Source organism: Anticarsia gemmatalis, chromosome 10, assembly GCF_050436995.1.
Source record: "Anticarsia gemmatalis isolate Benzon Research Colony breed Stoneville strain chromosome 10, ilAntGemm2 primary, whole genome shotgun sequence".
NCBI lineage: Eukaryota > Metazoa > Arthropoda > Insecta > Lepidoptera > Erebidae > Anticarsia > Anticarsia gemmatalis.
In genome coordinates, this window is record NC_134754.1 from 5,703,653 (window position 1) to 6,229,708 (window position 526,056).

Below are 526,056 nucleotides of genomic sequence, written 5' to 3' on the forward strand. Positions count from 1 at the left end.
AAGATAATATCAACTGGTTTTACATACTTTGTAGTAATACTTATTAGAGTTATAACAAGGAAATTAGTGCCAGAAATTTTTGGATTGGAAGGGAAGAAACGCATTTATTTCGTGTTATTCGAACAGTGTACTTTAATACTAATACTGACTATAAGTGTGGCCGTGATTGTAAATATTAGTTTTAAGATATTATGTACCAAAAGGAAAGTGAGTGAGCGGAAATTTGTCTACTGCGTTTTACTTTCAATGGGACTGACTTTTGTATGTGATGTGTCTTTATTAGTTCGTTATTTATGCTTATACTATCTTCGTAGACCAAAAAGACATGGTGTGGTTGGCATTGTTGCGACTATTTTCTTCAACTATAGACTGATTGTACAAACAGCGCTTGTGATGTTTAGGTCTTCTACAAGAACTGTATGGAAAATGTATTTAAATAGCAGAAGGTATCGTGTCAGGAATGATGTTGAACTCACTTGAAGCGCTTATGGAAAAATTTAGGATAAAATGTATTTTTCTTTATTTGGTATTTTATTTTAAACAGTCCTAGTAATCATTGTCATAATGGTTTTGAACAAAAGATGGTATTCATTATTCATACGATTATTTATCCGTAGTTAGTAGATAATATTTTAAGCGCACCCATAATTCTAGTTAAGATTGCATTACAACGATAGGTTTATACAGGGTATTATTTAGAAGAAAAGGTTTATTTTTAAAGTACAGCAACAATTAAAATACTTATTGCTGATAGGATGAAACTATTTCCCAATAATTAACTATTTAAAATCAAGATTTTTTATGAACCGCTAATTGAAAGGAAAGCTTTACTTTCATTACTTTTTAAAAGCTTGGGTTTTTAAACCGCTATAAATACCATCACAAGCTTACACAGAAGTTTACAATTTATATTACAAAACATTGAAAGTAATGTAAAAAAATGTTCAATATAAAAATATTTGGGATGTCCAATACCAATTACAACGGCATACAAAATAATTCTAATATACATAATTAATTTAAAGCCAGCTGTTCTATAAAGGAATGCTTCAATTAAATGGCCGAGTAACTATTGGTCACCACTGGACGCGACACACTGATCATAGTGTTTAATAAATAAAATTACAATATTCTCACCGTTAGGCGTATTTGATTCGACTATTAAAGAATTCGACTAGGTGCAAGTGCTGTGACATAGTATATGGGAAATATACAGAAGCGTTTTTACATTAGCTTTTCTATAAGTACTACGTCACAGTATAGATTTTTCTCTGGATTTGTCAGGTATACTCAATATTTTGTGTTGGTTAAGTTGTCAAATAAAAAGAATTGTAAGCTGTATGTGACCAGAGAATTTTTTTTTGAGGAAATTATTCAAAATTAAGTGGATGAAAAATTATGTTTATGGACTCATTTTATTTTTCTTTAATACGGATGAACCTTTAAATTTATTTTCCGCATAACAGATAACTCTTTAACACGGTGACGGCAATGTTTGAAAATCCAGACTGAATAAAACATATTCGTAAGCATACAATAAAATATCCAAAACTTTTCAATATACTTCAAACATTATCTACACATCGTATGGGACATTGTCAATAATGTTAAATTTTTATTATCTGATTTGGGATTTTTATGGCTCAAATGGACGTTGCTCGCACCGGCGCGGCGGCTCGGTGGGCGTTAGTCCAAACATTTGACGCATGAACCTTGTCAAGTGGACGACGAACAAAAACACCGTATATATACGATTTAGACGTCCAATTAATCAACCTCTTTACTGTTCAAGTTCTATAGGAAACACATGATAGGTTCCCGTCGAAAGTGGATACGTTACTATTGTAGTTATTTGCTTTATATGACAATATTGCGCAAGAGAACTTTCCAAACATTGTTTTACGTTTTATAACCGTTTAGTAACAGTTTTGTGACAAAATTGTACGAAAGTTTCTTGCGTCATTGCCGTATAATATTATAATAGGTGCGTTTAACTATTGTGTAATGTGTCGAAGAGATTCTGATAGTGTTTTTGTTTGTAAATAAAATTGTGCTGCATTGCGCGCATGCAATCGGAAACTTACGGTATTATTTGTTAGTAATGTATTATTAATATACAATTAGCACTATTCCGTGAATCTTTACGCACCATAAAGTTGAAAATTTGAATAAAATCTATAGATCAGGTCAGTGTGTAACTCGTACGTAAATTATAAACGTTACTATTTACAAATCATTCATGAAATTACATTATTTTATTGTTGTTTGAAACATAATTAAACCTCAAAATCATACCCTAAACAGTCAAAAATCCGTAAAAACTTATTTGACATTCTAAATAGCATCTTAAACAAGTAATACATTAGCAGGCATTAGCAAAGTTAAGTTCCATATCAGCATTTGTCGATGTTCCTATTCGTGGGGCGGTTCGGAGATCAAACATCTTAGCTAACCCAGTTTGTTGTGGTAAAACTTCTATTCGCTCGCAACCCCTACCATGGAAACGTGAAGAAAAGTTTATAGGATAGAAATTACTGTCATAGGTAAATAACGCACTTCAATTAGAAAGCTTTATAATTTAACGTGCTTTATACAATTTCAGGTAATTTCTTGATATGAGATGAATTTAATTCTAGGGACAGTCCTTACACATAAGGTCTTCTAGTCAACGCAAAGACTTAATTGAATTGGCCCACTGAGCTGGACACATTTCAGCGACCACGACTACCTACAAGAAAATTAAGTATTGAGATTTTGCAGCTTTAAAAAAACATACTAATATTCATAATTTATTATGATAACGATAACGCGCTTACGGTGAAAAATCGTCGCGACCTAAATAACGTGTAAACTCCCTTACACACGTGGATCTCACATCGTCAAAACCGGTAGTAGGAGCAATGAATGCTAACAGGCCGACCGCAAACGGGTCAATGGAGCCCTTTGATCCAAGCTCTCACCTGTCTTCCTTGAGTGCCCTGGTCTTTCGCAGACTAGACACTTTAGCCTCCACTCGAGCCAGACTATAGGGGCGATGTTTACTTTATCTCTCCATGCACACAATATACACTGGTAGGCTGGTAGCCGTAGATACTATAGAAACGTCTTACGTAAGCCGGGTTAACCCGCCATGGCCTAGATCACAAATCTACCCAATATGTTTATACCCTCGGAAATAAGATTTACGGCGTGCTACATTTTTCTAATAAAGTTAACAACATATTTTTTCCAGTTCATAGCCTATTTAGTACAGACTCGTAATGGATGTAATAAATAAAAGATATTCCGAAATACACGGAGTAAACACATAAAAGTATAAACGCATTTTATTCTCGTCGAAACGTCATCGTATTGAATAATTAAAACAGATGTAACACGATATATTAAAATACTTTAATAGAACGCAGTAAAAATAAAAACGTATTATGAAACTCACTAATCCGGTCTGAAAGGTAAAATCATAACAGTTCGGTTATAATTTATTAATCACAAGTGTTGGGTATAAACGTGACTAAATAAAACACATAAAACGTCGAAAGACGTTATAAAGACTTTTTTTTCATTTTAATCTGAGATATGTTTTGTAAAAATATTTTGTGAATACTTCAATGAGCGCCCGATAAAAAGGGGTGTTTGTATTTTGTGGGTCCGGTCTCGATTTGAATCATAATAGTGTTTGAAATTTATTTGCTCATAAAACGGGAGAGTTACCGGGTTGGCTTGTGACAAAGGCGGTTTTATCGCGGCCGGTGAGCGATCGTAAATTTTACTTCGGCTGTCAAAACATACTGTGCTACGAGCCTTACTCCAATGGAGTGGTTTGATACACATTCACTGACTCATGTTTAGTGCTTAGTATAAAGCCTATAATCCTACTTGACGAGAAAACTTGATACGAATACATTGTGAATCCTGTATCTATTAAAAACACATAATATACTTGTTTAGTGTGACAAATCTCGCTAAGGTGTAATCAAAAAACAATAAAATACAAGTAGTAATATAAATACAAGTTAAAATTAGTAAGGATGACAACTAAAAAATCCCATAAAAAAATAAAATTAACAATCTAAATGTCTAAAATTATGAAATCGATATGAGCGATCCACATCAGTAATCAATATTTTTGCATACATGGATATTTATGGGTACTTAAAAAGCGATAAAATTTGATATTCTAGTTAGTTTCGTATGAACGTTAGCGGTAAATCATAAAATATGACATAACAGGTTCCGTTTCATTTCAAATCATACAAGGTTGTAAGAAGAAAACGGGCACAATAAGCAATTTGAGTCGGCGTAAAAGGGACCGTTGTTGTCCTAATTTAGCACAATCATTATGCATATTGTATGCCTCACTTGCCTTTGTTTCTCGATAAACAGTGGTCGTTTTCCCGGAGTTTTCCCTTTTCCCGCTTTTTTATTATTAAGAGGCCGCATTTACCTGCGGATGTAAGTTGTGCTGTACAGTCGGAACAACAAAAGGTACCTATTCCGCTTTTAGAACCTGTTTTCTTCATGTAATTTTATGCTTAAGTTCAATGCATGAACAAACATAATTATTATTGTTGCCTTTTCCGTTTCGTTTGTTTTATTTCTTCAATTAATTATAAGGTCGGAGTTTATGCCGAACAGAAGTTTATTTCCTTAGAGAATTAAATTGTACTACTCATTACTCAAGAATAAAGTTTGTTATGAAAGGTTTCTTTTTCATTTCTTCTTGTGGTTCACAGTAGCTACATCCAACCACTGTGAACCATTGTTACAACTCGTTTGAATTATCATGAATGTAATATTATATACTGAAAAAAGCAGTCTTGATAGACACTGATTTATTTTAATTTACCTATAACATCGCAGTAGCCCCTGGCTTATGAGGATTATTCCAGATAAGCAATTCGAATGAACAAAAATAAAAATATATTAATGTAACTGGAACAGTCAACATCTTTATTTAGGAGTTTCTCAAATTATTCAAAGCTTAAACCAGGCCTTAAACAAAAAAAGCACAGTAATATTAAGATTCCTTTCACGCGCCAAAAAGAGTACAAGATCTTTTCTTATTCCCCTAGTTAAACAAACAAATTATTCTGCTTTTGATTGTACAAAGATCCTATAGAGCTGGGGCATCGTTCACAATATTGTCTTGGTAATAGGCAAGATGCTTTCCCAGCCATATTCCGTATCCCGCCGAAATAAAATTAGCCTTAGGGTAATAAATTCAAATCACAGCCCACCGTAATTCCAACCGCCTTTTTCACAAGAAGATATTCGTTGTGGAATCCTTAATTTGGTTTCGTTTTGCTATTGTGGTTGCTTCAGTTGTTATTTTTCGGTTTGTGTACTTTTTAACACCTCCGAGGCTGAAAGGAAAATCGACACTGGGAAATAAGTCTGGCATCTAATCTATTGGGTGAGGCTACTTACGTATTTCAATTTCTGAAAACTGCTACGTAATTCGTTACACCCATTTTTGCTTTTTATTTTATCGATATTTAAGTTTGTTAGATGACTGAAAATAAATATGACAACTTAGAAATTAACGGATGATTTTACAATACCTATTTATAAATGGTGTTAAAATACTGTTTTTCTCATAAAACTTCCGTATTCATACACATAATTAGTTATCTAAAGAAATACATTTTCTACGCCATTTCCACGTGACTGTACAACAAACTTTGTCCACCATTTCACTCGTAAGCAAAACAAAAGACAAAGGGTATTAAGCGTTCTACGATACTTTGTTGTTTTATTTTAAAACAATGTGAAAAATATAAGCACTACTTTAATTCTTTTGAAACAGTGGGTATTTAAATTTGTAGTAGCATAAGTTTTAATTACACTAGCATTTGAAATCTTAGTATGTATAAAGACTTTTTAGGGCGAGTTTATAAAGGATTTTTTGCTGAACATCGATTAGGTGTTAATTGCAGGCAGACCTTATTATAACATGTACAACTGCAGATGCATTTTCAAACTATATTTCGCAAAGTTGCATCAATAATCACGACTATACACTGTCCTATTTAGTACGGTGAAGCTTTGTTTTAAAAATCGGCGATTGAGTAAAACAATAATTACTCTGGAACAACGAACAAAAACGTTCAGTCATAATAATTAGTCTCGTACGTCAAGTGTCGCGTCACAAACACAAATATTATTGAAGCTCTCTACTCTGGTAACGAAGGCTTACGTAGTTTAGGCTATAGTTCCCCGATGAACCCCAAAACACTAATTATGCAAGTTCACGCCTCAAGTTATAAATCATAATCTTATACATATTCGTACGACATCTCAAAGTTTGAGCGCTCGCGCAATCGATACATTAATATCAGCGACATCTACTGGGATTCTTGATGCATTAATCATTCGGCTTCTCCATTACCGACAATGTTTGTTTTAACTTGCCAACTACGGAACTCCATATTAGATTGTACCCATCAGCTATTGGTTCCGTGATCTCTGTTTACATTTTGCTGAATAGGCTGTTATTAAGTGAATGCGTGTCTGCATTTGATTTGGGATTGCGATTGAAAGTGTTTGTTTAAAAAAGCCGGATGTTTATTCACTTGTATCGTATTAGTCGTGATGAAAGAATAGGGAGTGGAAACTTTGTGAAGCGTTTCTCTTAAATACAGTCATGTATGTTTTCATCAAAAGGAAAGATCCTATCGGAGAAGTCGGTTTCATTCTTGGAATTTCTTACTGAAATCAAAGCTTATGGACACATCCTAAAATAGACAAAATTTGGCAATACAAAAGCAAAAGGCGTCAAAACATCGAGGTTCAACCGAGATATAGATTTATGTATATACTTATGTACTTATATGGTACAGTATACACGAGGGATGGTCAACACGTGACAAGCATGATAAATGAGGAGTTCGGGATCATGCCTCTGGGGACTCCCTCTGGCTGAGAGGGACGATTCGGGAAGAAACCTAACAACGTCCTAAAAGTTACTATTATAAAATAAACCCTATTGTTCACCACATAAAGTATGATTTCAAATGCCAATAAATTGAGTTAAAACTCCATAAAAATTCTGAAGCTACTCCGAATTAGTGTTGCAAAAAGTAACTAAAGTGGATAACCACAATACAAAAGTAGTTCTTAGGGAGTAAGTGTTAAGATTTGAAATTGTATGCGGGACTTCGCATAAAACGTTGGCTACGGAAGATCAGAAAGCAAAATGTAGAATCCGAGACAGAGTCAAGTCAAAGGCGGGCGTGAGTGTAAGCACAGAATATTTTTAGTAACCCCAAACTAAGTGGACCAGAGGAATAAATCATACGATTTCGTGATATTTCATTCGGCTGCGACATTAGCATATAGCCCAACCACACTACATTTGCCAGTAAATTTTTCGCAATCTAAATAGAGATGTGGCGATTTGGGATAATAGTGCTTTCAAATTTTGCTCTCTAGAGATTTAACAGAGCGCCTATCATGAATTGTATCTTAATAGTAATTGCTTTGATTTGAATTGCCCCGTGAGGGAAAGGCCTTTTGATAAATTGCTTTTGTTACAATTTATAGCTAAGTAAACTGTGCAGAATTATAATGAGAATAAAATGTTTGATGTAGATATTGTTTAATTAATCGTATCTTAGAAAAGGTCTGTTACCGAACACGATCGATATAACTTTTACCGACCTTATAAAAATATATGAGCACATTTCTCCAAGGTACATTTGATGTAAGTAATGAGAATATATCCGTAAACCATTACTTATTTTACGGCATATCCTAAAACCATTTGCTGGGAGAAAAATAAACTAAGCGCAATGTTCTTGTGCAGTTCATTGCACCTACCCGAATGTTTGTTTAGAGTGTAATGTTTGAACACAAGTCCATAAACTGTAGTGGACCTGACAGATACACCTTGTGCACGTTGCAGATATGTAAAGACATAAAATGCTATTATTTGTCGGCCTAAAACATCTTCGCGCGATGTTTGCTTGTCACTGTAGCAGAAATTGCGATTGTACGACAAATTTTGCATGGCAGCTCGATTTGTTGATTGATGTCTTCACAAGTTTCAACATTAAAGTATAATGTAGTACTCTAAAGAAGATTATTTAGTGAAAGCATATTATCATTCGATTGAAAAACTAACTCTTCACCATCCAATCAATTCAAATTTTCCATATTGTATTTTACAATATGCGTTTACACGTAAATGTGAGAATGTAAAGTATTTTATTGTAATAAATTACCTGAACAAATTCACAAAGATATCAATTTAAACCAAAACAAGTTGAGTTGCCAAAAACAATTAGAAGCAAATGGACCGAACGCCGAATTGAAAAGATCCAATATTTTAAGTTCATTTTGTAATTGGCCGAGTAGGAATCATTTAGATTCTAAACGCGTTGCGGTCTGGAGGTTTGAAAATATTGGCTCAGCAAGCAATAAGCGGTACAGAGGCGGAATAGTGGACGATCGTTATGAGAAGTTATGCGACCGTTTCGGATAGGCGCCTTTGTCCATGTGCTCTTTGAAAAACATTATGGGTTTTCGTACTTACCGCCTTTCTATGTTGTTGTGGTGTGTTTTTTACCGTGATTTCACTTGTAATTTAATGTTACTTCTGTTTTGATGGAATTTTAGATGTATGAGGACTTACCTTCGGTTGATTGTTTAAGTTTACACGTTCTTCGTGTAACAAAATAGGTTTTATTGTTTGAAAGAAGAAAAAATATTATAAAATGTATTATTACGGAGAACTATGAAAAGGATTCATGGGAATCGTATACCTCGTAATTGAATCTGTAAATATTGTAATGATTCCAGTAATCTATTAATATTAATGACTTTCTTATTACTTATCTTTTAGTTCTATGAAATAAAAAAATATTTTATTTTTCATCGTGACCACATAAGGCTTTTAATAGCGAGTAACGATCAAATAGTTTTCCACAAAATTGCGAGCCCTTAAATGATGTTCCCAAAAGGTCACAGACACAAAGGGGGCCGTTGTGTATTGAAAAAGAAATAATCTCTCTTAATTGCGGCTCGGTTTTTGATCCATGACTCCGGTAATCGAAAAGGGTCTGTCGATTTTTCCCTCATAAGACGAACCCTTTGAAAATGACCCGCATTTGGCAAAAAATATCTTTGCATTCAGAGGCGTCGCGTCCGGCGTCCTCCTTTTCACCGTCCGTGGTTGATTGCGTTCGACCCGTGAATAATACCCACTTTGTGCCCAATAAAAGTTTTCCTCCCTTCGCCGATATTGGAAACAATGGCTTTGACTCACAATTTTTCTGTCGCAGCCGAGCCAGCGACGGAAACGGTTGGGATTATATCGTTCTTTTGATTTGAGGGTAAACGTGATATCGTTTCAAATGAGCCACCCCCGCTCGAGTGCTTTTGATTATTTATTAACTTTTGTATAAGAAGTTGTTGTGTACCTAAACCGTAAAGAAAATACGATTTTCTCACTATTTTTACATCGACTTTCTTCGTAAAACTTTACTTAAAAAATTTTAAGTTGGCGTTATTTGTATCAAATTAATGCCCTTACCTTGTTTATTTGTTTAGGCGTCAACTTGTTGCAATAAAGACGTGTGTAATATAAATCTTCACGAAGAATATTTCACAATGGAGCATATCGTGTATGTTTACCACATAAGGGCTCGTAAACAGAAAACATTTGACAAAACAGAAACCCAACATGTAGGGATAATGTTGATACCGAAAGGCATAAATTTTTACCGGTCGATTAAACAATAGCCGAGGCGAAGCATCCTCAAATTAGACAAAGGCGGTATTAATACGGAAGCCATTAAATTGAGATAAGCGGCAAGCCAGATTGGGCGGCGCCCTTCGCTTGGTATTAGTCCGTGAGTCCTGATAAGTGAGAGACGGGGGTTTTGCGGAAAATGTCATAGATCAGACGCGGGAAAAGAACCGACACGCTTGTAATTTTATAGCGGGCCCTATTTATAGCGTATCGAACGTGCGAGTAACGGTTTCCCCAAACGTTTAACATCGGAATCGAGTATACGTATTGTTTGTTATTCCTAGCAAGTTTAGTAGAAACACAGACAGCAACATATCAAAAGTTAAGTTTATATTCATGCCTACGAATACACGTGTTGATACACTGTAATATAAAAACAACATCAGCAGTAAAACTGCGTTGTTTTATTATCCAATTTTGAGTCCCAGACGTAGAGCCGTGACAAGCACATAACCTCAAATAATATTCGCATCTGTGATCAATAATTAATTTAATCTATGTATAGGGTATTGCAGCCAGGGTTTCTATGTCGCTAGTAATTGGAACGCCGGCGGGCACCCGGTTTGTCGTTCGACAATCAACACGACGTGATACGAAATCCGATGCGTTCGTTTCAGATTACCGAGCAGTAATCATTGTCTCGGCCAATCATTGGTACGCTTTAACTTGCTGTAAATGTGACTCTACCCTTATTTATTACCCGATAGGAAAACTTTGAATAAACCAAGCGTTATTTTTATGTTGTTTTGCACTTATCTGCTTAGAGTTTTAAGACCAGGGTTGTCAATAAATATATGAAAGCTTCCTTTTGAAATTTTCATGAATAGATGTTAGCGTGGTGGCAGTAAAACAGTTTTACTAACCGAACAGTCTGGAAAAAGGAGCACTTTGTTGGCAGGATTATCCATGGGGTGAGCAACCGGATGCAATATCCACCTGTTTGTGTACATAGCGACCATTCCCTGAGCCTACAGCGATAGTATGATATTGGTACTCTGTTGTTTAATAACTGTACAGAACAGTCCAACCACAATTTTAGTCATAATTCATATCTACAAGCTTTTACTAACATAATTCTTCGATTATTGCCGTTCGCCTGTAAAGCTCCCAATAAATTTGCTTTATCTTATTAATTTGGTAATTAAATAAGGCCTAATTTCCTCATTATAAGTACAAAGTAAATATTTTTGCTTCCTATTACGAGTGTTGACTCTCCGATATTACTGCGCAACAATAAGGAACAATTATACTTTTATTATGTAAGGGGATGGGGAAACATAATGTCGACTTTAAAATTAATGGAATAAATAAGTAGTAATCAAATTATTTATTTTCTCATAACTAACATGAGCTAATTTAAGGGCTCGAATGACTAGAAAATATAGAGGTGGTGGACTTTATCGTAGTTCGGCACAGGTCGAAAATGGGTTGGTTTTTGGGCAGAATAATATTTTTTTGTGTATCCCAAATAAATTAATTTCCTTTAAACTGAAGTCGTGATTTTCATATTAGGTATTATAGTTCACATAAACATAGAAGGTGTCTTAAGCAAATTATTTGCTTACTATTTCGGGTTAATTAGTAAGTTTAGTTAAGTTCAGTCTGCATTCAAGATTATAATCATTATTTGACAAATTGGTATTAATTTCGATTTGAGTGATAAAAACTGTATAAACAATTATAAAGTTAAGTCACGTTTTATTTCACAAAAAACTTCACGTTTTTATAGTTAACAAAATATAACAAAGTTTATGAATTTACATAAGATATTTTAATATGAAACTTGGCAATTCATTCCTTTGTCTTAAACAACTACACTAATTGCAAATGACTTTGGTAAAGTACGCAATCTTACCATTTTGCTTTCAAAGTCGTTTGCAATTAACACTCGGTAAAACAACCTCTTTTGAGATTTGTGTATGTTTTTTTAACTCTAAATTTAAATGAAGATTTAGAATTGCTTTGTAGCCAGTCTTATATGTAAAATTCAACTAAACATTATTTTGTTTTTGTAGTTTTTAGGTAAATAAAACGAAAATTATAATTTGCACAAAATTTTATACTTATTAAGTGCAATGTAAATTTTATAGATAGAGATTTGCAGATTATTATTTCTTAGTTTTAATGCTAGTTGGGTTAAAAGTATGCGTACGTATTTAGCTCAAGAATCCTATAGGTTCTGACAAATAAACGCTACAGTATGACAATTTGACCTGTAAAGCTGGTTTTCGAAATATTGTAAAGTTTTCTATTTCATCACGGTAAAGCAAAATTTAATTTACTCGCGTAATACAATATAGGTCCCAAAACAGTAAGGTTTAAAAATTAATAGCACATTAAAACGTTTGTTAGTATAACATTAATAAAATTTAAAAATACGGCCCTCGTTATTACCCCTGAGTACTGGGGATCATAAAAATTACATTTTTATTAATTAAAAATTACTGTTTCATAATTTTTCCTTATCTTTTTGCAACAGAGCTTTGGATGAATCCTGTACAATATATTATCGTTAGAGAATGTATTAGTATTATTATTTAATGATTTCAAAAGTCAGCCGTTTTGGAAAATTCAAAACGCAGTTTTTTAATTGTATTGTTAAACTACACATAAATTGGTGTACTCACATTGTTTTAACATAAAAGCATGTAGTTAGTCATTTTTAGACTTCCAATTACACATTTCTACTATTCAATCATCAAATTATGTTGGATCAATCACTTAAAAGAAATAAATCCTCATAGCGAAAAAAGATACATATTTTTTTAAGCACATAATCTTGAACTAGATAATTAGATAACGACAGGAAACATCGTGCTAGCAAATAGGATGCTAACTGTAGTTCATTAGTAGTCCGTGTGAAGTGGACTTCAGTGGATAAGCAAAGGTAATTCACTAATGTTCGTCAAACTGAGTCGCTTTGCCGCCAATATTATACTCGTCTGCGACTGGTAATCTCACGTTGATGAGGACCCGCGATGGTCAAATGGACAAATTATTGCAGTTTTGAAGCGTTAAAGTTGATATTGTGTTATTTTGCCTGTTTTGGTTGAATAGCAGGTTTTGGGTAATTCTTTGTCGTGCCATTTCATTAACTTTTTAACCGACTTTTAAGAAGGAGGAGGTTCTCAATTCAACTGTATTTTTTTCTGTTTGTTATTTGTAGTTTGATTACCGTCTATATGTAAGTAAACATAAAATTAATTTTTAAATAGTTGTTCGTACATAGTCGTAAAGTAAGTTTCTCGTGAACAAAGTGTCTAGTTGCAGGACATGGTACATTCTCCGTAAAATAAAGTAAACCGCGTACAATCTAAATCGTACACTTTGCAACTGCAATTTCGGTCTCCACAATAATGCTCTTACCCAAAATCCAACTCAATATTAAGCCAGACTACATGCATCCTAAAAGGGTTTACGCGGCCGACTCGTGCTCTATCTATATGCTATGCATGTAAAAGTATTCCAAAAACGAGAATGTTCCGTGTTTTTCTTTCATTTCTAGATCAAAATGAAAATTCCACCGCACCGTTTGCTTCATTAAAAAATCATTTTTATTTTTTCCGACAACTCCCCTTGTATCGCGAGGTAATTATAATTTTTGAGCAGGACGAGAAAATTAGCAAACATAATAATTTATTAACAATATTATTTCAGACATTTTACCTTGTAAACTTTTTCTTGGGCGGAATATGAGGATAACAAATTCGATTTCGCGAGATTGGGAACACGCGTAAGAGACAAAGTTGGTTATTCTTAGAAAACTCTTAGTGCTCATTCACGTTGACTCGCGGGCGCGGTGGCGGGCGCGGTCGCGAAATATCAAACGTATGGCGATGTACCGAAGTGTTCACGTACAAACCGTTCGCGCGGTCTAAGTCGCGGGCGAGCTAGCGGCGTCGCGCGCGGCCCGCGTGGCGGGCTCGCGCCAATATCAAACAAGTGAAGATGTTCGTGTGTGTTCACGTCGAACTAGCGGTGGCGGGCGCGATTCACTCGCGATGTCAAGTAAGATCAACCAGTTTGAGCCAGTTTGAGCCAAACGCCCGCCTGGCGGCCAACGTGAACACAAATCGCCACGTCCCCGCGCTCGCGACCGCCACCGCGCCCGCGAGTTCCAACGTGAACAAGCACTTACTTATGTTGCTAAGGCGACGGCGACGTCGGCGAGCGGTGATAAAGAGCGAAGCCTTTCATGACCCTAATTATCAATAACTTGTAACGCTTAAAGCCGTCCTTACAAGGGTTAATAATTACATGGATGTCACGAAGCTCGGCACTTTCTAAGGACCGGCGAATAGTGACAGGTTGCTTACTCATCGCCCACGCAACACGACGACCTATTTTGTGCAAAGACCTTATATGACTTGCGTGTTTACGTTATATACAAACTTAGTAACCTGTGGGATAAACTGGATGTGCCATCTGTCATGTTGTTTATGACCTGTCGACGACTGTCGGTGCCATCAATCTATTGATGATTTATTGATATAAACAGTAATTACCATTCTAATGAGATATCGTTTGACCGGTCCAAATAAACAAATTTTAATATTTGTTTTATAAATAAATGTATGTTTGCTTTTCATAGAAATACCGAAATTTCACTTAGTGTACTAAGAAGTAGTTCCATCTTGTTTGCAGAATAAACCTGTTTACGACCTGCCGCAACGCCAGCGATTTTCAATTAGTGCAATATTCTAAGAATCGAGGCAAAGGAAGTGCTTGTTTCTCATGTTTAAAAAAAACAACATCATCTACCGACAGATCTATGTATTTGCTTATTAGCTTGGCACGAACGAAAAAATGGTTGCGTATGTTTGATCAAGGGTCTCTTACTACTTACCTAACTCCATGCGAACCATCATCAAAATCAGCTAAGCAGTTGAAGCGTTAAAGCATAACAGTCAGACAGACTTCCGTATTTAAAATATTAGTATGCATTCGTAATAATCGTACCTTTTTGATTACTCCTTTTCATTATTCGTAATAAAACAAACTCATACTTTATGAGACGGGTCCAATCAATGAATCTAATTTGTATGCAGCACCTACATATATGTCTAAATCTGTAACATACCCAGTTATTAATAGGTATCACCTTCGTTCACCGCGTTTCACATACAAATGAACGTCGGGACAAGGGTGGCGGGCATGTCAACAAATCGCACGCACAATGTTTTGTACCCGACCACCCGTATCTGTTCGTGTGTTTGTTTATTATGCCCCCTTCGAACGATGAACCGGTTTTATAGCCTTTAGAAATAACTGTAGCGGGCGGCAACGAATTTTCTATTTCGCTGATGTTACGACTTCCTTAAATGGTTTTAATTTTAGATTTTAACGTTTACGGCTTTATATTATTGGGAATTACTTGGCTTATTGATGTATAAATCATAATAGGTATTTTTGTACTGACACATGCATACGAAACTTGCCTTTGGTTTGAAATGAAATTGAAATTTATTTTAGTTTCAATATTTCTTACAGTATACTTCCACATAATATGAATACGATAACACAAATAGCGAAATCCGAAAATGAATACACACAAATTCCTGACCCGATTGTTTATCTTCCAATAGCTGACTGTACCAGAAACCCTTGTAAACAGAACATTACCTAATTTAGTACCAACAAAGTTAAACCTATAAACGGTTTAAGCGTCGCTACAGCTTCCACGTGTATCTAACACAGACTAGAACTGTTTATCTACAACTCAGATAGAGTTTCCTAAGTCTACAATTAACAATATACACATATCGCTCCTTCAATACAAAAGGGCCACAAATCGAAATCTATAAATTTTACAGGAGAGCCAAAACAAATTTTTGAAACTGTTTTTTTATAAGATTTCATATATTTATTTATTAAATATAAGATGTTAATATATCATTAGATGCGTATTTTTTAGCTCTATCTATCTACAAAATAAACTTTGTAAAAGCTGTTACCTATTAAGAGAAAAAAGCATATAAATCCCTTTTGCATTCAAAATTTGAACTAAAATTATGAAAAATATGTCAAAATTTAACACAGTTTTACAAATAAAAATGGTTAATTGTACTTTTTTGGTAAAAAAAACCGTATCAAAAGGTTTAATAATAATTAATAAGTAAAACCATAACTGAATGGACCAGGAAAACATTGTATTAAACAATCTAAATTATAAAATCTTAACTTTTTATTAAGTAAGTAAAATTATTGAGATCAACTTTCTGCGTAACTTTCATTATTTAGTAAAATTAAACATCAATCATCATCATCAATTAATGGGTAACGTGACGAGTAGATTGAGTGCAGCAGGAGTATTAAAGAAATAAGATAATAGAAAAGGTTTTTGAGTTTTATAAGCCTTTATATTTAGCATTCGTGGATTATTCCAAAGCTTTTGACAGCATTACTCATTCCGCCATAGAATCATCACTCCATCCAAGTCCTACTTAAAGATACTATGTAGAATCGAACCTTCATACATCAAACTCATCAAAGCAATAGACAACAATATCATTACAAATCCAAAGAAGCGTGAAACAGGGAGACCCGCTATCTCCCAAATAATTTACCAGCACCCTCGGAGAAATTTTCGGGAGCCTGGCGGTGTTATGGCAATCAAAAGCATAGTTGTAAGTGGTAAACAGTTAACAAATCTTTGTTTTGCAGACGACATAGTCCTCTTCTCATTTCGGCATCGGAACTCGAATCAATGCTCAAAGATCTGAGCACGGCAAGCCTTCAGATTGGACTAAGTAAGAACCGTACAAAAACCCAGGTTATGACCAACAACACAAAACGTAGGGTCGAGGTAGACGGGCATGTCATAGACTATGTCGACGAGTACACTTGCTAGGGCCAGATAACCTCTTTTAACAACCGACGGGACAAAGAGTTGGACAAACGTGTCACAAGTGCCTGAAAGAGATCCTGGTCCAGGAAAGAGCTAATGAAGGGTAACCTTCCACTGTCACTGAAGCGAAAGCTCGTCGACATGTTTATACCTACTACCCGTCCTTACCTACGCTGCCTAAACATGGTCTATTACGGAAAACCAGAAAGAGCCAGAGAGCGATTGAGCGTAGTATATTATGCGTCAAAAGAATAGATCACGTCCGAAATTCTATACTGCGCTCCCAAATTCGCATAGCCGATGTAGAGGAGAAGACCGCCTGGCTGAAATGGAACTGAGCCGGCCACATTAACCACATGCATTCGGAAAAGTGGGCCCGCATATCTACCAACTGGATGCCAGAGGATGGTCATAGCAGACGCGGGAGACTTAAATGGAGATGGCGGGATGACCTAGACGCATTCAAATAGGACTGGTCGGATCTTGCCCCTGAAAGAGGAGTTTGAAAGGAAAGGGTGCCTCTTGCCTTTGCCTGGATCAAAATGTATTATTTTGTTTTTAAAATTGTAACGAAAACTAAAATTATTATCATGCCAAACGGTCATATTTCTGGCCTTCCCATTCTAGCACGCTAAAAATGATTATTTATTCCAGAATAATTTAATGCAAAAGGGACGTATTTCAAAATATGCTACCGTTATATTATAAAATATAATTATACTTAACTAATATTGGATTGCAAAAAGGACGTATTTCAAATATGGCAATTTTGTATTAAAAAATAAAAAATAACAAATACTAATGTTTGAATGCAAAAAGGACGTTTTCCAAAATATGGCAGTTTTGTATTGTAAAATATAATCACACTTACCTGATATTTTGCATCCAACACAGACATATTTTGGATTGTGGCACTTTTTGACGCAACCGACGTGCGTTTGCGTAAAATTTTTGGGCGTAACTCATAAAGTGGCTATTTTGCACTGACATTACCTGTCAAAGTGAGCTAATGCAAAAAGGGCAGTAAGTCAGTGCAGCCATAATATAAGCAAAAATGATGGGGGTTTTTTTTTACTATAAAATATAGGCGGTTCAGGTGTCATTTTTGCAATAAAACGGTTTTCATTTTTTTTTGAGTTGTGGCCCTTTTGTATTCAAGGAGCGATATGTACGTATGTTTGTTCCACCCGCATGTAAAACTACAGCCGAATTTTCCGGTCTGCATAGCACTTTGTGATTTTATTTAAACGAAAATCTATTTATAACTAACTGTTGAACAAACACGCTGATTGCCATTTATTTAGAAAATACGCGATTTACGAGGGCAAACGAACTCTCATTGTTCTACATTCAGCGTAATCAATTTAAATTAAACTTGCTACGTAATTGAATTTTTGATGAGGGAAATTTTAAAGGGAAAGTGAACTATACTTTTTGATAATTTTGTACTGGATTTGAACGAACCTAAGTATTGAAACAAATATTTCTGATTTAAATGAAAATGTGTGAAGTTGTGTTGAGTAAGCATACATTTTTAAGATTTTTTGTATTTGTTTAGTTAGAGTATGATTACAAAGCTTTAGCTTAAGCTTACTAACTATGTTTGCATATAATTAAAAAAAGAATAAACCATGAAATGCATAATATATTGCTTAAATTGTAATACAAAAGATCTATTAATCGTACATTTGTATGGTATCATCGTATTCATTTTACCTTTTATCTCTTTTGTTATTCAGTACCAATTTTAATATTGTACAGTAAAATCGATGAAAATTCGAAATTGAATACTAACTAATTATGATTGCTTCATTAGGCGCTTTTGGTAAATGTTTACAAGCGTTTTTGGCGGTAAAATGGACGTCAATTTCCGAGCGGCCCGTCGAAGCGTCGCGCTTATCAATTTCGAATTATTTACGCAGATACTATTAATTTGATTAGAAGATAATTATAAAGATTTGGTTGTACATTATAAAGGTGTTAGGTAATTTGCTTTTTGGGAAAAATAGCTAAAGAAAGATTCGAGAATTTATTCTAAAAATAACGACTTTCTTTATGAATCTTTATCAAGGATTTTTTTCAAGCAGTGGTTCTTCAAAGAGAGCCGAGATTTACTTTTTTATACACAAGTCATTAGAACCAATTTTATAGCAACTTTAAAATCACTTTGTGTATTGAGTTGCAATATATAGGTCCGTTTGTAGGTAAATTGCAATTTTAAATAACACAGTCCTTCACACTTAAAACTAAATCTTTATATAAAAATCTGAACAAATCCCGAGCAATTTTTCTCAGCTTTCACCGTCAGCTCAGCGACGATGATATTAATTGCCAATGTAATAGTCAGCAGGCCTGTCGGAAATTTTATCTGGCACTGTTCCAAAAGCCGACTACAACGGAGACTCTTTAATGGCGTTTATAACTCAATTACTCCTTTTTCCCACCTGGGAATCGGTAGACTGAAAATCGACGATGCCTGAAGCCAAATTCGCTATCTCTTGACCAATAAAGCAACGTAAACAATAATAAAAATATTTTTGACAGTGCGCTACCAATTTTTACCATTTCGCATGGTGTACCTATTAGCGAAAATGGTTGTTACAATTTTCCTTTTCGTTAGGTTTCAAGAGTAATCCACGCTACGAGGAAAATATTATATTTGTAGATATATAATATTTTGGATCTAAGTGTGCAAGTCCGGGAACTAATTTTATTACTTTTACAGGGTTTTTGGTATGTCAACCTACATACTTAGGTAGTTACAGATACACAATTTTATTTGTGAGTGCTCTATATTAAAATCAAGCAGAAATAATGTGTATAGCTCCTAAAGGACCGAGGTTGACTTAACCAGTAACCATACATATTGCGAATACCATTTTTTGTGAAAGTAACAACAAAGAAACAAATCATATGATTTCCTACTTAGTGACCCGGTTTACAAATAATTTCATCGGATATTTTCTCAACGTAGAAGTTGTATTTTGAAATCTTATAAAATCCGCCTAGTTGAGAACTTTGTTATCCAAACGCAACAGCTCTCGAGTCCGTACCTGCGACAAATCTGAGTTACGGACTTTTTAAGTCTTCTTGTTTACTTTCCTTTTCAGTTTGTTAATGTTTTGCCGTGATTAAATTGAAACTCTTAATTTGAATCAACAAGATTCAATGATCATCTTGTAACGAGTTTTATGAACTCTTTTTGCTTTGATTCAGTCACTTTCGTTTCTTCATTTTATTTTGAAGAACATTTTAAGAAACAGATAATAATTTTAAAACGTCAGATGAAGGAAAGTTTTATCTAATCTCATGGATCCATCAGCATTTCTAAGTTTCTTTCTTGTTCTTCAAACAGCTTAGATAAACTAACCCAAATTCCTCAAAATAAATTAAAATGAGACCGAAATTTACACTAAGCTCATTCTATTTGCACTAGACACAAATGAAGTCCGCGTTCGCGTGATGATATTTTTTCTCCTGAAAAACTCGACAGTGTTTAGCCGAGCTTTATTTAAATATTTCATTACAATGACAGCGACGAAAGTCCTTTAAAATTACAGTAACAATGAAAACTCAACACTGCGAAGTAATCTGAAATTAAACTAAGCCTGAATGTCGGTAAGACAAGATTAATTATTAAACGAAGTTTTCCGAGAAGAAGGGCTGAATACTTAATCATTCACTAGTACTAATTTCGCTACTAAGCTACCCTTAATACCACTACTAAGTAAGGTAATATTGACTTAGAATAACTTATCACCAATACGCGGAACTTGTAACAAAATCCTTTATAATTCGACACTGAAATAAGAGCAAATATATTCCAAAATAAATCTTATCTCGGCTTACCTAAATGCAAAATAGTATTAACTTCGTATAATTTGGAATTTCTTATCTTCTGAGACAACGTAGTCAGTGGCGACAATCTCAGCAAATTCAAATGCTTAAGGTATTTCAGACGAGCGCACGTGACCGCAGCGGCAGTTTTTACCTCCACTGTAATGCCATTAAATGAACTGAGCCTCGGCTAAATAACTGGCGGTGATTGGATGGCTAATTAAAATGAGATCGAGAGTTATTTAATTGATGCCGACTAATGGTGAATAATTGTCAATGATGGCCAGATTTAGCTTCATTCATGTTTCGGTTTGTACGTGGGGTCTCAATTACAACGGTTAGTGGTAAGGATTAATGAACATTAATTATTACATTTTCATCATATTTCAAGAGATGAACCTCTCGTTCATGTATTAATTGCTTTAAAAAAATGTCTTTAGTCAATCGCAACAAGCTATGTGAAAATTACAGTGTGTATGTGTAACCTTACAAAAATGTTGTTCGGAACAAAAAACGTGACTTACATACGTATTACCGTATTAAGCATGGGCAAATATTCTAAACAAATAAAAGTCCCTAAAACAACCTGAGCACTAATGAGATTAAAATCAAACAATAATTATAATAGAACCGCAATGTTTTCTGACCGCTTCCCACTCAATCTGTCGGTACTCTTAAGTTCAAACAAACTGGTCGGCTCCATTGTTTGTCCGCGGAACCTTTTTGTGAAGATTTCCCATGGGGCGGGGTCTTGGTGGACGTCCACGTCACTCTTGTCTCCGATGCTGAAAGGAATATGCAAACAGATTTGCGAAAAAGGGAATATATTTTTTGTCATTAATGTTCCACTAGTCTTTGTTAATAAAACTCTAATCCGCTGTGGAATTCGTTTTAGCATGAAAGATTTTCTTGAATATTTTATTCGGGTAGAACTTTTTTACATTATAAAAGCTACGTCATTCTCCTTGATTTTGGTCGGAATTATTGTATGGTTAGATACTCGTAAAACGTTGTAAGATGGAACTTACTGATTTTCTTTTCAATGCTTCAACAATGCACAAAATCGGTTAAGTACCTACCAAATTCTTCATTGACCGTTTTGCTGACTTCGGCACTTTGTATACAATATTAATTATAATGTTAAACAATTTTAACAAAAAGACAGAAGCGAAGATATAAAGACTATTAACATTTGAAATTCCTATCACGTCCTACATTTAAACAATACTCCACTAATTCTACAGAGCAGCTTCAATAAAACAATTATTTGCATAGCACAAACCCTCCACGCGGCCACGTAACAACACAAAAAGATGAGAACTTGCAAGATAAACATTGGATACATAAACAAGGGACAATTACCGAAGCATCTAATGAATAGACATTATAAGACACGTTGAATGAGCGGCGAACACAAAGGCAAGCTTCAAGTTACGAAGATGCCGATACACCTCGCTCGTAATAATCGTACAGTTGGCTGCAACAATTAACGCATTTCCTCTACATTACAGGGAACTAAAGAACCAGACGATCTTATCTGCTCAGGGAAAAAATTCACATATTTCAATGCACATTTTCACACGGGTCAAAAATCCCTAATTTTGAAAAGCACTTTGTTTATCTAATGTCACTTTTAAATAATTTATATAATGTACTCAAAAATTAAAGACACCAAACTTCCAAAATGTCTTAAACGTGCACAATCTGCACATGAAACGCCTTTACATTAAATATCCCTTAATAATATTCATCAATTAGTAACAATTTGTATCCACAAATAAAATACAAAGTGCATCTAGCCAAGTCTATACATCCCACAATACAATCGATGGGCAATTATTCGTCTAGCTCCTTGCGCCGCACACTCAACCATCCAACTAACATTAACGTACTTGGACACTGTTTTTGTCGTCGGCAGACTTTTAAGGATACTTGCCCTTCATTAGGTCAGCCGTGCGACTATTATTGGCCACGATATAAATGTATCGTAATTTGCCTGTCGGTAAAATTAGCAGGTGGAATCGCTATTTATTGTACTGCAAGTTATTTGTAGTTTACGTTTAATTAGTTCCAAGTAAGCCTATCGCAGTTTAGCTCTTGATTGTAAGCTTCTTCGATCGTTCGGAGATGTGATTTGAGGATTATAGAATTGGGAACGCCAATCAGTGTGACCTATTTTCGAGAATCTAGGTTCTGATTACATTGCTAAAATCCGATAGATATTTTTTTACTAATCTTTTAGGTAAATAGTTTGAAAATACGTTTAAATAATTTTAATTGTTTAGATTTTGTTGGCGCTTATCTCACCCAAGTCAAAAAAGTTAGAAATGGGCTGAATAGATAGATAGATTTCAAAACTACAAAAACCTGATAAAAACTAACTTGGTAGAGTTCCAAAGGAAACAAATCACCACATAATAAACACGATACATTTAAAACTAACTCAAAAGACACAATTGTCAACGAAAAACATAAAACTGCGGTAAGAAAACCTAAATGTAAGTTTAGATCGTACAAACGGTACGACTAGTCCATTGAAAACGCATTTCCATCCGGAAGTGGTACCGGCTATATCGTCGCATCGTTCGCGTCTTTGCAAATGATCACTCAAATATCTCTACACTACCTACCACACACGTACCCTGGACTTACTTACAGGACTAAACGTTTTTATATCATTTACAATATCAAACAAAATTGAGACTTATTTACATTGTCGTTAAGTTCAAATTTGTTTACGTTAACCTGGACCTAATGCATTCTATCAGGCTTCAGTGAATAGGATTCTCCAACTAACACAAGCAGAAAGCGGTGGACTATTCCAGGAATTTGTTTGACGTTACCATCGGGCTTCCGGTATTTTTTACGACGTCTTTTTTGCTAGAGATCTCTCGAAGCTCTGACATTGGCTCTTTATTGCGATTTGTTTAAACAGAGGATAATTAAAGCTTGAGAATGAATGACTCGGTACTTTTAATCCGGCAATTCTTCGCTACTTATTGTCCTTTTTTGCGAGAGCTCTTTTTATGAGAAGACAATGGTCTGCGCTTGTTAAATAGTTAAGAGCGACTTATTAATCAACTCTGTCGTTTAATTAGCGTCAGGCGGCGTTCAAAAGTTCTTTTGTCACAGTGTAAGAGACAATAAAATGTACTTGCTTAAAACGTTTTCGAGAAATAAAAAGTAAGTAGTGCTTTAATGATTCAAATACATTTTAGTTAATTTGACTATCAAGCTTTAATTGTTCCTTAATTAAATTAGCTTTATACTGAGAGCAAGTGCGTCTTTTAGTGAGTTTAACACCATTACAAAGTATTCAAAGTGAGAAAATTAAGATTACTGCTGACAATATTAATGGTTTTATAAAATACTTTAGCAGTCACAGCGGAGACTATCTCAGCTCCCCTACACGTTGTAAATCAGGCGTCTACAAACGTGTGCACAAACCTTTAAGACCCACGCGATATCCTCCGTACAATAATTTACTAAGAAAATCAGAGCTACCCTACAAAGACATAAATCTTGTTTTGTTGAAAGTAAACGCTTTAACAACGCAAGTAAGTCAGGTGGGAACATAAAATATTTACTGGTCGAGTAGAACTAAAGTATTTAGCGGGAAAAGGAGTAACATGTTGGATTTCTTACGCTACCTCCGTTTTTCTTTTTCTTCGGTTGTTAGTTCTCAACGCGGTGCTTTGAAATTTTTAAGGGGCAAAGGCAACGAAGGTTGTAAAGAAGAAAATTGTTGCAAAAGGCTCGTAGTAAACCAGAATCATAAGAACTTGGTGCTCAGTACTGAATTGAGTTTCTGACTTAGTAATGTTGCGGTTTCACGTTACAGTTGAAACGTGTTTTATTTCTCTTACGTTTTTATTACACGAGTACTTTTATACTTCACATGTGTACGGATAAAATGTTCCGTGTTGTTTTCGTTTACCAATCATTGGGCTTACAATCCTGTTTACTCTGCTCAGATAAACTTATAAATAAGGTATAATATTGAAAAAAAAATCATACCTCTTAAGTAATAAATTTAATTCTTCACTGTCCCGTTGCCAGGCATACATTTTCTCTCAGAATAAGAGAAGTTCTTCTAACTTAGGCTTTCTTTAAGAACTGTTTTAAGAACGCTCAGGCATACAAGGTTTTATCTTAAAATAGACAGCAAAGTTAAACAAAAATCCTGAACAATTTATATTGGAAAGTAGCCAGCATTCTAACTACATTAAGTCCATCAAAAATAAAAGCATTTTTCAACAAATAGCGGAACATTTTTATCAATATGGAAAAGCTTTGCAGGAAATGGCACGCGTACGAGAGGCGTTTCCCCACAACCTGTTCAATTATGTGTTACCAACTTATAGTATTTTTTAATTTGAAACGCATCGATAAAAAAGCGAGTGCATTTGGTGGGATTTTAAATTCTTTCCGATTTATTTTTGATGGTGTTGCTTTTAAATATAAAGTGGGAATGTTTAATAAATAAATGCTTTCATGTTTAAACCGTAACTGTGATATTTGGCCAGGTTTTTTTTAACTGTTATTAGTACACTTGAGTGTGGTTTGTGTTGATGAAATGAGAGGTTTGAGCTTTGAATTTGATTTCATCTTTACGCAATGTACTTTTCAAGTCAAACTTATAAGCTTTATTCTATAGTAACGGATAGAGTTAGAGTAGTTGTAATAAAGTTATATATCTATAGATACTTGTTGTAGTAAAATCGAGTCCCAAGATATATTATAATATAATGATTGTAGTTAATGACTGTGCAAGTGCAAACTAACAGCGTTAAAAAATATGTAACAATATTTTTTAACGCTGTTAGTTTAACGTTTAAAGATAATTACAGCTGCGGAAAAATAACTTACGTTCGTTTTGGTATAAAAAAAAAATATAAGGACTACTGCTTTTTTCGACTTACTCAGCCAGTGTGTAGAGATTTGAAGGGACACTATAAGAATTTGAAATGTAAGCTATTCTAGGGAATATTCCCGTTATCCTATTACGTTAAAATACTCTCACATCTACTCATAATATTTTAACCGTTTAAATATACCCATTTTTAATACAAATTCATAGCACGCAACCTACAAGTACGTACGTTTTTTTAGTCTACGGGTGGTCACGATATACTGAGAAACAATTTTACAAATCATAGGTTTGTTAAAACAAACTATTTAACAATAGTTAAACACGCCAAGTCAACAATTTACTATGGTCATTGTACCGAAACGGATAAATGGAAATTGGTATTGTTAAAGTTGTATAGTAAGTAAATATAGTTGTACTACGATATTATTGATCGTAAGTTCTTGGTAATACATTGAAATGTACTAATAGCTTTCAAAGTTATTTGCAATTGCGTTTAGTGACTAGAAGCAGCGAATGTTTAATTAAAATAACGATGACTTATAAAATAACTTTGTTCTCTTCGATAGGTTCAGAGGTTCGATAATCGATACATAGCAATCATACGGCTTAAAGATTTTGTTGCTGTGAAATAATTATTCATATCATATTATTTTTAATAAAATGACGATAAATTATAATATGAATAATGGTTATTGGGTACTATTTGATGTCTTTATTACAAAGTTCAGTTGTTTTTGATTAGTTTAAGACTCATCTCACTCTTTCAGTGACGACATTCAAGATTTATTTTTTTCGCGTTACATTGTAATATAAATCAGTGGAACATTAGAACCGGCCAGGGTTTTCAACTGTTACAGACTATTTAACCAACATGCGAACATCTGAATGGACGTTACACCAAAACCTCAACTAACATAAATTTACTTCTACCAAAAATTGTTCACAAGTTTGCTTTTATCCTGTGACTAGCTGACTCGCACAACTTCGCTTGCGTCACATAAGAGAGAATGAGTCATAATTTTCCCCGGTCTTGTAATTTTTTTTTCTGACACTCTGCTCCTATTGGTCGTAGCGTGATGATAATATATGTATAGCCTATAGCCTTCCTCGATAAATGGGCTATTTAACCCTGAAAGAATTTTTCAAATCGGACCTACCAGGAACTACTTCCTGAGATTAGCGCGTTCAAACAAACAAACAAACAAACTGTTCAGCTTTATAATATTAAGTATAGATTTAGCTTTTCAGAATAATTTATTACAATCTAAGCTTTGTTAGATGTCCTAAAATTTACATTCAAGTAGCCAATTTTGTTAGCGATTTGCATTATTAACCTCTGTCGGCATAAAAGAGGGTCGCCGAATTATCGAAAATAGGAAACAGTCGCAAACTACTGCAAAAGACTGTATAATCAAAAAGCTGTTTTCAATTTTCGCACTAGATTGCTGAAATTAATAAGAAGGATTTTCCTACAACTTGTCAAAGAGAGTATAACTCTAAGGATAAGAGCTGGTAAAAAACTGAAAGAAGAAATACGAATACCAACCAAAAGTTTACCTAATTTCTGATTAGAACCATATACAATTGTCAAATAGTTTACAAGAACCTCTATATACTAGAACATTTTTAATATATTTTTTGCATTTACCGAGCTAGGGAAAAAATGTTGAAAATAATTATAAATTAAGTAAAAATACGATTAAGTCGATAGTAGTAATTTACGCCGGTGAATAATCACGCGTAGCGTAGTTTCGCGACTACAAGCAACTACGAGTATAGGCGACGACATCTAGCCCTTGTTCGCTACGCCTTTAATTGTGGCCTCTAGTTTAGAGCAAAGAAGTAAAACAACTAGATAGTGTAATTTTCATTTTATTGAAATTAGTGCGTAATATATTAATACCTATACCTGTCTATTTATTATGATTTCACTACAACATGGGAAACTCGATTTATATCAAACGTAAGCGATAGAATAGTCCACAAAAAAGAAAGCATATACAAACAAAATTTTGGCAATAGATTATGAGAACTAAAAAGATGTACATTGCACAGTAGTGGACATTTTCTCAGAGTGGTCTCTTTAGCATAATTTGTGAAATTTTGTGTGCATGCATATTATTATGCATGCATTTAGAACACAAAATTACGCATAATAATGCTTGGTCATGCGATAATACTTATATTTGTTTAGTAAATAATAACAGCGTATAAGCCTCAAAATATCTGCATATAAGCGCCAAAAGTTCACCAACGACCGTCTTTCGGCCAGCACATACTCTACCTATATTATATTGAATTCAAAGAGGTTGCAATTCTCCTTTCAGCAGTCACCTTTGACTATCTGCCTTTGCCTCTTTAGAACGTTAATATAAGCCAATATACGTATCCATTCAGTATGTAGATAATATATGTATCTCCTTGCAGTATTTGCTTCGACAGTTTCCGTAAACAGAAACGGTTTATCACACCGGACGTTCTGTATGAGATAGCATAGCATAGCGTTCTAGGAATTATATCGCGTATTAGGATATGTGTATTATAATATTCACTTCTATATATTGTAAAGTAGTATGTAGTAGATAGATTCTGTGTGATGAAATTCCTATAATTATTTGATAGTATTCTGTAAAGTATTAATACCATGTTATTTCACATTTATTGTCACACTGCTTGTTCTGCATGTTAAAACCGGATTAAGAATACCAGTTTTGGGTACTATGTCTTAGCGAAATATTACCCAAAACTGGTATTCACGAATAAATTCCAAATCTCAATTTATTTAGATTAATTCGAAAAAATATATACTCGCTCATACTGGCAGACCGATGGTTGTCACTTTGGTTATCGGACGTGTGGCGGAAACGTGCGTCTTAAACTAATTATTTGATTTGAATGAAATTAAAATAGTGTCCTGTACATAATTGATTACGAACCTTCAAGTTAACAGTAAAAGACGTCAAACATAAACAAATAGAATGTCGGTAGCTCTTCCAGTACCGTGCAGTGGAACCTTTAGGGCTTGTTTCTCCCAGCACTCATTTATCGGTGTGCCCCGCGGTAGATTCCAATCAAGCGGAGTTAGTGCACCGACGCCGCGGTCCGCCCGCACTCATATATTTCACGCGCTGTGTACGCTCATACTTACGCACAAATCTTCGAGTGGATCGCAAACATTTTCCCCGAGACTAACTATTTGTTTCCCTGTTTCTATACGGATTGTAATTATCTAAACTGAGGGTGTCTCTTGTTGGTTTGTTTACCGAATTCGGTTTACACGTAATTCGTGTGTTCTATTGTCTACTAAAATAAACTTTTGGATTCTGTTAATCTGGTGGAATTGACTTATTGTCGAGCTTTATACCAGAAAATAAATAGAAACTGTTGTTTCTCTGTTTTCAAAAACTGCCCCTTTGTACGTTTTCCTATCTATTATGGGTTGCAATAATGAAATATTTTATAAAATAGTGAGTGTTGAGTTATCGGCCTATTTTTGCCGGCTTTTTTATTATAAGATTCTTTTGGTAAGAACAAATCAGCTTGCCCAATAATTATTCCTTACACTTTCACTGTAGTACCTTGCACATACTAGTTCATAAATTGCCAGCACATACTCTTATTGTGTAGTCCCATCTTAGAGGCATCTCTATCACATCCCCTGTGAGTCGTGAGAGCCGATTGAGAATATCTCCCTGATCGAAGCGGTCTATGGGGAAGCCCGTTCCCACAAATGTATTTATTTAATACTGTTTGTATGAGAATCTAGTTCAATGTGAGGAAAATAGGACATGGGGTTTGTAAGGCGATATTTTAGGTTTCACTTTAATGTATCGCATGAGAAAATAGGACAAAAATATATGTTTTAAAAAGTAATAGAATTTGGCTCTTTCCAAAACCAAAGTAAAAAATAAGTCAAAGTAAGTAAAGTACTAAAACTTATTCAGAATTAATTTGAATTATTCAGAACAAAAACTTACTTACAATTTTAATATTCTTTTATCGAAACTGGATCGAACAACTTTTAAAAAACGTTAGTGTACTCCTAACTTTAGACTTAATTAAGTTCTGAAGTTCCTTGTAAAATATGATTTCCAATACTTTTAACTAGTGTTGTTCAAGCTGAAGTTAATACTAAATCAAACTTTATAACCACTAGAGTTATAACTGAAACATTAACGTTTTATTGTTTTTCAGTTTTCACGACTTTTTGTAGCTGCTCCTCTCTTATTAGTCAAAGCGTGATGTTTAATTGCTTAAAACCTTATTAGATGAGATAAGAGACAAACCCATTAGATGTAACAAAAAAAGCCCGCCCCTTTTAAAAAATATTAGCATTTTTATTTAACACAAACTTTTAGTAAAATTCATTTAATATTTAACTTCTATATAAAAAATAACAACACCAAACTGTTGTATATCTCTGGAGCCGGGCAACGATGCGCGCCGAACGCAAGTGTGTGACAGTCGATAATTAACTACTTATTATGGTTGTTTAATAATGTCCCGGCAATGTTAACAAAGCAAAATTGTTTGCGCACATAGCTCCCTGCTCGGCTATTTATGAGGACCAGATAAAACCTAACACGGCCATAAGCTTTTACTTTTTATTGCTATTCGGTATTCTGTTACGTTATAACTATACTGATTATATGTATATAACATCGTTTAATGTCCATTCTAGTTGTTTTTCACTCGTAAATATTGGATGTACAAATGTTTTCGCAACGAGATCAAATTTCTTGGGAGTATTTATTGTTATTTTAGATACGGCAGCGTCATTTGCGTTGCTTTTAATAGATTCGTATTTCAGTTGAGACTTGTTCCGGTCGGGATTTAAAATGCTAGTGTGTATAGAATTTCTTTGAATTTAGTTTTGTATCTGTATAGTGCATATTCTGATATATACTTCTTTTGTTTACATACAATAGTAATACTATACGAAAAATATATCTACTTGCATCAAACATAACAGTTTTTAGTAAAACATATTTTTACAGCAAACAAATTACAAGAGTTTCTTGTGAATAGTAAAAACAAATTCTGTTTAACAGAAACTTTAATTAATAGAAACGAAACATTTTTCGAAACGAATTTACGAGTATTTTCTGTCCCTAGACATAAAAAAAAAACAATCTGATTCGTAGTAACGTTTCAAAGGCCTCAAATTAGGCGGTGTTAATTAAAGGAATGTACGAAAATAGGTGTTGTAAAAATAATGTAAACTGGTAAAAGTTTAGTTTAGACTTTAAAATATAGGTACTAAGGTTGATAATCGTTTGTTGCGAAGAGAACAAGAGACAAAATGAGGTACTGTACTGAGAGCGTAAAGCCGCAAAGAAACTTCTTAAGCTTTAATTAAAAGAGCATCGCGATTACTGCTATATTAGTTACAATCAGAGAACAGAGCCGGCTTCAAGTAACTGTTGGTACTAAAAGGATGCTAAGAATTTCCTCTCAAATATTTTTGCCTTTTCTCTCGGCACGAACTTAGAGGATCCACAAATGAATCAAGACATTGCCCTCAATATGAACCGAAGAGAATTTGTTCTTGGGTCTTTCTTTCATTTCCATCCTCAAATTTAACCATTACGTCTCAGTTTGTGAATGAAAATGTTATTTTCTTTTAGTAAAAATGTTTTATTTTTACAAAACTTTTAATTTTGTAGTTTCCAATAGTTTTCTGCTTTTTACTTAATAACAAAATGTAGGATGATAGATTATAAGCGTCTATAGTGGTTGAAAGTAGCAATGCAAGACATGCTTTTGGTCAAAAAGCCAATAGATAGTATTAATTTAATATTTTTTATCAGTCTTCAAAAAGGCATGACCATTAATTTAATGTTTAGTAATTTCACTTTGACAAATCATGCAAAATAACACTTCTCAATTCATTATAGCAAAAATATATCACTGTCAAAAACATTATCAATCAATTATCAAAAAAAACTTATCGTGCGTCGGCTCCATTGCTTCGGAAACCATACAGAACGCAGTATGGGCCAGATATTAATGGGCCTGTCAATAGTATGATGTAATTATTATAAATGTTCGAAGATCCGAGATAAAATGTTATTATTTCAGTACAAACTTATTGCGTACACTAGGAGGATTCGCCCCCTCTTAATTGCAATGTACCTTCGTTGTTTATTTTGATTTATTCGAGGTCGGTTTGCAGGTGATAAAGTGTTCGTGTACTGGTTTGATCTGCCCACTGTAACGGGCAAGTATTAAGTATGGAAGTCCCCTACGGAGCTTAAGTGATGAGCGAATGCTGCTAGCTGAATACCGATAAATTGTGGATTATTACTACCTGTTAGTGTTTTCCCTTGAGATAATTAAGTACCTAGTTTATTTTAATTCGTATTGGATGTGTTGAAAAAAGAGGTGACGATAGAAACTTGGCGTGTTGACGTACAAACTTAATATATTGCATGCAAGGATTCTATTTTCTGTTTTATTATGCTTTTTGCTCCTCAAACATGAGTTTGGCTGTTTTCTGACTGCATAATTTGTAATTCGCAAAGTCCGCCACGACACAAACTAACAATGTTGTAACTTTAAACAAGAGTCACATAAAAGCTACCACCTAACTTCACGTCTAAAATTCTACTCTTACAAAAACGCAGACGCCATAAAACAAGAGAAACAAACTTAAAAACAAACTTACACTTTTTGCTTACATGTTTTAACAGAATTTAACCATTATTAGTACACATCTACCGACAAAGTTGGTTCGTACACCGCAGTATCGCACTCGAGGGACAAAAAATACTGAATAAATGATTTTAATACGTACACATCGAAGTTCCGACGTTATTCGCCGATCCCATACACGACGCGTAAAGGGTTTCATCGTTCCTGAATTATGGATATCAGCGAGCGTATGTAAGTACTTATTGATTTATAATAACTGCAGTTTTATGTCCGAACAGGTAAGCTATAACTCTGCCTTCCCACATATAATTAACAAATTAACATGGAGAATTTTAATACGGGTTGAAAATGATTGCTGCTTTATGTTATTTGCAAAAGGTGATGAATTGAGTAGGTCGGTGTAAAGATTAAGTTTTTAATTCTGAGTTACTGCAATGGAACAAGTTGTATGAAACCGCCAATCTTGAGTTATATGTGTAATTTATTATAGTGTCTGTAAAAGGACATTGTCAACAGCAGCTTGAAGTTCCGAAACACAAGTCTTCTACAAAAATCTCGCGATCTGTTCATTTACTATGACTCTATATTTCTTATAGTCGTTCAAAGAAACCAAAACTGCGTGATCTAACTTACTTAGTTTAGACATATTATGTTTCACAGCGATTTACATAAATATATTTTAAAGGACGCTAAAGTAAATCTAATTCTATTCACAATCAAAACGTGATTCCAACACTGCCCATGCAACATAGATATACAATTACGAAACGAACGTCATTATAATACGTGTCCAAATTACGCAAGAAATGTATCCACATTTTGTATAAATTTCGCATATTTTAAGCATAGTTAAGGGCTAAATGTATGTTACATCGGGTTGAGGGTTTTTGTGCTCGGTATTACGGAGGCTTAACTGTGATAAAGGGAAAACGGGTATGGAGATGACGTAACTGGCAACATCCTGTATAAATGACTTGCACTGTTGTCATAGTGACACATTTAAGCGATACCCTTTATAGGCTACGCGAGGGTATCTTGTGAGAAAAAATACATGGTGTTCCAAAAATTGGGTTAACATATTTTTGATGAAGCAAAGCATTGAAACGGTTTATCGTAACAATGATAATACGGAATCATGATTGTTCCTCTCGTGTATTTGTTTTTTTAATTAAAGATTGAGAACAAAACTTTTAACTTTAATTATCACAATACTTATTTTATGATAAAACCGAACATATCCCATACCGTACTATTGTATTTACAAGACCACTACCTCGCCCGTTGTTTCATTGTAAGTTAATTCATATATATTATTATGTCGAATATAATGGCAATATATTGTCTTAAGAAAGCGTTTCTTCTCAACATTCAGCTTTATCTCCGTAAGGAATTTTCCCCATTATCACCAGTCGGAGTAAATGGATCGGTAAAACAATCACGAAATGTTAAGGAAATACGCAGTTGGCCATCTCATGAATAATTTGTTAGTGATTGATCTTGTACAACATTGTGAGTGTAGTACTACGGGGTAATTAATACAAGGGCACGTGAATGTCAGGAACAGTTGTTGTCGATGAAGATAGGCGTTGTCAGTTGTTGTGCGAAGTCTAGGACCTTCTGTCATGGCTAAAAGAAAATTGATACCAGTTTTACCATTCAACATTCGATATCTTAAATAACTTTGCGGAATGTAGGTGTTTTTAAAATATGAAAACTATGTTGCTTAATTTTCCGTACAAAATGTTACGATCGATAACTGGCCTGATGGTGTATTGAAGTTATTCGTATGAAGGGCAACTTGCTAAAGAAAAGCCTAGTAACGAAATTACCAATTATTTACAAATGGATCCAATGACTTTTCTTTCTGAAACTATAAATTAAGGGAAAGTAGAACTCGATAAGACTTTCAACACGCGTAATGAGTAATGACTCGTCAGAACGTCAGCTTAATCCTCTAAATGGAACGGTAATTAAACTAATTAAAAATTGCCCAAGAATTTAGGTCACAAAGTAAATGTTTGAGTTCGTGACGCGGCGCCGGCAGTGTTAAGGTTTAAGAGGCGTTCGCTTAAAACGCCCGTCGACCGTCGTGACGTCTCGATGACCGATCGTTAGCGACCATTTAATTACTGTTATTTTAAAAGTGCCCCATGTCAATCAATATCACAATATTTAGTAAACACGCTTCACACGAAACACGGGAATACGAACACTTTAATTTTATACCAACAGAGTTGAAAAGAGTACAAATAAAATACGTGAAGTGGTGAATGTTTTCGCCTTACTGCCAGTTGATGTTTAAAGTGGAATTTTTTGAAAGACTTGCCGCTGTTTATTTTTATTAGTTTGTTATGAACTACTGAAATAGTGTTTTTGTTAACAGAAATAGTTTGATGTTATATACTTTTAAAAGGTTTTTTAAACAACAGAAAGACAGTTGTTAGCACTTTATGGTTCTGTACCTCTTTTACTCAAAGATGTAATCTATCGATTTAATTTCTGTGGCGATAAATGGTGTACCTTTATTGTAACCTATTTAAATTTTCACACAATGTTTTAATGGGTTTTAAAATTTATATGTTCTTATTCAAACCTAACAATTTGCCTTCAAAACAACTTTTCCTGTTACAACTACATCAACCGTCTACTAATACGTTTTGAAATATTTGAAGCTATAACCAATAGGAAATTTCAACGCCTGTGGGTATCCCGAATCACTGAGTAGTGAGGCGTTATAACTATGTTATTATGTTGTCGTACACAAATGAGTGGGACAAAAAACCAACCATTAGCAGTTCAATATTCTCCTCGACACGTGATTAGCCGTTTTTATAACGTTAATAGCGATAACCGATGTTCAACCCGTTTTGATAAATATCTCTTGATTTTGAAGAGCAGTTTAAATATTAATAGAAAGGTTTAAGTGGTTTTTTATTGGAAATATTTATTGTATTAAATTGCTATTAACACAATAATGTTGCCAATGAGTTTATAGCTGTGAATCATAATATGTTTTAAATCATAAAAGAGATTTTGGAAGTCATAGTTTTGTGTTATTTCTCGATAGTATATATTTTCACCTATTAATATATATTAATTTATATAATAATAAAAATCAATTAGTTTTAATTAATTAGAAATTTATAAAGATTAATTTTTTTCACAAGATTCAACCCCCGTTTCACTCATTTTAATCTCGTGTAGAAGCAGCAAATCCTTTTGTAATTTATAATTTATTTAGTATTTAAGTATACTAAATATGGACACATATTGTGGAGGCCCTATTATTCTGTATTGGAAAGTAATACTGTTAAACTTATTCGTGATTGACAAAAAAAATATACTTATCCGATTATATTATTATTTAAAGCCAAGACTTTATCATATCAATTTCGGTATAACACATTAACTGTTTATTAACATCGGCTTATAACCATCCAAGATATTGCCTACTATTACTATAATAATCCATTTCCTGAACTAAGCCTCGCAAATTACGATAACACGAGTAATTGATATTATTAAATGTGATTCTCACGTCGACATATTGTAACCTAATGAAATTATGTACAACATAAATCAATAATAAGTAGGTGGTATGATTTTATTAAACAACGACCCACATATAGGTAATAGATATATGAAATTGTCAGTAACGGTACTTATATCCTATGCGCTATGCGATTCGTTTTTGTGAGTTTGGCAACGGGAATCTTCAATTTAATCGATAACTTTTTCTACATCCATCTACTCGATTCCTTTTAAACTATTTTCGATCAAAGTTGCTACAGCCATAATTTTTTTTTTATTTAATTTGAAATTCTCAAATTCAAATTCAAATATCATTTATTTGCTTGAAATATGGTAGATATACAGATGTTATAGTAAAATATGCAAGATCTACTGTTACTGTCATTACTACTAGGGACTACTCACATAAAGAACTTCTAAGTATTTGAATTACTAAACTGGAAAAAAGGGTTGAAAAAATACAGATTTTATAATGATCGTAAACATTTTCTATTTGACGATCGAAATCCCAGAAAATATATGCTCCCGGCAGACAAATTTGGCAATCCTGTAAGGCCAATCACTGGGAAGTTCATTTGTGTGCCAAATAGGGCAATTCGGGGAGCTCAACCGTGCTAGGTAACCGAAACGTGTTGGTCGTACTACGACAAGATTTGGCAACAGAAACCAGGCAGCGAACCAAGATCCAGACGCAGCTGAGAGTGTAAGGTTGAGATAGCTATCGATATTGGGATTAGTTATATTGGAAGAGATGCAAATATCGAAAAGCTTCAATAAATTTTGATAGAAAAAGAGTCTGACGTTGGCAAATATAGCAATTCAATGGTCGAATAAAAAATCTGAGATGAATTGCAGAAAGTGGAAAAGGTAAAATTAAAACAGACTTTACGTCCAGTTGGTATTGAACAATGAAGTTAATTTATATATCTTCTACAAGCAATTTATATTATTCTATGTCCAAACTTGTCGAACATAGACACAAGTATTTTAACATGAATCGCAAAAGAGACCTAAAACTAGATACAGCAAGTTATAATTTGTATCGAACGTCTGGAAAGTTGTGAACTAAGCACGTAACGGTGGCTGGTGATGTCGTGAGCTGATACCTCACTGAACAAGTGTCAGTAAACAGTATGTACTCATACTTCGTTATAACTTTGAGAAGAGGATAACGTAAAGGTAGAATTAACTGTAGCTATAATTAAGAAGCAATATAAGTTCATTTAGCGGCATAAATATGTCATTGTCACACGTTTTCGGAAGCATTTTTAGCAATGATATAAGGGGTATTTCTGCTGTATGTAACCTTCAAAGTAATTTTACAATCACTGCGTAATGTTTGTTGACCGTTAAGGTTCTTATTTTACACACAACAAAAAAGTATAAAAAAATACCAATGAAAATACCACAGTTTATACATATTAATATAATTATTTGTACTGTACTGTATTATTAGACAATATATTGAGTAACGGTGATGGGTTCATCAATTTAAAAATGTATTTAAATAAGTACAAAAAGACGTTTCAAATATTCAAATATGCAAAAAATCTCAGCTATTCAATAAATATGATTGAAAGCTTTTAACTAAAATAACTAAAAAGAGGCAAACAAAATGTATCTCAATAATGCGAAACTATTTATAAAAAGCGAAATCGAAGTAAAATAACAAGTCAATTATTAAGATAAAAAGAAAATATCGAATAAAAGCGATCATTTTGAAATAAAGACTTGAATAACTCGAAGAAAATCAAACATCTATATCTCACTTTTCAACAAAAGATGTCATTTGCAATCTACAAACAATAGTCTGAAACATTGCAAAGTATTTTTCGATAAAAGCGCAATCAGAACTATAAAGATTGACGTCCAGAACTTTCGATTGAACAGCGCGAACATCTGCGATCTGTCAATAGAAGTAAAGAAAAAGCCTTTGTGAAAACGACTTAGAACTTATTATTGTATTTTATTACTGGTAAGACGAATATAAATTAAATTATGTTTAACTTGAATCTGTATCGACTACTGTCTACAGTGCTCAAAACTTTTGTCGTTGATATTCATAACAAATCAAATAGATAAGTACTCCCAGGTAATTTTGTGATCCCCCTCGTGGGTCTGCACCTTGTCGTGGTGAGGGGGCTTAGTAGCGCTGAGCGAAGCTAAGACAGATCCGAAGGGACCTTCCTGTTCGGGGCCGTAAGGCTTAGAACTAGGTCCCTTCGCACCGTGCGGTGGTGCGCGAGCATCACTGTACGAGAGAGGAAGGAAAATCTCTGTAAAAAACCATGGGGGGGCGGATTTTCATGTCCTGCCCGGGGTGGGGGCGTCCGCTGAGTACTGTTCTCGGCGGACCCAAACCGCAAGCCTGGCTCAAATCCTTGGGTCAGGATCGGGGGTCGCTTGTTGGAGGTCGGGGAGACAGCGGTCGCGAGGAAGAAAACCTCTATAAAAAATCACTCTAACCGTAAGGTTGCCCGTGCCGAGACGGTGCGTGGCCGGCAGGTGGTTCGGTCGTTAGCGGGTATTAGGATTAAGTTAGTTTTTAAGTTTCATAGGGACCAACCCTAATTACAAAAAAGGAATAGTTATGGATCACGCACTTTGTAATATTGTGGTACCCCAGGTCGGTACCGGCAGCGCCGCTGCCGGAGAATCCGGCCCCGCCGTTCCGGCGGGCAGAGCCCCCTCGTACTCTGGGGAGGGGCAACAAATGCGTTCCGACGGCCGGCTGAGAAGTGCGGTCGTCGATGGGCCATCCTGCGCCTCGGGAGGTCCTGGGTTGGGAGAGGCAGAAGGAGAGAGGAGAGAGGTTGAGGAAGGAGCAAGAGCGAGAAGTGAGGTCGAGAGAGGGAAAGAGGAGAATAATCCGCCAATTACATCTGGCACTGGTGACGGGGCTGCTATGATAGCCCTTGATACTCATAACACCAGTAATACAAACAGAGATGGACATGGGAGACTCCTTCCATTAAATGAGAGAGACAAGGTCAGGGAGGTAGGAGAGCCAAAGCCGACGAGCAAATACTGGCGCAGTGGGTCGGTTGGGGACCTAAGCATCGACGGATCATGCTCAGACATCGCTGAGGCTACCTCAGGCCACGTGGATGACAACCGACGGAGATCTCTAAGAAAACGTCCTGTAGTTGTTCTGGACGAGTTCTTAGCCCCGACAAGAGAATCGAAGGAACACCCGACTAAGAGTCGCAAAGTGCGGAAGGGTCGCACACCATCAACACGTGTCCCTTCAGCTACTACAGACGATCACAACATGGAGGTAACCTCTATAGGAGAAGTGGAGTCCATAATGAGTGACTCAGCCAGCTCCACTGTTGGGTACACATCGGCGCCAACAGAGGATTTACCGGCAACTGACTTGGCTCAAAAGATATACGAGAGATTAGATGACGTAACTATTATGGCGGACCAGTCTCTTAACGTGAAAGGCACATTGAAAAAACGATTTAAGGAGGCAGTCAATGCCATAAGAATTTCTACCTCAGAGTTGTCTCGGCGATCCTCTAATCACGAAACAATAAAATTAACGGCCGTGAACCATCGCCTCACTGCAGAGATTAGCGTCTTGCGGCAGGAGGTAGCAGCGCTGAGGGAGCTGGTTGAGGCGTTGTCGGAATCACAACAAGTCCAGAGTGCGTCTTCAGAGCAGGCATGCCTACCCTTAACCACCAACTCTGAAGTCAACCGCGCCATCGGCGACCTTAGGCTTATGATTGACGCTAGGTTTGGGGCAATAGAGGCCCGGCTTCCTGCGGAACCCCGGATCCGCCCTCCCCTAGCTACAGATAAAAGGACGGATGCAACGCCAGTATTGGCAACCAAACCAACGGCCCAACAAGACCCACCGTCGGTATCCAAGGATGTAGAGAAAGGGCAGAAGAAGAAGAAAAAGAAAAAGAAAAATAAGAAAGGAAACACCGCAGGCGCATCTGAAAGTAGCTCGTCAAGCCATCCGGTCACTGCTCCTGCTGTACCACCATCGCTACCATCAGTTCCTCCAGCCCTCACAGGTGGGTGGAGCACTGTCGCGAGAAAAAAGAAGGGAGTGGGAAAGACAGGTGCGCCTGCGGCTCATGTCACAAAGCCAACAGCGACGAAGAAGGTCACACTGCGGCCCCCAAATTCCGCAGTGATCATTTTGACGCTGACTCAGGAGGCTGTGGCTCGAGGAACCACATATGCCTCCATTATTGAAAAGGCAAAACAAAACATTGTGTTGGGCATCCCCGGAGGGTGCCAAATTCGCGCGGCGGCTACCGGCGCGCGAAAGTTAGAAGTGGCGGGGGAGAACTGCAATGATAAGGCAGACTCCCTAGCTACAAGCCTCAGGCAAGTCCTTGCAGGGGACGCTATCGTATCCAGGCCCTTTAAAACAGCTGAAATGCGTATCTACGGCCTGGACGACTCAACATCTCCTGGGGAGGTCGCGATAGCGGTAGCGCGCGCCGGTGGCTGCCTCGCGGAAATCGTGAAGGTCAGCGAGATCCGTCGCAACCCTTGGGGTCTCGGCTCGACCTGGGTTACGTGCCCGGTGACGGCAGCTAAAAAGATAGCTGAATCCGGCAAGCTTCTTGTCGGCTGGGTCTCGGCACGTGTCACAATTGCTGAGCCCCGCCCTCTTCGTTGCTTCCGCTGCTTTAGCACCGGCCACGCTCAGGCCATGTGTCAGGCCGACAAGGACCGCAGCAACAGCTGCTACCGCTGCGGGCTCACAGGCCACAAGATAGCGGAATGCACAGCTGATCGTCCTCGCTGTCTGCTATGTGCGGAAGCGAAGAAGCCAGCGGATCACCGACTTGGGGGTCCCGCTTGTAAGGCCCCCAAATCAAAAGGAGGGAATGTTCCGAAAAACACGGCTGGTGTAAGAGCATCCCAATCCACCATCAACCAGAGCGGGACGGCTAATGAGGAAGTAGCGATGATCACCGACCAACAATAATGGCCACCAAACTCTTACAAGCGAACATCAACCACTGCGCTGCAGCCCAGGATCTCCTAATCCAAACTATGGCGCAATGGCTTATAGACATAGCAGTAATTGCAGAGCCATACAACATCCTGCCACGCGATAACTGGGTCGGGGACACTGACAACTTGGTGGCCATAGTGAGGCATACAGCATCCAGTTCCCCCCCTTTCAGCAGAGTGGCCAAAGGCAAGGGCTGCGTGGCGGCGTTTACGGGAACAGTGGTTATAATCGCCTGCTACCACTCACCTAATACAAGTCTAGCCGATTTTCAGGAGTTCCTGGCTGAGGTCGGCAGACTGATTCGTTGGGCTCACCCCGCCGCAGTACTAGTGGCGGGGGACTTCAATGCAAAGTCGGTGATGTGGGGATCTCCGGCTACAAGCGCCCGTGGAAAGGCTTTGGAGGACTGGGCCGTCTCGTCTGGTCTTATTGTCATAAACAGGGGCACTACCCACACGTGCGTGCGGCACAACGGCGGATCAATTGTTGATATCACCTTGGCCGGCGCCGCTCTTGCACGCCGTATTCAGGGTTGGGAAGTGCTGGAGAGGGTCGAGACGTTGTCCGACCACCGGTACATCCGCTACGAAATCCTCCCCTCTCCAGTTACCCCGAACAGTCCGGGTCGTGTCCCGCGAGGCGACGGTCCAAGATGGGTGTTAGGAAGACTTGATTGCGACCTATTGATCGAAGCCGCGTTGGTGGAGTCTTGGTCTCCAGTACCAGAGGGTCAGGCGGACGTGGAACTAGAGGCTGAACAGCTTGGTAGCAGCATATTGCGGATCTGCGACGCGGCAATGCCCCGGGCCCAAAACCGCCTCCCCAAACGTCAGGTGTATTGGTGGTCGCCGGAATTAGCCCAACTACGTACTGCTTGCGAGAGGGCGCGCCACCGATACACCAGGAGTCGACGTCGACGTCCCAACGAGGCCCGCGAGGCAGAACTTCATGCCGCATACAAGGCTGCTCGGAAAGCTCTTTCGGTGGCAATCAGACAGGCGAAGCGTAGAGCATGGGAAGAATTACTAGAGACTCTGGATCGCGATCCCTGGGGGCGGCCGTATAGGCTGGTGCGAGCGAAACTTCGCCCCTGGGCACCCCCAGTGACACAAAGTATGGATCCGGAGCTCCTGCAGCAGGTAGTTGCAACCTTGTTCCCACACCGAGGGGAGTTCTCTCCACCATCAATGATGACGAGTTCGGAGGGCCAGTGTTTTAGCCACGTCATCACAGAAACCGAAGAGGTGGTCATCCCCGAAATAACTCCGGCTGAGCTCAACCGGGCGGTTGCTAGGCTCCGTGGCCGTAACACCGCCCCGGGACCCGATGGAGTACCCGGTCGCGCATGGACGCTCGCCATACCTAACGCGCTCGAGCCGAGAGTGATACGGTTGTTTTCGGCATGCCTTTCAAACGGCATTTTCCCCCGGCGATGGAGAACGGGTAGACTTACTCTCATAAAGAAAGAGGGCCGTCCAATTGAGTCTCCGTCGGCGTACCGCCCTATCGTCCTGCTCGATGAGGTGGGCAAACTCTTTGAGCGTCTGTTGGCAGCCCGCCTCGTCGAACATATGGAGGAGCACGGCCCGGACCTGAGCCCCAACCAGTTTGGTTTTCGCCGAGGGCGATCTAAGATAGATGCAATGTCGCGAGTGAGGGCCCTGACGGAGGATGCTGTCGCAGGGCGGGGAGTGGTCGTTGCGGTGTCTCTCGACATCGCTAACGCATTTAACACCCTCCCCTGGAGCTGCATAACAGCTGCGCTCCAGTTTCACCGTGTGCCGCAGTACCTTAGGCGAGTCATTGCGTCATATCTGTCAGAAAGGTCGGTAATCTACCCCGCGAGGGATGAATGGTGCGAAAGGCCAATGTCGTGCGGTGTTCCACAGGGGTCGGTTCTCGGTCCGACCTTGTGGAACATCGGCTACGACTGGGTTTTGAGGGGCCCCCTAATACCTGGGGTTGACCTCACGTGTTACGCGGACGACACATTAGTAACCGCCCGCGGCAGTACGTACCGTGAGGCAATACATATCGCGACGGCTGGCGTCGCCGACGTGGTCCACCGCATTCGACGTCTAGGATTGGTTGTGGCTCTCGAGAAATGTGAGGCTCTCTTCTTCCACGGGTCTCGGAATGCACCGCCGGCAGAAGCGCACGAAATCGTCGTAGGCGGGGTGGCGATAGGTATCGGCCGAACGATTAAATACTTAGGAATCGTCCTTGACAGTCGTTGGAGCTTTCGGGAGCACTTCCGGCGCCTCGCGCCCCGACTTGTAGGGGCCGCTGGGGCCCTGGGTCGCTTGCTCCCGAACCTGGGAGGTCCGTCAGACGTTTGTCGTCGCCTTTTCACCGGCGTCGTTCGTTCCATGGCGCTCTATGGCGCCCCGATATGGGTGGATGCCCTCAAGCGCGAAAACATCGCAATTCTGCGCAGGCCACAACGCGTTTTAGCCTTAAGAGCGGTAAGAGGGTATTCCACCGTATCCTTCGAGGCGGCGTGTGTGTTGGCAGGGACTCCCCCGTGGGACCTTGAAGCCCGAGTTTTGGCGGATGTATACCGCCAGACTTCAGAGGCTCGGACACGGGGGACCGGTCCAGACCCGGAGGCTATCGCGCAGTGGAGGCGCGAATCACGCCAGAACATCCTTCGGATCTGGTCCGAGCGGCTGAAGCACCCCAGCGCTAGTGCTCTACTCATTAGCGCCATCCAACCGGTCCTCGAGGAGTGGTTGCACAGACGTCATGGAACGGTGACCTACCGACTGACGCAAATCCTGACAGGGCACGGCTGCTTCGGCCGATACCTATTTGTAGTCGCAAGGAGAGAGCCTTCCCCAGCATGCCACCACTGTGGGCATATCGAAGATACGGCCGCCCACACATTGGCCGAGTGCCCGGCTTGGGCGACAGAGCGCGGAGCGCTGATCACCGCAATAGGGCTCGATTTGTCGCTACCGGCCGTAATTCGCTCCATGCTCGGTAGCGACGAGGCCTGGAGCGCGATGCGATACTTCAGCGAAATCGTAATGGCGCAAAAGGAGGATGCGGAGAGGGTCCGGGAACTAGACCCGAATGCACACCCGATGCGTCAACGCCGCGTCGGACGGAGGAGAGCGGCGCATGACCGCCGCCCACCCTAAATTGGGTCTCTGACAGTGGACTGGGCGTCTGCTGTCAACTTGGAGGAGAGACTCCAAAGAAGGTCGATGGCCGTAGTGTCCGGCCATCGAGCCAGTCGGTCTAGAAAGGGCCCCCGTGGAAGGGGCAACCGCGTGGCGTGCGACTTGCGGTTCTAAGCGAAAGCAGTTATCCCGTCGCACGTCACATACGCGGATCAGGCAGGCACTCGTGGGGTTTTAGTGGTGTATGCCCGCCCTTCTGGCGGGAGAGTCCCACATAACCCTGCGCTCCACCCAGGGCGCAGGGTATGCGTAACGCATTTCCCCACGAAAAAAAAAAAAAAAAAAAAAGGTAATTTTGTGATACGAAAAAAAAAGTAGAATTGCAAAGAAATTCGTAGAAAGCCAGCGGGGTATATCTATAGTAAAAACGATAAACATATATAAGAGGCAAGCAAAACCAATAAAATCAAATTAGTTACGAGCCTCAAATGTGCTCAACAACAGGAAAATTCTTTTGAAACACTTTTATATCAACCAGAAAATAATAGGTAATACATATTTATGAAAAAAGGGAACTTAGTTCCGTGTTTACATCGGCCATATTCATTTATCTTTTGTATTTACCCTTATCCGGCCTGACCGTTCTATGCAAAGCTTTTTTAATAATATAATATAACCATTTTATATCGTTCCTACGTCTTGAGGAAAATGTCAGCAATCTGTGGCAAAATCCTACTTTATTGTTATTGTGGCGCATTTATACGAAACTCCGAAATAAATATAAACCTGGGAATCGGTTGAGAGTAAATAAAGTCAGTGGGGCACCGAGCCTTTGTAGACGGGTGGATCGCTGAGATAACAATTATTGGGACTTTATACCACCGTTACAAATCGCCCAATAAATGTGCGGCTACAAATAAAATGTTGCTACTTATTGCCTACCCAATGACAATAAAAGTACAGTCGTATATTTTTATACATATTCAAACCGTTTATGTTTTCTTTCATCAAAAAGCTAATAATGACGTCATTGCGTCATCATACTTCAGCATACAAATAGTGACTTAACAGTCAATATTTGAATATTTTTTGTAAACCAACACCTGTTAAATTGCCTATTATGGAATCAAATTTGCCCGAGGAGGTAAACAGCCAATAAGTTTCCTTTAAACTCATGTAGTGAGAAAAGCAGTAATATGATATGTACTCTAATAGCCAATTAATACCTGCTGTGTCGGACTACAGATTTCTAATGACATCGTTTTTATTGCTAGCAAAAAGTCCAGTAATACGATCATGGTACAGTCTGCCTCATAAACATGAGCGAACAAGGTGGTCCGGCCATTTAATGGAATAAACTTTTATCAAGTGCAGACAATTTTTTTACAATTAAAGCAGTAAAAGCACACAAAATATACAACAAAAACAGTTCATTATCATGATTTCATTTAAGCAGAGAAATATTCGTTAACATTTATGTATTTACTTGTACTCATCTTTTTGATGTCAACTGTACTTAAAAGAATCTCAATATTATAAAAACTAGTTCCGTAATTTCGCGATCACTTGGTGCTATACGATTTTTTACCTACACCAGAAGAAATAACCCAAAATGGAAACATCACGAATGTACGTACAAATGTATTTCACTATAGAAACGGTATAATTCGATTAATGGCTAGTTGACCGGTGACTCTTCAACAAGCCGATTTGATTGATTAAACTGTAGGCATATAGCAATAATACCACGTTTTACGCAGTGCTTGTAATAATTAAATGAAAATTTCGCCACAAAACTAACTGGATGTTTGTCAACGCGGAAAAATATACTGAAATGGTTTGTTCAATAAGGAAGTAAACTTTGTTTGAATAATCTATTTAAGCATATACCCGCTCATATTTAAATCACTTTTCCTCAGAATTCATATTTTATTTAGTTCCAAGAAGCTTTCAAAGGTTCCCAGAAGTTTTGACAAGATGTGAAGAAAATTGGTATAATTGATGTGATCCAATGACCATCAATCTTCGTACACTTTGCGTTGCTAAAAATCACTTCACGTAATTTTCCTCAAGTTTTTAGGTAATTAAATTGGGCTCAAAGTACGCTGTCTGTACGAAGACCTTCGATCTTTCATGTTTAAATCCAATTTTCCTTTTTTCCGCCTTTAATGAAAACATGGACGTTGCGCAAGTCAAGTTGAAAATCGTATAAAGTTAAGGCAAAACATCAAAGGTGCAATATAAACGTAGCTGAGAGCAACGTCTTGAAAGTAAAAAGGGCATAATTGAATTCAACTTAATTTGGTCTGGAAGAGAAACTTTTAATGAAGATACGCCTATCTATATGTACATTTCAATATTTTTGATCCTGTATCACAATTATTCAAACAAACAAAATAGCAAATCAATTTAATTAATCTATAGCTACAAAGGACTATGCAAAAAATCGTCCCATATCATCAACAGATGCCAAACATATCTCATTAAATACATCTCGACATAATGATTATTTTTTACTATGGCGACATCACTGTAGGATATGGGGTTATCGAGCAATAAAAAAAATATGTTATACTTATACAGTTTTATTAAGTATTAAGAACTGAATTAAAAATGTACTATTTAACTAAAAAACACTCGAGAGAGAACAGCCGTAAGACGTACTTTACCATCCTACTGTGCGGAACATATTCGGAATGGAATTTATTATATTGAATTATTTCGAGAAAACCAGCTAACTGATTTGCCAAGGTATAATATTCGAGAAGATAATGTCTGGTTAATTAGAGGACGAATACAATCTCGACACGTTAGATCGCGCGTTTATTATTGAAACTAGCAGACGTGCTATTGAACAGTGGTATTGCCCATGCCTAACAGGGGCGCGTACGGTTGGAAGTTGTGCCCATATAATATCAATTATATGGTATATGGGCAAAGGTCGACATATCGACTTTAATCTACCAGCGGCAATGTTATCGACTATTATAATAGATGAATAATATAACATTATTTTTGTCTGGATAATAGTTCTGTTGTTATTAAGTATCTACTTGCACAATTGTTTTTGTGTTATTAATACTTAAAATGTCTAGTTGAACAATTGCTTTTTGTAATTATCGTCTAAAATGTATTTTTTTATTTTAAAATAAAAATACTTTATTTTTGTCAAAAGTCCTTTTAAAAAAAAACCCCGTCGAATTCCGAACTAAAAATTGGTACTGACTTTTCATGGGACGTAATAATGATAATGAAACTTGTCCCATGTCTGTTGATGGGATGGGACACTGTCCATACATTTTTTTGCATGGTCCTTTACGATTTAAGATTCTTCAATTAAATTTTTCGTTCAAACTGACCATATACTAAAAAATATTTACATCTGATCTCTTTATGAATTATTTTAAAATATAGCCAACCTAAAAAGGATAAGTTTTGCAATATTTCTCGCAGTCGAATCTCTATGATGAATTATAAATTTCTTTTAAAGGCACCTAAAATTTTATTCGACGTTGCTCTGGCTCTCGAGACATGAAGGAGAGCCGATGCTCACTGCAGGTTTTTCTCCAACATAAGAGGTTACGAACATAAATTTCACTGGATATGTTATAAAAATTCTCCGAATTCAAAGCAAAGGTTATACGAAATATGAGAGTTATACATTTCGTTTGTAAGTAGAATTTGCATTGAATTCTATTTTCCATTTTATTAATGAAAGTGAGACTGAATAATTTACTAGAAAAATTGCTCGGAATATGATAGCATCTAAAGATATACTGTATAATGTTAAAAAAGTTTTGTCTAAAAAATTACATCATATTTCAAATTGATCTGTGTATCTTTCAGCAAGGATTATGAAGATTCTGTATGTTATTGAAATTAATAGGAGCAATCGTTTAAAAAAGATGCAGGGATTTTGTTTGTTCACTTATAATATTTCTGTATGTGTGATTAAAAAGTTCTTTATTTAAAAATAGTATAAATAACCACAAAAATATTTCAATTAAATAAAATTCATATAAAGTCAAGTTCTATATCAATGGCAGCGAGCATCCCCTGCACGGCGCTAAAGATTTTCATATTCAATTACAAATAGACAAGTGGCGTCTCGAGTATCGCCTTTGACGTCTTCACGGTTTAAAGGATATTAGGTCCCCTTGTGAGGGACGGCGATGAATTAGCCAGAGAGGCGATAGTAATGAATTTTATATTTGCACGTGCCCTTTTTAAGAGGCCCTCTGATGTTTCGTTAGTCTTTGATTGACGCCGCCCTTGAAATTTTATACCCAGCTAATGCAGATTTACTTGAGTTTGTTGGCTCAACATATTTGCTGGGATGTTTTGCTTTACACAAAATTTTGTAGCGTTCATAATTTGTAAAGCTCCCTAGTTTTGATGTTGTTTGGTTTGCTCGTAATGAACAAATATTTACCGTATTAATTTGTAAATAGATACCCTTACACGTAGTTTGATATATTCCTGAGATTTCCATTGGGAATTTGTTCATAAATGGCCTTGCTTCTAAGAGGGATTGCTTTTGCAGAGAATTCCTAAAGGCAACCAAGGAATTTAACAGGTTTGCATCTCCGCGAGTTAGTGAGTAAAGATTAAAAATCTTAGGACACTGTAAATCTAACGTTTCGTAAGCAAGCATCTTAAACTTTTCTTTAAAAGTTGAGACATCATGATGTTCCCGTTTTACTTATTAATTAATTATTCTGCGTTGACACAGTTAACTCATTCCAAGATTATTCTACGAATACTAATCTAATAAGTGAATAGTAAGTAATATGATAATTTGTGTGTATTCATGGTTACCGTTCAATTTTCTAGTCTAGTGAATGTTAATTAATCTGTACAACTAAAACTACAAAGGTAGAGAGGGATTCAAATGAAAAAAAGAGTACTTGAAACTAGTACTTTGTGAAACAATCAAGTACATGTAAGTGCATGTATTTTATTTTTTGTTTTATTTTCTAAGAGGCTTGTTTGTTTACATTTAATTATATTTTATCTACATAAAACTAGTCCTACAATTGTTTGGTTCATTTCAAAAACTTAGTAGCAACATAATGTTTTGAAAATGTTGTTTTCATTCACAAACACTGATGTTTTGTTAATGCTCTACGACAAGCGTATGTGCAAAAAGATTCAACTTGCTTCTTTGTTGTGTACAATTTGACCAGATTACGCAAACAGTTTCGGTTAAGTTGCACTGGCTGAGGTCACTAACTGACTAACTTGTTGTCTGGCAGTTAACAAATCTAGCATGCACAGCTAGCACACTGAAAAAAACATTATTTCTTGGGTGCTCTTATTAAACCGTCAGTTTTTAATTTGGGAGGGAATAAAATGCTTCAAATTAAATGTCATTTAACTGTGCTTTATGATTCATCCTGTACGTGAAATATTTATTATTCAGAAGAAAACCCACGGCGAAGCGTAGTGGGGGGAGTCAATAAAATAGATTTTACCTTCGTTGCACATCCCAACCTGCCCTTACTACAGCGAAAGATCAAACAAATAGACCATACAGAGGGGAGCAGAATGAGCTCTTATTATGTGCATATAGAAGGGACGTAATAACAGGAATATAAGCTTTGTACCCCCTTCCAATGTTTTATATAATTAGCTTAAGCGGTTTAAGAAGGGGGATAGAATTTTTGTAAAATTTCTTTAATGAATGTTTAGATTGGACACACAATTTTCATCGCGACGTATTTGAATTTAGATTAATGCAAGGGTTGGAAGCTTTGATACTGGTGACATGTGTCCAAATAATGGGACTTTGACTGACTAAATGCTTTACTTAATATTCCTTTGAGAGTTATATTCGAAGTTCTTTGAAGGTTAGCAAACAAACAAATAGTATACCAACTTGTGTATTTAAATGAGATAAATTGAAGGCTTGTAGAGATAATGGAAATTCTATACTAGTTTCAACAATTTGACAATAGTGTTTACGTAACATACTCTAAAACACAAGATGTTTGTACCTACTATTTAGGTACAAGATAATTAATTCTTGGAAAGCCACAACCTCGTTAGTCGTATAGGTATAGTAATCAACAATGCGAATAAAATATGTGTCGGTGATCGCTTTGAGAAGGGTAAACTTGAGAAAAATTATATTAGATATTTTTTTCGAGTATCGTATGGACTTGTATGTATATAATTAGTATTAAGGAACTTCATGTTCTTTATTAATAATGTTATACCTCTTATTCATATACACACTATAAACATATTTTGGTTAAAACACTACTCTAATATGTTCTCTTTTTCATTTCGCTAGGGAGTGAAAGAAACAAAACACTTTATAAGCCTTTCATAACTTCATGTATTTTTATGAATAAGAGGGTATGAGTATTATTACTAATATTTAATTTTATCGGTTTGGCATCTCAAAAATGCGAATAAAAATATTTTGCGACTGTACCAAGTCAACTTCGTTGGTGATCGTTTTTACCTGCATAGTAACCCTTTAATCCATTTTACGCGACTCACTTTCATAGGAACGGATTATACCAACAATAGGACCGACAATAACGTTGTCTGCATCTGTCAACCAAACGTCAAATTAGGACAAAAACCGATTTGCTCAAAAGAAAGCACAGCTGAATATTAAATTAAGAAGTCTCAAAGATATTGCGATAAAGGGTTCCATTTTGCCAGGGTGTTGATTTTTTGACAGCTGTATTGTTACAATATGAAATGTGGATTAAAATTTTAAATATCAGATTTTGTATGTGACAGTTATGTTAAAATGGTGACAATAGCCTGTCAGTTATTGTAACAGTCCGGACACGGAAAGGGTTGGGCTTTTAACGAAGCGCTAAGACCGCAGTTACTATTTTTATACGTTCTCTTGTATTGTCAATACATATAATTCAATTTATTAATTTCAAACAAACATGAGATGTTTCCGTATGATACTTCTTATTGCTATTAATATTATACACTTCAACATTAAGTAACAGACAACAAAACTCCTACGGCAATTTAATGGCGCGTACGCAGTGGCAATGATTGCTATTAAAATTATGCAGGCGCTTTTGTGCTATGCATCTTCGACATATCAATCGAGGACATAGATCCAAGTGAATTAGTGAAAATAATCTTCATTAAGGCATACTTTTATACTGTGGATTATGCATCTTATATTTTAGGAAAATTTCTTCGGTTAAACTGAAAAAATTTATTTTGAATAATGTTTTTTCGGGTATGGCACATAAAGTTAGCGTAAGTTAAATATTCTTTAAAGATAAAAGCTGTGTGAATAATTCCAAATAACAAAAACTAATTCAAGCATTAGAAATCGCATTAGTAAACATTTTAAGAAACGTTAAATTTTCCTCTTATTTCTCTTAAATACCAAAGTGGGTATAACTAAATGGAGAAATGTAATCTAGGCCTTGAAACGTAAGATCGGCATAATTGCCTTTTAACATAAAGCGTTTAGAACACGAAATGTTGGTAAGTACGCTCCTCTAGAAATATACGAACTAAACATTTCTATCTACTAAATGAGATTAAAGTAACAAGATCAAACAAGATTCACGGCTACGTTTCTATTTGACGACCATTTGCTAAGTGATTTCTTTGGTCTTCACTGTGGGTCTTTACGATTACAGTCATTCAGCTTTTCATGCAATTAGTCTGGCGTGTAATGAAGAATCAGAATGGCTAGATTGTCATCACAACACCAGATATCTACTGTAAGTTTACTTAACCAAGAATTCGAAAGGGACATTTTTACGATCGAGTTCTAGGATTAAATATTATATTATGCTGAATAACATTTTTTTTGTCTTCACATAATATATATACATTATGTATATTAAATGTTTAGTCACTTTTTCCTAAAAAAACCGCTGTTGTAAGTACTTATCTTCTTGTAGATTCTAGACGGTACTTTTAGTAAAGAATCAATAGACGAAAATCCAAAATTCTCTAACCCAGCCGTGACCTCGCATTTCTGAATAGTTTATGCAGGATCTAAAATCCGAGCCACAGCGTGATGCATTAACTTACGTCACACAGCTTAGTACCAACATGAATAGGGAAGCCATCGCTTGTAATTCTATTAGGACACAAATACTCGAACCTAAGTTGAATTACGTTGTTTTTCCATATGCAATAAAAGAGAGCGATAATATTTTCACAAAACTAAATGAATACTCAGGCGTTTCGCGATGAATATAACTAGAATTTAGAAACACAAATAGTTCAAACAAGTTTAGTGGAAGATTCATATAACGCATTGTTACCTCGACGTTCTACTGGTTTTTCATATTTATTAGTGCCTTATCATGATAAAAGGGGGGAAAGGCTTTAAAAAATCCGGAAATATGGTCGGATCAAAAACATGCATTGTAAAATTTAACGATTTATCTTCATTTGCACGCGAGCTCAGCAATTTTGTGGTCGGTGAAAAATCGACGGGCCACTCAATCAACGGTTTTACTTCAATTAGTGATGAAAATTATTACAATATTGCTGCAAAAAATAGGTCACAATTTTTAAAAGCCAATTTTTTACGTAAATTAATTGGAAAATATTGTCAACGATGATATGTGGGAGTAGCTTAACGCAACCTGTTACTTAAAAATCACAAGTTTAAAAAAAAAGCGTATAAATTCAAATACAACATTTTATGATTTCCTAAAGAAACAAATGTGATTTATAACGTCGTTTACGTTTATTTCTAAATACTTATATTACTACATTATATTACTACTGTATATTACTACAACTGTATCAAATATGAAAAGCCTCTCAAAGGGTATATTCTCATATACTTATAGAACATTCATAAAACGGGATAACATCACTCACATAGATTTGTTTGGTCACCGTACCGCTCTGCGCTTGTCTGCCATCCGACAGAGGATAATATAGGGATTTTTACTGAAACCCACCTAAGCCAACACTAAAATGCTTAAAATTTAAAATAAATTTGTAAAAAGGGTTAAGTATAAGTTGAGTAAGCTAAATCGTTTTTGTGACGGGTTAGAGTGTAATCCTAATACGTTTGCATGTTAAAAGGTTTGTCTACAACCACATATCATGGTAGTACTTACATCGCTTTTTTCACCTAATAAATGTTCCAATGATATGCTCGTTTTAAAGAGCTATAAAGACAAAGGGTAGATGCAGGAAAGTTTTTGAAAATGAGTGGATGTTTGATACATTTTAACGTCAAAACTTATTAACGGTTTAAAAAACATACTCATAGTTTGGACAAAATTGTGGACTGGTGAATGAATGAATTATCTATTCATTTTCTACAGTCGGAACTATCGAGTATCGAGAGTTTGACATTTGACATGTACTACAAAAATAGTTCCTCAGGCGACCGTTAGAGGCGCTGATTAGATTTTCACACACAATTTCTCGATAGCTAGCCGATTGTCGATAGTGGTAGAGAATACTACAGGCCTCCATTTGACAGTTATACACACACTACTACTACCGATCATTTTTAAACTTTACCTATATTTCTTTATGTTTAATGAGTAAACAACAGCTACTCTAACCATAATGCCCTATAAACACAGCAGCGCCACCACACGAGAGCAATCACCGGACATTCCACCCATTACCGATGTAATGACTATTTAATTACCAATTAAGACAACTCTATAAACACATCCAGGTATCTACTAGTATTTAGAACTAATTGTGCGCCAAGAGAATCCTTGTGTATCTGCAGAATAACTAACGAGAAAATCTTGTGGGAAATGTTAATGGTTTTTTATTAATTAGAACATGCAACGTTTCCCCGAAGGGTTGTTCCGGCGCATTGTTAATTTATATGGAGTGTTATACCCATTGTAGAATAAGGTACTATGGAATAGGGAACATGAATGTGAAATATACATAGTTCACATAGAATCCTAAAAACTAAAGTATCTACTGTAGTAGTCGTAGCTATGTTATAAAAAAAGCTGAAACTTAAAGTTGTGTTTCAGTTTATCATTTGCTACCAGCATCTGATATACTTCATTATCTTACAGGTACTTATCATTTAAAAATGCGTTGTCTTCCTAACATTGTTAGATCTTTAATCACTGACACTACTACTACTAATACTGCAAAAAAAAACATATTTAAAAAGAAAAGAGAGAGATTAAAACCTTAGTCAAGTAGACTTTGCACAAGAATAACGGACCTTTGTTTCTTTTATGTAAACAGCGGTGTTTACATCAATTTTCATTTGTTATGTAAACACTGCACTTCGTTACAGGGTACACAATGTTTCGCATTAATACAAATACCTTGAGACAAACAGGGAGCCATAAATACACAACAGATATGACGGAGGCTCCCTCGACCTCATAATTCACAAGCCAAGCGTAAAGCCTATTGCCTCATGCCCTTGTTTTCTTTTCTCCATATTACACTTTCTTGAATTTCAAACGATGATAAATAGAGTGCAGTTGACCTATATTCTTGAGGAAAGGGAGGTGTAATTCTAGGTCAGAAAAGAACGGTGTAATTTTAGGATTTAATTCAACGAGTTTGCGTACAGTTACGACGACTTAGTAGAGAGCTTCGCTCGCACGGTTGCATTTAAACAATTTTATATCTGTGTATTGCAAAACATTTGACTACGTAGAGGCCATAGTCAGCTCCATAAACCTATGGTTCACTAATGTTGTAAATTGATACTTGCATGCGAAACTTTCTGCTAACTTGCTAGAATACAACAACTGTCAAAAAGCTTGAGTTTGAAAACTATTCATATCTAGTGGATATCTAGAAAAGTTTCAAACATAGCTACAATATTAGCCAGAAATAGAATAAAGAACACTTCTAAAAGTCTGCTCTCGTTTACCACAAGGTACTAAACTAACAGTGATAATTATAGCGTGAAAACGTTTGTAGGCGTAAGCACATACCAAACCAAAACTTAGATAAAACACCAACAAGATAATCTATCTTTGGTGAGATGTGTTCAAACAAAGTTGAGTACTTTGAGTAGCCTGTAAGCGATATCCACTTAAAGTGGTCACATGATACCGTGAGAAACCTACAACAGGTCTGACTGACCTTGTCGTGGAAGCTGCACTACAAACGTTATCCAGTGTCGTCTAGTGACATATTAGTGCTAAAGTGCTTGAGAGTTTTATTTCAAAGAATTTTCTATTGTTTGTGAAAATTGACGAAAGCGTTTCAGATGTGGTTTTGAAATCCGACCGCATGTCTCAGTCACCTTGTGTGATAGGTACCAATCTTTTTTATAACAATACCTCAGTTTTCATCAAATACAGAAAAATATGTCAAGATTCAGATTTATTCATAAATGTCGTTTGCAGATAAAATATCCGAAGTACAGATTGTCGAAGACTGAAAATATCAATGGGCATCTTTATCTTTTACTTGACCCCTTTCACGGCATTCACTACCATTATGACCGCCAACGCGGTTCTCATCGTAGGTCAAATTATAAATATCATAACAAAAGTATAAACACCCCTACTTGACATTTAACATAAAAGCAGTAATATTTTTTGGTATAACTTTATAATTTGGCAGTATACTGAAATAAAGTGGTTGATTTCCTCATTAAGTAACTTCCTACGCAAACCTGACATTTAACGCTGGGTCAAACTTCAATCTCAATTTGTAACATTATAAATTAGTTAGAGAACAAGTAAATGTTAATAGTTTCAGAGCTTATAAACGTCTATTTAGATAAATTGCTTGTAAAAATAAAACCACAGACAGATCTCTTAAAAGCTTTATTGTTATTTAAAATGGGTTCTTAGCAGACGTAAAAGAATATTATTAAATGAGTGAAGAAATATGAAGACCACGTCTAGTATAAAATTAACCGAGAAAATGGTTTTTATTTAACATTGGAATGCTGCATAAAATTCAATTTACTGTGAAATGAATAAACATTTTCTTAGTTGATGACAATTATACTAAAAACCGCATCATTAGAATTGAAATATAAAACGAGAGCAACACAATCCTTTGGCTTGAAGTAAAGACGCTATTAATAAGATAGTTTAATTTTGTGGGGCGACATTGATTGGTGAGACATTGAACCATATTTAATTATGCCAGTTGACTCCTTTGTGCTGTCTATCAAGCGAACCTCGTAACCAAGATCATGACTGTTCCCCGGGTCAGTCATTCTTAAAAAGTATTTCTGTTACCGAAGAAGAAAGCACTTTAAAGTGCCGCATACTAGACAAAGTAGCAACCTCCTACACACAATTTAAAACCAATTTACTTGTTTTAATTCTGTTTTATGACTCGTAAAAAACACTAAATGAAATGGAAATTATGTCGCGCTACATGAACTGCAATTAGGATAAGTGAGTGAAATTGGAGCAAACAAAATAATGAATGTAATTTTTATTCACAAAACAGTTAGTTGATTTACATATTTTCTCATTTGCGTGAGTCCATATTTGATGCTGACCTATGTAAATATTAATATCTTATGAAGTACAAGAATTATAACGATCCTATCTCAAATAATGTAATTGGAACTTACAGTAAAGTAACTATTTAATTATTTATTTTCACTCAGATAGCACTTAGACACAACTCTAGATGTTTGTTAAACTACACACAGTCATAGATTATGTCAATTAAACAAATAATAAATAAATAAGTTACTTACATTCTATAAAGAATAATACCGGTTATAGTTTATCAAAAGATAAATTCAAAAGACACATTGCATCAAAATGAGTGCTGGTCTGGACACAACTAATTAGGATAATACTTTTTGAAATATTTCTTTTTCAAATAATACTTATCTTTATCCTTCACAGTCAGGTTATCCTCAATAGTCTTGGTCCAATCGCGAACAGGTTGCATGGCTCGTGCTTCAGTCACCGGTGTTGGTAATCTAGTTCTACTTAGCAGTCCTTGTAACGCTTGAAGTAAGAACGAAAGGAGAGACATCGACACCACTATGTTAATCGGATCGAAACCAATAGAATGATGATGATACGTCGGTGGACCGTAGTTGTGTGGCGCTCCATAACTATGCGGGGTACTATAGCTTGGGCTACCCGTAGTCCCATATCCCGTCGTACTGAAATGACTGTTGAAATTCCGCCCTTCCGAAATAGCCTCTACCGCCGTATCGACAACTTCATTATTCTTTAATACTGGTGATTCAATTTGATGACCTTCCTTTCCGATGTAGCTTTTTAAATCGAGTTTTCTCTTATTCATTTTGGAGTCCTGTTTAATATTTTCTATTTTCTCCAACACGGATTGTGCGTTCGTCTGAATTTTCTTGAGCAGCGTTTGAATTTTCGAACTTTGTTCCTTTATCATGTTTGTTACGAATTCTTTGAAGTTTTGAACTGAAGACGTGGCTTGTGGTGTTTTGCGTTGCATATCAGCTTTAGCCGTCGTCAACATCAGGAATATCAAAAACAAAGCGATAGAAAGGAGCGACATCGTAACAGTCACTGTTTTTAAACTTATTTTCGAAGACATTAACTTTTCTTCGCTCGCAAAGGTAAAATGAAGGCAAAAAGTAGTGTCATTATTTTATATTGCTATGAATTTCAGCTCTGCTAGGTGAAATAATAAGGTATGACAATACTTGGAGCCAAATAACGATATGTTACCTTGACATAATGTGACCTAGCTGATCACAGGCCATTTCACATTGTTAGAGAAATGTAACAAAGGTTAATTTGTATCATGTCGCGTGGAACGAAGAAAGTTTTCTAGATATCGCTCTACCTATTAGAGTAAAAAGCTAAAAGACGACAGCGCACCCTTTATTTCTTGTCTGAGCGACAGTTAGTGTTCTTTTTCTTCGTTTACTATGCTTCGGTTAAATGTTATTAATTAACTGCATTTTATTTTAGTTATTTTAGTGGTAGTCTTGACTGTACATTGCTAACTTAAGAACTGTCTTGAAAAGCATTAACGCAGAATCATCAAAATAATCGTGACATAAGTAAATATAAAAAGCACTTCATAAAAACAAAATTTATTAAAAAACTACCCAAAATGTTTAAAAAAAGAAAACTTTCTCGGTTTTTTAGTAACGACGCATCAACCCCATACATTGTAAAAAACGGCCCCTATCCAAATTATTATGTACTGCATGACTAAAGCCAAATAAAAATAGAACAGATTTTGAATAACAGAGGGCAGACGTGAGCAGCGTAGACGCAATATTTAAAATTGTTAACAGCGCCCTCTATTTACCAAGCTTTAAACTACTATGTGTAGCACATCATATGAACTACTTAAGTTCTAGCAACCGGTCATAGATGGCGCTGATACATGCGCACACGCTAGTATTTGATCTGTGTACGATTCTGAGTAATGTTATAAAAGTTTAACAGATGTCACTGTGCAATCAAATGATCCTTGATTAAAAAAAAAATGCTGATAGCTACTTTACTTCTTGGTGCAACGTACTATGTTTTGAAGATTTTATAACTTTTCTTACTTTGCTTAGTTACTACGTAAAGTAAGGAAGCAACAGATTCATTTAAACGTATTAAATAATTTAAGTGCTTAAACTTTTCTCCTGCAAATATTAATAAATAACGTTGTTGTAATAGTTTCGAAAAAAAAATCTTACTATAAGATTAATATTTTTAAAATAAGTTTTACTTAACTGTTACATAATATTATTATTATACTTTAACATATTTTAATGAATAATAAAATAAAGTAAACTAGAAATATCAGACAAGACACGTAAGTAAGTATAATATGGAATTTACGAACCCTTTTTTAAATGCCAGTTGTAGAATGTAGAGTAGAGGAATGTTTTTTTTTAAACAAATACATCGATGATGTCCAAAAATGGTGTCCTGTTGTAAAAACATAGCGAAGGATTAATTATCGCAGATATCTTACTAATTAGGAACCTCTGTTGTAAGTCCCAAATCAGCAAAAAAACCATTAAAACAAATTAAAATAACAACATTAAAAGCAACTAGGTAGATACTGACTATTTGAAGATTATTGTAATGATCCTGTGTAATTTAAAAATAATACCTATAGAAACGAAATTATTTTTCACTGAACTAATAGAAAAGACTAAAAAAAGCTACTTATTTTATTACCTAATTATTTTTCCTTACGCAGCTGCACAATCAGTACAAAGATAATCGCATAAGATTTTTACATATTATCTGAAAACAAAACAACTCATACCTGCAACCGCATTACGCCACGTACAAAGTGGGTACTCGTAATAAAACAAACGCGGTAGCCGGCTCAAAGCAAGTAATTATTCATCGGGCGAACAAATCTTAAGCAAACAATACAGTGCTGATGCATAATTACAGTGAGATAAAGGTCCGATGTAAGAACAAAGTGGTAAGTGGGAACTCAAAATAAATGGCTGTAGACTACGATATTAATTCCTCGTTTGTCCGAGTCGCTACGCAGGCTATTTTTTTAAAGGTGGGTAGGGTTAATTGTAACGGAGCGGTGTTTGGACAACGGAATGCTTGGAGCGGCTTTCTGTAGGGAAAATTGTTAAGTAAGTATGTAGAAAGGTGTATGTAACTTTAGGAAAAGCTGGGAAAGTGAGAAGTCTTCCTTCGTGTATTTTAGGCTTAAGTAAATATAATTTGGTACAAATTATATTTTATCTATGTGAAATGATTTCCGTGAATCATACAGATATGTAGGTATCTAGTTTTCAGTAGTTCAGTAATAATATTCTCAAAAGAAAGTTTAGTAATTTGAGAAACGTTAAGTTCTTAAGTTGTTGGACAAAAACTTAAGAAAGATTTAGTATTATGTAGTACGACTTTAATATTCAGAATAAATGATTATTTTTTTATTTAAACCTAAGTTACTGATCAAACAAAATGAAACAATTAACTACTCTACAAAACCCTGTTCCAAAACTCGCTGTCAGCTAACAATGTGAAAAAATGCTAAGTATTAAAATACTTAATTAAACTAACTTTTATCTACCGTGTTAATCAATGGGCGTGGGCTAGTAAAATCTGATAGTGGGATTGAAAAATGGAATATATCGGGTGCACACAGCAGAATAAATAACCCAATTCTTTTACCTATAAAGTCTAAATCAGCTTGAAGATAAGAACAGAATACCTGTTCAAGCACAAGTAAAACAGCAGTCTAAGCAAACTCAAGTTATATAATAACGACTTTAGATTTATTGGAACATCCTAACGCAATTAATTCTGTATTAAGTTGTTAGAACTAGGAGGCTCTCTAATCCTCCTCGAATAGGACATAGCTTCCAAATACCAGGCATGCCGATGGATATTGATACTCAGAATTGCCTATAACTTTGGCATCACTAACCAATTGATCATTATAATGTACGACCAATAAAATTTTGATAGTCTTTTATGAAATATTATTACGAATCTTATTTAGAATCCAGCTGATTTAGAGCCCATTTTAAATCTACTGGACACGCGTTATAACAGACACAAATGAGTAGAAAAGTGACTATAACACCGTAAAAACTATGATAATATTTTTTTATTGTTATTTTATAGATGCTAATCAGTGGCTCAGGTTTGGATACTCCTCGTAACATGATCAACAGATATACCTACATTCATATTCATTCAAGTTAATGTGAGCCTTGAGCCGACCAAGAAAATCGCTAGATCAACGATGCGTAATATTCATATTAATTTTAATAGTGTCATAAATCATGATCATAATATCCGACAAGAGATTCGGGACTTTGTTTCACAGATATATCTAGACATAGGAGATAAGATCGCAACAGTTCGTATTCAATTTGCCGGCGAGCACTTGTTGAAAAATAATTAAAAATGCAATTAAAATTCACCATAAATCCGTCAGCCCCGCCTAGCGTGTAAACAAACTGAAATTAAAACCAAACTATAAATAAATTCGTCGTTATGTTGTTTTAGTGTAATCGTATATGGACGCTCCTGTATTTTATTTTAATGGTTTTGTTACGGTGACATGTAATCACGCAGTATTGAATGTCTAATGGAATCCCACACTCTGTTGCGATAAGAAATCTGTGACTTCTTAACAATGAACACTATTTGTTGTAGTAGGTAAATGAATATCATGTTACCGATATCTTAATTTCCTTCTGCCGTTTATGTTTCTCGTAAATCCAAAAAGCAATATCTTAGCAATACGTGGGCAATCAAATGACTTTACTACCAATAACATTCAATTCGACTAGTAATTAACACATAGTATATTATAAGCCGTTGCGAAGATGTAATAATGTAATGTTTTATAGTCTGTGGTCTCGGCAGCCTCACCTTAGTTAATTAGCACAGAATTAATTGTTTCGCAAAACACGTTCGGTGTAATAGTGCAGTCAGTTTGCGAATGAGATCGTAAAATATTGCCGCACCAATCAAAATTTTCTCTCACGGCTGTACACTATCTCTGTCTAAATCAAAAGTGTGAAAGAGATGCCTATCTGTACTAGGAACAAAGTCAAACAGGTGCGTCGTCGCTTCTTTATTGGGGCAGGTGTATTTGTTTAAAGTATCAAATCGTCCAATTAATACGTTTATAAAAGAGGACCTTTTGTATCGATCGTGATAATTTGGGGGTATATTGTGTAACTTTTTGTTATATAAATTGACCAATCAAAGGGCTATTAAAGTGGAACCGAATAAACAACAAAAACTTTCAAAACCTTTTATTGTTACAAAATTATTCAAACATTATAAAATAAGACACGCGAGACAATTCATGTTCAATAAAAAAGGGTGAAATTTAATTATTCTACGTCATAAATAAAATGCAATGGCTCTTTAAAAATGTGAAACAAAAAATGCTATAAATGGCAATTAAAATAAATGAAATAATCAAATTCCACCCTGTACAATTTGAATTGTAATCCAGCAATTTCATACAGAACAGAAAAGGCTTATAAATACTTCAGGAACACATTTCTTCGTTATTCGTCTTTGTACTTAAATGCATTAAATTCATTCAGGACTTATAATACCAACATTGGATAATTTTATTTTTTCAGTCTCTTGTAATAAGAAACGCAACACACCACTTTACTGTCATTATTCTAATATATTACCTAGTACCAGTAAATTTAGTAATACAATGTTCGCTATTTCAAGCTTTTAGAAGGGGAAGTCTTAATATAAAATAATTGACAACTACATACAGCTATTATTTTACCCTACGGGCTACGATACTAAAAGTAATGATAGCAATTATTCTATCAAATGCACTAACTTAACCAATTAAAAAATTCACTCGCACCTGGAGGAATTTATTCCAATAGTTACTGAATTGGATATTGCTTGATTACCTTATGTTTATTTTATTAATACGTCAACCATTTTTTTTCTTGTGAAAATATTTTGGTGCTTTATCTAATACAACCTCTATCTAAAAACTAAGTACTATTATATTGTCAATCGTGAAACTAGTGAAACGGAACGGAAAAAATACATTGGCAGTTAAACATCAAAATTATTTTTTTTGTTTCTATTTTCAATTTTTTAATTAGTTACCTTAAGTTATAAATTAAGAAAAAAATGAATCTAGGAAGCCTGATTGGCTGCAGCAGTAGCGGCGGCGACACTGGCGTTTGTGATTGGTGGTTGTGGCATAAGAAGATCTGCTAGTCTACCTGCTTCACGAAGACCTGACAGGAACGCACCATGGACTGTTGCTGGGTAGTTACGCATTGTATGTTCACCTGGACAAGAAAATAAACTGCTATACTCTTCATCGCATTTAATAGACCGACCAACGCCCGTCTACGGCATGGCAATGGGATTAAAAATTCGGGACCCGGGTTATACTACTGTCACGATTTTTGACAGACACTTCTCTGAAATCGCTGTCTTACCAAAAATTGGTAGTAAGTACGTGTATTTAACCTTAGAGATATAATAAGAAGCAAAAAATGTAACGATAGTGGTGAGCTATAATATGGTATAGTCATGATCAGATTTTAGAGTTAAACACCACATATTATAATTTTAATTCAATAGTGATATTTAGAATACTCACCAGCAAAGAACAGCCTATTTTCTCCCGGCGATCCTGGTACAGGTGCCGCCAAAAGATCATAGTCAGTGCCGGAGGAGCCCACAGCCACAAAGCTGTAGGAGCCCCGAGCGAAAGGATCGGCACGCCATCTAAGGAAAATTAACCGAGTAAATACTACCAGATTGTAAAACTTTAGATCGATCTAAGAGTTGCATCATAAACAAAGAATATTGATACAGATTTAAATCTAAGGGTGCTTTCAAATAACTACGCGAAGTGACTTCGTGTATCGATATCCACAAATCAATCCATACCTGGTTTCTATAGCGTCATTTTCTATAGTCGATACTATTGAGTAAAGGAAATGTGGCATTCAAAATGTACTGTAAAATTAGTTCCTTCGGCATCCGCGAGAGGCGCTAACTAGATTTTCAGACAAAATTTGTTGATACTAGTAGGATAACGATCTGATGTTCTTTGTGTCTTAAAACGTTTATTGCATAATATATGATAAAAGTTAAAGAAAAGTCACAGCGCAAGAGCTATCATAAAAATGAATACTTTATTCAACCGACCCTGTCTATTCTTATGCTAATAGAATCTTTCATTACCTAGTAACCACGCATTCCTTCGGTTGTGGAACCGCAGCATGTCCAAAGATACTCTTCAGTACAGCGATGCATCTGCCAACGATGACGTCATCGGTGACGTTTTCCATCACGGCCGCAGCTTCCCCAGCAACCAGAGCTAAGAGCACTGGCGCACTGTACAAGTTCCAGAATAGGAACAATTCTCCTAAGATGGAAAAATATTATTAAATAACACTAATAATTTTCATTTATTTTGTCACTAATAATTTTGATAAAGTGCGTAGTACTCGTAACCGACGAACTTGTATGACAATATATTCGGATGTGAACGAAGCAAGAGAGGTTTGTAAGGGTCGTATCAAGTGGCGTTCTCTGATCCCTGCCTACCCCTATGAGAAGAAGGCGTGATTTTGTGTTAAGTATTCACTTTGAAATCGATATACAAATAACTCGATTATTTTTGTACAGACAGTCATAAAATGAAGACTGCTCATAAATGTATGCCATCAGGGTGGTCACCTTAGCAACATTTATGCCAAGGCGACAAATTCCCAGGCGTTATACCACTGCATAAATAATAGCTATGTACAAAATATATTTGTGAGATCAAACATATTGTTTTTGGCTATTGTATCCCAAAAATACAATATCTTAACTAATTCTCAGTATGACAACTCGTTCATTTAAAAGCTAACAAAATGATACCGAAATGTTGATTGCATACTTTAGCCGTATAGGGACATAACGCATTAATAGATAATGCATATTCATTCAAAACAAAACGTTCAATAAGGACAAAATATCTGTTACTAAATGCATGTCTCAGAATGAAAGCCCTAAGGCCAATATGCTTGAACACACCTCCAAGTAAAGTACAGCAAATGCCTTTATTAAAATTCAAATGGTTTATAAACTGTGGGTTGTTAGTACAAATTGGCTAGCTGTGACCATACTGGGCGATGAGTTTGCATATTATTAGTAACTCTCTCCTTTTAAATAGTACAGTAGCTCCGTGCAATATTCCTAAGTAAGTCTACAACGTCTGCTAAGAATACTAAACTAGCTGAAAGTAACATCCGTAATATTATCGCTGTATATTACATCAGGGAGAACGCGACCCACAAGCAAACTGTTCACCACAAACCGTTTGCATAGCATAAATACCGCATAAATTCTCAACAAATCACTAATGAAATACCTCGGACCCTTTATTTTATGTCCAATTCAATATGTACTAATCAAACTTGTTATGGGCTACCTACAATAAACGTTCAAGCCTTTAGTTTTAGCCTTGAGGACAAATTAATACTAACAAGCAGCCGTGGTTCAAAGCTCATTCCTGTACATTTCATAATAATTATGAACATAAAACATTCTTGTGGGTACCAGCTTGGAGCCAACTCTACAATATTAGTATAGGTACAAGCGAGCTGACATTGTTCAAACGTCTAACGTTTAACGAATTCACCCGGCTCGAGTAAATGTTAAACAATTCAATCCTTTATAGTTATACGTTTACATTTGTAGATTGTAATCGTTAGTTAACTATTGGAATGAACTCACAGATCGTCCGATACATAAGGAAAAAACGCGGCGGTGGGCGAGAGTTCTCACATAACTCTTACACGTGTCTCCGAAAGATACATGCAAATCAGATAGCCAAGCTCCTTAAACGCTACACGGGCCGAAAACGTTAAATTGGCCACGATTTAAAAAATCACGAGCCTGTACATTGTTCCGGCATTCCCAGAGCAAATGTGGGGGCCCTTAATGAAGTTAGCTGAACACACAACAAAGCTAAGGAGGTGAAGTAAAGCATAACGTAAAAAAGCTTGTCTCGGCTCGTTGCTGTGATTTATTGCAAGCGGCGCCCCTCAGGGTTCCTCAGTAGCGTTAAATTATTCAGCTTTTAATTCGTTATCGCCGCCACCGACGTTACTGCGTTCTACACTATTTACACCTGAATATAATTCATGATTTCGTTATCCGGTGTAGGGATAACAGATTGTATAACGTATAAAATATTGCTTTACAACAAGTTAGATGTATTCTTTGAAATATAAATCGTATCTTATTATTTAGTCATTAGTTTTAGAGGAGCTTTTGTTTATGAATTTTGTTCTTCATCACACGTAGATAGAGTAAGGTAACTATTTTATAAAAGAGGCCGCTACTAAAATCAAGCAACATCCTATTGATTGGCGTTGATCTAGAGCGGCCGTATATTAATATTGATGGAATAAACTGCAGCATACTCTGAAATATGAGCCGACGCTGGAAATTCATGTACAGTGAACGTATGAGCGCCGGGAGCCTACACACTGTTGATTTTATGTAGATCTTTAATTTATTGGTATAGAAGTTAGGAATATTTTATTTGAACTAAAAAAATGTTGACACACAATATACGCAAATAGAACAATTCTATGCAAACGACTGTACGTCATCACTAACAAGTCGCTTGAAAACGTAGTACTGGAATACAATACAAACAATTCATGGTAGTCAGGCATAGAGAGATAGATACGAATATAAATCGCTGTGGCAATTGAAATCATGCTATTGACAGGACAGAAACTACTATAGTCCGGCAACTTAGTAGATGCCTTGGCACGCACGTCTTATCTAGATTGTAATTAAGAATGCCGTGAATCAAAAAGCTCTTTAACTGAAAAAATCAAAAATACCTTATCCTTTTTTGGAAAAAGCGCTTAATAGTCTCTGTAAAACTAAATCGCTTGCAAACGGAGAAAATCTACTAAAATAGAAAATTAAAAAAAAAATATATCAAATAGGACTTGTTACTACGTAAGATAAAAAAACATATTACGTCCGACAGTTGAATTATATGTAGGGTTTGAGATAGTGAAAAAATTGTACTCACAAATTGTCGTCATGTGTGCAAAAGGCCTTAGGAACCGCTCACCAAGAAATACTCCATAACAACAACAACGTGGTGAAATTGAATTAACTTGTTAATATCAAACCTCTGCTAGCTGTGGTCGTCCCGACGTGGCCGAAGAGATTTGCGCTCGGATCCCAGAAGGTGCGCTCGAAACATAGAACTACTTTGTTTAGATTTCCATAGCCGAGCCGTTTGATCGCTGCCACCTAGAAACAAATACAGGATCTTATTATATTGCTACAATACAGAACAGGAGATAACTTTAAGCTTTATGTAGATGTTTTTGAATTTATCGGTAAAGGTGATGTAAAAAGTATACTGCTTTACGAATGAGTGAATCTGAGCTGGGTGAAAAAGCTTTGAATTTTGATACATGCATATTTTTATTTCAATCTGCATACGTAAGTGAACATAATTCTTTTTCTAGTCTTACTCGAACACACAAATTCGCAATCGTAACTTTCAATCTGAACACATTACAATGTAAGTATCTTGATAAACCTAAAATATATCCTAATAAGAAAATCAAAAATCTCCATACCTTCCAATCGGGTAGCGGCGGGTCAAACTTGACAAAATTATTTTGGTTCTGTCCATTGTTCGCGACGGCTACTTTCAGCACGCCCAAGGGCAGCGTGCATAGCACCACGTCTCCTGCAAAGATGACGATATTACAACCAGAGTTCCAATAGAACAGACTTTTAACCTCTAGGGTAAATAATATGAAGAATAACAATAGTAATAATATTGCTTGTTGTTATCTTATCTTAGGGGTGGGGACGCCAGCTAATAGCGGGCTGATACTTCAACCACTATTGATTGCTACTTTAGGCGTTGGGGGGCAGAGTAAAACTTATCAGTTTTGTTATGCTCCCCATCGGTAGCCTTTAATCTTCTGGTTTGGGATATCCACATTCAAGAAGATCCTTTATTTTTCTTCCTAAAGCGTCCCATTCGACCCATGCTTCATGGTTTCAGCTTCCTTATTGCAGTCCAGTGTCTTCAAGGGAAAAAAGGGTGGCTTTATCCATTTGCTTTCACTTTTAAGAACGACAAAGTTAGCGCTCACAATTGAATATTTTTTTTAATCATAACCAATAATGTATATGTTTATTATCGACTAACGAGTTGAGGGTGTTTTTTTTATCAAATACATCGAACTAATTAAACAATGTGTGGAAAGGGGCAGCTGCACCCACAGTTAAATTTTATGGTTTATGATCTGGCCAATTTATGTTTATACTAGCTGACCCGCGCAACTTCGTTTGCGTGTATCCCGCTACTTCGACAAATACAGTCAACGCACCAACACATATTGGATACTAATTTTCAATTCACAATAACTTATCTTTCCCTTAACCGCGTTTAAAATATTAAAATGTTTTTTGGTTTCTGTGACTCTTCTTTGATCGCCCCCCCTATCAGTTTTTGGAAAAAATATTTAAGTAATGTACAGATTTTTTTTTGTCTTATATGTATAGATCAAAGTCGTAGTACCTACTTTTTAATATTATTTATTTTTTATGTACCGTTTTTTTATATTTTTTGTTTTTATGTACTTACCTACTTTTGTTATATACATCTAACTATTATTTTCTTGTTTACTTTTTAAATTATTTACATTCTACATTTTATTACTTTTACTTATTTTTTATTTACATTTATTTTTAGAAGATTAACTTTGTCTACATTTTTTGAAATATAATATAAGGTATACATACATTTTCATTTTAACGATGAGAAAGATTTCCCATATATTTAAAATTAAAGACTATCTACAATTAAAAACTACCTGTAGGTAGATATACATGTTATTTTTTTTATTTTCCTTTTATTATTTTTTTTTTTTTCTTTACCTTTTTTATGTATTAGATTGTACTTTATTTATGTAGGTACACTATCTGTTTTAATTTTTGATTTAGTACTTTTTGTATCTTTTATATTCCTTATGGACTTTTTTTTACTTTTTATTTACTTAAAACAATTAATTTTTAGAAGATTAACGTTGTGTATACGTATAACGTAAATTTTAAACTTATTTACTTTTTACATTTTTATTTTATCTTTACAACAATTATCATATTACAGAATGTCTTTATATACAACGTTCACAGCTTTTTTGTCATTAGACAATACAAACATGTTTTCTCGAGAGGTTACTCTTGAAAGAGCGACATACAGTTGGCCATGTGAAAAACAGTCAACGCTCAAATCTAAGCCTGCAACGTTGAAGGTTTGACCCTGTGCTTGGTCATTGCAAAAGATGTCTTTACCGGAAACTGTAAACGTTTAAATTGGAAGGGTAAATCCGATGGTATCAGGGGGATTCGGGGAATCAATACATCTTCTCGTGTGATTGCGACTTCTTGCGCGAAGTGCGATTTAATACTAACCTTAGAATACAATACCTACTATTATCATACAATTATTGTTGTCGCGCTGAAAAGCACGTTTTATTTTTCTCAAAGAGCTGCGATAAATAAACGCGTCCGATCGCTTACAATTTCAAAGTGCTAATGGGGAGCCGCTGCCGCCGACGCGCTATTTATAGGGACGCTGCCCCCGCCGCCGCGGCCGGCCCGTACCGTGCCGCAATACTAATATCGTGATATCTCCTAAACTATATGTCTAAATAACACACTGTAAACTGCAAAAATAATCTAAATTAAATGCTCGTGATGATGAACTTACTTATTTTGATAAGGATATATGTATTATTGGTTATACCACCAGTTAAACATCACCCAACGAATTAAATGTTTTTTTAATACAGAAAAGTAGTTTTTGTGACTTAAATAAAAAAGCTGGATATATGTCATCGCGGACTTTTTTGTAGAACTAATAAAGACCAATGTTTTTGCTATACATTGTTCTTACTTGTATCCAACGGTATAAGCGGCGCACGCACAAATGCAATCTTCAATTAGATTTTTTTTCTGACTTCTTGGACATAAATCGCTATAACTCAGCTAATATAGTTTCAATGTATTTCAATTATATATAAAAACCTGTCGGAGAAAATACTCTTTCTATTAGTGAAAACCGCATCAAAATCCGTTGCGTAGTTTTAAAGTTTTATGCATACGAAGGGACTACAGACAAAATGGGCGACTTTGTTTTATACTATGTAGTGATTACGGTAACTCCATAACTGTGTCCATTAGTTTTATTTACATAAATGATTATTATTGCAATAATTGCGATTGTAATTTTATTATAAACAATTAAATATGCCCAATAAAAATGGAGTATGCAAACTTCTAAGAGTATTAATTAAGAATATCTTTTACGAAATTCATCATCAGCCTAACCTTTCTTCATTTTATGTTGGTGTCGGCTTTTAGCTAAATACCAGAATTTTACATGGAGCGAATTCGGAATTCGGATTTCGGATTCGGAATCAGACCTCTACAACCTATATATATGGTCACCCATCCACAGAATAACCTCGGAAAGGATAGCTTAACCACAAATTTCGATTCGATCGCGTGGCTATTGTTACTTAGCCACGAGTTTCTCACTTTACGAACTTCATACGACACAAAATCATGTCAACGCTAATAAAAACTTTCATATTAAGGCGAATCATATTATTATAAAGTTTTGCAAAACTATTTTTAATATTGAATCTCAACACAAAAGCTTTTAACTATGCAACTATTCGCAAGTAATATTGCTTTATTAAATAACATACATACGAGGCTTGGCCCGCAAGAAGACATTTTCTTCTGAACTAATTTTAATCAAACTTTACAGGGTCTTCAACAAATTATACGAAATGACACCATACACGATCTAGAATAAGAAAATTATTTATTTTGTGATATATAAAATAATATATACATATATTTATAAAGGATACACACCATAAAACAGAATTTTCCTTTTAATGTTCTATATTTCTGGTATAGTTGTCATCTAAGTGTGATTAAATTTACTTTTGATTGAATCCGAGACCATTACGTAAATAATATCAACAATTCTCAACGGTATCCGATATTAGATTTCCAGTCAAATGAAAGGGGTCGCAGGGCGGAACCAATCAGGTTGAAAGCTAAGGTCTGACCCAAACAAAGCCTGCAAAATGCTAAATAAAGATTTCTTTACATCGAACACACGTGGTATCTATTTTACCGAGATTTTACCTAACAAGAAAAGGTACAGGTACAGGATTGAATCTTTACGCAGGATAAAAGGATTGTGGTCGAGATTGTGTTCTTTGCGAATCAACGACTTAATACGTATTATAACAATAATATTAACAAAAACGTATTTGCGTATATTTTTCATTTTACTGTTTGTAATTCGGTCACGTCTGAACGAAGTAAATGCCAATAAAACTTTGCGGAATGAGATAACAGTAGGCAATGCCGTTTTCCGCGACATAAACATCGTTTGTACGAACTTTCCGAATATAATACAAGTAATAAACAACGTATAAGAAGACGTATTTGTGATGTTTATGAAGAAACAAAACTTTTGATTGTGGCGATGCAAAAGTGCAATTGAGTATAAGGGTAGTAAATATGTGCTCTACTTATTTGTAGTCCAATGTTTTCTCAACATGTAGGTATATACATGTTCAACGGAAAAGCTTTTAAGAGAAAGTTCTCGAAGGCCTGAGGGACTCACATCGAGCCGGCCACCGTCTCATTCCACAATCACTTCTGTAAACGATACACAAGTTCCGGGAAAACATATCAAAGCCAGTGTTTGATTTCTATGTAATCTGTTTGAACATAACGTACTTCCGTTAGCCTTGACCGTAAACGAAAATAAAATGAAACTCGGTCAAATAATAATGTTTATATTTGTTTGGTGACTTTGAAATCCGCTTAGCTATCGATTTGTTCTCAATCTAACCTTATGTGAACTTCGGTTTCGTACAACGAATTTAGATGAAACATTTTATTAATCCTTGTTACATGTTTTACGAATACTCAACATTGTTAGAGTATAGTTGACACAAATATAGTAGAATGTAAGTATAAGGTAAATGACAAAGTTGCAGATCGACTATCTACTCGCAAGATAGTAAATATGGTATGTAGTCTCTCCTCAGCTGAGTTTACGACTTGTTCAAGACGATAAGCAGCTGATACCTTCTAGGTTTTTCGCGTTTCTCCTACGTTACACAGCGTGAAATAATCTATGTACATTAAAATATTTCTTCCCTTTGTCCGAGACGGTGTAACTGACCTCTAACAATGTAAGATACCAAATAAAGACAACAGTACAATCACAATTATGTGCTAATTTTATCACTTATTGTCGTTATTATACACCGCTAACAAAGCTTTAAGCACTTATCTTAGTCGTGCGAGAATGACATCAGTGCTAATATTCTTTTTTGTATGGTAATTTCATTGTTATTAAAAACAAACAGCGCAGATTTTGGTCGTGTTAACGAGGCAAGAATAGCTAGATACAGAGCCTAGCACCGCCTCTTAAACATCTAACTGCCTCGTCTACGATAGACTCCGCCTGTATGCAAATGTGGCGGAAGAGCCTCCGGCGAGGCAAGTGGGGGTGTCTGCGGCATGAGGGGGGAGGAAGCAGCACAGACCGCCGGGTCAACACGGGCCCGACCGTATTTTTGTGCCTCGTCAAAGTAAAATTAACGCGTTAGAATTGCAAATCATTTCGCGACAAAGAAATGACAAGGAGCCGCGTCGACAGCCTTGTGGATTTTTCTCATAACGCCCATTATCTCGTTTTGTTTTTTCGTACGCAAACGGCATTTCCTTAATATTAAGGCCACATGAATCAGATTTTTCTATTTGAAACGGGAAATGCGAACGCTAACGCAATATGGATATGCGCCGCCGGCTACAATCGATAGCGAATGCTTTTTTCCCATTGTTCCCTCGTTACGGCACTCAATTTTACAATACGTGTGCAATCGAGTAACTTTAAAATATACGTCACTGTAAGATTTTAAACCAGCATGTTTTTTCGTTTTATACTCCATTTTGCTCGAACAAAATCCATTTACACTAAAATAAATCTAAATTTTGTTGTAGAAAAGGTAAAAAATCATAAACCTATGATAAATGTTACAAGCATGTACCTTTGAAAGTTTGCGGCTGATTGGGGTTCCTTGCGCTGACAGCCTTCACAGTGACTCCTGGGCCACCGTACTGTATTTCAGAGACAGCTGTACCGAGCCTTATGTCAAGCCCATCGGCGAGAGCCACTGGCACGCATGAGTATCCGTTGCGAACTGCAAAAAAACATTTATTTTTTTTGAAGTCGTAGGTACCCACTATACATAAAATTCACGTTATAAAATCAAAATGAAAGCTCAGAGCAAATTCACTTGAGCGAAAATCGCAAATAGTGCGAACACGGAAGGTACGCAGTATGACTGTTACATTGTATGTGGAATTGTGGACCAGCTGCGTATACAAACTGAAACTGAATTCCCAATTTTCAATGGAAGGAACGACAATCGAAAAAAGATGTGTGAATAATTTTATATAAAAACTATTGGGTCATAATTTACTTGTTTAGGTGTCAAATAAAAGATTGATAAATTACCTACATACATAAGTAAACACCACACCAAATTAGAAGAATTATTTTAAAGAGTTTACTGCCTTCCCCGCGTCTGAAATGTTGTCGAGCAAACTTCAGAAGTACAATAAAACTAAACAATACAACTAACAACAAAATACCAATTCCCAAACAATGAAGCCGTACTCATTGCAACGCACAAAGCACACAACTTATCTCTTTACTAGTAGAACTACTCAATCTGTACTTCAAAAGATCGTAACATTTGAACAAAAAAAATCTTTGGTTAACTTTCTTCGCTTTGTCTCGAGTGCTTGTTGGTACAGTTGTATCCGAAGGTGGCCGATAAACCGGCACACACGATGTGATCACAATGCACTTTCCAATTAGGCTGATAGCACGCCGCCGGCAAAGCACTATTGTGTTTTAATAACTTTAAGTGGATTTCTTACTCCATTATGTTAGTTCGTGGCGTAGAGTAGCGCTGTGAGTGTACATAGACTGTTGATGTTACTAAAACCATTTTCGTAGCAAGTGGATGCGTTCATAGTAACCTGTAGTGCTTCATAAAACTTGCCGATGCGTTTCGCTTTACACGTAATAGCTACCGTGGATGTTAATACGAATAAAATATACTTCATTAATATTTTATTATTTGTCATTTATTGATGGCATCCTGCCAGCTAATCATTCAGATGAGTCGCCGAGGGCTAATCGGCAAATGACTAGTAGTCGAGCAGTCAGCCTATCAATAACCTCTTAGTAAAGTACACGCCCAGATCAAAAGATTGATTCTGTTTATACCAGGTTAGTCACCGTTCACAGAAGTAATACGAGTTTTTCATACATTGATAGGAAAGAAGCTGACGAGACATTACAGTTAACAGTAAAAGACTATTTCCTTCGAATGTCGTTCGATATCTATCCAAAAATAAAATAGACGGTAGCACGTCCACTAAAACTCGGATAACACAATGTCCAATGTTCGGGTACACTGAGGCTAGTTTCAGTACATCGCAACAGTGTACCATTTAACGATATTAGCCCGGTTCGTTGTCGCTGGCAACATTGAACGAACAAACAGTCCGAAACTAAAGTACCATAAAAGGAGACCGCGAAACGTGTGCAGACAGACAACAATTGTGTCATTGCAACTCCAATAGATGTAAATGTAGTTTAGATTAAACGTCCGTTTGTTAATGCCATTGCTGTCTATACGTAACTATTGCATACTTCACATACCGTAGACTCTAGTTAAGTAACAGGGTGTGTGAAAATCGCGTAACTTGAAGGGTCATGGTCTGGATGAATAAAGGGGTCATTTTTTGACGAGGTTGTCGGGCATTTGGTATATCTATTACAACAAACTATAATATAAATTGGTAAGTATCAGAAAAGAGCTAGTAATAACAACTAACCAACTTAATAAAACGACTCACAATTACCGTAAGTCGGAATAACGTAATTCGAGATATGGTTGCATTTCAGTTTATTGCGATATTTGCCAGAAACAAGTCCTATAAGCGAAATTCATGGATTTATAATTAAACGAATTGAAATTTCAATACCTTTGAGAGATATCTAATTTTATTGCTTCGTGACTCTAACTAGCAATAGGATTTAGAAATACGATGTAATTATTGCTATGTTATTAGCAACCAGATAAATAATTGCAGTGCTACTTCGCATAATTTATATCCAATCACGGTACAAACTAACAAACGGACAAAACAATTTAATCCTTAATGAAACACAAGACTGATTAACAAAATTAACAACATGCTTCAATTGCCGTAACTTAAATTCAATTGGAAAATATATTTTGTTCATTTCCAGTGCCCAGATCACCTGGCCACTAATTTAGCAATTTGAGCGTCGGTAATACGTGTATGGGGTAACAAACAAGCGATATGTTCAAAGAGAAATAATTGTAAGCAGCGTTTTTCCTCCACCGCAAAACACGGACGGACTTGGCAACTTATTACCAATTTTATTATGTGTTAATGTCGGTACAAAAGATCTAAAGCTTTGAAGCCCACAAAAAATATTTCAATAACATTGTTAGCCGCTAACTGGACTAACCGCTACCCATTACTGCGCCAATTTACCCCAGCACACATATTGGTCGAGTTCTCAAAAAAATGGGAAGCCCTCGTTAAAAATGATGTGCGGGTTCCTTTTAAGTTTTAAAGTGTAGAATAAGGGCTGGTTGATTGTAACACTAGTCTCTTTTAATAAACAATTATTATAATCAACATAGTTTAAAAGTAAGACTTCTTTATACGGGCTTTATAATATTATACCTCTACGATATCAACATTTATTTAGTACAAACTTCTATTAGAATACTACACAGCGTACGAGATTTAGGGAAAATTTAAATTTAAAAGTCCTGTGAATGCAGTCACTGAGAGTGAGTGACGTAGTGCAGGTCCCTAATATCGGCGTACGGGCGGAATTAACAAGGAGACCGCACTCGGTTGAGCCAAAAGAGCCCAATTTACCGTCCACCTGAAGTGTATCAGCGACATTGTAGCGTTTAATGTTGTTACTACGGTTTGATGCCCGTGTGCAACATGGCCACGGCTTTTGCTACACATGTTGTATTCATCCGCATTAGAACTGCGTAAAAATGAATAAAAAAACTATTCTGTACATTTTTAAATGCTACGCTAAAAAAGTTGTCGTATCCTAATAGCAGCATTTTTACAACAACAAAACACAAACTTGGCAACCAAGTGAAATATAGCAATGCTGTGTAATCAGCGTAAATATTTCCATTTCGCTCATAAATATCCATTGAGAGTATCTCGACAATGCAATGCTAGTATTTGTCGCATCAAGTTGATCTATGTCAGCGGCGTGAATCTCGATCACGGTACGCTTGCAGTCAACGTGATTTGTTGGCCCAACAGAGAGCCCAACGAGATTCTACCTTCAAACAATGTTACTACGGCTTTTGACCGGCGAGACAATCATAATACAAACTTGCTTTATATTCTGTTCAACTCGTTCTTCCTTCCACAAAAATACACAAAATATTCTCAGGATACCCAATGCTTTATCAAAATAATGAACAGCATAGCGAGTAATGTACTGAGTGAGCGATTAATCAACCATAAGCCGCACCCTTAAGCGAAGAATCTCTTGAAAAATAGATGTCTATATTTCTTACAAGACATTTCACATGAACAAGGAAATTTATGAAACTATCTCGAAGGCGAACAAATCATAAATCTTGTTTGCTCATAATAAAATACAATTGATATTTTAAACCGCCACAAGCAAACTTGTTGAAGAGAGTTTTGCAAATTCGCGTAATAGATCTATTGCAGTACAAAATGTTATTTGTGTTTATCGCAAAACACAATAATGTTTTGTTAGCTGGTATTCTATCTTGAATGTTAACTGTCGATCGTTCGTATTTGGAATGAGGTATTTACATTGGTTACATACAAGTAACGAAGAAGTTACAATTGAAACATTCTAAATACGACCCACACTAGTTCGCGAGTATCGCATTAACGACTGCGCAACTTTGTGAAATATCAAAAGCGTACGGTATCCGACGAATTAAATGGCGAAAGTTCACCGCTGTGCAGCTCATTGCTTGTGTGTAAAACTGTATGGTGGAATCTTGCATGACAGCGCATCGCCGGCCATCAGGGGGGTGGGCGCAGAATTAAAATTGGCGATAGCGACGCAGAGTCACATGGAAAATACTCTGAAAATCGGTGCCCTCGGGCTACCGACCGGCGACCGCTGCGGCTACGTTTTATACGACAACTGGAAGTGATTTGCGCTCACGATATCTATAATTCGATGCAATTTACAATCATAAATTACAAAGATAATGGTCAAACGTATTCGTAAATTAATAAATAAAGGTATAGGTAATATTCATTTACTTTAAAGACAAATTGAATGATTAAATTTTTCCATATTGTTGATTATCATTATAAAAACTGGACAAAATAAATACACTTCTTCTCTGACTTTGTTCAAAATGCGTGCACACTCGGTGAAAAATAGGAACGTATCAAAAAAGCACGAAAGCTCATCTAGCAAGAGGACACACGTGTGTATCTGCGGACGGAACCACGTTATGCATGTTATGTTAGTACGTACATGCACCCCTATGGAACTTCTCATTGTCGACAGTTTTAGAACCGCTTTAGCAATTTGGCTTTGTGGCCTTGGCTGGAATTTTTGCTTTACGGTCTAAGCTTGAAATACTTGCTTTTGAGTTGAGAGCAGTACAGTATTTCAGAAAAAACAGCTTTGTTACAACGAAATATAATCGAGCATTGTTAAACAGAATCGTAAAGATAGGTAAATATTTCGTTTTACGGTCTGAATTTAAACCGGGAGATAAGAAATAAATGTGTGACGTGGTATTTGCGCGAAATGAAATTATAATTCAACGCCGGCCGTAACGACTGAAGATAAGTTTTGTTTATGTAACATTTTGTACTGTTGAATTTACGTTTGTCGATTTTAATTCGGGAATCGGCCCATTAACACGACGCTGGGAAAAAATACGCAGCAATTCATTGCTTAAAGAACATTAAATTAAGCGTAATTTGAATAATTTTACGTGGCGGTGAGCACAAATAGCTGTAATTAAAGGTACACGTATATTTTGCGAATTGTGCCAAATTGAAAACAAAGGACGGCCTGAGCGCTTAGTGAACACGATCAATGTGGACGGCTATAATATTTAAATAGAGAACCATAAGCTATAATTATTTGATATAAATTAAACAGAAATGTCCTCACAATAAAAGCTGCACACAAAACAAATCTGAAATGAATGCGATAGTATGAAACACATGTGTACGTAATTACGAATGTTATCAAAATACTAAAACACAAATTGCTGCTTAATCAAACTAATTAAACCGGTTTGATCACGCTTTTAAGTTTTAAACAGATAAACTGAAAACATTGATGACTTGACATACGAATGACAAATTAACAGTTGAAATGACAAACAAAACAATTGAATTCGGTCGTCCATCCGATTGCTAATTATTCAAACAGTGAGTAATTCATTGCTTAAATATTAAAATTTCAATCATTCGTTTTTCAGCGTCAGTTTGAAATATATTGGTGTAGGTCGTTTATGATTATTGAGATTTCTCAATATTCGTATAATAATATTTTACTTCAAAAAAGAACACAAATTATTTGGTATTTTCGTAAAAAACTAACGAAAATAACATGTTACTATTAAAAGTCACAGCCTGGCTACAAAATCAGGCAATTGTCGTAAAAAGAATTACGAAACGAATAAAACCTAACATTCGGGCCAAATATTGTCCGTTCTGTGTGATAAAAAAACTCACGAATCATACCCGAAAATACTAGAGGCGACAGTTTAAAATATAATGTCGAGTAAACATTTCTTTTCAGTGTATAATTTGTCCATTATTGTGACTTTATGACTGCGACTGCGACAAAATCCAGCGATTTGTCACTTAATAACAGGCGGTCTGTTTTACGGGTCTCCCGTACTCCGGCGGTAATAAATTTTGTTTTCACAAAAACGAATTAGGTCTAAAATTTTATTATTAGACTTTATAGTCAACTTTATCAAACGGGATTACATCGGAATACCAACAGGGCAACATCGTAAACTCTTTACAAGACTCGGATTTTTAATAGCGTCCAGTATTTATGCATTCGACTTTATGAAGCTATGTTTTCTATTGTGGGTTTAATATTATCCTATTAGGGTTAATGTACACTAATGGTCGGGACTATTAGTGTATATGCAGTTCGTTAGTCATCCCATTAGGTAGCAATATTGCACTACATTATTATGTGTTGTGTAATAACTGTAACAGGGAGTTCAATAAAATTGAGATTAATGTTAATCCAAGTCCATTTTGCTGTTCAATGGCTCTGCAGAATGTTGTAAGCACGCAGTTAAGATACGACGTATGAGGTCTATGCTTTAATAAATCGTATATCTCTGGGTTACGTTAAATTTTCCCCCCTCATATTATGTACTTATAACAAATAATGTTTAGAGCTAAGAATTTTGAAGAAAAATGCTTTTGAACAATAAATGACATTTACTTCTGCAGTAAACCTAATAGTTGTCAATAAAAGTGGTTGTTCTCTGGATAGTAGTCGTATTTATATAAGAACTTAATGCTTTCTGTTCGTTGTGTAATGTGGTAAGGGAAGCTGAAATCTTATGACAGCTGGGAGAACTTTAGATTGCAGGCATTTCCACAACACGCAGCGGGTTACATAGGTCATACGGTAGTTGCTCCGTGTTTAACTAAACAGACGATACGTGATTTAGAATTATTACGGACGATAATACTATGTTAAAGAAAGAGTGTTATTTTTTAAGCAGCCAAGTTTAATACAATAAAATGGCAGGTAAAATTGATAAATAAAGCTGTCACTTTTAATTCACTTCATTAATGTTGGGGTACATAATTCAGCAGCGATTCCCGTATCATTCACATCGTAACGTATTAATTAAGCGTTTCATAACACCAAAGGACCCAAATGTCATGTTCCACTGTCATGTCCGGTTTGAGTTAGGCCCGTGCCAAAGATTATATTATCGACAAAGGCCTGAGACGCAATTCCATCGCGACCAGTCGCGACAACGCCCATGTTGATGATGATCATAAAATGTACGACCATCCCTGTTTGATGAGTACAATAAATAAGTTGACACGCAACACACGGAAATTTAATTTCGATGCGGAGTCACGCGTGGGCGAGATGCCAGAGATACGTACGTCGTCGATTGACTCGATCCAAGATTGAGAAACTAATAAATCGTAAAAAAATATAATTAGTGTATATACGTTAGGCTAATCGAGCGTTTGACGAGGGTCGGACGAGGTCGCAGCGTGGCCGGCACTGGCGGCTGCCGGGCGCCGGAACGGCTCTACAACTCCAGTCATTATTCGGACAGACGCGCTCCGACGCCTTTTAGCCCTTTGACGTGGAAGAACCTATTAGCATTGAGCGGCTTGTTGACTTGGCCTGTTAATTACTGACCTCTATTTAAACTTTTAACTAACCTGTCTGCACGGGGCGATTGACAATCTGAGATGTAAAAAACTTGAAAAGGTTTGAAAAAGAATCAATAAGACCATTGAAGTAATATCTCAGACGTGTTGGATTTAATCAGCATCAACAGAGAATCCAAGGCGAAAGATATTCAAATGAAGAACGAGCTCGATCCGCGACAAGGATGGAGCCCGAAATCAAGGCAGCGGAATCGACGAATAAAACTGTTGATTACGTACCGCGCAAAGTTACGCTCCGTCGATCGGAATTTTATTTACTTGCTCGTTCGAAAAACAAATATGATGGCTTTTAATTTATGAGCGCGTCCGACGGGCTCCCGATGTTACAGCCTGCAGTATACCAACCTCCGATCGAATACCGACGTATGTATTTCAAATTCGTTATTTTATTGGAACTTTTTATTTGTGTCGTGACGACGGTGTGCGAGCTAATGGAGATATCGTATCTGTCATATCAAGAATATACCAATTGACAGTTTTATTGCGATCGCATTTGTGATGTTCAGATAAAGACAAGTTATTCGAGGGTAGGCAAGAATATGTCTTCGCTAAGTACGATCGATGAGTCCGAAATCCAAGTGTTTTCTTTTGATAAATCGTTTTATTTCGGCACCCAAATCTTCCACTGATTTAAGTCAATTAAACTGGTGTAGAATCAACTCAATTATAGGTAGTCGCTGGTTCATGTCCACTTACAGACAAGTGTTTAACTTTTTCCTTTTACGTCAAAGGGGCAATTGCAAAGGGTATTTTGAAAAACGCCTTGGCGAGTAAGCGGACGAATGCCAATAAAGCTAGTCGTAACCCAACCCACTTCTAAGGCCAGAATGGCGTGCTGTAATCGCTACCAGGCAAAAACTTGACTGAAGAATTTACATGGATGGCTGTATGCAACATTTAATAATGAGCATAATAATAGTATGTGAAATATTACACCCTGAGTTTACTTTAGTTTAGTAAATTTAATATTTTTATCAAGTTTATTATAATGACAAGTATATTCAACTAGATTTTCTTTAAAAATTTTGTATCTAATTAGCATATCATCACTATTTAATAATTATTTCATCAAAACCGCATATTAATTAATTTTAATTTATATTCATTAATTAGTGTACATAGGTATTCACTTGAAAGATAAGTCAAGTTCATTAATAATTATGCACACAGTCAAAGATATAACATTATACTCACTTGAAAAAAGCAAAAATGATGAAATAAGAGAGGTACCTATTTCTAAGAAAATTTTTCTTATCAAATTAATTATAAAGACTACATAAAATGCGTACATTCGAAAACTGAAAATATTTGGTTGATAAAAACGCGGCCATCTGTGGCAAAAATGCCTGACGTATTTTTCTAGTGAACACTATAAATGCTCTCACTATTCATTCATTTGAAAAAACGAATGAAATCTGTCAAAAACAGCCGAGCGGGTAAAAAGCAGAAAGATTGGAAGCATTGTGCAACATCCTTTAAATGGGCTTTGAACATGGCCCCTAGTTAGTCGGAGGCATCGAGTCGAAGCCACCGCTTGTTCTTTTAGTAATTTGTTTGTGGTCGCCGTAAGTGGCCATTTATAAGTAGATCACTCATCCGCGACCCGCGCGGCGGCTCCACACCAATGATTTTATTCAACGTGACACTACTTAAGAGATATCAGATAATAAACGCACCGCGGACACACATCTCGATGCCATTTAGCGTACAAAGTGACCGCACTCTCGTAACGTTCCTATTTAATTGGTCTGCTTACCGGGTAAAAATGTTGAGACAATATTTTTCTCGCTGACAGTATCATTTAGTTAACCGTAAGCTAACAGAAAAAAGATATGGTCTTTTAAATTAAAGCGTATGGGAATACTTACTACATATTTGTCGAACATCTTTATTAATTTAACTCTTAATGTGTTGGGCTAGTTATCGAGTAAGCGGTCATTAATAAATGCATAACTTCTAAGTTCGATGACCGTACGTTGAAAAAAGAGCTGGCTCTCATTTGGATGTCCGGGGTTGTAGGTTAAGTATAATCAATTGCTATGTAAGCTGTCAGTTTATTTATTGTCGAACATACCTTTAGTGTAATTCTTAGAAAAACTTCGTTGTTTATTATTATTAATGTAATAAATAATTATACGATCAAGGGTAAAGGAAGTGGATTTGATGTAATAGGAATATGCGGAAACAATTTTTCTAATCAGATAAAAATCGTTCTAAATTAAATAACGTATTAAAAGAAAATGAAGCTCAACAGGGAAGCAAGAACAAAACGAAAGAAAAATTAAAGCAGTATCTAATTAAAGGTAACGAATGGACATTCGCGTAGGTAAATGGGTACCAACTAGGCAATTACCATTGTATCTCAATCCGATAATCGAACCCTACACAATTAACACTGCATCGTCGACATTGTTTACTTAATCAGTTCATCCTCCACTTGACTGTAAATTAATTAACCAGTAGTGCAAATTTCAAGAGGTGTTCATAAGAGGAATATTGACTACAGAATAACGGTACATAGGAACACAATTCTAACAATAATGCTTGAGACTTCCTCAGTTTACGCAAAAAAAAAACGATTTAAACGAAATGCACTTCACTGGATGTTCTAGCGATTTAAACAGCCTATTGTTCAATCTGACTTCACTTGAACAATAGTACTAAGTAGATTTGTGAACTTGCAGTAGTTGATTTGTAGTGAAGTTAGACTTCTATTTCAAACAATCAAGGTGAGAAATCGCAGTCGTGACGAACAGATTCCAACTTTATCTTGTTGAGTATTAGGACTACATTAGGACGGAATGGGTTTATGAAAATAGATTCTATTTTCACGTAGCTACCATTCTTATGTCCTGCCGCTTACGTGTGGATTCATGACGTGCGAAAGGACGGACGAAGGGTTTAAAAAGATGCCGAAATCAGATCGTCGCATCTCTTCGGACGTCTCCATCGTGTGACGGATGTCATGAAAGACAAAAAAGGTTTTTTGCCTTGTAAATCAGCGCGTCAGTCGGACGTCAGAGCCGGGCGAGCGGGTTGCGGCTCGCACGCAAATCAAAGATCTGATGCTACCAATGAAGTTGTGCCGATAGAGCCTTCTACAATAGGGGATACTTATTATCGACACAGTTTATTCAATGTTTATAAAACGTGAAAGATGTTTAACAATCGACAATCCAGATTCAATAGATGCATGTACTTTATATTGGTATACTCAACATTTGCTTAAAGCTTGTATGATTTAACAAGACAAATTCGGTGTGTGTTATAGAAAAGCTTGGTACTGTACTGATTAGCGTTATACACACACGAAACGACAGAAACTAAATAAATTAATATGGGGGAAACCGAAAACAAAATTTAGTTCAGTAAGTATTTGTAACTAACATGATTTTCCTCGCTACAGTTCAATCATCTTCTCATAATATAACGTATATTCAACGTAAACAAAATACGCAACGTCCTAGGAGTAGCTACGGCACTAATTACACAATACGGGAGGGCATTAATATGTAAATTAATATGTAGCGTGTTTGATTAAGGAACTCGTACGTTATTAAACGTTAGCAGACAACGCATTTCAATATACAGAATCTTGGCAAATATTTGCAGCTCCAGGGTAAGGGACGACGAACAAAAGCTAACAAGGAACACGCGATTATTACTTACTTTAATACTTTGAGAACAAATATAATATCTTGCATTGAGCACACATTGTTTAACGAAGTAGATAAGAAACACCGCTTGTTAATTTGGTACTCACTTACGAATGTTTGCGAATAAATGTTGTAAGAGTTGTTTAAATAGACGCATATTTTATTATTATAAGCGTTGCAAGAATACACAAAAGATTGTTTGAAAGAAACCTATAACTGTATCTATTTTTTTTTCATTAAAGCAGAAGTAACAAATTTGCCCATTAGGCTTTAGTTAGACACCGTTTCAATGAAAATAAAAGTTATTTGAAGCCAGTATTCTCTTATTCTAAATCTGACAGTAACATCGCCAAACACTAAAAATCCTTACGTTTTGACTGACTATAAGAATAAAAGTTTCACAAAGCCTTCTCCGTAACAAAGAACTAGTCAGTTCCATACTGTATGAGTACGAAAAAAGTTGTTAACTCCTTGTGACAGAATAAAGTTAAAGCGTTTTCCGATAGCTGTAGCTACTGGTTTTTGCGATGAATGAGCGAATCTGTGCGAACTAAATAGCCCTAGTACATTACGCTAAAGATATAATGTAGGCGGCGTCTTTTGAAGTGTTTTCCATTACATTAGGCAACTAGCTAATCTTAGTAAGCAGCTTTTTACCCGCGTCTAAGTCGAGGTCGGCTAATATTTGAAGAACGCGAGAGGCTTTAGAATTGATTAGGCGGTGTTCATCCATCGTGAATTTCATTTTTGAATGAAAATTTTAAGACTTAGTTTAAAGATTAGTCCAGGATTTGATAAGGCGTTAAAGTAGCTTTGCACTTGTTATTGGTTGGATTTTATTTTCCTCTCTACAGACTCTACGTTAACTGTTGATTTCTAGGGACAGTAGTGATTTGTAGTAACTTATAACTTAAAGAATTCGGTCTACCTTTCTGCAAGTTATGACAACACGATTTCTGTTAATTTCGGTCTAGATAATTTGTGCGTGCGTTGGTGACACTTATTTATTTATGTGTAGTAATCTTATTTTAAAATCTTTTAACTAGAACCAAGTAATAAACAATCTATCTTGTAAAGATAATTTACAGATTATTTATGATACAGCTGTTGTGCGATCCGCGAACAGGATTTTATGATTGCAATAATATGTTAACTACCGTAAAAAGACTAACGCTATTTATTATCGTTTGTTAGTCTTTTACCAGCAAACCAATGGTTATGTTTCACATCGATTTATATATGTAGTAATTATAAGAGGTTTAGATCATAAATAAAAAGGTAAATTGTATTTCTGCGAACTCTTGTTAGGAGAGATTTGTGACTGTGTGTGAGATTGTAATTTATCATTCCTTCTGCTATCTTCTCCCGCTAATAAAATGATTACATCTTGTAAAACAACAACATAAACATTTCCAAACTAAATAGTACATTGTAATTTGTAATGAGCGAGCAAATAGACATTTTGGCGCTTGACTCAAAAACGCCAACCTCAGTTCCTATTTCATACAATTTGTAGTATTTCAAAAGCAGTTTTATCTATCAATTACATCGCTCAACTGAAACTGGAGTTTCAAGCACGCACACATTGTCACCAACTATAAGTTTTCGATTTCTTGTGAAAGTTACGAGAATATTTTGTAACATTTTCAATAATATAATATTCTTTTATCTATTCAAGCACTTTATCGGATAGACATTAAGTATGTTTTGAATTGGCGGCTAACCGCCACCCGAACGGAAACACCTAGATTATTTTATAAAGGAAATTTATTGAAACCACTGACTTCATCACCGGTGGTCGGCTTGTCGTTAACAAAATCATCATAAGCCACAATTGTGTTTGTATTCGATTTATCTAATATTCGTTACCTATAGACAAAAAAGGGGTAAATTAAAATTGTACACATAATTTCAATATTTTACGCTTTACAATACTTTATAAATGTTAATGTGTGTAACAAAATACCGTACAATTTTGCAGGATCTTTAGAACGTGAATGCTGCGTTTACTTACTCGTCGTAATTATACATTCAGTCAGTCAGCTCGAAGCCTAGTGTAAGTCTATAGAACATGACACGTGACAAAAAGATTGCCTATTTAAGTACTTTGAAAAAGGCCAGACTCTACGCCCCTGATATGTCCGGTTGCCAACTCATCTAGTTTGCGCCAAACAAGCAAAGGTATAACGTAAAAAACATTAGTTAGTTGTACTTTTATTATTACTCGAGTTCTCAGGTCGAGACTATCGATAGTTCATAATCTGTGCTTTGTACCGTTTCTTAGAACAACAGAATCGCTCGAGCTTTCCTCGGGACAATACGGGTATGGTTATTTCAAAATCTGTTCACAACTTTGTAACGTAATTTCACATTGAAATTACCCGCTTATGTTCGTGTTTGGCGCGATCTTTACGTACTGATAATAGCATAATCCGAGTAAGGAATTCGGGATGCCAACTATCAACATACAACTATATAGTCATATTCATATTCTCATTTCCGGCAATGTCTCCATAAATAGAGATATGAACAACAAAGAAACCAAGTCGGGGACTAGAATTTCTATTATCTTTTATTGACCATAAAATAGTAATATTAGTCTCTTCATTACTTCGATCCGTCGTGGTAGCAGTATTACATTAACGCACCGCAAATAGTGTCTACCTACCTTTGTAATAACTACTGTAGCAAACAACAAAATGATGTTTATCTTATTATTTCGATATTTATACAATCTTACTGTAAATTTATTCAACGAGCTATTTGTTTGTAGATTTATCGTTACGCACGCATAAGTTAATTAAGGACTAAGCAAAGATCCCGACGATGTTTAACATACGTGTTTGCTCTCATTATACTTGTTTTATGTACATTAAGAAGATACAATTACACCAGATCACCTCAACAAATCGTAATAAATAGTAGACTAGTACGAAGCCGGTACACTATTATGTAGGTACAATCACACATAAACATGTCCCAGTGCACGTCTGTATCGGCCACAGATTGCTACTACCGAAGCTGCCTGTCGGGCTTTATGACATTCATAAATAGAATTAAGGAATGAATGAATGGCTTTGCAAAGAATGAACGAAGGAAGAACGTCAGGCCAGCGCGCAGCCTTTTGTAGTACACTGCAGGATAGTGTCGTATTGTTGTGTAAATCTAGCGTACTAAGCCTGCGGAAGTGTTGCGTTTATAAGTCATAAATCACAGAGCTTATCGTTTTACGCGACCGGAGCGTCCCGTTCTACTACAGTGCCGCTGTCCGCGAAATATGCAACGGGCGCTTATTTGTGAAACGTCGATAGACTATCGCGCGCATTCAATTTATTGCTCTTGGAGTCGTATTTTTAATAGCTTCTTGCTGCCTGTGATGTGTATTTATTTTGAAAATACATACATAAAATACATCTTCGCATAAATTGTCAGCAGCATATTGCGCATGGGGTCGTATACATTGTCCAGCACGTATACATAAATATCTGTTTGCCTATTTCAATACGTGACGTAAAGTACTTCTTAACGATTGAATGCAAGTCATAATTTTACAAACGTACATTCATGCACCATTTTAACGGGTTGCAAAATAGCCCCCAGAGAGTTATGTCCCGGTAACGTCAGCACGACAAATTGTCTGACCGTTGTGAATTTGTGGCCCCGGTACAATTTCACATTTGTATTTTAACCAAAGTACGTAACCGACTGTGAATAAAAGCCAAATCCGCGCTGGAAACTGTTTATTTAAATTACAGAACAATAAAGCTTGATCTCAGATAAAAAGGACAAATATAGACTAGATATAGGGTACGATAGATCATCATTGTCAAATCGAATCACACCATCGGGTTCAGAACTTCGATATAGGAAAATGTATCTGAGTTTCGAGTTGTGTCCGGGACACCGAGCGGCGCTTCTCCTCTCGAACATCAACCTGTAGCATTAAGTTTATCATTGAAAATAATTACCATTTGATTCTAGAATCTTAACTTTACAGTAAGAAATTATTACAACTATTTATATAAATACTGTCTCATTAATGCAAAGATTACTTGAGATAACAAGCCGAGGTGGTTTAGACTTCAAATGATGGTAAAAGATTTTTATCAAGTTTAGCTTAACTGGTTCTTTGCAACTTTGCTATTGCATTAATTTGCGGCTGGTGTCACGAAAATCAAATAGTACCTACTTCTATTTGATTTTTGTAACGCAAAATACGCTGTATCCAATTATTTATTTGTAAGAGAACAAGACGAATACATACTATCTGCAGAAGAACCGTTACCGAAATTACAGCTAAACATTAATCTGGATCAAGTGACCAGTGATCCAGAACATGTTACTTTCGAAGGCTTGTCAAGACGCTGATTGACAGCCGTCTGCCGATTAGATATGCCACGCTATCTTTGAACCGGTCAGGGCCACGGTTTTGTATGTAAATGCACACGTCACAAAACAGACATGCGCGGGATTTTTCGCTAGCGCACTGCTCAAAATCATCAGCTCCGAATAAATGTATGGAAAACGTGATCTCTTTTGCAAGTCTTGCTATGTGTTGACTAGTGAATGCATAAAATACTGCCAGATATGTAGCGATATAAAGCGAAGAGAATTCTCTATTTTATGGCACCATTAAAAGATCTCCTCGACACCATCACAGGAAATTCTTTTGATCAAACGAAAGTAATGAAAATCGAATTTATTTTATGAGAACAAAGATTTAAATCGCGTGGTTTTCTATTATTTTTAGCTTAATTTAAACAATAGTCGAATGTTTTACATATTTTTAAGATTTAACTATTTTAATAAACAATAAATAAAAGTTTGTTAAGCATGTTTGCGAATCAAATGCGGATTGTAAAATGCGAATAAAAACGTCCGCGCCGCGTTAAAAAGAAATAAAGCTGTTGATAACATGTTACTCCGATAAAGATATATCGCACGGTCATCACGACGTAAAATTTATAGTTTCGGCATTTGTACTGGTCACTGAAGCTGGCTATTAATTGGCAGACGGACGAAGTTACACGTTCTCAGTATGGGCATTAGGTATGTGTAGCAGTAAAACCAGTCTCACCCTATAGGGCATTGCAATTACACGTAGATAGGTGAAGACCGAAGCCCTAGGCGTCACTACCCGCCGACGATCGCAGATTGATATCGCTTCGGACACAAAAGAAGAAACGTTCAGTGAATAATAAAACTCGGGCCATAAAACTGACGATATTCGAGCCGAATACAGTAGCCTTTGATAAAGTGAAATGCGCTATTATTTTTTCTTTTATTTTAAAACCTTTCTATAGACTTTGGCCAGGAAACCTGAATAAATTATATTTTATCCGGGTGGTTCTCGGTCGATTGCAGTAGATGCCTACTTTATTATTATTAAGCACGCAAAGATAAAGGAAATTGGTTCTTGTATTGTTAAAGTTGAGCCAACGTCATAAGCAAGAAACTAGAGCAATAAATTTTCACAGTCCTTTAAGTTTTTCTAGATCATCGAACTTACAATATCATACAGCTAGTATGCACCTGTACTTCTTGGAACATAACCAGTATGGTCAGTGTATCTCATTCCAATGTATTCTCTGCTGACATTTCCATTTGGCTTCATTCCACATACCTATCTACTACAAATAATTCTACGTACATAGCTGTTAAGTTATTTACAATTCGTAGAAACGCATCGCTTGTGGCGTTCGCTAACTTAAATGCCCTACTTTAGGGTTTCACGAGAAGTGAAATGATCTGCCGTAAATGTATCGTCTAAAGATATTCGCTTTGAAGCTACGATTACAGCTAAGAGCTTCGAATAACTGCATAAAATGAATTCACATTGGCATTTCTCGATTATTTTTCGATAGATTTTATTACTGCGCATCAAAATAGGAAATTCTTTTCTAAGAATTTTTGTTTTAAGTAAGCAAATAGTAGAACGATGTTAAATTTTAGATGAAGCAGAAATGCAGACAATTTCTATCATTTTATAATACAAAAGCAGTTTTCTGATTTCTTGACGTAATACATTTTATGACTGGGGAAGCATTGAATAAGTTTTAAATCCACCAAGTGTATGATAACTCAGAGTAACAGCTCCATAAACCCAGGGTATAAGGTACACACTGAGCGAATTATAATAAGCTTAGAAGCCATTCAGGATCATTTCTCGGTATACGGTAATTTCCCGGCTCAATCCGCGCTGCACATAGTAGTGGCACTGGCAACGAGCTGAGTAAATCAGCCGTTTAATCGTCCATATTTTACAATTTGCGACACAGTTAGTACCTTCTAAGCAATAAAAGTACGTTTAAAAATTGGCGTAACTAATGCTCGTGGACGCTGTAAATGTCGCTCGATGAAAATTTAAGAAACCGCCTCGTAGTATTATCACCAATTACCGTTTATCATTCATTCTTATTATACAGTTATTTTTATTCTTAATATACCTAATCTCACTAACAAGAATAGGATATTTCTCGAACTTCCTTATACGTTTGACAGTTGTAAGACTCAGTCCCTATGTAATTATTGGATATAATACTAGTTCTCAAATCTTGATATAAGATAAATAATATTATGACTTTGACATGCATATAGGAGTTAAAAACATAAAATTCAATCTGTCGTTTCTACTGTTGGAAAAAGTAAGGGAGGCAGTTAGTTTCATTTCACACGTGTGATATATGCTTGCTACAGCTAAGATATGGAGCTTTAGTGTATTGTATCGCACCCGTCTCATTGTCGATATGTAGACGTGGCAACAAGGAGGCGAGAGTGGAAAAATCGAGCAATTTTCCGGATGCCGTTATAGCTAATACGACCTTCTGAGGCGGCGGTCGATTAATCTCTGTCGACCGCGATGGGCTCCGACTGCACGATATAAAGAACCAATGAAACGGGAACTCTAACACTTCAGATACAACCATCATTAGCTTCTTCTTAAATGGCACACTAGAAAGGAGAGGCGGCTCAATCTAAACTGGCTAAAGAACATGATGGATCCTTTGAGCATGGAACGCGGAGATGATCCAACCGTTACACCCTACTTGCAAAAATTATGAGTGCACTCAAACGTGAAAAGATAACACAGCCAGTATATGGAGCAAAAGTCGCTACATTCGATGAACTACAAACATTCGCTTGAACGCCAATTCTACAATCACAATGGCGAGACGGAACCAATAAAAGTAATTACGGAAGCACTAATCATTCGAATGTGAAAAGCCAAGCGTTTGATAGTCTAATTGCCAATTGAGGAGACAAAGGAGCAATTTGGCTTTCGACTAGAATTCGCAACGGACTCTAATCGAGAAGCGAATTGGTCGACGCTGTAGATTGCTTTTTACATATTAAATCAGAGTTCCTTTCCCACTAAAACGTAAGCAATCAACTAGGTAGTAAACTGGCCGCATTCCTAGTCGATGCAATACGGGACGAGGAAAGCAATGCACTAGAACACGTTTCGATGCAAATAAGAGCGTTTATGCTAGGCGCCTACAATGGTCATTACCGCGTTTCAATTCGCAGAGAATTGCCGTTGCTCTAAACAGCTAAATGGCGTAAAACGAAACCCGAGCGTACGAGTATGTTGCACATGAGGAATATTCATGACTCGGCCGGTAAATGGAGTAGCCGAGCCAATTCAATAACGCGCAACTTGAGGCACATTTCAACTAAATGGAAACTTTGCATGTAGCGCACAGAAACATTATGAGCTTTCATTCTATTTTATAATATTTGTACTCTAAATAGCCATTGTTTCACGCTGGGATGTTTACTAAGAAATGTCTATCGAGTAAATACAGACATGATCTTTTATGTTTATGTTTACCGAGTACAGATATTTTACAAATAACGCACCCGAAAGGCAGATGCATGCGTGACGTATAATCACCCGCAGCTACTTATAGTGGTTTTAAGGTATAATAGGGGTAACGTTATCGTTTTTCCGGGAAGCCTTTTTTACCGGTCAACTGTGAACATGCAACTACGAAAATATTGGTATGATTGTGTTAATATAACAACACGACATGTTATCGTATGTTATAAGAAAGACATCACATTAATCACTTAGAACCTATGGAATACTTTAAGTAGTATTAGAATGCTTGTGCAGTTTCGTTTCGAACTTATAAATTTTCATACAACAGTGCAGGTAAGCTCAGTTACAAATCAGCAGTCAACAGGTATCGCTGCAAATGGAATCGGTGCCAACAAACAAAGCTTAAACTATTTAACATGTTTATTCATACCGCTGGTACGTAAGGGACATCACTATATGCATAAACATGTACCAAAATACGTCACGCATAATAGGATAATGTTTTTCGGCGTTCAAAACACAGGTCACATCGCATGACACAGATGGTCACTCCCAGAGGAATTAAGTTATTAGCTAAAACGCTCGGTTCCAATACACGCTCGGCCAGTGTCCAATGCCCGAACATTTTACTCTTCAATTTAAATTCAATGGACGGAATTAGAGAGAGGCCAATGCGTTGTGCGAACTACCACTACGGCACGGACTACGATAAAGTGCTAACATTATGTGACAGAATTTTCTAGATTTCTAGCACTTGGTGACCACTTTTGCTGTCGTATTATTTGTAATCAAATCGTTCGGGTATGTTATGGTTCTGCTAGGTGTGGAATAGTAATGAGAACATAACATCTAAGTGTAGAGTTAAAAGATTTCTAAAAAATCAAAAAAAAATTGTTTCTCGATTGCAATTATTTTAACGGCTACAATGATTACTTTGACATTAATTGCATTTCATATATTTATCATCATTATTTAAAAATAATGATTAAACTTTATTTATGATTATAATAATATTCAAACTGGGCTTTAGAATAAAACTATTGTGACCATATTCTGACTTATTTATCTGATATTAATGTAAATAAAGTAACAGTACTTTTAAATTAGATTTTCGAATATACATACGTATTTCGTACGCACGATCGTCCAATCATTCTACTGATTAACATGTAAGATAACTTCATTCCCTGACATTAGAACATTGGCCTACTAACAGGTGTTTTGTAATTTCGTTAATCCGACTTTGGAGTTCCGCTTAAATTATCACCTATATGTCAGAATAAATAGACACTTATCGCCACACATCAAGTCGTTCGTTAAGGTGCTTTTACATACGTTATTAGAGTCGTTTTACACACGCACACCTTTCCACACCACAACCGGAGATATGGTCACTTGAATACTTGTCACCTACCTGAGTATGTACATTTTTTGTTCAATTTTATGTATACTTTGTGTATAAGTTTAACTAATATAAATATTACTGATAATACACATACAATTTAAAACACAAATGCAGTAGCTACCTTAGCGTAGTTAAGAAGTGATGTAATTATGTTCTATCTCTGTTACTATCTACTACAACTTGATGGTTTTATGTGTGCTCTAAAAACATCAAGTGTATGTTCAGCCTTAAGTGCGGTCACACTTGTCTCAACGTCGGACGTAAATCTGCGAAGAGTTGATTAGCTTAATTGAGGTCATTAATCGGAACGATCGCGACGACGAGCGTATCGTGTTTAATTAACTAACGAATGGACGGACATTCGATTATCTTAATGTGGATGCGTCGGGCGCGCCACAGACGTTCCACCCCACCGGACACCGGACATCGATGCGACACTCACAGTGGCTCTACCTGTCAGGCACAGCTAGCACTGTGTCACAACGCGTTCAATAAACATGAGCAAAACATTGTCACACAACCGTAACTGGAAAACGTATCCATGTTCTTATCGATTGATTACAATTTACGTAAACTTTATCAAACCCATTAATATCCACAGTAGCCGTATTTACCTCTTTACATATTTTAACGAGCCAGACGTGTTTCATGCAAGCACCGTGTATTTAATAGGTATGTCTTGGTTTATAATTATTCGTTGTAAGCGTATTATCAACACGTAGGATCGGTAGAAAACGGAATGCGCTTATTAAAACGCTGTATATACTACACCCTCGAACAAAGTCACAACTAATTAAATTTAAAGGCTGTCCTAATTGTTGTTTAGGTAGAAATCCCCTAGGCTTACGATGTAACTTTCTTCCCTCGTACGCACAAACTGACACAATATTTTAAGCCTTGTCGCGAAACTCTAAAATCCCAAAGTCGGGGGTCGACAACGCGTTATCATGCATGTACAATTAAACAAACAGCAGTTTGCGGTGACACAGCTTTTGTATATCGTTTAACTCGACGCACAGCTGAATCTCTTAATCCTAAACAAATATCGCGGGCTGGTCGTACATTTCCCCCTATAAATTTTCTATCTGCCGTATGGCGAAGGGCCGTGGAAAAGCCGCTACCATTCACTGAGATACAATGAGGAACGGTAAACGAACGATTAAATCGCGCAGTTGCTGGCAATAATATAAACAACTGATTAAACCGGCCCTGCGGTCACAAAAGGAGACATTAGTTAAGGGGCCAGGTTTCGCTCCGCACCGATAATGGTAGAAAATGATAGTGCACAAGGAACGCTAGGGGAGAACTAGTATACTTGGTAGCAGTGTCGATGACTGTCTAACTTCGCAATGTACCGCCGTGCCCTTATCAGTCACGTCTTACCCCTCTTCGCTTTGCAGTTAAAATTCATAACCGCCTCTGACTTATCTAAAATACGAATAATCTATATCTACATTTTGTAGGCAATTTGATGTTGTTACCCTGAATATTAAATGTGCAAAGAAGGGTTGAAAGGGCAATAACAGCTATCCGGGTGGATAATTACTATCAAACATTGCAGCGGGTAGCGCGAATCAGAGCGAAAGAGATAGCTTTGGTGGATTTGTATAGGATGGTCTCGCTCTTTGGTCTTAAGCTGCACGACTAGAGGAGTTGATATTACATCCTCAGGCTTTGTGGGGCGGGTGCTGATAATTAGAACGAAAGATGCGCAGCCACGCGACTCGAACCGTAATCAGTGGTTTAAACTATGAGAAGTTTAATAGAATAATTTTGTGTACAGAAAATATCATTATGCGCCTTCTACAGTGCCGTACATGTACAACATAACTTAGGGTATGATATACATACGCCTGTGTTTGCATACGGAATGAACTGTCTTTTGCGAATCTTCACAATGTATGTAGATTTGCCGCGTACCATGTTTTACAGCGGGGCTCAAGTGCAGAAGCCTGCATTAGTGGTAACTACACGTAAGTGGTATATGTCTGTCTAATGGTACAAAATATACCGAAAGTACATCCTTTTTAACGCCTAATATGCAAATTATAATAATTACTATACGGACCCATTTTTATTTAATTCCAATGCCCTAAATTTAGTATGGGCAAAGAAATAAACAAATTAGTAATGAGAGCTATAGACAATGTAGTCTAAAATTCGTTACTATATGTAGGCAAACTAAAACAATTCAGTTAAATTTAATTCGGAACACAAAGACGCCTGATCAGTTTCACATCACCACACATTTTTTTGTTCGGCGACTTTCAATCTAGCGATATCTCATCTAGTAGCTTATTACGTTATCAGTCGCCGGGGACATTATCAGCTCGTCACTTGGACCAATCCTGTTTATACAAACATCGCTATCGCGGCGCGCACTCGCTAATTTGCGCCAACTCTGCGACGGCCATCCGACAACTTCTGAAGTCTGGACGCGATTACCCAGTCACTGGATGATTTATTTATAGCTCGCCTTACATTACGTTTTCAGTGCACAAACAGTTTGCCACCGAATTTTAATTACAACAGAAAACAGCTTCTAAAGCCATCGTCTGCTACAAAATAGAATGAGGACACAAAATACTCCGTATTACCAAAGTATACTTGCAACAAATAAACGTAATTACGCGCACATGTTAATTCCACTTTCCTTTAAAAACCGCTAATTAGATATTGTATGTGCAGTGCACCAGTTTGCTTTTATTCCGCCACAAACTGTTTGCCTAGTCGGAATGAGCGCATAAGTGTAAGTAGTTCATACGATAGCGAATAATAAACCCTATCGCTTAACTTATCATCCGGTTAATTAAAATTACCAATGTAAATGCCACTTCATCTAGCTCATTGTGAGTGGTTAGTGTCTGTACGCATTTTATCTCACTGCTGCATTCTTAAAGTTTTCTTATTAAGTTTTATAAATGCGTGAGTAATTTATTTCTTTTATAGCTTTGTGAGAAAATACCCTTTGAGTTAATGTTAAAGGTTTCATTCATATGATTGCAGTAAATACTTAGTGCAATAATTTATTTAAATTAATATAATTGTATGAAATGTTATAGTTAATACTAATCACCTGTTCACCTTAGGCTGATGTGACTGTTGCTGAGATTCTAAATCCCTGCAGTGTAGTGGTTCTGTGCCCAAAGTTAATCAAAGATTTGAATCGGGTCTAGTTGTACTTTGTGTAAGTAAAAGTCCTGGGATCCAATATGTTTTAATGCGAAAGTTATCTAAAATACTATTTTATAATTAACTCCTACTTTCATCAAGAATCATAAACCAAACTTTATGGCCAAATAAAAAAAAAGTTAGAATAACATTTTTTCAAACTATATGTAATCGACCCTCAAATGCTAAATGTAAAACAACGACGAACAGAACTATGCTAATAGTTGAATGTAGTCGGTTTCAGGCCGTAAACTGCGCGACCCGGAGTTCTAGAGAATAACATCATGTAGCGATCGGATGTCCCACATAATCGCTCCTTGTAATCTAGGAATCTATGGGAAGGTCGTCCTTGTATATTTACGAGGTGATATTCTACCGCAACAAAGTGGTAGGCACTTGGGTTGTGCTGTTCAACGAAAATTATTTTCTTTAGGCGAGTGCATTAATATTTTTTCTTTTACATTTTAAGTTTGAATATTTTGTATATATTCAACCTACTAGTTATAGTCCTAAATTCGGTACAGTTTTAGATTTTCTGATGCATATATTTATAACACTTCACGTCAAATATGAAAATATGAATAAAGTGTAAGAGGTCCTCAGTCACAAGCCACACACGTAGGTATTTTACAAAGTCAATTAAAAACGAAAGGAAGATTTTCAATTATCTGGATCCTGCAATTTGAAATTAAGTCGTAACGATTCATCTCACAGGGCACTTAGCTGGTACACGTTTAATTCCTATCATCCGGGCATCTGTCCTCATTCCGACTGACGACTGTGTACATTTCACGGTGCGCTACAAAAACAACTGAGCAGCTCTCGAGCGCTCCACTAAGTGACAAAGAGGCCGGCAAAAGCACGTACAAACCGTATCAACGGCCACGGTACTTAGCAGAACAAACAATAGGGATCAGTAGCAATCATACGGAATTCCATCGAGAGGCTTGTTTTTGTTAGCGCGAACCGTGGCCCACAGAGCGGCGGACATGTCAAATCAATTAAGGATAACATTTGGGACAACAGCTGTAGACATATGTACGTTGTTTTAACGTACTTAAGCTCATTATGTGTAAGGGTTTACAGTAGTTCCCATGTACAGCCATTAGAGGTTATGGTTTTACGAGTATTTGGTTCGTGGTAAAGTAAACGAGCCTTTAAATGTCCGTGTCAGGAAGCTTCTTCAATCATGAACCTGTAATAAAGCCGCAATTTTATCCGTGAGGACATAATAACAAGAGGCGCGTCTAGACTGGCCATTATATTGTGCCATAAAATATTACGGCACAAACAATATTATATTGTTAGGTATATACAAATATGTTATTTGCTACATAACAAGTGTACCTGTGTAAGCATTATCCGTTCATAAAATGTGAAAATATGTAAAGAGGTAGAACGAGCAACGTCAAGGTACCGTACGATATTATAGTATAGCATCTTATTAAGAATAACAGCTAATAACGTTGGAAAGGTAAGAAATATTACAGTGCTATAAAATATATTTAAGCGTAGTCTGAACACAACTTAACCGTTTCATAGAAAACATGTAACATGTTTACGAACAATGTTGCGAAGCTTCTCTTAGAATATTAGTGCAACATAAACACTATTTACAGTTTCTTATTTTCTAACCGAGTCTTCATTAAGAACACATGGAGCGGGAACGCAATGTAGCGATTAAACTATAAGGCTGTGTTCAGGTTATTATTAAGTAGAGGAATAACTATTATTCCTGAAACTGATTACGCGTATGTAATAAGTGCTCAAGGAAGGCGGCAAGCTATTACTTCCTGCCTATATCATCCGAGGCCGCCACCTACAAGCCTATATAAAATTACTTCTATCGACTTTAATGAATTGAGTTGAGAGAGAGTTTTAGTATAAGTTAGAGAGTACTTGGAAATTTACGTCAATAAAACGGAATAACCACGGAAGCAAATAAATGAGTTTGAATTTGAAACTTGAAAACTAGAGCTGACGAGTTAGATGGCAACATTAGAGGGTCGATTTGTTCTAACCAGGTCAAATAACAAGCTGTTTCCTATAGTCTAGATTTACCGGACTACGTAATGGTATTGTAGCAAATTAAAGGTAATTAGCTACTAACTTTTACTTCGCAGTTACTTAATATACATGCGACTTTTACTAGTCAAACTATAATCGACGTGCCACTAAGCAGCTCATAGGTAACGAACAAAAGTTTATAAAAAGAAGTCATGACTAAATTGATTGACTTCGTAACGTCAAATCAGCAAGATTACAATAGAAAATCTAACTCTAGTTTCAAGATCTGTACGTGATTCGTTAAAAATTAAATGAACCTGATCCAATTCGGGAGAACGTTTACACGAACCTGAAGCTACGTTCGTTTCAGGCTTTTAGTACTTATTAAGATACGCTATACTGTTCATTGTTCAAAACGAACTAACGAAAGAAAGAGAAAATTCAAGTAAGTACAACCATCGATAAAAAGAGATGTGCACAATATCTTGCAATTATAAGGATTATCCATGTATATAAAGCTTATTTAGAAACATTTATGTAAGGATTCCTCAAAATTCAAGCTGAGTATAGAAACTTAATAAATAAAACTATAATTTATTAGTCAGACGAGAAATTGTTTTTGTAATTGATTCAGCCATATTAAATTTGTTTCTATCGACATTACCGAGAGCGCGTAGCAGTAATACAGCCCTAGCACTAGAATTTAGCAGCCGATATTTTACCATTTTGTGTAAGTGTGAAATAGTCAAGATTTCATAGCCATCGTAAATACAAAATGACTTCTAGTGTTGGAACATAAAACAGAAAACGTTTAAAATCCGAACAAGTGAACGTGTTTGTTACTCGATTTAGTTATGAGAATATCCATAGAATCTATTTGGCGGCAAGCTTATTTGTTAACAGTCTGTACAGTTTTCAAGTAAAAGAATAAAGTACAAAGTAACACTTGTTTGCAGACGCAGCTTAATAAGAAAGAAGGAAAAGCGTGTATAGTGTAACGCTACGTGTTGATAATCCTGGCAGACGTTGCGGGACATCCGGAGGACGACGGCGCGACGGGATCCGATCCGGGACTCCGGGATAAGATCCCGATCCCGGGAAGATTGTCGACGCTGATTTCCTGCGACAATGGACGGTAGAGATCTGTGCGTTTATCCCGCGCAATACACTGACAGCTTTTGTATAAAAGAATTTCATTTTAAAACAACAAGTATACAGTCCGATAAGTCTAAAAGTTCCAAGGGATGTTAGACAAATTAAATTCATAAATGAAGATGTCTTATTGTTAGATTAATTTATAGCTGTAGCGTATATTCATTTAGCAATAATACGAGGCGGCGCGTGTCGCCACAAACGAGCACGTCCCCCGCCGCTAGTCTCCTTCATAGCAAAAACTTCAACATCTCACGCGTTCGCCTCTCGCATACAGCCTCTTTATATTCAGCTGAAGTCCGCTTTTTTCGTCGCCTCAATAAGCGTGGCCCAACAGAAGAAAAAGTGACACCAACACAAGCTTTCGTTTAATTTCAACGTATTATAAAATTTGTCATCTAGCTGTGCGTTACGTACCACAAATAAGGGGTTTTCACGGAGGGACACTTCTTCGCTTTTTCCCACTAACCAGTTTTGGTATTTGCCATCTCTGTCGATGGTAGCCGACGGGATAAGTGCACGTTCGTTGTTGCTATTTGCAAACAATGGCATGTAGCCCGCCATGTCGCTGTCTGCACACATCTAAGGTGCCGAAGATACTGGCGTCAAATTAAACACTGCTGCGCTGGTACTCTGTGCTACGTTCTTTCACGCGTCTTACGTTCACAGACACTGACATTTTTTTTAAATAATTTATCATAAAATATGCTAACATATCTAAAGGAAATACGTTTTTTAAAAAACAATAATATAACGAACATAAAATATCAAATTATATGATCTGTTGAAATTTTTTTTGTACAACAGTTAATTAATTCATGTATGAAAAGTCCACAATAGGAAAACAATACGAAAATACTAGAAACTGCTTACGACCCATACAATTAACGCAAATTATTACTAAAACAGCATTTCCACGAACACCCCACATCAGACACAAAGGCGTCTTAAGGAAAAACTTTCTTCAGCTGGCAAATCGAAATCAAGTGTTCTCTCCTTACGCAATATTAACATGGTCTAAATACCTCCCAGGCTTGTTGATAAGAGCTAAATAATTATGCTTCTAGGTGGTAGTACGTCGCTACATTACACGTGTTCAGCGAATTTGTACGAGCACATTTCATACGCACGAATAACACTCAGACAATAAGCCCTGTATGTTAGGATTTGCATAATCTGCTGTTTTTTAAATTAACACGAACAGGTTTTACATATCGCAACAGCAAAAGAGGATGTATGAAAATAAATTGTGTTTTGACTTAAGCAAATTGTGTTTACAATGTTTTGGGTTGATTCTATTTGAAAAGAAAGGGTTGTGATAGGAAGTTTGCGAAGTGTGTCGACCTTATAATAAAAAAGACTTTGTAACCATCACAAAGTCACTACGTTAGTAAATAACTAAACCCTTGTAGATAAATATATAGAATTTATTATTAGATTTTAATATAAAAGCAAAGAAACAAAAAATATAAACGCACCACACGGAACCCATGCAAATGTTAAACAGATAACAATCCTCACATTCGCAACAAAATATCTTCGTTTGATAGCTAATGTTGCCGCATGCCGATGCTCTTATCGGCTCGCCCATTAATATTGGCACTTCGTCTTTTAAGGCACGGGACCCGAGTACGCATTGTTAGACTCTGTACCACGTCGCCTATTGTGGCGTGAACAATAATTTGCAACTGAACCTCGACTAAGACGCGAAAGGATCAAATAACGGTGGTGTTCGCGGTATACGAAGCATTAGGCTTTTACATGTAATCCTTTCCCCCTAAGCTGGATTACCTGGCCTACCTATTCCCTTGTATTAAGCTCCTTCAGTTCGGCTGACATCGTCTTTGTGTCCCTGATATTCACCGCATGTTAGTTAGATTTATACACCCACCCAGAGCTTAGTTGAGCTGTCGTGGGTGGGATATAGTTCACCTAATATTAATTGGGGATCGAATTGTAACCGCATAGTTAGACTGTCAGTGTATTCAGGTTATAAACATATTTATTGAATGTTGAAGACTTAATCAATATTGAACAACTTATTGAATAAATGTGAATATTCATAAAAGTACATGATACAAACATACATACACAGAGGTAGGCAGAGACCTAAGAAAGGCAGTCGGTTCGATACTTACAAACTTTACAAACTAAAAGTAGATAACTTATCTAATAGGGTACCGGAAGTATATAATATTTGGGTGTACCTAAAGTGAATTTTATTATGTACATTCAAACGCGAAAGAAAAAATCAAATACTTTTCTATGCGGAGCGAAACTGAAAATAAATAAAAAGGAATAATATAAAAATGAATTCAGGTCATTTTTCCAGCAACCACTGCAAAATTAAACAAAATGCAGTTACATTTTCATTATTTCTATTTTTACGAGTGTGCTAATTGAAATATTGCGATTCAATAAAAGCACTACAATTTCACATTAAATCCAACATTTCCCCGTAACGTATGTGCTTGAATGTGAACAGCTGTGCTCGTTATTTAACAAAACGATACATTTTTAACAAACCTAGCCGCGGGCGTGAATTTCGCGGAATAATGGAGTCCAATTCAATTAGACTCACTTTAGGAAGGCATTATCCCGTGCGATTGAGGTTTTAAACAAAACACACGTTTCACTACACCACTATTACGTCAGCCATTAAAGTCGATTCGACAATTTGTCTTTCACTGAGAGTAATTAAATCTGAGTATTTTCGTTAAACAACAAATAGCGATGTTTTTCAAACAGTAGATTTTCCTGAATGGCAGCTAATCTGTTGCATTTTATTGCTCACACAAAACACGATTATAAGCAAGGAGCAAATCTTAGCTTAGCGAACTGTTAATAATAAACAACCCCAAGAGTCGACTAATAGTCTGCCAACGCGGCAAAATACATTAGTGTAGTTGCCTAATTCACTTTTTCCGGAAAACAAGGGGAACACTTCTATTTCCCGCGTGAACTTCGGAAAACAGGAACCACTATCGGCTTAATCCGCGATCTAATCCAGTGTACGATCAGAGTCGCTCATTAACAAGATTTATGAACAGAAAGGAGACGTTCAGACGACGTCGTGCGCCCCGATGCGTTATTTACGACAACCAGATTGGCAAGATACAGTATCCACCGTGCCTTATGGTACTGTGACTTTTATAATTAAAATCTCTCCAGTAAAATAAAGGTCAGAATTGAAAAATCTTTATATGGTGATCTAAAAGACGTGAACATACATGGAGTTGCAACAATATTTTAAATTGGCCGTTAGTTTGTGCAACATCGTATTGTTTTGATGGATTACTTTTGAGTAAAGATAGTTTAACAGTTTAGTGTCTTCAGTCAATGCTTGTTCGTAGTGTTGACGTCACTTTCATGCCGCAACGTACCTACATAAATAACCCATGGTACCGTATTTATTTATAACACATACAAACCACCAAGTTACAAGTATGACTTTTTATCATACCTTCACATTAATTAAGCATGTGTGCTAAAATATTTTAATGAGATAATTATTAAGTACCAAATGTCCATATTCGTTAATGAACAACGATCGTTAAACTGGTTAATGGTCAAACCCCCAATATTACATGCCAAAAGAAGAATTATTTTATTAAACAACTTACATTCCGATAAGCAAAATAAATAATTTTGAGTCATGAGACGTTCTGAATCAGGAAAGATGTTTAGTATACTGAGTGGGTATGTCTTAGAGGATTATCTTGATAGATAGAGGTCGGAGCTGGTCCGAATGGTTTGCTCGCGTATCGGCTGCGAGTTCGTGCACGCCACGACGGCCGAGCGTATCGGTACGCCTGTAATCCGATAATAATGAATAGAAAATAGTACGGGCATCGTGGCCCAGTTGAAAGTTGCCCGTAACTGGAGGCACGAGGGGTTTTATCGCGGGACATAATTCGGCCGCGGCGTCACGCGCTGTCCGACCGACTTTATCGCAAAACCCGATGGTTCCCTAGGGTATCGAAGAGTAACAACTTGACTAAACTACAAACAAATCAAATCCTACGGATACCATACAGGCAAGACATATTTCAATTTAAGAATAATGTTGAACATTTACGTAGGTATAACCCTTTCATATTGGATTTAATTTTAATTGTGTGTCAAACAATTAACTGAGTAATAAGCCAGTGTAATAAAAACATAAATTCAATTAAAATCAATGATAGCATATTATTTTCTTGGAAATTTCACATAACAAACTGGCGAATGAACTACTCTGATCTTTTACGACGCAATTAATAAACAATTCAGTTTAGTGAAGCTGAAATAAAGCTCTTATTATGAAACAATAATCCGCATGCTGTTGAAGTTATAGTCGCTCAACTCGAGGAATATAAATTTTAGAGTTACGACCGGTCTTATGATAGGGTAGAAATAATTACTTTTTCAAATTAATATTTCAGGTCAACAGTTTAGTTCTTATAAGCCATAATGACTTTAATTAAGCCCAACGTAAATGAACACGCTAGACTAAGAGGAGTATCATTAGTGCATTTAAAATCAAATTAGTTTCATAAATTTGTATGTAGAGTTTGTCGGCGAGTTTGAAAAAGTCTTTTCCATGCAATATTTAATATCACATAAAGTGTCCGCATGATACAAATTCTGCATTCGCATCACGTATCTAAGTTTGAAATTCGAAAACGTAAAATCAGCGTCTGAATGTAAAAATTGAAGGGGCACGGTAACAACCACTAGTTTGAGGAGCATCCAGCCGCGCACGTCGCTTCTCCCTGTCACCTATCCAACGATTTACGGAAAATTGACGTCTAACACTGCCGACACAGACCTCGACACTTTATACAGAACTTTTATCTGTGTTCAGGGCTGCATCTCGACGATTCTTAAGGGAGTGAACGTGCAATAACTTTTATATTCCGGGCTACTTTTTGTAACGTGCAGTCTATGCTTTTATATTATATATGGATATGAATAATTACAAAGCGACACAGCCTTAGGCTGCTTTCTTTCATACAGATGACAGCCCTGTATGGATTTATTTTGATAGATCAAAGGGCTGAGCACTAGACTTGTTTGAACTTCCAGCCGAGGATTTTGTGACGAAAATAATTTATCTTGATAAAAAGTTTTCGGCACAGGCTTCTTCTAGCCTATGCTTCGGAATAAACTTCGTAACTTTGATCGATACAGATGCCGCATACAATATCGAGTATGTGTTATTGTGATACGTTCTAACAAATATCTCCTATAAAATATTAGTAGTTGTTGTCGATGTTTTTGTTTTATATCGTACTTAGTGTAATATAATGTTTCTGAGCTAAAAATGTTCAATTTCACTTACTAAAAATCATTCATTACGTTAATGGTGCCAAACTCAAGGCGATTTACCTATAACAAAAATACAAATATTATTCATTTACTTCCTTAACAAATAGTGTAGATAAAAAATGCATTCCGATATAATAATGTCGGAACATCAAGCAATAGCTGAATTATTAGAAAAAAAAAACAATTAAAATTCGTCTTATAGAGATCATCGTATTTTTTTATCGGCTAACGGAAACGACCGTACCCTTGGTTGGTTCTACGACCAATCGATTCCCTATATTAGGCTTCCGTCAGAAAACAAACCGGGCCCGTTCCGGAGCTTCTTTTGTTCCATTGTGGCCCGCCCTTTGTTCTACCGTCGCGGATAAATTATTTTCTACGATCCTTCTTAGCTCCTATCTCGTTCCATTTCTCTCGTATTAGTTCCAGCCGATGCGCAACAATTACGCCCTTTATGTCTGGATGACGCGAAAATCATCCTGTCTTGCCCTACAATTTTACGCCTCAATATTCTATCTTCTTCGGGCTAAATTAGAAATGCCGAAATCAGGGTAAAATGTTTAAGCAGTAAATCGACTGCGATAAGTAGACGTTTAAAACTGAAATTATATTTACAGAAGGTTGGGATCCGAAATGCAATATTTTGAACTGGACACACAAAGCATAACCGTAAACCATGAAATAAAATTAGCGTATAAAATATTCTTCGAATAATAAACTGTGTCTGCCTTTTCGAATACTTTATTACACTTTTAATGCGAGGCACTTCTTTATATCGTTTATGCAGAGGTCAAATAAAAATTTGGGAAGGATGGTTTCATTAAAGTATATCATAAAAAATACATAAATATGAATGATTAAGGTACCTACACATCATATCGAGGATGCTGTGGGCTCATTCTCAAGAAATTACAGTTTACGACATCTTGCAAACAAAGTAACATTACGAACAAACGATTGATGCCGCTTTAACTCGTTTTAATTACATTTTTAACTACATACGGGTTCATTTAAAAAAGCTGTCGTCTGATTAACTTCAAATTTTATTGCGATCTCTCCAAGAACCGTTACTTCGGTCATAATACGAACGCTTTTACATCAAATCAAAACAAAGTAGGTAATTTTCTTATATCGACATAACGACAACGACGGCTTAACGACCCGCAATACACTATTTAGATTGACATTTTTATTATGATTCCCACAAAATAGCTCTCTAATACTCAGTAATTAGTACGATAAGAGGTGCCGGCCGCGACGCAATCAATCGGTGCCACTTTGTAATGATAACTCGCCTTGTCGCCGCACGCCGCAAGCCGTTGATTGATAGAATCAACCTACCTACCACTTAGACAACAACTACGGGGAAATTAAGACATTCCCAGCGCTAATGGAAAATGTGATCCATCAAATGACCCCAAATTAAGGCACGATATCGAATAGCCTACATCTTATCTAAATGACGGCAATGTTTTTTATGGAAACAATTAGGACAGTAACCCTTTATGGTTGACGAGAGGTATAAAATGAACGTTTGTCGACAATGTAGGGGAAAGTGAATGCCTGTAGGGTGAACACGACAGTAAGCGTCAGTCGTTGAGATAATTAAGCGGTGGGAGCCAATGTCGCGCGGGGCTGCACCTCAACGTGACGACAATGATCGTTGAGCTCGAGTGCCCTACTACAAGGCCCACTTCAGAATAAGGAGCTGTTGTGTGGTCTAAACAAAAATAATAATAAACATTTTGTTGATGACTATAAAAGTGTTAGCTAATATCTTAAGTGGCCGGTGAAACTACTTATTTGACAATATTACTCGAGTGTAGCATAAATTAGATAACCAAATTGTTTGAGAATTAGAACTGCCATCAGAACGTTGAATGAAAACAGGAATAGCTTATAACTTTGACCAAACTTCATCTGTTGCGCCAGTCAGGTGAAAACTGGTCCCATTTGTAAGGAAAAACAAATTGCCACTTTCATTACGACATTCGGAAAAGTTCACTGCGATTTCACAGCTCATTCAGTTTTGATGGTGTTATTAGAACTTCATTTGTAAACTTACTGTCAACGTTACTGCGGTCAAATAGAGGTCTAAACCTCTTTATTAGATAAAAACAAACTTAAGTACTTAAGAGGCAGTAAGGATACTATGAATAATAGATAGATAGGTAGGTATATCATAAAAAACTTGATATAGTTGCGACTCTTTAAGGTAGTTAAATATTACTAGTTATAGCTGGAGCCTGGAACATTGTCACATTAACCGTTAAAATCAAAGAAGAAGAGTATTAGATATGTCTGTGTAGAGACAGGAAGTCGGACCGGGGTCATTTCACACTCGGTCGGGTTTCAATTTGCCGCGGACCGTGCTTCTGTTTATCGATGTCCGTCCGACTTTTCAACACAATGTAGGAATCCGGCTGTGAGACGTCGAAAACATATTATGGAGTTTTTATTACGCACTTGGCATACTAAATTCTGCCTTAAATAATACAGCGTTAAAGAAATACAGAAATGACTCGTAATTCGAACAAAATCTATTAAACAAATAACAGAGTTGAGTGTAATTTACAAAATTATTAATTCCGTCCAAAATTGCTTAAATAAGAAATGATTAACAGACGCCCCAACCATCATTATACTATAATTGCTACAACGAGATGGCCATTGGCAAATTGCAGTCGTAAAAATGAGTTTCGACAAGCGGTATGTAAATAAAAATTATAAGTATCACCCGGAGAAGGCGTAACAGGCTGAATAATATTTGACAGGCAGTAAATATTAAATTGGACGAAAGGATCTCTTGCAACAAAAAACCGCCGGTATGCCGACTGACAATCATAACTGAACGGGCCCGTGGATGAAACGGCGACTCATCGTAACTCTGTTAAACTTACAAGGTGAGGACGTGTTATCTCAATGTTTTAACAATAGAATATTTTTCATTGCATTGTATGGGGCACGACAAAAAATAGATAATGCATAGATATCGCGCCTCCAACTACGGGTCGACGTACTGACAGCTTTAATTAAATTCGCCGGCGGCGCACTGTTTTAATTTGTTTTAAAACAAATCTAATCAATAAACATTCAAAACGTCAAGCACGAAAACGCGTCGGCCATTCAAATATTGTTTCTCGAGCGAACGCCGGGGGAATTATCACGATGATAAATAAGATACACGAGCGCTGGGACAAGGGAGCCAATCACCATACATCACCGGGAAACATCCAAATAAAACTCAGTGAAACAAAAAGGTACGTGTTTTTGTGTCATGAACAGAGTGCCAAAGGAAAACAAATTGTAGCAAGGGAGAGATTGTATCATGCTAGGCGCCTTCAAAGACGTGAAAACTAATTAAGATCGGACGCTTTTCTAAGGCGATAACTTGCAACAGACAGACGGCCGGACGTGTTTGTGTATTGGCAATCAAAACAATTAACTTTTTGCCGTGTTCACCACTATCTAAACAAAACGGATGTAACTGAGTTTTTTAACTCGATCGATGGCCTACCTACTCGTAAGATTTGTTGTTGTTATTTCTTTAAATAACGATCATTCATAAACTTAGATAATATGATTACTTACAAAACAAAACTTTTCAAATTAAACAAATAATAGATATAATTCAAAACATACAAAATCTGTGCTAAAACAACGAACGGAAATTACAAAAGTTTCTAACAAAATAAAAATAAAAGCGCTAACTAAACGCCGCGGCGCGATCGAAGCGTGAAATAAATAAAATGGAAGCGCCTCGCAAACGAGAAAAAAGGTATAAAAATTGTGGCGTTAATTTTCCAGCGAGATTTCCCAGCAGTCTCCGGGCACGGGGGAAGGCGGCGCGTGCACTGGACACGTGAATTAAAACCGTTAACAATGGCATCGCGACGCGCTCCTTAATGAACTCGCGCCTCGGGCGCCGCCGCCGCCACCACATCGCTACCGTTCCTTCTATAAAACCCCCCACATGTTACCAAGATAAGTATATGAATCTTAGAATGCAATTATTGATCATATTATAAATTACCGAAACCAAATTTGAAATACGAATATTGCACCCAATATGCCTGGAACAGGTCACAATCGATGCATACTCCGTACATAAAGCGTGAAACAATTCGCCCGTATGTGATAATCGAGCCGTTTGTCAAGTTAAAGGCGCTAATCTTCAGATCGGTGGGAACTGTCACAAAGATTGGCAATTTGTCCCTTGAATATTCAGTATTATAGCCGGATAATTACCTTAGTAAATAACGAGCATAGCCCCCATACCATAAAAGAGCAAAATTTCCGCTGCAAGAGGGAAAAGGCGTTATTGAAAAAGAGGCGAGCTGATATATAAATAAAATACGGGTTCAGCTATCGGCGGCTTGTTATCGCATGCCTCGATCGTGGCTATTACGCCAAAGTATCGGTTATTCGAGCGGCCGTGGGCACAGTTTGCTTTGCACAGCGCCGACGCGCCGCTAGTGCCGCTACCTCGTTATAATAATGTGAACTTCGGGAATTGCGACTTCTTCGGAGTGGAGCCGATAAAATATTTAACATTTTTGGGGAACGCCCTAATAAAATCGAGCTATTAAATAAAATTAACCCAATAAATCTAAATAATTGCACCAGAAATTTTGTATTATCCTGATGAGATATTGTTCATTTCTTAAATGGTCTTTATTACGCCGCAAATCTCTCATTTTTATAGAAAATGCAACATAGCACAAATTCAGTGTTAAAATAAAATATTGTTAAAAACTGAATCTACTGGACAGTATTCTTTGTTCGGCGTCAGAAAGAATTTCTTTTACATACATAATAATTGCGAGTTGTCTCGGGGCGTCACGATCCTGATGCATAATGACAAAGTGCGCAGTGACGTGAAAATTGCTCTTCGTACTTCTCTACATTACGTTTCTTCATACCTCGGTCTTGCTCTTCACACGTACATTTATTTACAAATATGAATGTAATTATTGACCAATGAGAGCCTGCCGCGATAGTTTAAACGGTTTTATAGCGGCGGTCTGCTACAGTTTTATGTTCTTACTACATAGTTGATATTGACCATTAGTTATCGTATAAGAGTGATTATAGGTAGCAATATAGCCTGTTGATGTAAAAATGACTGCAATATGCTAAAACACACCGAGTATAATAACTGTTTGCCATTTTGTGATAGGATGTTTTTTTAAAAAGGAATGCGATAAGAGTAACACAAAAAGTTATAGCAAAATCAAAAAGGTGTGCGCTAACGAAGTTCTAGACCTTAACGACGGGTTGCGAGTGATTGACAAGAACAGAATAAGAACGTTCACGCCTCGTGATGTGAAAAACAAGTCTTTACAAGCCGCCTTATAAAGCGGCTGCACCTAACCGTGTACCAAGTGTGGAAATAATTAATATTTTGCTAAAGATATTTTTTAAACCAACAGACTTCGTAAGAAACTAGCAGTCGCCGACAGCGCTTTATTTTTCTTAGGATTAGATCTATAAGCTAATTTAGGCACTATTCAATTCATATAATTGACTTGTCAAAATATAATTAAACACAATAATAAAAATAACACAGTACTTTTTGAAGTCGCAAAGAAAAGGAATAAAAAGCAAAAGCATAATAAAATACGTCTTTACAAGGAGGTAGAAATCTTGGTAGCGTGAAATATAAACGACGTCATTTGAATTATTCCCTTTACAAAACAATCTTAATATGTAATGGCACATCTACTAGCACTTTATCTCGGCAAGTGGAGCCGGTTCTCGGAGCCAAGTGACGTTGGATCCAGTAATTGTATGCTCGATCCGTTGGCGCATCTCAGATAACATGACTAATTTGCGATGTGCTAATCATGACGCCATTACTTACGTATTAAGTGCTTTTTAATTTTTTTCTTTTTGTCATTTTATTTTTTTGTCAAATTATCACGTTATTTTTTTGTAATAGGAGGCTTTTTCCTGATAGTAAACTATTCGAAATTTGGTGTTACATAAGTATCGCACTTATTATAAACGTGGTCTTGTCCCTTAGTAAGTACTCGGGTCCTTAAATACTGTGTTAAAGATAGATGCAAAAAAATGAAAAGGAAAACAAGACTATTGCTTCATTTTGGAAACTTTCCTGTCGTGCTAGTAATCTAGCCGTATTAATCTTATTAGCATGCGAATTCGAAAGTTAAATGCAAACATTACGAGATAAATGACATAGAAAATTACAAAGAAATTTTAATTTACCAACAACTTTGCTTGACACACATTGAAAAGACTGTCTCCGAACAAAAATCCTTAAAACGCTCAGACGTAATTGGATTTCGCTCACAATAAGCCCCTGCCGACTAATTTCGTGAAAATAAAATTTGCTCACAAAAGCTACAACACAAAAAGGCAAATAAAATTTGTATGTGTCAAGACAGTTAAATCGAGGTAACGAGATGCTTTCCGAAAGCATTCGGGATGAAGGTGCGCTCAAAAGCAATCTGCGGGTTCGTCTCGCCAAACGTACAGAAATATTCCGCCTTGAGTATTTGAAATTGAAACATGCCGACTCTTCACATTATTTTATTATAGGGGTAAAGATATTTTACATAATTATATGCGTTTAAGTTTACGACCGTATTCTTTTATTATCAATTAAAACAAAAATGTACCGCTTAATTTTAATTTGCAGCCCTACCTTGTAAATAATTACCATTCGAAGGGGAAAAAACAATTATTTTTAAATTGTATCAATGTAAATCTCAATTTACTTATATTTAACAAAATGTATTGTTCTTGTGAATAACAAATTCAACTCGTTACACAAATAAAGATAAAGTGAAATCTGTTTCGCAGTCTTTGAATTCACTTGCAAGTTTGTCTTATTCGCTCAAAACACGCCAGTCAAAGTCGGAAATGGAACAACATTTTGGCGTTTAACCAAACGCTTTAGTTGATCCCCGAGTTTGACTAGTAGAAATAGGTTTGACAACTATTCAGCCTTTGACTGTACCATCAACGAGAAATTCAATTTAATTTAATGACACTTAACAATTAATCGGAACACGGATTTATTTTGTTGTCCACATTCAGTTATGAATTTCTGATCTGGCGGGTGCATTTTTATTAAGTTTTGGACTTAAATACTGGAAAAATCCAATGTCATTTAACCAACTAGGGAATAAAACATAATGAGCAAGTATTTATAGCTTAAATAACAGCACGGAAACTAAACGCAAAAGCATATTCATAACTCTACTATTAATATAAATGATGTATAGTAAAAAAAACATTGAATATTTTTATAACGGCCTTGTTTATGGTCTATAATAGATGTGCTATAGTTTCGATCGAACCGCTAGTTAAATAACTAAATTGCTTTTGGTTCAATGATGTGATTATAGATATCTTTATTGGGTGATTCACACATTTCGATAGCAGTATAGAGAATTAATAACTAGAATTATGAACTGTATTTTCCTTATATGGCATCAAGATAAATATTATTATGATACTTGTTGGCAATTGGATCGTGACATTTAAAGCAACATACTAACGCAAATATTTGTGCTTTTGCAATCTGAATTACCAAAGGTCTTGCAAACATCCTTAGGCGATGTGTAAGCCTTAATGCAAATTCTACAAATAAAAGAGACAGTTCGGGCGAAAATATATTGTGTTTCATATCTATGAGGGTTGGGCTTGTATCTGTGGTAGTGGTGCAATTTTACTGTCAGGTGTAAACAAACAGTGTGTTAGCGAGTGAGTGATCCATCCTGCTACAAGTCTGATTGCCCTTATTTTACTTGCCTGATCACTACGCTATATACCCTAAAGCTGTAATTTTTAGATACTTGAAAATAAGTTGCACGTCGTAAATAAATGAAAATTATAGCTTTTGTTATTGACAAAACATACAGTTGACTTTTGCTATCTGTACGACGTTAAAGTGGAATGTTTTTCTGTCTCTATAAGGTGCTATTGAATACCACGTATAATAAAGATAATAACAGGGGAAATAATAATAAAGACGACGTCTATTTATATGTTTATCAGCTTTACAAAATAAATTCGGAATCGAAAGCTGGTCAAATCGTCATCTTATTGTTAATTTTGGTTTATACAACATACAACAGTCATTAAAGAGTTACAGACATAAAAGAGTAACAAAATTTTATTTTCCATAAAATGTTAGAAATATTGTAAATCTTAAAACATCGTGGATCTGCAGACCCGTCGAAATGTTTCGAAATAATTTGGTATTACAATCGTTTCTATTTAAGGGTCTCACGAATTACTGTGAATCAAACAGTTACCACCGACTTGTAATCTGCGGCAATATTTGCCGCCATATATAGCAACATCAAATGTTGGCACAGCAATCGAATTGGAACGAGATACGAAAGCAAAGCGCGAATTGTATCGCCTGCGGCAAAGCTCTCCCGGTACGACTTGAGAATGCGCTCGCGTTGCATCCCCGATCTGCCGCCGATAATTTAATTGGGTACCTGACATTTAATCAATACAGTTGATTAAATTAATTGAACGATACAAACCGATGTACTTTTATGGAGTGCGTAGTTATTCGCTTTGGCGGCTCGGGGTTCTTGCCCTTTTTTGGAGTTCCGCTCATATGTGATAAAGATCGAAGCGCAACTGTCACCGCGATAGTGTACGACTGTACATCTGCAGAAAGGGCGATACGTAATATTATTAATTTCGCTTTTCACACGCAGTCGCGTGAACTGGTTCAAATGTGCCAGTTTAATCATTTACTTACGAAATGCGTGAGCAAAGTGTAAAACAAATGACTTTACTTTCAATTTCATTGTCTGTCATAAATAAAAACGTTGCTAATGTGAAAATAATTGCAGTAACAATTCTACGTTTGAATTTTCATTCATACAGAAGTTCACACATGAGAAAATAATCACGAAGAGGCATTCATAAAATGACAAAAGCGACCAAAATTACAATAACGGCACAGTATGTCGCGGGAACCAAAATACGATGGTCAAATATGTTACGTATTAGAGACGGGTCTATTAGCCTCACAATGGCTCTCTAATAATATTTATACGAACAGTGCATAGCGGTAATTTCATCATATCAGATCAGATACACGTAATGACTCGGTATAATTTTACAAGGTAAGTACTTAAATTAGCTGGCTACAAAAAATAGCCGTGAGAGTTGTCTTAAAGCTTACAGCGTTCACTTTCTAAAACTATTGAGCCGAAAGTGTGATTGTATTCACTTTTTGCTTGTTTGTAGAAAATTTTCGCGGCAACATAAACAATAAACAGAATCATTTCCCGGCGGTGCAATTTAGAAACTTTTCCGTACGAATAGATATTATTTCCTTTTTTCACGTCAAAAAGTCATTTCTCGGATCAATAAACAAGAAAGCACATTCGGTAAATTAAATTACGTGAGTGAAAATGCGGATACGGAAAATGTTTCTTGATTAGAACAGTTAACGTGATGTGTTTTAATAATAACAATATCAGCTCCTTTCTGGATGAATTGTTATCCCCGAAAGAATATTATTACACAATTTTCTAAGTCACACAGACTTATTATATTATTGGTAATCTGAGCCAGTTTTTATTAATTATATTTTTTATCAGAATGATACTCATTTTGTAAAATTATTATAGAATTATAATTCGTACATCATACACTTTTGCCTACTGCTTAAGATTTAACAGACCCTAAATAACTTTTTGTCGATTGCACAAATGTTCGTTCGCTGTAGGAATCGAACCCACGACCTCCCCACGCACTAGCAGTGGCGTGGCGACTATCTTAACCACTGCACCACGGAGGCCGTCCAATTTTATTGTCTGTCTCATAAGACAGTTTCCATAAACTGTTCCTCAGTATGTACTTTCTCTTGTTCTTTCTTTACTTGATAAACGAGCCTCATGAGCCGGACACACAAACACCGGAAGCACAACTGATTTATGCCTTCGCCTCTATTATTTAGAAATCTACGGATCTTAATATGCCAATAAACTGTTCAAGATAAGTTATAGAATATGCAAATTCGGTCAAAATATTGTTCCTATAGCGTTTTAAGACGCCAATAAATTATACTGTGATATAAACGTTTAAGTATCAATTATTTGAACAAAGCTACTGTCTGTACGGAACATGGTGTAAATACGTTGAGAGATTTATTTTATTCAAAGTAAAGTTTTAGTATGAAAGCATTTTTCCTATTCACTTTCTAGAATGAAGTGTTTAGAGATTATTATCAGGTATTCTAACAATAAAGAAGAAAAAGCCAATAAATTCTAACAAAACTGTAACAAACGAACACAGAATTTTGATTTACTCACATTAGTATCGTTTATTTTCAAAGAAGCCTACAGGATCATAAATAATGTCCGAATCTCAACAGAGTACGAGATAGCACAAAAAGTGATACAAAGGCGAAGCATTCGATACCTTTTCGTAGAAGACGAGGAAAGAATTCAAATTTAAAAGTGACTTTGGGACGCTAAAAATTCGCAAAAATAAAATAGCATGAAGACAAAGATCACCGACGGCCTGTTTGAACCGTGTTACGACAAGAAAATTGTGTGATCTACAAATGATATACCTTATATTGTGTTTTCTAAAGGACAAACCAACCTATTGATAGAAACGACCGTTCAAAGCGACCCAGCCAATTACTAGTAATAACCATCGAACAAATACAAAAGCGATGGCGCATAAAGACAAGCGCGAGCCTCATTCAAAATGCAGATAATTGACAAATAAGATTTGATACTCACTAACTGGAGCGTGAAATTTAAATCAACGACAACAAACAATTCCGCGACCATAATAGAAACGAATGCCAAACTTTAGAACTCCATTAAAGCGGTATCCGAACTTCCCATTCGGGGGCGAGCAGGCGAGTTTCACGCAGAAATGTATATTTTATTCATCTACAACATGCCGCGCCTCCACGATTGGTATCCGATAAAACTTCACTAAGCAAAAATAAGCAACACGAATAAGTGTACCTGTCACTCGGCCCTTGTTCTTGTTTCTAAAATTTGTATAAAATATTCTGAAATGGCAGCGTCGCCGACAATGGTTTCTGTGGCGAATAATAAGACTAATACAAAACGAATAACATTAAACAATTCTACCAAAAATGATTTCTGAATTTAAATCCGATTGTGATCTAACAACAAACAATAGTATGGTATTATAGGGTACGAGATGATTAAAATTATATATTTAGTTATTCATTTAGTTACTAGGATGAAATCGTATTAAATAATTCGTTCATAATTATTGCTTGTTCTTTAGTGTCGTTTTATTAATTGGACAATGTGCATTTTTTTATAAGAATAGTAATGTTAAATACAAGCGTGGTAGAATCAAACATTTTCACCGTATCCAAAATTTAAGCAAATTAAAACACTTTTCAAGATGTTCAGTGTACTGTGTTAAACAGAGTTCGAAAATAATAATTCTTTAAGGAAAGCAAAACTTTTTATTTCGGTATCATTGGTTCACAGCTTTAAATACCACCACAGCACATATTTAACTCCTACTGAGAATCCAATTAATCCCTAATTCCTTACATTTTAAGACACACCACGTTTCTTCGAACACCGATCGACAATACGTGTCAGTCATTCCATTAATGTCTTGGTTTCCTAAAACAACGCAACTCTTGCCTTTGAAGAAATATTTGACGCTTCGGTGACAAAGATGTTTTCTCACGTGTTTTTATTTTTTATCTATATCGTGGGAACTTGAAACTGCACAAAAACTATTTCACCTAATTAATGATATCTGTAGTAGTAAACAGGGAGCCGCCACACATGTTCCATATTATGCTGATGGTTACAAACCATTATTGATGTATTAGCGAATCCAGATGTGTGAATTTGATATAAAAAGTGGTTTGTCTAGCGCAGACAGTGTCGGAGCGGGCGGCGGACGGTGTCCGGCGTCACAATAGCACAATTAAAATGCCAACAAGTCCGGTTGCCAGCCCAATCCAATTACAGTGGACACCGATTCCAAAGAGTAATTGGAACTGAGACTATACGGGAGCCGGCGAAATACATGGGAGAGAACGCGGCAGTAAGGACTTCTGTCGGCAATTACTATTTAGCCAACGCAACTTTATATACTTGCTAATACTCTGCTGCTAATATACGATTCGATTTATTGTACACGAAACTGTTTTCAAAACTTCTAAAGCTATTCTCTATTCATGTTAGTAGATCTAAGCTTAGTTAATTTATGAACATTCATACCAATCCACAATTTCTACAGTTGATAGGTTTTACTAAAACTAAACCGATTATGTCTTATGGGTGTTTTCCCACGCGCAAAAATCTGCGAGAAAGGTATAATTTAGAAAAGATGAGGTCTGATTGAATGTTTTTTGTAAAAATAACATGTGCTCTTCGAGTTTCCGCTTTTCTCTTCAGTTTAAACTATCACAAAAGCGAATAACTTGAGCGGCTTGGGAGAGGGCGGCCCAAAGCAGATGTTTGTCTCTACCTGCTGATCGAAAAGGAAACAATGTTAAACTGTAAAACAAACTGCTTGAAGCGCTCTTACTGTATTCTCTTTGGCCTGTACGTGCCACGCTGCACGGTTCTGGACACAAAGGCTCAGCTAAATTGAAATAGACAAGATCGACGACAAAATCAGACATGGAAGTTACTTATAATACAATTTGAAGATTTTCGATAGTACAAACAGGTTTAAAATCTCATGAAGTGCTTTGTGTGTATACTGACGCAAACATATTAAATGACTTTTACAAAAAAAATGCATTATTTTAAGGTTTTTAAGTTCATTCAATGGTTATATAGCAGGACAAGATTTTTAAATTAACGTTACAAATGACTCAAGCGTTCCAAAATACGATTTATTTTATATTATCGTCACGAGATATGCTCCTTATCTACTCAATTACTTTAAATAATTTAAGCATACACCGTAATGCCGCGAGCGGAGAATACAACGACCGGAGGGACATAAAATCCAATCGAATCGTTCGGGTTATCAGCAGTTTCTTTTAAATTAATTTAAATTATAACAGGGCATCATTCTACCGCTGCTTATTAGAGGGGTACTTAACGACAAGTTATGGTCATTTGCGAGGTGACAAATTAAGATATGTTAATGGGTACGAGCGGTCACTGGTCCAAAGGGATGCTGAACCGCATTAACCTCATTCAACTTCCTTTGATATCAATTTTAAATAAACTGACCAGACAGTTCAGAGAGTCCGTAAATGCCAAAAATAAATCTGACACCGTGCGCTGAGAATACAGACTGTCGGATTTAAATGGGACTTTGAAAAAAATACGAGACATCCGCGGTATTGTAGGCGTTACTTTAAATGTATTTTCGCATTGTTGGCAATTCGCGCAGGCATACGGTGCGTAACATAAATATCGGACACAGTGGGCACGCTCCCGAATGCAATCGACGGTAAATAAATCGGTGCGCATCTTTTCAGTCGGACGATGTCGGTTGGCCCCCGGCGGCGCCGCGCAGTAAATTGCACCGAAAAAGAACGAGCCAATATGGCAGCCGTATCGAACGGTGCTAAGTTACGATCGGGCGCGACACGGGGCGCTAAGTGGCCTATCGTGTTTTCAAAAATTCAAAAACCGGGATTGTCGTTTAGGGAAAAACACACCGGGATTCGACGACCGAGGCCTCCCCCATTAATCAGGCTTAAAGGGGTCAGGAGCGTTTCCGTACAATGCCGTGGCGCCGAGACGTTTGGACGCCGAACGGTGGCTTCACCCGGTGTTATCTTTAGCGGCCCAACATTATTGCTCACTATTTACTACGGCAGAATTTGCTTTAGTCAATTGACTCGCAAGTGATAAATAAAAATAAAGAAGCAAAATACTGACTCCTTTTAGAGCCGCTTACATATGTAAGTGTAGGCTTATATTAGACATTGAAACCGGATTCTAAAGTCTTCGTAATGTACGTAGTTACCTAATTAAGATAACAAGCGCAATCTTTACTCTCTACTGCATTTAAATCACTATGTGATTATTTCACTTCGTACGTGGTGGCCGATACGTGAGTGAAAGAAAAAAGACTAAAATGGTTAGAGGAACTTTCTGACTAGATCATTCGTGTAGATATTTTTTGATTAGTTTATAGTTTACTGTAAGTTCTTGTTTTGTTTTATTTGTTAAACCGTTGTTATGTATGTATTTTTAATTTTTTAATTTATTATTTAAAAGTTAATGATCTTGTTAATTCTTCGAAACATTGAGCACTTTTACAAAAAATATTGTTACTTAGTTTTACTTAGTCTGTACAGTATCGCTTGTCCCATATTTGTTATAATTCATTCCCCTCCTGTAGTGATATTTGTTCCTACGCTCTCCCTTCCTGTAGCAATAACTAAATGTAAATATTCATCTCAACATGTATGGCCTCTTCAGTTCAACTGAACCAGAAGTTCGTTAATCCGTCGAGGTTACATACAAAGGAAACTGCGGTGAGCCTGAAAATTAAGTTGGTTCGCTCTATTGCCTTTAAATTAAACCACGACCATACTGAAACTGTACTTATTACGACAGACGCCAGAGGTTACCTTTGAACTTTTTGAGAGATTTATGTTGAATGTGTTTGAACTTTATCGAATGTGAAATGTTTGATTCGTTTTGTATTTGGGCATTCTGAACTATTTTGCTACCGTGTTACAAAGGTTACGCTTTACGCATAGTTTCTCCTACCGTGCATACCTTTTGCGTTTTGTTAAATGTATCAGCTTTAATTATTTATGTAACACAAAATTACAAAATGTTGAAACCTTCGTCACTAAGAATTGCGAACACAAAACATATTTACGTCTTTAACCACAACACTATCAGCACTATTCACCGCCAAGATGGATATAATGATTTAACAGCTATAACCGTCATAAAGATAGTTTATAATTAATTGGATGTGTACAAAAGATGCTATTGCCTTCCGTGCGAAAGGTATCTTAACTCACGACTATCAGTATAGCGGGCGGTCCCGGCGTCGTGTCTTGTAACAGTAATTCAGAGGTGATTTTTCCTCGCCGCTTCCGCACCTCTCAAAGAGCCAACGAGGCCACGAGACGGTGATAATAATATTCAGGACCCTCTCTCAAATTGCTCGGACGTGTGCCTGATTTCGACGAAAATTGCCGCCTTGTAAAATTGGAGCTTTAACCGTTGACCTTTTCTTATAATGATACGGCTGTCGAGGTGTCCGTGTGCAATGTTGACGCAATTTGGGATAATAACTTGTGAAATTATTTAAATAAACAAATCAACACTAATTTCAAATCAGCGTTCGCGTGGTGGGATGGGGCGATACTCGCGGGCCACTCGTAAATTCACCAGTCGCGATGACGGCCCAGGGCCCGAGGCACATCGTGACCCGACTTCGTCTGCCTCACTTGGCATTATTTACGATTTTTATTATGCCGTAAAAATGCGCGAATTCTTACCGCGAGGGCACGCCTCGGTCGCACGTGGATCCACGCGTCGATAGCCAATTCGTGAGCGCCGCGTTACCGCATATAAATCTGAACACTCCAGACGGCACATTTCAAAAAGAATAGCAAGGACCTTTTAAATTTTACTTGCGTTAATTTAAATAAAATTATAACGAACTGGAATAACACCAACTACAAGTAAATAATAACATTTAACAATTTTCTTTAGTACACATCTAGCGCGAACTCTTGGCATCTTATACCATAATGACAATTCGAGTGATGCAATTTCAGCTAGTGTAAAAAGTTGTGCACTGAGTGCCTCGTTCCTTCACGTTACCTGTCTCATTTTTATCACTGAAAAGTGTAACTTCTGTCGGGCACATTCTTATCGCAATATTTCAAAGTAAAAAGTAAACGATGATGCAGTATTTTAGGCAGATGAAATGTACAATAGCTTATAAATTGGATAAATATAGTTTTACAAAGTACCGTCCTTTTAAGCAATTGTAGTGGATTCTGACTTTGCCAGAATTAAATTTTCGCAACAAACAAAGCTTTTACACTGTCACAATTCATTGTGGTAAACATTTACACTCTTAGTTGTTTTGCATTTTCATTGTTTAATTTTAAAGTATCTTTATTCGCATTAGAGATAGAAAAAGAGAATTTTATGTAGTCTGAATTAATTTTGCGTCAGGATGAATTGAAATTGAGAATTGAGTGAAAAAATCGGATGAAGTAATAGAACCTTAACACTTCCGACTCGTTTGAAAATCTGTGCCTATCGATAAAAGTGTTCTTACAGAAAAGCGGGCAAACGGTAAGACCTTTTCCCGGATCGTCAATACGGCACGAAACGGCGAATAGAAGGCGTTACGATAGTTTGAATAGAGAACGCTGCTTGTTTACAATAGCTGCGGGTAGTTCGTGAGCCGCTCTCCATTTAGATGGGAAGCGCGTCGATACCGCGTGCGGCTGCGGCGGTCATGTGAACCACCATCTTTATTTGAACTCCCTATCCTCTACTAGAGTTAACATCAAGTAGGGTATGGAGGAATATGAAAGGGTGTCAAGGGCTCTCGTTGGATTGGTCGCTTCACTGCCAACGCCTCTGTTATGGAACTTTATGGAATGAAGTGCGTTTTATACGGTCTTTGATGTTCGGTTTCGCGCTCTTAGCGTCTAGTGGCTCCCGAGGGGCGAGCAATAACAACATCGAGGAAAGTGCGAGAGGTCGTAACGTATGCTTAACGGCGCACGCATGTAAATGTGTTTTTGGATATACATAGTATCATTCTACTAAATATCTTAATTGCCGATCTGACTGAACATGGATGTAATAATGAAGGGTATTATTACATTATGATATTTCGGTGCGCTAGTTCCTAGGAAAGCTAGATCCTATTGTTTAAGCAATGTGTTTAAGCATAGCAGCTTAGTGTCATGGTAGGTTGCCATGTTCCACGCAACATTGTTGTTCAGGTATATCCAATGAAATTAAAATACCTGGACCCATTAAAGTCGCGCTAAAACATTACGCCTGATAATCTGATATAAATCTCTTCGAATATAAACCGAGCACCATTACTTTTAATGACAGAATTTCTTTTAATCTGCGCAGATGAGAAATGCCTTACAAATCACAGTTAAATAAATCTCGTGAGATGACCTATAAAATGTGCTGAAAGTAATCTCGTTAAAATCCTTTGCGGGTAGTTTCGAAACAAACGAGTACGGGCGTGAGGGAAGCACGCGCAGCGCTTGTGAGGTGAGGGGGGGGGGGCTATATTCGTGACGCAACTGATGGTGTAGCGGTCGTACCTAATTAAATGGGACGTTCTCATTTCACTCGCGACAATTTTATGCGAAGATTTTAAGAGCCCGCATAATAAAACTTAAGAATTTACTGGCGAGACTACCCTCTGTGACGGATAATTATCTCGATGGTACCAATATAATGACAAAAGGAACATGGTCATCGAACCTGTAATGTTGCCTTTATAAAACATTGTCGCGATTATGTATTAGATACCTACATTTCATTTGCTAGTAACGTATTTATCTTTCATATATTTTGTACGTAGAATGTTTCTCAGTACTCGTGAGGTAATTGTTTCGAAACTGAAATATTACTAGCATTTACTTAATTGCCAATAGTCCTTGTCTTTGTCGGGCGAATGTTTTGTTATTAGTACTAACAAGGACTTATTGAGAATTACGAAGGCACTCCCTCCGCGATTGAGTTTAATCTTTGCCAAATCTTTGTGCTAATCAGTTTCAGTTTATAATGTTTAAGAGCAGATCATAGAGCTCATCTTAAAGTATCTAGTGAAGAAGGATAAGACAACGCTATGGAAATTCGATAAAAAAAATCAGAACATTTTCGGGTCCCAAAGATTTTATGTCAACATTCTATAATGTTTAACTAACTTACAAAAGCTATTACGCCAATGGCTGTAATTATCAAATAGGCCGTCAGCTCGACGATATTTATCAACAGATGTGTTCAAACGAGTCCACTATTACCCAATTAACAGCTTTATATCGGCGTCATCTCGCTAAAACGCATAAAATCCGCCGACGGCTGCGAGGTGTAAATGAAACGGACAGACACCTGTTTATTTCAAAATCATTTACCATTTACACTGTTAACGGACACTGGCACTGGCAATATCGACTCGTCACAAATCACATAAGACGGTTTAGTACCACTCATATTCCTAGAGAGAACCACTTGGCGACGAAGGCCGAACTAACGAACGGTAATATGAAAAGCTTTTTAGCTAGTTAGCATTTATAAATCGTACTAGTTATTATAGGGTTTATGAATAAGCCACGTGTAGTAATTACTTTAAATGCGCATAACATTTAAGCGACACCAACTGACACCACCTGCCACGATGGAAATAAAATATCAGTATCACAAGGAAACATCAAGTATTAATAAATCCCTTAGACTCTTGTAACTAACTGACGCCTCGATGTCGATGTCCTTTTACTTACAAAAGATTACAATCATTGCTATTTCTGTAAATGGCACATAATGATTTAGATTCGGACAGCAATGGCATTCACTGGTAGATATAAAATGTACCTACAACATTTAATAGGTTAAATAATTATTGAAATTAAAGTGTTAAGTGTATGAGAACTGTTACCGCGGCTAAACGATCGTGGTTTCAGTAGTACGGATGTAATGAATTATTCATTACCTATTTGTAAAAGAAACGTGTAAGTGGTTAAATACTCGAGAGTTGTATTAATGCGAAACATGTTGGTTACGATGTGTGACGTCACGTAAGGGTCTGCTCGAGCGCAACAGACCAGTCCTGCAAGTTTTTAGACCAAGTCTGCCTCAACACATGTTACACCATGTACATACATATTTATACAAATAAATTAAATTTATATTAGTCAAGAGTCTAACTTGTTTTTACGATGTCAAGTTTCTTCCTCTAGTGATAAACTAACAACTGAAACGACGCAACAAGAATTCTCGTAAGTAATCACAGTCGCTATTCACCCAAGCTAGCGAATCCGAGTACAGCTGTCAGTTGTAAAATAAATTCGGGAGATTATCGCCCCTACTAAATCTGAGTAAAATCTTCCTCTTCTTTTACGATCAGCGGTAAAGTTTATTTTCCTAGCGTGCAGATTCCAGATATACACTTTAAGATTATACAGAAGGCGGGGCCGCGAATGTTGGACAATTTATTACAAACTAAAACAATTAACAGCTATCTTCAAAGGTTTGTACAATTGAAACAGTAAGAGGTCCGGCACTTGCTTCTAGTTCATAACTAACTGAGAGCCGTTACAATGAGTGACCGAGGGAGCCGCATTCTGTGCAGGCGAGGACGGAGGGGGGAGCGCGGTGGATGCACAGGGGAAGGGTGGGGCACAGCACGAGCGCGCCACCTCGTAAATCTGAACAGCCCGAGGCAGGGACCTGCCTCTGAGTACATCGTGGTGCGAAGCTACTTAGCAACTAGAGACAGTGCCCAATAAATTCTCTATAGGTGAAAGTTATTATACCCGCCGTATAACGTGTACCGAACTTGTTGTACACTAATCGCTCGTTTGTGGTTACGAGAGTTTGTTTCTTTAGTAAAAAGTCGACCCGATAAATATCTGAAACCACTTATGGCCCCAGGCTATTTTACAGGTGGATAACATTTCCCGATTTTATTTTAGGCCTCAATCCGTACATTTAATTAGTTACCAAATGTTTATGACATTGTTATATTAGCAGTAAAGTGTTGAAATTGTAAGGGAGAATACAGAAATATGTGCTTCTTCAACAAAAACAAAAATGCAAGTAACAAGCAGTTTAACAGTTGCAATTGCCGCATTCAAGTTCCATTGTACAAAGAGCGGGCGAAAATGCGAAATATCGCACCTTTTCAATTATTGAAATAATAGCGAGTTATTGAAACAGTCGCAGTTCAGATCGAGGGATTGTGCTCCGGCCGTGTTTACGACGTAGGCCGTGCGGCACAGATTTATAGAGCCTCGTGTCACCTGCCAACCACAACACTAGCTGCACAATAAACAATACAACGCGCAGTAATCTAAATACAGACGTATCACAAAAACACTAAGGTTTAAAATCATATCTATTACAATGCCGGTATGAGTGTCTGTCTGTTTTTTTTTTAATTTCCATTGCCTATTATCGATTTGGTTCTTGATAAAGTGATTTTCAATTATTTCAGAATTTAATGGCTCTAGTAATAAACGTGTACTCATAAAAACATATTTACAGCAAACTCTTCCAAAATTGAATTCGTCTTTTATTATTATTACCTCATTTCATTCTTTAGACACAGTTAATTGAAGTTTGATTCAATCATTTTTTTTTATTTTGGAAAAACAGGATAACTAAATACAAATCACTTTTGCTATTGGCAGTAGACGGTCAGGGACAACCGATACGGCGGCCACCGAGACAGCAGTATTGTTCGTAGCGATACAACACCACGGCTAATTTATACCGATAGCGGCATCTTGTCTATAACTAATAAAGGCTAAGCAATAGATCTAGATTCAGTTCAACAAAAATCTACAAAAATTACATTGTAATTAAACTCCCAATTGACAAATGATAAAATTTTCGGTGATATACGGACACTTCCAAAAGTAGCAAAACGAAAAAGAGAACATATAAGACTGCTTATAAAAAAAAATCTACTGAGAAAAGTCGACAAAGCAAATCTTAGTATAGTGAACAACGTTTAGGAAACATAAAAGGCAGTCATGAAAGAACTCGTAGCGATCCCTAACTCCCGGCAGGATAAAGGAAATAGTTCCAGATGTGTTACAAACAAAATGAGACAAAATTGGGTTTGGAATATGGAATCACACCAAAATCAAATATTCCTTTATATGACAAACATGTCTTGCATGTAGTAGGTGACATTTTATTAGCTCAGGACATCAAAAGGAGGTGTCATCGCTATCGCGGCACTGTTTACGTGTGGAGAATATCGTGATACACCACGTCACCTCCGCCGCATGATGTATGTAAACAAATTTGCCAAATTTTGATTAGATCAAGAACGGGCGCACGCGACTCAAATAACAGAGATTGCTTGGTTGATATTCAAATTACTTGTAAGCTTATAAAGCTAAGATTGCTAAGTTTGTAACACGTTCAGTTTAGGCAGTCTTACCATCATAAGACTGTTCAGTATTATAACGTAAAAGCTACAACTGAAACTTAGCATTGATGATCGAGTAGCATGTATAATATAATGAAAACGGCACAAATTGGAATTGTTCCATGATTACATTTCCGAATTAGTTGCCGATCAGGACAACTGACACCGTCAAACACCGGATACCCCGATCAAAGGAGCAACTTTGAGTTAATTCGGACGCTTTCCAGCGCTCTGACTGAGACTCAATCTATTAATATTTATCTGATACCCTAGACAATTCCCTTCAAACTGGACGTTTGTTTGGTGAATTCAGGAGCTGTTCCGTAGATTAACACCGGACTAAGTATGCTCATACATTCGTGATGTGGTTTTGAAAAAAACTCACCTGCTGCAAATACCCAAAAACAAAAGAAAACAGAATACGTTCCCCGTGTGCCTAGTTAAAATGCGAAAATACGGCAACATTTCAGATTGGGTACATTAAACTTTATACGGATGTCGCTAAATTGGACTGTTGGTTAGTTTGTTCTTTGCCAAGTTTTTTCCTGTCCAGTCGTCGAGGGCCGGGGGAAATGGTCGTGGACCGGGTAATTGTGTTAAAACTTTCATCAGGAAGTGTGAAATTTTGTGGAAGCAGCGAGGCCAATGTAACCGCCATCCCACCTACAAGTTTAATTTGTTTCAAAATTGTGGTGAGACACAAAGGCAAAAGTAAAAAGGCAACGTTATCTATTCCATAATGCCATAAGCCGAGCGGGAATGAACATGATATTCTGTTGTTCATGAGAACGAGTAATGAATAAGCAATTGACTAGTGCCATGCACAGTTCTTAACACTCAATTAAAAATAATATAAATAATTCATTGGCTATACATGTTGTATTACTTTTATTCAATGAGTAGGGCACGGGAAGGCACAAAGTCTGAATACAAATGTTTTGACACACGTGACTCGACGTAAAACTGTCGTGGGACAGCGTGGCGCCACCATCCATGTGTATCATAATAATAAATTGACTTCCTATAAAAACGATACAAGTTACACATGACATTGCAATACCACTTTTCTTTACGCATTTCAAAATATCTACTTGCAGAGATTGTCAAATCAAGAAATTATTACAAATAGTCTAGTCATTTTATTAAAATTAGTTAGAAAAGTTTTCCATCAAAATTCATACAATTTTAACTAATAACAACCACGAATGAATTATTATCCAAGTGTTAAAATCGTCGGCTCATTACAACGCATTATGGAAACAAGCAGGCAACATCCCATTATCGCCGAATATTGAAGATGCGCTCAGTACGTGAACCCGGCGACATGCCTCTCCCGAGACAACCTTATTCGAGAGTCGACTCTGCGCGAGGCAGGGGAAAATCATTAAAACCATATGGAAGTGTCAAAGAGCCGGGAGGGATCCAACAAAGCTTGATCGGATACGAGCTACTGTAGTTACATGCTCGAACTCGTGACACGTCCGCCGGCGTATCAAACGGAAGTTGTTATTACGAAAATATATGCAAATTACCAGCTCACTGGAAATATCCCTTTTTCAGTGTAGCGGTTTTTTGTTCTCTGAGCCGCTGGACTCGTCATTTGCATCTTATTATTGGTATGTTTTAGGGGATAACATGTCGAATTTGAATCGCGTTTACCGCCGCCTCGAGGCTTCGCGGGTTGAATAAGAAGTGATTTCACACGACACGAACACGCCGTTGTTCTTCATGGGTGATTGTGTTATTATTCAAAACGCACCCATTACAAAAAATATTCTTTGTGTTAAAATCAGTAAACACCTACAAAAGCAACACACTTAATGTAAACGCTTGAATTGGAAACCTTAGCCAGGATAAAATTGTTAGGCCTATACCGTTTTATCGAAGTTAAGCAATGGGCGCATTAACTTTCCGTTTTTGGTAAAGCGGACACAATCGTTAAGTCGACTAAAATAAATTTCGTGGGAAGCTTCCTAACTCCTACCGATTATACTATTTGTAAATGCAAATGATCTCTGTGCGGTACGTTCAAGGTGTATATTGGTTCGTATGGCATTTGTACCGAACACTCGATAATAAAGTTATTGAAAGTGGTAATAAGATTAACGGCTTGTTCGTTGCGCGTAAATCACGATGCATTACGTCGCCGACGACAGGAGGCTCGTATCGCATTACAGTGGATTAATTGCGGCTGAGCCGGCTGTGGCGACAACTGGGGCGGAGCCTGCGCGAGCGCATGCTACACGATCTTGTAAAGCTTTCGAGCCTAAGAAACATATTCTTAAATGATGTTGGTCGGATTTTCGATTTTAATTTTATGTGAAACGTGACGCTGCGGTGGTTACCGGGAAATATCGATAAGACACTTGAATTACAACCGCCTTTGAGTAAATGGTATGCGTCATTATCGGGAAGTGTAACGAGCGCGGTTGAATCGCAACAAATCATCGCGACGAAGCGGAGGCGCAGCGGTGCGCCCGCCGCGCCCTGTCGCTCACTGCCAAAATTAATTTCCCGTAAAATCGCTTAAGCGATCTATCTTTTTCCGAGAAAAATAATATTCGACGAGGCATACTCAATAATAATTTCTCTCGTAAGTAAGAGACGCTTAATCTGCATTGTACGAGCCCAACCTGTTTATCTCGATATGAATTGAGTCAGCCCACTTGGTCGTACTCTTGAAGGAAATGGCTGGTGCGCAAACAAATTATTAACTTGCCATATACGGCGTGAAGTATGTAGCAAGTAGCTGTCTCCAAGCCTTTGATAGACACGAGAGCTTTTTATGCTAGACGTCTGCTTCATTAATAACCACCGTTAAGATATTCAACTTGCTTAAATGGATTATCTTGTTTTTGTTCATGTTTATTATTGGTTCGATAATGAAGCATTGCTAACAATTATTTTAAAAATACAATCAATCATTAAATATTATCAAAGCCTGTAATATTTTAAGTTAAATTTCGGTAGAGCTAAGGCTTCAAGAATGGTCATCTGGTCAATTCCCATGGCGGTTGGTCGAGGCTAAAGAGCACCACCCACTACCACGAAAAATAAATTTCTTTTCTAAATTCAAATTCATTTAACCCTGAAAAATACTGCAAATTATCGTAAAGCTTTTAAACAAATTATTTCTAAATTGTTGTAACAATGGTCATACCACTGAGCCGAAAGTAGCTAATTTCATTGTGTGGCCGTTGTAGGCAAATATGGCGAAAATTCCACTCAAGTTTACAGCGCAGTGTTCCCGGCTAACGAATGGAATGAGACGACAAAAAGTGTCCGATCGACTATTCTTAGCTCCTCGACACGCTGCCGCTCGCTCGATTAGTCGTTAGCAACCATGGAACTACAAATAACGAGCTCTCTGAGGGTATACTTGCCCTTGCCTCAAGTTAGTTGAAGAAAGGTTGCTAACTAATTTATAAGCTTACTAGCTGATACGCGCAACTTCGCTTGCGTCACGTAAGAGAGAATGCGTCATAATTTTTCCCGTTTTTGTAACATTTTTCGTTACTCCTCCGCTCCTAATGGTCGTAGCGTGATGATATATGGCCTATAACCTTCCTCGATGAATGGGCTATCTAACTGTAAAATAATTTTTCAAATCGGAGCAGTAGTTCCTGAGATTAGCGCGTTCAAACAAACAAACAAACAAACAAACTCTTCAGCTTTATAATATTAGTATAGATAACCCACACAACTGCCAAACTGAAAATGCTTTCTAATGAAATAAAGTTCCTTTTCGTGTGTTAACGACAAAAATTTAACAATATAGATCATAGGGACGATTCACCGTCACTATCGGACAAGAAGTTATTGAGGATTGTGTAGGGGAAATATGAGTTAAGTATAAAAATACACAAATATAATGCGTAATCTAAACTACTTCTATAGCAAAATAAGGGACATGTATTGCTTTGACATTACTGTAAGATACCGACGGATTTCTAGATACTGCACACGTTTACAATCTTATTAAACCGTTAGTCAACAACATTTAGTAACTGGGAATAACCACAAAATCAGTCAAAACTTATCCAAAATAAAAAAATATTCAAATAAATAGGAATACCGCATCTGCCTCAAGCTTGCTCGCGTTTATTGACGCTATTTCCTCCCGCTCGATGTCCAAGTCAACCATTGAGAACCTGAATGCACCAGAGGCCTGTACTTGGAAAAATAATTGCCCGAGTACTTACCGTTCAGTAAATGGTATTCTCACTAAAACTATTCGAAATACCTAAATAAAAAGTTCACATTTAAATAACTCGACTTAAAGAGTCAACTATAATGAGATACGATTATGGACGATAGTTGTAATCGGCGTTGAAGCGTGTGAAATCACTTCAAGAAAAGTTTCTACGATGGGTATATGAATGCAAATCAATGTACGTATGTATTTAAATATGCTAATGCATGCATTTAATATGCTCATATCGAAGTCGGAAGGTTAACTCAGTTGTGTGGGTGTCCAAAGATGAGAAACCGAAATCTAAGCGATCCAGAGAGCAAGCATATAACTTTCCCGAGTGGCGTTTGTGTCATAGGCACTTAGATGCCATTTAGTTATTTTTAAACCGAATATTAATATACACGTAGCACGAAAGCTGTTAATAAAAGTCTCATTGTAAAAAATGAATATAAAACTGCATAATGTAGAGCAGCACATAAAATAACAGAACACATTATGATCGCAGCGCGAACGAACTTTCAAGCTTGAACTCAGGACGTTTTGTTGATGGAAAAATATAATAATGGCACAAAGTAATTTACAGGGTACAATTACTTTGACGTAAAAAATGCGTTTGTATTAAGCTCAGCACTGTCCTAATTATAAGCGAGAGGTTCCCAGAGATAAGTCGGGGCGCATTATCGGGGTATACCAACCCAGGTACCTGTAGATACCGGCGCGGTAGACGAGAGTGATTTATGCGCACCAACGACATTAAATTACATCTAGATCGAACAACGCTATAAATTATCTGTCCGTATTGTAAATCTGGCGGGTATCGATGGTCAAATCACTGGCCAAAGTGTATCGGCACTTGATGAGCTGGACGCGCTCTGGAGATTTTCTTGCTTGTACTTTGTACATCATGACTGTATACCTTTGTTTATGTTCAGATCGACTCATAGTTTATGTATTGTGGCAACTTATACGAATATTAACATATTAATTATGAGTTGTGAAGCAAAATTTTAAATTAATATAGCATTATTCAATTTTTGTTACTAATTGAGGTATTCATAATGAATATATTCAGTGGAGAAAAGCATTCTGGGTAGCCCCCACATTGCATTTTATTAGCCATTTTAGCTAGAAACTTTTAATTATAACATAACAATATACATGAATGTAGGTTAGTTTCATCCAATACTAAAACTCTACATTATAACCCTTAGGTGTTGTAAAGACCTACGCAATTATCCGGTAGATGGATAGCAGCATCGGCTAGTTTACAAACTAATATCTCAATGCATTTTATTACAGCAGGATGAGTGCCCGTGTTGAGCAGGGTAAAATTATGGGCTGCTCTGATTGATTGATTAATAGAAGGGTATAGAGAAAATAATCGAGAAATACTGGAATCCTTGAATTGTATAATAGCAATAAAAAAGTAAAAGAAAAATTACAGAAACTTGTAGAAGCTTGCAGGCAATAGCGTTATTTGTGGACAACAACTGCAACATATACAAATAAAATAGCAGTAATGATAAAAACCGTTAAAACACACGGTAACAACCAGCTCCGTACCTCCAATAGCTTTGAATTGTAGGTTGTAGCCGGTTAATTTACACAATTTTGATCGATAATTAACACGTAACTGCGTACGATATGGTACAATCGAGCCGAGGGGCAACGAATTCCTGTGTATAGTATACATACGGATACAAATCGGTGACCGTTAAAAATAAATTATAAATAACAAGCGGGCAATAAACGAGCTGTTCGCAGGTTGGAGATGCAGGCAGATAAATCACGGAGAGACGCGGTCGAAACGGCCCGTGTGTAGTAGTGTAAGTGTTACGAATGAGAAATGCGATGATGTACGAACCTATCTACATATTAATAGTATTAAAACTACGCTTTGATTTAAATACAGCAAACACGTTCCCAAATTCTTATGTTTGAGTTCTTTATAAAGGCTTTTATTCAAAGCAATTGTTCTGTAATTATAGACCGTTTAGTCGAATGACGTCGCCAAAACAATGTTTGCTTAAACACGCTGAAATCGCTAATGGGTTTTTCATGCACCTGTCTTTAGTTAAATACGTACAACATATAATATTTGCAGATTAACGAAAACGGCGTTATTACAAACATACAAAGTAAATATCGGCGAGCGAGGTGTTAAGTTTGCGATGCGAGTGAATTTCAACACGTACCAATTATCACTCATTCGATATTCACATAAAACACTTAAAAGCATACAAGCGATTACTTCCGAGATCGACTTCGCGTCACTTCGTGATATTAAGAATTAACACCTATGGTTAAGTAAAAAAATATTACCAAAGGTTTTTTTTGTCCCAAAAGCCATTATCGTTAATCGCTTGGTCACGATAAAATTGTTCTAAGAAACCAAGCAAAACTTTATGCGGCTTCAAATATTCAATTATGCGCTTAATCAAATATATACGTGGCAAAATTACTAACAAGTATAACCTAATAACTACTATCAGATAAACAAAAAACAAAACCACACAACCAGTTATGAGCTTTGCCTCTAACTGCACTTCTCGAGATCAAACTTTAATAAAAAAGTATAACATCGGCACTTAAATACAAGGAAGGTTTATATTTAAAATAAAAACAACGGTTGCTCACTATCGCGTCACGATTTAAAACACAAAGTTTTATGAAAATAAAGAATTGGCCCACAGCAGGTGTCGAGTGAGGGTGCTTGAGACTATGACACTCTCAATTATCAAATTATCGCAATCACCAACTTGATACTTGCCTTAATAATGGGTTTCAAGTTTTACGCCCGACTTGAAAATATTCACGCTATTTATATTTAAGCATCGCAAAAGTAGTGTAAATACAAAGTGGCAGAACCGGTATTAAATCATCTAGAGTTCAGTGTAATTTATGTGCGCTCGAGAAAAATATTTGTAGGTGCTATTTTTTATAATACAATAAGGTATGACGCGGTTCATTTACATTTTCCCTCGACACGACTAATTCGAAATATGTTGGTAATCCTTATTGATGACATATTCATGAGGCTTCTAGGTAATTTGTGCATCTTGTAAATGTCAAGAAAGCAATTTTAACCTCGTAATGCCAACTTCGTGCTCGGCCTGAGATTATGTTATGATACAATATAAACAAAGTGTTTGGCGTTTCATAATAGAAACGAAAAGAAATGCCTATTTTGCAATGATTGATTAACATCGTTAAATTAATGACTGCATCATTAATGTTGCTAACGACCCTCAACGCTCGGAGTCTTATCAGTACGAATAAACCTCACCTCATCAAAGATGCACACCAAAACCGAACAAAATGACTTCCGAATGTAAATAATTGGCGCAACAGGTGAGATATAAATCTCCTACAAACGAGGTGGTGATTAAGACGGTCGTATATCAAGTGTTAGCTGCTCACCACACGCGATGCCCGCACCTATTCGAAGACGAAACTACCTAGCCAATATCGATACTGAATGGAAAATATTCAGTCCGTAATCCTATTGAAGCACAAGTATCCTATTCGTTCACAAGGCCTACACGTCGCACAGCAAAGGCGGTAAACTTGTATACTTCTTAAGCCTAATTTATGCTTGTTGACAAAAGATATGAGAGAAGATCATGAAATCTCATAACTAACTGAGTTGATTCAGACTGGTGTAAGTTGCTATCGAGAGTTATCGGGTTGAGCGTGTAATTTTATGTTTAACTCATATGAATATGTATCACCTTGTGAAATATTTAATGTGAATATATTTTATGGAGTAGGTTTTTAGTTACTTATCAAACTTTTATGTTTGAATGTAGTTAAATTTTAGTTAATATTTCATAGTTTTGTTGAAAGTAGAAAATTTAACAGTAAAATTCAACTTACAAAACAGCTATCATAGGACGTCTACATTTTTAATTTCTACCTACTACTACTTTTTTAAAAATAGTACCCGCAACATGGGCTTAGTTATTGAGTGGTTGTTCTAAATCTTAATTTCAGGATTGAGATTGAATAAACAATATGGGCTTTACTATTTAGTATTATTATTTGTTACAAAACTAATATTGAAGATCCTATATTTGATTAGTCTAAATTTTCAGCACATATTGTCGTATAATACCTATAAGCTTTTTACTTTCAAACATTACACGATTTACACGAATGGAGTAAACAAGGCTGGTCATAAAGCCGTTGGCAGGGGGGTTCCACTCCGCAGAGTAGGTATGATCGGCCGCCGCCGGGCCGCATATGCGGCCTATCTCAGTAGGTTGCCACTTGGCGCACTCGCTGACCGCGTCGCGCGATTTAGTGCTAGCTACACTTATCTATTTTCTTAATCTGTTTTCTGTTTAAATAAAAAAAATGTCAACTAAACAACAAAAATCCCGTAAAAAAGCTAAAAGATACTGTAGTGTTTATGTGTGAACAAAGACAATACGGAGTCGAAAATATCATAATAATATAATAAATATATAAATATCATTTTTTAATATCGTCGGCGCAATCCACGGAATACCTACCTATTAAAAAAGTGGCGGCGGCCAATCGTTCGTTCTATTCGCTTCTTTGATTTTACCTATAGTAAAGTTATGTTGCGTGTTAGTAAAGCTACCTATATTTATTTAATGGCCAGACAGCAATACAATTATAATTTTATTTTATAATGGTTAATGGGTTTTTCAGACACTATTAGGAACTGATTAACATGTTTTGAAGTATTGTATTTGCATAGGTACACACTGTTCTCTTTATTGATTTATTTTAATATTTATATCGACTAGTGATAACCCTGTGTTCCGGCGGTGAAACCGGAGACGCGCGGCGATACCCAATGGACTATGAACGCTCGCGCAGCGCGATAAGTTTCAATTTCGTGTGGCAGTCGTTAGTGTAGGTAATTTTTTATGCCTAAACTTCACTTTTGTTCGGAAGTGGACCTTCTGTACGGTGGTACTATTACTTATTCTGTGCCGTTGGTTAACACTAATAAGTTATACAGTCGAGTGCGACACGTCAACAATCTCATAAAATACTCTATAACTACATATTAGATTTATTATAGAGGGCCTAAGTGACGAAACAAATTCAATTTAACGTTTACGTTTCCAACACTCAACACTTACGAGCGAAACAATATGTAAAGCAACGGTACAAAATGATCGACTAGCAGACACGAATCTCGTGGACGACTATTTGTCGAGCGCACAGCGAACTCTACTACTTTTTTCTAACTTGCAAGTGAGCGATTTATCGCCTGCTGCTAGGTTTTTTCTGGAGTATGGATACCATAAATCGTGTACACTGTGCAATCTCAGTGCATGATTTCAGCATATATTTCGTGGATGAACGCGAGATTTCTACTTTTTCAAAGTACATAAAACAATAACACTTTTCCGGTGACACTCCAATTAAATACCATTTGGTCTCCAGTCGTAAATAAATTTATTTCACGCCTTCGCTTTTATCTTGTATCTGTTGAATTGTTCTTTCCGTAACAATCGCGACTCGTTGTGTTTATACTTGACTCACCGGTGAATTATGTGCGAGAAGTTTTGTTGCGTTCGCATTGAGAAAAGCAAATGAATGTTGACAGATAAAATATAGTTTTTTGTTGCCTTTATTTTATTGTGTGTTATTAAGTAGAAAGAAGAAGTCAAATTATTCTGTTAAAATATCAGATATACGTACAACAATACTAACATGAAAGACTGATTGGCGGTCGAAGACAAGTCATCTAATTTTCACCGATGTTAAATACATGAGTGTGCACAGCATAAAATTTATTGACATTCGAGTTGGAAATTGTATTTTGTGGAGAGGATACAATAAATATCCGAAAGGTCGCGTTAACGAGCCGCCCCGACGCGAGACGTACGGAACAATAAAGTACGATTTTACTGAAGACTCGTGAATATAAAACACATGAGGATAAACAACATTCAATTTGGCAAACGTTGAAGAGTTTTCGAAGTGATAAATTGAGACAGGGTAACATTCTAAGAATTTTATAATAAGACAAGTGATTCAATCAAAGTAGTAAAGATTGGATTTCAGAATGCCTGCGCGCACATTGATCCGCTTACAGAACTGTTCGCATATTTAAGCTCACGGATATCTCTCGTAGATCTCGCAAAAAGCCGGTGCGATGTACCGAGAGCGAACCTGGCTCTGGTTAATGATTGGTCCCATATCGAACCGAAGAATCCCTTGTAAAATTACCGCCGCCTCATAATAGGTAGGTACGTATTTTCGGCAAGATTTCTGATTCTCCCCTTATCATCTCATTTCAATCTTTCGCTTGTTATGAGTCGCTCACTTGCGGAGTGATTGAACCGCTTGATGTTTTTCGCTGTCGGAGATTCCATTCTTTTACCTTTTTCCTTGTCTTTCTTATTTATATTTAAATGAAGATACAACTTTGATACAGTTTTGCGATGCCTTAAAATATTGCTTTTACCAATATTATTATTAAAGTCTGCTGCAACAAAGATGAACACAACTTTTGAAGGGAATTAATAAAAAGTTTCAGTTATGGTTATAATAATATGTTAAATATAGTTTTATTCGTAACATAGTCTTTTGTTACCTGTTTCTTTATCTGTTTCTTTAAGCTGGTTTCAGACACTATAATTTAGTTTAGTTTATAAGGCACGTTATTATAAATGCACCAAGGTACCGTTTCATTAAATTCAATTGAATCGCCTCGGCGGAGTGCGTAGTACTGTAATAAAGTGCATTCAACACCTAGATGCCCGGCACAGTTATAACAATAAATGAACTACTCATCACAAAACTATTCGCTACGAGTCCGTTTAATATATTCAGTTTCAATTTAACGTGAGCCACAGATTGTTTAAAACAGTAGATAGAACCGCAGTATTCTACTTAAGATGCAATTTTGATAAACATAGTAAACCAGAAAGCTGAGGAGGCCGTATTACATGTGCGAGTAATAAACACACACATACCTGACATACCTCGTGAAAGTGAAAGGGTTTCTATGCACACATGTAGTTCACGAAGGATTGGCAACTATGCTGTTATATTGGTAACAGTATAAATGAGTTTGAATGTTTTCATAGACCTTGAATACATTCCAAATTTTACGTGTGTCGGTAATAGGTTAAGGTTAAAACTATAATTTATTATGCTATTGCTATAATAAGTAAATCTCCGAGGAAAATAATAAACATAAACCAAGGAGAAGTTATAAATAGTGTTTTGTCTTAAACATATAGGCGTGCGATTAATGTCGTAATATTAATAACCATAATTGCGACTGCGTCAGGCAAATGGTTTCGTCTATTTAAACACTAGTTGCTTTTCTGTGGTTAACACGAAGAACGAGCTTTCTGCGAGCTACTACTGCCTTTTAACATAACGGTCTAAGGCAATCATCGTTGTTGAGATTGAAATGTAATTTTATGTAGAAACCAGCACTCTGACCTACGGCGGTGCTAAACATTTACATCCACTCAACCCTACTTAACTGATAATCTATCGTAATAAATTATGGTCCAGACCGTGAAGTGTTTTACACTTTGAATTAAACACTGATCATTATGAGGATGTACCGCGGCTAATCACGTACATTCATATTTATACGTGGCATTTTATTTACTAGCCAAAGTTCAATAATATCAAAAAGGTAAACGGTTTGTTCAACCCACCTGATGGTAAAACACTATCGTGACCTAAATCTCGAAAAGGCTGGGGCGTAAATAAGAAACTGCCTTTGAAAACATTTCTTGTAATACTTTCTTGATACTGTAGGAGTCGATCATTTAATAATAAGACAAATATTTTAGGTCTGTGAAGGCGTCGTATCGAAAAATCAGGTCGTATCTCAAACCAAAATAGAATTATACACATTCCCCGTATACTTTATCTGGGTATACGGTCCACGTATCCTGGCTCAACAGCACAATAGTCCAACATCCTTAACAATGATATATTGACATTCAAAGACAATAAGTTGACACAAATAGGGTACATTATAATACACAATACAATACAACGCGTGGGTGACCTGGAGAATGTTTGAGCTACCTACTGAGACAGCCAACGACCGCACACTTAACTGAGAATGTAACAAACTCACCAAGGGACAAAGCTTTGTGTAATTTTCTTCGTATAAGATCATTTCCCGCGCGAATACTTGTTATAAACTTGAAAACAAAAATTTTATATACCGAGCGTCCACAAAGGACATTTTGGATATAATATACAAAGCTTTGCAGTAGTAAAAGGACTTGAGTGGCGTGTATAAATTACTAAACCATTTTTCTTTGTAGTAGAGGACGTTCGATAATATAATTAAAGTTAGAAGATCTTTTCTATAAAATAGATTAAAGAGTAACATTTTTCTTAAAAGGCATTTATAGCTATCGAATCAGTGACAATAAATTGCAAGAGCCCTTAGCAAGAGGCAATTATTTAAAAAAGCTGCATAAGCATTCTCGAATAAAAGCTAATCCATTGCTAGTAAATACAGCATGTAACAGTTTTCTCTGAAGTATAAGAATTTACAGAATTAATTTTCACAAACTAACGTCTAGCGCAACTAATTTTGTTAATTACAATAAAGTAAAACTTTACACCTTAAATAGGCACGCTACACGTTAAAGTGTCGTCGTGAGTAATGCTCAAAACTTTATAGTCACTTAATAAAGAACCATCACACAATAAAATTCAAAGCGTACAGCGTACCGGCGCTCATTCTGTTCCGAGTAAAGACGAGTGTCATTAACGTTTAAGATAAACTTTTTGCTTCATAGATGCATTAAACTCTTAATGTTATAGTGTAAATATACTTAAAAGCGTGGTTAGTAATAGCCTGATTCGATCGGGATAAAACTTTGCATACAAATAGTCCAACTCCTTGGATCAACACACAACTGTGAAGTAATAATTGTTGGAGATTAAACGTTTCGATAACAACGTACAAGATTTTTAAAATGGCATTTGATTATAAAAAACATAAACTTGTTTGACTTAAGTTTTTGTGAAGCAATGCAAGAACCAAGGCGTGATAATATAACGAACATATTTTTTTGTTTAATTACACGGTTAAGAGTATTATTTAAATAAAGCTAAGGAAAAACAGCACAGAAAAATATTCTTTGAAAAAAATTAAATTCGTCATTTCGTAACCAATCAAAAGGAAATATGTTAAAAAAAAAAACATTCTAATTTCAAAGTATCTTTGCAAGCACTTAATAAAAAACACTTAATAATTAAGAAAATTAATGAAGGCAAACATTTAAGTAAGTAGTTAATTTAAAAATTATGTTCATCGGAGCGAAAATACGGCAAGTAATTAGAAGTGGTCCAAACATTTTTGCATATTAAACATACTTGAAAAATGTCAGTAAAGTTGTTTGCATAAGTACCTACTACTTTAATTAAGCCAAGTATTTCTCGGTATAAAACTATTAAGGCCAAAATGTAATACCCATTTATTTTTTTAATCTTTCTTAATAATCTACACAGTATTGCTGTTACAGTTAGGCTTGGGATAGTTGTTTTAACAGTAAAGCAGAAAATCTATGGGAATGGAGCCAGTATGAGTATCTGTCGCACTTATCTTGTAAGTAATTAAAACTAAACTTACAAAAAAAAGTAGAAATCGATTATGTAAGATACGAAAAAATGTCTTCTAAATATTAAAAAAAAATATTTAAAATTAGCATAACAAATCAAAGGGAGTAATTATAAATAAAGTTAATCAAGCCAAGTCAAGTTTTTTATATTTCTCGATATTATTCACGAGTAGGTAACTACTACCTACTATATTTTTTCAAAAATAAATAACATTTTATTAGTATACCAATAACTTTTTAGGAGTCGATTTTAATACTACGTTAAAAAGTATTCATTGAAATATTAATGACAATGTTACGAAATAAACCCAACAAACATTTCACAAGGAATCTTCAAATGTTAGTCATACATTTACAAATACTACACATTGCATACTAATGTAAACAATAAAATATATTATAGATTTATTCGTTGACAGCTAATAAGTGGCGTACAGTTACTAGTCAAAATAAATCCAATGATATTAGACGTCACCACGGAGCTTCGAGTGTCTACATATGACTACGAAACGTGGGAAACATTTATAAACGTAGACTGCCCATCCGTTGACCCTTTAACGGTACCGAGCGACCACGTTAACTACTTTTGTACCAGAAACGAAAATTATGAATTTTTTGACGTAAATTACTGAAAAATGTACTAAAAATCGTTAGAAAAATATATAACAACGGTTTAAATGTGATTTTCTGTTACAAAAAGATGCGCCCAACGTGGGGCTCGAACCCACGACCCTGAGATTAAGAGTCTCATGCTCTACCGACTGAGCTAGCCGGGCTTATACTGAGACGACGAAATTGTTATTCCGTCTCTCAGAAGCTATTTTGTAATGACGTCATATTACTATAACACAACAAACAACTATAAACAGAATCCAGTTCGTGCCGTTCTCATTAAAAGATAAAAGAAGATTATTGGTACAGGTTCTTAATAATAGTTTACTAAATCGAATATTAGTTTTTGTAACGTTTTATCTTAGACAAACGACTACGAAAATAGTTTGCCTTGTCTGTTTTCTCAGTGCAGAATTTCAAATCGGGCCAGACGGGGCGATGGGCGGTCCGCAAACACTTCCGAGCCATGTAATTTACTCGTTAGTTCGTATCGGCGTCCTATAGAGGCTGTTATTTTATGTAAGAACTTGGCGACCGCCTGCGGCTCTACTTCAATGGAATTCGGAAAATTGTGATTTTGAAAACTTCAATATATATTTGCAAGAGATAACAATTTATTATGGAGATGGTAAGACCTTAATAGGATTTGGTTGCTGTTATAATTTCAAATAAAATAGGAATTGTACGGATGGTTTTAAATGTGTTATGTAATTTCATTACTTTATATCCTACTTAAAGTATGACAAAGAGCTATCTATATAGTTTATTAGTTACAGATTATAAAGTGATTTAAAAGTCCATTGATTAAGCAGAAGTTTAAGAATCAAATGAATTCAATAAAACAAATATTTTAGTTAGAGATCAATAATGAGTACCAGCAACGTACGGGGAACTACTTCGCGCTCAGTACCAAATGATTAGCATAATTTCAATAATACACTATTCGTGCAAGCAATTGAACTTATCGAATACAATTCTAAGCTGCTAGTACTTCTAAACTAGCAGTAAACTGCGTCAAGTATAAAGCCAGGATTAAGTAGACTTCAAGCTAACAAAAATATAGTTTTAGTTTATCATAACAGGTTCGTCATAACGAAAGGGACGTATCATTACATTGACACAAGATATCGGACGAGTTAAAACGTCCATTGGTAAGTAGGGCTACCAGGGATTAATTTTTAAAACTGCAGATTTAACTATCTTTGTATCAGTAACTTAATTCAACACTAACTATTGAACTATTAATTACGTGTGAGAGCACCTTTATATGAATGCCAATACAGTTTCACTACTATACTGCAATGTGTATTTTATTCGGATAGGTTTTAGGCCGAAAATTGTTAAAGATACTTTTTCAATATTTCGTTCAAACACATAATAATATTTTAAAAATTTTAATACATCCTATGAACTTATTGACAAATCTAACATTTTCAAAGACACACGAAAAGAAAAATGCAATGCACCACATTATTTCATTATAACCTTCCCTAAACGTCGTGTAAAGACCTGGATAATACCTAAGGCAGTCTCGGAGTCTCAGGTAGAAGGCAGCCCTAGACGGACACATGCCACTAAACCCTGGTCCAGGCTATGTTTGTCGGCATCACTACACAGGCTCAGACGTCTCATTTGGCGCTGTCTCCTGCCCGATTTATGAGACCGTAATGCGCGCGCATCTAAGGACAACCGTCCATAGAATAACGCAACATAAAATATGTATACGCTTTCTCTTACCGTAACTGGACGAGCAAATATAAACCGACTAATTTATTTTTCAGTTAATAAAAATGTAGAAATACAAGTTGAAACTAGTAGTTTTTTTATTAGGAACGATTATGGTTAACAAAGTTAAATTGCTTCGTTTCTTAATCGCTAGACAGTAACAGAATTTGCAACTAGATTGTAGATATAATCATGCATTACTGACAAAATGTACTTTAGTTCAAGCAAATTCAAATGAGTTGAACATATTATTACAAACTCAGAAAAGAATCTTAATAGGAACAATTAACTTCTTGTCATTAGTCTTGTTAGAATAAACATCGGTCTTCAGTCTTGTTTTTAATTTGCTAATATTGGAAACAAGCCCGATATTATTGAAATTAAAACAAAGTAAAAAGCATTTATTGAAACTGTATTATAGACCCAGACTATTATAAAACTTGCTCAATTTTACAAGTTTACCCTTGCGGTAAATTCCTTCACACGAAAGCACACAAATCGAGTTGTAAGAACACCATTACGTTGTTCATTGCTGATTCTTACACCGTTAAAAGATACTGTGATGATACATTGTTACAAGCGAACAATCATAACATTGATTTATTATTGAATTACACGGTTAATTGTTTTATTGATAGTAATCATTTTACTAAACAATTAAAACACGGAACTACTAGCGGTGTTCAACATACTTCCATGAAGGTGAATCATGATGATTACCCCGTACATTAAACGCTTGAATTACAAATATAGTTACGTCTTGCTAAGCACTCATAGTTTAGCTTAACTTGCAAGACGCGAAGTGTTATGTTCCTCATGTGGTACTACAAATACAAAACTAAATAGGATCCAGATTATAAAATGTCTCTCACTGTCATTTAAATTAATTCTAGTAGTTTTTACGTAAAAAAGTAGCGAACATGCATCCGTCCTCACAATCTTTTGCTTTCGGGATTGTTAAGAATCTTTTATGGGTTTTTTGTACTAAAATCTAATATACTAGAGAATATCATAGAATTGTTTAACCGACACAGGTTTCATACGATAAAATCATAGTTTTCGCGTTGCTTGATTTCTACAATCATGCAGTCCCTTACCTTAGTTAGCTTGACATTTCGGCCAGTTATCACTTGTTGAGGGTCTTGCTGAGGATTATCATAAGATTTAAGTTACCTACCACGTTTGAATATTATCTACTGTTATCCCAGAACCCCCAAGATGTGGCAAAATGTTCTTGATCAATAGATTATAGAAAGCAGCACCGTTTGATTTGTGGGTGACTATCTTTATACGTGAGTCCGTTACACTACTCTTCACGATGCTTTGTGGGCTCTTTCGTTACGGGAAATTATTATGTAGATATCTTATTTGAATATTATTGTCGACGACAGATAGACCGATCTTATAAGTATCTATCGGGGAATACCGTATAGAAGATTAAACTTGTTTCGTAGCAATTGTGTTCCGCCGTAAACATAATGTTACTACCTATCGTTGTTCTGGATGTTGACTCAAATGTGTTTACCTGAAACAAAAATATGATATTAGACTTACAATACCTCCAATACATGAAGTTAAGTGAATTAATAACAACGCACACTTTTTTGTTGAAATTCAAAGAACTGCAGGAAATCAATCAATCTCACAATAAGTTATCTAAAATTGCAATCTTGGATCAACACTTCACCTCAAATTACTTATCTACTATGAGGTGAAGACAAGCTTTTTTTAGTTATTGGATTTACAAGAGAACAAATTCCAACAAAGTAAGCAGAATAACAACACTATTCGTAAGCGGAATATTTCACTTATCAGAAACTAATCAGAAAGTGATGAAACTGACCCTACTACTAATAATAAACTCGACGTACAACAAAAAGATATCAAATAAGATAACCAGTTGTAAATGACATATCTTATAAGACAGTCCGCAGATAAACATATCCACGGATCGGCGAGCTATTCATCACTTTGTACGTTAAGTTTAACAACAGTTAAATGGCGGGCCGATGACTGTGAACAATGGCTATCGATCGATAGGATCGTTGATATAAACAGCAAACTGCGACTCCGCAGGCACCGTTTTGTGGAAGCTCCCGTGAGCGCAAACAGTCGTGTCATGTAGGTTCCCGGAAAACATTGTGGGGTCATGAGGCTGATGATTCTTGTTGGAAATTATACACCGCATCATGTAAATTAATAAAGATTTGTTGAAGAAATTAATATAGGTATCTTTGAATGGTTAAATATTTTTGTGAAATGAAGTGAAAATGATGTATTTTGTTCATTTTTAGCTTTGTTTGCTTGATGACGCGTCAAAAACTTTTGCAAAGGCTTCTTTCATCTGTTCAAATTAAACAGAAAAATGTATCTGTCAGCATGCTACTACAGAAACATAGAGACAACTTTTATAACTTACTGTCTGCATTTACCCTTAGGCGCCGAGGATTAACATGGACATTTGCATCAATAAATTTAGATAGTTGCATTAGGGGTAGTAGTAAGTTATAATGTAATGTGGGTGCGTGCGTATCTGCTGACAATGGGGCCGTCCCATAACTTCTCACGTGGCGTCGTCGCATACTATAAAGTAAGTTCACAATGCCGACAACTAGTACCCAGTGGCCGAGTACACGCACAGGCCCGATGATGATATCATTCTCGCTCCTCGTATCGCGCGATTGGATCGTCGATACGTTCCACTCGTCCGGACTCGGTGGACACAAGATCTTAATACACAATTCATACAAAAATTTATTCGATATGTCATGCGTCAATATTATTGATAAGATAACGCGTAGATTTTAATTTATGTATCTGATTTAGTTTTTAACAATAAAATCAATTTGATGTTGGTACCTATTCTGATAAATTTTAGCAAACCAAAGTTCGTATTGTATTTTTGTTTTACAGTAACTAACGATGTACCTACCTAGTTTCCAATACTAAGACTAGATTACATTTGTACACAACGAGCATCGTGATAGTTATAACATGATGCTATTTTATTATCATCAATGCAGATGTATGCATTACGCACCCATAAGAATATTCCCATTACCTGATATAGCTACAAGTTTATGGATTAGTTTATCTCATACCTATGGAGAGGGCGGTTAATAATAGTTTCTTTGCACGAATGTTGTGAGCAAAAAAATATGTATTTAAAGGGACACGCGAGATCGGGCGTCGCGCAATAAGTAATGACTCGATACTGGCGCGACCATCGATTGCGAGCGTTATCTCAATAAAGAGCAACAGAGTGCCTTCATTAGCACTCTGACACGGCGCAATCATAAATTGTGGTGCCCCGTCGCGACCCGCACGCCTACCCTTCCCTGCAACCCTGGTACCTGGCCCGCATTTCGACTTTTTGCCATTTCCATTGTTTTTGGTAGGAACCCCATAAACCGTAACGGCCCGATCTCTGATAGCAGACGCAGGTGTTACCCTTCACACATACCAACTTAATTACACACATTTTTAACTATATATTCCAATTCGCGCAAGCGATAAGCCCGCAGCTGCGCCGTATTAGCCAAACTTTGATAACATCATATTTAGGACCACCGTCATTCCTTTTAATGGGAGAATAAATAACTTTAAAGTGGGAACCGTACAACCGGCAATGCTAATAAAATAGGAGCCGCTACAATATCATATGATCGTATAAACATAACTTGTACATTTTGACACGACAAACATTGCAACAGTAAACGTCACTGGATTGAGCCAAATATATAAAATATGAAACAGAAACTAACAGACATGGGAAGTCATTAAAGCAACTGGCGTGGCACTTACAGAACTCCTATAGCCGTCTGGCCAAGCATAAAGATCAATATCAGAGTGGCTCGTTGCCAAAATCTTTTTAATATCGTCCCAGAAGCAACTGAAGAGTGGTTACGGCCGATAACAACAAAACTATTACGTGAGCAGTTCGCTCGCGAATTGGTCAGAACGCTATCTATATAGTTGGCGGACGCTAGTTTAATCTTATTGTAAGGGACAATGGCGAATAATGGCCCGGACAGACTTCCCTTCAAGCACTTTTGAGTTAGCTGATAAATTCCACAGTCCTCCACCGAGTTTCGAGGGTTCTCGCGGTCGCGTATAACTTTTAATGAGTGCTGTTAGTTCGGTTTCAAAGAACGCCCTGTAATAGTTGGTGTAAAATGAGCAGGCGTCGAGTGATACTTGTAAGCGGACGATGGAGCAAACCTTAAACCCGCCACAACACTCCAGTTTCTGAAAGCGAAATATTTGCCACCAACTCCTAGCCTTTAGTCATGTTTATACTACTGACCAATTAGTAAATTTAGTAGCACATACCTACTTGTACTGAAATTTCAAAATAAACTATTATCAACTTAGCTACTGTGGATTCAAAAGAAAATGATCGCGGCTTACAAATTAAAATTCAACGCCCGAAGCCGAAAACATGTTGCACTTATTAACTTAACACCACAGCGAAATTCGAAGCGTACCCAGAATGATGCGGTTGTAAAAGCGAAATTCAACTGAGTCTATTAAAAACGACATTGGCTCGCTAAATCAAGTGCCTCTATAAAAAGGAGCGTGAATGAAGGCGTTAAGTTTCACACCGCATCGCTCCCGCGGTCTGAGCGCGACGAAACGAACACCTATTATCATAAAGCAAACAAAGAGGTAGGAAAAAATCAACAAACACAAGCTTTAATGATTTGGTAGTTCTCGGGATGAATGCCAACGAAGCGAGAGAGGAAACAGCAATAAAATAGGGTTTTATTGTGGGCTCATTCATCGGTATAACTAGAAGGACGGCCGATACACCTAACGCATAGTAATTAGTAACATATTACTTCATTGACTCCCATCGGTCATTATTACAATAGTATGTCGATATTAACATGGCGTTTGAAGGCATTATGATTATCAAGTGGTTTTATATTATTACATCGCAAATTTATTTTGTGTAAGGCCTGTTATAACCACCCCATAAAAGTTGCAAATTGGCTACAGGCGTGAGTAATAAATTTTATATTAAACGCGTAATATTTTTAAATTTATTTTCGGGTTAATGGCAATTTGAGAGCGGCAAGGTAGGCCTATAACCAGTGTCTATTTGCTATAAACAACCCAGATTGCTATGAAATTCACAACTTATCAAACATAATAAAAACAATATTTTGTTGTTCTTTTACATGAGGTTGTTTAAAAGTAGTTACTTAAAGAAAAGCAAACAAACAAAGAATTACCGAACACAAACAAGTATTTACTGTTAAAGATAAAGCTTTAGATAATAAAAATCTGTGTTACATTATGTATTCAAAACAAACGGCCCGATATTCAACTCGAGGTAAATATTTGTGTGGTCCCAACCAAACGCTATGTTTCCGCTAAAATTGCTTGCATTCCCGGAAAAATATCGGCACGTGTGAGCAATACAATTCATAAAACATGTTTCGTTAAAATGTTTATGTACTGCTAAGTAATGTTTCACCAAAAATGCAACGCTAGTGTTGATTTATTTATCAGTTGTTTTTGTCCCTTGTGGTTCACACCAAAAACGAAATTCATTTTCATATGTACTCCAAAAGGGCTTAGCTTTATTCACACCGAAAGTAATTGAATACAAGTAAGATGAATTAAACTCAAATAACATGATTTAACTATGTTCTTATGCAAATATTCCCTAACTTATTCTAATCACAATAACGTCTACAGGGTGGCATAAAAATGACACAATCAAATTTAAAAGTGCTACCGTTCGGCCAGTCGTTTAACAAAACTGTCACGTATGATATTACAAAAAGGCTCTCTCATTTGTTTCTTCACGGCGTTTTAAACGGCCAATTGATAAAACATCATTATTGGACTGTGCTCCTAGATATCCATTTCTTAAATAAAATAAAATGTTGATAAAAATAAAATTTTAATCAAAGCAAAATCCTTCTATTCAGCAGTAGCATCCTAATACTCAAAAATATTATGACAACTTCCATATTTCTCTGAATTCACGTCTTTTTATCTATTATTATGTTTATAAGTCAGAATTTATGGCTGTTTTTTAATAAAAATCTATTAAAAAATAAGGTAAGCAAAGACAGGAAGTTCTCATACAAAAAATACGAATGCATCCGCTTTGGATAGAGACATGACACGACAGAATGTAATGAAGAAAAAAATATTTATTGCTTAATTTAGTTACAAAGCGTCACTGGACAATGGCGACAAATATTTTACCATGAGTTTTGTAAAAGCCGAAATGTTATTAAACAAACAATTCGCCCATTCGGCAACATGTCTCCGAACTAGGGGTTTGTATAATTGATTCTTTCCGGAGGCGGGGCGGCCGGCCGTATCTATTGTGGGCCTTCAGCATACGCCTACGACAAAATATTCTTATTCTGGTACAGAGGTCTCTTTGGGAAATTCCTCCTCATTTCCGTTTCTAAACGAAACTTCACACGCCAACAATGTTCGCGACAACTCGCCAAAGTGAAATGTAATGGGATGTTATGACAATATGTCGTGAACATAATGTGCGACCACGATGACAAATTTTGGTGTGAACATAATATTTTGCTTTTAAAGTTATGTCTGAGTCAAATTATTTAAGGAATCTCAACCTATATTTTTATGCGACAGAAATAACTATTAAATAGTAATATATAAAGGTTGTTTTTTGGGTAACGCCAGGATATGACAACTTGGTAGAAATTAAATGATGATGAATATAGTACCAGCATATCTTGCTTATGATGATAAATCGGGATAAATACAAGTCAGTTAAACCGTTTAAAGTCATAATTCCCGTATTAAGTGTGGGTTACATTTTTTGCAAAGTCTTACAACAACTTATATCATGGAAAATGAGTAATATGAAAGAAATTACAAGTATTACTGGCTGCTAACCTGATAATAACATGTTTGACATATCTCGAACAGGTGAATGACAAAATGTATAAAAGCGATCCTCCCATTTAATACGAAAACATTTAAAACGGTGTCATTATACTCCCTCGATCGTCGTATTCCTTCTGCTCCAGAACCATTGAGTTAAATGCTGCCAGCCCAGCTAATTTCAATCCGTCATTATAAAATATTTAGCGATGTATCTAATTACGTAAATGATATGGGGTTATTTTATTAGAATAGCCGTAATAACTAGGCACCCGGACGCAATACGCCCCCAAGTTTTTGGTAATGACCGGTTCTGGCAGACCCACGCGAGATTAATACATTCGGGGGATACGAATAATAACAAAAGTAACAACAAAAAACTAAAATGGCTGATAAATGTTTGGGTCTACCTGGCTCCGTAAGCCAATATCCCATAGAACGGTCCGATACGCGGGAAATCGAACGATAAAATTCTCTACAAATATAATAAATCTAGGCGATAAAATTCTTTCTTTAACAAAGAGATCCGACTAATTGTTTTTGTAAGCCTATTATTAGAGCAAATATCGCCTAAAGGTTATAAAGCTAAACAACGTTAGAAATACGAATAAGTTTTTTGTTAGAAAATCGCTGCTCTCAAATGATGAGAGTGTTGGGTAAACAATACTGATATGATCGCTTGTTAGATACGCTAGATAATTACTGACCGCATTTGAAACATATCCAGGGTTAACCCTTTTAAACAAAATGAAATATACTTTAGGGGCGTGCGTTAAATCGTATTAGGCGAACGTTATGCAAACTTGGTTGTCGGCAAGGGTCTGCAATAAAGAAACAATAAACGAGGGAACACCCAAAGCGAAAAGGGTTTACGGGTGCTGAAAAAAATATTTTAACGCAACTAGACAATGGACAACAGCATACAGTCATAAAATAAATGAAAAATTCTAAATAACACCCGTCCCAGATTGGTCAGTCGCAACCGCAAAAATAAGCCAACACGGGTTTCACTTTCTTTTTTACTTTTTACATTCTAAACAATATACTTAAATATTTCCTATTGTTTTGTTAAAAAGAACATAAAGAGCAAGTAAAAAAGAACAATTTTTTACAATCCGATTTTACTAAGAAAAATAGAATAAAGATTAAGAAAACTCAGAGATTTAACAGTTAATCTTTAATCTGCATTGAAAGTAAAGGGACAGTAATATTTTACGAACGTGGTATTACGACATGTATAACGAACAAATAACAAATCAAACATTTGATACTAACATAAATTAGAAACAGATGTAGAAATCATATAAAGGCCCTGTTAAACGATTATAATAGGTACTTAGGGTAACATGTTAATGATCATTGTAACTAAAATAGGACAAGTAATTAAAATCATTGATATTTATATTAAGTATTAGTTTGTCGAACGCTAAATACAAGTTGTCCAGTTGTGAGTCATGGCTTAACAAACGGAATGAGACAATGTAGAAATGACAAAGACAATAATGCGCTCCAAATACCAGCCGTCAACTTCTGAACATGATACAAAAGACAAATCGCACGTGCACTCGACTATCCAGAATGCTCCCCTGAACTAACTGTAACACATTTATTACGAACATTGAGCAAAAACGAAAAAGTCAATAAATATCTTTTTCAAACAAAAACTTTTTCGTGTAAACAATAAGCTGTTAAACAATTAAGACAGATGACACACTCGGCCCATTTGGGACAAAAAAGGCCACACGTGACTAAAGGAATATGAGACTAATGTCATAGTTATGTTTTCGGTGGAGACAGGAGACGAAATTGCATTGAAAAAAAGACGTTATCGTTACCAAGATAAATAAATGTACAGATGGTTAGATATAGATATACCTATATTCTGCATTTTTTACTCACAGATTGGTACTAATATGGATTATTTTATATTAAGGTAAATTCTTCATGGGGTGGAAAAAGCTGTCGGTTTCTTTTTTTTAAAGACAACTCCCACACTAAGAATTGCTCTGTGTCTATGTTGCGGGGTCTTTTACAAACATACAAACAACGGACACAAAGTATAAACCTATTATATAAAATATTTTTTCTGTCGAACCCACGACCTCCCGTCGCAATGACAGCGGCGTGGCGACCTAAACCACTGCGCCACAGAGGCAGTTCTTGCAAGTCATAATAATTGTCTTGACAATAATATTATCTCGATTGTTTTCGAAAATGGTAACAAGAAGAAATATTCTAAAAAGCATATTAACAAATATCTATAAAATTTAAGATAAAAAACCAGTACAAACAAAGGCGGCAGAAAGTGAAAGGAAACAAGCTTTTAAGAAGACAATAGAAAAATGATACTTAAAACAAATTCTCAATGCCGCCTCATCCTGGACAAATAACTTTGCCCCAATTCTAATGAAAGATGACGTATCATTGGCCTTTCAGTCGGAATGTTGGTTTAGTCACCTGCTGGTGGAAATTCAACTCCGTGATTCAATAAAAGAGACACTGAGTGATAGAAAATAATGAAACACGATTTCTCAATCCCACGTTCAAAACGGAGCGCGCAATCCTATCAACCACAAGATATTTGTTATCCGAGACAGTAACAGGCGCCAAAATGTTATGACTCGGTCTCAACCGCAAAACTATTTTAATGGCTCCATTAAAAAGTGATAGTAACAAATTGTTTCGTGGGTCAGTGTTAGCTGGTACTTCGTTTAATAGATACTGCATTTGGGCAGGAAATGTCTTCATACCGCAGCTGCTTATCGAAATTTAAATCAATGGAGTAACTAGTCCAGATTTTTATGTCTCTGTCGATACGTGATTACTGAAATTGTTTGTGTGTTTGCTGCGGTTTTCTATTTAACACGTGATGGATGGTTGCGTCTTATTGAGGCTTGTGTATTTCACTCGTGCGACGCGAAGTTATTTTAAGGTGAAAGTTAAAGTCTGATTTTACCCTTTTCTATTTTATTTGATTGCTATAATAATAACACCAACTACTTAATAATTTTTAGGTCATTCTGACCGCAATTAAGGGCTTTACTACCGGGTTTCAATAAAAGTTGATCTGTAAATTATTGATTTGAGTCTATATGTTTTAGTAACATTTTTATTTTTGTAACTGGGTTGCTATTGGCACACCGTCTGACTATAATTAAATATCTAGAACACATTTATTCTCTACACAATAGTTACCATTAGCCGTTGCGTCAATGACGACGTTTATTTATAGTCGTATGTACTTACTTACATTATTTCCTATCACTCAAAATTAAATACGTGGTATATTTGACTGAAGCATAAGCTGCATAAGCAGTATGCTGATGACGTAATTCAGATGACATTCCAAGTGTGAGGTCCCGCTGAGCGATTCATTACAATTTGTTACCAAAACAGTGTGACGTGAAACAACCGCCCACGTCAATCCGTCATTAATTACTGAACGGGGGCCACTTCAGTTCGCCCCCCACGTTACATCAAATAAAAAAACGTTAGGCGCCTTCAATGGTCACATTCGGTGGCGGCGCGGGTTTTGCATCGGCCAACGTTCCGTCCTAACAAAACAATGTCAGAATAGCGCCATTGTCGGCTGCGACTATTAGAACGAATTGCTGTACGTGCCCGGGGATGGTTCTCTCTAGCCTCTCTTTATTACCCTTAGTTTCGCACTACTTTTGTTTGCGTTACACGTCTCTCCCGCGCTCACTACCGCCGGAATGCCAACCTGCCGCCGTATTGATCGTACACGATAAAAACTGTTGATATTTCTCTTATAAACACTTAAACGGCATAATTAAATGGTGGCTAATTATAACCGTATGACTTTAATAGCATTGCAGTAATAAACGCGCAATTATGTTATTAAGTTTCCCATAAAACAAGCTGGATTAAATTATAATATAGAGACTATTTATGTGCTAGTTTATAGGAAGTGTTAACAAAATATTCATATTTCTCGACCCTTACCGATCAGATAACAGAAATGTGCATACACAAATACGTGTAATTCCAAGCAATGTTAATAACATTTACTATCTCTATGTATGAAGGCATTCCGTTTATGAAGTCGTTACATCTGTAATTGAAGCTCTCTAATAGTATAATGGTTATATTACAGCGCACGACAATCAAACAAATATGTTAAATAGCAGCAGCTCACTTCGAGCCCACTGCCCATTTTGTTCTATGGAGCTGCATAAAAAAGACAGAGAAACGCAATGGTTATACATCGTATTGTTTTTGTGGAATTCCGGAATAACAAAAACATTTTAGTTTATCTTTTGGGCACACGATCTGTAATGGTTCATGTTTTTGTGATCTCGTTATCTGTGGGACAAACTCTCCGCTTCAACGGAGAGACGACAGATAAACGCTATCTACATCTCTATTGAGCCCAATAACGGATATTGTGTATTTCAGTGGAATGGCGCCTAGCCGCCACGGTAATTGTTGAGAAATTTACCAAAAGTTGATTAGGATGAATAGTAGGTAATTACAATTGGGCATTTAGAAAACAACCAAATGTCACGACGTTCACTCAAGTCGACATTTGAGATACAATCTTGCAAGAAACAGGGCTTCAGATTGAAACAAATGTCATTAGAACACATCTCAAACCTTTCAAATCTTTTACAGGTTAATAAAGTTTACCGAGAGCAGTAAGCCTTATCACCAAATATTTTCAGCATTTCTTCTGATGGCACGGCTAGAAGATATAAATAAAAGCAACTAATAAGTTCACACATACATTTTTTTTAATACAATTTACAGTAAAATTACGTAATAGATACTCCATAACTTTAAAAATACATAAATCCAAATGATACACATAGATAGACGAAAGCTACAAAAAATATACGACAGCTTAATAGTGTATCGTATTACATACAAAACCACATTCGGCTAATTAAACAGTTAACATCTGCTTAAAATATTCGCTGATAATTCGACTGTTGAACAAAAGCTGAGCCAAAAACACGAAAGCCGACAGCCGGCAACACAAATTAGATTCGCATTAATGAAACGTGGGCGGGCGACCGACTAATCTAACATCCCCGGACAATGGTACAAAAAGGGCCAAACACTGAAAAATAGTTTTCGAGTTTAACGGCAAATTACACAGAATGGCCGCTATCATGCCGAGAATAGCATAAAATAAAACCGGTCACGTAGCATTAGGGTCCCGCGAGCGTGTCGTCCAAACTTCGAAAACGATGCACCTGTGTTATTAACGCATCGCACGCCTTTGTTCCGATACAATAGACGCTAAATTGCAACTCGAATTTCTCATATCGAAGAATAGAAGGCGCGCGCAGGTAAACTTTTTTATGTGACGGAACATTGAGTTGTGATGGATTATTTCTATTGCGTTATTGTTTTTGGGCTTCTTACCGCAATTAAAGCACAAATCGAAGTAAATAATTTATACAATCTTTTATAATAATAAATAGTAACCTGCATATATTTTTTTATAAATTAAAAACAGTATTGCTAGAAATTATACAGATAAATTGGCAACAAAAAATGTGGCTAAATAAGGGGTAATTTTCGAAATAAACTTATACTACATTTATTAAAACCATTAACATAAGCTTCTTATAATGAATTTCCCAAAAACAGAAGTCATCATCCTACACCTACACTATATCGTGAATATTACTAAAGCATCAATGAAAAATATACAAGATTAAAACATTTAAGATCTATAAAACGAATATTTGCATTTGTATCCTGCTGTTTGCAACTTTTTTAAGTGTTTACCGTCCGTATAACAAGTGTTAGATTATTTCATATTAACTACTACGGATATAATTGGTAACAAAATGAGCTGGCTATGTTAATTTTACCCGTTGTAAATCCAGAACTAGGTATATCTAATTTATTAGTGATAAACCTTTCAATTTTACTACCTAGTCGAACAACTACCACAATTAATAGACAGCGGATATAAAAATCGTATTAGATCAGTGTGAATAGTAATGGTCGGTTTATGGTAGCCATAAAATCACAACAAGCAATGTCTCACCGTCACACACGAGATATTCGTCTACGGCTATACTAACAATCAAGATTAACCTTCTCGCCTCCTCCGCTTTATTTACGACCGCCATTAAAAATTAATTACAAAATCCTATTTCAGACATTGGCTGGACGTGAAGTTCACGAAATCCCTAAAATATTAACTACATATAAGGGACTTATTTTATTGTTTCGTAATTGCATCGATCGTTTATATGATAACAGTATATGATATTGTTTTAATTAATAACAATTTATAGCCGGTGCAGCGCTATCATTCGTCATGTTCAAACGACGTTTGTATAGAACAAAAAGTATCGATCGCCCGTTACACTGAATCAGCCTGATTTGATTCCGTAAAAACTGAAATGTAACACGTTACTAAGTCGAACAGAAAAAAAGAAACATGCGTCTTCTGGTTTATACTTCGTTCTGCTTTTATAAATTATACATTTTATGGGGACAACAATCGTCTGATCTGTGATTATAATAAGGCTCGCGACTCACGCTCGATGGACAACGCAACATATGGGGTAAGTATGTGAGTCATGACTTTGTGGATCCCATTTGGTTAGAGGCGTGCCCGGGGTGATAGTTCTGTGAGCTAGTGCATTGTAACGGTTAAGCGAGTATGATTGCGTCAATATTATACAAACACCGTTTCCTCATAACAGGTTAACGCCCCTGGTCTATAAAGCCTATCATAATAATAGTGGCCAGTTCTCGTGCTTGGCTGATAGGATAGCCTGATCACTAACAGCTATAACAATAAACTATAACGCGCATAAATGTAGATATCAAATAAATATTCTTGCTAATAAAAGACACGATTTAGATTCGGAACCGACGCGTTAGTTTATGATTCCATGCTCCCTGGTTTGAAAAAGAATATTATCACTAGATTTGTGTCAAGCGTTATCAGTAACGATGACATAACATAACAGTTGCGTTAGCTGTCTGCCAACATGACCTAACCTAACCCGTGGCGCATCGTCATAATGACGCGGCGTCCGTGCGCCGGAGTACAAAAACCGTATCGAATCGGCCACAATGTAGACTCACGATACCGGCGCCTGAGATGCACATATCGACATACCGTTTCAGCTACAGACACTTTTTATGCATTAAGTACGCAGAAAAAGTGCTAAAAGCGATCAAGGACACTTTTACTAACAGCAGAATAAAAACTGTATATTTGTAGATCGATATTTTCAAACGTCACACGACTTCACTGCCTGTGTTTTTATACTAAATAATTTTATTAATAAAAAATAACTTAACCCTTCCTTCAAATCCCAGTGCCCAGGATTAAAACAACAATGGTTTAAAAAAAGGAGTTACTATATAAATAAAGGAGACTTTTAACTAGAATGCATTTCATATTTTCCCTCACGAGAGAATGAACCAAGAGATATTTGATCGTAAGTGTTGAGAAAAATAAATTGAATTCCTCACCTGCACCTCTCGAGTAGATTGAAAGACTCGTTTGTGTTCATAATCACAATTTCACGCGTACTTATAGACAGTACAAACATGTTAAACTGTTGGTCACGGAGTACTTTTTGTGTACACTGATCGTACAAATGTGTTTTAACGCATAAAAAGCTTCTCACACAAACATGTCTTAAACACTTACCGTTTATTTATTTCTTTCAATTTACCTTAAAGGGTCTTTCCCTGAAACATCATTACACATGACATGGGCCTTCGTTTAATCACATTTTTTTACAAATTCGTTAAAGGTTAATTGATTTATTAAAATTACACGAGATTATTTTTTCGTTCTCGGAATATCGGAAACAAATATGTTTTAACTAAAATGAAACGCATTTTGCGCACTTTCTGGGTAATATTGTCGGTTACATTACAATAATTAGAAAATATGCAATATCAATATAAACGTATTTTTGGCCTCACAAAAATATACTAATAGTTAGAATACCTACATTTTACATACTTAGTGCCAATCAAACTTTGGAACCTGCTGTGATCGCGCTACTGGCTCCATGGAAGTCAACGAGACACAGCCATGATTCATATTACGACTTTTTTACACCTTCGTAACATTTGATCATTAATAGCTTCTACAAGCTAGTAGCTATAAAACAATAAAACGTTTTTAATTTCAGCTCAAATGATATATGATAAACTATAATTATTATATTAGTCGTAAAATTGCCTGCTTGTTATAAGATTGCTATTTGAAATTGGTTACTATAAGAACACCCTCGACTGGAAAACACTGTGACTTCTGAACTTTTGATATCGAGCCAAATAACAATAATTACAAGGCAAATTAGCAAAAATAATGGAATTTACAATATTGGAAGATTTCCAATATTGTAAATTCCATTATTTTTGCTAAATAGAGCATGAGAAACAAACAAGATACGGTGAAATCGCCAGACTTGTAAACGAATCGCGATCATTTGTGACAAGCAATAACATTTGACTGTGATTCGTAAAAGTGTAATGTAGAGCATACATACATAACAAGCAATGCAAAGAAGCAATTGTTTTGTACAATGAGTGCGAGAGCTCGGTATCTGGTATACTTGTGATACGACCACGCAACGCAACGCTGAATAAACGCCCCGTGAAGTCATAAAACCGAGCCACGGTAATTCCAAAGGACGCCTATAAATTCTTTATTTTATGATCGCGAGCATATATTTAATTCTAAGAGCGTCCCCACTGTTTCCTTTTTTGTCACATAAATAAAGAATTTATAGTGAATTTTATACGTCCTGTAATCAGTGTTTAAACGCGTGAACCTCGATTACTTACGAACATTAAAATCTTGATGAACCACAATAACTTGAAAGTTGATGTAAAGTTGTCAAATTTAAAGACTGATCAGAACTATTATCGAACCTCACCAAATAGTTTACTACCTCGTATTCTTGATGATTTCCAGTGATTGAATCATAAGCAGACCGCCTCTTTTGAAAGGCTGTACACAATCATCTCTATCTTATGTTCCGATTGAAAGGCCACACTTCCTATAGATATTAAAACGCATCACAATAGATGGACGACGGCCGACAACACAAAGCATATTTGTACCAAAAATGCATGATTGTATTAGTTGTAGTAGGTACTATATACGCACGTCTCCGCTCCACAGAGAACACCAATTGTTGGTAACGAACAAAAAGAACGATTTCTTACATGTTTACTTTGAACAATATGCGTAGGAGCTACGATTTTATTTGAAACTTGCCCGAATCATCTTGATACTTGCACAAAAATTACTTATTTAGTAACCTATAGCTTTAACTTTTCCAATACTGCCACAACAAACATAAAAATAAACAAATAAATAATGAATTCATCATTATTATAAATATTTTTTTTCATTTATCCTTTTTGTTGTAAAATTACCTAAATAATTTATAGCAACCATATAATAAAATTATAAGCATTTATTATAAATCCAAATAATTATTCATACAAATATAATGCAGTAAATTAATTTTAATTTGTTTTATGTCAACATGTTCGTTGAGACAAATTGAAAAAAAAGCTATTTTGTCATTTAAATATTAAACGAAATGGTGTTTCCATAAAGTATAATAAAATATTTTATACACTAGCTGACCCGCGCAACTTCGCTTGCGTCACATAAGAGATAATGGGTCAAAATTTTCCCCGTTTTTGTAACATTTTTTATTGCTACTCTGCTCCTATTGGTCGTAGCGTGATGGTATATAGCCTATAGCCTTCGTCGATAAATGCACTATCTAACACTGAAAGAATTTTTCAAATCGGTCCAGTAGTTCTTGAGATTAGCGCGTTCAAACAAACAAACAAACAAACAAACAAACAAACAAACAAACTCTTCAGCTTTATAATATTAGTATAGATTATAAAATCAAGACTTAAAGAATACAAACAATGAATAATATTAATATCAGATATTAATAATCAAGAACTTTTTGTGTTACCGGTTATAAAAATTATATGCGAATGCTCTCTTACACATAAAATAGGCGCATACTAAACTAATTTCATATTTTAAAGTATCAAAACTAGGCAACAAGATCAAAGTGCAGATACAAAAGGCACAACGAAGGAGGCATCAGAGCCAACGGGCTTTGCGGGTGAACGGTTTCAGGTACAATAGAACTGGCCCTACACGTCACTGACCGTCACATTGAGCAGAAACATAAACATTTAAAATATCATCAGCTACGATAATGTTCCAGAAAAAAAAAGAAAAAAAACATATGTCCGACTACAATTATCGTCCCCGGGAGCAAAATAGTAAGTCTTACAAAGATAAACAGTGACCACGCATACGAGTTTCAAGAATAAGATGCGATGCGCTATGAAAACACTTTGCTTGTACGATCGAGAATGCCATTCGGCCATGAGTTATTCACTACTTCAAGAACGAATATAATGAAGAATTCTGCGTACGGGATCGAATTCCGTAACATTAAAACAGACGGCGGAGTCTTTTGAAGTTGCAATGGACCACACGTACAGTATTGCAAATTGTTAATGTCTTTAGCATATGAACGAAGCAATTAATACTTTGACACCAACGATCGATATTTCCGGGACAGTTTCATATGACCTGACTACATTATTTTATATGTGTCGCTATACAAGTTCTTGTTTCCTTATTAAAATCAATTTATTATAAACTGAATACTTCCAAGATATTTTAGCAATGATTGTTGGCTCAGGTGTGAGACTCAATGCTATCATCATAAAGTCAATATTTAGAAAAGATGCACGTCACGGATCATATTTCTATGCGAATAGAGTATTATGCAACTTAAAGTTTACTTAGGACTACTTAAAAGCCGGCGAGAATCATTTTGGGTCTTATTATATGACCGACATTCCAGTATATTGATGTGGCTACACAATAACGTGTATCGAACGTCATGTTATTTCTTAATTCCTTTGTTGAAGTTTTGCAAGAATATTATAAAAGATATTTCTGATGCAGCTACCTCTGTGTACTTACACAACATTATATTAGAATGTTTCGCATATTTGCAACTCAATATCGTTGAATTTATTTTACGGCTATAGTTTATTACAACATCCCAGTGCTAAGTTCATCTGTAGTACTAAATATAAGGGCTACAATAAGAAAAACAAATAATGTAATTTTAAATTCACATGGTGGTCAAGGAAAATAAAACTTTAAGAGGATAACACAATACCTCCAAAATGTGGATTGTCAAGATTCGAATTTGTTAACAATAATATGAATCCATATCGGTTCATCCCACGGCATGTAACAGCCGCCCACACCCACGGTGACATCGCACTAATCGTCCAAGTTGAATAGTTTCAATAAACTTTGATTTATTCAAGTCATTTTCATGTTCCCTAAGGACAAGATTCCAAGCGAGACGAAACCAGAATAAGGTTACGGTTTTATCTCAGAAAAATAATATTATTTTCATGATGCGCCATGTTAATTAATCAGAACATCAGATTTAACTCTCGATGGGAAACAAAATGTTATCAAGTTCGCCGCAAAAAAGTTCAGGTAATCGAACATGGAAATTCACTCCGATAATATTAGTACCTACATAAAATTCAGCTTGAAACAGAAGTCAATATATTTTCATTTTTATTCGTATTTCAAACAAAATGTTGACTTTAAACTGATGTGATTTTGAAGCGCACGACTGGCTATTTAAAGTGCAAAGTATTTTTATTCAATACTTCGTGGTGTTAATAGGGCACAACAAATCGTTCGTGCCGTTATTCCATGTTTCCTTGAGCTACAAGTAATTCAGTATGAGCGTCCTCAATAGGCTATAACGAGGCAAATAAGTCGAAGAATGTTTAGAGAAAGGGGTCGAGTATGGCAGTTATTCTTAAGCCACTCGAAAGGTTATCTAAGGCGATTAACCTGACCGATTTTGTCAGTGCTATAAGTGAAAAAGGATGGAAAAAAAGCATTAACACCTACAGAACTACATAGAAACAGAAAGTGAGGTGTTTAAATAAATTGCGACTATCCAAGATATGACCTCGACGCTGGCAAAGGAAAGGATGTTCTACTTATGTATGTGTCGCAAAAGTTGTTAAGTTTCAAACAAAGTTGACTTATAATAACTCCAGAATTGTGGACAAAATAATACAGTTCAATAGAAAGAAAGATATCGAGCGCTTTGGCGATAGGTCCGTTTAGTTGTTGAGGCATGTCGGCACGACCGACCGACGGCAGGTGCCCTCGGTCACGTGCGGTCGCGACTTAATGACACTACATTTTTGGAACAAACCGACCAAACTATTAGCCAGCTAGAAAACCAGCCTAGTTACCGATGGAAATTCTCTTCAAAGTACTTTCATTATTGATGTTTGCAGAATAATTTAGCATCTACTGCGCCGCTTGGCATTTTGACCGCTAAGGCCAGACGCACGGACTACCAAACTTGTGATGTTGAATCTTTTATTACAAAATGGACGGTAATGGAGAGTTTCGTGATTACCTAATAAAGGTACTTGGAGATTTATTTATTGAAAGCATTGGGAATACGAAACAAGAAATCCCTAGCTAATACGATCGCTTAGGATAATGTCTAACAAAGGTTTTAAAAGGAGATAAAAAAGGGCTTCGTTTTTTGAAAACTCTTTAAAATGTTATTGCTATTATGAAGAAATTTAAAAAACATCTTTTAAACGCAGTGACTTTTAATCCTTTTCATTGTGAATAAAGGATTACGCTACCAATAACTTTTGTGAGGTTTCTTACCAACCCTTTTCCGTGGAATGGTTGCGAGATAATAACAAACAAAAGGACAATGAGCAATAATTGTTTTGGTTGTAGGTTTGTGTATTGTTATGGCGTCTTGTAGAACGCTAAGGTACTAATTACAGACGTAAGCGTGTTCACCCGATATTTTTTAAAGGAAACAAAACCAGAATGAGTTAAAAAGCAAAGTTAAAACTTTTGTCGATCTTTTAAATAATTATCTGTAATAATGAATAAGTATAATCTACGTTAATTAACTATAGTCGACGTTAATTTTGCTACTATATTAATAAATATAAGATTGATGTTGTTTAACATTATTTATCACCAAAGTTACAATACAATTAATAAAATTTCAAACTCTTTTAGATTCGACGCACAAGAATTTATTTAAAGATGGATGGATACATAAATAACAATAGTTACAATCCGATCCGAATCCAAGTTTAACGATCATAATATAAGAAACAACATCGAAATTACCGAGATCATGCGCTATAAACGAGCCTTAAAGCGTCTGATATAAGAAACGGCCTACGATTTATAATCTGACATTATTATTTAAATATTAACACTCGGATTGATATACGGTTTATCGGTATACGTAATCGATATAAATAATCGAGACGTGTGAATTTAGCTTTGTTAAAGCAAGGCGTGGAGCACACTTAGTGGGGCGAAAGAAGCGGCTCTTCACGATCCGGTAGTCGCTTGCAATGGCTATATTAATCATAGAGTTGACGCCTACGGGGCGGGGCCTCGCCTTATTAATTCGTGTGGAGTTATTAAATTCGATGCCGAAGGACATCAGCCGTTTGGTGTCGACAATAGATTTATACGAGTATGTCACTGCAATTAAGGAATATGTTTTATTAACCTATAAAATGTATACAACAGATTTATTGGTGTTCGTCTATCTGAATAGTTTAGGTATTATGACGTCCTTGTCTAAATTGTATGATGAATGAGCCTTGGTTATTTAAAACATGGTTATTAATACATACTGTTTACTTACTTAGACTGCCACAATATCCGCAAGGTGAAGATACTTTATTGTAATAAAACAGGCGATGCATTAAGTACCGAGACGCTAGTAAATAGAGAAAATAATATGCGAGAAAACCCGACAGGATTTTATTAAATGGGTTCTACGAGTAAACTAGAAGGCAAAATATAGAATTAAGTAATTTAAAACTTACTTTACTGGTCTACGGACGTAGAATAATAACAACGTGCAATATCATAAGTGCATACCTAGTATCATTTACTTACAACATTAATTGCAAATTAAAAAAAAATAAACGAAAGTTCTGAGTCAATTCAAAAAGTAATTTGCAAACCTCGCAATATTCGTTAACAGTTTTACTTCAACACTTGCACCAATAAAAGGTATATTTACATTTTGCTTGGCCTTATAAGATCATCTCGATAATGATTTATCGGGTGTCGAGCGTACTAAATGGCGTACAGCCTAGACCAGGGGAGGCGAACCTTTTCATGATAAAATAATTTATTCTTATACCAATGTAAGTAATTGCGTACAGTAAATCTTATGGAGGAATACTTACATACTCGTAAATGTGAATGCGACAGTATTCTGTAATAACAGTTTTCGAAACAGTAATAACGTAACAGTAATATCACAAGCCCATCTATTTTATGTGACACCTGCATCAGCACCTTTGGAAAGTAACATGCAAGGAGACTTCTTTTATGACGTTAGGTCAGTTCTCGCCTAAGGTCTAAACCGTTGAAACATACTACTAAACTTGTGTCGTGTAAACATAGCTAACACTTATTGAAAATAGATTCGATTCTCATCTACGTCCTTTTAAGGTCCACAAAATGTTTCTTCTGAGCACCCTAAGTTCACCAGCCCTGTTCTAGATGAAGCACTTGCTACCGTAACGGACCAAGGGCCAGTTAATTATTATCTAGTCGTAAAGCTGTTTAGCGAGAACACTATTTATTGGCCGCTAACGAAGGTTAATTGTTCGTAGCCGATGCTGTTAACGACACCACGGGCAGTTTTCATATTGTATTTTAAAATTACATTAAAGTTATTACTATAATTATAAAAAGAATTCGAGCTGTAATTGGCTGTCTCGTGTAATTTTATTTTATGTCAAGAAATGAGCCGCACCTTAGTGTCACACGGAATTCAATTTTATCTGGTTAACGTCAGTTTTATAACCTATGTATTTAATTAATTTTATTTTTATCTCGTAGGACGACGGTAACAACTTTAATGCGTTTAGTGTATATGTGTGTACTATAGTGTACATTATTGCCATTATATTTTATATTAGTGCCATCACAACAATCGTTTTCTTAGAAAAAAAGATCAGTCTGTGGTGAATTGCATTAATTACTTAATACTTACGCAAGTTTTTGGTACCTAGTTCAAAGTATATAAGTTGTTAGATACATTTTATATCATGGTTCATCACATTTTTATGTACTTATATTTTTTTTATTAAATCCTTGAGTACCGAATGATTGATCTACAACATAAACCATGTGCCGTTATTCGCATCTTCGAAGTCAATATTGAACTGCGAATAAAAAATGACCATGAAAACAACCATCGGACATTACATTCAATAAATTATATAAAACATACTAAAACAGGGGTCATAACGTCGATAATTCATCATAACAACACTTGTAAACCGCGGATACTACATCATCTTCACCTGCGTATTTTTTGACTGGAACGTGGTGTCAGACATCGGTAAAAACTTGCGCTGTCCGAAGAAAGATTCGATCGAATCGATCACAGTCACATGCCTAAAATAATGCTCCGTCAAGCGAGGCACAGTATGGTCCGTCAAGGCAAAGAGCTTCTTATGGAGATGAGAGGACCGCCAGCCAACACCCTCGCGACGTCCCGCGGCGAGCTCACCTAACTGACGATACACAATCAAATATTTAATTCGTTCGCGATTGTAAAATACTCGAGTGCCGCCCAAGAAAAGTAATTTCATTTAGTTCTGCCGTTTTTATATTAACTGGAATAATACATGTTGCAGACATATTTATGGCTGTGAGATATACGTATTTCATTTTATTGTTTTAACTATTTATCATTGTACCAATTATTTTTATAAGAAAAGAAATAAGTAGAGTTTCTTTAGGTATTTTCTTATAATTTAGTCATGTTCAGATATAGTTCAAAGAATACTGATAAGAAACCTTTATATCTCTGACGGCATTCCGTCAAAAGTTATTTGCCGTGTTATCAATACAATATAACTTGTTCATCTTATCAATAAAACAAAGCAAGAACCCGAAGCGCGTATCACAAGATCGGAAGCCGTGCCGTCCTCGCAACAACATTGTGGATTAGAAAGCCACAACCGCGTCCCGTCTCTTGGGTATAAATTATTTATGTAAATTTTTTCGACCGTTCGAAATTATATTTCAGCATCGACGTGATTAATGTTGACGGATTTTTCACTTGGCCTCTCCCTAACGAAACGATCAAACAAATGACGCTGCGATTGGTAAAACTCAGAATACTGTCTTAAGGGAATTCATTAGAAAATCCCTTCGAACGAAAGAGGATAACTTGATTTCCCTTGCAGACGATACACAATGTCATTGTGATAGAATCGTACAGGAATACGGAGTATTATAAAGATTTTTTATGGATAAAAAGCTCAGATTATTTTTTTCCAAAACAATGACAAATCCGACAAAATATGGTTTAGTCACGTAATAAGACGAAATGAATTGCTATTTTTCCAACACAATTGAAATTCCTACGAACAATTGAAAAAATAGCGATCCTTGGAGAAAGATTATTTAAATATGGGGTAACTTAAATATGCAGTCAGCTAATACATCATATTTTTTAGCTAATATTTCTACAGAACCCGGAGACTGTGATCAAAAATGACGTGACCGGTTTTTTTACAAGTTACGTTATAAGATCCGACGAGACTTATTATGAACAACCCGTAGTAGGTTGGAGGCACACACTCGAGTGATATTTCCGACAAGGGCCGAGGGGCGCATGCATTTAATGAAATCAAAAGGATTAAGAGCATCTGCCTACTTGTTATTCAAATCGATTGGGAGCTCGTTTATCATTTTAAATAAGCTACTGCTTAGATAAACGCGGGGTGTGGTTCATGTATAACAAAAGACGCGGCCTTCGGTAGCCCAATTAATAAACCAGTTGATAATGAATGCGAGAATTCAAAACTTACTTAAACAGAAATTCGAGTAAATCAAAGAGTATTGGAAAGCATTGTGTATATACCATTGAATTTAGATTTAATATCGTGTGTACCTATGCTTTACAATTTTAAACAATAGTGTACTCATCAGTGTACGCAACGAGGCAAGTTTGTATAAGGAAATTGGAACAATTATTTTCGTCCTAATGAAACACTCACCATCACAACTTAGGTAAACATTGACAAAATAATGACAACAACGTTTAAATTCCCTCAGCTTATTCAAATTACGAATGATTACAAAGCGTTTGAGCAAATGAATATCGAATGCGAACAGCTTCAAGTACAAAGCAACAACACTGAAGCTACGCGATGATGCTTCGTGTTTTCCCAGAGCAAACAATCAAACAGCCAAGAGGATGGAACAAATTACGACAGCATTGTCGAGGTGTTTAGAAAATTGGGGAACAATCGTCCTGCCGAGTTAAATCTCTGATAATGTCTTTGGAGAAGTCGTATGACGGCGAGAGGGGATGAATAAATCTCTCTTAATTGGAACGCGCCGCGCCGTGCGACAACATAATGTGGACGCTTTGTTGCCGAACGAGCATTCTTCGTCTTGCCGGACTGAATACACGAATCAACGGAGCTAATGACGATGGGAACTTTTGACAGCCCGTCCTCACAAAATCAATGCGTCGCGAGATCACAATGTACTCGTATGAAAGCAATCGAACGAGATCTCGTAAAGGTTACAAGACATTTCTGTTAAGGTAAAGCTGGCTGCTTCCGACGCTCTGTCTCGGAAAATATTCTTTGTGAGATTTTTCACTCATAAAATAAGAATATCGGGCGTATGCTAACCCGCGCATTCGTTCTGGGAGCACTCACTTGTAAAACTGCTTACTTTATTGCTCCAGCGCTCTGGAAATACGAACTTCGCTTTAGTTGGCCGCACAGTGTTGGGTTCAACTTTACTACTACGACTACACACGGCTCGTTACATAGAAATATTCGTTAAACTTGAAACGGTGACGCATACATTAAAGGGTTCAGAAACCGATCGGCCGATAAGGTCCCGACGCTAGTGAAATACAAACTAGTTTAATTTCGAACGCTCAACCCAAAAAGAGGACACCGTTGTAAAACACAGGATGAGGCTATTGTTAAATATTTTATAGTCGGTTGGGAAAGTTAGTATCGTTTGATTAATCTATTTCCCATTTAAATTAGACATGAAATAGGTTAGCACTGTAATTGTTACAAGCTTGTATTAATGTAAACAGTCGAGACTTGTTACTGATCTTATCACAATTAAATACACAACATACAAACGTATGAAAGTGTTGAGAGAGTCTTTAATTTTTAGTGGTAAACCAAACAAGGTTCGTAAAGGGAATAAAATAAATGTAAATAATTAAAAAATAAAAGTCTGCGTTGCGATGGTACAAGTTGAAACCTCTGATAAATATCTAAGTGTTCTCGTGTCGGAATCAATATGTATTTCATGAACAAGTAGCTGCAAGTGCGTAAACCTTGAAGTCAAGCACTTTCTAGGAGGTAAGATAAAATAACGGTAGCGAAGTCGGTAATTCACTCAATAAATAGCAATAAAGATAAGTGATAATAAGTTTGACGAAATAAATACTTTTCTGTTACGGTTATCTTTAGGGTGTCCATTCAAATTTCTACGAAGCATTTCTACTATTTTACGACACGATATGTTCTAATCAATAACATTGAAATAGGACTTACAAAGATAATCTACATCGAAGGGTTAAATATTGAAATCCACTTTCTTGGAACTGAGTCGGAACTTGTTTGTTATAGCGACTACCGTGTTCATACATCAATTCCCCATGCATATTGCGGCGTCCAGATTGGGAACATCTCTCTAACATGCTTGGACGGGCCGTCGGCAGGGAAAAAACGACCGTCCATCGCGATGCCGCCGGCAAATCGCTCGGCAAACATTAGCTAAGCGCGCGTGAAATTGTCTGTGCCAGAACCGGGCGGTGTCCATTCTGCATACATTAGTTTATGGCACCAAGTATCAGCTACTCGTATTATTTAAAACCGACGTAATCGCTACATGCGGTAGTTGGAGATAGCTGTTTATTGAAACGTGAGGCAGAATTATGGTGCTGTAATATAGTATGCTTTTCTGATCTTGCTATGTTAGAAGCTGCTATGCAGCGTGTGGTCTTGGGATAAGAGCAGACCACCCTGCCTGCATCTTTGTGAGTAGCGACAATAGGCTTATAACTGACGAACGATCAGTAGCTCTTTTGTACGATAAGCTGTCCGCAATATCTGGTCAAAAATATTTGTTGTTGCAATTTTACGGTCTGTGCTTCATTATAATATATTTAATCTACCGAACGAAACTAGTACTAGTACTCTGCCGTCATTTTTACCATAACAAAGTACATAGACCAAACTACAAAATTAAAATAAACACAGATCTACAAAAAAGAAAACAAAAGCCTTTTAAGATAAATAGTTAACATTTAATACATTTTTTAAAGAATAAATACACAATGGTAACAGAAGATTAAAGGCACAAGTGAATAAAACACACTCCATTACAGAGCCGTATATTACAGTACTTTAATTTCTATACCTGAATTTCACGCTTCATAAAAAATCTCATAAGAAGCAAGGTTGACCCAATGGTTCCTCTTACATTGTGTTTTATTCAATAAGCGCACCATTTAAATCGAAGTCTCGCGTTACACATGCGTTTGTTATTTTTTCGTAAGTGGCAATAAGTATTATTTCCATGGAAATATAAGTGACGACGACGATATCACCTATTATGACGTTTTATCGTAATATCAAATTCCTGATAACAACAATTATTATATTACAAACTATTATGGTCACGCATCCGCAAGGTCATTACAGCAGACAATTATACAATGAACAATCCAAATAATGATAACACTCTTGATACAGTTGCTACTTTAAAGCCAATCCAGCGTCAATTTGATAACTTCCTCCCGTCATAGCTCTTGCTTTATCACTTGCCAAGAATGCCGCTAGTTCAGCAATTTCGTCACATTGCAATATTCGTTTCAATGGTGTAGAAGCTTTATTATAAAACTCTTCAGTTTCTTCGTCATTCATTCCAGAATTTTGTAGTATATTTGTTTTAACGATACCAGGTAAAATTGAGTTCACTCGGACTCCTTTAGACGACAAATCTAATGCGATACTTGTAGTAAAATGATTCAGGGCTGCTATTGCTGCACTATAAGGAATACTTTGTATAGCACATGGAATAGAAGTAGAGCTTGAGATATTGACGATGCATCCCTTGGTTTCTTCTAATAGAGGAGCTGTTAAATTCGTAAGACAAACGACTGATCTCAAATTTGTTGCCATCACGTGGTCAAATACTTCAATCAAGTCAGAATCCAAAACACTCCCAGGTTTATATATCCCGGCACAGCTAATTACCACGTCAATTCTGCCGAACTCCTTGACCGTATCATCTACTGCTTGTTTAACATCGTTATCTTTGCACAAATCGGCTACCGTTGTTAGAACTTTAACTCGGCTTATCTGTTCACAAACGTCGGCTGTTTTCCTCAAATTTTCTGCGTCGATATCCACGAGAGACAGTCTTGCTGATAGTTTAGCAAAATGTATAGCTATTGCTTCACCGATACCTGAACCAGCACCAGTCACCAAAACCACTTTATTTATAAAACTCATTGTCCCTTGTAACACAAGCGTAGAGCACTGCTTTTGAATGGGGAGTGACGATTCCAACGAGCATTTTAATCAGCGTTATTATCAATTCCAATATAATGATATCTATAGGTATCTAATTATGTATGTATGACAGATATGCAGATTAATATAGGATTGTCATGTCATTACTAGATATAGTAGATATAAAAAAACCGCTTAATTGGACGTCAGCATTCCATCTTAGAATATACATGTGTATATTCTAAGATGGAATGAATGCTGCGTGAAGAGATGTGAGTAAATAAACGTCTGCGATTGTTGTGCCTATAATTAACTATTTAAGGTAATAAAACGATATCATTTTGTTTGGACGGCCCCCGCATTATGTAATCAAAAACAAATTTAAAATTAATCACCAGATGTCATGACCGAAAAACAAACATTTTAAACGTCATAATTTGGCCGAAGGGTGAACAGGAGAAGGACGATTAAAATCAAAGAATACGGAGCAATTACAGACCCTTAAATTCAAGAATTTAATGATAAACGATTTAGTTTAAATTGAATGTCATTATATCGCTATTATTACTACAATAACTGAAACGGTACTTACACTGCCGAGCGATATTCTCAAGAACCAGATCTTAAAAAACGTAACTACATAAACACCTTTAGTTAATTTAAGTTTAAAGCCTACCACACTACATACCTCATAAGAAGTCAAAACAAACATAACTTTTTAACAGTTCGTGGGAACTTTCAAAGCAAAGAGCTCTTGAAGCCAGAGTACGAAAACTTGACAATATTAAAAAAATCCTATTTCACTGCGGCATCGGTAAAAAATGCCGGCAATTCGTAAAAGGAATTTCTCAGCCAATACCGATCGCTTGTACGAAATCGAGGAGCGTTCCTTTCAATCCTTTGTCGCAGCCATTTGATTAAAGTAAAGGGGCCGCAATCACATGCGAAGAGGTTTTGCGACTGAGGAAGTATCGCGTTTACAAACAGCGCACCGACTGCATTGTGAAGAAGAACCAGCCCTCGATTCGGGAGACTCCTAGTCGAAGGCAATTGAAGCCGGATACCGGGACCCCGATGCTCACTTGTTCGCGACACTCGACACCACGCCGACGTAAATTGAAAACGACGACACCGATACGTATAAGTGAATAAAGAAGGCGGCCGCGGAACACAATTCACATAGATAATAGGTGTGCGAACATATCTTGTATCATAAAGAAACTACCCAGCAAATGTGTCAGATGTAAAGGTGCAAAGGTGTGGCAAGAACCGCCCATATGATTAACTGTATGAGAGATTGCAACCACCCATCGCCATCTTTGACCCATAGTGATGTAGCCAGCGATATTTATCTTTTAATTAGTTGCAAATTTGGCAAATTGAGAATGGAAACAAAGCTGGTCATTACATTTATTACAGTTATTACTTTAATGACGACGTCTTATCTTATAAATACGGGCAAGGACTACACGTCAGTATTTTATATGATGCGCATGTTGATAAAGGTGCGATATAAAATACAATCTTGCATACTTATTGAAACATAAATCGTGATGAACTCGAAAAACCACTTAAAAGAGTTACAATCCATTATACGAAACCCACGCTCACTAAAATCGGAAAAAATATTTCGCGCAAAAAGTCAACAAGACTAAGCGGTAATTCATCGCGGAACAACGTTCGGATCATTAACGAACGCAGGATTTACGATCACGTGAGAGGTGCTAGCGGGCGACGGGGGACGTGCGATGAGCTCCCATCAGCGATGCAAGTAATTAAATCCTTAAACGAGTGTATAACAAGAATGTGTTTTTAAGCGTGGACGCAACCAAGCGCTGTTCGAAGCCGACCGCGACACTTATTTACGATGAGTTTTCGCGGCGGGGGATACCGCGCCTAATTTCTCGGCGCGACGCGGTCTCGCGCGATTTATTTAAAATGAAATTCTTTTGTCGTACACCCCGCTGTGCGACAATCGATAATGCGCCAACGGGCCTAGATTGGAACGACCGCTCACCGATTAAGATACAAAACACCTTGCGATTCAGCTTGTTAAGATAATTGTTATAGTTAATGAGCACCAATGAATAAACGATACATGTGCGACGTTCATCGGAATTCAAAAAGAAACTGTTGAACTTTGATTTGTTTCAGAAGATATATCGCAATGCCAGTAATAATCTAAAGGCTTCTTATTACAATGAACGTATAGACATTATACGCCAAGCTTATATCTAACAAAAAATAGCATAAAATCTTAAAATTCATAACATGTGATCTTTTTTCGCAGGTTGTTGTGTAGATGAGTTGACACGTAAATACACTTAAACGGTGCCGCCGTCACCTCATTTGGGTTTTATATTAAGAGTCGTTTCGTTTTAATTCGTTCTCAAATTTCAATCGTCAATAATCTAAATATTTTTTCTCGCCTTTTTATGAGAGTCCAAATTATACCCAAAATGCATTATCTTTGTACCTATATTCAATATACATATTAAGGACTTTTGAAGTAAAATTATACTTTTTTATCGTATTCTGGGTTATAAAATTTTAAAAGTATTATCATACCCAAAATATTAACATGTATTCTTGCCGTGTAAAACTCTAAAATTTCTTGACGGACAGACATTGAGGTTTTGAAACAATATTTTCTTGTTTTGGGATACAAAGATAAAGTATCGTCAGAGAGGGTTATTATAAAAAATCATAAATTATCGAAATCGAAAGCGTCCGTTACACGTTCAGACAGAGGAATCAGCTGTGATAGACAGTCGAGAGTAATTAAAATAACACTAATTCCTCACATGTTTGTGTCGCGTCAACATGGACAGAATTCATTAGCAGTATGTCATGTGAAATCGTTCGCATCGAGTCGGCTGCAGTAATTACCGCCATGAACCTTACGCGCTACAACTGTCAAACTTAATCGATTTGCGCGTCAAGCGCAGCGCCTCGAGGAGTCCGAGTGCGTTTTAGCAGATCCATCATTGTTAACGACCAACTTCCTCATTGTAATACATTTTTATTCATCGTGACAACAATACTATTACGTAATGTGGGTGAAAACCAAACTGACTACGTGTGTGTAGGCTGAAACAATGCACTATCATGAACTCGCGTAACCCGTTCTTAATATATTTCACGCCCGACATCCCATTAAGATTTAATATGAAAAATTAAGGAGCTCTATATTATTTTTAGTCGTGCATGGTCTCATCACGGTGTTTCATTCCTTTATATTTCTTGAGGGCATGTAAAGTCCCCAACCGGCACTTGGCCAGCGTGGTGGACTCAAGACCTAACTCCTTCCACATGCGAGAACAGACCTTTGCCCAGTAACGGGTGGTATCGGGTACAAAAAATATTTTTACAAATCAACGTATTGATTATCAAAAATAAAGATTTTATTGTAAAGTTAAGCAGGTAGAGACGAATGTTAGTGATGTATTGGATTACAATTATCATATCAAGTCTTAGATCGGGTCTGTTTTATAGTAGCGATAAGGCGGCAGCTGACTGGAAAATATAAAGACACCTTTTAATGAGAAGGGCCGGCACCCAATGTGAGAATCCTCCCGTAGGACGAGTTTATATCTGCTATCAAATCAAGGGGTTATTTCGTGTGTCTTTTTATTGTAGCTATTACAATAAAATAAATAGATAAGAAATTCTTGGTTTTTTAAATTTTCAATTCAATATTATAGCTATTTTGTCTGTTTGCTTTCACAGTTTTGATAAAGTAAACGGGTTAAGGTCGGTCTTTACAATCATACGAAATCAAAGACAAAGGTCAAGGGAAGGCGACCAAGAAATTATGTTGACTACTAAGTAAGTATTTATACATAACTGTTATATATACTCGAAACAATGTAAACAGCTGAGTATATTGTGACGGGCGGAACAATGCCGTTCAACTTGAGTGCAATCATAGTGAATGTTGGAGATAGTATTGGACAAATATTGGTGGAGCGCGCAAAACTATCGTTGTTGACCCATGAGAGGTGTCAAAAGTTGGGCCAAGCAATTGACACGCTGCGTCAGCCACGCGTGAGAATATTTGAACAAACATCTCCTCAGTTTATTCTAGTGCTAGTAATGAATCATTTCGTTAACGGTCAACCACAACACTTGGGAAAATCGAATACCGTTGTAGACACAACAGGCTATCGACCTTTCTCAGATCAATTTACATAATTACAATCTTGACATCCGAGATAAATATAACAAAAAAATTATATTCCAAATCAATATAGAATAGCCAGTTTTGTTTAGTAAATGATTTGTGCCGTGTCGATATTTCATACTCTAACATTCAATAAATAACATATTAATAAGATTTAAATGTACCGATGTTCGAATAATTAATAAATTGAAGTTAAGATATGTTACAATGAATGGGCTTACGAGCGAAACTTAAACATTTAATAACTTGATTGGGCTACGCATAATTACTGTGAGAACTTTTTGAGATTTAACCTACATAAATATCAAGAAGTTTTGGAATAAACGAACTTGTTTGTTGCTTTCCTCTATCGATGAAATATAAAGTAATGATATCGACTCATACTTAAAGAAATACTAGGGAGTTATCGAGTTTCTTATTTAAACAGATTTTATAAGCAAATAAAAATCGACTCTTGCCAGCGTTTTAAAGCCAGGGTAGCTGAACACACAAAAACTAACACGCCAAGACTGAATTAAAAAATATGAAGATATACTATTCAATCGAAAATTAGATGTGTTTTATCTTTTGACGCACATATTTATGAAAGCGTGAATAAAATTATGGTTCATATCAAGTGTTAATTGAACACCATAAACGATGCTCTGTCGAATGTCCACAGATATAATGACCTATAAACATTTTATATAGCCAACTGTTCCTGGTAGAGGCCACCCGGCCGTCGGTCGTGCATAAAACTCGTAAATTATCTGTAACTAGGGAAATAAAATCATAACTGAAAAGATTAACAACGCCAGGATATTGGTAATAAAACTTTACCTCATATCAGAAGTATGAAAGAGTAACTGAACATAAAATCGAACCAGGTTTCTCATTTCAGTCTATGTTTTTTGCGAAAAGCCAGTGTTCGTCGCAAAATGCAAGCCAATTAGTGAGCCTGTGGGCCTACAACCCACGGCTTCGGCCGAGCTGCCAGATTTTCTAAGCTGGGCTTTATCAACCGTCAGACGGTTTATTCTCTAAAGCTACTAAAATCTATGACCAGTGTAAACCCAACTTCTCCCCATTAACAATAACTCACATCCGTTAGCAATTGTCGGAATTATAATAATGCACTTTAGTTTTATAAATTTGCAATAAACAGCGATAAACTGATAGATAAATCGGTAATCATAAAGATTATACCAACCACTTCTTACATAATGTATAAAAATTGCTTCTATGAAAATAAAGTAAAAGAGTTTTATTAAAACGATAAGGACATTTTTCCAAATATTTGTTACGGCTCCACGAATGTTACATTTACGTCTAGTTCACAAGTTTAAATATTGAGACACGACGTGGCTGTCGGCGGCCATAAAATAACATGATTATTCATAATTACGGCCGTCCACGACAAACAGTCTCAGATTTATAGCTGCTAATGAACGGTGTTGCTTTGAGAACAAGACGTAGCTTAGTAGCTCACTAAGCAAACAATAACAGCAATTACTCAAGTTTGAGAGAAAAAAATTAAAACATAGTACCTACTGTGGTTTGTTAGGTCAGTCTCAAATGATTTTAAGGTTACTTCTATTAATGTTTAGACCCTAAGTTATGCTTCGTTCAAAAAATTAAGAAACTTGTACTTACCATAAAAAGTAGTCCCAAACTGCAAACAGTTGTCAAGTGTGATGTGGTCGAAGATCCTCGTCATAAATGGTAGACATGTCTGATGAAGCCGGTTTTCAACAACACCGCCTTCGATACTGGTCAGTCGAGTGTAAAATTGCTAATTGGTTTTGGTACAGTTTTAATGATCCCAAGTAAGTATGAGATAAATCTCTACACAAGATTGAAGTCTCATCACTAGTTTGTAAGACACTTCATTATAGGTCTATTCGTTGAGGCTAATTTGTAGACGTTGTTTACATTGTGAGTGCTCTACTTACAAGCAAGTTACGATCCCATTAGTAAAACGTGACGGTCTACGGACGTCTCCGTACGGAAATCTCGTTCGCCAATTACTCGTGACTGACACTAGATAATAAACAAGCTAACTCAATTTGTTGTGAAACACGAAATATTTGAACCCACGACGTAAACAAATGCATCCACATTAATTAACTGAAAGCAAATGTTTAGAAAATCTCAGCAGGAATTCGAATAATCAAATGTAACAGTGAAATTTTATGCAGATTATGTTAAATGATATTTTAGAGTTCCGTTCCGTTCAGATAGAATAAGTAAACCGTATTGACTACCCACATAATGAACATAAGATAATATTATAACTACATTTATGGTAGCTCCGCTCTACTGTAAAATATTTTTACGATACGTCTATAAACTAGAATTAGTTAACAAGTGATATTTTATTATTGCAATAAAGACAAGCCGTTTTTGCACTCACAATTAAAGCTACAAATCCCGTTTCACTAACTAACTCGAATGAAATAAACAAACATTTTACGAAATGATACAAGCTCGAAGAAAATAGCAAACACTTACCAAAAATTATTTGGGGACCACGAGACAGAAAAATAAAAAATAAGCACTCGCAATTGTGTCTGCCAAGTTTAAATCAGCAGCGAAACCCATTACATAGTTTCTCCCCTGAATTTTAATTAGCCCCTTGGTTTCAGAATAGCCCCCATTAACCAGTATAATAGCGTCTAGAGAAAATATATTATATCTACGGATCTTCCCACAAACGCACACTCTTGGCTATTCTCAATGTAATTTATCAACATATTTTTATACGTACTGCCAAATATTTTCATATATTATAGGTGATTTGTTACTTTGGCAATTAAGATGTCATCGACGCGTTTAGATTTATAAGTGGCAATTAGATGAGTATAATCTGAACATGAATATTGATCAGTGTGACGACATTTATAAACAACTTACAATTAGACAACGACTCGTACTAACGGTACTATAAAACATACATGTTCCGTGTCAAACAACTACATTACTTTTCATTAAGGATAGTTATACATAATAAACCTGATTAATATACAAATTTTAATATAAAGTTATTATATTTTTGGGTTAATATGATGAAAGGTACCGCTAAGAATATTAGATGTGACAGATCAAGCAATAAGGAAACAGAAATGGTTATGGAGCTCAAGATAATTCAAAGAATTATATTTCTCGTTCATCATAACATGAAAATATTGGAGTGTAAGAAAAAATGAACTATGCTGTGACAGCCAAAGGTTTTTTACACATAAACAAGAATTTCTTGTTAAAAAAAGCAGATAAATTATAGATACATTAAATAACCATTTGAATACATTATCAATATAATTAGATATCAACGCAATATTGAGATCTAATGAATGATGTTTTATCACGGATAGTCACAGCCAATTATCTGTTATATTAAATAGGACGTTGGTTACAATAATTTCTATGCAATTATCACACTCGTCTTTTTAATGTTAGCAAAACGATAATAACACCACACAGATTATAAATAATCTCCAAATTGATCAGGAATGTTTAAATTCTTAGGCTTCGTATTTGTGCGTGATTAATAACAAGTTCGCAGCCGCGCTATAATAACTGGTTTCCAATAGATTTTTAAAACTTTAAAATATTACCGATGCTCAAAGGTGATGAGCTGTCAATAGGTCAGTAATAATCCACAACACATTTAAATGTTGAAGCCCACCAGCAACATGATGGCGCCGCAACGTTTGTATTGCCCTGGTTGGAGATCAACGAACCAATATCGGACATAGCAACTACAAAATTAAATAACAATATGACTAACAAATATGTATATAATCAGGCAAAATCAAATCAAACGCAAATTATAGCTAGTTATTTTGATGCCTACAAGAAACTAGGTAAAAGTTTTAGTTACCTCTGCTTTACATTTCTTAACACATGGCGAACATTACAATGATATCCCGCTAAGTGCCCTCTTATGCTCTCTGCGCAAATATTTGTACAAAGCGCCGGCCCACAGAGATCTATTTACAAATAATCAGTGGGAACAAACCGGACGACCATGTACTACACACCCACAACTAACGTGACAAAATAATATTCTTATACCATTCAGAAAAATATGTGCGGAAACATAAACCGCAAACATCATAAATACAAAGTCCGTTAGGTACTCATAATGTACGACCGTACTTTGCTTTTACATTTAGTTGCCAAACAACTATTAACAAATACTTGAGAATCACATTTGTCGACAGAGTTTTTGGACAAGTAAGTACCTACATAAAATATGAAATCTGAATATCTACAATGGCAAACAGACATTTCAACATACATAAAGTTAAAGTTACATAAAAGAAAGTTACTTGAATGATCTCAGTTTACATTTGCGAATTTTCCGGTACCAATAAAACTCAGATGCACGACGCGAGCACGCTTCGCGAACCGAGACGCCGAACGCGTCGATACTCCGGGGAAAACGTACGCAATAACGCTCAATTTTCAAGAAAACAACCATAACTTAGAGCTCTGCACTCTGTCGTCTGTGTTCCTTTCTTCCGGGCAATTTCTATTACCATATAGACGCGCTACTTTTCAATTCTTTTCCATTAAACTTGGTGCATCGCCGTGCGTTCCGCGGCCCGACTACCCACGTCTCGCTCGCTATTCTCAAAACACATTTATAAAATGCTCTTTACTCGGCCGCGGCGTCGGTCCCCTGCGACTGACATTCTATTGCGAATTTCAAAGTATATTTTCAAATAAGGAAAAGCGCTTCAAATCAATGAAACTTTCATTGCTTTGTGTACTTACATTTTGAATGACTACGAGTGCGAACACCAATCGTCGTTAATTTATGAACACACACGTCATATAATCGTATTTTCATACGTAACAATACGTAGGTAAACCGGTTTCATTTTATGCCTGTTATTTTAAATTTATATTGCTAACATTGCCAATATCATTCACAATTTAGTTTTTATACGTTATCTTTTTGGTCTGTAAAATATCTAAATGTATACGACTGCTGGTCACGAGGCCACGGGTTCGATTCTCGGTACGGGCAATGTGCAATCGTTTTTTTCTAATATTAAGATAAGAATATTGCTCTGTCTACAAATTTCGGTATAACAGGCGTGATATATAATAACTGAACATACTCAACATACATAATGATGTACTGGAGGTCTAAAATGCCGAGCGGTCTCATTTGTTTCCAAAACATTAATAAGAAGTAGAGAAAAGTAACCAAGTAAGCCGGAATAAACATATTTTAGATTAAAGCAATGTAGCTTCGGCAAATTATATAATATAATAAGATTGAACTTAACAATTGTCTTTAAACTTTTATTTTAATCTACAAAAAACTTATTTTATTTCCATATTATTCAAAGCATGTCTTAAATCAGAAACACGAAATAAAACTAACACCTGCGCCAAGTAACTTCCAGTGAGCAGCAAACTCATCAAATAATTCAACAATTCAAAGAAATATGACGTCGACGATATCTTAAGCCGGGCAGATGGTATACAAACGAAAGGCTTAACTTCGACCTAACAATTTGTCACAATAATAAGTTTCATAACCAAAACATGGACAACAATGAGCTACGATATTTGTGTATTTACAATACCAAACAAGCGTTCCCCCAACAATGACGTCTCTATCGGTAGCCATCCTGAATTATCTGTCATGTTTCACAAATAAATAAGAGCTATTTTATATCACAATGGAAACACACCATCTTCTGTTGGGAGCTTGATTCGAAACCATTGAGAAAAAATCTATTTATCAACAAGAGATGGGCTCCGCGAGATAAATCTGGCCGAGTCTATTATTACCCCTTTTCATTCCGTTCCGGGATTTCTATGTACAGCTAAATCAGAATCAACCCCGAAGTGATCATATTCTATTACTTTGTGTTGTAAGTTTATTTGTAATGTACTTTTAACTTTATGGCTCAACATTAAAATTTGTATTACAATTGTAGTTTTGTTTAGAAATAGTTTTGTTAGAAATATTGTTATGATTTATTACGATTTTATAACATTAAAGATACATGATCCTTTGCACACCGCATGGTAGATAAAATAAATATAAAAATGCCATACATAGCTAGGTATTTGACGGAGATAACGTCACATCAAACAAGTAACTCATGTCCGCGGCCGGCAGGACTTTCGCGGGTCCACTGCGCCTGCGCACGAACTGAGAATCACGATCGAACACCATGATCGAAATACGTGTACAACCAGCCTGTATTACCATAAACGATTTACCGTATGACGACTCTTTTAGTTCGCGTGGAATATGAATTCGTTCTTGTATTACACGAAATTGAATACATTGTCGAAAACAAAAATACAACGCAACATGTGCTCGAAATTATAAAGATGCATTGTTCTTCATTTTAAAATTATTTTTAGTTACATGGACTTTAAATGTCTTCACTCATGTTTAAGCACGGCAAACTGAAAATTAACATAACTTAGTAACTTATTGATCATGCAACAAAAAATTTAAACCATTGTATACTCTTTTACAAAATTAAGTTTTAAAATATGTATTATTATGTATAATCTAACATTTGGCAAATATAAATATCAGAATTAGATATGATACATAGTAACAACTTTCGCATCTACCCAAACTTCAATTTGGTCCACGTACCTTCTAAAACTAATATGTACAATAATAAACCCATGTAGTTGTATAAAGTACATATAAGATTCATCTGATAGAACATGACAGTCCTGACATAATGACCCACATTTGTGTTTATATGATGTATCACATCGATATCATCGTAGATGTAGTACGTTATCAATGGAATTAAACGTGATGTTAAGCGATCCGTCATTGTGTTGGAGGGCGCGATAATCGCGGGCGACATAAGTAGAGTCGCGGTAGAGGCACGCATCATTTGCCGGCCGTCGGGTGCGATTAACTTCCGCGCACTGACACGGGTGTCCGACTCTGTAGGACGGTGTCGGTCGGCCAGCCCGATGGTAATTACAAATTGGGCTTCGGTGAACATCGCCTTAACGACGACTCCCCGCTACTCTGACATTTAAATTCCACCTATTAATTTAACAGGCCTATTTAGCATTCGGTAACAATGAAGAGAAATAAGACCATAAAATAACGATTTATTTTATTCCCAGCTTACTTATACAATTACTTATTCCAGATCTGATCGTTGAGATACGAACGTTCATACTTTTTTAACAATCATAATAACCGACAAATTGGGTTGTGAAAAAAAATAACATAAACCCATTGCAAATGAATTTCCAATCACATATTTCCATAAAGAACAAATCAATCCTTTTCAAACCCAACGAAGAAAGCAAAAAAGAAACCATAAACCAATAAACACTTACTTGCCGTTGCACATAACAAATGTGATGGACTCCTGCTGCGATCAAATAACTTCGAAAGAGGTCGGACATTTAATTTTAGTTTTATAATAAAGGACATATTGTGTTAGATAAAGGATGGGTTGTAATAGTGTCGCGTCATCCACATTAGTAATGCGCCTCCTGGCGGGGCGCCGCGTCACACAACAGCGTCAACCGCGCTCTCCCGTTTATACCAAGTACTATAGAAAAAATACTAAATAAATAAATTTAAACAAGTCTCTGGACTGTGCCGCACTCAAAAATATTTATTCAAATAAGTCGCCATCAACCCGACCGTAAAAGCACGCGGAGGGTTGAGGGGCTAGCAGTTTTATTAATATTAAACGAACGCTTCAGTTGACACAAATTGGCGATAACCAAAGCGAGTATGTCATAAAATTTTTGTTTCCCTTTACGTTTATTATTTGTCTCTCTGGAAATAAGATTGTTATAACGTTAAATGAGAATGTTGTACCGGCTTTATCCTGGGGACATATGGAAATATCTCCGGTACATTGTAATGATAGCTTATAAGTTTGAGAAATAAGCAAAACTTGATCTATAGGTGTGCTAGTAAATCGATCTGTGTGAGAAAACAATCGGACGCGCGCCGTCCTGAGTAGGGCTTTGCCACGCCAATATTATTATCGCGCCATAAAACAATAAAGTTAAGTGCCCTAGCTCGCTGTGGTGCGAGATGCAATTCTTCGCTAAGGTTTAAACGAACTTGCACTCGATCCACACCAACGTTGAATTCTTTAAGAGGACATGAGGTATTCGCTATTACAGAGAGACACGAGGATATAAAACCAGCAGTATTTCTAACAAAGTATTATTACAGTCTAGTCGAATACACTCTATGGAAACACGGCAATATAAATTGAGTAAGAATTTTAGTAAGAGTTCCAAATAAAGGGGATAATATTTTATTGTTAACATCTGACTTTATTCCCTCAAACTGCGTCGTTTCAACGAATTCACGCGCTCGACCAACAACAAAGCAGTTAATTAACCCGTAATTTATATAAATGGGCTCAGTCGCAATTCGGACAACAAATTTATTTGTGATAGGAGATCTTTGAGAAGGATACGAGCAAGTACAAAAAAGCTTGAGTTAAGTAATGAAATGAAATAAAAATAAATTTTGTTGTCAGGTTGACATGAGACGAAATTATTGAACTAATAAAACGGCTGACGATGTCAAGCGGTCGAGACCTCGGCGATGTCCTCACTGCGTGGATGCAGCTCCTAGAAATTTATCGTTGAGATATGCAAAGCGACGCCCAACCGAGCATTTCTCACCCAATTTAGAGAAGTTTGGGAGCAATCGCGGTCACACACTGACTAAGCTACATAAAAACTTTGTCTACATAACGCAGCTCTCTGTCGAATTGTTAAAATGAATCATTTGTTAGACATAGTAGAAAGAAACTTACATTTTTGCAAGTTATTCGTCGTTTTAAAGTAAGGAATGTCAACAAAAATAGCGACAATCACTCGGTTTCTTAAAAGGATAGCTTAGAACAATGAGCGTGGCCAATTAAAGGAGTCGACAGGACACGAAGTTCGTGTCTGCACTTCGGCGATGTTGACAGTTTATTTCATGAGCGCTATAATTTTCAATTATATTTCAAAATATACTGGCAAAGTTCCGGTATTCTCGGTTGTAAGCTGTAATGTCATCATCCCACGCCAGAAAATGCTGGGTGGGTTTGGCCTGATGTAAATATTTTATTGCATTTTTATAACATTATTATATTTTCTGAGTATATTATTCTTGTGTCTTCCTTATAAGCGCTAAGATTTTATGAACCATATTGTATGATGTTGACGACACAACTTGTTATTAGTGACTAAATGTATGTTCACTGACACTGCGCTCATTACCTATGTGTAATATCTAAACAGCTCTATGTAATGTTAGACGTTTCGGTGATTGTATTTAATTTTAATGTACCTATAATAACATACTAGACTCATAAAAATAGGAGTGTTGTAAGAAATGTACACACAAATTGATGACAATCCACCGTTACTCCTAAAAAATGACAAAATCAGTTATAATGTGACACATCTGGGTGGCAGTAAAAACGTGGCATATAACATTGCCCCTCGACATAAAAGTGTGAGCATTATTGTCGAAAATTGTGAGGTTCTTCACCTCAAATTGGCGAATATAAGAATAAGATGCGCGGGCGTCGCGAAGTCCCGCTGTGCGCGACCCAGCCTCGGGACTAACCAATATAATTTATCGCGAACAATCACATTACCATATCACTAATATAATGCGGTCGAATCTGCGTATGGGCCTTAAACGGTTTCTCGTTTCCTTTGTTGCCCAAAATTTATGAATTCTGTAAAAGCCTTCGTATCACGCTTGCAGTCACAGCCCGTACCAGAGATACTTTATAAGCATTGTTTTACAATCGTCTTACAAGGGATTTACAGGAACAGACAACAAAGTGAGATATTGGCACGCGCGAAGTTGTACTCTCCTTTTTTTCCTTGAAAGTTTGTTAAGGTGTTGAATTTAAATATAATGACTACTATTTTACAATAGAACAGCTTTTGTTTCGTAAGACTAAAGTAGTTTATTGCTTTACCCATACTTTTTGTTATCGTATAATCAACTAATTTAAAAAGGTAAAGCTACTTATTTGCACGCAAACACAGCATTATGTATATATTTTACGTAACAAGACAGTGGACGTAATACTAGTATATTATTGTGTAGGTAATACACAGTAAGATAAACAATCGTCTGATAACACATACATACGCGGTAATTACAGCTCTACTCTCGGTTCCAGTAGCTGTTCATTGTGACAGTCTAAGAGGAAGTTAGTTTGTACCAGTTTGAACGCATACGGGCCGATATGAAATTACTGCACAGAGCCGATACATGTGTATGATAGTGTATGTCTATGAGTCTCTATCTATTTACCTATTCTGCTCGCCTGAAAAACAGTAGTCAAATAGTCCTTATTTTAAAAGCCATGGGTGATAAACCATGTAAAATTTGTTTTATAAACATAACTGCTGGTATTTATTTTCTGAATTCTTTCTTTTTCTTTCTTTTCTTTCTTTCTTTTTTAAAAGACAACTCCCGCACTAAGAATTGCTCTTGTGTCGCGGGGACTTTTACAAACATACAAACAACGGACACAAAGCACAACCAGACCCGAAACAATTATTTGTGGATCGCACAAATAATTGCTCCGTGTGGGAATCGAACCCACGACCTCCCGATGCAGTGGTATCGGAGTGGTGACCTAAACCACTGCGCCACGGAGGCAGTCTAACATAACTTACTATATAATTAAAGGTACATTTGATGGTATTGAAAAAACAAACACACAAAACTGTTCAAAGATTATCTCTGATCGAATTAGCGAATAACATTATATTATAGACATATTTATGACAGAGAAAAACACTTGTTCAAGGATTATAATGTAAGAGGTTTAATAACCAGGACAATAATGAATAGTGTTTGTTGCCCACTCGTATAATTATTTTAAACATAGACATGATATTTTTACCAAAGATTCTTTAAAAAAATAAGTACACGACAAACATCACCGTTACTAATAGTGGCATAATAGAACACCTTTGCCTAGAAATTAGAGCCTTGCGACTACAATTACGAACTGGAAAGTTAAACAAAGCATAAATATAATATCCAACCGCTATTGTTTGTTGCTCAAAAAAAGCCCGAACATATCGAATAATATGGGCAATAATGTACTAGGTTATTATTAACAGCGAGAACCCATCATATTAAAGTAATATTCAAATCGAGTCACAACAAAAGAGTCCCATCTCGTAGCTCAGGTTTCAAAGAATGCGTGTTGCATGGTAATACAATATGCGCACCCAACGCGTATGGGTTGGCAGCAAGGGATCCTCTGTATGTAAGTAAATTGATGTAACAATACACTATTTTTTTGCCCTATTCTCTGGTTGCGTCACAAACCCGCTTACCCTTTAAGTCGATATACGGGTTCCACAAAAATGTAGGTATTATTAATTATGGTTTAGGGATGTAGAGTGTTCGTAGAGAACTCACACGATATTTTTTTTATCACATTGACCTTGGTCTTAGTATGGACTACTGAACACTACGACAGCTAAGCAGATTAGCTATAGATAAGATTATTATCTTCTACGTGGTATACCTAAATAAACATATTTTTGATTAAACTTCCATATCAAGCCAGTATGTCGGCACAAATACAACTCATACATTCGCCACTAGTCATTGTATATAAAATGAAACTCTAAAATAATAATTCCAAACTTTTTTTTAATCCAAATAAAATTATTAAAAAATATTTTTTAATCTATGCAAACGACCGTACTTAATAAGCATTTATTATTAGTAGGGATCATGCACAATATGGAGCGCGCTATTGTGAACCGGCCAAAAGTGGGGAGCTGCGATAGGGCCAATGAATAACATAGCGTTTAAATAGAATAACACGATCCATTGCGGCTGTACCGAGCCATGATTGACACGTGAGCCGAGTAACGTGGATGAATGGCTCATTCAATTTTGGTGATTTTTTAGGGTTCCTTCTACCAAAAAACTAGATTTGAACATAATCTGTAAAAACAATACTATAGATAATCCAAATAACTAGAAAATGTTGTGCAGTCGATGTTGCTGACGAAGAAATTGATTGGGTAGTAACTGAAAAATAAACTTCATAGGATATCTAAAATTCTGGGTATCTGTATATGTCCACAGTAGGTGAAGAAAGTTGAAATTTACCAGTTTAAAAAAGAGTCTCATTAATTTTAATCTAGGAGTGCAAAGTACTCCAAAGACTGCATGTTATGAGTTCACCAGCTCTTTAAAAAATATGCAGAACCACTGATCACAAAATAAGCTCGCTTAAATATTTTTTATTCAGGTATTTTTATTACCCTATTGTGGGATAAAGATTAGCCCGCAGCAACGCGGAAAATATTTAATAGAGAGTTAATATCACAATGCTCTTGGTTTAACGTACGAATTGTGCACTTTTTAGAATCCAACTTAATAAAAGTGATTACTCTATTGTTGTTTGTGATCATATTTTTATTGGGCTAAATCCTGACAGTTTATTTATTCAGGTAAGTAAGTATAAAAAATATGTTTTTACAATAACTATGGATACTTCACTATTTAAAGGCGTGTGAACAGTAAAATAAAAACAAAAAATCACATTGCCCTTGCACAGGACATTTTCACTGAATGCCAAAGGTTCGTGATAAATTCAAAGTCGCAATCAAATAATACAACTATTTACTTTAACCGATAAGATATTTTTGTGACGCTTACTAAAGCGCAAATGCGCAAAGATAAGGTTTCGGGGATATGCCGACAAGCCCTACCATTTCACAAGCGAATGGCAAAAATGCGGTAGCCGAGCCTAAAAAAACGTAAAGGGACCACCATGTAAATTATTTCACTGCCTGGCCAACTTGAATTATCGTACTCGAGTCGCAATAAAACTCCGACACCGAAGGTTTTATCAGGAATGAAGGAACATGTTGCCATATTTCATTAGGCCAACGGCAACGGTTCGCTTGTGTACGGGCGCAAAAATATTATATTAATCTCCCAAGTTACGGCGTTTGCATCATTGTGTCCCTTGTACACTTTATATTTATTGTGTTTATGAAAGGAGTAGGCGCGACTGTCCCTTCCCGCCTCATAGCGTTGCAAAATTTGTCACCGTTCTGTTTGGACATCATAAATAACAATATCAAACACCATTACGTCGTTTGAATTAATTTAAATAATAATATCATTTGCGTGTTTTTAGAATAAATTGCACATAAAATTGATAAAGAAATGTGTTTTTTAACAATCAAATTATATTCACTGCTTCCATTTTAATGAATTTTGTATAATTTTATCTTAAATTTTGCTTTAACTATCCGGGCCTCGGAATATTATGCTTTTAATGATTTTTGAAGACTCAAGAATAAGATAAAATAAAGCATACATAATATGCAATCAAGAATATATTAATAATATTTAGCAGATATTTTGTACAGGCCGGACGAATAAGTGGAGTGTGCAAGCAGGCCGCGCGCCATTCATCAGGACGAAGAATTTAATCACATGAGTCAACATAGTGGCCGGTATGCCGATGATATCTAGAGGGACGTTCATTGGCGGCACACAAGCCGAACAAATTGGAAAGGTTGTGTACGAACGTAACAAATGTTACAATTGAAATTTCTAAGATGCCTACTAACATTTTTCTTAGTGGGAGCACGTATTTCTCCGCGGGGGATGTCACGCAGTCTCGGCCCTAATACGAATGGGACGTAAAAACGTTTTTCACACCTTATAATTGTATCACAAATTGTGCCATATCGACGACGTACGTGACTCCCAATGCACAAAATATTGTATTTGTGAGCACAATCATTTACATATGAAACGAGCAAGCATTTCTAAAAGAGACAATCCCTTTTTTGTAATTGTAAGCGCAAGAAGATACTGGCATACATATATTGTTGAAGCTTTTGTCTAAACTTTCTTTTAGACAATAGATAGCGAAGAGCCTATCACATAGCGATAACAATTGTATGTCGCTTTATCAATGAGTCACTCAATCATTCATCAATCATTAGTCAGCGTCTACGGCGAGCTATTCGTAGCAGACAATGGCAAATAATATCGAAAACTTGTTACCATTACAAGTCAGACAGATTGTTTTGTTCTTTTATAAGATAAGACGTTAGACATAATAAATAAAGTGATTTCCGGCTAACTTTTTATAGATTAAGAGATTTTAAGACCATTAGTACTAACCATATACAACAGGTGCATAATGTACTGGTTATATGCACGTAGAGTTTAGTTGCCAATGAAAATCTATTTCCAATGCTAGATTTTTTTAACGAAAAGGAAATATGTTCATACCTATTTCGCATGACGAAAGTAATAGCGATTCAATAGTCAACAAATGAAAGATAAGAGTAATGCTCGAACTTTTTATAAAAGCTGTTCTAAAATATGTAACAATTTGTTTGAAGCCGGTCAAATTGAATGGGTCACAATTAGCAGATGCTGTGGACCGACTATTAGTCAGGCGGTGACGTGTTCTGGAGCACTGTACAGTGTACAGCACAGACGACGAAAAGGGCGCAGATGTCACCGGCGATTGTTTGCAAATAACAAAGTGAGCTCATGGTTCCGCAACAGTTTCTAATTGTGCCACGACAATGCGTAATCTAACCGGTCCTATTCGACGGCACGTCGTACGTCCCTGCAACGGAACAGAAGCTCCGTGGAGTAATTTACTTTATTTTTTCCTAGCGCTAAGGAGTGTTGTTATAAAGACTTATAGCTTAAAATATTTGTATCACAGGAGGTATATACAGATACAAACTTTAAACAGCATAGAAAAGTAAATACTGAAGAATTAATCAGTTAGTGACAAAAAAAACGTTATATACGTTAACGTTTTACATTTTAGCTTAAAATAACACTTTTAATTAAATTACAAAATAAATACATCTTCATCACGGTAGTATCGGGACAACTGAAGAAGTAAGGGCTCTTTCAATTTAGACGTTTCGTGTCGTACGGCTGCCGCACGTTAACCGTGCCGCTGGTTATAGCCCGCTGCCGTACCGCTGCGGTACGTTAGCCGTCCGACACCAAACGCCTAAATTGAAAGCGTATCTGACTGCCGTGCGTTTGTATGTTAGTGTTGTTTTAAATTCATGTGACAGCAGTGTAGCCATGGACTCTGACGAAGAAACTCTCCTGTAAAAAATATCAAACAGAAACAAAAACGCCGCGCCCGTAAAAGAACACTACCGATGTTTTCATTAACATGTAATTTTGGTGATTTCCATATTCTTTATCCTAGGTTAAAACAAGACCCAAGCAAATTTTTTAATTACTTAAGAATGTCAAGAGAATGTTTCTACGAATTACTCAATAATTCAATTTCATTTATAAATTCTTCCACGTCTATATCATCCATTTTAAGCAAATAATAAACATGAAAATTCAATGAAATTAGCTGTCACGTTTAGTCACCGCACTATTCAACAGCGAAATGAACACGTGGAGCTTGCGACGTTACCGTCCTGTCGTCGTGCGTTCTCGGTACCGACACCGCACTGTTGCCGCACCGTGCGATTTGTATGAAAACAAATGACCGTCCGTGCACCGTACGACAAACGCACCGTTTCGGCACTGCTGCGGTCCGACACGATACGGCTAAATTGAAAGAGCCCTAATGCATTGCGCCTATAATTCTGCCGTAGAAAAAATATTAAAAATACTGCTCCATAACACTAATGTTCCACACCCCGTGGGTTCTGGATCGCCAGGTGCCGTAGCGAACAAATAAACCCACGTTGGCTCTCTCGCGCCAAATTGCCCGTGTCTCGATCTGACGCACTACTAAGGGTTCCGTTCACGTGTAAAATCTCTTCAATTTACACGCTACAATTTAACCCGTCAGGGGTTAACACCCGGTAACATAACACTCCTAATGTTTAATGTGGGTATTAAATTTTATTTTCTACTTCATTCGTAAATAGGATTAAGTAGGATCACGAAACATTTTAGCAAAGACCACATTGAAAAACATATTTCGTAGGCACGGTATTACTTTCAGTCTTACTAAATATATATTTGCGGGCGTTTCACAATCTGCACATTACAATTCGTAATTATAGTTTTTGCTGTTTTAGCTCACCTGGTTCTGTAGAATTTGTAATCCCTAATGTTTATTACCTGAAACAAAAACAAATGTCATTAGTCATTAATGTTAATAGGAATACAAACTCCTCAAACTGTTCACAAATAAATTACTTTGATAAATACTGTATGTACTTAACCCTAATTCTACGTCATTTCCGTTTTCGTGTATCCAGAGGCCTGACCGTTCGCCAGACAGGACGTTAATTAGAAAATTATGTGGGAAATTATTAATAGGTCCGCCGTGTACCCGATTAGATAACAAACTAGTCCATTAGTCGACAAGGATAAAGTCTCGACGGACGCGGATCGAATAGTTATAGATGTTGTGCCTGTTGTTTTAAGGTCTACATTGAGTTCGATGTGTCGGATTGAAAAAGTCCTTGGTGCATTGGAGGCGAGATAAAGCGGTAGCGAACAATACGGCGCGCGTCGGTCTGGGGGCGGGTTTGACGCGTGGTTGAGGAATGATCAACCGCGTGGAAATGACGACTTAATGGATTATATGTGTCCGCCGACACCAAGATAAGTGTCGCGTCGGTATCGGACCTGTCGCCGGAGATTAGGTACCGAAATTACAAAAATTAATAACATAATGGAAATCGACTAAGGAATGATTTTACACACCGATGAACTCAGCTGATAAAACGAAATAAAAATCGACGCTGTACATGTTACGTTGGTTGTTCCCCTTTATTCACGGAAGATACATTGTACATATGTACATCTACATATCTCACGCAAAGATAAGGCAGCTTCTACGGTTTTAAGATTTTCTTATTTTTAAAGAGCTCCTACTGAGCCCTTAGTCTTTCACGAGCATTATAATTGTCAAGTATATGGTAACAATAGGGCATACAGTTAAACTTAGAAGCCATTATTTCAGGTGAATCATTGAAGCAAGTGACCCACATCAAAGCATCGCGTGCCCACGCAGACAATCCAACAACCAGGACAGTTGCGCGTCGACATGCGCTATGGTAAATTGAATACCGATATTTTGTTATAACAGCCGATGCAGCCCTCCAAATACACATTAAATAGCGCCACAATACCCAACAATTTACCGCCAATCTATTCTTTTATAAACCTGGCCAAGAAACGCCTCGACACTTATGACAAAAAGTCGAAGGAGAGGACCCCCGCTGGTCTTTTGTTGCAGGACTCTAGGCGCGATCTGGACAAACGGCCGTGGGACCCGGTGTGAAATATCGAGGCGGTGTCATAGTGGGACGGATGCGATTCCTATTACTAAGCCATTTACGCTGTTTACATAAAGGAGGTGAGATACGAATTCTATGGTCTCGACTGCTGCGATTGCAAATTTTCCGCTTCTCGCGTGTCAAAGGAGATAATTTATTGCAATTGAGATATAGCAAGGCGCCTCGGGATCGCGGCCACAACACCTCGCATAAATAGTGCCCCGCGACCGACGTGCTACGTTCTCCTATCATCCCGACACCAAATAAAATTATGATCATGACCATTTATTACACCAGATTAAGAATATTTATCGTCAACTACTATATTTTCATTACTTTAAAGCATTCAGCTAGTAGATTACAGATAGTTAGATACTGAGTACCTAGTAACAAGTTTTTACTTATAAGTAATCATAAAATGAATAATGGTGCTATATTGTTCGTCAAATGATTTACGCGCAAAAGACAGAATTCGTTGGACACGGCAGGCACATTTTTTGCACAATAGCAGGTGTAAAATAAGCCCAACAATTAGCATCTGAATCGAAAGAATAGAAACAGATGCGTCATATCGATTTTACGAGTGTAACATTTAACGTGGCATTCTTACTTAAATGGCAAGAAATATTCGGGATCCGTAACGTTAAAACAGTTCGTAATAACACGTAAGAATAAAACGTTTAAGTTATTAGGACAAATCATAGGATCTAATCTAACATTAGCATCGACACAATTTGTTAAATCAAACGGCTTTGAACAAATTGGTGGCTACACAAAATGCATAATGTGCAGATGTTTAATTTGATGAAAGGTTCGAGGCTGAATAGCGGGAATTATATCAAAATCGTTTAACTGAAATAAAAGGGTGATTAGCCCAAAAATACCTGGAAAGGGCAATTTTGTTCGACAAGTAATATGCAAGGGAATCTGAAATCTTGCGTGCGTAACACAGGAAATATTTTATAAAGAATTAAATTGGTGTTATTTCCTACCGTTTTGTAAATTATATATTTTGCCCAGTTTGTAAATTATACTGTATAATTTACAAACCGGGCAAAATATATAAGATAGCGTAGATATTTATTTATTAGCAATGCAATTTTGTAATTTTGCAAATACGTATTTTGGTTTTAGTTTTAATATACAAAAAAAAAACACATAACTCTTTAAATTTACACTTCGTTAAAAGAATACGCAAATACATAGTTCATTGCAAATTTGGTAAGAAATGTACGATAAATTAAACATTTTTGAACTTGATGTAATTTCAAATTCATTTTACGTACTTCATAAAATTCATTTTAAATTGGCTTTAAGGTAAAAATGTCTCATAATAGGTTGGTTTCTATTATACCAATATAAAATAAGTTAGTCGCAGAATCTGTCAATCAGTCAATTAATTTATGCCGTATGCGTAATAAGCGCGGTAGTTTATTAGAGTAACAATAGAAATCCATTAATTTTATTAACAATAGTGAGTAAACAGAATGTCAACAGTCATCAAATGTCTGCAATACAATTCTATCAACGGGAGTGTTAACAAGCAGCGACTGCGGCAGTGCGCCTGCGCACTACCTGGCCAGCTGCCTCAAGCCCCCACCAAGTTATGCGCGCTTACCCCGCAAACATCCCTCTGTCTTGCTCACACGCACCGCATGAAAGCTTGCTTGAATGCTACAAAAAGCGGTTTCGTTCTATGGTGTTGTGTGCCGCACGCGTCTGTGTGCGTTCAGTATATTTTTCTGACAAGCTCTGCCACAAAACCGATAGAGCTTGTGGCGGAAGAACTTTTAGGGCGCTTGTTACGTTTCAATTCTGCTCGTGAATTTACCTGTTGGAACGCGTGAACCGGCGCGGCCTTGTGCGCGAGCGCACCGCAGGTTCGACTCCGACTCAGTTCCACCCCAGACCTCTGCGTGGTCGCTCGCGTCACGTGCACCACGACTCAATAGGTTGCGGACGCACGATCCCGTCCAATTAGTGCTCTCGCGAGAAACGAGTTAAGTGGCCGGTTCGACTAGTGAAGTACTCGGCTCCGAGGTGATATAGAATGGACTAGTGCACAGATGATACGATGTTTATGTGGGAATTTTGTGCGACATTATGATAATTAAAACTATGTAATACAAAGTGCTATCAGTGAAAACAAAACAATGTACGTTACGTGGTTTACGTGCGCCGTTTTGGTGCTAAGCACCACTTTAACTGTGAGGGGCGCATCCTTATCGGCGGGTACGAGGTACCAGGCTCCCGATGAGTGTGGCTGGATGACGGACTACGATGGCTCAGGAGTAGCACTACAATGTAGACTAAGAACCATCAACAGCGAATTGGAAAATACAAACTTTAGTGCAATTCAACCACATCCAACAGTTAGATTACGTCTCGAATGTAGCGACGCCTTGTTCTTTCAAAGCTCACTTGCTCCGGGCAGTTTCCGACAGTTGGTTGAACTGCGCGAGCTTACCATAGAATATTGTAAAATTGGGAACCTGTCTGATAGCGCATTCACCGGCCTGCGCGAATTAAGAAACTTGACCATTAGAACACACAATACTGATTGGTCAACAATGTCATTGGAAATAACACCTAGTGCGTTTTCCAGAGATGTGCAAAACTTGGAAAGATTGGACCTAAGTGAAAACAATATGCTGGTGTTTCCCGAAGGAGCTTTGTGTACGTTGAGGAATTTGGAATATTTGAATATGACTGGAAATAGAATGAGAGATATTAGTCATTTTCAATTTTCCTCAGCGCATCGTCACCCGTCGGAAAAATGTGGCGATAATCTACTAGTGTTGGATCTATCCAGGAATGTTATTGACACTTTGCCACCAAATCTAATGTCAGGATTACGAAGACTGCAGAAATTATATCTTCAAGGCAATGGACTAAATTCAATTGCAGACCGTGCCCTAGAAGGCCTCATTTCATTGACTACAATACGCTTTTCTGACAACCAATTGACAAGTTTACCACCGGAACTCTTCAGTGATACAAAAGAGCTCAAAGAAATTTATTTAAACAACAACACGATTACAGTTCTCGCTCCAGGATTATTCAGTGATCTAACGCAACTTCTAGTATTAGATTTGTCATTCAACGAACTAACTTCAGACTGGATCAATACTTCTACTTTCTCCGGATTGAAGAGACTTGTTTATCTGGACTTTTCTCACAACCGAGTATCAAAGATGGAAATAGCTCTATTTCGTGACTTGCACAATTTGCAAATACTAAAAATGCAGGATAATTTTATTGAACACATTCCAGAAAATGTATTCAGTTCACTGAGTAATCTACACACATTAACATTATCGAACAATAGACTAACCAATATAGAAAGCTATGCCTTTATGGGTTTGCAAGTGCTATCGGTTTTGTCTATAGACAGTAATCGCATATCCAAAATACACCCACACTCATTGCGCAATTGTTCTTCCTTGCAAGATCTACATATCAACGGAAACAGATTAGATGAAGTTCCTCTTGCTTTAAAGGAAATACCACAATTAAAAACATTAGACTTGGGTGAAAATTTGATAGTCAGTATTGAAAATGCATCATTCATGACTATGGAGCAGATGTACGGACTCCGATTGACGGAGAATAATATTGGCAACATCAGCAAGGGCGTATTTGATAAAATGACATCATTGAAAATTTTGAATTTATCAAGAAATAAAATTCACAAAATCGAAGCTGGTGCATTTGATGCAAACATAAATTTGCAAGCAATAAGATTAGACGGAAATTACTTGACAGATATCGGGGGACTTTTTGCAAAATTGCCAAATCTAGTATGGTTGAACATTTCTGATAACCGATTGGAATGGTTTGACTATGCGATGATCCCAACTGGATTGCAGTGGCTGGATATTCACGCTAACAGGATCGCTGAACTTGGAAATTACTTTGAGATTGAATCGCAACTATCACTCAGTACTTTCGATGCCAGTTCGAATAAGTTAACCGAAATAACTGGAAGTGCAATACCGAACTCTGTGGAGATGTTGTATTTAAATGATAATTTAATCTCTAAAGTGCAATCATACACTTTCTTCAAGAAACCAAATTTAACACGAGTGGATTTATATGGCAATAAAATTACAAGCTTAGACCCGAATTCTTTGAGGATATCTGCTGTGCCACAGGATAAATCAGTGCCAGAGTTTTTCATTGGCGGCAACCCGTTGGAATGTGATTGCACAATGGATTGGTTACAAAAAATAAACACTGGTAACAGAGCTAGAACACAGCCAAAGTTAATGGATCTAGACAGCATCAACTGTAAATTACTTTATAGCCGCGGGAACGCGCATGTGGCTTTAATCGAAGCTGCACCGCATCAGTTTTTGTGCAAATATGAGTCTCATTGCCACGCTTTGTGTCATTGCTGCGATTTTGACGCCTGCGACTGTGAAATGACATGCCCAAACAACTGCACTTGTTATCACGACCCGTCATGGTCGGCCAACGTCGTCGATTGTGCCAATTCTGGATACACGAATATGCTGCCTGAAAAAATACCAATGGAAGCGACGCAACTATACCTCGACGGTAATGAAATCAAAGTATTACCAAGCCATGCTTTTATTGGCCGAAGAAAATTGAAGATATTGTACTTGAATGCGTCAAGTATTGAAACTATCCACAATAGAACATTTAACGGACTAAAGGAGTTGGAAGTGCTTCATTTAGATTACAATAGCCTAACGACCATTGAAGGACAAGAGTTTGATGGCTTGGACAACTTGCGTGAGCTATACATAAACAATAACAAGATAAAAAATATAGGCAAAGAAATGTTCAATCACATGGCAAGGCTAAAAATATTACACCTCCACCATAACAGACTTATTACATTGTCAGTGTGGCAAATCAATCCAGCTATAACAGAAATAACACTTTCGTATAATCCATGGTCTTGCGACTGCGAATACACGGAAATGTTCCGCGAATGGACAAAGAGAGTGAGTTCAATAACGGATCTGTCAGACATCAAATGCATATATTCTAAAGGCAATACGACCGACATGACCGTCTTCAACGATAGTATGTTCGATGATGCAGAATCTGGATTTAAAATTGCAAATGAAAATGGCACTCTTTGCACTGGTGTGCCAAGTATAAACAACAGCATAAATGGTAATTTAACTGCAACGAGAACGATTATAAGTAGCGAAGAAGTACAAGACTACATACCACTGCTTATTGCTACTTTGGGATGTTTTCTAATTGTGTCGCTAGTGAGTGTTATCATATTTGTATTCAGACAAGAAATACGCGTGTGGTTCCATTCAAAATTCGGCGTAAGACTGTTCTACAGAGCGAGTGACAGAGAAGATTCAGAAAAAATGTATGATGCATTTTTATGCTATAGTTCTAAAGATGAAGTATGGGTCACCGAGGAACTAGCGCCCATGTTAGAACGCGGTGACCCTTCCTACAAACTTTGCCTACATTACCGCGACTTAGCCGCCCACGTGCCGGAGAAGATAAGACAGGCTGTTGAATCTTCACGTCGCACAATCATGGTTCTCAGTGAAAACTTTTTAAGATGTGAGTGGGTGCGTTACGAATTAAAATCGGCTCTTCACCAAGTGTTGAGAGACCGGCGGAAAAGACTGATTGTAGTGTTACTAGGTCAAGTGCCTCACAAGGATCTCGATCCTGATATAAGACTGTATTTGAAAACGAATAAGTGCCTTCATGCGGATGATAGATTGTTTTGGGAAAAGCTGAAGTTTGCGTTGCCCGACGTCCGAAACAACCAGAGGTGTCGCGGAGTGCCGAGTCCCGGAGCGGGCGGTGGCTTGCCTATGCACAGACACCACCACGCGAGGAATCACTTGGGTATGCTGCCACAGCCTCCAGTGCATGGAGCGCATCCCGTCCTACCCCCACACCCGTCCCACACGAGTCACCAAGTGCCGCCCCGTGCGTCCCCTCGTACCATGTCCGTCCATGTGTAAAGTGTCAACAAACAATATAAACTCTCTGTGAATTTAGTGGTATAAAACATGAATGAAGTGATCTTAAGACGTTTAAAATGAGTGACCGTAATGTTTAATAATTGTGATGGCTAGTCGGTTAGTGTTTATGAACTGTACATAATTAAAAGTACTTATAGTCATAGTAGTGTAAATAATGTCTTAACTTTGTATATGTTTAATTAACTGTCTTGGCAAAATTAATGTCTTACAATATTAGGTTTTTAAATAACTGTTGTAATGACTTTGTAGTAATTTGTCAATCATCTTATGTGATCTGAGCTTAACTGAATCGATGTATAAACTGTTAGGTAGGTATGTATGAGTTAGGCCTATTTAGGCTGTGTTGTTGGGCAAGACTTGCCGACTACTATTAATTAAAATGGCAATATTGCCGCAATCTGTGATAAAATTAGATATAGTTAGCGTTCATTTTATATCGCATCAATGTATATTTTGTATCGTAGTCTGATCTAAAAGAATATTTATTGTGGAAATACCTAATCCAAAATCATGCAATTGGAAAAATATAAATGAAAAATAAAATACAATTCAAAATATAAATAAAGTTTCTTTTATGAATCCATAAGAAATTCCCCCAGATCATGATCACACTTTGAAATTAGGTACACATGCACACACATAAAACTTTACATGAATTGTTCTTTACAAACATAATAATTTTATAATATAATATTATTTATATACTATTGCATACATGGTCCAGAGATAGAACAAATCCATTTGTACATGTTTATAAGCGATATATTAAAATGCATCCATTCAACCATACGAAATTGGAATAAGGAAAATTTACATATTTACTAAATCTAGTTAGATATCATTGGCAAATCTCGTTATAGATAAAAACATTCCGAGAGTTCTTATTAGATTTTCACTATCAACTAGAATATAACTATCTAGAGTATAACTGAAAATATAATAACAAAGTTGCATTTAAAAAAACATGTAAGGTCTTTTATCGCAGATGACATCTGATAATAATTGTTCCACTTCATTTCGTTTGCACCTTACGCAGCTTCACTCCATGACCGGCAATTTGCATATAAATAGGTATTCCTTTTTGAAATCGGAATTAATTTATTTTAATTAGAATGTCCAATGTGACCATATCGAGAGGCTGGAGTAAATGATTCAATAAAAAAAAGTAAACGTTGAGGTTTTGTGCATATAAGTTGGTACAAATTAAAGATTACCAACTAGGTTTTTTAATACGTCTTAGACAATAAATGAAATCGATTGATAAATAGATGAAGTTGCATATCAAGTATATTCTAATTCACCTATGCAAGGAAAAGAAAAAACAATGAATAACATAATAGGCATATCAATTTATATAAACCGCATATGTATGTATGTAATAATAGACACACAATAGTTATTATAATTCAAAACTTACTAATAAATATTACGAACACATAAATATAATCCCCACAGTTTTCGCGTGTAATGTAACACACGCAAATATATTAATACGAGTCAATATTAACATAGGACAAACATGGCAATTAGCAAGAATGTGCAGTGTTAGGAGAAACCTACGCATAGAAACGTTTACATTATTTAGCGAAATATAATTCTTCAATATTTACACATTCACGTTCTTACTAGAAACTTGTTAATATGTGATAATAAGTTCAACAAATCTTTCAATACATTAATTACAAACAAAAATCAAATAGTAATACATTTTCCTCAAAAGAGCCGCACTTAAAGTTCAAATACACACACTAAATTACTATTAAAATAAATCATAGTACGGCATAATTTTGTTACTAAACCCATGGCATAATTTAATGAATTTATGAACAATAAACATGGCTACACTGTCACAAAACAGGAATGTATGAAGGCGGTTACTATCAATAACAAGTTTAAAAGTGGTGCTTTCATCAGTGGGGAACATTCCAACGGAATGAGAACAAATCTTCATAGGCAGACATAAGTGGAGAGGCGTGGGCATGCGAAGTTTTTGCCACAGGATCTGTGGGGATCCGGCCGACGACCGCGGCCCTTCAATCTGAGGTAACGAGCTCTCACTCCGTACACCTAAGTAGGTGCGAAACAACTGGAGGCGCGAACAAAAGGATAGCGCGTTTACACCTTGTAATCTGATTCGATTTGCAAGCCTTTGTACCGGTGAACATTATTTATGTTAATAATTAATGTCAAGCTATCCAATACACGCTGAGAATAATTTATCAGTGTGATCTCGCAGTTAATGGTTGAAAGAGGTTATTCTACGAATGATTAAATAATAGGGATGTTTTTTTAATTTATAATTACGAAATATGGCGTCGGTTGGCATAAAATAAAATGTTATGTATTTAAATTTAGATTAATTCTCTTGCATTAATATTTCGTGAGGAAACTTGTTTTTCTTAAACATAAACTACAGCTTTGCAGCTAAATGGGGACGATTAAGAATAAGTCTTATAAGGAATTAAAATCCAACTAGTTTTTCTCCGCGTATGATTTTATATCATATTGACGAAATAACAGCTAAAGCGGTCGAGCTGTTTAGTTAAAACGTAACACACAGATTAATTAAATTTTTCGATTGTTTTTCATTCACTTTTCTAACATGAAAAGATTTATCGGGCTAATTTTAATCATTTCTCTAGGCTACCTTTATGCGAAATTCGTTTAAACATGTTCTAATTTAAAATTGGTCGCAGCTAGTAACAGTTTATTCGACTATCAAGATATATCAAAAGGTTTAACAAAAAGGAAAATTTTATTTTTTAAGAAACAGTAATTAGTACTACTAATAGTACTAAATAGGACATCCAATTGGTATTAATATCTCATTTAATATGAATGCAGTTTCATCAGAAACTTAAACAAGAAAATTTAAAAATACATTTTTATAGGACTCAAACAAGATTCCAGAGTATTCTATAAAATTTTACAAAAAATATTTATATCTCGTATAGAACTAGTATTAATTCTATGACGTATTTTATGAAATACATTATTATTACAACATAATGTCTTTTAATTTCTTGAATACGGGCAAAATACACCAAAGCATTCCTTACACGAGTACTGTTTGAAGGCGTAACGCGTTGAATTTATGTTTATTCGAGAGTCACACCGCCGCGCCGCGTAACAATCAGTATAAAATAAATAGTTTTCCTGAATCGATTCTACGCAGTACTTATACATGTATATGAAATTGGTTTTAATATGCATTTTGATTAGAAATTTCATATTGAATATGTTTTATGGAATGCAATTTGTATGGAATTATAGAAGTTTTTTTATTCAAGGAATAATGAAAATAAGCAATATTTCATTATTATATAAAAAAAGATATTATGTAAGTATAGACATAGACAATTGGTAGAGTATAAATGACGGTTAATTCATATATTTCGTAGCTCATTGAGTCCATCCACCTGGGCGCGGGGGTAACGTTCGCCGTCCGGCCGCAGACACCGAGTAAACGCATACTGCGGTCAACGAAGACCAACTGCCTTCAAACCATACTAATAACACCCCATACACATTCACGCCAACACACAAAGTGATGTAAAACATACGCACATCAAAATGTACGACGTCAAATTTAATTTACATGTTAGCGATGCACAACACTATAATTTTGAGAATCTCTGCTTCTTTGTGATTATTTATAATGATATAGTTCGCTACGTGAAATTTTGCTGTTTTGTATAATTGTCAGGGAACAGTTTCTGAAAACTTTGAGTGGCATCAATCAGAAATAGCAGCATCAAGCTTACGTCGCGTTCTCCGACGCCAGCCTCCATAAATTAAGCTAGAGAATAACACACAGGTGAACAAAAAAATAAGAACGCGACGCCGCGTTGTGTACAACATTAATCAGAGCTCTGAGAAGGCGTAGAGAATTTATTTTACGATTGTTACAGCACCGATGAAACGTTAAAAATGCTGTCGGAGCTATATTGAAACATTCGATGCATTGTTCAAGCCCGATTGAGTCGATAACGCACCGCGGTTCCGACTTATGGTCCCACTATAGCACCTTGTTGATTTTCCAACGTAAACTGTCGGATACGACCCGCCCGTAACTAGTTTCTTTTTTATTAGTACTGGTTTAGTGTAGAACGGAACGCGACTCCGTATCGATCGTACGATTAAACCACGAGATATCATAATCACCGGTCTGCGCGTTTATCGAAAGTATAATCGGAGAGCGGCAATAAATTTGTCTCATTTTAATATCCTAGAGCGTGTAATGTTCCGCCATAACCGTTCTCGATGTTTGGACTTAAATCTCATTAGATGCGCGAGGGAAAAAAGCGGGCGTTGAGCCCGCCCGCGCCCGCCATACGAAAGAGTTCAACGAGGTGCCGCCATCGCTCGTATCCATAGTTGTTTGTACAACTTACATTTAGCAAATCTATTGAGGCTGATATTTTAATTTACCAATTAAACGTCGATAATGACTGAATGTGCCATAAATAATTTTAGAATCAATTAATAAATAATTAAATAACATAAATTCTTGCAACTTAATAATCCATCTAATCTAAAATATCCTCCAGGTACCCAAGTAGAAAATTGCATTTTTTCTCATTAGTTGTTAAAAACGTTACTGTTACAAAGTAACGGTGCCACCAAAAGGAGTTCGCGAAATGTGAGTGATCGCGGTCGAGGCGCAGCGTCCGAGCCGAACTATAAATACGAGTGTTAATCTCTCTCGTTAACGTTATGAGACGCAACCTGTTATTTTGTGGTGCTATTACGAAACCAAACAATATCACGTGCTGGGTTAAATATGTTCCGTTGTGACTCACACAACTAACGATCTTCATTGAACGCGAAACAATTTTGACGCAAATTATACGCTGTTATAAGCAACAACGTTAATTAAGTTGCCTGTATGAGATTAATTTGATTATCAAATTCTTATTTCAATTATGTTCACAGGCAGTTATTATTTCAACGAAGCTATTTGTTTTAACTACGTATCTCGAAATTAACGGATAATAATCTTGATCACGTCGTGAGACCAATGTACTTTTACATTAACCTCTTTTCGACATAAATCTAAAAACAAATTATGAAAATTGCTAGGGACCTATCACGTGTAGTGTTGTAACTGGGCCGTTATTCTTCATTTACTAAACAGCTTGTTGCGCAATATACGTGAGTTTGTTAGCGGATAAATAATGTAAAATTGCGAGAGAATCATTATTTCCCCCTTAGCTTTATTGATATCGTTAGATCGGCGATGTCTAGTTCTTAAATTATTATGAAATAAAATAGAGCTAGTTAACAAGGTGACGTTTAATATTATCATGAATCTTGGGTTTATTATAAGTCACTGATGCCATTTTACGCCAAAGTTTGAATTCAAGCTATTACTTAATTACTACGTTAAAAAATCTTACAAGAAAATATTCGCCTGACACCTACACAAAACGAATAACTCCTACTGACAGAACAACTCAAGTGGTGTGAATAAATCGCCTCAATGTCACATTACCACTAACATTTCTATTTATAACGTGTAATAAAAAACACGTTCAATTGAAACATGAACGGTTTGATACATGGATTCGTCACGCCTCGTTATAACAGAAAAATTCTCGCCTAAACAAATGTAGTGGACGTAAGGTAACCGGCCGATAGAATCGTTTTGTTTGCTCGTAAGTGGTCCGAGTGGTTACTTTAATTACTTATTGATACCCACTCGACTCTCTAAGTGTGGTATTAACGGGCTATCAACGGAGAACAGCTTCGTACGCCCGATACTGTTATAGCGTATAATTAAAAAGTGACAAAGAACAACTGTAAAAGAAAATTGCAGAGTATGTTTCTAATCAAATATTTCAGCAAGCCTATAAATGTTTGCGAAATTAAGCAGAAACATGTGCTTACTGAAAACTACACATGAATTGTTCTTTAGTACAATTCATTTTGTTTACTTTTCACTGTGAAAATAGAAAGACGTTGTTGAGCCAAGATAAGTATCTAGCATGCCATAATATGCCATACATTATGTGGCTTTAAGACGCGACACTAAAAATAAAAACAATACTTAATAAAACATTCAAGTAGATAGTCAAACTTCCCAGACTCAACACCTTCCCAAATCACAGTATCCCGAATGGTAACAAGCATAATAATTGGTTGCCGCAGGTTTAAACGAGTCGCTCGATATACTATAATGGTTAGAAGTATTTAACGGTGAGATAAAATCTTAACAAAAGCGATTTGGTTAGCCGTCTTGTTTTGGTACTCACATACCACACATATGCATCTATATACCGATCGAGCATACCAACGTCCAGTCAAGCTTGACCCCTGATTCTCGAATAAATTTCTCTTCAACGTCCGACGGCTGATGAAGTGAGAGAGGAGTGACGTGCCATGATAGAGTGGTGGTTGTGTAAATGTATTGACCCCGGCTGCGTGCCGCGAGTGTCGGTGCCTCGTCTATGATATGTAAATGATAATTGGTTCCCGAATAGAAAACGTTCTGTTTATGTTGCCACGAACGTTCGGGGAGCAAGTGTCGATAATAATTTTAATACGCCCATACCGAACACTCTGACTGTAATTATGTGATAAGATTATGTTAATATTTTTATTTGTTTGTTTATGACGCTATAATGTCAGCACGTTACACGGTTAGAGAGAAATGCGTCATGAATCACACATAATACCCAGCATGTCGCAACTGGGTTACATATAATATTTATCTCCAGTTTTATTAATCTTCAACGTTTCTTAAGTGAGCTTCTTATGCTTTTACTTCAATAAGACACTTTTTTACTGGGATTTGTCAGTTGGAAACACGCTGTAGTATGGAAATTGCAAAAACCATTATTATTTAAAAACATACGCAACGTAAATGTATTGGTACTGCCACTAACTACATATTCAGTTTAAATTTTAGAACTTAATCGCAAATAGATGGTTAAAAAAAGAATATTCGTTTCTTTTGGACATCGAATAGTGATCCACGACGAGACAACAACTAGTGTAGGTATCGTTAAATCAGTAATTATCACTGCAGGTCTGATTAGACAGTAACTCTCTAATAGATAATAATATACGCAGGATCATTTCATTGCGTATGAATGCCATGAAATGATCCTGGCATGAATTTACGCGATGAGCGTTTCACCCGGGGGATGGTGGGACGGGCGCGCGGTGACGACCGGGCGAACCTTTTGTCCTGAATGTCACGCCACTCGAATTATCCGAGACGCTTTTACTCATTAATGGACGGTTTTATTTGCTCTTATTTAATTTAGCATTTATTCAATCTGCCCCCGGCACGATACGTGTTGTGTGCCGTGTTCTTATTTCGTTTGCACCTTTTGTGACAGGGCTCATTGAGGCCGAGGTGTCGGGATGTGTTCCCGCGGCTCGCGGCTCAGTTTACACGTACAACTCCGGCGCCTTTCATCGCGCACAAAGCGTAATTGAATCCCACAGAATCCTACGCAGGCCGTAAGATTTAATAGGGCATTTAAACACTCGCATTGGCCATTGTGAGACGGTTTTGTATGCGATTATTCATCGCAAAACCACAACGCAGCTAGCTTTCCGCGAAAGCGCATTGCATGTGTTAGACTAAGTGCGGCATGAAATGTACCCCCACGTGTGGTTCAACATAAAGCTCTAAATACCGGTTCCACATGCAGTGCGCGACACTAAAACACACACAGTTTATGTGTCGAGACCAACTGCACCAGAATATTATTTTCCTAATGTAATTGTTAATAGTTGCAGTAATTTTGCTAAACGAAAGACAAGAATTAATTTAAAGTGTAAAGTAGTGTGCGTGGCAGTGTTGGCGTAAGAAGAGCCCTAGCCTCGAGGCTTGTTCGTAGTCGTATAAATTTAACTGAACGTCAGAGCAGCTTAGTAGTGGTGTAACAACGAATAGGAACTAAACGTGTGGACTGAATGCCGCCGTTCTAACATGACCTACCGTTTGTGCGCGTAACAACTTTGCTGCTAGACTGTTGCAGCGAGGGATCAGAGTCCTCGTATAAATGGGCGCGTCAGTCAGCTCGTAAAATTGGAAATGGATCCTCGTAAATCGGCGATATTGAGCCGAGTCGCAAATTGCTGCGCGTACGCGGCCGCGCATTCGGGTTCTTGATCAGACTGAGGTTCAGGCGCTTAAATGCACTTTTCTTAAGAAAGCTCGTAAACTTTGATTCATTGAAACAATAAAATTAATATGTTATGTGATTGCAATATTTTCAGAGATCGTAAGTTTATAATTTTTTATTAATTAAATCAAATGAAAAAGTCATAACATTATATTTAAAAAAAGCTGACTATAAATGCATTTCGATTTTAGGTTAGGAAATAAACACTTATACTGTGTTGTAAATTGCTAAATACTGTATCTTCTGCGTTCTTAGAATGAATAAATAACTCAATATTAAATTTTTGACAGTCATGTAACTTTATACACATTGTTTGAAGACGCCTGCATGTGGGTGGTGTATAAATTAGCTTGTCGTAAAAGCTTTAATGTAAAAATACACAACCACGATATCCGTTATTTGTTTCGTCTGAAAATCTATAAAACGTAAGTCCTCGGGTCCTCGCGTCAACTATAAAAACGCAATATCATACATCGATCAGGTGGTACAGAGGGCCAACAATGGGCTGGCCATTGTGGACTGCTATCTAATCGTAATGAATATAAATTTTCAGATGACATTTACGATCGGTGCGCGGCGTGATACTGCATCTATATAAACGTGTTAGATAGAAGTTTTAATACACGCACACATTGGCCAGATCAACAATAAAATACACCGGTGTGCTGCTGGTATCAATTTGTAACATCACCGGCGTAAAATATCCGACTTATCTTTCCATTTATCAACAAATATTGTTAGGAGTCAATGTTTTGAGCGAGTCAATTGCGATTCTCTACTAGTCTAACACAGATTGCCGAATCTAATGCTAACTGTTGGTTACTGGATGATTGCTCGTATGGGTTTAGATATAGAATAAAATCAGTTATGCTGATTTGTAAACAAATCTAACAAGAAAAAAAATTTTAGCTTAGACTCTTACTACAGTAGAGCTTGAAAAGATTTTAAGTAAATGGGATAAACAAATCAAATAAAAATAAAATCCCTAACAAAACAACTTCTTAAACTACAAATCTAATAGCTTCCAGATTTACTACCAGTGCCTCAGAGTCTGTAAAGTCATTTAAACTTTGAACCTGAACAGGGAACGGGAAGCTTGGACACCGGATGCATAAAACCTCGCTGACGTGTTTGAGAGAGACCAATGTCTAGCAAATGTATTGAATAGTCATTAAGACATTCCTAATCGTAGATCAAACACATCAATACGCCGCGCCTGTACTACGGTCACGCATACAGCCGGGGATGCGAGCGGGTGAATTATTTATCACAACGACATACACTGGCGTATAATTTGCCATGCACGCGGCCCACTATTATACTCTTCGCCGATTCATTCGATATAATGAGAGCCGCGGTCGCTACCGGCCATTTTTCCACACAACCGAAAGACCGCGGCAATGCGTGAACGCACTAAAATCGATGCGCGTTTTCATTACACTCGTTACGTAGCCATTTTATAAAATTAATTTATAAATTCATATTTTTTTTAATTAACCTTATATCTGTTCAAGAATATTTTAAATGTGTAAATGGGAAAATATAAGTATTAAAATGAGCTTGGAAAATCAACATTTTGACTAGGCAGCCTACACTTCAGAGAAACAAATGTTCAAAAAGTACGCCTATTACATGTACCTAAACGAATAAATATAATTGCCCACACGCAGTACGCGGCATTAGCACATCTAGATATCTAACAATGCAAATTAGTACAGATATCACAACGGTTGATCGGCGTTCAGTCGCTTTGCTTATTGTGTATTGTATGGAGTTTATCTCGTTACATTAATCACTTAAGTCGCACATATAAATAGATACAAGAATAAAAACTGACGCAAAAACATGTTATAGATTTTATAGCCCGATACTAAATTAATATGATGTTATAACAACATGTTAGCAGTTTGGGTTTTCAGAGCTTTTTTATTAAACCTGTTATGGCATATAGTGCCGATACGTGGACTTTGTCAGTTGCGATTACCAAGATCAAAGCAGCAATTCTTAATCAACATTGTCTATAAAGAGTATTCTCGAGGACAGAACGTATTAAAACTAGGGTAATACAGCATTAAGGTAGACATGATACCAACTGCGAAAGATCTTTATGCAGCCACATAAAGCATCCGCTATGAAGTACATTTCAAAAGCAAAAACTACATTTGAAACAATACCCACACATATAAAATAAAGTTGAACATAAACAAATAATGTTTGAATTTGACTGACACAGTTGAATCCCAAAAACCATAAAATACAAATTTTAAAGCAGACACATATAAAGGCCGGCGCAAACGAGAGTTATGGTATGGTCATAATCGACTCTAGCACGCCATCTCTCATAACGACGGGATCACGTAACAAATACAATGTGATACTAAACATTCTCAAAACCAACCAGTTAAATACGTAGATAAAATTTAATGATACGTATATATTAGAATCGATCTGAAATGAGCGGCGCCGCCCAATCAAGTAATAGGATGAAAATGAGAGACATTTTTTGTTGAGTTTTTAGCATAAATTAACATCGGCTATATGTACATATTAATCACGTAGGAATTGTAGCCGTACACGTTACTTTGATCTCATGGTAAAGTAGTATAAGTGAGGTAATGTCATCAACGGTTGATTAAAGACAGAGCATTGATGTTGATTTGAATGTAGAATAGCCAAGTTTAGTCTTTAAGACTTGTGTATCACAATCGTTTTTAACATTGAAAAGTGACCTTAACTAAATATGTAAGGATTCAGTAGAAATCTTAATTGATTGCATTTAAAATAAAATAAAATAAAGAGTATTAAAAATAGAATAAAGGTAAAATACTAATATTAAATAAAGCTTTAAAATAAAAAAATACATCTTCAACAATCTAAAAACTAACGGCATTTTACAGTAACATAATTTCTTACCAACAAAAAATTAACACGCAGCGTAGAGACGTGATAAATTGTTGTTAAAATAGTGAACTATGACACACGTTAGGATTGTACACTGACAAGTGAGATAGGTAACAGCAGTACGACATGGCGAACCGTGGCTGTCTTGCGCCCGCGCCCGCGCTCTCGACGTGCCAACCAACAAAAAAGTGACGTTTCATTGATGTATTGACTAAAAAGAAGGCATCTAGACCGTTAGCTAAGTAGTTAACAAAACGATATCACTATTAATCACGACACGATGACTATCTCTAACATGCAAGGGAAAGTTTTTTACATCGGTCTACATGCTAAACGCTACTGACGCAGAAGACGCCTACAATTTTATTAATTGCTTAAAGTAAAAACGGTAATCACCGTTCACAGGTTGCTAATTTCATAAATTGGACAACACTTCTTAGCTCGAAATTGATTATAGATTTCAAATTTGAAAATAGTATTTTCAAAGTAGACGCATGGACTTAAACAATACTCAAACGTGTATACTTAATCTGTATGATATCTAGTCGTATCCATACTAAACTTTCTATTATATTCTCAATATATTTGCATGAATCTATAATTAAACATGCAATCTATAGGAAACTATCGGAAAGTGACGAAATTTACTACGTCAGACATTGGCACCATAAAACCAATTCTCTAGCCAATAAGGTGGACACTTGACGTATGCCTTTCCATTAGGTTAGCGCGCAAGAAATACATCACGGCGAGCCTTAATCAAAGACACGAAGAAACCGGCCAAGATTAATACATGGACAGGAGGGAGCTACGCACAGAATTGGGAATTGGATACATACAAGCAGAACGTACAAATGAACACGGCACACAGAAAATATTAATAAACGTCCTAATTTCATACAAATTTATGTAGGTAACTCAGTTCAAGATTTATCGTTAGTTCCTACTTTCCATAAAATAAAAGAGCTCTTAATTTTGGTCATCTAAAGTGGGTGAAAGCAGTGGACGGTTCGCAAGTGCCGCTGTAACTCCAACTCATAATTGATTTATCGCGCGGTCGCGGCAATTTCACAAAAAAAACGTTGAAACTTTTCTAATAGCGAAGCAGATGAGACCCACAGAAGGGTTAATTAAAACGAATGGACGGTCATCCGCGAGCAGAATGTCGAAGTTTAGCGGATCACCAATTTCAATGCTTTAATATTGTTACAAACTCAGCTCCGCGTTTCTTTAATTAAAATTAACGACGCAAAACTTTGACAGTCAAACGAATTATTAGTACAGAAGCAAACTTTTAATTAGTTCGCCTTCTTCCAGCAATACTTTTGTGCATTTACTTGTCTAAAGTAATTTAAATTAATTTGAATTCTTTCTACATTACAAACGGTTTCAGTGAGTACTGCCTTCAACTAGGCGGCGGTATTATCGAAAATTGCCGTCGGAAATCGTTTCACACGTCAAGTGCTTAGCCTCAATACTACAACAAAGAAATCACGAAATATTTAAATCTATAATAGGTAGCTGCTGGAACTTTAATCAAAGTGTAATTCACGGCATAGCAAGAATTAATCTTAAATATAAATTGCTAGTGTACCTTCAAACCGATTCGATAAGTTTAAAATTATAAATTTCACGGCGGAAGCCCGCGTGTACAGATCCATGACAATATTTGACAGCTACTGCTATTGAGCTTTACCGAATCATGCATGTCTAAATACAAAATTATTGACGAGTACAGAAGCTAGAAAAAAACTAATCACGAAGCATATCTAAAACGTCACGGCGACTTACATTTGTGTTATTCGTGCTCATATCACTTATTATACATATTATTTAGTTGAACGTTAGGTAGTATCTATTTACATAACAAGAACGACCAACACCAATTACTAAATCATTCGCTTAAAATTGTCATAGTGCGTGAATCGTTACAAGTGCATTGGTCCGCATATTCACACCTCATGAAGCCCCGGGGAGTAAAACCGGCTGGCCGGCTCGTTGCCTCGACACCGGCCGAGGCCAGCTTAAGATACCTTTTAATTTGACCACTCTCTACCTCGGCGCCTACGCGCACCGACGTAAACAAATCGTGAGACGAGATCAATGAATATTAAGCAACCTCCGAAACAATTTCCAGCTCGAGATAAAATAAATAATTCTCTCCAAATAAACACGGGAAAAGAAACACTGATTGCTTCATAAATTGTCAAAATGTTGCCATGTGCCAATGAGATTCGCTGATCGTTTTCGTTTTCGGTCCGAATAATGAATAACATCAGGCAAATTGGCAAATAAATATAAGTAAGTGTTTTTTATCCATTCATTATCATATATTGTGCAGGCGGATCTAATGGAGATATATTATATGTGGTCGTTAACAAATGCACTTGAGCAATGTATATTGTGTATAGATAGAGTCTAATTAGTGTAGTGGAAACACATTACATTACAAATCAGCATATTTAAGCAATTAAACTATTTTGTTTAGTTACCTAGTTGCAGTGAATGGGTTAATATGAATACTCTAGATTTACAAATAGACTTCTTGAATAAACAGAAAGCTATATTGTAATCTTTCTAAGTAGTAATTCGAATTTTACTTGATAAGGTAATTAATAGAGAGCACTAAGGAAACCAACTTTCAACGTGCGTAAGGTACAGTAAACTCAGCAACTGTCGAACGATAAGATAACATAACTTCACGAACAAATAAAATAAAACTGTACACACAATGTTATGAATAGAAGTGATGAATACATCCGTGTATTTAACAACCTTCTTAATTATCACCTTTGCGAAAACAATAGCTATAAATTATAGTCGTTTGCGTCTATCAAATACATCTCGATGTTTACTTATATTGTAATAAAATACTAACACGGAAAAGTTTAAGTTACAAAGCATGTTAAGACATTTTTATCAGATAGTGTAATAATGATCGCCGCCAGCTATCCCCCGCTTTACAGAAATCGGTGTATTGGATGTGTTTTATAAAATACCGTTAACAAAACGTACATCGAACTTGACAAATTGCTTACGCTCCTAATATCCAGACACCTCTGCCTCTGAGACGATAGGAGTCTTTATCACCTCTTACATCTACACTATGTTTAGATTCCGAGATAACTTGATCGAGTTGATGCAGGGAGCGGCGCGCTCCACACCGCTAGTGTTGTTACCAGCTAGCGGTAAATATACCATTTTATTTGTATTACCCGACATTGACTCACCGTCACTAAACGAATTTCTTTATTAATTTTCGATCACCATAAACGACCATATTACACAGCGCAGTATTTCACGATCAAATAATTTACAATAAAGTCCAGGAACCGAGTATGTTGCCATATACAGGCTGTGTCTAATGGATACGAGCTATCGTAAAGGTGTATTTACGGTGTTGTAACTTATTTTTATTGAGCACATTAAGGTGCAGCACTATTCTGAACAAACTAGTTCACAGTGTCGTACGCGCCAGCTCGTAGAGACCCGTCTGTCGCACATCAATACGGTGAGCACAATCAATATGTTAATATCTTAGATAAGACAGTCAGATTCCTAAACATAAAACATATAGTCACCGACGTGGAACAAGAGTAACCCACATTCTTAAAAGATACGATCATAAATAAGGCAATCATCTCAATGCTGTAAAGACACAATCTGATGAGGTTTTCTTGTTGTTATCTTAATAATATGTAAATAGCCTCATTGAAAACTAATATTATATATTATAATTGCCTAAACAGAAAATATTGGCAATAATCAAATTGTATTTTCAAGAATAAAACTGGTTTATTTTAGAACTATTTTGCATTCATTATCAATAAGCAAGAATTAAGATTATGACCTGAGTTATGACACATTGCTAAATTAAAAGAATAACAGATGACAAAAACGATAAACTTTGAAGATAATTCACACTTTGGCATTGTGATAAAAATATTTAAAATTTTAACGTATAAGAATTTATCAAGATCTCAGACCGCGCACATGTATTGTTTCGGGTAATCAGGCTTCAAATAACAAGACTACATTTTACGCATACGTCCAGGAATCTTTTTTATAATAATTAAATCTCAAAATATGTGCGCCGTAAAATCGTGATTGGCTCCAAGTGAAAACTCGTTAGGTCGATCGTAAAAGTCGACAATAATTAGGCGGGCACAACCGCGAGAACCGATATGAGCTGATTACGAAAGAAATACAGTCTTACCGCGTTGATTTATTGAACACTGCGCTGCGTTTCATCGCCTTACCTCACCATACATCCTACAGCATGTACCTACTTAATGTATAGTTAATGAAAAGAAATTCTTAACATTTGTCTTCTTGACTATGCGAGCACGAAAACATACTTGAATTATTGTCGTTCATAAAAATAACAACGAAATCCAATAGAGATTCAAGTTTTCGAAACTTTTTTTAATATGTATAAAATGCTCAATAACATCGATAAAAGATTTTATACAAGTAACAATTGATTACGTTTTAATCGTTAATTAATAAAAATAATACTTACAAGTATATTTTAGCTACAAATGGTGTAATTATTTAGCGTTTTCAATTAGTGAGAGGATTAAAAAGTTGTTTTACACATAAGCTCAACATATTATATACTCATAGACCTCCCTCGGGAGTATATCTATTGATTAAGGCCGTATTTTAACCCGTTCTGTAGATTTTGAGTATATCACGATCACACAGACAATCAGACGGACGCAGCGAGGGGATTTTAATTGATACCACGTACAGAGTACAGTGTTTACAGTCCGACACATATTTCGCAAAACGCAATAAGTAAAACTAACTTTTACTTATAAAATGTATACTTTTATATTATCACATACGATGAAAAATAAAAGAAACACATAAGCTGCCTACTTTCTATTAGTTAATGCAATCAATACTGGCTTCAAACATAGGTGAAAAGTTTATATTTAAACATATAAATATCTTGATATGTGACCTAACGATTCTTATTACTCGCTATATAAACCAATAAAATACTGATTGGTGCTTCTAATATAGATACTCGCATATCGAGTATTTCAAGATCAGAATTAATAAGTTCTCCAGTGTCTACGTTGACATAATTTATAATCGTAAGTAGGCACAAAATCTGCATAACATATTTATGTAACTAAGCTCAAATTAGAATGCTATAAATTCTTACTCCAGGCAATTTCAATCTACTAATATGATAAACGATTCGTTCAAGAGAGCAATTACGCCAGGCTGTATTAGAAGTAAAGCTACAGCCCCAACCATTACGTGCATGCCGTGAAATCCTTAGACCATTAACACTTCACAATTTGCCACATACACTTATTAGTGGTATTTTAAGTAGTGAATCAAGCCTATTTTTAAATTGTATGTTTGCCGAGTACCGTTTCCAATCACCTGCAAAAACATCTTTATTATTGCGAAACGTACATACCGGTTGTGATTGCGGTAACTCTGTGTTCATCCACAAAACATTTGATATGTAAAAAAGTGAATCGATTTTTTGTTTCGCGTACGGTTCCCCGTAGGCGTTCCAAAGCTTGATCTAGTTCAGATTTGTCACCTACATTTGTAAGTGATGGCGCGAGGCACGCGCTTGATCCCGAGGTCATGCATGCTCTCGTCTCACTCGTTTCTGGCTCGTTAACACGCTCATTCCAATCCACCTTGTAATGTACAGTAAGATACCGCATAATGTCGATGGTAATCGCGCACTCCTTACTATTACTCGAACAGACTATGACAGAGTATGAAATGCGAGACTTTATAAGCTCCTGTACATTAGTACTAAAGGCGGTGCTATACACGTGTAAAATGTAACATGACGTTGACTTATAATATTATTACTTAGAGCAAATGCGCTTCATCTCAGTAAAAGGATATGAGAAACGATATCTGGTATATTATTTACTCTACTCTGTTTTAGACGTTACAAATCCACAACTTAGTCATCATGGGCTCTTTGTGCAAACTTGCAAACTCCTTTGAAAACGTAGCCAAAAATCGATAAGTAATCTCAATTATAATAAGTAAATTATACGGGATTGTAGTCTGTATCAAGTAATAAAATCATGCATAAGATGATGACCGTTGAATGATAAATGAATTACGACAGTATAAAGTTTTTAAATGGCACCAATTGATTTGCAAGAATCGAAGGACTTGCCAGGACTCTCCTTATGATGTTTGAACTAAATGTAGTTTTGACTTTTCGCTATGATAACCATATTAGAAATTAATCATAGCTCGCTTTAATGGCGTGGGAAAACTACGTGGGAACACACACATGAAAATGTCTGCATGACATGCTCGCAAGTGTATGACCTCTATAAAGACTAGAACTTAGGTAGCAAAATTTAAGGACCAAGAAAAGAAATACTTTTCCACGTTATTTGAATATAACACTTATTTTACAAATTGTAAAGATTTAGGTAAATTTAAAGAACCACCATTAATTGGAATTTCCGATGACGTGACATCTATATTGCGTAGAGTAACAGTTTTACACCATCAGATATTTTTATTCGGTCCATATAAAATGCAAATCTTAAAATAAAATACATATAAATAAACCACCGGAGACAGTAAATCTAGTAACTATAAAATAAAAAACATTGAATTATTGTCGGTATAAATGTGTCTTATGCATTTAATAGCCTCTTTTTCTTCATTCGGCTACTGAAGAAGGTATGCACTTATTTTAGTGATAGTTAAACATCAAACAACATACGCGTGACATATACGACGACTTTTTAACGTCTACCCACATGATAAATAGCCTGAGGCTATTGAGTTCACTAATGCTATATTTTTATATGTAAAAATAAATCAGAAACACTATGGTATCTACAGCAGTCAGTAGCTTTCTTTTTGTTTATTTTGTACCGTGGAGCAGAAACTTGCGTAGTAATAAAAGTTATAGCGAGTTTGAATGTTGAGTTCTGTGCGTGCTCGCCACCGCTGTCGCTGTGTGAAGTCACGCGTGCTTATCTGATGAGCTTCTACTTGAAGCTGCCCGCAACTACATCCGACGAGGCTGTGTCCGCGCCGCCCGCGATCATATTAAATGTCCCCATTATATGACTTACATTTATAAAGTTTAGCAAAGAAACTAACTAAAAAATATATCTGCTACAATTAACAACAAAATCGATAAACACGTAAATATAAAATAATAGTTTTCAGAGTTAGAGTTTCAGAGTAAGTATTAGAAAAATGAGAGGATATAAAACAATCAATTGTCAATAACCGAGGAGGGCAGTAAATCGATAAAACATCAGTTGGCCAAGTATCGCTCTCGCAATTTAATAAGGCCCTAGATAGATAGTCTATGACTGAACGGCTCCACGTGAAGATAGGTGTTTAGCGACTAGCAGTAGCGCGGAGTAATAGAGTCAGCGGTAAAAGGATTATGTCATTAAAACTGCATCACACGCTCGTCCGATCGACTAACTGGACTTAGAAAACGACGTGCGCTACCATAGCAGGCAATCTTATAGATTGGTTAGAGGTAATTCGATTTAGTTGATTGTGTAAACAAAAGTCGTCGAACACTTAATCCAGATTATTTTTATGGTAGCGTATTCGAAGACAGCGTGCGACTGCCGCGTGGCATGCCTTCCCATTACCGCTTGCGTTCCGAGCAAACCCCAGAAATTGGGAGACAAATTTGTGAATTAAAATTCCATCGGTGGAATTTACCGAATAGGTTACATTGTGTTAACAACAACAAGGTATGTAGTAAACCAGTTCTCGGATTACTAATCATTATACAAATGTTTGGTTTATTTGGGACATTTATTCAAATGCATTACAATGAACCCTTTTTCTTTTAGCTGAAAAACAATTTATGTACTATATAGGGACGCAAACCCAAAGTTACTCGATGACTAATCACTATAAAAAATCTAATTTTATTCTAACAGGGCAGCTGATTTTGAAAAGTGTAAGAACTATTCAAGAAAAAAGAAACAGCTTGGCAACGGTAACCTTCTACTTAAACCCACTTAAAAAAGGGGAGATGTATTGTTTGCTCACCTAATCACCAAAAATACTATTTTTTTTCATGTTCAGTTATTACCACGTTTCTGTAATGGATGAAATATGTATGACGCACAAATTAGCCGGCTTACATCAAGAGGACAATGTCAAGAATTTTGAACTCGGCTCGTTCACATTAACATCTTAATTATTGATCGCGTGAGCAAATTTATTACTGCTTGCCAGAGAGATAATTTCACAAAGTAAAATAAATACGACAGAACGACCAAGGCCATAATTAAGAATTAAAGCTCTTTCCGAAATTGTCGCGAGAAGCCGGAGCAGACCCCTGATTTATTGCCGCCGAATAATATTTCCAGTTAAATTGAAAATGTAAAGAAGAATTCGCATCAGATTAATCGATAACTTGTGCAAGTGTATAAGTCGTAAATTATAGTGATGTTTTTTACCGTTAGTGCATTTTATTTCAGTATGAATTCATGATCTCGCGCCCCAATCGTTACTCAACAGAATTACTCGATATTATCTTTTTTTTTCTACAAAATTATGCACCATACATACGTCATTTACGTTTATCGTGCCCAGCTAGCAAAAAGGCTATTTATTGAGAGAATGCTGCTATAACCAAATATTTTTAACATAGGACTTGCGACCAATTAACGGCAAAAACCGCTTAAAGGAATCATGCCGTTAGTTAAAATCAAATCACAAATACTTTGGTTTGGTGGTGGATAATATCAACATATGTATGCACCGTGGAGGTCGTGAAAGTCAAAGTGAAGCGCGACAAGTTTGTGGTGCAAAAAGTGCTAGTGTAATGGCGGGAGGCGAAACGGGGCGCAGTTTTTGTGGAGGCCGTCAAAGCTCGGTGTCGCGCGGCACGTCGGCCACTCAAGTGCGGCCCCCTCTAATTGGACGTCTACCTGTTGCTTCGCCTTACTGTTTTTTTCAGTTCCCGAGCGTATACACTCCGCGATGAGCACTCCACGTGAACCGTTTCGTAATACACCACTTGGTAATTTTTCTTGATGTCTTTGCGCTTTTTTGCACAGCTCGTGTATCCCAAGAATGTCTGATAAAGCTATAGAATTTGTTAAAGAATTTTGAAATGTTCTAAGACGGTAAGACCTTTACTATCGGTGATGAAATGTAGTAAAACGTGCAGTGATTATCACTTGATAAAATTAAATTAATATTGCTGGGCAATGTTCAATGTTAATGTTAACTTCAATATCCAGTTTTCAGTTGCGCAGACGGTTCTATCGACTTATTTTTACAAGAGCAACTTGACCTACAATTCAAATTGTCGGCAGGAAAAAGGTTGGAGGCATTTTTTACAAAAAAGTAAGCAGCTATCCTCTTACAAACAACGGCACCGGCACGTTACAGTACGGTCCCATGATGATCGGTTATTTTGGGTTGTTTTTTAATCACTAATATCTGGTGAAGCATGTCCACTGCGTGATAGGTTTAGGGTTGGCATAACCGTTTCGAAATAGAAATCCATAAACTTCACATTGTGAATTATGAAAATGATATAAAATAAATCCTCAAAACGAAAAAAAAATACTCCATGGATGAGTATTCTTCACAAGTATCAGATCCGTATTATATGAAAACGTAACAATTTAAACCAAATCGGTCAAAAAGGGCTACTGGTGGCCCTGGAAACTATCAAGAGTGCGACGGTCCGACGCGTACGGCGATTCTCCACGCGCGCGCGCCGTCGTGCGACCGACCGACCGCCGGAAACGCAGTGACAAGTGAACAAAAACTCACTAACATTCATTCATGGTTTTTTTCCCAGCACACTCTCAGAAGAACAGGTTCACGACAGCTAATACGAACATCACGCCATTAAAACTGAAACTATCCGATGCGCTTTTCGAATAAACTGAAAACACCTCTGCATTTGTCCCAAGGGCCTCAACAACCAGACAATCTTAGTTGCAAACTAGACAAAGATTTATTTGAATTGAGATACCTAAACTTTATTAATAGGATGTCATATTTAATCGTATACAAGGAACCGCAAGCTGTATAAGATGAAATCAAGCAAGCTATTAGTTAAATGATTCTAGCGCTAGTGTATGTAGGTCCCGAGGTATAAATAAGTTGGTTTTGACGATAAGCGGCGGGTGGTTGCACGATCGCCCCCGCAGCCTTAGCCGCCATTGTTTTGACGTGCCGGTTGATTTGTGCGCGAGCGCCGCGATCGATCGCCAACGCCAATTTATTACCTTTCCTAGGCTCTCTCATGCGCGCCGGACGGCATTACCCGCAAATTAGAGAGAACGGTCGCTCCACTTGTTTCTCGTTTGCTCTACAACTCTATTTCATACAATTTATACATACACTAATACTGTTTAAATAAGCAGCAAACGTGCTTATTTACCAAAACTACTCCAATTCATTCAAACTATTTATTTAAATTGAGAGGAAATAGCGCAGTAGTTTAATTGTCTGATAGAAACGTGATACCGATAGAACTGGTTAATTTACACTTTATCAAGATCACAAATACCTTTTTAAACGACATATTTGGACGACATTTGATATCACAGAGATCAAAAACAATTTTCTAAATCCATAAGTAGGCTACATAAAAAGGTAAAGTTATTTAACTACAATAACAACTTTAGCAACTAATAATAATATATTAAAAAATATTCAATAAAAATATATTTATATTACCATTCACACGAAAACCTAAATTCTAGGAAGATTTACACGCGTTACCGATCACGATTATCGTAAACAATGTGAGTATTTCTTTGACAGCACATTATGAAAATATTACTAAATAGTTTAAGTAAAACTTGTTTTTCATTCGATTGAGTCATCGGAAATACAAAAGAAAAACTAATAAGGTTGAACACGTAATCTCACACGGGCCGATAAAGGCGTACGCATAAAACTGGCACTAAAACAGTAATTAATGTAACCAACGTTCATTATACGCAAAGGTTGGTACTTGCGAACCGAACGAATGTAAACAATCATCCGATTAGTTAATCTGGTACCGCGCAAACGTTTTAATAGTAGCACTACACCTAGCTTTGATTAAAAACTTTACGAGAAGGAAGTGAAATGCTGAACGAGCCAAGTGAACAATGGATTTTCCATTATCGTCAAGCGTGAACATTAAACAAACTTATGAAGGCGATCCGTAAACATTTTATTTATTTTACTTTCGGTTTTGTAATTAAAAAGTGACTTTATCGAGTAAACAAATTATAACGCATATTAAAGACAACAGAGAAAACATTATTTATATTCAGTGCGATCTACTTACGCGATGAAGCACCTCCTAATGCGGTAAGGCGTTGATAGGGTGACAGCTGCTTACATTTGAACATTACTAAACAGGTGTTGGACTACATTGTCACTCCATATAGAATCTAGTCGGAATTTAACAATTATATGATTACTACGGGCGACGTTATTAAATTCTAAGCAGGGCAGCTAAAGTTGCAAATTGTTGTTGAGAGTGAACATAAGAGGAACGTTGCAACGATGTTAGGTGTTGTTAAATTGAACCTGTTAAATTAGACACTTATATCTATAATTAATAAAAAGTGCAATTTGGGTAAATGCAAACGATTTCGCCACTTGTTTCAACCACGGTACCCTAAACAATCACATGGTTGTCGCAACAGATGCGATTGAAAATCGTAAATATCGACACGGGCGCGCACGTGACACACTAGCTCGTATATAAACTACGAAGTCAGGATCCAATTTCGGTGAAATTTAATGTAAATGCATGAATTTTCCCCGTGCCCCTCGTACAATCAGTGTCGAGAGCTGACATTTGCATATGCGTTGCTGAAATTTCAGAATAGCTATTCCGCCAAGCTTAACCGAGTTCAAAACTCGGCGGGCACACGATTCGAGGAAATGTTGCTGTAATGTGGCGGGATGTATCCTCGTGTCTGACATAACGGGGCGAGCGTCTCGCTACAATCTAATATTAAAATGCGTACAGCATTCTTCAGATGTTCGTCCGCCACAAAAGTGGCACGTAACTTGGCAGGATAAGAAGCCCTTGCCGAAACTAAATGTAACTTATCTGTCTAGCATCTGTTTTTAAAAGCACCAGATCATGAGGGCTCGCGCCATGTTAAGAGCGCATTTGAAGCAGATTTACCGTAAAAAACGAGCAGGTGTTGCGAACAGTGCTCAGTAGCAAATTGGTTGGAAAATCTTATCGGTATTAACCCGCGCGCTGCGTCGAGCTCGGGTGACATCCCACATGTCAATACCTGCTGATGCGACTCGTACAATGCCATGTTGCTTACACACGGTTTACTGCAGTGTGGTTTCTGTTTTAAATTGGCAACGAAAATAATGATGTTTTCCCAACAAGGCTTTGTGTGCACAATACATAACAATTTATAAAAGGTAATCATATCATCCTGCTATAACAAAACAAAGGAATACCCAATTGCGGTGCATTTGCGCCCTTATTTTGAGGCGCATTTCTGCAACGTAAGATGTTCGTCGCGTCGAATATGAAGTGCGACCCGAATACGGCAGCGGATCTAGTTAACGGTCTTCTACCACTGAGTTCGTCCTCTGAGGCGTTTCGACTGATTGGAATGCCTCTCAGACAACTGGTTTGGAGAAAGCAATCACAAATTATGAGTTTTAGTGCAAGGACGTTGTAATGCTACTAATATTATAAATGCGAATGTTTGTGAGGATGGATGTTAGTACTCTTTCACGTAAAAGCTATGTAACGGATTTTAATAAAATTTGATACACAGTTTCTTTCCACGCGGACGAAGTCCCGGGTGAAACCTAGTAAATGAGAAGCTTCAAAACACAAACCTTACCTCATTTACACATCGAAAAGTCATTCATAATGCGTTATTGCATAGTGAACATTTTTATTTAAGCTAAGTTAAAGTCTGCATCTTTGTACCTGTTAGTCGTAAAATTAAATAAACTAGCACATAGCCTAGGGCCCATAATCTTAACAAGTTTTGCAGTAATAGTCCGGCGTCATGGACCACTTTAAGGTTAACTCTTCCATAAGCACAAATACACGAGTTTTGCACTGATTGGCAGATCGTACATTTCATTACACTTTCAACGCATGTTCCCATTTTAGTTAAACACGAAGATTACAGTGTACTAGTACTTTGCACATATCGTACTAAACAAAATCATAAAAGCTTCACCCTCCTCGGCAATCGGATAAAATGAGACACGTCCCTACAACTCATAAAAAGAGTACAGAACGAGACGGTTCGCTATCCTGACAATACGCAAAGAGTACGCATTATTTAACAGTGGTCCATAAAACGTACAGACGTACAAGTTACCGTCGTAAATGCTCGAGCTTACGTCAAGTTAAATTAAACCTAACAAATAACACTGTCACTAATGCAACGATATTACTAATCCATTCGTTTAGGTTACTTTGTATGTAAATATTATTTACATTACAATCCAATAAAATCATAACCCCTAGTATTCCATGTATTTTTACACTGTACATTATTTGTGTAAACTTAAATATTGTAGTTAAGGCTTTCAGTTTACGAGTAATTAAGTAGGTATACATGGGTAGTGTTCAGTAAAAATGCTTCCATTGTAAAGCCATCAAAGATTGACACGGCACACGGCACGTCCGAGATTAATATTAAACCCACGCCTCTATCTCGCATTACGAGTGCGAGAGTTTCGTGTGAAACCATTCATAGTGGAGTTTATTCCTATTGCTTACTGCGACAGGGACACCGTGTGATGGCTACACAAAGGCTATTTAAACTTTAAACGCGATCACCATAAATGCAATCAAATAAACTATAATGGGTGCATTTATACAACTATTACTGGTTATCAAAGAGCAATTAAAGAGACAGTGCGCGAACCGAGAGCCACCGTGCCCGCACGCTCGATTTACTTTTGACTTCGATTAATCTTTTTTTTGTTTCACTCCAATCTGGCCATTTGCATAAGAATGTCTGTGTCCCTGATGTATTGATGAAGAAGATCAAAAAAAGAGAAAAAAACGTTATAAATTGAAAAACGAAAATGTGTTCCATTCTGTTTGAAGGCCTATCAATAGACAAGAGAAAATAAATAGGTACTCAATCAATGATCGAGGATTTTCATCGAAACCCTCATAGTGATGTGTATAAATAAACAGTGTGAAGAATGCAACGTATTTATATAAACGAGGCATTGACGCGCTGACACTGTTGATGAGTCATGACGCAAGTCATGCGTCTGCGTCGGTGTGGAGGAGAACCGGCACGTTTGCGCAACTTGCACTCGTAGCGTAGCGTCCGCGCGTCCGTGCGAACTTGAACTTGCAATGCGGTCAAGCGCAATGTTACTATTCCTTACTCACATTTCGTAATGATCTTTTATTGAAGATCGGATGGACATTACACATATTTAATTTTATGTCAAATTCAAATAATATACTCATTTTAAAGGAAACCAGAGCAAAATACCTGTTATAATTTGTGACGGACACTATTCAAAGAGGAAATCCTCAATGTCGATCGTCGCAGCTATAAATCCAGAATATTGTTATAACCAGTTATTACTCTTAAGCTTTGGGTGGAGCACTGCTCAGATAAATCAGTGAATACCGGCGGGTCTGTATACCTTTTTCTAATTAATAAATGTAAAACCAAAACCATTTATAAAAGTCAACTAAAAGGTGCTGAGTACACTTAGTTATGTTTCCACTATAAATGGTAACTTTTTTATTATGGCACATTAAGAATCATTTTAATTACGGTTGGTGATAGTAACTGAATTTAGCACATTTTGAATTATATTTTTAATATTACTTTGAGGTAAGTCATAGCCTAGTCTTAATTTTTCTTAGTCTGCACAAGTATAATGTGTAACAATTCATTGCTACACATAGAAATAGAAGCTGCCAAGCAAGCTCTATTCATAAACGTTATCCTCGAAGCTTCTTAATGGTTTAAAACCTTCTAATCGATTAAAAGTCGCTCTGATTTGATACCGTAACAGTTGAGTGGACGGTGCACTTCCCATAAAGTAGTGAATGAAGAGAAAAACATCGTGTTTCAGTGTAGTAGAAGCGGACGGAATGTCAGTCGATTGTGCGAGTTGGACAAGACAAAAAGTTAATTAAAGCCGTTGACGGTGACAGTGCGAAGAGCCGCAGGTGGCTATGGGAAGCGCGGCCGTGCGCGTCGAGCTCGCACCGCGACCAATTGCCGCTAATTGTAGCGATGCCAACGAACGACGACCGACACAGCTTCTATTGACACTGTACACCGAAATTGTTGCCCGACTGCTTATTAAATTTACTATTGCTTCAACAATGTCATTCTTAGTAATATTATAAGAATACAACTAATGATAATATCAAACATTTTCCGGATTTGATTGAGTTCACAACATTGTCTGATGACTCAAATGTAGAATTAACTACTACTTTAATGAACATGCGGATTTAGCACGACTTTAGTTTTTTGATACACATATTCACATCAACTCATATGCGATGGCGAAATTAGAAGAAATTGAGACCATTTTGTTTTACAGCGATACTCAATAAAAATAGAGCTGCAGCAGTACTCTTTCTTACACCGTGACACAAATATTGGGCTTACAACGTTTATCGAGTTCTTTTTACTCTTAATAGTGTAGGGCTATTTGGATCTTTGTCGTACCATTACTATTGTACTACTTAAATTGTACTGACTTATTTCTGCTATCGACGATTGCAATCAAGAAAACTGTGATACTCTTTGTCAATCTTGACATCCGCAGAAAACCCTCCGTCAAAACTATTTATTTGTAGTATCATCTCAATCTCCCTCAAATGCAAATTATTCCCAGCAATTTAATAACCAGATGCATTCAAACATGACACAAGCATTTGTTCGGTTAGGAATAATAAATCTAAATAGAGAACTTGGAAGCAATGACAGGAATCCATGTAAAAAAGGATCAAGACTACTGAATCTCATAGCCGCGGTCATGTACCGTGAAAGATTGATATCAAAATATCACAGTCGAGCTCGAAGTCGGTAGCAACGATAGTGATAAAACAATTACTTGATCTTTAGGCGCGCACCGCTTCATATTGTCGGCCGACATTCTTCGTACAAGGGAAAGCCGTCGTCCAAATTTTTACTATGTAAGTACATCATATATTATTACATAGAGGATGTGTATGACATGAAGTTATTAATGATATTTTACGTCTTGACCGAGGACATAGAATCAAAGATTACAGTTACTTACTGTATAGAAGTAAGAAAAATTGCTCAGTCCCGACAACAATTAGAAACAAGTACGTTAACAGTAGAAAAATATGATTGCTTGTAAAATTAAAATTTAAAGAAAAGTTGTCGCCTCTTCTAAATAGGTACCTACCAAAAATATTCCCATAGCAACTATTCCACTCGCGATCTCGCTAAATGCACCCCGTGAAGGTAAAATTATTCCTCTTAAAATAACATACAAATTCGTTATCAATCGAATCGAAGAGCGAAACGGTAGTATCGCATAACCTGTTCCTGCTTGATCAATGTCTTTATGAACAACATAGGAATGCTCACACAGTGACTTCTTGTAAGCAAAATAAATTTATGAACGTTACCTATATATTCTGACTAATTTACTGTGAGTGAGGTGTCGTTTATCTCATCATAGGATTATAAATTTCAGCGGCAAAGATATTCCCTTGTAACTGAGACCCGCCGAGGCCCTCACTTATGATTATGTTTCATAACAACCCGCGGATGGGTTGTATTATTTTACAACTCGGAGCTTTAGTTCCGTTACAACTGACGCACCGTTGCGGTTATTTTGACAGACTTTGTTGCAGCACAATTTACTAGTTAAACTTCTGAATGGTGTTCACAGTAGTAATTTTCTTTTTGTTCTCTTTCGTGACTTTAGTTAAGAAAGTGGGACAATATATACAATTTTAACTTAAGTAGTTACACAATATACAATGCTCACTTAAAAACGTATACTTCATTTAGATTGTTGTAATGACAAAGGATGCCTTGAAATGCACAAGCACCACATCATCAAGTATTCATCATAAATAACAGTAAGGTATTCTCATCACCAACCGCGTCATAATCACTGCATCAACGATTATCAAATACTGATTACGTGCAGCAATAAAAAATCTATAAATATCCGTATTTAAATGTATAATCGTATAAGGTGGTGACGCTCTCTGGATGTCTGGGTGCGCTTGCACACATCTTTCGACGCGGCCATTAACGCGCCAGAGATCAATTGGCTTTCGAGCCGTGGGCGGACCGTTTCATTAACTATTATAATATAAAAGCAGTCCAAGCTGATTAGTTCCTTGGACGTCTAACGCTTTTTATGCTTTAATCGATATTTATATAAAAATCTTTCAAAGCTTGTTACGAGAGCCGTGCTTTTTTATTATCTGTAGAATAAGAGTAAAATGTAGCATACATAACTAACTCAAAGTTAAGAACACCTACCACGCCCCATAAGTGTACACTTCCGAGAAACATAAAACCGTCGCGATCTATAATATAAAGGCATAAATCCATAAAGTGATATCGTACGACACAAGGTGACTAATGCAAAGGCGATTCACGGAGAGTTGTATAATAGTGGGAGACACACGAATTACCCAGTAGCGGGCGCTTATCTGATAATAAATATTATGGTCCATTCTTTTAGGCGAGACGGTCATTAATCGAGCGGTCGATAGCGCGCGTATCGCCTTACGAGCCGCATTGTTGGCCCAACAGTTGTTCCTATTTATCAAGACGCCAGTAATATTGTTGTGGCGCACACAAAGAGCTAGCTCGCGAGCGACGCCGATACAACGATGACCTCTTTGTTTCATGACAGGCGACATCGGTATTAGTGAAATATTAATTGAAATTGTAAACAAAAATGCGCCTACATAGAACATCTGTCACACAACTATTGTTATTTCTAGATAAGATCGTTAAACAAATGCATGCAGAGTAGAGGAGGGAAAAGACATTAACCACACAAAACATATTAACACAGTTTATATGTTGACAAATAATTAATTCACACCTTTTTATCTAATGAGTACCGTTATAATACAAATCCGGAGGCTTTGTAGCTTTAGTGCTCGTCAGGCGTATTAGAGTCACGAAATCGTCAAGGTTGAAATGATTTGCATATAAATTACTTTCGTCGATGTGTAAATCCACGTGTTGCTGAGCGAGAATAGAGATTAATATGGTAGGTGTCCGTGCCGGCCGGGTGACAGACAACTTAAGCTGACATCCGTCAACGCCGACGGTCGTAATCATTGGATCGAAGATCGATGCTAAGCCCAGCTTATTGAACTCTTCAACGGATTCAGATCAGCCCAACTTCAAGTTCATTGCTCGTCTCGCCTCCAGCCTACACCATCGAACCAGTTATCTTCTCTATACCTGACAGCTTAGGGGTCACTGAACATGGTATGGGGTACGCCAGTGCCGAAATGATAAAAGCACTAAACATAATATCTATTATTACAAAAATATATTCAGAGAGTTTTTGAAGTTATAATTTAATTGCATTCGTTCAACAAACCACACATCAGGACGTTAATTAACCAAAAAGTTTAAAATGTAATCGTAATTCATTTATGTCTAGTCGCAGCCCCTAGAAATCCCTTTTCAGTGTTGTGGTGGTACGAGTCATGGTGAAATTTTACAACAGCTACTGAACACCGTATTACTTGCTTTAGAAGCTGTGTATAATTATAGTTTAGGTTGGTAATTAAACGAATTTAATCGGCACCGCAAGTCAGGAAGGACATTGACACGCTTCTCTGTCTTTTATTTTTAAGGATGCCCGTTTTACTACATATCACCTGAAACTTGTCAAGAAACAAACAAATTACCGCAGATGTACGAAAATGTGACAACATAAACACATGGACAAAATTATAATATTTATTGTAAATACAAAATTTATGTCGATAATTATCAAATCAGCGTTGAAAGATAAATGTAGTTGAAGGTAGAGGTTTTACCGGTTTTGTACACGCGATAATGCGTAAAGTGAAAAGTGAAACAGGTACTAACAGCAGCACGCACATCATTGCGCCCCTACAATTCTCCTGTTTGAGGTAATTGTAAAGGGGCGCTGGCGCTCAGGCAATAGCAGCACATAAATAGGTCCAAATTGTGTTTGTAGTAGGGGCGCGGGGGACGGTCGGAAGGCTGCGAGGAAACGAGGAGCCGCTACGTATTTATTCTATTTGCCGAACGTGCCTCGCCGCCGCGGTCGCTGTTTGACGATGCAAATTTATCGCGACGCTTAATAAAACGCGCACCGACCTCATTGATTCGCAGATGTTGCTCATTAGGAGGCGATGCGGCGGCCCAACACGCTCGTCCCGCCGCTCTGCCACTACCTAAACCTGTTAACTTTGCAAAGTATTATAAATTGACGTCAAAATCGAGTATTTATTGACTCTATTAAATCATACTTTGTAATGGTGCTAACTACCCGTGTTATAATACAATAAGGTAAAGAGCGCGAACAAGCAAGGAAGTGAACATAAGGTGAACATTAGAAGGAGTAGAAATGCCCATTGCGGGTGAACATAAACTGCTAGGAACAGTCGTTCGATCCGATAAAGCCCTACATCGGAGCTTGGTGCAGCTCGCGGTTGCGCCCGATATCGACATATTCGAGCCCTTCCTCTTTCGCGAAACAATGAAGCTCGTTTGAATCGATTACTGAGCGCGGCGCCGCTGCACACATTTTTTACGCCATAAAGAGCTTGTTTGTAAAAATAGCAATTTTCTTGCCACTACGCCCCCTTATTCGAAACTGGCTGGATCGCTTCTCATGCAAAAACACGAGCAACTTGGAAAAAGGAGCCGTGGTGTTGCATTTACCGCCTGCTGAGAGAGTCGCGCCTCAGCGCAATCTTCGCCGCTATACCAACCCAACGCATGCAATTGTATCTGTAACTTACACAATACAATGTCGGGCGTAAAGCAACGATTTAATGGCACAGTTCTTATTCTTAGGAATGTCTTAAGATAATCCGCCTAGTTTCTTGTTTAAATCAAAACGTGAAAGGTCTTTTTGATTCCATTATATGAACAACAATCAAAATGAAATTGTTCTTTCAAAGTCGAGACATTTGTTCTTTAAACCCAACATGAGTTTACATGGCGGCCGGCACCTGCGCCGCAAACTAGCAAGTACTACAAAGTGATGGTGGAGTCTCACAAGTGAGTTCAGTTTCGCCTCTTTAAAGCGAGATCGACGCGTTTACCTCTGGCGCGGCTCGGCGCAAATTGATGGTTTCACCTCGTTCCATGCAAAACGATCATAGCGTCCTGCTCGCACGACGCGCGCTCCAGACAACGCGGTAATCATTGTTTTTGAAACGAGAATAAAACGACACCCATTTCAAAGTATATACGGGACGGGAGAGAAAAACGAACATGCTGCGGTATTCTGATAAGTTAAAGATAAATAGCGCGCTGAGTTTTACTTGGCCTTTACTCGGGCCTGTTCTTTTTTCCGATCCAATTCTGCATCCGTAATCTAAACTGGGGATCGATTTAAAATCATATGTAACGAGCTGCTTTACAATCAAGCATCCGCTGTTTCTTACACAGATAACACTGTACATTTAGTCTGAGATCCATTTATATTTAAGTTTCATAAACTATCCTAGTAAATTCACAAAACATACAATACTTAAGCAAATCGGAAAAAGAACAGGCCGAAATCGACACAAAAGAGCCATCATAATTATCCCCAAAGAGAAATCTTTGACCCGTATCATATCCAGCGCGAGTACAATGTATAATATTGTAAAAGCGCCGGTGATAATAAAGCCTGTGTCAGTAGTTGAGAGGTGAACACAAAGCGCATCTCATTTTCGGCAGCAAAGACAAAAGCGTTAATAATTACAGTTAACCATTATACCTGTGAATGTCAGTTCGGTGGTTCGCGCCGGGATCAACGCAACACTACATTATAAAACAACCGAATTGTTGCACTCCAGTAATAAAACGATAAACTTTTACGTGTATTTTGGATTTTTACTCTATAATTAGGTTCTAGATTATTAATTTGAATAAATAAAGGTGTTAATGCAAACCGAGACGTAACGTTAATTTCGACAAGATAACGTGTAGGAGTTTGAAATACTCGCTTTACGATCCAAACAGAACCTGAAATTTTGTTGCCAAATAGCATGATACCATAAAACTATATGGGTTGCTATGGTTACGCTCGCTCAGGCGCACAATTTGGCAACAGCACGTGTGCTCTGCTTTAGATTCTGAAATAACCAGATTTCAACTACCTATAAGCTTTAATGTAATTGTTATACCCTCACACAGTTTTCAATTGTTGCAGACAACTCCTACAGTACAAACTAGCCCATTTAATGTACACTAAAGACAGGTTCTCGCCTTGTATTGTCAACAGACCGTCGCATATTATGTGCAGTTAGCCAAACTGCCTCTAAACAATCTTCTTGCAAACGACTATTTTATGTTTTGATCATGAACAATAACGGCAACGCATCTTTGCATTTCTTTTAAATTATCATAACTCGTTGAACTCTTTGCTTCTAGCTGACCAGTTTTAAATTAAAACGTCAAACTAATAATCTTGCCTATCACACGAGCGTTACTTTTATTATTACTGATTTGAGACTTATTTATAAAAAATGTACACAAGCCAAATATTTGTAATCGTCGTTATAATTCACCATAACAAGTTAAATAAAAAACCACTCCCTGTCTAATCCCTAGACGTGGAAGCAGCAGCATCAGAATAAACGACGTACCTACACATCAAGGGGCTGCTGTCGAAATTCATTACACCTCACAAAATCACAAGCCTGTCACTAAGGCTCAGAGCCAATAAAACCATCGGTTGGTTAACACGAGTGGCAGTGTGCACTCACCTTTATATCTCACGTTAATCTCTCTCTAGGGTAAAGTTTGCAGAGTATATCCCGCCACTGGAATAGGTTTTAGTTTTAGTGTACACGCGTAAATGTTGTTTTTGAAGCTTCCACTATCTTTTAGACGAAACAAGTAAGCAAATATAGCAGTGACAAAAATAACTACGAATTTATTCCCAGAACGCTATATTTAACCCACATCTGACTTTAGTTAAATTGTTGTTATGACTTTAACACCTTTCTCGATAATTATAAAATAAATTAAAAATATCGACTTAATACAATCATAGGAAGATTGTTTTGAATTTGACGCGATGTGGTAAAGTAGCTTGAAATACGATGCTTTGCAACCGACAGACAATGCAAATAAATAGTTGCACTTGATACTTTCCAAGCAACAAATGAATAACTTCACACCTAGTTTTATTATTATACTTAAGATTAAGAAAATATAGGTATCAAAGACGGAATGAATCTGGAATCTGTTTAAGTCACGATGTTGCTGCGAGACGCACTAAACACAACAAAGGATAGTGTCAGTGTCAGGTGGTTCGCGTGACCACGAGCGAGCGGGATTCCTCCTCACTCATTTACAGGATCGGCTTACCCCAACATTCCACCGAGAGGACGAAGCTTTATTGGACCGTTGAGTCAACGGATCGCATGCCCTCGTCTGTTGCTAGTTACTAAACTCACTCTCACTGCATTTTACGAGTTCGCTAAATAACTTTCAAATGTAGAGATAGGGAATATTAACGAACCAGATACAGAAAAAAAAGCTTAAACCATTTTTTTTTTAAATAACAGCACTAAAAATCGATTTTATTAATAGCATTAGTAGTAGTATAGACCCAGTGCAGTGGCAACTGTAGAAGAGGTACTTTACATATACATTTAAATAAATTCATGTATAAATAACAAACTAATTTCGCACTATAATTATTGTTTATTTAACTAGAAGGTATGAATGTATATGAACTAGGGTGGAAACTTAGGACTTACACCTAAATAATTTCATCACTACAGTCGAGTCGTGTTATGACTTAAGACAACCTTCAGTGAAACTTTAATTAATTCTGTATTTAGTGAGAGCTTATTAAGCGAAAGACCTTTTTGGTAAATTAGTAATTACAGTTACCTAATAAGAATGTGACTCCGCCAAGAAAATTAAATTAAACACGCACGAAGTAGCCCCGACGATAATGAAAGCCGAGGCGGGCGAGCAAATTATCATCCAGTTGGCTTCACCGAGTTACGCAAGACAATAAGCAAACAGCTGGCCCGATGTGCAATAGGTAACCCGCCCCACAATTGTGGCCGTTGATCATAATCCAGATAGTGCACCAACTATGGCAAGCATTTGTGTCCGTAGGCCGAGAGGCGCACGACCACTATCGAAAGTGAATTGTAGAGCCCCTACAAACATGTCGCCCAACATTTGCTTGTACTGCGCCGTGACTAGACTTTCGCGCAATCGGACATTAAGAATACAATCATAAATGACCTTAACGTTGCCGATCGACGGCTTCGACATTAAACGGTGCCATTTCATTCCAACTTCCTTTAATGGATATCGTTATAGATGAAGTTGCGACAGAGTGCCACAAAACTTCAGTTGGCAACATTTAAAGTAAAGGATCTGCCAAATGTAGACCTCAATAACTCCAACGCTGTAATAAATAATAGTCGATATCAACTTCGATCGGTAACTTGAGACCCAAATCTTGTTGAAAAGTGTGTTCGCGGGCACAGGTTAAGCGCAATATTTACATTATCAATTGTATGTCATCGGCGTCTTCGGAACGATGTTTTCACTCGTGCGCTCGCCGTGTTACCTTTCGAAAGCGTTGACTCATAAACAAAGCGACCTCTGAACTTAATAACAATGTGAGGCGGGCGTGCGAAACGGGAGATGCACCCAGCGACTTGCAATAATTCTTTCGGAACCCATCGAGTCGCTAGCTCCATGACGCGCCATAATTTAGACTTGTGTACAAACGGCAAAAACTGTTCACGGTTCGCTATGATCGTTCAACAAGATTACACCCCTGTATAGAAACTTTACTCATCACATTTTTAACCTACATCTTATGCTTTCAAGTATGGAGGAACACTTTCGAGAAACTTTAACTAGCCGTAGGCGTAAAGTTCTATTCCGAAATAGACAATAACTTAATTTTTATAACATTAACATGACAAGGTCACCAAGAATTTTATTGTTAACAGAAAACGTTGTAGCAATTATCTGATATGGTGGAAATCGTGACCAACCGGAGGTCAATATATAATTCGGCATCTTTGACATATTAAAGACCTTGTAACACATTGTTTTGGTGTATTGTATTTGATTTATAGGAACAATAGTATTCCATAGTGCAAGCTGATCAGGCACCATTAATAAATTATAATTATTATCGACACTTACTGTTCCGTGACTAGCCACCGAACTCGTGGACAACAGGAAGGCACAAACGGTTATTTGGGTTACTTGGAAGTATGGTATATGTATGTGCTAAAATAATTTCGTTTATAAATATAAAACTATCTAACGATCGAACGATATAGCGAGGTCGCGGTCGCCGCCTAGCAATTTTGGAACGTTTGGTAGCAATGTGTAAATTCACATGAATGAGCAACATTATCTCGTGATTATGACTAATAATAATATAATCACAGCAAAGTAGATCAGAAATGTTTAGTAATGTCATAAGACGAGGCAAAACATAGACCAACATCGCGTAATCTGCAACCATTGTTGCAAAACCTGTATTCGTTCAAAATGTTGCACGGAACAGACTAGGTACCGAAAGCGCATTTAAGTCGGACATCATGCATACAAACTCGTCTATTTTGTGCGCGAACTCAAGATCGAGTACCGATCCAGTTCACAGCGACACATAATTCGGTATGTAACCGGCAATCTGATGCACTTTGGACTCGGGTACCGGCACGCTACGTGAAGCTATTAAGCAATCCCTCTGAAACGGCACGATCTCCAAAGAGAATACTTGTAAACTCAAACACGATAGCTTTCGACTAACGTTTCTAAAATACCACGTTGAATTAAAAGAAGTGCGATATTCATTGTAATTTGCAAATTAATAATCTTGCGAAACATTACATACATTAACAATCTATTTCAATAAGGAACTCCACGACATGGTAAAAGCATACAAATAAGATAATTACTTAAGCTTCTACAGTTGTTAACACTTTTTTACAATTGTTAATCAAATAAGATAAAATGCAAATTATTTTGTAAATTAATTTTTACGATACACACCACAGATAAAATGTTTGGTAATTGAACATTAACAACTTGACACCTATAAATTAAATTCGTGACCACAAGCGATTTAAAGTGTGGCTGCATATGACTTAACAGTATTATCGTCTGTGTTCCCACACTCTCCTGCTATTCACTAGATGGTATAAAACGCAACGTTAATAGGAACAAAACATTTCCAAAATTAAATAAACACGCACAGGCACGCTCTGGCGGGTTTGGTATAATTCGATAATTTACAACATCGGATCCGGCGCGGGCGCCTTCGGCTAGTAAATAAGATTCTCATGAAATTCGGCAGCCGGCGATCGTATCTTAGGCACGCTATCCTCGTGATGCTAGTCACGCAACAAATAGTCTTCCTAATTATTTCTACCCTTAGTATGTTAACACTCATAAAAAAAAACTATTTATAAATTAAACCTGGAATACTTACCTATATTATTTGAGAGACATTCTTAATCATTACACAATTTGTCATGATAAATTAGTAGCAGGTGCATAATCTCATTAACGGGCAGCTAGTTATTGAAAGTGACAAGTGGTCACAGCAATATTAACCATCACTGCGTTTGAAATGAATAAAATTAAGATAAAAGCAAAGGAACGATCCTCCACTTCAATTACGGCAACCCACACAATGATTAGACGTTTCACTAGATGCGCTGCGCCTCGATCGTGGACCGACCTGAGTTATTAAGTGCTAGCTTTGTTATAAATACATTCAACATGACGTGGATTAATGGAATAAAATGCCCGGCCCTTTTTATATTTGATCGCCTTCATTCCTTGTCAACATTCTAACTCCCGGATTAAGTGCAGTCGTTTATCTAAGCATTTACGTCCTACGTAGTTGCTCTTTTATGGGCTATTTTGTGGCAGCGCGTAACGTTTTATTTGAGCTACTCGGGTCAGTTTATACAACAACAGTGGGAATGGATTTGTAACTCTACAGTGACTTTAGATTGATAGCCGCAGTAGTTAATCACATAAGACAGATCAAACTTTTTAGTGTCTCCGGTATAGAGTAGCAAAACAATAGAAATAGCAGATCTGGAATACAATATCATGAGTCGAGTTGCAGCTGTAAATAAACGAATAAAAGGAACTAGTTGTTCGTTATCTCGAGCAGAAAGGCGACCTTCAACTTAGCTCGACCTGAATACTGAGTAGCGTAATAACAAGAGACACTGGGAGGTAAACGTTGGACGCTTTCGTATGCAAAAAGCGTTAAGTGTTAGCCGACGCGGTTGTACGGGCCGAACATTAAACAAGCGGTTGCGACCTAAAATAGAAATGGGTTGTTTGAGTAGGGTTCTTTCGCGAACGCAATTGTACTCGAACGTGTCTTGTTAGTGAATGCGTTATGCTAATCCTGTGAAACTACTAACGTCATCTACAATTTGGTAGATATTGCTAGTGGAGATTTCATCTTTATGACCGGCGATTTCCTAATTCAACGCAGTGAAAATTAAAGTCTCGTTAGGGGCAGTTAAATGGTGAATGATTAAATAATAAAAAGAAGATTATAAAATTTCGATTAAGTTCCAAACATCACTTAAAATAACATAGTTTAACGAGTCAATAGAGAAACAATTCATATAAACAATTATAATACTACTACCGTTTAAGAGCCATTAATTGCGTCAATTTGAGGGTGATTAAATACGAACGGGTATATTGAACAGGCAATCAGTCAATTCTCGACAACTACTCATGTTAATACGATGATTGCTTTGAGTAGGACTACTGACAGGCTCGATTTTAAACCTAATTGCTTGAAATTCATTATATTATAAACGTTAAAAATATTATATTTATCTGATTTAGCCTAAAATAGTTAAAGGCATAAAACAATTGAACACTGATTTGCCTTGTTTGATAATAATATAATTGCTGCTTGATAAAATTATAATAATATACCATGGCGTGTTTTGCTGGTGATTAAAATATCTCATCAGATAACTATCCATGAGCTTTTGTTAAAATAATTATAAAATTTTTGACAGAAGTCTTGATTTAACACGGCGAAACGTTCTAATCAAATATCATTGAATCGATGAAATCGTTCAGACATTTCATTTGCGGTAGAGTCTGATCTAAAATATGTATGCACAAAATGCACATTGCACAAGTAATGTTAGGCTTTAAAGCAAGGCATTCTAGGGTCAATAAAAACTTGTGCTCATTATGCGACGTTCCGCGACGTATGGATGACCTGCGCGCGGCCCTCGGACACGCCTTGGGCAAACACGCGCGCGACCCTGCCACAATGCTTTTTCTACATAACTCATACTTATGTACATATATAAAAAACATTTCCCTAAACCTAAGGTAACTGTTGCATTTTAGAAACAATACGCGATTCACCCAGACTTTCAAAACAATAAGTCTAATTTATAAACTGTCAACAAGAGAGTCCCTTTTGTAGCGTCGAGGCTTATGTGTTGCAAGTTAATGGCGACAAAAGGCTTAACTTTACAATCTTTAAATAATAATGTATCTTGCGATTATAATTTGATTCCAGTCAGCTTTTATGACCGGATAGGACATTGAAATCGTTCCTGTCTCGCTAAACGGCCCTCGTAAATTGTCGATTAAGACGATACACATTTGAACGACAAAAGCTCTCGTGTCAGAAACGACCGCCGCGGCAGAGGCCGGTGCTATAAATTTCATAATTAATTTTATTATCGAAGCCATTGCTCGCACGTCGACTTAAAGCGAGATTTGCGATCCAAAGCCACCGCCGCCGCCCGTCCGCTTTATCATTAAACGTTCACGATACTTCGCCCGCGCTCCGATTTCATAATGTCCCTTAATGCCCTGTAATTGTTTGTGAATAAAAAGATGCCTGCTGAAAGAGTTCGACGCGGCATACGAAGCGCCCCTGTCAAAAGCCATCATTGTAATAGAGTTTCCTCTCTCGACCGCCACGCGGTTATAAAAGCTAACTTCTTTTTCAAAGAAAAGTAATGAGAATTTAACTCAGCGGAAAACGGTCGGCGGGGCTCGCGTTTCGTAAGCGACGATGGAGAGAGAAAATATTTTTTACATTATTCGCGACGGTGAGCAGGGCGCCGCGATACTGCTCGCACAGAGCACCCTCACAAAGGCTGCAGCGCCGTCTCTCTCATCTCGCTCTCCATTATGAGCTTAACGCAGAATAGCAACGGCTTTAATGCAACTTTATACCCAGCATGGATCGCGAGGTTCAAAGGAAATTATAGTTTACGTCCCTAATTAATATAAAAGCAAAGGGTTAAAAGATTTTAGATAAATATTACTAATGTAATTATAATAAATGGTGTATAACTTAAGTAAGTTCGTCTAATTTACCTTTTATAACTAGACAATAGATGAAATTTGGTAGATAGCGTGCTCGTGTTATCTTAATTTAGACATAATAAGCGGTTCATAGCAGGTCGCGACCATGGAGACCTTTAGCTTCGTTAACGCCATATACGTTGACAGTATTGTAACCGCGAATGGTGCTCAGGAAAAACGTGACTTTCTTTAACCCTGCTTACTGTTTATTGTTACTCACAATACTAAGATAGGGGCAGCAATGGTATGAATGTTAGCATAGTTTCTTCGAATATTAATGTACTACTTTACATATTAGAAAACGCTCATAAAGTGGCGACGACTTAAGGAGATCGATTGCAACAATAGTAGAATGTGTAGCAACTTTGCGGATTTTAAAATGAGAGAAATATGTGCATACATTGAGTGCATCAGCTGCACAAAAAGGCACAATCTCGCCAAGATAGGATAACAAGATAACAAGCGTGGAGCGGCGGACTAAGACGGATAAAAACAAGACATGGAGCCTACTCGCAGACGTGTACCTTGTTTACTTAAACGAGGGCCACATTAAGTGCCTCCGGAGTAGATTCCGCACATCTCCGGTTCGTTGTGGTGCGCTACGATGCATTTGAATTACATATACATACTTAACGTACAGAGACTTACCCCCGGTTTCTGAGCACATTTAACGATAGTTTATCTATTCAATAGCGGTTTTTTTGTATGAGTTTTAACGCTATTGAATAGATAAATTACCGCTAAATGTACCTCAGAAACCGGGGGTTAGTCAATTTACTAAATATTTACACTGATACTTATTTAGTACCTAACTTAATATATCATACACGAAAAGATATACTTTTGTTGATAAGTTTAATATACTTTTGATAATGTTTAACAACCCAAGTGTCCGAGAAGTTTATATTTTACAATAATGTTAAGATGTTTTATCAACATAGACTGTAAGACAAATATTCTATTGTGCATAGTAAACTTTATATTCTTATCGTGTCTTATAAGAGTACTATGCATATGTATCGATTTGCTTTAAAAATCTATGAATAACTGGGAATGAGTTCACACGAAGTGTTTTCTTATTTAAGTCACGTCGCATCGTCTGGGATTTAGAATCTTAAAATATGGTAGTTGCTTGATGAGCAGAATTTAGATCATTATTACATAATAATTTTCCAGTATTGTGACAGTATCTTTAGAGGATTTAAGCAGCTGATGCTACTGTATCAACATATATTAATTTTAAACTTACTTAAATAACTTCTTAGTGATTTTCATACAGGATGTTTGGAATGGTAGAACAGGTTAAAGATAATTCGCGCGTAAAGAACCAATGTTATATTCAAAGCATGAGTTACACGTTTATCTATTGTTATCAACATGAGGCGATCGTGTCATTACACGTAGTCTGCCCACGGGCGTGCGGTAGATGACTGTGATGCTGTACTGTACGGTTTTAAAACTCAAACTTTAGGCGTTTTTACAATAGCATACATTTTTCATCATTTCACAAAAGATACAATGGAACATTTGATGCACTTATGACATAATCTACGAAAGCTTCATTTGGATTTTTATATAAGTCGTAACTTACTACGTTTTTTAGACATGTTACATCTAATAAGCCCAGTCAATGTAATTATAATAACAATACAACATTTAAATGTACTTTGATATTATGTACTTAAATGTACGAAATCAGAATCGTATGGCCACTCATGCACTATCGATTCTTTATATTATAACCTATGAATTAAACAAGAATCAAGCCAGCCTAAACATTGTCGTAATAATGTGTATTCCGCTCGTCTTGTTTTCTCCTACCATCCTACATGTATTTCGTCGTACAATATTGTCGGCCCACTCGCGTGACAATCTGATGCGTGTGTGAGAACTTACGCTCAAACACAAAAATGTGTGTATGAATAACTACGGTGTGAACTTCCTTGTTCTGAACAATATGTTATCTTATTATAACACATCACCAAAATACGTGTCATGCATGCACGTGGCTGAGTTGTTAAACAACACTTTTATCGCCCCGCAACCTGCAGCGTAACATAAAAGTACGACGTCCATTAAGTGTTCGAATAAAACGCACTTTAACAACCGTCTAATTATTCATTCAATTCTGATGATACCCCCTATACACCTGTGAAAGTAAACATGAAATCTCACGAATATTGTTAACACAAGGAAGAAGCCGAACAATCACTCGTCAAACATTAACAACTCAAGACATAATAGAAACAGAAGAGTGCAGTAATCAACTCTAATAAGAAGGTGAGAAGGCGAAGCGTATTTATTACTTTAATGGAATATCAGCAATTAGGGCTACAGATAGAATCAGTAGCGCTGACAAGGTGCAAACGAGAGTGGTTCAACCGGATGCGTAGGGCCGCCACCCGAACTAGCCGCGTTAGACATCAAACAATTATACCTATGTGGGACTATCGACGATGCACCCTTCAAATAAGAACTATATTAGCATATGCTATACAGTCAGAGTCACTTGTATTGGCGATTGTAACAAAATAAAACAATACCACCGATGAATTAACATACAGAATGAGCGGAACGAATGGATTAAGTGAAATACAATCAAACAAGAGGTGTACGTGCCGGGAATCTAAAATAGATAAAGATAGCCTCCCGATCAGACTTAGTCCAAAGGATTTGTTGGAATCCATTTTGTGCACTGCCATTTGCAAATTGTTATTACTAGATAATGTCATTTGGATTTTTTATTTAACCTTAACATTGCAATATAAGGTTGCAATTCAGCCAGTCTTTTGGGCATGTTTACACACTTTTATGTATTTAGGATACAATGGATAATGTTTATTTTAGCTTCTATATAGTCAAGCAATCCGAGGATGGGGTGTGTTGATAATTTTCACGCCAAACTACATTAGACGTGAAGAATGAGGAAGAGTGAGCGGCTACCTGAAGGCGCCAGCACCGTTCAACTGCGCTGACTCAGCAGGGGCGCACTCCCGCGCACTGCCCGCCATTACCGCGCAACTTATCATTACGTCGCGCGCGCACTTCGCACTACCAAAAACACTAGTCATCCGACTTCCAATTCCGACCAATTAACAAGCCGACTGCAATTTGTAATATAAAAACCCGACCGTGACGAGATGTCGATAATACGTGTCCTTGTTAACTACTGTGGGATTTTTATTTTCCTTAAAATTCTGTTCCACCGACTGCAATGTCAACAACCTCGTGCGACCTTTTCAGCTGCCATAAAATTATGTAATGCTCGAATTCGTTGCGTAATAAATCAGCTTAGTACTGAAATTGAATTTCCTTGAAACCTTTTATATCCAACTGAGTTTACCTCTAATACCTTAGTGAGAGCATATTTCGTCTAAAACAATTTATTTGTAAATACTTTGTGTATTAGTATTAAATAGTCAGCAAGTACAATAGTTATTAAAAAAAAAAACATTGAATGCAAGATGGCATGTTCTATAGAAACATAATCATTACAAGATATTTTTGTAACCAAATATAGATACAACTAAGTATATTTTAAATGGATATATAAAAAGTAAGTGATGAATATAAAGGTTACCATCTGTTATTACTAGACGTATCGTAAATCTTTTGACAACAGCTTTCATGCAGAGAGCGGCCTCAGAAGACGTCAGCCGACAACCAACCGAATATTTCTCATTGTGCTGTCATCATATTAACTGACAGTACACAAAATAATCTGCTATTCATTTAATATTCATACATACAATTACTTGCGAAAAGCTGCCGTTACGACAATACCATCATCTCTCACATCCGACGTCGAGCACAATTAATTTAATTCACACTCCCACCGCAACGCTTCTACATTAGATCAGAGTTATAATGGCTATTTCCACTTTATTCAATTGCTTACATTTCACATACCATATTGTATACCGGGGCGCTATGAGAATATTAGTGCCACGAATCTTTGTATGTATAGATCATTGTTATTTCCCTTAAATAAGGTTGCATTCTAATTCATCGCATAACAACAAGGTTTTAAGTTTTAACGTAATGTACATAGTGGATTTAAGTGCCGGTTAATTGATAGGTGCCTTGTCTGTAGACGAATGAGATGTTGGTCGCGGGACGCGAGAGGCTCGAAGCATTCAATTTGCTCTAAATCAGCGCGGCGAACACAAGCCCGAACCGCAATTAAAAACCAGTCGAACACGAGGCTGCAGGATATAATCTGCGTCAACACTCCCAATGACCGTCCAATTTCAAAATATTAATCTACGAGATAACATTAAATTGGTAACAAGCAACCCAAATTATTGGGCTGTTGCTGTGAAACCAGCATTTAACTACTTTATTTGTACAGTTTTACACTAACATATTTCACAAGCTTGTTTTCGGAATCATTATAACCAGTTAACCACACACTTTTGCATATGCAACATTTCCATTTTAAAATGTTAGTTTTTACTGCCAACAAGCCACATTCCTGTAAAGAAATCGAAATGTTGTAAGCGCCAGCCAACCAGGATAATGATTTTTAGTTGATAAAACGCAAGTTCCTACATAAGTATAACTAAGAAGCAAAAATGAATGAATAGTCAAGTGACTAACAGTAAAATATTTCAACACCTCATTAGAATTACAACACAAGACTGAATGAAATAATTGTACACATTGTGTCTCGGAACACAATAAAGTGGGGGAATGAGATCCGTCGGTTCGCATTAATACGTAGAGGTGATAACGCCAGACACAATAGAGCGAGTCGAAGTCTTGAGACAATTGGAAGCGTTGCAGCGTCAAATGAGATGTTCCCTCAAGAGCCAATCTCCCCGTTCAATTTGCTCTAAATCAGAGACACGCGCGCGCCCTGCCTCCTGTAGCGCCCCGACGGTATGCAATTATATTACTTGTAATTTTGCACGCATAATTATAAACGCTATCAGATGACGACGTGAACGATACATAGTATTTATCCTGGGGGTTAATTAATCCAATATCGCGTTGGCTTTGTGATTCAATTTGAGGATTAGACGTGTTTGATGTGCAAGAATAATTGAATGTGTACTTGCTAACGGATTAGGTTGTATGAACATCATGTACGCTATCACCATAATTATAAGCTACGTTACTTTCAATTGAAATGATCTACTGACTGAAGTAAATTAGAAGTAATATCAATATAATGTTATGCAAATATAAATGTTGACAAATAACTATAGAATTAGAACTACAAAATGTTTTTCCACTGATATATTTCGCTGTTTACTAAGAGACTTTACTTTTGCCCTGTGCTAGTTTTCAAGCTTGATTTAAAATCCAAAGTTAAATTGTACCAGCGTATACAAAAAAAACACCGAAATATCAGCTGGAAACCGAAAATGTACGAACTGATGAAAGCACTTTCTCCAGACAATGGAAACGTAAAGCCGTGGTTTAAAAAAAAATTAAATTTCTTTGAAAAATGTTGCGTGCGCGCACTTAACCTCACTGCAAATATAGTGGGTAAACACAATTGGGTAATCAGAAACAAAATAGCTTTCAATTGAATCATTTAATGTAGAAGTAAACAGGGACTTTCAGAAATTACTTGACGAGCATAAACAGTGAACCAATGTGGTTAAAACTGTGCTCTAAATTTTTTATATCGCTTTAATATTTATCGCTATAATTTCATATTACAGGATGAATTTTATTATCGTATCGATAATTTATAATGTAACAATATCGTGTCAGTGTTTATCATAATATTCTATATTAAAACTTCAATAACATTTCCAATAAAATAAATATGCAAGATTTGCACTATCAGATCTCTACAAATAAAGATAAATAAAATCATGTAAAAACTTAGTGCCGTAATAAAGCGACAGACTCGCCCGAATAAACTCTTAACGAATAGAGCTCCTTTTTCACATTACCGTTAGGCATTCTAAAGCAAGAAACAAAGTATTGAGACAAAGTTTCCAGTTACCTAGTAGTGTCTTTTCAACGTTCCCCTCGGAATACGTAATTTGTTCATTCATTTCTTTTGTGATTGAAATAACATACATTGTTTTTTGTAACATATTATTATTTACAAAGGGTAGCGTATCCATGTGTGTGTGGATATAATTGTGCTCGGCCCTAAAATATGTTCAATTGAAAAAACAATATTCACGTTTCTTTTGAAAGATATTGCTTGAATCTCACTACCAAAGAGTCGTGTAAAGAGAATAAAAGAAAAAGGTAAACAGATGTATGGCGAATCACATTTCTTCAGAGGAAGTGTTGTGGTGGGGTAATATTTAATTATCCCGTGGCGGAAACACGAGGCGGGGTCGCGTTGACCCCACCCGCAAACAAAATGGCCGCCGACGTTACAATTACATTCCTTTATCAACCCGCGGAAGTCGCCACTTTAATATTTACAAGTCGGGATCACCGAACGGACCTAGTGGCTTTTCCTTCTTTTGTATTTATTCACAATACTGGAAACTTCTGGACATTTAAATTACATATAAAGTACTATGCTTACACAAACATATCCACATAGAGAATTTATTAATTTAATCACATTTATTACAGCTTTCTTTTCACATTCCTTAAGTCGTATTAGACACACAATTACGACATGCATCAAATAAAAAAGCAAATAAAACAACCGTCACAATTGGATTAATAAGCGCGTCATAAATTTAAAAAGGTTCGTCGCGGACGTGTGACATGCTCTTATTAAAACTTCAAGTCGGCTCTCAAACTAGATTTGACCTGACAAGTTCCATCACAACAATTTAAACTTTATCCATAGCGTATTAAGGCTCTAAATTGATCAGATCAGAACATACTCGTTCGGTTCTCGGTACTTTGTACTGGTAGGACCGATACTCATCCTAAGTTGGCGTGGATAATCTTGCACCGCCGCAAATATGCTACTGACGCTGTCTACCGTTTAACTTAAATAACGTAATACATGCGTTAACTGCATAAAAATGACAGTCATAATTACATTACATAAGCAGTAAACGTTAGTCTATTATACGGAGACAGCTAAAAATACTTTTTACAAAACTTTTGTTCCACAATCGGGTGTAAATTACAGTCCGCTAGTCATGCATGTAAGTTTCATTTTGAAAATAAAAGAAATAAATTTTCTATATTTTTTTTATTCCTACGTAATGTGGACTAATCGAAAATTTTACTTCTTATACAAACCGAAAATAAAGAATAAATCATTTTAGAATATGTAAAAAATAAAATATCATTTCGCAACCGTAAACTGGCGGGCGCGTTGATGTCTTTTGTATAGTCGTCAAATTTAACTGTTGGGAACGAATTATCCGCAGAATTTTTTACAGCACAGGTCGTTCACTCTCGCAAAATGGCAATAATTTATGCATGTAACTAAATAAATAAATCGACATTTAAAGAGCGAACATTTCGTATCAATCTTAATTAATACACGCGCGAAAGACGAAGAGTGAATAAATTGGTGTATTAAAGGGTGCATGAGATATTTAATTATTGTCGATTTCGATCAACGCAGGCCAGCACTTGCGTGACATGGACAAAAGGGACAATCTTAAAAGAAGCTGACTTCTGAATACAGTCACTTGCAGAAGTGTACACCTTGTGAACATTTTAACGTTTATTGGGTCATAAGTGCAGACTATCAGTTCAAACACAACAATTTTGAAAATGCTCTTCTTCAGCTTTTTTACAGTAGATTTTTGATCACCTTAATTTTAAAACACATAAAATACACCCTGAAAGTTCACAATCAAAACGATACTGCAGAGCTGATTAACCACGGAATCATCATAACCACCTAAGGAAGCAATCACAAACAATGCCTATAAACTCAAGTATCATAAAATACAAATATAGAGACAGGACAATTGCAGCATCAATGGTTATGAACACTTTTCAATTGGACAGTACGATCGCGGTGAACACTTATGCGCGGGCGCCTCCCGCGGTCCGATTAAATGCTCGAGCGGTTCGTGTAATGAAGCGAGATAAATCAACGGCGTCACACGCACCCGCTCCCGTGACTCATGACCTCATCGCGCAGTTTGTCATTTTATTTGCACTCGTTATTATTGAATCAAGTTTTCAGCGAGATTGTATCTATTACGAACGCGTAACATAACTCATACGATGCATGTTAAACCGATATGTAAAACACTTATAGTTTTGTTTCTTTTTACTCATTTTAACACTGGTTGAATGCTAACCCTTTATAGTTTCTACATACAATTAAGTACATGATACATATTATGTACAGCCTTGGCCAGAAGTATTAGGCACCCCCAATAAAGTTACTACACACTTGTGCTATTTGAATAATGAATAAATATTCTATTGAAAATTGATCTTGGTGTCTTAAATCACTATTAAAAACAATGAGTGGCAAATTTTAGTGGTCGATTAACAACTGGTGCAACAATGACCAAATATCATAATTTCTTACAACTTTGTTTTTGATGTTTTGTCAGTCTGCATTTGAAAGTCTAAGCTTAAAGCTAGAACATTTGTGGTTTTGTGATTAAAACGAGAAGAAATCTATCTGAAAATGCCAAAAACAAACGAAATTAGTTTTAAAAATCGTGTTAATTTCGAACTTTTCCATGAGCAAGGTAAGAATCAGAAAGATATCGCGCAGTTAGTGAAATGTTCGTGGTGTTCAGTGCAATCAGCTATTAAATGATTCGCTGAGACTAGCATTCACACAAATAAACCAAGAACAGGCAGAAAACGAGTGCCTACTAGCCGTCAGAATAGGAAACTTATCTGTGGGTTTGTAAAACACAGAAAAAAAACTTCTTTGGAGCTCGCTGCCGCTTTAACTGAAGAGATTGGAAACCCGATAAGCACTCGAACTGCAAGACAGAGGCTGGTAGAAGAAGGCTTAAAAGGTTGCAAAGTCAGGAAGCATCCGTGGCTTTCAGGAGGCGACAAAAGAAAACGACTTGAGTGGGCTCTGAGACACCAACATTTCACGAAGGAGGATTGGTCTAATGTGCTGTGGTGTGATGACTTCCAACTTGAGGCTAGTTTTACTAATTCAGTCTATAACACAATAACAACGATCAATGTAATGTTAGTCTGCAATCTTAAATGTTATAAGGTTTTGTAATGTGTGATTTTTTTTCTAATTTACAGGTATTTTAAACACCAGGTGTGGCGTTCGTGAGGCGACGCAGAGGTGAAGATTATCACCTAGATTGCGTAGTCTCACGCATAAAACACGGCGCAGACAATGTAATGATTTGGGGTTGAATGGCTGCTGATGGAGTCGGTCAAATGTTCAATTGCAAAACTCGCATAAAAAGTGAAAAGTACATTAATGTGCTGGAAACTGCTCTCGTACCTTCGTTTTCGTGTTTTTTAAGTGACACTAACCTAAATCGTGAAATTCCATCAAGGCATTGCTTTGTGTCACAAGTCAGCCACCACGTTGCGCTGGTTTACTGATAATTGTATTGATCCGTTGAATTGGCTTGTCCAGTCCCTGGACCTAAGCCCTATTAAGCATTTGTGATGTATTTTAAGAAGAAAAAATAACAGAACACTCGAAAACATCAAAAACTGCTTCAAAAAACGAGTTAGTGCAAAAATGGGATGCATTTTCAACAGAGGATTGTACAAAACTTGTACGTAGTATGACCACAGAGATGCTGCTGTCATAAAATCAAAGGGTGACTTAACAAAGTATTGGTGTTTTTATAATGTTCTAATGGAAATAAAGTACTTTAGTCATTACAATTAGTTTTATTTCTCTGTAATCTTGAAATATGCAGTAATTTATAGGGTGCCTAATACTTTTGGCCAAGGCTGTATATGATTTCATATTAATTGTCAATAGCTTGTAGCCGTGTAATGTTCACAAGGCGTCGAATTTATTGATAACGATATTTGTCAAGAAATCAGACTCGTCATTATTGACGACCACGATGTTAGAAGATCTAAATGTGCTAAAAAATGTAAACTTTGGTACTCATTTCTTTTTACAATATTAATAACAATACGCCTGTTATGTTCAAAGAAGTATTAAAGACCGCCAATTTCGCCTATTACAAAGTTACACGTCAATGCAGTATACCGGGCGCGTTACCTACTCATTAGAATAAAGTAATATAAATTAGCAAAGACAAAGATAACCCGAAACACACTCTACTGCTTAGATCTTAAAGGCAATCAGTAAACGTATAGAAGTATATAATTTAATACAAGATGCAAAGCGCTACACGTATCTAAGAAAGGCCTACATCCGACAATAGGTAACTTCAAGTTATGAGTGATGATAATAACGTTGAATAGTTTTCCGTATACCATGAAATACGCTAAGGTACGTGTGGCCTGACATATTGAACTCCTGCCAGCAATATTGAATATTCATGTGTCATAGAACTTCTCAAGCCTCACGAGGCATTTCACATTCCAATACGAAATAGTCCGTATTTATGATGCAGCTATTTATGGTATTCTAGATCCAATTTACATGAAACTAAATAATTATGTCGGTGACCGTCAAGATTATAAATATGTCATTTGGTTGGTCGGAAAAGAAATAACTTTCAAGACCCAAAATTTGTTGACATTACTAGTAATTAATTAAATTTTAAAATCCACCCGTATATCACCAATTTGATTAATACTTCACTTCAAAATCGTAGTGCCATTATTTTAATCTCGAGAGTAATAAATTGGTATATTAGATAATGGAACTAAAGCTATGTTTAACCGCAAGCTTTACGTCCTTGAGTATTTTTAACTTTGGCAATAATAATAGTTACTCATACCATACATTAACAGAGAGATATTACATTAATTCTTGTGTGACAGAATATATAATTGGCAATTTATCTAAATGTAGAGTTAAATTCGAAAGCAACAAATTTTAAAATGCAATTTAAGATTAAGTACGTAGCCCTCCAACGTTTTAAGTAGAAACAATAAATTCATCGACACTAATTGGTGGTTTTCTCCCATTTATCAGCTCATTACATCACAGTAGCGCGAATAAAATAAAATATGTGTGCGGAGCGGTCCGTGCGCCGTGGGCAGATCATTCGCATGCGATAAGCGTCGGTCAGGCACATCGTAAATTCAAAGAGCAGGCCCTGCCGAACTACAGACCTGATTGTGAGCCTTAATCAGTTGTATGCCTACTCGCTGCCTCGGCCGCCGGTACCGCGCCGCTCCTCTGCGCCTGTGCCCAGTCTTCATACGACGCGGCCATCTCTTAACTGAGCAATGAGCGCGTATATTATCAATTTAAATACATACTATTAAAACTACACTATTTCATACTATAGCAGCAATATCATATTTTTAATTATTGGACATAATAATAAAGCCTGTCAGCATATCGTATTTATCATCCCACTTGATATTCGCTCGTTCTTCGAATAATTCCAATCAAATGCCGTTCACACCTTATTTATTTAAATTAAGCAATCATAAACCGGAAAATCTGCCTACATATATTTAATGATCAGAAATGATATCGGAATAAAACTTTCACAGTATTTCACGCGCGTAATTAATCGGAAATATAATAGTTTGTTTAAAATGTTACATTTTAAGCACATTCCATGCTTTTGTACACCAAATACGAATGTTTGGAAATGGATCCACAGTGCGACTACAAATCCGAATTTATTCGAGCGGCTGCGCTTTGAAGACGGCTACTGCGTTGCATGCATGCAGATGAGCGAACAACGTTTAATCGTTTAATGGAGACTGCATTAATGTATCAGATTGAATGTTTATTTTTTTGTTCAAAATAAAATTACCCTTACCCACTTACACTCGTCTTATTGTTATTGAAATCTTTTGCACATATATGTGTCATGAACTTGTAGTCCTGTAGCCATAATATTAAATTTAACCCATTACTATACTATGAATGAAATTACTATCCGAAGTGAAAGTAGGTTCAGGTTTTGTGTCCAGGACGTTGACCAACTTACGTTGAAGTCTATTGGAACAATATTATCCTACAAATTGTTGATAAATCAATAATAAATACGAATACAATACACAATAATACGTTGTTGAAATTGTAAACACAATAAATGCAATACACAGCTCGTGACTCGAGCACCAGTGAACTTTAAAATCGAAAACATTGTTTCGAAAATTAATCGATATTAAAGCCACGGTATCGATAGCATTTACAAAGCATGCACGCGTGCGGCAGAAGCATTGGCAATACAAACATCGCCCCACAATTCCATTATAACATTCTACCGTACGAGAAAATAAAAGGTCTCAAATTTACATAGCACGAGTGACCCGATCCGCAGCTCTCGGTGGAAAACCACAAAATTCACGACGTCCCTTTTCAACATGCCGCTGCATTTAGCGATATGAGAAGAGAAAGAGCAGAGGAAATAGATGTTGCTGTACTAGTGGCGTGTAGTAAATGTCATGCAGAACAAAATTTCAATTTCATTTTCAAACATTGGTTATGCGCGTGAGTTACAACGTTCGTGCACGTAGCAGCATAACTACTTTTGTATGAACATCTCGCGTCGACTCAAAACTTTTTGACCTATCATAAAAATCATAGGGATCATAAATTGTCTTCTTTCCCTCCACAAGGCCTGCCGATAAATTGTAAATAAATCCTATAAGCCAGATACTGTCGCAACTTTAATAGAATCTGGAGCAAATGTAATGTAAATGTAAATTTTACAGTGGCCCAAGGCTCTGATCAAGCATTGGCACTGACTATAGATCAAACTTCAAGATAATGGAATAACTAGATTACGTACCTAGTTCTATGTAGATCACGTTCAAAGGACAACATTTTAGGGCTGTTAACAACAGAAGACTAGATACGAGTTAACTAAAATTGGACGTAAAAAAGGGTCATCACGACATGAAGTAGTGACACAATATTAGCAATGTAACAAAGCTTAGCACGTAATCTTAGTCTACAAGAATAAATGAAATAATCATCTCATAACGCAACTACTAAAAGGGTAGTAGAACGACAAAGCGGACAATGTTATCTGAACGTCAATCTATCGATCACGCAATTACCTATAGATAAATGTTGCGCAAATGCACGCGATATTTTAGCGGCCATTAACCGGTCCACGTAACACATAACCATGGCAATTAGTACATAGTCCGGTGAGCGACAGCGTGCCTAAACCGATTATATCCAGCTTTATCGCGAGATCGCCGCCGTGCTCCTGCTACAGCAACAATACACGTGAACAGATTCCTACGCCATGACCGACACGCACAACAAACCAGATCAACTTACTGCACGAGCAACAACAATTTTCGCCGATTTCCAACCGGACACTACGACAAATATCTACCAGCTTATCAAAGCGCGCGTTCCTGCAACTGGAATTGCAGTGTTATTCTGAAATCATAATTCTTGTAAAACATGACAGCGACAACGCCAGTATAAACAAAATAGTGACAAAGATTGATAGAGGACTAACAAACAAATAATATTAGAGTAAACAAGGTGCCCTTCGGAACCTGGTAAGCGGAAAGGTTTTACTAACAGCAATATATTTTACCGGCACCCTCGTCGTGCAAGCGAAAATTGCATTAACATTTTTTGACAGTCACTAGTCGAAGCGATGACGAGGACGTTTAGTCTCAGCGCTGACAGTGAAAAATTACGACTCCCAGGTCGGCGTTGGCAGTGCGATCGCTCGATAGTTCCTAATGTATCGCTGTCAATCGCATGTTTTGACGTGCGGAATCACTCCTTACTATCTGAGAGCCGACGCAGCCTCTGGTGGCGCAACGATCGCTTAGTCATCACGAGTAATAGAAGCGTCACCTCCTCTCTTTTGCAATTTAAATGACAGCAATGTGCCTTCTAAAACGTATGCAAGAAATTATCACTTAACAAAGTTCCGTCTGAAGCATTTCATACCACCAGATTAAACAAGTGTTAAAACGTGTGTGAGTATTTCACTAGTTGTCAGCACAAACGCAAGGTTTACGATTGCAGATGTTGCGTAAAATCCATGAATAAGAACATAAAATACTCTTCTGTAAACCTCAGCAAACCGCCCTACATGCAAATCAAGTCACGGTTCGACCTAAATTACTAGTTGACTACATCTAACTGTGACTGACTCAGTGAAGCCGAGTAATGAGCTAAATTATATCCATCAGACAACGACACCACCACAATTATGTCGCAATTGATGCCAAATCTAAATTTTTAAGAAAAACAGCTCTATTATAAAGAGATTTGGCGATGACGGATGCGCATAATATCAACATTATTTGACCAACCATCACACGTAATTACATGAAATCGTCTCCAAGATATTGTCTACGGCTATTCAAATAGCAAATTACGTTTTCTCAGAAATGCTCACTTCCCCACCATTAAAACTGTTTAATAATTGATTTATGTTCCAAGTGATTTCATGATTCACTGATACTTGTCCTATCTGTAAAATCTAACACGTATTTGTCAGACCATTACATAGACTACTACATGACTGTTACCGTAATAATTCAACTACGTATATTAAACTACAATTTCTCACGAATTCCTTAATTCCTATGCAATGGACCAAATCTTTGTCAAGTTACTTAACGAAAGTTATTGCAGCTCATAACTTAGCTTGCATATTTTATACGAAGACATGAAGTAAATTAAGCAACAATATGGATGTAGCTTGGTACAATTATTCGTGTGTTCAACAAGCCCGGAGGCTGTACGACAACGTCGCGACGACTGCGCTCTCACGCAAATGCCAGCGTTATGAAACCGCTGCGAGGTTGAAGCCCTATACCGATAAACCATTACTCATAGACCCGTGCAGTTCCGCTCGTGTTCCTTTTTCGGTCTTTAGCATTAACAGTCAGACGGGATGTGATAGAGATCTTCATAAATTGGTTACGGCGAGAGTATTGTTATATTACTGGCATTACGTTCCCCGAGAGCGTTCTATGTGTCACCGTTTGCTCCAGTTTTACGGACACGCCAACATTGCCGTGGGAAGTGGTTGCGCACTGTAATTGCACTCTATGACATCAAAATATGTTCTGAATTAAGATATCGCCTCAACAATGTGACAAGCTTGATGTAATTTATTATGCGTTCTTCACATTGAGACTAGTCTTATGTATTTGTAGAGAGGCATGTCAGTTTGATTCAATTAATTATTCAAGTTGGTTCAAGCAACTATTTGCAAAATTGTACAAAATAATTGTTTAATACGGGCGATGTATTGCTTTATATGTATACGACGTGATTTATCATTTATTTGCGATTTGTATAATTGAAATAGTTGAGAGGACAGAATAACTCAGTGTTTCAGTGTGCGGTCTGGCCATTCAATCAGAGTCGGCTTTGTCAACCGATACTTGTAGGTGCGCGTGCGCAGATCAATTTGCTCGCGATCTCGATAGCGTGAGATAGTCAATCTCTAACGAGCTACCGACCGGTCTAGTACTTCACCACTTACTTTGCTCTCTATATGTTTCAAGTCAAAAATGTTATTTCTACCTTGATGTCATATAATGCGATTTATAAATAGGCTGTTCATAACTTTCATGAACGTTGTAGTTGTTAAATACTAGTTCAGAATATCTAGTGCCGTGTTTTAAAGCTGTTTCGCTACCGGACATAGACTTGATGAGAAAGCAAAGGGAATATCCCTTGACGCCCACAATTTGTATAAAATCTTTAATTATTCTCAATCTGACTCCCTACACCTTTTTCCGAATTAAAACTAGCTGACCCGCGCAACTTCACTTGCGTCACATGAGAGAGATTGGGTCACAAACGTCCCGGTTTCTGTGAAAAAAAATACTGGAACTCTGCTCCTATTCGTCGTAGCGTGATGTTAAATAGCCTATAGCCTTCCTCAATAAATAGGCTATCCAACACTAACACATTTTTTCAATTCGCACAAGTAGTTCTTGAGATTAGAGCGTTCAACCAAACAAACAAATTCTACAATTTTATAATATAAGTATAAATTACATATTATTATATTTTTATTCCTAAAACCACGCGATTTTCTAGTTTCCACCGACTAATTGGAGCTATGGCACATTTGCATACTTTATTCCGCTATTAGTCCACAGATAAGGGTTACCTTAAGGCATTTATGGCAGGACATAATTTTCGAATTCAATATCTTAAAATGTCATAGATAATAAATTTTCAATAAACAGCAAACGTGGAGGGTTACAGCTGCCAGTCACTTTCATTTCTCGCGTGAATAGAATCAGTTCCGTTGGAGTGGCGCCTTAATCGTATGTCTTACACAATTTTGACTCAAAGCTTTGCCAATAAGGAGAGATTTAAATAATATTCAAATAACTATAACTCATAGAGTTGACGCTGTTTTCGAATGCTTTGAAAGATTAAGTCATACTTGAACACTGAATAAATCATTGGTGTATAAACGTAAACAATCTAATTTGTTCCTTTAAACATGATATATTTCAACCTCCTAAACTAGAGCAAGCATTTATTACAACGAAAGTGTAATCGAGCAAGAAAGTTACGCAGTCACAACCAAGGACAACATTGTAAGAAGGAACTTGAGAAAGTGACGATTCTTTTCACATGTAATCTGTTTACGGCTGAAATACAAAATTATCTCCCAAACATATGAAGTTTGCCAGTGGGCAATCAATCATAGCAACTGAAGGGGCGCGAAAAGCCGCAGACGCGGGAACCGACGGAAGGCACTCTTATGAAAGCAACGAATAATACACCACGAATCAATCATAGATTTTGCGTCGATCCATCAAAAATTTTCATTGAAAAAATAACCATGTTATTATAATTCGATACGTGGCTCTCTGTAAACTTTTTACTTTCATATCTACTATATAAAAATAAGTCGGGTTTTCCTTCCTGACGCTATAACTCCAGAACGCACGAACCGATTTCCACGGTTTTGGATTCGTTGGAAAGGTCTCGAGCTCCGCGAGGTTTATAGCAAAGAAAATTCAGGAAAAAATTCAACAGAAAGGCGAAAAAACAGAGAAAATCATTTTTCTCATACAGCGCCATCTCTGATACATAGCATGTACTACATACCAATATTTGTATCGTATTTCTTTTAATATTTTTATTTGACAGCTACTCATTGTAGATGGTGCCGGTGCGTGATATATTGTTTGACAGAGAATTTCATGTGAAAAAACGGTATTGTGTTCAAAAAAGTAAAAAATATAAGTTATTCGTTTCCTAACATTTTAATTGGAAACCAACAAATCAATTACGTGTATTGTGCAGATTTTTATTCGATTTCAACAGCAGGCATTTTGTCTTTAAGGTGGTAAGTTAAACTGTGTAAATTATGTGGATCGTGCATTTGAGGTTAAATTCACTACTCTGTCCATAGTCCAAAATGCCTAGAGGACGACGTGCGAACATCGGCCGCCGCACAAGACATGCAAGCCAGCAACAAGTGTATTCACAGAACTTAAGCGAAGTAAGACAAAATATAATAAGAGAAAATGCCCGATTAAGACAGCGCGTGAGCACACGAAGATCATTGGCATCATACAATCGCTTGGCATTCCAATATGATCCCACTGCGAACTACAGTAATGATGAAAATTTAGATATTGGACCAATGACGACTGTATGCCGATATTGTAATGCGTTAAAGTTTAAAAGAGAAACGGCTGGATTGTGTTGCGCAAGTGGAAAAGTCAAACTGGATCCATTACTTACACCACCACAGCCACTGAAACAATTGTTCGATGGAAGTGATCACGATTCCTACCATTTTCTTCAACACATCCTTGAATACAATAACTGCTTTCGCATGACTTCCTTTGGAGCTAATATCATTCGAGAAGGCGGCTTTATGCCGACTTGCAAGGTAAAAGATACAACACACAGAACCAATCACTCACACTAACAAAATGAATTGCAACAATAAAAACTACATATACACCAAACACTACACCATCACACGATCAGAAGTTACACCGTATTCTTCAACAAATGATTGTTTGCAATTACAGATACAAGGACAAATATATCATTTGCATGGTTCAATGGTGCCATCACCGGATGAGCCGCATCAATTTCTGCAAATATATTTTATTTCGTCGATGGTGGATCAGCTGAATGTGCGTTGCAATATACAGGGAACACAACAGTTAAAGAGACGAATTATAGAACAGTTGCAAGCATTTTTTCACGCTAATAACGCTGTGGTTAATATGTTCAAAACAGCATTGGAACAAATGCCATCGGATACGCACAAATTTGTCATAAGAGCGGATTGTACCCCAACAGGTGAACACGTGCGAAGATTCAATGCACCCACCGTTAATGATGTTGCTGCAATTATTGTTGGCGATCCAACTAAATCGCGAGACATTGTCGTTCAGCGAAGAAGCAATATCATGCATCGTGTAAACGAGACACATCGTTTGTACGATGCGTTACAATATCCAATCATTTATTGGCAAGGGCAAGACGGATACGACATCACGTTGAAGATGGTCGATCCAATTACAGGTAAAATATTCACACACTAATTATATTGCTATTATTGGTTTCTATTAACAATTCATTTAATTTTGCATTTTCAGGTGTATCAACGAATAAAAATCTAAGCGCAATGAATTACTATGCGTATCGTTTGATGATTCGTACACATGAGGAGAATGTCATTCTGAAGTGCCGTCGGCTATTCCAGCAATTCGCTGTCGACATGTATGTCAAAGTCGAGACCGAACGTTTAGCGTTCATCCGATACAATCAGGCAAAGCTACGATCTGAGGACTATATACACTTGCGTGATGCTATTCATTCAGATGGCGATGTTCAGAATGTTGGACGTCTGACGATTCTTCCATCATCATATATCGGAAGCCCACGCCACATGCACGAATACGCTCAAGACGCTATGACGTACGTGCGAAATTATGGAACTCCGGATTTGTTTATTACGTTCACTTGCAATCCGAAGTGGATGGAAATTGAACGTGAGATGGAACCGGGACAAAAACCGCAAGATCGCCATGACATAATCGCCAGAGTATTTCAGCAAAAACTCAAGGTTATGATGGATGTGCTTACTAAGTATCGAGTTTTTGGTGACACACGTTGTTATATGTACTCGGTGGAATGGCAGAAGCGTGGACTACCGCATGCTCATATCCTAATTTGGTTGCTGAACAAATTACATTCAAATGAAGTGGATGACATCATATCAGCTGAAATTCCTGATCCAGTCACTGATCCCCATCTACACGACATTGTGACGACGCAGATGGTGCATGGACCGTGCGGTGCTTTGAATCCATTATCGCCTTGCATGGCTGATGGAAAGTGCACAAAACGATATCCGCGACCGTTAGTTGCTGAAACAGTCACAGGGCACGATGGATATCCAGTTTATCGTCGGCGTTCAAAAGAAGATAATGGTCGAACTATTAAAGTCAAAGTTCAAAATCAAGAGATTGAGATCGGAAATGAATTCATTGTACCATATTGCCCGCTGCTATCACGAATTTTCGAAACACATGCAAACGTTGAGAGTTGTCATTCGGCCAAATCAATCAAATATTTGTGCAAGTACGTCACAAAAGGCAGCGACATGGCTGTGTTTGGTATTGCGTCGGAAAATGCGAATGACGAAATCAGCAACTTCCAAATGGGCAGATACGTCAGTACTAATGAAGCACTGTGGCGATTATTGTCATTTCAAATTCATGAAAGATATCCCACAGTTGTACATTTAGCAGTGCATTTGGAAAATGGCCAAAGAGTTTACTTCACTGAGGCTAATGCCGCACAACGAGCTGAGAGACCACCATCGACAACATTGACTAGCTTCTTTTCAATGTGTGAAACAGATCCATTCGCAGCGACGCTGATGTACGTTGAAATGCCCAAGTATTACACTTGGAATCAATCAACAAAGAAATTCCAACGTCGCAAACAAGGCACCCCAGTTCCAGATTGGCCACAGGTGTTTTCCTCTGATGCACTAGGTCGTATGTATACTGTTCATCCTAGAAATGATGAATGTTTTTATTTGCGACTGCTGTTGGTAAATGTACGTGGACCAAAATCATTTGCGCATTTGAAAACTGTGAATGGCCACCAATGCCAAACATATCGAGAAGCATGTCAACTATTGGGTTTGCTGGAGAACGATTCTCATTGGGATTTAACACTTGCCGATTCAGTTGTTTCATCAAATGCGTACCAAATACGAACGCTGTTCGCAATTATCATCACCACATGTTTTCCTTCACAACCAATGCAGTTATGGAACAAATACAAAGACGACATATGTGAAGATATCTTGCATCGTTTGCGCATTCAAACGAATAATCCTGACATGCAAATAACCGATGAAATCTACAATGAAGGATTGATTCTGATTGAGGATCAATGCTTGACTATTGCAAACAAGCTACTGATTGAAGTAGGAATGATTGCGCCAAATCGATCGATGCACGATGCATTCAACCAAGAATTAAATCGAGAGCTGCAATACAATGTTGATACATTTCAGGAATTTGTTCAAAATAATGTGCCGTTACTGAATGAACAGCAAAAACAAGTATACGAAACATTAATACAAGCGGTGGACAATAATACTGGTGGTCTATTCTTCCTGGACGCACCTGGAGGGACAGGGAAAACATTTGTCATTTCATTGATTTTGGCCACTATTCGATCAAGATGTGACATAGCTTTGGCGTTAGCATCATCTGGAATTGCGGCGACTCTTCTAGATGGCGGTCGTACTGCACATTCTGCGCTTAAGTTGCCACTCAATTTAAACACAATTGATACTCCAACATGCAATATTTCCCGATCCAGTGCAATGGCAAAATTGTTGATGCAATGCAAGCTCATTGTTTGGGATGAGTGCACAATGGCACATAAGAAATCACTTGAAGCACTTAACTTGACACTGAAGGATCTTCGGCGAAATAACAACATCTTTGGCGGCTTGATGATATTGTTGGCAGGCGATTTCAGGCAGACTTTGCCAGTAATTCCCCGTGGAACGCCTGCAGATGAATTGAATGCTTGCCTGAAGGCATCACCTTTATGGAATAACGTAAAAACATTATCGCTAACCATTAATATGAGAGTTCAACTTCAAAATGATCAAAGTGCTGCACAATTTTCCAAACAATTGTTAGCTGTTGGAAATGGAAAAGTCCCAGTTGATGCGACATCTGGATTAATTACTCTTACCAACGACTTTTGTCGATTTGTAGACTCTCAATTAGCTCTTATTGAAAATGTTTTTCCAAACATTAGTGAGAATTATCAGAATTATGCTTGGTTAAGTGAACGAGCAATTCTTGCCGCAAAGAATAATGATGTACACGCACTGAATTTCACCATTCAATCAAAAATAGCAGGCGATTTGGTGACATACAAATCCGTTGATTCTATAACAAATCTCGATGAAGTAGTAAATTATCCGACGGAGTTTTTGAACTCTCTGGAGTTACCAGGATTTCCACCACATAACTTGCAACTCAAAGTTGGTACAGTTATTATGATATTGCGTAATTTGAATCCACCGCGACTTTGCAACGGTACTCGACTTGCGGTAAAAAGACTTATGTCGAATTTGATTGAGGCAACCATCATTAACGGAAAGTACGCAGGTGAAAATGTATGTATTCCTCGAATACCAATGATTCCGACCGATCTTCCGTTTGACTTCAAACGATTACAATTTCCAGTTCGCCTTGCGTTCGCAATGACAATTAACAAGTCGCAAGGCCAATCGCTTAGTGTTTGCGGGATAAATTTAGAGAATCATTGTTTTTCACATGGACAGTTATACGTTGCGTGTTCACGAGTTGGTAAACCATCCGCTTTGTTTGTGTTAACGTCAGACCAAAAAACAAAAAATGTGGTTTACCAAAGAGCACTTCAATGAATCTTCGAATAATTTGCGGACACGTATAACGCTTCGATTCAGTATTTACTTTGGATTCACTTTCATATACTTAGAGAAGTTCAACTAAATGACACTTCATTTTTGTATTCAAAATGAATTCATTACTGTTGTGAAATGCAATATTTTTTTCCTTTTCAAATATAAAACATAAAAAAATGTTTCTTCATCTCTTAATCACAAAACGAAATGTTACATAAAACGAAGCCATTTGGTGGCGAAACGGAGTTCGCCGGGTTTGCTAGTACCCATATAAAAAAGTACATTAACATTGATCTAGTGTCTATCATTAAGCGAAAAATCCTCTATCTGAAGTCCCGAGTAGCGCTCATTTACTTACTTAGTATTAAATAAAGATAATGACTTTCAAATAATTGTCTGCAGGTGCAGTACAGTGGCAATAAGCGATCTCACATGAGATTGAGCGCTCAGCCAGCATGTCTTCACGAATCAGCCAATTCGATCTCGCTTCCGCGAAGAGCGGCAGCCACTATTCCAAACCAGTCAAACGCACGACAAGTGCACAAAGGGCGTCGGAACGTGGCATTGTAAAGTGGCTTTAAGTAGGCACAACTTCCTCCTCGAGCAGTGTCGATACCTACGGGACGGAGCGGAGGTCGACACTCACAGAATCTACGATTCACTTATGCAGGCAGGAAACTTGGCTGCGAGGAAAACTCGTGAAACGCTCAACACCGGATGGTTTTGTTTTAACATTCACTCAATTCCGTCGTTATCGTGTCGCTTCATCTATTGCTTTGCATACTTAACTCAGCACTCTTGAAGTAACATAAAATTACCATATATTATATACATGTATACAGCTTATTTATTTCTGATATAACGATTATATAGCGTAAAAGCTATTTGAAAATTTAACTTAAAAAATTACGACCCAAATACTTTACTTCATTACAACATTTAGATCTATTTGTAATCTCACCAGTAAGCGATAATTTATTTTGGACATCTAAGTAATAAGGTTTGTGCTGAAGTCTTACTAACTATCAATAATCGCCCATAAAACATTTTCTTTCACAAATCATTACCCAATTTTGTACCAGTTATTTTAAAACTATAACATGCACTAGATGTTGTTGAAAGTTACTTTTTAATGTTTAAATAGGTTCTAATTTTAATAAACTATAATAGTTATAGGAATATAAATTTTAAAGCCAATGAAACTACAAAATTAGCTGATCTCAGTGCAGCTGGCCGGCTTCACTAATTTAACTCGGTTAGCTAATTTATCCGCTATTTAGTCGACGGTAAACGTGAGATCCATATCGCGTATTCTGCAGTTTAAGTTGGCTTTGGAGGCGCGCATCGAATTCGCGGCAGGCGGGCCACTCGGATTACATACACGAACTACAATTTACCTAGTTCAGTTAATTATTTACCTTACAAAGATTATCAATTTTGTTAACACCGACATGATACTAACTTTGAATGAATTTGGGGTACATATTATTTTATGTGTTAAACTACATACAGAAACTATACTAGCACATCTCATGGGAAGCTACGCTGTGTCTAACTACGGTTGCATACGGATTTTTTTATTTCCCCCACGACACTATCAGAAATAGCGATGACCAGAAGAACTAAGACCGATTCTTTAGTCTCTGAACCATGTAATTAAATGACGGATAGTAAAACTACTACAATGCGAATTTTAATATAAATGCAAATAATATAATATATTCTTATTAATCAAGACTGGCCGTGGCCATAACTCTATTCAAAATTCATAGATATGCTGCAACCATAAGAGGAAGTCACGGGTGTAATCGTTGCCATCTCACCAGGCCGTTGTGGTGCTGGTTGCGAGAACATTTAAATTATCGTGAAGTTAGATCCGCGCGCCCATAATCACACCGTTCATTTGTAAACTAGCCAGCTAACAGTACAGTGCGGCCAACGAAAGTATCGCCATCAGATACCGAGGGACGTTCAAGTTCAATATTATTCAGAACTGAGAAAAACAATCGTGGCTCGTTAAATTGCGATAGCGAGTACGCGATTGTCCGCATCGAGTTCCTTACCTTATACTCCTATCTATTGAATTCTCTACACAGTGAAATATACGCGACAGCGAATTCATATAATACAACATTTTAATGTGAACTAACTGCACAACATACACTCGTGTAGACACACGTTGGAAGCACATAATGGAACAATCAAGAGACGTAAAATGCACGCCAGAAAGTACCGACCTAATTTCAATTGGAGTTAAAACAACTACTAAGAAGACCTCTAGCGTCAACGTATCAATCCTAAAGGTTGATAGGCCATGGCGATCAAACCATGCTAATGAGGCCGGCCGGTTAAAAGGGACAATTGCCTGGCAGCAACTGTGAAGCTCTCTATCCTTTAGTCATTTAAAGGCTGTATTTCTTACGCTCCTACGTAGAAGGGAATAAGAATGTTGTTAGACGTTGATTAATCACTTTCTAACTTGGAACACGGTTAAGAAATTGTGCTACTGTGTTCTGAATATAAATTGAAAATGCAAATGCCTAAAGAGCAAAAAAAGTATCATTGCAATATTACATGAAGTGACGCAAACACGAATGAATGAAGATACAGTTCGTATGGCGCTTACGCCAATTTCCTGCTTATAAACTTTAAACAAACGAACGGGTCGGTGTCGTGAATGTCTTGAAGTTACGCAAAGCAATTAGTACGACATTTGGCGCCGACCGACAATGACTGCGATTGAACTGAATGTTAATTCATAGGTAAGCATCGCCTAGATATTCCAATCTATAGCATTTTATTGTAAAAGTTTATAAGTTTAGGTTTATTTTACCAATTATGACGTAGCAGTGAATCACACACTCATCCCGGTCATCATTCAACGTGCCGTGAAAACAATACGACATACATAAGTGTCGCAACAACACTACCTGCAGAAAATGTAAGATAAAATGCAACAAACCATTGAAAGATAATACAAAGTCATCGATCCGATAAATCTATTGCTACCACTATCTAGGCAGAGCATACAAATACGAAATTGATTGCTTCGTGTGGCGAGTGACATTTCAGTATCTGTGAAGAGGCGAATGCGAGGTGTGTGCGGGGAGTGGGGGCGGTCTTCACACTGACATTTGAATAGGTCTGTCTCGGCATGTACCGGCACCCAGCGACGGCCAACGAGAGGCGACAATGTTCAACGAACACAGAACAACATTCCCATTGAAAAAGAAAATTTACTTTTATTTAGCGCTTCACAACAATGGACCTTATTCTTGCGGATTTCGTTGGTTGAAGTTCAATAATTTCTTTATTTTACAGATTTGCACAATTAAAGCTTGCTGTCTATCTGAAACTATGAAGCTGACAGCACGAATTGATTATTTTTTTTACAATGATACAGCGCACTGATCTTTGTTATAAAATAAGTTATAAGCTAGTACCTAAACAGGTAAAATAATAATTCATGTTACAGAGTGTACAGGGTAACTCTCCCAAAACCAATATTTGGCGACGGTGCTAGAGATACCGAACATGAAAGGCGCATTAAAAAAATGGGGAAAAATACATTTTTCAGTTTCTTAAAGCCGTCGGTCCTGCGCCTGACCTCTCACTGGTCGTGTCGGTTATCCGTCCCACCAAACTATGAGAGTGATGGAATAGAGAGTGTACCTGTGTATTGTGCACACACTTGGACACTATAAACAAAGTCCTGCACAGATGGCCAGTTTCAATGAAACTGACCGCCGTAGCCGTATATCGACTAGGAGGACATTATATACGTTTGTCGATGACAATGCCAAGATGGAGTTCAAAATATAGGTAATATCTTTATATATATAATTCTTCTGTAAGTGTGTATGTCACTGAACTTCTCTTAAACGACTGGACCGATTTTGATGAAATTTTTTGTGTGTGTTCAAGGGGATCTGAGAATGGTTTAGATTCACAATTTTGTCCGCTGGACAATGTTTTTTAAATTATGTTTTACAAATTAAAGACGTGTGGACAGGACAACGTCTGTCGGGTCCGCTAGTATAAATATATGATCGGAAACTGCAATGTCCATGATTCATAACATGTACGAGAGTTCACACAGAGAAACATCCCAAACAATAAATGCGTCATAACGCTTCTGCATTAGATTATCTGAACGCGATACGTGTTCTGAAATAATGTTATAGCTGTACGTCTCCGCTTCGGGAAACGTGCTGCTAAAATATACTGAAATAATATTACGTAACGTTCCTCATGAAGTATCGTTTTAAAAGCAAAATAACAAAGTCGTTTAGCACACTCGCTTCCTATTCTTCATATCTATAACTTGTTAAAGGTAAAGATAATGCAAAAGTAATTGAAAAACGTTATCCTCGCATTATATTTGGTACAATGACCTATGTAAATTAAGTAGCAGAACTATCGTCTCTACTCACTCGCAGTTTCAGGAATCCTCGGTGGCTATGTGAGAACTTCGCTAAACAAAGTTTCCTGCGAATTGTTCGTATATATTTGTATAAGAAATGAGGAGCAAAGCAGGAAACGTAAACTTATTTTTTATCTGGATACAGGTGTATATATCTTGGCAGTGAAAAAAAATCTAGCATACTTGGAAAAGACATAAAAACACTGTCTGCATCACTTTTCCAAGTAAATGAGGAGATAAGTTAGTAAAAGGGGGTTATTACCTGACAACTCGAATACAAAGTGGGCGTTCATTAATGCAAACTGCATTTGACGCTTGAAAAATAGTTATGTTGGCACTAGTTTTTCAGGTGATAACAAACAATTTCGTTTAACTGCATTCGTAAACAATACACTGAGCGATTCGAATGCTGTTGTATTCAATGTTGTTTTTCTGTGTTGGGAGATGTAGGTACATTCGTGTTAAACCTAGATGTAGGTTTTATAAAGTATATCTTAACATTTTAAAGACGCATTTGGTATGTCAAACGAGTGTAGGCTCGTGTCAGTAATGACAGGTGTTAAACATGATGGATACGCGTATGTCACGAGATGTTCACCACATGTTAACACCTCGCGTTCGTTGCATAAAAAGCTTATCAAAAGAAATTAATGAAAAACTAATATCGGTATGCACGCGTTCAATATGCCAGTAAGATTATATTGAGTCACGTGTCTCTTAAAAAACGATGCTCAGTACTCAAGTTCCATGTACAAGTGATGCTTGATCTCTACGCTTAATACATGACTATTTCAACTACCTTGCACGAAGTTTATGAACAAAAGATATTTCGAATTTGAATATGAATTTTATTAAGAGTCGGTTAAAAATAAAGAGCAGAGAAAAAATCTCTAGCTGATGATAGTTCAGATCATAATACAATTCTAAATTATCTAACAAGCTGTCAAGGTAACTAACCATAAACAATCTTCCCATCATCAAATCATAAAAAAACGTCAGTTAAATAATTATGGTGACGTTAGATCAGATCCACATTTGTCATAAATGCAAGCGACTAATTCGTCCCAGTTACGGAAGCGTATCGGCAATAAACATGCAAATAGCGATACACAAGTTCCACCCGCGGGGCCGCCAGGGCTGGCGAGCTGGAGAGGCCAGGGGGTCGCATTCACCACCTGCACCGCTAATTGCCGCGCCTCCTAGCTGTAAACAGTTACACCCCGCTCACAATGACCGCGTGCATTCCCTACAATAGTAACACACGCTATTAAACTTGTAGCTTTGTAACTACTCGTACTGTTTTATAGTATTTTTGTTTGTTTTCCTATGTAAAAATACTGCTATTAGTGCTTTAGTTGCTAGTTCATTTTTTTCTGCTGAACAGATTAAAAGGACATTTACACATTTTAAAATATTTACATATATATGTAATCCGCAAGACCGAAAACTCAACAGACGTATTGATAGAGCAATGTCGATTGTCTTACTAAAATATATGTATAAAAACCTGTATATTTACACACTCTTATTTGGCAGATGTATTAAATTTGAGATATAAGACCCGTATGATAGTCAATAGATATAATAGAACCTTTGAGTGCCTTGCAGAGATTCAATGGGCAGGCGTGACCTAACGCCGAAAGGCAAATTGCTATTGTTTATAAACAAGTCGCGAACATATTGCATGAAACAATACTAGGAAGTTAGAACACATTGTATGAATGCAAGTAAATAGATAAGTTATCGATCATTCATCTATTCTATTACGATTTAAATAAGCTTTTAACTAGCTAATCAATAACATTCGAGAAAATATATACAAAGTTGATGCAAAAACAAAAGGTGACGACAAAAGTAACTTTGTGGTTTAAATTATTTTCATAAGGATTCGATTTTATTGGAGGTTATTCACGAAATATCGATAAATGACGTGACCCAATGTTTATTCTAAAAGCGTCACAACATTAACAGCTATTATAAACATGAAAAGTCAATTCTAGGATGTATCAATAGATATAACTTCCGTCACGTCGCGTGAAACGTTTCTTCGTGCGTACCGGTCACGGCGAAGACCTAACATCTTACATTAATATTGTGTTTCCCAAACAATAGATATAAAGACTGGATGTGACATCATAAACTGCTATAACACAAAAGTATTATAGCACACCGGTCGTTCAAATTAAATACCATAACACTTGCTTTTTTGCCTGTATATACGGAAGATACATAATAATATACAAACAAGACTATATTCGACGTTTATATACGATTATACTAAACTTATTCGAACTAAAGTTATGAAAAATAAAATTTATAGTAGTCACATAGGTCACCGTTTTAAAAGCTAACGAGGTAGATATTAGAATGGGAGTCAATCTAAGCAACTGTCAGCATAAACCTCGAGCATACGTGTATTATTATTGAAACACGTCGATTAGAGACTGGCCAATTACCATCCATAAGGTATTGTGGAGAGTTTAGCACAGCGCTGCAACCAACAATTTCTATGTCGACGGTATTGAGTTACGATGCAGCGAGCTGATGCTTTATTATCCGGTCCATCTCTTCCGCCCTTGTTGGTCCGCGATCACTCGTGTCGCCGACATAACGGTCCCGGTCGATACGTCCGCATTATTAATCTTACCATTGTATTAGCCAAGAACATCTCACAACATGTGCGCATTGATAACAGTAATGGTAATCCCGGTTGTTTAATGCAATCAATAACTTCGATTACCGTTACGTGACACCTACCTTGCCTACAGACTGTCGCCTTTTAATTTACAACTTTGTTTATTGGTTTAGTGTAGGTACACGCTGACCTACTTTGGGAGGACATAAAGGCGCGAACAAGTGCAAGTGTGTAGTCGGGAACATTCGTCGCGTGCCCGCCCACCGTCATCATCCAGGCGGCGCGCACTGTTCACCTACCCTCTCTCCAATTATGATAACCATCACTCAAGGCGAGCGGAACGAAAGGGGGCAGGCACCGGTTAAAACGTAAAATTACACTTAAATTTTTACTCGACGGCGGGCACACAATAAAAAACAAATATTCTCATGGCGAGTATCGACGAAACGTGACCGGCCTTCGTCAAAATAGTCGGCCGTTGTCTTATTGGGCGGCGCTTTACATCAGCCCAAGTGCTAAAGTGTAAAACGCTGCAGTGAAATTTATAAGCTTCACGTCACGAATATTGAATAATGACTTTACAAATTATCAGCGTCAACGCGTATTAAATTATTTATTATCGCACAGAACTGTCACGTTTCGAAATAATTATGTTCACTTTTATTTCTTACGCAACGGAGAAACTCGTGCAAGTTAGGTCTTAAGTAACAAATTGAAACTCGCTAACATACCACGTAATAAGTAATTATTTCTGCTCAATATATTCTATCGTTTCCAACGCTAACTAGTGGAGCGCGCGTCAAAATTATAAAATATTAACCTCTCCTTATTTATATGGTGGCTCGTTAACTTAGATCGCCGAGGGGAGTGTCCATTTATATCTTGTTGTCGAACCATGTGTTTTTACACGAGCAGCGAGTGTTACAACAAATTCAACAAACGACCGGCCGTCATCTATCAAAAACGCTAACGAGCTGAGATGCCGCGGCCATTTACAATCACTGCGCACTCCAACTCCAATAATATGCGATGATGCTGATGAAATAACGAAACCAGCCTCTAATTTAAGCGTTAAAACAACGTCAAAACATTGTTGCTTTGTGCTGCATTTTAATGAAAATTATGGGCCAATCAACTGTACTTAAAATATATACTTAGTGTGTATTGAACGTACAAATATGGTTTTGTTTAAAAAAAGTTAAAGTTATCGCAGAGTCTAATAGGAAATTTAAGGTTAAATGCAGCTCCAACAATGACGAACAACACGCAAATCCTGACAAGTAACTACACAAGTAAATAATGAAATGAATACTGCATCATAATGAATAAAATACATTGTATACAGGTATTCTTTCAATGTGCTCCTGCTTTCACAAAAGTACAAAGTTTGACAGTCAATTTAAAAATTATACACATGACGGGCATTCATTTCCACTTCCAAAATAATTATTGATCCGCAAGTCTATTGAAAAACCCCAACATATGCCCGCATCATTATTTCGACATGAATGGAACTTTCGGTTTTGTAAAGGAAATTAAATTATTTTGGCGTCTATAAAAGACTCTCGACTTTTTATCGATTATGAGTTTTTTTTAAAATATTAAGTCCACCCTCTTCAATAGTTAATAGTCTTACATTTTGTGCTTATTTATTTAACGGTGCCATGCACAACCTGACGGTTTTTGGGTGGAGCAATTTTCGATATTCATAAAAAATGACACGGTAACATTTAGTAAGCAAAACCTGCCCCAATTTTAATTTAATGACTTGCATTCATTTGACCCAACGCGGCTCACGGTGAAACAGAATTTTATACATTACCGACATTAACGACGTTTAACAGCATACTGAACTGAATATCTCAACGGTACATAAATTGCTATCCTAAAAACCGATATAATTTCGTTTCTCCTTCAGGCGACTTAAAACTTAAAAAATAAAAGATAAATTCAGACAAAACAAAAATACATATTTTAAACTGGTCATATCGCTTATGATATTTATATTATGATTATTTAGAAACTGGCAATTAAGAAATACGTACCTTACTCTAAGAATTAAGTATCGAATCAACATTGCGAGAAGTATTTAGCGAAATATGTATTACGGGAATTCTATAAATCGAGTGAAGCGACCTGCGGGATAATGTAAAAGCCCACAAGCCCCGAAGTCTATTTAGATAGTAACAGAAACAGACCGGCCAAGGAATCCAGTTAGTTAATTACGCTACGACAAGCGAATAGAGGATATTCTTTCTCATTACCGTAGCGACGGTGGTTTGTTCTCTCATTAAGTGGGGATATGTCAATGGCGGTGTATGTCGCATCGGTGGCCGCTCGTTTGTCCTGTCGCCGTGTGCACACGACATTTTTCACTGACGTAATAAATAAGCACCAACGCACCTGCTTTTTCGCACACAGTGACAAATAGTTGACGCTACCGAGCCTTGATTGCATTTTCTTTCTCCTTTTTAATAGCATAATAGAGCGGTAGTAGAGAGACCGATGACAAAGGAAATTTTGTTAGCAGAAGTAAATTGCATGTGATTTTTGTAGCAAGCTCAATTATACCTACTTTACTTGTTTATACAGGGTGTCCCAGAAATCAAGCTGAAACGGAGTGACGGGATTAATTGTAACCATAATGAGAAAAATCTATCCCATGCAGTTTGAAAATTATGGTAATTTAAGAAAAACCTAGATATTTGGTCCGAATCTAGAAGATACGGCTTCCATATTTTAGAGTAAGAGCGTGATTTTATGTATGTATGAAAGTTAGGTATTTTGAAATTTGTCTTTTAAGCGACTAATTAAGTTCACTTTATTTTTTACAACAAACACTCGCTTAAGTGGTAACAAAGTCGCAAACTCGGAAAGCGTATCAAATTTTAATTTGCATAATAGCGTAAAAGCTCATACGCCGATACAAGCTGAAGCACGCCCCACATTAACGAGATTAAGTCAACATTACGTGACGTATCTACAATGCTATGTTTACATTGTGTGACAGTGCCATAATGTTGCACGAGAGTTGCTAAATAAATCTTTATTTATTAACATGCGGAAAACTAACACTCCGTTTTAAATCAACTCCTATACTTCTCCAGTATTTGTATTGAACAAAACCTGTGTAAATTGGAATTAAGCGTAAAGAAGTTGACAATAGACCAGTGTTTGTAGACAACAAAACCATAGCGGGTGTACAACGGCACCCGCGCTTCCACGTCCGAACAGACGCGGGTGGTCCCAGCGGGGGTCTCACTGCGTTGTGTACAATGTCCATAATTCAATGATTCGCGCGAATACTAACTAGCCTCTCTTATCTGACGCCACATCCCATACACTCGAACAGGAAGCACTAAAATAATCTTTATTTTGCCATTCAACCACTAATTATAATACACATTCGCAAGTATTGATGTAACAGGAAATATTAATTCTTATCGAAATCAAATAATATGACCATTGACTGACTTATGTTTATATAAAAGACAAATAGCGACGTACAGTTTTATAAAATGAGGCAAGTTAAAAGTTTGCGTGTCGATGAATTAAATGACTTTGTGGTTGGTTTCAATTTGCGACCACATTGCTTGTTAGGAAGCTGCCATAAACTTGTTTATGACCGAGCGCTTGTAAAATGACATAAAAATATATTATACACTAACGAACATTCTTAATTGAATTGGCGAAATCAAAGGTTTAAAAATTATGAACGTTAATGCGCCTCAATTAAAAGTTAATTTGTTAAGCTGTAATAGTTAATTTCGTGCAAATACGAAATATTACAACTGTTATCATAATAAATTACACATATTATGTTGTTAGTACCCATCTTAGTATGTCATGCTACTATAGATCAGTTCGAGTGTACCAGTTGAGCAAAGGAACACCACATTTTTGTCGCTATACGCTATATTTATAGTCGTATACATATGATTTATTAAGGGAAGCGGATATTTAAAACTTGTGGTACACCTATATTGTTACGCTCAAATAAAACATAAATTTAGAGGTTTCTTAACTAAAATTCTACAATATATGTAAGCAGGTAGGTCTTAGACAATTTCATCCTATGCTATTACCTATTTAATGATAGATACAAGACAAACTAGCTTCAGAGCAAAACATCAGAGAAGCATCTCCGCAGCGCAAGCCCACTTTAGTGGAAGCACATCGCCTACTTGTTAAGTAGTTCGACTCATTCCAATGTGTAGCGTACGGCAGATAATACACTTAGTAACAGTGTTTGTTTAAAGGCAAATGCAGTTGTTACGGCTTTTAGTGCCGCTGCCTGCAACTATAACGTCGGATTAAGAGGTTTATAAACTTAGATCGTGTAGTGTGCGAGAGAAACTGCGCGCAATAAGAAAGTCAATTTAGTTCGTTAACGAGATTGGATGAAAGGCGGGAGCTTGATTAAGCTCTATTAGGAGTCGAGCTGGTGTTGTGATGACACTCCGCAAACGAACCGCAACATCACGCGGCTACATTATAAAAATTCCTACTTAATCATTTTAGACAACTGATTTCTTACAACTATTTTATAAAAGCTTATGACATGATATACGTTATGGAATTGTTTTATTGTTATTGTGCATGTGAATTTTCCTTTCTATTTTTATCACATTTTTGAGACAGTCAGTAAGATAATCGCATTTGACGAACAATTATCTTATCTGTCGAGCGAAAGTCACGCGATCAACAAGGCAGATGCGCCGACAAGTATACCTGGTAGGAGGCTACGTGTACATATAATTGTTTAATTTGCATTCATAATGGTAGCTAACAAGCGCAGATTGCGATCAGCTAGTTCGCGCCACGACGACAAGTTGATACCAACAGATCGCAAACACCCTTCAATTTTAGTAATGTATTCAGGTAGTATCGATAATATTTTATTTTAAGTTGACTGATTGTGGGACAGTGACACAATCCATCTATTTTAGATTCCATTATTATACGTTTATTTTGTTATTTGGCATCGTAATAAATAAATATTTAAAGAAATAAGCATTGTTCTGCACTTATTTACAGTCGAAGAGGTTATAATAGTACATCGAATACATGAAACGAAATAAAATCTACAGTTACAATACCAATCCAAAGTAATAAAACGGAACGGTAACCATATTGCATGTACAATCGACTCTTTTCTTATTCAACCATATGGTGCGTTTTAAGAAATATTTGTGTTCAATCTTCTCATATTTTATGAAATAAACACCATTGTAAGTATTTGTAACAATAGGACGTTATAAGAAATAAAATAAACTATTTTTATGTTTTATTATTATGTTCACTTAGTCATGGAACGTATTAAATAAAACATTATCAAAACGGAACGGCAATAACAGTTCATAATAGTATTTACAAGTAATGGGTTACGTGGATTACAATTTATAACTCTGTAAGTACATGTAGGCAAATATCGATATCGACATCGACATTTTAACATCCATGTACGTAACTAATCGCAGCGACAAACGGGATGGCTTGTAGTTAATTACAGTTATTAGAGAAGTTGCTAGGCCCGCGGGACCATGGTCACCGATCCGGAGACCACAGACTACAAAACTCATTCCAAGTAGTTATTCATACAACCGCCACAGAAGGAAACGTGTGACTACGCAGGACACCAATTAATCACAATAATATTCGTAACCCTTGCGATTCAATTCTTTTCATATACAAATAACACCAATGCTACGTATTTCACTTAACCAATAGTAGGGGAAATCGAAACGAATTGTTTAGAAACAATTTACAATTGGTGTAGAATGTGTACAATAGCGCGCCTACACGACGACGTTTCCCGAGTGCAAAGGAGCTCGTATTCAAAACGCTCTTCCCTTTACAATGCAATATCCTTGCTGGTATTAAAAGTGGAACGAATAAATTCCAACATTTAGTAAGAGTCAAGTGAGAATACACACAATAGAAATATAACAACAACCGAGTACATACACTGGTCACATAAACCGAAGTACAGTGGGATTTCTTTATGTACTAAAAATGATATGCATTACTGACAGAAAAAATATAGAAATAGCGAAAATAAATACCAGTTCGATTAAACAAGATTACATTAACCACAAACAATTACGAACGAGTCTTGGGAAAATGTTAACTTATTTACATAATCGACACATGTTGGGACAAATACAGTAATATTAAAACAAACTACGAACATAACAAAGTAAAAGGTCTCATAAGTATCACAAAAAACCCTCTGAAATGTTTAACTGAAAATATGAAAACAAGCACAGAAATACAATTGTACGTGTAGCAGATGTGTTTAATTACTGACCCGACAAAATCTCGGAAAGAGTTGAGCTTCATTATGAACACAATGGCCTCGTGCCTCAGCCGACGATAAAGTAAATAAAATATCAACACGCTGCTAACACCCGCACATAAAATGATGGGACACAAACGCTAATATTTGCCTTAATAAAGTTCAGACATTTTGTAAAAAAATATGGGCCCAGTGCACGAATTAACTGCTGGGTTAGGCTTTTTTACGGCGGTCAACATCGCTGCCCCTTTATAACATTAGCTAAGCATAAACCCAAGGCAAAATGATTTAAAATATACCCCGACATATGTCGAGCGTAATTTTAAATTTAAAATATAACTGAATCCCAGATTACATTAATAACCTAAATAATTCAAGCTACAAGCTCTCACCTAGCATAAAATTAAATCTGGAGTTTTAACTCAGTTGTAGGTACGCATAAAACACGAATTCTCGAAACTTAATACGGACGTGTTCAAAAAGATAAGGCGGGTGTAAGGCAAGGATTACATGAAAGGTGGCGAGTGAAAATTTTGAGAAACGTGTGCGCCCTGCGATCGTCCCACGCAGCGGTAACGTGGGCGAGTACGAATATTGATGCACCTCTACGATGCCGCCTCATTATGTCAAATCTTTACGAATTATTTGATTAACATGTAATATGCATTGTTGAAAGTGGTAAGCCTTGTGAAACTTTGTGTTCTACCATGAGATGCTAAGTCATTATACAATTTTTTGACAAAGTTAAGAGATAGTTCATTAACGATCATACTTAGTTATAAAGCTCTCATACAAAAATATAAAAAAAAGATTAATACAAATTCAGAAATTCGACGTTTTAAAGCCGCAGTCATGTCTATAGTGACACCAGTAAAAGGATGTGTGCAGCACTCAGCACTCCTGAAATCGGTCGTCGGTGTTCGCACGCAGAGATTTACGATGCGCGCGCGCATTGAACACGCACTGCGACACAAGAGATGGCTCGCGTGCGTGTCGCGTTATCGCCACGCAGACTCGCCCAAATTAACTCGCCTTATGAATGCAAATTTAGCACTAAACAGTTCGTTGTGCATATAACCGTCTGCATTTAAAATCTACCTTTTAATTTTTAATAACTTAGCGTAATAGCAAAAAATAGTATAAGAAATTTTAATTACATATTATGTATCTGTGTGTCTTAACATATGATCAAGTATTCAGAAATTCAAGAAATAGGTATAAAATATCACGAACATTCATATCCTCTCTTTCCATTACTACATTTTCTTTGCAGAGACATCTCAGCTCAAGAGGTATGATCCTTTTCAACGCACAATGAATACGAAATAAGAAATCAACGCAACCGCACTTTTCGTAAGCAATTTTCTTTCATAGCCAATATTTTTTGGATCTTCACAAAGGAGGCACTCTGTAAAATATGTAGCGGCACGTTGTTGAATTTTTGTTAAATATGCAATTTTGAACCCGACCAGACGTATATCACGGTTTTCGCAACCAAAATGGTGTAATAAATCTGAAAGTCCATTTTCATATAAAAGAAAACCGATTAAGGAGCTTTTCCGATACCGATCGCTCGAATGAAGCTATATATTTTCATGATCGAGCGGATCTAAGATCGTGGACGTCTGACGACCGGTGCGTGAGAAAATTGAAAAGGAAACATTTCTTTAAATGGTATTGTCCTTGAATGAAAGACATATTAATTAATTTGCATTAATATTGATTATTTTTCCTTAAGAAATTGAAGTTTATTCCTAATACTATAAATATATAATTGAAATATTTATATAATGGCATATAGACTGAAAGCCCAAGCTACAATATAAATAGAAACTTCACAAGGCTACATTTACAGTCGATACAAATGGTTATATAACATTCTGTTAATAAAATTAAATTTTGTTGTAATTGACCCGCAAATAATCGTATCGTATGAAAAATACACAACAGGACATGAATGCAGACGAAGGTTATAATCTAACCATATTAAAATGAACGCTTTTGTAAGTGATGCCGTTTCTCAATCTTTATAATTATGGGCGTATAAGTTTTCACAAATACGTCATACGCGCAGATAAATATATTAGTCGTTTTCCAATACAACGTGATTCAAGCGTGATGTCGTACTAACGAGAATGTTGCCAGTAAGTTTACGGAATCGCTTGCTAAGTAAACTGAAGCTCTCTGAGCGTCGTGTGCCGTTGACTGTACCAATCATGAAAGACGGAACTTCAATCAGACGTCATCTCGTTACGCGCTCCCCGCAGCGACGGATAATGAACGATTATATGATGCCCAACACTTTTGTTCAGTTTTCGCATTCATTTGATTATGTTTGAATTTATTTATTATGAAACCTTATCAAAATAATGTACAAAATTGATAAATAATGTAAAATATAAATACATATATCTGTAAAAATGAGCAGAAACAGTCGAGTTGATAAGTATTGCCTACCACAAAAGTAGTTGAGAAATCACAATTTAATCGATTCCAATCTACTTTATTAAGAATACATAAGCAATGCACTAACTCGAATCGTAATGTCATGTTGATTGAAACCAATCATAAAGAAATCATACCACAAAGCTGACAACATTAGCGCCGTTTTGATTACATAGGTAGGTACTATAAATTAAAGAACGATGAAATTGACAAGCGATCGAAGGGGGAGCCAATAAACGAGATTCCCGAAATGTTTTACTTCCATAAATACTCAATAAAGCCCCTTTTCCCACGCCCGTTTCGCAATCGACTTTGGGATCGGCGATCGGCGTTGCGCCACATTAAATTCTTCACGTTTAATCAATTCCGGAGGTTGGTAGTAAAAAATTACAAAGTGAAGTGTTCCTTCCGTATCGACGACGCCAGAAGAGCATAAAGTAAGCAGACAACAAATAATTTGTTGGCGCAGTTTCAAAAACCACCCAAACTGTCGGGGTTGACTTTGCCGCCACGCCTTTTATCTGTTACGTCGATCAGGCTTCTGCGTTTCAGAGTTTAAGGTAAATAATACTATTTAAAAGGCACTGATAGTAATACGACCGAAATTGGAAAAGCAGTAAGGAACGGGTAATAGTGAAGAATTAAAAAAAAGCCTGGAGTGCCGGATGACTTCCGCAGTCAGACCTACCTGCTAGAGAAATCATCATTACGACTAAAGCTTTTTTAATAATTTTATGTGCACAGTTGGTATTCTCTTTACTTTAGCCTATCTAAACTAGGTCAAAAAAGTATGGTAACTTAAGCCAAAATATATTTATATTACACACATATTGAGAATCACGACGATAACTGAAGCCGTCTAAAGTACTAGCATTCGTTATTCTGCTTTATGTTGGGCGGTTGCAAGCAGCTATCGCCTCACAACAATGTGCCGGCGAGCTCATAAATACAAAACAATTAGACGATAAATTCCCACTTGAATTAGTATTTTTATTTGCACGTCACGTGCGCTCGGCGCTCCTTCTAACAATTTATGTAGGGAGGCGTCAAATTTAACAGCTCAAAGAAACTGATGGTGCTCTCCTAGGCTTTGGTGCGCACTCGTGATGCCCTGTAATTATGTTCACAATTTATTTCCTTGCGAACAATAGATGCCTTATTTGTAATGCATACACTAAGCTTATTTGCGCAATATATTGTTGTAACACCAAAGTTTATGCATGTACACATTTAATAAGTCTTTTTATTAAGCTAAGACAAAGTAGAAGAAGTATCGATCTGATTTGCGAACGCGGCCAGCCACTCGAGCTGATCAGCGGTGTGATTAAGTAAAACGAATAAGAGCGAAAGCGTGACACAAAAGCAATGCGATAACAGAGGAAAAACGAGCAGAGAATCGCCTCTGAGCAGACGGTATCTTGGCCCGCCCGGGAGTTATTAAATATTAAAATAAACTCGCATTCCGACACGAGTCCTACGCGATACGCAAGATTATGGCCAACACAATGAGAGCACTGGCTCCGATCGCTCCCTCGCCTTATCATATCAAAGCACGAGCTTACATAATTCAACTAGGGAGGATATTCTCTCGAGTGATCCCTTGTTGCTGATGAAATTTTAGCGCCTGTGTAAACACGCGATTTTGAAAATCTTCGACGGAGCAAACGACCTATAAAAACGTAATTTCATTTCATCGATGCATATTTTAATAACCTTTACAGAGAAGGAGCTCGAGAGGCCAGGTATGCGCATTCCCACGTTAGAGATGCAGACAAGGGAATTGCTTCATGGTGTCTTAAAAGTGTATCAGTCGTCTCATCGCTCGGTTGCTCAAGCAGCTCCGCCCACTTACCTGAAACAATACATCATTACAATATCACTAACTGCGGAGTGAGCCATGAATTTAAAGATGTGACACCTACAGCGCTGCCTCTGTGAAGCGCGATACTTACAACTTCTTAATACCAGCCATAGCAATTACGTTTTAGTTACTGCACTATTTTTATACGATACTTTACCTCGTCATATATGCACAACGTAACCAAAATTTCCGATTCTACTGTTAACATGTTATACAAATTAGCAGGACCTCTCAGTTCTTGTAGGCTGGTTTTGTCTAAACGCTTATAATTTCTGCTCAGGAGATACAAGACACGGCGCACTGATAGCGCGCACGCCACTCCGATAAAATTTTTTTTAGAAAACATTAGCATTCGCGGCTGCTTATCGAATCCTACTCTCGCAAAGGTAGCGTACGCGCACCTGTGAATTTTCCCCCGCAACTTTGTATTAATGCGTATCTCTAGTGAGTCTACATCTACGTACCTTATGTACATTTCGTTTGCTTTATCATTTCATACTATCGGTGAGTTTTATACAAGAAGGTAACTAAGAAAATTACAGTTAAAAAAGAAATATCAGGCATAATAGGTAGGGTTTGTATTATTGCATCACAATGTACGTCACTTTATTTTAAAGATAACAACGCAATGAACAACCATAAAACGTACAAAAAATCCTATTCGATTTCCAAATTGCTGTCTATTCTAACAATAGTATTATTTGGCCAGGACAGTGTATTAACGATAACTCGTCGTGTGGAGGCAACGTTGTTCTAGCTAATGTTGCTTAATTAACTCGTATTCATTATCGGCCAGAACACGGCGATAGGCGCGTGCGCCTGCTCAAACGGCCGCTACTCCGCTACAGGTGCCGCGGCACGCGGAAACTTGAGACCACCAAACAACAGGACTCGGTCTTACAATTCATGTTCGCGTAAAATCAAATTCGAAAGAAAAAAACGCTATTTGTCTAATGCGAATTGTTTTTCAGATTGGCTAAACAGACGTGTGTACAAAACATGTGATGAGCCTACGGCGTTTTTGGTTTAGAATACCTATAAGTTTATTTTTATTAATATGTAATAAAAACTCTAATATCATCAAAAAACTCCGTGTCATAATAGCTAGCATATAACATGTAGCTTTTTAAACATTCATGGAGTTATTAATCCAAACGTCAAAGAAAGTTTCGTGTCGTCGGGTCGGTGCAGTCAGAGAAATATTAGGGTTATTAATAATCGGTGGTTGCACACACGAGATAGCTCGTTCCTACCTGGGGTCAGAAGACCGTAATGCATGGCCTTTATATCTTAATACTGACGTATACAGCCGTTGTAGTTTATACATATTATTATAACGGCCTCAAAGCTTTAGCGAAGAAAGCCTGATTGAAAGTTAGAATATTTTTATCACGTCTTCTTGTCCCATGGATTCATTTGCATTTGCGGTTCCATCATATCGGGTTATGGCACGGGACAGACAGATTTGGAACATTAAGAACCAGTAATAAAAATGGCTTAATTAGATGCGTTAATCTAATCTGACGCGTTTCTGCACAAATAATATTTTCAAGCAGTTTTTCACTTAAATTTCGACAGGGTAATATACACGCGATCAATTCGTCACATTAGGACTTGAATTTCTTTCTAAGTTTATTATTTTACCTTCCACATCCTGTCTGCTACAAAGATAAATATTGTATAGATCGTTCGATAAAAGACTTGAGGTTCAAATTAAAGTTGGAATAAAAGATGCACGATATTTACGACTGGGGGCTATTAATCCACGAACACTAGAAGCGGGTGTACAAGTACCATGTCCGTTGCCATGCCTGCGGCGAATCTTCCACAAATACGTATGCGTGTTCTTCGCCATTATGCAAAACATACACCGGATACGCAGGTAACGTATTAAGTACATAATAAGTCTCTTCTCGTTACGTATCTTATGCAGTTACATTAAAAGTAATTTTCATACTACACAGCGAGTGATCACGGCCAACGTAAATACTTCACAATTACATTTCTCCAACAAGGACACGACAAGCCGAGTAGGCATTAGTATCGAGTTCTCAAGCGTAGCCCAACTTTATGAAAATGGAGAACAAATAAATTCTCGTTATGTTGTAATGGAAATAGAATTTCGCAATGTGGTAATGAGATTACATTTACAGTTATAGCTTCTTTAAGTGGCTTGTGGGTGTTTGCCACAAATAGCAATAATAGAAAAGTCGCTTTTGTACCACGATAGTCATTATATACGGCAAAATATTATGTAAATATTATTCCAAGCTAAAAAAATACCATATATAAAATTGCTATTTTATATCATGGACAGTTTATTGGCTTCGCGAAATTAAACCCAAACCGGATCATTACCAGAAATTCGTTTGGTATTCGAATTTGTCATAACGAGTGATATTAATCTAGCAATCTACAATCTACGATCTTGTTAACTGTCATGTTATTGTAGCGAACGCGAAAACTCGATTAACATTCGATTGATTCAATAAGGTGATCTAATCGAATGGACTAACCTTGTTTTATGCAAACTACTCTCCTAAATCAGTTTCGAATGGCAAATAGGTGATAATAAAATTGAGCGTGGTGACAATAATATGAGCTGACGCGCGCCACTTCGCGCCCGCTCAGGGCCATATCGCTGGCACTCACTCAGATAAGGATCTCAGATGTAGTTTTAAAAGGAAATTTATAAGTTGGTCCACTAATAATCATATACATGCCAACGAGACGTCCACGCGGCGACAACCGCCGGACGACGCTTATGACCCCACTACAGTACCGATTTATGACCGTCCCCTTTAATACAAGCACAGGACAATTTACAACTTAATTTAGAGCAGGTTATTTTTAACATTTTTACTTTTATAGCGAGAACTGTAACCTCACCACCCACATCTAAAAAAAGCTCATCTCATTGTGGCTAACAAAAATATTTTAATAAACATCCCAATTAATTTAACATAACAGTAAGCCATCGTTATGGTCTTATCATAACTTATTATTATAATTCCTAATACTTTATGACACCCAATTGCAACAAACTAATGAAGCTAATTTTGTTTGCTACGGTCAAGTAAGAAGAATATCAATATTTTATGTGGGAATTGTATATTAACTATGCGACCGAATAATAAATTATAACAACTTATTATAGCGATATACAATATACATATTTCATAATTCGGAACTCATCGAATATGATAATGAGTATATTGACTTACGAACGATTATGGAATGTTAAAGATTTACCTTAAATATTGTGCCCATTAAACATATAAAACTTAACATGTTTTTAGGCGCAAATGAGACATTACTTTCATTACAATACAATTTCTATAGTGAATATTTTCAATCACGCATTGTCAAATAAATCATTATGCAGAATTACGTATAGAGTAATTGTAGCGTGTTGTAACGGCTGAATGTGACACAAGCGTCAATCGTGAGGTCTCAATCTGGCGATCTTTTAACAAGGAAAAGCTCTATTGGAGCTTTGAAGCCAATAGGGCAGGGTTGCGCGAGCGCACTACGTGTCAATCACCACTTGCATAACAGAGAAAGCTGCGCGTGCACTCGAAATGTCACGTCCGTGGTACCTGTGTGACAATACGTATATTTATTGTAATCAATCCGGTCCATCTTTATAAGCTCGTAATAAAATTGAATTATACGCAACGTCTCTACATCGTAATGGGTAACAATCAGCGTATAGAGAAAATTTTAATGCGTAAATATGTTTGACTGTTAAAAGTATATTCACTAACCTAGATAGACATTGAGTAAATTTAATTTTTGAAACACAAAATATGTATTGTATCAATTTCTATTATTTCTATTTATATACTAAAAATACATCAATATTGACACAAAGGACAAAGTAATTGTAATATATTCGAACAAAAACTCCCAACATGATATAGTTCGGTGTCGGTAAGCAATAGGCATGATATTAAGTCGCGATGTTAATATTCATTGGCTGAGATTGTCGTAGCTGGTACACTGCGTAGGCAGCCCCATACTCCAGGGCGCGGTCGGGCACGCATTAGAGACAATGACATTTGCATAGTTGGGCGTTCCTAACTGTCAACCAGAACATTCACATTAACTAATCCGAAGAACGATAATGAATGCCAAATAGTTTCATTATACGTTCGTCGTCGTACAATTAAATCGTTGAATAAATGTAACGACACCACAGCTTAACAGTTACAAATATATGCTGATATCATAGCGATGGTTATTACACGTATTTAGCATTTATTTTATACTGATAATGACTAATATTAACATTAATTTCATTTTAAGCTGTTAAATATAGTAGTAAAGCCATGGAACTGATAACATAAATAGTTATAATGCTGTGGGGGAGGTTGCTTATCAATTCTGCAAAATATCTTCCTATACGCTAGTACTACCATAGTCCCTATATTACGCTGAACAAACAGTAAGATACTTAAGTTTTACTGCTTAATACATAAAGAGATTTTACCGACTTTAACAGAGTCAATACGGGTATTAAAGTAATAAAGTAATCTGAAATTTTGTGCACTTGTCCAATGGACACTGGAAATAACTGAAAATATCTAAAGTATATTATTATGCACAATTTAGTGAACAAACGGAAAATACTAAACTGTGGGTGTTAGAAAACATAACCTGGAAGCTTCATAAAGTGCAAGAGATTAAACATAGAAAACTTACATCCTGTAAATACGCTACATACGATGTTCTCTTTATGTTAATTCCACTACAGGAAAACTGTGCTCTTTTTTTCAAATATGGCTCAAAAGCTATGTTCATTTTGACTAGCAAAGCACTTATTCTGTGAATACGTCCACCCGGGAGCTTAGGGCGCATTGTACATTCGAGAAGCATCGCTTCACCGCGAGCCACCCGCCACCACCGCCCAACCAACGCGCTTGGCAATAATGCGCTTACGGCGCTCTATGGTTAGATACCCTCATAATACCATTCTTTGTATACCGCGACTTGTAGCCTAAGTCGAAACCCGTGTTGCCATCAACACACTTTATATAGGTACAATACGTAAGGTAACAATGTTTTCTTGTCCTTTCATAGTAGAATTAGGAAGGTGAGTGAAGATTTAACTACACACGTTTTCTATTGTAGAGTTTCTCTTGAAAAGCTGAGTAAGCCGTGCTTTCTTATTTGAAATTTTTGCGCAGCTAATATAAAAACATAGAAATAACTTGTGGAAATAATTAAATTGTTAGAATTCTGCGTCTGATACACGTAAGCTTATAAAATATACTTATAAACAAACAACAAAAGAGTACAAATTCTAATGATTTAACCAATATTGTATTCTAATTGGTTTGTAAGAGTCCGAGTACCTTAACATTTGTTTTCGACTTACAATAAAAGTTAGTAAATCAGTTCTCAGTACGGATAGTTTAGCAATTAAAGGTGGAATCCGACCGGTCCGCTATCTCTTCTCCGAACTAATGAGTTGAGACGGCCAGCGGACGACGCCGCACACTCCCAGACACTTATCTCCTTGATAAACAAGTACAAATGGGTTACACGTTGCTTCCAACCCCTACGCCTCTATTTCTCCTTTAACGTCTTAAGTGAGACAACACAAGTTTTATCAACTAGACAAAGAGTTAACTCTAAAATCATTAACTTAATGGATATCTAACACACTGAGAAACTGTAAGATAGAAAACCGAAAAATCCGGAATTTTTAGGGTAATAGAAATTTAATTGTAAATATTGAAGGATTTTTTCCTAAACAACTATATTTGAAGACAAACAGCACAACTGTTTCTACTATATAGGCCAGCGCCACAAGTGAGAACAATAAATGCATTCTAACACGTCCGGACATTGTCCAAACCGCTTTTATTGCTACATATTTCAGATAGACGCCGGAAAATGTTGCCAATCTATGGCGACTTTACGATAATACGACTTTATTATACTTTGCAACAACGTAACTTTATTAACGAAAACATTATTAAGTAGTGTAGACATTTGTATATGTCTTTTTTATTTAATGTTATTTATAATTAAGCATTAAATAAAGCTTTTTTCCGTGATGCACTGTATTATTTAAATATTAAGCTGTAAATAATTCGCGATAGATCTAGATTCCCGTAGATATTTACGAAGCGGTTCGCACCGTACGTGCCTCAAGACCTCATTATCCGAGGTGTTAAAATGCAAAAACGGCAGAGCCCTGAGGGTGGCGCAGTCCGCCGCGGAAGTTACCGGCTGCAGCACAATTCAATAGCACAGGAAAACCGCACCGAGCGATGGTGGAGAATGAAAAAGGCTCTTAATGAGTGCTCTCATTAGATTCATGGTTTCATTTATTGCTCACATGGCAAGTTCTGAATAATTTTGAGGTCATATTTTGATGTCCATTGTTTTGTTATCATAATTCGATATTAATAAAATAATTATTCTACAATATAACACAATGAGTCTTGGTTTAAGTATCTATTATTAAGTGAAATTACAGACTTGGTCTCAATACAAAAACTTTGATATTATCGGTCAACCATCTTTAACACCTAACTCGAAAAACAGGTTAATAAGAAAGTCAACTTCAATGAGATGTGAAAATAATGTGTGATATTATAAGATGGTAGCGATAGCGGCACCGCGACGTATAATATTCTAAGTCGCACGAGTTTTATTAACCACCAATCCAGTTAATGAGCGTCGAACTTTTACGCTTAAATAAACATTAAGAAGAGAATGGACGGCGCGCTCGCCGAACCTTTTACCGGAATTACGCTGTGGTTAAGTGCTCGCTTTTAGAAGACCACGCCGGAATGACGCTGCAGACATCGAAAATCTGTGATCTTTTGATAGATCCCTGCTGTATGTATATTATGTTTATACAATACAAAATATTGAATTCAGTTATTTCATTCCACAATAAAATCAACGAATGAGAGTTTCAATTTATCAAATTTACCTGAGTTACTATAAACCTACAAAAGAACAAATCACGTTGAAGAGCGAACAGTATCTCAATGAGAGACACAGAAAGTATAGCCGCAACCCGGCGACTAGATTAAAACTTTTCCACTTGAAAGTGCAGTGGTAGCACAGTTGAAGAGAAATTTACTCGAAGCAAAAGTTAATATAAGCGAAATTTGTCCTGTGGCGGGCGTTTTGTGGGGTACCCACAGCAAGTTAGACCTTCACCTTTAACTAACTCACTCTTCGTTCAAGCTGACACCTGAATGAGTTTTGGTTTTTGCAAACCTTTTGACTCGTCTAAAGCCCAGTAAAGTATAAGGCAGCCCAGAAGAAAGATACTATTTTATTTAAACTACTTCTAATTAGATTTTGAAAAATGTTTACTATTCTTTCGTGGTTTATTTTTGACATTATCAAATGATCACTCGTATATTTAAAAGAAAAAAATCTGTATTTAATTAAAGTAACTTCAAAAGGCGTTTTAGATGTGTTATCAGATGCGCGTTCAGACAACCGTCAGATGTAATTGCATCAGGCAAAGCTTTAAAATTTACCGCCCGATGGTCATTTTTCTTGACCGTCTATCTACAACCAATGATAATGGATTATTTATTAGCAATAAGTAACATTTATAGTTACACTGCTTATAATTTGAGTTTATCAGAACGCTTTTAAATTATTGGGAATTCAGTAAAACCTAGATAATTCATGCATATATTTCTCACAATATGTATATTATTTGACGCTCATTTAAAGTGTGATGGTTTACTTAAAATGCAGAGAACAGCTAACTCTGCGTAGTCCTCGTAAACAGCAACAAAGCCGTGGTTGCAAATGAGGTCGGAGATAGCTACGAGCTCGCAAGTTAGTGTAAGCATAAATTAAAACAAGCGTTTCCATAAAAAGTTGATAAATGGTGTTCGCCAGGCGGCGCGACAAAAAAGGGAACTGACGTCAGCCGAAGCGCTAACGTGTTTCATTTTGCGCTTCCAGTCGACATCTGGGCCGTTTTCAGAACCAACTCACTAGGAACAGCCTGATCCTAACTACATTGGCTGGACGTAATATCTCAACGATAGCAATGTTTTACAATCGCCGCTTTATATTTCTGTTAAAACAATTTTCAGCAGATACATTCATAGCCTGTGAGCTTTAGCTTTAGGTGGTAGGTTTAAACGGATTCAAGTTAAACAAAACGATTTGTTTTTTGTGTTTTCAGTTCCAGCCGGTGCTCGTTGGTGAGACTGGAACGGGCGTCCGCAATTCACGCTGCACTGACTGCCGGAGCACTGGACCGCACGGAGTGACACAACCCTACACAACGCTTCTATGAACACATGCTCGATACACATAAATATTTACGCATTAAAATAATTCAATAGAACTTAAAACGTTCAGTTACTATACAATTAATTAGGTACAAAATATTTGAACACCAAAAGTGCTTTCTAAGGTATTTTTCTTGAAGTTTGTTCGCAAAAATCTTTTCCTTTTTCGAATAGCTTGTGGAAATCTCTAGTAGAAAGTAGAAAACATATTCACGTGCAAGGATAAGACGCTAAGGAATGTAATACTAAACGTAACAACGTTAATAAAACCGCTACACGCCAGCATTAGAGACGACCGAGTCCACGGACGGAATGTTAAGCCTTCCGAAATGCGCAATAAAGCGACATATATGCACCAACATGCAAACTTTCTACAAAAGATACAACCAACAGCAATAAATTTTACTCTTTTAAAGAGTATGGGGGCTGTAAGGAGGCAGAACAGATTCTGATACCAACGTGAAGGAAGAAAAATTGTTTAATTTTTCGTGCATGCAAAACCAACAAACTATTCCTAAACCAAAAGCTGAGTAATCCACAAACGTACCCTTTAATTGGTTTACCACAGACCTCTATTAACGAAATAAGATGGGAAATCAGAGTATTAGCATAACAGTGAATTCAATTAGGGTTCACAAAGAGGATTACAACTTTTACAATGAAAGGAAAGTTATAGCAGAGACCCGATTCAAACTAACGTGAAATAATCAAAATTTGAATGAGTACGTAGTAAGTTAAAATTAATTTAAACCGTTGTCGGTCCTGAAATGTGACACTAGTGAATGTGATCACTGAGTTCACATACAGCTTTGAGATCGTTGTTGAATTGCAAAAGATATTTCAGTCCACAACTTGTTTTTAATTTTACTTTGCTATATCTATTATCTTTTATATCTTTATATCCACATAGTTTAGAGACTTGACAAAATTAAATGTAATCCTAGGTCCTTCGTGAAATCACAGATAAGTACGAAAATTTAGGTAACTAGTAGTAGACACCGATAAACAATATATTAATCCGTTTGACGGCCGGGCGTGCAAATGCGCTCAGATAATAGCCAATTGTTGGCAATAAAACTACTACCGTACACGATGCAAATTATATTACTGCCCAGAGTCGCCCAGAGGGTCTTGCTCTACTGCATTCAACTAGATTAGCACAATTATCAAAAACAAGTTATCTGGCTCTGCACTTACTACGCTTGATACTCGCGCTAGTATTTGAGTCGATTAGGCCTACTTATTTAAAAAAAAATGTTTTGTATATCAAACATCAAAAATTTTATTAGTAAAATGTCAGGTAAAGGAATTTGATAGGTGCAAGGATGAGTAGCTTGTTAGGTCGGACGGTGGTCGAGCGGGTGCAATCAAGTGCACGTTGTGCTCGTTAGACAGGTGTGACGCGTTTGCTTCCGGACACTTGTCAATTAGACGCACAAAGTGCCGACCCGGGTAACATCGCACCACATAAATCCTCAAAGCTGACGTCCACCACAGAAAGTCCACGTCATGCGGAACTATCACGATGGACTACATCTCCAATAATGTTCTACGGCCAGCAACAATTTATTGTTGGCTGTGGCACAACAATGACTCAACTCAGATTTATGTGCAGCAAATAAAAGTCAAAGGGACATCACAACAATCTCAAATGCTTACTAACTAAAAGTTTTCCTTAAACATGAAACAAGTAACATTCAACGGTTCGACTGTGGAACTGCGGTTTAGCACCGTATTGGGTGCATTCCGCGCTATATAAGGCTGGATAAATGGAAATTGCACTACATCTAACACCACAAGCATTTAGGTCGCAAGCGTAGTGACGTCACCAGCTCTTAGTGAAAGCCACGAGTCGCGAACAATACGTGTCGCTTGCGCAACTCGAGCGATCACAAGGCAACAATGGCGAGCTAATAGAGCCATTCGTCGGTTCATTGCTTATTCATCCACGCCCCTGACGCCTCCGCAGGCAACGCCACCATCGCGATTGATATCCTCGTGAAACAGACGCTATCGAGTCTTTGCACCTTATTGATGTGCAGCAATAAGCAATAACTACAATAGCAATTAGCTTTTACTTTTTATTTGACTACATACCCAGTTAGGGAACCACAATGTCACTCGGAGTAACGAATGATCTAAGGTATACTTATTGGTATACATTACTTAGGTATGTCTTGCATAACATGTAGCCCTAAGGGACAGGCTTGTTTTTCCGTCAGTTCGCAGACAGGTATTACGGGCGTGTCACATAGAATTTAAATTGCATGTTAGAATTTATAAAAGACCGGACGCAGTTATACGCGAACTATTATAAAAATTGCTATTTCAAAATAATAAATTATTGAACGTAAAATTCTTGGAACTCATCAAAATAAACCGGGAAATCGCACAACATTGCAACAAGATACATACATACAGCTACAAGTTTCTCCCTAGGTAAAATGTAATTGTAAATACACCATGGTAGATTTTTTTTGGGAGAGATAGGCTTAGGTCAACCAATATGACCTTATTTGGTTTAATTGAACTATTAGCAAACTTTACTTTGCACAAATCAGTTTTTTTTATAAAGTATTTCACTGTACTTATGTTTAAACTGGATTCATTGCAAAAGAAACATAATGAAAAGTTAAGAGAGTTACGCACTCGCGATATTAGAAAATGGATCGCTAAACTAGAGATCCGAACAAAGAATTCCCTAGTGGCAGTTTTGCACCAAACAAGAGACGTAATAAGAACGGACGGTGTGGATTTCTCCAGAGAGCCCAGGACTATTAGGTACTAGGCTGAAGATTGTGATCGCCGCTCGGCTGTGAGCCGTAAGCGTCCCGGCACGACCAGACACTATCCGAAAGGCAACGTCGAGATATTTTATTCATAGAGCGAGTGATAAATGAGGAAGGCTGAGCTTGTATCACATTCATTACAGCCTTGCATCTCGCCACGCACAGTGTTATCAAAACTCGTTGCCGCCGTGAGTTCGTCTATACTCCGATCATTTGGGACCTGACTTGTTCAGCGACTTGTTCCTAATGCCATTTGTCGCTGGCAAACAGCAAAACAGCGTATAATTCATCTTGACTATGGCTTTCTTGTTTTATTTATGGTTTGCAAACAAATAACGATACGAAGTCGGTAACTCATAGTTTGCGTATAATTATTATCATCTGAATGTAGGTACTTGTAGCAATGACTCATACGCGAAGAAAAAATATCATGGTGTGTTTTCTAACGGTGGTGAGTGAAAATAACGTATTAGATACTGCATTGCATGGCAAAGATTATTTTAAAACAACATTTAAAGCACTTAGCCTAGCTTAGACTTAGCATAGTGGACTTAAGGCCCAGCAACTCCATCATTTTGGAAGACCGTCCAGCAGTGAGGCAGTACTGGTTATATTCATTCGTTTAATAACATATGTCTTCGAATACAATCCGATGTTACAAGCTTGAAAAACAACGTAGGTATATGACACGGTACATAATTAGATACAACTCCAAAATTAAATGTGTTTCTTACAACAAGTAGATTAAATTTAGGTATTGAACTTATGAAACGGAAATGTTCTATAATAATTTCAAAGAACTCGTTAGATCCTTACAAAATATGATATCTTGGTAAAAGTAATAATTCCGTGACAAGTCACGATAAGAGGGTTTTCAAGGAACGGTTAACAATCGTTCAATTTGTAGGGCCCGCGGCTGAGAAGCTCTACAATGGCGATGCACGCGACCACTCCGACTCAACATTCTCATGAGTAGAATAACGCACAACAATCAAGATGTCATTTTTCAACTACCCACGCCGCGAACACCGGAGCGAGCGAACAGCGAGAAATATGGCCGACAACACACGCACAGCCAAACGTACAAAAGAGGCGTCTCGGGGATGTCGCGATACATATCTTTTGACTGAACAACAGACGCAACAGTTTCACTCCTTCCCTTTTTATATTTTACGCGTAATCGACGGACATAAATGAAATCTGAACAAATGCTATTTTATTCAGAAACTGACAGCTTACATGACGGTAAAATCATAACAATACATTAAGCTAATCGCAAATACACACAAAATGATATTAATTCTTTTAGTTTGTCAAATATTTTGTAACCGTAGTAACTATTTATTCATCTGTGGTAGAACTCCATATTATTATGAGCGTTGATGATGCGCAGAAATTAAATAGTGCTAATGACACTACTGAGAGATGATATCAACTTAGGTAGGTACGTGGCGAAATTCCGGGAGATATCGGTGGTAAGCGACATTAGTAAGTTGGTAACTGATCGTCTACTCTTATTCAGACCCAAGGTTATTAATTGTCAGGATATTAAGAGTAAAACAAAAAAATGCTACGAAGAAAGCTGCTAAGAATTTTCTAGATATCAATAGGGAGTTTATTGCAAGAGAGTAAAATGTAAATTTTATCTGTTACAAATTGTAGATGTAAACTATACAAAGTAACGTAATTGGTACCCACAGCCACAATTACATAACAAGCTAAACAAGATGCATCTCAGTTATCAGTGGTAGGTACACATGTGTAAAGTAGCTAAATGCAGGCCTTGCGTTTTCTGCAACGCTCATTACGACAATTCACAGAAGTCAGTGGGTAATTTATCGACTGTAGAAGATGGAAACTTGTAGCAAGAAATGATAGTAATTATTGACACGAACTGATGCCCGGGGCAAAAATCCCCCATCCGCTGCTAAAGATCACAACCGGCCACTAACTCGAAAATTCCACATTCATAACGGAGCGAGCCCTTGGGCACGAACGGAGCCACCGAGCAACCACACTCGCGACTCGCGAACAACAATTGCAATCGATGTTCACAGCGAAATTACGACGAACTCAACACGGTCAGCGTTTACGTAAGTATCATTAAACATTGCGGTTTGTCTGTTATTAACTAAAATATGGATAGACGCTTTGTAAACGTCAGTTCGCCAAAGATATCCCTGTATCAAAGTATAGAATGTACACGCCATATAAGTACAGGCTTACCGTTGCTCAGATAGCAAGACTTAAGTGGAAACAAATAACACACCGAGGTAAAACAACCCTTATAGGGACAGCTATTGCTATTCGGTAGCATCTTTTGTGTGTGACACAATGGCGCATCGATCGTGCTGGATTGCACGGAAACGTTCAGGAAAACGCTAACGAGTGCCGCGGCATCGGCTAATTGAACTTATTGCCTTCGTAGGCCCGACGCGCAACGCCCGAAGCTCCGAGTGCTCAGGTGATTAGCGACGGAAACCGATCTAATGGCGCGGTTCGCTACCGAGTATCGACACTGTTTGTCACTTCATCGATCAACTAGTCGTGTCGCTGCGATTGGTTAATGATTGATGAGTTCCAAGCAACTCAAGCCGTTTCAATCGAATTATTCTGCTCAATAAGCAGTTTACCAACAGAAGGAATTTGTTCCAAGTTTCTTTCTACTTGTGCAATAAAACTTGCATAGCTGAAGATTACAGCTCAATTTTTTAGATAGTTATCTTTAAATATTGTTAAAAGGATAGTAGTACTTCCATTTACGTCTGATTCGCAACTATACATTTATCTAATTGATGATTGATTTGTACGCCACACACGATAAGTACGAAAATAATAATAAGTGTGCAATTATAGTAACGAATGTTTTTAAATGCTTACATGGCTAACAATAAAATGATATATTATAGAAACATACCTGTTAAATGGTTCCCCGTGAACTCGAAGTCGTCGTCTTGATCCCAGTGTTTCAGTGACAGGTTGCCCAGCGGCGTTGCGTTCGCGAACTCCAAATTAGCAAAGTGCCAGTCGAGTATTTGTCTGTCTCGTACCGACAAATACACCGAACTAAAATATAAAGTATTATTAATTATTAATATTCCTCATTATAAGATGTACTCATAAAATGTCTTAAATATTTAATTCAAACGCATATTTTAATTTCGCACTGAGGAAGAAGAGACATGATGATTTCATAGTAGTTACAGAAAAGAGCAAGAGGTAATTATACCTCTCTCTATAGAGACTATAGTCAGACACCTCAAGATAAATAATTTAAGACTAAAACTAATACCCATATTCTAGGTTTCCTTGACATTTCCTCGCCTGCACTTCCACTCGACTTGCATAAACACGAGTGTTGCGAAATGTATTGACACACGACAATTAGTATAGGTTCTACCAAACCACTTTAATACAATTTTCTGTAGAAGAACGCAAATAAAACATATATCCAGCCCGCAGGAGACTCGATCGAGTGACCTATCAATCGGGTGATCGAAGCGAAATAACGCTGTGCGTTGCGCCGTGCACTTATTTCATATAGGACCTCAAAATTCTCAAAGTAGCGAAATTGTTCAAATTGTTTGGCGGCACCTATAAAAGAGCATAGTAATAATCTATACCGTACCTGGGTGGATTGGTTTCCAACTGAGTCAATTTATCTTCAATAGAAGTATTATGTGTGACCAGCACCTCATATTCAGTACATAATAATTTCATCTCTCTGTTCAGTCGACGTAAATTGAACTCGTTTAGAATGCCTGCGTCTCCTGTCAAACCTTTAGTTTTCTCTGCCAGCAAAGCATCTTTTTCAGCTTTCATTGAATTCAAGAGCTCTTTGATATCAGACATTCTGCAAAAATACAACAGTATAATATTTTTCTTTTAATAAATGACTACCCTGGCACCAAGATTTGATACTATTCTGTGAATTTAGAAACGCACATAAACTACAAACACATAAGTATAATCAGCTCCGAAAAAAAAATATTCAATATTGTGTTCTTAAATGTGGAAATCGAACCCACATCTCTTGGGCAATAATAATGACTACTGTGCCAGGAGGCCGTCTTTGTCTCTTTTAATTTTGACTTGATTTTATTTTTGCATGTTAAACGGTAAATGAGGTATGATAAATATGACTTGTGATTTAATTAATATCCTAACATGTTTAGTCCATTGAAATGTTACAATTTGAGGGCCGAATATTGCATTTCTTAGAGGACGCAATTTTATTTTTGGAACATGTAGGGGGGGTCAATAGAAGCTTAACTTGAAGTTTGTGGGGTCGCCACCCTTGTCCCCCGGCCGCCATCTTGGAAAAGGGGATGGAAACACTTTTTTCGCTATATCTCGGAAACTATGCGTCTTACGATAAAATTGTAAAAGCATAATTTATTTTGTCTACAAATATGTTAAATAACTTTTGTCCTAAATTAACAATCAAAGAAGTTATAAGCAAAATAGTGTAATTTTTTTTACAAAAAAATTCTTTCCGAATCCAGTCTATTTCGGAGCGCTGTTACTGAGTTTCTAAATAATGAAATAAAAAAATATATATAGGGCTAAATTTTCCTCAAAAAATACTCTACAAGATTGGTCTGAGTTATTTTTTTTTAATATATTCATATCAGCTTAGCCTTTTTTTCAAACTATGTTGGAGTCGGCTTCCAGTCTCACCAGATGCAGCTGAATACCAGTGTTTTACATGGAGCGACTGCCTATCTGACCTCCACAACCCATTTACCTGGGATATAAAACGATACTCCTCGTTAAGACTGGTTGTCAGACTTTCAAGCTTCTGAGTACTGTTAACGACTGTCAAATATCTTCGAAAATAACAGCTGGGACCCACAATTAAACGTGCCTTCCGAAACAGGGAGGAACTCGATATGTTTAAGATGGTCACCCATCCACCAAACAACCTCGGCAAGCGTGGCTTAACCTCAGAGACCAATCCGCGCGGCTGTTGCTAAAAAAAGTTATAGAACAATCAAGAAAATAACTATAAAAAAAAATGCACTTTTTTGCTTATAACTTCTTTAATTGTTAATTTAGGGCAAAAAGTTCTGAAACGTATTTGTAGACAAAATAATTTGCTACAAATTATGGTTTTACAATTTTATTGTAAGACGCATAGTTTCCGAGATATAGCGAAAAAAGTGTTTCCACCCCCTTTTTCAAGATGGCGGCCGGGGGACAAAGGTGGCGACCCCACAAACTTCAAGTTAAGCTTCTACTGACCCCCCCTGCATGTTCCAAAAATAAAATTGCGTCCTCTAAGAAATGTAAATCTCATGTAACATTTCAATGGACTAGTTAGTCTCTGAGAAGAACTAGCTCCATCTGGGCGGAGTGGTGCAGTTAATAGCGGTAGCCAGACTATCTTTAGAGAGTTAAATAATGGTTGCGTGTACTTACTTATTTATGTTAGTTTTTAGACGCTCTTGTAATGTAATAACAGCCTTTAGATGTTGTATCTAAAATCCGATTAAAATTATAAAATACGTATTTATAGATTTTATCATTTAAAAAACATACCGATATTGAAATGAGTGAATGAAATATTACCTGCTTATGTTTTACATTTTTCTGTTGCAGTTTTATGACCCATTCCAATGCTTGTCCGAGAGAAACTGGTGTGTCATTGTAGTAATTAAAATCAACTTGGTGAGACAGATAAGATGTAGCGTCCAAAAGTCTGTTGAATTCACGTTCGACCTGGATCAAATAAATAATAATATACTTTAACATAAACATGTCCTGTAGTCGTTTTTTGTAAAGAAATTTTAGTTTTCTTATGTGTTATGCCTCTAGTTCAGATAACTCATAGAGACAATTATTTTAGCTAGAGTCCTGTTAGGGCATTACCATTTGGTAGGACTATTTGGAATTACTAACAAACTGTTCCCACAATGAATCCACTTATTTATAAAATGGAAATATGATTTATTGTATTATTTTCTACTTGCTCATTTGCCCTGCATCCTGAACCAAGGTTTAGCTTAAACAGCAATTATATTTTACGTACTTAAAACCGCAACTTTCTCCCATGGAGAAAAGCAGGCACCAAAGATCAAATCCCTTCATACTTCAAATAATATTTTATACAATACAAACATGACCCACCATTTCATCCTTATGCTTAGGCACTTGATTGCCAGTGGCTTCATAAAGAGGACATTTTTGTTTTATCTTATGCAGTTCCATATTCATTTGCACTGACAATGTAGTCACTGGATTACCACCTAATCCTGTCACCACCATGGCTCCTGAAACATGAAAAACAAAAAGATGTTACAATAATTATAATATTCTAATTGGATATTAAAGAATTTACATTATCCAATTTTTGTGTTTACAACTAGGTAGTACATCTATTTATAATATGAAATAATTTACTGTTCATCTCTTTTGATGCTGAATAGTTAAAAATTCTAGAAATAACTTAAGTATTAAGAAAGATTATGATAGCAATTATAATGGATTGCTTGTAAATGAACTATTTACATCTCACTTGGTCTATAACAAAATAGTAGTACATTCATTTTGTAATCTTATTATTAGTATGTGAGAGTGTTGTGGACCATGCTTTAATAATAATTTGTATATTTAATGTCGTATTAGTGTTAAACTTACCTAAGTCAGCAACATATGGGCCTTTTCTATATGTAACAATCCTGCCTCCAACTCTGTCTCTGCCCTCTAAGATCACAACTTCACATCCAAATGATTGAAGCTGACGTGCTGCAGCCAAACCTGATACACCTGAAATAGTTGTACAGGACACATTAATATATTTATTAGAAAAATTATATAGGTAGTTAAGGTTTTAAACTGTCAGTCTTATTAGAAATTTCTTTGAGAGCTTTAACTTTCCAAATGTGTTTATCTTCTTTCTTGATATTATAGTTTTACTATTTAATACCTTGGTACCTAGTATAATATGTTTTTTAAGCTCATGACTATCCCACTACTGGGCAAGGGTTTCTTCCCAAATGAGGGAGGGGTTCAGGCCCTGAGACCAATTGTAGTATTAAATATATTTTTAAAAATTGCTGTACTGATTAAAAAACCAACCTGCCCCAATGATGATGACTTTTGGCCTCTGCTTTCCTTTTGGTGGAGTTGGGATAGGAGTAATACGCTCATAGATACCATAATTTATAAAGCCATGCCTCTCCAAGAATGCATGAGTCCTCATAACCAGTGCTGGGTCACCATTGTAGGGTGGCTGGAATATAAAACAGAATTTACTACCTAACTGCATTTATGTATATGGGTGTTTATACTCAGAAATTAAAAATATAAAGGGATCAGTCATTAGCAGCTGTGGTATACAAGTTAATAGATCTCTGTTTAAATGTTTTCTAGTAACAAGTTAGTTTCATTGATGCACAACCACCTGTACATGACAACCACTTGTTTGCTTTATGCTATCAAAACTTTATCAAATATCATACTAACCTCCATTTTCTGAACAGAATATTCTTGAGTAAGCTGTTTCTTTGGATCTTCAAACCACAGCTTCAAAATGCGGTTTCTTATTTGAACAAATGCATGGCTTGATGCACCTTGCAGGTCAGAGAAACATTCTGCTTCTAGTGACGACATTTTATCGAATGGAAGTCGAGATTGAAAAGCTGCCCCCTCGAGGCTGAAATTACAAATTATGTATCCATTAATGAAGTTATTTAATATCAATGACATTATTGGGTAAGATTGGGTAAGGTTTCAAAAAAATAATACTAGAAGTAAAGCATTACGAATGTACCTGTTGAGCATTTCTTTATAGTTTATCTCTTCAATATCATCATTTTTGTTCTCACTTTCAACCTTTTCTTCCTTTTTGCTCTCTTTAGCATCGACGGTGCGACTCGAAGAAGACTCTCGACGGCCACCAACAGATGTAGGACTTGAAGATGTGACCTTACTCCTCTCCGATTGATCAGATTCAGAATCATCTTGTTGTTTCAATTTTTCATCCAATTCCCGGGTCTCAACCTACGATCGATAAACATAACCTAAACATCAAAACAAATAAAATTCTAATATTTCAAACTTAATATGGACTCAACAAGTATAGTATACCCTTGCACGCTTTCGGCGACTCATTTTTAAGAAGATTAGAATTTAATCAATATTTCTTTTTGAAGAATTCCAAGACGAAGACACAGATTAGTACAGAGACAAAACACAAACAAAATAAACTGACATTGACAATTATCTTATCAAGAATGTCAAACTGAAATGACATTTACACGTGCGTTCAAAAATATAAAAGATACCTATAAAATAAAATTTTATATAAATAGATCCCTCGTCATGTTTACTTTTGTACACGGTTATAATTTACAAGATAATTTGTATAATATTCAAACCATTTTTACATTTCTTCAAGAAATTAGGACCGAGTAGGTTTGAGAGAAAAGCTTACAAGGTCTTGTCAGCTTTTCTCCTCACCTTGCAAGGTATAAGGGATTAGCCCACTAACCTTTCGGTCTAGGCTACCTTATAGGTAGGAAAGGTGTTATTTGGGTTGAGTTAGTTAATAAATACATGATTATTGGTCAAAGGTTTTTATTTAATATATCATTTTAAAATTAACAACTTATTATTTAATATTGGCAATTTCTTAAAATATTAAATCACTAACATCTCCGGGGAACACATTAAAATCATTTACAAGGTTTTTCTGAAGTGATTGTATAGAGGTCCTTCTTCAGCATACCCAGCGACTTCTTGAGGTACAATCGCACTTTCTTCGATACTGCCACATGGCCGACACATGCATTCCAGTGGTGCTTTGGTAGTAATCTGAAAATATTGAGTATTACGAATGAATGCTCACGATCGTAATTTTTTACTAGAGAAATTTAAAAAAGACATTAGGTAGTAGTATTTCGATCCCAACGGGAATCACACGGGTTCGTTTTTTAATAATATTTTGCTTACCCTTCTCAATTTCTTATCCTCGCTTTTAGCTTTCGGACAAAGGAGAACCACTGTAGCCTCCCGTTCTCCAGACTCCTGACAGCAATTGCACGTACGTTCCATTTGCCAGATTTTGCTGCCAGATACCTGTAAACATTTTAAGAAATAAATCACCTTTCTTTTTACAGAATCTTACTTAGTACCCAATTTAATAACAAAAAAACTGATGAATACCTGGACATAACTGCTACATTTTCCGATGCATGCAAATGAAGGTATAGCTTTAGGTATGCATCCGGGGTGTTTTAAGACGTGAATAACTGGTGTCATCTGGCATTCTTGACCTAAAGGACAGACAGCGTTACACTTTTTTATAATTTTATGGCCATTTGATTTGTTATAAATTACAAACATTAGAACTTTGGCTCTCCTATCTTGCTGATTGAGAACATATTGTCAAGACTACTTACCTGGGGACATAGGCACTTCCACCGATTGAGCCTTCACTGGTTTCTCTTGTATTTGGCAAGCAGACATAAACACGAAGCTCAAAATAACAACTTCAAAACGAGACATAATGATGAATTTCAATAGACTGATGGTAGTCGTTTGTATGGTTTGACGGATGGAACTGTTCTGTGAAAATGACTGAGCTACTTTGGCTTATATAGGTCCTTTACGTGTGAAAAAAAAACTTATGTGATACATAACATGAAAGTCATTTTAACTCAAGAACAAGAGACCCAGCGGCGTTGACACGTTATAATCGATCAGTAAATGGCTTCGCTGTTGGAGTTGAGTATGCTATGACATAATATATGTAATTAACTATTGTAGAGAAATACTTAGATTGCAAAGCAATTTAAAAAATACATTTGATATTGTACAATTTTGGCATCGGTTATGTGGGTTCCTCATTTGTTTATCCATGTTCTTTAAATATGGATGAATATCGGCAATTTCCCGGTGCGTTACGAAGTCGACGTAGTAGGTGTAAATGCATTAATCCTTCCTGATTCCTTTTCTACTATTAAGCAAGGGTCTCCTCCCGAAATGAGGGGTTAAGCATTGCGCAGGTTCACCATGTCGACAAAGTACCGGTTGGATTCCGAAGTCGCAACCCTTTAAAAACAGTTTTAAGGATCTCTCTAACATGCAGTGCCTATTTACGATGTTAATCGTTATAAAAACTACAAGTTCTTATTTTTCGTAAAACAGACAAACCTAACTTTCATAGTTATAGGTGATCTGCCTTGAGTTCCACCCCTCAAAATCAAGTGTGGAAAATCAACGCATAACAATATACCACCCAGCTATCAAAGCCTACTCCAAACTCATAAAAAAAATCCTCATTTACAACAGTACCTAATGTATCCTATCTTGGCTTACTGGTTGGCTGGTGTAATGACCAGGTGTCGAGTTTGGAGTGGCCAACGTCCAGAATAATGTCCATGACTCTGTCATTTTATGGACAAAACTTTTTAGCAATTTTTCGGAGTTTACAGAAAAATGATCGGTATGTTTTCCCATGATCTAGTTATTAAGCACTTATTTCGTTTTTTTAACATAATATTATTTTTGTACTACATCTTTGCTGCTAGTGATTTATCGATCGATAACTCAGCGATTCTTCTTATACAGCTTACAATTGTTATCTTCGAAAAGGCTATACCTACTTACGTAGGTCCATAATATTTTATTTCTTTATTTAAAGAACCCACTTACATTTTACATTCGTGGTACTGGGTGATCGTAAAATGCGTTTAACGTTTTAGAAATGGTCACAGGTCGTTAAGGATAGTTACGTAGGCCGGGACATCACAGACCAAAAGATCAGCAATAGAAGACTTTTAAGAAATCTCCAGCATGGATATTAAACTGTAAAGCTTTAAGTCAGTCATACTCCTTCAATCATTACATTATTTTTTTAAATTATTATATGCCTAATCTAATAGGTAAGTACCTACGTGTTTCGTTATTTTAAACAATGTTTACTCCAAACCCACAGTTGGCCAGTCCTAGTCCCTCCCCCACTACAAAAGGAAAGATAAACCTTAACCTAACTGGGTTAGTCATTAATCTTCTTCTGCTGAGCTATTATTATTGCTTATCGACCTGAACATTTCTTTCTCCTTAGTAAGAAACGTATTTACTCCGTTAAACGTTGTGAGTTTTTCTATTTAAGTCATCAGTCATGTCAGTCGTCAGTCATATCATAGAGCCCTTCGCTTTTATTTGTCTTGAGGAACCATCATCGTAGCAACAAGACTTTGTGGGCTTACTTACTTTCTTCAAATGAATGAAATAATCATTAGTTCAACTGCTTCAACGTTCTATCGAGAATAAGATAAGTCATAGTAATTGTATATGTCAAAACACTTTCGGCTTCCGATTTTCCGGGGTAAAAAGTATCCTTCGTGTTAATCCAGGTTATAATCTATCAGCGTACCAAAATCAGTAGAGTATTTTTTTCGAGAAAGAGTAACAAACACACATTCATCACAAACTTTCGCATTCACCTACAAAAATGTTCAACTGACTATCATTATGCTGATGCTGTCCAATCCGAACTTTATGATAAGGGGCAGTTTGAAGACTAGTAGGTATTCTAGCACGTATTCTAGTGATAGCAAACGGATAAAAATGCCTATTAGTATTTCACTTGCTACGTTACTATGTATTATGTATACTAACCAACACCCAACTATCTCCTTATTCAGAAATGGTGTGGCCATAATAAATGTTCTAAAATAATAATATGAAACTTGCGTGTGGTAGATAAATATGATTTTTTACTTCTATAGATTATCTTTGATAAATATACCTACCTAAATATTTATCAATATTGATGTTAGACAAAGTTATATTTGCGGTGTGACTATAAATGACAGATTAAATGAGATCGTTGTGGGTTGAAAGAAGAAAGAAGCCTACCCCTATGAGACAAAGGGTGTTATGTTAAATTGTGTATGTATGTATGAATATATGTAGTTATAGGCAGGTTTGCAGGAAATTAATAAAATATTATTTCAACTTTATAAAATTTATATATTTTCAACAACGTTTATATATTCTAATTTATTACAATATTATATGCTCACTACATTTTATAGTAATACTTTATTTAGCTAGTACCGAAACCTTATATTATAAACCCTTGACCAATAAAATTAAACACACAAATAAATTATACAATCAACAAACGTTCTTCATGATGCCATTTTTTTCTTAAACATTTATCACATAAAATGGTAAAAATCTAGCGGCTGAAATCTCCGCACTTATAGCATTTGCAGTCATCGGGTTCACGAAGGCGAACTTCCATGATAGCACCATCTTCGTCTTCAAGCCTCACACCATCAGGATCATAGCAATGGGTCAGCGTAACTAAACGCTCACGCAAAAAATTTTCGCGGCAGCAGAAACATTCCTGGAAAAATATATATCGTAATTTCAGCAAATTAATATTAATATACCTATTTGCTTTTGCTTCTATTCAACAACTGTAGTTATGTAAAGATTTCATAAAAAATATCTCTATTACAAATATGATATAATAATATGTATAATGTTCCTATCTCAAATGCAGAAAGTAGAATTTGGTACCTTTGAAAATCCTGTGGGTGCCGAAATCGATGGTCGCACTTGACTACTGCACATTCCCTCACATTTATTGACACTAACTTCTCCGCTGCAAGATCTTACTAGTCTACCCATGTCGTCATATTCCTCTGCAATAAATAAATTATAATTATATACTTATTGTGGCATGTGTAAGTAAAAGTGCAATTCAAACGTAGTAAACATAACGATAATGAATCTACCACTAAAGATATTCGTTATATGTTACCTTTTGTAACATGTATTTCAGTTGGCACAGTCTCACATGTTTCTTCTGCAGCACAGAAGTAAATACATACTACAAGTAATTCAATAATATAAATAGTAAATATTTTAGAAGTTGAGAATGACATAGTCAGTGATTTTTTTAGTACTGGATTAAATGTTTCGATCACAGCTGAAGCTGTTATGTGTATTTTCCCAGCAAAATCCCCTTTTTATATGTGTCCATTCTCATAATGGTTGGAGGAATGGGTTGTAAGTATTAAATTTGCCGGCAAGTTATCAGCGGGTCGCCGAAAGCTTAATTGAAATAACTTGTAATATACGTCAAATAATAACATCCAACATGCACGAGGCTATTGTTTTATATAAAAAATACAAATATGGCTAAGTCTGAGTCGCTGCAATTTAAAGGGCAGTTGATGGTTAAAAAGAAAGTAGGTACCTACTAACTTGTGTATAAATTTCTAAACGATTATTTTTTATCTGCAGAATCTGTAACAAGTGGACCAATCAGAACACTTGAAAAATTGACAGACCTGTTACAAAATGCACTCAATGTCAAAGTAATGTCATGTCAAATCGAGTGCGGTGTAAATGTCATTGAGTCGGCTTTGTGAATCTGAAAAATTAAATCAAATCCAATATAAGAAGATAATTATTACAGTTTCAAAATGAAGTTCGACGAAGATGTGATCGTGTCCCTGATATTAATATTCTCATGGGTGGAATATTTATGGGAATTATATCTGTCTTTGCGGCAGGTAAAGTATCAATATGATTTTTTCATCTACATCAACTTTCTAGTTGCTTTATCAAGACATTATGGTTCATAGAAGACGACTACATGCTATTTACCTGATTCTTATTCTTGTTCATCAAAGTCTATCTGCCTTTTCGTTGTTCAAAATATGTATTTCAGGTCTGCTGACTATGAAACATTAAGTGTATATTTATCCACTCAGTAGTTAAATCTATTTGTACTGTATTGGAAATGATTGTTACTGAAATAATTTACGCAGTGGCGGTCAGGATTACGCTTACAATAAGAAAATTCAGTGTGCTGAGAGTATAACAAAAAGTTGGGAAACTCCATTTTACAGTGTTCCTAAACACATTTTTGGTACATATGCAGTGACCGTAAATTGTTGTCACTTTTGAAATGTGGTAGAAATAGCAGTACTGCAAAAATCATTATGTTTTGTGTTTATGTGCCTAACTCTATACGTGTGTAAACTATGTATCTGTATTACTTCATTGACTTTGTTTACAGTTAAAAATATACAAAACAAACAACACCATCCCAGATGACTTGAAGGAAATGTTAAATGAAGAATCATTTAAAAAGGCACGGCTCTACGGGATTGATAAAACACAATTTAAAATTGTGAAGGAGTTCTACAATATAGCATTAACTTCTGTCATTTTGTATAATCGTTGGATATATGTGGCCTGGTTCAAATCAGAAAATATAGGAGCAGCATTGAATATCTCACCAGATAGAGAGATTATAATAAGTTGCTTATTCATGACTTTTGTGACATTCTTCAATTTTGTAATTATTATGCCATTTACAATTTACGGTACATTTGTGTTGGAACAGAAACACGGGTTCAACAAACAGACCATTGGATTCTTTATTAAAGATCAGATAAAGTCCTTAGTGCTCAGTCTAGTTATCACTCTTCCTATTATTTCTATAGCTATTTACATTATTATGCTTGGAGGAAATATGTTTGTTGTTTGGTTATGGATGTTCACAACTGTGGCAACACTTATTCTGTTGACACTATACCCGACAGTCATTGCTCCACTATTTGATAAGTTTGTACCACTACCTGATGGCTCTCTAAGGAAAGGAATAGAAAACTTAGCATCGAAGTTACATTTTCCCCTATCTCAGATTTATATTGTAGAGGGTTCTAAAAGGTCTGCCCACAGTAATGCTTACTTTAGTGGCTTATTTGGTGCAAAACGAATTGTCTTGTTTGACACCTTATTAGAAAAGTTTGATGAAGAGAAGAAAGTTACCACTGGATGCACAGAAAGTGAAATATTGGGTGTTCTCGCTCATGAACTTGGACACTGGAAATGTAGCCATATCTACAAATCTATTGCTTTAACTGAAGTGAATTTGCTTCTTCTGTTTACTGCATTTGGATTGCTGTTTAAGTATTCCATGTTGTATACTTCACTTGGATTCCCTGCTGGTCAGGAACCAATAATCATTGGTCTGATTGTTGTACTGCAGATGATACTGGCACCATATAATTCAATTTTATCCTACTTTGCCACAGCACTGTCTAGGAAATTTGAATTTGTAGCTGACAACTTTGCCCTTTCCTTGTCATATCCCAACGAATTAAGATCTGCCCTCATAAAACTAGGAAAAGACAATTTGGACTACCCAATTTATGACAAGTTGTATTCAGCTTGGTACCATTCCCACCCCACTTTATTACATAGAATCGAAAATATCAAAAACCAAATGGCAAGTGAAAAACAAGATTAATTTCCAAATGTATTTTTAATGTACAATTTTGTAATGCATTTTTAACAGTACAAGTAAAATATATTTTATTATAATATTGTTATTTGCAATTAGTGGATATTCTAGTCCATTCTCATGTTTTTGTTGCTGCACATGTGTTAGATCGAGGAACTTAGTTGTTATAATACTTTTTAAATGGACTGAAATCCATTAATCTTATTTTATATACATATTATATATATTTTAGTGAACTTTTGCACCTATATTTCAAGGCCAGTACTAGCAATAGTGGATTATAATGTAAGTTAAAACAAGCTCACATTGTAATCTAATGTTACTAGACAGGTCTATAAAATATTCCAAATGTTAGAAAACTTACCAGGTTAATAAGCATTTATATTATACCTAAATGACATTTGTCATACAGAAATAGCTACTATTATAGTATTGTATGTCTATAAGAATATCTACATAGTAATATAATTAGGTATGTCTGTCGAAAGTAGTTCTTTTATAATAAATATTTTTACATCGTGATTGTATCTTATTTCAGTATGTAAGTGTTGTCTCGATTATATCACATTTACTTTCTTCACCTTTAACCTGAGGTTATCAGTAGAAAGGGAGTAATCATTCTGTATAATGATCACATCAAATTACTCACCTACATAAACGTGATGTTATTAGGTCATCTAATACAAATATGTGAGATGGTAACTATTTAATGTTTAAAGTTAAATGGTACTTGAATCTTATATGTGTTCCGCCTCCTCTAAAGTCTCGGGCAATGGGACGTCTTTGGTTTCAGGTAACGGTAATACTAATAAAATTTGACAAAGGGATATGATAGCCACGATGATCAGGGGCAAATCCACCATTACCGACTCCAAGGTGACGACAGCCGGCGCGATCATGGAAGCGATGCGAGCAAACGTGGTCACACCACTGACGCCAACGTTTCTGCCTAGTGTTGGAAACAGTTCTCCCGTGAATAAGTATAGCGCTGGTATAGTGCCCTGCAACATAACATAAGTAAGTAATTGTAGTAGCAGCTATGAGTTATGGCTCTGAACTTTGTACCTAGGTAATTACAAAAGTGTATCTACATTATCAATGTTATCGATCTTGTCGTGTAACTTCACCTACATTAAACCATACCTGAGTTTGCCGTAGTAGTTGTAGTATTTTAAGACGTCCTAAGACTTAGTCTAAACTTAGGGTCTTTATTAACAATGGCGAATTATTTTTTTAATGCATCATGCATGACGTTCACATTATACCTACATTACACGGCGTGGGAATCGAACCAACGGCAACGACTAGAAGTGTGTGAAGTCGTCGAATGTCGATGTATATCCGAACCATGGTCGTATTGCTATATTTCATTATTATGCTAAGATTAAGTATATTATAATATACATATGTATATTATTCCCCAGACTGTATACAGACATCAATGTGTCTCGTCTGACCTATAACACGCTGCGAACAACATTTTCCTGTTTCTTTGATTTGCGTATGAACACGATTTTGGTTCTTATTTGGACTAAGTACATAAAGACTTGCCAGATTTCTCATACAATATGGCGACTAGTTCTAATAGGAAGGTACCATTTGTGGAATTGCCCTGAATTTGAGGATTTGAAACGTTCTATAAAGCGATAACCAATCTAAAACTCTCTCTCAGACAAATAGAGCTAAGTAAAAAAAGTAAGGGAAAGGTTTTAGGTATCAGGTGTATTATTTTTGTACTCAATAGAGAGTAAATTATTTATCAAGAATCTGCAATTCGATTTCGCGCTTCAGCGACTTACCGCCATTCCTCCAAAACCTATTCCAGCGAACAATAGTCTCAGCCAGTCGCTTTCAGGGTCCCTGGGTATCAATAGTATGAGTATAAAGCAAGAGCTTGTGATCAATTGATATATTCCTACAGCAGTTTTTCTTCCAACTCTAGCAAGAACAAATACACATGTTAAACCACCAAGTGCTGAAATTACTCCAGTCATACCAACAGACACGAAAACATTTCCTCCGATTGAACCCAAATATTGGGCAAACGTGTAGAATGATAGACCCGTGCAGAACCTGTAAAAGAACATTCAGGTATCAAATAACATGTAAGAAGGTAGGGACAGGGCCACAGTAGGCTCTCTACTACGTTGTCAGACTATACTAACGAAATTATAAAAATGGTTACCAGTTAATGGCTAGCAAAATGGTTTTCGTTCTCAAATTTTTGGATTTAATAAATGCTATAAATCCAGGAGGTTTTTTACTATGACCGATTAGGTAATTATTTTTCAGTATTCGTATGTATCTCCGACTAATTGGTCTACCGTTCATTATAGCTGCTTCTTGAAGTATTTCTGTAATTATTGTTATTCGGGTGACTATAACTTTAAAAAAGGCCTTTTAGTTTAATCAAAACATGCCTACGAAGTGACATGATTATAAATGGTAGGTAGATACAGTGGCGTAACTATATCGCTCGAGGCCCGTGGCAAATTCATCGAAATCCGTCGGCCTCCTCCCCCCAATATAAGAAAGTTGAAATGTATGATAATTAAAAAATTGGGAGTTGGGATTCTCCTATGATCGGGGGCCCCTTCCGGCTGGGGGCCCGTGGCATTTTGCCGACTTGCCACCCTGTAGTTACGCCACTGGGTAGATATACATATGTACCTAAGGCTTTCTCAGTCTGCCCAGTTGCAATAAGCCACTTAGGCGACTCTGGTATCCAAAACCAATAAAAGATGTACAAAGAAGAAAGCATAGACAGAGCGATTCCAAGCTTTCTCCAGTCTCTTAGCCAATAGGCAAGTCCAGCCATTATAGCATTGCCAAGACCGAAAGGAAGTTGATATAACACTGGAATTATTGTTCGCCACTTGCCACTCACGACCTAAAACATTAACCAGTGCTTAGTTTAAATATTAAGTGGCGTCTTACAAACAACAACAAAAAACAACTGAGTATTTGTATGTGTGATTTTTTTTCCTAAGACGAAGTCGACCCCGAGCGCATTGGAAGTTCAGTCTATTAACCGCTGCGCCACTGACTTCGACATTTATTAAATAGATTACGTTAAATTAATAACAATTACCTCCATACAGAGCACAAAAGAAACCACACTGATTCCACCATTAGCCAATGCTAGAATAAACCAATCAGTTAAAAACACCCAAAACCACGGTATTACGCTAGCGAGTAAGCTAGTAACACCCTGCATAAATAGCGCACACATTAGCGGTATCCGTCGTCCATATTTATCTGCTAGAACTCCGAAGATTACTCCTCCAACCAGTATGCCCCACATCATTACGCATTGGCAGAGCTAAAATATTTGTAATTGTTTATAAGACATGCTCAACATTTTTTTACAAACAGATTGTGTAAGTATTTATACATACGTGAGTACGCCAGCGCTTGGAGCAAACTAAATCCCATTCCGAAGTTATGGTACGCTTGAACATGCTAGTATCGTAAACAAATTTCGGGCAAGGCACTAAAGGTACCAATGTCTTATCGAATGTTGGATCAAAGAGTATTATATCTGGATCAAATATTAAGCATGGGAATTCTTGCACTCTCTAAAAGTTAAAACATAGGTTCAATCACGTGAGTTCATAATACAATGCAAACTAAGTTAGGTATCAGTTTAAAGGTGAATATCTAACTTTCGACGTCTCTTTGATTGATTACGTGGGGGTAGTAGGTACCTACCAACCTATCAGATTGGCAAAAAACACCCGGATTATAGAGTAAGTACTTAGGTACTACCTATTACAAAGTATGTAACACTGAGATCTTGGACACACATTGCATTCCTCATGTTATATGTAGGTATTTGCCTAATCTAACCTAATGTCTTTGATTGTTATTTTACCCTGAAATCCGATAAGGTACCTAATTGCTTGAAAAAAATTTTTGTTCGTAAGTTTGACTTACAGGTGAACAGATTTTTCTCCATTCTTGATCTGTGAGTTTAGTAAACATTGGCGGTTTTTCACACCAAAAATCTTGAGGTGGAGCCATAAATATTATGTTCAATTGAAACCATGCAATTGGTATTTTCAAAAGACTCATTAGCATGCTGATACGTAGTTGCCATTTGCCAAAATCACCTACTATTTTCGCAGTTAGATCCTTGTAATCACTGCTTTTTACACTACGTAGAGATAGGTTAGACTCTGAAAACATACTTTCATAAGTCGTTATTTTAAGATATATAAGTAAGTAGGTAGGTACGCGCTACGTACGTTAGCCAATTCTATAAGGAAAACTGTTAAAGCATATCAAACAAACAGAGTATGAGCTTTCAGTTTTATATTTAATTTCCAAGACTCAAGAAGTCAAGACGTGCGCCTTGATTATTCGGTGTTTCTGCTTATTTTGTAATCATGTGACCGTTAAGTGACGTCAATTTCAAATCCGAGTTTCTAATTAGATAGGTATAGACTTGAAATGTTCTAGTCTCGAGCCGGTCACTATAACCACTGCGTTATTGATGCTCACAGGTAACTTTTTACTAGGTAGGTAAGTACCTACCTAGCTAAATTACCTTTCAATAATGTGTCTCCCGGATCTGTTGAAGTGAATTTGTCAACTCCGTAGTTCGTCATCAAAGTAGTGGATCGTCCTTAACGTACTTTTTTATCAAACAATGCCGAAAACTGTCCGAGTAGTCATAAATCGGAAATTAGCACGGATACTTGGCACCGTAATACGTGACACGAAGAGACGATGCTGTTACTGACAGAAACCACGGAGTTAGGATAGAAGTAGGTATTAGGTAAATACCTTTTTAGTGAATCAAGATTATAGCCTACTTTAGATTTGGGCACGTAGGCATAGGTATACCTATAGGTAAGTAAGTAAGTAATTAGTTCAAAAAAATTAAATACCTGGGCTATATGTATCTTGTAGCCGGGCGGTGTAGGTACCTATGTACGTACCAACGTAAAATTAAAACATGAATTAATTTTAAAATAAACGCATTGAATCAGCGATTTTTCTGTGCTGAGTGGCTGAGTGATTGTAATAAACATGGATGTTTTATTTCAGTGTGGTGTAGTAATAAATTCATTACCAACCTTTATCTTCACAAAATGTGCCTTATCTACCCCTTGGCAGTAGCATGCTTTAGTTGTCGAAATGTATTGGCAAAATAACCTGGAACGCTGTCAACCAAAAGTTAGAGACCCTCAATAAACTGTGAAAATCTCCTGTTCGACAAATGTTCGCATACAACGACGATGACATGTCATTTAATAATTCGCAAAATAATAATATACTTTCGTAATATTAAAAAACTTAAAAAATATTTTTCATTATTATTATATTATCAAGTTAATTATTATATTTATTCAAGTTTATTTTATTTCGCTATATCAGATTTTTTACAATTACGTATAATAGAGTTTAACGCATCGCAACGCAAATGTCTTTTACTTTACTATTCATTAGGTATATAGGTTCGTTACCATTCAGGGCTACGTTAACAGTTATTTTGTAAACCCTGGTGAGTCATTGTTTTTGGGAAGATTGGCCAGCATAGAACCTGCGTTACCGGTCTATCTGTTTCCAGGGCGCGCCGCGGGGAGGCTCCTTCCATGCACCCATAAACCCTACGACAAATCTTAAAAAAACAGTCAAAAAATCATTCTACGGAACCTTCACGCTGTGATTTTATTCCAGCTTGATCTAAATTCCCTATCATGTCTGCTGAACGCTGTCAGTGACTGTGTTCACGATAATCGTGGCTTATGAATGAGAAATGAAATGTAGAGTGATTTAGTTATTTAGTTTTAATTGGATTCATTTTATTGACAAAGTATTTTACAGTGAATGTTCAAGTGCGCAAAACATAAACGATGCCTTTGGCTAACACATCAGATCCTTGGCGAATGCAGAATGTTGGAGACAACTCGGTATATTTTAAAAAATGTAGTTTACGTAGCTAATTGGGTTTTACGATATTAATTGGCCTGTTTATTTATGTTCTGTTGTGCTTCATGAATCCGCCTATCGACTTTGTTACCAAACACTTTATCTTTTACTGTAAAATAAAACCATAAACGCCCACTTGTTATGTCTATTATTGATGACTAAATTATTTCCCTGATCAACCTTTGGCTTAATTTCATTGACGCGAGTTAATTGTTAAGTTACTACTTTACTACTAACGGATTTAAAATCGAGGAAAATAACACAATCAGTTCCAGCTAAGGAAAATTGCCACAATATTAAATTACAAATTGCTTATTCCTTGAACAGTACAGACTGTCCTCTTCTTTGCTTCAGTTCAATTCTATTATGAGTGTTGATGTGTTCTGATTATTTGCTGAATAATGGTCTGTGAATTTCTCTCTGGAAGCTTTTGCAAGTTTTATTACTTTCTAGTGTTTTGTGGAAATCTAATATTATTATACTTTAATTTATAGTGAACTTGTTTATTATTTGATAAACTAGTTAGCATAGTTAGTAGTTCACTCAGCTGTTTATACATCTTCTAGGATGTAAGAGTGTTGTTAATTCTTGAATTTAACACATAATAAATAAGTTAGATAATTATTTACACTGGACATTAACAATCAATAATAAATAAACATACATTGTATTCAGTCAGGTGGACTTCAAGTGTGAATGTGATGATTAAGTAACAAGTATTTTGTCAATAGGGAACAACTGTCCAATCAGCAAAAAGTCTTCCAATAGTGGTTGAGAACTCAGCAGAGTCTCGCCAAGCATCTACAGCTGAGAGCCTCGACACTGCCAGTGATATCAGCGATGAAAGGGAAGTGGAAATACAAGATGTTGTTAAAGAAGGGCATGACAAAGCAGATCCATCTCAGTTTGAATTGCTCAAAGTACTTGGTGAAGGTTCCTTTGGAAAAGTATTTTTAGTGAGAAAAGTTGTTGGTGCTGATGCTGGCACTCTTTATGCCATGAAGGTAATTATCACTATCCCATCGTTAGCACATGTTATATCATAGTTGAATTTGCTATACTATATTTGCAAAACTGTGTTATATTCTAATTTGTTTGTACTTCTAACCATCTTGTCAATATTCCATGTGTTTTATGTTCCTTTGCCATTCTTTTAGGTACTTAAAAAAGCAACATTAAAAGTAAGAGACAGAGAACGTACAAAAATGGAGAGAAATATTCTAGTTGAAATGGGCCATCCATTTATTGTTAAATTACATTATGCATTTCAAACTGCCGGTAAATTATACTTAATATTGGACTTTCTTCGTGGTGGTGATTTGTTTTCCAGACTTAGTAAAGAGGTAAGATCTAAATAAAAAAATTTAGTTATTTATACATACTATAAAGTCTATATTTCAATGATTTGTATTTGGTTTCCTTCTATTAATTGTTGTTATAGAACAACTACTATAGTAGTAGTACTGTTACTATCAAGAAGCCATAGAAATGTGCATTCTTGATGCAAACTCAGTTCAGAAGGGCAAGAATAATTGAATGACAACAGCTTAGCTAACCAGTATATGCATACTATATGAATATATTTATTGTACCTATAGGATTTTTACTTTGTTGCATCATATTTACTGTATTAATATTATTTATGTGTAAAATTCATGGTTACATTTTATAATTAACTATCTATTGAGTTTACACACATTTTCCAGTAATATTATTATATTATTTATGTCATAAATAATAGGTATGTTATTATGTAAGGTGGTATCTAAAGGTTAAATTATTATTAGCCAAGCTATTAATCATGATATATGACAGTTTGTCCTTTAATTTTCATTGTTTTTGTTTTTGCATCTAACAGAATGCAATGGAAAGTTAGAAAATATTTATTGTATTTGAATTTTGATGATTTATTATTTTAATTTGTCTTATTACTTACATGTTATTCACTTTTAGGTGATGTTTACTGAAGAAGATGTAAAATTTTACCTAGCTGAACTAGCATTAGCATTAGAACATGTACACAAGCTTGGAATAATATACAGGGACCTCAAACCAGAGAATATTTTATTAGATGCCGATGGCCATATTGCATTGACTGATTTTGGTTTGTCTAAGCTACCTCCTAGTAGTGATAAAGCTTACAGTTTCTGTGGTACTGTTGAATATATGGCACCAGAAGTTGTTAACAGGAAAGGACATACATTTGCAGCTGATTGGTGGTCTTTTGGAGTGCTTATGGTATGAGAACATTATGTTTTGTACCATAATCTTGGTAGCCTATTGTGGCTTATTCTGATTGGCTGTGATTTCTTTTCAGTTTGAAATGCTTACTGGAAACCTGCCCTTCCATGGTTCAACAAGACACGAAACCATGACACAAATATTAAAAGCAAAACTTGGTATGCCATCAAATCTTAGTGAAGAGGCTCAGTCATTACTTAGAGCATTATTTAAAAGGAATCCGCAGAATCGGTAAGACATCAAATATACATTTTCAAGAACCTCTTGACATATTGGTTTTGTATAATGTTTTTTTTTATACAATTGTTTTACATCTACTTTTGTGACGTGATCTAAACGACTTAATTATTGGCTATGTTTTGCTTGCCATTTTAATTTCATTGTAACCTTGGCTGGAGATTGCAATGTGCGTCAACTGTTTCATATGATCAATTAATAGACAATTTGTTGTTTGCGCTTATAGATTGGGGGCTGGACCGAACGGCATCGAGGATATAAAGAAACATGAGTTCTTTGCGAGCATAGAATGGGATGCGCTATATAGAAAAGAGGTGAGAAAGAAGTGTAATTTTGTAATTCAGTATTAAATACTACTATATAATAATGCATTAATTGTTCGATATATTATTTTTATTTGACATCCTAAAGCCCAGTTATAATGTGGAATTATTGAAACATTGTGAAATTTTACAGGATATACATAGTTTTTGCCTTGTTTACATGCCGTGAAATTGTCCTATAATTTTATTTATATGTGTAGGTGGTTCCTCCATTCCGGCCGGCTGTTTCGAGAGCTGACGACGCGTTCTACTTCGACTCGGAGTTTACATGTCGCACGCCTCGCGACTCACCGGGGGTGCCTGCTTCAGCTAATGCACATGAGCTGTTTCGGTAAGCTTCTTATTTTATATAGGTCATGAGTATTTTTCGTTTAAAGTTTAACGACATTATGTCAGAAAATTCCAAATAAAATGTTACACTCCGTGGCGCAGTAGTTTAGGTCACCACGCTGCTACCGTTGCGTCGTCCGGAGGTCGTGGGTTCGATTCCCACACGGAACAATTATTTGTGTGATCCCCAAATAGTTGCTTCGGGTCTGGTTGTACTTTGTATCCGTTGTTTGTATGTTTGTAAAAGTCCCCGCGATACAGGAGCAATTCTTAGTGCAGGAGTGGTCTTTAAAACAAATAACGTTCTTACCGCAATGTAACGTTTTGACACCTTGCTATGTACGTACACCCCGTACGTACATAGCAAGTTGTTCTATGCCTGTACATATTAGGTAACGACAAGACATGCGGCTTGCAAAAAATCCGATGCAGTCAAGGCGATTAAGATTAGACGCGACTTAAGGGGTTAAAGCGGCCAGTAAATATTTTCGGCACGTGTTATTCGGCTGGCCATTACTATGTACGGAGACTTAGTCTTTAAAATCCAGATGCTATAACTTTAAAAGTTAATTTGTTGGTTGATTTCGTTGTTAGGTCGTAGGTATATAACTTCTTCAATTATTACATGTAATGCTAGTTAATTTAACTAGTCGTCCAACAGGTTATTGCCAGTTAAATACAGGATATGATGCACGTAATGTGCATATAAACTTATCTCGCTACACACCCAAGTGGTAATCATTGTGACGGCCGCGTAATTACACAAGTGCCACTACTTATAACACGTAAGACCAACAATCTAGATTGCTTGATAAGATAAACATAACGTTGTTATGTATTTAACCTTCACGTAAACAAATAAACTTTTAAACGTAAGGATTAGCTGTGTGGTATGTCGAGGATGTGTGTTTAATAAAAGTGAAATCATGTTATTTTACAATTTAGATGTGCTATGAATAGCAGTTATTCCTCTTCGGATTTTTTAACATCTATACTATACTAATACTAATATACTGATATTATAAAGATGAAGAGTTTGTTTGGTTTTTTGATTGAACGCGTTAATCTCAGGAACTACTGGTCCGATTTGAAAAAATCCTTTAGTGTTAGATAGCCCATTTATCGAGGAAGGCTATATACTGATATTATAAAGATGAAGAGTTTGTTTGTTTGATTGAACGCGCTAATCTCAGGAACTACTGGTCCGATTTGAAAAAATCCTTCAGTGTTAGATAGCCCATTTATCGAGGAAGGCTATAGGCTATATTATATCATCACTAGCTGACCCGCGCAACTTCGCTTGCGTCATATAAGAGAGAATGGGTCAGAATTTTCCACGTTTTTGTAACACTTTTTACTGTTACTCTGCTCCTATTGGTCGTAGCGTGATGATATATTTTCGCGAAAAATATTCTCAAAATTATTTATATCTCTTAATAATATAACGAAGTCGCGCTAAGGCATATCCGCCATTAAAACAGTTGCCATGACAACGGAATTTTGTTAATTTAATGTCATTATAATATTGATATATAGTCGCGAATAGACTTCGTTCGCCACCTGAATTTTCCCGGGAAATGCGTCATTTTCCCGGGGTAAAAAGTAGCCTATGTCCTTTCTCGGGTATCAAAATATCTCCATACCAAATTTCATGCAAATTGGTTCAGTAGTTTAGGCGTGATTGAGTAGCAGACAGACAGACAGACAGACAGACAGAGTTACTTTCGCATTTATAATATTAGTATGGATGCTACGATCAATATGAGTAGAGTACCAGTAAAATATGTTACAAAAACGGGGAAGGTTTTGATCCATTCTCTCTTATGTGACACAAGCGAAGTTGCGCCAGTCAGCTAGTACCTAATAACTATAAGGCAACTCGCAAGAATTTCCTCTATCGATAAGAATCTTTTTTGCTCACGGCTATGCACTCTTGAACTTATTTCCATATATAAAGGCGCTTATATGACTTCAATATAGGAGTTATCGAGAAACTAAAGTGAATATGGACTGACTTTTTGTTTTCGTTTCAGCGGTTTTAGCTTTGTAGCGCCGTGTTTACTCGACGATGACAATAACAAAACGGTTACTAATCAAACTCAAAATCATGTGGTGCAGAACAATAAAACATCGACTGAAGAATTCTGGGCTGGTTTCGTTAATAGAAATAATTTCTTCGATGAATACAGGTAAATAAAAAAATATTTCCTCTTAAGTTTGAGGCTGTCACTTTGGTGTTAGGTAGTCACAAATTATGGTGCTTATTAATCGTGTATTTTCGCAGACTTCGAACTCAGTTTGCTGTGAATTTGTCTGTCGGATAATCTATCCGTAAGTTCTAAAACAGGAAAGTAATCTTTTATAATGTTTTTACAGATTAATGGGTGAACTGGGAACTGGTTCTTTTTCGGTAGTACGCCTCTGTGAACACAAAACCTCAAGAGTGCAGTTTGCTGTTAAAATTATGGACAAATTGCAGTACGATCCTCGTGAAGAAATAGAAATACTACTCAGGTAACTTCTACTATAGATGTTATTTCTTTATGCCAGTGTTTTGTAAATGAGGAAAACCACAAACTAAAATATTTAGGAAATTTTACGTTCCAACCTATAACAATTTTACCTCTTTTCGGTCACATAGGTAGTTCAATTTTATTTCTGTAGCTAAAATATACGGACCATAATTATGTAGCAAAGTTATATTTAGTTCTTTGTTTAGTGATAAAGCACGTCTTTGTCGGTTCTATCCATGATTGCACTTTGTACATAATGCAACAATGTTACTGTAAAAACTTTAGCTAGCCGTGATGCAGTTCCGTTTAAAGTGAGTCATAAGACGATAGTTGAATAATATTATACCAACAACAACCGGTTCCAATAAGTTATTGTCAGTACGGAATTGGACTACTAAAGTTTGATTATCTTGACCTTTACACACCCAATTTATATCAACAACCGCCCCTTTACAAGGAATAATAGATTCTTGCATAACAGTTATACTAATTATTGTCTATATACATATTTAGCGCTACCGTCCCCCACTAAGAGCTTCAGAGGCCACTAAGGGCTGGTACCGTTCCTGTTAGCAAACTATCATCTCGAGTACTCTATATCACCTCATATAAAAAATATTCTAAGCAACTACAATTATATATAATTTTAGATTAGATTGCTTTTAAAAACTATTATATTTTAATTTAGATACAGCCAACATCCTCACATAATAACACTCCGTGGGGTTTACGAGGAAGGAGGTCGTATACTCGCTGTAACCGAGTTATGCCGTGGCGGAGAGTTGCTCGAGCACATCACTCAACGTCGCTACTTGCCTGAACACGAAGCTGCTCCCATGCTGAGGAATGTCCTCCACGCGGTACATTATTTACACAGACATACCGTCGTACACAGGTAATATCTTATTATGATGTACATAAATAATTATAAAAGGTATTGGTTTGTTGTTCTTTGATTTCAAATACATATGACTAATTCATACATATAACATGTTTGAACTATAAAATAACGTCAACTGTACCTATATTTGTGTTGAATACAATATCTCTATTTCATACTCAATCCCATGTCATTTTATACGGGAAAAAATGAAGCAATACCTAAAAAGTGTATAATAATTTTTTAATTTTCCAGAGACATAAAGCCGTCAAATATTTTATTCGCGACGGCTGAGAAAAGACCTGAGGATATTCGTCTTGTAGACTTTGGTTTGGCGAAACAGTTGCGCGCTGAGAACGGCCTACTGATGACTCCTTGTTACACCGCCAACTTTGTGGCTCCCGAGGTTCTTAAGCGAGCGGGCTACGACGCCGCTTGTGATATTTGGAGCTTAGGTATACACCAATAATACAAAATTTTTACAATTACTTTTTACTACTGGTTATTTGTATCTAGCAAAAGATTTTTTGTTTTAATAATAAATATTTGTTCATATGTTTTCAGGTGTGCTCGCCTACATAATGCTATCTGGTAGAACTCCGTTTGCATCGACCGGAGACGATACTCCAGAAGCCATTTTGGCACGGATTGAGTCTGGAAAGGTGGGTTTACTTTAATATTTTAAAATAGAGTTGTTACAGTAATTTTGGAATCTACTTGTGATAGATTTTGCTTTAACAAAGTGGGCATTACTATATATAAGAATGTTGATTTCTGTTCTCAATCGAAAGGTTTTTTTTCTCTCTTCCTGGCTACTCGTCCCATATGGTAGTGTGGTCAGCCTCCCTTACACTCTTCGCCCTATCCTTGACGTCGGCTCCCTCACCCTTACATGCCTTCATATTTCGCCGCAAAACTTCTGTCCACGTGGTCTTGGACGACTTACGGGTCCGTGGCACTGCAAACATGTAGAGTTAAAACTGGTTTGGTGGTGCAGGTGGAGCTGTCGAGCGGCGTGTGGCGCGGCGTGTCGGCGGGCGCGCGCGGCTGCGTGCGGCGCATGCTGCAGCTGGAGCCGGCGCTGCGGCCGCGCGCCGCCGACCTCGTGCGCGAGGCGTGGCTGTGCGAGCCCTCCGCGCCGCCCGCGCAGCCTGCCCCGCCGCATGATGACACGCCGCCCGCTGCTGACTTGCGCCGGGCTGTCGACCTCACCTTCCAGGTACGTAAGACGCTTGGAATGTCTTTATGGCGCGCTCGGTAGTGTTTACGAGTACTGTGCAGAGGTCCCAGGTTAGGCAAAAAAAAAACTAACGAAATGCTTGATGAGTTAGGAAGCGATTGCAGACTTCGAGAAGACATGCAGAGTTGTCCGTGCATCTGACCTCTCAAGAGTCATGTCGATTGTTAGTCTCATCGGGCTGCCGTATTATGCCGTATATGAAACCGGTCGCTGTAGTCGTCAACCGGGAGGACAAAACACTACTCAAACTTCTCGATCGAATCGATTGAAATTAACACTAAGAATAAATAAATATTTGCGAAATATAAAAAATTGTACCTACATGGAAGAATCTTTGATATAATTGTTTTGCGTATCAAATCAAATTATCTATTTCTAGGCTTTGACATCGTCCCCGTTGACTCCGCAAGTGTTGGGTCCGGTGTCGCAGTCGACCCTCGCACAACGTCGCAGTAAACCTCAGCGCCGCTTCCCACCGACACAGCTCTAAATGGATTCGGAAGATCTTGCGACATCTCTCTCGAGGACACGGTATCAAAAATCATTGTAAACCAGTGTATATATCACGATATAATACATCGGTAATCTGAACGAGGCGCTTAACGAAGTCTATACTGATCATGATAGACGCGGAAATGCGATGACCTACTAATAAACGATTTTACACATGAATCGTCGTTGAATCGAAATTCTAACCAAAGTATTAGTTATCTGTCCAAAAAGATTTTAGTTATGAAAAGTTCGATACATTACACTAATAGATGAAAACTGAAATAATGCATCGGAAAGAATGTGATCGAAAAAGTATTTTATTTTAAATATTTTCTATTGTGAACAAATTACTATTTTTGTGACATTCCACTTGTATTCATGGTACATAGTTCTTTAAGTGGGCGGTGTTGCGTGTAAGTAAAAAAATAGTATATGACGGCCCTATTTCGCACAATATTTTTGTATTTAAAATATTGACCAGAAAATGATTACAGTAAGCTGTTGTTGTTAATTCGTGTTACATCTGAATGGTAGCGGTGCGAAAAGGAGCTTTAACGTTGTGACATATGAAAGTCGTCTTCCTCCGAAATATTTACCGTTGTAAGCAGATAATATAATGTCAGAAAGAAATATACTCTTGCCCACCTATTTTACTTCTGGTAATAATACTTTTCTGTGCCATTATTATTTAATGTGTGTTCTCTGTAATTCTTAAATCATAAAGGCTTGTAAATGTGCAATATAATTTTTCATTGTACAACTTAAAAATCTTATATTTTTATTGATGGTATTTATTTTTATACAGTATTGTCTCTTTATAAGTATGTCATAATATTCTTGTAGATGCTCATTAGTTGTCTCAAATTTTCTTTGTTTTTGATGTTATTATTATAATAAAATATTGTTTATATTTTTGTAAGACAGTATCATTAGACGTAAGTGTAAGATGTAAACATTAAGTAACATTCGTCAATAATATAAAAGACAGATTATTTCATTGTATCGATCTATTTACATAAATATTACATCTGTCTATATTTTTGCAACTTTATTATGAGATGTTTATACTATTTGATGTGTTAACTTTGGATTAACGTTTATTTCGTCAATTTATTCATTTAACCATATCTATATTTCACCACTTGACTATGACAAACGCCATTATTTTATGATGATTCTATTGCAGAATAAAGTATTTACCAAATGTGGTGAAATATAAGTAATCATCTTCATATCAATGCCTAACGGCCTAACTCTTATTCATTAAACATAAAACATTTTCAATTATTCACGTTACTTATACTACTTATTAATATTGTATTTTACTGTCGTTTAGTATTACCAAATAGGTTAAGCAAACATAATAAGTGTTTATTTTATTATTCGCGTGGGACGATGGTAGGACTATGTATGTAGGTTTGTAAAGAGTTAGCTTAGATTTTTTTGTTGTAGTGTCGCTGTAACTTATCTGTGCCATTCCCTATGCTTTACGTCTAACTTTTTACATACTACTAATCACACGTAAATTAACATTAATTATATTTATTTTAATGCATTTATGCATATATTATAACCGTATACGATCATAATGCGAAAAAATATAATTATAGAAGCCAACTTATACTTATTTATGGTGTTTGGTTGTACGGTAATGTTCTATGAAGATGTAATAAGTGTAGTTTTCGTGATTCCATAATGATACTTCCTGAATTATTTTCGACTATGTACAGTATTATACTGTAAATACCGAAAGACTATCTTCATCATGCCAAACTGTTGTATAATATATAATAATAAATATAATACAGATCGTAATATTACAATTCCGCATAATATTATTGTCTACTTAATACTGTATGTTTATATCTGTATTACTTTAGTTTAAGCTCGCTACGTGTATTTTTATGCGTATTTATATTTTTAATCTTTATTTAATACTTACGTTACTATATAAAATATATTGCTGTTATGGTGATTGGTTTTCTACCAAAGACTAGGTCATTTTATTCGTAACTATATTGTAAAACGTGAAGTGTAATTTTATCACTATAATATTATGTATAAGGGCTCGTTTACAATGAAATCCACGCCCGTTACGTGAACGGGGGCAATTCTAAAAGCTTCTCCCACAGATTTCATTGCAAATAAGACATGGTGCATTTAGCATAATTATTAAGTACATAGCAATGCTCTTAGTTATACTATTTATCAAAATCTTATGTGCTTTTGTAGAAAGCTTGCCTCATTATAATCTTAATGATGCCTATGGTGATGATAAATATTATAATTGCTTGTATTTGCTACCCATAAGGCGGTACTACACATGTATTTTATGTTCTATTGATAACTGGTTTTATCAAGTGAAAAGGAATTGATATTAAATATATGTACATACAAATAATGTATGTAAGTAAGGTTTTAAGATGAGTATCGTAAAACATGAGCATCGGACATATCTGCACAAACAACATGTAAAAATATAATATATTACCTATGTTGTTGGAAAGACACCTCTCGATCAATTAGATAAATATTTACACAACAAGATCAGATGTTATGTAGTAGTTTAATTTTGTAAAAAACTATTAATTATTAATTGTCTGTATCCATTATAATTTTATTTAGCTACGTGTTTTGTCCTATATGGCTAATTTACTTGTCGTTGTCACTCTATTCCTTTGCATTCTGAGTACATTTTAGTCCATATAAAATCGACATCTAGAGTTCTTATATATACTTATAATTATGTATGAACAATACTGAATTGAATAATTGAGAGATTCCAAAGCAACTTTATACTAAAAGTACAAACAACAAAATCTTCCTATAAAGACCATGTTGTATTAAGATGATGTATAAGGAAATTAAGATACATATTACCATTTATGTATTAAAACGGCAGAGCAAGATTTTTTAAAAGTCAAAATCTAAATTAGTTTAAAATAAATTTTCGTAGCCTAGACTACACTTAGTAATGGCGTACTCACTTTCACGGATACGCAATCACAAAATTTCACCCTTATCACAATTAAGTAATATGAAGCACTTGTCCAATTTTTCTTCTTAGAGAGTAGTAATCGACTATCATAATAATACTTGTAGGAAGGAAAATATATTGTTTTATAAACCGTTGTAATTGTGACTTACAATGTTTTAGTATTTTTTTTGTATGACTAAACATATTTTTAAATTTCCTTTTCCGTCCGCTATTTTTATTAATTCGGAAAAGAGATCTCAAAATATTGCAGAAGAAATTAACAAATAATGTATTACTCCATCCAATAATATACATTGTCAATATCTTAAGCGAAAGAAAAAGTAACAAATTTTAAACAGCAATAGATAGACGCCTAGCTTATTATCGGTGGCTCTATAATTTCACGACTACAACTGACTGAACTTGTTATCTCCACAATAATGCCCAAATATTATTAAAACATTATTTTTGTCCAATGTCGCCTGATTCGAAATTTATAATGCGACTTACAATTTAATATTAGATAGATTAGACAGAATAGATGAAATATATTAATGCACTGTTTGTATAACAATTACCAAATTACAACATCGATAGCTATATGTAGTGCAAACAGAAAGGCTACACTATATACCAATTGTGCATACAAAACAATTTGAAAAAGACCCTTTCTGGAATAATATGTTCATCAACAATGGTATAATTCTGAAACAAATTACTCAAGTGAACAATGTATATAGTGAGTACTTAATATTATACTATATTAATGTAAGTATATATTACGTACCAGATATAATAAAAATATGTATATAGGTCAGTCCCTACTTGCCAGGATTAAATGAACAAGTAGATATTAATTTGAAATTGGATGTGCAGCACAGTAGGTATTTCAGTTTGAATAAGCATATAGCTTTCAATAAATATAAAAGAACACAGGCAATCATTCAAAAGTTTTGAATACAACCACGGAATGTAGAGGCATAAAATTTGTGCATTTTATAAAACAAGCTCCTGACTGTTTTATATGTGTGTTTTTTGCTTGTAAAATTAATAATCGCTAATGCCTGGCATATGGTAAACGGCTAGATACCTACCCCTCAAGAAAAAATTTAAAGTAGCGCACTGTTTATGAGGTTTCTAGCTGCAACTGCTAGGCTTCTTGCGGCTTTATCTTGATTGTCAGTCCGTCGAAGGCGCCTAACGGTCTTTATAAGTCCAGATGTGCATAAGTATACATAATGTTATTCTAATATCGAATATTTGATTTTCTGAACTTATATGCTTTTTGAAGAATTGTGAAGCACATTCTTGTGGTGACTGGCCTATATCATTATGATCATTCACTGAACCGAGCTTGCCTGCACATTTGTTAATTAATTATAAAGACATATTTTCCTAATGGCTCATAATATGTTGATGTTAAAGTAGGTAGTTTTTTCAAAGACACTTGTAGCCTACAGAAACACATGTTAAAATTTTAACTGATACAGATTAACACAAACTAAACTTAAGACCACAAATTAAGGAATTGAATAGAAAAATGAGAGAATTATCTTACTTTCCATTTGCCCCATTAGTGTAGACGTAAAAATGAATCTTTGTGGTCTTAATGTTAATGTTATGTCACATCTATTTTTCTATCTGAATTGGAAATTAAATTTCTACATAGTAAATAATGATCGGAAATTGTTGTATAGGAATCACATATTAGAGATGTAATATAATATTGTTGATATTGCTTACAGTGTAGTTTTATTTTGTGTGTACCTCAGTGAATAGACATTTTTTATGGCATACTATTTATTAGACATCTGTTTACACTTAATTCAAGCATCTCAGATTTAAATTTTAGTTTTATTCTTATAGTAATCTGTTTAAAAGGCAAGCAATGGCCATAGCAACTCTATTTTACACTGACTCCTTTTAAAGTGGCTGCTACCACAGGCCCTTTGCCCTGTACCACTAATGGACTTCCTTTATAACATGCTACCTTGTCATTATTTGTGAGAAGGTCAGGAGCACAAGTTTCAAAGATCTTCTTCTTGGGGTTTAGTACAGGTTCTGGCTCCCTTGGGTAGCCTTCACAGTGTACCAAATCACCAGCAACTGCTCCATTTGGTGGAATTAGTACTTCAACTTTTTCAGGAGTTGAAGCACACATAACCATAGCCTCTGAGGTTACTCCCCTCATCTGTAAATATAGATTATTACCTGATATAATTAAGATAAATTACTTCACTGCACATTGCACAACCTCTAGTCAAATTATATTGTATGCATATGCATATATCTGAAAATGTGTTAAACTTTGCTGATTTACATACCTTAACAGGTTTCAGATTGCAGAGGACCATAACCATTCTATCTCTCAACTCTTCAATTGGTACATATTTTACAAGACCAGAGACTACAGTGCGAGCTTCATCTTCACCACAGTCTACTTTTTCTACATATAGAGAGTCAGCATCAGGGTGCTTATTCACATCAACTATTTTCCCAATTCTCAAATCCAATTTTCTAACATCTATGGTTGCATCAACTGCAGGTTCAGCTGGCTTTTCTTTTTTCTTAGACTCTTTAACCTTCTTGGCTGAGTCCTGGGATGCTGGAGTGACAGCATTCTTTTTCTCAGAGTCTTGGACTGCAGTAACAGGACTGCCTTTGCCTGGTATGGGATACTGCTTTTTACCATTTGCTGTTTCCAACCTAATTAATTCTGCCTTGGCAGATTCGATTTTAGATTCAAGAACCTTGTTCTCTTCAGTCAGTTCTTTAATCTTTTCTTCGATTTTTATAGTTTTAAGTTCTTGTAACTGAAATAAACAACAAATTTACTTACTTTCTAGTTATGAATATTTCTTGTATTATATAACAAGATATATATTAAGAGGCTTCTTCGGTTTTCCAGAATGTTATCTTCCAGCAGTTTTTATAAAAAAGAGTTACAAACATACAAACATCGCATTCACTAGGTTTATGTACATTTTTTGCATACATTATCTACACAGGTATTCGTGGAACTTAATTAAATTTATGGAAGTGATTATAATTAGCCCCGATTATAAGTACTAATTCAGTACCATCGTCTGCAGTACTTTATTAAAAAAAAAATATTTAAATTGCGGTAACGTGATAACGTAGTACTAACCTTGCCTTTTAATTCGGCTAACCTTTTTTCCGCTGTTTCCGCATTATTCAATATCTTACTAATTGTATTTTGAGACATCGTTCTCTTTATTATACAAGATATCATGGATATATCCAAAAAATATTTTACAGGTTGTTTTACAACCTCAACTCTAGCAATGTGTCAAATATGTCAAAATGTCAAGGTCAGCTATCGTAGGGTTATTGAATGTTGAACTAAAGCTACTTATGTATTTGCGGGTCACATTGTCTTCGTCCAGTGATCAGAATAAGGCTATATTCACACGTAATCGCGTCTTACTCTGACGGATCAGGATCCTTAAAACCCAACGTTCGTGTGAACTCTTTCATAGAAATACGACTGTCACTGACCTGGATCCTGCAAAAAATCAAATCCGACCAAGTAAGACATGACTCCATGTGAACGTAGCCTAACGTGTTATGAGGAAGATTATCGTTTAAATTCAGGATTTAGATTTTTATAGTTTTCCGACAAAGGAAATAAATGGTTCAGAGAATACAATATCGTATTTTATGCTAAAGTTACCCAATTCTCCTCATAATAGAATAGTACAAATATTTTTATACTGTAATAATTGTCTGTACTGCCAGTTTTAAAAATAGAAAAAGAATAAAATAGAACAAATATGGCCGTTGGATGCGCGTCATAAATACGTACTGACGTTGTTTATATTTGCGCAAAAATACTTATCTTATTATTTACCTATATTGCGCTTTTGTGACTATATTGAATATAATGTAAGTGGAAAGTGTTATACATTAAAAGTCGTTAACCAATAATGTGTTAACATCTGCATACGGAACGATGTCAAACAACACTGTCGGCTCGTCTGGGCCTGCTCCCGGCAAAATACGTGGACCTGGAAGACCACCTAAACGTACGTGCACTTGGTGTGCCGAAAGTAAAACTCCTCTCAAATATGTATTGCCGACTGAAAATGGAAAAAAAGAATTTTGTTCTGAAACGTGTTTGTCTGAGTTCAGACAGGCATACAGCAAAGGAGCCTGTCTTCATTGTGACAATGTTATTAGAGGTAATGCGCCTTCCAGTAGTAAGAATTTTTGTTCCACGTATTGTTTGAATAAATATCAAAAGAAAAATGAGAAACGAACAACTTCCCCGCAATCTGGCAATGGAGCAAATGGTACTGAAAGTCATGCAAATAACAATTCAGCAGGTTCATTTTACGACATATACCAAGCTTTTGATTGGAGTGAGTATATGAAAGACACAAATAGTACAGCAGCACCTCAAGAATGCTTCAAACAGGCAGCTATGCCCCCTGTAAATGACTTTAAAGTGGGTATGAAACTAGAGGCTTTGGACCCACGTAACCTAACATCGACATGTATCGCGACGGTTGTGGGCGTACTAGGTCCACGTTTAAGGCTGAGGCTTGATGGCAGTGACAATAAAAATGATTTTTGGCGTCTTGTTGATGCGGGTGACATCCATACTATTGGGCACTGTGAAAAAAATGATGGTATGCTGCAACCACCTCTTGGATTCCGTATGAATGCAAGTAGTTGGCCCATGTTTTTGCTTAAAACGCTCAATGGAGCAGAAATGGCACCATCCAAAGTTTTTCAACCTGAGCCTCCGACTCCTAAGTCAAATCTCTTTGTTGTTGGCCAAAAACTGGAAGCAGTTGATAAGAAAAATCCACAATTAATTTGTTGTGCTACTGTTGGAGCAGTAAAAAATGATCAGATACATGTTACATTTGATGGTTGGAGGGGAGCATTTGATTATTGGTGTAGGTATGATTCAAGGGATATATTCCCTGTAGGATGGTGTGCAAGAGCAGGCCATCCTCTTCAGCCTCCTGGTCAAAAAAGTGCAGCTACACCATCAAGGTAAGTGAATAATCAATAGTTTTCCATTCCTATATACTTTTTTATATCTGAAAATACAAATTTAATGAGATCTCTATAATGAATTGATTTGCCATTGCAGGTTTAAATTAAAACCAAGTGGAATGCCAAACCCAGCTCTACCCGAGGGAGGGTCAACTGGAGCGGGTAATTCAAATAGCTCAGCAGTATCTACACCGATACCCACAGTATGTCTACGCATTCGTAGCAGTTGCTCAGGAGGTAGTAGTGCTCTACCAAGCTCTGTCAGTGCAGCTGGACCATCAGGGGTTGCTGAAGCACTAGTGAAGGAGTTGCTAAGCGTCCACCCAGATCCTCAGAGGTTGACCAGAGCTATACTCACAGCATCTAGTAGTTATTCCAATATAAATAATGTACAGGTAATTAATTATTTCAACCAATTTAGAAAAGGAAGGTTAAGGAAAAAGAAAAGTGTTAGGAAAAATAATAAGGTCCAAAAATGTATAATATCCAAAGTATTATTTAAAATTTTTTCTCTAGTTTGATAATTTTGTAATTTGTTTATTAGTAAAAAAAAATATAAATTAGAAATTATATTATTCCTATATTGTTTTAACTAGATCATATAATATAAAAAATATATATGTGGTATACATGAACATCCCTGAATTTCAATTTTCAGTGTTGTAGTAAAGTTTATACGTATTTAATAAATCCTCTCAAATTATTGCAGGTATCATCGGGGAGTAAAAATTATACTGTCAAAGTGCCGTCAGAGTTGACCTTAGATGAACTTAAGAATTGGTTAAATGGAGTGTGCAGTAGTGTTGGCTGTTGTGTGGGTATGATAGAGATAGACACAGGGGAGGCTGCTGGCAGACCTTGTACCCTGTGTGGAGAGTCTACTTCAAATAATGTATCATCTAACAATGTTACTTCTGGGATCAAGAGGGCTAATAGTGTAAGTATTACTCATGTTGTTACTTGCATGCATATGAGTTTCAGTTGATAATATAATATGAGAAAAGAATTAATTGTTAATATTAAACTAAGTTAATAATTCACTTTAGAACAAAATCAGTATTTATTTGTGTAAATAGGAAGAGACAGCAGGCAGCAGTGTGAATGGATTGGGCGAATATTCGAGTAGCAAGATGGCGCGTGTGTCTCCGGAGCGGCCAGAGCCGGCATCGTCGACGACGGGAGCACCGCCACCGCCAGCGCCCGGTGCGCCGCCTGCAGATTGGTCTGTCGAAGATGTGATTGGATTCATTGCAGCTGCTGATCAGGCACTGGCGGCTCACGCCGATCTTTTTAGGAAACATGTAAGTATCCTCGTTTGATTACTTCTATCATCATCACTAAGGGGGCAAGTAGAGAACCAAGACTCTAGCTAAGATCCCTGTAAAATTGTTGGTTTCTTAATCCACATACATCAGATCTATCCAATAAACATTTTGTCAGACTAATAACTTTAAATTTAAAGAACACATATTATATATTAATTCTGTTTTTCTTTTGTTACAGGAAATAGATGGAAAGGCATTGTTGTTGTTGAACTCTGACATGATGATGAAATATATGGGCTTAAAATTGGGTCCTGCTTTGAAAATTTGTAATTTGGTATCAAAAATAAAAAATCGTCGACATTACAGCACATAATTAGGGTTTTCAATAATTTACATTAACTTACTCGTAGAGTTTGAAACTATAAGTTTCTTGAGTTGTATTAATGTAAGTGTTTTTTCTGCATTTCGAAGGATGTTAATTTCATTTTACTTAGGGCCGATTTTTCTACTGTTACATGATTTTTGATGACATTTGGAACAAATTAAATAAATAATTTATTCATTAACAAACTTTGGTACATAGTAAGGTCTTATAGTCAAGATACAGTACAAGCACAACACACACTGGATACAATATTTTCAGTTAGGTCATTAATATTTGTTGAGTAAGATCATGTGACATAGGAAAAATTTGCTCTTATTGAATTATTTAGAATTTACTTTATTTTACCCGGAATCTCAGGAAAATAAGTACGAGAATTGTCCATAGAATGAATTGTTTTAATATGAAAGTTAACTACTGTTTTGCAGAATATATTTATGGTAAAATGTCCTATTTATACTAATAGAGGCTTATTATACAAATGAAATATATTTCGTCTTTATAGCACATCCTAAAAAAGATATATGCAAGCAATCCAACAAATTTATGCACCATTCAATAAATTTAAGGAAAATTGTACCTAAGTGTAGGATATATATGACATACAAATGTGTAGTCTTTAAGTCTAAATATGAAGTTTGACATCAAAAACAGTGAATATTCTGCAAAACTTTAGAAGACTGAAATTAGTGTTATGATAGTATATGAAATATAACAATAATTGATTTGTTTTTATTTATATGTAATAATAGAAGCTACATGCAGCTGCATACTTCCATGTTATCATTGATCAATTTAGACAAGTGATTAATCATTTCTTTTTCAAAATATTGGGGTATCCAAACAAATATTCTTATTGATATTTGAAAATGAAATGGTTTTTCAGGAAACAACCATTATATCTTCCATTAAATAACTGATTTTTCTACCTTTTTCCTTATCAGTGCAAGAATATGTTATTACAATGAGGTGCAGTTTACACTATTGATATATCTCTTCCTAAACACTTCTTGTAAGATTAGACAATGATGTAGTCATGTATATAAGTATTTCTTTGAGTAAATTGCATTTAATGTAGTTAGTGCTCATCTTGCATATTATTCCATTAAAGTCTTAAAAATTGTTATTAACTGGCTGTACTATTTAGGTATTAAATTAATTAAATGTATATAAACATCGGCTAGTCGTGCGTCAAACTGTTGCCTGAACGCTATAGTACATAAAATTTTATTATGAATTTTCAAATCCAATAACATGTACAGAAATTCTATTGTAGATTAGGGTCTTAGTGCCTTTCAACATTAGGTGTACTTAAGATTGTCCCATACTTTAACATGATTTACAAATTAGCGCTCAAGGACACCAACAGTAGCTGTGATTTTATATATGACGGTATAGAGTTTATAATATCGTCTTCCTCAAAACGGATATTAAGGTGTATCTTTGAAATCTTCAATTTTGTTTTCATAGTACATTTTATTGATTGTTCCTTATAATCCTTATAAGAATATAATTTTCTTACTTGTAATGATGGCAGAAGTATTTTATTTATAAAGCAATGGTATTTAATTTTAGTTTTGCCATTTCAAGTGTTATAATGTTAAAACATTTCATCATGTGATATTTGAATGTTATCTGTTAAAGTAATAAATAATATTAAAGTATGTTGCTATAATAATTACGTGATTTATATTTAAGTTTTCACATGACATGAAGTAATAACTAAGTGAACTAGTTATCTAATTTGCCTATTTTGTTGATGTAAATATTTTGGTAAATAATAATAATATAATTAAAAGACGGAATGATCCAACTATTGATGTTTTATGATTATTGCGAATATACTGAAGTATATATATTTTTTATTCAACGCTCATTTATTTCAAATGGAGATATCTGTTTTAATTGAATATTATACAATAATTAACGTGATCAGTCCGTCTGAAATAATTGTTTATCGTGTACTCTGAAAGTATACATTTACAGCATGCGGAGATATCGGCGATACTATGTATAGGATTGATAAAATTGTGAAAACATGTTTTCACTACATAAATTTATTATTTTATTACTGTAGAATTTTTAATAATATGACAATGTATATACATAGGCGAATAATTGGAAACAGATGTGTATAAATAAATAAAATAAAATTGCAAAAGTGATTTATTCGTTTTTATTGTAGTATTTATTAAGAAGCCCTCAAGTCTGATCAACAGTCATTCAGGCTAATATCGATTCGTAGTGAGTGTAAATAAATGAAATGTATTGAATCCGATTCACAATTTTTTAATGAAAGCGACGCAGAGTAGTAGGATATATAAGGTAACTCACGGAATAACTAACTTGTGTTTGTTATTCCGTGGTAGGTTCCTACTTTTTGTTAAAACCGCCCCTTCATCTTTTCGGAGGCGCCGTACCTCTATCTAATCTACTACTTTGAAGTTCTGTTTTTTATCCCATAGATTACAGCAAAGGGATCTTTTATGCTACGCACCTACATCGTTGACTTGTTGCCAACGTTCACTATAATTTCTGACAGATTTTCTTGACGTCGACACAAAGTACTCTGTGATTTAGATACATGCCCGTTTCAAATCCTTAATTACTACGATGATGATTTATTGTATCTTTAAATATAAATTTTGTGATAAATATATACCTAGTTGATCACACGTTTGAAAGTTCCAAGGCCTTGGTATTATGAGAATCATGTTATTCATTTCACTATTATTATTACTTGAATGAATTTAGATACGTTAACATGTTTGTAATCAGATATTTCACAGGCACAGGTAGGATTGAGTTTATTATTTATGCTGATTTAGGGTCTAAATCTTTGTAGGTGACATGCAAGTAAATAGGTACTGCGTTGCCTTGCGCCTTAATCCAGGAAACGATAATATAGTTTATCTCGTGATTACGTTAAACCTTAAAATGTTTCCAGGAGCTACTGCTGCTACTGTTTCTACTGAAAATACAGACTTAATAGAAAAATCAATCGGAGGATTTAAACTCTATCATTTATGGATATGCTTTTTAGTGTTCCTCTCAAAATTTCCTATTGCGTGGCATCAAATGGCCATTATATTTCTATCCCCACATCCCATCTATACATGTGATGATGTAAGGGATAAATGCCCTTGCTCACACCCGGTTTATGATAAATCAATATTTACTAGAACAATCGTAATGGAATGGAACTTGATATGTGATAGGAAATGGCTGAGAGGAATAACACAGATGCTATTTCAGTTTGGTACACTGACTGGCAGTATTCTGCTTGGAATGGCCTCAGACAGGTTATTTCATTTTAATGTTACGAGATAATAGGCTAGAATATTGATTTTAATAATGATATACATTTGATCCCTGCATTCATAATAAATTTATTTATAGGTACGGGAGAAGACCTACTTTTATAGCATCAATAATCCTACAAATAACAGCAGGAATAACAAGCGCTTACATGATATCATTCTGGGCATTTAGCTTTTTCCGATTCTTTGTTGGTGTATCTGTTGGCGGCTCCATGGTTGTTGGATTTGTGGTGGTTATGGAATTTGTAGGCACAAAATATCGACCCATGCTGGCTGCTATTTATCAAATACCATTTAATGTTGGTCACTTAATACTGCCAGCTTTTGCCTACTTTTTACGAGATTACTCAGATTTCCAACTTGCAATATCTATACCTGGTATAATATTGTTATCATATATCTACTTACTACCTGAAACACCGAGATGGTTAGTGGCAATGGGACGCACAGAGGAGGCAATAAAACTTGCAGAGCGCATCGCTAAAATGTACGTTTTTTGGGTAGTTATTTATATTTTATTGAGGTAATACACATACATTCACCCACGCCTTACAAGTTTTTATAATTCGCAACATTAAATAAAGTAAATGAGTAAAATAATAGTACTTAGATATATTAAGTTATATTGTAATTAAACGACTCTATTGTTTCAGAAACAAACTTTCAACAGACACTGTCCGAGTAAATATAACAAGTTATCAAACGTCTCTGGGAAAACAAAACTTAAAAAGAGGAACTCTGTGGGATATCTTCAAGAATCCAAATTTGAGAAGAAATATTCTGGCTATGGCGTACACTTGGTTTGCGTGCAGTTACTGTTTTTACGGTATATCGCAGTACATAGGCGAAATAAGTGGCAATATTTTCGTAAACGTGTCCATTAATGCCGCACTCACTCTATCAGGATCAATATTATGCATACCGCTGGTAGGAGCTATGCGTAGAAGAAGTATATTGATAATGTTCGCTTGTGTATGTGCTGTGTGTTTGTTAATATTAGCATTTACACCGGAGAGTTTCGTGTCTGTAATTTTCGCTTCTATTGGTGATATAGCGGCTTTTAATACGTTCATCGTAGTATATTTGCACTGTTCGGAGTTATTTCCAACAGTGGTTCGCAATGCAGCTATCGGATTTTCGTCAATGATAGCGCGTGTCGGGTCTATGATTGCTCCATTTGTAGTTGAGTTGAAATACGAAGCAAAATGGCTCCCACCGGTATTGTTTGCATTAGCTCCAACAATAGCTATTTTTGTAACATTAATCTTACCTGAAACTAAAGGTTGTGAAATGATGACTACAATAGAAGAAGCTGAAAATTTTGGAAAAAGGCATCGAAACATTAAATAACGACAACGCGGTTTTAATTACATTATGCTTAAATACACTTATAAGACTGATGCCACGTTTCGTGTTGTTCTATTAACATTCAATCTAACCGAGTTGTAACATAGCGTTGCTGCAAGGATATTATCAGCATACAGACATAAAAATAAGAAAAAATAACTCTAAGAATGTAAATTGACTTATCTTATGCCTTTAGAAATATATCTTAGAAAAAATATTCAATTAAACATACATTTGTTTTATTTAATAGATACCTATGGCAAAGTTATACTTTAGTTCATTACAACTAAACAGCCTACATTCGCATCACAAAAAATTAAAAAATGTAAATTCGGTTACTAGAGTCGTAGTGTACCTACGGTGTAAGGCTACGCGCCGTAGACCCCGGTTGCGTAGACGCATAGTTTTACCGTCAGTTTCACGACATGCATGGTGGTGCACGGTTTATCAGAAGCATACTAATAATATATTAAGTACTTAAAGAAAATATATCGTCATATCCTGAGTTAAATTCGGTGCTGTTGCATATTCTTTATAAAGAATACCTCACTAATCTACTCTCAGTAAAAAGTAAACTTAGAAGTTAGTCACAGAGAAAGTATCTTTCTTGTTATGTATTAAAGTAAAATACGTGTCTGGTAGGTATTTTAAGACTTCGATTTTAGTGCGGTAAACGCTTTAGTTTGCAAAAGATATGTATGTGAGACGGCCATCGTGACCTGCCCGATTTAACGAGAGCGTAGCCACGAATGATATGTTTACAAATTTTATCTTTTTATGACATCCTTTATTTCAACTCCGTATATTATAATGTTTTATGGTTCTCCATTTTGGATATGTGATTTCTTGTATAATATCGGCAAAGGCTAGAAGCCTTTAGTGATGGTGCTAATTAACGAATTAATGGGCGAGTTCGGGCTATATCACTTTGGGCTATGTTTTATAGTGTTCATAAGCCGATTTGGGATCGCTTTTCATCAAATGGCTATCATATTCTTAGCGCCACCAGCACACTATCGTTGCCCAGGTGTCAACGTCACTTGCTGTGATAACCCTGTTTATAATACATCGGTTTTTAAAAAGACAATTGTTACCGAATGGAATCTGATATGCAAAAAATCATGGCTGAAAGATTTAAACCAAACTATATTCCAATTTGGTGTTCTTGCTGGAAGTTTACTATTTGGGATGGCGTCAGATAAGTACGTGTTTTTCATTTATTTTATCATTTCAATTTACTTTTTTATATCACAACAGTATATTTTCTTTATGATCACCAGGTACGGAAGGAGACCGACGTTAATTATATCCGTTGTAACAGAGATAATAACTGGTGTAATGGCCTCTTTTCTCCCAGATTACTGGAGCTTTACTATTGTCAGAATGATACTCGGTTTCTCTGTTGGAGGTATAATGGTCATCACGTTTGTGATTGTCATGGAATTTGTTGGCAGCCAGAAGAGAGATGTGGTGACCACACTATTTCATATACCGTTCACCGCGGGCCATGTTATGTTAGCGGCGTTCGGTTATTATATCAGGGATTACACATATTTTCAACTAAGCATATCGCTCATCAACGTTGTTTTATTAGTCTACATTTGCGTGCTACCAGAAACACCCAGATGGTTATTAGCTATGAATAAAACAGAAGAAGCTGTCATCCTAATTGAACAAGTTGCAAAAATGTATGAACTACTTTATTATTATGACTTGATCCACTAGAAATCTGCTTAAAATTAGTGACGAGCTTGATTATGTATTCTAATTTAGATTTGATTATTTCCAGTAACAAGTTGCCCGTGCAGGATATAAGAAACAAAATAGAGCTCTATCAATTTGAGCACAGGATAGTGAAACGAAGGAGTACTGTATTGAATTTGTTTCGGACGCCAAATTTAAGAAGAAACATCTTAGTGATGTCGTTTGTTTGGCTCGCCTGTAGCTACTGCTTCTATGGCATGGCGTACTATATCAGCCATTTAACTGGGGATGTGTACATCAATGTAGTGAGTAGCGGCGGAGTGTGTCTCTGTGGGTGCCTTATTGCTTTACCACTTATCATATTTACCAACAGAAAAACTGATGTGATAGTTCTAAATATTATATCCAGTTGCTGTATATTGATCGTGGCTCTTGTCCCTGAAGGCAAAGCGTCCGTGGTTCTCGGTTGCGTCGGAGTGATGTGTTGCTACATAGTATTCATTGTGGTGTATCTGTATTGTTCGGAAATGTTTCCTACGGTCGTCCGGAATGCTGCATTAGGAATCTGCTCCATGATGGCGCGTCTGGGAGCCATGCTGGCACCGTTTATTGCGGACCTTAGGAAGTATGGCCAGTGGTGTGCTCCTGTTGCCTTTGCTATATTTCCCATAGCAGCTGCATTGTTATGTATACTACTGCCAGAAACTAAGGACTGTGAACTGTTGATGACTATAGAAGAAGGCGAAGATATGTTAAGAAAACGACGACGGCTACCAAAGGCGACTGAACGGAGACAACAGGACCCTGTGTCTTCGCAGGATTAGTTATTTTTATGCGTTAATGTCAAGAACGAAAAACAATTTATTCTTTATTTTATTTAGACACATAACTCTTTAATACATTAATAATGCCGGGATATTTTCGTTTTAATAAAACACTAAAGTCTTTGCGACGGAATTAAAGTCTAAGAGTGTAAGGCAGGCAAATTTGAATAATTATCTGCTTACTACTGACGTTAGGCGTTCAGAAGTAGCTATACTTGGATAAATAATGAACAAGGATTTTTTTAAAATACTGGCACAATCGGGTTTCATAATAGTACTTAGGATACAGTTGCAAGCGAAGGTGTCACGTAATAGGGCTTAGTGGATCACGTAGGGGTTCTAATCTAACGACGTTGACACGACACTGGCGAGGCTTCCCCGGCCGGGCAGTGGCAGTCCTCGGGCCGCGGCGCCATGGCGGCAGGTCTCCTGCTCTGCACAGCTTGGTATTACACCATACTTTCCGGTGCGTCTTACTTTCAATACAGTTCACAATATTTTGTTTTTAAAACCTATCATTTTCTTTCATTTTTATTCCAGGCTTCTTTGTTCTTTACTGTCCTGTAATGTACCTGATGTTTTTCAGTCATAGATTATACAGAAAAGTTGTTGATACGTTGTTTGCGTTATGGGAACTGTATCCTGTGGTGAGAATCTGCAATTATTGTGGCAAGTGTTCGTATATTAAAGGTTAATTTACTAACGGACGAGTTGTTTCAGGCGTTGTTTCAATGTTGCTGCAATACGGAATTACATCATTTCGGCGATTATGTGAACGCTGATGAAAAGACTATTATAGTGATGAACCATCGCACAAGGGTTGACTGGAATTATGTATGGATAGCATTGTATCACGCAACACAAAACCCTGCCGGTGATATATGCACGTGCAAACAACCGGTAGACAGACCCGCCGATAACAGCAGTGCACTGGATATTGGAGGCAAATCAAAAATTAAGTTTGTTTTAAAAGATGAAATTAAAAATATTCCTGGAATGGGTGAGTTAATCAATAGCATCTTTTAGCCGTCAAATTTAAGCATAGGAAGTCGTAATTAACTCGATAACTCGATATTTAACCTAAAAAGTTTTGTTAAATGTCTATCGTATTTAATTTAAGAAAGACGTCAATAAAACAATATTCACTACACCTGCGTATACAAAGTACAATAAATATTTTTTACAGGATGGATAATGCAACTGAACTTTTTTCTCTATGTGAAGAGGAACTGGCGAGAGGATCAAGTGAATCTCTCTCAATTTGTAGAGTATTACCAAAAACTTGATTACGACTACAGAGTAGTTTTATTTCCTGAAGGAACTGATTTAAGTGATGATAATCGTCGACGCAGTGAAAAGTTTGCATTGAGTAATAATTTACAGGTATTTTCTTATTAATTGAGTTCCTAGGATAAAACACTATCCATTTGATTAAGTATTTATATATTAGAAAGTGGTACATTTTGAAGATGAATTGTTTTCATCCGTGCTCTAAGAAAGTAAAAAAAGGGCTATTGGATTTTCGGATATGCATAATGATTATACTACGGCTTAAAAAAACACAGTTATATTGTAAACTTAATCAATTTATTTGTTTTCAGCAATATGAGTTTGTGTTACATCCGCGAACAACGGGTTGGGTGGCCCTGTGTTCACGTCTTCGCGACTCTGGATTAGCATCAGTATATGACGTCACAATTGCCTACGACACTCCCGCTCAAACTGAATTAGACCTACTAAAAGGACGGAAGCCTATGCATGTGTATTTTTATTGTAAAAGGTTAGTACCCTATTAAAACAGATGAAAGAACCCTATACTAATATAGAAAATAATCTAGATTTAAGAAATAATATTTTAGTTTATTTGTTTTTGTTTTATTTCAGATACTCTATATCAAAGCTTCCAAAAGAAGATACAGCTCTAAGGTCTTGGCTAAACGATCGTTGGAAGGAAAAGGAAAATAGTCTCCGTAAATTTTACAATGAAGGTTTGTGTGGAAAATAAGAATTTTTTATACTATCTAATAATATAATTGAACATTAGACCAGATCAAATATTTTTTCACCAGATATTTTTATTGGCAAAATATTACGGCTATCGCATATTTTACATTCAGTGTATCTGTAATTTGCAAATATTTCTTCAAAAGGTATTTACGTATTTAAATTTCTGCGCTGCTTTCATATTTACTTACATTACGTTACATAATACCTATTTATCATAATCTTATCTGTGCAAACATACATAAGCACACATGAAGATCGGAGTGTGTTCTTATTTAATGAGATTTTTTTAAAATGCGGTATTTGCTAGTAATAATGGCCTGCAATCAGCATAGGTAGAAAGAACATATGCTGCTAAGTCTAGACTGACTACAGTAAATATAGTTTAAAACTTTTCATTCCAGGTAATTTCTACGACGTGGAGTCTAATAGACCTCCTCCATATCGGTCTCCCAGACCACTTCTGCTTGCAAAAATAGGGTTCCTGTTCTGGACTGTTATCGACATATTCTTCCTATATTCTTTAATTAACAGTGTTATGTTCCAGTTTTGGGTTATATACCATTGTTTACTTTTTGTCTTTATTACATGGTATTTCGGAGGTTTCCATAATATTCAATATAAACTTCTAGATAAAGTAATAATATAAAGTAAATATAGATAATAGTGGCTTATTATTACATTTTATTGATTTGTTGAACATTGATCGAATTGAAAGATCTGTGAATTCTCAATATTGCCAAAGATATCGTTGTAATATAATAGTTATAGTTAAGAATACATGTTTAATATAATGTTATAATTTGTTTTATTTCTATTTTATATTAACACGAAAATAATAAATAGAATTTTACTCATTATTACGCCACTGCTGGGCAAGGGTCTCCTCTGGGGACGCTGGGGAGGATAGGTCCTTTCTTTGACCACACTAGTCGAAGACCCGCACAAAGACTCAAAAAAGCTGGTATAAATAAAAAAACTTTCATTTTATTTAACTTGTCTATCTTTCTATCTTAAAATGTAGAGATTACTTATTTAACAGAAAATTTAATGGTATTGTTACGCCTTCGCGCGCTCTCTTTGTTCAATGGTGTTAGGTAGAGTTGTGTCTTTAGTCTCAGGAAGAAATAAACAAAGTGCAGCAGCACAAAACGCAATTCCACTAAATATTAAAATTGAAACCCATTCTATTCCAATATTCACCACAAAAGGAGCGATGAATCCACCAAATCTAGCGAACATAGAAGCGAATCCTATGGCAGTATTTCTGATCACTGTAGGAAACACTTCAGACGTGAACAAATAAGTTTGAACGAAGGAAACACCGGCCGCTGTGAATCCAATTATAGCAAATGTTAGACTAACAGCTCTTAACTCATTTGGAACAAAAATAAAAACAAGTAATGATACCCCTGCCGTTATGAAACATGAAATTGCAGAGACCTTTCTTCTGCAGTATTTTGTGGAAATTATCACTAAAATCAATGCTGGCACAAAGAAACTAGCTGATAGCATCACGTTCAGATAAATGTTTCCTTGCAGTCGTCCAATGTACTGATTGAGACCGAAGAATGTGTGAGAGCAAAACATCCAAATGAACGCGGTGATCATTGTGTATAACCGTATCTTCGGCGTCTTGAATAAATCTGCGTATGTGCTGGTCTTTTGTTGGTTTTGGTTTGCTATTTCCACTTTGCTTATTATAGCCTCAATGTTTTCTGTCGGGCGATTGTTTCTGTAAATATAAAGAAATTCATTATAAACAATGTGACTGGAAATTGGGTTTGGAAAAGGGTTAGTAATAACAATTTGATTAACTTACATTTTTGCGATATACTTGAGTACTTTAATAGCTTCTTCTCTTTTACCGACAGTAATGAGCCATCTGGGAGATTCAGGTATTAACCAGTAATAGACAATGACTACATTCCACGGCAGGGAAGTTATCAACTGCAACGGTCTCCAGTCTCTCACAAAATATGCTATGATAGGGAGAGTGACGTAACTGACAATAAATGGTAGTTCCTGCAGACCAATGAAGTATGGTCTGAATGACTTTCCGCAGAGTTCAATAAATAGTACATAGCAAGAAAGCATGGTGCCTCCCACCATGACACCGATCAAGAATCGGCACACCAAAAACATCCAGAAGTCCGGTACTACTGCCGATATCGCCACAAACAGAATTTCAAGTACAAGAGACATTAATACAACAGTTTTTCGGCCATATCTGAAAAAAATTGTATCTACATAACATCATCTCATATTTAAAAAGAAATGTAGCATTCGTATATTAACGATTCGATCAAATAACTTCGGCCTTGGACTGTAGATGAGATTTCAATTCTTATCACTTAAGACCTGGTTTAAAATATATAGTGCTAGTCTGTTTTAGCAATAGTTTTGAGTTATAAACGGTATAATGCTAGTAATTAAGAATATTCCTAAGGGAATTATTATTATTCGATAGCGATTCTGTTCTGATTTTGCCAATTTCGAAGTTGTCAGACGAATCCTTTTAATACATTGAGGCAGATTGTTTGTTTTTAACTTACCTGTCGGACATATAGCCGAGAAGGAAACTACCAGTTAATATTCCAACGTGTAAAATGGATTGTGCTAAACTCGCCAATGATGTTTTGTCACATATTAGATCCCATTCACTTGTTACTGAACTTACTACCGAACTAGTGTCATATTGAGGGTTCTCACAAGGGCAATAATTCGTCAGATTATTGTCCAAGCATTTATACTCTACTTTTGGTATAATAAACACGACATTATTCAGTTGATATTCTGTTGGGAAGCGTGCGATTGCTATTAGAAAATAAACGAACGCTTGATATTTCCCGAAACGACCAATAGCAGTTTCCAAATGATCTTCATCCATCTTGTTTGCTGAAATTAATATTTAATTTTTTGTTAGGTATATATTTTTAATGAGCACGTTATTTGTGTATATTTAATAAGATAAAATTTTATTAAGATACAAGTGTACTTTAACCAGTGTTACTCACCACAATTATTTATTTTTACACTGTCATATAAGTATTAAAACTTGCTTTCTTTGATTATCATGTCATCGTCACTATGTTTTACAAATAAAACACTATATAAGTAATTATTAAAATATTTGTAATATTTTTCACGTTTTATTGGATCCCTTTCTCGGAAACACCAGTCACAAGTCTCTGTTGTGACAAGTAATGATGAGTGAAACTGCCGTAGGTACCATAAAATTTATCAGAAGCTTTGAGTGTCTTAGCATTTAAATTTATCTAGAATAGCATACAATGATCTTTCAAAACAAATATTTGTCTTTATAATCAGACCATTACATTTCTACACATTAATATAAATAATACGAAAGCCAGCACAGCAAATTGCGTATTTCATGTATGTTTTGAAGTCTAAGACAACTTATTCTTCTCTTCTAGGTACTTATGACGTTACTTCGTAGAGCAGGAGTTAGCTATATAAAAACAAACTCTTAAAATAAAATTTATTTCGAAAATTATTTTGAATATAATTTGTTCTGTATCATAATATACCTTTAAATCCTGCTTAAAGTATAAATAAGTGCTACGCTTTTGCACGCTCTCTTTGTTCAATCGTGTTAGGTAGAGTTATGTCCTTAGTCTCGGGAAGAAAATAGCAAAGCACAGCGGCACCGAACGCGATACCACTAAATATTAAAATTGAAGCCCATTCTATTCCAATATTCACTACAAATGGAGCGATAAATCCTCCGAACCTTGCAAATATAGAAGCGAAACCTATCGCAGTATTTCTGATTACAGTTGGAAACACTTCAGACGTGAACAAATATGTTTGAACAAACGATGTGTAAGCTCCTATTAAACCAATGATAGCAAAAGCCAAACTGACTGCTCTTAGATCACTCGGTATGAAAATAAAAACAAATAATGATACCGCTGCCGTGATAAAACTACCCATTACAGTAACTTTTCTTCTGAAATATAGGGTAGCGATGACGACAATGATTAATCCCGGAGCGAGGCAGGCAGCAGACAACATCACGTTCAGATAAATATTTCCTTGCAGTCGTCCGATGTACTGATTGAGGCCGAAGAACGTGTGAGAGCAAAACATCCAAATGAATGCAGTGATCATTGTGTACAACCGTATCTTCGGTGTCTTAAATAAATCTGCGTATGTGCTGGTCGCTTGTTGATTTTTGGTGGCTATTTCCACTTTGGCAACAATCGCTTCGATATTATCAGTCGGGAGGCTGTTTCTGTAAGAAAAAAAACATGGAAATGTTAAGAAAAAATTGTATAAGTCATTGTTTGTCGTTGTTTAGTGTTTCATACTTTGCTTTAAATGAATATTTTCAGTTTGACAAATTCATTACAGACCCACCAGTGGGTCACAACTGTCGCAGACAGAAAGTTAACGTTAAGAGAGCATAGATTTGAACACACATTGAAAATCATACTTACATTTTAGCAATATAAGTTAACAGCTCAATAGCTTCTTTACGTTTTCCGACCGTTATAAGCCATCTCGGAGACTCAGGTATTAACCAGTAATATACAGCTACTATGATCCAGGGCAGCGAAGTGGCTAGCTGCAAAGGTCTCCAGTCTCTCACAAAATATGCTATGATGGGCAGTGTTACGTAGCCCAAAATAAATGGTATCTCTTGAAGACCAATAATGTATGGCCTGAATGATTTTCCACACAGTTCGATGAGCAATACATAGCAACAGAGCATAGTCCCTCCCACCATAACTCCTATCAAAAATCGGAAAACGATGAACATCCAAAATACTGGTACTGCTGCCGAAATAGCCACAAATACTACTTCGAAAAACAATGATATCAGCACTACAATTTTCCGGCCATATCTGCAACAAAATTATTATTGTAGAATTTTAGATTGCTCATTTGAAGGTAGAGATATTTTCTGAATTCGTATCTTGTTGTTTATGTAGGTCAAGAGTTTGTGAAACTGATATAATTTTGTTTTCATGGCATTAATTATGATATAAATGAGGAAAGTCAATAACAATTGACAGAGAAAACTTATTTATTACCGTCGTACCTTGTAACTTACCTGTCAGAAATATAACCGAGAAGTAAACTGCCTGCTAATATTCCGACATGAAACATAGATTGCGCCAAACTTGCCAGAGACGTTTTGTCACATATAAGGTTCCATTCACTTGTTACTGAACTAACTACAGAACTAGTATCATATTCTGGGTTAGCACAAGGACAGTAATTAGTTACGTTGTTATCCAAACATTTGTACTCGACACTTGGAATTATAAACACAACATTAGTCAGTTGATATTCTGTTGGGAACCTCCCGACGGTGATCAAAAACAAAATCCATGTTTGGTATTTTCCAAAACGGCCAATTGCGGTTTCTATAGGATCTTCATCCATTTTTTGTTCTGAAATAAAATATACATGTTTAGATACCCTCAGTTCTCATTATTAAACCTAACTTATGCACTGTTTGAGACATTTCACTGCCTACATAAGTACTATCATAGGTATGTGTGTTGTTATTAAGTAACTGTGTGATCGAAATTATAATAACTCAGTGGACCTATTTTGTAATACCTATGCTTTAAAACTACGCAACACAATCTTTTGATCTTAAAACCACTTTTACAAACAGGTTTTAGGTTAACTTATAACAAGTTAATGGTAATATGTATAATGAAAAAAAAAACTGTTATATTGATTCCCGGATAAAAACAATGTTTGTATGTTTGTTTTTACTAAACATAATGTTTACTACTAAAATTACTTACCTTAATTTCTGTTTATACTTTTGATTTGTAGATGTTTATCAAAATGTCGAAAAACACGTTTGTTGACGATAATTGGTTACTTATGCAAATTCACAAAACGATAAGATATTGTAATTCTGATACAGAAAAGTTTTAAAAACCTCTTTTTGAATATTATTTTAAACAACAGTGCAAGAACACTCACGCGTCGCTCGCGTGGTGTGTAGTGAATGAAACAACGATTTCATGAAATATTAATCAGTACCATACGCGTTATGGGATTACCGTCTTACGATATCTAAGAAAATAAATATTAGACTTTACAATTGAACTACCTGTTGCATAAAATGAAAAATTAGAAGTTGTAATTTTTTATTCAGTATTGTTTACAAATGCTATTATTTGCAAATCGCAGACCGTTGTTATGGACGGTTTTTCTTAAAACGTCATATTTCATGTTCTATATTGCAAATTGTTTTCGTTGCGAAGTTGGTTAACAGACCATTGAGAGTTTTCCGTATTCGATGCAATTTTCATACCAAAAGGTTTTGAAAGACATCATACCAGTGCAGTAATGTGTACACTATGTGTTAATAAAACAAACCGTCATATATTGTACAATTTATTATCATCACAGCCTATAAAAATAGACATCGTACAGTCTAACTCTATTTTATTCTTTACTTGCGTCATTCATCTCCTTGACAATTATAAAACCTTATGGCTAGTAGTGGAATGTAAAATTAATAATCTTAAGCTAGTATTAAATTAAAACAATCAGATACATTCACTGTCCAACTGGATCACTCAGACATCATATACAAATTAATATAATTGTGAAATACTTGTAAAGCCTCAGAACGGCTAGAGATTTATGCTTCTCCTTCTTCGAGAGTATCGGGGAGTTTCTTTCCTCTGGTATCGGGTAAGATAATACAAAGAGCAGCGCCTATTAAAGGTACTATTCCGAAGGCTAATGGTGGTAGCCAGGCACTGGTGTGCGCTAAAGTAGCTACAAATGGAGCTACCATTGATCCTATTCTAGCGACTGTAGAAGAAAGTCCGACTCCTGAATTTCTAACTACAGTTGGGAATAATTCTCCTGCGTATAAGTAGACAGTGGCGAAGGAAATACTCATTCCCCATAGTCCGATACAGCCGAGGGTTAAATGGCCAGCGCCTGATTGAGGCACAAAGATGATTAGTAGGCAGCTAAGCCCGGTTACGCAGTTGGAGCTGATCAAAGTAATCTTCCTTCCAAGGAGTCTGTTTGCGTAAATAGACACTAATGTGCCAGGTACCTGGAAACAAAAGAAAATCATATAAGTATGTGTCGCAACCCGAATAGAAAAATAAGAATGACTCATGACCGTCTGAACTTTTGCTCCCTATCATCATAATTAGCCGTAGGGGTCAGGCGGCAGTCACTTACTAGAAGCTGCGTACTAAACTTTTGCTAATAAGATTAATACCGAGGATAATTAGGCCGAGACAATGATAAAGATTTTACTCGCAATAAACAAACACGAGTACGGCGTGTGCCATACACACACACATGACACGTGTGACGTACATTTTTGCCTATCATTATATATTGTCTACGACTGAGATACGATATCGGGTGCAGTTAAGAGTGGTAATAACTGTTGTAAATTCTTTTCCCGTAAAATATTACAATGTTTAAGATAAGTTATCACGTAAAATAATGTGAACACGATGTCCAGATGTCATTTATAAAGAGATTTTTAATTATATCCGAAATTCCTTCATTAGCCTTAATATTGGTAGGGTTATAAGGCTTGATAATATCAGTTTTTTTCATGTATTACCTGGATAGCTGCTGAAATAGCGACGTTAGTGAATATATTTCCAGAGACGTGGCCGATGTACTGCGACACGCCGAAGAAGCACAGTCCGCAAACAAACCAATTGAAGCAGATAGCTATGGTCCTTGCTCGCAGTTTAGGAGTACGGAACAGAGCAATGACTGAGGCATGCTCGTCTTGTTTCCCGCTAACTTCTACACCCATCTTTTGTGTCGAGGCAGCTATGTTCTCCGTAGGAAGACCGTTTCTAAATAACAAAAAAAAAAGGTTTTGATATAGCTGTAGTAGTAAGACAAGGATTAGGATTTTATTAACAAATATCGGTAACGTTTCTTAATTGCAGAAAACCGTAAATATTTATCGACAAGTTGATTGCTTAAAGTAATTGCTAACAGTACAGTAAGCCTTTGATTTAATGATTTGCAGTTGAATAGGAACAATTGAGGGCCGAATTAATAGTAAGTGCTGTTTTCACCAAGTAGTAAATATCATAGTAACTGCATTTAAATATGTAGTGGGTACATCGCTGGTGCATTCATATAATACAATATACAATGTTATGATAACTGTAACGGAAGCGGACCTCATTGTTTCATGAATAATACGTAGTATTACGTAGGTATAGTAACAGATGTTTCATTTGTTGTGAAAGCAATCAATCAAAGTCCATCGTCTAACTAGAACGTCAGCTGCCTACAAAAAAACATCTCTACCGATGAATAAAGATCGATAAAACTTTGAACTATCTAGTATTTTCTTCTAAAAACATGAATTGCATGGTTTTTTCTCAACGAAAAAGTTAAAACTGTACTCTAAAAATCGTATTATCCGTAAGATATGGCGGTTTATACTACTTAAGAGGAGATAAACTGTACGTATCTGGATTTCAGCGGATACACGGCAATAGATAGTATTCAGATAGTCAGAATGACAAACGTATGTAATTGCTTCCGATAAGCTGGTAGTTAAAGTACGTGGCCTCTAACGTACCCGTGATCCTAATAACCGTTTTTGCTAGAATTTCGCTATCGCTCGTGCCCTGATTACAGCGGTCGTTAAAAAGTTATTGGGAATATCTATGCCATAGGTCACTCACCTTTTAGCGGCAACTTCCATGATCTTTACAGCCTCTTCAGTTCTGCCGGCGGTTAGAAGCCATCTTGGCGATTCAGGCAACAAGAAATAGTAGCTCAAGAAGAGAACTGAGGGTAGAGATATCGCCAGTTGGAACGTACTCCAGTCACGAAGGTAATATCCGAAGAGAGGTAGCGTCAGATGTCCCAAGTTGAACGGTATTTGGTAGATGATGCCAACGGTGTCTCTGTATTTGGCACCGATCAGTTCCATAGTGAGGACGAAGCTGGTGACCATGGTGCCTCCAGTGGCGACAGCGAGCAGAAACCGGAGTGTAGTGAACATATACCAGTTGACTGAGTAAGCTGTCGTTACTCCTGAGATCAATTGTAGGAACACAGCCGCCAGGAAAGGAAGTCGACGACCGTACCTGATGATATAAAATTCTGTTAATTAAATGCCTGAACACGTGTTTTGAGCAATAGCTATTAACCGCAAAAAGTAGCTCTACAGGATATTAAAAGGAGTTTTTGCAAGTGTAGATTATTATTTCAAATTTTTATGCGCAGTGAAATAAATAATCCATCAGTACGAGGAAGTAAAAACGGCCACAAAAAAACAAGATTCCTAGATTTACAACGCGCGATTGATGTTATACGAAAAGGTGTGATATTGTCTCATTCATCACGTTTTTGTGGTTTTGTTCTGTAGGTGATCATAAGCAACATAGTGTTGCTCATGAGGGAAAAACGTGACTAACTTACCTAGTGTTTATATATCTAAACTAAGTACATTATAAGTAGATATAGGAAGCTAGTTTGGTCAAGGCTTCCGTACTGAGGTTATCTGTAAACGTGGTATTGACCACACGTCTCTAATGAGATCGTGAAGATCAAAGACATCAGCCTCGCTTTCTCACGCATAATAACGATGATGTTTAACAACAATGCCTGATGTCCCTCATTACTGCAAATTAATTACTCCATTAAAACGTAAATTTATATGTTTTTCGGAAAACAAAAGGGACATTTTTATTATGAGAAAGCTAAGCAATCTCCTAAACAGATTAATTAAGTACAGGGTGCTTCAGGTTTAACCACGGATTTTTTTAACGAGAATCGAGATTTTTCAGACTATCTCAAGCAATGCGGATGTAAAATAGAATGCATTAGTGTTTCTATCAAGACCTGAATCTTAAATTATTATTTAGTGCTACCGACGGATGCATTCACTTGCATCTTGCGCATTTACGATTTACACAAACAGCTCGATGACCTCTTAAGCGATATTCGCTAAAGTAATACCATCCGGAACCGTCGCGTTATTTATTGTTACATCGCAGCTCTAAATGCAGGATGTGTCAATTTGTTGAAGATGCTCTCCCAGAGTGATTGGTTAAAATGCAAGTGGATACATAACACAGTTCACACGCCATTATGCTCTTTTACGAACCTGTCAGACAGATGGCCGAACATCATGTTTCCGACGAGAATTCCCAGCATGAAGATTGTCTGCGTAAGATTCTTTAACCACTGTCTGTCACATACGAGATTCCATTCTGATACGATCGTTTCTTTGAACACTGAGTGATCGTATTCGTAATCTGTACAGTTGGAGTAGCACACGTTATCGAAGTCTTCTGGTTCGATGGTCGCGCAGGTAAAGTTCATCGGTGGAGCGAGGAATATTATGCTCATTTGATGCCAGGCCACGGGGAACTTCACCAGGAATACGACGAAACATATCCATATTTGCCACTTCCCGAGAGCTCCGATGGCTTTCGTTAAAGGATCGTCGTTCATTTTTTGCTCGTCAACCTCTTTCGGTTCAGTCTCCAACACTGTAATCAAAATACAATAGTTTTAAAACTGAACAATTTAATGTTGCGTTTCCAACACGGTTTTAGTAGCGGGTCGACGAAGAGTTTCACTCTTACGCACTTATCAGGTACGATTATATTTGTAAACATTTTTAGAGCTCCGACCTACGCAATGATGTTTTGCTCTTGTTGCAATGTCCGGTAAAACAAAATTGAGTAAGTTTTATTTATGTGCATGACTTGAAATATAGATCAATATGTTTTGCAAAATAATATTCGGTACATATGTTAAATATTAATTACTTAAATGAATTGGGAAACCCATCAAGTTATAATTGTTTAATTGTATCAATTTTAACTTGAATAACTTTAATCTTATTTTGTTTTATGATGCACGTAGGTAAAAATAACAAAACGGCGACCAAAAATAGAAAATACACTTACTAATTTTAATATTATTGTTATTTAAACTGGTATCTCCTTTCCAAGACATCTTCATTGGAAATGTTTCACTAATTAATTAAATGTTAATTAACTAAGGAGAGAAGTGGTCTTAGCGACTACAATACTACGAGTGTTCTAAGACGCGAGCTGTGAGCGGAAACAGGCAGTAATAATTCACTATCGTGTGTCACCCCCACGTAGTGTCCCCTACTAGCAGACCCGTCAATCATTATATCAAACAATATCCGAGAAATAATGGAATTGAATAGAATAATGACAATTTTAGATCGCACTTGTCACAACATCGTCGTGAGATTTTTAGGTCACGACATGAAAATTTTCCGACCTTATTTGAGGTAGGTAGTGTATGGTTTTATTTTTTGTTTGGATTTCTTTATTTAATTCATTATTAATTTTTCTATGTATAAATAAATAAACTATGTATATATAGACTTCAGACTTAACGCTGTCTTTAGACAATGTTAAAACTACACGGAAAAAAAACTTAACAACAAAAATTATTGTCTCCTAGAGTTTAAAATAATGATTCAATAATATTTGTCTCAAAAGCTGTTCTTCTAGGAAACGTATCTTGTTTGAAATAATTATTATTATAGCTAGAAAAAATATTCTTAAAAGAAATCGTTAACTAATTCAAATTAATTCTACAACAGTCTTCACATTAGTTTATTTGTCTAATTCGCGGTCACAAGATTAAAAATAAACTTAAAAATAGGTAGTAGGTATTATAAAGAAGAGCGGTGGCAATCGTGTAAGTTAATCTTTTAGAGCCATGTCACCTTTAGACTTGTAATAAAATGTTATTATCAAGATTATTTGATCTTTGTTTAATTTCTTCTTTGTGTAAATTTCGCAGTGTTTCAAACAAATTAATTTATCAACGGATAAAATACAAACCTTTTTTCGGCATTTCGACGATAAAACCCGTTAATTTAAGTTCTTTGGACACTAAAACGGACCACGCCCAAGTATCGTCGACATTTTTGGTTTTGGGACCCGAAAATATTATTGCCAAAGTACCTACTCAAAGTTTTATATGAACTTATTGATGTAAGTTTCTGAAACCGAACATTTTATTGTTCGTTACAGGTAAAGTTACTGCAAGTTCAATGATCCTTCGGCATCATCAGATGGTCTCTGTAGCGACAAATTATAATACATGAGTAAACATAACCTAACGTTATATTATCATATAAACAATATCTTACACGGATATATTTTTATACGAACTAAATATAACTACCGGATTCCCGAAATAAAGATAGGTAAGTGTCAAAGTACAACTACGAACTGGACATTCTTGTTAAAAGGAAATAACAATACAAATGAGATAAACGTTCAAAGTATGCACCTTATCTGATAGCAGGTCAAAGCAGTAGCTTGATCATCTCACAAGGCCGTGTTAGTGTTTATGAACTTAATCATCAAGTGCATTTTCGTAAGATGAACGCATTGGCCCTAAAATTTGTGAAGATGGATGTATGTCGGTATATTTGTTACTCTTTCATGAAAAATCTGGGACGAATTTCAATGAAATTTGGTGCAGTGATAGCTTATAACCTGGATTTACACATAGGATACCTTTTACACCGAAAAATCCTCTCAGGTGGACGAAGTCGCGGGTTGATGCTAGTCTATCATATTTGCTTTAACGCGTGTCGAAGATAAAGCTACGATTTAATACCAGGGTCAGCTATATCTGTTACATCATTATTTTTGCAACGATGTGATGTGGAAAGAGTTATCTGAACACAAGTTCTGATCTAGCAATAGTAAAGCCTATCTAGAACTCTCTCTAGTCTCTACGTACAGTCGATGTGCAACGCAGCAATTAGAGAGAGAGGCAACTTATTGCTTTAATCAATTAACTGCAGTTTCAGGGTAAATTGCACGTTAACTTGCACATGCAGATAGTGTGGAGACGTGTAACTTAGATGTATTATTAGGTCGGGGAAATGTCTTTTCGCATTATAAGTATGTATTAACTTGTAATAAAATCTTTTCTACACCAAAAAGCTCGATATTTGGGTACCTCACGAGCTCACTGAAAGAAACCTAATGAACCGTGTACTCATTTGTGATTCTTGAAGCCAAAGAGATTTTATTACAAGTTCATACATACTATAATTCGAAAAGACTTTTTCCCGGACCTAATACATATGTTGTTTATGAAACTGGTTTTATCCCGAATCTCTACATGCTTATGCTTTACTGTGTAGGAAGCTTTATACGAAGACGCACGAGAGTAACACGTGCCTGATTAATTTCATTTGACTCGAATCTATTCAATTATAGAGTTTTATGTATGTTTTTTTTTTGTATTCCTAGTAAAAACTGGTTTCACTATGACTATGTATAAATTAGATATAATTTGTATTTTTTTGTTAATGATGTCCTATCATTTATGATGTTTATAATGAGATATTTTTAATAGTAGTCGTGATATTTCTGAATCGACTAGTTTAAGGTTTTGGATACAGAACTCGCACCTCATCATTGTGTAAATTATAAATTCGCTTATTATGCATGTGTCGTAACAAATTTACTATTCGCTTGGATTTAATGAAAGAATTTGATATATCACCACATTATATACATAAGAATATGTAGTTTCGCAAGCTAATATTAATAAATTTTCATACATTTAGATCATCAAAGTAGACCACGGTTAAAACAATTCCATCTGCCTTGTATATTTGTAAGAAAGTAGTTTTTCGCGAGTGTTTTAACCTTATTTGTTAAAACACTTTGGTAAGACAATTAAAACCGCACATTTATTATCTTATTTTATGTCGTAATTTGTATACCGTATAATGTTTATTTGAAATAAATAATTGGTTTGACCTTTGTCTCTTTTTCTTATCTAGAGCGAAGTAGTCTGCGTCGAGCCGCCGACGACCCGATCGTCGGTACTCGCGTCAATCTTCACTATCAGTGAAACAGAGCCAAGCCTCCACACGACATCGACAATAATGTAAACATTATAATTATTTATCATCAATACGAAACACTGAATCATCGCAATGCTCAATACATACACATAGTATACAAATTACGCGTCACGAGCCGGTAACTTGCCATCATTAACTAATAAGCACTTGTTGCGCTTGGCATTAACTTAATTAATTGTAAAACTTCACGATTTCACTTAAGTTAATTGCCTCAAGTTACCTACGTTTACTCTGAAAGAACGCTGTTGTCCATTTTAATAGACACTGAACAGGAAAGTGTAAGTAGATACCTATTCTACCCACCCAATGATTTGGAGGGAGGTATATAATAATATTTACATTCACAAAATAACAGGAAAACGAAGATCTAGACGTAATAAAAGAGATAACAGAACACAACAATTAAGTTAAACTGACCGTACTAACCAATCGTCTTACGATTGCAGTATGTGGTCGCAGATTAATTAAACAGAATAGTTTTTTTTCGACACTTTGGATTTAATAATCAAGTACCTACGTATTTGAAAACTAAGGAGGCTATGCGCCATTTTGAAACTCCCGAACTCTCCAAAAAGAACTTACTCTTTTACCGGGGAAATGTAGAGTAATAAAAAACCGCGTTTAAAACATTTTTTTTTTTTTTGTAGGTAATTTATCGGTTAACCAAGTTTAGTAATAAGGCCGATTTTTACGTAATCGATGTTTTCATTTTTGTGTTTGATTCTTTCTTACGTAAAGTTAATGTAGGCACGTGGCGTGTTACCGGTTACCGCAAGATTTATCACTACAATGTTATACTGTACAGTAAAGAGTGTTGAAAATTACATCCGTTCTCATTGAGTTTGCGAAACACGAAAATATGTTAAGAATACTAGTAAGTACCCGAAGAGTAGTTCTCGTGAACTGAATATTAGATAAGTATTTGTTAGCTCTTCACTCCATCGCACTTCTCATGAATAAAACATGTTTTCTGGTGACCATGTGTAAAATATCATTAAATAATTAGAAAGTCACCAGCATAATTGAAATTCTGCATTATCCAGTGACTTTGGAACTGTTTTATTTGTATTTGAGTATATAAAGAATGCTCTAACAAATAAAATTCTCACTTATACAATGGTAAAGTAAGAAATAGTAGAATGTTGTTGACTTATCGGTTACACATCAATATTGTAATAAACATTAGCTTTGAGTATGTCTCGTCGTATCGATATTAAAACGTGCCAGTCGGTTGTGATGGAAAACTACGGGAGGACATTCACCCAGCGATGAGGGTGTCATTATATGCAATCTCGTGCCAAATTACTTTTTTTCCGATATATTCCAAAATTATTCTCAAAACATATGATGCCTCGTAATTACGGTGAAGAAGTCTGACAAGTTTTTTCAATAGATTTTGAAGTTCTGGGAGCACAATTAAGTTGAGTAATATCAAGTGGATAACGGTATCCGAAGCCTGATGGCAATAAAGAATTAAGATATTGACAATTATTTTGTTGACTTGTCTTTGATCCTTGTAAACAAATAATAGTGTCATAGTGTCCATGTTTATGTTTGTATTGATAACATATCCCTCGCATCGTACAGAGTGATGTAATTTACAGATAATATTGCACTCGAGTAAATACCTAATTAAGGGGTCACCATATTTCGAACTCCTATTAATATCTCGGAAGTAATTCCTAATGTGAACTTCTGTATGCTGACAATACAAAGATCTGAAGTTAATTTATACAAATGCCGATAAAAATAAGTCGACATTCGTGTACAATTTGCGGAAACTACCTCGATGTGTTGAGGAACATTTCCTGGGATGTGGCAAGGACACATTTTGACTGTAAAATCTAAATTCTATGTTATCAAACTCTTTTATCCACTGACTAATTATTTCGAAGCCGGCAGTCGCTGCTTGCTAGTAAACAATGTTAAAACTTTTAACAATTTTACTTCATTCCAATACCGATTAAAAATCACTTATTAATATGGATTATGTATGAAACTAGATATTTAGGATTAATCGAACGATGTCATAAATATTTAAATTAAAGTTATTTATATTCATCGATTTAAAATACTGAGAGGACATTTCTTTAACTTAATTATGAAAAAAGAAACACTATCTATTGAATAGGTTTAATTTTGTCTTTCTCGAACAACATTGATTTATTTTACGGTAAAAAGGTTGAAATTATTCTTAATTTTTAAATTAATTTTAATGATTTCTTTAACAAATTATTTTTAAGTACGTACCTACATATTTTTAAGTAAACTTGTTTAAATGAGATTATTCTCTAAAAACATTACCTAAAATTAAAATTAACCAATTTAGACCCGGGAAATACATGACGACAAAGGTCAACATCGTAAATTGTAATTATTAGAATAATAGATAAACTTACTTTTGTGAGATTCTTTGCTTCTGTACTATGGGAATAGATCGTGAGATAATGTGTCACAAACGTCGAGGTAACAGATCGTGAGTGGCGAGCGGTCGCACTTCGCGGCTGCAGCAGCGCTCGGTACCGCGCTCCAACACGTATTGACAAACAGACTCACGTGTGTTACAGTATATACTCCACCATACTCCTTACTGACGAAACTCTGACGTAGCACAACACTATACACATCAGTTACTAAACATAATGTTTATAAAACGAACAAATCCCATAAATGGTCATGATAAAAGCTGAAGGAAAACCCTGTATACCGGTTTCGCGGGATTCCGTCGCATCCGATCCCTTAACACGCTTTTGGCAGATAATAATGTTAGTCGGATTAGTGAATATTAAATTCTGGATTTACCTTATAGCTGGTATTAGTCACCTATCCTCAGATATCAAAATAGTCTAAAATCGATATCAACAGTTACTGTACCTTACTATAGTTACTGTGTAAGTACTAGGTAGGCATCATTGGCAATTTATATTTGGAAAGGGTCATATTCTGCCTTATCCCTTTTAGATGTGTGTTACATTGGACTGATTGCCGGCACATTATCTGAATTATAATAAAAAATAGCTTACCTAGGTAAGAAGTCCGAATGAAATAAAAGAGGTAGAGTAAAGTGTTTGCGATGCAATGATGTCGAGTCAATATTTGTTATCTTCTGTGGTTATCTCACAAACCTGTGACTTGATTTAAGCTTTGCTATATTTAATTAGTTGATCTGTCCGAGTGTTAGTTCATTGCTAATGTGTCTACTGCAATTTCGAAAATTTCCAGGGACGATTTATGTTTACGAAACTGGATATATGTAGGTATGTCTACTTTAATTTGGTTTAAACGAGTGATGTGTTATTATAAATACAAACTTATTCATAGAGTTTCAAGTATATGCGTATAGGTATTTTACTTTTGAAAATAATATTTATTTGTGATATAAGTCGGACAAGTGAAAGCTACGCAAATATCAAGCTTAATGCTATTTTTAAGGAACTCCACGCAATACAACAGGCCCGATTGCAGTGTTTATTTAATACTTGACGTTGGTTTTGGAGCTTTTGAATAGGTATCAGATAATCTATCCGCGAGATAAAGCGACAGCAAAAAACTGTGAAAATACCTTGTGGTAGGCTTATCGATACTTATTCAAAGGTGTTATAACTAAGGCTAAACATTTCAAAGCCAACATTTTGAGTTGAAAGAGAGTTCAATAAAAAAGAAATGGTTACATGCACTGCAGGTATCTGATAACAACAAAATGCAGGCATTCGATTGAGTTATATTACAAGTACAAGTGGCATTAGTAATTAATTGGTTTTCCGTTCGTAAGTAGAATGAGCAAGAACTAAAATTGATAAAATTATAGATACTCTTTTATAGAAATATTTTGTAACCATTTAAAAAGGAACCCTCCAGTGTTGAAACTGTTATTTTTTATTGATGTTTGTGTATTTTTTTTATTCGAGTAAGCAGTTAATAAAATTGCGTCGCAATCTTCGGCATCTATTTATCGTTTTTTCATTGTGTTATGGCTCGGTTTCTAACTACGTAGATAGCTTTTAACTGAGAAGTTGCGTCAAAAACAATTTTATTTGTTATTTTACCTGTTTTTTCGAAAAAGCCTTGTCCCAGCTTTAAGCTTTCGAGTTTAAAGAAATAAAAAGTACCGATATGTACTTACATATGGCTGCAGTGCTGTCTTTCATAAGCATACATTTTATTGGTCGATTTTTTCTTCCATAAACCAAAAATGTGTTTTGACAGAAAAAAACAATTTCTTTGTATGAATGTTGTTCAATATGCTACGAAAATACCTTTGCTATTTGGTCAGGAAATTTGCAATTAGTCGATTCAGTTTAAAAACCTAACATATTAAATTTAACATCCCGATACGTAATATGTGAGTATATTTATCTTAGAACACAATTTGTGGTTATCTTGTTCGACCCTGCATCGCTAAAATTTACTTCCCCTTTTCTATTTTAATATTATATTTCTCACAGTAACTAATAAAACAATAGATTGCATCCATTTTTTTTACCGGTGAGGCGACGAAGTTTGCTTGATACATGTTAATTATTATTTATCACATAATTATAAAATTTATATAAGTAAGTAGGTACTTACCTATTGTGGCTAACTTAAAAACTTATTAGATTTTCCTTAATTGGGTAAAAACAAGACGATAATGATTTACAAAACAGGTTTTATACGAAACGCTGTTATGATAATAAGTAATGATGCAATGGATATCCTTTTCAAATGATGTCTTAGTTATAGTGTACATTATTAGTTATGAGATATTTACGAAAATTTTAGTGTATTCATGCAAGGAAAAAACAACTAAACCTACTTACCTAAGTAAGCATGGCTTTCGTAATACACTTCAAAAGGGGCTACCCCTCTCTGCTTTAATACGAGCCACTTATATTTCCTTTTTTATCACCTACATATAGCATTCAAAATGAAAAACGTAGTATAAATACTTAATACATACGTAGGTATGTACTCAAAAACCAGTTTAACCATATAAAACAAGGTAAAAAGATTCAAAACAAAAACATAGAGAAGAGCCATTGCCCTGACTCTACATAATAACTGGCTATAAAGTAATGATTATTTCAATCCATTCATCGGAAATTGTAATATTAGGTTTAGACTTTGGTATAGCTAGTGATTACGGCGGTGATGCGAGACGATTGTTTGCAGGGAAGCCGAACTTATGTAAGTAGGAATATTCAGGTGGGTCTACGTTGGAGGAGCCGAGCACGAACCGAGCCCGAGCTGACTACGAGCAGAGCATGGGCCGAGCACAAATTTATTTTACAGTCCACCAACGACGTTAAGAGACTTGTAAGCAGAGTTCGCTGCCTAGGGAAGAATACAAAATACAAAATCACTGAAGATCACTAAAGACTTATGCAGCCGATGGTGGCCCGTTTGATACAGCTACTTTATTTTATTTATATTTTTTATAATCTAAATAAATTGTGTGTGCCAAGGTTCTCTACTAAGTTGCCAGTATATTAAAACGCGCTCGTTTGGCGCTTGTTATTCAATCAAATAAAACGAAGTTGTGTTTGGCTCTTGCTCAGCTCCTCCAGCTTAGTCTCACCGTTACAGAACTAACTGCAGCTAAACATAACGTGGTGAATGTCCAGAGTGACGAAACAGAATCTGTAGAGAGAAGTGGCGAAGTCTCCTTGTTCATAACATTGCCGATAGGTTGAAGGAAAACGGCTGCGGTTTGGACATGACAAGAACATTTGCGTACATTGACACAACATTTTATATCAATATACCTTATGTTCAAAGAAAAGAATGCCTGAAGTTGGTTGGGTGCTATAGAGAATAACTTAGGAAAGTTGCACGCTCATAGACTGCCGCGACAGGGACCTGGTTTTCATCTTGGAGAATAAACCTAAATAAATAAGACGTTTTAAGCAAGAGTGGCCAAAGGTAAAACTTAGTTTTAGGCAAGTAAATCTTTTATCTTAAGAAAAATAAAAACGTAATTGAAGATGCAATAACATGGATTACATTTTATCTTTGAGACTATTGTATAATACTAACTTGTACAATCTAAATCCCTTGTTGTTGTTATGTGCTAAGTTGCTGGTAGCTATTTCAAATCTTTCGAGAATAGATAGATAGATTTACTCCCCTACAAATTAGTTCTAGAGTGGCGCTTTATTTACTTACATTTACGTCTATCATTGTCACTGACAATTGTTATGGAAATATATTTTGTTTTGTAGAATAGTTACCGCAACATAACGAAGTATTGATAATTTTAAAAATATGCATTATTCCACCTTAGTTGACTTTTAATTTTTTCTACACCATTGTTTGGAGACAGTTAAAATAATAACACTGAAATTTTCGGTACACCCTGATTTGCATCTGTGTAAAGATGGGTCTCCAACTGCGTATGCCACATTTGGTTTAGGTACGATTATTTGTTTATTGACTACAATTTAAAATATAAATCACCACTTTTCATCCATATTTGGTAACTTAATAAGTTTCCTAAAATGGATTTAATTGCTTTTATATCTAATAAAAAATAAGCAAGCTCAATGTTTTCCTGCGTCATAATTTGCATGTTTCTTAATGCTTCATGAATTTACTGCATGTATTTGTGCGTTTGTTCAAAAATTCTTTCCCTGTGGCCAATTAAATAAATTTTGGACGGAAAAGTGCTTAGGTATACATGCTGAATTTTTAAAATACGTCGGTTTAGATAGTACAATTTAAAAAGGCACTTAATTTTTAGGCAAGGACAGATCAAAGTTAAACTCTGCTAAAGGTAATTTGTGTAGTAAGTATAGATGTAAGTATACCTACTACGAATTGATAATTTTGATATTTTCCAACAGATGCCATGTTATTGTTATATTCGTTTATCTTCAGTATTGCGTGTACAGCTCTGAGTCATACTCGTACAAGAAGATTGATACTAACTTACTAATTAATTATTATTCATTTACATTTCATTAAGAAGTAAGTTTTATAATTAAATAAACAGTTTACAATAGCAATAAAGCCATCACAATACCATCAAATTTTATTATTAGCGAGTAATGGGACAAAACGAGTTAAGATGTCAAAAATAAAAAAAATGACATGACAGATATAATTGTAACTGTTAGTAAACAAGGAGATTTATAATACAGGTCATAAAATAAAGTTAAAGGCTATGAAATGGATAGTTTCTAAGCCTGTTATTTTTTCAGTACCTACCATTGTTGGGAAAGGTCGCACTTTGCGACATTTATTAGAGTACATTATTTTATTTCTTCATGGTTATTCTTTGATGTTTCCTCGAAGGTGGCATCTTTAAGTATAACTTCATGGGTCAGATATTACTAAATTGATGACGTCCAATGTGGTATCTAAGTATAATAATTTTCTAAGTATCATTACCCTGCTCAAGGTAAACTATCAGAAAATTTAATAGCGTATAAGTAATTTGATAAGTCAATAGGTAGTTCACTTGTATTACCGGTTTTTCACACTGCGTATTCGCACGTTATGCTTATGTACGGGAATTACCTACGTCAACTCGATACCGTGCAGTTTAAGAGGAAAATGTTGATAGAAATCTGTTAAATGATTGATACTTATTTAATAAAGACATTGATGCTGTTTTTTCTAACTCGTGAGCAGAAAATTACCTGATACAATTTTCTGCAGCTATTTAGGAAATTAGTGATCTCTTAGAAGCTTTGGGGTTTCTATCCGTGTGCCTCGTAATATTATTTTTTCGGGCTTGAATCGCCTGTCCACCTTGTCCTAAATTCAATGCTACTAAAGTAAAAGCAGTAAAACTTAGGCTTATAAACCAGCGGAAATTGACGGAGCTTTTTTTAAGGAGAATTAAAAAAAAGGAGTAGTAGTGAATTAAAGACTATAATTTATTGAATACATGCGATTGTTACACAGGTCTTAGGTGTCTTTATTTGATATTAGTATCAAACCAAAAAGTTGTGCACTTGTTTTGCCGAGTTTTGGTCGTATGGAAATTAGGGTCGTAGACCTTTGCGTCAGGTAGAGCACATCAAAGTTTTGTCAGCTATAAATCAAGTCCTAGGTCATACAAGTCTTACTGTGCGCTGAGTGTCCGAAGTAAACGGCTTACGTTGAAAGAAAATAAAATTTAATTAGTGTATAGAACATTAAATAAATTCAAATTGTTTAATAATTCAATGGATATAGTTTACTAACCCGCGTACAACGGAACGTTATTGTCAAATTGTAATGTCAACTGTCAAAGTATGATCGCGTTTCATAGGCCAGTTTTTGACTAAATACATATCACAAGCATTATGTAGTCGAAGCACAAGGTAAAAGGTTAAAGTAAATATAAAATAAATGGATGCTTGTAAATATTCAGTCAAATCATATAGTTGAGTAATGATAATATTTGTAATACTTCCTGCAACAAGACTTTTTTTGTACTGAATAGCCAAAAATCGCTGATGTCTAAAATATGATATAGGTAGGTGGTCAACTGTGTTCTGTCAATAGTGTCAGTCGAGGTTCACATGTCAATTGTCAATGCTCTTTCTGTTGATCTGTCATTTGAGCATTTCGAGGAGACCCACGTGTTTTTATTTCTAAAAAAATTGTGAAATGGTCGTTATGCAGCGTGTAAAGTAATAATATTACGTTATAAATGACACACTCAATGTGTTGAATTGTCTATTATACGTACAACGTTGTGTTTTTCAGGAAACCCACTACCCGGAAGGGTAAAAAAGTGTTACAATCTAAGGAGCCAAAACCTATAGAAGGACCCAAACAAGCCCTATTTCTCCAGGGTCGCAATCCTTCAGACCGGACACGAAAGTTATTGAAAGACATTTATGACTTGAAAAAGCCAGACGCGGCTTATCTCAGCCGTAAAAATGATTTTGTTCCTTTCGAAGATGCAACTCTTATTGAAAAGTAAGTACCATTTATGTAAGGGAATACTTTCAACAGCAATAATTACGTCATTATAACAGCAAAAAAAAGTGTAATTATCTAAATCAGCGCACCACCGGTGGTCTGTGGAAGCCAAAATATGGTCAGCGAATGATTTTTAAACTTAAAATTTTCAGGATTATTATTATACTTTATTTTTAAGATACTTACATAGTGGTCCCTGCCAGCAAGAATAATATAAAAGTGGTCCCGGACTAAGATAAGGTTGGGAACCCCTGATCTAAATGATGAATAATCTACATACTATGAACTAAGATCTATGATGCCAATAATAAAGCGAACTATACTTTAACTTTACAGACTATGTTACAAGAAAGAAGCTGCATTATTTGGAGTAGGTTCTCATTCAAAGAAGAGGCCTCACAACATAATTCTTGGCCGTACATTTGACTATGGCATTATGGACATGATTGAGCTTGGAGCAGACAACTACAAAGCTATGACAGAGTTTCACAATATGAAAGTGTTGGCTGGTATCAAACCATGTCTTATATTCAATGGTCCAGCATGGGATTTAAATCAAGATTTAAAACGCTTGAAATCTTTATTCACTGACTTCTTTCATAGAGAGAAGGTTTGTATTGTTTGTATTGTTATCAATAGTTAGTATTAGTGTTATCATTCATGTTTATTAATTCCAGCAATTAAAACAAACCTAGAGATACATCTTTAGAGGTAAAATATTGTAGGTATAGTTATATTGGTCAACATACTGAAATTTAACTTATGCAGGTTGTCATATTTTATTCCTAAACTGAACAGATATTTGTATCATCAACTATTGGTGTTACAAGTCAAGTTTATTCATGTAGAAGTACCCAAAAGACAAAACTTGTCTAAAGAAACAGTAATTAGGTTATTTTTTATTTGGATAAAATAATTTCCTATCCCCCGGTTTCTGAGTACATATTTTAATGGTTGAAAAAACGCTATTAAATAGATAAACTACTGTTTACCTTACCTCAGAAACCGGGGGTATATCAGCTAGTATTGATACATATTTTCATCTATTTTCCAGGTAGAAACAATCAGACTGCAAGGCTTAGAGCATGTGCTCAGTTTTACAGCTACTGAAGGTGGTAACATTTACTTTAGATCATACAGAATACTCTTGAAGAAGAGTGGCCAGCGCACTCCCAGGATTGAACTTGAAGAAATAGGTATGTTAAATAAGGATTTTAATATAGCTTCTCACTTATAGACACTTTTATGTCTGTGCCATGATAAACACCTTTTTTTATAAATTATAGAAATTGTTCCTTAAAAAAATAGTTACCCAAACAAAACAATGATCAAAGTATAACCACATTAAAAGCTCTTATAGCTCTTATAGTTTTACTTTACCTAAGTAGAACTATAAGAGACTTATTTTGTTAAGTCAGGTAGTCACTATGTTATTTTATCTACAGGACCATCAATTGATTTCAAACTAAGAAGAACAAGATTAGGATCAGATGATCTGTACAAAGAGGCGTGCAGAGTTCCTCAAGAAGCCAAAACACTTGTTAAGAAGAATATTTCAAGGGATGCATTTGGTTCAAAGTTGGGTCGCATACACATGGGCAAGCAAGACATCAACCGTCTACAAACTCGAAAGATGAAGGGATTGAGGAAGACCCCAGAAGAAAAGAAACAAATGCTCATGAAAAGGAAAAAGGAGAGACAAGCCGCGAGACAGAATGCGGCCGCAGAATAAAAATAAACTTGTATCATTATTTCCTTACAATTTGTTTCATTTCAAACCTACCCTCAAAGTTTTTTGGTAAACTTTTGATTACAACATGAACAACTTTAAAATTTCTGTTATGTTTTATTGAATGCTTTCAACATTCAGATAATCTAATGTTACGCAATACCTATGAAATAATTTAAATTATGGTTCCTAAACCTTCACACCTACACAAGTGCGACGCACTTAACATGTTAAATTATGAAATTATTCATTTAAATAAATAATTATTATTTAATTGCGTGTGAATGAATGGTAATTAGGGACATATTATAATAACAATATCCGCAATGCGTTATTAAGGATGTATATCCCGTACTTAATGCTTTAAATATCGTCTTTTAGTTGCTATAAACCCTTCTTTTTCCTGGTTCTTATAGATATCTAACAGTTGCGTTAGTATGCACGTGGCGGGCCTTGTAACAGTGCCGGCAGTAAAGTTGTTGCGTAAGTTCGTCCTTCCTAATTTTTGAACAAGAATTGATTAGAACGTATTGGTACACAATTACACCATAATATTGGTACCATTCTATTTCAATATCGTAACAAAATTGTTTGTTTCGTGAAGAGGGAAGTCCATCTTTCACCAATAGTGCTTATTTTGAACGTAACGGGAGTAGGTTTCCTAAAGCGCCTGACAAAATGTCTATCAGAATCTATACAATATAACACGTACCTACGTGATAACATGTCAAAGGCAACAATAACCATCAATATAAATGTTTCTGGTCATCTCATTTCAATGTGTCATAACTCTTCACTAATACCTACTAGAATAACATAATAATTACCCGTGCATAACACCTTCGTGAAATAAAAAAATACTTGCTTTACATTACTGGCTATTGTTAGATTACTTACTGATAAAGTAGCTCGTGGCTTAGTTAACAACAGCCGCACGGATCGATCTCTGAGGTTAAGCTACGCTTGCCGAGGTTGTTCCGTGGATGGGTGACCATCTTATACATATCGAGTTTCTCCGTGTTTCGGAAGGCACGTTAAATTGTGGGTCCCGGCTGTCATTTTCGAAGATCTTTGACAGTCGTTAACAGTAGTCAGAAGCTTGAAAGTCTGACAACCAGTCTTACCGAAGGGTACCGTGTTATTACCTAAGTAACTGGGTTGTGGAGGTCAGATAGGCAGTCGCTCCATGTAAAACACTGGTATCCAGCTGCTTCCGGTGAGACTGGAAGCCGACTCCAACATAGTTTGGAACAAAGGCTAAGCGAATATATACTTATTGATAAAGTAAATAGTAACTAGAGATAATTTACATATGTAATGTTTGCCTCGTTTGGCCCATGTAGTTAATAATATTGACATACACTATACCTGTATAATTAGTTGATTATTATTTTAACAAGTGTCGAGTAGGTACCTATGTAGATAAAGCTACCTGTTTACACCAATCCTTACCAATGTCGAGTCCTGTAGGTACCCATCACTTGGCCTTGTGTACCTACCTATATCTTGAGTTTGTTAGAGTCAAAACGTCGTTGCTAAGTCTCCCCTTAAAGTTTCCCGTAGTAACTTGGAGCCACAGAGGAAGTTATGAAGCTTATCTTAGACGGGTCTAGTAAAAAAATGAATGATATTTTGACATAATCTCACGAGTTACAATTTAAAATAAGCACATAATAATATGATAAGGCAATTAATATCTTATTACATATATCTTTCGCATCGTTAACTTAATTAAAACCAGAAGTACTTACGTTATTAATAGAAATGTGAACGGGAAATGAGCAAAAGGTTACCAGCGCCCATAGTGACAGTTCACGGGCCCTTAAGGAACCAAACGCACTATAGGAAGTTAACTGTTACTTATCTACAGTAGTTTGGTCTCTAGACTTACATACTATATGATAGGTAGAGAATAACATAATAATAGAAGTAATAGTAACTATTACGTACTTTAAGGCTTGTATCCATACTGCTTAACCATGTGGTACCACCCGAGGAAATTTTTCAATATTTTTTTAAACCGAATAGTCTATTGCCTATCTATTGCCTCGCGAAGCAGTTTACGAGTAGGATACTGAGGTTTTATGATAACTTAATACATTTTGGTAATTGCACTTTGCCCGGTACAGATCATAAAATTGGTTTTAAGAAAGCTGATTTAATTAGTTAACCTTTTGAACGCCGATCAAGTGATTGTTCATTTCCGTTCTACACCAATGTCATGTTCCAATCGTAGGTGAATTAATATGGCCCTTTATCTCATAGCTTGCTTCGTAAAATTGTTATTATTTATTGGTACCAATACCGATTCGCGTTGCTGCTCATTATTTTTATACTTATTTCGTAATTTGGCATTGAGGTGCAGGCATCGTTCTGCAATAAGTGGACTCGCTCACTAAGGACCATAAAATAGAATTAGATTATACGCTTAGATTTATACAAGTAGTTACTTCTGAGTGCCATGAAAATGTAGGCATATTTGACATTTTTATATTTAAGCAGGAAATAGATTTATTTTAATCGTAACGTTAGAGTGAAAATAAAACTAGAGATGCTAAATTTAGATTTAGACTGTGATTTTTTACTTTTTGGGTAACAAAAACGGTTCAGAGCTAGATAATGTGGTAAAGTCCTTGTTGCCTAGATTTGTAATTCTCGAGTTAATATTTGGTTCAAACAACATCGACCTATTGTATTAGATAAATAGGTGTCAGTCACTACATTTTTGTTTTACATAACAAAAATGGACTTATGTCCGATTTCTGGGGCACATTTAGCGGTAGTTTATCTACTCAAACTGTCATGTTTATATCAGCTTAAACGCTATTGAATAGATACCTAAGCTACCGCTAAATGTACCTTAGGAACCCGGGATTTCTGAAAAGCGGGAGATGATTTTCTTGCTCAGACAAATGGCCTGAGAGTGGGAAGTACGATCATGGACCATAAATAGTGAAGGATGATGCACCCTAGAATTGTTGCAGTAGAATAGCTCTGCTGCGAGGACATTGTTCACTTCCATAATTTATTATTAGGTAATTCTTTATAAAACGTGTCTCTCAAAGACGGATTTTTAGATGTGTACTCAAGTACCTACCAAGTAATAAAAAATATTGGAAGTATCAGTTCCGATTAATTATATTCACTCACGAGTTAAATATTTCCAATTTCTCTGTAATAGTTGCTTGTTTTGCGGCATAATAAAAATAATGAACATAAACACTAGGTACTGGACTTGTTAAACAATAACATTTCTTAGTATAGGCTGCTTCTATGATCCAAGCTTCTCGAGTCGGGTAAGACAATTGGAATTTTCCAATCTTTGTAAGAATATTCTTAAAAGTAGTTTGCAATTTGGTTACGTGAACAGTTTTTATGAATAGGCTTGCTTTATATTATTGCGTTTACAAACAAACGATAAAAAGCTTATTTCGGTGTGTCTCTACCTTGGTTTAGACACTCGGGTCTAGAAAGTGTGAAGATAAAAAATAAATCTTAACAAAAATATCTTATTAGAATATTCTGAGCGTATGGGTTTATAGCATCTACCTACCTAGTTAAGATATGAGTAAATCAATTTTCCTGTTATGCCTTATTTAAATTGTCAGAAAAGCAGAAGCACGTGTACTTTCTTAAACAAGCAAGCAAAGCACGTGTACAAACATTTATTTTCACTTTAACTCACATTGAGCACAGAGCAATAGGTAAGATACAGATTACAGGAAATGTATAGTTTGGGTAATTATAATCGTGCTCTAATGAAGGTCAATATTGAATGAACCTAAAGGTAGTTACGCCCTTGTCAAGGGCTGTGACAGACTTATGTTGAAAGTTAAGGTGCAACGGCCACCTACGTTTATTCTCTGTTAGCGTATAACTTTAATTTGAAACATGTTTTAATAGGAAAATGAACGCAGTCACTAAGTGAATCATTGTAGGTGGCAATACTCAACAACTATTAATCTTAGTGCTGCATAGAATATAGTGTTATGAAAATAAAATAATAGAATTTATTACCTAAACGACCTGTTGCGGTTTTCCATTCATCGTAACGGTTAGTTGTTATTTGAGTAGCGTTATAGTTTATTGAAACTACAAGTCATCGGAATAATGCCTTATTAGGAATATACATTTCTGCGAGTTTTATCAATTTAAATTCTTAAAAGCATTATAGTCGTAATAAATAATATGATTAACGACGCGCCGCTCTACATGATGTAGGAAAAAAAACATACAAAAATTTGAAACGGGTAATCTTTGGAATGCCCGCTGCGAAGTAGATATAATGATTACAACTTAACCCTACTATTATTGTAGAGCTGGTTTGACAGGGATTCTTTGTGTAGAAGTTTCTAGTTGACAATCAATCAGCAATTGTAACATTATTCTTACAAAGTGCAGTGTGATGAACTAATTTGTCGAGATTTCCTTTTTATAATTTCTTAAAGATAATTGAAAACATTTGTGTGGTCACTATATGAATAAAAATCAGTCAGTAAAACTCTTTATGGAAAAAAAATAAAACGACATTTATACGCATATACAGAAAGAAGAGACGCAAAAATAACTGTTTTTATGTCATATCTGCATATTTAAATGTAAAATCGTAAAGTAACACGGACACCTACGCAACCCAGCGATGTTGTCTACTAGATCGATTAATAATATTAGCAACGTAACATATAATTAATGTGTCTCGTACTTCGGAGGATCTGTTTGGGTGAAGATTATGTGGATACGGTAGCTACAAGCTTATCATTCACTTAGATTAAGGACGAGGCGCTATTCAAAATGTAAGGATCTCGTAATACGATAAAGGTTTAGCTTGCGTTTTTTAGAGAACGCTATTTTATTTGTTAGGAGGGGGGGGGGGGGGGGTCAAAATATACGACCACACAATTTGAACAGAAGCTTCTTATGACCCCCTGACAAATAAAATTGTGTCCTCTGATAAACGCTGTCCTGAAATTCGGGTTACTAGTATCTCTGTCGAAACCTAATGAAAAAAAGTGCAAATATCTGTAACGTATTACCATGAATGAAATTCAATTCTTACCTAGATCTAATCTGAAAGCACTTTAATGAATGAATCGCGTGTCAGCATAGTAAAAACGATGACATTAATTCAAATCATTTCGCTAGAACATAAATTAAAACTATCAACAGGATTGTAATTGCGCGCAAATTAACACCAGATTAAAAGTTAATCTGCGAATCGTTTCTTTTGAATGTTAATGACCCGCTGATAGAAAAGCCTTCATTGTTTAGGTCTAAATCCCGGGCCAGGTCATGGGCAAACAGTTCTCAGAGCACAAAGCATTCTTGTTTGTTTAAAACAATTATGCATGCTTCATTGAAAATCATAATTGTCCATAAATACTTTATTGCTTTTTGACAGCTCAAAATCTAGACATTTACAAAGATTATACCTATGTTTACAATATGAAATAGGTACACGAAATTATTCAGATTGTGTGAACTAAATAATTTAAAAAGGCTTGTCAAAACGTCTCCTTAAGTAAGGTCATTGGATACCTAAGGTTCGCTATGTGAATACTAAAACTAAAATTCAAATCCTCGGAATACCTTCGAGAATAATATTCATAAATTCCTTTGAGCCCCCACTACTAACATTTAAGAATAATTATACGAAATGTTAAAGTGTCAGTGTTCCAATCTAGTGTTTATTTAAAACAAATTCCAATTTACGCTGTAAATATACGCCCATAATTGATAAGTTAAATTTAACTATTAATAGTCTGTACGTAATGTAAGTACAGTAGATACAAAGATGTGAATAATAGTAGCCTTCTGTTAAAACCTATTTAAAATGATCAAGGTTACCAAAAATGTCTTATTGCATTTTACTATGTATAGTCAAAACCAAAAATATTTGTACACTGTCACATTTTCAACAGCATTTTGTCAAAATAGTAAAATTACTGCTTTTTATTAACTTCAGAATAATTTCTCATCACTGTGTAATTATTGAAATTGATTAATTATTTCCAAAAATTACGATTGAAGATGTGACAGCTTTTTTTGATTTAATTAATGTTCTAGTAGGATATCTGTGGCCTAGATACATAATCAACTTAATTTTTACATTCAATGGTTTTGTACATTATAAGTCAATAAAATTGTCACGTAATCTTTAAGTTAATGACTTTGTAAAACTTATCGGAAGTGAGTCAAGTGTCTGTAGCGTTAAGTGACCAACACATTAAGTGAATGCGTATGCGTGTGTCCTGTTAAATTGAGAACATTTATAGCTATAAAGCTATAATTTATTTAAAAAATATCCAAGCAATTTTTGCAGATTCTTATTATATTATACAGGTACAATGGCACTTAATATTGTATACCTACCATGTATTTCTTTATCGCTGTTGAAGTGTAGATAGTTCATTGGAAAGATGAAGCGAGCTACCAAGGCGTGTCGGGAAAATACCCACATTATTGGTACATATGTCGCTCCTTCAATGCAAAAGGGCCACAACTCAAAAAAAAATGAAAATCGTTTTATTGCAAAAATGACACCTGAACCGACTATATTTTTTAGTAAAAAAAAAACCCCATCATTTTTGCTTATATTATGGCTGCACTGACTTACTGCCCTTTTTGCATTAGCTCACTTTGACAGGTAATGTCAGTGCAAAACAGCCACTTTGTGAGTTGCGCCCGGAGATTCAACGCAAATGCTCGTCAATTGCGTGAAAAAGTGCCACAATCCAAAATACGTCTGTGTTGGGTGCAAAAATTTCAAGTTAATATGATTATATTTTACAAAACAAAACTGCCATATTTTGGAAAACGTCGTTTTTGCATTCTAACTATAGTATTTGTTACCATATTTTGTAATACAAAAGTGCCATATTTCTGAAAACGACCGTTTTGCATTCAAACACTAGTATTTGTTATTATATTTTGTAATATAACGGTAGCATATTTTGAAATACGTCCCTTTTGCATTAAATTATTGTGGAATAAATAATTATTTTTAGCATGCTAGAATGGGAAGGCCATAAATATGGCCGTTTGGCATGATAATAATTTTAGTTTTCGTTAAAATTTTCAAAATAAAATTTAACATTTTGATGCAGGGAAAGGCAAGGGGGGACCCTTCCCTTTCAAATCGCCCTTTTAGGGGCAAGATCCGACCAGTCCTTTTCAAATGCGTCTAGGTCATCCCGCCTAGGTCTCCCGCGTCTGCGATGACCATCCTCTGGCATCCAGTTGGTAGATATGCGGGCCCTCCTTTCCGGATGCATGCGGATAATAATGTGGCCGGCCCAGTTCCATTTCAACCTGGCGGTTTTCTTCCCTAAATCGGCTATGCGAGTTTGGGAGCGCAGTATAGAATTTTGGACGTGATCTGTTCTTTTTACGCCTGATATACTACGCTCCATCGCTCTCTGGCAAACCTTCGGTTTCTACTTTTGGTTTTCCGTAAGGGACCACGTTTGGGCACCGTAGGTTAGGACGGGTAGTATAAACATTTCGACGAGCTTCCGCTTTAGTGACAGTGGAAGGTTACCTTTCTTTAGCTCTCTCATGGACCAGGAGCTCTTCCAGGTACTTGTGACACGTTTGTCCAACTCTTTGTCCCGTCGGTTGTTTAAAGACGTTATCTGGCTCAAGTAAGTGTACTCGTCGACATAGTGTATAACGTGCCCGCCTACCTCGACCCTACGTTTTGTGTTGTTGGTCATAACCTAGGTTTTTGTACGGTTCTTACTTTGTCGAAGGCTTGCCGTGCTCAGATCTTTGAGCATTGATTCGAGTTCCAATGCAAAGGAAGAGAAGAGGACAATGTCGTCTGCAAAACGAAGGTTTGTTAACTGTTTGCCACTAACAACAATGCGTTTTGATTGCCGCCAGGCTCCTGAAAATTTTTTCGAGGATTCTGGTAAGTAATTTGGGAGATAGCGGGTCTTCCTGTTTCACGCTTCTTTGGATTTGGAGAGATTGTTGTATATTGCTTTGATGAATTTGATGTATGTAGCTTCGATTGTACATAGTATTTTTAGGAAGGTCTGGTTATGGAGTGATGATTCTATGGCGGAATGACTGATGCTGCCAAAAGCTTTGGCATAATCCACGAATGATAAATATAAAGGTTTATTAAACTCATAAAACTTTTCTATTATCTTATTTCTTTAATACTCCTGCTGCACTCAGTCTACCCGTCACGTTACCCATTGATTGATGATGATGATTGAGTTTAATTTTACTGAATAATGAAAGTTACGCACAAAGTTGATCTCTATTATATTACTTACTTAATAATAAGTAAAGATTTTTTAATTTAGATCGTTTAATACAATGTTTTCCTGGTGTCTAATCACTTATGGTTTTATTTACTAATAAGATTTAACTTTTTGATACGGTTTTTTACCAAAAAATGTACAATAAACCATTTTTATTTGCAAAACAGTGTTTAATTTTTGACATATTATTCATGATATTGGTTCAAATTTTGAATGCAAAACGGACTTATATGATTTTTTTTCTTAATAGGTAACAGCTATTACAAAGTTTATATTGTAGATAGATAGAGCTAAAAAATACGCATCTAATGATATATTAACATCTTATATTTAAATAATAAATATATAAAATATTATAAAAAAACAGTTTCAAAAATTTGTTTTGGCTGTCCTGTAAAATTTATAGTTTTCGATTTGTGTCCCTTTTGTATTCAAGGAGCGATGTGTAGGTGTATGATGCAGGTAGATTTTTTTGATGATAATGAAACGGGTATTTTCCCTTCGAAGCCTGTTTTATTTGATTATTGTATACACTTTAAAGAAGAGTATTATTCGTGAAATTATTTACTTGTTTAAAAATTTAGGTACTTGATAGGAAGTTTCACATTATTTAAGGTAGTCAAGGGCGATGCACCTTTTAAAAGAAACAGGACATTATTTTAATGTATACCTGACAAATGACAGTAACTATTTTATTTCGTCCACTTAAATTTAGTGTGTCGAGAGATAAATTGTATTAAGTGCTTGTTTTTGACACTACTTCCTTGAGCCCTTTTACTTTTCAGGTCATTCACCGTAAACAGAAACATTGTTCTACGCTCTACCTATTACGGCAAATAAATGGATTTAAGCTTCTATTATCACAATTATTACAACTAATGTATGCATTATCAGATACAGTGTAAAGTGGGCTATTTATAAGAATTGGTTTATAGATCTCGGTAAATGAGATGAACCTAATTCAGAACGTGAGACATTGTCCTTTGGTTTATGCAAATTATTTCTTCAGAGGACGAGAGTTAATAGTCTGTCTTTACGAGGAGATGTCAAAAGGGGTTGACAATAACAGAATATTGTAAAGCAGTGCGGCAAGTGATCCGGTGCGGCGGCGGTTAGGCTGAATGGTCGAGTCGCGAGGTGTTGCTGTATACCCTTGACCGGATGCCGACCGCGCTTAGCTCAGTCGCGCCGCGACTCTGTGCTCGTATCCTCGCGTCCGCCTCAGGCAGCACTCCGCACCACCGCTCGACACCAACATAAAGACGCGCGCCCGCGACCGACTCGCACTCCAGAGCCATGCGCCTCCGCTCCACGGATGAAGCATTGGACGCGTCTATTAACATTTTTTCGAATTTCTCGATAGTGTTTAATTCACTCGGTAGAGTTGTTATGAAATAATTGACACTAGTGCAAGTGAAAGACACTACGATGAAGTCGAAGAGCGGTGCCACGGAGGTCCAGCCGGAGTTGCAGGAGCTGCTGCACAAGCCGCGCAGGCTGTCGCTGCTCGGCGACAACAAGCGAGCGACAAGTATGTCTCATTTCTTAGCTTTCAGTCAATGTTTTAAAGTAACAGAGTGACGTCTCAATACCATCCGTTCCGGTGAACGGACGTACGTAGTAAATCGCGCATAACAATTACCTACCTAGTCATTATTGCCCAAAAATTAAAATTAAAATGTGTTAAGTGTTATTCAAAGTAGTGAATACATCCTTCAATCATCACTGAACGTCTACCGTGAGGATTTCACGACATTTGTGTTTGTTTGCGCGTACTAAAGCCTCCCAAGATAAAGAGCGCAGGAAGTAAATAAACACGTCCTTGTGAATAAAAGCAAAAGTTGAACCATGCAGGCAGAGTTTCTAGTTTGATATTGTACCTGTAAGTGAGGACATTAATGCTGTGAATACTTAGGTTAATGGTATTTAAGAACCAGTTACTGGAAATATTTTGATAAAGTTAATGTTAAATTAAGTGCATCTGAATGTAACAACTTCGACATTTGGGCTCAGGATATAAAATTTATTGAGACAATTTCCGGTATTTTTTGGGATTTAATATTCGCATGTCATAATTTATCGAATATACATTTAAAGTTTATGTAGATAAGTATATTAATAAATTTAAAAAGGATTTGCGTCACTTCATCACACGGAACGAAATACTTCCGCAAGATTTAGAGGAACAAGTCATTTTATAGTTGATATTAAGTACAAATAATAATTTATTCTATCTTTGATTTTTCTTATAATATAAAAAGGAATTATCCATTAAGGTATGTGATGCGAGACAACATCATTAGTAAATGCTTTACATTTTTTCAATTATGTAATGGAACTCTTCGTAACATTTATATTTTCTTATCTGAACGACAATTTTATTCTATAGTACCCGTACTATATGGCTGCGAAAGTCTGGTAAGACATGAAAATGCATAAAAAAAGTCTGTATCAATGAATGAAAAGAAAGCTTGGCTTTCTTACTTATGTATGCAGCTATTATGTTATGTATGACAAGTGACAACAAATCCTAAAATTGTTTATTTAGTTCATTTTAGACGCGAGCGTAGCCGTAGCACCCGTAGCAAATCGACATGAAATTCAGTGTACGTAACTACAGCGAGTACATAATACGTTACTGCTATGTTTTGGCATTGACTTTACATAGAAAAAACTAATTTTAAACCTGTTCAGTTCAGAGCTACGTTTACAGATGCATACGTTAAATAGAGATCTAAATATGAGGTTAAGTGGGCTATGGATTTCGAAAAAAAAAACAGAGAAAGCTCGATTATGTCGTCAGCATTAGTAGTGCTCATCAATATTTTTTTCTACTGCAGACACGTGTAAGAAGATGTATACTTAGTGAGGAGAACAACAAGAAAATTAAAAACACATGTTTATGTATTGAATATCTTACACATGATAAGCTTAGAAAGCTTTTTGTTATTCTGTAAAATGTACTATTATAAGTTGTATACTATGATGCCAAGTATTAAGATTAGGTATTGCGGAGGCCAGAATCTTTATACCAAAACTATGAAAAACAAATAATTTATTTGTATAGAGCTAGAGAAGAGAGAAGTAAAGAGAGACGAAAAATAATACATACTGTCACAACACTTTATAGAAAGTGTTACTTATATCACATTACAAGGTTTGAAAGGCTGAGGAAGAAAAACTAAGGAGGAAAATATATCATCACCGTAAAATCAACCCGTGATTCTGTACTGTTTCAGTTTTACAGTTCGTAAAGTCAACAATTTCATATAAACAATAAACACATAAACTGAAGAGTCTGAAAACTCGTGCCCATAGCAAACATGCTCGTACCTTCTGAACAAACGAAGCATTTTAATATTATTAGTCGAAATTATATGCATTTTAATAGTAGGTATTAATTCCATCTTCGATCGAGTTATACTCATTAATTAATCGAGATGATTGGGTAGTAGGGTAAAGCACCCAGTAGTCAGCCCCCAACCAGTAGTCAGCCTTTACAGGCTTTATATCCATATAATTAGTGTAGAAAATAGTAAAGACCAATAAAATAATCATTAATCGAATCTGTATAATCTTATTGACTAATATGCACAATTACGATTCGATAGCATGACAGGTTGACGTGTTACACTCATTCTTATGAACTGCCATGAAAGACATGGGCAAAAACGTCGCCATTGCTATTTTTTTGTTAAGGATTCGTGTTTTAGTTTTTGGCATGTTTTTAAATGAATTTGATGCAATATGGAACGAATTGATATTTTATGCTAGTATTTAATAGTTTATCTTCGATAAAATCATGCATTGCAGGCGTTTTATTTGTCTTTTGTATTATAAATTAGCGTGGCCGACTATTGGGTTTGCAAAATATGAGGTTGATCCAGTACTCGGCCATGAGTGGCTGACTACTGGTTTTTTTGCAATTCTCATATATGTGGTTGAAATTAACAGGGCGAATACTTCTCAACATAACTATTGCGTTGAGCTAAACTCTTCTAAGACAAAAATAGTATTTTACCAGTAGTCGGCCGCATATAAAGTCAGTGAATTTCATGAGGCCGACCATTGGACCTACATATCCCTAAGTCGGCCGTCAGTTTTGCTAAATGAAATTGGGTCTTAAATCCTTTCATTAAGGTTCAAATTTGTGGACGGCTATGTTGGCACAAAACTTAGTTACTTGTTTTCGAATAGTATCATATCAAAAAGACCAAAAGATCTGTATAAAGAGGAATAATTGTCATGTGCTATGGTGGCGATCAGAAATGTTATGAAAATCATGGAAACGAGTCGAGTACTTGGCATTTCACACATTATTATGACACTACAAGTCCGAAATCGTTTAATAGTCGCACAAATGCCCCGTACCATACGGGGCTTTGTAAGCTAGACTAAGTGCACTCCCAAAAACAAATGACTGCCTTAAGAAACTGGTCACGATATGCTGGAATCAGCTTCCAGTTTCACCGGATGCAGCTGAATAGCAGTGTTTTACATGGAGCAACTGCCTATATGACTTCCACAACCCAGTTACCTGGGCTATACCACGATTACCATAAGACTGGTTATCAGATTTTCAAGCTTCTGACTAATGGCAACGATTGCCAGAGATCCTTGAATGCCCGCCGGGACCTACAATTTACCATGCCTTCCGAAACACGAAGGAATTTTGGGAAATGAGAAAAGAAAGGAATGATACCAGTCACTTCTATCATCTACCTTCTATTTCCTAGCCTACCATTGACTTATGTTTCAACACATCAAGAAAGCTAAAACAGTTTTATAGGAGAGCATCTTTTGTAGATTGGGGAGAGTTGAAAAACAGAAGGAATAAAGGAACAGAAAATAAACTTTTATCGCTGTGAACCGTGTGAAGAAAGATTGACTAGAAAACATTTAGAAATCAATTACCTAAGTGCTAATAACTATAAATTAAAATCTTGAAAACCCCCGATTTCACAATATATTTTTTTATTTAATACTTTTTATAGGTTGGTGGTTAGGTTAAGCCATTCTGACTTTCCCACCACCAGCTTTCTCAGCATGCGAAGCCATTTGAGACCCCGTCCGAGTAAATTTGCAGACATTCGGTTAATCTCCCCACTTTAACCCACTACAACTTTTAAACGGCTCCACCGATTTTCATCAAACATGTCTAAAAACACTCGCACATATGTCACCTTTAATTAAAAAAAAACTAAATTGAAATCACTGCATCCTTTCGGGAGTTATGATGCCATAGACAGACAGACACACAGACAGACACGTCGAACCTTATAACACCCCTCTTTTTGCGTCGGGGGTTAAAAATTAATGGATGCATAAATTGTACTGCATGGTATTATTGCAAATGTGCTTTATTTCCTGGAGATTTCAATAAAAATATATTTAAAATAGAACATTTGTATTGAGTAAGTAATAGGCTGACTACTGGGTAAGACATGGCTGACTACTGGCGAAATGGGGCTGACTACTGGTAAAAAGTGCCATATTTTGTTTAATGTGGATTTTTTCCATAATAATCTTATAAATATGATATTTTTTTATTTTTTTCTTAAAGTTTAATAAATTACCTTTCATACAATGACTAATGATTTTACATCTAGTAGTAAATGTTAAAAATATGGCTAAATCAAATTGACATTTTCACTAAAAGGCTGACTACTGGGTGGTTTACCCTACTTTATTTTTTGCAAGTTTCTATTCCTTTAAATTTACCTTATCTTTTAACCAAAATTGGCTGGTTTGAGACTACCGATGTCTTTATTACGAAAACGTTTGTTAAAAAGCATTGAAATAGTATTTAGCTTTTGATGTTTTTTACTTAAAGATTGTGTGCAAGTATGTGTAAATAATTCTAGTACCTACGCATGAAAAACAGATTATAAAGTTGAAAAACGGATTTTTTTTTCTATGGTCATGATCGATGCTAGTTTTTGCTGTGAAATAAAATATTTGTCTACGCATCTTTTATTAATTAAGTATCAGTTAAGTCGTAAACTTAAAATGGGAATTCACTTTCCTCTACTTAAAAAAAGCAGATGTCAAGAGATAGCTTTCCAATTTGAAAATCACATTAAATTCAGTCTAGTGTCTTAGTTTCGTTACCTACTTCTACTTCTTAAACTATTGAGATACACTTAGCCGATGAAAAGCAAGTGCTAGTCTTCAAACGAACACAATACGAATTCGTAGAATGTCACGACATCGAATTTGCATCTTTGCGGCACGTTCTACTGATGTCGAGTTAGATTTATGGCAAAAACAAAATAGTTTTATTATAAAATGTGCAACATATATCACGATAAGTAATTGATTTGTTGATGGCAAAGTGACGAGATGATGACGGACATCTCATTACAATTGAATACAGTGATTTGCACTTAATTACTGCTAATGTTTTAATTGAACAGGTTGGGTTTGTTCTCGCGCGATATTTCACTGTCAACTCGTCTATCTCAGTTTATTTATGAGGATATTGTACGAAGCTCTATCTCATACAAGTCACTGTTATACTTTCGAGTTCCGTAAACAAATGCCGCAATTATGATTTAATATTATGCCTGCGTACACTGATTACATTATTCTCATTACAAAGTAAAAAAGTGATATATTTCCTGTCTCTCGTAGATCTTACATTGATAGATTATAAACGATGATTGTAAAATACATCTTGGGATAATAAGAAGTTTTAATTGTTTCAATTTTAAATCGATGATGGAATAATATTTTATCATTGTAAAAAGAACGCTGCTCACATTTATCATCTTTCAAGAAATTTCTTCGTAGCGTCAATTAGATATACCTATACATAACGTATATTTTGCATAAAATCTGATTCATATTGCATGAAAGAGACTACATTTTATATTTTAAAAAATCTGTAGAATTACATTGCGTTCACATAGCATTACTTTTAAAATATACGTATCACACTCCTATAAAAGCTAGAAAGAATAATTTGTTACGCAATAATAGTAATATATCTAGACATAGCTGTTAGACCACTAATTAATGTCTAATAACAGGTATTCTTGACTCTTGATACATTTCTTACATTTTATACATGAAATTAATATTATTTATTTATTATAGTCTATGTTAACATTAATAGCAGTGATAGCCGAGTGGTATAAGTTTACACCTCTCACGCCAGTGGTCGCAGGTTCGAATCCGAGGCAACACAGCAATGACTTTTCGTAGTTATGTGTGTATTAGAAATAATTATCACATGCTCCAACGGTGAAGGAAAACATCGTGAGGAAACCTTGCATGCCTAAAAAATTGTTTAATACATTTATTGAGGGCATGCAAAGTCCCCAACCCGCACTTGGCCAGCGTGGTGGACTTAAGGCCTAACCCCTCCCTCATTACGGGAGGAGACCCTTGCCCAGCAGTGGGACAGTAATGGGTTAAATTTATTATGTTAACATTCTCTAGATCTATATCTCTTTTCATTTCATGCTAACATAAGCATATTGCGACATAGCTAATCAAATCATAATGCAGTATGGACATTGTTACAATGATTTGTTTGCGAAAATAAATTGATTACGATAGTGTTACAAGGCTCACCCCCGGTTTCTGAGGTACATTTAGCGGTAGTTTACCTATTCAATAGCGTTTAAACTCATAAAAAAAACGCTATTGAATAGCGTATAATTAATAGTCAGTAACGTCGAATTGACGCGCTTCAGAAATGGACAATGCGTAATTTAACATGGCTTATTAATTGTCTTATTCCTATCTGAATATATGACTGTAAGTTTAAGAAAACTTCTTCATAAGTGCAGTGGTGCGGTTTTTACTCCTTAGGCACCCGTTTTCCTATCAACTAATTTGTATGAAAACTTGATCAGCGCCCCTAGCGGGTGGCGTAGGAACTATTTTTTTAGTTAGTAAATTTTCAATGTCAAACTCGATACTTGTTGACATACTTGACTCGATACTTGACTGTAGAAAATCGCGCTACAGATATTAGCTGTAAATTGTAGCATCTCCTGTGTTTAAGTTGTGTTTTTATAAAGCTCAGTCTCACGATGACTGGGTGTTTTATTATTACAATAGTGTGGTAGGTATAGGTACCCGTATATGTCGCAAATTCAAAATAAAGACAGCATAATAATACAAAATATTTATTACGACCTGTTATTTCAAAAAATAACAAAAGTCAAATTTTATTTGCGCTTTATAATATGCATGGCGCTCCAATCGGAACGTCGGAACTTTTTAATATTTATTTTATCGTATGTATTTACGATGTCATTAACATGCAGATTAGTATTTTAGTAAAACACCACTATTTTATTTTCAATGTCACGAACGTGATTTGACACAGCCAGATGGTTTTCTCGACAAAGGATTTAAAAAATTTGTGTTAATTTCCGAAAACTTATAAAGCGGATACGTAAGAACTCTATTAGTATCATTAACACCATAATGCCGCTGATAAAAGTTATACTTAGTCCAAACCGCAAATAACTGGAAAGATACTGACAAAGTAAAAAGATTACCATATTAAACCCAATATAATGTCAGCCGGTTGACTTTTTAATTTTGAATCGTACCTGATATAATAAGGAAAAATGTTTTTGATAAATATTTTTTTCTCACTTTACATATTTTTGTTTAACAAAAATTTTAAGTCGCATCACATAAGGCGGTAAGATATTTGCGTTGTCGTCTGTTCCTAAGTTCTTACACACAATTTGTCACTGTTGTAAGTCATTCAGACATAAAAAGACACAGACCATTTTAAAATTTTGACAGTAACACATATGGGTTTCTTTATTCCAAGCTGTCTTTAGCAATGAAAAAGTCTTCATAAAATACACTTAAGTTTACTGTAAATGTAAAACGTCGGCGTGGAAATATACGAGGTAGTCATACTTTTGTAATGCATATGCGTACGGTAACATCGAATTTGAACAATAAACAAATTGTTTGGGCTAATATTCGTAATTGTATCGTCAATCCTATGTCTAGTGACAAGTACGAACGAATGAATCATAGGTTAAAAGAAAATACAAAAGTAAATGGGTCGATGTTGACAACTCTTTGATGTTAAATCTATGTTTTTGACATTAGCTTGATTTCTAGAGATCTTGATAATGTGCGCAGATCTTTACGTTATGAAACAGCACCGGTGCACCGTAGCAATCCTTGAAGGGCAGATTGAATCAGATAAGGAAATTACACCGCACAGTAGCAGTAGACTGTAAATAGATATCATGGGGAGTCTCTACCCATCTCTGGGATGTCCCAGGTTAGCTGAAACAGAAACACTCACTTCCTGAGTTATATCTAATTCGATTGAACTATGCCCGTGTCAGCAAAATATATCAATATTTAAAAAAAGTTCGACGGTTTCCTTAAAACAAATATATAAACAATATTTAATGTTTTTACTGGCAACATGTCAGTATAGGGAAACAGACATTCAATAACTAAAACGCTTAAGTATATTAAGTGTTTATGAATAAGCAGGTACGGGTTGATGACCAGTATAAGAGGTTATTCGTATCGAGCTACCAACATGACATATTAAAACGAGCAAAGAAAACAGTCTTACGAAAACTAGTTGGGACGATCATTTTCGTTTTTGTAGAAAGAGCGAACTATTTTCTTCTACGCGAGCCACACGCGCCGACCCAGTGCCAATGTTTCGCCGTATATCAGATATATTTGTAGGTATGTCATGTCTGTCATCGTGAAGCCTTTTCAAGTGCCTCTACAACCAAGTTCAACGACGAATGGCGGACTGAATTAAGAAAGTATCTATCATTTCAGCTGCTATTTTTGATCAAAACTGGAATACTTAAGATGCTTGAACTGTAAGCTAAAGATTTCCCCTTTTATGAAAATGAATTGCCAAGTAAATTTATAAGATTAAAAGATTTTTACCGACTGAATCCCCTGCATCAATCTATGGTAAATTAAATATGACGCATGCAGGAAAAGGATTTAGGTAAAAAATAATGTATGCATGTTACGGAGGTTCATCCCCATGATGTCAAGTTCGTAGTAAATATGTTAATAGTACCGTATACAGGTATCACTTAACTATTGAATGTTTTTCTATAAACTAAGATACGCGCCTAATATGATCTCAATAGAATCTGTAATATTTTCCGAGAAATTTCATAAAAGTAAGTAGGTATAGTATATGTTTTATGGCTTGCGGTAGACCTTCATAACAATATGTTACAAATTTCCACAATACATAAACCCTCAAATATTAAGGAAAAGTCGTCTCTAGTTCCTTATTTACCTAATAATAAAACTAAACTACGGTTTTCCGACTGGTCAGATACTATCAAGGAAGCCGCTACATCCTACCCAGCATTTTCCGGCTCATATAAATGTAGTAAGTAAGTACCATACAATTCAATGAATAAACTTTTTGTTCAATAGATAACGGAATTGGAAATGGTATATTGTTGTTACTAAAATAGACATTATTTTTCAGTGAATACATCAGGAAACTTTTCTTCTACAAACTTGTCATGCGTAACGAGAAAGATAGTCGAGCAAATAGGTACTATGAAGGGAGATCCAAGCAATTGCACACGTGTCGTTTAGGTATATATTTATATTATGTACAAGGAACTGGCGGTTGTCGAGTATTGTATAGGTATATTAGGTATCTCGTTTTGAGTGGGAATGTCAGAAGGCATAAACGTTAGCAAATATTTACTATGCTAAGCAGTTCGGCGCAGGTTTCGTGAATGTACCATAACTAAACATGTTGTTATTCATATAAAGTACATAAAGTACTGACCACATTAACATTATCTTAATGTTTTTCATCACTCAAACATTTTTATGATACTACTTGTGATCACGACATCATCTACTATCTTTTGACCTTCAGCTTTTATAGTTTGTGATCCGCCAACATTTATGTCATTAGTCATATATTATTGCAATGGAAGTCCTATTTTTAATGGCTTGAAGTTCCATTCAAAGTACAATCATGTATCCTTTCTATGTTTATTAATATTCCAGTACGAATATAGATTTTTTGAAAGTGTATAGGTGTAGGAAACAGGTTGGTCTGAACTGAGAGTCATGCCAAATATTCCAAGGACGCTGCGAGTCACGACACTTGTTTTAACCGTTTTATTTTAAAGATAACATGTTTGTTTACTAACTTACCATTTTGGATTTGTGTTTAAGAACTCTAAGCTTTTATAGAGACTTTTTCACCCCCAAAGTCTTAAAAATATTGCAGCTAAAATGAATGTATCATGCCTAAGTGCTGATGTCACGCTACCTAGATCACAGTGACGGTTTTCGGTCTCTTAAAATTAAAAGAATTGTCAATTTGTTTTATGTATATTATTGGCCTGGTTCCGTGAATTAACGTCATATTGTGAATGAGTAAAATCCCTAAACCGAAATAACTCATTAAAATAAACTAGTTCCGAGATTGGTCAGCTTTCCTAAGAAGTCGTTGATACAAATAGATAGGTAGTTCAACTCGGCTATAGCTTTACAACTGTCTATTTTAGTTAAAGGTTCTCAAAAGGACACTTTGTAGTATATTTTAAGTTAATGTGCCATTTTTTAAAATGAGTTTGTGACATTAAAGGACTTGCAATTACATTCTTAAATTTTACTTCTGGCAGTAACAATAAGCTGTTTATTGATTCCTGTATCTAATTTCAGAAGATGATCCGAATAAGACTATAAACAACAGTGAAATTTCAACATTGTAGAAGGTACCTAAAGCCTGAACACGGCCTTGGAAGGTCCCAGTAACATTTAAGCCATCGGGTCTATTATCGCTTTTTGCTATTTTTAAATCAGTAAACAGATAGTAAGGCCGAAACAATCGATGACCCTGATTTGAAATTTCTTGCACTACACTTAACTACAACATGATTGCATTTTTACCTTTCATTGTCCCTTCATTTTAATTCGTCTTATTGTATTCAGTCTTGTTTCTTAGTGGCCTTTAATTAAGAGCACAATGTCAAGCTTATTGAGCTTTTTTAGATGTCGCCAATGAAAAATATTGTTCTGAACGTTATAAAGATTCTGTAATAGATATTCGAGGTGTCTGTTTATTCAACTTTATTCTATCAAATTAATTTTCTTAAGGAAATCTGTGATGTTTAAGGATATGGTGATTTGTATGTCCGAATATGACAAAAGTATAATCAGACATAAATTGAATTAAAAAACCTTTGTGTGACGTTTAAGGTTATTTCATAGCAAAATATTTTAAGTAAATTAAAGTTTACTCGCATATAATTAAATGTCCAAGAGGCGGACGTAGAGTTGTGACGCGTCGGCATAATTATTTAATAGGTATTCATCTATTACATCGTAAATTCCAAATTTGCATTTTACCTGCGTCAAGATTAACCAATATCCTTTACGTCTATCGAAAAATTCAAATAATTACAATAATTAATGAATTTCTTAAACATTTGCTAGATTTCCCAAGTAATTTTATGTTAGTAAATACTATCTAAATGTGGACATTATGCTGAATATGCAATGGTATACATATATTTTTGAAAAGCCTGTATTTTAGAGAGTGTTATCGTTGTTTATTTATTACCTTATTAATTTAAATAGAAATTTGCATTGATATATAAATTGCGAGTAGATGACTTAATTTAACGCTTTACCTTAAGTCGGAGTTGACTTCGTGATATTCTTCAACAAACATAATAAAGTAGTTAGTATTCTGTAAGTGATTGTAAGTGCGAATGCGAACACCTTTATAGTATTTACGCTCTGCCAGCTTACTAACGACAGTAAACTTAGCAGGTGTGATCTATTTATTTAGCGAACACATGACATCTTTTCAGTGAACCATTTCGAAAGAAAATCTTTGGAAAATAATGAATGGCCGTCGTCAACTTTGTTTGAGTCTAGAGTTAAACTAAGAGCTATTGTTATAAACCAAGAAGTATGTTTGCCTCTTTTATCTCTATTCAGTACAATACAGATGCACACTTACGTAATGTTCCTAAAAAAATAAAAAAGGCACAATTATACATTTTAAGTACATTGCGTTTTTGTTGATTGATATAATGCATTTACGTAGAGTTCGTCTTGCAAGGTAAGAGAAACCAGATTTTGGCTCTTTTTTTAGATATACTTACCAGTAAATAAAAAATATTTAAGCAAAAAATATTTATTTATTTATTGGAGGTAACTAAGAAATTATCCAAATCACAATAATTTTAAACAATCATGAAAAATGCGAGGCTCGGAATGGTGGTATTTTTGATTTTACGTATTATAAATACCTTCCTGAGATTAGTTGCATGATTTATTATAAAGATTTACCCTGATCAATTCTAATTAAACATAAAATATTATAATACAATACTTAATTTGACACATCATCATTATCATCCTATAATTTATTGGTAATAAATCCTAACTAATAATTTATTCTAACAAATATTTTAGTTTGATTTGCTATTAATTAATAACAAAAAGTTTTATTGGTATCGAGCGTAAAACTCCATTATTTAATTAATGTGTTATAGCTACGCTCGGATTAATTATTTTTATTACCGGTATAAAAAATCGATCAGTGTACCTATCGATTTGATATTAACAGATTATATTCAATAACTTGCCGGTCGTAATCCTGTCAGAGGTAAATTAAACGCCATAACATAGGTGTGTGATATTCCTTTGAAACAGGTTTCGATATTTTTGGAGGTGGGTTTCATTTTTGTGTAAAAAAACTAAAAGTATAGCTTTAGGTTGAATGCATACCTTAAAAAATAGCACAAATTATTCATGGTATTTTTAAAATATGGTCAAATTAATTATATTACAAACGATAATATTGGCTTTAACATTTAATTTAAAATGTATTGTATCTTTTCTCGTAGGTGACGGTTACGGGAGCATCACGAACAAACGTCGTAGCAAATCGTGTAGGTACTTTTTTTTATTGCGATTATACAAAACACTCCTGCGATTACCAGTTTAAAACACTATTCCTTTATAAGTTCACTAGTTTAAAGCTTTCGAACTATATATAAGGGCAAGATTTTTCAGTTATTCCTCTATATTGTTGCTTAGATAACTCCTTTCTAGCTGTAAAGTTGATAAACAAGGCCATGTTAAGTTCACTATACGCGCTCCCTTAGTACTGTACAATATTTTTGGGTAATGATTTTGCATGTTAATTGAGTAAATGAGTGCTGATTTAGTAGCAGAAGAAGAAATGCCATCAAAAACATCCTGTAAAAAACCTCAAGTCTCGCAGCGTAAAAAGTGGTGAGATCTATGTAATACCAAGTCGATTAATCTGTTTAGTCTCTACTGAAAGGACCTTCTGTCTTAAGTTATTACATAAGTTATTATCATGCCAATATTAAAAATATTTCACGTTTAAAACAAATAAATTGACCTGGCCATCGCATGATTTGATTATTAGTATGTACCACACTGCACAGCACGACGGGCCAGCAACCGAATTCCTCACTAGGGTCCTTCCGAATATAATGATTGAGATGAGTATCTTAAAGAAATTAATGCTCCTGAAATTTTAATGGCGAATTTGTGTTTTCATGCGATGACCAAGTCGATTTATTTGTTTTAAACGTGAAATATTTTAAATATTGGCATGATAATAACTTATGTAATAACTTAAGACAGAAGGTCCTTTCAGTAGAGACTAAACAGATTAATCGACTTGGTATTACATAGATCTCACCACTTTTTACGCTGCGAGACTTGAGGTTTTTTACAGGATGTTTTTGATGGCATCTCACTTCTTTTTGTAAAGCGAACATAAGTCCAATTTGTATGGAAAGACGGTTATTTTTTTCATAATTCAACATATTTTCCTATTGAAATGTTGTTCAGTTTCATAGGCTAAACACCCTTAAGTTATGCCTCATACAGTAGGTACCTATGTACACCTATTATTTTCTATTATACTACAGTAATAATTAATTCATTAACTGCAAATGTAACCTTGTAATCCTATATAAATGTATAAGATTACAAAGTTATTCTTGCAGTTAATGTATTTAGAAAACTGGACTGAAATTAGAAAATATTGAAATTTTCCCATGATTAAGATACTAAATTCTATTTGTATTCTAAATTTGAAGCTTTTAAGTCTGCTAGAAATGCCTTAGACTTTTGATGATCGGTGAGTCAGTGAGTCAGTGAATCAGTGAGTGACAAAATTCAAAACTTTAACAAGTTGTCATTCTTAAAGTACTGGTTCAAATTGACTGAAATTTTCAATATACCGTGTTCATACAATGACTGATAAGTCGCTAAAAATTCAGGCTTCTTGTTTTATCCACAACGAAATTATAGGGGGTCGAAAATGGCCTGAATTGCTTCGAGAAAAGATGGTACGGCCGTGCCGCTTTTTTTTGCTCGACTTGCGGGGGCACTGCCGTGCCCCCAGATTAATCGTTTAACATAAGAAGTTAAGTAAAGTTGTAATGGTCTGTAAACTATACGCATATAAGTTAAAATGAGCTTGTCAATCTTGCTTATCAAATTTTTTTTTTAATGAAATCTAATGTCTGTAACTCTCATGCCCGATTTCACCATTTCTGGATTTTTCATACATTTCGCTTTATCTAGCTCTACCTATTGCATAGGCTATTCTTATCCATAATCTGTTAAACTTGCCCCTAGGATACCGCACAAAACAATGTAAATATCACGTTCGCAATTACAGTTATTGATTGTTTGATTACATTACGTAACAGTTAGCGATCTCATGTTATAAATATAGTGCAAAGGTCTCTGCTAGGTCGTATTATGCAAATGTTAAGTTAGACACAAATAGTTCTATGACAGAACTGTTATTGTGAGACAAGAGGCGCTCCCATCGACCCAGGAAAGGAATTTTCAAGTAAGTCCATGAATACTTGATAAATTCCCAGGTAATTAAAACATGCTAATTCTTCTATACTCGAGCTAATTGTCGCGGTTAATCGTATCAATGAGATGTGACAGGCAGTTAATCTTTAATCATCGCCGTCACCTCGTCGATAATGAAGGCTATCAAGCTAGGAAATAGAACTATATTGTTATTGGAATTTATAAAATACTAGCTGACCCGCGCAACTTCGCTTGCGTCACATAAGAGAGAATGGGTAAATTTTTTCCCCGTTTTTGTTACATTTTTTACTGGTACTCTGCTCCTATTGGTCGTAGCATGATGATGTATAGCCTATAACCTTCCTCGATAAATAGGCTATCTAACACTGAAAGAATTTATCAAATCGGACCAGTAGTTTCTGAGATTAGCGCGTTCAAACAAACAAACTCTTCAGCTTTATAATATTAGTATAGATTACCACTTGTTGCTCTTATAAAAAGTTTTTAATACTTTTTGAGTTTTAACAATAACAAAACGCACCACAAATTATAAATCGACAGCCAATTTTATTTAATGTATTTGCGATTTGAAAAATGCTAAAAAATGTAGTTGGGTATTGTGAGGTTGTTTTATTCTTGTCATACAAAGCTATTTATATAAAAGTTGAGTCATAAAGTGTGGAGTTTTATGATGTACGTTATGTTACACTTGCATGTTCCATCTCTAGATCGATTGCACAATGTGCGTCTTAGAATTGCTAGGCACGCGCGTGACATTGAATTTACGCATATTTCGTTACCGACCCTCTGGTCAATACCACATGAGCTCACCATGTACTCTATGTACAGTATGTACACCAACACTGTTACGGAACAATTTATAAGAACAATGAATCATTTGTTGATCTTGTTTTTAAGTAAAACGCACTGACCGCCCTTACAAAGTTGTAAAGCAAAATTTCCATTCATAACATCGTAACGATGTCATTTTTAAAGTTTTTGCGGTAGATCAGTGTATAGATGATTTTTATTGAAAATAAAATTTTCGATTAGAATTATAGGTTTTAAGTTCATAGTACCGAATCCGATTTGTGTTTATTTTAGTTTGAAAGAAGTCCTCCATAATGGCTTGTTACTACAGTACAACGTATAAAATGATCAATCACGAGGAAACAGTAGAAACCGCACGAAGGTAGTTAAAGGTTAACTATAGATAATTAAATAACAATATAGTACTAAGAATATGTATAGACAAATTGAGTATTTAACATGTAAATTCCTGTGAATCGTTTGTTTAATTAAAGGCGCGGAGTCGACGCTAACGACTAGTTACAGTACTGACGTATGACGGTGACCGAAGGCATTTATTCTAAGTTGCAGTCATTCTGTTAAGTAATAATATAAAATATTTATAGATCAGCCCCGTACTATGTTATGAATGAGTTATTTACTACACGAACTTTTGACGCAGTAGATAAATGAATTATTTATATAAATCTCAGAGTATTTGAACAGTGTAGTTTATTAATTCGTTTTTTATACTTACGACTTGGGTTAGGAAGTAAAATTACTTGTAGAATTCAGTTCATATCCGGACACAATTATTCTTTATTTTTTGTGGGATTTTTAAGCCCTTGACAAAAGTACCCTACAAAGAGCTCCTAAGATCGTTCTCCCTTGTGCAAGTAGATATCCATGCTAAAATTTTAATATTGATAATTGTTCTCATAATTTAGGTACAAAACCCGCGTTCAAAGCACTATTTTTACACTTAAGAGCCGACGCAAGGGATGAAATTTCAAACACGAGCGGAGCCGCATGGCTCACCCACGGTTTCTGAGTACATTTAGCGGTAGTTTACCTATTCACTAGCGTTTTTTTACATGAGTTCGAACGTTATTGTTTAGATAAACTACCACTAAATGAACCTCAGAAACCGGGGGTTAGTTGTTCACAATGCAACAAGGAAATATGAATACTTACCATACACAAATGGTTACCGCATCAATATTTTAATGTATAATAACTTGTTGGCTTCTGTAGGCCTGCACACCTTGTCCCTGACTTTGGATGATTCGGTGAAGGTAAAGGTGAATGTTAACGACGTCTTCGTGTATTCATTATACACAGGGCTTGAGGCCCTTTAGTTTAATGCTCTCGAAACTAAAGTGTAGCTGTACGAAATAACAAATTGGGTTGACAATATGCAGATATATTTTCTCGAGTGACAGTTTTTTGTATGGATAATCTCTAAAGCTGCTGAAATTGGATTCACATTTCGATAATCTACAATTTGATGATATTTTATTGTTCCCGGTTGCTAAAAGTTGTCATGGCTTATTTTTATGACGGGGATTCATCACACACAGAAAAAATATGGGACAATAAATAAATAAATAGAATAGATTGAATTGAGAGATAAGTTTCTGGTGTGAATGCATGAAACATGGCCACTTAGCTTCAGCAACGCTATTTCTTTCAATTATTAGGAATTTATAATTACGGGTTGTTTTATTAATATCTACAATGAATTAGAGTTTTTGTTCCATTAGCGGTGGTGTTTAATAGCAGCTGAATGCACTTTTAATTACTTTATCTCTTAGTTTAATAGCCGATACTCTATTGAAGGCGATTCGTTCGTCGCGAATCTATTCGGATGTCTATATTTTTTATATACCTAGGTATATAAGAGGGCAAAATGGCTAGGCAACGTTAATTATCGTAAAAGTCTGCTTGTTGATTTTCTGATTTCTGAATTGTCTGAGCAAAAAATAGAACTTCTCAATAAATAAGGTAAAAACCAATTATTAAGTTTTGGCCTCACATTTCCATTTATATCTCGATACTGGATCGTTAAACTAAACATGGCTAAACTTGGTTTGCGTTTTGAGATGACATAAAGGATTAATCTTAATTCGGTGAAAGTTTTATATGCGTAGCAATCATACGTATTCTACTTTCTATAGTATCTTAATGGTAAAACGTAAATTAATCATAGGGTTTCTCTTCGACTAATCTTTTTCTTACGGTTTACAATAATTGAATAATTTAGAACAACTTTCATTACTAGTCTAAACGTTATCTACGTTAGAACGCGCACAGATCTAGTTGACAGTGGGCTGTGTTGTAACACGCGGTTCATTTGTATGTACAGCGTGGGCGTCATTAATTCAACGCTGACAAAAACCAACTACCGTTTTGAAACTATAGAATCGCTTTACTACAGTTCGTCTAAATACTCCAAATTAACCCGTGAAAATGACACAATTAACATTTAGTGCGACACTCCACGGCATTTTCGTTTCTAAACAAAATAAACCTTTTCGTCAACACGTTGAATGCAAAACATATAAAAACAAGCCCCCGTAACATCAAAACTTGTTGTGACTGGAATATAAAGTCGACAATAAGAATACGGCTTTATCAGAGTACGATTCGTGCAAAATCGCAGTCAGGTTCTAAGTAAAATGACTTAGCAGAAAAAACTATTTCACAATAGAACATTATGCTAATATAAAGTACTCAATGCTATTGATCTTAAGGTATAATTGATAACAAGGGCACCTAATTAATAAAAGTGTGAAGGTTACAAAATTATAAACGGTCACACGGGAAACGGCACGTAGCCTGTAGAACACAACCTACGTGATATATGTCTATATCTCAATAACATTCTACATTCGGCTATCTTTACTTGCCCACACAAATAATAAGGCACTTGGGCGTAGTCACGTTTATATGATCTCTTTATTGCCCTCTACAGATCCCCAAAAAATATTATATGTATTAAGTTCGAGCCCCTAAACAGTAATTTTTTAAATATCTCCAGTCCAAGTGTTCTGAAAATTTCATTTTTATGCAGAGGGTCGGGGTGAGTTGACAAATTTCATGTAAGTTATACGTATCCCTTAATGTTTTTGGGCTTTATTTATAATTGGAGGCTGATTAAGCGTGCAATAAAAAAATCAGGCTAGACCTTAAGTATTTTGTAGATGAGCTTTCACGTGTGAATCGAATGAAGACCTACCAAGCGTATCGATATTGTACCCTGACTTAGGTGAATAGCAATACGCATATTTTCACATTGCATTTTGTTAATCTTCTACTCTTAATTATTTCCCAGGGCTGCTTATAGATAGAGTATTTGCGAACAAAAAATACAACCACATTTTACTCTACTTGTGAATCCAACGGGGAGTAATGAGATACACGGACGCTTATCAACATCGTATGGCCTTCGAGTGCAGTTTAAGCTCTCAACCTGAGCTTCTATTTCAAATAAGTTATATGCTCGACATTTTAAAAAGAAGAAGGTTCTCAATTCATCGGCAGTTTTTTTAAAGAATTATTCTGAAATATGAATGGGATGGTATGTTTATGCATGTCCTAGTTGTCATTAATATATTCAGGTCTCAGGGAATGTATCCCGATTGCTTAAATGTCAGTGATGTCCGTCCCAAAAGATAATCGAACAAAATATATTTTCTACTTCTCATAGATATCCGTTTTGGTATCCTCATGAGTAAAATAATCTTATATTTATTAATTCAGGACTGGGCATTGAGCAATAGTAAGGTAGAAGCCTATGTTCTATAGTTGATGATCAATACCTGCTATACTAATAGGCTTGTCAGTAGCAGTTGCAATAATTGCTATTAAATAAAGTACAGGCGTTAAAGTGTTCGCGCACGCGCACGTGCGCAGGATTGCATTATAGTGGATTTGACTATAGACTTCTTTGAATATAAAATTTACCCTGTAAAAAAGAAATATTATTAATCATTTATTTGTAATTAAAATTTGAATATTGTCATTTATTTAAGGAATCATCAAACTAATATTTGCTATTTTATTGTATCAGGCGTTAGTTCTACGAAAGCGCCTGATACATTTTTAATAGCAAGCAGATATTTTTATTTCATAAATTATGCTATGACTTTAATAAAAGGCGTTGTCAACAAAAAGCAACAGTCTTCCTAAGACCTGCTACGCACATATTCCCTTCGGCAATATGTATCCAACGCGAACTCGACACACTTGATCGGCCGGTCTGGTTTATCTACATTTATTCGGTTTTGCCGCCGGGCTATGCCGATTAATGTTTAACCGAATATGTTTGTAGGAAGCCTAACGACACAAACCGAACAAGTGAGACGAATCGAGTTTTGTAAATTCTAACGCTCTACACTACCCTTTTCGGTGATGAAAGGTATAAATAATTTGATTAAAATAAATTGTTTGAATCGATTCTATGGATCTTCTTTGATATAAATATTATAATTATCCTATCGTTTATTCTTTTTGCATGTTTCTTTTGTAATCCGATGGAGAATACTAATGGACATATTGATTACTAATATAAACCGTATATAAATCTAGTTTACTTTAGTTTTGATATTCAAACCATATACCAATAATATCGACACACAAAGGGCTAAGATGAAATAACTTAGCAATATAATTTACAAATAAACAAGTTGCTACTTTCTTTGATCAGGTACTTTAGAACTAAGTATAACTAGCAGCACATAGGAGTTAATTATTATATTTATAGAGTAAGATCCCAGAGCTGCCAGACCTACGTCATTTTAGCAAAGCTGAAACTTTGAGGATTGTTAGTATAAAGGGTCTGTTAAGAGGTATGCACATCCACTACCTTGAAAGCGGGGCCGTTTCTGAGGTAGCGCGGAGTGAAGGTGCGTAAAAAACGACCCAACCTACGTTATAGTAGCAAAGTTGGTTTTCAGATATGTTATTAATGATATTATGTAGAATTAAAATTGACTATTGCCAGACCGTTTCCCGGGGCCATTACTTCTGCCAGACGCCTTAAATGTTATAAAAAAATGAGGTCAACTACGTCATAGTAGCAAGCCTAAATTTTATATATGTTATTAAAGGTACAATTTTAAGACCCCCTGTATGCGGACAGACCATTCCGCGGGGCCCTTCGTCCCCTAGACGCCATTAAACTTCCCCTATGAGTGCGAGAGTAAGAGCATTATTCATACGCATAAATGAAAAACAATTGAATTAAAAAAATAAAAATTGAAAAATTATTGAATACTAACTGACCCGCGCATCTTTGCTTGCGTCACTTAAGAGAAATAGGTCAAAATGTTACATAAACGGGTTATGTAACATTTTTCACTGGTACTCTGCTCCTATTGGTCGTAGCGTGATGATATATAGCTTATAGCTTTTCTCAATAAATAGGCTATCCAACAGTAAAATATTTTTTTATTCGCACCAGTAGTTCCTGAGATTAGCGCGTTCACACAAACAAACAAACTTCTCAGCTTTATAAAATTAGTATAGATTAAAAGTACTTGGAATGTTTAGGAAGATAAGTAACATTATTTCAATTATTAATATTATATTATATATTATATTATTATATTATTTTATTTCATTATTTTATTATTTCAATATACCTACTTGTAACTGTTTTCAACATCATTACCTACATTTTTTTTACAGAGAATTCAAGTAACAATGAAGACGATGGTGGAGATGATTTAAATATTCAATTTGATGAGGGAAGTAAGAGCTCAGATAATGATGATGATGATGAATGACTACAATTTTTTTTTCATAATTTTTGTGAATAGTGTAAACCATATCTATTTTTAAAATAATTCCCAAAATAATGTTACTTATCTTCCTAAACATTCCAAGTACTTTTAATCTATACTAATTTTATAAAGCTGAGAAGTTTGTTTGTTTGTGTGAACGCGCTAATCTCAGGAACTACTGGTGCGAATAAAAAAATATTTTACTGTTGGATAGCCTATTTATTGAGAAAAGCTATAAGCTATATATCATCACGCTACGACCAATAGGAGCAGAGTACCAGTGAAAAATGTTATATAACCCGTTTATGTAACATTTTGACCTATTTCTCTTAAGTGACGCAAGCAAAGATGCGCGGGTCAGTTAGTATTCAATAATTTTTCAATTTTTATTTTTTTAATTCAATTGTTTTTCATTTATGCGTATGAATAATGCTCTTACTCTCGCACTCATAGGGAAAGTTTAATGGCGTCTAGGGGACGAAGGGCCCCGCGGAATGGTCTGTCCGCATACAGGGGGTCTTAAAATTGTACCTTTAATAACATATATAAAATTTAGGCTTGCTACTATGACGTTGTTGACCTCATTTTTTTATAACATTTAAGGCGTCTGGCAGAAGTAATGGCCCCGGGAAACGGTCTGGCAATAGTTAATTTTAATTCTACATAATATCATTAATAACATATCTGAAAACCAACTTTGCTACTATAACGTGGGTTGGGTCGTTTTTTACGCACCTTCACTCCGCGCTACCTCAGAAACGGCCCCGCTTTCAAGGTAGTGGATGTGCATACCTCTTAACAGACCCTTTATACTAACAATCCTCAATGTTTCAGCTTTGCTAAAATGACGTAGGTCTGGCAGCTCTGGGATCTTGGTCCATTATGGTTTTTTAATATATTTATAATTTTATTTTTTAATTAATGACAAATATTTATGGCTTTGTAAAAGCACGCCGTTAAAGATTTATGCTTCATTGATATTGGGTGAACTCACTCGGGGTTTCCGTATACTTAATACCTGTTCGATTTTAATATTCGTGATTCCACTTGTCTTCACGACTGTCCCTTGAATAGAGGGTTTTAAATTTCAATATGGAACGCCAAAAACTAATAAGCTTAATTAGGATTTTACCTAATTATGATGGCCTAAATGACAGAATTAGCAAATTGTTTTAAATATTGCGTAGTTTGCATTTACGCACAATTTTATTTATCAACGGGCTGATGACCGCAGCTTACATTACCTATATGATCATTTTAGAAAAAAAATTGGTAGTCGAAAACCCTTGCAGGAAAATTATCTTGCTTTCATCAAAAACGATTTACCGGTTCAACCGTTGATGTGTAACAAACAGACAGACAAAGCTACTCTTGCATTTATTATAGTATGGTTTACAAAGGGAGCTATAACAAATAATTAAATTACGTATTGTTATAAAACGAGTGCTTATTTTTTGTTGTAAAAGTTTTACAGCACTTTTTCAAATTTAATCGGCCAAGGCAGGGTTTTGCAATACGATTTCATTTTAACGCTCAATTACTGTTTAGAGTAAATACATAATTGTTCTCGTTATCGTTCATCTATTCAATCTTATCTGACATCTTTTAGTGTGAAACTTTATGGAACGGCGTTGATTGAATTTCATTTTATAATTTGCTTGAACATTACTAAATGATTTTGGAATAATTTATACTCCAATAATTAATTTAGTTAAAACAGCTTTTTTATTTTTTTGTTGAAATGTTCATTGAAACTAGCCAACTGTGCAGGACTTTGTTCATAGTGGCCAAGTGCACAATACATAGGTACACTCTCTATTCCTTTACTCTCATAGTCTGGTGGGACGGCTAAACCGACACGACCAGAGAGAGGTCAGGCGCAGAAACGACGGCTTTACGTGTTCTCCGAAGCACGGAGGTCTACAACCTCAACTTCCTAATTTCGGGCAATCTCTGATTTTTTTTTAACAGAATATACTTTTTGACCCAGGATTCAAACCCGAGACCTAGTGCGCGGCAGTAGCATACACTACCGACCGCGCCACAGAGGCAACCACAAACACCAGCACTTTGGAAAGGCTAAAATACCATTATATTACAATGACCTGAAAATTATCGTTATTTATTTATTATTATTTAATTTATTAATAAGAGAACAGCTTACATTTAAGTACATATTGTTTACTTTAGTTTTTATACATACAAATTCACTTTCCAAACCCTTATCTTTATAATTATTTTAAAGTCCTCGGGCAAGATTTTTTAACAAGAAGAAATACATGTGTTAGTAGATACATTACTTAGGTATCAGAGAGGTCATGTTTAACTCCAACTAACACGGCTGCAAAGTGCGTGTTGTTTTTACTGCCCATTTTGGAATAAACTCATCATACTCAATGTCAAGAAGCATCTATACAATTGTAGTTGAAGCCTGTTCTTTTCACCTAGTCATGCAAATATTTTACATAATGCTAATAACTTAATTATACAGTCAAACTGGCTTCTTAAACGTTAGCAGAATTTTACACTGTGTGCTAGGTTTATTTGGCACTCATAACAATAAAGTACTAGCTTACCAATTTTCAGTGAACTCACAATTTCTTACTGAACTCATCATTTTTAGATTATAGTCTCTTAACACGTGTAGTAATAGCGCTCTCAAAAAACTTAATTTAACATTAAATATATTTTTGCGAGAATATTTTTAATTTAAATGTTCGGTAGTCAAAAACGAGTTTTTTAACCGTTTGTGTTTACATTAAACTCATATTACAATATTTAGTTAAATATTATTAACAAAAACATTAAACAAAAAGAAATAGACTATATTTTCACATTTATTTATTAAAATATACCTTACAACTAACAAATTACTTAATTACATTAACATTATGACACTTGTAAGTTTAACTTAAGGCCTTTTCAGCAGCGATGTTAAAGAATACGGGTTAGTATAAAGTTCCACTTCAATAGGTTCCGTCTCCACTGGCTCCACGATAGCGTCCACGTACAATTCGGGCTCGTAATCAAACAAAGAATCCGTCAAACTGTTAAACACTACTCGTAAGACGTCCGAAAATGTATACTTCTGCAGTTTATTTAGCAACTTATCTCTCATTTGTGTTATAAAACTTCTGATGAAACTCCACGCCTCGGTGATTATGTCTTCAATGATTTCTCTGAATTGATACTTGATCATTGATATTATGGAACCTATTTCTCTCGATTGAGGTACGTCTAATTCCAGCATAGAATCATCGTTCGTTGAACGTGGTCCGAGATGTGTGCTGCCAGCTCTTGAGCAAACAGCATGTAGAGACAAGATGATTGCCAATGATAGTATCGTTCCTCGTAGCAACTAGAAAAAAACGTATTATGTAAAATATGTTAAATTGATAAATTTGTTAAGCCACTACAAAAACCACATTAAAGAATACTAGAGGCCGCCCACGAATTTGTCCGCTTGAAAACCCTTCCCGTGTAAATCCTGATCCCTCGAGAACATGTGTTATTCTGGGTCTACAGCTACCTGTTTACTAAATTACATCGTAATCGGTTCAGGACTATTTGCGTGAAAGAGTAACAAACATCCATACATACATACATTTTTACAAACTTTCGCATTTATGATATTAGTAGGATATATAAAGTAGTATTTTTTAAAAAAATACGTTTAAATTGTCACGTTTCGCGTCCTTCTACGTGTGCAAATTATCTAAAATATCAATGCATATTTTTTTTTTCCTATTTTTATACTTAGATAGATAAATTACAAAGACTCCTGAGATACAAGCTTTAAGTATGGAACTTCCTACATATTTCAATAATATTGTTGAGCAACTAAACGTTAAAAAATAATGTCCTACGTGGTTAAAATAATATATAACAGGGGTCTTGCATTATGATTAATATAAATAAATAAACATAAAACATTTAGGAAAATAAGTAAGTATAAAAGAAAATTATTTACCTTCTCCATATTGGCAACGTATTTGTACTTATTGCTTGAGCGTATATTTCTTCAACTTGAATGTGCTAAATAAGGGTCGCCTATGATATTTATACCACGGTTTAGCCTAATCCCTAATGAATAACTATTAAATAATTATGGTTAATGACAATAATGCCTGATATATTGTATTACGCAATAACGCAACTGAGTCACCACTATCTTTAATTAGGTTATAGATTTAAATACAAAATCAATATACCTGACAACATAATGATAATATTGTGAACAAATTTTGAATACAATAGGTACTGTTTAAATCTATGTTTTTTTAAGAGATTATTCTCACAAACTTCCCAATTTCAGGTCCAGAACAAATTAACAGTAAATATATACTTACATATTCATTCAAAATTGTTTTGATAAAAACCTGGAAATTTCGTTAAATCTTAGTTCTTTGAAAAAACAAGCAGGTAAGTAATTAATTCAATTATTCATATCCGAATTGCTAAAATTCCGAAACGTCTAAGTAGTGCTCTGGCGTAATCATTAAATTTACCTTCATATTTTTACATGACATAGACAAAGGTAAATAGCCAAGTTAGAGCCCTTTTTAAACTTACTACCTTATAATCACACCGAAAGATGAAAATCAGATCATAATCACTATGGATTGCTAACAAGTTATGTAAGTAACTTGAATTTAGTGAAAAATAAGCTTCACTTGCCAACAACATAATATATGCTGATACAGGGAAAACCTTCTTGGCCAACTGTCAAATTAAAGATAAACAGATTTTGATAATGACACGCCAAGGGTATTACTAAAAAGGATTTTCAAGTATTGTATTGTTATAGACATTTCCATACACGTAATTTCCTGCCCATGATGGACAACGTTAACCCACAATGATTAGATAAACTACCACATATTGATATAACAAATTCGCGTTCACCCACTTATGTTTACGTGAACAAAGTCTGTACCATATTTTTCCAATAGGATTTTACGATTTTTCATTAGATGTATATTTCACAGTTTCATTAATATGATTATAGTATATGATATAATATAATGCATACGTATGTTTTATACGTATATAAGTTACTATTTCAAATGAAATGTGCATTTTTTTAAATAAATTAAATTATATTTACAATTTGACAAAAATTATATATGTACTTGAAATAAATTTCTTTTTTTTTCTCGTCAAGAAATTAGAAAGAAGGCACAGAAATACTTAAATAGAGATAATAACATAATAAATTTCATTATCAAAATAACTATAAATTGTCGGGTTTTCAACAACAAAATGAGCATAGGCTCCTTTTATGAATGTGCCTGTGCGGGTTATATAACGGGTGCATTTAGTTTATAGTTATATAGCGGTGTTTTTTATGCTTCCCTAACCCAGAAGGTTTTCCCTGTAGTATTTAATATTACATATAGTAAACGTAAGTTGAAATTAATTTAATTAGTAATTAATTCAATTATATATTAGTAGTTTAAATAAATAAATCTATACTTAATATAATAAAGCTGAAGAGTTTGTTTGTTTGTTTGTTTGAACGCGCTAATCTCGGGAACTACTGGTCCGATTTGAAAAAATCTTTCAGTGTTAGATAGCCCATTTATCGAGGAAGGCTATAGGCTACATATCATCACGCTTCGACCAATAGGAGCAGAGTACCAGTGAAAAATGTTACAAAAACGGGGAAAATTATGATTCTCTTATGTGACGCAAGCGAAGTTGCGCGGGTCAGCTAGTTAACAAGAAGCTGAGTAAAAAAACGTTAAAGAAGCTAAACACTTTCTATAAAATAATACGGATGACTGATATTAACTCGCACATTACTACAGTTAACACATAATAATTTTTATACGGAATCATTATTTGTTAACCGTCGAGAGTATCATAAGTTTGAGTAAATTTTAGAGGGGTATTTCGTTCTACTATCGATAACCGGCTAGCCATCGACAAAATAATGTATCAAAGACACATTACAAATACATACATAATATATTATATGCATATCATATCATTATTTTGAGGAAGTGTTGAATTGTTGCACTTGCTACTAATGGTCTTTAAATCAGACATAAATAATTATCAGCAGATTTAATACAATACTTAATTAAATATTCAGTCATTTGCAATAGTAAAAAATAAAAATGTGGGATGTTGATATTTAACTGGAATACATAAAATAATCTATTAGTATGATTTGTTTACACCTGTCAACATTATCAGATTGTCATAATAATATCTGAACAAAGAGCAATCGTTCTTAACTGCATATGACGAGACATTTGATCTTTAATTGAATTAAAATTCAACCCCAACGCGGAAAAGGAAGGCCGAAATAAACACATAAGGCGTGAAGCCGTGAGAATTATCTATTAATAATTATGTATCTTATGTATCTATACTAATCAGTTCATTCTAATATAACTTTAAAATTGCGGTTTAAAACAGATGCAGAATATTCATGACAGTAATCTCTTGATATCGTCCTTCGTTATATTACTTAACGTATCTTTGAATATTGTGGATAAACAACAAATGATATGTAGCCTGGTTTCAAAAACTAAAGACAAGTTTCTAAAACAGTATAAGTATTTTTTTCTTGGTCTTAAGTATTTGCTGGATACACCTGCGCAAGGATCAAGAGATGCTTGCGAATCCTTGATCTTGCTTGTTATAAATATAAGTCATAGTTATATAAGTTTAAAGCAAGGAATATTAGCTAATGACTGCTGCTTTGTAGTATAGTTTTAAATTATTATGCAGTTTTAATTGTCTTTGAGCTTTGTACTAAACACTAGACCGTGCGACCTTTCATCATCTTATTAAGTCCAAAGTCTTCTATATGTTCGTAAACCTAACAAATGGTCGGTTCATTTGTCAAGGAAATACTGAAAGTGCTTTCGAACAGGAAGTGTTGTTTTAATCATTTCAAATGCATACAAAAATTATTTCGTAGTTTATAACACCGTTATCAGTGCAGCTTTAACAGTACACTGTCCCTCGTTTGCACACACGTAGAAATGAAGAATCAGAGCAAATGCTACTCATGTACTTAAAGTTCTATAGCTCTGACATACCAAAGGTCAAATCACAAAAACACACGCTTGTAATTAAATGAAAACATGAGAAGTGTAAAGTGTACCTAATACAAGTTCCTAATTCAATACATCCATATCATATCCAATGTTTTCTTTAGTTAATTACTAGGCATTAGTTGACTCATCAATCAAATTGTATGTATGGAATTGATATTATTAATGAACCAATCGTAACTACAATTATACCTCGAATACAAATCGTTTAGTCCATTCATGGATTATATTGACATTGTTGATGTTCATATAAGTAAGTACTTCAACTGAATAAATATGTTTCATTACTGTTGTGACGATACAATTAATAAAGATTAAATGTACGCATCATACGCTTCAATTGTGGATTATAGAATCTCCTTAATGATCTTTGCTAAACGTTGCACCAATTAGACTGCAGTGTAACATACGTGTAATTAGAATCGTGTGTTTGTTTACACTCACATAGCCGATTCTTATGATAGAAGTTATTCGAAGATTAATAAGATATCCTCGTGTGTGATTTAATAGGGAGCGTGGCAATGAGACCGAGCGGCGCGGGCGCCGGTCGCAGCGCCAGCGTCACTTCACTCATCAGTCTGATAAAGTATCAGTTCGTAGCGAGCCGGCTACGCTCGTGTACAATACTATATTTTCACGAGTTTTCGTAACTTACAGGACTTGTGAATTCGTTTTAATCTGTTTATAAACATTTAATTTAAAATAACGATACAAAGTGTTCATTTTATATATGGGCGACATAAACAGAGTTAATACCTTTCCTGACATTATGAGAAAGTGCTTCAAGATGGGGTTGTTTAAGAGTGAGTATTTACATTATATTTAGGGTGCTTTATGATTCGACAAATTTGTGCTTTAATTATCTAATGTATATCGATCATATACTGCAAGCGCTGCCAAGTAATATGAAAACAAAACTGCATGACATATCAGGGAAGTGGGTACATTTCTGTTTATATTTTGTTATAAATTGTAATTTATGACGTAAACAAATAATCACGGTTCAAACAACTCAATGTAAATAAAATGAATTATTATGTAAACAAAAACGAACTGACTCTAGGTGTTATATAAAATAAAATACGCTTAAGATAACAAAATTGAAGGAACATGAAAATAAAATTGAATCCTTCCTTATTTGCAATCCATAAGAAAAGGATTCATTGCAAACACAAATGATAAAAAGTATAATTAATGTCGTTAAGCCTAGTTTGTACGCAACTAGTCAATTATTTAATTAACTTGTCCAAACAGCTGACAAATGCGTTGCTAACAATGCTTTAAAAATATTTTCTTTACGAGATTATTTGCATTAACTCTCGTCTGGGACATTTATAGTTTGATAAACACAATTGAGATAACTTGTTATTAATGCCTCGAGTTTATTATAATCTAATCATTAAGTAAATTGTTGCAGAACATAGCATCAATAAACTGAGTTGAAAAATTGCTAGCTAATCATCTTCTACATACCTACATATATTTTACAAAGATAATATTTACTGGAACACAATCATTTGCAACACGTTAAAGTTAATTGTTAAATTAAATTTATTGAAATTTGTTCCGAAGTTCAAATATTAATACGTTTGCGTGTAATTTATAAAACTGTGTGTTATTCTCGTAAATATCGGTTATGGAAACAATGAAATACCAATTCTACGGTGCCTTTGGTCCAAAAGTTTTATTCCGATTAATCTAAAGAAATGTATTTGTGAAACTTGTCCTCTCGACCAGTGCGCTTGCGCATTTGAATGACAATCTCAATTTCACCTTCGTGGTTTTCGGTATTCTTTAGGAATAAAGATAATATTTTTTTGTTTTGTTAGGCATATTCAGTCTTGTCGGTTTGTTTTCCTTAATTCTCCTCAAATAATTGTTATTCTTACTACATTTTTAACAATCTACATTTATGACATCTAGTTTTTTTTGCTAGATATTAAAGCGCCAAAGCTTTCGGTACATTACCATTCGACTCCAAATCTATACAAATGAAAATACTACCCTTATTCATTAAATCAATTTAATACCGTAGCTATTAAACACAACCGAAGACAGACTTATTGACAGGCAAACAATTTCAATTTATAACAAATGAAATGCATTAAAATAATAAAAAACCGAACAAAGCTGCAAGTCCACATAAAATGAATGACCAGAAATGCATTTGTATTCACTTAACACTTTTATAGCCAACAGGAAAACCTCAAAGTTTCCGAAAAATATTACCACCTACTGAAATTTTGGCAGTCTTGTACCAACGCGACATTTTCTGCATACTTAAAGCCGTAATGCCGTATAACTTATTTGATTATTTAATCCACAGGCAGGGATCAATTCATAAAACAATTAATGATTTCATAAAATATTACGCTATGTATGTACCTCGTCTTAAAAAACTTATGTATCTTAACAAGTTGCTTTACTGACCTAGGACAACAAAGAGAATCTTACTCATCGATATATTAATTTGACATAGCTTTCAACTATCATTACAGTTGCAGTTCTTAATGCGATTGTTCCCCAATTGTAGCTTAGTTACATAACTATACATACACTTTAAATTTCTTAACTGTATCAACTTGGTTAAATTTAAAACAACGCAGACCAAAGTAAAAACAAGCGTTAGTCACAGCAACTTTTCACTCAAAAAATATAACTAAAATCGAAATAATATATTAAGAAATGAATCTTCAAATGTAATTGGTTTTCTTTGCATAACATCCATCTAGCCGCAGCAGCAACAGAATTAAGTCTAATGCGGGAGTCGCGAATGACATAATAAACTGCACACTCTTTTGTTTCGATAACTTGTCTGATAAAGATAATGCTAAACGTTTTTTTTGTGATTGGTACATATCCGCATGCGTAGCCTAATGTCAGGATAAAAACTACTGTCTGGTATTTTAGCAGCTAGACTTTAGTTGCACAGTCATGAGTACGCAATATTCGTATCCATGCGATTAATCTTAATAATTAATTCCAGTCGTGACTGAATTTGCATTTGTATCTCCTAGACACTAGTATTTTTTAAGTTGGTCTATTTTATCAATATAGGACTACATGTTTTTCGAGACTTCCTTAAATGATCGTTGATATAAAGTATACATAATCTAAACAATTTAAATATATCACATAATAAGAAATAGAATAAATATACATTCTAAACTCGTAAGATCAACAAAATAAATCATGATTTAACATGCCCCTTTCCGGAAATTGGTTTACGATTTACTTATGGTTTGAGTAATATACTGATTTCTGAATTAAGTCCAGTAGCAATTAAAAATAAATCGGAGATATTAAGAGTTAGTGAAATGTACAATAGTTGAAACAGGAATGGGCCTCGTTGCTGGTAGCTATTTCAATCTATTCGGTCGAGCGGGTGCGTTGATCACAGCGCTAGGTGCAATCAGGGCGCTTCGTATGCATCGTCGCAATCCCACAATACACTTTGACTATGTACGTGTATAAACAACCATTTGCAATCGTTCGGTTTGTTAGTAAACATTGGCTTTATGAGCATATATTTTTATGAATAATTGCAAAATATAATACCTCAAAATTAGTTAGCGATGACAATTTTTGGGGGACACTGAAAAGTAATTATTGTACATTTCGAATTCAGTAAATTAGAATAATTACTGTATATATTGTTTATATATTATGTCAAAATACAAACATACAATTGGCTCTAGATATCAACGGGGTATTGCAGAATTCAATAGTTCTGTTATGTACCTTAGGACCTACTTCCAATTTATTGCATTTATCCGCCAGAGGAAATTGCGGGCATTATGTAAGCACTAAGCACTAATTTAAATGTTGTTAATAATAAAAACGTTAATTGTTCTGTTTTGCTAAATATACCTTTATTACATGGTCAAGAGATAAATTAATTAAGTCTAATTGATGCAATGTATTCTCGTTTGTACAAAAGGCCTATTATTAGGTGTAACGCGCAAAATGACCGTAAATTTTAAATATGTGTACATTATGGAAATATACTTTTTAGGAGCTCAGCTTGTTAGATTTATGACTTTTGGGTTTATACAGTTGTAATATAGACCGAGATTGTGAGTATTTTTTGCGGTACAATTATCGCCAACGGAGGTATTTCGTAACCTGCGTACGCCGTAATTGTCAAGTCAGTGCCTTGCTTGGCGGCTAATTTGACGTATAGCATGGAAGTTTTGTAATATTGCAACAATGAACAATGTTTTTGCGTTGCGAATTACCGGCTTTTGTTATATTTACAAGAAACTAATGTTTTTTTTTATTTTTCATCCATTTCATTAGAGATTATGAACGAAACATTACTTAAAAAGCATGTTTGAAACCGAATTCCACTTAGACACTCATTAACCCCGTAGTCGACTGATAATATTATTGTTGAAAATGATAATTGGTTTACTTGTATATTTATTTGACGGTTTTACCACAGCACTCAATTTACCTAGAAGCAACAAAGAAAGATATTTACAGATCGCTGCCAAATATGATCTATAAACACTAAAACCTTATTGGACCCAATTCGGGGTGCTGAGATATACCGATAAAACCCTTTTACGATAATCGAAATAGACAAAAGACCAACAAATATCTTTAACCGAATCCTCAATAAATACAAACATGTTAGAAATATCGTGGGTCGACAAATGTATAGGACAATTTTATAAATCTAATAAATAGTAGTAATTTACCGTTTTAACCGACGATTTGATCAACCAGTGTACCTATGTAACACGCAAGCCCCAAGAAAATAGTCTTGAAACTTTATTATTTTATTTCCATCAGAATGCCTGGAAGAGCCCTGAAGACATTACTATCACAGTTGACTGTAACTAATGTCCTTAAGAATATTATTAAACCAGTCACCTACATCTTTGTGAAAAGTTCACATGCAAATAATTTTAGAATATGCATTAGTTTTTGTATGACGGCTATTGAAATTTTTGATGCACATATTTGTGACTAGGAAGCTAAATATTTTATCAATTCCATTATGTATCAAACAGTTTCATTTAGCAAGTACGTTTGTCTTAGAAAAATACGAAAATTCGTCAAAAAAAATCTATTGTCACATTTGTATTTGTACGTGTACGAAAATAGAACAAAGTAAGGTTAGTGTAAATAACGATTTAGTTTGGAGAGCAAATAAATTATTCAGAAAACCTTATCAAGTCAGCGTTAGTGACAAAAAATAACTATAAATTTTATCAGTCTCTTTTAACCGTACTAACGCTATTTCTTATTTAATTCTTCGCCCCCACATAATTGTAACAACAGCAGTTTGTTTAGTGCAACAGGTACAAACCGCTTCACTAGAGTACCTGTGATTTAGAATTCTACTCATCACTGGTTGTAAAAAACAATAGACCGGCTAGCAATTCGCCATAATCCAGCTACTTCTAGATTGACCTGGATTGAACTAATGCACTTATATATTAACAAAAGATTATGGAAATTTGAGACGGATCGTCTGGACAAAGGGTTTAAGAACATTCAAACATCTTGTGAAAATGATCAAGGAGGCATACATATTTGTTAAAACAAATGATGCTTTTTAATTTTCACCTCATTAATATAATTTAAATTTCTTCAAATTATTATAATCGCGAATCTTACTACCCACTACACTAGTAGAATATACCTATTCAATTCTTCTTCTTCATTAATGTATTTCAAAGTTGTGCAATAAAAAATATACTAAAATGTAAGCAATCTTATCTCACAAATTGCAAGTCGTAAGAGCGAATAATTATTGTTTGTGTAGTGTGCAAATTAGGTTTAATGACCCAGAAGTAGACATTTGTTTATGAATAGGCGAGACAAACCTTAAAACGTCTGTTGTCATGAGACAGTATTGTTTCCTACAAGTCAATCGCGGTTCAAATCACGTAACACTACATACTACGAGAGGACAATTCAATGGCAACAAGTAAACCGATAACCGGTCTCAATTATGGGCCAACTTCACAAACAAATAAGCCTCGCCGGCTCTACGACGGAAGCACGCAACTTCCGCACTCACTTCCGAAGAGATTTTTTTAAAGTCAAGGTCAAATTTTGATGACCAGCCCAATAAAGGTCTAGTTCAACTAACCAATATTTTAGTTGATAGAAAATCGATTATTTCAATGACTTGCTCACACGACGAAAACAAAAATTATTGGCGAAACCCAATTATTAAAATCATAAATTTTTGGATAGATGACATAACTGTCAACTTATTTTTTTTCTACTTAACTTATGTGTATTTAGATGTTATTTAACTCTATGCACTAACTTACAGCAACAAATTACTACATACCTATAAAACTTCGAACACTAGAACTTTATACTATGTAAACAAGCATTATCTGGCAAAGTGTCGTTTTTCCGCAGTTGTGCCCTTGATCATGATACATGAATTCTATGCACGCATTTATTTTTTATATGCATCTATTTATTATCTACTTTATCGAATGTCTGTCAAACGCAAACGTGCTGGTATTGTACACTCTGCAAAAATTATATTAAATTTAGCGACTTATTCAGGAATAGATTTTTATCATGAGTCATCATAAAAAAGGAACGTCAATGAGGAAAAAATCCTTAGTCGAGGTGTTTTCGTGCAAAGAATATTATGTATTATGCTAAAAATAATATGTTGAAAAACTTACGTAAAGTGACAATGTTTCAATGAATTGTAACAAATAGATTTTTTACAGACGCATTACAAAAGATACGTGATATTTTAACATATTATGTTTTCTTTGTAAAAACGACCTTGGAAGAACATGAGCTAAGAACTTTAATATTGTACTGATAGGCACCGGAATTACTCTCTATGTCTATGATTATCTTTGATATAATGTACTAGTAAAATAGTGTACATTAATTTTTATAACACTTACTTTTATGTCACAAAAGGAGATAAGCACTTAAAAGCTAAAGCTAAATAATACCTTATTTTATGTAGCTTTCAAACATTTAAAGTATTCGGAAAACAAGTTTATTTTATAACAGTGTAGGGTCGTTATTTTATTTACCTTTTTATATATTTAGCTCCCGAGATCACACTCTCTATAGCGCTACGAAAATTCTATCAAAATCGGTGACGAGGTTTAGTAACAGTAAGTGGACTAACAAGCAAGCTCAGAAATAGTTATTTTAATATTACAGGCCCTTAAACGACTAGCGTGTTGTGAAAGTCGTTTTAAAACATGACATGTGTAATAGACTTATTAACAGCTTTTAGTTCAACGCACTGGCGAAAGCAAACTGCACAGACCGCTTCTTCTGGTTTGATAATTAGTTAATTACGAGAATAATGCAATAAATCTTTGGAATCATTCATGTATAACATTCCAGTAATCACCAATTTAGACTCCATGAAAAACTAAAATAAATAAAAGTAAAATTAGATACTAAACTTGATACTGGACACAGAATAACTAATGAGTAAACAAAAAGTCAACAAATTACGAAAGAGTACTTTTATATGTAAACACATATTTACATAAGCAATGAATATTCATGAACAACAAAACGAGTCGGAAATAAATTGATTTATTACCTATATTCTATCGCCATGAAAACATAAATAGAAATCTTGATACATTGATCGGATATTGATTGTTTTGATGCATCGTCTTGATCATTATTAGTATTATCGACATTGTGACGTATGTTCCGTTCACCTGTCACGCATGCAACCTGCAATTATTAGGTGTCGCCCTTCACTCAAAGATTGTTGATGCAACTCATAATAATAGCTAGAGTATCCGACCACTTTGCCTAAATTACACCTTTATGAACACTTTAAATCTGTCCTTGTATTACATTAGTGCTTACTTAAATATCCTTTTCTTTGTTGTCGTGTTATGTAATATAATAAATTTAAAACAAACACATTTTTCATGTGAGTTTCCGTAATTATACTTCCTTAAAGATCTGTTTGATTCATCGCGTCTTCATCTTTCTGAATTGTTTTGGTATCTTCCTGTTTTATAAATATAAATAACATTAGTCAGCTCTATAAAAAGTCTTCAAAGGATATCTCCGAAAGGTAGATCGCCTTTTGCATCGGTAGTTACTAAAGCATATGTTAATTTCACATAATTGACTATTTTTTGTATAGAATTGTGTGAAAAACTATTCTCAGGTATTTTCAGTCACAAAAAGAAGCCAATTATCTAATTTTTGGTTAGCACCTTTTCTATTTATTAAGACCAAAAATAAAACAATAAGTAGGTATAGTAAAATAAACCTCTACAATGACATGCAACCTCGCTCGAAAAGTTTTATTTGAAAAAGAAATAAGTATTTTTAAATTATCTGCTGCGGCATTTTCCCGATTTACGGGAAAAGCATCATAGAATGAGGAAGTCGCTTTAACATCTAAAATAATAATAAAATATGTACGAAGGAATACAGCGACCTTTAAATGTTATATTCATACCAAAAATATTTTAGGTGTTTGATCTACAGGTTAACTTAACTATAAATAAATATGTTTTTTTTTAATCATAAGGGTTAATTAAAACCGAGTCCTCTATTATTAGTTTGTTCAAAGTACATTATCTACACTTTCAGCACAAAAACTTTTAGCTTGATCTTAGTTCACCATTTTCTTCAACATCCTATAATCAAAATGAAGCCAAATAATAAAAAATAGGTAAATCCAATTATCTGAAATGCAAATTGGAGATAATTCATACTAATCCAATAATAACATTGTTTTTTTAATCTTCAATTACAACGGCTAATTGCCATGAATAAAGTTGAAACAGAAATAGATTTATGACGACAAAAAATAATCTGCAGTTACGGTATGGTTCTGTTTTATCAGTTGACTCTCTAAAACATGAGCAGCATTTAGAAGCTTTTAAATACCTTCTTAGTTATGTTTTGATGACGTCATTGGTCATGGGTACCATTTATTCCCACTGTACTTTATAGGTAACTGGTGGACCCGCGCATCTAAATGATTTTGGGGTTGGTCATTTTGTAGTCCATAATTAATACCTTAGTTCATCGGTTTATCCTGAAAGAGTGACAAACATGCCGGAATAATACGAGTCATATTAGTAAAACGCGAATCTGATTGTCAAAAGATAGTGTATTCTAGCTATAGAGAAATATGAATTGCCTTATCTAGGTTGAATTATCTTAGAGATGTTGTTTCGTAAGCGGATAATCTATTCGAAGCATGTATAATTAACTGTATAACACATAATCACGTAATAATAAAGTGCAATAGTAACTATCTATACCTCATCTGTCTCATCAAATAGGTATCTTTACCTACCCTAATTACTAAGCCAGTACTATACGTATAACTATGTGCTTAATATTAATGAACAACAGATACAGTTGTAAAAGGCATACATATTGCTTCATTAATCTATAATAAGAGTAAGTACTAATGAATTGTGTCTTAATAGTTAATTAGTTATCAAAATTATCAATGCTGTTGCATGTGAAATCTAACTCATTAACCTATATACAAAAGGTTTGATCAGCTACAACTACAACACAAATTACTGCAATAGTATAGTATAAATGTTACTTATATAGATATAGTATCTAAGATTCAATATCTAGATTATCATCGCTTATCATTTCAAGTCTTCATTCTTAACCTCTAATGAAATATCGGCCATGAAATAGCATTACTCAAACGTTTAGATAAAAACAATAGGCATGTACATATTTTGCATGAGAAAAAATGTTTATAAAGCTGGCTTTCATGTGCAATATGTCATGTGCCAAAATTCAGCTCAATCTGTTTAAAAACAATCCTTTATCGACAAACATAAGGAGATTTTGTTCTGTTATAAAGATATGCTTGATTAAAAAAAACTGTTAATAATCTTATCCATTTAAGTAGTAGCGAACGCCTATTATTAGTAGTAGGTAACGCGCATAACAAAGCGACTTTACTTCACCACACTAAAAAAATAGTTTAAAGCGTTATATTCAGTTTCCGTTTACAACAGCAATCGGTTGCAATTAATTATTTACTTACGTAAATACCTGTCATATTTAACACGTAAATGTGGACATCAAGGTATTATTCAAATGAGCGGTAAACAGAAATTGCATTTAAAATTCATTAGTCAAACGTAAATTCAGATAATATAATTATTCAAACAAACAATAATAAAATCTGTTTTAATTTACTTAAGAATAAATTATCTTGTTATAAATTGATGCAAATGGTCTCAAACACCGTCTAGGCATTCGAATCAGATTTAGCGCAAGACTAAAGATAATTAAGAATACTAATTACAACATCTAGTATGTACTTGTTACACGAATATCTAACTTTAGTAACTCCCGGTTTCTGAGGTACATTTAACGGTAGTTTATCTATTCAATAGTGTTAAAACTCATATAAAAAATGCTATTGAATAGATAAACTACCATTAAATGTTCTCAGAAACCGGGAGCAAGTCAGTGTTAAACTTTGCAATGTAATCAAAAAGTGTGTAGTTAATATTTCATATTCTTTTTATCCAGTAGCTCGTTTAGGCATTCGTAGTGTCCCGGGAGAGAGGTGTGAATAAATAACAGGGTCGCTCAACGTCCTCTTTCATGGGCTGCTCAGATATTCAGAGAGGCCCGAGGCTGAGATACTCACTTGTGACTATGACGCCCGTTTTACCTCACTCACTATCATCCAATATCGTCTAGTTTTGCTATTCGCCGATCTGAATGGTGAAAAATAAGTTTTTGTACTCTACACAATTTACAGGTGTTATAGCTATGTTACTTATTACACCTTCAAATATACTTAGGCATAATTTAATGAAAATAAGTATAAAATAGAAAAACAAAGATTAATTGTTTTACTAACAAAGCAATTAACAGTCGATAAACGTAACTTTATTGTTTTCTAAAATGTAACCGGTACCCTTGTAAATCAAATGCCTTTCCTGATTTTCCAAAATTGGTAATTTTACTCTAGATCTTTGCACAAGGTCAAATATTGACCTCATATAACATTTTATAAGATAATTGGTTTTATTCGTAATAGATCATTTAACCACTGACCTCGTCTGATTTTAGAATATATGGCTAATTTGTTTAATTCCGTTAACGAACAGGAAAAAAAATCGGAACCATCGATGTGCGTACATAATATATTATAAGTATGTTGTTCCTTATGTGTAAATATTGTTTGGTACAGTTTAAAAGGTCATTGCGTCCCAGCTTCTGTGTCTAGGTTAGCGCCAATTATGAACTTGTTGTCCTTTGGTCAACATTCTGAATCGACGCAGGAGTACGCTTATTTTCAATAGGAAGTAAAAACTACTAGAAATGTGTGATCTTGACCATGATACGATAAATGTCACGAACAAAACGTTACTTCCTTCAAATTATTTACATTGTTAATTTCTTGTATTCTTTCATAACAATGCGTCACAGATTTTACGACTAATCCTTTGATAAAGCTCTTGAATTGCAAACAGGTCAGAAACTAGCATTGAGTACATTTATTGGATGAGTTGAATGACGTAACTTGGCACCGGGAGCGGGAAAGATGAGAGATTTTCTACATAGAAGACCAAAATTGCACATAATATTGAGAATGCATTTATTACGATTTCGTGACTTGTTTTGCAGAAATATTATCGCTACACGTTTTTTTAACATTGGTTTAAATTGCTTTGGTGTTTCGAGAGCAGTCATAAGTTATAATTACAGGCTGTCAGGGTTTTCTATTAATAACTTTATTATTGCATATTGCATAACGCAATGCATTGAAGAATTGACACATGATCCGACACTCAGAGTAAGAATTGTTGCGTAGATGGAATAAAATAGTTAGTTGACGTATTTAACCACTTAACTTGAGATAATATATGGACCCTCGAAACAGTCGGTGGACGGAAGCAAGTGCGATTATATTATATTAGCTTCGTCTGGACTTGTTATGTCCAAATTGTTTGTAAAAGATGGTCAGCCTTCACCTCTTTCCGCCCGCATAGTTAACTCCCGTTTCGTCTCACGACGTGCATACAAATCCAAAACAAACAAACAGGAAGCCAAGCACGTGGAAAGGAAATTGTTCCAAAACAAATATATTGATAGAACATATTTAAGCTATTTGTTTACTACACGAATATTTGAACACACAAGTATAAATAAAAGTATCACATGAGCTCAGCTGCATCACCGTCATCGTAATAGATGTAAAGAAATTCGCTTTCCTATCGTGTCATCATAAAACTCGTTCTTGCAGAAAGTTTTCTTCACCGATTAAAGTAAAAAAGCAAAACAATACTCCTGGTTCTGACGACACCCTCGGAAGTAACAAATCTGATTGATCTATTTAATTGTGACAAAGTAGTACGTCAATGTATAAGAAAAACTTTTCAACCTTTTTCCTACCGACTTTTACCTTCCTACATTTTCATCGTTAGAAAACCTATTTTCATTGATACGTTTTATACTTTTTCATGTTATCCGGATACCATATAAAGTAGTTTGAGTTTGTAATGGGTTACTCGGATGTTTTAATACTATTGAAGTTAAACGTTGTTTCTTGTAATGTGTATTAAAGCGAATAAAATTAAGAGGTTATGCAATTACAATTAGCGATATTAACATAATTTCAGCAAGCGAATAAAGCCGTAGTCCGACTTTAGTTTTAAAGCGAGACTAAAACTGTCGTTTTCTTTGTTAATATTTAAGTGAATTTTAAATAACCTTCTCTTAGTTAATAATAGATTACATAAATATAACTATTTAGACAAATACCATACAAAACTGACATTGACATTTCTTGAATAATAATAAATTTAGTCATGCTTAGTTTATTGTTTTTATTGAGGTCTCCATGAGCCGTTTAAGTAAATGACAGAGTTATCTTCAATTACGTCAAATTGCGCTTTAAGTAAACATTATGTAAAATGCACACTTAGGACATTTTAATCTTCAATCATAACTAAACATTGTCTCCGCATGTAAACGACCATGTGAATGTTGATGTAATTTTGATACAATCGCAAATTGTATACTCATTATAGTAACTAGTTGCAAATGGGTCCCGTACGTGTAATAGACGAGACGTCATGTTATGTATTCTATTACTTCATAATATTCATATTTTTTTCATTGTCTTATAATACTGGGAATAACTGTACTTTATTGTAAAACTAGAGGCCGCCCGCGACTTCGTCCGCGTATAAACCCTTCCTGTGTAAATCCCGATTCCTCGGGAATTCCGGAATAAAAAGCTTATGTGTTATTCTGGCTCTTCAGCTACCTATGTACCAAATTTCATCGTAATCGGTTCTGTAGTATTTGCGTGAAAGAGTTACAAACATCCGTACATACATTCTCACAAAGTTTCGCATTTATAATATTAGTAGGATTTATAAATTACATCTGGATATTTGAAATACATTCGATGTATGTAATGCTGTGTTGATGTTTAGACTGACGATGATAAAGAGATTAAGTTTTAAGCGGCTTACTTTATCTACAATACTGATCAATCAGTCTCCTATTTTTTGCTAGAACCCGGTAGAGGAGGCATAAAGTGTATTTGAAATAAGTGGTACAACTACTCGGCGCAAAAAATTACATTATTTTGAACTAGTCACACCTAGTTACAAACTCATACCCACAATATTAATGTTCCGTGACAGCACTGACTTATTAAGTACATACGGGAAGCACTAGAAACCTGCTTGTAAATACTAACTACTAATCTGATATTGACTAATTTATCTTAATGTATATTGTTTAAACAATCATATGTCACAATTTGTTTATAAAAAACCAGTTTGATAGAGTGGGGACCAGACAGTAGTAGTTATGTGTGGATCGACACTGACAGTTCAATGTTAGCTGGCCGGAGGGTCGAAAAGTTCACGCTGCTGAATCGGTTAAGGGCATGCCCATTGCCAACTCTCATATAAATCTATTCAATTGAGTGCGGTCGATGCACTTACTTTTAAGGAGTCACAACCTTAAATCTGTCGGATCACACTTAATTTACTTATCTGAGCGAATCTTTATTACTCATCGTATAAAATGAGTGTCATGTGCAGCCAGGAAGAAGTGTAAATTAAGAAAAATATCATGACGAAGACCGGACGTCGGATTATAATTGTTAAAAGAGCACAATTGTCGTAAATATAGCGACGAGTTAACTTTGTATCAAAATAGGTGTGCGTAATGTTAGTATGTGAGTATTGTACAGTTGTATTAACGAAGTGAGTAACTGTGAGTAACCAGAACAGTGACCGAGTGGCAGGATCACGTCGAATCAGTTTCATTGAGTACATTTGCTTCCGGAGTAGTCCCCCAACGCAGACGCGACCGCGTCGCCTCTCCACACCTATGAGCTAACTCTAAAGTATTCGAATTATATTACTATCGTGTAATATTATAATTCTATTCCACCCGAATTCAAATTTACAATTTTTTACTCTCATAATATTGATAAAACACTGCTGGTTCGCAACCAGCTCATGCTGCAGTGGCAACAAACATCCCGTCTATGTAAAATATCTCTTGCGGAAAAATAATGAAGAAATAACCTGCGATTCCAGTGCTAATCCAAACTCGTACCTATCATTCCAGATCATATCTTTTACCCATCGTAACTCACCATTTGCCTACATCTGAAATGTTTACGAACAGCGATTATAAATTAAGCACGATAAGCAGCAAAGAGTACTTACCTCATATACCTGACCGTATTCTTATGACTAGTTGTAGGGCTATAAAAATTGCATGCAGAATGACGAAGTGGAGTATCGCGTTACACATGAAATCATCTTACTTCTCCTACGTACCGCTGTAAATTTAATTTAACAGGTCACTAGTTGGGTTACGACATTACGATTGAAGCGACGAGCAGAGTGGAACCGTCACAGATTACAATATTTTTTTCAAACCTTCACCAGGAAGCTGGCCCATCAGTGGTGATTAAATTGATTTGTTTTTTATCGCCTAACTACATTGATTAAAAAAGTACTTAACGATGCAATATCCTATACGTCGCGCGACAAACACCGTAGAAAATTGCAATTGCCGCCGGTTTTCGTGGAAACAATTCGCCGTAAAGAAACATTGCAACAGCTCTTGAGAAAAATCTAAAGTTAAAAAGCGGGTCATTGTCAGAATCGGTACAATAAATACAATAGTCCACACTGGTTGTGTTCCACGCATGATATGAATTAATAATTCACATACATAAATAATAACATATACGAAATTGCAATTAGTAGGTATGCTAATTAGGAATGCCAGACAATGATAAAGCGCGTATAGACCGTAGTTGCCTTGATTTTTCAATTGACTGTCTTAATTTTCCCTCATTCAATTTTTTTGCAAACAAGTTCAGATTCAAAATACATGCATTATATTAATTTGACCCGTTCGTTTACTTAATAAAAGTTCAAGCAACTCTCTTCCATTACTGTGTTGCGTATTCATAAAATTATAAAAGTTGATGACCCCTAATATTTTGGTTCACTTTGTCTGCTTATTAAAAAAAAATCAGTTTAGAACACACTTGCCGTAGCAATTATATAAAATTCAAACACACAGTTTAAGATTTTGTTAAATAAAATTGGATAAGCTTTCTTCACTTGGGTTTTCGGAGAGTCTCAATGAGTGTCAGTGAATTTTTAATTAAGGCTAAATAAATAGTGATTAAATAGGCCGAGTCATTCTTGTTGCATATCACGTTAGAGTAAGTTTCATCTTATAAATCTAAAAATTCCTATGTGCGGTCTTCGCTTTGTCACGAACTATCGTTTGAATCAATTATACGTTCCCAGAAAAAATGAATATCTCAGTAATAATCGCGAAGCAACACCAATGATAGTATTTTATTATAAATACGTTCTAGGAACCGAACCCCTCACGACTCTATCCGCCTAGATACTGAACACGTTCTGAACACTATAATATTCATCTGACAGTTTTATTGTGATTGCTCGCCTTACACATCGCTATAATTTATTGTATCTTATCGTAGTTAGAAACTTACATAAAAGCGTCAGCAATTTCACATCTTTCATACACCAATTTTCCGCCAGAAGCATACTATATAACCATGACAAAAAAATGTGCAGGGGGCCCCGCTCCACCTGATAAATCTATCTCTTCCCAACTATAAAAACACTTCCGATCATGCACACATAAACAATCTTAACGGGAAACATTTAATTTCGAGGTTCAGGATATAATCGTGACAAAATTTATCTTTATTTTATAAAAATATGATCATTACTCAAATATTTGGTCTAGTTCCCACTACCGTGACATAAATGGATATGACAACAATTACTAACTAAGCTTTAATTACTTTGTTAACACGACGACGTAAGGAAATAACTTCCTATAATAAAATATCAAATATCCTTTAAACACTGAAATAGAAATATTAATTACGAACAATCACGCCATGTACAGTAGTGACAGGTCTCCTTCCTGACTAAGATTTTCTGAATGACCATCAGCCACTCATGATATGTGAAACGGTAGATATAATATCGCATGAAATATAATACGCCCGTTTTAAACTCATAGTAATCAGCATTTTCAGCTGCTTTCGTGACGGCTCCTAAATAAGATAGGATTAATTAATACCTAGTTTGCACGCATTCGTACGAGGCCAACGGTATCATTCGTAGATACATGTTATATCTACGTCATTTCGTGCAACGGTTACCTACTCGTATGAATGTAATGTAACTATTGCATGAAAGGCAATTTGTTCGTTGTGCTAAGTCAGCCATGCAAATCGCGCTAAACGTAATCGATATGCCCTCCGGCCTTGGCCCCGAATGCAGCAAACTGTCCACGAGATGAAGAATAATGTCTAAACGGATGACGCCTCTACAGTTTGTGTTGTAAAACTACGCACGTAATCTTACGTTACGTTAGACCTAGCACACTGAAATTGATACATCCTTTCAGGCCTAGAGCATTAACCTAGAGAGGTTAAACTCCGAATTAAAAACAAACCTTGAACTATTCTGTATTAAACGGGATCAACAGCAAGAATAATGAAATAATTGCATTAAGTAGTTCGGCATAACACGCTTCTGGTACCAGCAAGGGCCTTATAAAACCTTTACGTATAGCAAAAAAAATATAAATGATGTATGTGCTCAGTTGTTACGACGGCATTGGAAGCAAAAATAATAAACTTTATTAGGGAAGTACTTTTGTATAACCAGACTGATTTATTTTATAACTTGTTTGTGCATCAATTTCAATCAATAAATCATTTTACGAGTTACAAGAGAATAAATTCTAATAAAAATGTCCAATCTGAGTGTTACATACAAACGTACGCTTCTGTTACATCGAATTTTATTAATGAAGATATAAATAAATGTAAAATTAACATTGATTATGTAGTAGGTCGTTCGTTATAGCTGCAATGATGTGAAGATCATTGTCAAGGCGCCAGCGCGGGCGCACATGTCGCTCGTTCATAATTGTGAAGCGCGCGCGAAATGCTTGCAAACTGCGACCAGCGAGCACGTGGTGCGGCTCTTCGTCGCACGCGACCGATCACTTACAAATTAATGAAGTTTTATACTGATTTTAAACATTCATTAAAGAAACAACAATCTCTGTCACTCTTTCTTAGTGTCTTTACCATATCATTTTACAACTACTCAGGCTTGCTAGGCTGTCACTAGAAAACTCTAGTTGAGTGAAGAACGTATTAACAAATTATGTTGACCACTTATCATTATATAAAATGGATGGTAAGGAATATTCATTAACTTCGATTACCGTATAAAACCTTGACTCGTCGGAAGTAGTACAGTTTCTCTTAATAGAACAATGTTCAAAGCAATAATTAACATATGGGTATCATGTGAAAAAACTCTATGTAATTAAAATCGATCTATTAAAGTTTTTTTGGAAGTACTAATGTTACAGGTAATAGGTATCAATAAAAAAGTATTAATTTTCGATCGCGGAAATGAAATTGACAGATTGAGTGTCTATTGCAACTTGATATAAAGTGTAACAGATACATTTTTTTTGGACGAAGGAAAAACGGCCCTTGAAAAAACCTACCGTGCGAAGCAACCATAAATCCAGTTGAAACAAAATATAACTTATAGTAGGTATGAAGTAATTTTCAAGGAAATAACATTATACGTAATTCAACAACGATCCCGATGTTCTTCATGATTTTTCCTACTAATATAATTATGTGGTTATTAACTGCATTAGTATAATATTCTACCTTTCAACGTTATGCAACTATAATTGATATTCCGTTGCTTCAGACTTAAACTATTAAAAAAAAACAATAAGTAGACTGTACTTTAATATAATTAAGTAAAGGAGGATATAACGAAATAAGAGATTAAAATCAATGACTGCATGGACTATTACTTTTTTCTCAGATAGGAATTATGACAAACGCTGTTTATCTAGCGGTAACGATGTTTACAGCTTTTTGTGAAATTATTAATGGTTTCATATTGTTATAATTTTAATTATATATTTTAATGTTGTGATAACTTAGTAATTGAGGAAACATAACTTTTAACTAACCTAAAACGTAATTTCTGGCTATTCATTCTGATAAATAAACATCTAAGCTTCCATTTTAAGATCTTGAAAACCCCCTTAAATTGCTGCCATGACAATTTATTTCAAAAATATAGATTGATTCAAGAGTTTTGATTGTACGTTATTTTCCACAGTTATCCCGAGTCAGGGGGGCAAAGACAAGAGTCGGACGGTTTCACCGGCGGAAGGCGAGGGTCCAGATGTAGTGGCCACTGTGATCGGTAACTACGGACGCTGGCAGTTGCTCATGACTTTCCTACTCTCTCTATTCTCACTGCCCTGCACGTTCCACATATACCTGCCTACATTTACGGTAAGTTAATATTTTTTTTGTATAATTTATTCAAGTTAAACAATAAAATTTATATTTAAAAAATGTCAAACTGCATAACAGTTTGTTGGCGACAAATGTCTCTGTTTGTTCATGATATGATTTCAATAAAAGTAGATACGGGTGATATTGCTATTATAAAATAAATCTGACTCAAGTTATCTACTATCTAGGTACATTATGGTATCATATGGAAAAAATCAAGACTTCTTATTAGCTGAAATATTTGCTCAGAAATATTTCGTTTCCTCTTATCTTATAAAAATTCTTATTACCCGCATAAAAAGATGTAGTAGAGATTTTTGATCCGAACATACTCGTATTGTTCTTTTATTTGATCACTAGATGAGGAAAACATTACATTTATTAGGTGCCTACTAATTAGTAACAGTGACTTTGGGGAAAATTCTTTAATATTCTTAATATTCGTAATTATATTATTATACCATTGTTTCTCGGTGATGAAATATTTTTAATACATTATAAAGGAAATAACATGCCATCTTCATTATTCTTTCAGGCAAAAGCTACAACTTTCTGGTGTCAAAAGCCGGAGAACTTATCAGGTCTGCCGATAGCGCAGTGGATGAACTACAGTCAACCAACACCTGGTGACAGCTGCCTAGTTCGACAATTAAGTCCCGAAGTAACAGTAGAAAGTATTCTGAATCAAACCGCGCCGTACATTGATTCATTTATTAAATGTACTAGTTGGGGCTACGACAGGTCGGAAGTAGGAAACACAATAATTTCGGAATGGGACCTAGTTTGTGATAGAGAATATCTTACAAGTCTTGCTGAGTCTACCTTCTTAATCGGAGTCGGCGTCGGTGGAGTTGTTGGAGGATGGATATCAGACAAGTAAGTTGCTCCTTTTTTACCATTGCGTCCTATTTCAGAAGATCCGTAGCTCGATTCTCTACTACTATCGACCGCCGGCAACCGGCTAGCTATCGAGAAATTTTACACGAAATTCTGTTTAGCGCCTCTACCGGCCTCCGTGAGAACTATTTTGGCAGTACATTTTAAATGTCAAACTATCGATACTCGAGTGTACCAACTGAACATGATTGCGCTACTGAGTTTTAAAAAAGTCCAAAAATGACTTGGATTTAACTTTTGTTTCGTTGTTCCAGGTTCGGCCGCAAGAAAATATTGATGAGCATGATGGTAGCGCAGAGCGTCCTTGCAATCTTATCTCTTTTGGTCCGATCCTTCATTCAGTACCTTCTAGTAAGGCTGGTCATGGGCTTCGTGTCCGTATCAGTGGTATATGCAGCTTTCGTGTTATCCGTGGAGCTCGTCGGAGGGAAGTGGGTGACGATTGCGGGAGTGTGCAACTTCTTCTGGCTGCCATTGGCTTACGTCATAGTATCCCTGTTATCCCTTGCAATGCCTAACTGGCGGGACTTGCAGCTGAGCCTCTCTGTGCCCGGGTGTCTTCTGCTGGCTTTATGGTAATTATAGTATAGATAAAAAGATAGACTGTATAATCATAATAAATACATACCCTTATTTGTAAGTCAAATGGCTGACATTACGTTAGTAAAATATAACACTATCTTACTATAAAATGGAGGACATCTAAAATTCACATATTAAAAAGTAAAGTTATTCTCTCTTTGGAACAGTCGTTAATATTAATGTGGACCGTGAAACAGAATATAAAATTACTTTCATGGCTAAACAATATTTACGAACTTTAGCTAGACTCATTTAGTATTAATACAGGACCTACTGAGACTCAAATAGTTATTTATTTATATTACAGGTTCGTTCTGCCAGAATCTCCGAGATGGTTGTTAAGTATGGGAAAGACTCAAGAAGCGAAAGTTATTTTAGAAAAAGCTGCCAAAATTAACAGACGTGAATTACCCGCCGACATGGATAAATTGCTTATGCTATACAAAACAGACAGCAAAGACGAGGGACCTAGCGTGATGATGCTGTTCAAAGGAAATCTGAGAAAGAGGACGATATGTTTGTTCTTGACGTGGTTCGCCATGACCATCGCATACTACGGCCTGTTACTGAACATTGGAAATTTCGGTTTGGGCAACTTGCATGTAACTTCTATCATCCTTGCTGTTGTTGAAATACCGGCTATTGCAATAAGTATTCCTATTCTACTGAAGGCAGGAAGACGAATTCCCATATTCACCAGTATGTTAGTATGTGGACTGGCGTGTATTGCCAGCGAGTTGTTTTCGATGGCATTTAGCGAAGACTGGATCATGATCGCTTGCCTTATGATCGGGAAGTTTGCTATAGGATCTACAAACATGATGCTGCCAATATTCACTGTCGAGTTGTATCCAACGGTGGTTAGAAACTTGGGAGTTGGCGCGAGTCAGGTCGCTGCAGGAGTCGCTTTGGCGTTGATACCGTACTTATGGAAATTGGTGAGTAAAGGAAACAATTTCTGTCACACCTTCACAAATATTTTCTACGCATTAACAGTTTATGCTACACACTACACTGCTACAAATGACCTTGTATTTATTTTTTAATTTTATTGTGATTTCAGACTATGTTTGACAAGCATGTGCCAATGATGACGATCGCAGCGCTCGCAGTCATCGGGGGCGGCATTGTCATGCTGCTTCCCGATACCACGCAGATAGAGGAACAACCAGTCACTGAAAAGAAAAAGTATGTAGTTTACTGTTCGTCATAATAAAATTATTTGCTGCAACATAAAGCAATAATATATTCCTCAGTAGTTAAGAATGCACTTTTCTGTAGCGGTTGAGAAATGCATTATTAACACAGGCAAAAGTTTTTTCTCTAGTGTATGGCTAAACCATTATTTAAATGTGACATGCAAAACATGTTACAGAAGTCAGTTATTATATTATAATCTGAGTAATCAAGAGCAAGTGTCGCAGGATTTATAACGGTGTCAAGGCGTGAATAATCCATGTGTCCCTTGCGAACTGCGGTCTGTTTGTAGTTCCGCGAGACATTAAACATCAACAAGATCGTTGCGGTTTATATGTTGAACCTTTCACAACGGTTATAACGTGTAGAGCTATATTTTATCTCACAAAGGCTAAACATCAAGGGTGTTTGCGTCCTATTAAGGTTAAAGTATCTACTTGAAGAATTGTATTTAAAATTGAGTGAGACTGAGAATGAATTATCACATTAAATTCCAGTTTTCATAAGTATTGTAAAAAAGTAACGGTTTACTAAGCTTTTGTCTGAGATAGCATATAACGGAATTTTTGTGATAATTTCCTCGTAATCATTGTCTAGGTAGAGACCAAGACTCTATTTCGCGCCTAGCGCCATCTAGTTTCTCATTACTGACACTCAGTTTTGTTTTGCAGGTCCTCGTTGGAGAACAACACAGCTCGCAATGGAACATTCACAATCACAGACGATAGAGGGCACTAGCAACATATCGTTAAATGATACAACAGTTACCAATGTGTAGAACTTTGTACAACGGACAGTGAATAGTGAGAATTTTCGAATTTAATTTATATTGTAAGTAGATGTTATGCATGTAACGTTGGAATGAGTACATATCATACAAGTTTATCTGTACTTCTCTTTCGTATCGTATGTATAGTTACAGCAATTAAATATAGCTTTTGTAGATAATTTATTTAAAATAAGTTATTCTTACCAACGACTGGGTTTACCACTCCTGAATAGAAGGATAGCTTGACTTGCAGATAGATTATCGGATACATAAAGGGACAGAAAGTGTATAAAATAATTTATCTTAATTTAACACAGATTCAGATGTGGTGAACCCAGCCGTTAAAATTGTGTAATATGTGTATAATTATAAATCGATGAGTCTATTAATTACTTAGATATAATCTAATTAGTTAAAATAGGATATTGTAAAATAATAGTTCCCAATAAAATTAGCTGCGTCAATTTCTTAATTATTGTCTTTAGTAATTAGAGTCAAACGTACATATTATTATTAGAGAACGTCCCAAGATGACGAAAAATTATTTTTAAAATAATTATGTCGAAAACATTTATTTTTAGGATTAGTCACGATTTTATACTTTCTATGAAGTTTACAATTATATCGACGATGGGCAGGTTGGAATACGAAAATCTGTTCATTAAGAAGTTCGGGAGTGAAATCACAGACTCCAAGTTCGAGGATAAGTCCCTTATAAAATTCGACAATTTTCTCCCTATGTATCGGATCAAGTTAAAACATAAGAGCTACGATCTTAGAGAGAGTATGCTATCTTATATCAAGGAAATCATGAGACATAGTCATAAAATTTGCGTGTAATAAAGTACTTCCTTAACATTCAGGGAAATAATGATTAGATGTAATCTTGTGCAGTATTATTTCTAAAGTAGATTTCTTCTGACCGTTAAAAATCCAGTACATTTCATACCGTAAAAATATTGAAGTTAAAATATTTTTAAATTCACGATTTCAAAGTCTTTATAGTACTAGCTTCAAAACCAATCTCACACGATCAAAGAAGTTTTTAAGCAGAAAGGAGAGACTTACTCTGCCAGGACTCATAGAGAACTAAAGAAAAAATTATGACCTTTGAATATAAAAATTAGATATCGCCATATTATTATTTGTTTACACAAAACTAATTGCATAAGAAAAATTTTGGTAATACAATTTAGTAACTACAACGCAATGTTGGAACATAATTGTTTTGTAATCATTATTTATATGCGCATTACGTACTTTTATATCAAAATGTTAAATAGTTGACTTCGTGAAACCACAAGTTACATTAAAACAGTATACATACTTTGTTACATAATTATTTTAAATAGCTATTTCTTTAGTGAATTTGTCAGGGACGCTTAGTTTTTGGCACCCATTTTTAACTAACACTTTATATTCAAGAGTTACTTGAGAATTGCCGTATTTAATAATAGCGTTTTATACACTAAGTCTGATGATAGACCTGCAGACCTGCGACAATCTGACGATTATCAAATTATAGTTAATGTCAAGACGAATCTTATACCTTCAGTAGTAAACAGTACCTTAGTAACTGTTATAAGACCTCGTTAAGTACAAACATTAAGTACCTTCATGTTACCAAACGTTACCATTCCATCCCTACTTGTTACGTGACAAGAAATAACTGTTATTACACATTTCTGTTACTAAAGTTAAACGACTATTTAAAATATATCTTTACTCAATTTCAATCCCGTCAATTTAAGAATGTTGTTTTTTAACGGAAGTAAACACCAATTCGTAACTGGTAAAGTAAGAAAAGTTGATCAAGTGGTTTTAAAATAAAACAACTATAGAGTTTAACGTATATACTACAAATAAATGCTTTTTTGTATGGAAATGTCACAGGAGTTTTATTAAACTTGATATTTTTCTACTTTATGTTCCAATTCTATGTAACTTTATAGCTGTATAGCATTACGTAATAAGCAATTGTAATATTATTTTCACAAGATATTATTTTTTTATTAAGTAAGTAGGTAGTTTCTTGGATGTCATTGTAAATAGGTGGATTGAATCTGAGTTAAGATATCGTAAACTACTCTACAGTGCACCTAGTATTTATTGTACAGTTCTAATGTATTAAATATAGAAATGATTGTACCTGTATTTCTTACCATTTAGTTTATTTATTGTCTTTTTAATAAGTAATCTAAACAGTAAGCCCTTAGAATAAGAATTAGAAATAGATGAAATATTTTTCTTTGGTATTTAAAGTGAACGTCAATATGTATTGACATACGTGGTGTTTGTAAACACAAAGCAAAGCATTTAACATGTCTTAAATCTGGCTGGAACCAAATTTATTCTAAAAATGCGAATATAGACACCATGTTTGTAAATACACATAACGACATTTTCATGAGTGTTTGGCTTCTGTACTTATTTTGATATTCAATGTAACACTTTTTGACTTTATCGGACAATTAATAAATTTTCATTTTATTCTTATATTCAATTAAATCGATGACATGTTATAAAACATTGTAACAATTTGAAAAATAAACTAATTATTTTTAATATTTTGACGTTTTTAATTTCCGTTCTTACAATAACCACACGATGAGATGATAACCGTGGACTCATCTAGGCTTGAGAAAGATTATATCGCAATAGATCTAAGCTAATCGATGAATTGAATGTACAACCTACATGGAATTGACTACACAATATTACATAACAACCGTATCTATGCCAGAAGAATGCCGCAACCGCAAAGCTGAAGAGTCGTCTCCCCGCGTATGTATGTTCAGTTCAGTGTTTATGCGGTCACGGCGAGGCTTCATGCGGTCACACACACAAATTACCAGGTGCCGTGAATAAGTCGGGACATTGACTCCTGTGTCTAGGGCGGTCCCTTGGTCGCCATTACAAAATGTCGGTAACGGTGACGAGCTCGAACCGTCACTCCAGACGTGACCTGCGTACAGAACATGCAAATGCGTTGCCGTCCCGCCTAATGTCTGACACTAGTCAAAGACTGATTTAAAACGCCTTACTTAACTAAATACATGTTTCTTTTGACCACATTCTAGTCCTCTTAGATTTACAATGGCTATTCACACATGAAATAATGATACCCATCATACCTACCATGGCTAGTTTAAGAAGTAGATGGTTACTGAGTCGCCACCTGCATGCAGGTACGCACATGGGCTTATACTGATCTTATCTCGCATTCATTGTATTCAAAACTTTTCATTTCATTGAACTCTCAAGGTAATACTCAAAGATCTTGCTCAAGCGCAGATCATTTCAGAAAATTGTTATTGCAGTTATCCATCATTTATCCTGTGAAACATCAAAGAGCAGATCGGTTAGTAATTTCTGGTCATTCACCTGTTGTACACTGACACAAATACATAGTATTTAACCGATATGAATATGACCCCGAAGCAGGTCCTATTGTGGCAGCAAATAGAATACGTGTCGAATCAGAAACGAGCCATTGAAAAAGGCGATACAGGACAGATAACGGAGCCTGGGCGCCTTACAGTGTCAGCTAACTCAGTCACCAGTGCTGGGAATCACCAGTGAAATTGTGTCAATCTATTAAACATGTACAAAGTCCATTGTATTAGCTATATACAGCTGCTGTAACTATGGAGGTAGATCTTTGTAATGATATTGTTCGAAATGCTAACAAGGTACAATGTAAGGTGCGGTTTATGCTTGTAAGTTATTGGCTAAGTACCTACCATTACCATAGACACATCAAAAAATTTATAACCTTATAAACTTATTATCGAGGATGAGTGTGTATGTTCGAGTATAAACAGTAAATTGTCAAAGCTTTTAAAATAATTGCATATTAAACGATTATAACTAACTCAATTAAGACCATAATCATATCATCATTATTAATCAAATAATTTTAGTGCCTGATGCTAGTCTTAGGACATATGACCCGGCTGGGTCCGTTGTTAGACATTTTCAGTGGGACAGTGCTCTAAAGACCAGCTTTGCGGTTTAAAAACACGTCTGCTGTTAATGATACAAGTAAGTTTAGAAAATAAACGTGTTATAAAAACAAATACGAGGCCTACTAGATAGAGCTTTCCTCGCTGAGTTTTCCACCGTCGGAAAATTAAATCGAACTTGTAATTTACGATGACGCGATCGGTGGCGGCGCGGGGAATGAACTATTATGGCCGCAGTAAGTAACTCTCACTCGTTTGTGTTGTGATGCTGCCGATACACTTTCCTGTGCGCCTGCGTGACTCGACTACGACGCGTGCGGTGAAACATAGCACTGATGTAACACCCTAAATGCATTATCCTGCAACATACCGACCACGTGAATAACATTAGATTAAACAAACCAATTCTATTTAATTATCTCAGGAACTCTTGCCAGCTAAGCAACAAGCACAAATGAATATTGAACTTTGTTAAATATTTTACTATAATAATATAGCATACGGATATTACATACAATACATGTGGTAATTGATTCCATACATAGGATGAATGTTGCACCGCTACATTTTAATTATAACGTAGCACAATGTCATTAAACCAGTAAAATTAAAAGTAACAGTCGCGAGCTATTGCCACACCTGACATATCGCATGCTGCGAGCATTTAGATTGGATTACAAAAACACAATAGCTCAAATAGTGAGGAGACCAGTCGGATATCTTTGGTCATTACATTAACTACTCAGGTAGGATGAAGTTTACAAATTCTTGGGCATGCAGCCAGTAAGAGCAGTTGCCTAGGCATTTCAGTTGTTACTACATGTGCAGATTGACCGTATATAACGACGTGATCTAATGTATTACTAACGTCTTCATGACCTACTGGCAGCGATTTAAGTATCGAATAAAAAGTCAAAGTCTGTCGAGGAGAATCTTCGAGAATTGCAATATTTTTTAAAATCCAATAGCGTTTATATTTATTTGGTAAATTGAATGTTATAAAATTTATAAAACTGGACTACTTAGCAAATTAGGTAGGTATACGTGTATGTCTTTACACGCACTTTGTTATTATTCATAATAGTTTCACCTAGTTTCTTAGACTTATAAGTTGAAGCTAGTTCACCTACCAGTGCTAAAACCTGTATGAATTCGCTTATCATAATTACTTTCTTAAGTCGCGTACAAATACAATTTGAAGATTTACTTTCTCATGATCACATCGTTTTTATTCAAAAGCATCATGTGGTGTACACATTTATACGTGCATACAGAAAAACTATAAGCTGTTAGTTCCAGTGCACATATTTGTTCTCACGACCGGCGAGATCCGATTTTATCGTATTGTTTGTTTGAATGCGTAAAAACATAATTTCGTTTAAAGAGTGAGCATCTTTCCGAATCATAAACCAAGACTCGACTACAATTTAAAGTAGTGAAAATGTTGAATAAACTAGGTAATTTTTCTATTAAAAAAGGAAGGAAAAGCTGTTTTCAAATTATTTTATTATGGACAGCTCGACCAAACATGTAAATAATTTTTGGCCTAATTTTCTTTGTTGATAAACAAAACACTAGTCTCTTGACTAGCGCCAGGTATGGATTTCTTTATTATCTGAATTTGCAAATTAACTCTTTATACGATATTAAACAACGAGAAAGTTTAAAACACAATTAATAGCGTGCTGATAGTTCTATAATAATCCAATAAACTTTATGTTCGTTAAGTATATGATATTAAAACAAACGATTACTTGATTATTTATAACCATATACACAATACAGCAATTATAACCGCTTACTTACTTCAAATAAAACTGTTTAAAGGTTTTGGAGGCAATTCTGGATATATTAGAAACTTAAGATCATAACATATTCATTTAAATCCTTTATGCCTTTATGTAACTAGTCCAGTGTGTAATGGTTGTATCTCGAACTTACAGAATAGCGGATATAAAAAATAACCTTCAACGATGTCAGAACAAAAGCTGTGTTAACGCATTCTGCAAGTTTCTATCCGGCTTTTTGATTGTAGAGATCATTTAACCATCAACAAACAACCGCTTGTTAATGTTCATACTACAATTTACAGAGATTTAAAAATACATGTATTATTCAGTTACACGTATCTGATAATGTGATGTATGCGATCTAAGGAACTTAGGTATAACATATTGAAATAATTAGGTAGTCACCACAAAGTATATGAATGTTAACTAAGGTAGGTATCTAATATATTTGTAGTACCTATATTTAATAGCCCCAGTGGCACAGTTCTAATCCGGTTCCGTTGAACTATAGGGCTGAAACGTCAATCCTAAACAATCAATCCCCTCCTTATTTACATAAAAAGGCAGGAAAATATAGCGTTATGTCATAAATAATGGAGAATTTAAATAAAATGTTACTGTTCGCGTCTTGAATACCAAAACCAAAACAATAGATTTTTCAATAATTAGATCGTTTAGCGGTATCTTCGCGGCTAGTGCAGCCAATTTGTATAGTGGTGCATTTTATTAGGATCGTGTGGTGTGGGTATGCGTTCACAGTTGGTCACCTTGCAATAAAGTATGGTGGTCGCGTCGGGCGCAGGGCGAGAGTGGGCGACCTCATATAGCTTGCGCGGGAGGCGTTTCCTTTATTTGTTGGTTGTACGCTGCGTGATAGTGACGTGAGCCTACACACAGGAGACATCATGCGGACTCTGCTGGTGAGTCTCAGTGGCGCGCCCTTACCAAGGGCGGTTACATCATTTACATACCGACAGTGACAATCATTCATTCCATTTAAGTCCAATTAATTTTCGAAAGTGCTTTTATTTTTTTAATTAAGTGACAGATAAATATTTTTCAGTTTATCCAAGGTGATAAATATTATTGTAATTTTAAACTTCCCAGTGATTAAATTGTTCTAAACCTATACAGTTGATAATAATATATCAAGTGTAATTTCCTTTATCTAGAAATTGTTTTCGTACAATAATTTAATATCCATTTAAATAACAACATAATAATTTAGTTTTGCCTTGACTCTAGCAATGACAACAAAACACACAAAAGGTACCTACACTATAAATAAGCGTTATCGTACTAAGATAGACTTCTAAGGACACGACTTTGTGAAAGTGAAACATGTTAAATATACAAATGACTATAACATTATCTAACTACGCTACGTACCCAATGTATCTAGTCACAACGAGTTCTTGATTGCATTTCAATGAATAATATATAAGTAAATTAATATCAAAGTGCATAAATCCAGGTCGGTCATACAGTAAGCATTCGAAGTATCGATTTCGCATACCAACCTTGAAGGCGATCGTGAGCTGACAGGTCACTGCAGTGAGCCGCCACAAGTCGACTACCTCTTGCTCTGTTAACCTTACAACATACCGATAAAAGCACCGCCCTTAATAATTCATTAGGCGGAACTAATTATTGAGCGCTAATAACACATAATTTGGCAAGTAAGTTGTCATGTTAACAGTGGAATTACGTAAAGCACGCAACTCTTACGGACAAACGCCTTGCTGGTTACGTTGCCTCACTGGCCCACTGTTATTAACAGGCTCGGCCACTGGACGTAGATACAGACTTGGATACGCATAACTTGTTCTGTTTCAACAGTAGCTAATATTAAATTGGAGCCGTTCACTGCAAAAAGTCCTATTTGAAAACTCACTCCGCACCGGTCTTACGCACCTCTATCAACCGGCGAAAATGGTTCCGAAATCCCGCCATAGAGTAGTACCACCGTGGGAACTAGATATCCTTGATACAAATACATACTTGCTATAGTCGTACACATCGTCACAGGTGTTGGCCACCAATGCCACCGTCTTGTGACCATCAACACATCGGGCTCATTACTTCAATTAATTATGCATTAGTCATTTAAGTGAGTACAGCTCTAGATTCAAAGCACCCAGACTCACAAAATATACGTCTAGACAATTTATTCGGTAGTAATTCCAAACCAACGAAATAAAGTAGTATTTTTATAATAACTTTTAAGCGCGAAATTATATTTTTTAAACAAAAAAATAAACCCCTTTTTATTATAAAAAATATAATATATTTATTAAAATACAGCCTAACCTCCGCAAATAGTCTGATAAATAGATTGACAGCTATAAAATGCGATTTCTTTACACAGTGTGGATATTACTAGGTAACTTTCAATATAAGTTTTATATCCATTCATAAATCATCAACAATTCCATAATGGTAGTACTTACTTGATATCTATTACATAAAATATTAGAAGGATCTACCAGTAAATCCGAATGAACAAATAAAAAAGGATGTTCCTCATAAAAAAATATAATAAATAATGATTTACCGTCATCGTATGAAGCGGTCATATTGTTTATGGAAGTATTTATTAAGTCAGAAACTTCTTACGATTCGTTTTAATTGTTGTCTGCCAAAGCATGACGGTTACGATGCTACCAGTTATATGATAAGACACCAAGCATGCGAAGATAATTGAGTACTAACAAGCTATTATCCAATAATACTGCTTTAATTTCGATATAAACTCGTCTCTTATAAAAGACATCAACGCGTCCGTGCGCCTGCGCTATCCTACATTTTCGCACGGTACCGGCCAAATAAATAAAGAAGAGTTAAGTAAATTGCTTTAGTTTTTGTTCGGTTAATTTGAATTAAAGAAATCGATAAATCTTTTTTCCATAGACAACTTTCGCGAAATCGCAAATAGTACCTATGTGTTTGTTTGCAACCTTTTTCTTAAACTTTCGTCATGGATTCGTGTGATGCGTGTAGCATAACAAATGAAGATTATGTGGCTTGTTACACCTCGATATGTCTTTTCTTCATAATATGTATGTTTTGTGTGCAAATGTATTAAGCTACTACAGTGATGCAATGAGATGCTTTACGAAAATAATAAAGATCAATCAACATTAAAACTAAGCACTTCTTCACAAGAAGCCGTGAACTAAAGTTTAGTCGAACAACATTCATATTATAAATTGTCTTGAGCAACCTGACATTTTATAGATAGCGTAATAATAATTAGGTATTTAGTGTATAGTGGTAGTGCGCCATTCCAACGCTTCACCTTGAGTGGCGGAAGCGCGAGCAGCGCCGGGCGTCCTTACTACTTTCAGATCTGTCTGCTCCCGCCCTGACCCGATGATATCAAAAAGTAAAATATATCCATTAATCTTGCGACAAAACTCACATTTATTTATGCAAATTATTGCAATTAGAACACATGCTTCAGGCACATTCCGATAATAATTAAGCAGCTAGATTATTTACAATATTTGATAGAGTTGGTACCTAGATCGTAGATGAACGACATAATTGTAGTGTACTGTTATTAACAAGTAGGGCACATGAAATAATTGGTTTTACAATTACAAATGTCACTGCTTCTGCCATAAATAATCCCGTGTTATTATTGTATTACGACAATATAGTAAAGCTTTCTTTCTCTCTTTGTGTCGTGAATTATAAGCCAAGTGCCAAACGTTTTAAACCTTATCAAAACATTTTCGGAATCAAAACTAGGACCAGCTATACTACGTGTACTAACTTACTTACCTAAAGGATTGTTTGCAGTTTGGTAATTGACTTAACTCTCGGTAATTGTGGTAGTTTGTAAGTAGTTCTTCTGTATATGATTGCCATCGATACTATCGGTGTATTCAGAGGGTTGATGTCGAAGATCATAAGTCAGCCCAGTCAGTAAGCCCAGAACTTTCGTAAAGAACCCCTCCCAAACCACTAGGAAAAATGTATCCACTAGTATTGGTAATGCAAGTTTACATTATCATTACTTTACATAAATGTCACTTACGAAGGATATTACATAAAAGCGCCTCAACCTTGCTACGGTTACCGACTTCGAAATGCGAACTCCAATCATTCACACGTAACTCGAATAAAATAAAAAGTTCGCATGATCTATATAGAAAAAGTCTTTTTATTGCAAAACATCGATTTCAGAAAGTGGAGTGAGTAGGTGTCCCGCGATTTGCATGTTGCGACAATGTTCACAACTCACAACGAGTTACTGTCCCAACACTCAAACTACCACGTACTGGCCATTTCACAATAACGATATGATTGTACATGATTGACACACATAAATATAAGCCATAACCTGATATAGCAAATAAATAGCCAATAAAAAATTGACGCAACACGGTTTGAATGGCATTTAACAGTAATTTACTTTGATGTCAATGTTAATATCATTTTTATCTACCAATTATTGCTAGAGTTCAAATCATTAGCCATAAAGTTCATGCAAACTAAGAACCTCCTCCAAAAAATATATGTATATAAGTATAATAACTCCTAGATAGAGTCCTTAAATATTCATAGTAAATTAAAATTCTTGTTTTCGTACCTAGCTCGATACGAAAACCAACCTCATGGACAATAGGACAAAATACTTAACTATGTAACTATTAAATAACTATGTAACTATCTGGATACTGTTTGTGGCCTCAGGAGTCGAAAGTTATTCAGCAGATCAAAATGTGTCTGATGAAAGGAAATGATTAAATGCCTTATTGCCTACGCCCATAGGAAAATCCTATTTAGTAGATATCGGTAAATGTCTAAAATTTAGTTTCTACATAATTAGTGATGATAATTGTGGACCTTGATTTGAGTGATATTCATTGAAAAGTGCATTTAAGAATACATGAATTATCAACAATCATACTTAAACGTTTGCATTTTTAATCTGCTTACATTGTAAAGATTTATTCAAGTACTTAGATAACTAAATACCTAAGTCCGCAGGAAGAACAGATTAAAAACATTGTACATCCCAAACCGAGCTTCCTTCCTTCCTTATCTCGCGTGTCGCTAGCAACTGTACCTGTAATTATAGTATCCAATTGATCCGTTAAGTTATTACGAATTACTTGGATGCGTTTACTTTACATAACTATATAGTTAGACTTATGCTTATATGAACAGACTTCGAATAAATCAGCAATAGAGTACCTGCTCAACGTTTAGAAATTTGAATTGCGTAACGTAATCAAATTCGCAGATAGACACTTGTACTTGCACTCAATAGAATTAGAATAAGGCAAGTGATACTATCTATATTAGATGGATAAATGAAGCCAAGTGTAGGTATAAACCGTATTACAAAGGTTCATGCCATTGGAAAGTGGGCCATGTTTACTAGTTGCGCAGTGAATTCCGCTTGCCAAATTGAGCTTAACTATTTATTAGACATACTTAACTAATCCTTTTTTTATCAAAACTGAAACTTCTGAACAAAGGATCATTCATACATTTTTTTTTAATAACATATCCTTTTCTTCCATTCCAGATATGTACGCTGTGTGTTATAACAGTTTATGCTCAATATGATGGGCCCACGCCACCACGACTACAAATACCTGGGGCATTGCCCGTAGGTAGTTCCAGACAAAGCGGTTTCAGACAAGGCAGATTCCAAGCTGCTCCTATTGCTGGAGGACCAACTAGGCTAAGAAGGCCGGGACTCGCTAGACCCTCTTTCAAATCTGTAGATGCGTCACCGAGGCCAAGCCTTCAGTCACTCGACGAGCCTTCTAAACCAGTGACCGAAGAACCAGAAGATGAATTGGACATCAATACACCTACTGCGTTCTCACCTAACATATTTTCTACTGCCGAGCCCCAGAACGACTATTATGATATCACCACTACTTCACAACCCAAGCCTCCGATAGCGTTTAACCCCTCTCCGTACCCACAATCGACTCCTTCCGCACCCAAACCAGAGCCCATAAAGCCCACACAATATCGACCATTGCTGGCACCGCAACCCTTTAACCCTATCAGAAATGAGCCACTTAACAAACCCCAACCAGCAAGACTTCAGCCTCTGTCGAGCCGACCCCAGAGACCTGTGTTCAGACCTGAACCAAGGCCTTTCCTCGAAGATGACGAGGCACCAATCCAACCTGTTAGGCAATATTCAAGACCACAGGAGCCAATCCATCGTGCACCGGTTAAAGCAGCTCCCCAGCAAAAATACACGCCATCTAACAACAGAGAAAAGAAACCAGTAGCTCAGATCATTCGTAAATACAGGGAAGAGAACGAAGACGGCAGCATCACTTGGGGATTTGAAAACGATGACGGATCTTTCAAGGAAGAGACGATTGGCGTGGACTGTATCACGCGCGGAAGATACGGGTACGTCGACCCTGATGGTCTTAAGAGGGAGTACAACTACGAAACCGGTATTCCTTGCGATAAAGCTAAGGAAGAACAAGATGAGAAAGGATTCGTAGACTACCAAGAAAATAAGGCTGTTTTACCTAATGGTATTACAATTGATCTCGCCGCTATGGGTAAAAAGTCCAAGAGGCCATTCAGATCAGCCACAAATCATTAGGATTAAGTATATGGTATAATTATTATATTTATTTTAGGAAAAATCTAAATAATAAGGACATTGTTTGTAGTCTCCTCGTGTAAATGTTGTCTTTGATATAACATTACATGGACTTCAGGTAGTTTTATTTGTGCCTTGAATAGTAAGAGCTGAAAATAAATGTGAATACTTAACAAAATGGTGTATTATTTCTCATGAAAGATTTTTTGAAATCACTTACATTCATTGTTTTTTAAGTGATAAGACAAAATGATTGCTCATATCATTTGACACAAAATACGCATTTTACTATTACCTGACTTCAATCAATATAATGATAGACACAGGCCACTCCTGAATTGCAGTTAAAAAAAATATTATTTATGTCTTTAGAAACTATATCCCTTTCTGATCTAGTAGCTTTATGATAGAGGTAACTCAAAATGAAATTATGAAACAGCATCTTTACATAATTTGTATATTTTAAGGAAATTAAAAATTACACAATACATAGGTTGGTGTTAAAACTTATTAGATTACCCCTGGGCAGCAATATAGTATCTACAATATTGTAAAAACATTCTGTCATCCATAATAACTATACTTATATTAAGGAACACATTGTGAGTTTCATTAAGTATTTTATGAATGGTCTACAAGCTCCCAAGTGAAACTTTAATACGTTTGTCAGGCTGTCATTTTATAAAGGTCAAACTGTCACACAATAGACTCATTGTTGGGCTGATACAAACAGTACAACAATATACTTAATTAACTAAATGATACTTATACTCTTATAAAAAAAATTGCTTAAGTTAATAAGGTCTGTTATTTATATACCCTTGAGGACGTCTCATAGGTGGTGGCATTCTATTTGGTGGTGTTATTGATATATCCAAATAATTACCAATTTGGAACTTAACTTGACCCAATGTCTTATTGTCATCACCTCCCCGCTGTCCTGAACATGTCACTCCTATTTCCCTCATCCGATAAGTAGGTGATCTCATATCAGGGTAAACAATGGCAAAGTCAAAGTATGTGCCTTTTCGCCTTGTCTCAGGATTTACTTCTTTCACAAGACCAGTTAGCTCTCGCAGGGTAGCATCCATCCATGTGTAAATTTGAAGTTCATTCTGAGGAACATTGCCTCTCGCGTAGTCACCAGGAGAATTGTGGCGCCCAGTTGAACAAAACACTCTCAACAATAGTGGGCAAGTCTGTAACATACAATAGAAGAAAATAAACCAAAAATAACAGCTACAAGGGCTAGTAAAACATGTTTACAGCAAACATAATCAGCACCTCAGAGGTAAATAAAACAAGTTAGGTTAAGAAAATCACTTTGTGCAAAGAAATTCTATGCAGATAGATACCAAGTTAATGCAAAAGGAACCATAGTAGTATTGGTTAAAATAATTATGGTTACGGCTTACCTTCTCCCTGTCTACCGGCTTCTCAATAGGCTTAACCTCTTCGACAACCATTGATTCTAATCCTGCCATTTTCATAATAATACTACAGTTATTTAGGATATAAATAACTGAAAAATTGCGTTCTTTCTAAATACTATGCAAGGTTTTAGTACTCAACAGGTGTAATAATATAAATTGGCGTAACGCAATTGTTACAATCAAGTCTGTTTTCATCAGTTTCCAGTATCCATAATAATTTAAGTCTATGGTTACTATTTGACAAATGTCAGGGGAAAAATTCTAGATTATTTTTAATTGTTATTTCAGTCTATGGTTTATTAAAATCGCTAGTTCAAAAGTGGGTAAGCAATTTAATACTCTTTTGGGAAGTTTAAATAATAGTATCTAGTACCACATACATCAATATTATCAGCAATTTAATAAACTATTTTATACTTACTTTGATATTCACGCTTACAGTATTAGACGATTTTGGTTATTATATTGCATACGCACGTGGTGCAATTAAACTATGATAATACATATCTCTATATTGATGTGATGCGGATTCTAAATTTTTAGTAAGTGGTTGAATTAAAACTTGCTCTTAGAAATAAACAAAATTATTTAAAAAAAGTATTATGACAGTTATCTGACATTTTGACAGTTGAAAGATTCGCACTAATCGATTATTAAAAAATAAAAATACTCCGTTCTTTAAATTGTTATTATGCTTTTTTGAATTAGTAATTCTAGTGCTTCTTATATGAAACCATAAGTATTCGTCTGACTTCGCAATTAGTTGTACTGCATTATGGCTCATAAGGAGGAAGAAGACTCATTTCAAGAAGACGACGTTTACATCAATGCAGAAGATGGCATGCCTAATATTCACCCGAATATAGCAAATTTAGAGCAAGAAAGTGACGAGCATGATGAAGTTGATGATTTAGACGACTTGCCGAAATCTGTTATTGTCACAAACATTCATAGTGACGTGTTCGCAGACGAGAAGTTGAAGAAAGGAATGGAAGATTTGTTCCGCACCTTTTCAGATAACATTACATTTCAATGGCTCCGCAGCTTCAAACGTTTGCGCGTAAACTATGACAGCCCACTAGCGGCGGCTAATGCGCGAGTGCAACTCCACCAATATCAGTTTCATAACTCTAGCATCAACTGCTACTTTGCACAACCAGTGACGCCTGTGTCTTTGAAAAATTTAAGACCTCCTGCTCCAGTGAAGCAGTTCTTGATCTCACCGCCATCTAGCCCGCCGGTGGGCTGGGAACCTCGTGAAGAAAATGAACCACTAGTTAATCATGATCTCTTGGCTGCATTGGCCAGCCTGGCTCCAGGAGAGAGCCATGAACTTCATGCACCCACTCCAACGCAGCCTGCTATAGTAGTACACACTGCTATGTCATCAGATCCAAAAGCTGCTCTCGTAAGCAAGATACCTCAAACTCGTTGTCCGGATTATTGATACAAATGCCTTTTTAATTAATCTAGTGACTTTATGATTAGAGTAGTGAATATGAATGCTTTTTATTCAACTGCATGTCGATTTTTATGACATGGTAAACCAAAGACAATTCTTGTCTAAGGGTTGGCAAACAATTGTAAGCTCTAGAAAAGTGGGCTTTTGAAATTCATTAACAATGTTAGACTAATAGTAGTTTTGCTTGTTAAAATGAATGTTTATTTTAACTGAAATTACACATAATTAAATTGGTGCTATGTTTTATCAGAAGAATAATTTAAAAATTGCTTATATTAACACTGTTACATTGTTCATTATCTTAACGCATCATAAAAATAATAGTGTTCATCATGTCATTTTGTACTAATACAATAATATGTTATGCAATTGGCCGAAAGAAAGTATTGACAATAGTTGGAAACATATCAAAAAAGCAAGCCTTGTAAAATATATTAACCCCATAAATGTAAGGTGGTTGCTCAATGGCATTATGATGTATTTCATTAACATCTTTATTGTTCTTATATTCTAAAACATTACATTTTGTGTGATCCTACTACCTACAGTGAACTATTGTATCTATATTATAAGAATTGCCAAGTGTTTCTTAGATCAGAAATATATTTAAAACAGAAAAATTGTCTGAACATAATGTGGGATCACATATAAATTGTACTTCTCTCTTCCAAAAGTTAACATGTAAAAGACTTGTTCCATATCCAACTTCATGCTTTTATAGCATAAATTTTTCACCTGATTACTTTTTCATTTCATGGAACAGTCTTGCCCTCTTACTATGATGAACAACTTCTTATTTTATTTATAAGTTACTTATATAAACTGTAAAATTTGTAGAGATAGAATTTTGTGATAATATGACTAATAAATGTTAAATTTGTCATTTATGTGGGTATATACATGTACCTTCAACAATATTTTGGATGGTTCAATGCAAACATAAAAAAGATCCTTTTGCGAATCTCAATCTTATGTCAATAACTATTATGCTTCTACCAACAATAATGAAACTATAATTTGTCTTAGTGTGAAAAAAATTGCTAAACATGTCATTTGAATTTATGTTGTATACATGCATACTCAATGTTAATGCCTACCTATATACTGGCATCAGAAATAGAATAACAAAAAATGCTTTATTACAGCCAAACCAATTCTGTTTATTAATCTAAAGAGTAAATTATATTAGATGGGCTTATCGTTTTTTCTGAGGCAATGTTTGTATACAGCAATCATGTTGACCATTTATAAAGAGGGCTGATATTCATATTGTTATAATATTGTTTGGGAATATTGCTATTTTTTACTACAGGGTAAAAGCTTTAATTGGAAGTTGGTACCTTCTACAATAAGCAGTGGAGCATTAGTGATGTATAGTAATTTAAATTTATTATGGACTTGATACAATAATGCATCAGTGGTGATAATTTGCTGGGCAGTGAGCTAGTTAGCTAATACCAAACATATTTTGTTGCATTTTCAAAATTATAGTAAGCCAATTTTTGACATTACCACAGTTATGATGTCCAGTTAAGTAGCATAGTTATTGTAGGATATCATCAATCAATAAAATTTTATTAAAATAATGCAATAGGGTAATTATAAAAGTTTAATTCATGCAGTATATAGTTTGCAGCAATTTATGTAATAAGCAGCTAACTAGATAATTTTGCTTGTAGTTAATGCAGACGTATTGAACCATTCAGATGACAAATATTTGTCTTAAACCTGAAAATGAACCCTTAATTATTATGGTGTATTAATAGAATTAAAATTGTTGTAGTTTTTATAAACATTTTACAAGTAGTAACTTGGCAAGCTTGTGTAAATTGTATCGAAAGTGATACCATTGTAAAAGTTCCTTTGTTATTTTTAGAACTATTTATTTATTGAAAAGATGGCACTGCACTGGCACTATTTGCAAGGGCCACATGATATTAGAAAAGAATTTAAATGAACCAACTAAGCATTTTCTAGTTAATAAGTTCTTACCTAAATATAGGTAAGACGATTAGTAGTAGAAGCGAAACATGTAGATTATAAAGTTATTTATTGAACAGATGAAGCATAGTTTCGGCCCTTACCGTGCCATCGCCATGTTTGGGCTAACAAGAGGTGAGATAACATAAATCAGCCCTCATCAAAACAAACTGTCATTTGGACCTTACCTAAGTTGATCAGAAGAACAAACGCCTCGAACAAGTTTTTGATAAGTCGCAAGTTCGTCACTGTTAAAAATAATGAAATCACCTATTTTTGATCCATTTGAACTCTTGATAAAAGTGTACCTACTTATCTCATTTGGAATGGTTATTGCAAAGTCATACTTCATTATTTCTCTAGTGGCGGACCAGAAACAAAAGATAGGTACATATTGATAGACATTTTTATTCACATACATTCAAGAACAATATTTATGTACACTTATGCATACTTACTTACTGTAATTGATCATTACAAATGTTGTTTCTCTGAACATTTCATTTAGATAATTTCTGCACACAATTTGACTATTTCGACCTTTGAATAATGCAGTCTTGACATAATCTATATTGTATGTTTGAAATTTGAGGTAAATATACCTCTGTCTTAATGTTATTATTATGATATTCTCATTCTTGTTATGAATGGTAAAACTATGTGAAGACCTGACCATACGCACTATTAATGATATATTTGTACTTTATGTCTGTGTAGGTATTTGTTTGCATGTTCTAGCTGTCTGTAATGTTACTAAATCTATTAAGTGTTGGTACAATCACGTTGAAATTGTCATCACGTCTAAGGAGCAATTTTGTAGACATAGATGGTGGATCAAAGTATATGCGTCTCTTGGGGAATATTTTCAATAATATGGACATAATTAAGTTGTAGATGCGAGCACAGTTTATCTTGATAGTCTAAAGATAATTTATCTTACCAATACCAACACGAAATTATTTTTTTTACTTACCTGACCCATTTTGTAAACAAATAGCTTATCTCTTATTTTTGTAATTACTTAAGAAATAATAGTGTCAAAAAATATATTTGCCATTTCATAGTATTACCCTAATAGAGATTACTAAAGTAACTACATACAATGTTTACTGTACCAATACCCACCTATGCAGGCACTGCACTGGTGACACGCTCGACGCACCTCCGAAGAGCACTAACTATTGTTAAGAACGTTGAACTCATGTCAAGATTGTATCTTAAATATTCTATGTGTCTCCTACCTTTCCTTGTACAGAAGACTTTGATGTAAATGGGCTTTTGCCCAGTTGTGAATTTTCAATGTTTACCTTATGCTTATCTAATATATGTTCATTGTTCATACATCGATGTATCATCTATTGATGTTTTTAATCTCACTGTGATTTTCATTATTGTTTGGTGTAAATATAAAATTATATTGAGTTTTAAATCGGTCTTTTCATGTGTTCGCAACATTAAAACAAACATAGTTAACTGTAAACTTTATTTTATATACATTTTTACAAAATAATACTAATGTCTTTGTACAATCAATAACAAATACATCAGATCACGAGATTCATAAGCACCAATATTCACATCAAATATTTAAAGGCACTGAAGTTGCCTTCTTTTAACACCTACCTATACACGTACATATTTACTTAATTTCAGCTAATACCTAATTACAAGGGGATACCTTGTTAAAATAGTTCCTATATCTTATTAAAATAGTTCATTTTGGTAACAATTATAATTTCAAATTTATTTTATCTAGGAAATTTTCACCGTTATAAATAAAAACATGAAAAAATAAAACCATTATATCTGTAATATATTAGTATCTACCTATACCTACTTACTTATTTAGGAAACCGGACGCAATTTTGATCAATTGTCTAGCTCTCGATGAAGAGTTCGTAAACAGCCTATATTATTATTAGATTTATACGAAAAAAACGGCAATCAAACTTTTCGACTTGCGTCTTCTAAAGGAACCATTGATTCTGGTGCTTTGTTGTCTTCAGAATAAGTTCTGTTTCGCTTTTTACCCACACAACTAGTGAATAATGTATCGCCTTTGCCAAACCGTTCACCATCGGCAAGTGATTGGGGCATGGGTTGATTCATTGTCTCTGGGAGGAACATGCATAAAAATCCAGAGACGACTGCGACCACTCCAAAAGTAATAGCAGGGATTTTAGGATTGAATGAATCTAATAGAGTAATTAATGGTGTTAAAGCTCCAGATAACCTAGCGCACATAGAGCCCAGTCCCATCGCGGAGTTACGAACGACTGTTGGAAATAACTCTGCTGAATAGTTGTAAATTATAGCAAAAGACCCAGCGATAAATAATTTGCCCGCAATTACTATACCAGTAGAGATAGTGCTCCCTGCTGGGAGAAAAGTTGCTATTACACACGCTGCACCACCCACTAACATCATAGAGCTTATCAGTGGCCTTCTACCCCAAATATCTAAGAAATAGACGACAGCAGCATAGCTTGGAAGTTCTACAAAACCTAAAATAGCTGTGATTAAGTATGGGTTTCCTTCAAGTTTGCCAGTGCTCAAAGTGAGACCATAATATGCTATAGAATTTGCAAACCAACAGAAACAAACATTTAATGTTTTGTTCCTCAAATTAGGAGTTTTAAACAAATCGCCCGTCCCGGCAGAGGGTGCATCGGAGCCCTTTGATGCTTTAGCTTTGCCTCGGGAAACTAATTCAGCCCTATCTAATGTGTCTTCCGATTTGTTACATTTCAAGGCCTTTTCTACTATGTCTACAGATTCTTTAGACCTGCCCTGGGCCCACAACCAACGAGGCGATTCGTCCATTATCCAAATATGTGGAATAAGAAGTAGACTATGAAGTCCGTATATCACTTGGAGTATTTGTCTATCGTCGATGAGCGCTCCCCAACCCGCTACTAACATGATACCGCCAGCAAACGCCGCTTGGAACGCAACACCACAAGCGGTTCTTTTACTCGCTCCTACCAATTCCATAGTCAGTACAAAGCCAGTGATGTACGAACCAGCCGATCCAAAGATTCCGTACAAAAATCGTACGACCAAGAATGACCAATATTCTGGTATAAATGCAACTAATACACCAAAAACTAGTTGAAGCACTCCTGACCAGCAAAATATGGTTTTTCTTCCATATTTGTCCGCCATACCTCCCAGAACGACGGCTCCAGTGAAAACTCCTAACATGTAAATTGATTGTGCTAATGCTCCCATCCACCTTTGGTCACAAACTAGATTCCATTCTATGGCTCTAGAGGACGATCTATACGTTGTATCAAATACCCATTTAGAACAAGTCATAGTTTCACTATTGTTGTCGTAAATTAAACAGTTATGAAGACTACCAGAAGGCGTTCTGGGTATCGCTGCTAATATTTGTGAAGAATTCCAGTCTGCTACTGACTCGTTTGTGTCAACACCATCGATCCAGCACCTGCAAATTGAAAGCAATTAATTATACATTAAAGAGGCTTATGTCACTAATCACAATATAAAATTTTCTATTAGTTTCATATACATAAAATGAAGACATACTTATTTAGAAAATAGTAAGATAACATTACCTCAATTTTTCGTGCTAAATTAGCTTCTATTAGTTCTTCTACCTACTGTTTAAGAGCAAATAATAACTATTGTATGCAGCGTTGTGTTACTTCTTATGTACCTAATTCCTTTTTTAAAACTCCCGCACTAAAAATACATATTTTGTCGCGGATATTTTACGAAAATATAAACTATGGACAAAGAAAAAAGTCAGACCATCAACAACTACTTATTTGTTCATTGCACAAATATATATGTTCAGTTTGGGAATCGAACCAGCGACGAGCGCGAAAGGAGAATGGGCAAAATAGTATGGAGCCTGGGCGATCCGCGGCCAAACTTGATTTTTTGTTTTTTTAATGTAGTTTAGTCCTATAATTACCGTGTAGAAGTTTTATTGCCGCGACGCACTTATATGACGAACAAAATACATTTTTGTTTTTGAGCACTTTTAATAGTATAAAAACATATTTTTGGCTTATATTCGGAGATTAAATAAAAAGTACTATTTATATTATTGCATACAAATGTAGACATTATTAATATTCGAACAATCATAACATGTAAATATATGTATAAATATCGTAACAAATAAACATCTTGCTCTTCTATAATATATTCACTGAGACGACTTATCTGTCTTGAATGCTCAGCTTAAAAACGAGGCATTCATAGCCAGTTGCGCTCACTGGTCGGTAAACAATCTGTTGGTTAAGCAACCGTTGGCGCGGTCATTCTATAGATGGGTGACCGCATTGTGGTATTTGAACTGAGCTTCTCCGTGCTTCCGAGGGCACGTAAAAAGTCGGTCCCGGTTGTTGTCAACTAAGATAACATTCGGGCGGCTTGAACAACTTTGAAACTGGGTGAACCATATGATAGATAGATATGAGTTACGATTATTGTTCATTTTGATGGCATTGCAATCGTTATAAGAAGATATAACGTTATTACACAACATTAAATGCATTACAGACACGAAATAATTGTATTTGTTCTATGAAATTCCATTATATTTACATGTCAATATATTGTTTCCTGAAAGGATTGCAGCGAAACGTTCTTAGTAAAAGTTGTTCCTAGTTATCATTACTTTAATTTGACACTACTTTCATTAATGGCCGCCGACCGCCCAGGAGTGCCCATTCTCCTTTACGAGGCTGTGATCACCTTACTTTTCGCTTTCCGGAAGATTGGGATCAGTGCCGCGCAATGACACGGTAGGTAATGTCTAAATTGTCTGTAAATTGTTCTAAGTATTTAAATATTTCTAAATGTAGCGGGTTAAGTTTTACACTGATGTTAGTTTATCTGTATAATTATAATATTCGCATAATTTCCTAGATTAAGTAAAACATTAATGTTGCCTTGACTAATCAGAACAGTACTTATTCTTTCGTGAGAAAAACCACTTAATCAATAAACGCTAAGTACAGTTAAGTGTGTAAATTAATTATTGCAACGACATTCAATTACCAATAATTGAATGTTTTCAATCTGGTCATTTGTCCACTTCAATAAGCTATAATGCGCCAGTCCAGGCTTTCTATGCAATAATATCTTTCATTTTATTCGAACCTGTGAACGTTACCCGTTATTTAGGAGCTCCAATTTTATTAAATTCGTATAACTTCTAGCTGCTCATTGCAGAACTTAATAACTTAATTCTACTTACTAAGATTTGGTATCTGTAGCGCGATTCTCTGAAGTCCACTGTTTAGTATCGAAAGTTCGACATATAAAATGTACTGCCAAAAGTTCCTACGACTCCCGATAGAGGCGCTGATCGGATTTTATACAAAGTTTCTCGATAGCTAGCCGGTAGCTAGTTAGCTACAGAACGCTGTCGTTGGTTTAACACCGTTTTGATTCAACGAGCGTGGAGGTCAGGCGACTGACCCACTACCACGACTCATAAATAAATATCTCTGAGTGAAGGGAAAAATATTTTTGATAAACCCTTGCACAATGTCCAATAAGCTACCTTATACCTGTCTTTTTCAAGATTATCCCGACTGATTGATGCTAACAATTTAATTAGACTAAGCTGAAAACAATAGGTACATTAATGTAACAAAGTAAAAGACATTATTTTCTTAAAAACATTTAATTACGTATTGTACAAAAGTGTACGTATGTGTGTAGTGTATTCACTTACAACTACTTAAAATAATTGACTGCACCTACCTTGATTTTTAAAATGAAGGTGTTTAACCTATTACAACATAAAATTGACGTTTACATAACATACCTTCATTAAATATTAGTCAATAAAAAAGTTAGTAGGTAGCTTCGAAGAGAAAATTGGCAAGTCCAAGGAATAAACTGAAAATAAGTGTTAGTTTCACAATTTTGTTATTATATCGGTTATTAGCAATTATTGTCACAAACAAAGAAAGTCTTATTTCGAGCACATTAAATGGCAATTAAAAATAATCGTAACTAATAAATGTACGCTGCGTTCTTCAAATAAAAAAATGCAACAAATGTGTTTATTTATTTTGTAAAAGTCTCAAAAATAGTTAAACTAAAGTAAGTAAAAAATATTGGAAAAAAATGTTTTTGCTTCATCGGAAGTCTATAGAAAAAGTCTTAGTGAAAACATACATTGTAAATCACAACCTCGTCTAGCTCCATAATAACATTTCTACACGAATTGAATTTACTTATGTACTAAATAAATGTACTAATCAATAGACTCAAATGTGAACACATTTTACTCAATGTTCAGTCTTGAAGTTATAAGTCTCATTGATCAAGGAAACAATAATATTACAATTAATATGTAGATACATAGAATTTTCGCCTTTATTTAAATTCTTTATTCACTGGTAGATATGATAATAATCTTAGTTCAAATTACTGGCATTTACTGGCAAATACATTCTGGCGAAAATTCTATGTTTACCTGCTTTTCTTAAATGCACCAAATTAAATACACCCAAAACCGTAAAAATCGAGCACTTTGTGTGGCCGTTACATAACTTTCTATATAGTAGATAAATGTAAAAAAGTATATGTTACGTTTCGTAAAATTTCATTGATATTTCTGCCACTGATCATCAGTCTATGTACGACAGGTGTACTTAGTAAGCTAATAAAATGTGAAGGAACTGACTAAAGCTATTTGAATCCGGCTATTTTTAGACCTCATAGGTAAGCGAGCAGTGTACCGACGTGAACCTATAATGTACTGAATTTGCATAAATACTCAAACGCGGGTACCAACTTGTGTGACCGATTAGCTTTACTTATTATCATGAATGTTTGGTGTACAAATTGTTAAAAGTTACGTTACATATTTTTCAGTCTAGTGTATAATGTTAATAGCCAGTGTATACCTAATGTTAAACATTTTGGTTAAACCATATTTTAGCCTAACATACTACATACGTATTAAATGCTAAAAAATATAATTTTAGTTAGTACATTTAATATAAATAAGTAATTATTATGCTCATGTTTGCAACACAATGCTTATAATAAAATTGTCGAGTTCCGACTGGCAATGGTTTATTGAACGTGTGTCTCCTTAATTACAATTATTTATGAGTAGGTGTGTAACTGTGTACATGTTTCAATTAATTAGCCACAATGACTAGGCAGGTGTATATAAAATGACATAGATATCTATCTTTCACACAGGTATGCTGTGGTAAACATAAATTAGGTCAGTACTTGGTTACAAATTAAATCATAGCCTTAAACGAGCGGTGTCTACAGTAGTAGTCAGTAACTACTAAGCATTATTGAGAAACAGAATTTCATGTGTCTACCAAATGTACGTATAATATTGGTTATGTGTACAAATATCAACATTAAATAATGAACACTGTAAAGCGTGTATGCGTAAAGCTACATTGTACTAATGATTATTGTAAACGCTGCGCCGATACCTTTAACACTGTTATAACTAATAGTTGTTAGTAGTAATTATAATAATCCAGTCTAAAGCAGAGTTGATCATACGCACACAACCCGCCTGTATTAACTCTTGACTAGACCATATAAAAATATTAAATAGCAATTTAATTACGTATTCAAACACTTACAAATAAATTCTTTGCAAAACAGTAACAGTAAGTATAAAAATCAAGGAACACTTAGCGTTATTATTAAGGGACACAATGTTAGTGTTCGTAAATATATAGTCCTAATAAAAGTGAGAAAAACATTGAGTAAAGTTCCATTAGCTCTAGCTTTAGGTAAAAAATCACAAAAGTATTGATTGGATTAATGTTGAATATCTTAATATTAATCGTCGTAAATTATACCAGTCTAACCTGTTACTCGTAGAAGTCCATTAAATAAATGTATTTAGTAGATAGGTATTAAAATTTTGACTTAAAATTTCACGGCTTTCGATCTGTCAATAAAATATTAGGGTTTCTTTTCCATGCTTTCGAGAGGTACCATAGTCTCCGGCAACTCCACAGATTCAGTGCTCTTCCGCCGGCCGCTGCAGTTCGTGAAACAAGTGTCACCTACACCAAACTTTTCGCCATCTTCTAGTGACTGAGGCAAACTTTTACCAATAGTTTCAGGTAAGAAAAAAGCAGAAAATCCGGATAATAAAGCTAAAAATCCAAATAGGGTCGTAGGAATCTTAGGGTTTAGAGTGTCTAGCAAATTGATTAGTGGCGTAAAAGCACCTGCGAAACTTGCGCACATACTTCCAAGTCCCACTCCAGAACTGCGGACAACAGTCGGGAAAAGTTCTGCCGAATACTTGTATATGATTGAGAAGGAGCCAGAAATGAAGAGCTTCCCTATCATAACGACACCGGTTGTCGTCGTAGAGCCGTGTGGTAGAGCAACTATAACTAAACAAGCGATTCCACCGATTATCATCATTGTACTCATTAGAGCCCTGTGTCCGACGCGGTCTAAAAAGTATACAATAATCACATACGCCGGCAATTCAACCACTCCCATTAAGAACATGATAAAGTAAGGGTTTCCGCTTAGTTTGCCGGTATTTAGTGAGAGTCCGTAGTAAACAACAGAGTTAACAAACCAGCTGCCACAAATAACTAGGGTTTTTCTAAGCATTCTTGGAGTCTTGAATAGGTCTGATGTCCCAGCGGAATGTTCGTCAGTATATTTGGCGCATGTTGCTTTACAGTGAGATACTAAGGCAGGCGTGTCAATAGATTCTGTAGAACCGTTGAATTTCAAAGCCTTTTCTATAATTGCAACCGACTCACGAGCGCGACCTTGCGCCCACAGCCACCTGGGAGACTCATCCATAAGGAACCAGTGAGGAAGTAACACAACTGCGTGTAAAGCATAAACTATTTGTAAATAGAATCTGTTATCTATTAAATATCCCCAAGCGGCCAGCAGCATTATTCCAATGGCAAACATTATTTGAAACGTAACACCGCATATGGAACGTTTACTCGGCCCGACTATTTCCATTGTTAACACAAACCCAGTTATGTATGAACCTGATCCGAAGATACCATAAAGGAATCGAAGAGCTACAAAACTGTAGTAGTCGGTAGTGAAAGCTACAGATGTGCCAAGTAAGAGTTGGAGGATTCCAGCCCAAAGGAAGGCCTTTTTTCTACCCAGCTTATCAGACAGACGTCCAAATAAAAGAGATCCAGCGATCACTCCGAACATGTATGCAGTTTGTGCAGCGGCACCCATCCAGCGCCGACCACAGACGAAGTCCCACTCGATACCGCGGGACGAGGTATAATATTCGGTGCTGTAAACATAGGACTGGCACGGTTCAATAGTGTTGTTTGTGCCGTACATTACACAGTTCTCTAATTTCCCCTGACCATTTTGTGGGATTGCAGCCAAGACAAGGGAGGAGTTCCACGGCTCCGTATGATTTGCACTGTCTATTCCTGGCAGGTAGCATCTGAAAATTGAAAGTATATATTTATTGCTCTCATATTGTTTGGTTATTGCGTGCTGTGCGATGCAAGGTGCATGTTAGTTGCCGTTTTATAACTTCATTCCATTCTATTAATGTTGTTAAACCTGTTTAGGGGCAGTGAAGATTGTGCTTATTTATATCTACTTTAAAAGCGTGTGTTACTACTAAATACAGCAATAAAGCACAAACTATTCTAAATATAGGCCAAGTGCATTTAATGCGCTCTCAGTTACATATTACACGCGGGCTTATAGTGCTTATAAATACTGATAATTAAGTGCATCATTATACAAGGCTATCGTACAATATACACCTTTTGATGGTTGCTAGAGTAATTTATCGTTTTATCAAAACACAAGCACGATCAATGGACTCGTAATTGTTGCAATAATTTACAGATATAAATTACGACTTTTGCGCGATAAAAAATTCTTTCTCTGGTTAAATAACATTGGTACGAGCAAAAACTTATAATTTTCTCAATCGCACATATATTATGTACCTTGTTATTTTTTAGTTTTTATTAATGTTGGTTCGGTACTGAGAGACCACTAGATCTATGATTTGATACCATATTTGTCCATCAATCAGACCAATACAACATTTTTACTGATATAATTGTGTATTACGTGATACATGTTGGAATGAAATGAGATCAAAAAAAACTTAAGACTAGAAGAAGCGATAGACATAGCAAACCTTACCCAACATACAAGTATGTTACAAAAGAATGTACTTACGTTCAATATACCAACAGATAAATATCTGCACCGATAAAATCACTGTGTAGTTGTACAATAACGAACACCAAAGCCGTTCCCTGCCTGCCCTCTCCCGATCAAGCAAAACTGTACACGCTGTATAACCATAAGCAAGGATAATGTTAACCCATACCATACGCACCAATCTAACTTATACTGATCACTATCTAAAAATATATAAAGGTAGTACAGTAAGATTGAGTACGATATACTGTTGCAGTTGCACCGGAGCCCAGGTAACGGGAATAGTTTATTATTTTTCTAGGATTTGGACGCACGAGCACGTTCGATTATAGGTTTTGGCTATCCACCCATGCGCATGCAACGTATTATAAATTTCTTATACTCCTGATCCACCGCCGAAACTGTCGAAGAGATATTTGACTGTATCACGTTTGTCATAAATATTTACTTTTGTAGCAAATGTCGAAGATTCCCTAAATATTTTTTGACTCATAGCCCTAAGTGTTACTGACGTAAGTATCAATGTAATGAATGAAAGATTAACCCTTATTACGAAACCAAAAATGTACCCTTATTTAGTGCTTTCACGCTAAACTTGGGCTTCAAACTTGATTTGTAATAAGACGAATATGACAAATCAAATATCTGCTCAGACCGCATCCCGTCTACCCAGAATAAACCGCTCATGTACAATACATTAGGCATGAATAAACGTAACTGACCTATGGTCTGGTACCGCAGCAACTGTCACGAGTGACAGCATGTGCATGCCGGCCGTCATGGCCGCGAGGATGTGAAGGATGAACTGGAAACATTGGTACCGCCCGAAGTCACCTGAAACCGATAAAGCAACGAAATTAAATTTCAAATTCTATAGGAACTACGTTATACGGCTATGTTGCGTATGACGCACGTAACCTAAAGTCAATGAACTTTTGAAAGTTCATCGTGTGAACGATATATAAATACAGCCCTTTGTAAATGACCTGCGGTAAAACCCTTAAAATTCGTGAGGTATTTAACATTAAGGAAATTTATAATAGCGAATGTAATAATCTCGTAGTGCATATGTAGTAATTCACTCGATATTATAAATCGAATGCATACACTTTAATTGAAATAGCATTCCTATTTTGGTGTCTCGCTTAAGGTAACTTTCGTTTTCACACAATTAAATGCTGTGTGATCTATGCGCTACTTTTTTACGCGACCTGAATCCATCTGTAAACTTACAGGATTCTAGTAGAAACACAACGTTTAGGCTTTGTTTGACTCATGCTACACGATCATATTCAGAACAACAGCGACGATGAGACATACCTTCATAATGTTCTACTTGTCATATAGAAATATTATGCATTGTTATTATTTCTAGAACAAGGCTCAATAGTTGTGCAGCATAAATATTTTCTTCCTTTATTTCTTTCTTTCAGTACTATCAATTATTAGTATCCTAATCGATTCGAAGTAGTAATGGACAATGAATCGTTACTAAATTGATTAAAGGACAGTCAAAGTCAATTTTATATGTATCAATATCGTAAAACAATTAACCTTGCACGTTACAAGTTTGTTTAATTGTCAACGTACTTATTAGATAACGTTAAACTAGATTGAACTTGAACAATTTAGAATATATCTCTAAATGCCATAGAGATCATGGTCGTTTACTTGTTTCTTAGCGATGTCTGTCAAAGGTAAACGTTTATTTAATTAGCACGTGGTTTGTTGTACATATACATATCTAAAACACACATACATTTATATTGTGTAGCTCTTTGTGTGTGTCAAATTCAGAGGAAACCGTAGCCACATATTTTAACCTTCCTGTTAATGTTTATGTATAAAAGTAACAACAAACTGTGAATTACAGTCGCCATATATGAACTGAAGCCTAAATATAAATCAATAATTCATAGCGTGACGATACCTACTAGTAACAGTGGAATTTTATATTAAATTTCCATGCTTCGTGTATGTTTTAAATATAAGGAATATGCTTTCAAAATTTCGTAAATATAAATTCATTATTTTGTCTATCATTTGAATAGACATATTATTGTAAAAAAATATTATATAGGTAAAGAGATAGTACTGCACTAGATTGGCTCTTTTTGACTCTAGTAAATGAAGCTCTACATCCTGACTTGTCTGCCTCGTAATTCTGCTAATAGGAGTGTTGGTTACGCTAGGTAAAGTGGTCGTCTTTAGAACAAAGACGCTACGTTTCAGCTCGTAGACAAATAGACTGTTGTAGTAGAGTTACGCAACGCACACAGAAATTAGCAACAACGGTCGTACATCTTACATATTATTATGCATACGTAAATGACGTCAAAGTGAAGTACTTTTAGATATTATTTGGGAAACAACAGTAATGCTAATCCGGAAACGCCATAGAGTATTGCAACATAACAAGTTGTTATTATATCAATGTAAAACATGCGGAAAGTGCGAAGATGACTGTAGGTATACAACAGCGTGTCGCTATCAGTGTTGACCTGTGATAACCTAACCGCCCTATACTTGATCTGTTCGCCTCACGCCCCCTACACTACTTGTTATCACGTGCTCAGTATATATATGAACACTGAAACACGTTTACCAAATGACGATTATAGACAAAGAAAATATTTAATTAACAAAAATTCCTCATTATAATAGTCATCAATATTTTAGACGGTAGACAATCAACTAGTTGTATAACAAAACTAGTTATGTATGTTAAAATCCTTGGCGGATCCATCACCACTGTATTTTGAAGATTGCAATAGAAATATCCGTTTTTCATGTTTGCGAAAAACTAAAAACTAGTTTCTACAAAAACTAGTGTTAATTGCTATGTAAAATGTTAAACCTGGCTGCTTGTGTTACGTTACGTCTCTAATGTACTTATCAAACAGCAATTGACTACATGATGTTTACGGTTTAGCATAAGTAGTCAGATTATTGCCAATCCCAGTTATATCCTAGACTTTAAACTAGTTTCTAAATTAATTAATACAGTAAATAAAATATATAAGTACATGCAACTAATAGGATAAATATTCTAATAACTGGAATAGATACCACGTTATCATTAATTGAATTTCAAAGCGATTAAACAGTACCTACACCCACTACGAAGACATTTTAATTTTATTGCTAACAATAAGTAAATACGTTTGCAGGGTTAAATGCTCGCACTCTTCAAATTAAAATGTATGTTAGGCATATATATTTAATTAGTCATTGCGTTCACAAAATACGCGACCCAAGTTAAGATGGCATGATCATCAATATTGGTTCGTCAACATATAGTCATAGAATTTGTTCTTTATTAGTATGGAAAATTACTTGTCACGAGTTGTGACTTGGGAACCGATAGTAAATGACATTCGAAACATTAATATGTACATATTGTGACAATGTGAGATCGTTAAGTGTCGGGTGGTACACAAGATCGACGCGCACGCAACACATATAGAATATTGACACAGATGTAGGCTTCGATAACATACTATGACCGATAACGTGAACTACAATAAAGTTTTATGACTGTTAATATAAAATATTTTCATACCACTCAGTGATGGTTCAATGAATAATATAAATTACAAATTATCGTATTGCACAAAAAATAACTTATCATTAATTCTGTCAAATAAAGAGCTGCGTAGGTGTATCGAAAATAGAAATGTATTTCCATAGAATTCTGTGTCAAAAATAGGTATCAGTGAAAGTGGAACATATGTTCTCAGTAGGTGAGCATAGGTAGGTACTTATCTTCATCAACATCTCATTCGAGGAATTGGTGTAATTAGCCGTGGCTCCTACATAGACAAGTATGAGTATTACATACATACATGTGGCGGGTAACTTACAAATTGGAGGTCACCGGCAGAATATCGTTTACTCCAATAAACCATTCTAGTCATACACAATGAGAGAATGTGGAAGCTCGACTCTCGCACCGCAGTACGGTACCATACATAATAATGTATTTACTGCGATATATTTATCGATTTAACTATGACTCGTTACTAATTTGAAAACGATTGAAACATTTTCAATATAATGAACTGAACTGAAATACCACCCGAGGTAAAATAAATAAACTTAATAATCTACGTTTATTTCGGCATACGACGAAAATAAACGTCACACAAAACATTCTCAGAAGGTCATTTACTTCGTTCAAGCGCTCTGCTGTCCTCATTCGGTGAAGCTTATTCCTTTTCGAACTAAAATAAACGAAACATCGTTTACGATACTTACATATTTATATTTACAAATGAAAAATGTTTATATGATGTCCGCAAAGGCCAAATATCTTTGATAGTTTACTTTCGTTTAATCACATTATGTGTGCTGAATTGTGTGACACACTTCTGTCACTATTCATGTCATATTGATGCGCCGAATATTACAACGTCCGTCGCTAGCGAGTACTGATTTACGTAATTATGAGTGAAAAATAGGTTTACAATACTCGTTTTTACTGAAGACGAATCTGTCATAATTCACTTTAAAAAAGCTTTATCGAGAGACTAAACTTCAATCGCTATTACTTATTTATATATTTATTCTTCCTTATTATTTTTACTTCAACTATTTTTACAGGTTTACCCCAATACAATAATGATATATTTATTACATGCAAGCTAATCCAACTAACTTTAAATATCCAAATTAGTAAGTAAAGTTAATTATGTATCCTCAAGACAAGATTTTCATTGGATGTAGGACTGTATTTTGAAATTTCAACAGATCATTAATTTCAGATAATCTGTATCTTAAAGCAAGGACAGACGGACATGTGTAATTTATATGCAACAAACATAGTATGACTAACCGAACTGGAACTATGAGTATAATAACGTCTAGTCGTCTACGAATAAATAATATTGCCCGTACTGCCAACAACTCTACGTGGATAAATGTAAAGTACTCGAAATCGCGTCGATCGATCGGCGCTTATACTTTTTCATTTCTAAATAATCAAATGGATTTACATCGCAAGCAGCTTTCATTGACAAAATAATGAAAAAAATATTTTTGTCCATGAAGAATGAGAAGTGGCACATCTAAAAGGGGAACACATTGAAAATATTTGCATACTGTCATGTTAGTAGAACGAAGACGAAAATATTTACTATGTACTCAGACACGTGAACAGAGAATTTATAATAAACAGCAATAATAAGGATTGTACGCATATCTCGTGATCTTATTTTTCAACTTTCATTGGCAAAATATTATAAACATAAAATTGTATTTTTAGAAATAAAGAACGCACATCATTTTGACAAAGAACATTATAAATAAATACACAGTGAAAACATTTTTTTGCTGTCAACGTCTTTGTGTTCTGCACTGGCAAGTATAAATTACATATACAATAATAATATATATTAATTTATATAAAGAGGAAATGAAAGTAGCATTAAATATAATTACTTTTGTCTATACATGTAATAGGATGTAGCAATGATGTAAACACGGTAATCTTCACACGGACATTACTTATAAAGACATAGAGCTTTTTAAATGCATAACGAAGAGGTCGTGTGGTTTGTTCTGTTCGTTAGTACATTGAGAAGGTAATAAAATGTACTATTTACGAGCATACCGCAAACAATTACTAGTAGCTACATAACGCCTATGTGCAAACAACGGAATTCATAAGCTGAAATTAGCTAGCAAGTTAAACGAATACTTAAACCTTTTAAAACGGAATGCATTCATTAACGTTAAGCAAGTGAAGACAATTCATTTAATGTGTGAATAAGGAAATATTCTTGCCTAATTGCATAGACTTATTACTGTCCATCACATTTACAATAGTTGCATGTTGTTTAACAACAAATGGTTCCTTAAATAAATATAATTATTGAGATACAATTTTAATATTAATACAGAAACTGCGCCTCGTTATACAATTACATAAACGTATTGCATGTTTAAAATTAAATTCGTCAATGTCAATAACAATGACGTTTTGGCCGTGAAATTATTCATGCAGGATTCGAGAAAAGTGACTTCTTTAGTAATTTGCATAAATCATAATGCGGGACTGTTTCAAGAAACAGTGTGTTTATGTACTTCGTAGACTGTTTGATTTACCCATAATACTTATATTAGTCAGTGCCAACCAAGAGACTGAGTGGTTAAATGTTAGCGACAAGGCTCTCTATCTTACGCTGATAACACTGAACCTATACATTACATTTGATGGAATAATGTTTGCGTTGCCTGACACACCTCCAAAATGTTTCAAATATTTTCCACCTACCAACTACACACTACGTAGTCGGTGTTGATGTGGATCAGCTGAGCTAGCCGCGCCACAGCATGACGAGCTTGTTTATTTTAAAACATTTAACCTATTCTTCAAATAATGTCTTCGTTGACATTTCAAGATCATTACATTCCTAGAGCCGACTTACACTTTTGGCATAAGAAAAATCTATACGCGAGTCACGTGAACATTTCTAAATCCTGATCGCGATAACGCTAATAATGATTACACCAAATATTAGTTTACCGATAACAAGTGTATTGAAATTGATAAATCACGGCTGCAGAAGTCTTACAAATACTAGTAGATAATATTGCTCTATGGAACGATTACATAATGACGTAATAGTAAGTATCTAATTACACAGATAAAGGTGTTATGTAATCAGTATGTCGTCGACGTTATCTTCTTTGACAACCCTATGTTTATCGTAACTGTTACTAATTCAGATCGAAATAGATTTTATGTTAGAGTTAACTGGTATGAAAACATCAACAATGGAACATTCAATCAACTAATCATATTACGATTCATTTCAGATGCCGATTCTTTACAGTAGTATAATATCGTACAAATTTATCAGATCGATATAATATCATTCAGGTATACGTTCAGTCTTTACTATCTCACTATTCAGTGATAGAGTATGTGTTCTTTACGCAGAGTAAACTATAGCCCCGCCTACTACACACATTGTTTTCGTTGATGAATCGATGCCACACATTGAGTACCCAGGTGTTTGCAGTTGACTGACATTGATACTTCAACAAGATAATCAACTAGGTCGATTATATAAATCGTTAAACCAGTCACCTTCTAGGCCATTAATCTTTTGGTAACAACTTAAACAGAAAACTAAGTAAAGAAATGAAAACCTTGCCTTGAAATTAATTATATCTGCAATAGAAAACTACGGCGGGTACCATAGAAATCCATAAATGATACCATGAATTGATTATAGACTCTACTTAGAGTTAAGTACCGTCGCTAAGCTTGAATAAAATATTAAATAATCGTACTCATGCTTACAACGCGTCTCATATCAGAGCTTAACATTTTATAATGCTTGTATATGGGTCGATACAGATTTGTGCGACAGAAACTATGCAGACTAATGTAGAGGTCATAAACAATTTAAAATAGCACGATTATATTTATATAGGTTATCAGCATATCTAATATAGGAGTATTATATCTGAACAATGATTAATTAACAAGCGATAGAGCTATCACTAATCGAGCTAAAGGTGTTTTTTAGGTTATCTGTGAATAAAACGTTCTGCAGTTACAATGCAGTACTCGTACCCGGTATAGTACAGGGTCACTTGTGTCACGCGACGCCATGTATTTTCTAAATTAACATACAAACCTAGTAGCATTGTATTAATGCCTAATCTTTATACATTAAAACACACCTATTTGTTGAATACTGCTTGACTACGGAAACGTGATATACAGTAATAAAACTGAAGTAACTTCCATGTTGTTAAGACCTTATGATAAGTATCAGACAATGTCAAATTTCTTTGATAAGGATTTAAGTATTGTGTTTACACTTATGTAATAATAGTAGTTTTAGATATGAAATACATTACTTCTTATATTATCAAAAACAAGCGATTATGTTTATGTACCAACGAGATATCGTTGACATATTTTTTTATTCGTCACATTTTTGTCCTAAATCTGGTACAGGACGGCAACAATTACGCAGCTTCTGTTTGATTATGACCTAAATAATTGATAACAAATAACAACGATAAATCTATGTAAGCAAAATGTTAGCTAGAATAAATTTTTCAGTATAACCGAACTCGAATCTAATAGAGATAAATTCACGACTAAAAAGTTAAGTAAAGACTGACGACAGTGACTCTCAGTTGATCTTACTAAGAAAACTTTCATTCGAATATTGCTACTTTCTGCACTTTAAAATTCCACTCTCTATGACGAATTGAAATTATTCAAACAAGATAATTAAAAATACCTTTTAAATGCAGCTGCTTTTAGAAATTTAACTTGGTTTTTGTGACCACACAGTTAAAACAGTGTCATAATATTTATTTAATTCTCTTTTACCTATTGATAAATTATTCTCTTTAAACGCTTGCCTTCATTTATAATATTTTCCAACATTTACGAAGTACCTATTTTCTTTTTTCTCTCGGCAGTAAAAAACTTTTTTTTCTGACATCAGGTGTTTTCCAAAAATACCAACGAAATATTTAAAGTTTTATTTGTGTTTTTGGCAATAAGCTGCATGTCTGTACTTATGCGCGTAATGTTTACTGTGCCAAAAGACATTTTCGAATATCGGAAAAGTTTCTTGTACTTCTAGACTACAAATAATAATGTGCACATAAAACTACACTTACCTGGGTAAGTATATGAAGAACTAAATATTATAAGTTCACAGTAATTCATAATATCATACATACATATGGTAAATGAATCCTAGTCTTCATTGATACTACAAAAGGTTACATCATTTCATTCCTCTACATGAAAGCATGTCATAATGAAATTGTGTTACACAAACAAACACTCCCCCATAAACAAACTGTCTTACTACCCGAGATTTTGGAGTAACGAAGAACGCTTGATTCACTACGTTCCTCCCCATAGGTAAACATAAGGAGCAAGTGCCTGACAAGTTTACCTAAGGCATTTCGCGATACTATTTCTGTCCACAGATAAGCCTGACATTGAGGATGTGATCAATTAGAAAGGAAAGCGCGGCGCCGATTAAACTTTACGTCTCAGTCACATGAAGGTTTACGCTTACAAGTTACAACACTGATCACATTTCTCAGTCAATACAAGATTGACCAGTTGCAACGAAAACGAGGCCAATAAACGTTACTTGCACTGCTCGCTCGTACGAAACAAATAAAAAGAATGTACTTTTACGAAATTTTAAAGGGTTTGGTGTAAGTATCCATATGTTTTAAATACTGTACGCTGACAACCACTTACCGAGCTTCCCCATCATTTCCTCTAAAGCATGATCCTTGTCCATGGCTGTGGAGGTGTCTTGCGGCGGCGGGGTTGAAAGTTGTAAGTTCTGTAACGATATTCACAAACACCATTGATGGTAGAGTTATGTCGAACGCGCGGCGGCGTGAGTAGTGCAGGCGAACGCCAGGCGTGCGTGCCGGCGGACGAGCGAATGGATGGCAATCGGCGTGTCGTGGCGCCGACCGCGGGTCGGTTACCGCAATCGCGCGAAAAAAAACCTAACCTCTTATCTGTATTGGCCATACCTGTCAGTTCGGTGATCGTCGCCACCGCAGCAACCCGTCACACCAGCCGCTCTATCTGACTCCGACGAGCACGTACCACTGCAGCACTGTGCGAAAGTCACTAAAGTAACACTATCCACAAATCATGTAACCAACAAGCACATTAGCACTGTTGTTAGATTTAGTTATCACTAGTTTAATTAAATATATAACACCTACCCAATAAAAAGCTAAAATATTTTTATATTATTTATCACACTTTTTTAGCTGGAGTGTTAAAGATAAGTGATAACAGAATTCACGCATAGATTGTAAATCCGGTGACAACATTGCAAAAACGATAGAGCATTCTAATGCATGATGAAAATGTAAAAAGTGTACCGCAGTTTAATATTTAACCACTGCAACCTTGAATTATATAAGATAATATTGAGCGCTTAAAGACTTAAATTTTCCTCGAGAAAAGAAAGTTACGATAGTTTTCTTTAATATTTGTTCATGACACAAAAACAGTCATGAACACACGCAGTTGGCACTTTTATTTAAGGATAGCATAGTTAAAAATTTATGGAAAAGTTCTTCTGGACGTGATTTTTTCATGCGTTACAAGGAAAGCATTGGAATTAAAAAGAAAATTATTTCGATTTTCTTAACAATACTTCGTTAATAAAGCACAATAATATTCCCCACTTCAAAACATCGATATAAATTGCTACTACAATTGCAAATGTTAGGTTATTAAAAACTAAAAGGAAATTCATAGGTTTTATTTCTGAGAATTATCGCAAAGTCAAGCTTTATTAAACGCTTGTATTCTCAGAAAACTATTGATTATAGAAACATTGATATTTGCTTGGATTTGTAGTAACTATATTTCAGCTAAGGTTCGTCTTGGACACAATTTAGACAATATGCAAAGAAAATATGATTTATTCTCTACATTTTGGTAAATACGAATATAATTGGTAGGATTATTTAGAGCGCAGTGCTCGGCACCGTCAGTAGTCGTTTACATATGTTTATGGTGGATCTAGTAGACAAATGGAACACACATTGATAATAACCACAACAGGATCATAATACCGGCTACATTTGCGGTCATTATCCACGTTACTATCATGACATAAAATATGTAATGTAAATATAGGCAGTTACCGTGCGGTTTTTTTATAATATTGACGTACACGAAGAGTACAGAGTTCCTAACGTTATCATTACTATCACTATATCGCATAACGTGTGTGAACATAACCTCAAAATTTGTGTGTATTCAAGCAAGTACTGTAATACCAAGGATTTTCAGTACATATTTCCCGAGAACGTTGTTATTTTTCTGTCAAGGAGTCGTACAATTATCAACATCTGCGCAAACGTACAAGTATATTTTTGTACGTCAAATAACTCACCGACCTTAGTGTCCGATATCTATGAAATTAATTGTATTTGATTTTGTAATCGATATTTCCTTTGTTTCAATAACAATTTAGTTCCACATACAAGTAACACACGAAAATATTAACTCAATTCTTACAAAACAATACAGTAAGTATTCATATAATCATTTTAGTCACACTACATATTCTTCGGATTATACTCAGACATAATAAAGATACGGACATTAGTTTTGTTGAATAATTAAGAAAATGTATCTGTTTTTACATTAGCTAATGTACATTTGTGGAAAAAGCAAACAAACTTTCAGTGACCGAACTATCTCCAATAGAACCGACTCAACCATTTGTGGTGTTCATGGTCAAATAAAGACGTCAATAAAATTATCTGTCGTTAAATATAAACAATGTAATAATGCATTACGTACTTACACAGTAAATATTTTATAAACTCTAGCAAACGACTCATGGATAGCACTTTCTATACAAAATTTACGAGTCTTATCATTTTGGCTAAATAGAAGTCTACACAGTTGAAATTATAGCTACGTATTGTTAGAGTAAAATTAACATAATAGTTAAATAACATTATCACACAGGTAACTACGTGAAAACGTATGATAAGGCCCCGACAAATAAAATGGTTACGCCAATAACACATAAGTTTCCTTATTCCGAGTATTTTATGAGCATCCGTAGCCGTGCTACGAATTCAAAAAAAAATAATAACTCGTTTTATAATAGGAATGTTTTAAACCATTTATTGATTTATGCTTTATCATACAATCTCACGTACTACGACCATTATGTGTTTATACCAAGCGCCATATGATGTTTATTACGAGAATAACTTTGCCATAATCACGTTGAATCGCAGGCGAATACCTAAGTACGATTATCCTTATAAGTTTACCTTTAAATGCTTATCGAAAACCTTAACAATAATAGGTTATAGCATCATGCTATTGGAAGGAAAGGAATATACCGTCATAGTAAAAAAACTTACTTCAAAAATCTATATGGCCGTAATGTTTGACAAATACAAATTATGTCTATGTATGTAAATTATGTGTATAAAGTTAATTATTATGTAAAGTGAAGCAGTTTTATTTTATAATTATTTGTTTTAGCATTGGCACTATATATGAAGATGTGACGTCAGATGTTGTGGGTAGGATCGGCTCCTGGCAATGGCTAGTCACGTTTATTTCAGCCACACTCATGGTGCCCACATTGTTCAATCACTACGAAGATATGTTCCTACTGCATTCATCGGAAGTATTTTGTACTTCACCCAGTGAGACAGAGAACTCGAGTCTGTGTTTCGTAACATTGAAAAATGAAACTAAAACCGAATGCACGAATTGGCACTTCAAGTTGTTGTGGCTTATATGGCTGAAAAAGACGGTAATTTTTCTATTTTATTGTTTTATTTAGAGATAATACCTAATAAATATTATATACGAAGAGAAGGCTCTTCATACAAGTATATGGTACCAATATCAAGAATTGAAATAAAGTAAAAAAACAGTTCCATGAAAATCCATTTCCGTAAATTGAAAATGACTTGAGTATTATAATTATAGCGCACATTATAAATATTATTATTATACTCACAAAGTAACAAATCTACAACAGCAAATTTATCCTTCGATGTTATCTTGTCGACTTAACTTAAAATTCTTACAAAATGTATTTCCTGAAAATGTAGTACTAAATGTGTACGCTAGAGGCGCTGCTCCTGGATCTCCGATTAAAATATTTGACGATGATTGTGATTTAAGGAAAAGTTTTAATTATAATTGAATTGAATGAACCTAATCTATACTAATATTATAAAGCTGAAGAGTTTGTTTGTTTGTTTGTTTGTTTGTTTGAACGCGCTAATCTCAGGAACTACTGGTCCGATTTAAAAAATTCTTTCGGTTTTAGATAGCCCATTTATCGAGGAAGGCTATAGGCTATATAACATCACGCTACGGTCATTAGGAGCGGAGTAGTAACGAAAAATGTTACAAAAACGGGGAAAATTTTGATACATTCTCTTAGGTGACGCAAGCGAAGTTGCGCGGGTCAGCTAGTTTATTATAATTGGATAAACTATTAAATAATTGAGTGGATTTTTATTTTAATACAAACAAGTACGTAAAAGAAAGCTATGCGGTCTGCTATGTATATGAATTCTGAGTAAACTTGTTGTAGAGTTTTCTCTGCACGAGTTTGTGTGTTGACTACAAAATAATGCCAAGTATATTGTGATTCTACATGTTTCTAAGCCCTATATCTGTTTTGTTGTAGCGTCGAAATGCGTGCCAATGCATTCATTACAATAATATACATTATTAATGAGACTATTCGGTATTACTCACTTAAACAGAAAATAAATTGACGAGTTAAAGTTCTATTATATTATACCTACAGCGATATGAATATTTAGCGATATAATTTTGAAATGTACTAATTTTAATCGAATAATTCAAGGCTTAATTTTGTTGCAGTGGCTTGTATTTTGCGATGACAAACTGAAGTTATTATCAACGGCTATCATTAGTAGATTTGGTTTGGTCTTCGGTTGTATCATTTTTGGCTTAGTATCGGACAGGTAAACATATTCATTTTATTAGTATAATAAATTAATAGTAGTGTGTCGTTTTAAAAAGCCAATGCCCACACCACACGTAAATAGACTGTAGATATCTTAATACAAAACTTTACAACACATTGTATAATTTCATTTATTGACTCTACATTTTGCTTGCAACTTCGTTGAGTTGACGCCAGGGAACTTATTTGTCTAACTTTTCAAAAAGTAATTATTTTATATTCTAATACTTATGAAAATTATATATATTTTATGCCAGGTTCAAACAATATTATTATACTAAGCAACCTGTCTTATCTATGAATTACCTACATTATTAACTGAACTTCGCTGAACTGTAATATGTTGTCTGCTTATGTTCGCATAATAACTTTCTAATGTATTTTGTTAAAGCAATTTGAGTTGTTATAATAATATACAACAAAGTGTTAAAGACTCTTATTAAAAGCAGATAGAGTACCGAAATAAAAGAGTAGACAGAGTAACACAGAATATTGATAATTATGTATTTATATATGTTGAAGGGTTACGATTAAGGAACTTCATTCAAAATATGGTAATAAACAAGTTCAGGGTTTCGTGATTAGTAATTTTCCGCCTTTAGGATGTACGTATATGATTACTGTAATGAAGTTGCTACAGTATTTATAATTCCGTTAATGTTTCCGTGTAGGAGTGCGTGGTAACAGTTTACAAAAACAATATGGTTCTAAGATCTAAGTTGTGTTTATTTGTACCTACTTGTAACTCCGATCAAAAAATGTTTAGATAATAATGTCTAATTAGGTACATAATACATGTGATAATTTTGTCTCTAGTTTTCTTGCAAGTAGTATACATATGCACTATTGTAACATCTTCCATACTGTAGGTATGACCGATTCTTATAACAAAAGCACCAGTTATCATATCTGCAGGTACATGACCCTTTCAAAGGTCGTCACTTCACTATACGCAGTATAAACATTATCTTACAACGTAAAACCATTATCTTCATGTTCTTACTTAATGTCTGATTTTAGCTTTGGAAGACGAACCGCTATTATTCTAGATGTGTTTGCAGAACTTGTGTTTGGTCTAGTTATCACATTCTGTGATTCAGAAGGCTGGTTCCGATTAATTGCATTTTTGAAATCATTATTTGGCAGCGCCAATTTCTATATGGGAATCATACTTGGTAAGATTGAACACTTCTATCAGACTATAAAACAGGTTTCAACAAAGTGATTGCGTCTATAGAACGTTGATTTAGTAATTACTTAGCGTTGCTGTCGATTATGACCGGAGGCGATCATTCACTTATATTGTAATAACTCCTTATCAAATACGTTCACACAAAGTCGTGCAACTCGCACGAACACTATTTAGTTCGTCCTACTTTACATATATTATGGTACTAATAAACAAATACTCTATGTGAACAAGGATAAGTATAGGTGACTGTAATAATATTCATTTTATGTCACCATTCACTACTTATACTATATAATAATACGTGAAGTACTACAGCTACGATTTTACCTTAATGAGCGCTTAATTATAAGTTAATACGGTGACCTTTAACGGCAGAGAAAAGCGAATCTAACACACCATTCCCTTGACCTTTTTCAGTCTGTGAAATAGCAAGTAATAAATGGCGGTCTTGGCTTTGCGTCCTTGTAATGTCCCCGCGGCTACTCAGAATGATCTGCATGGTCCCACTGGCTAATAGTGCACCAAACCCTGAGACATACAGTTTTATTGCCTGTATATACTGCTGTTTCTGTTTTATATCTTTACGGTAAATATATATTATGCGCATTATAGAAATTTTCCAAGTAAAGGACATGTACTAACCGGTTTATATTAAGTTAATTAATATCATCAGCTTTGTAAGTGTATGTAGCTCGCCTAGATCTGATTTGCCCTCACCTCTGTAGCCGTTAACCTTGTCAAATTATGTTAGTTACGCATCAGTAGAACATAACAACAAGATCCTATACCTAAGTTTTTATTTAAGTCAAGGCACATATTTCTAAAAGGGGAGTGTAAAAGAAGTGCGTCTTTTGTTAACGATAAACACTTCGAGAATTTTACTCAATATTTTTATTTATTTTTATATTTTATTAACCCCCGACGCAAAAATGGGAAGTTATAAGTTTGACTTGTCTATCTGTCTGTTGCATCATAACTCTCGAACAGATGCAGTGATTTCAATTTAGCTTTTTTATAAATATTTGTTCTAGATGGAGTCCAGAGTCCCCACAATGGCTGCTATTCAACAGGAAAATAGCCGTGGCTGAAAAAATCTTACTAAGAGCCGCCAAAACCAACGGCATCACCCTCTGTAGTACTTTCAAGATAAGACCTATTAACTGTAGAGTATGTTTTCTTATACATAATTAATATTAAAATTACATATAGCCAACAGGCTTTTCTTTATTTTCTTACAGCATATGCAAAGCCTGTTCTCTCTTTTTTAATAATAGGTACGCACTGGTACTGTACATAATTAACTATTATCATAATTAACAAGTTCCCATGCAGTTAGAAATTGTAATATTATCTTATGTTAAGGATGTTCTTAGCAAAATGTGTGTCAGTACATTAATAATTTTGTTTCAGGCGTATAATTCGCTCGACGAAACAACGACTTGTATCGGAGTCATGTCGACCTATAATATTAGAATGTTATTTTTTGTAGCAACAATATTTTGGGCTCTATATTATTTTTTATGGAGCTCACTATACGTAAGAATGTACAGTGAAGAAAACTCACAGTATTTATTAATTAAAGTGTTTTGTTTTATCGTCATGTTCACGTGCCTGACAATAGTTTCATCTCTGAAATTGACGCTACGATATTTGCTGTTAGCGCACATTTTATTAACAGGCACCTTTAGCGCTGGCATAAAGCTTTTCCGTAAAGTGAGTTTATTTATTAATATCGATACGTATTGTTAACCTTAGAAATTAATTTTCAATAGATCAAGAAGTACCTACAAAATGTTAGTGTTTTTGTTTTGGCTACACAGAGAAAACGCATTAAAAAAAATATACAAGAAGGTACTCACCGTAACAGAGTTATGGATAGCATTTAAAAAAGATAACGTTTCGTAATTGTAACTACTATATACTATATTGACATATTATTTTTAACTTTCAGGGAACTATACATAGCTTCTTCGCTTCTGTGGCGTTGGCATCAGGTCTAGTGGCACACGCTCTAATTCTCAACATAACACCAAGACTTTTTGCCATCAACATACGTGCTACTTTTTTCGGGTGCTGTCATGCAACGGGTCAACTCGGCTCTATTATCAGCTACCTACTTTTCCTTTTTTGTCCTACGAGTGAAATAACACTCATGGCTGTGGAACTAGCGGTTACGGCAGTCTTGGCTGGATTGTGCTTTATCATTCCAAATGTTGATGAAAGGGAACTACCGGATATTGTAAAAGATATGGACTACTTCTCCGAGTAAGTACTTAAGGTCAATGAACTAATCGAATTAATAAAAATCATCGAGTTTCGAACTGATAAATGGTAAATTAAGTGATAAAATTGTGACTTTTGTCTGGACAGATTATCGAAGCCTGTGCGGTGGGTGACACAAAAAACGAACTCTCCATCTCGTGAAGAAGTAGAGATGAGGGTCTATTCTTTCGGGAGCACTCAACGCAGTGTGTCATACAACCACTCCGATGAAAGACTGCCTGCCCGACGCATAGGCTGCATACGAATCTGGCATGTTCTGATCAATTGCATTAGGAAAAAACTAGGCATGAAAATTGCTACAAATACATCTTAATTACGAAAATTTTAAGTATTGAGCTTATCAGTAATGTTTCCGATACGTGAATGTGCAAGTGCATGAAAGTATGCAAGGAATTCGATTAAATGACAAATGTAGGCTATCTACTTGACAGATTTGGAAAATGTAAAGCTGTTTTAATTTGTTGGTATTAGTTGTAATGGATCGAAGGATAGTGAAAAGAGGCAATAAAAATAATTTAAGTACATTTACTATTTTATTGCATATTCCCTGTTTTAAACCCCAAAAGATTATTTTCACATACAGAACATCCAGACACCATTCGAGCTGTTCTGTTTTCAATTGAAATTATTGAAGAGGGCGCTTTAACTTTACTCACATTACTCACAAATTAAAGTTAATATACTTCGAGTACGAATGACTAAACACATGGTAAGGTTGATATGTCAAGGTATCGTTTATCTGGCCCAAAATCGAAACATTACGTTGTTTGGCTAAAACGGAAATGAACTGACAATGAGTTAAATACAAGCCATTGAGAAAACTGCCAGTTGAACAATTTGCAATTTCACGGCTACTCTATTACTCTGCAAGGACGAATACATCGACAGCTGTGACGGCGTGTAGTAATAGAACATACGTATTGCGTCCTGAAATAGGTCTTACTTTTTATGGAAGCGTGTGCCTGCATTTATGTTAAGTTACTATTGCAATTCTATTTACAATGCATGTAGGATGTGCACGTTTCGCAAACCACACGAAATTCAATGAGCTGATTTACCTATATTATGTTGCAGTCGATTAAATATAAAATATACAACGAATGATCTTTCCGATTTAAATGGTTTTAAATGCTGTTAATAACGTCGATCACTTCATGACATATATCAAAGTTGCTTTTTAAATTTTCATCCATCGGATTTTGATACACTCATTTTTGAAGCCAGGCGGGCCGCTGCATCATTATAATAATGATAAATTAATAGAACATAGAGATATTCATCACTCATTTGCCAACACACATTGTTTAGTAGGTGTTTTGCAACTACACGCATAATGCAGACAGGTAGGTAAAGGCCTCTACGACACAATAATTCTATGTTGAATAGACGTTGTCTGGATATAATAATACAACTGTTTCAATATATATGTGCGTAATCTTTATTTCTTACTATAAAATAAAATTTTACTTAATATAACATGTGTGTCATTATTTTAACAATTATAACATTTTTTGAAATCGTTGAGATAAAGTCCTCATCAACAATAACATTAAATACATAGACAGAATATTTTAATTAATTAAAACAAATATAGTTATGTCCTGGCAAGGAACAAAAAGGCGATCATTATATGTCAATAAAAATGCATAAAATGACATCGAGTTAAACAATCAGTATAAATAATAATTAAAGCAAGGAAGAACACAAATTAGTTGCCAAATCAAAGGTCTTGAGGTGTCTTGTAGCGCAATTCTCTACAGTCGGTACTGTCGAGTATCGAGAGTTTGACATTTAAAATGTACTGCCAAAATAGTTCTTACGGAGCCCGATAGAGGCGCTCATCACATTTTCATGTAATTTGTCTCTAGTTGTAGAGAATCACGCTACTGATTTAGTACACATTGCAGTATTTGCTTTGACATAATAATATTAAATGTTAGGTCATAACTGTCACACAATTTAATAATAAATTAATATAGTTCCCTATGTTAAACAAATGTATAGGAATATGTACCCCTTAACACTAATTAAAAATACAAAAATATACCAGTTAACAGTATGGTAGGTACTAGGTACCAATTGACACAGTGATTTACAAGAATATTTATATGAAACCGATGTTATATATGAAAAATATAGTCTTACTTTATTGTATAGAAAAATAATTTAAGGTCGTATGAGATAAAGGGGGTTTTTTCTTGACTTTAATAAGCTCTGAGATATATCGAACAATGGCAACTTTTAGTAGTTTCTTTGTCTCACTTATTCAATAGATATGCTTATGACACGTACCAAAGCCCGAAAACCTTCAACATTTTGAATTTTTTTCAGTACTTAATTGAGATATATTTAATTTGTCCACTTACAATCTAGTTGAATTTAGCGACATTTAACTCATACGACCTTTTTCGCTACAAAATATTGTTAGTTTAAGTTCGAAAGAGCAGGTATGGTAAAATAATATTAAGTTGACATAAGAGTTTTAAAATTAAAAGCTCGCTTACAAATTACGCAACCGGACTAAGATTTCCAATTTAAAACAAAACAAACATTTTTACCCATTAAAAACTTCTAGATGCGTAAATTTGGAAATAATTTGAAGAACTGCTAAGGCACATTTACCAATTACTTCTCTCACTCATTAACAATCACAATCACATTCATTTTTACTAACTCGACGATTTAAAATATTAACTTATTATAATGCCATTATAAAAAGACTTCTAACATATTTAGGTATCGGGGAAATATTTTATCCCTGTTTCAATAACACCTGAATGTTTCGACGAAGTCGTGAATATACGCGTAAATAAATATGTATGATTAATTTCATTTTAGATTAAATTCCATTTACGCGAAGTAATACATATGTTTTTTCACAGTTTAATATTAGGTCATTTATATTGCACGTGCTCGCTTAAATTGTATATATTAGGTTTATACTTTTCGAATAAATAATAATACGAATCATCAATCATTATGAGCTATATAACAATTGTAACATACATAAATAATTTACTTTAATTTTACTAAATTAGTGGACATTTAAACTTGAATAATCCATTAACATTTATGCTTGAAAATATATCTGAATGTAACAATACATTATTATGTCATGTACCTATTACTTTTTACGAATTTACATGAACAAAATGTACCTACCGATTGCAAATTAAAATCTACAATTTGAAAGGTACGTAATTGAACATCTATAGACTATATATAGTTTTAAACATGTTCCTACCTACGTAATAATGAATATGAACTCTGATTATTATTAAGATATACCTATTCTAGTTTAGATTTAAAACCTAAACAATATTTATTTATTTTATTTTATTTAAACATGAATGGTTTTATAGACCAGGCATTTTTTATTTATCTACATTTACGAGGATTATGATTTTATATCACAGTATTTTTCATTCCGATATATAAATCGAATCATGTCAATGAAACTTGAGCCGACCGCTATCCTAGTAGTGCAGTGAAACAAAATTATTATGCTGATAACTGCGTTACAGTTTGCGGTTTTCCGGTACGCCGAACACCGGTATGGTATTCCATTTGTAGTTTATGGTTTAATTGGCTAGTTACTTTATATTTACCTCTTGTTGATGAGGTGTATACATCGGATTTATTAAACGTAATGTTATTTTTAAAGGTAGATGAAACGAAGTCAATGCCCATAATTATAATAATTTGAGTAATAAAATTAGTTATTGATGTCAAAATGAAATTGGGAAACGTATGGTTAAACTATGTGTAGGTACTTAGGTAATGCGACAATCATTGGATTCGCATAAAAATATTCTGCTACTTTTTCCACCGAACCTGATCCCATAGTTATTACGAAAATATTGGTATTTATCTGTAACTTTAAAATTATCTAAGGAAGTTAAAAATCGTTAAATAAGTACTTAATATTAGGAGATTCCAAATACATATCTAATAATGTTTTTTGATTAAGTATGTCACGGTATATAATAATAAATATGTAATTATTTCGACATTAATTTCATATGGATATGTTTATTGTCTAAACACAAGTAAAATGTATTTAACTGTGGCGAGAAAAATATAAAATCGATGCGTTTAAAATCGCTATTATAAATCCTAAAGCCTCTTAAAACTACGCCTACGTCGTTAGAAAAATAAACCATTATAAACATAGATTTAACATTAAACTAGGAACTTTTAACTACATATAACTACGTACTTAATGGGTAACTGTTAACGAAGAACGAAGCTACTAGAAATGCGTAGTCGGCCGAAATATTGCTCATTGAATGCAATGGTAACACGGCTTTACTTCGAGAACTGTATCTACACAATAATAAATGTAAAATAGTTACTTTATTGTGTATATAAGTTAATTAACTAACTAACTTATATACACAATAAAATGTAATTCTACCTGTAGGTAGGACATACTCCAGTGGCGAACGATTAATTTGAGCGAATATCCGTATGCAATTGAATACATATTCAGCGCATCTCTAGTAACTCCGTAGGCACAGAAAGTAGTCATAATCAAAACACTATAAAATGCACATTATTTGGTAACTTTACAAACATCAGAGTATGAAGCACTCACAAAACGAAACTATGCTAGGTAATATGAAAAACTTCGATGGGTATCTCCTATACCCAAAAATAATAAAAACAATTCTGGAACCTAGTGTGGTTGAAGGATTGCATTACTTCTCACGTCGTGACATAAAAAAAATAACATAATGTAAGATTATTATACCTAAATTGCTTTTCAATACCGCAAATCCCTTTCTTAAAGTGCTTCATACTTGGAACTTTAAACATACAGTATAATATAGTAAAACAATAATTACAACTATATTATTATTTCCCATTTTAATAATTATGCTAAAAGCATAATATGTCAGTCTATACACGATTATTGTGCGATATTTCAGTAAGTATAGATTACTCTATATCACAAGTCAGCACTATGACAATCGTATAACCATAATAACATGATATTCGTTTTAGAACTGGAAGAATAACAACTTCGACTAAACATATGGATATCTTTTAAAAATTAACTAGCTTTAATTGACCACATACGTAAAATACTATTACGATTTTCTACCAAGTGACCTGTTGGATCTAATACTTTATAAGACTTTTGACTACACAATTTCATTTCCAGTACTAAAATATAAGTCTTAACTTTTTGGATAAAATATCCAGAGCACGATACCACGAACTGTAGGAGACTACCTAAGTCAATAAATATTTTCACTTACCGTAATTCAAAACCAATATAATTTTCAGTTTCACAAGTCGATTACTGTCCGCTAATGCACTTAAATTATTTTCGAGACGACTGAGCAGTCTACTGGTTTGAGTATCAAATTAAAATTCCGTTATAACGTTGTTTGGTGATTAGCTTCTTTATTAAGTAACGAGTCCGGTGATCTTTCTGTAAGAAAACAATATTACAATAATAAGCATTTTTAGTTACAAGTATACAAATGGCGTACAATTATTGATTATCTTGTTGTAATAACGTTATTTTATTTCGTTGTTGTTTGTAGCAAGATAATAACTGGGAAATTAACCAATTACGTCAATAGTCCAGCAAAATAGTTTTATCACTCATAATATAATTGAACCTATTGTCATTGCGAGCAAATCTGCAATATATTTTTATGTTGTGCGTAAAGTATATAGTAGTAATAGGTAATATACTGACCTACACGCACTCCAGTTGGAGAACCAGCAACACCATTTGTATGAGCGGCACCTCGATTTGATGTTGGTCGATAGAAGCGTACAGCAAACATTAGTGTTGCTCCGACTAAAGGCGATATGCCAGCCAGAATAAAAGGCACTGTGTAAGAATTATTGTTAAGACCATATAAGAGACCCGCTATGGGTGGCCCTATCGACAGTGGCGTAGCCGCCACACCCAGCATACAGCCGATCGCTTGAGCCGCATGAGCTCCACCGCACAGTTCAAATGCAATAGGTCCTATCAATGAAATAAATGCACCATCGAATAACCCCATGCCTAAAGATATAGCGATCAATAATCCGAAATTGCGCACGAAAGGCAGAATTATTGTTAAGATGCCTATGACGTAGAAAGATATCTGTTGCAACAAAATTCTATCAATGCCCGGTTTATCTGCTAACCAACCAAAGATCAAACGACCCATGCCAGATGTTATAGCTATACACTGCAGAGGCAAGTTCTGATTAACATCAGTAAAATGAATTTCGATGAATTTCTTGATATGGACGTAAGGAACAAAATATCCAAATAATGCCACTGGCATAGACAAGGCCCATATCAGATACTTCCTTTTTTTCCAAATCTGCACATCTACTATAGAGAGGAACAAAGCCTTAGACCCCTTTTCCCTAGGCGGCTTGACTAGCATTGAAGGAATGGGTTTAAATAGCATACCACATAATGCTAAGCCAAAAGTGATAACTGCTAACAGTCTAAATAACCAGTCTAACCCATAATTTTCGATCATATATTGCATTAGTGGCGGCATTATTACGGTAAATACAGAGCTACCGATTGTAACAATACCGTTTACTATACCTAAATGCTTTTTAAAATAGTGACCCAAAATGGCAAGAGAAGGAATATATGCGAACGATGCACCTAATCCATACATAATACCGTAGGTGAAATAAAGGGCATCTACATTATTGGAAACGAAAGAGGACAAAAGCATGCCAGTAGTAGCGATGATGCCACCTAACATAGCCGTCGTTCGAAGCCCGAGTATACCACTCACTATGCCGGATACTGGCGAGATGAAGAATGTAGTTCCCATTGTGAGTCCGCCCACCAGAGCTGAAAAAGAAACAAATACCACTGATTAATTAGGAGTTTTTCTGTTTTCCATTACCTATCCACATTTACTCGAAGTGCGTTGCGTGTTATCAATCAATAATTTTCCTCTTATTTAATAAGGTACCTAACGCATACCGATGCAAAATTTCCATTTTTATATGTCGACAATCACTAGTAGCTTTAAAAGTAAAATATATTCTGATCAGGATCATAATTACTCACAAATTAGCAATACTGTATTTATATCTACATACGTTACGAAAGTTTAACATATCTTATAAAAACGATTCGGCTAATGATCCATTTACACCAGTCGCTCTTTACATGCTACTACGGTTTTATTTGAGTCTAGCATGACACTCATAACAAATGACTGAATAATTATTCTATTCGGTCTCATCGGACTTGACGCATTTAAGCAATTGGCTACAATTTGCCATGTCTTCAATTATTCCATCACATTAGATGGACAACACGTCCACATTTCCGTGAAATGGATCTTTACGGTTTGCTACGTGAAAATAGGTCACAGCAGAGGCAGACTTTTACTAGTATGTTGGAGTTTCGCACAATACAAAAACCTAATATAAGTAGCTATATTACAATATTACAATGTGTTATGGATCTCCCTACAGTGATAATTATAACAATTAAAATAAAAACTGTATGTTTTAAAAGCGACTACTTGCTATGATTACGATGGTTTTAAAGAAATTATTAATAACATGCCGGGACTGAAAGATTATTAGAAATAAATGCAGTTAGTGACGACGATTGTAATTGTGCGACTTTCTGATCCCAGAAAAATCACGATAAATTTCCATAAATTCAAGCTTGTAAGCAACATTAAAAGCATCCTATATTTAGAGTCACGTATCAGATAACATTATCTATTCTCTAGAGAAATCCGAAAGTTACTGCACACGTGTTTATCAATCAACATGGAAGTCGAAAAATCTAAATATAACAAGCAGTTAAAGTTGACAAGTGACACACAATGTCTCGTAATCTAATCGGGTCATCACTTCACCAGGCGCAGGACAAATCACGAGATTATATTGTACCTACATATGGGTGTTTTTCGTCCGATTATTGAATGCAAGTCTTACTATAATGATCACAGTAACATTTAATCAGGTCTCATCAATTCGACATTTTGCTCCCCTTAATCACCTTTGCCATCATTATGAGAATGGAGAAAGCTCTTTGGAAAATGTATCTATTTATAGCTTGTCCTTAAAAATGGTGCACCTATACCATCTATGGCACAATTAAGCATAGAGGCGCCCTATTAATCGATACTAATTACCCTTAAATGGTTGCCAAATGTCAACGAACTCTCATGGCTGTAATTTGGAGCACTTGCCTCTTAGGTACCTACCAACTTTTTTCTTATTTCTTCACTATTGTCTTATGTAACTTGAACTGACTGCCCCAAATATTAAAATAATGTATAACACACATTATAGTGTGATTATTATCGAGTGAGTTTTTCAGCATAATAAATTACCATTGTAATAAGTCTAGTTTATTAGTAAATAGGTACCCATCTTCGGTTCGTGTGAATTCTATATGTAATTATTATTGATGCTTCGGCTTAACCATATTTATGAAAAAAGATAGGTACCTAACTAGGCGATAAAAATCTTAAACCAATTTTATCTATAGTGATCGCGATTCGCGGCCCACCGTGAATGATATTAGATAAGAATAAGATTTGGTTAAGACCAAAACAAATAACATACTATCTGACTATACCTACCTACTTCGAAGAATCCTATTGGAATGTACAAAAAATGCGTAGATACTTGACAAAATCGACAATACTTGTTGCGTCATCCAACCGATAATAACACATAGAGTAGGTATTGATTTGGGCAACCAGTAAAGTTATTGGTTTGTCGGTGCGTCAAAAGAATAATGAAATTGAACGCAATGAAGTAGTGGCCTTCGACGCAGGCGCCGCGCGCCGGTCGTCTGCCGCCACGTGCGTTGTCTCTGGCGCCGCATGACACTCTGTCCTATTAAATGTTTCGTTGTTTCGTACTTACTAGTCCATTATTATTATTATTGTCTCAGGTAATTCACACCGATATTAAATTCTTATCATTTAGGCATTGCGATCGATTGACGCATACAAGGCATATTTTAATGTGTCACCAAAAACGAAACTAATACGATAATTTTATTATTTAATTTTACTGACTAACTTGCTGTCTTATTTTCTTCAATCATGATGGCGTGTACAAGGTGCAACTGATAGTGCTAGTGTCTACCTACCTACCTAATTATTTTGATAAGCAAAAAATAATTAAATAGCCATAGCTGCTAGTAATCACCTAAAATGTCCAGATAGGTGAATTTTATTTTATAAACAAGGTTTGTAAACTTTTAGTTCCAGTTTACAGATATTTTCAATTTGTAGGTTTTTTAATCCTTGATTTTTTTTTTATTTAGTTTTAATTGAAAGGTACATTAAATCAAATTAAAATATTAGTCAATTAGTGATGAATTATTAAAAAAACACCTAATAATTGTTATATTTTAATGATACAGATTGCATAATCACATACTGATTTAATGACAAATATTACACCTAACAATCAACAGGAAATTTTAATTAAAGTTAAATGATATATTTCAAAATTAATTGCTATTAATGAGAACAAAGGGTAAACTAATAATATAAATATGTTAGATTGTAAGTACTGTGTAAAGTAACCTGATAACCCTTCTCAGTACACAAACACAATTATTTGATAACAGAATATATTGGCTTGTATATTGTATGATTGATAATGTGTTCTGATTTTCACAGACAATGTTGACAGAATCAGACTGAATTATTATACAAAGATAGGGTGCAATGGACCATTTTAATAGATTATTGGCCTGGATAGTATGTACCAAGCACCACTAGGAATAGAGTGGAGTGATATAAGTAACATATTTACAGCTATGTATTTATTTTTTAACTAACTTGTTGTTTTATTATTTCTTCCTTAAATTAAAAAGAAATATACTGTACCCATGCAGTGTTTTTTTTTATTGATGTAGAATGTCAAGGAAACTTGTAGTGTAAGCTTATTCAAATGTAAACAATTTACATACATACCTAGGTATATTATGAACTATTGCCTAATCAAATATTCACATGCTTCAGTAGCAATTTGCAATGGAAATTATAGATGACGAAATTAAAACCTCAGCTGAGTAAGCACACTTTATCTAGGTGTGTATTGATGTTAGAATGTACGTAAATTAAAACTTACCTGCACGACTTTCGGCATTAGGAACTCCATTCGCTATAAGATCTTTTTCGAGGACGGTATAAATAACACTGTATGAATTGATCACGCCGAATAACAGGCCATTGGTAAGGAAAGATCCAACCACCACTGCGATTGCTCGAAATCCTCCATCGGGAGGTCCCACTGGTTCTTCATGACTTAAGTTACCATTTGTATGAGCTTTATTTCTTTTTCTTAGTAAATCTGAATTTTCTTTTGGTTCTATATCCATCTTGCAGTTATATAAATCCTCCGAGACGTATTTTAATCAGTTTCACAAGCACATGGTGCTAGTATAATAATGCAATAGGTATCTAAAAAGCTAATACGATCACACTAGTCGAGCAGAAGTAAGAAATGTTTACTAAACAATTATTTTAAACATTTATAACAACTTTAATTCACCAAATTTGTTCTTGTACTGTTATCGGAAAGTATAGGTACTTTTAGTGCAAGATCTAAACAACTTGACAAACGTCCATTGACTGAATTATAATCGTGTTGTGACAAATTTGACATAAAGACAGCAGGCAAGAGTTGACAGCGTAAACGTCAGGCAAACGTCAATTATTATTTTTTTTTTTTTGTTATTCCGTTTCACGGTTCTGTGATCAAACAAACGTCAATTAAAGCTAGTGTTGCTAACTACATCGTCCGAGTCAACGAGATTCCGCAAATACCGAAGCCAGGGTCATGCCAATACCAGATTCTCACGAGTTTGGTAAATCCTACTTCATAAATATAGATATTTAAAATTGGGTATAGGATTGGAATCCCTATAATAAAATATACCACCTGAATTACGCTGTTACACTATTTAAATACATTTTGAAATTTACTTTTCATTTTCATGGTAAGTCATTGTAGGTAGCAAAATTATGTGAAAATTCGTAAGTATTTCGTTTTATATTACTGCCAGAATATCAAATCAGGTGGAATTTTATTTCGACTTTTGTTATCAATCGTTGTCACTTTATCTATCGGATAGGTTATTCGACACTTAAACGCAGGTAAGCTGTAACAATCCACCCATATGCAAATTTTATTTAAAAACAGTACCTAGTTAAGTAGGTACCTATTATTCTGTATATTTATCTATCTACTCATTAATCGCCTATTGAGTACATCCCTAGTAATGTTTTTGCTTGCTTGGTGTAATTTTCCAACTATTTCCGTTGGCGTGTCAATCAGCTGTCAGACTCAGTGATCGTGATTATGTTGACAAGTAGCCTGCAGCTGCTATCGAGGAGTGTTTTGTCCTCTTATAATTTTGCTCAGGACATACGGATACGTAACAACTACAAATCTTAATACAGCAGAACCTACAAGCCAGTATATTCACGAAATAGTCCTCAAGGAGCACAACTGTGCAGGTCAAAGTTTGGCGAGATGGCCCCTTCAACAGATTGGGATGAGATTAAAAGATTAGCTGCTGATTTTCAGAAAGCGCAGCTAAGTTCAACTTCTCAAAGGTACGAAATATATATTCCTAAGATTCATTAAGACCTCTCTGTTGTCCCATTCAATGTCTTCGGAATTAGTAAATAAACTACTTTTGCTACTAGTTGCAAACTACTTTTACTTTTAGTACCTACTTGAAATAATAATTTATTTATACTTTCAGGTTGTCAGAGCGAAACTGCATTGAGATTGTCACAAAATTAATTGAATTGAAATTAATTGATGTTATATTTACAACTGATGGTAAAGAGTATCTTACACCTCAACAATTGACGAAGGAAATTAAGGATGAATTGTATGTTCATGGTGGTCGCATCAATACAGTTGATCTAGCTAAAGAGCTCAATGTCGATCTAAGTCAAATCAACAACAGTGTCTCTGACATTATCAGAGGAAAAGAGGTGCAACTAGTTTCAGGTTATCTGATAGCCCATTATTATCTAGAAAAAGTTGCAAGAGAAATCAATGAGAAATTGCAACTCCAGGGTCAGATATCTGTAGGGGAGTTAACATTACAATACGATTTACCTGCAGAGTTACTGCAACACAATGTATTGGAGAAATATTTGGGTAAAATAATTATTGGAAAGCAAGATCCATCAGAGCCCAGGACTTTCTACACTGAAGAATACATTACGAGGACTAAGGCTAAGATTCGTGGAGCCTTAATGGGTTTATTGAAACCAACCCCAGTAGCTGTTATTGTAAATCACTGCAACTTATCAGACCGCTTATTTTTGTCCCTGTTTGATCAAATTAATGCACCTGGAGTACTTACTGGACGGCAAACTGGAGCTCTCTATGTACCATCATGTTACACCAAGTCTCAAAATGATTGGGTGATGAGTTTCTACAAACAGAACAATTATTTGGAATATGATGCTTTGTCTCGCTTAGGGTTGTCTGATCCCAAGGGTTATGTAAGACGTATCCTGACTAATGAGGATTTGACTTTTCTTAGCAGCTGTGTGATTGGATCACAAATAAAACAGCAACTGGAAACAGCTTTAGAAGAATGTATTGCATCAAAGAGTTATTTAGATGTTGTATCTTTGTTACCTTCAGTTTTGACAGACACAGACATTGAAAATGTTCTAGATGATCTACTGAAAAAGTCCAAATCAACAATATTATTTGATAATACAGGTAAGTCCACTTTAAAATCACAGGGTTATTTTATATGAACTGGGGCTTATAAATCAGAACCTAATTAGAGTAGAGCAGCAGCACATTAACCAAATTATTTCTTTAGTTTTCAGCCATCATTACATTGAAATTTTGAAACAAGCTTGCATGCCAATGACTCAACAAAAAGCTGAGGCTGTTGTAAAGTCTGGCAAATATCAACAATTCTACATTGAAAAACAAATGAACAAAGCAGCTGAATTTACACAGACTGGTCATGTTGACCATAAAGCTGAGAGACGTGAGGAGCGTAGGAGAAAAGCTGCATCTGGTAAAGGTGGTGGTGGCACTCAAGGCCGAGAAACTAAGACTAAAGCTGTTAAAAAACATGCCAGATCAAAACAGACTGCTCACGATTCTGACTCGGATGATGGTGGTAATGCAAATAAAAAAGCACAAACACAACTTGAAATTGTTTCTGTGGAAAATATAGAGAACATCATTAAAGAAACACTTGAAAATGAAGGTTTAGAAGATTTGCTTACAAGAATTTCTGAACACCTTCAAGGGTAAGGAAATAGTAATACTTACTACTCACTCAGAAAGTAGCAAACTTGTATTTTTTACATATATAATATGCATATTAATTACATGTCATGTATTTGTTATTTTTTTAGGAGCCTTAACCAAATTGCTTTAACAAAAGCAAAGGAGACTGCTGATAAATTACTTCAGGATGCTAGTCAAAACAGAAAACAAACTCATACATCTGCTCAAGATAAGATTAACATTTTAGTCAATGACATGAAATTGTATGAAAAGGGTTTGAAATCTCTACCTTCAGATCAGCAGCCCCAGTTTATCAAATATTTGCTGAAATCACTGGGTGGTGATATTCTTTCGGAATTTTGCAAATATGCTGCTAATCAATGTAATTTATCTGTGCAAGTGGATGTTTTGTCAGTTGAACAGAGAAATAAAATAATCAATGACTTGTCAGACGAATTCATGAAGCCATTAGTGTCCCTCAATGCAACATTGTCAGATCAAAATACTGAGGCATTTTACCAAGCTGTAGATACATGTTTATCTGAATTTGGCATGATTTTGAAAAAAGTTAATAAAAAGGAAGACAAGTGAGTATGAAAACCATTTTGAAAAGTAGAATTCTTAATAATAATATCCATTATAACCCATTGCTGGGCAAAAGCATTTGCTAATTCCGCCACACTCGCAATTCGCAAATACGGGTTGGTGAATTAGCATGCTCTTAATATGGTAATATTATAATATTTTGATTAATATAAATATTATTTATTTTCTTCAGGCACCTTATTCAGAATCATAGAGAAAAATTAATTTCTGAGCTAGAAGGGTGTGAAGATCCAGCCTTAAGTCTTCACATTGCGGTGTTGGCAATTTTCACTATTGTCACTCAAAATATGCTTCATGCCTCTGGTAGACAAGTACCAGTAATCATCTCATATTTAAAAACTCAACTTAAAGAAGAAGATTACAACAGACTTCAGTCGTGGCATGGTAAGTTTTGATATGTACTGTTATCTTGTATTTTTGGGTTGATGTAATGTATAATATATGAACGAAAAGCTGTATATAATACGCTATACTAGATGGCCTATATCAAGGATAGAATGAGAGAAATGAGCCAAACTGTAATTCTAATTTATATATTAAATCCCCACCAGTAGGGATAACTTTGTTCATAATTTTGGAATTCTAATGAGAATAAATTTTTAGCCTCAATGAAATCTACTTTCCTTTTCACAGAGTTGGTAACAAAGTACTTAACATCAACTGATGAAGAAAAAGATACAATTGAAGAAAAACTTAGCCAAGAGTTACCAAATTTAAAAAATATGGTTCAAGAAATCAAGAAATATAAGTAGTAATATAATCACATGGCTGGACAACTGGAAATGAATACCTGATAGCAGTTCGCATTGTTTTTTATTTTATTGTATGTATATGATGTAAAATAACATAATATATTATGTAATATATTTTTGGTCTGGTATAACATACTTGTTTTTTATTCTTATTTAGGTATTATTGCTTATTATTCAATTTCATCTTGACCTTTGACAACAACTCCATAAGGGTTTCTGCACACAGTGCCTGCGGGCTTGTCGGCGTCATTTGTTCTTAGCATTCGAGCGGTAATGTATTGACAACTCTGCGCGGCTTGTAATGCCGCCGGCATTTGTGTAGCAGCCATATTAAATATTTGGATAAGAGGTTCAAACCAGAGTGTACGACAGAAAGAGCTTCCTTAACAGGGTGGGCACTAGAGAATAATTCACAAGAAGTTACTTATATAGGTACCTTTCTATTTCTTATGCAGGATTGATTCGGTTTATGTTACGCACTCACGGTATCCGTGATTTAAACAATACTGTATCGTAGATAAAAAGCACTTTATTGTAAAAGTTGAGTTTAAAGCCATTGCTGGTGTCTGTTTGTTTTTTGAAATAAACTCAATGTATACATATGTTTAGTAATAAATATAACTAATTCACCTTTGTTCTCATTAAATAGTTTTTAAGAATTTTTACTCCAGATCAGGTGCATAATATACCTATCCAAGTTTCCATAATTCAGGATAAGCCGTCAAGAAGTTATTTTATTTTCTATATAATCCAGCTAACAAACGTAAGTAAAACTTAAGTGATTAGACATTTTACTAATTTTTCTTCTTTAGTGTTATATTACAAGAGCTGGCATAGTCACAAGCCAAATGAATTTACTACTTGTAACTGAACTGAACACAGGAAAATGTAAGATAGGTACTTTTAATGTGCTGAGCCTGAAGTGTCGGAGATCCAATCTCCTGTGGGAATAATCCCCATAAACAAGATAAATAATTAAAGTTTTAATACTTTTTAGTACTAACAAATTAAAAGTTATGATTGACAAACCAGTGTTTATAAAATCCAATATGTTTTTTTTTTTATTATTATTTTGTGAGTGCAAAAGTATTTTATAGACATTTTAACTAGATGCTTTTGCAGCTTGACGTTTTTTGACATCCCAATTGTAAACTCTGGCCATATTGACTTCTGTAGTTGTCCATTGATCTCTGAAAAATTTAATAATCAGTCATATAAAGTAAAGTTCTAATATATATAGTGTTTCACATAACAATAATATAATGGCACTTACAAATTACAAAATTAAGGAAAGGTTTTATGGAGATGTTAAATGCTATATATTAATATTATCATATTATTACCTCAAGAAATCTAAATCATGTTCTACACAAGCCAAGTTTTTCTTTGCAGTGAGCATATTGGAAGATAACAGGTGTTCAGCGTCCTCTAAGGTATATTCTAGCATGACATTTGCCCCAAGCCACAAACATACTTTATCTGTTGGTGGTATGCTGGCCTGAAATAATAATAATTTGATTCATACTGTAATCTATGTATAATAGTCATTTTAAATAGTCATAAAGAAAACAATGACTAAATAATAAATAAAATGATGTTCAAAATGTGATCAAAGTAAACTTTGCTTTATACCTTCACAAATACTTGATCACTTAGAAGAAATTTAGTTTCCATATCCTCTTTTTGGATTTTTAATTTTTCAATCATTTCCAATGAACGGGCCAGTTCTGGTATTTGCTGACGCAACCTCCTTCGTTTCGTGGCTAGTGATAGTTCCATGTGCTTATATTTAGAATGTTGTTCATCAAGACTTCTCAATACCTTCTCAACAGGAGAGTTTTCAGGCTTGCTCATAAATTCATCAACATTTTCCTAGAATTCAGATAACATAGGTACTATGTATTTGATCATAAGATAACACTAGGAGAGGGAAAATAAGTAGGAACTTATGTGGGCCCTTTATATCTATAAGAGCTTCATTTTTTGACACCTACAAGCACCTAACCTTACCCACCAGTAAGAGCAGTTTTAAAAAGATACGAGTGGGTAAGTACAGAGCCAAGCAGTAAGTATCCTACTTAAAGATAAAGTTGTGCGCATTGTGTAATCATTTAAGCCAAATAATACTAAGTATTTCGACTGCCGACAGCCGTACTTCTAAAATTGTACCGAATTACAATATAATAAAGAGATAAATCAGTTAACTATGATTATGATAATAATACACATAGTCTTCACAGTCTTTATACCTAAGTTATCTGAATAACTTACTACAAATACGGCTTCAGGTATTCCAGAATAAGATTTGGGATTTTTTGTGCCCGCTCCGTCGCCTTCCATTTTTTGGTTTAGTAAGAGGACCAAACTTGTGACCTAAAAATAATGACTAAAAATATTATTTTTACACTAATACTAATGATCGAGTAATTCAAATTATCAATAGAATATTAACTTGTACTTGAAAATCCAATTTATTATCACATGAGGGGCAAATCCAATTTGGTATGATGAACACTCGGCTCGATGAATGAATGAGTGAGTAAATAAAGCAAGAGCCAATCAGCCATGAACGATACGATACCTAATAGGGATGGGGGCCCGTCACGAAATAACTAACTCAAGCTATTCCGTGGGGCCGGCAATTTACCTGGCCTACTTTATTACGATAAAACCAAAACTACTAACTAACTAAATAGAAATAAGTAACTGTCGGTCGCAAGTTGTATCGTGGTATTGGGATAACGCTTCAATTCGAATTCCTACTGAATTAGCGAAAAACAAATTCACTTGTATGCAGGCTAGTGCACTGAAAGAGTCAAATAAAGCAACAAATTAATTTCACTGTCGCACACAAAACTAAAGTTTCTAATCTATATTAAAATTTGTATATTGCACTGTACTCTAAGATTTGAACCATGGAGGGTTTAAGTACAGATTACCGTAGACTGTAATACTATATCTTCGTTAGGTATATACATGGGTATATATTTATTTCATAGAAGCATTTTATTATTTTATGTTTAGTAAACGCATCCAACATTTACACATTGGCTCAAAAGATAACTATTCAGCTTGTTTTGTAATACAAAGACCATTGTTGCCAATTGGAAAGAATGATATAATCACATGAACGAATGAGTCAATCTCAATTGTCAAAGCTTGTGCTTCAACGCAATATTTGCTGTAATACTGAAACTTTCGCGTTTTTACCAACACCTACCTCAATTTTAACCCGCTGTGAGTGCTAAATTGATATTGCATACAGAGAAGTGTACTAGTGTAATGGTGTCATCGAAATTGTAATGCTAATCTTCATTTTCAGATAAATCCTTCAAGGATCCGTGCGGCTACGCCCTGTTTTATATCTCCAAGAGTTTCATTTTGTTTTCAACATAGGCCTATCAGATACTGCCGTTATGGATATGATGGTGTCAACGTTACAACAACAGCGAGCTGTTACAGAACAGCTACGACGCGAAGCATCAATAAAACGAATTCCTGTTTCCGTGGCCGTAGCTGACATTGTTAAATATATCAATGAACACGAACAAGAAGATTGCCTTCTTGTTGGCTTTTCCAGTCAAAAAGTGAATCCCTTCCGCGAAAAAAGTTCCTGCACTGTTCTTTAAAAATGTCTGTATGTATTTCTTAACCATCAACTAAGGGCTATTTAATTTGTGTGTAACTATCTACTATTATTGTTTTAATATTATCAACAATCAAAGTTGGGAAAGATGTCTGTTCTATTATATCACTGTGTAAATGAATAAACATAACATTATAATTTTCCAAGTGTTTTATTTGTGCACAGTAAAACTGAATTCTCCAATTCCTCTATAATGGATTATTGTTACGCTACCAATTCCATGATAACAAGAAAACATTACATACTCTTTAATTTACATAACTTGGTGCGGGTATTCTTGTATTAGCTCCTTGCATAAATAAATAAATACTAACATAGTACAAGCAAATAATTTAAGTTGTTGAAGATTATTCAACAACTTAAAAATCTTGTTATAAACCAAGATAAGAAAAGGGAAAACAGGTCTTTACAAAAGCCAAATCATATCCTAGGTGTTAAAAGTTTTAACTGTTACAAGAGTGAAATATCACAAAGTTTAGACAGAATAAACTACTGGCGTATTCAATCACTACATTATTTACATAAATCCCATATAACAAATTAAGATAGGGTGTTTTATTTGGTGTTCACTCTGAAATGTATTACATACTATGATTATAAATGTAATATTACATAGATTAAGAGTACATGGTATTCTGCCCAATCATTAACACTAAGATTAACTATACTTTTACAATTTATTCTGTATTGGTTTACATATAGATGTGTGTAGGTCATAATGAAGTTCCTGGCATGGCTTGAAGTACTAAACTACAGTATGACGTATTAAACTGTGTATCAGGCAGTCTAACCAAATATCAGAATGAACTAGAATCGCTTTGAGATAGTGTAAACTAATTGTTACAAGTCAACTCTGCTACTTATCAACTTAACCAAACCAAATCCTGTCTGATATCCTATTAAAACAATTGGCTATTATTTTCACAAGGCTAAAATATAATTACTAAGTGCAGTATGAGGTTTCTACATCTTGCCAGCTATAGTAATAATTTTAATGAGTGCACTACATTATAATGATTTATACATGTAAATATTACGTATAATCTAGCACAGCAATTTAGTATTCTAACACAAATTTTCACCTAATGGTTGCATAGAATAATTAATGATAACAGTAAGAAGTAGAGGTTGACAATGGTTCAATTTAAGTTAAACTAAGATGACTACTGAGTATCTAAATTATACAATACAAAACACAAGGCCTCTCTCCAAATCTTCTAATGATTTGACAAAATCTTCCCTCACATGTCTTCTTAAATAAGTAACATGTTACAATTCCATATGAGTAACTAATGTTTGATGTTTGTAACTCCATTTTTACCACTAAGTGTGGTGTGTTCACCCAGCTACAACATTTTGTGGAACAAATCAGAAAACATTTCATATAAGGTATGGCAGTGGAATTAAACATAGGAAAACTTATTTAGTATCTTGTAAATTGTTTGAGCAAATTTGGAATTAAATGAATAAATCTTACACTAGGGGTAAAACTATATAAAAAAATTAAATTTACCAACTATCAGTCTTTTAAATTGATGTTGATTATCAACCATGTGGCAATTTGTCTCTCAAAAGTTTACAAAATATGGAAAAGAATATAAAATTAAGATATTCAAGGATCGTAAATGCTTAGCACTAGCATACCTATTGTCAGATTTGTCGTTAAAAGTACATAAAAAGGTGGTATCTTAATTATCAACTAAGTACTAAAATGACCATTGGCACCACCAAAGGCATAACACAAAATGCCTCCTTTGCCAGTCCAAAGAATTAAACAAAGATGAAAATTTATAAGATATTCCTAATAGTTGACTGTTATGTACCTACTACATTATTTTATAGTCTAGTTATATACATAAACATCTAAATACATTTACTTACATGCTTCTTAAGACTTTTATCATCTTTCGAAATCAGCTCATATTCATAAGATTAGCGTTGTATTATCACTAACATCTACCATATTTTATTATTTACTTGCTTAAAGTTTATTCAATATTATACATTACAACAGATATCGCAGTATACAATGTTGAATGGATCATACCTTCATTAAAATTTTAAACAATATGCTAAATCTTGCTAAACTATCATATAAAACTTACAAATAAAACTCCAATAACTAAATAATATTTATAAAAAGGCCTCCATGTTTGAATTATGATGAATAATCAATTTAATGCTACATGTACTAATTTTACTCCTTTAGAAAACTTAAGAATCAATCTATGCATACAAGCAAGTAGATTATACAATATCTCCTTTTTGTAAACTTTTGAGGTAAACCATTCCTTAAAAATAAATTGAGGGTTACATTTTTGCTGTATTCATCATAGCTTGATTCAGATTAATGCATTATGTAAAACAAAATATACAAATTTAAAAATATTTAAATAATACTGACATGGAATGCATAATAATGAGAGTGTAATTTAGATAATACATTGTGCTCAAGTCATATTAGCCTTTTAAGCATTCAGAAAGACTGTTTTGAATCAAGTTATGATGAATTATGTATGATGTTGTTACCAGAGTGATTTACACAGTTTCCTTGACTCTCTCTTGCTTGGGTGGAGACATATCTTCAGTGCCATTTGCTACACTCTGATGGTACAGCTTCAATAACTCCATAGCATCTTGAGCTTGGCGTTTCTCTAGTAGTATCCTGTAAAATAATATATTATTTATTTAGTTTGTGTATGTATATGTGTGTGTGTATTGTGTACAAAGATTAGATTGCATATCTTTAGATATGCAATCTAATCTTTGTAGAAATACTAAATACACAATGTTTGTATTATTTCTTTTATTTTGTACCAGTCTTATTTTTTTGGGAGAATTTTGTGTGATATGGATAAAAGATATTATTGATTTCAAAAAAAAGCAAAAAACTTACACCCATACATACTAAACTAATTAAAAATTTACAAAAAAATATATACCTTCCAGAGGCCTCCTTGATGTGTTCCAATATGATTCTATTGTCTCTATCTGTCACAATGTCTGCAAGACTATCTGGATCCATGTCTGACAACAATTCCAAATCTTGACCACCTAGTAGTGAGATGTGGCACAAGTTATGCTGCAAGCGGCCTACCAAGCTGGCTACCTGCCCTTTGTCTCCCAATGTAACGTCATCAGTTTGATCCAAGGACACTTGGCACTTAGGCATATTTGGTGCCCATTTTTCATTGCCATGCAAAATCATAAGAGAAGTATCAGGATCTAAAGTCGAGAAATATTCTTCATCGTCGACTTCAGTGCCGTCGGATTCTAAAACCACTGTCAGATTCTCGGATGGCATCCCTAATTTATCTGGTACTTTAGCCAGCAGATCTTCCAACGAAGATGCCACTATTCCTTTCTTTTTATCTCGATTCACGTCACAAATTTTATACGGCTTGTTAATATCATGCTCCATTGTTATGGTTTTCACTGATACCGTGTTCAGTTATCAAATACCCTAATGTGTTGTTCACTTAATAAAAAAAACGTAATTTATATCATCAATTGTAACAGGCACAAGATAATCTCATAGAAAAATTGACGAATAAGGTTCACAAAGTGGTCGATTTGACGTTTATTATTATTGCCAGAATAGAATATTACCCCGTAACTTTCCAGTGCATTTTCTTTTTAGTCACAACGACGACTTTGGTTAAGTATTCACGAAAGCTGGCGAAATTCGTTAGACCTGCACTGTCTTTCTTTGAACGACTGTCTGCCACAAGCTTCTGAATATAACTCCCGTTTGCCGCTCTCGGCGCGCGGCGCCTGTCATGATACGAATATCTATCTACGATAACATAAGCTATCTGCTATAATACAATATGTAGGTACTATTCTGCTATTTAAGTGTATTTAGTCTTCTATGAAATAAGCAGTTTAAGCTAAAATAATATTACTTACGACCGTAAGTAATATTATTTAGTAGTAGTAGTTGTTTAGTAGTAACATCAAAAGGAAGTAAGTAGGTACCTGGGTAGCACTTTAGAATTCAGTATTAAATAAGTACCTACCTACCTGCTAAATAGTTTCGAAATTTGTTAAAAAATGTTTAGGAGTTTTTTACTGTTAAATTGTTTATGAGCCATGAATACTGTAGGCTGTAGGTAGCTGGTGTTTAATATCGGTGTTTCATATTTTTGTGTTTTACTCAGTTTTCTTCCATACCGTCTCAAAATCTGAAAGGAAATTGGTAACAATGACGAATAAATATTTTCCTGAAAAAAATATGATAATCACATGACAATGTGCACCTCATCTCAGCAGTGTGTTTTGGAAAAATAACAATGGGTAGGTTTTACTTATATTGTAATAATTAAATCCTTGAAGCCACCACAATGGTAAGCTATATTTTATGCACAGTTCACCAAAAACAAAGTCTTTAATGAGAAAGGTTTTTTTTGTTTAGCTGAGTGGCGATCCTGGCTTTATGCCGAATTCCACCGTCTTAATTAAATAACTCAAAAATTAAGGTGCTAGGCAACCAAAAAAAGAAACAAAGTTTTGTGTAAATTTGTGAAAAGATGTCAAAAATATATCGCTGCGATCGAAGTGCTATCGTCCGATAGTTTTGCAATAGGAAACAATATTTCTAATAACTTCTATTAGTCCACTCAAAAAAGCAAGTGTAGAGTGCGTGAGCGGGATCCTAAGCAATTTCTTCAGAAATTGGTTCAGGATGCTTAGAGAATAAACATACTAAAAATCCCCGCCTCTAGGCGTCGTTATAATTTTTACATAGCCCCGTTGTAAACTGAAACAAAGAACTGAAAGAACCTACATTTAAGGAATGAAGTATCTACTAAGTACATACCTACCTATTGATATTAATAAAGGTGAATAACCCCTAGACATAGCAATCGAAAAGACCCGAGACGATTTTCCCTAAAAGTTGGGTGTATCGTTTTATTTAAGTATCAAGGTATATTGTATTTGATAGTATAATGTACTTAATGGATTTTTAATAGATATAAAAATGTAAACGAGCATTGAGTAGGTACTGAGGGCCAGGTACACAAGGGCGGTCGTGGGGGTCACGTTCGGTCACAGAGCGGCGCGACGGGCGAGGATCAATATAGTCTCCCCTACAACTCATCCCCCCTCCAGTACTTTGTACTAGAATGCAATTTGCAACTTACAGTTCAACAGCTTCGTCTATCACAACACGAAGGTGGTTTAGTAATTTGATATAGGTACCTACCTACAATATTTAAAAAGAAATATTATCTGTCATTGGTCATTGGAAATCTTAATACCTACCTAATGATTTGGAAATAAAGCCAGCTAAATATGTTTACCCACGAAATAATTTATTTTAAAAATACCAAAGTAATTTGGTAACTTAGATGTCGTCACATCACCACGGTATCTGACTGACTAGCGCTTCCATATCCTTTGTACCCAGAAGAATTTTTAATATCTGCAGTATCCACCTAGACCTACCTAATGCGCCTATAACATTACCTACCATTGCGGAGCTGGATAAAGCTTTTCTACGGTTATTTGACTCACTAAATGAGTTTCCTCAAACTCCGGACTAGCTAAATCGGTTTTTCGCATCGAAAGAGGTAAGTTCACCCAATTTCATCAAAAGCCTGGGGCTAACTTTCATTTTGTCAACAAATAAGTATACGATATTGGAAAATCACCTGCTTTTGTAAGGGACTGGCGGCTTATGTTCAAAGTTTGCTATGTAGGTAAGTAAAATACGTAGGTACTTATCCTACTAAAGGTTATTATTATATGTTTGTGTAGTTAAATTTAATTTTAAAACGTTAAGAAATTGGTTTAGCCAGCGAAAGGAATAGTGTAAGTTACATGCATTATTAAAAGCGAAGGAGTACTAGAGTTCACGGCAAACGCCCCATCTGCATTGTTTGAATAATATATTTATCTCATACAATACCCAAGCAAGCGTACCTACATATACTGCATTATACCTAATTCATTTTTAATTTTTCATCTATTGAAAAGTCTTAGTTAGATTAGGTTCATTAATATTAAAATCTGATCCGACTACAGAAACATTACGTTTCGCACTTGGTTGATTTCTTCCGGGTACCAATCGATCAAGTACCTATGTATAATGTTCCCAAATCCCGTTCGTCATTATAAATCGACATATTAAAATGCAAAGTAAGTTTTATTAGTTTTTAAATCGATTAAATCATCATGAAAATACACTTGTTATAAAAATCAGCTGTAGCGTTTGTTAGCCATCCGTCAGCATCACCCGTCAGTGCAATGTGTCAGCATCGGGTCATAAATCGTTCATGGGATTTAATCAATCGGTAGACGGTTTATAAAAATCGTGTGCTTAGGTATCCAGCTTAACTTGACCCAGTAACATTATTATATACCCACCTAAATATAAAGTTCTATATTCCGAAAGAATTTCAATTTACCAAATGGACTGTTTGTTGGTAATTTATGTACGGAGCGAGAGCCAGGCCTCGTTCTTAAATATTAGGTAAATATTTAAAAATTGAACACTTAGGTCTTTTTTTCGTTTTCATTGATACTAATGGTGATTATTCCTCGAATAAAGTTATTTGATGATGAAATAATCGGCTCTAAAAGTTACCTAAAGCAAAAGTGAAAAGTTGTTGTGTTTAATAGAAATCCAACGCATGTTTATTCATCCATTTATTGCTTTTAATATCCTCTCTCTAGTAAGGGTTTCAACCTTTTTTTCATAATATCTAGATTAGTTGGCAGTTACTGTTATTAAAAGAAAACTTCGTCTATCTAAACAAATTCACTATTAACGAAGGGAGGATATTCCCTCTCCTATGATAGGAGATTCCCTATTTACGAGCATCTCAGCAACTTATATTATGATATCTAATGAAAAAAAAACAGAAAATAAATCTATGTCTACCGCAAAAACGAACATTCTCACAACAAAGTAAAGAGGAACTGCAATACGTTACTAACACTTGAACGCTTCTGAGTAAAATTCATGTGTATACAACGTTTTATTCAGCGGAGGTAAAACTTTCACGGAGTCATATTTTTCAGTGACAGTGTACAGCTATTTGTAGGCGAGGCGAGGCAGGCGGTCTCGGCGGTATAATGTAGTCTCGTCGACACGATACATGCATCAGAAGAACATCATAGCTATGTCCGGATGTCGTAATATGAAGCTGGAAACTTTGACGTCCGCTTGGGATATAAACACTCCGAATAAAAACAGCATTTCAAATTAAAATTCCAGTGAAACTAGATTGCGATGTCGATTATTTATTTAGTTAAGAATTAAGAGGTAACCAAGTAATGTAGTTATTTACTTAATACTAATGTCTTCTTGTAAGTACATTATTTCAAAATTTCAATTTTACCCTTTTAAACTGCCGAATATTTCCTCACTGATATTAATACACCCCCTCACGTATCTTTGTAGGTAGGCACAACAGTTCAATTTCAGACGCAACTATACAGAAACACGTTTGCGGATTTTCATTAAAAATACTCTGCAGTTAAAATAACTATTTTCGCGAGAAATATCGGAAATGGGTTTCTCCCACACAAAATTGCACGCCAGCCCAGAATCGCTTTTGTACTGTTTATTTTATGACGTAAGAGCCTCTGTCAATACCCGCCAAACAAAAGATATGAAAACATTTTTTTATATGTTATGTAAGTACAAATACAGGCTAGTAGCAAGAATAAATTGAGTACATTGTATGTATTTCTTTTTCCCTGTTTGCTACGCAAATAGGTGACTGTGTGTTGTGCATGCATTATAAATACTATTTCCAGTCGCCACAATAGAATACGAAAAAGGAAACCTATCTCATCCTTTTTGTATAACGCCAGGTATTGTCAGTGTACGTACAGACGTAGCCTTTGGCTGCAGCCCACATGACCTTTGTAGCTCGGCATTCAGGTCGAGGTCGAACAGCTGACCTCAGGTTTCTACGGGCATAATAAAACTAGCACCAAAGTATTGCAATTTGTACCAGCGCACCGCAAATCTACCAGCCATCGGAAACCGATATGCGCAATTAATTTAGACTTTGAAATGGAATAAGGACAATATGTACTGTAAACATAATATTTAAAATTAGGTGTCACTTTTGCTTGTGGTAGAATAACTATTTAAAAAAACAACTTTACAGTGAGTTTTTGGGTCATCGGATAGTCATTTATCTGCGTTCAGTGAACAGGCACGTGCTAGGAATTGGGTAGATCGTTTTTGCAATGACATACCTATTTGAAAACCCGTGCTATAGCACGGGTTTTCAAATAGAAAAGTGTCTTTTAATAATTCGTTTCACTTTGCCTTGGAACCAGTATTTTATTCAATAAAACATAATCTACTTACGGAGACCCTTTGTGAGGTGTCAGCCAAAAAGATCCAAAATAGAAAAGTGAATTCAATTATGTTTTAAAAAGTCTGACAGCTTTTTATAACCAAGTCCTTTGGTTCTGCCTACGCAATTATTACATAAATGTACAAATGTGTCTGCTAAAAAAGGATTTGAAATTTAAAATCAAAAATGGCTTGACTGCTCCCGGCTCAATTGTTGTGGGTTTTTTAGCGAAAGAATGCCTTTTGAGGCTGACTGGTTGTAAACGTACTCTTCAAAGTCGTGCTATATTAGTAAACAATTTTAGTAATGGATTATCTCGTGTCTCAGGAATGCAGTCGTATCGAAAACTTACTACCGTAACGTAGGAGCTTCAATTGTAAATTGTCGTTGTCACTAACAGTAACAGGTCGTCGTTAAACTGACCTCAACATTTATATCTCCCCGTTGTGTCATCCATTTTTACGAACGATCTATTATTAGTACGCAATAACATTTAATATGGTGTGCACTTGTTAATAAATGACTAGGTATATGCGTTTAATAAAAATATTCTTTCACGTTCCTTTAAATAAACTCTGAATGATAATGAAAATCCTTCCGTAATAAGCTAAGTCTTAGTAAAATAATGCTCGGTTCCTTGGAATTTCTAGTTCAATAAGAAAAACAACACAGGTGCTGAAGAGGACAGATTTTATCAAAACTATAAAAGGACTTTTACGACGACAGCACACGTAAAACAACAAATGAATGTGAACACCAATCTTCATAGACAAAGTAGATGTTACGATACACACATGAAGCTTCGGACATTAGGTCTACTATGTCCATGTTATTTATGAAACTTTCAAAGTTAAAATTCTTAGGCTACAAGCAAGCGTTTATTAATATTAAAGGTAGAGCCATAATCAAGATGCAGCGTTATAAAAGTTTTGTTAAAATATCTACGTAATAAACTTCGCAATAACTTACTGTGCCTGTAATATCGTGGATCTTTATTAAATTTTTTGTTCTTTTTATCATTATGTTGCATTGCGTTTTAAGACAGCAAACTTTTCTAGAATTATATCAAAGACAGTTGTATTTATACACGTATGGTCACGACATCATATCCTCAAGTAATTTATAATAGTTAAATAAGAATCTTTTAGCTTCGCAAAGCGTTAGGATCATTTTTATGAGAGCCATAACATTACTCATGCGAATCATGTTTTTATGTCATATTCGGCTAAATTAAGAAATAAAGAGAAAGTTTTAATTAAAAGTAGCTACATAGAAATTAGGTAAGTATATGTATAAGTCACGGTAATGATGTACGATTTGTTAGATAAAGCTTTAATGCGGACGAGCAATTGTATGGAATGGCCTGATTCCTATGGCGTCTATAACACTGAGAAATTAAAACAACAGCTTGCTTCTAATACTACAGCTCTGTGGAAACAGCTCCTGAATTGTTCACATCTCATCTCGTAATAACCGCGCTTAGTACATGGACTAACTTGGATGACAACGACAAACTACGATGTCATTACTATTTAGTGCACAGGTGTATGTTCCACGACGGCATAGTCTATTTGTAGGTTGGGGACATGTGCTGCTTCTTGGCGTGTACGTATATTAATTTGACCTGCTTTTATAAAAGCTTGTTGAAAGGTAACATTAGGTAATCCTTACCAACCACTCTAAGACTTACTCAGAGACAGAAAAATATAACTTCATTAAATATAATTAAAGTATAGCAAAGTGGGTCAACAAGCAGCGAGTCGGTGGAGCGATAAGTCGACCGATGCTGCGCTTTCGGTAACTTCGACCAGCTTTGGGAAAATCGTACTCCGTGTTATGATGTAACTTTGCCTACGAGTTCTGCCCCATCTTCTCGAATATACACTCGGTTTTGGTAAAGTTGGTCCACATAATTATGTACACTTACTTCTAGTTAGGAACTTTACATTTACTACACCGTAGAAGATGATAATAGAATATATTTTTTAATCTTAAAGTTGCTCTTTAAATGTTAAGTAATTTAGACCGTAATTAGATCAACTCAACACATTTACTTCACTTACGAGTTAAAAATAGGTAGCGGAACACGTGAACCTTTGCTCTAAGTAATATATCACCATTATTTTAATTAAACTCACCTTTGCTAAACGGGGCGTACGAAATGTTAATGAATTAAAGGTTGGTGAAATTGTGTATGTGTAATTTTCTTGACCAAATAGAGGTATTGTTTTATGTACGGAAACTAGATTTTGATAAATTGTCATTAGTTTAGAACTTGTTCACCGGTTCAAATAAAGGTCTTTTAATGTAATGTTCTCTAATTTATTGCGCTCAGCTCAAAACCCACCACTGGTATGTAAATGCCGCACGACTCCTGTTTATATATGAGCCGTGCATACATTCACAACTTAATTACGTTCCTGGTAAACATTTGAATCAAAATAGACGAAAATTACAACGCTATATTAATATTAATTGAATGTTCAAGGTTTCAGTTAACATGAAAATTTCCTAATATATTATGTGTATATTATATCATAAATAGCTCTCAAGTAGCCCTGAGGTACCGCCACGTGTAATGATTGCATGCTTCAGAAAACTTTGCATGCTTGAGAGTTTTTCAGAACGGTTCTTATGGGAATGCAAAGCTCTCAACCCGCACCTGACCAGTGGCAGTGTGGTGAAAGATTCCTAACTAGTAAAACAACAATGAAATATTTAATAATTTTAATAAAAAGACATTTTATAAAATTATCTCACACACGATAAAACTATAATAATACTAAACAGTAAAGGATTAATCTGTCTGTAGGTCGCACTTAAATGCACTTCAAAAATGCAGCAAGCGGGTAGTGGAAATGTATATTTATAATTTCATAACACTCCACATACCAGCTGCATTTTTAACAAAATACGAATACACACACCTAAAGCAATTTATTTGAAACAAAAATGAGATGAAACATTTGTTATGTATGGTGTAGCGACAGAATGGTTTCGTTTCTGTCGTATATACGAGTGACAGAGGCTGATGACCGTGAATCAATGTAAGGGTACATTTAATCAATATACTATACACAACACGTAAGACAAATATTTTACATTCTATCTACACTTATGAATATACACGACTAGAAATGATAATAACAATATAAATGAGGTTAAGAAAAGTCCCTAAAAAGTTATTACCAATCTCACTATACATTTCTTTTAGTTTGTATGATGGAAAACCACACGTTAAATGCGAGAATGGACTAGCAACATACGCAACTGACAGATTTGATCGAGCGCCAACAAATAATCAGGTCAAGCCGACCTGAGTACTAAGATATAGTCACTTATCTATTCATCAAGTTTAAAAATACAATGACATTTTCATAGAATTATTTATGTTACAGCTGATATTTTAAAATGGTAACTAAATCTTACACAACAATTTTCCAGTGTAATCATAGAGCCATTATTTCTAGCTGGAAGATGTATTACCTTTTAATAAATACAATTTAATGTAGCTAATATAATCACTAGCTTCTTTTCAAATCAACAAATAAACTAGTAATATTATGCCTGTAATCGGAATTTGGAGCGTGAACGGTTTAAAGACAACTTTTTTGGGAAGCTACTGTAAAACGTGTTTAAGTGGATTGGAGCCGGCCAGAATAGTCTATAAACTGTCTCTAACTTATGTAACTCAAGTACATTGCATGTGGGTTACATTTGGCACACGGTAACTTCGTTACTCACGTATTTTGGTTAGTAGCAGATGCTTACTAATTGTTTATACCGATACGCGATGTTGCGCCAGTTATATCACCAGACGTTTACATTTGGCACGTTATCGCATGAAGCTTTAAAGGTAGAGACAAATAATCTCTTGATTGGTTTATCATGACTCAGACTTTAGAAATATTCTTATTTAAAATAAGACTTTTGATAAAGGTCATCCACCGTGAATGAAAGAATCTTTATTCCTTTGTGAAATTGTTCGGTCGTTCGTAAACAAAGTTCGTAGTGAAAAGTGAATTTCTCATTTTCATAGAAAGTACAATCAGCAGCATGGTCTTCTGTACGAATAAATTTTTCACATTTGACCTTTGTTTTGGGCAAATTTAAAATCGTAGCGTTCTAATAAGCCACGTTACAATACGTAAAGAGGATCAGTGAAACAGAAGGCGAGGTATTATTCATTAGGTGGAACGTTGAGCAAGGCTTCTCGTTTAATCGGTATAGAGGCCTTCGTAGAGGGAGCGCGGCATGTGCTCAGCCAGCAAGGACTTAAGTTTCTCCCTGGGGGAGACGGGGGTGTAGCGGGCGAGCGGGAACGTACGTGTCACTCCATCACTCAGCGCACGTGTAACAGCGGTCAGGTCGGCGTCCTAGTGGAAAATAATACAACTCATTAGTTATCGTAACCGTACCCTAGCTCTAACGTGATCGCACTATTAATCCAACACCAATTTATATACTACTACTATCTATATTATTATGTATAAAACGTTGTTGAGTTGGTTGCGTCAATAATGTAGAAAACTAAATGACACAAATTTTGTCTACGTCTATTTGTGTATTTAAAAACTCTACGAGATATATTATGTTCTACCTAATTATAATTCTTAACGTCATCTACTGAAATTAAACTAGACTTTTATAAATAATCTACGTTTCCAACTGTTGAATAAATAACGTGTCGACATAAATATTATAGTTAGGTAACCATAGGTTGCTGACCGTACAAAAATGGTAGACATAATGGATGTTGTTTTCGCTATTGAAAGGTCGGCTTTTGATATTGTTACAACGTTAACACCAACGTAATTACTGGAACCGTTTATTTCTTCGTTAACAATTAATGACATTAACCAAATCCGTTGGTAATTATTGATTATGCAATCGTTAATATTTATTTATTCGGTGCTTACAGCCCGTAGATTGGTATGTTAATGCTGATGTTTCTGCGAGAGTTATTTAGCGAGAGTGTTTCATACTTCCACACACTTACTCTGTTAAATATCTCGTGGGAATATCAAGATCTTACATTTATTTCTTTTAAAATAGTTCATTAAAATTTGTTAACGAAAGTAGATAAATGTTCGTCTATTTAAGTTAGTGAATTGTACTGTACTGGGAGTTCACGCCGCAGCGAGACGGCAGTGTCGGGTACTTTTGTAAGTAAAGCTATAAATACGGGCAATTTAAGCGTAGTCACGTATTTGATACTTACAGCGCTTTTGGTGTACTTCTCAAGGCTTCGTAGGGCTTGCTCGAAATAGTCTTCGCCGTATGCGCCTTTTTGTTCGTCGCTCAGTCTCTTCCACATGTCGCGAGCTTGTTCGAGAAGTTTCTCTTCTGAGAGCCACGCGCTGCCGGTTGTGTATTCGCCAGCCGCTACCACCACCTGGCAACGATAGGTACAAATCTACATTTAGACACTAGTGTGAAAGAGCAAATGAACATTTAACTCTTTGAGTTTCAAGGTTTACCGGTGCTCTGTCAAATAAATTATATTTCTCAATTAGTCAAAACAAATTTAGATCTAGTCAGTCAGCCATTATGGACGCATATTGTAATGTATTATATAAACTTAAATGTAATGTTTAGTCGCATATCATGGCGTTTTACCTCAATAGAAACATATTATGTTATTGTTACATACACTGTCATTTTCTTCATTCGATGAGATATAATATTGTAATAGGTGAATATTTTTGTGAATGTACACAACGGTCACTCAACTATTCGTATAATGTGCGTCGTCATAATACGTGTCGTGTAAACGTACACAGTTTTAATACATCACATTGGCATCCGATCCGTATTGATCTGGGTGTACCTACGCATCATGGACTGGGATACATATGGAATAGGTGATTTACGTAACACGACGGCCATCGCCCACGTATGTATAATTTGCTAATGGATATTCATGATATCTATCAACGTTTATTTAAAATTTCGCTCAATGTTTGACACTACTGTGATCTCGTACATAATAGAAACCCACTGAACTAGAAAAGATATTATATCACATGCCTGTCCCTGAAGGAAAGTTTACCAAAGGTTGGGATCATTGGATGGAAGGGGATAATTTATGTTTAAAGGAAGCTTATATACATTGTTGGTTATTTAAGTGTTCGTGAATTGATGAAGAAACGTTGATAAACAGGGAAGATTAATTACTTACTCAGATAATTCTTTTCCTTCAGACATTAAGAGTGGGCGTCTGTACTAATTGCCCTGTAGTTTTAATACGGTGATTTTATATAAATATTTTTTGTGCTGTATTTATTTTAGAGTATTTCAATAAAAAGTGCCAACTGCTTCATTAATTTTGCACGTACAACATTTCTTTTCCACAGCACTACAATTTTAGAACATTTCCAGTGGTGAATCAGCGGTCATATTATCTAGGAAATAAAAATATTGCAGTTGACGTCAGGAAATGTCTATTCAGTGCGTCAAAGACTCTAGTTTTTATACACTTATGTGTTTTAGTATCCATGGAATGAAAAGTGCTTGGTGATACCGAAATAGAAGAAACAGCTCAATATAGTTTAGTTGCGGAGTAAGATGTTTAGGTCAAAGTGGTGCTCAGCAAGCTAATTTATTTGTGAACGTGTGTATCTATCACATTGTTTTTAAACAGGATTACAATGAACTCGGTTATCAACATGAATAATAGGATATGACGAATATATTTTAACATAGGAATAGACCTGTCACAGTTGAACGTAGGTCTTATTGTCTTGAATACTTGCTTCATAACGCAACACAAAGGAGCAGTCATAATTTATCTCTAGACCCGTTCGCCATAACGCTCATCCTTTCAATGTCAAGTACGAGGTCTATTCAAGCTCGTATAATAAAGCCAAAATTATGCAACACGTTGTTTCGGGAGATATTCGCGGCTAGAGATATGAAATATTAAAACACCTCTGTTGCAGCTCTGACCTCTTGACATGAAATGAAGGTTAATATCGCGGTACCAACCTACATCTGTTTTGACTAGGGTTGACTGATTCAACTGTTTGTGGATGAAAAAAATAAACAAAAATTTGCTTTTTCTTTAAATAACACATTTTGTCAAAACGTTTTTAAGAAACCAGAAAAACTCGGAACCAGAAAAGCCACTTTAGTTATAATCACATTTTAAGTTACTGCTTTAAATGTCTAAAATTAGTTTTTGGGAACCCTATGAAAACCGGACCGTACTAATCTAGCTCAATTAGCACTGCACTTCACAAATGGCTACTGTTCGCTTTACCCCTACATACATTCGTTTAAATTAAGCTTTTTAGCTCTAACGCGATCGAGTATAGTATTTAATGTTTTATTTTGATTCTGATAGTGTACGATCGGTTATAAATGCAGAAGAAGCTCCACAAAACGATTCGACTTACTCTAATTCAAGTAAATATGAATGGCGTGGAATCCTAGCGATATTAAGACGTTAAACTTTGAGCCGATATCTACAGAATACGTTACCAATCTTAATATACAGAGCAATTACAATGAAACAAATAAATCGATGTGTTTAACAGCCGATCAAAATGGTTGGATTTTGTCAACGTTCCAAATGTGAGGTATTTGTTCTACTTACGACATCGACTCCTCGTGGTTTGAGTTCACGGCGGAGGCAGGCGGCGAGGGCGTCGAGGGCCGCGAGGGAGGCAGCATGGACGCCTCGGACTGGAGCAGCCACATGGGTCAGGATCGACGAGGCCAGCACCACGCGGCCACGGGCGCGCCTCACCAGGGGCAACATCACCTGTACTAGCCGCGCGGGACCTGTTACCAAACAAAGCAAACTATAAAACTCAATTTTGAGACGCGATAAGATATTTGAACAAAACTTTTTAAAATCACCATAGATGATATAATTGGGTTGAGGTCGCAACTGGCTAGTACAAAACATTAAATTATGTATACATATTATACTGTTTTTCAGTGCATCAATTTTGATGCAAAGAACTCATAAGAATTTTAACAACTTAGTAAAAATGTGAGGTATGATCCCAGGAGTTGTAAATACATATAAAAGCCTTCTTGTACTTATGTCAAAGGTGACTAAACGGGCCAAAAGAAAATCATGAAATGTTACAGGATTTAAAAAAATATTTTTGTAAATACGAGAGGAATCGTAAATAGATTAGTAATTGCGTCTTGTCAGCGCGTCTGTGAAATCCGCCTTAGACTTTCTGTCCTTGGAAACGCCTACCTTACTTAATTACTTTTACGATTCTAGTACCTAGCTATAATCAGTATGCTCACTAATTAGTATCTAACCAAGTATAATAACAGCCTATCGCTGGGCAAAAATCGACATTGTATTCTCTGAATGGTTTAATTACTAAGTATTGTTCTGTTCTGAATCTAATTACCATTGCTTTTACTATAGTTTCTAAAGAAAATAGATTAATGATATACATGTTAAAGTTAAATAGATAAACATCATCAAAATAAGCTAAAGCAGCTATTTCAGATTGAAATAACCCGACATAAACCTAGTTAGACTAGTTAGCGATGAAGACATCAAAATGGACGTAATGAGTCAAATAAACGTTTATTAAAACCGAGAGTTCCAACAGTAAACAAGTTATTTTTAGATCATGTCGATCAAAATATCAATTCCGAATAATGTTATGAGAAAATGAAATAACCAACCAGAAATTAGTACAACGATACTTGCGTAAAATGTACCAATGTATGTACCTTTTATGTAGCCTAATAATTCGTTATCATATACAAGGAAAACAATACATATACGCTTGATATATAATATGACAACACAATATTGAACCTTGTTCAATGACAACGTCGGCAGCATATTAAGGTCCTCAAAGTACTAGTAACGCCATCTACCGGAATTTTCAGTTATTAATAAGCAAGGGCAGTATAGTCGTAGCGCCTCGTAGCTCCGTAGCAAGACTCACCCAAGAGGTTGACATCCATCGCACGTTTGATAACGGAGAATGGCACCCATTCTAGTTCGCCGAGTGCACACCACGATTCACAGTTTATAATAGCCCAGAGTCCTTGAGCGCCCTCTGGTAAATGGTCCACGATATATAGAGAGGCCGAGAGGATCTAAACAGAAAATAAGGTTAACATTACTCCAACTCGCCACTAGATTTCGTTTGCGTGTATAAATGTCTGAAATAGTCACTGAGAAAATGGAGCACATCGAAATCAGTATAATATATCAAACAGTTTTTACAAATTACTGACAGACTCTCGAAAAAGTGTGTCAGGAAAGATTTCTTTAAAATATGCGATACTTTATAAACACGACGTAAACGAGGCCATTATTAATTTGCGTACTTAAAGCAAAGCAAACAAACTGAGAAAACAATAATTAAGAGACTTAAACAGTATACAATGTATTTCAGTATTGTATTGTGTGTTATTTTGTTTCTGGGAAATACTTTTGTGAATCTAATTTGGGCACAAACAAAATACAACCGATAACAAATTGCAAGTTTGTTTCACTCCCAAATTTGGGCAATTAATCTTATCAAAAGTTAGCAGCGTCCCTAGAATCGTAAATATGTTTTGAACTCGTGCGATAGCAGACATTGTCGGTACAAAGAAAAGACAAAGGGCTTTTTTAACGAATGTGCAACAAATTAGGCAAATTTGTACCGCGTTTAGAACAGTACATCGTTTTTAATGTTGAAGAAACGTGGGCGGTCGGCTCCGACCTCGTGATTGTAACATTTTCTTTTTCGTTGGCAACCTGAATTAATTTAGAGTCGAGTACATCCCTAAATTGGGGTTTGCTAGGAGCGGTACACGTACAAAATTAATTTACAAAGACTTTAGCTATGTACCTGTACTACTATGAGACTACAATGGGTGTGTACGGATAATTTTCTGAGATATTGGATATAACATTATTAGATTGGACTCTTTGTCTGAAATAGCTCAGTTTAGCCAAGGGTAATGAAGGTATCAACAGGACTACTTGTCGTCATTATTGCATTAATATGTAATTACATAAATAATACATCACGTCTGTTTCAATTACCTAAAAATTGGGACAAGGTCACTTATGTGACGGATCTTAAATTGTAATGCTGAAAATTATAGATAAGGTTATATAAGTTATCATTAATTTCTCACAATGGGTATCTTCTATTGGATTCTGTCATACCTGAGTTTCTGACGTTATGTCAAGTTGGAGCGTGTGTAATCTTCCAGAACAGTCTTCTTTGAGCATGTCAGCGTCAATGTTTCCAGCTTTACTCTGGAATCCAGCAAACACGTGATAGCCGAGGTCGTCCAGACGCCGAGCCAGAGCGTTGCCCAACACATTGTCACAGCCAGTTACCAACACTGCCTTTCCCGCAGCTGTTACCTATTTAACATAAACAATAATTACAACTAATGTATTATACGTCATTGTAACACTTATTCATGTTTTTATTCACAAATATCATGGATAAAAATACATCCTCGGCAAAAGGTCAGAATTACTACGAAATGAAACTGCACCGGCCAGTGCCTCAGATGGTGAGTTTGGGCATAACACTAAAAATAAATGGTTTCCCTTTCAGCTCACTCGGTATTAAAATACAGTTCTATTTTTGTGTACCTAAAGCAAAACAGTCAACGTATTACGTCAACGAGTAAGACGGTTTGTTGAAAATTAAAACACTTAGCTATATAAAAATATTAATATATCAAAGGTCACGAAATGTTTCCTTTCGCCTTTCATTTACGGTTAGGGTTATCGAGACGCCGTGAACTCCTTTAATCACGCTAGTATTGTTTTTATGTCTGAAATAATTATATCTCATCGGGGCAGGAACGTTTTGCTATATCTGATATAATGGGCGGGCGACGAAATTAAGTTTTCGTCGAAAATAGATGGCGACAGCTTGATTGATGTCCGTTATAATAACAGCTGAGTGAATATTTTATTCAAGCATTTGTTAGTACCTACCTATGCGTGACGCAGTGACGTTCGAGGTTAACTATTTCAGGGTTGGCTGATCGTTAATTCTTAATCTTGTAGTCCTCTCAGTGTTCAAAGTCACGCACCAATCACATATTGTGTTTGCATACATTCGGTAACATAACACAACGTCACGCCGGTTGGGTACACTCAACGGATAAGAAAAGGCGGAATATTGTTCGAAGGTTTACGTTGTCGACAGTCGACAGTCGACATTCTGACACGGTATTATGTGTCACGATTGTAGCGTTGTAATGCTATATTATTGTGTTCAATCTCAAGTAAATGTAAATCATTATTATGTTTCAGGAGAACAACTATATAATATAACTATAGTTATGTATGGATTTGCTTCAGCGGGTGACATAGTTGGGAGTGTTTTTTTGTAAATTATCTAATTAAGAGACAATCCAGAAAGAAATTCTAGTATTATCAAAACCAAGTAGCCGATTAAATAATAAAAATTTATAACAAAAATAGCGTTTCTTAGTTAACACTGTTTTGTTGTAATCATTCGCAGTTCATAAAACCGAAAGTTCAAATGTAGATTCCCTCATAAAAATATTTGGAGTTAGTAAGAAAACACCATGAATATTTTATTTAGTAGTGTCTATTCAGTAAAAACACGACCATTAACCTATTTTAAATCGGACTTTCGAATGGATTGATGACGTAAGTATGGAGGCTGGCACAATGGTACAATTGTTGCAATCTCCTTGGCAATTTATAATGCGACACATTCACACTGACATTTTAAGGGTAATATTACACAATATCTCGGAATATTTATTTTATAAGGTGAGTATGTGCTTTTGGTACATGAATAAACTTATGCTATTTTTGCTTAGTTTCCTTTCTTGTAAAATGCGTTAAGAAATATGACACATATTTTGACTTGCAAGCTCTATTGTAGATTGAAAAATAACTCTTTGAGACATAATTTGTTACGTCGATATTATCAATACTGCATAGATAATATCTCGGATTTCAAAACGAAATTCAAAGGATGCGCTGTTTGATTATACCGGAGACTGTTTCAATTATCCGTGTTATATAGTTAAACAATTTAGTCAACCTTTATTCTATCAGAAATTGTGTTATTGTATCCTCCCCAAGAGAGGCTGCGACCTGATTCCAAATGCTCTGCTCGGCTCAGGTAATCTGCGAGATATTTATTCGTAAAAAGCAAAGGCGTATCCCCACGGGGCGATGATACCGCATTACTTCCCTAATTGTACCCGTCTAATTTGTTTAAAAATGGTAGGATTTCAAGCAAAATTGTTATACACAAAATCTTTATTATATAACAGGAGATAAGGTGAAATTGAATAATTATGAATATTTTCATTCAATTTCATCTTATTATTAATATCTCGTCTTTACATACCTAATAATTACGCAGCAACTGAAGGGTTGACTAGCTCTGTTAGTTAATTATAAAGTTGTAATGACATAAATTATATTGTTATTAAACCTGGCTCATATTTTCCCATAAACTTAGAATCGGTTCGGGGTCAATAACATTTGTTGTTATCCAAGTTATTAAAACTATTTCACCGGCTCTACAATACATATTTTGCTTGTTTGAATAAACCGCTTTATGAGATAAAGGAATTTTGACACATTTCATAAATTAATAGATGATATTGATTTGCCTCTTATAAGTACCTAATTATTTTCTTTGAAGCATAATAAGAGATAAGAAACACTAAATACAATGCAAGCTATGTTATTTCATCTTGTAGTTTGTTGAGATGACTTATACTAGATGTATTTTAAGATTTTAAGGTTCATGCTCCGTTCAAACTCGTAAGTAACAATAAACTTAAAATATACGTCGAGGTACGAGGATAATCGGATAAAACAGATTTGCGAGTCTAGCCACGTTTGGGTGAGGCACAGTCAAAATACAAGAGCTTGGTAAACAAGAGAGCAGATCTACGAAGGTTTAAATCTTGTACCGTGGTTAGGTAACTATTTTGATAGGAACCTTGCATACGTATACATATAGCAATCACAGAAAATTAAACGATTAAGCAAACCGCAAATTAATCTATCTCTAATGATCTTATCTTTGCTTTGTATTTAATACTTCTTAGAAATTATTGTGAAACATTATTCTACTATACCTACTATATGTATAGCAATTAATTACCACGCAAAAAACACGTTCTCTTATAAACAAACGGAAGAACATATTGACACATAGCTCCGTCGTACGTTATCAGAAATGTTCTGATGTCGGAAGGCAACCCACGCGTTTATTTATTTTGTACGAGATCCAAAAAAGCTTAATGCCCCTTAATAACGCGATTACCAGCTTACCGGAGTCGGAAAACTTCTGGTAAAGTGTGACTTTTCAACCGCTTCCTTGTAAATCCTCGACGTCGTCGGTGTTTTTATTATAATTCTCTATTTGGTCAACCTGAGCTAAGAATTTGGTTTAGTTTCTTAAGCACGTACTGGAATTCATTGAACGAAGGCCAAAGACATCTCCATTTGAAATAGGTCGTAGCTAGTGGCAACACATTCACGGACTAATAATACCTAGAGTGCACAACTGCGTGCTTCTAGCTCTGCTTCAGAATATTGGTGACGCACGAGTTTCTGTGTAATCTGTATCTACTTAAGGTTGTTTTGGCATTTAATCTTTTATCTAGTGGGAGTAGTCTACGATTTAGATACCAACAAAAGGCAAAGTGTGGGTGTTAACGACTTTCTTAAGGGAAAATTCTCTAATCCGATGGCGCTATGAATTTTAATTCACTTTGAACCACTTTTATGAGCCTGTACACGTACTTTTAGACTGAATATGAGCGTTCAGTTGTTGTAACCTGGATTTTGTCTGTCTAGAAATTAATGAAGTCTTCTTATAAGAATGAATTTGCAAATCTGAGCACATTAACTATATCTTCTTTAAAACGTAATTGTCAGTACAACATTGCGAAATAAAATATTGGGATTTGTGAATTTATTGGCTGAGTTCAAATGTTTGAGTAAATAGTTAGGTAATCGTTTGTATTTATCCAACACATTATATGAACGAACTTTTACTTTTGAAGCTATTGAACCGAAAAGTTATTTGGTTATGTTATAAGGAGAGAAAACTTGGATAGACAGTCAGACAGTTTTTTTGGAATGTGTATAAGTCGTAAAAACAGCAAGTGGGTGGTGAGTGATGGCATTTCGTTAGTTTTGGCCACAGCAGCATTAGCTTTGTACCACTTTATAGCGACCGTAAAATTAGCAACCAATAGCCCGTATGAACATTTAGTATACGTTTTAATACTAATTCGTGCTCGATTACAAACAAACACTGCTGTGTGTTGGTAAATGTACCGCCTGAGTCAACTCAACAGTAAAGACGAAACAACTTGGAAAACTTGAATTATGATAATTTTAAAATCTTGTTTTGCTTCATACACTCTTGTACAAGTTTATACGTAGGGATATTTCAGCGAATGTAGCTAATGAGCGAAAAGTGTGTCAAAGGTCGCTGAAGTTAAGAGTTCAAAAAACGTGATAATTACAGAAGTCATTTATATTTATATCGCCATTTATTTATGTGAGTATGTGAAAATGAAGATTTTATACCTTTCTTTCGTTTTGAATTCAATGTAGGTATAGATTATTTGATAAAGTTGGGGTTCATTAAAGTGATGCTTTGCCGAAATTGTTTTAAACCTGCTTTGGAGAGAAAAGCTTTCTATTTATCAGAATCTTTCTGCGCGTACAAGATCAGAATACTACTTAGAATGGGATTAGATTTATTTGAGGTCTTGTATTTTATTCAAGTTTTAAAGATCTACGCCAATTTTATTTACATATCACTTTTTGTTCACACCTTTAACGAGCAAACAATTTGTTCAGCTAGTTTTATAGACACAAAAAAAAATAACTATATATATTTTAATATACTATGGTCTTATAGAAAATATTCATTGAAATACACGCCGTCATTTTTTAATTCAATACAGTTTACTAACAAGACTTACCTGCAAGTTATGGTAGAACCATAAGGAGCCGGTGACTGAGATGGAGAACCAGAGGAAAAGCGTGAAGACGGACACTGAACTCAAGTGTAGCGCGTTCAACACAGTGGACAGCACCACGGCTAGAGCGTGGCACAGGACGATCGGCAGTGCGCACCGGTCTATGATGTCCCATGGCACCTCCTGCACAAACAAAGTATTTTACTATACACCTTATACTATTAGGTCGGAGAAAAAGTCTTTTCGCATTATAGTATGTATGAACTTGTAATAAAGTCTCTTTGGCTTCAAGAATCACAAATTTGTACACGGTTCATTAGGTTCCTTCCAGTGAGCTCGCGAGGTACCCAAACTTCGAGCTTTTTTGTGTAGAGAAAAGATTTTATTACAAGTTCATAACATATTATAATGCGAAAAGACTTTTTCCCCGACCTAACACTTTTATTCTTATTACTAATATCACTACTTATCTAAAGCAAAACCTAGAACAACAATAACCTTCAGCAGCTATATGTGCATTGGAAATAATGATCACTTGTTATGACGGCGAGTGAAAATGGCATGAGAGAATATTGAAGTAATTGCATCCTGAAAGTTCTTAAACGAACAAAATTCCCAACCTTGACAATATTTTGCTTATGTGTGGAGGACACTCATGCCTGATAGGAAGACAGTATTGGGTTAAATATTACTCTATATAACACACTCTTACACATTTTGGAAATAGCTTTCCATTTTCTTTTAAAGTATTAAACTGCGAAAAGACATATTGAGATTAAAATGCATACATTTTTGTAGTGACAGATAAAATCTATTCCAGTAAGTCATATTGTATTTCACTTTGTAAGTATCTCAGCCAATGTTCAACATAAATAGGAGTTCCAAGGACGAGTGGGTAGAGAACTTGTGAACACTAAGCAGCAGAACTGAAGCCGAGGAAATATTAGTTTCTAAACCAAGCATATTATTTTTCATTCAATATCACCGTCTCGTTTTTATAAGATGCAGGCCTTGCATTGTTCTGACAATGCAGCAGACTATAAATATAACTATTCGCTGAAAAGATTATTATTAGTAAGGTAGAAAATATAGAAATACTATATTTTTATTCGAAAGATTGATACATCTCATTTATTTTTTAAATTACACAATGCTATTTGTATTTAGGAAAAGCGCGATAACATACTCTATTTCTTTCATTTTCCATATACTCGTAAGATGTTTACTAATCTGCTAAAGTTGGAAAAAGTTGTCGATTAGGTAGTGAAACTACAAGTGTGGGTTTTCGCATCAATCAAGCGATACAATGAATTCTTATGAAGGAAAACAAGTATTAACATACGTATAATATACTGCCCACGTATTTCAAATATAGATATGAAGTACTCACTCATAAGTATACATTATATTTAGCCAAAGGTCATTCGGTATGAACGTTTTAAAGTCTGCGGACTTTTATTTCTGTCCAAAGAGACAATATTTTGTTTGCGTTCTCGAATTAAAGTGTTTATGGTGGCCGCAAATAGAACAAATGAAATCTCTAACTACATACGCAAATCGTTTGAGCAGTCATATTAAATTAAACAAATCTTAAATAACTTGCGTCTTGGGTGAGCTTCCTGTGCTCTCGACAAATCTACATAATATTTCTTTCATGTTTGTCTTCATGTGCTAGCGATCGTGCACTGACTGTGACGAACTTCTAAGATATGCTAATCTTTATTGCTACACATTTTCAGTCTGATACACTAATGACTTCAATTATTTATATAAGGTTTGTATAGACGAAATATAAAATGAATATGTTACTGAATTTTTGCACGAAATACATTAAAGAAAAAAAATATGAATTATAGCTTAATACCATTTTTTTACAATATAATACGAATACAGTGATAAGCCGTATTGGAATATAAAAGTAATTACATAATAATATAACAAATACTAATCTTATGTTTTATTAATATTATTTTTGTATTATAAATCATTTATGTCCATTATATTTTTAAAATGTGTTTAGCCTGGAGCATAATTAGACAAACTCATTTACGTATAATAATATGTTGAAACAATGTCATGTTAAATAATATTACTTATATTTTCTCAAGCCGAATCTCAAACAAAAATAACATAATTAATTAGCATTGTCTATCACAGATATATTAGATACAAAGATATTATTAGAAGCTAGAAAAAATATATATTTGATGTTTAACAGTGGATAAGTATTACAAGGGACTAATATTGCTATTGTATTTACAATATATTCGTACATGTATTCATCACCAGGACTGATTAGATGGAGATTTAGAAATACCTTCGTAACTGAAACAACTCTTATCTCTTCATAAAGGGAAAACAAAAACAGAATAAGCTTTTAGCCCGTGGCTTCCTAGTGATATTTGAAACAACAATCTTTTTATTTCACGTAACGATATGTGGGCAGTTCAATTATTCTACGGAATTAATCCTCTGTATAATTGTATTGGAGTAAATTGCCAAGAGATATACTCAGGTTTAACATTTTCATTCATAAATACAGATATAAAGTTATATTAATAATAAATAACCTACCATGAAGAAAATTTTATGTCAATGTTTTACATTATACCTACAATGTTTTTCATTTCTCACTGTAGCCATAGTTATTATTTATTCTATAGTTATTTGTCATCATTAAAGTACTAGAAAATAATTTAAAACATCCGAATGTTTTAAATCATATTAGTTATTTATCATATTTTTTAAACGTGACTGGTATACCGCAAAACTTTCGCCTCGCAAAAAATTAAAAGTTTGAATGTCGAAACGCGGGTGTATTCTATACATTACAACCTGCACCTACTAGGCGGGTTACATGTTATTAGAAAAGGTTGATATAAGGTATCATTAAAATTATGCAATATTATGAATCAGCAAACTTTCAATCAATTTCAGCCGAAGGTAAGTCCCTAAACACAGTGGGGAAATCCCTCGAGGTAAAGTAAATCCATCATCACACTGTTAACATCTACAACATGACACGCTATACTAACCACCCACGTATTCTCTGAAATAAAACGAACTATCCCACAATATCCGTCACTGATAAATTGAGACATTTACTATTATTTTATGATCAGTTCTAAAATCTAATGATAGCTGTAAATCTATATCTAAAAGATGAAATACTATTTATTGTCATCTCTTCGTTATGATACATTTTATTTTTATTTTCAACTATATTCTTAATTCCAGTGTATGTAGATGTTTCTGCACACAATGTACAGTTTCGTTTTCAAAATAGAGGATTTGATTTGGTAATTAATTAACTTGAGACGCATCGAAAGAAAATCAGCAAAAAAAAAATTATAAGGAAAGGAAAACGGGTTGGTATTAAAGAATGAACTCGCAAATACTAAGTTATACATGGTATCAAAATTTTACGCTATTTGCAAGCTTTTTTATTTCATGTTAGTTATACAAACGTACCTGTGAAGCAGATTGTGAGCCTTTAATGAGTGAGCCTCGCCTCGCTGAAGGGCGCCGGTGCATCGACGGCGCGGTGATGGAGGCTCGGCGGGTGACGTCGCCGGCAGCCATGGTTACTCCTTCAGTTCAATGCTCCTACACCAACAACTGTACTTTAATGAATACGTATCTACGAACTTGAACCAATTTACTAAATCAATAATTTACTGAAGCACATTGGCCGAAGCGATATAAAAATGATATTGTTTGATATTCAAGATCTATTCTTAGATGTCTGTGTCTATTAACGCTAATCATAAACAAAAGGGTATATCCCTAGGCAGCTCCGGTGCAGTGTTACAAATAGAAAGTGCAGCCGATGTAAATGTCGCGAATCTGCCGAGTGCGTTGCGACCGGCGGCCGGGGCGGCCGGACACGCGTTTATTTTTAAGCAAACGGTCACTGTGGCGACCTAAAACGTGCCTGTGCCAGATTTATATGATTTTTGATAGACACCGCGTGGGTGCTATCAATTTAAAGTCAAATCAAAATGTGAATGTAATTCACATCGTTCCGGCGATTGTTTACGGCACCTATAGGAAACTGGATATTTAAAACGAGGCGTATTTTATTTGCAATTTCTTTTTAATGATATGGAAGCTTTATTTAGCTTGGCGATTCCATGAAATGATCGTTCAATGGAAAAGCTATCACATAACCTTCATATCGTTTTGAATTACGCGTTGAACCGTAGCTTGGAACTGTTAATCCAAACAATACAATTTACGCGAGTAAACAATTATTTAATGTCAGCGGTTGATGTAAATTACACTAAAGGTGTTATATGGTTTCTGTTAACGCTGAGGATCCTACTGCCAAGACGTAGGCATAAGTTTTACGGTACAATTAAATACATGTATCATAAAATTATCTCTACTAATTCCGTTTATTTCTTTGTAATGTTGCGACAGCACAACAGTGTCTAAGGATAACATCTAACGGGGATAAATGGGAGAAATAATTGAGCCCAGGCTGCTATGGTAATATTAAAGGTCTACAGTTTCTATTAAAAAAGGGCAAATTTTTCTTGCTGGTTTTTGATGGAATTTGTATTCATGACAACGAATTGCCGGTATTCTTTTTCACGTTTCTACGTCAGTTGCAGCGACGAGACGCCCTTGCTGGCTTATTATCGTTGCTTCTTACTTTACCATTTACTTTACTCGTTTTACGGCGCTATTTGAGAGAAAATCGAACCTCATTTCTTATAATGCAAGAAGCAACTAAATTATATTTTATTTTTAACGAACTAAACGTTTCTAGTACAGTTACTGTACTAACATCACCTTTTTAAAATGTGCTTAAAGTAACTAAGTGTATGCTGATTAGATATTTAACGAAACTATTTATAAATTTAGGATAGGTACAAAATATTCGATAAGAAATTCAGTCTAAATATTTCGTCCCTACAACTGAGTTACAAGCTAATAACGTCTACAATTTTTTTCCACTCTCTAAGGAAAATGGAATCCAACAAAATAAGTTTGTTAAAAATGACACGCGGCCACCAAAATAAATTGGCATGTTTGTTTATTTTTTAGTTAATGTTTTTTGCCAAAATGTCTGTAGTCTGTAATAGTATTAACAAAAAATAAGAGATGGACTAAGTTAACATCGTTCTGTATGATCGTCCGTTGTAGTTCTCCTGCAGCTGCGACTAGATCGGACAACTCGGCTACCTGTTATTTTTTTATTGAACACCAATATTGACTAGAAATAAATATCGATAACCGATTCAAAGTATTGGCTCACAGCCAAATCATAAATGTTTATCTTGAACGGGTATCAAATCGTAAATCGATTTTCAGAACTATTTTAGGAAAAAAGATATCTTGTAAAATACATTATATTATCTTCACCTTCAACTGTATGTATTTTTAGCTGAATATTGCATTTTGTTTTTTACGGTACTCTCTCACATTTTAAAGTTTTACAAACAACATTATGCTAGGTAAAAGGGCACATTGTTTTCTTTTGAAAGCCTTATATAAAAGGAAGTCTACTTGCGTGCTTTTGTTTTTTGTTTCAATTCTGTTTCTTAAATGTCTTTGTTGACGGTTAAAACCAAAGCTTCATTGCCACACTTTTTTCTAGAGAACTCAGTAGAAAAGTCTTGTGGAAAACGTACCAGTGTTCTGTTATACAAACGCACATAAACTCGCACGGACAATGAAGACTTTACAAACTTTTTAATTGGTTTTTGTTGACATTCTTTTCTATTATGATTTTGTATCGCAAGGTATTATTGTATTATAAAAAGCGAGTTGAAATATAAGGTGTTTAAAAACCCGATGATAAAACCCGGTTATGTGTTAAATAACACTAAAATTATAATATTATTAAACAACTTAGTTTCCGACAATAGTAAGAATGTATGAACTTTAAAACAGTTCGATTATTTTTTTATTATCACATACACCCATAGAGACACCACAGACAAATGGAACCACACATTTTCTGACATTTATCATTACATCACTTTAATTTATAGAATCACAAAATTTAGTTTATTGTAAGAGCTAAACGCACTGTCAAGTGTAAAAATAATATTTAAATTCAAATTTCACGTACTTTGATATAAAACGTAAAGAAATGCTGGGCGCTGCTATCGAGTAAATCGGTGCGGCGCATGCGTTTGGTCGGAGTTTAGGGCGGGCGGCGCGTAGCGTACGCGATCTCTCACTGTATGCCGACGCGCGACGAGCCGCGCCGGCGCATTCACGCGTGCGCCAAAATTAAACACATGCGCATTATTATTTATTACAACATTTTCGCCTAGATTGTAAACTCAGATACCTACTCAATGCTCCAGTGTGGAATGTTTTTTGGCAAAACATCGAAACATTAAATCTTCGCCGGTCAGATATTTGTATTTGTAACGAAGGAGAAACTTTTATATACACAATTTAAAGAAAATATGCATTAAAAAGATTCTCTTTCGCAAGTTCAATGTTTTGGATGCTATTTTTGAATTTAAGTGCTTATTATCTGCAGGGTGATCATGAATGTTTGTTTTCCAAATATTTTTGACCTTCAAGCGTTTAAATATTAACGATAATGTGATCCGGTGAAAATACATAAATGCTACAGAGATAAATAATGTCGTTTGGTAACTATTAATCACGTGCACGCGTAGATTCAACATTAAACAGTTGAGTGTTGTGTACGCTCACCAGTGAGTGATTTAAGTGGCCGTGTGTGTAGAGCTCTCCTATGATCTGCCTACGCAGCTATTGTCGCTGCCATGCAGCCGAGCATTCGTTCAATATTAGCTGAGTGCACTAGATACGCATCCAGTACAACTGCATCACTAAACGAACACGATGGTCCGTCTAAAATTAGATTAAATTAAAATATTAACTTAACGTTATCAAAATGAGACATACATCAAAAGTTGTTCTTTTATAGTACACTAGCTGACCCGCGCAACTTCGCTTGCGTCACATAAGAGAATCATAATTTTCCCCGTTTTTGTAACATTTTTCACTGGTACTCTGCTCCTTTTGGTCGTAGCGTGATGATATATAGCCTATAGCCTTCCTCGATAAATGGGCTATCTAACACTGAAATAATTTTTCAAATCGGACCAGAAGTTCCCGAGATTAGCGCGTTTAAACAAACAAACGAATAAACAAACAAACAAACTCTCCAGCTTTATAATATTAGTATAGATTTTGTGGTTATACTCAATCTATTTTCGTCTGACATTTATAAATAATAATATGGTAATTTTGTTCAGTAGTTAGCAAATCCCACTAGTATGAAAATTGGGACATAGAATTAATTTAATATTGTAAACCTATGTTAAGTTTATCTTAATAATTACTTAAATCTTCCTACGTAATTTCTTTAACAGCGTTATTATTGCATTAGAAACACCTACATAAATATATTGACTGATATTAACACTGCTTATCACTCATTATTTTCTAAGCGTTTAAAAGCAAATTGGTATAATAGAATGCACTCTGTACGTCTTATGTTCCTATCGAAAAAGAACTCATACTTACTAGACCGGGGAGTACATTAGTAAACGTAATAAATTCGGTATAATTTTTTAAAAGTATTACTAAAACTAAAACGTTTATAAAGATGTTGACGGAGTAGTATCTCTATTATACAAATTTGAGTGTTCGCCATTAAAGTATGCTATTTAGAATATAATTTTCGTAGTGTATTTGCTTGTTGTTTATCTATCTATCAAACAAAGCACACACAAGTGTGTGAGTCTTAATGTAAGTTTATTTTACAAAACATTTTCATAAAACCAATACTACTCGTATTTAAGAGCTACTAGCGTTTAAAGTTTCAAATTAATGTAAATCAATAACAATTGTTTTTGACGACCGTTTATTGTTCATTGAATTTTAGGATTTTGTATAAATTGAGTCTACTCTACTAAACAAATTTTACATTTGCATGTAGAATTTGAGTGAAGGTCTGATTTTTTCAAATGTTGAAGCTTTATAGTTTGAATAAAAATACTCTTACGCCGACCAACGCATCTATAATCGTCTAAGTTTTAAAGAGAAAAATAAAGCTTGTAAAAAAGTAACGACTTTCACAAAAAGTGTTGCATATCAATAACATTTCGAAGTCAAATATTGGTAACGGAGAACACAAAAATACTTTTAGAACGTACTGAATCTTAGAGATTATTTTCAAGATATATGAAGAAGGATCGTACCCAGATGATGCAGTTTGAAATACAATACTGAAAGTTGAGAAAATGCATCTTCAGTGTACAGATCTTGGTATTATAGAACGGGGGCGTAAAATGCTTCCTAACACGGGGGCGGCGTCGAAGGATTCTTTCGCTTTAATGTTCTAAAGTTTTCCTCCCAGTCTCCGTTAAGAATAGATCAACCCTGACTATTTCTCCTTATAATATAGAATTTAAATATCACGAGGACTCGAAATAGCTTGGTTTTTCCTTCAAACTTTATGCAGAGGGCAAATCCTCACACAAGAATTAAGAATTTTAGTTACAAATAGTTCTTGCAATTTGATCGAAAATGACGACGAATTTTGTAGCGTAATAAGATTGAGATTAAAAAGTCTTCAAATACCGATAGTTAGAGATCAATTTTCTATTCTACAACTACATTTCTCTAACTTATTTGCATTGCATTCATGAAATATCTTACTCCAGCTGATTCAGTGAATCGACATCCAGAGGGTGAAGGAAGTAAAGCCTTAATTTACATTTGCAATTCAAATAGAACGTTATGCAGGAGTAAGCTTGAGATTTACATGCGGTTCGCTGGCTATCAGCAAATGAGGAGTCAGATTAAAACTACGGAACATGTGCGATGTCAGATTTGACACTGATTTGCCATTTATTGCATCTATTTATTAAATTTAAATTTTGTAGTCCTACACGATTATGAGTAAGTATAAGTATATTCAAAAATGTAAGTTCACATCGTTTTGATTACTCAAAATTTATTTGAAACAAAAATATTTTAAAAACGTTCATTAGGAATAAATTAATTTAAATGTTCGTGATGGAGACTGATGTAGATATTTTACAAATTCATTGTATATTTCTATGTTATTACGAGGAAAATGAGCTCATAATATTATTAAGTACCATTATTGAGTCAATGATAGCAACGTTAATTTGTTAATTGCCGTGGCGTCTGTAATCAACAGAATGGGTTCAGGTTCTCGGTACACAGGAGGATATTTTATCGTAGCCGCAGTTCGCCGATAACGATTTTCAGTTTCTGTGTAATAGAAATGACCCTGCTGCTATTAATAAAATGAAATTTATACTTCAATGTGTTTGAATATTATTTTTTCTTTATAGAGCTAGAATATTGAGTAAGATATACAAATGTAAATTAATACATATGGGAGTTATAGGTACTTAAAATTTCAAAGAATCTTAGATTATCTATTAGACTTGAAGTACGTACATAACGACAATATCGTAATATTTTCGCATGGTGGTTTTGTTAAATTTCCTAAGCTGAATAATATTAAATTATCATATAAACAAGTTTCTTTTCGGTTTCGTAATAGAAAAGCAGAAATAAACTGGTCAATTAGTATGACGTTGACGGATGTTAGCTTGAATGTCAGTGCCGTGACGGGTGTTCACGCAGTTTACCATTTCGACACACATCACGAACGGACAATTGGCGTGCATCAACGAATGTCAGATTATACATGCTGAAGATCAATGTGCGTGCTGTTATTTATGACGTACGAGAATAGCATCACATAAACGCTAGTGAACAATTCAGCTGGAATAATTCAACCTTCTAATTTTACGATGACATTCAACGTTTTGGACTGCTAAAGCCTGTCGAGTCTATGACAGTCCCAAGTCTATGTTCAGTCGCATATCATTCAGCTGATTTCATCAACTGCCTGTTGCTTTGTACAGCCGGAAGCGGTCGCCATTGTGGCGATGCGACGCGGTCTTTTTCCCTTGTTCCACTACGTTCAACAAACGAGATTATTATTCACATTCTTACGAGAATGGCTAACGTTAAATACCCCAAGGTTAACTTTAAAATTTCTTTAAAATAACAAATCGTTGGAAAACTTTGATTGACATGCAATCAAATACCAAAACGACGTTGTTAAAAATCTATGTATTTGCTTAATGTTCGAAAAGAGGTTTATTTTTTTAATTTCTCGCAATTCTTAGTATCCATCGTCACTTGTGAAAAGCCGGGAGTGATTGAGATTCAAAGCGTACCATATTTGATATAAAGCGTAAGTAGTTACAAATCGTTGTTCGTTTGTATAGCTACAGTCGTTTGACGTAAACCTAACTTATATTTAGCTACAAATCTTAATTGATACCTGGCCTTTAACAAAACAGATGTTGGAGTGCGAGTGCTGTTTACGATTTCTAATCATCATGACTAAATCGCAACAATTACGTAGAATCATAGCCTTGCCATTACAATGACCAGAATCAGTGGTTACCTGAAGTTACGTAAGTACCTATAAATTGGAGTGCGGCAAGCTATTAGTAGAGCGCACTCTCTAGACTAGTCTTCTATAAACAAAACATTTCACTGTCGGCGTTTCACAATCACTAATATTATTTTGAGTAAGTATGTCGTGTAGAGTGTAGCGGAGATGTCCGGATCGAACACGCAGGCGACACACCACGAAACTGTATCCGCGCCCGTCCGATTGAAACGTTGCCAGGCGCCGAACCACCAAAATAATTTTCACTCCACACTCATCAGCGGGCCACTACACACAATATCGAGATTGGATTCCGATCGCTCCTACCTATACCTATGTTACGAACTGAATACGATTTCAATATGAAAAATACCTCGTTCTGTATCGATCAAAAGTTTTGGTAGAATTATAGATAGATAGAATTATAGCAAAAGTTTATCTTTGGTACGTTTGTGTAATTATTGTATCCTCTAGAGCACGGACAATTCAAATACCTGTGAATGTCCAGCTCTTTGTTTTCAGACGCGATGTTGTTCACAAAGAATGTTTGATTAAATAGTCTATTATAAAGTTTAAATTTTATTAAATTGATTAAAGCATTTACCGGATTTTATATGAATACAGCTTTTCATATTAATTATGCTAAGAATCGAAGAATTCATGGTCACAGTAACCGGGATAAAACATTGATATCGTTTACTTAAGACAAAATATATCGGTGTAGTTATTAATGTAGGTGATATAGCAAGCTTATACGTTGACGCCATACATTTATCTGAATAAAACGCCACGGCGGACGCTAACCTCGGAATATACATTCACTAGCTGCGTCAACCACTATATAACAAAACTTCGTTTATGAGTAATGATTTCTCTCTAGACTCTATTAAGTTTCAAGTACCACAACGACCACCCCCATGAGAAATCTGTCCGTTATTTACCGTCCAGAACATGGCGCCCTTTAATTTCAAAGGATTTCAACACACGTGCTTTGAATTCCACTGCTACAAATGAAATTTCATTTAATACCTAGCTTATATTACAAGTCGATCCGCTAGGACTAGTGGGGTGAACTGGGGTGCATAGTAGTAACATTTTAATTAAGAACGTTTAGCTAATATTTGCCACTTAGGACTGCAACTGTGTGTGGTGAATGGTATCAATATAAGAGCTTAGCTCGTACTCAAAACTGCTTGTTATTAGTTACTGTTTGTAAAATGAATATTGCCTCAACTCGGGAGGAGAATTGTTTCTCTACTTTAGTTCAGATAAGGTTTTATTCTCTGGGCAGAATACCCACTCGTTCGTCGTTGCACTTGTTGGATTTGCATCTAATTACAAGTTAAACTTAACTTCCACTCGATGTTATTCCGATTATACACGAGTAGATAATTATACTTTTCCTACATATTAATTAACAAGTAAGATTTTACTATAAGAGAAACAAACGTTTCAGAGCTAGTGTAAGATTTCATTATAATAAGCAAACATTTCTTATTTTCTTCGTTTACTAACGGTAATTATATTTTTCAGACTTATTACAGGCCATTACGAGTTCCATGAAGATGTTTGTTAAGGTTAATTACAAATTAAACAGTTTTATACTTATAAATGGCTATTACAAGTAAAATGATTAGTATTTGTATGAAGTAACTAATAAACGTAATTTTACTCGAAGTCAGTGATCACTTTCTGAGCTGATGCAAAATTAATTAGTCAATTTTGATTGGGTTTGGTTTGAATACAACAGTAATTTTGCTGATAGAATATTCTCTTGTGGTAAATATTCGTACGTTGAATAGGCAGAATAGTGGTTTAGTGTATCATGTTTTGTATCGACCGACTACAAGCTAATATTAAGGTTATTAATGAGTATTCTAATATCAAAGCATAATTCAGTTTTATTAGGTACCTGTAGTAGCTACTAAAACTAATATTTACGCTTTGCTAATACGGAAATTCTGTTAAGGTAATTACGACTAGTGTATATAAAGAGCTTTTATATTACATGAATACGTGAACGTACTCATTTATAAGAAAATATAATGTAACAAACAGTACGGAAGTATGAATACAAACTCATATTGAAAATGAGATTATTTTATACGACGTAACATCGCAAATGCTAATGTTACAGACACGTGTAGTTCTAGTTGTTGTTCTCTTTTATAATATTACTTATGAGAAGAGCTAAAACTGTAGTCAACTAAATAGAAATCACAACAAGGAGAATTAAGAGACTGGAGGTGGCGTGCTTTTCTAAATATTCGTTATCATTGTCTTGAGTTATGAAGACCGCAATAGTAAACGTTGAGATTAATGTTTATGATGTCTGCTAATCGTTAGCCGCATTTCAGATAATGACGTTCTTAAAACAACGAGGTATTCTCGCCTTAAATAACACTAATCAACTTGAATAGAGCAACAATACAAACATCAATTGCTACGGTTATAGATTCTAGATAGACTTGTTAAGTGTATTCCCGAAATATTAAAGGCCAAAGAAGGTTATCCTTTGATTCAAAATCACGTCGCATAATGTTGAGCTCGGAATACCCTTTTACATCACAAACGGTTATCGGGTTACGTAACAGAGTGATGTTGATGCATAATGTCAAAAACTACAAAGCCTTTGTGTACATCAAAATGTAAATCCCCGGAATACGTCCAATGGCAGCGTGTTAATGACATTGTTAATCAATCACAGAATAACTACCTACGTAGTAATATACTTTATTTTTAAAGGTTTATTTTAATAACGGCTACACTGCTGTGGTCATTTGGTTGACGGCTGATTGGTAGAGCTAACTAACATTAAAATATTACACGCTTTTTTCAACCGGGGAATAAATTTGTTACCAATTCGATACAGTGCAAATAATTAAAAGTTATAGCTCAATCGTGTGTGGTAAATAAAACGAGAGTAAAGTAGAAATAATGTACAATTTGGCTGGGTGTAGGCTTAAAAATTGTATCATGCACTTTGTTAGGTGTGCTATTAGAGTTTGCAATCAAACTATCAGCGCTTAGATGTTCTCAAAAGCGGACATAATACCTGCAATGATGCAAAGTGAGTAGCGTCGGACAAAGCTCACGTAGGCGTTAATAACAACTAAACGTTATCTCGGCACGTGTAGGCATGTATTTACGAGCGACACAGAATTATGAGTTAGTTGTTTAAATGTCACCCTCATTAGGGACGGTCTCAGTTGAATAACTAAAAGTTACACTGATTACAAACATGTTGCTAATAAAAAATTAAAATGCAGGCGTTCGTATTATTAATTCGATGGACTTATAAATAGTCTTGAAAACGTGATCATCTCAGCCGTGAGATATTGTTTCAAGTACTTGCGAGAACTAGAAAAAATTTAGAACTTTGTTTAAAATTATAAAGTGGTCTTCGAAGAGTTATGTGTTTTTTAAATTCCATCTTCACTTTAGATTACTTGCTAGAATTTTAAAGTGTTTAAAACATAATTCTGAAGAGATAATAGCTTCTCAAGTTGTTTGATTTCTTAAGATGAATCAAAAGCTGTTAAGAGAACACATTATAAAGTCATAGGCTTATGCTATCAACGAGATTATCAACGCTTACCCTTAACCAGTAGGTGTAAGAGAAAATCTAATAACACCACGCTTTATAGACGGTGTATATCATTCGTTATTAATTTTATCTTTTGTGGAAAGTAATAACATCTAAGATCAAAATTACGAGTTTATCGTTATTTTAATGATACACTGTTATATTTTATAGGTAACAACGAATTTTAAGATGCAATAAACACATTATATTATTATTAATTAAGAAGTTATAATTAACGTAATAATAGTTAAATAAAGTGTATAAATTCGGTAAAGGCAAGCACTATTCATTTAGGATATTGAAAACTACCACTATCCAAAAATATTGAATTTTTAAAATTCACTATTCTCTGTAGTTGATTAGATTCGTAAATTAAAAAAGAAAGATATATTGTTGTGTGTTATGATAGCACCTTCGTTTTCAAATCTACACAAAATCGAGCTAATTAGCCGTCAAGGAATAAACACGAATAATTATGTTTTATTTTTCACTTTGCATCGAAAGTTATTAATAAAATTTTTAAAATGGAAAATGATGTATGACGTAGATATTGCTTACGTAGGTTGGACGTGTTGCACGTGCCCACATCCGGCACTCGTCAAAATATGTCGCATGCAAACGAAATCAGATTGTACAGAGCGTTTTGAGCCTGTATCATTATTTTCTCGATTATAATAGTAATAGAAAAACTTAGGTTATATACTTGATACATGATACATAGTTTTCTACCCATTACTGCCAACACTCCTAGGCAAGGGACTCTTCTCGGATTAAGGGACGGGGAAGGCCTTGAGTCCACAAGTACAAGGGACTTTGCATGCCCTACAGCAATGCGTTAAGAAATTTTTAGTCATGACAATTTTAGAGTAGTATGCATAGTAAATTATATTGAAGCAGATACTCAAAATTAATGTATTCGTATATTACTTTTCTTTAAATGAGATACGAGAGTTGAGTTAACATACATGAAAGAGAGAAAATAAAACTCTTTTACGGGTTGTCCGCAAAAGGCGAACGGCAGGTTTATATGAAGAATTCGTACAGCTTATAAAATGTCATGTTTAGGTTTACTTTTTGTTTTAATTGGTAGCTAATATGATAGACAAGCTTATTTTAAAATTCTTATATTTTTAAAAGTTGGGAGGTAAAAGTTATGTCCATTTTTAGAAGCCCCGATAGTTCGCTATATTGCTCAGATGCTGTCAAAACCACAATTCAAAACAACAGCAAATTGGCGGATGCGTAGACGTCAGACGAAAAGTGACGTCTCATGAGATTTTCTTTTTCTTTAGTTGTCAACAAAATATAAGCCATGGACCAAAAATTATTATTTAAATAAACAAATACTTTCTAATTAATCCGGACTTCTAAAAATAATACTCCCAAATAAAAATAAGTGACTTAGTCCCCTTAATAAGTGGTACAAATTCTGTTACGAAACAACACAAACTTTAAGCTGTACGAAATCTGCCGATCTCCTTTAGTACATACCACAATAATTCCTAACGGTTTCCTTAACGAAATTTAGACGATTAATGACAAAACATATAAGTTGTCGAAACATAAGTATGGAACCAAAAGAAAATTATACTTGAAAACAACACAATCTTAAGAAGCGAAGTATTTTTTCTTTCTTATTCACAATGCTTCTACAAATATGTTTTTTACGTATACGTTAAAAAAACATTTTATAAATACCTTGACAAACATTTACCTTCATCGTCACATTACACGCTACCTTTTTACATTTCTATACTTCCGAGTGTTAAAAGATAAAACGTATGATACAGAATTAAAACCTGTTATATTAAGTACTTACATATTATAAAGAGTCTTTTGAGAACTTAATTACTTTAACATTGTAGAACCGAGAGCTTCCAGCAAAAAACATTACTGAAAAGTAAGTTCACATCATCAACATATTATAATTCCAATTGCATTACTTCGCATGTACTCGTTAACTTTAATAAGTGAGTATTTTCAAATCTCTATAATAAACTTTATTTCCCGAATTTTTAAAGACTTCTTAGAACTGGTGCCTATAGTCGAGTTTTTGACATAAACCAATGTTTATCTCAATAAATATTTAATACATAGTGTCCAGGAACAACTAATAATAGGTAAACTCTATAATATTTGCTTGTGAACTATTGATTTAGCTTCAATGCAATTTTCCGTGCAAATTTCCAGCCATATGCCAGTAACTAACTAGTTGGCACACAAACTGATTGGAATTGAATAATTATTGAAATTAATTCAGTAGTCATTGGAAACGTAGTTCGCCATTTCCAAGCAATGAAGCAACATACACGGGAACGTTTGTGACGTGACGTACGAACATTCGCAGCTCTACATTAAGAATAATATATTATTATGTAGATACACGTACAGGTTTAAAATGCTTTTTACTTTTTATTGGAAGGACTCATAAAACTGAAAGCCATACTCACGTCACAGCTTTGAACGTATTTAAAAAAATACGATTATTTACAAATATGTTTCGTAAAAATATCGAGTTTATTCGTAATTAATTTATTTTGTTGGAGTGTCATATTTTCTGCGGAAGAAGCATATTGGTGATCGGTTCCTTGAAATATTTATATCAAGATGACGCGAGTGAAACCACGGACGGAAGCTAGTAAAATGATAAACGAGGATCATAAAACCGACAGCTATAATTTACTTTCATTACATTTATGTATCGCGTTAACGTGGAAAAGTAAACCCACGATCGTTAATCGCATAAAAAGAGAAGTGGATTACACAATACTATTTTCATCCGGGAATTACTGTTAGCGTGAATTACTGTCCGGGGGTTATTGTTAGTCGCCGTTAGTTTACTGTTATTGTTGTGAAAGAGCATCTGCTGATAAAAAATACAATACGCAAAAAAAGGTTTTGACAAAACTAAACTAATTCATGTAAAACTTGTTTTGCGGTAGACAAATAAACATATACCGCGATTCTCTACTACTATCTACTACTACCGACAACCGGCTCTATCGAAAAATGTTGAATGGCAATAGGTTAAGCGCTCTAGAGGGCGTCGTAGAAACAATATTAAAGAATATTTAAGATGTCAAACTCTCGATACTCGATGGTTTCAATAGTAGAGAATCGTCGCTACTGTCTTTGCAAGTTAAAATTAACTTACAATGTGTATAGTATAGTAGGTATAGTCGTGAAAATACGCAGACATTGAACATTTTTGATTGTTCGATCGCTCTAAAAGGAAGGTTTCGATAAATCCACCGACCTTCATTCTTCCGTAAATAAGCAGAACCCTCATTTATTCTCTGCGCGGGAGCGACTCTTATTTGCCTGAAGTTTTGTTTCAAAATCCAATCCAGAGAGGAAATCGATCCGTTTCAATCAATTTGAAATAAAAAGATTTTTTCAAATTTGAGCTGGTCTGTTGAAGATGGTCATGCAAAACAAATTTTATAAAAAACTGTCCTTTGCGTAATAATGTTGCAAGTAAATCAGAAATGTTTGTCGCTTGTTTGGGCTACACTATGTCCATAAATATAGACTGGGATTTTTGTTAATCTTTACGACTTTTTTAATAATGTAAGTATTTTTCATTGAATTGGTAGTCAATTGTACTTTTACATGTTATTCATACCTCAATATAGGTCCAAAGGAAACTCCGCACACAGTGGAGCTTAGGTAATAAATAGGTAGTGCCGCTTCGGCCGTGTATGATACCAGAGTTTGGTAACCAGTATCATACGAAGAAAAAATGATCGTTGTAGGATACTGGTATCCAAGTAATAGGGATTTTTCGTTTTATGTAACCGAGTATCAGCAAAGGAAAATATCAAAAAATTACAAGTGAATACTTAACATCTCCTCGTATGTAGCTGATAAGCATGTCATGTGCATTGATATATTTTTGCGTTGCATGTAGTCCAAAATGAGTAAAGAAATTAAATTTATCACTACGAAGAGAGGAGGAAGAGCACTAGTGATGGTCGCATGTACCACAGGAAAAAAACTTACTCAAACGAATCTACCTTTTAGCTTTGCCACAATATTAATATATATGTACAGTGAGTGTTACTCTAAATTTTAAAAATGAAGTCGGAAAAATCTAAACTCATGAAGTATTTCCTTGTTTACTTGTATGTTTTCAATAAAGCGAGGGTTTACAATAAGCGTTGGTACAGAATGCGATCCGATTACTCGGATGAAAGAGGACAATAATATAACCAGAAGTGGATATAATGACATAACCAGTTAGAGTTCTCATCTCAGTATTCAGTTGGGAAAATACCCTTTTGCTTATCACAGTTTTGCTAAGTTGGTTTCATAGGCAGAATGTTATATTCCTTACTGGATACTGGTTACCAAACATAATGAAGGGTATCAGAAAAATAATAAATCCTCTCACTTGGATACCAGTATCCTACAACGATCATTTTTTCTTCGTATGATACTGGTTACCAAACTCTGGTATCATACACGGCCGAAGCGGCATTAAATATATCGTGTCCATTGTGTAACTTGTTGCACATCAGAGAAAATCACTAGAATTGTATTGTTTAAAAGCGTCGGACACAATGACTTAACTTTGGGCATTGTGCTGCACACCGGTTACGTCTGTTACATTGTAATACTTGTATAATATACGTAATACTTCCCACTACTCAGTGCTTACTTCCTCATTTACATTATCACGAGTGCGAGTTTGTGTATCTAACCTATTTGCCTGAGATTACAGCTGCCACTAAAATCTGTTGATGTTATAAGATTATTATTCTAATAGGAAATGAAAGATAATTTTTCCTTGATTATTTAACTGAAAAACATAATATTCTTTGCACGCCTATTAAGTCATACTTTCCTCAACCGAACATGCGATATTCGTGTATGGAGCATGGATCCTAAAGTTAACAGGTTCCCTGTCCCATGAATCATATGTGATTCATGGGACATATTTTGTAACAAGGATTGTACGTTCATGAATCACATATGATCAAATTTAGAGCCAACTTAATGCCCCTTTTTTAAATGGACGTAGCAGGTTAATGCACATTTTTAGTATTGGGACGTATGGAGTACATCCTCTTGATTAGCAAATCAAAGAAAACCACAGTGATTTATCAAATTATTTTAACAATTTACTACAAAAAAAGAGTGGGACATATACGATGGAAAAAAGTGGATTGTATGGGGACAGGGAACCTGTTAATATTTAATTATTCGTGGAAGACTCGTTCCATCTATTTCACTCAATTAGTTGGCGCCGGGCAGAACAGTCGTTATACTCGCCCTAGCCAACCTAATCTACTTATTATGTATTGAAGGGATCTCACTTTGCAAGAGGACTTTAAAACGTTTGTACATAATTAGCTCTGGCTGCTTGCTCTTCTGTACATTTTAAACTAGACGTTATTGTTAGAATCTATTGTTAATACAATTATCAGCTATAAATAACTCAGTCTCAGGGGTCAATGCTATTTCAGTTAAAAACAAAAAAAATTGTAGAAGTAATTTGTTCTTGTCAGTTAAGCGTCGAGTTGCGTGTCCGGATATAGTGAAACTAACTTTAATCGCAATTACTTTGATTGAAATTAGCGTATTTTGTCTTGTCGATGAAATTGCAACTGTCGCTTAAATCTGACGAAATTGCTGTTACAAATCAACTTCAGAATACTTTTTTGAATAAGTCACGAGTTTTTAAGGATTTCTAAATATTATAAAAAATATCAGACTCACTTATTTATTTTTGAATAAATAAATAAAAAGGCGTCAGTATTTAAACAAAACCTTAATAAGTGTGACACAGCAATCAAAGAAAGAAATTGTGTAATTGCAACGGTAAATTAATAATTGCATTATTTCGTTCGGTATTTTATTTTACAAGCGTTTGGTGAACCTAAAATTTGAAATTGATATTTTTTGTGATATTTTTGTATATTATAAGCGTATTACAATTAAAATATTACTAACGTTCGCCAACCGTTTCTTCATTTTCACAGTTACCCAACCGTCACGCCCTTAATCTTCAAAAGGCGTAGACAGAGATTGAGGCTTCCTAAACGATTCGGAAATGTCGACACCACGTTTATTTAAACCATAATAATAGTACTATTAGGTATTTCGTTATAGATGCTTGATGCAATAACACGATAGAGCTACTGAACCCATGAACAAATACAAATGTTTACTTTCTGGGATTGTGTATCATAGCAAAATATTCACTTATTTTTAAACAGACAGCGTTAACTAGCAGACAGCAGCGTAATACAAAATTTTGTGAAATAGTATCCACAGTTTTAATTCGACTTACTCTTGTTTTGGTTACTTTTACATCCGGATACTGACCTTGACGTAAATCGTTTAAAGTTAAACCGGTAATTTCTTTTAAGAATCTAGCAACACTGAATATGAGTGAAATAAAAAACCTAAACAGTTTTGTTTTTGTTACATAATGTCTATTTGCTAACAGTTTAATTTATTATAATACTAAATTGTGTAAGTATTGTGCCCTAAAACACGTAGTATAATGCGACACTGTTGAAACATGACAAAATTAATATTATATAAGCGGCCGTCTCAATAACTGCACCTTCGAGTAAAATG

At 35.5% G+C, this 526,056-nt stretch overlaps 31 protein-coding genes and 1 non-coding gene across 40 annotated transcripts; 15 read left to right on the forward strand and 17 right to left on the reverse strand.

Moving 5' to 3' along the window:
- Nucleotides 1–61,231: 61,231 nt before the first annotated feature.
- On the reverse strand, nucleotides 61,232–294,804 carry Su(var)3-3 (lysine-specific histone demethylase Su(var)3-3). 2 transcript variants are annotated; one of them, XM_076118906.1, is made up of 16 exons: nucleotides 294,675–294,804; nucleotides 294,358–294,587; nucleotides 294,051–294,240; nucleotides 293,664–293,817; nucleotides 293,223–293,351; nucleotides 292,713–292,855; nucleotides 292,155–292,304; nucleotides 292,005–292,063; nucleotides 290,212–290,436; nucleotides 289,501–289,649; nucleotides 72,134–72,286; nucleotides 66,605–66,717; nucleotides 66,146–66,269; nucleotides 63,180–63,363; nucleotides 62,590–62,717; nucleotides 61,232–62,272 (listed from the first exon to the last, which is right to left on the reverse strand). In XM_076118906.1, exons 1-16 carry the CDS (start codon nucleotides 294,696–294,698, stop codon nucleotides 62,115–62,117), a joined length of 2,313 nt encoding a protein of 770 aa, XP_075975021.1. In that variant the 5' UTR covers nucleotides 294,699–294,804; the 3' UTR covers nucleotides 61,232–62,114. The 2 variants fall into 2 exon arrangements, with proteins under 2 accessions (XP_075975021.1, XP_075975022.1); XM_076118907.1 differs by lacking the exon at nucleotides 72,134–72,286.
- On the reverse strand, nucleotides 139,763–139,835 carry TRNAK-CUU (transfer RNA lysine (anticodon CUU)). The gene has a single exon. It is a non-coding gene; the product is annotated as a tRNA-Lys (tRNA).
- Nucleotides 167,714–168,974, reverse strand: LOC142976215 (putative oxidoreductase YxbG). Its single transcript, XM_076119493.1, has one exon. The coding sequence runs from the start codon at nucleotides 168,931–168,933 to the stop codon at nucleotides 168,175–168,177; it is 759 nt and encodes a 252-aa protein (XP_075975608.1). The 5' UTR covers nucleotides 168,934–168,974; the 3' UTR covers nucleotides 167,714–168,174.
- Tollo (Toll-like receptor Tollo) lies at nucleotides 192,265–196,935 on the forward strand. The gene has a single exon (XM_076119117.1). The coding sequence runs from the start codon at nucleotides 192,544–192,546 to the stop codon at nucleotides 196,363–196,365; it is 3,822 nt and encodes a 1,273-aa protein (XP_075975232.1). The 5' UTR covers nucleotides 192,265–192,543; the 3' UTR covers nucleotides 196,366–196,935.
- On the forward strand, nucleotides 252,787–258,175 carry LOC142976259 (uncharacterized). The gene is made up of 4 exons (XM_076119548.1): nucleotides 252,787–253,791; nucleotides 253,937–254,438; nucleotides 254,513–254,961; nucleotides 258,143–258,175. The coding sequence occupies exons 1-4, from the start codon at nucleotides 253,312–253,314 to the stop codon at nucleotides 258,173–258,175; spliced, it is 1,464 nt and encodes a 487-aa protein (XP_075975663.1). The 5' UTR covers nucleotides 252,787–253,311.
- A 354-nt stretch (nucleotides 294,805–295,158) lies between the features above and the next one.
- On the reverse strand, nucleotides 295,159–296,301 carry Burs (Cuticle-tanning hormone bursicon). Its single transcript, XM_076118910.1, has 4 exons — nucleotides 295,988–296,301; nucleotides 295,752–295,861; nucleotides 295,539–295,664; nucleotides 295,159–295,400 (listed from the first exon to the last, which is right to left on the reverse strand). The coding sequence occupies exons 1-4, from the start codon at nucleotides 296,091–296,093 to the stop codon at nucleotides 295,266–295,268; spliced, it is 477 nt and encodes a 158-aa protein (XP_075975025.1). The 5' UTR covers nucleotides 296,094–296,301; the 3' UTR covers nucleotides 295,159–295,265.
- A 2,287-nt stretch (nucleotides 296,302–298,588) lies between these two features.
- Pburs (bursicon subunit partner of burs) lies at nucleotides 298,589–299,529 on the reverse strand. The gene is made up of 3 exons (XM_076118911.1): nucleotides 299,368–299,529; nucleotides 299,124–299,248; nucleotides 298,589–298,947 (listed from the first exon to the last, which is right to left on the reverse strand). The coding sequence occupies exons 1-3, from the start codon at nucleotides 299,489–299,491 to the stop codon at nucleotides 298,777–298,779; spliced, it is 420 nt and encodes a 139-aa protein (XP_075975026.1). The 5' UTR covers nucleotides 299,492–299,529; the 3' UTR covers nucleotides 298,589–298,776.
- A 391-nt stretch (nucleotides 299,530–299,920) lies between these two features.
- LOC142975827 (CAAX prenyl protease 1 homolog) lies at nucleotides 299,921–302,388 on the forward strand. Its single transcript, XM_076118909.1, has 2 exons — nucleotides 299,921–300,124; nucleotides 300,634–302,388. The coding sequence occupies exons 1-2, from the start codon at nucleotides 300,035–300,037 to the stop codon at nucleotides 301,870–301,872; spliced, it is 1,329 nt and encodes a 442-aa protein (XP_075975024.1). The 5' UTR covers nucleotides 299,921–300,034; the 3' UTR covers nucleotides 301,873–302,388.
- Nucleotides 302,389–302,535: 147 nt separating this feature from the next.
- On the reverse strand, nucleotides 302,536–306,040 carry LOC142975826 (solute carrier family 22 member 3-like). The gene is made up of 7 exons (XM_076118908.1): nucleotides 305,803–306,040; nucleotides 305,265–305,444; nucleotides 304,958–305,188; nucleotides 304,537–304,756; nucleotides 304,052–304,220; nucleotides 303,666–303,939; nucleotides 302,536–302,867 (listed from the first exon to the last, which is right to left on the reverse strand). The coding sequence occupies exons 1-7, from the start codon at nucleotides 305,944–305,946 to the stop codon at nucleotides 302,604–302,606; spliced, it is 1,482 nt and encodes a 493-aa protein (XP_075975023.1). The 5' UTR covers nucleotides 305,947–306,040; the 3' UTR covers nucleotides 302,536–302,603.
- Nucleotides 306,041–307,591: 1,551 nt separating this feature from the next.
- Nucleotides 307,592–320,778, forward strand: S6kII (Ribosomal protein S6 kinase II). 2 transcript variants are annotated; one of them, XM_076118890.1, is made up of 14 exons: nucleotides 307,592–307,784; nucleotides 308,535–308,807; nucleotides 308,961–309,146; nucleotides 309,757–310,041; nucleotides 310,121–310,275; nucleotides 310,508–310,595; nucleotides 310,805–310,935; nucleotides 312,968–313,123; nucleotides 313,311–313,448; nucleotides 314,136–314,342; nucleotides 314,583–314,782; nucleotides 314,892–314,989; nucleotides 315,325–315,546; nucleotides 315,947–320,778. In XM_076118890.1, exons 1-14 carry the CDS (start codon nucleotides 307,728–307,730, stop codon nucleotides 316,055–316,057), a joined length of 2,307 nt encoding a protein of 768 aa, XP_075975005.1. In that variant the 5' UTR covers nucleotides 307,592–307,727; the 3' UTR covers nucleotides 316,058–320,778. The 2 variants fall into 2 exon arrangements, with proteins under 2 accessions (XP_075975005.1, XP_075975007.1); XM_076118892.1 differs by lacking the exon at nucleotides 307,592–307,784 and adding an exon at nucleotides 308,144–308,207.
- Nucleotides 320,779–320,793: 15 nt separating this feature from the next.
- Nucleotides 320,794–322,385, reverse strand: AIMP1 (aaRS-interacting multifunctional protein 1). The gene is made up of 3 exons (XM_076118893.1): nucleotides 322,185–322,385; nucleotides 321,361–321,849; nucleotides 320,794–321,227 (listed from the first exon to the last, which is right to left on the reverse strand). The coding sequence occupies exons 1-3, from the start codon at nucleotides 322,287–322,289 to the stop codon at nucleotides 320,940–320,942; spliced, it is 882 nt and encodes a 293-aa protein (XP_075975008.1). The 5' UTR covers nucleotides 322,290–322,385; the 3' UTR covers nucleotides 320,794–320,939.
- A 437-nt stretch (nucleotides 322,386–322,822) lies between these two features.
- Nucleotides 322,823–327,876, forward strand: Scm (Polycomb protein Scm). The gene is made up of 5 exons (XM_076119153.1): nucleotides 322,823–324,061; nucleotides 324,162–324,459; nucleotides 324,774–325,001; nucleotides 325,141–325,365; nucleotides 325,568–327,876. The coding sequence occupies exons 1-5, from the start codon at nucleotides 323,010–323,012 to the stop codon at nucleotides 325,700–325,702; spliced, it is 1,938 nt and encodes a 645-aa protein (XP_075975268.1). The 5' UTR covers nucleotides 322,823–323,009; the 3' UTR covers nucleotides 325,703–327,876.
- A 772-nt stretch (nucleotides 327,877–328,648) lies between these two features.
- Nucleotides 328,649–330,381, forward strand: LOC142976285 (organic cation transporter protein-like). Its single transcript, XM_076119573.1, has 3 exons — nucleotides 328,649–329,013; nucleotides 329,111–329,518; nucleotides 329,685–330,381. The coding sequence occupies exons 1-3, from the start codon at nucleotides 328,649–328,651 to the stop codon at nucleotides 330,379–330,381; spliced, it is 1,470 nt and encodes a 489-aa protein (XP_075975688.1).
- A 725-nt stretch (nucleotides 330,382–331,106) lies between these two features.
- On the forward strand, nucleotides 331,107–332,998 carry LOC142975963 (organic cation transporter protein-like). Its single transcript, XM_076119126.1, has 3 exons — nucleotides 331,107–331,580; nucleotides 331,659–332,066; nucleotides 332,168–332,998. Exons 1-3 carry the CDS (start codon nucleotides 331,261–331,263, stop codon nucleotides 332,904–332,906), a joined length of 1,467 nt encoding a protein of 488 aa, XP_075975241.1. The 5' UTR covers nucleotides 331,107–331,260; the 3' UTR covers nucleotides 332,907–332,998.
- Nucleotides 332,999–333,255: 257 nt separating this feature from the next.
- LOC142975966 (lysocardiolipin acyltransferase 1-like) lies at nucleotides 333,256–335,712 on the forward strand. Its single transcript, XM_076119130.1, has 7 exons — nucleotides 333,256–333,372; nucleotides 333,447–333,553; nucleotides 333,627–333,906; nucleotides 334,093–334,289; nucleotides 334,508–334,686; nucleotides 334,791–334,894; nucleotides 335,315–335,712. The coding sequence occupies exons 1-7, from the start codon at nucleotides 333,321–333,323 to the stop codon at nucleotides 335,557–335,559; spliced, it is 1,164 nt and encodes a 387-aa protein (XP_075975245.1). The 5' UTR covers nucleotides 333,256–333,320; the 3' UTR covers nucleotides 335,560–335,712.
- Nucleotides 335,604–338,066, reverse strand: LOC142975965 (organic cation transporter protein-like). Its single transcript, XM_076119129.1, has 4 exons — nucleotides 337,928–338,066; nucleotides 337,466–337,808; nucleotides 336,733–337,140; nucleotides 335,604–336,645 (listed from the first exon to the last, which is right to left on the reverse strand). Exons 2-4 carry the CDS (start codon nucleotides 337,798–337,800, stop codon nucleotides 335,970–335,972), a joined length of 1,419 nt encoding a protein of 472 aa, XP_075975244.1. The 5' UTR covers nucleotides 337,801–337,808; nucleotides 337,928–338,066; the 3' UTR covers nucleotides 335,604–335,969.
- Nucleotides 338,067–338,398: 332 nt separating this feature from the next.
- LOC142975964 (organic cation transporter protein-like) lies at nucleotides 338,399–340,916 on the reverse strand. Its single transcript, XM_076119127.1, has 4 exons — nucleotides 340,700–340,916; nucleotides 339,991–340,333; nucleotides 339,374–339,781; nucleotides 338,399–339,168 (listed from the first exon to the last, which is right to left on the reverse strand). Exons 2-4 carry the CDS (start codon nucleotides 340,323–340,325, stop codon nucleotides 338,493–338,495), a joined length of 1,419 nt encoding a protein of 472 aa, XP_075975242.1. The 5' UTR covers nucleotides 340,326–340,333; nucleotides 340,700–340,916; the 3' UTR covers nucleotides 338,399–338,492.
- A 374-nt stretch (nucleotides 340,917–341,290) lies between these two features.
- On the reverse strand, nucleotides 341,291–345,993 carry LOC142976065 (organic cation transporter protein-like). The gene is made up of 5 exons (XM_076119273.1): nucleotides 345,842–345,993; nucleotides 345,031–345,418; nucleotides 343,601–344,008; nucleotides 342,508–342,751; nucleotides 341,291–341,979 (listed from the first exon to the last, which is right to left on the reverse strand). The coding sequence occupies exons 1-5, from the start codon at nucleotides 345,894–345,896 to the stop codon at nucleotides 341,551–341,553; spliced, it is 1,524 nt and encodes a 507-aa protein (XP_075975388.1). The 5' UTR covers nucleotides 345,897–345,993; the 3' UTR covers nucleotides 341,291–341,550.
- An 11,297-nt stretch (nucleotides 345,994–357,290) lies between these two features.
- Non3 (Ribosome production factor 2-like protein Non3) lies at nucleotides 357,291–359,470 on the forward strand. The gene is made up of 5 exons (XM_076119405.1): nucleotides 357,291–357,413; nucleotides 357,490–357,705; nucleotides 358,045–358,318; nucleotides 358,763–358,904; nucleotides 359,154–359,470. The coding sequence occupies exons 1-5, from the start codon at nucleotides 357,391–357,393 to the stop codon at nucleotides 359,438–359,440; spliced, it is 942 nt and encodes a 313-aa protein (XP_075975520.1). The 5' UTR covers nucleotides 357,291–357,390; the 3' UTR covers nucleotides 359,441–359,470.
- Nucleotides 359,471–368,886: 9,416 nt separating this feature from the next.
- LOC142976036 (organic cation transporter protein-like) lies at nucleotides 368,887–422,078 on the forward strand. Of its 2 annotated transcripts, none has more exons than XM_076119233.1 (7): nucleotides 368,887–369,238; nucleotides 415,885–416,063; nucleotides 416,602–416,942; nucleotides 417,218–417,538; nucleotides 417,853–418,483; nucleotides 418,609–418,733; nucleotides 419,414–422,078. In XM_076119233.1, exons 1-7 carry the CDS (start codon nucleotides 369,136–369,138, stop codon nucleotides 419,478–419,480), a joined length of 1,767 nt encoding a protein of 588 aa, XP_075975348.1. In that variant the 5' UTR covers nucleotides 368,887–369,135; the 3' UTR covers nucleotides 419,481–422,078. The 2 variants fall into 2 exon arrangements, with proteins under 2 accessions (XP_075975348.1, XP_075975349.1); XM_076119234.1 differs by lacking the exon at nucleotides 368,887–369,238 and adding an exon at nucleotides 397,750–397,992.
- LOC142976247 (uncharacterized) lies at nucleotides 393,030–394,156 on the reverse strand. The gene is made up of 2 exons (XM_076119536.1): nucleotides 394,090–394,156; nucleotides 393,030–393,477 (listed from the first exon to the last, which is right to left on the reverse strand). The coding sequence occupies exons 1-2, from the start codon at nucleotides 394,096–394,098 to the stop codon at nucleotides 393,031–393,033; spliced, it is 456 nt and encodes a 151-aa protein (XP_075975651.1). The 5' UTR covers nucleotides 394,099–394,156; the 3' UTR covers nucleotide 393,030.
- A 3,949-nt stretch (nucleotides 422,079–426,027) lies between the features above and the next one.
- On the forward strand, nucleotides 426,028–432,042 carry LOC142975847 (uncharacterized). The gene is made up of 2 exons (XM_076118941.1): nucleotides 426,028–426,186; nucleotides 430,809–432,042. Exons 1-2 carry the CDS (start codon nucleotides 426,172–426,174, stop codon nucleotides 431,862–431,864), a joined length of 1,071 nt encoding a protein of 356 aa, XP_075975056.1. The 5' UTR covers nucleotides 426,028–426,171; the 3' UTR covers nucleotides 431,865–432,042.
- A 491-nt stretch (nucleotides 432,043–432,533) lies between these two features.
- Nucleotides 432,534–433,526, reverse strand: Bin1 (histone deacetylase complex subunit SAP18). The gene is made up of 2 exons (XM_076118942.1): nucleotides 433,280–433,526; nucleotides 432,534–433,063 (listed from the first exon to the last, which is right to left on the reverse strand). The coding sequence occupies exons 1-2, from the start codon at nucleotides 433,352–433,354 to the stop codon at nucleotides 432,659–432,661; spliced, it is 480 nt and encodes a 159-aa protein (XP_075975057.1). The 5' UTR covers nucleotides 433,355–433,526; the 3' UTR covers nucleotides 432,534–432,658.
- A 383-nt stretch (nucleotides 433,527–433,909) lies between these two features.
- On the forward strand, nucleotides 433,910–438,220 carry sra (RRM_RCAN_like domain containing protein Sra). The gene has a single exon (XM_076118879.1). It carries the CDS (start codon nucleotides 434,073–434,075, stop codon nucleotides 434,742–434,744), a length of 672 nt encoding a protein of 223 aa, XP_075974994.1. The 5' UTR covers nucleotides 433,910–434,072; the 3' UTR covers nucleotides 434,745–438,220.
- LOC142975804 (organic cation transporter protein) lies at nucleotides 438,208–456,540 on the reverse strand. Of its 2 annotated transcripts, none has more exons than XM_076118876.1 (3): nucleotides 456,175–456,399; nucleotides 447,641–447,752; nucleotides 438,208–440,190 (listed from the first exon to the last, which is right to left on the reverse strand). In XM_076118876.1, the coding sequence occupies exons 1-3, from the start codon at nucleotides 456,215–456,217 to the stop codon at nucleotides 438,684–438,686; spliced, it is 1,662 nt and encodes a 553-aa protein (XP_075974991.1). In that variant the 5' UTR covers nucleotides 456,218–456,399; the 3' UTR covers nucleotides 438,208–438,683. The 2 variants fall into 2 exon arrangements, with proteins under 2 accessions (XP_075974991.1, XP_075974992.1); XM_076118877.1 differs by lacking the exon at nucleotides 438,208–440,190 and adding an exon at nucleotides 440,212–446,175 and having other exon boundaries at nucleotides 456,175–456,540.
- On the forward strand, nucleotides 456,448–464,223 carry LOC142976286 (solute carrier family 22 member 7-like). The gene is made up of 9 exons (XM_076119574.1): nucleotides 456,448–456,566; nucleotides 458,962–459,238; nucleotides 460,330–460,433; nucleotides 461,456–461,610; nucleotides 462,045–462,213; nucleotides 462,659–462,794; nucleotides 463,038–463,340; nucleotides 463,579–463,892; nucleotides 463,998–464,223. The coding sequence occupies exons 2-9, from the start codon at nucleotides 459,053–459,055 to the stop codon at nucleotides 464,221–464,223; spliced, it is 1,593 nt and encodes a 530-aa protein (XP_075975689.1). The 5' UTR covers nucleotides 456,448–456,566; nucleotides 458,962–459,052.
- Nucleotides 464,224–465,301: 1,078 nt separating this feature from the next.
- On the reverse strand, nucleotides 465,302–474,522 carry kar (monocarboxylate transporter 10-like protein kar). The gene is made up of 3 exons (XM_076118878.1): nucleotides 474,015–474,522; nucleotides 469,624–470,742; nucleotides 465,302–469,350 (listed from the first exon to the last, which is right to left on the reverse strand). The coding sequence occupies exons 1-3, from the start codon at nucleotides 474,262–474,264 to the stop codon at nucleotides 469,295–469,297; spliced, it is 1,425 nt and encodes a 474-aa protein (XP_075974993.1). The 5' UTR covers nucleotides 474,265–474,522; the 3' UTR covers nucleotides 465,302–469,294.
- A 695-nt stretch (nucleotides 474,523–475,217) lies between these two features.
- Nucleotides 475,218–478,658, forward strand: Ufl1 (UFM1 specific ligase 1). Its single transcript, XM_076118923.1, has 6 exons — nucleotides 475,218–475,504; nucleotides 475,657–476,639; nucleotides 476,746–477,187; nucleotides 477,296–477,754; nucleotides 477,946–478,157; nucleotides 478,407–478,658. The coding sequence occupies exons 1-6, from the start codon at nucleotides 475,422–475,424 to the stop codon at nucleotides 478,523–478,525; spliced, it is 2,298 nt and encodes a 765-aa protein (XP_075975038.1). The 5' UTR covers nucleotides 475,218–475,421; the 3' UTR covers nucleotides 478,526–478,658.
- A 376-nt stretch (nucleotides 478,659–479,034) lies between these two features.
- LOC142975839 (prefoldin subunit 3-like) lies at nucleotides 479,035–481,102 on the reverse strand. Of its 4 annotated transcripts, none has more exons than XM_076118925.1 (5): nucleotides 480,984–481,102; nucleotides 480,797–480,898; nucleotides 480,158–480,397; nucleotides 479,869–480,023; nucleotides 479,035–479,715 (listed from the first exon to the last, which is right to left on the reverse strand). In XM_076118925.1, exons 2-5 carry the CDS (start codon nucleotides 480,863–480,865, stop codon nucleotides 479,628–479,630), a joined length of 552 nt encoding a protein of 183 aa, XP_075975040.1. In that variant the 5' UTR covers nucleotides 480,866–480,898; nucleotides 480,984–481,102; the 3' UTR covers nucleotides 479,035–479,627. The 4 variants fall into 4 exon arrangements, with proteins under 4 accessions (XP_075975040.1, XP_075975039.1, XP_075975042.1 ...); XM_076118924.1 differs by having other exon boundaries at nucleotides 480,978–481,102; XM_076118927.1 differs by having other exon boundaries at nucleotides 480,797–480,911; nucleotides 480,984–481,099.
- Nucleotides 481,103–481,941: 839 nt separating this feature from the next.
- Ggamma1 (guanine nucleotide-binding protein subunit gamma-1) lies at nucleotides 481,942–482,312 on the forward strand. The gene has a single exon (XM_076119114.1). The coding sequence runs from the start codon at nucleotides 481,942–481,944 to the stop codon at nucleotides 482,152–482,154; it is 213 nt and encodes a 70-aa protein (XP_075975229.1). The 3' UTR covers nucleotides 482,155–482,312.
- Nucleotides 482,304–485,922, reverse strand: Drep1 (DNA fragmentation factor-related protein 1). Its single transcript, XM_076119113.1, has 2 exons — nucleotides 485,114–485,922; nucleotides 482,304–484,836 (listed from the first exon to the last, which is right to left on the reverse strand). Exons 1-2 carry the CDS (start codon nucleotides 485,590–485,592, stop codon nucleotides 484,710–484,712), a joined length of 606 nt encoding a protein of 201 aa, XP_075975228.1. The 5' UTR covers nucleotides 485,593–485,922; the 3' UTR covers nucleotides 482,304–484,709.
- A 7,282-nt stretch (nucleotides 485,923–493,204) lies between these two features.
- On the reverse strand, nucleotides 493,205–511,679 carry LOC142975891 (D-beta-hydroxybutyrate dehydrogenase, mitochondrial). 2 transcript variants are annotated; one of them, XM_076119020.1, is made up of 8 exons: nucleotides 511,521–511,679; nucleotides 508,910–509,044; nucleotides 505,442–505,621; nucleotides 500,643–500,846; nucleotides 499,423–499,576; nucleotides 498,090–498,277; nucleotides 495,714–495,887; nucleotides 493,205–494,868 (listed from the first exon to the last, which is right to left on the reverse strand). In XM_076119020.1, the coding sequence occupies exons 2-8, from the start codon at nucleotides 509,018–509,020 to the stop codon at nucleotides 494,710–494,712; spliced, it is 1,170 nt and encodes a 389-aa protein (XP_075975135.1). In that variant the 5' UTR covers nucleotides 509,021–509,044; nucleotides 511,521–511,679; the 3' UTR covers nucleotides 493,205–494,709. The 2 variants fall into 2 exon arrangements, with proteins under 2 accessions (XP_075975135.1, XP_075975136.1); XM_076119021.1 differs by having other exon boundaries at nucleotides 508,910–509,056; nucleotides 511,521–511,671.
- Between the last annotated feature and the right edge of the window lie 14,377 nt (nucleotides 511,680–526,056).

What these genes read in the sequence shown, in the direction of transcription:
- LOC142976215 (XM_076119493.1), bottom strand. Translation starts at nt 168,933, where the DNA reads ATGAGTTTTATAAATAAAGTGGTTTTGGTGACTGGTGCTGGTTCAGGT.
- Tollo (XM_076119117.1), top strand. Translation starts at nt 192,544, where the DNA reads ATGTACGTTACGTGGTTTACGTGCGCCGTTTTGGTGCTAAGCACCACT.
- LOC142976259 (XM_076119548.1), top strand. Translation starts at nt 253,312, where the DNA reads ATGCCTAGAGGACGACGTGCGAACATCGGCCGCCGCACAAGACATGCA. An exon ending in GATGGTCGATCCAATTACAG is followed by an intron (nt 254,439 to 254,512) that starts GTAAAATATTCA and finishes TTGCATTTTCAG; the next exon opens with GTGTATCAACGAATAAAAAT. An exon ending in GCCATGACATAATCGCCAGA is followed by an intron (nt 254,962 to 258,142) that starts GTATTTCAGCAA and finishes ACATTGATCTAG; the next exon opens with TGTCTATCATTAAGCGAAAA.
- Burs (XM_076118910.1), bottom strand. Translation starts at nt 296,093, where the DNA reads ATGTCTCGTTTTGAAGTTGTTATTTTGAGCTTCGTGTTTATGTCTGCT. An exon ending in GGAAGTGCCTATGTCCCCAG is followed by an intron (nt 295,862 to 295,987) that starts GTAAGTAGTCTT and finishes TCTGTCCTTTAG; the next exon opens with GTCAAGAATGCCAGATGACA. An exon ending in AGGATAAGAAATTGAGAAGG is followed by an intron (nt 295,401 to 295,538) that starts GTAAGCAAAATA and finishes CAATATTTTCAG; the next exon opens with ATTACTACCAAAGCACCACT.
- Pburs (XM_076118911.1), bottom strand. Translation starts at nt 299,491, where the DNA reads ATGTCATTCTCAACTTCTAAAATATTTACTATTTATATTATTGAATTA. An exon ending in TGAAATACATGTTACAAAAG is followed by an intron (nt 299,249 to 299,367) that starts GTAACATATAAC and finishes TATTTATTGCAG; the next exon opens with AGGAATATGACGACATGGGT. An exon ending in CACCCACAGGATTTTCAAAG is followed by an intron (nt 298,948 to 299,123) that starts GTACCAAATTCT and finishes ATATTTTTCCAG; the next exon opens with GAATGTTTCTGCTGCCGCGA.
- LOC142975827 (XM_076118909.1), top strand. Translation starts at nt 300,035, where the DNA reads ATGAAGTTCGACGAAGATGTGATCGTGTCCCTGATATTAATATTCTCA. An exon ending in TATATCTGTCTTTGCGGCAG is followed by an intron (nt 300,125 to 300,633) that starts GTAAAGTATCAA and finishes CTTTGTTTACAG; the next exon opens with TTAAAAATATACAAAACAAA.
- LOC142975826 (XM_076118908.1), bottom strand. Translation starts at nt 305,946, where the DNA reads ATGCTAATGAGTCTTTTGAAAATACCAATTGCATGGTTTCAATTGAAC. An exon ending in CTTTTGTGCTCTGTATGGAG is followed by an intron (nt 304,757 to 304,957) that starts GTAATTGTTATT and finishes TTAATGTTTTAG; the next exon opens with GTCGTGAGTGGCAAGTGGCG. An exon ending in ATTTTGCTAGCCATTAACTG is followed by an intron (nt 303,940 to 304,051) that starts GTAACCATTTTT and finishes GTTCTTTTACAG; the next exon opens with GTTCTGCACGGGTCTATCAT.
- S6kII (XM_076118890.1), top strand. Translation starts at nt 307,728, where the DNA reads ATGCCTTTGGCTAACACATCAGATCCTTGGCGAATGCAGAATGTTGGA. An exon ending in AATGCACATGAGCTGTTTCG is followed by an intron (nt 310,936 to 312,967) that starts GTAAGCTTCTTA and finishes TTTTCGTTTCAG; the next exon opens with CGGTTTTAGCTTTGTAGCGC. An exon ending in AATTTCTTCGATGAATACAG is followed by an intron (nt 313,124 to 313,310) that starts GTAAATAAAAAA and finishes ATGTTTTTACAG; the next exon opens with ATTAATGGGTGAACTGGGAA.
- AIMP1 (XM_076118893.1), bottom strand. Translation starts at nt 322,289, where the DNA reads ATGATATCTTGTATAATAAAGAGAACGATGTCTCAAAATACAATTAGT. An exon ending in TAGCCGAATTAAAAGGCAAG is followed by an intron (nt 321,850 to 322,184) that starts GTTAGTACTACG and finishes TGTTTATTTCAG; the next exon opens with TTACAAGAACTTAAAACTAT. An exon ending in GCAATCTGAAACCTGTTAAG is followed by an intron (nt 321,228 to 321,360) that starts GTATGTAAATCA and finishes CTATATTTACAG; the next exon opens with ATGAGGGGAGTAACCTCAGA.
- Scm (XM_076119153.1), top strand. Translation starts at nt 323,010, where the DNA reads ATGTCAAACAACACTGTCGGCTCGTCTGGGCCTGCTCCCGGCAAAATA. An exon ending in CCAATATAAATAATGTACAG is followed by an intron (nt 324,460 to 324,773) that starts GTAATTAATTAT and finishes AAATTATTGCAG; the next exon opens with GTATCATCGGGGAGTAAAAA. An exon ending in GGATCAAGAGGGCTAATAGT is followed by an intron (nt 325,002 to 325,140) that starts GTAAGTATTACT and finishes TTGTGTAAATAG; the next exon opens with GAAGAGACAGCAGGCAGCAG.
- LOC142976285 (XM_076119573.1), top strand. Translation starts at nt 328,649, where the DNA reads ATGTTTCCAGGAGCTACTGCTGCTACTGTTTCTACTGAAAATACAGAC. An exon ending in CTTGGAATGGCCTCAGACAG is followed by an intron (nt 329,014 to 329,110) that starts GTTATTTCATTT and finishes ATTTATTTATAG; the next exon opens with GTACGGGAGAAGACCTACTT. An exon ending in GCAGAGCGCATCGCTAAAAT is followed by an intron (nt 329,519 to 329,684) that starts GTACGTTTTTTG and finishes CTATTGTTTCAG; the next exon opens with AAACAAACTTTCAACAGACA.
- LOC142975963 (XM_076119126.1), top strand. Translation starts at nt 331,261, where the DNA reads ATGGTGCTAATTAACGAATTAATGGGCGAGTTCGGGCTATATCACTTT. An exon ending in TTTGGGATGGCGTCAGATAA is followed by an intron (nt 331,581 to 331,658) that starts GTACGTGTTTTT and finishes TATGATCACCAG; the next exon opens with GTACGGAAGGAGACCGACGT. An exon ending in ATTGAACAAGTTGCAAAAAT is followed by an intron (nt 332,067 to 332,167) that starts GTATGAACTACT and finishes GATTATTTCCAG; the next exon opens with TAACAAGTTGCCCGTGCAGG.
- LOC142975966 (XM_076119130.1), top strand. Translation starts at nt 333,321, where the DNA reads ATGGCGGCAGGTCTCCTGCTCTGCACAGCTTGGTATTACACCATACTT. An exon ending in TATGGGAACTGTATCCTGTG is followed by an intron (nt 333,554 to 333,626) that starts GTGAGAATCTGC and finishes GAGTTGTTTCAG; the next exon opens with GCGTTGTTTCAATGTTGCTG. An exon ending in GTGTATTTTTATTGTAAAAG is followed by an intron (nt 334,687 to 334,790) that starts GTTAGTACCCTA and finishes GTTTTATTTCAG; the next exon opens with ATACTCTATATCAAAGCTTC.
- LOC142975965 (XM_076119129.1), bottom strand. Translation starts at nt 337,800, where the DNA reads ATGGATGAAGATCATTTGGAAACTGCTATTGGTCGTTTCGGGAAATAT. An exon ending in CTCGGCTATATGTCCGACAG is followed by an intron (nt 337,141 to 337,465) that starts GTAAGTTAAAAA and finishes AATTTTTTTCAG; the next exon opens with ATATGGCCGAAAAACTGTTG. An exon ending in CTCAAGTATATCGCAAAAAT is followed by an intron (nt 336,646 to 336,732) that starts GTAAGTTAATCA and finishes TTATATTTACAG; the next exon opens with AAACAATCGCCCGACAGAAA.
- LOC142975964 (XM_076119127.1), bottom strand. Translation starts at nt 340,325, where the DNA reads ATGGATGAAGATCCTATAGAAACCGCAATTGGCCGTTTTGGAAAATAC. An exon ending in CTCGGTTATATTTCTGACAG is followed by an intron (nt 339,782 to 339,990) that starts GTAAGTTACAAG and finishes ATTTTGTTGCAG; the next exon opens with ATATGGCCGGAAAATTGTAG. An exon ending in TTAACTTATATTGCTAAAAT is followed by an intron (nt 339,169 to 339,373) that starts GTAAGTATGATT and finishes TTTTTCTTACAG; the next exon opens with AAACAGCCTCCCGACTGATA.
- LOC142976065 (XM_076119273.1), bottom strand. Translation starts at nt 345,896, where the DNA reads ATGAAGATGTCTTGGAAAGGAGATACCAGTTTAAATAACAATAATATT. An exon ending in TAACAATAATATTAAAATTA is followed by an intron (nt 345,419 to 345,841) that starts GTAAGTGTATTT and finishes TTTTGATTACAG; the next exon opens with TGTTGGAGACTGAACCGAAA. An exon ending in TTCGGCCATCTGTCTGACAG is followed by an intron (nt 344,009 to 345,030) that starts GTTCGTAAAAGA and finishes TTATATCATCAG; the next exon opens with GTACGGTCGTCGACTTCCTT.
- Non3 (XM_076119405.1), top strand. Translation starts at nt 357,391, where the DNA reads ATGGTCGTTATGCAGCGTGTAAA. An exon ending in GTCGTTATGCAGCGTGTAAA is followed by an intron (nt 357,414 to 357,489) that starts GTAATAATATTA and finishes TGTGTTTTTCAG; the next exon opens with GAAACCCACTACCCGGAAGG. An exon ending in GATGCAACTCTTATTGAAAA is followed by an intron (nt 357,706 to 358,044) that starts GTAAGTACCATT and finishes TTAACTTTACAG; the next exon opens with ACTATGTTACAAGAAAGAAG.
- LOC142976036 (XM_076119233.1), top strand. Translation starts at nt 369,136, where the DNA reads ATGAAGTCGAAGAGCGGTGCCACGGAGGTCCAGCCGGAGTTGCAGGAG. An exon ending in TGTCTTCTGCTGGCTTTATG is followed by an intron (nt 417,539 to 417,852) that starts GTAATTATAGTA and finishes TTTATATTACAG; the next exon opens with GTTCGTTCTGCCAGAATCTC. An exon ending in CCAGTCACTGAAAAGAAAAA is followed by an intron (nt 418,734 to 419,413) that starts GTATGTAGTTTA and finishes TTTGTTTTGCAG; the next exon opens with GTCCTCGTTGGAGAACAACA.
- Bin1 (XM_076118942.1), bottom strand. Translation starts at nt 433,354, where the DNA reads ATGAAAATGGCAGGATTAGAATCAATGGTTGTCGAAGAGGTTAAGCCT. An exon ending in AGCCGGTAGACAGGGAGAAG is followed by an intron (nt 433,064 to 433,279) that starts GTAAGCCGTAAC and finishes TGTATGTTACAG; the next exon opens with ACTTGCCCACTATTGTTGAG.
- sra (XM_076118879.1), top strand. Translation starts at nt 434,073, where the DNA reads ATGGCTCATAAGGAGGAAGAAGACTCATTTCAAGAAGACGACGTTTAC.
- LOC142975804 (XM_076118876.1), bottom strand. Translation starts at nt 456,217, where the DNA reads ATGGACAAGGATCATGCTTTAGAGGAAATGATGGGGAAGCTCG. An exon ending in GGAAATGATGGGGAAGCTCG is followed by an intron (nt 447,753 to 456,174) that starts GTAAGTGGTTGT and finishes TATCGGTTTCAG; the next exon opens with GTGACTTCGGGCGGTACCAA. An exon ending in GCTGCGGTACCAGACCATAG is followed by an intron (nt 440,191 to 447,640) that starts GTCAGTTACGTT and finishes TTCAATTTGCAG; the next exon opens with GTGCTGGATCGATGGTGTTG.
- LOC142976286 (XM_076119574.1), top strand. Translation starts at nt 459,053, where the DNA reads ATGGTGCCCACATTGTTCAATCACTACGAAGATATGTTCCTACTGCAT. An exon ending in TAAGACCTATTAACTGTAGA is followed by an intron (nt 462,795 to 463,037) that starts GTATGTTTTCTT and finishes ATTTTGTTTCAG; the next exon opens with GCGTATAATTCGCTCGACGA. An exon ending in GATATGGACTACTTCTCCGA is followed by an intron (nt 463,893 to 463,997) that starts GTAAGTACTTAA and finishes TTGTCTGGACAG; the next exon opens with ATTATCGAAGCCTGTGCGGT.
- kar (XM_076118878.1), bottom strand. Translation starts at nt 474,264, where the DNA reads ATGGATATAGAACCAAAAGAAAATTCAGATTTACTAAGAAAAAGAAAT. An exon ending in TAATGCCGAAAGTCGTGCAG is followed by an intron (nt 470,743 to 474,014) that starts GTAAGTTTTAAT and finishes TTTCTTTTTCAG; the next exon opens with CTCTGGTGGGCGGACTCACA. An exon ending in TCCAACTGGAGTGCGTGTAG is followed by an intron (nt 469,351 to 469,623) that starts GTCAGTATATTA and finishes GTTTTCTTACAG; the next exon opens with AAAGATCACCGGACTCGTTA.
- Ufl1 (XM_076118923.1), top strand. Translation starts at nt 475,422, where the DNA reads ATGGCCCCTTCAACAGATTGGGATGAGATTAAAAGATTAGCTGCTGAT. An exon ending in ATTTCTGAACACCTTCAAGG is followed by an intron (nt 477,188 to 477,295) that starts GTAAGGAAATAG and finishes TTATTTTTTTAG; the next exon opens with GAGCCTTAACCAAATTGCTT. An exon ending in GTTAATAAAAAGGAAGACAA is followed by an intron (nt 477,755 to 477,945) that starts GTGAGTATGAAA and finishes TATTTTCTTCAG; the next exon opens with GCACCTTATTCAGAATCATA.
- LOC142975839 (XM_076118925.1), bottom strand. Translation starts at nt 480,865, where the DNA reads ATGGAAGGCGACGGAGCGGGCACAAAAAATCCCAAATCTTATTCTGGA. An exon ending in GTGATCAAGTATTTGTGAAG is followed by an intron (nt 480,024 to 480,157) that starts GTATAAAGCAAA and finishes TTATTATTTCAG; the next exon opens with GCCAGCATACCACCAACAGA. An exon ending in CATGATTTAGATTTCTTGAG is followed by an intron (nt 479,716 to 479,868) that starts GTAATAATATGA and finishes TAAATTTTTCAG; the next exon opens with AGATCAATGGACAACTACAG.
- Ggamma1 (XM_076119114.1), top strand. Translation starts at nt 481,942, where the DNA reads ATGGATATGATGGTGTCAACGTTACAACAACAGCGAGCTGTTACAGAA.
- Drep1 (XM_076119113.1), bottom strand. Translation starts at nt 485,592, where the DNA reads ATGGAGCATGATATTAACAAGCCGTATAAAATTTGTGACGTGAATCGA. An exon ending in ATCAAGGAGGCCTCTGGAAG is followed by an intron (nt 484,837 to 485,113) that starts GTATATATTTTT and finishes ATTATTTTACAG; the next exon opens with GATACTACTAGAGAAACGCC.
- LOC142975891 (XM_076119020.1), bottom strand. Translation starts at nt 509,020, where the DNA reads ATGGCTGCCGGCGACGTCACCCGCCGAGCCTCCATCACCGCGCCGTCG. An exon ending in ACATAACGTCAGAAACTCAG is followed by an intron (nt 499,577 to 500,642) that starts GTATGACAGAAT and finishes TTTTCTGTTTAG; the next exon opens with ATCCTCTCGGCCTCTCTATA. An exon ending in AACCACGAGGAGTCGATGTC is followed by an intron (nt 495,888 to 498,089) that starts GTAAGTAGAACA and finishes TATCGTTGCCAG; the next exon opens with GTGGTGGTAGCGGCTGGCGA.